General features: G+C 55.0%; 16 protein-coding genes and 1 long non-coding RNA gene across 29 annotated transcripts; 9 read left to right on the top strand and 8 right to left on the bottom strand.

The window, feature by feature from the left end:
- The first annotated feature begins 26,069 nt into the window (after window positions 1-26,069).
- CBFA2T3 (CBFA2/RUNX1 partner transcriptional co-repressor 3) lies at window positions 26,070-54,862 on the top strand. Of its 4 annotated transcripts, none has more exons than XM_063168201.1 (12): window positions 26,070-26,583; window positions 43,509-43,639; window positions 45,046-45,123; window positions 46,525-46,766; window positions 47,134-47,223; window positions 48,627-48,808; window positions 48,916-49,163; window positions 49,262-49,347; window positions 49,571-49,772; window positions 49,918-49,986; window positions 50,139-50,329; window positions 51,142-54,862. In XM_063168201.1, exons 2-12 carry the CDS (start codon window positions 43,528-43,530, stop codon window positions 51,415-51,417), a joined length of 1,776 nt encoding a protein of 591 aa, XP_063024271.1. In that variant the 5' UTR covers window positions 26,070-26,583; window positions 43,509-43,527; the 3' UTR covers window positions 51,418-54,862. The 4 variants fall into 4 exon arrangements, with proteins under 4 accessions (XP_063024271.1, XP_063024274.1, XP_063024272.1 ...); XM_063168202.1 differs by lacking the exon at window positions 26,070-26,583 and adding an exon at window positions 34,073-34,162; XM_063168203.1 differs by lacking the exon at window positions 26,070-26,583 and adding an exon at window positions 35,582-36,191.
- A 518-nt stretch (window positions 54,863-55,380) lies between these two features.
- On the top strand, window positions 55,381-60,560 carry PABPN1L (PABPN1 like, cytoplasmic). Its single transcript, XM_063167579.1, has 8 exons — window positions 55,381-55,400; window positions 56,002-56,179; window positions 56,293-56,401; window positions 56,819-56,883; window positions 57,665-57,771; window positions 57,849-57,936; window positions 58,041-58,183; window positions 58,816-60,560. Exons 1-8 carry the CDS (start codon window positions 55,381-55,383, stop codon window positions 58,853-58,855), a joined length of 750 nt encoding a protein of 249 aa, XP_063023649.1. The 3' UTR covers window positions 58,856-60,560.
- Window positions 60,561-61,139: 579 nt separating this feature from the next.
- Window positions 61,140-64,075, bottom strand: TRAPPC2L (trafficking protein particle complex subunit 2L). Of its 2 annotated transcripts, none has more exons than XR_010029419.1 (5): window positions 64,005-64,075; window positions 62,945-63,117; window positions 62,437-62,524; window positions 62,062-62,235; window positions 61,140-61,308 (listed from the first exon to the last, which is right to left on the bottom strand). XR_010029419.1 is itself a non-coding variant. In XM_063168200.1 (5 exons), the coding sequence occupies exons 1-5, from the start codon at window positions 64,035-64,037 to the stop codon at window positions 61,263-61,265; spliced, it is 420 nt and encodes a 139-aa protein (XP_063024270.1). In that variant the 5' UTR covers window positions 64,038-64,075; the 3' UTR covers window positions 61,140-61,262. The 2 variants fall into 2 exon arrangements, 1 of the variants encoding a protein (XP_063024270.1); XM_063168200.1 differs by having other exon boundaries at window positions 62,156-62,235.
- A 92-nt stretch (window positions 64,076-64,167) lies between these two features.
- GALNS (galactosamine (N-acetyl)-6-sulfatase) lies at window positions 64,168-105,720 on the top strand. Of its 4 annotated transcripts, none has more exons than XM_063168195.1 (14): window positions 64,168-64,249; window positions 66,458-66,581; window positions 67,779-67,853; window positions 68,861-68,963; window positions 71,072-71,215; window positions 73,028-73,094; window positions 73,204-73,331; window positions 74,034-74,173; window positions 75,354-75,457; window positions 81,440-81,576; window positions 84,031-84,133; window positions 91,898-92,019; window positions 100,611-100,728; window positions 103,812-105,720. In XM_063168195.1, exons 1-14 carry the CDS (start codon window positions 64,241-64,243, stop codon window positions 103,896-103,898), a joined length of 1,461 nt encoding a protein of 486 aa, XP_063024265.1. In that variant the 5' UTR covers window positions 64,168-64,240; the 3' UTR covers window positions 103,899-105,720. The 4 variants fall into 4 exon arrangements, with proteins under 4 accessions (XP_063024265.1, XP_063024266.1, XP_063024268.1 ...); XM_063168196.1 differs by lacking the exon at window positions 64,168-64,249 and adding an exon at window positions 64,925-65,027; XM_063168198.1 differs by lacking the exons at window positions 64,168-64,249; window positions 66,458-66,581; window positions 67,779-67,853 and adding an exon at window positions 70,748-70,873.
- A 6,623-nt stretch (window positions 105,721-112,343) lies between these two features.
- On the top strand, window positions 112,344-116,257 carry APRT (adenine phosphoribosyltransferase). The gene is made up of 5 exons (XM_063168199.1): window positions 112,344-112,429; window positions 112,778-112,881; window positions 113,841-113,974; window positions 114,757-114,835; window positions 115,201-116,257. The coding sequence occupies exons 1-5, from the start codon at window positions 112,350-112,352 to the stop codon at window positions 115,341-115,343; spliced, it is 540 nt and encodes a 179-aa protein (XP_063024269.1). The 5' UTR covers window positions 112,344-112,349; the 3' UTR covers window positions 115,344-116,257.
- Window positions 116,258-117,657: 1,400 nt separating this feature from the next.
- CDT1 (chromatin licensing and DNA replication factor 1) lies at window positions 117,658-122,412 on the bottom strand. Its single transcript, XM_063167578.1, has 10 exons — window positions 121,968-122,412; window positions 121,439-121,603; window positions 121,137-121,351; window positions 120,778-120,972; window positions 120,518-120,666; window positions 120,181-120,284; window positions 119,801-119,989; window positions 119,220-119,354; window positions 118,441-118,642; window positions 117,658-118,354 (listed from the first exon to the last, which is right to left on the bottom strand). Exons 1-10 carry the CDS (start codon window positions 122,325-122,327, stop codon window positions 118,191-118,193), a joined length of 1,878 nt encoding a protein of 625 aa, XP_063023648.1. The 5' UTR covers window positions 122,328-122,412; the 3' UTR covers window positions 117,658-118,190.
- A 2,397-nt stretch (window positions 122,413-124,809) lies between these two features.
- On the top strand, window positions 124,810-149,235 carry PIEZO1 (piezo type mechanosensitive ion channel component 1 (Er blood group)). Of its 2 annotated transcripts, XM_063168191.1 has the most exons (50): window positions 124,810-124,876; window positions 130,626-130,721; window positions 131,942-132,064; window positions 132,320-132,362; window positions 132,442-132,598; window positions 133,253-133,388; window positions 134,291-134,504; window positions 134,819-134,984; window positions 135,177-135,269; window positions 135,371-135,443; window positions 135,684-135,769; window positions 135,872-136,132; window positions 136,203-136,299; window positions 136,382-136,560; window positions 136,634-136,782; window positions 136,934-137,113; window positions 137,207-137,295; window positions 137,665-137,822; window positions 137,894-138,070; window positions 138,161-138,286; window positions 138,532-138,732; window positions 138,814-139,018; window positions 139,096-139,200; window positions 139,786-139,939; window positions 140,491-140,734; window positions 141,208-141,304; window positions 141,392-141,560; window positions 141,635-141,724; window positions 141,810-141,889; window positions 142,091-142,162; window positions 142,721-142,818; window positions 142,900-142,996; window positions 143,400-143,572; window positions 143,651-143,772; window positions 143,858-143,989; window positions 144,067-144,325; window positions 144,403-144,591; window positions 144,791-145,064; window positions 145,192-145,297; window positions 145,387-145,534; window positions 145,623-145,837; window positions 145,960-146,118; window positions 146,196-146,343; window positions 146,450-146,638; window positions 146,726-146,818; window positions 146,921-147,093; window positions 147,170-147,292; window positions 147,375-147,454; window positions 147,698-147,893; window positions 148,499-149,235. In XM_063168191.1, the coding sequence occupies exons 1-50, from the start codon at window positions 124,813-124,815 to the stop codon at window positions 148,746-148,748; spliced, it is 7,308 nt and encodes a 2,435-aa protein (XP_063024261.1). In that variant the 5' UTR covers window positions 124,810-124,812; the 3' UTR covers window positions 148,749-149,235. The 2 variants fall into 2 exon arrangements, with proteins under 2 accessions (XP_063024261.1, XP_063024263.1); XM_063168193.1 differs by lacking the exons at window positions 124,810-124,876; window positions 130,626-130,721; window positions 131,942-132,064; ... (3 more) ...; window positions 134,291-134,504; window positions 134,819-134,984 and having other exon boundaries at window positions 135,220-135,269; window positions 135,688-135,769.
- Window positions 149,203-153,453, bottom strand: CTU2 (cytosolic thiouridylase subunit 2). The gene is made up of 15 exons (XM_063168194.1): window positions 153,247-153,453; window positions 152,807-152,881; window positions 152,200-152,278; window positions 152,061-152,120; window positions 151,930-151,990; window positions 151,302-151,411; window positions 150,952-151,220; window positions 150,739-150,874; window positions 150,508-150,639; window positions 150,321-150,412; window positions 150,153-150,244; window positions 149,957-150,008; window positions 149,791-149,857; window positions 149,659-149,717; window positions 149,203-149,567 (listed from the first exon to the last, which is right to left on the bottom strand). Exons 1-15 carry the CDS (start codon window positions 153,324-153,326, stop codon window positions 149,519-149,521), a joined length of 1,413 nt encoding a protein of 470 aa, XP_063024264.1. The 5' UTR covers window positions 153,327-153,453; the 3' UTR covers window positions 149,203-149,518.
- Window positions 153,454-153,583: 130 nt separating this feature from the next.
- RNF166 (ring finger protein 166) lies at window positions 153,584-160,048 on the top strand. The gene is made up of 6 exons (XM_063168190.1): window positions 153,584-153,756; window positions 154,870-155,026; window positions 155,774-155,886; window positions 156,539-156,653; window positions 157,351-157,458; window positions 158,155-160,048. The coding sequence occupies exons 1-6, from the start codon at window positions 153,584-153,586 to the stop codon at window positions 158,218-158,220; spliced, it is 732 nt and encodes a 243-aa protein (XP_063024260.1). The 3' UTR covers window positions 158,221-160,048.
- A 545-nt stretch (window positions 160,049-160,593) lies between these two features.
- Window positions 160,594-164,246, top strand: MVD (mevalonate diphosphate decarboxylase). Its single transcript, XM_063168188.1, has 10 exons — window positions 160,594-160,688; window positions 161,110-161,180; window positions 161,301-161,415; window positions 161,876-162,019; window positions 162,167-162,366; window positions 162,450-162,524; window positions 163,018-163,236; window positions 163,325-163,440; window positions 163,524-163,632; window positions 164,000-164,246. Exons 1-10 carry the CDS (start codon window positions 160,619-160,621, stop codon window positions 164,078-164,080), a joined length of 1,200 nt encoding a protein of 399 aa, XP_063024258.1. The 5' UTR covers window positions 160,594-160,618; the 3' UTR covers window positions 164,081-164,246.
- A 351-nt stretch (window positions 164,247-164,597) lies between these two features.
- On the top strand, window positions 164,598-168,037 carry LOC134424417 (cytochrome b-245 light chain). The gene is made up of 6 exons (XM_063168189.1): window positions 164,598-164,884; window positions 165,951-166,020; window positions 166,221-166,295; window positions 166,401-166,484; window positions 166,559-166,640; window positions 166,879-168,037. Exons 1-6 carry the CDS (start codon window positions 164,827-164,829, stop codon window positions 167,056-167,058), a joined length of 549 nt encoding a protein of 182 aa, XP_063024259.1. The 5' UTR covers window positions 164,598-164,826; the 3' UTR covers window positions 167,059-168,037.
- Window positions 168,038-169,204: 1,167 nt separating this feature from the next.
- IL17C (interleukin 17C) lies at window positions 169,205-169,864 on the bottom strand (the record flags this gene model as incomplete). Its single annotated transcript, XM_063168335.1, has 2 exons — window positions 169,205-169,454; window positions 169,548-169,864. Coding segments are annotated over 2 exons (567 nt in total), but the record flags the coding sequence as incomplete, so codon positions are not given.
- A 6,297-nt stretch (window positions 169,865-176,161) lies between these two features.
- On the bottom strand, window positions 176,162-221,131 carry ZC3H18 (zinc finger CCCH-type containing 18). Of its 4 annotated transcripts, none has more exons than XM_063168181.1 (19): window positions 221,006-221,131; window positions 214,462-215,063; window positions 211,765-211,849; window positions 210,826-210,974; window positions 210,355-210,447; window positions 208,986-209,143; window positions 207,236-207,268; window positions 205,650-205,767; window positions 202,677-202,963; window positions 188,987-189,217; window positions 188,411-188,536; window positions 186,964-187,065; window positions 185,110-185,253; window positions 184,329-184,481; window positions 182,235-182,389; window positions 181,517-181,713; window positions 180,176-180,272; window positions 178,012-178,108; window positions 176,162-176,833 (listed from the first exon to the last, which is right to left on the bottom strand). In XM_063168181.1, exons 2-19 carry the CDS (start codon window positions 215,047-215,049, stop codon window positions 176,635-176,637), a joined length of 3,012 nt encoding a protein of 1,003 aa, XP_063024251.1. In that variant the 5' UTR covers window positions 215,050-215,063; window positions 221,006-221,131; the 3' UTR covers window positions 176,162-176,634. The 4 variants fall into 4 exon arrangements, with proteins under 4 accessions (XP_063024251.1, XP_063024252.1, XP_063024254.1 ...); XM_063168182.1 differs by having other exon boundaries at window positions 188,987-189,187; window positions 221,006-221,130; XM_063168184.1 differs by lacking the exon at window positions 207,236-207,268 and having other exon boundaries at window positions 221,006-221,130.
- Window positions 221,132-221,669: 538 nt separating this feature from the next.
- On the top strand, window positions 221,670-224,477 carry CIDEC (cell death inducing DFFA like effector c). Of its 2 annotated transcripts, none has more exons than XM_063168187.1 (6): window positions 221,670-221,758; window positions 223,103-223,174; window positions 223,299-223,440; window positions 223,542-223,691; window positions 223,788-223,972; window positions 224,079-224,477. In XM_063168187.1, the coding sequence occupies exons 2-6, from the start codon at window positions 223,125-223,127 to the stop codon at window positions 224,269-224,271; spliced, it is 720 nt and encodes a 239-aa protein (XP_063024257.1). In that variant the 5' UTR covers window positions 221,670-221,758; window positions 223,103-223,124; the 3' UTR covers window positions 224,272-224,477. The 2 variants fall into 2 exon arrangements, with proteins under 2 accessions (XP_063024257.1, XP_063024256.1); XM_063168186.1 differs by lacking the exon at window positions 221,670-221,758 and adding an exon at window positions 222,556-222,635.
- Window positions 224,478-225,544: 1,067 nt separating this feature from the next.
- On the bottom strand, window positions 225,545-261,599 carry ZFPM1 (zinc finger protein, FOG family member 1). The gene is made up of 10 exons (XM_063168180.1): window positions 261,518-261,599; window positions 245,939-246,070; window positions 243,635-243,724; window positions 233,927-234,060; window positions 231,123-231,225; window positions 229,832-230,041; window positions 229,144-229,374; window positions 228,737-228,832; window positions 228,495-228,644; window positions 225,545-228,157 (listed from the first exon to the last, which is right to left on the bottom strand). Exons 1-10 carry the CDS (start codon window positions 261,555-261,557, stop codon window positions 225,969-225,971), a joined length of 3,375 nt encoding a protein of 1,124 aa, XP_063024250.1. The 5' UTR covers window positions 261,558-261,599; the 3' UTR covers window positions 225,545-225,968.
- Window positions 261,600-268,258: 6,659 nt separating this feature from the next.
- Window positions 268,259-282,605, bottom strand: ZNF469 (zinc finger protein 469). The gene has a single exon (XM_063168179.1). The coding sequence runs from the start codon at window positions 282,538-282,540 to the stop codon at window positions 270,031-270,033; it is 12,510 nt and encodes a 4,169-aa protein (XP_063024249.1). The 5' UTR covers window positions 282,541-282,605; the 3' UTR covers window positions 268,259-270,030.
- A 64-nt stretch (window positions 282,606-282,669) lies between these two features.
- LOC134424079 (uncharacterized) lies at window positions 282,670-440,044 on the bottom strand. Its single transcript, XR_010029332.1, has 7 exons — window positions 439,921-440,044; window positions 433,114-433,209; window positions 414,608-414,661; window positions 344,304-344,411; window positions 305,822-305,932; window positions 287,038-287,106; window positions 282,670-282,725 (listed from the first exon to the last, which is right to left on the bottom strand). It is a non-coding gene; the product is annotated as an uncharacterized LOC134424079 (long non-coding RNA).
- Window positions 440,045-444,909: the final 4,865 nt, after the last annotated feature.

The following is a 444,909-nucleotide window of genomic DNA, read 5'->3' as shown; positions in this document are numbered from 1 at the left end:
ACCCAGGGGACACACAGCCACCCTGGGGACACACAGCCATGCGGGGCTGCACAGAGGTCCCGTGGTGGCACATGGCACACGGCCCATGGCACACCGAGCCCAGCTGCCCGGCTGTGCCCAGCGGGCTGTGAAGCGGTACGGCCGCGGTGACCCCCACCCACCCCCCAGGTGTGTTTCCACCGGGGCTGGGAGCGGAAACAGGGCCGGGATCCCAGCGCTGGGGGAGGCACCCAACGCTCCTGTACCCAACAATGCTGCACCCAGTGATCCTGCACCCAAAAATCCTGTACCCAACAATGCTGCACCCAACACTCCTGCACCCAACAATGCTGCACCCAGTGATCCTGCGCCCAACAATGCTGCACCCAGTGATCCTGCACCCAACAATGCTGCACCCAGTGATCCTGCACCCAACAATCCTGTACCCAACAATGTTGCACCCAACAATGCTGCACCCAACAATCCTGCATGGCTCCCTCCTCATGGCACAGCTCTCCATGGCATGACTCCCTGCTCATGGCCCAGCCCTCCATGGCACGGCTCTCTATGGCACAGCTCTTCATGGCACAACTCCCTGCTCATGGCATGGCTCCCTCCTCATGGCCCAGCTCTCCATGGCCTGGCTCCCTCCTCATGGCACAGCTCTCCATGGCCTGGCTCCCTGCTCATGGCACAGCTCCCTCTTCATGGCATGGCTCTCCACGGCACAGCTCTCCATGGCACAGCTCTCCATGGCACAGGTCCCTGCTCATGACACAACTCCCTCCTCATGGCAGGACTCTCCATGGCACAGCTCCCCATGGCACAGCTCTCCATGGCACAGCTCTCCACACAGGGTTGAGCCCCCTCCCTGGAGTGTGTGCCCATGGGGAGGTCTCTGGTGCCAACCCCCCTGTGGTGGCACACAGACTGGCAGGGACAGCGGGCACAGAGCTGGGGACAGCACTGGGACATCCAAGGATGAGCCAGGAGTGGCCCCTCCAGCCAGGACCCTCTCCGTGGAGGGGACAGGGCCGTGCCCCCGCCGAGGGCGGCAGGGCCAGCTGGCCAGGATGTCACACACAGCTGATGTCACCCCAGCCACCCTGTGCCACCCCAGCCCAGCACCTGGTGCCAGCGGCCATCTGGAGCCAGCCATGTCCCCAGGGACAGTGCTGAGGGAAGGGAAGGGAAGGGAAGGGAAGGGAAGGGAAGGGAAGGGAAGGGAAGGGAAGGGAAGGGAAGGGAAGGGAAGGGAAGGGAAGGGAAGGGAAGGGAAGGGAAGGGAAGGGAAGGGAAGGGAAGGGAAGGGAAGGGAAGGGAAGGGAAGGGAAGGGAAGGGAAGGGAAGGGAAGGGAAGGGAAGGGAAGGGAAGGGAAGGGAAGGGAAGGGAAGGGAAGGGAAGTGCCCTCCCAGCGGACCCGGCCCCAGTCCCCAGGGCTGTCCCCAAGGTGCCACCGCGGCTTCCCAGGTCCCTCCCAGCCAAGTGTGAGCCCGCAGCCACCGAGGACGGGAGGGTTTTGTGCCTGCCCTCCTCACCCTGCTCAGCTCGGTGGTTAATTATGCAGCCAGCAGAAAGCTTTCATTGCGCTGGAGTTTACTTGTGGCGCATCCGTATTTATTAAAGGAAAAAAAAAAATGGGAAGTAATTACTGGGGTGGTGTAAACAGCACAAACACTGCGGGGTGAGGGAATGCTCAGGGTGACAGAGAGTTCATCCCAGTGCTGTGGGATGGGATAATAGGATGGGATAATGGGATGGGATAATGGGATGGGATGGGATGGGATGGGATGGGATGGGATGGGATGGGATGGGATGGGATGGGATGGGATGGGATGGGACGGTACGGGATGGGACGGGACGGGATGGAGGCACTGGCAACTTCCACTGTGGCACTGCTTGGAGTGAGGATGCAGCACAGCAAGGTGGGAGCCTGTTCATCCCACTGGGACACCCCAAAACCGTGGAAGTGTGTCCCTATCCCCATCCTGCCCCAGCCCTGGGAGGGACAGAGCCAGAGCAGTGCTGGGGGTCCCCATCCCAGCAGGATGTTGTAAACAAGGGGCAGTGAAACGTTTGATCTCCCTCCATCTGCTGGCCCCTAACCCCCACCGAGGCCCTGGTGCCTTCCCAGCCTCCCTAAGCTGCTCCCTGCCAGGCTGTGAAGGTCACCAGGGGCTGCCGGCCCTGTCCCCTGCCACAGCCACGTGGGATCAGCATCACCCGATGCCACCAGGCCCCTACGGTGGCAGAAAGCAGATGGAGTGTCCCCGGTTCGGGTTTAACCCTGTGCTGCTGCTGCTCCCGTGGCAGGGACAGGCTCTCCCTGTGTTTCCCCCGTGTTTCAGAGCTCCCTCCTTGCCTGCATCCCTCCCGGCAGGAGCATCCTCGAGCATCCCCGAGCCGCTGCAGGGCCGCCGTGTCCCCAGGGCCCCGCAGGGGACACGATTGCCGTGGGGACTCCCCGGGGAGCGGAGCAGCTCGCAGTGAAGTGCAGCCCTAAGTGGCTCCCGCGTCACGTGGCGAGGATAAGTGCAAAATGGCCCTATTATGATAATTGCCCGGAACGGTGATTGATGGAGATTAGCTGCTTATCTGAGGAAATGGCAGGCGCACGTGTGACACGGGCAGGCCGGGACAGCCACCGGGGCACGGGGGCATGGGGCACGTCGGGATGGCACGAACATCACTGCCGTCCCAGGAGATGCCACATCCCCGGGCTGGGATGTGCCAGAGGCACCGGGACAGCGTGGCAGGAGGATGGGAAGGGCCAGGGGGACCCACTCACACCCCATCCTGCCATGGAGGGCTCCTGGCTCCTCCTGCCAGCTCCATAAAGACGTGGAGACTGATCAGGGGCAAAGATTCCATAAAGACATCCCTGAAAAGGGGCAAAGACTCCATAGAGACATCCCTGATCAGGGGTAAAGATTCCATAGAGACATCCCTGATCAGGGGTAAAGATTCCATAAAGACATCCCTGATCAGGGGCAAAGATTCCATAAAGACATCCCTGATCAGGGGCAAAGATTCCATAGAGACATCCCTGATCAGGGGCAAAGATTCCATAGAGACATCCCTGATCAGGGGCAAGGCTGTTAGCCAGGGATGGCCGCTGCTCTTTGCGTGCTCCTGGTGCCTGCCCCAGTGAATGTGGCTCCCAGTAAATGATTCATTTTGGGAGAAACTGAGTAGGAGCCGTTCCTTGTCTCCTCCTGGCAATTCCCACCCCATTCCCTTGGCCTCAAGGGCCCTCTGAAGGCACTGGCACCAGCAGCAGCCACACTGCACTGGAGGCACAAGCCACATGCCCACTCCTACCTCCAAAAGGGCACCCAAACCAGGAGCTTTGGGAGGAAGAGCTGTGAAAGCAGGGCTGGCTGCCACGCCGATGGCTGGCCAGGATGGAGCCATGGCACGACTGAGCCACTGGGGCCAGGGTTTGGCACGAGCTGGGGATGCTCCGTTGCACGAGGCTGGGATGGCCGTGCCAGGCGGCACACGGCCAGAGGGCACCCCAAAACCCCCACCCATCACCACAAGTCCCTCCTCCGCTCTCCCCTTCCCAATTTCCCGGGCCCCCCTGTGCAGCAGACGGATGCTGGGTAAGAGGTGTGTCTGTGGGAGCCGTGCTCGCCACGCAGCATCGCTGGGCTGTGCCGGCTCCTGCCATCCCTGCCACCCCTGCCATCCCTGCCGTCCCTGCCAACCCTGCCATCCCTGACACCCCTGCCGTCCCTGCCATCCCTGCCAACCCTGCCATCCCCGCCATGGCTTCCCCACTGGGCTGGGGGCACAACGTGGGGCACACTGAGCCCCTGCCCGCGACGTTGGCACCACGGACGGGCTCTGGAGGTCCAGGACGTCGCCCAGCTGGCCTTGGCGAAGGGAAGGGGTCCCTGGTGGGTCCCAGCCACCGGGCACGGCGATGCCAACTCCTTTCTCTGCCCTCTCCCCTTTTCCTCCCCCCGTTTGGCGCTCGGCAGCGGAGCCGGGGCGCGCCGTGCCGGGGAAGGGCTGCCAAGGCTCGGCAGCCCCCCGCAGCCCCCCGGCCCCCCGTGCCAAGGCTGGCGGCTGGCAGAAGGGCTGCCTGCGCCTGGCAGGGCTCCGTCAGCTGCGGGAGGATCCCTGTGCCGCGCTCGCTGCCAATTTCCCTGCGAGCTGGCACCGCAGGCGGCTCCGGAGGCACCGGCAGAGAAGGCTGGGGAGGACGGATTGTGAAAGGGAGAGAGGAGAGGAAAAAAAAATAATGGACACATGCCATCGCTGGAGCGGCGAGGCTGCCAAAACGCCAGCAGGCAGCGGGGGCCAAAACCCAGCGGCGGCGGAGAGGAGGCTCTGGCAGCGCGGGCACATGGAGGACGGGCAGCGAGGAGGAGGCACGGCGTGCCCAGGGCAGGATGGATGGCACATGGAGGATGAGCAGTGAGGAGGAGACACGGTGTGCCCAGGGCAGGATGGATGGCACATGGAGGATGAGCAGTGAAGAGGAGGCACGGCGTGCCCAGGGCAGGATGGATGGCACATGGAGGATGGCAGTGAGAAGGAGGCACGGCATGGGGAGCCAGAGAGGACAGAGGTACGTGCCCTCGTTGTGCAGGGTGTGCGTGTGCATGCATGTGTCTGTGCCAGGCTCCGCACAGCCTGCCTGCGGCCTCCCTGCCATCCCTACATCTCCTGCATGGCCTGTCCCGCCATCTCCCACCCGGCCTGGCCCGCCAGCTCCTGCCTGGCCTGTCCCACAGCCCTTCCCTGCCCTGGCCTGTCCCACAGCCCTTCCCTGCCCTGGCACGGGCGGTCTCGGGCTCCAGGTGCCAGCCGGGCTCACCCTCACCGTGGGGCTGCACAGAGGCTCTGCAGCACGCGGGGCGGGCGAGCGGGGCTGGGGCTTTGTCTGGCTGGGCTTTGTCTGCCGGTGGTGGAGGGGCCGGGGCCAGAGGGGCTGCGGGAAGGGAGGTGCGAGCCAAAGTCTGCTGAGCCCAAGTCCTGCCGAGCCCAAGTCCTGCCGAGCCAAAGTCCTGCCGCCAGCAGTGCTGGCACATGGGAAATGCGCCCTGCTCCCAGCCCAGCGCTGCCCCGGAGCACGGCCTGGTGGCTGGCTGAGAAGGACAGAGGGAGGGTGGGCAGAGATCCCCCACATCCATCACCGTGCTGGGGAGGAGGAGGAGGGAAGGGCAGGACTGCCAGGAAGCTCGTGGTGCCATGGCCATGACTCGCTCAATGCCAGGGTCGTGGCCGTGGGGTGCTGGGTGAAGGAGATGGGGTGTGAGTGGGTGTTTGTGTGGGCCTGGGGGTGTGGGGGGAGTGGGGAGCCCTGGGGAGGGGGTGGGGGGTGCAGGGCAGGGAGCTGGTGCTGCTGTGTGCCCTCCTGCTTGCCCGGGGTGCAGGAGCAATGCTGGAGCCATTCCCAAGCCAGGAGCAGCGTGGTGGCATCACCAATGCACTGCCATGGTGTGAAGCGGCTGCAAAAGGGCCCCCAGGCACCAAACCTGGCCCGTGCTGGGGGAAGGAGCTGGCACTGAAGGGAAACAGGGATGCTGGCAATCCCAAATGTCACAGCACCCCAATTCCTGCTGCTCTGCACCCTGGCCGTGCCCACCACACCCCAGTGCCCGCGGATGCCCACTGTGCACCAGTCCCAGCAGGACAGACCTCCCTCAGCACCCATCACCTGCAGGAGCTGGGGCAGGGATCCCAGCAGCCAGCTTTGAGGGCACCAGCTTCTCCCTGGGAGTGATGTGGCAAGAGATGTCCCATTCCATCCCATCCCATCCCATCCCATCCCATCCCATCCCATCCCATCCCATCCCATCCCATCCCATCCCATCCCATCCCATCCCAATGCTGGGCTGATCACTCGGCCCCTCAGCTCTGAGCTGGAGGAGCAGCTCTGCCCATTCCTGCACTGGATATCGGGGTGAATCAGCGCCCTGCTGCAGCCTGGTCCCCAGAATGTCCAGGGAAGGACCCTCCACCTGGGTGGCACCACCACAGCCCTCCCAGCTGCCGTCATTCCCAGAGGACAGAGCCCCAGCGCCGTGCGGGGCCGAGAGGGCAGGAACGCTGCCGTGCCACGGGATGATCCCCCCATCTCCCCCTCTCCCTCGTTTTCCTCCGTATTTCACAGTTCCTGCTTCCTGCACAAGGCAGGGGTCTCCAGGGACTCCAGCCAGATGTTCTCTGCAGCACACCACATTGCTTTCCTAATGAAATATTCATGGAGCCTCTCCGCCTCTTGCCATGAAAGCCTTGTGCAGCTCCCAGCCATGGAAACGCTGCGCAGGCAGCATTCCTGCAAAGCTCCGGGCCCTGCTTCCCGCTCGGCTCCTGCACCTTCCTCCTCCTCCTCCCACCGGCCCTGCCCGAGCGGCGGCCTTGTCCCCTCTGCCCTGCGGCTGAGGCGGCACCAAGGGCACAGAGCCACGCTGGGGACACCGCTGTCCCACTCGGCTGGGAGAAGGGGACGGGTGGGTGCAAACGCACCGGGGGGTGTCACAACCCCTGCCCATCCCGGCTCCCGGTGCTCCGGGTGCTCCCGGTGCTCCCGGTGCTCCCCGTGCTCTCCGTGCTCCCTCTGCCGCCCGTGCTCTCGGTGCTCCCGGTGCTCCCGGTGCCGCCGGTGCTCTCGGTGCACCCGGTGCTTCCGGTGCTCCCGGTGTTCCCGATGCTCCCGGTGCTAGCGGTGCTCCCGGTGCTCCCGGTGCTCTCGGTGCTCCCGGTTCTCCCGGTGCCGCGGTGCTCCCGGTGCTCCCGGTGCTCCCGGTGCTCCCGGTGCTCCCGGTTCTCCCGGTGCCGCCGGTGCTCCCCGCTCCCGGTGCTCCCGGTGCTCTCGGTGCTCCCGGTGCTCCCGGTGCTCTCGGTGCCGCCGGTGCTCCCGGTGCTCCCCGCTCCCGCCGGCTCCCAGCCAGCCCGCGGCATTAGCGATGCTGTGCACTATAATCCAATTAGGTTGTTTATGCAAACAATCAGGTTTTATGTTTTGGTAAAAAGCTTAAATAACCTTAATCAAAGCGAAAGACCTGAAACTGCCGCTGGCAGGGGCTGCGGGCTGCTGGGTGGTGGCAGGGCCCCGTGCCTGGCTGGTGACACTCTGCCTGGCTGGTGACACTGCCTGGCTGGTGACACTCTGCCTGGTTGGTGACACCCTGTGCCTGGTTGGTGACACTCTGCCTGGCTGGTGACACTCTGCCTGGTTGGTGACACTGCCTGGCTGGTGACACTCTGCATGGTTGGTGACACTCTGCCTGGTTGGTGACACCCTGTGCCTGGCTGGTGACACCCTGTGCCTGGCTGGTGACACCCTGCCCAGCTCACTCCCCCACCAACAGCCCCACGGGCCTGGTGGGAGGTGCTCTCCTCCATCCCAGAGGTGCTGCCTGAGGATCTGAGCTGTCCTGCTGGTGCTGGGGGCTCCTGGCTCCTTTCAGTGTCACACCCAGCCTGGTCCTGACATCCTGGGAGATCTTGGCAGCTCTGTTCCTAAATGTGGGAGCGCTGAGAGGTGGCATCACCCAGGGGGATGCAGGAGATGCCAGTCAGTGACTGACCCAGCATCGCCACCATCCCCCCTCACATCACCAGCGCTGGGTGCTCCAACAGCACCACGGCATCCTGGCACTGGGAGGGAATCCCTGCAGCTCCAGCTGGGGTCAGGGAGGTGGCACAAGGGGCCGGGCCGTGTCCCTGTGCCCGTCCAGGGGTGGGCACGGCAAGCTGGGCAGCAGGGCTGGCTCTGGAGGGCCGTGCCCATGGCGCTGCCTCCTGCACACCCCGAGTTTCTGGAGGAGTAATAAGCTATGCATGTAGTGTAGAAATAAAACATGTTCTGCAGAACAAATGATGTTAATTTGCTGAGAGGCTCTGAAGCCGAGTATTAGCGAAATGCCTTGAGGGAGAGAGCGGCAGCTGTGCTGGAATTAATGGCAACGTGCCGAATTAGCACCGCTATGCATCATAGTCAGAGGGAAAAATTACCGGAGAGAGGAGCAAAACAACCCCCTCCACACTCCACAACCCCTCCTCAACCCCTCCACAACCCCTCCTCAACCCCCTCTGTGTGCCAGCCCCAAGTCCGGTGCCCGTGGGATGTCCCTGGGATGCCCTGGCCCTGCCCAGGCACACCACAGCTCACTCTGAGCCCAGCAGCCTCCCCTGCCAAGGTGTGTGTCCTCAGGACTGCTCAGCATCCCTCTGGGATGCTTGAACATCACTCCTGGAGCTCCACATCCCGCTGGACCAAACCCTGTTATTCCATCCCACCCTGCTCCCAGGGATCATCTCCTCCAGGATCTGTATCCTTCCTGACCCAACCACGCCACTCCAACCCAGCCCACTCTCAGAGATATCTCCTCTAGGATCTGTATCCCCCTGGACCAGACCCTGCCATTCCATCCCACCCTTTTCCCGGGGACCATCATCTCCAGGATCTGTATTCCTGCTGACCAAACCACCCCATCTCCTCCAGGATGTGTATCCATCCCCCTGGACCCAACCGTGCCATTCCATCCCACCCTTTTCCCAGGGACCACCCCCTCCAGGGTGTGTGTCCCTGCTGCTCCCCCACTCCTTCCCCTCCTTGCCGGGGTGTTATTCATCCCCTTGTCTGTTTACCCCTTCCCTCCATTCCCGGTGGTTGGGTGCCCGGAGCCTGGAGCTCCCCATTCATTCCTCACAGTGCCTCTGCTTTGGGGCTCCGCAGCCTCCCCCAGAGCGTCCACCCCCCTCTCCTGCTGCCTTCCACCCCTCTCAGCCTGGCCCCGGCTGCGGAGCACCCCGTGGATGGGGCATCAGCTCCTAATGGAGTAAATCCCACACCTCTGATGAGTATTTAACACCACATCCACTCTCTGCTGGTGCTGCTGTGTCTCACGGGAAGCTGGGTTCAGCCCTTGAGTGGCTCATCCCGGCTGTGCAGATGGCAGGGAGCAGTTATCCCAGCGGAGATGGCACTGGTGACATCCTGAGCCAGCATTCCTGTGAATCCCTCATCATCCCCTGTGCCCACTGCAGCTGCTGGCTGCTCATGCTCAGCCTAACAAAACAAAACATCTCCCTGTTTGTCTGTCACCCTCTACTTTTTCTCCTCTGCAGGTCTCAGGCCCATAGGAGCCGTCCTGGCCCTGGCTGTCACTGTGCCACCCCTCCCTGCTGTGGGACGGTCCTGGGGCTCTCAGGGTGTGATGGAGGAGGATGTGCCACCAGCCTGGTCCTTGCTGGGATGTGCCAACAGCTGCCGAGCACCAAATCCCCTGGGATGTGGCAACGGGAATGTGATTTCCCCTGTGAGCTCCTGCAGCCAGCGGCACTCAGCATCCCCGGAGTGAAACAGCTTCATTCACCCTGAGGTTTATCCATGCAAGCACAGGTGGAGCTTCACCAAACACACCCAGGCCCTGCTGGCTGCCTTGGGGACCGGGATTCTGCCTGGCAAGGAGGAATGTGCTCCCTGCCCTGCTCAGACCGGGAGCAGCACCCAGGGGACCTGCACGGACCCTCCCGGGGCTGTGCCAGCACCTGCTTTGCTCACCTGGAGCCCCACCACTCCTAATCCAGCCCTTCTCCGTGTCCTGGGGATGCTCTGGGCTGTCTGCCCCATCCTCACCCCACAGCAGGAGCTCTGTGTGCACAGGGCCATCCCAGCCTTCTGTCTAGGGAACCGGGCTGGGAAATCTGTAAAGGGGCTGCTTTGGGGCGGGATGGGGGAGCCGAGGGGGTGCTGGAGCTGCTTTGGAGTGGGATGGGGGAGCCGAGAGGGTGCTGGAGCTGCTTTGGAGTGGGATGGGGGAGCCCGAGCGGTTCTGGGGTGCCGGGAGCTGCGGGTGCCCGGGCACGGCGGGGGCTGCCGGTCACTGCCAGGTTACATCTGCCGGGGCACGCAAGAGTGACTCCAGATGCATTAGAAGTGCCGTGCTCCAATTTCAATTTCATCGTCTCACAATCATTTTCAGGCTCCTCTTAGTGCCACATTAACGAAGCCTGCTCGTTTGAATGCATAATTAGCCCAAGCATTCTACCTCGCTAATTTCGAAGCGAGGAGGGGGGGAGAGAGAAGGGGGAGGGGGGGGAATTTGCATATTAATTTAGCAGAGGGAGAGAAAAACTGTTTACCACTTGCTTCTTGCTGTTGATCACAGCGGACTTAACTCTTTCCCGGGTGCCATCTGGAGCGGCGGAGCCGGCACGTGGGACGGGCAGCAGAGGTGGCACAAGCAACGAAACCCTGCCGGCCACCCTGCTGCCCTGGGGAGCTCCGTGCCAGCCCAGGCTGCGTGGCACGGGCTGCAAAGGTGGCACACAGCAAAGGTGGCACACAGCAAAGAAACCGTGCCGGCCACCCTGGTGCCCTGGGGAGCTCCGTGCCAGCCCAGGCTGCGTGGCACGGGCTGCAAAGGTGGCACACAGCAAAGGTGGCACACAGCAAAGAAACCGTGCCGGCCACCCTGGTGCCCTCGGGAGCTCCCTGCGAGCACCAGGCTGTGGCTCCTGGCATCACAAGGCAGATGAAGAGTGGCTCAGGTGGAGGTGGCAGCTTCGAGGTGTCCCCCAGCCCTTCCCCCGTGTGGTTCCAGTGAAAAGCCACCCATTGTCACCCCCTCAGGGTGACAGATCGCAGATCCATCCCCACCATCCTCGGCAAAGCCAGGAGAAGGGATTCCCAACGGTGTCATCCCTCCTGCGGAGAGCGGCTGGGCCCGCTCTGTCATCCCTGCTGTGTCCCCTTCAAAGCGACGCCTTTGCCCTCGGGGCTCTGATTTTTAGCATCATGCACCCATGGGAGGTGTTGGATGAGCCTGTGCCTTCCCCAAAGCCCCTTTGCGGTAGGAACGCCCCATGGAATCCACAGTCCCACAGATGCTGCACCCAAGGAGCACCCAAGGAGCAGGGTGGGAGCCTGGCTGAGCCCACAGCAGCCCCCCAGCACCACCTCCCTTTGTTTGGGAGTCTGCGGGCGTCTTGAGCCGAGGTTGGAGGTAATTTGTCTGTCTCCTGCAGCGGGCTGTCATCTCGCATCTGTGAGCCGCTTCCATTTGCACTGCCATTAAAAAATTCTCAGGTCCGACAGGTAGTAAAAAAAAAAAAAAAAACCCCAAAACATTAAAAAAATAGCAACAGGATGTTGGGAATCTCACGGGCTCGTGGCAGCTGGACCACCCTCACATGCAGCTCTCGCTACGCAGGTATTTGGATTTGAGGGTGGTCACAGCAGCCACGAGCACCACTATTCTGGCCTTTGGACGTGTATCCCCAGGGATACCCCTCGGCACCTCCATCCCAGCGCCCCCAAACGCCTTCCCCAGCCCTGGAGCGCCCCTGCCCCAGCATCCCCCCGTGCGGCTGGCTCGGAGCCACCCCAGCGCGTCACCGCGGTTTGGGGACACTCCAGCCCGGGCGTCCCTGCCTGGTGCCGCCTCCAGCCGGGCGCGATGCCCGGGGCTGTGCGCTGCCCCTGCTCGGAGCTGCGGGCAAGGGGCGCATCCCAAATGCGGCTCGGGGCTCTCCGGAGTGGCCGGAGCGGAGCCGGCGCTGCGGAGGAGCGCGGGGCTGGCTCGGAAAGGGTTAACAGCTGATTACAGCCTTTGTCTCCGCATCAGTGTACATAATGCGCCCGCATTTGCATACTGCAGTATGCGCTCAATTAAAATGAACTTTTAATTTCTTCTAAGTAAATTACTTCTTCCCGCTACGTGACGCGCACAAAATGTCAGAATAATGGGAGAGCCTTAATGAGCTGGGGATGAGGGGCAGGGAGGGGAGTGCTGGGGGCTCCGGCTCCCCTCTGGGCCGCTCCTGCCGCGGCAGAGGATGGATCCCGCTCTGCTCTGCCTTCCCTGCTGGGCCGCGGGACGTCCCTGCTGCCAGCGTGTGCCCTGGGCAGGGCCGGGGCCGTCACCTCCTGCCCGTCACCTCCTGCCCATCGCCTCCTGCCCATCGCCTTCTCCCCATCACCTCCTGCCCGTCACCTCCTGCCCATCACCTCCTGCCCGTCACCTCCTGCCCATCACCTCCTGCCCATCACCTCCTGCCCATCACCTCCTGCCCATCACCTCCTGCCCATCACCTTCTCCCCATCACCTTCTCCCCATCATCTCCTCCCCATCGCCTCCTCCCCATCACCTCCTCCTGCCCGTGGTCCTGCAAGAGCTGAGCTCTCCGGGCAGTGCCGGCATCCTAGGGGTGTGTGGGGACACGGGGACATCCCTGTGCGGCTCTGAGCTCTCCTGTTCCGCCCTCATGGTGACATCCTGAGATGTGTGGGGACACGGGAACATCCTTGTGAGTCTGAGCTCTCTGGGCACTGCCCCCATGGTGACATCCAGGGATGTGTGGGGACACAGAAATGTCCCTGCGAGGAGATAGATGAGTTCCCCAGGTCCTGCATGCTGGCACTGAGCACGCTCCCAAAATGCTTCCTGGGCCATCTCCTCCTCAGCCGCCCCGGGGAGCCGCCGCCGCTCTGTCCCTCCCTTCCCTCGGGGTTTGCTCTGTCCTTCCCTCGGGGATGCTCAGAGGGACCCGGAGCCCCCCGCCCGCCCCGCGGGGCCAGATGGCAGCCGAGATTACTGGAATTTGATTTTCAGATAAATCACAGACCTGGATGAGCGAGCGAGCGAGCGCCGCTGCAGATGCATTATCCGTAATCCCCGCGAAGGGAACCTTCGGGAGGAGCCGGTGCCGGTGCCCGCCCGGCGGCAGCAGCTCGGTAATCCCGGCCCGGCCCGGCCCGGGGGCTCAGCTGCCGCTGCCCAGGGCTCCGTGCTGCGCCACGAGCCCGCCACGACCCACATTCCGTGCTGAGCCCGGGGGGAGCAGACGGAGCCAGATGGAATCACACCGGGACCCGCCTGTGCCCGCCTGCCCGCCGTGCCCACTGTGCCCACTGTGCCCGGCTGGCGCCGCGGGAGCAGGGTGAGGTGGGCAGGGGGCTCTGCCGGGCCCTCTCCATCTCACTCCTCCCTGTAAATGATGCCCAGAGCATCTCAGACCCTCCCATCTCACTTCTCTCTGTTAGCGATGCCCAGAGCCTGCCAGATCCTCCCCATCTCTCTTCTCCCTGTAAATGATGCCCACAGCAAACCCAGACCCTCCCCGTCTCACCTCTCCCTTAAAGTGATGCCCAGAGCATCCCAAGCCCTCCCCATCTCACCTCTCCCTGCAAGGGATGCCCAGAGCACCCCAGTGCTGCCCAGCACTGCCAGTGTGAGGGCAGGGAGAGCCCCTCTCCTCTCACCCCAGCACACCTGTCCTTGGCATGCACATCTGTTTACCCCAGGGATTCACTGGGGTGTGGGAGTGACCCCCAGGCTGCAGGGCCAGCCCTGGCCAAGCTGCTGGGAAGGATGAGGAAGGGACAGCCAGGGCCTGGCACCCTTGGGGGCTGCTTGTGCCCTCCTTGGGCTGTGATCCCTCTCCTTGGGCTGTGATCCCTCTCCTTGGGCTGTGATGCCTCTCCCTGGGCTGTGACCCCTCTCCCTGGGCTGTGATCCCTCTCCCTGGGCTGTGATCCCTCTCTCTGGGCTGTGATCCCTCTCCTTGGGCTGTGATCCCTCTCTCTGGGCTGTGATCCCTCTCCCTGGGCTGTGATCCCTCTCTCTCTGGGCTGTGATGCCTCTCCTCATGCATGATCCCTCTCCTTGGGCTGTGATCCCTCTCCCTGGGCTGTGATCCCTCTCCCTGGGCTGTGATCCCTCTCCCTGGGCTGTGATCCCTCTCCCTGGGCTGTGATCCCTCTCTCTGGGCTGTGACCCCTCTCCCTGGGCTGTGATCCCTCTCCTTGGGCTGTGATCCCTCTCCCTGGGCTGTGATGCCTCTCCTCATGCATGATCCCTCTCCCTGGGCTGTGATCCCTCTCCCTGGGCTGTGATCCCTCTCCCTGGGCTGTGATCCCTCTCCCTGGGCTGTGATCCCTCTCCCTGGGCTGTGATCCCTCTCTCTGGACTGTGATCCCTCTCCTCATGCATGATCCCTCTCCCTGGGCTGTGACCCCTCTCCCTGGGCTGCTCACACCTCCCCAGGCCGTTCTGCCCTGGCACAGAGCGGGGATGCAGCCCTGCCCGGCCCCTCCTCACTGGGACAGGCATTTCCCACCCCTGGCGCCCCCCCAGACCCCGGCAGGTCCCTCTGGCAGCCATGGAGCACGCGCCAGCTTCCCCCCAACGCCAAAATTTACATTGAACCACAAATTAATTTCATAATTTTTTCCTCTCTAATTATGCCAACATCTGCTGCGAGGCCCAAGCTGTGCGCATGCATTTTAATCCGGCCCTCCCCCCGCCTCTCCCAGCGCTGAACTTTGCCGTAATTATCACCAGGAGAGGGGCTCCTTTCCCTGGGAGGGGAGCCCGAGCACATGCAGGGAGAGGCAGGCAGGGGCTGTGCCCAGCCTGGGGCTGGCATCGGCCTCTGCTGAGCCCTGGGGCCTCAATTCCAGGAGACAGGGAAGGGGAAGGGATGGGGCTGCTGCAGAGGCAGCTTGGGGGGGCAAAGGGGCAGCAAAGGGGCAGTGAAGGGACCCTCCACGTGCAGGGAGCTGCACCCTGTGTCAGGATGGGGCTCCCAGGGCAGCTCTGCCCAGGGATGTCCCTCCCAGCCCGTGGGGAGCAGTGCCCAGCTCTCCCCAGGGACACTGAAGGTGCTGTTGTCACCTTGGCCTTGTCCCCCGTCGTGGGACACCTTGGCACCCGCTGGGGTGGTGCTGGTGGCATTTCAGCCCTGTCACACTCCCCCTGCCCTGCTCCCACTCAGGGAGAGGTTTCATGGCCTCGCTGGAGGATGCAAAAGGTCATTTGGCTGCCAAGTAATTAAACCTGGCAATTAGCAGTGCGGAGCAGCGAGAACCTGGCTCCTGGTGCTCAGGGGAGGGGCAGGAATGGGGCAGTGGGACAGTGCCCATCCCCGAGCTGGGACCTCACCCTGACACAGGCAGCACCTCCGGAGAGTCCATGGGGCTGCCACGCTCTCATTAGAAAGTTCATCAAGGGTTTTAATTAAAAGGAGAGGGGATGAAGGTGTTGCTTGGATACAGGATGAGCTTGGCTGGTGTGCTCGAGGAGGAACATCCTGGGATGGGTGTGGATTGCTCAGACCTGGGCAGAGCACACAGCTGGGCAGGAGCTCCAACCTGGGCTCAGCTCAGAGCTGCCTCTGGGCTGGGAAGGGTCCAATCCTGCTCGGGGCTGTGTCACAACCCAGGGCACCCAGGGCTTGACCCAGGCCGTGCCATCTCTTTTCCATCCCTTTTCCCTGTTCCCAGCTCGCGGTACCCAGCCCGTGGAGCACCCCGGGGGCAGCGGTGCCATCCCGCCCTGCCCGGGTGCCAGTCCCTCGGGCCCGGCCCGGGTGGCAGCCCAGGTGTGCCAGCAGGAGCCGCGGGGCCGCGCAGCCCCGTTCTGCTGCTGCTGCCGCCCGCGCCGCCGGAGCAGATGGCAGGCGACAGAAGCTGCCGATGAATAATACACGGCTAATGAGCGCCGTGCCCCGCCCGCCGCTGCCCCGCACGCCCCATCTGCGCCCCGCACCCCGGGGTGATGGCCCTGGCACACGCCTGGCACCTCGGGGTCCTGCCCCACACCCTGCCGTGTGTCTGGCACCCATTAACCCTGCCCCACACCCTGCTGTGCCCCTGGCACCCAGGGGTCCTGCCGCACACCCTGCCATGTACCTGGCACCCATTAACCCTGCCCCACACCTTGCTGTGCCCCTGGCACCCATTAACCCTGCCCCACACTCTGCTGTGCCCCTGGCACCCAGGGGTCCTGCCCCACACCCTGCCATGTGCCTGGCACCCATTAACCCTGCCCCACACCCTGCCGTGTGCCTGGCACCCATTAACCCTGCCCCACACTCTGCTGTGCCCCTGGCACCCATTAACCCTGCCCCACACCCTGCTGTACCCCTGGCACCCAGGGGTCCTGCCTCACATCCTGCCGTGTGCCTGGCACCGATAGATCCATTCCCACTCCCTCCTGTATCCCTGGCACCCATCAACTCTGCCCCACACCCTGCTGTGCCCCTGGCACTCACGGATCCATTCTCATCTTGGAGTTTCACTGCCATGTCACTGGTACCCACTGGTCCTGCCATGTACAGGGATGTCCCTGCCGTGTCCCTGGCACCCAGGGGTCCTGCCCCACCCCAGGGCCCCCCTGCCATGTCCCTGGCACTCATGGACTCATCCCCACACCATGGAGGCCCTGCCACGCACCTGGCACCCATGAACCCCGAGCTGCCCCTACCCCTGTGGGTGCTGGGGACCTGGGGCTGGCAGGGGAGGAACACGTGGGTGCCACAGCCCATGGCAGCCCAGGTCTGCGCTGCCAGGAGCAGAGCAGCCGGGATGGGAGCAGCTCCCCGAGCTGGATTCCGTGCATCTCCCAGGCTGCAGGGCCTGCTGGGGCTGTTCCCTGCCTGGGGCTCTCTGCCTCCTGCACCTGGCAGCCCTGAGTCTCTCCCAGTGAGGAGCACACAGGTGAAGCCTCCATCACCTGGACGTGAGGGTTCTGGGATGCTCCACTCACCATCTCCATGGATGCTCCATGCTCCGGGCTGAGCTCCCACCCATCATCATCATCATCATCATCCTCATCCTCCAGCCCAGCTCCCAGCTCAGTTCCCCCCTGGCTTCTCTCTCCCAGCCCAGGTCAGTGGGCACCCAGAGCCACCAGCTGGGGAAGGGGAGGAGGAGGAGGGTGGAAAACAAAACGCTGATGGATTGTAAAGCTATTGAAGTGCCAGCGAGTAAACTCCATATTTTTAACGGCATTTAAATGCCTCCAAGCAGATTAATAAGGTCTAGGTAATAGCAGCACCAGTCTATATTTATTCTATCTTAAACGCCAGTTTGTCAGGCTGTATTAATATTGATGGTAAGGCTTGGATTGAGGACAGGAAACGCTGGGACTTCACTTTATCTCTCCCAAGCAGGCTGCTCAGCCCCTTTATCAGGGCTGAGGCTGCAGCAGCAGCTGCCTCTTCAAGGGCTCAGCGCATCCCCTCTCCCCCCCCCACTCCCTCTTTTTAATCAGAGGAGGAGAAGTTGCTGGCTTGATCGTTCCATTTTTATCTCTTTTATTTACTCCATTTTCATGTCTTTCAGTGCATATTTTATTCCCATCAAGGCAGGACCATTGATAGCTTAAGCTGTGTCCCCCCTGGCTCCCTCCTCGGTGAGCCTGGCAGGGAAGGACGAGGGGTAATTACCAGGAGAGAGCCCCCCTGCCCTCCCCTGCTGCCCCACGGCAGCCACACGCAGAGTGCCCCCCCAGGAGGGGCTGAGCTGCCATTTGGGGGGAGAAACCCCTCCTGACCCAGCCTTGGGGGACCCCCCTGCCCCCAGCCCCTCTTACTGCTGCCAGTGCTGCTGCAGAGACTCCTGTGCCCACTGCCACCAACCCTTCATCCCACCCTTCATCACAACCCTAGTCCCAACCCCTCAGCCCAACCCCTCATCCCAATCCTCATCCCAAACCCTCATCCCACCCTTCATTCCACCCCTCATCCCAAACCCTCATCCCAGCCCCTCATCCCACCCCTCATCCCACCCTTCATTCCACCCCTCATCCCAGCCCCTCATCCCACCCCTCATCCCAACCATTCACCCCAACCATTCATCCCATCCTTCATCCCATCCTTCATCCCCAACCCCTCATCCCAACCCCTCATCCCAACCCCTCATCCCACCCCATCCTGCCCCACTGGGCATCCCAAAAACTCCTGAAACAGCTGCTGGGTTCCCTGGGGCCCTGCCATGTGGGGAGAACCCACTGGAGTGCCACAAGATCCTCCCCAGAACCTCCTGCGGGTCAGGCTGAGGACAACCCCAAACCCCGAGGACAACCCCAAACCCCGAGGACAACCCCAAACCCTGAGGACAAACCCAAACCCTGAGGACAACCCCAAACCCTGAGGACAAACCCAAACCCTGAGGACCAACCCAGACCTTGAGGACAAACCCAAACCCTGAGGACAACCCCAAACCCTGAGGACCAACCCAAACCCCGAGGACAAACCCAAACCCTGAGGACAACCCCAAACCCCGAGGACAAACCCAAACCCGTTTTCTTCCTGAACATTCCCCAGAGCCCGGATTCCTGCCTGGCTCTCGCCTGCCAGCATTTGAAATGCGAAGCGCTCTGGGTGCTGATGAATGCTCCAAACCACCCCGCTGGGGAGCAGCCTGGCCACGTGGCTGGGGCGCTCCCCGAGCCTGGAATATCCAAACTGTGCAGCCCTTCCCCTGCAAGGGTGGGAAATGGGATGCTCAGGGAATTTGCACATGATTCCAGACGGGGGAGAGCGGGTAATGAATGCAAAATAATCGTAATAAATGCTAATTGTGGCAGGAGGGAGGCGGCCTGGCACGGGGCTGGGAGAGAGTCTGGAAAAATCCACAGGGAGAGCAGGACAGGCTGAGGGTCATGGATAACCCGGGGGTGCTGGGTGTCCCAGGGGTGCCCCAGGGATGCTGAGGATCCGTGGGATGCAGGGGGTGCCTGAGCACCACAGGGACACACAGGACTGCTGGTGCCGTGCCCATGTGCAGGACAGCCCATGTCCCACCCTGATGGGCACAAATCCCTGTTCCCACAGGGTGGGGATGTGGTGGGACAACCCCAGCCCTGGCTGGTGGCTCCCAGGGCACCGTGACTGGAGCAGCCCCTGCTCCCCATCACCCTCCAGCACTGGCAAAGCGAATAAGTCGAATTTAACAGCCATTAGTGCTGGAAACATCAAAGGGCTTCTCTGCCAGAAAATGAAAATCCTCATTAACTAATAAAAAGCCCATCGCTCACTCTGCCTTTAATATAATTAACACCAGCCAAGACTTCAATTAAGGTTTTATCCAAACTTCAAAATGCCACTCTCTCTCTCTCTCTCCCCCTCTCTCCCCCCATAATTACGGCGGGCACAGCAGCTTCAGCTTGGGAAGGATCCTGGGATCCTCCAGCCTTCCCTGGCTTCCTCCAGTGTCCCCTGGGATGCTCCAGCCTGCCCTGGGACTCCCCAGCGTCCCCTGGGATGCTCTGGCCTGCCCTGGGACTCTCCAGTGTCCCCTGGGATCCTGTGGCTTTCCCTGGGACTCTCCAGTGTCCCCTGGGATGCTCTGGCCTGCCGTGGGATGCTGTGGCCGTGCACAGGCCGGGACAAACATCCCAAATAGGAAATGTTTGTGCTTGGCAGGAGCCGGGGGCTCAGCCGGGTGCCTGTGAGCTCAGCAGGGAGGAATGGAGGAATGCTGCCGGCAGGGAGAGGCTGCGGGAACGGGAAAGGGCCGGTTCTCACCGCTGGGAACGGGAAAGGGAACGGGGCCGGTTCTCACCACTGGGAACGGGAACGGGCCGGTTCTCACCGCCCTCCTCCCTGCAGAATGGGCTGGCAGCGCTGCTCTCACGCCGGGGATGGGGAGGTCAGGGATGGCAAAGGGTCCGGGTGTGCTCACAGGGATGTGTCACCCCTCTGTCCCCTCGGCAGCGTCCCCAGGGTGTGGAGGTGGCCCCAAGCCAGGACGTGTCAGGGGCATGCCTGAATACCCCAGGGATGCTGAGTTCCCAGGGATGCAGGGATGCTGGGTACCAAGGGATTCAGGGATACTGAGTGCCACAGGGATGTGCAGGGATGCTGGTACCAGAGATGTACAGGGATACTGAGTGCCCAGGGATGGTACCAGGGATATTGGGTACCCAGGGATGCAGGGATGCTGAGTTCCCAGGGATGCTGAGTTCCCAGGGATGCAGGGATACTGGTACCAAGGATGCTGGGTACCCAGGGATGCAGGGATACTGAGTTCCCAGGGATGGTATCAGGGATGCTGAGTACCCAGGGATGGTACCAGGGGTGCTCCCCATTACAGGACTGCACTTTGGCCACCCCAGCTGGCCAGGAGCCCTTGGTGCCCCCTGACCCTGGTGGGGACGGGGCGGGAGGTGCAGCCTGGAAGGTGCAGGGGGTCAGTGCTGCCCTCCCAGAGCCCGGCTGGACACGCTGGGGCAGCAGAGGCAGCAGGAGACGGACACACAGATGGGAGCCTAATCCTCCCCACGGGTCCCATTATCATCCCTCGCTGGTGAAAAAACTCTCATCCTGGATGTGTCTAATCCTAATCACTCCCTATGGGCCAGGAGCACTTCAGACGGGCCAGACGGACAGACGAGGCCTCTCCTGCCCGGAATATCTGCACAGGCAGCCCCGGGGGGGACACGGGGGGGGACAGGCCACCCCTTCGCTCCTAATCCCTCGGCGAGCCCTTCATTTAAAAGGGGATTTGCTGTTTATTCCCTCCGCAGGCTCCGCGATCATCACAGGGGTCAACATCTGAGCTGGGAGAGCCTTGTTAAAACGTGAGAGTGCTGTGTTTGTTAATTGGGGGGCAGCGCTCATGGGCTGGGAAATGCTTTCCAAACCCCACGGCATCCCCTGGGCTCAGCCTGCAGTGAAGGGCTGGGTCTCTGTGCCTGGGGATGCTCCCAGGAACCCTTTGCCCTCCCCAAAACAGCCAGAGGTGGTGGAACCCATGCCGGGGGAGGCTGGCTGTGACACCAAGCCCTCCCCCGGGCACTTCCTTGGTGGGGGGGCTGAGATTTGGGCAGCACAGACCCCCCTTGGGCATTGAACTCCCCCTTCTCCTGCTCCCACATCCGTATTTATGGCAGGGATGGGCACGGGTCTGGAAGGTCAGGCCTTGGGGGGGGTCTCCTCCTGCCTGCCCAGCCCTGGGGGCTGCCGGGGGGATGGGGATTAAATCCAGAAGGGAAAATATCCTGCAGCAGGTGCAGCCTGCGCCAGGTCTGAACGGCTGCCAGCCGGCTCGGAAATCCCAAACACATCTGTGCTCATCACTTGGACACCAGATGGGCCCTGGGTGGGTATTTTGGGCTGGGGTTGTGTGTGGGGGGGGGGTTGGGCAGGGCTGGAGGGGGGCTGGAGCAGCCAGCCCGGGATGCTCACACCCCGCCTGCATTCCCTCATATTTATCCTGCTATTTTTAGTGTTTTATCAGCTGCAGGTCGGGCCCCTCTGGGGATCAGGGGCAGGCTGGGGCCACACTGAGCTCACAGCCAGGCCCCACAGCTTTCTGAGTGCTGGCTCTGCCCCCAGCTTCTCCCTGAAACAGGAACACCCATCAGGCGGGAGCTGCAGAGCCCTGCCTGCCCTAAAGGTGCTGAATATTATCAATGCTCATTACTCTTATCCACAGCTGCCCTTCTGATTCCCAAATGGGTCAGGACCATCCCAGCACCAAGAGCATCTCCATCCTGGTGTCCAGGCTGGCACAGGGGTGGCTGGATCCTTCCAGGCTGGTGCCTCTGAACTCTCCTCAAGCCAAATTGTGCTGGGGCCAGTCCTGTGCACCCCAGTTCTGTTCATCCCATCTCTGCTCACCCCAGCTCTGCTCACCCCATCTCTGCTCACCCCATCTCCATCCCTCCCATCTCCATCCCTCCCATCTCCATCTCTCCCATCTCCATCCCTCCCATCTCCATCCCTCCCATCTCCATCCCTCCCAGCCCGGGGATGAGGGCTGGAGCTCTGGCTGCTCCCTGTGGCAGCAGATGCAGCTCTGCAGCCTCCCAGCTCCTGGCTATTTTTAGGACGTGTCTGTGGCTAAATCTGGTGCCGTGTGGGCTCGAGGCTTCCCGGCCACGGAGCTGCTGCCCTGTGGGGCTCCTTTGGGTTCTGTGTGTCCTCGTGGGAGCATCACGGGCACGGTCAGGGCAGTGCTCCCTGCCCAGGGTGTGCTGAGAGTGGGACAGAGTGGGAAAACCATCCCAGCAACAGGAGAGCAGTCCTTCCTGCAGCCCCGAGTGAACGTGGGGGACACCAGGGGAACGCCAGCACCTCCTGCCACATTGAACACCTCCTGAGTGTCAGGAGGAGGGGACAAGCCCTGACCCCAAGCACGGTGACCAACAGCCCGTGAGCATCCCCGATGGCTGCACGGGGTCTGAGCCACAGGCAGGTGATGCCACCACCCAGCCCTGCCCTCCCTCCCCCGGGGCCATCAGGGCACCTCTGCCCTCCCTGTGTCTCCCCGAGCCCCGAGGCCCAGCCGAGCTGGGAGCTCATGGTCGCTTTGATAAGAGGAGAAAGCTGTTGAATACTGAAATGTGGCTGCGGGAAGTGGAGCCAGCAGGGCCATGCATGCCCGGAGAGGAGGAGGAGGATGTGCCTTCTTCCAGCCCGGCCTCTGCCCAGTCAGGGCTGAAACAGAGTATTGGGAGGGGTTCTTTTTCTTTCTCCTACGTCTTTCCTGCAGTCCCACTGCTCCTGTGCATGTACAGCCCCATTCCTGTCCCCTTCCTCATCTTGATGTCTGTCCCCATCCCTACCTCCATTCCTATCCCTGTCCTCATCCCCATCTCTGTCCCTGTCACTGCCCCCATCCTAGTAATGTGTCCTTATTTTCACCCCATCCCATCCCATCCCATCCCATCCCATCCCATCCCATCCCATCCCATCCCATCCCATCCCATCCCATCCCATCCCATCCCATCCCATCCCATCCCATCCCATCCCATCCCATCCCATCCCATCCCATCCCTGCCCCTCCCCGCAGCCCGGCGGGTCCCAGCAGAGCCCCGGGGGTTTTCAGGGATGCTGTGCCCGGGGGTTTTTGGGGGATGCTGTACCCAGGAGTTTTCAGGGATGCTGTGCCCGGGGGTTTTTTGGGGATGCTGTACCCTGGAGTTTTCAGGGATGCTGTGCCCGGGGGTTTTTGGGGGATGCTGTACCCAGGAGTTTTCAGGGATGCTGTGCCCGGGGGTTTTTTGGGGATGCTGTACCCTGGAGTTTTCAGGGATGCTGTGCCCGGGGCACAGAGCCCAGCACCCATCAGGGCCCGGCTGCGCGTCCCCGCGGCTGCCGACGGCCGCTGCTCTCCCCTCTCCCCCTCCCCTGTCTCTCCCTTTCTGAAAATTGATAATTAACCTTTTGTCCGTGGGGCTGTTGTGTTTATTTGGCGCAGGCGGCTGCAGGGCGCTGATATGGAAATCGCAGCCGGCAGCCAGCTCCCGTCCCCCCGCAATCTGCAGCCGCGCACAGCCGCTGGGCAGAGATAAGCAGGTGCTTATTCACAGCCCCGCAGCTGCCGCCGAGGGCAGCCCTACCTGATCACTCCAATCTCGGTGAAAAACTACTCGAGGTTGGGCTCCCGCGATGAGAGAGGCGATAGGGCCGCGCCAGACAGCTCCCCCGGCTCCCGCCTCGCCCGCCTCCCTCTGCCCGCGTCCTCTCCGCTCCCTCCGTCTCCCTGCTCTGTCTTCCCTCTTATCTCCCTCTCCACATCCCTTTGATTTCTTTCCCCCCCCCCCCTTTTTTTTTTCCTTAAAGAATTTGTCTTTGTGTTCCCTGTGAACTCTCGGCAGCTCCCATCTCCCCGGCTTGGCCACCGCTCTCCTTCCCATTCCCAGCTCCTGCCTTGGCTCCTGCAAATCCCCATTTGCCTGGGCTGGAGGAGGCGGATTGCAGCCCCATCCCGAGCCAGGCTGGGCCGTGCCCCATCCCAGCCCCTTTTGGGAGGCGACGCTCTCGGTTTGGCTCCGGCAGCTGCCGCTGATGTTTTGCTCACCGGTTGCTGCTGCCGCTTCCTTTTCCCCCTTGTTCCCCCACCCATCTCTTCCAAATGGAGAGGGGAAAGCAGTGTGGCACTGCAGGCAGAGGGGCACGTGAGCACTGGGCATTTCCAGCACTGGGGAAGCGTGCCATGCCATCCTGTGCCATCCTGTGTCATGCCATGGCACAGCCCCGCTACCTGCGAAGGTGGCAACACCTCCATTGCACCCCGGGGCTTTCAGACCTCGCTCCCCCAGCTCGCAGTGAGTGTGGGGGCAGTGGGAGCCCGTCCTGCTTCTCCTTGAGCCGGGGGAAGTTCCTGCTCTGCAGCAAGAGCCGCTGTGACTCAGAGAGAAACCTCCGGGAGCGCCGGGAGTGTGGGCGGGAGGGGTCACCCGTGACGGGGCAGGCCCCGGAGCCCGGGGTTCCCCCGTGCCAGGGCGGGCCCAACACCCCAGGGTTCCTCTGGGTGTTAGGAGAGCTCAGATGTTTCCCCTCAGACCCTCAGACCCCGGGGTTCCCCCGTGCCAGGGCGGGCCCAGCACCCTCAGGGTTCCTCTCCATGTTGGGACAGCTCAGAGGTTTCCCCTCAGACCCCTCAGACCCCGGGGTTCCCCATGCCAGGGCGGGCCCAACACCCTCACAGCTCCTCTCCGTGTTAGGGCAGCTCAGATGTTTTCCCTCAGATGTTTCCCCTCAGACCCCGGGGTTCCCCTCCCTCAGTAAATCACAGCTTTGGATCCAGGGGTTCCCCTCTGCCCAGCCAGAGCCCGGGGGTTCCCTGCACCCCGGGGCCCAGCTCGGGGGTCTCCCCTGCTGGGGCATTCCCCGGTGCCCGCAGCTGCCTGGGCAGGTGCTCTCCGTTTCCTGGAGCAGAAAACCCTCCCGCGGGGGTGACCCGGGGACACGGGGCCGCAGCTGGCAGGGATTTTCCTGGCTGGTCCTGAAACCCTCTTGTTTTGACTCGCTGCCCTGGGACACTCCCCAGAGCTGCCACTCTGTGTGCCATGGTGAGGCTGGCCCTGGCCGAAGGGCAGCTTGGCAAAACCCCGAGTGATGACACAGCGCCCACCTGGGCTGGCCAGAAAGAAAAGGGGAAGAAAGCAGAGCCTGAAACACAGCTGGAAACCCTGCCAAAACCTCTGCCAGCCTTCAGGCTGCTGTGCCTGTGCTGGTGGGGCATGGGCACCTCCAGGGTGGGTAGAATGGAGCTGGGGTGTGCCAGCATTGCTGGGATGCAGGATGTGGGGGCAGCTGTGACATCTCCCCCCAAACACACACTCCTGAAGGGTCAGGCTGTGCTTTGTAGCTTGTGGCCCTTTCCCCAGCACATCAGCCCCGTGCTGGGGCTTCCCCTGCAGCACTCAGACCATGCTCAACGTCCCCTGGGGCTCGAGGCTGCACTCAGGGCACAGACCCTGCTGGTGACACCCTGCTTTGCCCCCACAGCACAGCACAGCACCCCCACACCCCGGCACCTTCCTCCCCACTTCCCTCATCTCTTCGTGGCCCCCCCGAGGCCGGGGCGGGGGGCACAAGGCGGGGAGCCCCGGGTACCATCTGCAGGAGCCCAGGTGGCCGCCGAGACACGCCATCTGCTCAGCCACCTTCGGGGACCGTGCAGGCGCTGCTGTATTTTTAGGACACGTTTCCTCCCTCCCACCTGCAGCCCAGAGCCGCCTTTCGGGTTTCTAACAAGTTGTTTCTCTCTCTCTGACAGCTCTTGGGGAGCCCAAACGCCGGCACAGAGGGGCCTGGCCGGGGGGGCAGGGATGGGGTGCACAGGGGGGTCCCCCAAGTGCTGGGGAGGTCGGGGTGATGCTGCAGCTGCAGATCAGGGCAGCAGCAGCAGCAGCAGCTGTGGCAAAACCTCATCCCATGGATGATCCTGGGCAAAGGGGCTGCGGCAAGGGGAGATGAACCCTGTGTTTATGCCAGGCTGCAAATGGACAACCATGCCATGCCTTGCCATGCTGGTTGTGCCATGCTGCTGTGCACGGGGCTGGCTGTGCCCAGGTGTACCAGAACAGCCGTGCTGTGCCATGCCAGGCCTGCTGTGCTGTGCTGTGCTGTGCCATGCCAGTCCTGCCGTGCTGTGCCATGCCAGTCCTGCCGTGCGTGTCCTGCCGTGCCACGCTGCACCGCTCCTGCCCCTGGCAGTGAGGAAGTGAGGCCGGCGCGAAGGGGAAGTTGTTGGAAAGTCAGACCGGAATGGCTGATAGGGAAGGCAGAGCTGGGCTTGGTCACAGATGGTTCCTGTTGGGGAAGGACACGGGCGCAGCTGCCCGGCCACCCCCACCCGCCGCATTATCACTGCCCGGCAGCTGTTCACCTTCCCCTCGCCATGGGACACGGCTGCGCTGCCACCGCGGCCCCGGCCGGCACATGAGCGGCCCCAGCGGCCGGGCAGGCGCCAGGAGGGCAGGACACCCTGAGCCCCTCCGGGCAGGACACCCAGTGCCCCTCCGGGCAGGACACCCAGTGCCCCTCCGGGCAGGACACCCTGAGCCCCTCCGGGCAGGACATCCCGAGCCCCTCTGGGCAGGACACCCCGAGCCCCTCTGGGCAGGACACCCTGAGCCCCTCCGGGCAGGACATCCCGAGCCCCTCTGGGCAGGACACCCTGCTCCCCTCTGGGCAGGACACCCCGAGCCCCTCTGGGCAGGACACCCTGCTCCCCTCTGGGCAGGACACCCTGCTCCCCTCTGGGCAGGACATCCCGAGCCCCTCTGGGCAGGACATCCCGAGCCCCTCCGGGCAGGACATCCCGAGCCCCTCTGGGCAGGACACCCCGAGCCCCTCCGGGCAGGACATCCCGAGCCCCTCCGGGCAGGACATCCCGAGCCCCTCCGGGCAGGACACGCCGCAACCCTCCAGGGAGGACACCCCGCATCCCTCCGCAGCTCAGCATCCCCAGCCCCAGCACAGCTCCTGCCCACACCTGGGACAAGGCTGGCAGCAGTGCTCACAGATTTGGGGTGCTGCCACCATCTCCTCGGGACCTTCCAGAGCGGACAAGGACCCCTCCTGGGCCAGGGCACCACGCAGGAACGGCCAAGGTGAGAGGCGGTGATGGCGGGAAGGTGTGGGGGCCGTGGCAGTGCCATGTGCTGTGGCACGGGTGACACCCCAGTGCCAAATGCAGCCTTGGGCAGGCAGGTGCTCCCCGAGGGTGGCATGTGGCTGGCAGCAGTCAGTGCATCTTCCTTGGGGACCAGCCAGTGAGGATGGGGAGCTGGGACACGGCCAAGCCCACGGCCAAGGCACCATGGGCTCACTGTCGTGGGGACCCATTCGGAGCCTGCTCTGTGATTAAACCTTCCCATAACGAGTGATCAGCCCCGAGGATGTTTTATTTCCAACATCTCAGCCCTGTGTTTGCTGGGTGTTTGTGCTCATCCTGGGATCAGCAGCTCACACCTGACCCCAGGGGCTCTCCAGGTGCTGCTGCAGACAGTTTGCAGTGCGGAGCATCCCACATCCCTGTGCTGGAGCATCCCCAGGCACTGAGGCCAAGGGGCTGTGGCAGCTCTGGGGGGCTCGGGGGCTCTGCTGGGCCTGTGCCCAGCACGGGCAGGAAAGCAGAGCCGGCTGAGTCACCGGTGTGAACAATGCTGGCCCCGTGCCTCGCTTCCCCTCACTCCCCACCCGCTGCCCCGGCACCGCGCTCCGGCCGCAGCCCCCTGCCCACCCTGGCACCCTCCCGTGGGTCAGGGATGCAGCTGGGACAGCGCAGGGCAGGGTTTGGCTGCTGCACCTGTTGTGCTCGTCCCCCAAGGGTGGGGGAGCTGTGCTGGGGTCCCTGTCCCCCGAGCTGGCCCATGCCACCAGGGCACGCTCCGATAAGGGATGCGGCCGGGACTCGGTGCTCCGGAAGGCTGCAGCCAGGGAGCCGTGCAGATTGCTGCAGGCTCACCGGCCTGCCCGTTAGGCTTTTGGCAGGAGAAATGTTTATTTTGCTGGCCAAATATCTCTGCAAACTTCCTGATTTCCTTGCGGCCGGCGAGGCAGCGATAGGGCTGGCGAGGCCGTTGCCGGCCCCGCTCTCCGGCTCCGGCACCGAGCGCTGTTATCTCTGATGCACAGCGGGCAGGGAAGAGGTGGGGAAAGGGAAATGAAATACAACAGAGGTGGCACATTTTTTGCTCTTGATAACAAGCCCTGCTTTTAGCCTGGGAACTTGGAAACGATGCAGGTGGCCAGAGACAGCCGCAACGTCCTCTGCTGCTGTGGCGCATCTGGAGCTCAGAACAAATCCCAGACCTCACCCGGCACCAACCCATGGCTCCCCGAGGCATGGCCTGGCACGGCACAGATCAGCACTGGCTCCACACAGCCCAGCCCCAGGCTGGAGGAGTTTGGCCCTGGGAAGGTTCTGGAAGCACCCCAGGGCCTGGATGTCCATCCAAGCTGCGGGCTGGAGTGAAGGCAGGCTCACAGCAGCTCCTGCCAGCTCCCATTGATTTTTGCAGGGATGCGAAGTGTTGGAAGTGCAATGCCTGCTAATTAAATCCCCATTGTTATTGGGAACGATGCAGGCAGTGCAGCCTGTGGGATGGGGAGGGCCAGGAAGGAGCTGGTCCCCAAAGTTAGGGTGGGAGAAGGGGAATGTGAACCTGTTGGGAACCCAAGGGCATCTCAGGGGGTTTTGCTCAATATCTATCAGTGAATTCCTGCTGGCCAAGGATGAGGCTGGCAGGACTGGAGGACTTGGTGCTGCTCCCCTGGAGGTGCCAGCACAGTCTCCATGCACCCCAAAACACCAGGAGTCAGGGCAGCACGTGGCCACCTCTGCTTTGCAATTAAAACCCTTCCCAGGCTCTCCATGGCAAAGAAAAGCTGGAAACTGGCCCCTGGCAGCCCCAAAACCTGGAAGCACCCAGAGGAGCCGTGCTGTACCCTAAAGTCTCCCATATTTAAGGCAAACTGGTGATTTTCCAGAGCCAGCAGCACAGGGTGAGCGGGATGATAAGCAGTAGGGGGTGGTTTCCCTTTGAATGCCACGAAGCAGGAACGAATCTGTTAGCAAGGAAAACAGGATTTTAATTATTATTTTTTTTTTTTCTTTTAATGGGAGATGCGCTTTTTTTCCTTTTCTATGTGGAAGTTGTGGGAAAGCCACAAAGCCACTGGATGTGCTTCAGCAGCCGCTGGGGCTGCTCCTTGCTGGCCGACGGCTGCAGGGTGGGTGACCAGGAGTGGTCACGGAGGGAAGCCAGGCACAAACGAAGCCCTTTCCTGGGAAAGGCTGGCGCTCGGCGCTTCCTGCCCAGTAGATGTCCCCGGGCGGATGCAGCTGCGGAGGGCGATAGCCGCGGGCAGGAGAGCGTCTTCCCCGGCCCTGGCTCCCCAGCGGCCCCTTATCGCCCTGCTGCATTCCCCCATGGATTAACGGGCAGGAAAATCCAGCGCCGGGGCTCCTGCTGCAAGGCAAATGCCAAGGGAAGAGCGCCGGGGGCTGCAGCCTGGCTCATGGTACTCAGTGCTGGTGCAGGGATGGATTTGGGCGCTGAGATTTTGGGCACTGGGATTTTGGCACTGAGGTTTGGGCACTGAGATTTGGACGCTGAGATTTGGGCTCTGAGATTTGGGCACCGGGATTTGGGCGCTGAGATTTTGCAGCCAGGGCAATGGGACCATCCATGGTCACACCGACCCTTCCCAGCCCAGCAGCTCCCTGTCCCTGCAGGGATGCTCCAAGCAAACGGGGGTTGGGGACCCCAGGGCCGTGTAGGGTTTTGTGTCACTGCAGCTCGTGGCCACTCGGCCACACGCTGTCACCAAGCTCTGCAGTGCCACATCCAGCAGGGACCCAGATTGGTACCCAGGGATGCTCTGCTCCCCGAGAGGGAACGGACAGAGACTGAGAAACCCAGACGGACAGACAGACAGACCCGCGGGGGGTGACACAGGAAACCTGAGGCACGCCAGGGCTGAGCACAGCACGGCTCGGTGCTCTCGCCTGCAGACACCATCGGTCCCCTGAGAGCGGGCGGGGGCAGGACCGGCACGGCACGGCACGGCTCGGGGAGGGGAGGGACAGGGCTGGGCCAGGGGCAAGGTGCGATAAACCAGCACCGTGCGCTGCTTTAAATGCCTGAGGCTTGTGAAGGGGGGATGCAGCAGGAATGGCAATCAGCCATCAGCTCGTCCCAGCACGCTGGGGAGCGCCGGGGCTGAGATGGAGCTCCGGGAGAGCCAGGACAAGGGGAGTGTGTGGGGACAGCCCTGGGACACCACCGACGGCTGGGCACCCACAAGGTGTGAAAAGTGTCCCATCACTGATGGCTGCAGAAGCAAGAGGGGCCATCTGAGGGTGCCCTGGTGGCACCGCGAGCCCAGCACCCGCCTCGTTGCCCCTGCCCACATGCACAGCCCCGATAGCGGGCAGGGGTCCTGTGCAGGGCAGATACGGATTGCGCACGGTGGTGACCATTTCCTGTGAGGTTTTGGTACCAGTTGCCTTCATCTGCCCTCAGCGAGCATCTTATCTCTGGCACACACCAGGCCAAGGCCTCAGGCTCCCCTTCTCCCCCAGGCTGTGCCTTGGGGTGTCCCTTCCCCCAGGACAGGTCCTTGTCACCCTCCAGAGCGCCCCGTGCAGCCGCTCCATGTGCACACCCGGCAGGGATAGATGGATGGATGGATGGAGGATGTGACCCCCGAGCACAGGCGGTGGTGACACCCCATCCTGCTGGGCAGCTAAATCCGTGCGGTGGATTGGATGGGTGACGGTGACACCTCCCTTGGGGTGGCACACCCGTGGGTGGGCAGGCGCTGTGCATGGGCACTGGGCAGGACGCTGGGCAGTGGGAGACGCCACCTCCCCACAACGAAGGGAGCGGGGATCGCCGCTCCGTGTGTGGCTCATCGCCATCAATCGCACACCCGTCAATCACACACCGTGACCGACAGCGAGTCAGGACGGGAGTTTCCATCCTCTGCCACGGCTGGGAACGCGCTGGGCCCCGCCGTGCCCCGCTCCCAGATTTGCCGGGGGAAGGAAGGATCGCCGGCCAGCCCGGGGCTGGGATGGATCCCGCGGCTATCGGGCTCTGGCACGCGCTTATCTCCGCTCCAGCCGTTCATTTCCCACCGCAGCCGAGCGCAGCGGGGCCACCGGCTCTGCCGGCCGGGGCTGCTCCCATGCCTGTCCCCAGGCACAGCACGGAGCCCGGGGCTGAGGGGTGCGGGAATGTTTCCTGTAGGAATGCCTTTATCTCACCCGTGGCACCCAGGCGTGTGGTGGATGGGTGACCACGGAGATCACAGCAGCCCCGGGCTGGCAGCGGGTTCGGGGCAGGAAAGGGTTAAGCCGGGGAAGTTTGCTCACTCTCAGCAATGATTTAAACCAGACAGAAAGGTTCTGTCATCCATCACGCTAACAGCCAGATCATTGTGTTTTAAAGTGTCTGTAATTGCAGCAATACAGAGACCGGGAGGGAGATAAAGGCTGGGAAGATGCAAATGCCGGGGGAAGCTCCAGCCCCTCGCACCCAGCGGGGACAGACCTGGGGACAGCCCTGGGGACAGCCGGGGCTGGGGGTCCCAGGCTCCTCCTGCATGGCGATGGCACGGAATGGGTGATGGGGTGCCTTTGGTGTGATGGGAGCACCCACAAAACAGCACAAGGGCACAAACCCAGTGACAGGGATGGGAAGGGTCTGAGTACGTGCCGCACTCCAAATATTGTCTAAAAATCCTATTTATCTTCCTCATTATCCCTGACAGTACAAAGTGGCTCTCCTTTCCCGTTTCCTTCGGGATCCAGGGGATCCCCAGGGTACAAAGGAGGGGGGGAACTCGCCCAAAGCCTGGAGGAGGTGGCCACGGCCACGGCCACGGCGGCCCGGCTTTGTCCCAGCACCCCGGGCCACGTGCAAAGGCGCCGGCGGGGAATGATCAACAGTCAGCCGAACCCGCCGAATAAAGCCAGCTAACACAAATGTTTATTTTCACAGTGGTGAATTATGACTTCAATAGACCAAAATTACAGGCTGCGTGCGTGGAATAGGAACGCAGCAGCCCCTGCCACCCAAACGCCACTGGGGAGGGGGGGATGTGGTGGCTCTGTCCCCCTGCTGTCCCACGGGATGGCACCACTGGGGGGGATGTGATGGCTCTGTCCCCCTGCTGTCCTGAGGGGTGACACCACTGGGGGAGATGTGGTGGCTCTGTCCCAGGTGGCAGTGCCACCTGCCCATCCCCACAGTGCTTGAGCAGCTCTGGGAGGTCCCCAGAGTGGCCAAGCAATGGGCCATGTAGTGGCCATAGAATGGTCACTCAGTGGCCTGGTGATGATCATTTACTACCTATAGGAAAGTCACTCAGTGGCCTTGTGGTTGGCATTTGCTGGCCATGCAATGACCCTTTACTGGCCATGCAGTGGTCACACAGTGGCCATGCAATGACCATTTACTGGCCATGAAATGACCCTTTACTGGCCATGCAGTGGTCACACAGAGGCCATGCAGTGACCCTTTACTGGCCATGCAATGACCCTTTACTGGCCATGCAGTGACCCTTTACTGGCCATGCAATGACCCTTTACTGGCCATGCAATTGTCACACAGTAGCCATGCAATGACCCTTTACTGGCCATGCAATGACCCTTTGCTGGCCATGCAATGACCATTTTCTGGCCATACAGTGGTCACACAGTGGCCATGCAATGACCCTTTACTGTCCATGCAATTGTCACTCAGAGGCCATGCAATGGTCACACAGTGGCCATGCAATGACCCTTTACTGGCCATGCAATGACCCTTTACTGGCCATGCAATGGTCACTCAGAGGCCATGCAGCCCTTGTGCAGTGGCTGTGCCAGGGCCGTGCAGTGCCCTCACAGTGCCCACCCAGTGTCTGTGCCTCTCTGGCTGCCCAGTGGCCCCGCAGCTGTCCTGTGCCACCCAAGCCCGGCCGAGCCGAGCCGTGCCGAGCCGGTGACTCCGCCCGGCAGAGCTGCCGCTCTCCCAATCCCCGGGGAGGGGAGGATGAGTAATGCACCGGCACAGGGCAGTCGCAGAGGGAAGCAGCTGCCAGGCACAGTAATTACACACAGAGGCAGGGCTGGGCTCGCAGGGAAATTCGCAGGGACTGTGTTCCCGCAGCGTTGTAGGAGGACTTGGGGAGGGAAAATTTGAATGCTGTCCCCCAGCTGGCACGGGGCACGCAGGAAGGGTGTGCCGGGCAGCCAGATGTGCCCTGCTGTCGGGGAGGGTCCCACGGGCATTCCCAGCACGCGGCTGCCCTCGGAGCCCCCCGAGGCCCAGCAGGGTGGGAGGCACTCCAAGGCCGGGCTGGGATGGGCATGTGGGACTCTGAGGCTGTGCCCGTGCTCTTGTGGCTGCTCCAGTGCAAGCTCAGCCCTTGGGCCCCCGGAGAGGGAAGCTGAGCAAGCACAGCTCCATCCCCCAGCAGCCCTCCAGCCCCTTGCAGACACCCCCACCCTGCTCCACCCCCTTGACTCTTCCCATGGCCCCAGACCAGCCCTGGCCCGTTCCCTTGCAGTCCCTCCGGCTCCCTCAAAACAACTCCCAGCTCCTTGCAGCTCCCAAAACGTGTTACTCTGCCCCCCATGCATCCCCCCACTCTCAGCTTTGTAACCCTCGATCTTCAGCGACCCCAACTCTGACGATTTTGCAAACCCAGATCCCTGCAGCCTCCAAGCCCCGTACATCAGGTCTTCCAGGCCCCAGAGTGTCACCGGGTCCCACGCTCCCCCTGAAGCCCTGGGCAGCCCCATGTGCAGACCACCAGTGTCACACAGCCCTGTGTCCCACTCAGTCCCCTGGTTCCGTGCAGAATCCCCGGTGCGGCCCAGCCCCGTATCCCTGTTCATCCCATCCCGTTTCCGTCCCGATGCTGCCCATTCTCATTCCCATTCCCATTCCCATTCCCATTCCCATTCCCATTCCCATTCCCATTCCCTGTCCCCGTCCATCCTCTCGCATTCTCGTCTCGATGTCTCCCATTCCCATTCCCGCTCCCATTCTCGGTCCATCCCATCCCGTTCCCATCCCGATGTCTCCCATTCCCGTTCCCTGTCCCGGTCCATCCCCTCCCGTTCCCATCCCGGGGGTCCCGGTCCATCCCCTCCCGCTCCCCTCCCGTTCCCGTCCCGGGGGTCCCGCTCCGGGGGCAGCGGCGGCGGCGGGGGGCGCCCCCTGGCGGGCGCGGCGGGCCCGCTCTAAGGCAGCGGCGCGGGCGGGCCCCGCTCACTCCGGGCCGGGCGGGCGGCAGCGGCGGCAGCGGCGGCTCGGCGGGGCCCGGCCGGGCACGGAGCGCGGCCGCGGGCGCCCCAGGGCCGGGGCGCGGCGCCGGGAGGATGCGGCGCCGGGGGTGAAGCGGCCCCGCGGATTTACCGCGGCTTCTCCGCCCTCCCCCGCTTCTCCGGTGTCCCCCCGCCGGGGGGAGGGGAAGCGCCCCGAGCCCCGGAGCTGGCGGCGAGCGGCGGCCCCGGGCGCGGCGAGCGGCGGCGGGCAGGTGCCGGGGGCAGCCGCCGCCGCGGGGCCGCGCTCCGCCAGCACCGGCCTTAAGCGGACCGGGGCCGCCGCCGCCGGGGGCCGCTGCCGGCTCTGCCCGCTCCTGCCGGCCCCTGCCCTGGGACTTACCTCACCTCCGCCACACCTCAGGACGGTAAGTGCCGTCCGCCAGCGGGATGGGGATGGGGAGGCTGCCGGTGCCCGCGGGGGCTCCGGTGAAAGCGGGGCTTGGAATTCTCCCGGTGTTCGGGGGATGCTCTCGGTGCACGGGGGAATCGGAGGCTCCCGGTGCCCGGCGAGGCTCGTAGGGCAGAGGGGCTGTGGGTGCTACCGGTGTTCGGAGGATGCTCTCGGTGCCCGGGGAATCGGAGGTTCCCGGTGCCCGGGGAGGCTCCCGTGGAAAGGGGCTGGGAACGCTCCCGATGCTCGGGGGGTGCTCCCGGCGTGGAGGAGCCGGGGAGGCTCCCGGTGCCCGGGGGACGCTCCTGTTGTGCGGGAGTCCGAGATGCTCTCGGTACCCGGGCGAGGCTCCCGGTGTCGGGGCAGCCGCCGGCGCGCAGGGCAGTGAGAGGCTCCCGGTGCCCGGGGGATGCTCCCGGTGTCGGGGCAGCCGCCGGTGCGCAGGGCAGTGAGAGGCTCCCGGTGCCCCAGGAACGCTCCCGGTGCCCGGGGGATGCTCCCGGTGTCGGGGCAGCCGCTGGTGCGCAGGGCACGGGGATGCTCCGTGTGCCAGAGCCAGCGCCGTGCCCGCCACGGGCAGGGCAGCGGGGGCACGGCCGGGGCAGCGCTCGGAGCGGGGCAGGGCGGCGGAGGCAGCCCCGGAGCGGGATCACCGCGCCCACGGACCCCGCTCCCACGCACCGCGCTGCCGCGGGGGCGGCGGGGCGCGGACCCCGCTTCCCTGCGCTGCCGGGGCAATTCCTGCTCTCCTCTCCGCGTCCCCCCGAGCGCCGGGGCGGCGTGGGGCGGCACAGCGTCCCCGGGAACCCACGCGAGTTTGTGCCCACCCACGGCAGAGCCCCCCGGCTGTGCCTCCCCACTCGTGCCCTGCAATCCAACTCTTTGTCGTGCCCGCATCCCTCTCCGGCTGCTGTGGGCCGGGAGCCGGAGCCGTGCTGGGGGCGAGGAGGAGCTGCCCCACGCGGGAGAGCGTGCGGGAGGGATCCCGGGGCCGCTCCGGGAAGTTGCAGCCCCTCCGTTGTTTCGGTGCGAGGACGCGGCTCCGTGCTGGGGACACGGGGCTGTGCTGGGAGCGCTCGCAGAGTCCCCGCGTGTGCCAGGGCATGTTTGTTTGTCTGTTTGTTTGTTTGGACGCGGATTTGGGAAGGAAGGCTGGCTCGGGAGCCTCCAGCGCTGCCGTTCATCACCGCCCGCTCTCGCTTTCCCTTTGGAATCGCTCTGAGCCGGGCAGCCCGGCCGTGCCCAGGAACGCTGCCTGCGGAGCGATGGAGCGAGCCCGGCCCCGCGACACCGAGCCGGAGCACAAGCAGCTCTCCCCGTCACCCCCTCGCCGCTGGATGGTGCCTTCGGATACCGCAGAGCGTTCCTCTAGTTAAACACACCTTTTCTTGGAATCCTTTTTTTGCCCTCTATTAGCCAAGGAAAACTTTGCAACTTCGCTGTCGGAGAGAAGCCGCCGCCGCTGCTGCGTTTCATTTTGTTTTTTTAATTCGAGGTCACGTGTGCGCTGACAGTGTCTTTGATTCCAAGCGATGGTCTCGTCTCCAGCTTAGGAAGAGCTTTTGAGCTCTTCCCTCTGTTGTTTTCTCTCTGTTCAGGAACAAAGAGATTTTTTTCTGCCTTTAATTAAAAGGAATATTAATTCCCCGCTCCTTTGTGGAGCGACTCGAAGACACTCTGCGAACGCCCGTCTGCTCGGCGCCGCGGTGGGCGAGCTGTGCCGCGGTGCGGGGCATGGAGGAGCGGGGGAGCCAGCCCGAAAGCCCGCGGCACACACGGAGCAGCAGCCGCGGAGGATGCTGACAGCCTCGGTGCTCGGGTGAGCAGCCCATGGAGCCGAGCTGCCGCCTGGGGCGGGCTCTTGGACCCTCGGAGGTTTGTGAGGCAGGAATCCTGCCGGCAGTTTGCACACAGGGAGAGGTTCCGTGCCTGGGGAGGCGAGTGGAGGCGAGCCGGGCTGTGCCAGGGGGGTTTGCCCTGCCGGCTGCCTCCCGTGCTGGCAGGTAAGGCTGTACCCGGGAGCGGGCAGATGCTGGGTGTGTTTTGTTTGGCGAACGCGAGTGCAGATGTTGGTTTGTAGGGGGGAAAGCCGGGACACGGAGGGGGAGAGGCTGTTCTCCCGTGGTGGGTTTGGGCAGTGGGGAGGCCTCGTGTGGCTGCAGATTTGCTTTTCACATCAGGAACTTCCAGGCTGCAGGATGGAAAAATATTCTGGTGCTCAGCCCCCCTTCAGGGCTGGGCTGCTGGGGCAGGAGGGGGCTCTGGCAGGTCCCACGGGGTACCTGGGGCTGGCAGGTCTGTGCTGTCGTTCCTGGAATTCTGCTTTGAGCCGTGGGTGTTTGCATGCCTGGAAACCCCGGCGGGATCCGGCGCTGAGGCTCCGGCGGTGCCCTGGGAGCGGGGTCTGGCTCTGCTCGCTGCCGTCAGTCCCTGCTGAGCTCCGGGGGCACTGAGCTCTGCCCGTGGCTGTGCACGGCGCCCGGTGCCGCGGCCACCTCGGGAAGGCGTCCCTGTGCTGCGGCACCCCCGGGGAGGGAGGCACCCCACAAATTTCTGTTATTTTACCTCTTGGCCGGAGTCAGAGGGCTGGCAGCGAGTCAACCGGGAAGTGCAGGGCTGCCAGGGAGTGCTGGCAGTGGGACACACAAATCCCCCCACACCGGCAGCCACCCTCTGCACCCCCAGGCAGGGCAGCAGGGCCACAGCGAGCACAAGGGGCACATCAGGGCCGGGCGCTGTGAACGGGGCTGGGAGGCACCAGGGACAGCCCAGGGGTTAGGCCGGGTTTAATCGCTGCTGCTGGGGCCGGGGATGCTGTGGGTGCCGCAGCTCGGGGGCTGTGCTGTGCTCTGCAGCCTGCCCTGTGCTCTCCAGGCTGGATCTCACATGGGACATGGGTTCAGCTGCCCTGCAGGATGGGCAGTCCCCGAGCTGGGATCAATCCTTGTCCGCCAGGGGCAAGAACAGGCTGGTGGCACAGAGGGCACTCCCTGGCCTCAGTGCCATTGCCTGGTTTGGGGCTATTTTTATGTTTCCTGAAGCTGTTTTGTGCCGTCCCTCCCACTGTGCTCAGGCTCCCCAGGGGGAACCCCACCTTGACAAACCCCCAGCTTTCCTTCGGAGGATGCTGACCGATGCTTCCAGAAAACATCCGAGGGATTTCCTGTTTATTTTGCAAAATTCTCATTAATATTTTTTTTTCCCCCTGTGTGTTCTTTGATTCAATTTCACACGGGCAAAACCGCCTTGAAATGGAAGCCCGCGGTTCAAAAATAGACAAAGAGTCGGCGAGGCAGCAGAGCCTGAGGCTGTGGGAGAGCGCGGCCGGATCCCCTCGGAGCCGGTCCCGGCCCGGGCAGCGCCTCTGCCTCGGCGTTCCCACGGTGCCACCACCGGAGCCGCGGGTGCAGGGGGAGCTTTCCCTTCTCCAGCCGCTCTCTGCCTCCAGGATGCCCCGAGCCCCCTGCGTGCGCCGCTTGTCGCTGCTTCGGCCATCGGGGCCACCTTTGGGGGCACGAGCATCCCCCGCGCAAGGATGCAGAGGTCCCCGCTTGGGGCACAGGGCTGGTTTTGGGGCACAGGACTGGTTTTGGGGCGCAGGGCTGGTTTTGGGGTGTGGGGCCGGTTTTGGGGTGCTCCCCTGGCAGCCTTCTGGGGGATCCTGCAGCCCAGGCTGGGGATTTGGGGGGCCCCTCTGGCAGCCCAGGCGTGGGTGTTTCCTGGGTGGGAGCAGCTCCGGCAGGGTCAGCCCCAGCCCTGCTCCTCTCCAGGTGTTCGGGCTGCCCGCGGCGCTGTTTACTCCTGGTGTTTAGCCAGGATATTTAATTTCCAGGAGTGTGAGGCAGCTGGGGAGCAGCAGGGTGTGTGTGTATGTGCGTGTGCGCCCACCTCCCTGTGCCACCCCGGTGGGATCAATCGGATGGTGGCAGCGGGTACAACACTGCAGCAGATTCTGGGTTCTGTGCTGCTGGCTGACAGGTCAGGGGGACCCCCCCAAAGCACCCCTGTGTGGGGGGGACCCCTCCTCCAGCCCGTCCCCCCCCAGCAGCCACGTCGTCGCCAGCCGCTGTTGACTCACAGGCTCCGCCGTCGAGTCCCGGGGCTGAGGCCGAGATGCTTTTACAGGCAGGGCTGAAATGCACAAAATGTTCGACTTGTAAAATATGTAGCGTGAGAAAATAGCCTTTTCTGCTCTCCTCCTCCTCCTGCCGCCGCTCCCTGCCCCATCTGCTCGCTTGGAAAGCTGCCCGCACCCGGGGGGGGCCGGCGGCGCCCGGGGTCCCTGCCAGGGATGGCACCACCTCGTGCCACCCCTGGGTGCCAGGCGGGCACAAGGATGCGCTCGCTCCGTTGGGACGCTGCCGCCTCGCTCCTGTCGCCATCCCAAAGTTCCGTGGGCGCGTCTGGGGAAGGAGCGCGGGGCTGGCACCGGGAGTGCCAGCGGGGCTGGGCCACGCCGATTTTGGGGCATCCCGCGGGATTTTGGGTTTCCAAAACCTCTCCGGAGGGTGCCGGGAAATCCCCGTGCGAGGAGCCCCGGGAGGAGCCGCCACGCCGGAGCTGGCCGGGAGCCACAGCTTTCACCTTAATCCATCATTATCTGGGCACATTTCGGATCCTTGCCAAGAGCAAGGTGGGAAGGGGGGGTGTGAGCATGCTTTCCCTATTCCCCTGCCATCCTTTTTGCTGCCTGTGTGTAATTAACAGAGTAATTAAAAACAGGATGAGTTAATTGGTATTCATTTATGTGGCAGATGTTTTTAATTGAGATACGAAACAATTTACCTGTTTACATAAACAATAGCAAATGAAGGCTTGTAAAACAGAGAGGGCACTTTTTTTTTTCTTTTTTTTTTGGCTTTTTTGTTGTTGTTTCGAGGAAAAATCAAACCCATCCCCATCCCCCACCATTGGCCCTGCCAGCTTGGGGCTGCTGGCACTGCCCTGGTGGCACCGAGCCAGCTGCTTTGTGTCCCTGGCTGGGTGGGTTTGGGTTAAAAACTGGGATTTTGGGCTTTGGGGTGCATTGAGAGCCTGGCTGTGGGTGCTGCTGTCCCGTGTGGAGCTGTGCTGTCACTGCCACACTGCAGGGCTTGCGACCTGCTGGGGATGGTGGCCTGGAGTTGGTGCCCATGGGGCATCTGCCAGCAGGGCTGGCACTGCAGGATGTGGGGGCTCAGAAAGCAAAGGCAATTGGGGTGTCCCTGAGCTGGGGAAATGTGCTTTACCCTGGGAAATTGGGGTGTCCCTGAGCTGGGGAAATGTGCTTCACCTGGGACATTGGGGTGTCCCTGAGCTGGGGAAATGTGCTTCACCTGGGACATTGGGGTGTCCCTGTGTGCTTTATGAGCTTTACTCTGGGAAATTGGGGTGTCCCTGAGCTGGGGAAATGTGCTTTAGCCTGGGAAATTGGGGTGTCCCTGAGCTGGGGAAATGTGCTTTACCCTGTGAAATTTGGGCTATTGGGAGGGGTCCCAGCTGGGCCAGGGGCACAGGAGCTGTCTCAGGGTGCCCCTGGGGGTGACCTGCAGGGGCTCCCCAGGACTGGAGCTGCCTGGATCTGGGTTCCTTTACAGATTGTGCAGAGTTTGATTAATTGGATTTAATTTTGAAGGGCTCCGTTTGTGCTGGTGAGTGCTGGGTGTGGATTGCTCCCTGCTGGGCTGGCTCCCCAAAATGAGCACCTGGAACACCCCAGTGATGGGTGGGCAGCATCATCATGGAATCATGGAATGGTTTGGATTGAGAGGGGCCTCAAAGCTCAGCTCATTGCCCTGCCATGGGCAGGGACACATCCCAGGGTGCTCCCAGGCCTGTCCAGCCTGGCCTTGGGCACTGCCAGGGATCCAGGGCCTCCCCACCATCACAGGGAACAATTCCTTCCCAATGTCCAATCCAAACCCACCTTCTGTCCCATCCCACAGCTGCACTCCTGCCTTGTCCTGCTCCAAGTGCAACTGGGGATGCACTCCAAGCTGCCTGTGTCACCTGTGTCACCTTTGTCACCATGGCCCAAAGAGGAGATCAGGATGGGCTCGGGGCAGGAGGAGCTGATCCCAGAGAGGAGATCAGGATGGGTGCAGAGCAGGAGGGAGCTGATCCCAGAGATCAGGATGGGCGCAGGGCAGGAGGGAGCTGATCCCGGAGAGGAGATCAGGATGGGCGCAGGGCAGGAGGGAGCTGATCCCGGAGAGGAGATCAGGATGGGCTCGGGGCAGGAGGGAGCTGATCCCAGAGATCAGGATGGGCTCGGGGCAGGAGGGAGCTGATCCCAGAGAGGAGATCAGGATGGGCTCGGGGCAGGAGGGAGCTGATCCCAGAGAGGAGATCAGGATGGGCTCGGGGCAGGAGGGAGCTGATCCTGGAGATCAGGAGGGAGCTGATGGTGGCTGATGGTGCCCCGAGGTCCCAGCAGCTCTGCCGGGCCGGTGCACGTGGCTGGCACTGCTGCCCGGCCTCAGGCACTGCACGCCTCCAATTCCAAACCTGCTCCAGCTGGGACAGCTCCTGCCCTGCCATCTTATCGGGGAGTTGTTCTTGGCCCCGCCGGCTGCGGCAGCTGAGGAGCAGGAATGCTTCCCTGCCTTTGTTTCGCAGGCAGCCTGGCTTGGGGAGACGTCGCCTCCAGCATCTGGATTTCATTTGTGGCCATTTGGAGAGCATGAAGGATGCTGGGCGCTGAATTCCCTTTAACCCCTTCCTCGCCCGGGCTGCTTTGCCTGCGGGGAGCCGCAGCTTTCCAGCGGCCACATCCAGGGCAGCTCCGTGCCTGCCTCACCCCATCCCCGGGGAAAGGAGAGCTGGGCAGCCAGCCCGGGCATCCTGGAGCTGGCACATCCCACTTGTTGCCTGGGAGGAGGCAGGACAAGGCTCCCCGGGGCTGTGGGAACAGCACGGCACGGCACGGCATGGCATGGCATGGCATGGCATGGCATGGCATGGCATGGCATGGCATGGCATGGCTGCCAGCCCCATCCCTCGGGCACTGCCCCTGCCCCTCTGGATGCCCACTGGAATGTGTGACAGTGTCACCCTGCCCCGGGGGTCCAACCCTCCCTGCCGTGTGACAAATGGGGGGCTGGGGTCACACGGGGGGTGTGGGGGTCCCGCATCCGCCGGCCCCGGGGGCAGGGTGGGGAGCGGCCGCTCCCGCCGGCCCGGCAGAAAATACTAATCCTTTTATTTTTATATTATTACTTATTCATCTGGGCTGCGCAGACCTAATGGAAACCAGATGGAGGAAAACAGACACGGCCCCGAGCGGCTGGGACAAATTACCCCAAAGAGAGAAAAAAATAGAGGGAAAAATCATTCCAGTGGAGTTGGAGCTGGAGCTGTGCTGGGGAATCGCTGGTGAAGGTGCTGAGGGGAGGCTGCACTGTGCTCCCCAAAACCTCCTTTGCTCTCCTGGAGCTCATCCCATCCTGCAGAGGAGCTGGGGTGCTGGCACAGCTGTGGTTGGGTCCTTTGGGCATTCCAAGCTCTGTATCCCATTGGATTTGGGACCATTCCTGTGCCTGCCTGGCTGTGTTTGGGTTGCAAACACCTCAGGGAAAATTTAAAACTTAAAGGCAAAAAGGAAAACACAAGAAAAACCAGAACCAGGCCCCATTGGCCTGAGTGCTTGCTCAGCTTGATGGAAACTTTGCTGCCGATGGGAAGCTGTGGAAAAGCCATGTCAGTGCCAGGATGAATTGTCCATGTTTTCTCCTTGGTGTGGGGATGTGCAGGGAGTCAGGGCAGCGAGGGGGACCGGGGCTGGCATGGGGGGGATGCAGGCAGGGCCCAGGGCAGGGATGCAGGCCAGGGTGCTGCCAGGGATGTGACAGGGACAGGGATGGTGCCAGGGATGCAGGCCAGGGTGCTGCCAGGGGTGTGACAGGGACAGGGATGGTGCCAGGGATGCAGGCCAGGATGCTGTGGGATCCAGGTGCTGCAGCTGTGACCCCTGTGCACACTCAGGGCTCATCCTGTGCTGTCAGAGCTGGATCCTGCTCTGCTGAGGGACAGGGGAAGCCTGGAAGGCTGGAGGAGTTTTGCCCAGAGATGGACATTTCACAAAAAGGAAAAGAAAAGTTTTTCTAAACAAATAATTTCTTCTGGCAGGCCCTGTAAGGAAGCTGAGGTTTCGGGGGAAGGAAAGCTGCAAGGTCTTGGGGTTTCTCCTGTGGCTGGGCAGGGAGAAGGGAGCAAGGAACAGGGAACTGCAGCATTCCAGTCTGCTGTGGACAGAGAGGGATAGCCATGTGCTATCCCATGTGATCCTTCCTTCCAGAAGGATCCTGTGGGTGACCAGCTGAGATTTTGGCTGCTGCCAGCATCTCCTGGTGCTCTGTGTGCCACTGCCTGCGGCACCACCCCGATGGCATCTCCGTGGGGATCAGGCCCTGCTTTTGCTTAGCCCTGCCAAGGTGCTGTGGCCGGGTTCAATTCACCTCCCCACATTTGCCCTGGATTTAGGTTGGGTATTGGATTAGTGATTATCAGCCAGGCACGGGGGGTCCCCATGGCCGGGGGTGGCCGTGGTGGCCGCTTCCATCTTTGGCTGGAGCCGGTGGCAGCATGGGCACGGTGACAATGACAGATCCCCACAGCTGCCAGCACTTGTGGCCACCCGTCAGGGCCAGCGTGGCAGCCAGGGGCCCAGAGCCTGCCCTGGGGCTGTGTCTGCAGGGGATGGTGCTGGCATGCTCCCCCCTTGGTGGGGAATACACTGCTGGGAGTTGTTTGGGGCTGGGAGGGAGGCGGTGATGCCCTCTGGGGTGATGGTGATGGTGATGGTGATGATGATGGTGATGGCGATGGCGATGGCCGGAGCTCCATGGTCCCTGGATTGCAGGACCTGACCTTGCAGGGCCTGTCAGCTCTGGGCAGGACAGTCACTGGTGGATGTGTGGGTCCTGCTGTTGTCACTGCCACTAAACACTGGCTGTAATGACCCCACAGTTCTCTGCCAGGGGCTGTGCCAGCCCTGGGTGATGCTGCCAGGCATGGCGAGGGGTCAGCAGGCAGCAGCAATTCCCAGGATGTGTCACTGTGACAGCAGTGATGTGACACAGGCTGGGGCAGGCTTGGCACTGCAGGGGCAGAGCGGTGCCAGCGCTGTGTCCATGAACAGCAGCTCCATACCCCCCTCACCACCCTGTGGCACACAGGACACCGGGCACCGTCCCTGTCACCTGAGCTCTCCAGTGGCACCAGCGATGCCCAGCCCAGCCTGATGTCCCTAAGTGTCCCCTGTACCCCTGGCCCCAGTTTTCCAGGGAATCCCAGCCCTGCCTGGCACGCCCTGCTCACCTCCCCGTGCCCTCTTCCCGCAGATAACGCGGAGACGCCGCCATGCCCGACTCGCCGGCCGACGTGAAGACGCAGGCGCGCTCCTCGCCGCCCAGCATGCCCCCGCCCGCCGCCCAGGGAGCCTCCCGCCACCCCTCCTTCACTCCCAGCACCAGTGAGTACCCTGGCACGGGCTGCCAGCCCGGGGCTGCCCCCTGCTCCTCCTGACGCGCGGCACCCGGAGCCCAGCGCGGCGCTGGCGGTGACACGGGTGACAGCAGCTGGCCTCAAGGCTCTGCTGGGGTGCCCTTGCCGAGCCATGGCTGCAGCATGTTCCTGTGAGGTCCCTGGGGACGGGGACATCCTGCCAGCCAGTCACCGAGTGCTGGCACAGGGCAGTGTGTGGTTGGAGGGTGGTGGGGTTGGGGGAGTTCCTGTGGATTGCAGATGGCCCCGTGCGTGTGGGGACACGTCTGTCCCTCTGCATGTGGCACCCGGCGGTGGCGGGGCAGTGTCATGGCCAGCCACAGTGGCTGGGAGCTCCTTGTCCTGCCCAGGCCATGGTGTGGTGGCATCGGGGGATGCCAGGTGGGAGTTGCAGTCTCTGTAGTTGAGTGGTGACAGCCACCCAACGTGGTGGTGGCACCAGAGCCACGTGGGCTCATTGCACACCCACAGGGTTTGCACCAGGGGTCTGTCGCTGTGCCGGGGTCACTGTCCTGGCACGTGGATGGACAAGGCACAGGCAGTGCAGGATCCAGACAGGCAGGGGACAAGGCTGGGCCCTGGCAGGAGTGGCAGTGGCCACTGCCAGCGGCTGCTCCAGTTCTGCTGAGACTTTTCCTGGGCATGTGCATGTGCAAGCGTTTTACTCGTAGCTGTTTCTTGCTCAGAAAAACCCCAGTGGGGAAGAAAACACCCAAAAACACCCCCCAGGATCCATCCCCTGACCCCTGCACCCCCTAGCAGTGCTTCTGGACTCTAGAAATCAGTTTGTGCTTGGCCGTGCTTGGTTGGTTTGGGTGTCAATCCCGGCCCTGTGCTGATGTGGCAGCCCAGGTATGGCTGGGTCTGGGATGAGGGACCAGGGGTGCAAATGGCCTCTGCACCACAGCCCAGCACAGAGAGGGGTTCAGGACACGGGGCTGGGGGTGCAGGCAGCCTCTGCACCACAGCCCAGCACAGAGAGGGGTTCAGGACACGGGGCTGGGGGTGCAGGCAGCCTCTCTGCCCTGGCTCAGCACGGAGCAGGATTTGGGATGCAGGCGGCCTCTCCATCCCAGCTCAGCATGGAGCGGGGTTTGAGACACAAGGCTGGGGGCATGGAGCAGCTTGGCATGGCCACCACGGCGTTTTGGTTGTTCTTGGCCTCGGGGGACCTCATTTGGTCCCTAAACTGTCAGGACTTTATCGGGCAGCCGAGCATCCCTGTGAATGCTCCCTGTGGCTGCAGTGGGACACAGGGACCCGGCTCCCTGGTGGGTCTGGTGTGCCCATGGTGAGGAGCATCCCGTGCAGGGCCCCGGGCCGAGAGCTGCCCCCTCTGCTCTCTCATCATAGCGTGTTTTATTTTGCTTGCAGATCGAGACGCTGGCCCTCCGACGTTTCTGCCTCGCGGCCGTTTTCATGGTTGCTTGAAATGGTCGATGGTCTGTCTTTGTAAGTAAAATGAAACACCCGCTCTCATGAGAGACCTGAGCACAGCCACAGCCCCGGGGTGCTCCCCTCACCAGACACGGGGATGGGACCCCCAGCCCCATCCCAGCCAGGGACACGTGTGCGGTGCTGTCCAGCTTGGGCACGCAGCTGTCGCGGGAGTAAAGCCCTGGTGGCTGCTGGGTTATTTTTGGCACCTCTTCAGCGGGCGGCGGGCACTGCCCAGCCAGAGAGTGAGCGGAGAGGGACCCCTGAGCGGGCAGGGCAGGGCAGGGCAGCACGCCCAGGCACCCCCAGGCCAGTGTGGGGGGTCCCGGTGGGGACAGGCGCGTGCGTGCCGGGGGAAGGGGTGACGCGCCCTCGGGACATGGGTGACAGGTGTTGTCACCCCTGCTGTTGGGACATGAGTGACACATGTTGTCACCCCTGCCATTGGGATGTGGGTGACATGTCTTGTCACCCATGCTGCTGGGACATGGGCGATGCCTGTTGTCACCCGTGACATCAGGACATGTGTGCTGTGTGTCGTCACCTGCGCCATCAGGTCTTGTGATGTGTGTTGTCACCTGTGCCATCAGGACTTGTGATGTGTGTTGTCACCTGCACCATCAGGACAGGGGTGATGTGTGTTGTCACCTGCGCCATCAGGACTTGTGATGTGTGTTGTCACCTGCACCATCAGGACAGGGGTGATGTGTGTTGTCACCTGCGCCATCAGGACGTTTGATGTGTGTTGTCACCTGCGCCATCAGGACAGGGGTGATGTGTGTTGTCACCTGTGCCATCAGGACAGGGGTGATGTGTGTTGTCACCTGCGCCATCAGGACAGGGGTGATGTGTGTTGTCACCTGTGCCATCAGGACAGGGGTCGGGACACGCTGTCGGGACAGAGGTGACACCCACTGTCACCTGTGCTGGCCAGGAAAGGGTCCCTGTGCTCGTGTGGGGCTGGTGCAGGAGAGCAGGGTCTGCCCCTCTGATGGTTGGTACCCCAGAATATCCCCTGGGTCTGTTGGTGTGCAGTGTGCAGGCAGCTCCTGTCCTGGCTGAGCGGGCAGTGGGGACAGAGGTGGCAGTGGTGTTCTGCAAGCCAGGCTGGGCTCCGTGGGAAATGGTTCTCTGTGGGAGTGCTGAGCAGGGGCAGGATGGAGCCCCTTCCCTTGGCTGCTTGGCTGTTGAGGAGCTGGTCAGGCCCTCACCATGCTGGGGGATGCTCTGCATCCCCTCCTTGCCCTCCCATCAGTCCAGGATGCAGCCCCAGAGATTCACCAGCATCCTGAATCCCTCCCGGGGGTGCCAGCCCCACATTACCCAGCAGGACACTCTGGTCCTACCATCCCACCTTGTCCCCACGGTGCCATGGCACAGCCACCCGCTCTGACCCCCCATTCCCTGTGTCCCCAGTGATGAACGGGAGCAGCCACTCGCCAACCGCCATCAATGGGGCTCCGTCCACCCCCAACGGGTTCAGCAACGGGCCGGCCACCTCCTCCAGCGCCTCCCTGTCCACCCACCAGCTCCCTCCAGCCTGTGGTGCCCGCCAGCTCTCCAAGCTGAAGCGCTTCCTCACCACCCTGCAGCAGTTTGGGAACGACATCTCCCCCGAGATCGGGGAGCGGGTGCGCACCCTCGTCCTGGGGCTCGTGGTACGTCCTGGGCTCAGCCAGGGGACCCCACATCTGGGGATCCTGGGTTTTTCTGGGGATGGAGATGCTGCTAAGAGGGAAAGAGTGGCCTAGACTGATCTAAATCCTGGAGGAAAGGGGGTTGTTTTCCCAGCATCTCCGGGGATCTGCACAGTCAGTGCAGGTTGGTCCTGGCTGCTGGCATGGCCAGTGAAGCCTTGAGCGTGGTTTTCCCTTGGGTGTGGTTTTCCCTTGAGCGTGGTTTTCCCTTGGGTGTGGTTTCCCTGTGGGCCTGGCAGAGGAGCAGGAGTGGGCAAGGGACAGGCAGGTGTGCCCCAGGGGTGCAGGGGGCTGTGCCAGGGGTGCTGAGCCCAGGCTGTCCCCACAGAACTCCACCCTCACCATCGAGGAGTTCCACGCCAAGCTCCAAGAGGCCACCAACTTCCCTCTGCGACCCTTCGTCATCCCCTTCCTCAAGGTGGGTCTCCAGCCTGGGCAGGGTGGGATTCATGGCAGCATTTCAGCACAGGGGATTTGGGGGTGCCTTTGGGGATTTGGGGGTGCCTTTTGGGCTGGCAGCTGCCCGTGGCTCTGCCCGTGTCCCCCCAGGCACACGTGTACCCCCACACGTGTGGAGTCATGCAGGGCCAGGGCCGGTTGCAATAAAGCGAGGGGTCAGCCCAGCTGGTTGCCACTTGCAATTGCAAATTCATTAAAAATTCCCCCTTTTTTTAATTTGCCTTTTAATTTTGTGCTGACTCTGCAGCGTCACCCTGCTCTGGAGGGATTTGCCGGGTGCTGGCACACCTGGCAGCATGGGCACTGCCAGCAGATGTTTGAGCCTGCTGTCCCCTGCCCATTGTAGCAAAGGAATAATTAAAAAGTGCAAAAATAGCCCCTTTTCTACTTCTGCATCCCAGCCCCCCCAGAGCAGGGGTCCATGAGCAGAGGTCTGTGTTTATCACAGGAATCTGCTGGAGTGGTTTTCTCCACGCTGAGCTGGAGGGGGACAGCAGTTTGCAGGGATTTTGGGCTCCGTGGGAGCAGGGAAGGTGACCTGGCAGGCCCGGGCAGGCCCTGGTGGCCCTGTGGCTCCAGGCAGGCTGGGATCCATCCCCGCTGTCCCCGTGCCAGGAGCGCAGCGGCCGCCCTGGCACCCCGCTCCCAGCTGTTCCCACCGCCCGGCCCAGATGTTTCTCATTATCCTAACTGCAACCAGCCGGGCTCGGCGTGCTTCCCAGACTGGGGACTTGCTGTTTTTGTGGGATTGCTCCCCCCCCCGGGCCAGGCAAGGGAAGGGGAGGGAGGGTCTGGCCCTGCTCACCGCAACTGCAGCTCGGGCTGTGGCGCTAACGTGTCCCACAGATGGGATTTGGCCGCGGCTCAGCTGCCTAAGGCAAAATCCAGGGCTGGCAGCCAGAGTGCTGGGCAAAAGGGGGTTCTGCTGCTTAATTCTGCTGCTCCTGGGGCTGCTGCGCCGTGGGGGGACACAGTGGGTGGGTGGGGAGTTCACAGCTGATCCTTACAGCTGTGGGTGCCACAGGGGCTGTGGGGGTCCCACAGGTACAGTCCCCACGGAGCAGTCATGGGGACAGGGTGGCCGAGGTGCCGATCTGGCCCAGGGATGATGCTCTGCAGTCCCTTCCAGGATGCAGGAGGGATCTGTTGAAGCTGTGTCTGAACCCTGTGGGGTGCCACACACATTCCCCAAAAGCCCACCTGGCCCCTGGGCACACAGCTGGCATCCCTGGGGAAATGGAGCAGGACCCCAAAGGGAGGGCACCCCCTGGCACCCCGTGCCCATGGCGAGCTGGGGGCACAGCCAGGCTGCTCGGGGGGGCTGCAGGGCTGTGGACTGGACTGTCACCCCCCCCTCTGCAGGCCAACCTGCCTCTGCTGCAGCGGGAGCTGCTGCACTGCGCCCGCATGGCCAAGCAGACCCCGGCCCAGTACCTGGCCCAGCACGAGCAGCTGCTGCTGGACGCCAACGCCTCCTCTCCCATCGACTCCTCCGAGCTGCTCCTGGAGGTGGGCGAGAGCGGCAAGAGGAGGACGCCAGACAGGTGCCAGCCTGGGCAGGGGCGTGTGGGATCCTTCAGGGGCACAGCCCTGAAAAGGGGAGGCTGTTCCGGGGGGCCCAGTGGGGACCAACCTCCTCTCCTCCGGCCAGGACCAAAGAGAACGGTTTGGACCGAGACCCCCTGCACCCCGAGCACCTCAGCAAGCGGCCGTGCACCATGAGCCCAGCGCAGCGCTACAGCCCCAGCAACGGGCTGAGCCACCCCCCAAACGGGCTGGGGCACCCCCCCGCCGGCCCCCCCCTGCCCCAGCACTACCGCCTGGAGGACATGGCCATGGCACACCACTACCGGGACAGCTACCGGCACCCCGAGCCCCGCGAGCGCCCGCGGCCCGCCGGTGAGCCCTGCTGCGCCCGGGCACGGGGGGAACGGGGCTGGGACCCCGAAGGGAGAGGGGTCCCGCAGGGCTGACCCTGCTCTGCTCTTGCCCCGCAGCCGTGCACGGGACGCGGCAGGAGGAGGTGATCGACCACCGGCTCACGGACCGGGAGTGGGCCGAGGAGTGGAAGCACCTCAACAACGTAAGTGGCGTCCCTGTCCCATCCCGTGTCTGTGTGTCCTTCCACTCTGCCCTTAATCCCTACGGACGTTTCCTCCCGAGCGTCCTCTGCTTCCCCAGCCAGCACGGCACCCTGGAGCTGGCACAGCCTGGCACAGCCCAAATCGCCCTGCCCAGCGCTGGGCACTGAGCCCCCAGCTGCCTGCGGCAGAGCCCCCTCCCCACGCCCGCTGTTGCCCCCACAGCTGCTGAACTGCATCATGGACATGGTGGAGAAGACGCGGCGCTCGCTGACGGTGCTGCGGCGGTGCCAGGAGGCCGATCGCGAGGAGCTCAACCACTGGATCCGGCGCTACAGCGACGCCGAGGACATGAAGAAAGGCAGCCCCCCCTCGGCACGCCCCCACAACTCCTCCTCCTCGGCCGCCGCCGAGGCTCCCCAGTTAGGTACTGACCCCCGGGGCCGCGGGCTGCCTGCGGGGGCTGCGCCCGCTCCGGGTGCCCGCGCCGCTCTCCCGGGGGTCTGGCGCTGCCGGCAGGGGCGTTCCCGGGGGATGGCATCTCCTAAGGGCGTCCCCTCTCTCCTTGGCAGACGCTCACCGGGACTTCGCGCCGCGGCCGCTCTCCGGGTACATGCCCGAGGAGATCTGGAGGAAGGCTGGTGAGTGCGGGGTGGGCACAGCCCCTGGCAGGGCTCTGCCCAGCTCCCCTCATGGGGTGCCTGCGGTGCAGGAGGAATTTGGGGTGGTTTAGCGGGAAGGGGGATGCCGGGGCAGCGGCACACCGCGGCCACGCTCGGCTGCTGCCTTCCAGAAGAAGCCGTGAACGAGGTGAAGCGCCAGGCCATGTCCGAGCTGCAGAAGGCCGTGTCGGACGCCGAGCGCAAGGCCCACGAGCTGATCACCACCGAGCGCGCCAAGATGGAGCGGGCCCTGGCCGAGGCCAAGCGCCAGGCGTCCGAGGATGCCCTCACCGTCATCAATCAGCAGGAGGACTCGAGCGAGGTGGGGACCTTGGGGACGGCGTGGTGGCGGTGCTGGTGTGTGGGACCTTGCTTGTCATGTCACTGATGTCACAGCATCTGCGTGCAAGGGTGGGAACGGGAGCGTGCAGCAGCATCTTGGGATGGGAGGAGAGGGGAATTCCTGCACCAAGGTGGGGATGTGGGGTGTGGGCAATGATGGGGTGCATGGATGTGGATGCAGTCTAGGATGGTGTGCATGGTCTGGGATGTTGTGCATGGTCCAGGGTAGGGTTGTATGGTCTGGGATTGGAGGGACCTGGTTCAGGATAGGGGAGCATGGTCCAGAATTGGTGTGCTTGGTCTGATACGGATGTGTACACTCTGGGATGGATGTCCATGGTCTGGGATGGATGTGCAGAGACTGGGATAGATGTGCACTCTCTGGGATGATGTACATGGTCCAGGACAGGGGTGCACACTCTGGGACGGCTGTACACATTCTGGGGTGGATGTGCATGGTCTGGGATGGATGTGCCCAGTTTCGGATGGATGTGCACACTCTGGGATGGATGTGCACATTCTGGGATGGATGTACATGGTCTGGGATGGATGTGCACAGACTGGAAGGGATGTGCACTCTCTGAGATGATGTACATGGTCCAGGACAGGGGTGCACAGACTAGGAGGGATGTGCACATTCTGGGATGGACGTGCACATTCTGGGATGGACGTGCACACTCTGGGATGAATGCACACTCTCTGGGATGATGGAGTGCCCAGTCCCAGGTGAGGGTGCACAGCCCAGCCTGGGGTGCACGCTCCAGAGCTGAGTCCACGTTCCCATTCCCGCAGAGCTGCTGGAACTGCGGGCGGAAGGCGAGCGAGACGTGCAGCGGCTGCAACACGGCGCGCTACTGCGGCTCCTTCTGCCAGCACAAGGATTGGGAGAAGCACCACCACGTCTGCGGGCAGACTCTGCAGGGGCTGCCGGGCCCCGCCGCGCCCGGGCCGGGCCAGCCCGACGCGGTGCCCGCCGTGGCCAGCAGCCCCAGCGAGGCGGGCTCGGTGGCCGCGTCCCGCGCCGGCACCCCGGCCACGCCGGCGCCGCTGGACAGCGCGTCCCGCTGAGCCGGAGCCACGCGCTGACTGACTGACTGCACCCCGTGCAATTTCCTCAGCTACCTGACTGACTCGTGTGACCTCCGAAACGACCTCTCTAGCTCTCACAACTAATCCTCACGGATCCTCAAACTGGGCTTTAAGTGGAGTTAAGGCAAATACCGGTCTCTGTTCTTTCTTCAGTCATTGTTTTGGCTTTTTTTCGGTTGGTTTTCTATCGGTTGGGGGATTGTGGTTTGGGATTTTTTGGGTTTTTTGGCTGGTTTTGTTTTTCTTTTTTTGCTCTTTGGATGAGGGATTTGGCTCCAGCATCACCAAGCAGTGCTGTGGGGAGAGACCAGCCCGATGCCATCCCCCATCAGCGCTGCCGAGGGGCTCACTTGGAGGAGGAAAGAACCTTCTTTTCTTCATATCTCTCTTCCTATTTTTTTATTTTTTTCTTTTTACCATTTTTTTTTTTTGTAAAAAAAAATAAAGAAAATAAAAAAGAAAACGTCGGACTCTTTGGCTTTAAGTAAGAAATTGTAAAAAAAAAAAAAAAAAAAGAAAAAAAAAAGGAAAATCCAAAAACCAGACGACGCGTGACGGACGCTCACCTGTAACTACCTTGCTAGCTAGCCAAGAACAGACCAGACTCACCTCTGCTCCAAAGGAAATCCAAAACCAAGGAAGATCCAAACGTCTCTCCACTGCCAAAGTTCGTTTCGTTCTGTTGTCGCTTCCTTCCCCTCCCCACAAGGATGGATGGACATGCCCCTGGGGCTTTAAAGAATTTCTATTAAAATAAAGCAAAAAAAAAAAAAAAAAGGTGTTTTTTTACTAAAACCCCAACCCCCAAGGCGTGGGAGGGGGAGATGGGGCTGAGAACCGCAGCCGGAGCTGGCACATCTCTACCTCTGCCCGCCACCACCCTGGAAAAGGAGAACAAAAAGGAGATTAAAAAACAAAAAAAAAAGAGAATAATTTAAAAAATTTTTTAAAAAAAGGAAGTTAAAAGACAGATTTTGGGTTTCTCCCTCTCCAAAGCCGTCGGGGAACCCCCCATCCCTTCACTGCCAGGCTGCTCCCACACCCCACACTGGATTTGTTTCACAAGGATTTTTAAGAGGAAAAGAAAAGGAAAAGGAAAGGAAAAGGAAAAGGAACGCTGCCGCCTTCCTGGCCAAGGACAATGTGGATTATTGGGATTCTTGCCTCGCTGGAGCAGCACGGAGGAGGAAGTGCAATAGGGGAAGCCCGAGCTCCGAGCGGAGGCAGCAGTGCTGTGCGCTAATGTGAATGTAAATAGTGTCTGCAGAGGTCCAAAAATGAACCATAATAATAATAATAATGATGCTAGTGATAATAATAAGAGACGTTTGCCAAATAAAGGATGAGGAGGAAGCGTGGAGCCGTGGCGCTGGCCCGAGCGGGCCTGGCATCGAGAGGAGCTGTAGTTTTTCTGCATTTGCAAAACCCATCCTGTGTGTTTTCCGTAGGGGAGGAAGAGGAGGGCAGGGCTCGGGGCCGGGGGGTTGTGCTGCCGGTCACAGGGCTGGGCTGGGCCACAGCAGAGCTTGGGACACGCCAAGGGTGACGGCCCTGTGCCACTGTCACCCAGCCCTGCTGGTGGTTCTGTGCGCCCCAAGGCCTTGGTGCATCCCCTGGGAGGGCTCTGCGCACCCCAAAATCTTGGTGTGTCACCTTGGGTGAGTTCTGTGCACCCTGAGACCCCGGGGGCTTTCTGTGCACCCCGAGATCTCTCTGAATCCTCGCAGGGTTGTTGTTCTGAGGTCTCGGTGCATCCCCCCCAGGAGGTTTCTCTGCACCCCGAGATCTTGGTGCATCCTCCTGGGAGGGTTCTGTGCACCCCAAGGTCTTGGTGCCTCCCCCCAGGGGTTTCCTGTGCACCCCAAGGTCTTGGCCCAACCCCAGGGACGTTTCTGTGCCCCCCAAGACTTCGTTGCACCCCCTGGGTGGTTTCTGTGCCCCCCACCCCAACCCTGGGGGCTTCGCCAGGTGCCCCTCCCGTGACTGTTCACTTTATTTATGGTGTGACATATGTAATATTGTCTATTTTTCTTACGTTTCCTGAGAAGAGGTAATATATAAGAGTATTGCAGATGCCCCTGCTCGCCCGGGTGTCCGGCCCGTCCCCGCCTGTCCCCGCCTGTCCCTGCCCGTCCCCGCCGCCCCCGGCCCCGCTCCTGCCGGGGCTCTGCCTCTCTACCTCCACCTCGCCGGGAAACCGGGGGCGAGATCCCTTCCCCAGGGTCTGCTCTCCTTTCCGCTCCGCTCCCTGCTGGTTTGCTTTTTTTTTTTTTTTTCCTTTTTTTTTTGAATGATTTTAAATTTTTTTTCAATTTTAATTAAGAATAAAACTACCCTACAGAACCTTGCATTGAAACCAAAAGCCGAGGGAGGGGAGGGAGGGCACGGCGGTGACGGGCGGCCAAACCAGAACGACAGCTTTAAATGTCAGATTTCCCAAAAAAAATTAAAAAAAAAAAAAAAGAATTGTGCTGCGGGGAGGACGGAGCGGCCGCGGGGCTGCGGTGATGCTGCGGGCGCTTTCCCGGGGCTTTGCTCCGGAATGGTGGTGCTGGGGACCAAGGCACCTGTGCCCCTTTGGTGGCACCTCGGAGGTGGCAGCGTGGTGCTGGCACAGCCTGGCCGGGCCGGGTGCTGTGGGGCAGCCTGGGGACACGGGGTGCCACGTCGGGGACACGGGGACAGCGTGTGGCAGGTGCCCGTGCCCGCGGGGAGGCAGAGCCCGGGGCGCTGCGGTGGCACTGGGAGGTGGCAGGAGGGACGTGGCTCTCTCGGGGTCCCCTCTCCAACCTCTCGTTCCCAACCCACAATCCCAGCTGAAACCAAAGTGCCGCGTCCCGGCGAGGCTGGAGCAGGGTCCCACACCTGCCTGGCCTTTGCTCCATCACTGCCAGAGCCCCCCGAACTCCCCTGCAGCATCTCCTCCTCCTCCTCCTCCTCCTCTTCCTCCTCCTCCGGGGGCTGCCGGGGTCCCCTCCGCATCCCAGCGGCTCTGAGGCTGGGGACAGGATGCCGCTGTGTCCCCCGGTGCCAGGCACTGTGATGGGGTGTCCCCCGTGCGGTGGCAGCCCCGGGGGCTCCTCCGGTGTCACCGAGCGCCACGGCCCCGGCGGGGAGGGGGTGCCGCTGTCCCCCGTCCCTGGCGGCCGCTTCCCCGAGCCCGTGCGGGGCCGAGCCCTGCCAGCCCCGGCTTGGGGACACCGGGGGGCTGGAAAGCAGAGCCCCCGGCCGGGCCAGGCGTGGGGCCAGCCCACGACGAGAGATGACGTGGTAGGACTTTCCTTCGGCATGCTGTCCCCCCTTGCTGTTCCCCGCTTTCTCTAAGTGTACTGTATGTTTGACCTGTGAAAGATGTAAACTTTATGATTCAGGTTATGTCTGTTCTTAACTCTGTATCTGTGTAATAAAGACAATTTAATATCAACCAGCGGCTCCGTAGCCTGGGCTTGTGCTGGGTGCCCTCATCCCCCATTCCTGGCAGTGCTTTGCGCCCGGTGCCCCCACTCCTGCCTCGGGGGGTTCATTACAGCCCCGGGGGCGCTCACTGCGAAGGAGGGGCGTTCATGGCGGGGTAACTCAGGTGTGTCCTGGGGGCACTCAGAGAGATGTGTCACACCTGTGGCTGCAGCTCCGCCCTTGGGGTGCCCCCTGCTGCACCTGCGCTGCCAGTGGGCCGCAGCCCCGGCCCCACAGCGGGCTCGTTGCGATGGGAGGGGCGGCGGGACCCTGCCCACCCCGATCCGCCCCAGCTGAACGGCGTTGCCGGGTCTCGAACCCGCGGCCCCGGGACCGTTCCCCCGCCGGCCGCGGTGGGCGGAGCCTGGGCGCGCGCCCCGCCCCGATTGGCCGCTGATGTGTGAAAAGCGGCGCGCGGGCGCTCGCCCCGCTCGTGGTGGCGGGAGAGCCGCACGTGGTCGCCGCTCGCGCGGGCCGCGCGCAGCAATGTTCGGGGGCCGGGCCAGGTGCGTGCGGGGCCGGGGCCGGGGCCGCGGGGCCTCCGGACGGGCTCGGCTCCGGGACACGGCTGGGCACTGCCAGGACACCGCCCGGGCACGGCTGGGCAATGCCCTGATACCGCCCGGGCACGGCCGGGCACCGCCGGAACACCGCCCGGGCACGGCTGGGCACCGCCCGGATACCGCCCGGGCACGGCTGGGCACCGCCCGGACACCGCTCTGTGGGCTGCAGCCCGGGCGGCGCTCCGCTCCCCGGGGTGGGAGGGCGTGTCCCTCCGTGCCCCTCGGGGGTTGGGAGGGTGCGGCTCTGCCGTGGCTGCTCGCCGCTCTGCCGGTGGCCGTGTGCTGCCTGCCCGTTCCCGTGCCTACCCGCCGCTTTAGGGCAGCTGCTTCCCTGTTCCCTCTGCAGCCCCCGTGAGCTGGGAGCCCCCTCAGTGTGACCCGCTGCCCTTTGCAGTGCTGGGGCTTTGCTGCACAGAGAAGCAGCTGCGTTAATGTCCCCTCTCCATCCTCCTGCTGGAAACGCCCTTGCCCGGCGGAGGCTGTGCTTTAGCCGAGACGTTAAATGGCTGTTGGTTCAATGCCTTTTGCCCCCTCTCCTGCCCAGTCCTCTCTTCCTGGACACTTCGGAGATCTGGTGGCAGGACCCGCCGTCCCTGCAAGCGGAGGCGGCGCCCTGGGACGTGGCAGAGGTGGCAGCCGTGTGCAAGGCAGCGGATGAGGGCTCGGACCCCAGCCCCCAGGAGGGGAACAGCGCGGAGGAGGAGCAGGATGTTCAGGACCCGGTGAGTGCCTGCCTGCACGGGGAACGGGCTTTCCAAAGGGAATGGGGACCCTTTTACACCTGAGGTGTCCCTGCTCCGAGTGCTGCTTGTGAAATTCTTGGTTTGGGATGCAGGAGCTGGAGGCCATCAAAGCCAAACTGCGGGAAATAGAGAAGGAGGATGAGAGGCTGAAGGAGCTGCAGCTGGAAGCTGACAATCACCTGTTCATGAGCTCAGAAGCAGGTATGGGCTGTCACAGGGTGCTTTTGTCCCTCCCTAGGGACACCTCTGGGGCACAGGGTGGCAATTGGAGCCAAAGGATTTGGCTCTGCCTCTCTGGGACTGGACACATAAGGTGGGTGAGGGGGGTTCCAGGCCTGCTAATGCACGTTCTGTCAGCTCTAACCCCCTACCTGTGTGGGCCCAGATGTAGTAAATTAATTTAATTGTATTTAATTCAATTAAGTAATTGAGTTTAGTACCAACAGCCCTAGTAGAGGAGTCACGGTGAAAAGAAAAGGGGCAAGGGGGTGGAGGAGGAGGCAGCAGTGTGAGGGTTTGGGTACGCCTGGATGTGACCAGGGATCTGAGGAGCTCGGATGGCTGTGCTGGGAGCAGACAGATGTCCCTCTGTGCATGACAAATCCCTCCTCTCCACAGCTCTCTTCCCACTGACTACCAAGGAGAAGATGGAGGCTGACCAGCGTTCCATCTACGTGGGCAATGTAAGTGGGAGCCCCTGCTCTGTGCCCAGCTGGGTGTGTGTCCCAAATCCCTGGTGTGGATCTGCTCCTCCCCAAAGCCTGGCTGTTCCCATCCCAGGTGTTTCCCCTGTGCCCAGCCCAGCCTGGGAATGTGGCTCATTATCCTCCACTTGTTGCTTGTTCCTTCAAAACAGGGCAGGTTGTCTGTTGGATTTGTGTTCCAGGTGGGGGCACTCAGAGCTGGGAGGGTCCCCTGACCCTCAGCAGGGGCTGAGCTGTGCTGAGGGGTGCGTGGGGCCAGCTGGGCCCTTTGCCTCCCTTGCTGGGGTGTGGATCTGCTGCCTTGAGAGGCTGATCTGGAACAGAGACCAGACAAAGCTAAATGGACAAAATAGGTATTTACTGCAAGGCCTTAAAAGGACACACCTTGGGCAGCACAAGAGCCTGGCCAGGGCTGCACCCAGGTTGAGTCCAAGGTGGATCCCAGCCACAAGTTTTTACACTTTTATAAGTTTTGGTTCATCTACTTATTGGGTTCAGCTGTCCAGTTACAGCTCCAGCTCATGAAATCTCAACCCCCTGCCTTGCTCCCTTCCCTTCACAGCTGTTTGTGCTTTTGGGGTAAGGCTGTCCTTGATTCTCAGCTGGGAAGGGATTGTTTTGTCCAACCACCCTGTGAAGAGACCCTACTAACACCTCACAGGAAGTTTCAGAGTTACGCCCCATGCAGCAGAGAACCTGAAAAATGTAAAAGCTGAACCCCAAGGCATCAGAGAGCTGAGGGCTGGGGCTGTCATTGCAGGTGGATTACGGGGGCACAGCAGAAGAGCTGGAGTCTCACTTCAACAGCTGTGGGCAGATCAACCGCGTCACCATCCTGTGTGACAAGTTCTCGGGCCACCCCAAAGGGTCAGTGCAGCGTGCAGGGGGGGCTGGGGGCTGCAGGGTGTGCCTGGGGCTCTGCTCACACCGTTGCCCACACACAGCTATGCCTACATCGAGTTCGAGGAGCAGAGCTCGGTCAAGGCTGCGGTGGAGCTGGACGAGAGCATCTTCCGGGGCCGTGTCATCAAGGTGAGAGCTGGGGGAGCCCCCCGGGGGCTGCTCCCCGCATTCCCAGCCCTGCCTGCCTGGTGTGGGCCGAACCCCAGCTCCAGCAGCCCCTCCCTGCCCTGCAGGTGCTGCCCAAGAGGACCAACATGCCCGGCATCAGCAGCACGGACCGCGGCGGGTACCGGGGCTGCTTCCACGCCCGGGGCGGGCTGGGCCGCTGGGGGGGCCCCTATGGGCAGCAGCCCCGGGTCAGGGGGAGAACCTACAGGTGAGTCTGGGCCTGGGGGCTGCTCAGGTGTGCAGCAGGCTGGGCTGTGCCCCTGTGGGCTCTCAGGTGTGCAGCAGGGTGGGCTGTGCTGTGCCCCTGTGGGCTCTCAGGTGTGCAGCAGGATGGGCTGTGCCCCTGTGGGCTCTCAGGTGTGCAGCAGGGTGGGCTGTGCCCCTGTGGGCTCTCAGGTGTGCAGCAGGGTGGGCTGTGCTGTGCCCCTGTGGGCTCTCAGGTGTGCAGCAGGATGGGCTGTGCCCCTGTGGGCTCTCAGGTGTGCAGCAGGCTGGGCTGTGCCCCTGTGGGCTCTCAGGTGTGCAGCAGGGTGGGCTGTGCTGTGCCCCTGTGTGTTCCTCAGGTGTGCAGCAGGCTGGGCTGTGCTGTGCCACTCCCACCCAGGGAGGATGGAGGAGGGCTCTGGAGGGAAGGAATATCTGGAATGTTGGAGTTGTCACCTGTCCCTGCAGGAATTTGGGAGTGGTGGGTGGGCATTGCACTGTCCCAGCCTGACCAGTCCCAGAGCTGGGCCTGGCTGTGGGGCTCCTCTCGTTTTGGGGGGTCTCAGCCCTTGGAAGGCTGAAGGAGCAGGGAGTGGTGCCCCTGTGCTTCAGGGTGTTGCTTTTGTTCCTGTGCAGGGGTCGGGCAAGGCTGCTGCCTTGGTATTTTCCATACTAGAAGAGGCTGGACTGCCTGGTGATGCCAATGGGACTGAAACGAGGAGATGGGATTGGAGAGATTTAAAAATATGCCTGCCCAAGCCAAAAACCAGATTAATTTTAAAAATGCCATCTGCCTGGCCGTGAGGATTACTGGTGAGCCCCGTGCTGGCTGCAGGAGGGAAGATGGGACCTGCTCCATGCTGCCAGCACCCAGGAGAGCTCATCCCACCTCAGCTCTGCCCAGAGCCTTGTGTTGGCACGGAGAACAGGCTCATTCCAGAGAACTCTGTCCTGGGAAGGGAAGAGCTCTCCCAGACCATCAAGGCTCCTCCTTATCCCATGGAAAAGGCTGTCCTGGAGAGTTTGGTTTGGCTCCTACCTGACTGCATGCCCTCCATGCCACTGCTTGGCCAAGAAGCTCCTCAGCTCTTCCTACAGCAGCTGGATGCTCAGCCCTCTCTTCTTCTGAGAGCCTAGAGACTGTTTCCTTTCCCAAATCCATGGAGCAGGTTTTGGGTTGCAGCTCCAGATCTGATTGCTGGGGAGCTTTTCCATCATCAGCCCTGGGTGTGACCTTCCTGTGGGGAAGCCTGATGTGCTTTGGGTCTGGTTTTTAGCTGGCTGTGTTTGCACATCCAGGACAGGGAAAAAAATATCTCTTGTTTCTCTGGGAGCCTCTGCATCTCTGTGGTAGTTAACCAAGGCCTGGGTGTCACAAAATTCTTCCTCTTTTTTAGTTTGGCTGTCAGCAAACCCCTCTTCCCTCCCTCCTGCTTTTATTCCAAACTCCAGGGGTGCTGGCAACTCCTCACTTTATTTCTTGCAGGGCAGCATTACAAAACCACCTTCCCAGGTGCACTTTGGTCTGGCCTCTTCATTCCCATCACCACTGCTGCTCTGGAGTCACTTTTGGGGATGGTGTGAGCCCTGCAGGAGGCTCAGGACCAAAGAGCACCACAGGAGCTGGGTACCAGGCAAGTTAAGGGTCCTGGCTCTTCCCTTTCCTGCTGGATTTGTGTTTATGCAGCCCCGTGTTTTTAAAGGAGAAGCTTTGTGTTAGAATGGGCAGGCTGGGAACCCAGGCAGACAGCATTCCTGGGAGAAGTTCTGCATGGAAATGGGTTTTATTATGTAATTCTCCCTCTAATCTTTCAGGATCCTTGGTTAGGATCCCTCTAACCCAGATGCAGCAGATGCAACCAACTCCTAAAGCAGCTTTTCACAGCTCAGGGGCATTGCCAGGCTAAAAATCCCAGTTTGTTTTTTTTTTTTCCCTTTAGGATCTCTAGATTTTTTTTAAAGCTTGGGGCCTTAACTCTTCATGTTATGTTGATACTGTCCTCAGAGCTGCTGAGACCGACCTTGATTTGAGCTACCCTTAGGCTTAGACTATAAACCAGCTTTTTCTAGGGCTTCTGTTTGATAGGATTATACATTTTTGAGGGTTATTTTTAAATAAAAAAACTACTTTGGGGTATTTGGACTCTCTTGTGGAAGAGGCAACACTGAGCTGCCATCTCTGTGAGTGAAAACAGCCAAATTTTTTAGCTGGAAATGTTTGTGGATAACAGTGCACAGCTGTGCCTTGTGGAGATGGTGGGAGAGGCTTGAACCTCCCATGATATTCCAGGTGGTTGCTGATAAAATGTGCTTTAAGTTCTGTTTGAGAAAGTATTTGTAACTGTTACTTATTTTTAAAATAAATGATCCTGCTGTGTGAAGTTGGTGTGCAGTTCTGGCTTTGTCCAGGCCCCTGGGGCTGGGCAGATCTGTTATTTTTAGCTGGTTTCTGTGGCTTTGAACTGAGGAGGTGCTTGCAGCAGAGCTGTGTGTGCCTGCACCTCCTGTGATGGAGCTGGGGTGCTTCTCAGTGCAATTTGTGCTTTATTCCAGATAAATACCTGCTGCTGATTTGGGAGTCTGTAATTAGAGCAGCAGGGAGCTGCAGGGGAGGAGGAGATGCTAATGGAGATGAATTTGGGATGAGGCAGGCAGCTGTGCAATCCTGATGGCTTAGTCCATGCTGGATGGGGTGGGTTCATTCCAGCTGCTCTACCTGGGCTGGGAGTCACTGTGCAAAGTGCTAACAGCACCTGAGGCACCCAGAAATCAGCCCAGGCAGGGAAACTCCTGGAGAGGTTTGGGTTGGAAGGGACCTTGGAGCTCCTCTTGTTCCAGGAGCAGCCTGGGACACTGAAGATGTCCCTGTGAGGTGGCTTTAGTGTCCCTTCCCACCCAAACCATGTCAGGAATCTCTGAGCAGTGGTTTGTGTTTGCTCAAGTACAAATCCAGGCAAACCTTGCAGGTGTCATGTTTATTTTACACAGAAGAAATTTAAATTATGACACAGAATGGAATATTTACAGCACTGCAGGCATGCTCCTGCACACAGGGAATGTTTCCCAGGGGGGTGGGAAGGGGCTCAGCACACCTGCATCATCATGGAGTTCACCATGGTATCAAAAGCCCTGCAGAGGGGAATAAACAGAGATTATTAAGGGAAGCAGCTCATTCTGCACAGCTTTTGCAACAAAACCACTTTCTCACCCCTGCCTCTGCCTGGACACAGGGTTTTCCTCTTTACACCACAGGCTGTTGAGGGATTAATGACTTTTAATTAAGCTGAGGTAAGGACAGGTCTTATTCTGGCTGCTGCTCTGTGTCTGCAGAGTTGTTCTTGCCAAGAAACAGAAACTCCCAATTTATTGAAATTCCCTGTGAGGTTACAGTGGGAATGGGGGACACTGACCCTCACAGGTGAGCAATTCCATGTGCTGAATGTTTGTCCCCACCCAAGGATAAACCCTGGACAAGGGCCCTTGTTCACTCTAACCTGTTCTACTTATTACACTTTAATATTCACAATTATTAAATCTGCAGAACACCTCTAGGACCATCAAACAAGCTACAAGAATGTAAAATTTGGTGCGTGACTGGTTGATGATTTATCATCATGGTTTGTATTTTTATTTGGTTTTTTTGGGGGGGTTAGTTCTGGGGTTAATTCTATGTTTGTTTGGGGGTTATTATGATTATTACCTCTATTTTCAGGTAATTTTTTCTTACAGAAAGATACATTTTTTGGCTTAATGTTTGTAACCCCAGTTCTGAGGTAGCAGTGAGAATTCAGCAGAACTTTTTATTACACTGTCAGTTTTTCAGGAGTAGGAACAGCCCCAATCCAACACCACTGGTCTCATCAGGGCTCTTAGAGCACATACCTGAACTGGCCCACCACAGGTTGGTCCTGTTGCATCAGAAGTGCCCTGAAAATGCCAGGAAGGTGCCAGAGATCCACGTGGACAAGGCACTCACCTGGAATGGATCCTGTCCCCGGGGTTGTAGAAGGGGTTACACATGATGTCTGTGTAGGAATTGTGCAGCTTGCGGAACATCTGCAAAGGGAGGGGAGGTGAATCCATCAACTGCTGGTTCCCAGCAGCCTGGGGGGCTGGCAGGGGCAGCCCCAGTGAGGCTGGAGGTGAATCCATCAACTGCTGGTTCCCAGCAGCCTGGGGGGCTGGCAGGGGCAGCCCCAGTGAGGCTGGAGGTGAATCCATCAATTCTGATGGATTGCTCTGCTCCGGGGCACTCACACTGCGGATCTCGTTGTCCCTCAGGGCTGTGTTGGAGGAATCCACCACCATGACAAACTTCACCTTGGAGTTGGTCACGTAGCCGTAGCTGGGCAGGGGTCAAGGAGCTGCTCCCACACAGCAGAAAGCAGGCTGGGCTGTGCCCAGAGGGACAGCAAACATGGGGGAACCTCCCCGTGAGGGGCAGGCACTGAGCTGATCTCTCTGGGACAGGGACAGCACCCAGGGAATGGCTGGAGCTGTGTCAGGGCAGGTTTAGGTTGGATATCAGGGAAAGGTTCTTCCCCCAGAGGGTGCTGGCACTGCCCAGGCTCCCCAGGGAATGGTCCCAGCCCCAAGGCTGCCAGAACTCCAGGAGAATTTGGATAATGCCCTCAGGGATGCACAGGGTGGGGTTGCTGGGGTGTCTGTGCAGGGCTGGGGTTGGACTGATGATCCCTTCCAGCTCAGGATATTCTGAGATTAAACCAAACCCACAAAGGCCTGGCCCAAAGCATGACAAGGATACACCTTGTAGTCTTCAGTGGGGTAGAGGAGCCCCAGGTAGAGCTCCCTCTGGTCCACCAGGGCTTTGCCCATGGCTGAGATCTTCTCATCCACCACGTCCAGGGAGGTGTGCACGGTGTAGTGGAACTTGAGCTCGTTCTCCGTGGGGACACTCCGGATGTACAGGGGGTAATTCTGGAGCAGAGCAAGCCACACTGCCTGGGGACTGCTGCTGCTGCCAGGGCTGGTTAACCCTTTGTGTTCCCGGAGCACAGCTGTCCCCGTGGCAGGAGAACCACCGGCACGGGCAGCACACAAGGCTCGGGTCTCTGTGCTCTCCTGCCCCAGCAGAGCCTGTGCCCGTCTGTGCCAAGGAAAACCCTTCTGTCCCTGCAGCAGGACGGCCTGGAGCACCCCCACACTGTGCCTGTACTGGCTGCCCGTTCCCCCCAGTGCTGCCCTCCTGCCCCTGGCTCTGTTCTGCTTCCCTCACCCCCATCCAGACCCCACAACCCGGGATCCTGCCCATTCCCCTCTCCCCTACCCCACAGTCCAGCCCTGCTCAGACCCTGAGACCAGAGCACCTCTCCCCTCACCCTTTCCCACACCCCACTGATCTCTTGTTTTCAACCCCGCAACCTAAGGCCCAGCCCCTCTGCCCTCGCCCTTCCCCAGACCCCACTAATCCCGTTTTCCTTACCCCCACAACCCGAAATCCTGCCCATTCCCCTCTCCCGTACCCCATAACCTGTCACAGCCCCGGCCCTGCTCAGACCCCAAAACCAGAGCTGTCCTCTTTCCCCTCACCCCTCCCCAGACCCCACTGACCCCTGTTCCCCTCAGCCCCACAACCCACAACCCTGCCATTCCCTTTTCCCATGCCCCACAACCTCACCCGCCCCACAGCCCCGGCCTCTTTCCCCTCACCCCTCCCCAGACCCCACTGACCCCTGTTCCCCTCAACCTGAGGCCTCCGCTCCCCGTTCACGCCTCGCTGCTGCACCCGGCCCCACTCAGGCCTCATGACGCCATCTGGGCCCGCTGTCCCCCCGTGTCCCGCTGTGCCCCGTGTCTGTCCGCACCTCCTTGGCGATCACGGCGATGCACACCGCCATCTTGGCCCCGCCCCTCCCGCTCCCGCCGGGTCACGCGGCGGGGGTCACGTGGCGCGGCGCGGTCACGTGGCGCGCGCGGCCCGGTTGCCATGGCGAGCGCGGCGCCGGGGCCGCGGGGCCTGCGCTGGGCCCTGGGCCCGCTGGGGCTGTGCTGGGCCCTGCTCGGCACCGCCGCCGCAGCCACCAACATCGTCCTGCTGCTCATGGACGACGTGAGTGCGGCACCGCGGGGACGGCGTGGTGGCATGGAGGGACGGGTGTGCGGGGCCCGGAGCGCTGTGCGGCTGAGGGGGCACCGGGAGCGGGGCGGGTCCGGCTGAGGAGGGACCGGGAGCGGGGCAGGTCCGGCTGAGGAGGGACCGGGAGCCGGGCGGGTCCGGCGGAGGGGGCACCGGGAGCCGGGCGGGTCCGTTCGGGGAAGGTCCGGCTGACAGGGTCCCATCAATCCGTACGAACGCCCCCGTGGGTGTCACAGGACGGTGCCAGGCTGTTCCCAGGGGTGCCCCGGGACAGGAGGAGCTGCACTGCCCACGAACCAAACCACGAGAGGTTCCCTCTGAACGCGAGGAGAGCCTGTGCCCATGGAGGGTGGCACAGCCCTGGCACAGCTGCCCAGGGATGTGCGGTCTCCTGTCTGGAGCCATCCCAAAGCCACCTGGACGTGTCCCTGTGTCACCTGCCCCAGGTGTCCCTGCCTTGCTCCCTTCCTACCCTGGTGATTGTTGGTCACAAGGAGGGGCTTGGTGGCCTCCTGAAAAACTAAACAAGAAAAGTAATTCTGCTCATTATTGCTCTCTGAACTGGGAAGAGAAAAAATGACAGTAAATTATTAAAGGGCAGGGATTATCACAGATTTATTTCTAACTCAAATCTTTTCAATTTTGCACCCTTGGCCACGCGGATAAGGAATTATATTCATTTCCAACACATTCGAGTCGCTGCCATCTGCCCAGTTTGCTTCTCTCCTGATAATTTCCTGTCCCCTTCCAGGTGTGTTTGTGGTGGAAATGTGTTTGTTGCTGTTTGAAGCTGCTCAAGGAGCTCACGAGGGTGGGCAAACCTTCCCTTTTTGCCAGTTCATCGTGCCCATTGTTCCATGGCGTTCCCACATTCCTGAGCAGGAGAATCCCCTGCATTTCCAGCCAGCTGAGCCTCTGGCAGGGGCTGCCCAGGCAGGTCTGGAGTCCCCAGGAGGTGCCCAGGGAAGGACTGGAGGTGGCCCTGAGTGCTCTGGGCTGGGGACAGGGTGGGGACTGGGCACAGCTGGGACTCAGAGTGTTTCCCAAGCTCAGTGATCTCAGTTTTCCATTCAGGATTATTTCCCCCTCCCAAGCTGGCATTTGTAATTTTCCAGAGGAAATCTCTCTGGGACAGGGGTTCTCCCACTCTGGAAGTGTTGGTACAGCATGAGGCTCCTGTCTGCAGCTTTATTGATTTATTAATATTGATTTATTTAATATGTTCATTAAAAACACCTCTCCCTGTGTTTCTCCCTTCACCCTCTGTGACTCTGGAGTTCGAGCCACATGAGATGCTTTTTGTCTTTCTTCCTTGATGATGCAGAAAAATCAAGAACTTAGGGGTGAATCCATTGGATCCATTTTAATCCCTCATCCCAGGGATGCTCCTTAACTCAGAAACCATCTCTGCAGTGATTTCCTTATCTGATGGCACCAGGTGGTTCCCTGAGGATCTGGATGCATCCATGGCTCACCTGACACACACCTTGCCTTTCCCAAAGCACCTGTGGTGCCCATTGAGCTGCTCCCTTCCAGAACCTTCTGCCTGGAATGGTTTCCAGCAGTGAGCACAGAGCCCTGATGGGAATATTGTGGCTCTCCTGCTGTGTGACCCCTCAGGATCAGGAGGAAGAGCAGGGTGAAGGCACAGTCCTGCAGATAAGCACAGGGACTGGTGGTGCCTCTGGCAGGTTCCTCTGGCTTTTCCTGCAGTGCTGCTTTGGAGTTCAGGGCTTGTCCTTGTGTTTGCAGTCCTGCAGAGGCTGAGGTGGAATCCTGGGCCCCAGCACAGACAGCAGGGCAGGCACTGAGGGCTCAGACGTGCAGCTGCACAACCCTGAGTAAACCACGTGTAACTTCCTCTTCCTCCTTGCTCTGGGTGTGCCTCAGGCCTCTGAGTAACAGTGAAGGCACTGGGCTCCTTGCAAGTGCTTTAATCCCTGTTAATAAATCATTTAATCCTGTGTGTGCTCAGTTTCCCACCCAGCAGGGGAAAGTGTGAGAGTTCCCTGCTCCACAGGGCTGGCAGAGATCATTTGTGTCACATTTGTGAAGTGCTGAGTAGGGAGATGAGCGCTGTAAACATTTATAAATTAAAGGGTACAATGAAAGTGTTATGTGGGCCCAAAAATGAGGTTGTAGAAAGGGACTTTGACATCTTCTGGTGTGTTCCTTTTCCAGATGGGCTGGGGGGATTTGGGAGCTTTCGGAGAGCCCTCCAAGGAAACCCCTAACCTGGACCAGATGGCTGCAGAAGGGATGCTGTTCCTGGATTTCTACACTGCCAGCCCCCTCTGCTCTCCCTGTGAGTACAGAGCACTTGGAACCGTGTCAGCATGAGGAGCATCTCCCTCTGAGGAGTTTGGGGTGTGTGCCAGCCTCTGACATGGGCTGACAACCAAACCAGTCCTGCCCTCAGGCCACAGATCACATTTGCTGCTTTGATCTTGCATTTTGCTCCCTTCTTATTTCTGTTTGGATTGGAAACCCGACAGCTTTCAGTTCATACAAAGCACTGCTTCAGTGATCAGGATTTTTGTACCATTCCAGTTCAGTACTCCAGCACCAGTCATTGCATTTTTTTTCATCTTTCTCATTTTGGGTTAAACAAAGCAGGATCTGATCTGTTGCTGGACATATTTGGTCTGATTCTGTTGGCTCTGGTGAGCCTTTCATGCAAGGAAAGGCAGCAGTTTGTGTCCTGCTTTTGACCCTGGTGTCTTACAAGACTCCTGGGACAGGGACAGGAGATAAAAGGAACGTTTGGGTCTGGGAGAGGCAGATATTTTTCTCCTTGTTGTTTTTTCTGTGAGGTGGTTTCTCTTTTTTTGCTTTCTTTTTTCCTCTCAAACCTGATTAGCTGCCAAGAACTGAAGCAAAAATGAAGAACAGGAGCTTTATATTTTTTTATTTGGGCTCTCATTTAGGATAGCACTTGCCAGTGTGTTGATGATGTCCTTGCTCAGAAAAGGCATTTAAAATATGCTGAAATTCTGCTAAGCCAGTGGTGGCACTGCATATACTTGAAGTTAAACATCTGTTTAAATATTCCCTGCAGTCAGGACTTGACTTTTATTGTCAAAGCTGGACAGCTCTTTCTTTGTATTTCATGACTTTTGCTCAGTCAGGCTCGAAAGCTTAGCCTTGAGCATCTAATCAGTTTGTGCTAGGATTTCCTCTTAAATACATAAGAAATATATATATAACTGAGCTGTAAGGATTCCTCCATTGACTATTCAAAGGAATGACTCTTCAGTGTGGCTAATTTAATAAAGGGGCCAAATTTCAGCTGGAATAACTGAAATGATGCCTCAGAACTGATTCTCCCCATGGCTCATGGGAGAGTGTGAGTGATTTAGTGGCTGGCCGTTACTCCAGTCAGTGTGCAGCCCTCATCCTCCTGCAATAATATCATATAACAATATAAATGGCTATATTCAGTCTTTAATACCTGAATATTTAGCAGAGGATGGCTGTGAAGAAGTGTTTGTGTTGCTTGCAGCAAGGGCAGCCCTGCTGACGGGCCGGCTCCCGGTCAGGAACGGCTTTTACACCACCAATGGACACGCCAGGAACGGTAGGAGCCTCATCCCTCACCTCCCTTCCTCTCCTGATTTCCCTCTGCGCCTTGTTTCCGAGTTTCTCTTTGGACAGACATCCCCATGGATGTTCCAGAGTGCCACCAAACCCTGTTAGGTGTGGGTAATAAGTGTGAATTTTATTGCTTCCTCCTCAAATGAGGAGGATAAACCAGGCTGCTTGATCCATTTGTTTCTGCTGAAATATTTCTGAGATATTTCTGAGAAATATTTCTGAGAAATATTTCTGAAATGTTTCTGAGAAATGTTTCCTCTGGGCAGGGGAACTGGGGTCTGGTGAAGGACAATCAGGTGGGGGTGTGAAACCCACAGGGGAGAGCTGGCTGCTCACAGGTTTATTCAGCAGGCACATTTCCACCCAGTTTCAGAGCAGGTTTCCATCCCTGGTGCCTCCAGGGAAGGTCCCTGGGTTGGTTTGGGTCCCAGAGTGACAAATGCCACGTGCTGGGACATGGCTGGGCAGGAGCAGCAGCCTGGGGTTGGTTCCCTGAGCACAATCACACCTGAGAGCCTCAGGGGCTGAGACACTCTTCATTTCCTTCAGAACCACAGAATGAATTAGGTTGGAAAAGACCTTTGGGATCATCAAGTCCAACCTATAATAGATCAGATCAGCCCTTGCAGTCTGAGCACCTTTATTGGTATTTGGTTTAGGAGAAGGCTGCCTTCATTTTAGAAAACACAAAGCAAATTTACAGCATAAAGACCACCCCTAAAGCACCTGATTTTCTGTGACATCTCCCTTTCAACGGTGTCACCTCCACTCTGGGGTGGCAGCTCCCTTTATCATTTACCCTCATGCACAAGTGGGTGGAAATCTCCCTTTGGTCTCCCTGCATCAATTTATTCTCTCCATCCCATGGGAGGACTTCCAGGGAATGGCATTGATGGCATTCCAAATGAGTCTATTCCTGATCCAGTACATGAGCTGTGTGCTGTAATATTTTGGAGAGTCAGAAAAGTGTTTTTGGTTTGTTTTCCACAGCATACACACCACAGGACATAGTAGGAGGAATCCCAGATTCTGAATTACTGCTTCCAGAGCTCCTGAAGAAAGCTGGTTACACCAATAAGATCATTGGCAAATGGTAAATTTATGTGGAGGTGTCTTGCTTTGAGATTTCACTCTGTGTGTGTTGGGAAGGAGCAGCAATAAAAACAGAATTACAGGAAAAAAACTGTTTTGAAGCTCAAATGTCCAAGTTTGGAAAGTGTGGTGGATCTTCCCCCTGCTGGGATCAATTCCTGAGTGTTCCCATTACAAATACTTACATATGTCTTCATACAAAGAGTTGAGGAGGTTTTATGTGTGTATTTGTATTTATAAACTCCTCAACTCTGGGCTTTTATCCACACCTCACACCACTTATTTGATCAGAAAACACCAGGATATTCTGTTGGAATTTGCCTTGAGCACCTACGTGGTTTTTATCTTTGACTCTTGCTATATTTTGGGGTTTTATTAATGAACTGAATTCCTGTGGAAAGTAACAGGAATTTCTTTATCAGTTTCATTAATAAGTTAGAGAAGGCTGAGTTTGAATTGTGGTTGGATTCACCTGCTGGAGCTGGGAGGAAAGCAAAGCACCCTAAGACAGTGAATTATTTATCAGCACAAATCCAGGCAGGAGAATGGCCCTGAGGGATCAGCTCAGTGGGCTGGGTGCAATCAGCTGCAGTTCAGTGCTAATAAATGGAAATTCATACACTCAGGGAAAAGGAATAAACAAGGCAAATGCAGATTGGTGCCAGCTCCTTGGAAAAAAAGGCAAATCTGGAAGGACCTGCAGCTGTTAGCAGGAATAGGAGTAAGTAGGAATGTGCAGGGCATTATTGTGCATCCAAAAACTTCTGGTCGGGGCTGGAAAGGTGTGAAGAAATGCTGGGTAAAACTGGAGTCTCATCCTGGCCTCACAGAGGTTTTCCAGCAGATAATTTTCTTATTGTTTCAGCATCCCTTCTAAAATCTCTTCAGTGTGTCCTGTGAGTGTGAATTCCATGGTTTAATTATAAGTTTGCAAGTCAGGTATTTTCCATGACCAGTGTGGAATTTGTTGCGTTTCATTAAATCTCAGGGGTTTTTTGTGCTGTAAGATGCAGAGACTGATCTCAGTCACTGTTTAATGTCCCTGTAAGTGCTTTTAGGGCTTTTGTAGGATAAGATGCTTTTCCATCTGCCCTGTTGTAGGAACAGCCAGGAATAACTTTGTGTTCCCACATCTACAAAAGGGAAAGGGTGGAATCCTGCAGGTCAGACTTGCAGTGGCAGTTACATCAGCAAGCTGTAACCAGAGCTGAAATGAGGATTCTTTCTGTAATAACTCATTTGGAACAGCTCAGAGTAACTCCAAGGGAATGCATTTTATGCATTTTATGCCCTTTATGCTCAGAAGGTGCAGAGGGGGATGCACAAAGTGGACAGGGGCAGATCCAGGCTCGTGAGGGGAAGATGGAATGGTTAAATAAACACTGAGCCACCAAAATCCCCTTTAGAGACAGAGAGCACGAGGATTCTCTGTCTTCAAGGTGCTATAAATGCAGGAAATGTAGAATTTGCTGCACAAAACCTGGAGATTAGAGAGGAGCCTCATCTGGAAGTTAAGGATGGAGGATTTTCAAGCTGCACAGTAGAGAGGAGCTGTCATCAGGAGTAGCTAAATGTGTTTTAAGTCCACATGTGCACACAAAAACCTCATTTCATTTCCATTCAGGTCTCTTTGTACCATTTTGGCAGCGTGAATGCTGCATAAAGGGGATGAGGATGGAATGGTGCATTTCATGAGCTCTGCCTTGTGTTTTTACAGCTCAGTGGGATAAAAGGGACTTGTCATAGATCAGAATCCTTAAGTGAAACATTATGTGATCTCTGCAGTGGTTTGGGGCAGTGTAGTCCATCAGTGCTGATCATCAGACAGCATGGGAGAAGACACCAGTGGAAGGAAAAAATGGAAAACAGTGATTGGAGAGTAAATAAAATGGAATATAAGTGAGCACTGGGGTGAGTCTGCATGGCTGTGCTTGCAACAAGTGTGAGAGAGCTCAAGACACTGCTCTGGAGTCATTTATGTGATTGAAATGCTTTGAGTTTTGATTTCTTAGGCAGACACTGTGTTCTTGCATGCTGTTCTGATGAGCTGATGATGTGTGGCTGCTCTGCAGTAGGATTTTAGCTCTGACCTGCTGTTTTTGTTGCCAGGCACTTGGGGCACAGGCCCCAGTTCCACCCCCTGAGGCACGGCTTTGATGAGTGGTTTGGGTCCCCAAACTGCCACTTCGGGCCCTACAACAGCACCGAGCGCCCCAACATCCCCGTGTACAGGGACTGGGACATGGCTGGCAGGTAACTCTGGGCAAGGGAAACAGGAAACCCTTATAAATTCATTGCCTGGCCAAAGACTGTGAGAATATGGAAGCTATAAATGAGATTGAAATGAAAGCAAGCTGTGAGATCCCTCAGTTACTGAACAAGAGGAAAACAATGGTGTGGCCAGCTGAGGGTAATCCCCTTGTGATGGAACAACATCCTCTGCTTGCACACAGCTCCAAGGGTCAGAGCAGACCCTGTTAGCTTGGCAGAAGGGCCCAAAGAGGAGTTTTTAGGGAGTGGTTTGGGTCCCCAGACTGCCACTTTGGGCCCTACGACAGCACTGAGCGCCCCAACATCCCCGTGTACAGGGACTGGGACATGGCTGGCAGGTAACTCTGGGCAAGGGAAACAGGACAGCCCTGTAAATGTGATTGCATGGCAAAAGATTGTGAGAATATGGAAACTATAAATGAGATTGAAATGAAAGCAAGCTTTGAGATACCTCAGTTACTGAACAAGAGGAAAACAATGGCATGGCCAGCTGAGGGTAATCCCCTTTTCATTACACAGCACCCTCTGCTTGCAGACATCTCCAAGGGTCAGAGCAGACCCTACAGCTCGGCAGACGGGCCCAAAGAGGAGTTTTCAGGGTTTAAAATGTAACACAGTATGGTAATGTAATGATTCTTATAGGCTGTATGGAAATGCTATAGGATTTGTCTCTTGTACTAGATTGGTTAGTGAGAATTGGAATATTCAACGCAGAAGAAGATTTATGGTATTGTAACTGGAACCTCACTCTCTCATCCTCTTTACCAGCTCTTGCCTTCTCTCTCTTTACCCCTCTCTTTCTCTCTCTCAGTCCTGCTCCAGCTGTGGCTCCCAGCAGCTCCCAGCAGGGCCCTGCACCCAGGCCCTTTGCAAAAACCCCAAATTCCTGACCTGGCTCCAGAGATCTCTCATCTCTGTCTGTCCTGACCATCCTACCCCATCACTCCTACATAACCCAGCTCCTGGGCTGCTCTGGGCTCTCCCTGCGGCCATTTCACACCTGCATGGGCTTTGGGGGTCCATCCAAGCCAGGCAATTCTGGGATCCCCTGGTTCTGTGGTTCATAAAGGTCCCAACACCAAGACCAGCCTGGAAGTGTCCTGTGGATGGTGCAGGGATGTGGAGCTGCCCTCCCAGAGCTGTTTGCTCATCCCTGGCACCCTAAAGGCTTCCACTCTTGGAAGCTGCTCCCATTCTGCACTGAAAGACCTCTTTGTTCCTTCTCTTCCTGTTTGGAATAACATTTTGTGTGTTTGCATAGCTCCATCCCTGCTCCCAGTCTGCAGTCTGGGCCCTTCTTGTCCATTCATTTTTCACTCTGCTGTTGTCTCATTTCACTGCTGTTATTCCCCTGAGCACCTCCCCAGGCCCTTCTCTGCCCTCTAAAATAATGCTTCCAAAGCAGCCCAAGTTCTGCTTCCAGCATTTCTCTGTCTCACTGAAAGTTGTTGTGTGCTTCTGAAATTTTATTCACATTTCAACCAGCTCTTTATGAATCACCAGGAGATTTTAAAGCATTTTGCCCCCTACAGCAAAAGGCCAGTCCCTGAGGTTTGTCCAAAACTTGAAGCCATTAATTTGCATCAAGCTCTGTCACCACTTTCTCCCATAAGAACAATTATGGTGACATATTTCTAATATCTGAAGAGTAACTATGACTTGTTTGTCACCTCCTTACACAGGGGAACAAATCCTTAAAAGGGGAAAAATCCATAAAAGGGGAAAAAAATCCTTTTTCTAATGCTTATTCCTTAGGATTGATTTTTTCCCCTCTCTGATTCCTTTTATCTTAAGATACTATGAAGACTTCAAAATTAATCTGAAGACAGGTGAATCCAACTTGACTCAGCTCTACCTGCAGGTACTATTTTAGTGCTGGCTTCTAAGCCAAGGTGACTTTCTGCTTTTTTTGGTTTTTTTGGAGAAATTTTGACGGCAGAGGATAAATTCATTTTTATTGTTGTTTACAGGAAGCTCTGGATTTTATTAGCAAGCAGCAGGCCAGCCAGCAGCCATTCTTTTTATACTGGGCAATTGATGCTACCCACGCTCCTGTTTATGCCTCCAAACAGTTCCTGGGCACGAGTCAGAGAGGGCTGTAAGTTCTGCTTTTTGGGGTTGTTTTAATGAATTCCTCCTGCAGCTGCCACAGCCAACCTGAGCAGTGCTTGATAGATCCAAGGCATGGATCACTCCTCAAGTGTGTGTGTGTGTGCTGAAATGCATTATTTGCTTGAATTGTTGTTTCATAATTTGGCTTTAATCTGAAGTGAAGCTCACATGACCCCAGGGGAAGGGGGGAGCCTCTGAGCTCCTGTGCCAGTTGTGTGAGGAGTGAAATGCTGTCTGTGGCACAGATGAGTTTTTAGGAGGCTTTTGTATGATCAGTGCCTCTTTTAAAAGCCTATAAATGGGACCAGCAAATAGAAAACACTCCTAAAAATGCAGTTTGGAGGAGGCAAAGAGCTCTGTAGACACTGGGAGTGTTGCTTCAACGTTTCTAACCATAAGGAAAGCCATGTTATTACCTCCCAGTCTGTGGCAAGGTGGGTTTGCCTGTGTTTGTGAATTTTATGGCTGAATTCCTCTGTCCAAGAGTTCAAGGCTCACACCTGAGCAAACCCTGACCCTCAGTACCCAAGGGCTGCTCTCTGCAGGCCAGAGACACAAAGGTTTGCAGTGGCAGCAGAAAACCTGATGCATGAGAAGGATTTCTGCAGCACAGGTACAAATTCAACCCACTGAACTCATTGTGCTGACCCTTTTTTGCTGCTCTGAGCGTTTTCATCTTTTGCCTCAGGTATGGGGATGCTGTGAGGGAGATCGATGACAGCGTTGGGAGAATCCTGAAGCACCTCCAGCAGCTGGGCATCAGTGAGAACACCTTTGTGTTCTTCACCTCTGATAACGGGGCTGCTCTCATTTCAGCTCCCAAGCAAGGTGAGGCTCAGCTGAACCAACCTGGCCTTGGGAAATCAAGGCTTTAATCTCTCTCTCTCTGAGGAGAAAAAATCCCTGTGTGTGGAGTCTGTGTTATGAGGTAGGAGAAGCCTCAAAAGACAGTATTTATGTTTGGAATAATTTATGTGCAGTGCTTCTGGTCACTGTTGGAGGAGGTGTCCTTGGCCAAATGGAATTTTTCCTGCCCCAGTGTTGCTGTTACCTGTGTGTATTTGCACTGTCAGGGAGGGAATATTCTGTAATTTATTGAGAACCAGGCTCAGTAACTTAGCAGGGTGTTTACTCTCCATCTGCCAAATGCATATTTCAGCCTTCTGAGCAATTAGAGAGACTTCAAGAGTCCCTCATTCTTTTGCTCTCATGAAAAATATCAAGAAGAGAAATGAGTTTTGTTAACTAACAAATTTTCTTTTGTTTCAGTGATGGTTTCTCTGTAACAAATCACTGCAGATTGATTTTAGAACCTGCTCTCTTGTCTTTGGAGCCAGGCTTGCCTTGTGGTTATTGAACCACAGAGCAGGGAGTAACCTGAGTTCTGATTTCAGCTCAGCCACTGGCTTTGACTTTGTGTGACCTGGAATCAGTTATGAGACTTTCCTGATTGTTCCTTGGCCAGCTGAGCTCCAGGGCTGGGTTAAAACTCCAGATATTCCTGCAAAGCTCTGGCCATCTCTGAGTGACCATTCAGGGAATGCAGGATTATTTTTCTCACTCTGACACCTTCATCTAATATTGTTCTGGTACTATAAAATTTAAAATCATTGTGAAAAAATGTTATTTCTGCCTGAAAGTGTCAGATTTCCTTTGGTTACAGACAGCAGTTAACACCCTTAGAGGAAAGGACAACACCAGTGAGGTATTTCCTGTTTGTTTGTGGTTTGGTTTTCATTTGGTTGTTTATAGCAAGGTGTGTTTAGCTGTCACCGTCTCCCTGTGCTGAAAAGACACTCCTAAAATTTCATCACAAATGGATATTGAAAAAAAACCCCACAAACATAACACAACAAACAAGGAAATAATGACAAAAACCCAACTCTGGCTGTGTCCTTTGGAGAAGCATCCATGCAGAAATGAGAAATCATTTCAAACCAGCCTGGGTGAGAGTGTCCTTTGAAATGCTGGTGTTTTGAGGGGTTTAAGGCTGTTTTTCTGTCCCTAGGAGGAAGCAATGGGCCCTTCCTGTGTGGCAAACAAACCACCTTCGAGGGTGGCATGAGGGAGCCAGCCATCGCCTGGTGGCCCGGCCACATCCCTGCAGGAGGGGTGAGTCTGTGCCTGGGGGCTGCAGGGATGGAGGGCTCCTTGCTGGGCTCAGGGGGCTCTGCTTCACACTTTCACCATGCCCCAAGCCCAGGTGTTTGTGTGAATAAGGAGCTGCTGCTGCTGCCCCAGACAGCTGTGCCATTTTAATGCAAATTTGCATTAAAATTTGTGCTCAGTTTTGCTGTGAGGCTCTGCTCTTGTCTTCCTGCTCTTTTTAACCTTTTTACTCTTTTGGACCTCAATATTTCTCATGTGTTTGAACAAACTGGAATATAAAGAGCAGGAATTTGCTCCCCATTCCCCATGCCCTGAGGTACTGAAGGGTTTGACCCTCACATCTCTCACTTTGGTGCTTGATGAAAGTCCCACTCAGGGAGGTTCAGACACCACACGATTGCTGCGTGCTGCCTGTACACAAATGCAGATATGATCATTTCAGAATAACCCCCCAGTGGCACTGCCAGCCCCCCTTGTCCCAGCTCTCATTACAGAAGGATGCAATCAGTCCTGCTGCAGGATCCCAGGGACAGCAGAGCCCCCTCCCCCTGGTGAGCATCCCTGAGCCCTGCAGAAAGTGATCCTTCATTAGCTGGGCTCTGTGCTCCAGCCTGCAAACTGGTCATAAATAAAACATTTGTGGAGGTTGCATTCCATTGGGGTGGTTTAATTGAGGCAGGCTAATGATAATTTATCATTTACATTTAGGAGGGACCATGAGGCAGCTCAGATCTGCAGCTGAGGGCAGGAGGGTGGTTTGGTTTCATTATTTTTCCAGAGTTCACCAAACCTACCAAGGATGGTTTATTATTTTTCTAATTTGAAATGAAAACAGTCGTTTTGTTTAAATTTAAACATTTCCATAAAGGCTTTGCAAGCCAAGTACAACAGCCCTGGGCTAGCAAGGGAGAACATGAAACTGCAGCTGAGTGTTTTGTTTGCTGGGTCCAAACTAAATAATGTGCTAAAAGTAAACATGCATTATAAATGGGGACGAGAAAATGCCCAAATTTAAAAATTCTTTCCATTGTAGTAACTCTGAGGATAATTAAGAACAGGAGGAGAGAGAAATCCTTGTGCCTGCTTCTTTTCTGCCTGGCTGGGACCCCTCTCCCAGGTAGATTTTGGGAGCTGCTGCTGGAATTCCTGGGAAGAGGCAGGGCTGTGTGTGCAGGGTGGGCTGGGCAGCTGAGCTGTGCCTGGAGCTCCCAGTTTTTGGGATGCACCCAAAATTTCTCCTCCACCATGCCAGTGTCAGCCTTAAGCACGTGCTCAGCCTCAAATCCTCCTTATGTGCTGCTCAGGAACTGTGATAGAAACTCACCTGTGTTTTCTGCTTGTGTTCTTGCCTTCGAGGCTCCTGCACTGCTCCTCAGCAGCCCTGACCACAGGTGAGAGACTTGTGTCCACCACTGCATTTTTGGCTTTTTTTTTCTGTACCTTGCTGTAGCTTCACCATCCTCTGGAGGAGATTTAACTGCTCAGCCCCAGTGTACTCCAGGTAGCTGTGAAATGTGGGAAAGCTGCTTCTCATTGCTCCTACTTGTCCAGAGTTGAAGGAAGCAAAGGTTTGGGAGTTCTGAGCTTCAGCACAAAGCTGAAGGGTCAAGTCCTTCCTGTGCTGGGTTTGCTCCCAGGGCAGTAGTTTGAGGAGCAAGGGAAGGGCCAGGAGCTGTTTCAGGTGGAACAGCTGCAGGCAGGAAAGGAGAGTTTGTGTCTCTGGCCACTGAAATCCAGATATTGTGTGGAAAGCTCTGTCTGCTGATGGGAATGCTCCAGGGAGACCTCACTGCAGCCTTGCAGTGCCTTGGGAATGGAGGGAAAGAGATTTTTATATGGGCAGAGAGTGCCAGGACAGGGGGGAATGGCTCCCACTGCCAGAGGGCAGGGTTAGGTGGGATATTGGGAAGGGATTTCTCCCTGTGAGGGTGGGCAGGCCCTGGCACAGGTGCCCAGAGCAGCTGTGGCTGCCCCTGCATCCCTGGCAGTGCCCAACTGCTCCAAGCCCAGACTGGACAGGGCTTGGAGCACCTGTGACAGTGAAGGTGTCCCTGCTATGGCAGGGGTGGCACTGGATGGACTTTCATGTCCCTTCCAACCCAAACCATTCCATGATTCCACCTGGCAGTTTGTTAATAATTTTATTGATCCATAAGGCTGTTGGTTTTTTTTTTTTTTTTTTTGTTTTGTTTTTTTTATTAAAGGGCACATTCCTTTAATAAAAATACAGGAGCAGCAGGGTCTAAACACAAGGAGTGAGGGACAGGGTGGGAGCACCTGCCAGGCTCTCTGTGGAGCTGGGGATAATTGGTGCAGTTGGCTGGTTTGCAGGTTTTTGGAGGGGAAAGATGCCTCAGGAGTGTGTGTTGCTCTTGGCATCAACACTCAGTGAGTTCTGCTCCCCACCAGGAATATTTATTCCCACACAAACAGCCTGGCTGCACTTCCCTCCTCGGCTCCGTTTTCCAGGTGAATTCACAACAAATCAGCGTTTCAACATTCCCCACATCACATCTGCCTTCTGGAAGGATCCAGCTGGAAAAAAAAATCATATTCTATTGGTATTTGAATCCTCCTCCTCTCTCCCCTCGCCCTCCTCCCCTTCCTCTCTCGTGCCTGCTTCCTGAAGGAGAAAAGAACATATCAACCCAAAGACAGCATTGCAACCTTTTCTTCCCTATCTCCCATGGGGCGCAAATTGAAATTGAATTAGACAGGGATATCAGGTCTGCTCGCTGTGATAACTGTAAAAGGATTTTATTTAAAAACACCCTGACATTTGTTCACCCAGTTTCAAATATTTAGCTTTCCTCCTTTCCATTCCTGGCGGGGGCGACTTTATTAATTGTCGCCTTTGATTCAGAGTTAAAGCTTGAAAGCACTGATAACAGCACTGGGGACTATTTCTTCCAGCGCCGTGGCCCACAGCAAAAGGATTTCATTTTCTTAAAGACGTTGTGTGGATACTGAGAGTTTATTAAAAAGAAGGGGGGGAAAGGAGGGGGAAAAAATCCGTCCTTACGTGCGTAATACCGGCTGTTCCTCACTGATACAGCAATATCTGATCTCCCTCCGTTTATATATTATTTATTTTCTCTGGGCTGTTGCCCTCTCTGGATTTTTCTTTTTCTTTTCTTGAAAAAAAAAAGAAATAAATAAAAGGGAAAGGCAACTAGAATGAAAGAGCCCTGTTGACAGGAGAAAAATGGAAATGTTTTTTATTTTTTCTCTGAAAATACTTCAAAGTTTTATATAAACATTAACCTTTTTTTTTTTTTTCCTTTTTCCTTCTTCAATGTGCTGCTGCAGAGCACAGATAAATCCAAGTGGCTGTGGCATGGGCATTTAATTTCCTTAAGAAGTTTTCTCTGCTTCACGGCAAAAATGTTGTCTGAGAGCAGAAACGTAATTGGATGATTAAAGAGAGTCATCTACATCTGGTGCTGGTTAATAAGGGCCAGGACAAGGGGAACCTGGTGGCCCCCCAGGAGTGTCCCCACGCTCTGGATAAATGAGGTGACATTAAAGGCACGAGCCCAGGGTCAGCGATTGCCTCTTATCAAAAGATTGAGGTGCTGGGACGGAGCCACAACAGGAAAAGTGATTTTTGGATTAGATGGAGAAATTGTGAGAGCTCTGATTACAAAAGGGCTCAGCCAGGGGCTGGGTGGGGGGAGCAGGAGGGGTTGGAGCTGCTCCTTCTGCAGCTCTGCAGGTGGGAATGAGCCCAGGGAGGAACCTCTGGGGCTGGGAGCTGCTCATGGGCCAGCTGCAGCCCTGGGGACAGGCTCAGAGGGACCCTGGCTGTGTCCTTGTGCAGGGACAGGGCTCAGAGGGACCCTGGCCGTGTCCTTGTGCAGGGACAGGGCTCAGAGGGACCTCAGCCATGTCCTTGTGCAGGGACAGGCTCAGAGGGACCCTGGCTGTGTCCTTGTGCAGGGACAGGCTCAGAGGGACCTCAGCCATGTCCTTGTGCAGGGACAGGCTCAGAGGGACCCTGGCCATGTCCTTGTTCAGGGACAGGCTCAGAGGGACCTCAGCCATGTCCTTGTGCAGGGACAGGGCTCACAGGGACCCTGGCCATGTCCTTGTGCAGGGACAGGGCTCACAGGGACCCTGGCCATGTCCTTGTGCAGGGAGGGGACAGGACAGGGCCCAGGCTCTGTCCTAGGGTCCAGCCATGGCACAGGAGGGATGGGCAGGAGCTGATCCCATGGAGTTCCACCTGTAGATGAGGCAGAGCTTTCCTCTGTGCCCAGAGGGGGTGTGGAGATCCCTCAGGGGACACCCCAGAAGTGCCTGGACACCATCCTGTGCCCTGTGCTCTGGGATGGCCCTGCTGGAGCTGGGAGTGGATCATTAAAATCATTTTAAGGAGAGGAAAAGGCTGCAGTAAAATAAAGAATAAATGTTCTCCAAGCCCCATCCAAGCTGGCCTTGAGCACTTCCAGAGCTGGGGCAGCCCCAGCTTGTCTGGGAAAGGTCTCCCTTTGTGCCTGTCCCCAAGGCCAGGCTGAGCAGGACCTTTCCCAGGCTGTGGCCATGGATGAATCATGGATGAATCCTGAACTGAGGGCCCTGTTGGTCATGGGCAGCTGATCCAGCTGCTTTCCCAAGGATTTGCACAGCCAGGTTCCCTCCTGTGCTTCAAGCTCTGCACTTTGTTTCCTCCCAAGGAATTGTGGCAGGGTTCTTGCATGCAGCTTTAATAAGATGTGTTCCTGCCAACACCTCCTGATGAATGAAAGCCATTAAAAATTGAAATGACTGTAATCAAGTAATGTGATATTGTAATGTTAAACTTGTAATTAGGCCCCTGCATGTTGCTTTCTCCAGTTCTTTTTTTTTTTTTTTAATTTCTTAATTCTTCCTTTGTGTTCATTTTGTTCAGCCCAGCCTCTTAATACAAGGTTTAGTATCCCTTTTTTTTCCCTTTAGTTTTGAGCCAGCATCTCATAAAAATTCATTTATCATGTCATCATTTGTTGCATTTAAATAATTTGTGTCAGCTTAGGGGCTGGGGGTCTGTTTGTGAGTAGAAGCAGAGGTAAAAGGTCTTTGATAGTCCCAACATTGTTCTGTTGGGATTGGACTTGGGTTTTGGTCAGAAAGTGCTTTGGTGCTCACGGCTGTGGGGTTGTATCCAATGGTTTCTTGTTTCCCAACAAGTGCTGGGGCTGAAAATGCTCCTTTCCTGTCACATCTTGTGCTGGTGCATGCTGGTGCTCCTGATGTGGCAGCATCTGCTCTAAGTGAGCGTGTCACTGACTAATTAAACACCCTGCAACAGCTCCCACCATCGGGGAGGGAGCAAAGGCTCACAAAGAATCAGGCAGAACAGACTCTGGAGGGTTTTAAAATATAAATAATTAAGAGCATAGAGATGAGTATGGCTTCCAAGTAAGGAAAAAGGGGGAAAAAAACCCTTGCACATCTCCATTGAAGCCAAACCCAGATGTTTTTCTCCCTTATTAAAATATGGACTAAAAATACCACAACTTTACAGTTCTTGAATTGTTGGAAATGGTTTGCAGATGAAGTCATCAGGCTCTTTTTGTTATTATCCATCTATCCCTGTGCTTTCTGGGAACTCTCTCAGGGTATTCTGGACTCCAGAGATGACCTGGAGAAGGGAACAAATCAAGGACTTTTTTTCCCTTGGTGTAAGTGCTGATTTTTCAATCCACAAATGAGCTGGAATTTGCTAAATTAAGTTGAGCCCTGTGACAGCACACTCCTGGAAAAGGGATGCACAGGAGTGAGGAGAGGGAGAGGAAAATGGAAAAGAATAAAAAATGCAAATTCTCCCTGGAAGTGGTGAAATAAGGATTGTTTCCTTTGCTTTATTGTTTTCAGAGGAGTTTACTGGTGGCTGCAGCAGTGTGAAGGGAGATGTTTTCAGGCTGCTTTGGAGGGAACCTGTTTCCATGTAGATTTTCCTGAAGGGCTCTTTGCAGATGCCTTCCTGTTGCTTTTTGGTTGCAGGTCAGCCATCAGCTGGGCAGTGTGATGGATCTGTTCAGCACCAGCCTCTCCCTGGCGGGTCTGCAGCCTCCCAGTGACAGACAGATTGATGGCATCGACCTTTTACCTGTCATCCTGCAGGGCAAGCTCATTGACAGGTCAGTGATTATCCCAGCCCTGCTCCTGCCTGAAGGGATGCCAGATTTGGGCTGGGTTTTTATCACCAGCTCACGAGTATTTAATGGGAGCCGAGTGCAGGCAGCAGCAGAGCTGCCCCTGAGCTCCTGCTCTGCTGGAACAGGCTGAGCTGGGAATTCCTGACATGTGGCATGTTGCCATACACTGGAGTCTGGGGACAGATGAAAATGTCACAGGGTTAGCAGGGATCCCTGGAACAACATATGGCAGGAGGGGAGATAAAAGCCTGAGAACTGGAGCCTGGCTGAGGGACAATCCATTATTTATCACTGCAAAAGCTGCCCAGAGTGTGCTGGGTCCTTGTCCTGCTGCACAGCTGGGAGGGGAAGGCTGTGCTGCTGCAGAGGACCTGGAAACACCAGGAAAATCCTCCTCCCAAAGTCCTGGAGTGCTTCTGCAGGGATAGATTTGGGTGAAAGACCTGGAATCTCTATGTGCTGTCAGCTCTTGGGCACCAAGGTCTGACAGCAAATCCTGCCAACAAGTATTTTATTGGAAGTGTCAAAGGTCAGGAGAGGTCTTGGAGTTGGCGTTTTGGTGAGGAATTTGGCAGCCTGGGAGATCTGACTGCAATCATATTCTTTGGGAGATAGCAAGGAAATTTATGCATGGAAAACATTCTTGGAACTCTTTTCCTTCTTGGATGAGAACCTTTGTGCTGTGGAATTCCTTTTGTGCCTCCTAAGCAAGGAACACACCTGAGTATTACAGGAGCTTTGCAGGTTCCTCAAACACAGCCTGGTCCCTCTTCTGGAAGTCTGGAAAGTTTCTTTTTTTTGTTTTAAAAGGGAATTTCAGTGCAGTCACCAACCCCTTGCTTGTGTTACAATAACAGTCACTCAAAGCACATTGTGGCTTTTTTTTTTCTCCTTTTTTTATTTCTTTTTTTTTTTTTACATGACCAGGACAAAGTTTTCACAGCCCCCCAAAAACTTCCCAGGAGATGCAGTTTTTGTTTTCTTTTAAGCTTAAAAAGGAAAAGGTCAACGGGGAGGGAGAAAAGTAATAACTTTTATCAGAATATTGAGTACAAGCTGGAATCCCTCTTCAGAATAGAAAATGTATTTTTTTACAAGGAAAAACTTAAAACCTTTAGTCAGGAGGGCACATAATAACTGATCATTATTGGCTGTTGATGGCATGGAAAAGGAGACTGGAGTGCTGTGTGGAATATTTTTGGGAGGTTTTGTTGATGGCACTGGTTTAGATCAGGTGCTGCACTTTGGCAGGTCTCTCTTGCTGCCTTTATTTCCCTTCCAGGTGCATTAAGGATGCAGGAATGGGATTTTCTGGGAGCAGCTTCCCCTTCTTCCTGGGGACCAAGTTGTTTCCCCTTTGTTCCTGGTGACAAAGTTGTTTTCCCTTTGTTCCTCTTGGTGACAAAGGAGGGAGGCTCATTGTTACTGAGGCTCAAAGAGCTCTGAGGCCACTCCTGTCATTCACACAGGGATATTTAAATTTCACCTTGCGTTTAGGGACAGGTTTTTGCAGGTGGCATCACCAGAGTGAGTCGTTTTTGGAATGGCATCTGAGAAGGAAAGACAAAGGTTCCCTCTGACAGTAACAAACAGCTTCACCCTTGTGTCCTGTTAAAAGAGCTGGACAGAGGAGCTGCACCAACAAATCAACCCCCTCTCCTGCAGATTGTCCCTTCCAGTAAAATTTAGTGCTGTTCCCCCCGAAAAACCAGGAGTGTTTTGTAGGGAAAACCAGCAGGAATGTTGCTGGGATGCCCAGGGAGCAGCACAGATGCAGCGAGTGAGATGCATTTCCTGGATGAATTATTAATCAGGGAAACCTCTGGGAGCAAGTGCAGCTTTAGCAGCGTGTTTACATGCTGCAAAGTGAGGTTTGGGGGGAAAAAATGGAGAGGAATTAAAACCACAGCATGTCTGGCTGCCAGCTTTTTCCATGTGGAGTTTCTCAGAGATGTCATGCAGAACACGCCGGCATCTGGTGTCCTCCTGGCCACCCTGCCCGTGTGGCACTGCCAGCTCCACCCTGCCTGTGTGGCACTGCCAGCTCCATGGCAGGGCTGGGCAGAGCAGCCTGAGCATCCCAGGGCCCCTGAATCCCCTTTTCCCTGGCAGGCAGGCAGGCAAGCACTTGAGAGCTGTGTGACACTGGAACCGCCACGCTCCAGAGGAAATCCCGGGGGCTGGGAGTTCAAGGATTAACAATCACTGGCAGCCAAGCTGGATAATGTTTCATTCTTGCACCCTGTGAGCTCTCAACTTGATGAACACTTTAAGAAATGTTAATTGAAAACCTTGCAGAGGAGACTATTAGGAGGCAGCCTGCTCCTGCCTGATATCCACATGGGAAGTGGGATGCCATTAAGGGGTTTGTGGCCCTTATCGGGAGGCTGGGCCCTGGCTCTTGGTGTTTCTCATGCAGCTCTGCTCTCCTTCCAGGCCCATTTTCTATTATCGTGGCAACGAGCTGATGGCAGTGAGAGCTGGGCTCTACAAAGCTCACTTCTGGACCTGGAGCAACTCCTGGGAGGAGCACAGCAAGGTAATGGCACAGGGACCTGGGATCCTGGGCACAGACCCCTTTAAACTGGGGGATGTCACCATGCTTCAGTCTCCTCAGAGCTGCCACAGCTGCTGTGCAGGTTTCTGTTGGGTGCCAGGAATATTTCTGTGGGGTATCAGGAATATTTCTGTTGGGTACCAGGAATATTTCTGCCCCAAAAGGGCTGCCCAGCCCTGGCACAGCTGCCCAGGGAGCTGGTGGAGTCCCAGCACCCTGTTTAACAAGATGTGGCATTTGGGGGACATGGGTCAGTGATGGCCTTGGCAGTGCTTGGGGAACAGCTTGATGATCTTAGAGGATATCCAACCTAAATAATTCTGTGATCCTAAAAAACCTGAGGGGACTGGACCTCCCCCTCCTGAAATCAGGTACAAAGAGAGGAAAATGAGCAAATTCCAAGTTGTTCTGAGGGATGCTCCCTTTAATCAGCACTTAATCCCCCTTAATATTAAACCTTCCCTGCTGAATCTGAGCTTTTAGATGTTCACCTGTGGTTGGACTCTCTGATCCCTGTGGGTCCCTTCCAACTCAGGATATTCTGTGATTCTGGGAAAGTCTGGAGCCACACTGACCATGGGTCTCACAATTCCTGGCACAAAACACCTATTTTGAATTATTGAAATGGAACTGAGATGAGTTTGTTGAGTTTGTGATGGTTTAAAAGGAAAGCTGTAGGAAAAGCACAGTGGAAAATACAGCAGTGGTTGAAACCAGTGAAATAAATGTGTTTAATCTGTTATCAGCACTTTTGTGAGCCCACATCACACTATGTACACCATTTTATTTATTATATTTATTTCCTGGCTAATCTCCTCACAGTTAGATGTTAAGCACTATTATTTCCTTTCCTTTTTGTGTCTTTCTGGGCTCTAAACTCTGGGGCATTTGCTGAGTGGCAGCTTCACTCGTGTGCCTTGCTGCAGATCCCTTCAGACAGGAACCCAGAGCACCAAGGCCCTGACAGCAGCCTGGGCTTGGGGAGGGATTGTTTGCATGATTTAATTTTTTTTTTTATGTTTTTTTTTTTCTTTTTTTTTTGAACTTATGGAAGGTCCTCAAGGCATCACAGGTGCAGAGCTAAGTGCTGGTGACATTTGTGGATATAAAAGTGCAGGGATTCTTTCCCTGGGATGTCCTGGGGGGTAGAAGGAAGTGTCAGCTCCAAGGGAGTCATTTCCATTCAGGGCTGTAAATGTGTGTGTTTGTCTTTTTTCAGACTGCAGTGCTTCAGGATTTAAAGCTTGTTTTACAGGCAGCAGGCAGGAAAGGAAAGTTGGCTCCAGAAATGTTTTTTATGCTCTGTCTCGGTGCTAATTCCACACAGATAAAATGAGATCATTTATTTGTCTTGTGTGTGAGTAAAACCTGTTTATCACCCGTGGAGGGTTTTCCCTGGGTGGGAGGAACTGGGAGCTCCTGTGTGTTTGGGTGTAGGGGTGGCAGATTCCCACAGCAATCCTTGCTCTCCGTGCTGATAAAAGCACATACCCTCATTCCAGTGGGGAAATAAATAAACCCCTGCGTGGAGCTCAACTGCTTCCTGCATGTCTGAGTGTGGAACAGTGATAATGGGGACCAGCTACTCCTTCCAGAGGCTCTCCCACTGTGAGCAGTGGCAGTGCTGCAATTAAGGAATATTTATTTCTTTCCAAGTCTTTGTTTAACTGCTGTCTGATAAAAGTCAGCAATTATCCTGTACATCAGAGAGACGATTACAAATCCACTCTCTTTCCTGCAGCTTGGATCACATGAGCTTGATGTGGGGAAAATTGGAGCACATTAGTGGCCAGAGCAGCCATTAACAACATGCAGAGGAGGCTGAGGCTGAGATTTGTTCCAATTCTCCTCATGTCTTCGAGCCATTAATTACAAACCTCGCAAGTTTAAAAATAGAAATAAATCAGAATGCAGAGCAGCTCCACAGCTCCCAGCCCTGCTGGAGGAGTTTCTAAGCTCACCTTACAGCACAGTTCCCTCTTTCAGTGCCTGGGCTTCCCAGCTGTGTTGATATTGGACTCTGGAATCAAAAAGGCCACTTTGTTTGCTAATTCCATTTGAAAAACAACTATAAATCCATGCACATCTGTGGCATTTGGAATTCTGACTGTTGGCTGTTTGTTCAATAAGGTTAACTTGCCATCCCAGTAGAACTCCAGCTAATGAGGATTTGTTAATTGTGTGATCTTTAGAGGTCTTTCCTCATTGTGAATCCAGTGAGACTTCCAGATATGAAGCTCTCTGTGTGAAGGTCCCCACTCAGACCTGGAATATGTGGTTTTCCTGTCATCCATTGGAAAGAGAGCTGAAGTCTGCCAGATGTGGCCAAACAGCTGCCTGCACATTTTGGAGAGGTTTATTTTATGGGTAGGGGAATATTTCATGGTTTTGACAGACTATAGCCAGCCCTCCTTTCCCTTTCAGAATTCCCTTGCTAATTGACTGTGTGGAAAATCACTGATACAGTAAACTTGCCCTGGGTTTAATTCCCATTTTTGTTTAACTTTCAGATGGGATTATCTCATGAAAGCAACCAGCACCCCATTTTCATGCTGCTCCTGGAAAAAGGGGAGCTGGTGCCTGTTTGGGATGAGCAGGATGGTGAGGGAGGATGTGGCCCCTCACCTGGAAAGCTGTGTTTGGCTGGGGTGTGAGTTGGTTCAGCAATAAAGGATGTACACACCAATAAAAACCTGCCAGGGACACACAGCCTGCAGCAGGCACAGCCTAGCAGAGCAGAGCAGGGCTCTGAGGGCTCCTCTCTCCATCTGGCACTCGCAGTATTTGCTCTGGAAACATCCCATGCAGGCAGCACACAGGTTTGCTGTCATCCCCCAGTCCCATGACAGCAGCATGCCCTTGCTGGTCTGCATCCTCTGCCTTATGGCCTGGGATTAGGGCTTGTCATCTGACACACTGATGAATTGTGCTGTTCTGTTCTTCCCAGCTTTTGTTTGTTTATTTTTTAACCCCCAAGCAATTTTATTTTCTAGTCTGACTCCTGTCAGGAAGTCTTGTAGTCTGTCTCAGTGCTGGAGGATACCTTGCTGCTGCCTTTTCTGCTGGATTAACTGGATTTCTTGATTCTTGGGGGGGTGATCTCTTGAAGGCATGAAGGGAAGGCTCACTCACAGAATCAAGTGGGAGTAAGCATTTTGTAGGACATTTTCCCTGAGGATTGCACAGGATGCTTATTTGGAGCTGTTTACCTGCCTTCCATCCATATGGGTGGCTCATGTTTACATAATTTGACATCTCTGACATTCAAGAGGTGATAAATGGGACAGAGGGAGATGAAAGGAAGCCTGACTTGAAAAATGTGTTTGTATTTTTAAACAGTTTGATAGAGGCAGAAAAATCTGCCTCCTGCACGTGGGCTCAGTCCTTGCTGCTCCAGGACTGCTGGATATCAAAGCTTTTCCATTCTTGTTCACCTTTTTTTCCTTGTAGCAAAAATCAGCAGTGATGAAAATAGCCATATGTGCAGGAGCAAAGGGAGAACTAAGGAAAAACCTGGGGATAAACCTGAGGATAAACCTGGGGAGAGCCCTCTTGGACAGTGAAAACACACAGGACTTTTACTGGCAGCCACCTGTCAAATGCTGGGGTTTTTTGAGAGTAGGGGTCTGAAAGGGTAAAAAATGGGTATTTTCTATAAATTTAGAGTAGGCAGCAAGTCCTCAGGCATTTGCTAATGCAGTGCTGGATGGAGGAGGCAGGAATGGGAGCTAGCAGAAAGGAAATTTCCTTTTCTCTGCCTCCCACCAAAAGCATCCAGCACAGAACAGCCCTTGGACCTCCCAAGAGCACCGAGGCAAGAAGGGGGAAAAAATAACGAAGGGAAAGTGGAAAACGCCCTTTGGTTGTGGGAGAGGGGCTGATAACATCAACCTTTGTGCTGTCAGCCTGTTGGGAGCCTGCCGTGGGATTCCTGAGCTGCGGCTCTAAAGCTGCCGCTATTGTTTTAATGCGAAATGCCAGAGGGGTTATTCCAGTCAGGCTCTGCCATTGCCCTTCTCCTGCACGTGAAGGGATCGATAAAGCCTTTTCTGCACCGGGGATGTGAAGTCAAGTAGAACCTCACAAATAATGACATTTGATTTTGGTCCTCTGAGCATACGAACCAGGCATCGATCGAGCTCGCTGCGCTGCCCATCATCCCAGGGAATGCCCATCATCCCTGGGAATGCCCATCATCCCAGGGAATGCCCATCATCCCTGGGTGCTGCCCATCATCCCAGGGTGCTGCCCATCATCCCAGGGGCTGCCCATCATCCCTGGGAATGCCCATCGTCCCAGGGAATGCCCATCATCCCTGGGTGCTGCCCATCATCCCAGGGAATGCCCATCATCCCAGGGAATGCCCATCATCCCTGGGTGCTGCCCATCATTCCAGGGGCTGCCCATCATTCCAGGGAATGCCCATCATCCCAGGGAATGCCCATCATCCCAGGGAATGCTCATCATTCCAGGGAATGCCCATCATTCCAGGGGCTGCCCATCATCCCAGGGAATGCCCATCATCCCAGGGAATGCCCATCATTCTAGGGAATGCCCATCATCCCAAGGGCTGCCCATCATTCCAGGGGCTGCCCATCCACAGGGTCTTCCCATCTCTGGTGCTGCCCATGCCAGGGTCTCTTCCAGCCTCTTATCCCATCAGCAGCAGTTTTGGGTGCACAGGGTTGAAGCCTGGCCCCCTCACTTGGAGCTGATCCCAAGGAGGATTTCCCCAGGAATGGCCAGGACACCAAGGGCACCGTTTACCTGTGCAAACAGCAAGAAACAAAAATTCCGGGCTTTAATTGGCAGCTGTGCTTTTCTCCTTGCAGTATTCACCTGCTTTTGGTGCCCTGCTGGTGCTGGGGTGAGCAGAACTGGGCTGGGCTGGGCTGCAGCCAGGCTGAGCAATTGCCAGAGGGCTCCCGTTAACACAAGTGGTGATTCCATCTCCTGGCAGGGAGCCCAAAGTGGCTGTGTTTGCCTCATGTCTCTATTGACACAGCATCTGTGGGCCATTTGCTCTGGAAATTAAAGCTGTGCAACCAAAGGCTGCTGCATGCCAGGGATGGAGAAACAACAGGGCTGTGGGATTGCTGAGGAGGACAGGGTGGTGATGGCTGGAAGCTCACCTGGTGGGCAGGGAGTGCCGTGTTTTAGTCAGAATCATTGAGGGAAAGGATGGTTGGGGTCTCTCCTGCAGCAAACAGCTTTCTGTACTGGTGCAAAACACTGTAAGGGCTGGGCAGGAGCTTTGATGCTCTGTGTGGCTCCCTGAGCAGGCAGGAGATGCTCCAGAAAGGAGCTGCTGGTTTGGTTTTCAGGCTTTTTCAGGAGGAGAAAAGCCCAGGAGTTTGCTGAAACACAGGGAGTGACCTTTGTGTTTGATCAGTGAGCCCTGCGAATCCCAAAATCCGGGGCTGGAAAAGCCCCGGGGTCATGGAGGGACCAGTCCAGGTGTGAGCCCTGAGCCTCATCCAGTCCTTCCCTGAGCCCTGCAGGGATGGGGCTCCAGCCATTACCTGAGAGGGAACAGGGACAAAAGTGAGGAATGTGCCCAAATTATTGATCCCTGCACATTGCTATGAACAGTGTGACAATAAACAGCTTCAGGGACAACAGAAGAGTAGAATTGGGTGGTGTTATCCTGCTTAGGCAGCTCTTGCCTCTTCTCCAGCTCCAAACATCACCAAACCTACCTGTGCAAAATAAATAATATTGAATTTTGTATATTTATAGCTTTTTTTTTACTAATTTGTTGATGAGTAGATAGAAAATCTTTGAAGCTCTCTCTGCAGGTTGAATATTGACTCACAGAGCACATAAAAATAGCAATATTCCATTTTATTTGCAGGGATAAAGTTGGAATGCCTTAGAAATGTCTTAAAATTATATTCTTGGGGTTTTATTTGCTTACCTATTTATTTATTTGACTTTTCTCCACTAGACTGCTTTTCAAGAGGGGACTGAGTGCTTAAATTGGAATGACAGGTGGCTTTGGGCTGGTGGCATCAGGCAAATTGTCCCAGCATTTTCTTTCCTGGGAATCTTTGGGATTGTGTTTTGGGCTACAAGGATTTCCTGGGAAACACAAGATAAAATAGAAACAGAGCAATGTCTAAACAAACACCCCAGAGACAAAAATCTTTCACACTGAAGCATTTGCAGCGAGGAGCATTGTACCAATTAGCAGGCTCTTAATTAAATTGCTTGTTTGATTTGCATCCAAATTATAATTTGGATGTTATGGAGGCTTTGATACCTTTTCATTAACCGGTCTTTTTGTGGGGGAAAAAAACCCACAAAAATCTCTTTTCCCTGTGTGTTTCAGAGCCTGTGGCATCACAGGGTGGGAAGGTCAATCAGTTTTGTATCCATTTAAAGTCCATTATTGGTAGGGCCACTCCAACCTATCAAGCAACTCCCTTATTTTTCCAGTCAGTGATTCAGGAATCTATAGCCCTGTGCAGATAAATGGGATTTCATGGGCTTCTAAACTTCTTGCTTTATTGAAAAGCAGAATATTAACTGCTCCACTGACCAGCTGTCCATTAAAAACACGGGATATTTTTAGAAAATTGTTTGCCAATCAAATCCTACCAACATCTGTAGAGAGCCTTTTCAGTTTGTTTTATAAGCAAATGCTACAGCTGCTTTCCCCCTTTCCCTGAAGCACTCCCATTTACCTGCTCTCTGTGTCTGTGTCCATGGCTTGGGGCACTTTGGGATTGTGAGGAGCAGCATGGGGGCTGGAATTGTAAAACCCAGCTTTAACAAGTCCATTTGGGGCCGGGCCTGGCAGGGCTGGGCTGGGCTGGGGGGCCCTGCTTTATTGCCTGCCCAGGGAAATGAGTGCTTTTTGCATTTTTGGCTCTTGCAGGGGTTTAAATGGGCTCTGGTGGCCCTGGAGGCTGCAGGGCAGGGATTAGGGAGCTCCCAGCTGGCAAATCAGGGCTGGGCAGGGAGGGAGGGGGGCTGGCAGGGCAGGGGCAGATGGAGCTGGCAGCTCTGGTGCCCAGCCAGCATTTAACCCCTTGCTGCTGCCAGCTGCTTCCCCAGGAGCTGAGCCCTTCAAATCCAGTGCTGCTGCAGGGAAATCCCACCCCGTGCCCCCCAGATGGCCAGAGACAGCAATGTGGGGGTGTCTCCCCTTCCTGCAGTACCCCCATCCCCACTGTCATGCCCAGGGCAGCCCCTGAATACCAGCTTGCCATGAATCCAATTGAAAACACACCAGTTTTTATAAAATTTACCAGATTTGCTTCATTTCTCAGAGAAACTGATCCCTCGGGTGCTGCCAGGGGAGTTTTCAGGTGCCTGTTGCCTCTCTGGATGTCTCTCCTGGGGTTTTGGTTTTGATCAGAAGTGTCAAGCAATCCCATCTTCCTGGGGCTTTCCAAAGCCAGAAAAACCAGCCAGAAAATCCTTTCCATGTGCAGATTTTTTATGATTAAATGCTTCCACCTCTTTGTCTTTTGTTCTGCCATTTCATTTTAATGAATATTTTATTGGGATTATATTTTTATAAGACAAGCATGCACGGCCTTGCTTCAGCTCTTAGTGCAACACCACTTGCTCAACTTATTTTACCCCAGCAGCTCAGAATGTGTTTTGGAGATTGAAGTGGACTCTTGGTGTAAAACAATCCTGAGGTTTGTTGGTGTTTTGCTGCAGAAAGTGGCATCAACTCAAGTCTTGCTGCCTGCCCTGCATCACCTTTGATGGCCTCTCTCCTTTTTCCTGCAGGGCATTGATTTCTGTCCTGGCCAGAGCGTGGCTGGAGTGACCACACACAGCCAGGAGGAGCACACCTACCTGCCCCTGCTCTTCCACCTGGGCAGGGACCCTGGGGAGAAGTACCCCTTGAGGTGAGCCACTTCCTGGGCTGTCCTGAAAACTCAGCAGTGTCTCTGGTCACAATTTATTTGCTGGTTCTTGAAATCTGCTTTAAAAGCTGTCCCAGAGAGCCAGGCTGGGAAATGATGGCTTTCCTGCTGGCTTTTTCTCAGGAGAAGGAGCAAAACCCTTGGTTTTGGGTGGTCAGGTGGGATGGGTGTGCACATGGACCTGTCAGCCTGGTTGTTCCTGTTGTGTGTCCTGCAGCCCCTCGGGGAGGAGGAAAACACCAATTTTTGGCCAGGTCAGGGCTGGGTGCAGCACATTCAAACAGAGCTGCTGGGGAGCTCTGGGGCCAGGGGAGCAATAAATAAATAACCTGTGTGGTGCTGGAGTCCCTGGAGGGCAGGCTCGTCACCTTCCTGTCTCCTGCCCCAGCTAAGGGAGCTGCTCCAGAGGGGTTGAGCAGGACTTTGTGCCCAATGCTGCTCCTTCCTCGGGCTCTCCTGCCTGTCTGAATCCATTCTCCTCTAAGCCTGCTATTGAAATGTTTATCTCTGGCACACACCATGCCCTGAGAGATTCCCACAAGGATTTATGCACTCAGCAGAGCCCACAAAGAGCCCTGCCACCTCCAAAAATGCTCCCAAGGTGTCCCCACCTCCCTCCCTGCAGCAAATGCAGGGACACTCAGCCTCATCCCTTGCAGGGGCTCTGACAGGGACAGGGTGGGAATAAATCAAGGAACAGGAGCTGCTGGGCCTGCCTGCCCAGAGCTGGGTTTGTGCAGCAGCCTGGAGAGGCAGAGATGTTTCCTGAGCTGACAGGGCTGCCATTACTCAGCTGGTTTGAATAATTGAGTGGACACACTCAGCCCGTTCCTTCCAGAGGAGCTGAGCCTGTGCTGCCCATGGAGTGTTTTCACTGGAGAGAGGAGGGGAGGGAGAATATTTCCATTCTCTCTCACTTAACAGAGCACTTTAGAGGGGCATCAGCAGTGGGTAAAGCTCTTTGGGGGCTCTGCTCCCTCTGCATTCCAGCACTAATGAACAGAGCACAGCTGCAGCCCCAGGGCTGGAAATACAGCTCAGTGAAACCAAACCGGGCTGGCCTTCCAGGGAGATTTAACAACTGGGTCATTCCCAAGGCATGGAGGGACAGGACACAGGGAATGGGTGCCCCAGAGTCAGGGATGGGTGGGATATTGGGGAGGAATTACTCCCTGTGAGGGTGCTGAGCTCCTGGTGCCCAGAGCAGCTGTGGCAGTGCCCAAGGCCAGGCTGGATGGGGCTGGGAGCACCCTGGGGTGGTGGAGGGTGTCCCTGCCATGGCAAGGGGGCACTGGATGGGCTGTAAGGTCCCTTCCAACCCAAACCATTCCAGAATTCTGTTTTAGGGAATGAGTGTATAGAAATAATATCTTTTTTTCAGAAATCGAAAGAATGGGCAGCAGTAACTGAACTGTAGCTTGCCTGCTGTGTGTGTCACCTTTGTCACCTGCTCCAGGTGACCCTGCCCTGCCAGGGGATGGCACTGGGTGAGCTCTAGAGCTCTCAGCCCTAAACACTGTGATTTTGGGCTTCTGTTTGTGTTTCCTCTGGATCTGAGGCAGAGGAGCTCTCCCCTCAGAGGTGTTTGCAGCACCTGCTTCCCTGTGATTCCACTGCTCCTTCCCACCACCCCAGAGTGAGCATTGGAATAAATTCCAGGGTTCCAACTGCAATCATTTCTCATATGGCTGCATTGATTTTTTGGATATTCACAAGCTGTTGCTCTGATTGAATTTTATGGCAAGATTATGACCCGATTATGGAGAGCTGGGCTGGTGTTTATTATGCAGCCCCTAATAGAAGCCCTGCTTTTAGCACACCACTCTTCCTTTCTCCAGCACATTCTGCTGCTATTGTCTCCTCTCTGGTCACAATGGAAAACTCATGGGAAGTGGGTCTGCTCTATCGAATGTGGTAATTAAATTATCCTCATTTGTGGAGCTGTTCCTGGTGTGTATTTTTATTTAGCTTAATTATCCCCCTTGGCAGGGAGCCTGCTGGGAGTCCCCACACTAATGTTTCTCCAAAGGGAATCCAGCATCCTGCTCCCAGCCTGCATCTGTCTGTCCCTGTGTGCTGCCTCTGCTCTCCCTGCCTGCTTTTGCTCACTTTTTATTACATTTATTCCTTATTTAGTGCAGCCTTTTCTTCTCCCTTGAAATGGTTTTAATAATCTGTCATCTCTCTTGATTTACATGAGTTTGGAGTGGGATCATGTGCAAGGCCAGCAGCAGTGGGTGTCCCTGCTGCTCAGGAGGGGCTGGCATCACCTACAGCTCCAGAGGGATTCACTGCTTCTGTGTTTGGGATCTCCGAGCCAGGGAATCCCAGGAAGCAGCAGCTCGGTCACCCTGACCTGCAGGGCAGGGACACTGCACGTGCAGGACACACAGGGACACTTTATAGATTCAGGGAATGTTTCAGATTGGACCCTCAGGACTGTTAACCTGGCCCTGCCAAGCCCACCTCTATTTGAGTCATCTCATGGGGGTTGGAATTTAGATGAGTTTTGAGGTCTCTTCCCACCCAAACCATTCCCTGATTGTTACTCTGTATTAGGAAGGTGAGTGGATAGAAATTACCAATTTTTCCAAAAATCAAGCAAAGCTTTTCAGTCTGTGCTGAAGTGGCTGCTAAAGGGGATCCCTGAAGGTGCAACTCCTGCAAGCCCCAGAGGCAGCAGTGACATGTGCAGCTCCCTGGTGAGGCAGGACAAGTCCTTCCTCTTCCTCACACTGCTCCCTGCATTTCCTGAGCCTGCCTGCAAACAGTGCCAGCAAAAGGAGCTCCTCATGCACTGAAGGATGGCTCAGGCAATTCCAGGAGGTCCTGCCAGGTGTGGGGACAGGTCTGGCACTGCTGACCCTGCCCATTGTGGTGCTGCCCCCTGCTCTCAGCTGCTCTGGGAACAGCCCTCCCACCGTGGCTGGGGCTTCTCTTCCTGCTGCTGCTCCTCATCTTCTGCCAAGGGACACAATTGTGTTTGTGATATTTCATTTGCCTTGAAATATCCTGGAATGGTTTGGATTGGAAGGGACCTTACAGAGCATCCCATCCCACCCCTGCCATGGCAGGGACACCCCACTGTCCCAGGGTGCTCCCAGCCCTGTCCAGCCTGGCCTTGGACACTGCCAGGGATCCAGGGGCTGCCCACCCTCACGGGGAACAATTCCTCATTCCCAATATCCCGTTCATCCCTGCCCTCTGGCACTGGGAGCCATTCCCTGTGTCCTGTCCCTCCATCCCTTGCCCAAAGTCCCTCTCCTGGAGCCCCTTTGGACCCTGTGCAGGAGTCACCTCATCCCTGGTGGTGAGAGGGGAGCCCTTTGTGCCTTTTTGTCACCAGGTCAATGCAGGCTGGGGACAGAAAATCTCTCTTTTTTAATAGCTCTCAGCTTTAAACTGTAACCCAGAACGTGAGTGGGGCAGCACAGAAAGCAGAAGCGTTTCCCTGACTCTGAGCAGGGCTTTGTTTCCTCCCTGCATGCAATAACTGCCCTTGTTACCAAATTTATCCAAATGCAGAACTAAAAGATCTGATAGGTTTTTTCCTTGGCCAGATTCTGTTATCTTTGGGCTGTGGTGTGTGTGCTAAGTACCACAGAGGGAACTTGTTTCTGCAATGTGACAAATTCAGCAAAATTATCTCTTGGTACCATCTTCACCAGCAGTTGTCAGTTTTATTATCTGAGTCAGATTATTGTTTATGCAGACATTTACTATAATACTGCATAAATATTATTTTTATTTATATATAATCTTTATATATATAAATGCATAATATATTATATATTATTTATATATTTTATATGTATATATAAAAAGCAAAGCTGGCACAGCTGAAAACACAGTTAGTAAAATACCTAATGCAGCCTGAAGTAGAGAAAGTGTTTTGAAGCCAAGGAATTTATAAGAGAAATCTCTGAAATGCTGCCAGTTTGAGCAAGAGGTGCAAAGCTTAGTAACAAGTGAGGACAGGGTGAGTACAGCCTGCTCACACCTTGTTGTTACTCCAGGTTTGTAGCAGCTTCTGCTCTGAGCAATGAGTTTATTGAATTATGAACATCAAAATTCCTGTGTTTTACTTAGGGCAATGGATTTTACTATTATGGAAGAAAATGGAAGTGATAAGGCTTGGTTGATGAACATAATGATTTTAGAACACATTAATTAAGAAGAGAGCTCACAAGTGCCTATTTCGAGCAGATGGAAAATTCAGGAAATCATCAGAGAGGTAATTGCAGTGGTTATGGAGCCAGAAAAAAAAGGGAAGGAGCTCCTGAAGGGAAGCTGAAGGGGAAAGGATCTGACAGAAAAGTTGCCAGTCTCACCTTAGTGCCCAGGGCACAAACCTGGCTGTGGGGAACAGAGAGAAGGTGCAAGACAGGGGGGAAAATGTGAATAATAACAGAGAGCAAGGATTGTGCCTGGGGGAGATGCTGACTCCTCATCCTGGAAAAGGGAGATGGCACCAGCTGCAGTGCAGGGGTGAATGAGCAGCTGCCACAGGAGAGGGGACACTGAAATGTGGGAATTGTGGCTGAGGAGCCTCAGAGGTGGCAATAACAACCATGGAGCACCAAGCACAATGGGAATGGCTGCAGCAAGGTGGGGAGAAGCAGGGTGGGACTGGTACAGAGCCAGCTGCAGGGAAGAGGGGGAAATAAAACCCAAAGAGAGGGAAATAAAACCCACCTGTGGAGGAGAATCAGCAGCCTGGAGACTGGGAATGGGCACAAACACCTCTGGCTGCCCTTTCCCAGGGGCTGGGCCCAGCCTGGGGCTCGTGCTTCATCAGCCCACAGCCCTCAGGAGCTCTGGGTGCACCCATGCTGCATGAAAAGGAGTATTGGGAGAAAAGCCCTGCATGAACCAGCTGGGAAAAATGCAAAATGCAGTTTGACAGGGACACCATCATCTTCATCATCATCGTCACCTCCACAGACAGGTCCAGGCAGTGCTGCAGCCACAAGAAAGTGCCCTGAAGAACACAGAACATAAATTGGGATTCAGGAGTAGCACTGAACATGAAAGTTCAGGAATAGCACTGAAAATAAAAGTTCAGGAATAGCACAGGAGCAGCCAGGATCAGTGGATAGCTGTTGTTCCTGTCACCTGTTCACCCCCAGATGAAGGCTTCACTCCTCACTTCACCTTTATCCCCTTTGCCATGTCAGTGCCGGGGTTGCTGGCACTGAAATTCAGGATTCTGGGAGCTGGGCAGGGAGAAGTTGCATGAGAAGAGGTGAGCAGGTGGAGGATCAGCACCACCACATCTCCTTGCTGCCAGGAGTGTGCTGATCATCACACCTCGGGCTCTCCCACCCTGGAGGCCTTTTCCAGCCTGGATGATTCTGGAATTCCAAGGTTCCCTGTGCCCCTCATGCCTCCAGGGATGCATCTGGGCCCAAAATGCTGCTGGACCAGAGGTGACTCAGGGTAGGGGCCACCTTCAGCCTTTGGTTCCTCATTTGTTTTCCTTTGGATCCTCTGAGTCTCTCCAGTAATTCCAGCAGCAGAGCCCCAAACCTGTCTCTGCCTCCTGCATTGTGCAGACCTTAAATTGCAAATAAACTTGATAATAGAGGAGAGGAACTGAGGAAGACTGAGTAATGAGACAAGATCAAGACTTGGATACCACGGTGCTGCGAAGCCTCAAAGCACTGATAACAGATAAAATCAAATTATCAGAATCTGGGTGTATTTCAGAATTAAAAAGAATGGTTTTAATTAAAATAATTCCAGGGGAGAAGGAAGTCAAGTATCATTAGCCATGTTTTATGCTCTTCCCATAACTTCATATCAATGTGAGAGCTGCTGTTCCTAGCACTATGGAATGGTTTGGATTGGAAGGGGCCTTTAAAACTCACGAGTGTAAAACTCATCACCTTTGGCTGCTCCAAGCCCTGTGCAGCCTGGTCTAGAGCCCTTTGTCAGGTTTTTGTGACTCCCATTATGGGAGTTTTTATAAAATACCATTCCCATTTTGTCCCAGCCCTCCCAGGGCCCCATCACTCCCAGGACAGGCAGTGTGAATCATGAGGTGTAACACAAGCATCTGAAACCCTGCTGGAAATGCTCATGCATTTATTTGGGTGCTGATCTGTTTGAGGGTGCATTTAATGGTGGCAGGGGGCCATCCCTGCAGGTGGAACCCCAGGAGCAGGGGATCACAGCAGAGCTTGGCTCTGGGTGAGGCCAGCCCTCCTCCTGCAGGCTGGCTTTGCTGGGGTTAAGCAGCAGAGCAGGTTCCAGGAGCTGTGGGGGGAGGAGGATGGAGCAGATTGCCAAGGCACAATTACAGTAAATGAAGGAAGCACAGCCCACACCTGTGCCTGGGACCCTGCTCTCCAATGCAGCCCTGATTGCATCTCCAGGGGCTTCCCGGAGGTAAAGTGTCAATTAGTGTAATGACCCTGGACTTTGTCCACTCTGCTCCCTCCTTCTGAGCCGGGAATAATTTCATGGACGCTGGGGGATCTCTTTTAGCAAGCTCCTCACAACACCACCTGCTCACCCTCTCCTCCTTGCAGTGCTATTCCCAGCCCTCCTCGCCGGGATTGCTGGGCTGGAATAGGAAATGCAGCTCACCCTGGAGGCTGCTCCTCCCAGACAATGGTGCCCGGGCACCTGGACAGATAATTGCACCTCTTTGTGGGGCAGGGAATGCAGCAAACCTGGCCCTGCAGCCCAGGCCTGCATGTGCACTCCAGGAGAGGATGGGACTCCAGGCAGGAGAGGTTCCCAGCTCCCCTAACAGCTCTGGCTGATTACCATGAGGTAATTATCCCCATTTTACATGCAAATTCCAGGCACTCTTGCAGATTTTGTCTCAAAATGCATTTGCTTAGGGCTGGAGGCAGTTTTAACTCCTGTGCAGTCAGTAAATACTTCACAAATCCGTGGATGTGGGATTTTGGGGCTTGTTGTGGAGCTGCACAGTAATATCTGAGATAAAACTGAGCCATGGGGCCAAGGCAGGAAAACCAACCCACATGGAATGGAGATTCAATGGGGTCAAGAAATGAAAACCAAGCTCCATGGAGCAGGGATGGATGGACATTGGGAAGGAATTCCTGGCTCTGAGGGTGGGCAGGCCCTGGCACAGGGTGCCCAGAGAAGCTGTGGCTACCCCTGGATCCCTGGCAGTGCCCAAGGGCAGGTTGGACAGGGCTGGGAGCACCTGGGATGGTGGAAGGTGTCCCTGCCATGGCAGGGGTGGAATATATGGGAGTTTTAAATCTCCTCCCACCCAAAGATTGTTCGGATTCTATGAAATTCAGGAGCTTCTCAGGATCCTCTGGGTTTCAGGGTGGTCCTTCAGCTCTGTCCAGCAGGATCCAGGCAGCTGGGTGTGAGAGCAGCAGCTCCAGCTCCTCATCCCACGTTCCCTTCCTGCTCTCTATCAGCACAGCCCCACAATCAGCCTCTGCCTGGCTGCCTGCCCAGCTGGGATATTTATAGGGTTTACTGGAAACGCTTGGCACATCGCTGGCCTTCCAAATGTGATTGTTTTGCAAAGAAGGAAATTAGCTGGAGTGTGGGGCTGCTGGCCAGCCTGGCCTGGGAGCAGGGGGAGCCCGAGGTCAGGACCCAGCTGCATTGGTTCTTTTATCTTCACAAGGAATTTGCCGCTCTCTGGGGGGGGTTTGGTGGTTTTTAAGTGACTCTTAAGGTGATGGACAAAGAGAGATCTTTGTTAGGAGTCCTGCTTTTTAGAAGTACTTGGGATATTAGTGAAGTGCACCCTGAGCCACTCCAGCAAATGGCTGCTGGAGGAATCGGGTGGGTCAGGATCTGGTCATTAGAAGCACATTTTGGGGCATGGCAGATGGCTCCCAGCTTGGAATAATCAAGCTGTAGTGGAGGAATGTGGATGGGGCAGAACCTCAGCATTTTGTGCAGTGGGGGAGGTATTTTTGTCTTGGACAAGGCCCTTCTATTCTTTTCCTCTGTGTTTGCATAATTTTAGTTCATTTCCTTGGTGGTTGTGGAGTTGTACTGGCCCGGGGTTGTGTTTCAAACCCTTCCTGAGAACACTCTTGTAAAACAAAATATTGACATTCCCTTCTGTTCCCTGCAGCAAACGCCTCCCCTCTGCCGGGGCAGGTGTGCAGGAGAGCTCTTGGAAAAGGGGGGAGAGTGTGGGGAGCTGCTGAGCTCAGGTGGGACAGCTGCAAGGGCTGTCTTGGGAAATTCTGTCCTCAGCTGTCTGGGAAGGTGTTTGTCCTGTGTCTGGGAAGTGTCCCTGGGTAATCGCTGAAGGGACAACCCAGAAATGTCCTTTATTTGCTAAGACAATTCCCTTGGGAGGCCACATGAGCTCCTAGCAGATCTGCACGAGGAGGAAGCATTTGGGGCCCCTGGAGCAGCAGTTTGGGAGGCTGAGCTGCTCTGGAGGCAGGTGATTTCTGGGGAGGACAGGCCCTGCCATCCTCATTGCCCTGAGCAGAGCCCCTGCACCCTGCCAGCCTGGATTCCATCTCCTGCAGACTGTGGGTGTTTGCACATCTCCTCCTCCTCGGGGGCACCAGAGTGACCCCCAGCAGTAACCCCTGTGCTTTCCCCTGCAGCTTTGCCAGTGAGGAGTACCAGCAGGCTGTGCAGCACATCTCAGGGCTGGTGCAGCAGCACAGGGCCACCCTGGTGCCAGGCCAGCCCCAGCTGAACGTGTGTGACCAGGCTGTCATGGTGAGTGCTGAAGCACAAAGGCACGGGGACTCCTTGGGTTGAAATACATTTTGTGAAGGTTTTATAAACTGGCAGTGGTGGGAAGGGATGATGAAGAGATGCACAATTACCTGATAGTGGATTCCTTGCTTAGAGACAGGGCAGATCCTTCTTCTCCTTTCTAATCCCCTTCTGCAGTTCTCAGAATCCTGGAACTGTGGAATCCTGTAGTGGTTTGGGTGGGAAGGGACCTTAGAGCCCCTCCAGTGCCACCCTGCCATGGCAGGGACACCTCCCACTGCCCCAGGTGCTGCCAGCCCTGTCCAGCCTGGCCTTGGGCACTGCCAGGGATCCAGGGGCAGCCACAGCTGCTCTGGGCCTGCCCACCCTCACAGGGAACAATTCCTGCCCAATATCCCATCCAGCCCTGCCCTCTTTGCTTTGAGTCTTCTATGGGACATTTTCAGTGATGTATCTTTAGTCTCCTCCAATTCCCCCTGTGCCTGAATTTTCCAAAGTCTTTCTTGAAATTGAATTTTTTCAGTTCTGTTTGCTCTTTCAAGTCTCCTGTTGGAAAGTTACAGTTTGGCTTCCCTGTCAAACCGTGCTTGGTTTGTTGAGAACCTGGGAGAGGAACTGGATAATCTGGGGGAGGTTGTCACTTGACAGGAGGTTATGTATCCCAGGGAATGTGTCTGTGGGCTGACAGACAAAATAGTAACAGGCAAAATCTTCTTACAGACAAAAAGCCTTGGAACAGGCTCTGACAAAATAGTAACAGGCAAAACCTTCCTGATAATAAATAAATAAATCATCTCCTGAATCAGTCAGAACCTGCTGCCTCTGGTCTGTCACCAGCAAAGAGCTGTGTCCCCTCAGTAACAAGGCAAAGATCTCCCTTAGCTTTGGCCCATCTCTTTATTTTTGGATGTTAAATAGGAAAAAGATTTGAGGGCCCATTGTTTCTGTGTTTTCTTTCCTCATTCAACTTTTCCCTTAATAAACACTGTTCTCTCTTCCTCTGGGACTTTTGGGTTCAGGCACTGTCCCCAGGGCCTGGCTGCTGCCAGAGGCAGCACTGCAAAGCATTTCTTCCAGAACTGCTTCCCAAATGGAAGGGAGGGCTGGGGGGATCCTGGTCCCAGGGGAAATGTTTCAGTCCCAGCAGGAAACCCAGTGAGTTTTCCATGGCCACTACCCCAAAGTATCAGGCACAGATTGCTGCCTTTGGGAGCAGGAATGAAGCCGAGCAAACCTTTAGGGAGGGACTATTGCTGGGTGGGCTGGGGGCTAAATCTGGTGTTGGGGGGTGCTGGGAGATAAAGATAATTTACTGCCACTATCTCCTGTCACCTGATGATTTGATAAGGGTGTTTGATGTATTTGGGAGAGAGGAGGAGAATTGTCTTTACTTACATATAAACAAAGTGTGTGGAAATGTTCAGGGAAGTGTTCAAGGCCACGGAGGGACAGGGCACAGGGAATGGCTCCCCCTGCCAGAGGATGGGGTGGATGGGATATTGGGAATGAGGAATTGTCCCTGGGAGCTGTGGCTGCCCCTGCATCCCTGGCAGTGCCCCAGGCCAGGCTGGATGGGATTTGGAGCACCTGGGACAGTGGGAGGTGTCCCTGCCATGGCAGGGGTGGCACTGGGTGGGCTTTGAGTCCCTTCCCAGCCAGACACTGCAGGATTCCAGGACAGCAGCTGGCTCCTGGTGCAGCTCCTGCAGAGCAGAGAGGGAGGCAGGGGCAGGGAGGTGTTTGCAGCCCATCCCTGCTGGACCCCACTGCCCAGGGAGCTCCCCCCGAGGCTCTGCTGGGTGTTCCTGCTGGGTGAGCGTGGCAGAAGCTGCTCTGCAGCCCGGGGTGTCCCCGGGGCTGCAGGAGGCAGCACAGACCCTTTATTGTTCTGCTTTTTCAAAAGAACAAACATTGCACTTCATGTGTTCCTTTGGCTCTCAGTTCCTTCTGCAGGGTGCTCTGGATTTTCCAGCCGTGGTTGCACATTTTGAACCAGAGGAGCAGATTTAGAAAACGACATTAATTGTTCAGCAAGCCTGCAGAGCCCTCGGTGCAGAGGTCTGCTCCTCTGCAGGAATTGCTGGTGTCTCACTGCCATCTGTTGTCAGCTCCATGGAACAAAAACCTGCTCCAGTGGTGTTTTCCTGGGGTTGAGCATTTATTTTCTGTAGGAATTTAGTTCCAAGAAAACAGAAATACTTGCAGGGTGAAAATCAGCGAAATGAAAGGCAGGAGGTCAGTGTTGAACTGGCGTTTAATAGGGGACAGCAGGAATGTCCCATGGATGGACACAGCTGAGAGAGGGAGGCACAAAAAATTCCTGAAGGCAGAGTGGGAAGTGTTATCTGCCCTTCCCATGACCACAATCCCAAATTTGTAATGGCAAAACCTCAGTGAAATTAAAAATGTTCATCTATCCAAATTCCTTCCTCCATTAATCTCTCTGGAAGCTGAGGCTGGCAGTGGATCTCCTTTTTCTGTTCCACACATTCAGGTAGCTCCAGAAACGTGGAAACAAGACAAACAAATAGTTTTGGTGTGCAGGCACTGGAAGACGTGTCTCAGGAATGCTTCCTGCTCCCTCTGCCCGTGGACCCCTCCATCAAAACACTCATTAAAATACCATTAAAATACCATTAAAATTCTTATCTCTCTCACACCCTTGGCCTTGTGCTGCCTTCTGCCTCCTCAGGACAGTGCCTGGATATTGCAGTGCTGACAGTGGGAACTGCCCTGGGCTGCCAGGGTGTCCCCAAAACCTCCTGCTCTGTTCCTCTGTGCTGCCACAGCAGGGTCAGCAGCACGCCCAAGCTGGGCTGGGAGAGGCCAGGAGGGACTGGAGTGTCCCAGCACAGGGAATCCTGCACAGCCCAGCATTTGCAGCCTTTCCCAGCTTTGATTTGAGCACTGTTTGGAGTGGGGAAGTTTATGAGCCCAGAGGCTTGGGCTGCTAGAGGAGTTTCATTTTTCAAGCAGCACATAAAAGTGTCTTTGTGAGGATCATAAAGAGCTGCTTGGGGTGAGAGCTTAGCAGATACTTGGTGTGAATCATCTTTCTGTCTGTTTCTGTTTGTTTTTAACAGAATTGGGCCCCTCCGGGCTGCGAGAAGCTTGGGAAGTGCCTGAAAGCACCAGAGTCTGATCCTAAGAAATGCTCTTGGCCTCACTGATGGCTGCAGCCCTGCAGAGCTGCCCACAGGACATCCAGTGTGCAATGCCTGCTCCTGTTGGCACTCCTGTTTACACAGGAAGGGTGTGATGTGTGCATGATATCATCACTCGCTCTTCCAAAAGGGCCAGTGTTTATATTCCTCATGCTCAGGGTTTAGCCTCTACTCCTCTCTTCCCCCAGCTCTTTCCCTAAATGGTAACTCCAGGGAGATTGGGTCAGCTGGAAAAGCTCTCTGGACTCTGCCACCAGCTCCAGAATGCCCTGGATCACTCCTGCTCCTTCCACCCAGCCTTGCTCCCTCAGCTGCCCCAACAGGAGCCACGGGACAGTCAGGAAACTCAGAGCTGCCAGGGAGCCCTGCCCAAACTGCCCATGGTTTGTTTGCCTGTGGCTTGTTGTTTTAACATTTCATTTCCATTGTGAGCTCTGGACATCAACTTGTTTTTGCTTTCTCCCCAAGTCTGTGAGCTCTGGGTGCAAACCAGGCATCGCTCCTGCTCACAGCTGGGGGCTTTGGATCCAGGGAGAATGCCCTGAATTCCTTCCATGTGTAGCTGCAAGCATTCCCAGGTGATGGTTTCAGGAAAGGTGGGGATTGGGGTTACAGCCCTGCCAAGGCCTGCAGGAGCTCCAGGAGGGCTGCAGAGGGAATTTGGGCAAGGGATGGAGGGACAGGACACAGGGAATGGCTCCCACTGCCAGAGGGCAGGGATGGGTGGGATATTGGGAAGCAATTCCTCCTTGCAGGAGTGGTGAGGCCCTGGCACAGGTGCCCAGAGCAGCTGTGGCTGCCCCTGCATCCCTCAAGTGTCCAAGGCCAGGCTGGTTGGGGCTTGGAGCACCTGGGACAGTGGAAGTGGAGCTGCACTGGGAGAGCTTTGAGGTCTTTTCCAGCCCAGACCATTCCAGGATTCTGTTGCCAATGGTTGGTGCAGGACGTTTATGGGGGTCAGCTGTTCATTTCAGGGCTTTCCTTCATCTCCAGAAATCTGGGTCTAAAGCTGCTCCAAGCCCTGCTTCCCATCTGGTGCTCTGGGCTCAGAAATGCCCCTTGGCACCAGCACTTAACTCTTGCCCCATTTCCAGCACATGCTCTCCCAGGAATTCTCCTTGTGCAAACCTTCCCCAGCCTGGCTGCTGCTCTCCTGGGGAACACAGGATCAGCCTTTGCTCAATGCCACAGGGCAGATCCCTGCTCTGCCCTGGAGCCTGCTCCACACCCTTCCCCATCTCCAATAAACCTGTCTGGAGCCAGACCAGCCTCCCCTGGGCCCTCAGGGCAGCAGCTGGAGGGAGCCTGAGCATGTTTGGGTTCACACTGAAAGAGGGGAGGTTTAGCTTGGATATAAGGAAGGAATTGTTCCCTGTGAGGGTGGGGAGGCCCTGGCACAGAGTGCCCAGAGAAGCTTGGAGCAGTCTGGGATAGTGGAAGGTGTCCCTGCCCATGGCAGGGGGTGGAGCAAGGTCAGCTTTAAATCCCTTCCCACCCACACCATTCCATGATTCTCCACTGGTCCCACAACAGCTCCACTTCCACCCCTGCAGTGTTTTCCACAGCACAGGTGCCTTCTCTGTGTGATGTTGTGCTGCCTTAGGAAAATCCAGGTGCTCTGTACCCGGAAACAGCTCAAATCCCTCCCCAGCTAAGCTTGGAGCTGCTGGAGAGCTCTGCCCTTGTGCCAGCTCCAGGCTCCAGCTGCTTCCTACCCCCCTGTAACCCCAAACCCTCCCATTCCCCCATCCCATGCTTTATGTACCTCCCTGGTAATCCCTGCTGTGTGTCTCATGCTGGACAATCCCATTAAACTGGAATGACAGCAGCCCTTGGGTCAGCTCTTGCTGTTGCACCTCTCAGAAATCCCAGCCAGCATTTCAGGGATCCCTGCACATGTGCAAGTGCCATTTGTTTATAGCCCACATTTCTCAGGATGTTCCTGCTTGTCCTTCAAGTGAATCACGGCATTTCCAGCTCACCCATAACATTCCTCCTTGTTTAGACACAGCTCAAGGCTTGGGAGATGTGGCCAGCAGCTCCCTCAGAGGGGAGCTCAGGGCTGCTCCAGCTCTGCTTTGGGGCTTCTCCATGTCCAGGGAGGGGAATGGAGCTGGAAAGGGGCTGGAGGATCCTGAGGGAGCTGGGAAGGGAATGGAGAATCCTGAGGGAGCTGGGAAGGGAATGGAGGATCCTGAGGGAGCTGGGAAAGGGAATGGAGAATCCTGAGGGAGCTGGGAAGGGAATGGAGGATCCTGAGGGAGCTGGGAAAGGGAATGGAGAATCCTGAGGGAGCTGGGAAAGGGAATTGAGAATCCTGAGGGAGCTGGGAAAGGGAATTGAGAATCCTGAGGGAGCTGGGAAGGGAATGGAGAATCCTGAGGGAGCTGGGAAAGGGAATGGGGAATCCTGAGGGAGCTGAGAAGGGAATGGGGAATCCTGAGGGAGCTGAGGGGGCTCAGCCTGGAGCAAAGGAGGCTCAGGGGCCCCTCCTGGCTCTGCACAGCTCCTGGGACAGGGAACAGGGACAGGATCAGAGTTGTGCCAGGGGATATTGAGTTGAATATCAGGGAATTTTATTCATGGGAAGGGTGAAAAGCAGGGCACAGGGCAGGGGTGATATCCCAGCCCTGAAGTGTTGAAACCCCCTGGATGTGGCATTGGGGTGACCATGGTGCTGAGGGCTGGATTTGATCTCTGAGGTCTTTTCCAGCCTCAGTGGCTTTGATTCCACAGTTGTGTCCCTGGGGCTGTGTCAGAGCCCTGCACTCACTGTAAAATCCAACCAGAGGAGGGAGTCCCTGGCTGCAGCTCCCTGGCAATCCTGTCAGCCCTCAAATCCTTGTGAGGAAACAGCCCTGGTGGGGTTCTGTGCTGCTTAGGAAGAGATCCCCAGGATCAGAGCTGGGCCTGGCCAAGCTCCTCAGTCCCAGAGTTTGCTGTGGCCACCTCCTCCCTGTCCTCTGCCTGCTGCTCCCTCCCCTGCTCTGTCACAGCTGCCTTTGGGAGATGCTGCTTTGCCCCTGGACTTGCACTGAGCAGCCATGGGGTTTGTCCCCCTCCCAGCACAGCAAAGCCTCATTCCTCATCCCTGGAGCGATCTCAGGACACAGATCCTGCAGGGAAATGCTGCACTTGAAAGCAAGTAAGTGAAGCCATGACGTGTCTGTTTAGAGTAAAAGGACACGAAGCAGATCATAAATTACCAGGGTTTAATGTGACAAAGCTTCTGCTTTAAGTTTAAATAGGAATAGTTGTTTTCCAGCTGGATAATAGGAGGAATTTTAAATGAATGCCTTTCCTAAAATTGTACAGATTTAAAAGTGGTGAGCTGAAGAACTCATCAGGGAAAATAAACTAATTTATCAGCAGTGCAGTCTGTGATTTCACCTGTGAGCCAAGGGAGTGACACCTGCTTTGGGGCACTCTCCCAGATTTTCCTCATGGATCATGGAACTGACTGGGGTTAAAATAACTTGGTTTGTTTTCCTGGAATTATTTTTACCTGGATCAGTCTCCCAGCCAGGGCCAGCACAAGGGTGGGGATGGTGCCTGCAGCCCCCACTGCCCACTCAGGGCACAAAGTGGCCGCATCTGCCTTTAAAAACCATCCTGAGCTGCTGCCCTGAAACTTCCCAGCTCAGGAACTGGGGCTGGAGGGATTTCCTGCCCACTCAGGGACCTGCAGCAGCCAAACTGCTCTGGTGGTGGCTTCTGTTCTCCAGCAGAGACAGAAATGCCAAAGGAATGCTGGAGTTTGGGGCTGTGATGTTCCTTTCTTTATGTTTATTATGCTGAGCACTAAAAGCTCCATCTCTTCCTGGCCTAAGAGTCCAAAGAATTTCTTTCTTGCCTTTAATTTCCAATTAGCTGAGCCTCTCAAGCCTCCCAGCTCTGCCCCTGAGGCTGTGTTATCATCCCACCCTCCGTGCAGAGAAGCTTCTGAAATGGATGGAACTAATAATGGTGGAGGAGCTGGGGCTGCACTTCAGGCTCTGGAGCCTTGATTTCAAATCCTGCAGCGACAAATGGATTATTTCCGTGGCAAATTGCTCCCTGGGGAGCAGCAATTTGGGGAGCTGAATGCTGGAACTGGGAAGCTGCAGATCAATTCCCAACACTTGGAGCCAAGGTTAATGCCCTGCAAACTGCCCTGAGTGCAGCAGCAGCGAGGAGAGCATGGCCCTGCCTGGCCAAGGGGGCCTCAGGAATGATCCAAGGGAAAATGGGGAATTCTGGAACCAGGGGAAGTGAGAGAGTCCCATGGATTTGCTGGTAAAACCCAGTGACAGTGGGATTTGAGTACAAGAAGTGGAACTGATGTCCAAGAAGGAGGCTGTGGGACTTGGGACAGTGGCAGCTCCCATTCCTGTCACCTCCAGCCCTTCCCAGACATCATGGACAGCATCCCAAAATTCCTTATAATAAGGTTGGATACTCAAATTCTCCTCAGTGACAACAGCTTTGAAATAACCCCATGAAAGAACTGCAGCAGCTGAAGCAGGACCTGTGGAAGGTGAGACCTGAATGGATTTTGAGGGGGAGGAAGGTTTGGGGTGCTGGGAGGTAATTTCTGGCTGCAGAGTCCCCAGCAGCCTCTGGAGCAAAGGCAGCAGAGAAATCCCTCCCCAGGGTCCTGCCCCTGTCCTCAGCACTGGGAAACTTTACAAACTAAACACACTTTTATTCTCTTAAGAGTTCCTTTGCTTGTTCAGCTTCCAAGTAACTGTTCTGCAGTCAGAATGGCCTGTTTTCCATCTCTCCTAGCAGTTAGAATACTTGGAAATGGACTTTTCCTTTTGTTTTCTGGTAGCACTGGATGTTTTCCTATGTTATCAGGAGGCGACACTGTGGTGCCCCTTGAATTAAACTGTCAGGTTTTAAGAACAGCTGTAAGGGAAGAGCTGAAATCCCATTTTGGGTTCTTTTCTCCTTTGGAAAATGGCTGTTTTAAACACCAAGGCTCCATTTGCCTGTTTTCTTTATATCCCCTTCCACCATTTAAAGTTTTCTTGTTGCTTGAAGCCTAGTTGGGATTATATAAATCCTAAATAAAGGTGGATCGGTAGCCAGAAGCTTGTGGCCTTTTAGAAGGGAGAAAAAACCTCTGCCTTCCAGCTTCTGCAGAGAGGAAATCTGGCAGCTCTGTGGGCCTTTGTCCCTCTTGGAGTCACTTAACACCCTCTGGGTGACAGGAGCTTGGTAGCACAATTCCCAGCTGAAAGGGAGAGCAGATAAAAGCCAGCAGCGAGGAATGCGAGCCAAATCCATTAGTTCTGGATCAGACACAAAACCCAGGCTGGCCAGGGCAGAGAGAGGAGTTTTGTGTCCTCTCCAAGGGCCTGATCCAACCTGCTGCAGCAGGCAGGAGGTGCTGCCTTGGGCTCCCAGCGAGGCACAGCTGGATCACTTTTATTTTTTCCACACTTTTCCCTCTTTTAGGGGGACAAAACCAGGTCTGAGGCTTCCAGGATCTGGCTGGGGAGCTGCATTCTTCTGGTGTTGAAATAAGATATTTCAAATTTGTTGTTGGTTGGTTTGTTTTGTTTTTTTTTTAAGGGTTTAAAGTGCATGAGTTTCCTCAGCTGAGATTGAAACATTCCAGTGGATTTGCAGGGAAATTTTTGTGCTCGTTTTCCCTCGTGGAAGGGAGATGTTGAAATTCGGGGCATTTTGTTCCACTTCACACTGAAGTGTTAAAATGCTGAACAGAACAGAAACTTCCAGGCTCAGCACAGCTCTTTAATTGCCTGGTTAAGCTGATTAAAGTCAGTTCCCAGGCTTTTATATTCCCAGCTTCTGTGCTCCCTGGCTAATAACACCTCTGCTATCAGGATCTCCAAGCACTTTTAAATCACTGATGGTGTCCAGAAAAGAGCAAAGCCAGAGTTCCCTGGGGGAATGCAGATTCCAGGTGCTGATTCCTCTGCCAGGCGCAGAGCATTCAGAGCGGATGTGGAGTCACCTCCCGGGTGATATTCCAGAGCCCTTTGACATCACATTTGGAAAGGGGTCCTAGGAAAGTTCTTTGCAGATGGAAATTGCAGTAGGAGTCAGCAGTGTTGTTTGGAAGGTGGAACAATCACAGGGAAAACTGATTTCCTTGGGGTGTTCCAGTCCAATCTGTGCTGGTGGGTGCAGTTGGAATCCCTGGGGATGGGGGATGAGTGAGGAGCTCAACAGGAATCTCAGGAATGTTGTCTTTTAACCATGGTTTCTGGCAGCTGGGTCGCTGCAAGTCCACTTTGGTGTAACCTTTGTGCCCTTCCCAGCAGAACTGATGGGGACAGACGGGTCCCACGCCCAGGAGGAGGGGAGCACTCAGTGGGGCACTCAGCAGCTCATCCTGCCAGGTTTGCCAGGGCTTGGTTGGCACGAGGGGCCTGGGAACCTCCCTCAGCCTCCAGGGAAAGGTGGTGCAGACTCCTGCAGTGAGGGTGGGGTGGTGGGGGGGCCACAAACAGGACAGGGGTGACACAAACCCCCCCGTTCCGGCCCCTCCGTTAGTGAGAGGCAGCGGCAGAGCTGCCTGGCAGGCTGAAAAGATCCTTTTTCCCAGGAAATAAACTCCTGCTTATTTATTTCCACGAGTAGGCAGATAAATTCCATCAGCAATTCCATCTGCCAGGAAGAAGAGGAGTTGCTGGAAGAGCTCCTCGTGCAGTGCTGTGCTGTAAGGTCAGCGGAGGAGCCCGTCCAGCTCGGGGCAGGGAGTGTGAGCGCTGCAGAGCCCCGGCTCCCCTGCAAGCCCTGTCCTTCCTCCCCTCTGCTGCCCTGCAGCAGCTGCCCACGAGGGTTCTTCTGGTGCCACAGAGATAATCTTTGTCCAGGGAAAGGCTCTGTTTGTGGGGGAATGGTTGTGAAGGGAGCACGGGCTGTCTCTGGCAGCAGAGGGAGTTAACCTAACAGGAGTTGGGGTTGTGCAGCCTGAGCAGCTCCAGAAGGACCTGAGGGCTCTTTCCAGTGCCTGGAGGGGCTCTGAGAGAGCTGGAGAGGGACTGGGGACAAGGGCCAGGGTAAGGGGGAATGGCTTCCCCAGAGGGCAGGGTTAGATGGGATGTTAGGGAGAAATTCCTCCCTGTGAGGGTGGGCAGGCCCTGGCACAGGGTACCCAGAGAAGGGTCCAAGGCCAGGCTGGACAGGGCTTGGAGCACCCTGGGACAGTGGAAGGTGTCCCTGCCATGGCAGGGGCTCTCCAGAGGCTGTGGGTGAAGCTTTCCCAGTCACAGCTCTCACAGCAAACACTGAGCTCAGCCAGGGGTGTTACAGGCTCCAACTGCTCCTGCTTTCCACAGTGAGCTGTGCCTGGATGGGTTTGGAGCACATCCAAGGTGTATTTGCTAATGGAAGAGGAGATCTGAACTCACTTGGTGGATTTTGCATGGCCAAACAACATTCAGCACCAGGAGATGGGAGATGGGAGCTGTGGGAGCTCCCTGCCTTGCCAGGGCTCGGTGACACCAGGAGCTGTTGCTCCAGGACCTGGGGCTGTGCTATTGTCCCTCATCCCAACCAACGGGTTTAACCAACACAGAACGACTCCAGGAGTTCACACGAGGTGATGAGGGATGGGAAAGCAGGAAACAGTGAAGTCCTGAGGAGTTTGCTGTCTGTTTTGTGCTGAGCAGGGTGAGGGGGTGCAAATGCAGCCCCAAGGCAGGGAGCTCCTTTCTGAGGCTGGGGTCAGGCAGGGAAATCCAGCTCCACACAGGAGCAGGGACCTGGGAGCTCTTGAGAGGGGAGCCTGGGGCTCCATCCACTGCTGTGCCAGGGCTCCATGCACCTGGGAACTGCAGCTCCATGTGCCAGGGCTCCATGGCCCTGGGAATCACAGCTCCATGTGCCAGGGTTATCAGAGCTCCATGCACCTGGGAACTGCAGCTCCATGTGCCAGGGTTATCAGAGCTCCATGCACCTGGGAACTGCAGCTCCATGTGCCAGGGTTATCAGAGCTCCATGCACGGGGGATTTGGGCTCTGTACATGAAGTGTCAGAGCTCCATACACCTGGGGGTATCAGTGCCTCGTGTCCTGGGGTACCAGACCTTCATGGGGAGCTGGGGGCTCGGGGATAGCTCCATGTCTGGAGTATCAGACCTCATTGCACCGGGAATTTGGGGCTCTGTGCACGGGATACCAGAGCTCCATGTGCCCGGGGAGGGCGATGCTCCATGCTCCAGCATGCCAGAGCTCCGAATACCGGGATACCGGGGGGACTGGGGCTCAGTGCTCTGGGATACCGGAGCTCCAAATACTGGGGGGACTGGAGGTCCAAGGCCCCGGGATACCGGAGCTCCAAGCACCGGGGGCACGGACGTTCGGCGCCCCGCGGTACCACACCCTCCGTCCCCAGGTCACGGCCGCTCCCTGCCCGGTGCCGCCCCCGTCCCGCCCCTCGCGGCCCGTTCCGGCCTGCGGGAGCGGAGCGGCGGCGGCGGCTGCGCACGGCGGGGCCGCCATGAGCGACGAGCGGCTGCGCCGGGTGCGCGACCGCGTCCGGCCCTTCCCGGACTTCCCCGAGCCCGGCGTGCTGTTCCGGTGAGACCGGCACGGGGTCGGGGATGGGATCGGGGGGGAAACGGGGGCTGGAACCACGACAGGGGATGGGGCCGGCGATGGAGGCAGGACCAGCGCTGGAACTGGGGATGGGAGCAGGGCTGGAGCCGGGCCGGGGACTCGCTGCCGGCTCCTGTGCCCGCTGCCCATCCCTGGCCCCGGCAGCATCAGGCAGGGGCCTTCCTCGGGATCAGGAGCCTCCCCTGGGATCAGGAACCTTCCCCGGGCTCGGGAACTTCCCCTGGGCCCAGGAACCTTCCCTGGGATCAGGGGCTGAGCGTTTCCAGAGCAGCCCCGCAGTTCCCTCACCCCTGCCCTCCCTCATTGCAGCGATATCAGCCCCTTGCTGAAGGATCCTGTGGCCTTCAGGGCTTTGATTGATCTTCTGGAGGATCATGTGAGGGCACTTTACCCGAAAATCGACTTCATTGTGGGTGAGTGTTGGTTGAACAGCCCTGAGCAGTGTGTCCTGGGTGGGAAGTGAGGGGCGGCCCTTGGGGAATGTTGTGGCCCTTGGCCACAGAAATCACCTGAACATTGGCCTCTGTCACGAAGTAACACCAGAACTCTACCCTTCTCCTCCTGCTGTCGTTCCTGAAATGCTGGTCTGGGATGTGGCAGGTGCCCTTTGACACTTCCATGCCAGTGCATTCATTGTTAAAAAGGAGGGGGCACACAGAGCCTGCAGTGTCCCCATGCTGTCCCCAGGGCAGGCAGGCCCTGTCCCAGCTGGTTTTCTTCAGGGAGCCTTTCCAGGCCAGCACAAACGGCCTTGGTGGCCAGAACACCTCAGCTCACCTGGCCAGGTGCTGAGGAAGAGGAAGGCAGAGCTTGGGCTGGGCCACAGCCAAAGGAGCACAGACCAAACCTGGCCCAGGTGAGATAAATGAGGGCTGCCCGAGGTGCAGAGTTCCTGCTCGTGTGGCTGGGCTGATACCAGGGCCCTGCTGCCTTTATCTCTAAGGAAAAGGGTCAGAGGGGAGGGAAATGGGCTCTTGGGGCCAGCAGCAGCATGTGTGAGTGAGAACAGGAGTCTGGGCTGTGCTTTCAACCCTCACAAGTCACTTGAAGAGCAAATTGCTTTTAGAATGGGAGGATAAAACGGGGGTTATGCCAAGACCTTCCCCCAGTGAAATGGCTCCAATCTGAGTGATGGGACAAGAGGAAAAGGCCTCAAGTCGCACCTGAAGGAGGTTAGGTTGACTATGAGGGAATATTAATTCACTGAGAGGGTGATGAGGTGTCGGGACACGCTGCCCAGGGCAGTAGTGGAGTCACCATTGCAAAAAATACACGGATGTAGCCTTGATGGTTGGACTTGATGGCCTTGGAGGCCTTTTCCCAGGTGAATGATTCCTGATTCCCTGACTGCCTGTTCCTGCTGTGCCCCCAGGCCTGGACTCGCGGGGGTTCCTCATCGGGACCCCGCTGGCACAGAGGTTGGGCATCGGCTTCGTGCCCGTGCGGAAAAAGGGGAAACTGCCCGGTGCCACCGAATCCATCTCCTACAGCCTGGAGTACGGCAAGGCAAGGCCTGGGGCTCACCCTGGGGGGGTCAGGGGGGCTGAACCCACGGGGAGGGGGTCCCAGGGTGGGTTCTGGTGCCCTGGGAGTGGCACTGAGCCGGCCCCGAGCCGCGGTCGCTCCGTTTGTGCCCGTGGGGGATGTTTGGTGCTGTGCCGTGATTCTTCTCAGGGGGTGGTGCTCAGACCTGGTGCTAAATGGCTTTCTTTGGCTTGAATCCAGGGGCATGACCACGGAGAGTGTCCCCACTCTGGCAGTAAGTGCTGTAAGTCAGAGCTGTCCTGCATGGCTTCCCCCATCCCGCCCCGTAACCCGCGGCTGCTCGGGGGCCGAGCCTCAGCCTGTGCTGCTCCCACTAGGAACTAACAGCAGCAGAGCCCCCAAAGCCAGGCCTAAGCCATGAGGATTGTTTGGGCCAGCTGAGCTCGTGTGACACATCCAAACAGGTGCCAGTTTGGATATGACTCTAGGCAGAGCTCCCCAGGCCGTGACAGGAGATTTTCCTCGCTGGAGAGCTGCTCTGGGATAACATTCCACCATAACACACACCATGAAAGTTCAGGATCTTGGTGTGCCAGAGGGTTGGCCCAGCAATCCCCTCCCTGCTCTGTGTTTCTGTGGCGCTCCCCTGTAGCTGGAATTCGTGGGGTTTTGGGGATTTTAGGTGCTGAGTATTCATGCTGATGTCGCTGAGGATTTGTCTGTGCTCCAGCATGAACCAGCAGCTCCTGAGGGGCTTCTCCCCAAGGCCAGACTAAACCAAAGCTGCTCTTTGCTCCCTGCAGGCTGAGCTGGAAGTCCAGAGCGATGCTGTGGAGCCAGGACAGAAGGTGGTGATTGTGGATGACCTGCTGGCAACTGGAGGTGAGGGAAGCTCGTGTGATCCTGTGTGCATGGAACCATGGAATGGCTGGGGGTGATAAATCTGGAGGGGAGGGAAGCACATGTGATCCTGTGTGCATGGAATCATGGAATGGCTGGGAGGGGTAAATCTGGAGGGGAGGGAAGCACGTGTGATCCTGTACCCCTGTGTGCATGGAATCATGGAATGGCTGGGGGGGATAAATCCCATCCAGTCCCACCCCTGCCCAGGCTGCTCCAAGCCCCCTCCAGCCTGGCTTTGGGCACTGCCAGGAGTATCCACACCTCTCTGGCACCCTCAGCCTGGCAGCAGCAGGGGTGGCTTTGGGGTGCCCCTGCAGTGAGGGTGTTTCTGCTCCCCTCCACAGGAACCATGCGTGCTGCCTGCGAGCTGCTCAAGAGGCTGAAGGCTGAAATCCTGGAGTGCCTGGTGATCATCGAGCTGAAAGCCCTGAAAGGGTCAGAAAAGCTCAATTCCGTCCCTTTCTACTCCCTGCTGCAGTATGACTGAGGAGGGAGCACTGGGAACAAATCTGGGGCTGTATGTAGTGATTCTGGCTGTCACAGGGGGGTGGGGAAGGGGGAATGGGGTTAATCACAGGTTTTGAGCGTGGCCAGATGCTCTTCAATCCTGAATTTCCCAAGCACTGTGTTGAGTGTAATGATCCTTTTTGGAGTTCATCCTTTCAGGAAGAAGGAACAGGCAGACTGACTGGGGGGGATGGAGACCAAGATGCAGCTTCTCTGAATCTGTGGTTTTTAGGAGACCAAAGTGACAATATTGCTGCTGAGGCAGGAGAGCTCTGACAGGGCACCAGCATTCCCTGGGCTGGGCTGTCAGCCTCCAAGGAACCTGCTGAAAAATTCCCAAAGAAACACAGGAGATGGGCAAAAAGCAATTATTTCTGTAAAGGACAAATCCTGCTGTATCTGACCTCAGGATGGGCTGGGGCTCTGTGCTGTCACACCAGAACAAGCTGCTCTTGCACCAGGGCTGTGCTTGTTGAGGGGAATGAGGTGCCTGCTGTGCCCTTAAATCAGGATGGTGCTGCTGTGGGTTGAGCCCAGTCAGTGTTTTCCTTCCCTGGAGGCCACAGGCACCTTTGTTCAGCACAATTCCCCCTCTCCTGCACCACATCCCACTCCTGTGCTGCTGCTTCCCCTCTGCTGGGCTGTCCTGGGCCATCAGAGCCTGTCCTGGTGGGAGTTTGGTGCCAGCTGAGGCCCAGCAGAGGTGTTGCAGGGGTCTCAGGTGTGGGAGGGGGTTTGGAGATGCTTCCTCCAGCAACAGTTCAGTTTGCTCACAGTAAATCCCTGTGTGCCAAAACTTCCACGAGCCTGAAACCATCAGGGACTGTGTCCCTGGCCCAGCAGGGACTGGACTCACAGGTAAAATAAACATTGATGTATTTTTATATTTCCTAAGCTGTCTCAGAGCTGTTCTTGCAGGGGCTGAAGCCGTGAATGACCCTTGGCAGTGTCTCAGCTGGTCAGTGGGGCAGGGCTGTGCTGTGAGCTCTCCCTTATCCCCCAAATGCTTGGAATTGTTTCCCAGGGAGCATTCAGGTGCCTTTGCTTTGCTTTGCACCCACCTCTGGCTGCAGAGGCTTGGTGAGCTCAGCTCCCCTTCCCCACCCAGCACCTGGGGCCACCTCCCAGCCAGCCCTTCCACTTGGAAGGAGCATTCCAGCTGTTTTCATCCCCTTTTCCTGAAAAGCCCGTTCAGCACTGCTCAGTTTGCACTGAGGAACACAACTCCCTGGTGACCAGGCTGCCCCGGGGGAGCCAGGGCAGGCAGCACCTCACAGCTCCCTGCTGCTGGGGAGGAGGGAAAAATCAATTCCAGCCCCGAGAGCCATGGAAAGCAGCTGCGTGCTGGGGAAGCAGCGTCAGCCCTGCCCGTGCCAGCAGGTGACATCAGGGAATGTGGGGACACTGCCTTGGCCCTGCCAGCAGCCCCTGATGTCATCTGCTTGGACAGACCAGGCTGGGCAGGGGCGGCTGCCAGGTGGGAGAAGGGTTTTATCCCAAGAAGAGTTTTACCCCGAGGAGCAGAAGGGTTTTATCCCAAGAAGGTTTTTACCCCGAGGAGCAGAACGGGAGCTCGCCAGGAGCTCTCCTGGGATGCGAGCCTGGCTGCTGATTCCAGCTCCTTTCCAGTCCTGCTCCGCTCCAGCTGCTGCAATCCAGCTCCTTCCCACCTCAGTGAGGTCCCTGAGCGTGGCTGAGAGCCCAGCCTGCCTCAGGAGCCCCCAGCCTCACACCCAAACCCTGGGTTGGGTTTAATCCCTGTTCCTCCTCCCTGGAAAATGGGCACGCTCCTGCACAGGCAAGCAGGGGTCTGGAGGAGGAGGAGGAGGAGGAGGAAGGCCTCTTGCTCCCTCAGGAAGTGCTGTGGGATCTGCCAGACTGCAGCATGGCATGAGAGGATGAGGGAGCCCCCTTTCCCTGCAGCTCCCTGGTGTCCCCAGCCTGCCTTGGGGAGCACTGTGAGCTGTGCCTGCCCTGCCCCTGGGCACGGTGCCAGCCTAGCACCTCCGTGCCATCCTCACCCTCTTTGTCCCTCTTGCCAAGCCACTTCAGCCCGAGTGGCCTGGGATTTCCCCTGGGAAAAGCAAACCCTGGATCCCCGTCAGCCCCGCCTGGCCCTGTCCTGCAGCAGCTGCTCCCCCAGCCCCATCCACAAAAGCTGCATTCAGCTCCCTGCAAGCCCACGCTCACTTTTTCCAGTGAGTTTTTCTCCAGGAGCTGGATGGGGAGCCAGCCCTCGCCGGCGCCAATTGCCATGGAGAACCACGAGACAGGCAGCGAGGAAGAGCACTGGGTTAACACAAGTCAGCTATATTTAAAACATTTAATACAAATGTGTTTTGACAAGTCCTGCAGTTGTTTCCAGTGAGGACTGGAAGATGCGTTTTCCCTCCCTTAAAAACAGAACGAGGCCCAAAGCTCCAGAAACATCAATTTGTGACTTTTTCTCTCACTCCTTCCTGCCTGTCACCCTCTCAGCCTGCCCTGCTCTGCCTTCACCCCACCAGGACCCAGTTAATGGAAGAAACCTCTGAAATTGGACCTTCAGGAGACCCCTCATGCATTGAACCTTCAGGAGAACCAGGAAAGGGAGAAGAAAAGGTTCCTCAGGTTAGGGTTGCGTTCATCACCACCCCAGGATTGCTCCAGGACTAGGGGACCTACACTCCGCACAGCTCCCACCACAGGATCAGTTAAATTAAGGCATTTTGCCCTTCCTCACACCCGAGGACGAGCCTCCCTCCAGCCCAGCCCAGAACCCAGAGCACTGTCGGGATTTGCTACATTCGAGGAGATTGCACAGAAAAACCCCAACCCCGAGGGGGGCTCAGAGGGCTCCAGCCTCCTTGGCCGCCTTGTTGAGCCTCTCAGTGACGAGGCCCAGGTCCTTCTCTTTGTCCAGCTTGACGTAGACATCCGTCCTGAGGTTGTGGATGCCCACCCAGTCTGGCAGGAGCTCAGCGAAGAGCCGCACGTGTTTCTCCATCTCACCTGCAGCCGGGAGTGGCGGGGTCAGCGCTCAGCTCTGTCCATCCCCTTCCTCCCACAGAGAGACCCCCCCATAAATCCCTCCCTACCTGGTGCCACCAGCTCGGGGCAGCTGTCGGCCAGGCGGGCGCAGAGCAGCTCCATGCTGAGCGCCGCCTTCTTCTCGGCCACGAAGGCGCCGCGCAGGAGGCGCGCCAGGGCCGGCAGCCGCGCCAGCCGCGCCGCCCGCTGCTCCTGCCCCGCGTCCCGCGTCAGCAGCGCCGCCAGCCGCGCCGCCTCCTTCGCCCGCACCTGCAACGGGGGCACCTGAGCACGGGCAGCACCCCCAGCGGAGGGGACGGGCACAGGGAGCGCCCCCAGCCCTGGCATGATGTGACTCACCCGCTCCAGCAGCCCCTGGGACACCCACCCTGAGCACGGGCAGCACCCCCAGCGGAGGGGATGGGCACAGGGAGTGCCCCCAGGGGACAGCCTGAGCATGGGCAGCACTCCCAGGGCATGGGCTGGGCACAGGGAGCACCCCCAGGGCACAGGGAATGCCCCCAGCCCTGGCACAGAGTGACTCACCCGGCTCCTACAGCCCCTGGGACACCCACCCTGGGCACAGGCAGTGCCCCCAGGGTATGGGCTGGGCAAAGGGAGTGCCCCCAGCCCTGGCATAATGTGACTCACCCGCTCCAGCAGCCCCTTGGACACCCACCCTGAGCACGGGCAGCACCCCCAGGGGTGGTGCAGCGTGGGGTGCTGCACAGGCAGCGCTCCCAGCCCCAGCCTGATCTGACTCACCTGCTCCAACAGCCCCTGGGACCCCCACCCTGGGCACAGGGAGTGCCCCCAGCCCCGTGTGAGGCCCGGCACGGTGACTCACCCGCTCCAGCAGCCCCTGGGACACCCCTCTGAGCGCGCTGGAGGTGCTGGCAGGGATTGGGGCTTTGGAAAGTGCCGGCTCCCCCGCGCTGGATTCGGCCGTTCTGAGGGCCAGGTTGGCAAGAGCTTTTTCCATCTGCTCATGTGGAAGAGGGAGGAGGAGTTGGGTTACAGTTCAGGCTGGAGGAAGGAGAAGTTTCCCCTCTGCCGCCCCCGCTGTCACCCGGCAGCCCAGCCCAGCGATCCTGATCCATCCTGCCTGCACAGAGGAGCTTGGAGTGCTTCATGGAATCATGGAATGTTCTGGGTGAGAAAGGACTTGGAAGTTCTTCTCATTTGCAGTCCCCATGGCAGGGGCACCTTCCACTAGCCCAGGTTGCTCCAAGCCCCAATGTCCAGCCTGGCCTTGGGCACTGCCAGGGATCCAGGGGCAGCCACAGCTTCTCTGGGCACCTGTGCCAGGGCCTGCCCACTCTCACAGGGAACACTTCTTTCCCAATATCTCATCCATCCCTGCCCTCTGGCAGTGGGAAGCCACCCACACCTTCCCAGAGGTGGCACAGACAGGGTGCCCTGGCTCACCTTGGGGCTCAGCATGCCCCGGGCCGTGCTCAGCACCTCCTGGGCCGTGCTCAGCCTCTCCTCCTGCGGCGGCCGCGGCAGCTCCGCGGGGCTGATGTCCGGCACCTCGTCCACGTTGAAACGGGGATGCCACCGGGTCAGCTTCTCCTCTGGCACCACCATGGGCGGGCTGAGGGCAGCCAGGAATGCCTGAGAAGGGTGAGAGCTGTGTCATGGCACCAGGACGGAGAGGCAGCCGCTGCCCTGCGCTCCCAGCACAGCTTGGTGACACAGGGAGCGGATTCAGAGCCCATCTCAAGAGGAACCTCCGTGTCCTTCAGCCTGGATGGCACCAGTGACGGCCCCAGAGGCCAGAGCAGGGGGTGCCAGGTGCCCCTCACCTTGTGGTGCTCCCTGACGATGTTGACCAGGTTGCGGTGGAATTCCCTCCTGCGCTCCAGCAGCCGCGACGCCGACAGGTGCGGGCGCCCATCCACCTTCTCCTCTGCCAGGAGGGACACGAGTGTCACCCACACGCCCCAGCAGGGCACAAACCACAGCAGGACAGGACCACAGCCCTGCCATGGAGCTGAGTCGCTGCCTGGACGTTCTCCCTCCTGTCCCAAACCCGTTTCCCACTTCCAGTACGCTCAGGGGGTCAAATTAACAGACCAAGCAGAGCATCCCTATGGATTCAGGGATCAGGCAGGACTGAGAGTACCCCAAAACCATCCATACCTTCCCCCAGGACTGGCTCCAGCGTGAGCTGATACTCAGACTTCTTCTTCCCACCGCTGCCGAAGGAGGGGACGTTCTTCTCCTGGCGCAGCCGGTACGAGCTGGGATACACAGCCTTGATCTGCCCCAGGTGCTGCTCTTCAAACTGCCTGTGACAGCACCACGGGGGTTGGGGACGCCCAGAGCTGCAGCTGGGACCCCGAAAGGCGCAGCTGGGACCCCGAAAGGCGCAGCTGGGACCCCGAAAGGGGCCAGCTCACCTGCGCATAATGTCCTGCACGCCCTGCTTGACCTTGGCGAAGGTGACGGTCTCGGCGCGGTTGAAGAGCATCCCGGCGATGGTGTCCACGCTGCGGAACATCTCTGCCAGCACCCGGAACTTGTAGGGCAGCGTCAGCCCCGGGGGCAGCTCCTGGGCCAGCGTGTGGAACCGCTGGTACGCCGGGAGCTTCTGCCTGTGGGGAGGGACAGCACGGGGTCAGGGCCGGTCGGTATTGGGGTCACGTCACCCGTGGCATCGGTGTCACACCACTCAGAGCCCCCACAGCCCTCAAACCCTCACAAAAACACTGCAGGACAGTGGCAGCCCCCTCAAATCGCCCCTGCAGCTGCTCCTCACCCGGTCTCTCCCTCTGGAGCTGCCACCCCAGTGTCCTTGGTGTCCCCAGCCCCGGTGGCCGCTCTCCTCTGCCGGAGGCGCTGCTCCAGCTGCCGCACCCGCTCCAGGCGGCTCCGCAGGTCACTGCTGGTCCCGCTGGGGACAGAGGGCACCTGGCCCGGCACCTTCATCACCCTCATCCTCTGCAGGCGGCCCTGCAGCTCGGCCACGTCCTCCTGGGCAGGGAGGGGACACGGGGTCAGAGCGGGACAGGCGGCACCGAATCCGCCCGCACCGGGAGCAGAGCCGGGATCGGCCCGTACCCGCTGCAGGCGCCGGGCCGGTCCCGGGGATCCTGGGCCGGGCTCTGTCCCCGCGTCCTGCCCACGGCCCGGGGAGCCGCTGGTGCTGGCCGGGGGGGACACGGCCGGGTCCTGTGACAGCGGTGTCGGGGGTCGAGGAGTGGCCAGAGGCGAGGAGCTGGTGGCCTGCAAGAGAGAGGAGGGTTAGGGACTGTCCGGGGAACCCACCCGCCCGGCGCCACTTCCCCTGTGCCCCCCAAAGTCCTGCATGGGGAGGGGGAGCCATGGAGGGGTCTGCAATAGGGGCAGAGGGGCTGAAGGGGGCGAGTTTTGGGGTTCGTGCGCTTGGGGCCGGGGTCAGTCCGGGTGAGGGGGGATTGAGAATCAGGAGAAGGGGAGGAGAGTTTGGGGGGTCCTGCACGGGGAAAAGGGGCGGAACGCTTGCGGGGCTGCTGTTTTATGGTTCCACACGCGCCCATCCGCTCCCCCGCCCCTTTATCCTCCCCCACCCCATCGCAGGGCCGCATCCCCGACCCCTCCATGTCCCTACCGCTCCCGGAGACCCCGGCTCCGCATCCGGGGGCAGCTCCAGCCTCTTCCGCGCCGACTTCCCGCTCGGTTCCCCGAACCGGGCCCCGAGCGGCGACCCCGCTTCCATCTCCCGCCGGTTCCGTTTCCTGCCCGCCAGGCCCCGCAGCGCCGGGGAGCCCCCGCGGGCCGGGGTGCGCGGCGAGCCGGGCAGCGGCAGCGAGCGCCCGCTGAGCCCCGCCGGGACACCATCCTCCTCCTCCCGGTGCACCGGGGCACCGGCGAGGGCGGCCTTGAGCGGGCGGCCGCCGCTGCGCTTGGCCGGGGCTCCGGTGGTCCCTTTGGTCTGGCCGAAGAAGTCGGTGAGGCGGAGCTGGGCCATGGCCGCGGTCCTGGTCCCGGTTCCGATCCCGGTTCCGATCCCGATCCCGGTTCCGATCCCGGTCCCGCTCCCAGGAACACGTGGGGTCGGTCCCGCGCGCTTCTCTCTTGGCGGGAGCCCGCGCGCCGAGGCCCCGCCCACCGGGGGGCGGGCAGCGGTCACGTGAGGCGGGTTTGGCGCCACTCGGCTCTTAAAGGGGCCGCACCCCTCGGAGCGGTGCTGCACCTGGGGGTCCGGGGGGGCCGGGACAGCTCCGGGGGACGAGGGGCTCTGGCCTTGCTGGGTCAGGAAGCAGTTGATGCACCATGGGCAGGGATGGAGGTTGCCCACTCCAGGTTGGGCTCAGTGGGGTAAAATCTGGGAATTTCCATTGGAATGGTGCTGGTGGTCATCCCTGATCTGCTCTCCCCAGTGCTCACGGGGCCAAGCCCTGACTTGGAGCTCCACGGGGATCCTGCAGGGCGCAGCCATGGGAACGAGGGGCTGTGGGGCACCTGCATTGCTCCCTGCCTGCCATTCCCTGCCCTGTGCTGTTGGCAGTGCCCGGAGCTGGGAGCAGCCTCTGGCCCATCGCTGCCGGACCAGGCACTCAGGCCGTGCCCACAGCACTTACGGAGCCTCACGTGTCTCCCCCATCCCTCGTAAAACCCGAGCGAGGCTGGCAGAGAGCAGCAGGGCCGGATCCAGGCGGGCAGGGCAGGGCTCTGGGGTGCCATTCCCGGTGCCCATTTGCTTCCACTGCCTCCATTCCCTGCCTGGCTGTGCTCGGGGCTGCTGCGGGTGCTGCACCGCCCTTTCCTGGATCCCTGCTGGTGGGGGTGGGCAGGGGTAATTCCCATCTCCAGACACGGCATCGGTGCTGAACTTCATCTTTGTGTTGAGCAGGGTTTCATTTACACGAGCAGCTCCCTCCAGATGCCAGTGCTGAGGGTGGGTGCAGCTGAGTCCCCGTGATAAGGATGGTGCCACGAGGGGCTGTGCCCACTGATCCCAGGGTTCCACATAGTATGGAGCCATCAGACCCATCCTGGGGAGCCATCAGACCCATCCTGTGCCCACTGATCCCAGGGTTCCACACACTGGGGAGCCATCAGACCCATCCTGTGCCCACTGATCCCAGGGTTCCACACTGGGGAGCCATCAGACCCATCCTGTGCCCACTGATCCCAGGGATCCACACACTGGGAGCCATCAGGCCCATCCTGTGCCCACTGATCCCACAGATCCACACAGTATGGAGCCATCAGACCCATCCTGTGCCCACTGATCCCATGGATCACACACTGGGAGCCATCAGACCCATCCTGTGCCCACTGAACCCATGGATCCACACTGGGGAGCCATCAGACCCATCCTGTGCCCACTGAACCCATGGATCCACACACTGGGAGCCATCAGACCCATCCTGCTTTGGGGGTTCTGGGTGGGCAGGGGTGCCTGGATGGGGCTTGGGCACATTTGGGGTGGGGAGGAGAGGCCCTGGAACTCTGGAGGGAGCCCCGAGGAGAGTGGGGAGCAGTGTGGCAGTGTGCCAGCTGGATGCCAGTTTATGAACCGTGTTGGGAAAACAAGCTCAGGGGAGCCAAGGAATGTGGAGAATTTCATGGGCCGGTGGTTCCTGTTGCAGGCTGGTGGTTACCAGGTGTCACCAGCCACACTGCCCGTGCCACCAGCTGTGCCTGGCACCTTCCCACCGGGATCTGGGGTGGGATTTGGGACTGGGACAGCCCAGCTCCAGATGTGGCCTGGGCTCCCAGTTCCATGGGGGTGTGGGTCTGCATCTGGCTCTGCAGCGGGCACCGAGCTCTGGGAATGTGGGACTGGGGGTCCAGCTCCAGGAACATGGCATGATTCCCTGGTGCCAGGGACACAGCACCCAGCTCCAGGAACACAGCATGATTCCCCAGTGCCAGGGATCATGGACCCAGCTCCAGGAACACAGAATGATTCCTTGGTGTCAGGGATCATGGACCCAGCTCCAGGGCTGGATATCAACCCCTCCCGAGCTCCCCACTCCACGCAGCAGTTCTGAGCCCTGGTATCAACAACAAACATTCAACAAAAACAAGTTCTGACTTCTTCATTTCATTTTCGGACGAAACAAACACGAAGCACATCTGCTTATCTTCCTTTCCTTTTTTTCCCCTTTTTTTTTTTTCTAGTCGGTATTTTTTTTTCCCGACGGCTAAAAGCGGAGCCCGAGGGGCTGCGGGGCCGGCGCTGAGCCCGTCCAGCCCGTCCAGCCCGTGTGAGCGGCGGGAGCGGCGGGCGCGGTGCCGGCGGGAGGCGCTGGGGCCGCGCCGGCCCCGCGGGTGGGGGGCGGGCGGTGCCGCTTTATAAAGCGGCGGGCGCGGGGCGGGGGCAGCGCCTCGGAGCGCCGCGGGACCGGGCAGCGGCGTCGGCAGCGGGGCCTGCCCAGCCCCGGCGGGGCGGAACGGCTCGGAGCGGCTCGGGCCGGGCCCCCCCGCCGCGGCGGCCGGGCGGGATGAAGCGCCGGGGGCTCTGCCAGGGGCTCTACTGGCTGCTGCTGCCGCTCGCCCTGCTGGCCGGTGAGTGCGGGGATCCCCGCCGTGCGGAGCGTGCCTCGGGGCTGTCGCCGCTCGCCGGTGGCTGCGGGCGCGGGGCTGTCCCGGCACGTGGGGCGGGGAGCGCCGGGGAACCGGAGGCGAGCGGGAGCCGGGGCTGCGATCCCGGAGCCGGGACGGGCGGTCCCTCCCTCCGCGGGGATCACCCGCGACCCCGCGGCTCCGCCCGTGACCGAGCGGCTGGCGGGCAGCGCTGCCGCTTTCCGCCGTGCGTGTCCCCCCTGTCCCCGCAGCTGTCCGGGCGCAGGTGGCCCGGGTGGGTCACGGCCGCCGCCGCTGTGCTGCTGGGGGTGAGGAGCGAGCTCCGGCCGGGTGGGCGATGCCCGGGGGCGGCCGTGCCCATCCCGTCCCCGTGCCCGGGCGGATCCGGTGCCCCCGTGGCTCTGCGGTGCCCGGGCTGCCACCAGCCCGTTGCCGGCACTGTCGGCCTTTGATGGCAGCTGTGCCACCCACCGAGGCAACCGGCTGGCCACCGGCCTGGAAAATCCCCGTGTCCCGGGACGCGCAGGACAAGAATCGGCTCTTTGAAGCCCGCCTGCTCCGGAGCCTCTTCGGGGACGCTGCGTTTGCGTAGACGCAAAGGAAAATCCTCCTCAGAGCGGGGATTGTTCGAGGGGCTCCTTGTGCCGGGCTCTTTGCCGCTCGCACCGGCCGTGCCGGGGGCCCGAGCCCCGCGGAGCTTTGGGGTGGCTTTGGGGTGGCCCTAGAAGGGCTTTTGGGACGCTGTCCCCCGGACAGAGAGGGACACGCTGCCGGCCGAGGGAGGCGCGCCCGGCCGAGCCAGCCCCGTTCCCAGCTGCGTTTTGGGGAGCGGGCTCGGGTTTCGGGGTGCTGCCTCCGGGCGCAGCCTCGCTGGCGGAGGAAGTCGGTGACTCTTGAAAAAGCTGCTTTTCCTCTGCTTTGCCGGGGAGTGACTCAGAGCATCGCGCAGGATGTCAGGAGGTTCGCGTTAATTATAACCCAGCCCAGCCGGGGCCGCGCTGCCCGGGCCGGGGCGCGGGAGCTGCCGGGGGCATCCCATGGGTGCCCGGGGCGACACGTGGCCTGCGGGCCAGCCTCCCGCGGGGCCCTGCCGCTCCGATAGCGCCGATTGACCCCAAATCCCGCCGGCTGGCTCGGCTCTGCCCCCGCTCCGGCACGGGGCGTGCTGGGGAGCGCGGCTGCCCCGGAGCTGGGGACGCGCTGGTGGCCTTGCTGTCCCCAGCGCCCCCGCGGAGCTCGTGGGTGGCGTGTTTGAATTTGGGGCCCCGCTCGGGCGGGGACTCCGTCCCGCTCCAGCTCATTGCCCGGAGGGAGGGGGTGACTCAGCAGCGCCCGGGGGCCGCAGGAGCCGCGGGGGAAACTGAGGCACGGGGGGTGTGGCCGGTCCCGCCGCACCTGGCCGGGAGGGTTCGCCCCCAGCTCGGCCCTTCCTTCCCGGGCAGCTCGGCTCTCCCCGAACGTCCGCAGGATGTTTGCTCGGGGCTCCCGGCCAGCCCGGGGCCCGTGCGGCCGCAGGGCTCGGGGCCCATGGCCGGGGCAGCCCCGGCTTCCCACGGCTGGCACAGCCCCGGGCTGTGTGCCCACCTCGGCTCCGTCCTTCCTGCTGGGACTCTGGGGTGCTGTGGGGGCACCCTTTAATTCCTGCCCTGCGCTCCCGATGCCAGTCCTGCCCATGGTGATCCGTGGGGAGGGGTGATGGGTGGGGGTGGCACCCCCTCCCCCTGGGGCTGCGGTGCCCCCCGAGCCCCCTGGGGTGGGCACAGAGCCCCCCCTGCCTGCCCAGGGTGTTTGGGGGTCCCTGGGGGTGCCACGGGGCTGGAGCCCAGCCGGGTGCCAGCGTGGGCTGCAGCTGCTGCCTGCTGCGGTCAGGTGCTTTTTATAAAACCCAGGGAAATAGAATAGAGGAGGAAAAAAAAAACCTGTTTAAAAAAATAAAAAAAGAAAAGCAGAGGCACCGCTGTCTCCAAGAGCAATAACTGCTGCTTCCTCCCGGGCAGGGGGAGGGGATGGCAGCATGAGATGGGATGGAGGTGCAGGGCCAGGTGCCCAGGACCGAGCCCCCACAGCCCCACTGAGGTGGGGGACACCAGGGGTGCAGCGGGTCCCCTTTGGGTGAGGACAGCAGGGTTTGGGCACAGCTGGCACTGCCATGTGGCAGCCACGGTCACGGCCCCGCTGGGAATGTTGGTGGCCCTGGGAATGTGTCCTCGTGTGTCCCAGTGTGAGCCTGCAGCTCCAGGAGCCCTGTGGCACCGGCTGTGCCCTCCTGGCATGTGCCCGTGTGTGGCACTTGTCCCCTGAGCTCCCTGTGCCCTCCTGGCATATGCCTGTGTGTGACACTTGTCCCCTGAGCTCCCTGTGCCCTGGCACGAGCTCCTGGCTCCCAGCTGGGCTTTGCCAGGCTGGCACCGGGCCCGGAGCCCTCCTGGGGCATCTCCTGTGGCATTCCTGGGGGCAGGAGGGTCGGAGCTGGCGGGATGAACTTTCCACAAAAACAGGATGTGGAGGGTGAGCCGGTGGGGCTGCTCTTTCCTGGAAAGTGGGGCTGGGAATGTGCTGCTGGCCAGCTCTGCGTGCCCAAGGGCTGTGGCTTTGGGACTGCTGGGATCTGGGGACAGGGAGAGCCCCAGTGACGGGATTTTGGGATGGGGAGAGCCCCAGTGACGGGATTTTGGGATGGAGGGAGCCCCAGTGACGGGATTTTGGGATGGGGAGAGCCCCAGTGACGGGATTTTGGGACGGGGAGGGCCCCAGTGACGGGATTTTGGGATGGGGAGAGCCCCAGTGACGGGATTTTGGGATGGGGGGAGCCCCAGTGACGGGATTTTGGGGCAGGGAGAACAACACTGATGGGATTTTGGGATGAGGCCTCTGGGTTCCTCACCCTACCTCTGGTTTTCATCCAGCTGGTGCAGAGTTGAGTCTTAGGAGCAAAGTGACACCTTGGGGACCCTGTCAGGGTCCCTGGGGTCCCCACCTGGGGCTGGTGACCTGGCAGGCAGCTCGGCAGGTGTGCCTGGCCCTGTTACCTGCTGCTGGGGCCGGGCTGCGTGAGGGAGCAGGGCAGGAATTAAAGAGCTTTGCTAATTAACCCTGAGCGGCCGCAGGTACCGAGCACGGTGTGGATGCAGAGCGATGCCGCGGGGCTGCTCCGTGGGGCTCCCCCGGTTTTGGGGGGTCTGGGATCCCCCTTTCCCCATTCAGCTGGGAACGGATCCGTGCTGGAAGCTGCCTGGGTGTGGGATGGTGCCTGGTGGGCAGGGAGGGGGCTGTGCCAGTCCCCAAATCTCCTCCCAGCGCAGTGCCAGGGAAGGGCGCCGGTGCCCACTCCTCCTGGCTGATGCCCGCTCCTCCTGGCTGATGCCCGCTCCTCCTGGCTGCCCCCTTTGCCAGCGGTGCCCAGTGACCCCAATCCCCTCCCACGGGGAGATTCAATTAGGGCTGGCGCGGAGCAGCCCCGGCGCTGTGATTGAGCCTCCTCCCGCCTCATTAATGTCATTAATATTTCACGTTAATGCCGGGAGCTGCTCCGGGGTCACGGGCTGGGCGGGCAGCAATTGGGGTGCCAGTCTGGGGTGCCTGGCTTAGGGGGCACGGCGAGTGCCCACACGCAGCCGGGGTGTGGTGCTGAGGGCAGGGCACGGGCAGGGGGCTGTGGGTGCCACCGGGCTGTGCCCACCCCCGGGTGGCTGCTGGAGGGCGGCTGTGCCCGGCTTTGCTGGGCTCTGCTCTCCCCACACGCCAAACTGGTTTTTCCTCCCTGTGCTGCACTTTCCCCGCTGTCAGCACTGCGGGGAACCGGTTCCCTCCGCACACCCACGCACCGGGCACGGCACGCCCGCTGCACCCGGGGAAAGGGGTGCCAGGCCGGGCTCCGGGGTGCCCCCAAACCCGGGGGTGCCCCCAAACCCGGCTGTCGTCACCTTCTCGCCCTCCTTTCCGTCCTGGTGGAAGCCATCAAGCGCTCCTGGGGGGTGCAGGGGGTGCCACCAAGCAGAGGGTCCTGGTGGCACCAAATTTTGGGGTTGGCAGATGGGTACCCCCAGTGCCCAGCGTGATCCGTGCTCTCATGGGAGCTGCCAGCCGTGCCCTCAGTGCCATGGCAGGGCCGGGGGCTCTCGGTAGGGGTGGTGGCACAGGGGACAGTGACAGAGGGACGGTGGCACAGGGGTGGTGGCACAGGGACAGTGGCACAGGGGAGGTGGCACAGGGACAGTGGCACAGGGGAGGTGGCACAGGGACAGTGGCCCTGCCCGGCTCCCTCAGCAGCAGCAGCCATGTCTCGCCCCGTGCCGGGAAGGCTGCTCTCTCTCGCTGGGATGTTTGCTCCATGAGATCATCCCGTGCCGAACCCGCCAGGAGCAGCCAGGAGCCCTCGGCAGCGCCGGGCCCGGCCCGGGGTCACGGCGGGGAGGTGACAATGCCGCTGTCCCGGCCCGGGCTGCGCTCTGGGGACACGCGGGCACCGGAGCTGCTTTGGGCCGTGTCCCCGCTCCGTGCCCCGCTGTCCCCGGGGCTGTGCCGCGTGTCCCCATCCCCAGGATGTGCTGTCCCATTGAAACCGAGTAAACACAGGAAGGGCCGGGCCGGGCTGAGCGCGGCCCTGGCACCGGGCCGGGCCCCCCTCACCCCCCCGGTGCCACGGGGTCTGAGTTGAACCCCCCCCTTTGTGTCACCTCCCCCGTGTCACCCTCCGTGTCACCCCCTTTGGCACCTCCTTCGCGGGTGTGGTGCCAAGGGGAGCAGCTCCGGCCCTGGGTGACAAACAGCTGTCCCCTGGGGCTGTCCCCTCCCTGGGCTCTCCCAAAGGGACCCCCCATGCTGGTGGGACGTGTCCCCCTGGTCTGCAGCACAGGGCATGGGGACAGCTCCTGGGACAGCACGGTGACAAAGCTCTCTGCCCTGTGCCCAGCTGGGCACTGATCCCAGGGTGTCCCAGGGGTGTCCCAGGCCAGTGCCAGCTCCCTGGGCACTGATCCCAGGGTGTCCCAGGGGTGTCCCAGGCCACTGCCCTGACCCTGGGCACTGATCCCAGGGTGTCCCAGGGGTGTCCCCTGTCCCCAGGCTCTGATCTGGGCTGTCCCCCTGGTGCTGCCCATCCCTGCACCCTCAGTGCTGCCCTGGCTGCTCCCTGCCCCTGCACGTGCTGGTGTCTGTCACTGTCACACTGGTGACAGGAACGCTGAGTCCCCAGCTGGGGTGGCAGGTGCCTTCCCACGTCCCTGTCCCCATCCCTGTCCCCGTGCCTGTCCCCGCAGGGCGCTGGCTCCTCCGGTAGTTTCGTGCCTGCAGACAAGCTGTAATTTAGGGCTAAAAATAAGTGAGGGGGAAGGTGCTGGGCTGGTGGCACACCCAGAGCAGGGCAGGGGACAGGGGACAGGGGACAGGTACTGTGCCAGCCCTGCAGAGGTCATGGCCGGGGGTCCCTGCACTGCTCAGCCTGGTTTGGTGGGGATGATGTGGGAACGCTGCAGGTTTTTGTCATGGCTCTTCTTCCCCTGTCACCCCACGTGTCTGGGACCTCTGGTGTCCCCTCTGCTTGTCACCCAGAGTGGCACAGCCCGAGGTTCTGCCTGTGCCCCTCTTTCTGATGGCACTTTTGTGGGGCTTGCCCCCGTTATCTGGCATTTCGGGGTGCCCCTCTTCAGGGGATCCCCGCAGTGGGGAGGGTGCGCCCGGGATCCCTCCCTGTGCCCCATCGCTGTCACCGACCCTGTCCCTTTGTCCCCAGCCTGCCTTTTCCGCTACAATGTGCTGTCCCTGGTGTACCTGCTCTTCCTGCTGCTCCTGCCCTGGTTCCCGGGGCCCTCCTCACGTTTTTCCACAGGTAAGGGGGCACAGGGGGTGGCACAGGGTACCCCAGGGCACACACAAGGGACAGTGGGCACAGGGGACACGGGGTGGGCACGGCACAGGGGGCACAGGGGAGCTGCCCCCCCCTCCCGTGGGCACCTTGGCTGTGGTTTCACCCCGCCTGGGCAGTGGCTCCGTGTGGAGCCTCTCTCTGTTAATTACAGCCCAGGGGGGTTATTAATAGCCCTGCTGCTCCACAGGGGCCGGTTTGGAGCTTTTTTAACCCAAAACCTCAGGGCTGGGCTGTGTGGGCACACCGCGAGCAGCCCCTCCGCCCTGCCTGGGGTGTGTGGTGGCCTCAGGGGTCACCCCCACCCCACGGGCAGGTGCCCGCAGCCCCCCCGTGCCCGGCTCTGTGCCCACCGCCGGCGCCTGGCACGGCCACAGATAAAAGCTTTACCCAAGCTTCACCCTCTGAATATTTCATGGGCTGCACGGCCCTGCATGGATCCCGGCACTGCCCAGAGCCTTGCCTGGATTTACAGGAAAAAACAAGAGGAGGGAAAGCTCGCAGCTGTGGTGGGCTCGCTGCCCAGCCCACCCCCGGCCAGGAAAACGGGCACAGGGCCCGGGGAGCCGGCTGGGAACGGGGGCAGAGCCAGGTGGGGGGGGGTTTGGAGGGGGGGGACCCCATGAGCCATCCCATGGGGTGTTCCAGCAGGGATGGGGACCCTGGAGCCTCCCAGGGGGTGTTCCAGCAGGGATGGGGATGCTGGAGCCTCCCAGGGGGTGTTCCAGCAGGGATGGGGATGCTGGAGCCCTCCCAGGGGGTGTTCCTGCAGGGATGGGGACCCTGGAGCCTCCCATGGGGTGTTCCAGCAGGGATGGGGATGCTGGAGCCCTCCCACAGGGTGTTCCTGCAGGGATGGGGACCCTGGGGCCTCCCATGGGGTGTTCCTGCAGGGATGGGGATGCTGGAGCCCTCCCATGGGGTGTTCCAGCAGGGATGGGGATGCTGGAGCCTCCCATGGGGTGTTCCTGCAGGGATGGGGATGCTGGCTGCACCCCAGGGTGGTCCCAGGCCTTTGGCTCTCGGGCTGTGCTGGGTGAGGGCAGAGCCCTGCTGGCATCCCGACCCTGGGCACAGCCCTGGCATCTCTGGGCACTGTTCTCCCTTCCCAGCTCTTGCTGAGGGTCCCTGCTGGGGTCACTGCTGTCCTTGGCTGGGGGGTGACAGCTTTGCCCGTGTCACAGGTCACGGCAGCCGCATCCTCAAGGCTCTGCTGGGGATCAGCATCCTCTTCCTCCTCGCCCACCTGGTTTTCCAGATCTGCCTGTACACGCTGCCCGCCCTGGACCAGCTGCTGGGGCCCAGCTGTGAGTAGGGGGTGCCCGTGCCCACCCTCACCCACCCAGCCCCAGCCCTGCTCCCTGTGCACCCTCCAGCTGGTGCCACGTGTGACCCATCCTGGGGCTGCTGAGGCTCTGCAGGGTGTGCCAGCCACGTGCCACCTCGCCTGTGCCATGCTGGGTGCCAGTGCCCTGGGCACAGAGCCCCTCCTGCCACGGCTGGGGGTGCTCAGTGCCTGCCCACGGGGCTCTGCCCCTCTCAGTGCTCCCTCCTCCCCACAGGCAGCTCCTGGGAGGTCTTTGCTCGGCACATTGGGGTCACCAGGTAAGGGCACCCTCCTGTGGGGCTGGCAGGGGCTGGGGGGGTCACCCCTGAGCCCTGCCCTGCCCCAATGTCCCCCCAGGCTGGACTTGAGTGACATTCCCAACTCGGTGCGGCTGGTGGCACCCGACGTTGGCATCCTGCTGGTCTCGTCCGTGTCGCTGTGCCTGTGCTGCCGCCTCAGCCCTGCCCCTGCCGCCTCCAGAGGGAATCCCGAGCCCCTGGAGCCCTCTGAGTGGGTGAGAGCCGCCCCCGTGCCATGGGACATCCCCCCGTGCACGTGCCACCGGGTGCCCGCCTGTGGCTGTCCCCGTCCCTTCCCTGGGCACGGCCTGGGGCTTGGCACGGGGGCATCCCCACGGCTGGGGACCCAGTTTGGGGTGGTTTTGGCCAGGCTGGAGGGCTCGGTCATTGTCACGCAGCTTAGGGTGACTCAGCCGTGGGGGAGTGTCTGTGTTTGCTCTGGCAGTGCCACAGGGATCGTGGCAAACAGCTGGGACAGTGGGGTGGGCATTTATGGGGGTGGGCAGCTGTGGGGTTGGGTGGTTACGGGGTACAGGCCCCCAGCTGGAGCTCGCTGGTGCAGGGTGGGTGCTGTGCCATTCTGTGCCATGCTGTGCTGTGCCGTGCCAGCCCCACCTGGCAGTGCCACCCGGTCACGGGGACACGGTGCTGGTGGCACGGGGCAGACCCAGCCCCGGTGTAACCCGAGCACGTGAGCCCGGGAGGGAGCTGGAAAAGCTCCGTGCTGGGAGCTCCCGGAGCCAAGGCAAGCACGGCCCGGGCAGGCAGAGCTCTGCAGGCGGGCACCGAGCCTGCCCTCTGTGACCGGGGAAACTGAGGCACGGCGGAGCCGGCTCGCGGGGCTCAGGGCGCGCCGCTGTCCCCGGCAGAGGGACGAGAAGGACGCGGGGCGGCAGCGGAGGGCGCGGAGGGACTCGAGGCTGCGGAGCCGCCTGCGGGACAAGGCTCATTCCCTGCTCTGGGAGGCTGGCAAGGGCCTGGCGTTCCTGCTGCTGGCCCTGGCAGGTGCGTGTGTGCCACTGCGGTGCCGGGGGTGACACGGGGACGGGCTGCAGGCAGCGCTGTAAGGGCTTTGTTCCAGAGAACGCAGTTTTTATAGAGAGATACGATGGATTCTGTTTGATTGGTTAATGAACAAAAACGTCCTGCTCACACGCTGTTCTTGAGAAGAACAGAGAGGCAAAGATTGTAGATTGTTTATACTTAACATATATTTAATCGTAGATTGTTTATATTTAACATATATTTAGTTGTAGATCGTTTATATTTAACAAGTTATCCCATCTTTACAACTCCTTGAAAATTCTCACAAGCCTCTATGAGAAACTCTTGTTTCTCTGTCTCTGTGCCATGGCGCCCACGGGAGGGCACAGCCTGGGGGGCACACGGGGATGGGTGAGCTGCTGAGGAGGTGCTTGGTGCAAAGTGGGGATGCTCAGCCCGAGGGAAAGCTGCTTGGTGCATTGGGGAGGGTTTTCCATGCAAGGGGAAAGTTCAGTGCAAAGAGAAGGGATGCTTGGTGTAAGGGGAGAAAATGTTCAATCCCAGGCATAAATCTGAGTCCGGAGGAGAGCTGCTCACCCTGAGGGCCAAATGCTCGGTCTGGGGAGGGAGAGATGCCTGCTCTGGGGAGGGAGAGGATGCTCAGTGCAAGGAGGGACGATGCTCATTCCAAACAGGAGTGATGCGGGATTTGGAGTCCAAAGGGGAAAAGGTTGGACCAAGAGGAAGGAGATGCTTGGTGCAAGGTGGAAAACTGTCCAAGGGGAGGGGATGCTGGCTGTGAGGAGGGATGCTGGGTGCAGTGGGGTGCTCTCAGTGGGACGGGGGGTTCAGTAGGATGCTCTCAATGGGATGGAGGTTCCAGTGGGATGTGCACTGACCGCCCGCGGGGCGCTGCTCCCCAGGGATCACCCTGCCCTCCGCCTCCTCCAGCGTCTACTTCCTGCTCTTCATGGGGCTGTGCACGTGGTGGGCCTGCCACCTGCCCTCCAGCCAGCAGGCCTTCAACGGCCTCTGCGTGCTCCTTGGCATCTACAGCGCCTGCCACCTGCTCTGCCTCTATGCCTACCAGACCCCCTTCGTGCAGGGGCTGTTCCCACCCCCCACCATCTGGGCACGGTGAGTGCCAGGGGGGAGCCGTGCCAGGGGGAGCCACCCTGGGGAGGGCAGCCACCCACAGGCACGGCAGCCTGGCTGCTGGTGCCGCCATTGGGATGGCAGCCTGGCTGCTGGTGCCGCCATTGGGATGGCAGCCTGGCTGCTGGTGCCACCATGGGGATGGCAGCCTGGCTGCTGGTGCCGCCATTGGGATGGCAGCCTGGCTGCTGGTGCCACCATGGGGATGCCAGCCTGGCTGCTGGTGCCAGCACGGGGATGCCAGCCTGGCTGCTGGTGCTGGCTGGGGGTTGATGCCAACTCCTCTGTGCCCGCAGGGTGTTTGGCTTCAAGGACATCATCCTGTACCACAACTGCTCGCAGCCCAACGTCCTGGACCTCAACAACAGCCACCCCTGGCCTGTCTATGCCAACCCTGGCATCCTGCTCCTGCTCTACTACACCTTGGCCACCCTGGTGAAGCTGCGCCGGCGGGAGGTCAAGGTGAGGGCTGCAGGGCTGAGCCACGGCCCGGTGGTGGCAGCGGTGACAATGGTGACAATGTGCCTGGCTGTGACCGCCCCGGCCCTGCTGCAGGGGGGCAGTGGGGTGCCCGCAGTGCGGGGTGCCAGGGCAGGGGGCTGGGGCATGTCCTGCTCCCCGGTGGTGCCCTGAGCTGGCTCCTGCCCCTCGCAGAGAGCTGCGGCACCGGCACGGCCGCGCCCGAGGGACCTGGTGGAGCTGGAGAGCTGGCCCCAGGACACTCCCCATGTGGCTGAGGACACCAAGGTGGGTCTGGGGGGGGTCTGGGGTGCGTTTGGGGGGGCTGTGCAGGGAATGGCTGCGGGATGGGGGTGCCAGGATGGCCTCTGAGCCCTCTCTGCCCTCAGCCCATGCTGTACCCCAACACTGGGAAACGGAGCGCCAGCAGTGAGAACTGCACCGTCCACATCCTGAACCCACGTAAGCCTGACCCCAAACCCTGCCTGGATCCCTGGGGTCCTTCATGCTCCCCTTCCCCAAACCCTGCTTGGATCCCTGGGGTCCTTCATGCTCCCCCTCCCCAAACCCTGCTTGGATCGCTGGGGTCCCTCATGGTCCCCCTTCCCAAACTCTGCCTGCAGTCTGGGGGTGCTTTGTGCTCCCCCTCCCCAAACCCTGCCTGGATCCCGGGGTCCCTCACGCTCCCTCTCCCCATGCCAGGCAGGAGGCATCCGGCGCCGTGGCTGCACACCGTGGGCCACCTCCTCATGAAGCAGAGCTACGTGGCTGCCCTCATCGCCATGATGGTAAAGAGCTGGCAGGGGACGCGGGGACACGGCCCTGGGGAGGGGACGCAGCCATTGGGGGGGTCACCTCTTGGTCTGAGCCCTCATCCTCCCTGCCCGCAGGTGTGGAGCATCACGTACCACAGCTGGCTGACCTTCGTGCTGCTGCTGTGGGCGTGCCTGATCTGGACGGTGCGGAGCCGCCGGCACTTCGCCATGCTGTGCTCGCCCTTCCTGGTGCTCTACGCCATGGGCCTGTGCGGCCTGCAGTACGTGTGGGCCATGGACGTGGCCGCCGAGCTGCCCACCCGCTTCAGCTTCGTGAAGCTGCAGCCGCTGGGGCTGGTGCACCCGAGCTACCCCTGCATGGTGCTGGGGGCCAAGGTGAGCGCGGCACCGCGGCGCCGTGCCACCCCCGTGCTGCCAGCGCCCCGCTCACCGCCTGTCCCCGCAGCTCCTGTTCACCCTCACCTTCTGGATGCTGCTGCGGGGCTTCGTTGGCGAGAAGGTGCTAAAGAGTAAGGCGCTGGCCACGTCTGTCACGGACACAGGTGAGGGCTCCTGGTGTCGCTGTGCCTGTGGGGGGACCCCGGTGTCCCTGCCCGGCTCCTGCAGCCCCCGTGTGCCCCACAGAAGCCAGCCAGATGCGGGACGTGCTGCAGAAGCTGGGCGAGGTGCTGAGGGATTTCTTTGCCAAGTTCTGGATCTGCGTCTGCGCCGTGCAGTTCATCGTGGTGACCTTCGCCGGCCGCCTCGTCCTCTACAAGATCGTCTACATGCTGCTCCTGCTCCTGTGCCTCATGCTGTTCCAGGTGCAGGGGCTGGGCACCCCTGGGGACCTGTGCCACGCCCGGGGTGGCCCTGCTGATGTCCCCGTCCCCGCAGGTGTACTACAGCCTGTGGCGCAAGGTGCTCAAGGGCTTTTGGTGGCTGGTGGTGGCCTACACCATGCTGGTGCTCATCGCCACCTACACGTACCAGTTTGAGGACTTCCCCATGTACTGGAGGAACATTACAGGGCTCAACGATGACCAGTGAGTGTCCCCTACTCGCTGGGCATGGGCAAGGGCTGGGGAAACCAAGGCACGGAGCAGGTTGGGGTTGGTCCCTGGTGTGGATCAACCTTGGTGCCTGGTTGGGGTGGGATGGATGGGACCCCGTGCTGACCCTCCTCTCCCCACCCAGGCTGAGCGACATGGGCCTGCAGCAGTTCAGCGTCTCCAAGCTCTTCTCCAGCATCCTCATGATGGGTTTCTTCCTGCTGGCCTGCATCCTGCAGCTCCACTACTTCCACGAGCCCTTCATGCAAATCACCGACCTGCAGCACATCCGGCCCCCCTCTCTGGCCTCCTCCTACATCCACAGGTAGGGGCTGGTGCTGGGTGACCCCCCTGCACCCTGAGCCCCCTGTCCCTGCTCTGTGACCCCCCTGTCCCTGCTCTGACCCCCTCCCCACAGGTCTGAGGAGCTGCACGGGAGCCGCCTGCTGCGGGATGCAGCTGCTTCTGAGACCACCCACTCCCGAGACTCAGACACGGCGTCCCTGGGTATGGGCAGGGATGGGGCGCGGGCTGGGAGGGGGCTCCTGCAAGCCAGGAGGGACCTGGGAGGGCAGGGAGGTGGATTTGGGTTGATATATGGGTGGGGAGGTGGATTTGGGTTGATATCCTAGTGTGGGAGGGTATGGAGATGGACTGGGACATCCTCCAAGCCTGGAAGAGCCTTTCAGGGTATGGATTTGGGTCTCCTCCAAGTCTGGAGGGATGCAGGGATGGGTGGGGATGCAGGGATGGATTGGGTTGTTCTCCAGGGCTGGGGGGCCGTGGGAATGGACTGGGGAGGACACAGGGGAGGGGTTGGGTGTCCTCAGAGCCAGCGAGGCTGTGGGGGTGTCCATGAGGGTCCATGTCCCACAGTGTCCAACAAATGGGGGCTGGTGCTGGAGCGCCTGGTGGTGCTGGGCCGCACCTTCTCGGACAAGATGACGCGGAGCGAGGTGTTCGTGAGGCGCCTGCTGGAGCTCCACGTCCTCAAGCTGGTGGCTGTCTACACTGTCTGGGTGGCCCTGGAGGAGGTACCCCTGGGGGTGCAGGGTTGGGGGGCTCTGCTGGGCTCCCCACGGTGCTGACACGGCCTCTGCCCCAGGTCTCGTTGATGAACTTCTTGCTGGTGCTGCTGTGGACCCTGGCCGTGCCCTACTGCCGCTTCCGCCACATGGCCTCGTGCCTCTCCACCGTCTGGACCTGCATCATCATCGTCTGCAAGATGCTCTACCAGCTGGAGGTCGTGGACCCCCACGAGTACTTCAGCAACTGCACCCAGGTGTGCCCAGCGGGGCCGGTTCTCGGGGGGCTCCCTGGCTGCATGGGGGGGCTGAGGGCGCTGACCGTCCCCCGGTGCTCCCCTCTGCAGCCCCTGCCCAACGGCACCAACCTGACCCCAGAGGAGCTGAGCAACTCCACGCTGTACCGCGGCCCCGTGGACCCCGCCAACTGGTTCGGCATCCGCAAGGGCTTCCCCAACTGGGGATACGTCAAGGTGGGCGCGGGGACACGCTGGGGATCACCTGGAGGGGCTTCTTGGTGTCACAGCGTGGTCCTGAGCATCTCTTCTGAGAACCTGGGGAGATGCTCTTTTTGGGAACCGCCTGGAGGGGATTCTTGGCTTCACACCATGGTTCTGAGGTCTCTTGCAAGAACCTGGGGAGATGTTCTGTATGAGGACCACCCTGTGGGGGCATTGCTGGTGTCACCCCATGGTCCTGAGCGTGCCCTGTTCCCCAGAACCACCTGCAGGTGCTGCTGCTGCTGGTGTTCGAGGCCGTGGTGTACCGGCGCCAGCAGTACCACCGCAAGCAGCACCAGCTGGTGGCCCCCGTCACCGAGACCGTGTTCGAGGACATCTCCCGCGAGCACCTCGACCTCAGCCTCGTCAACTGCGCCAAATACTTCATCAACTACTTCTACTACAAGTTTGGCTTGGAGGTGGGGACGCCCCTTGTGTGGATTGGGGTGCCAGCGCTCGCAGCATCCCATTGCTGAGCCCTGCACCCCCTGCGCCCTCAGATCTGCTTCCTGATGATAGTGAACGTGATCGGGCAGCGGATGAACTTCCTGGTGATCCTGCACGGCTGCTGGCTCGTGGTGATGCTGACGCGGCGGCGGCGCGCGGCCATCGCCCGCCTCTGGCCCAAGTACTGCCTCTTCCTCGTCATCTTCTTCCTCTACCAGTACCTGCTGTGCCTGGGCATGCCGCCCGCCCTCTGCATAGGTGAGGGGCACCCTGCCTGTCTGTGGGAAGGGGCTGCAGGAGAGGCCTGGCGCTGATGGTGCCCCCTGCCCCCCCAGACTATCCGTGGCGCTGGAGCCGTGCCATTCCCCTCAACTCGGCCCTCGTCAAGTGGCTCTACCTGCCCGACTTCTTCCAGGCTCCCAAATCCACCAACCTCATCAGTGAGTAGCCCCCTGCCCGTGGGGTGCCCCCTACTCCAGCCCCTGGCAGTCCCTGCTTATGGGGTGGCACAGCCCACGGCAGCCCCCTGGCCCCCCTGCTCCAGCCCCTGGCACCTCTGTGCCCATGGGGTGCCCTGTCCCCCTACTCCACCCCCTGTCCCAGCCTCTGGGACCTCCCCAGCCATCCTTTGGGTGCAGGAAGGAGGAAGGACAGACAGGAGGGGTGGAGGAGCTTTAAGAGCCCCACTCTTTTGGAGGTAGAATTTAAATCACACACACCCCGCTGGAGAAAGAGTCATGGCAAACCCACCTTTTTTTGGGGGGACCTTAATTGTTTTGTTATCCCAGCCCTTTTTGGGGTCCTTAATTGTTATCCCACCCCTTTTTGGGAAAAGGAGGGACCTGGAGGGACCCACCCTTGGTTAAAGAGGAGGTGGGGCTGAGGAAAGCCGCAGCTGCCTGGAGGGGAATGAACAGCCCCCCATGCTGGGCAGGAGCGGGGTGCCCCACACCTGGGGGAATGGTTTGGGGGGTGGTATCAGCATTTAGCGGGGCTGTGGCCCGGGCTGAGCCCTGTTTCCCCAGATGATTTCCTGCTGCTGCTGTGCGCCGCCCAGCAGTGGCGCGTCTTCGAGGCCGAGCGCTCCGAGCCCTGGCTGCGGGCGGCCGGGAGCAATTCTGACCGGCTGGACCGCGAGAACGACCACCACAACCCCGCCCCAAACTTCATCTACTGCAAGTGGGTGTCCCCAGCACCGCACCCCCGCCGGGGCTGGGCTGCCAGAATGGGATCCCCACTGTGGGCACTGAATGGGGGGCTCCTCTGGGATGGGACCCCTTGGGGTGTGGGCACGATGGGATCCCAGCCTTGGAATTCCAACCTTGGAATGTCGGACTTTGGGGTATGGATGGGCTTCCCGCCTGGGATGGAACTCTTTGGGGTAGGGGCAAGATGAAATCCCACCTTTGGATGGCATATCCTTGGGGATGGGACCCCTTGGGGTGTGGGTGGGATGGGACCTGCTGGGCTGGGATCCTCTAGAATGGGATTGGAACCCTTTTGGGCCAGGGTTCCTTTGGACCTGACTCCCCTGATGGCTGGAGCAGGGATACTCTGAGCCTCTTCTAGAAGGAGATGAGGTGGTCCAGAATACCCCTGGTGCTGGACCCTCACAGGCTTTGTGCCATAAACTGGGACAAAACCCTTTGTCCCCCATGACAGGACTGGTGGGGGGGACTGGGACTGTGTCGGGAAGGGACAAGGCCTTGCTCTGACCAATGCATCCACAGGTCCTACCTGGACATGGTGAAGGTGGTGGTGTTCCACTACCTCTTCTGGGTGGTCCTGGTGGTGGTTTTCATCACCGGCACCACCCGCATCAGCCTCTTTGGGCTGGGCTACGTGCTGGCCTGCTTCTACCTGCTGCTCTCGGGCACCGCCATGCTGCGCAAGTCGGCCCGCGCCCGCCTGGCGCTCTGGGACTGCCTCATCCTCTACAACATCGCCGTCATCATCTCCAAAAACATGCTCTCGGTGCGTGCTGAGCCCCCGCGGGCTCCTCCTCGGGTCACCCTGTGTTGTACATCAAAGGGGAGACAATGGTGCATCTGACTCCGTTGATATCAGAAGGCTGATTAATTGCGTTATTATACTGTACTATATACATTTCGTCTAAGCTGAATCTGCCAAGCACTCGCTCTGCTCACACTGCCCAGAATCTCGTGACTGTCACCACACACACACACACCTGGCCCAGACAGGCCAAGGAAACAAAACATCCTCACTTTGGATAAACAATCTCCGTATTGCATTCTGCTTTGGCACAACACAGGCACAGCAAGTGATGAGAATTGTGTTTGCCCTTTCTCTGAGGTTCAGAGAATGTGAATCTCAGAAATCCTTGGGAAGAATTGTGCCTTGCTTTTCTCTGTGAAGAGAAATGTGGCAGCAGCCCTGGCTGTCCCCTGGGGTGGTGACAGAGCCGTGTGTGCCCTCTCTGCCCGCAGCTCCTGTCCTGTGTCTTCGTGCAGCAAATGCAGAGCAGGTTCTGCTGGGTGATCCAGCTCTTCAGCCTCGTCTGCACCGTCAAGGGCTACTACAACCGTGAGTTTCTGCTCTGGGGGAGATCTGGGGGGCGTGGGGCTGCAGGCTTGGGCTGCTGCCTGACCCGCCTGCTCCTCTGCCTGCCAGCCAAGGCGATGCACAAGGACCACGACTGCACGCTGCCCATCGAGGAGGCCGGCATCATGTGGGACAGCATCTGCTTCTTCTTCCTCCTGCTCCAGCGCCGCGTCTTCCTCAGCTCCTACTACCTGCACGTCATGTGGGACCTGCGAGCCACCGCCCTGCAGGCTTCCAGGTGGGATTGGGGTCCTGGAGGGTCCCCATGGGTTTGGGGGGCCCCCCTGACCCTCTGCTGTCCCTGTCCCCCAGGGGTGTGGCACTGTTCAAGGCCAGCATCATGAAGAGCCTGCGCTCGCACCAGCAGGCCGAGAAGAAGTCTCTGGACCAGCTGAAGCGGCAGTGAGTGGGTTTGGGGGGCACTGGGACCCCCCTGAGTATGGGGTGCCCCTTGGGGAGCGGGCTCTGCAGCACCCTGTGCCCCCAGGATGGAGCGGATCCGAACCAAGCAGCAGAAGTACCACCAGGAGCAGGCTGCCAGCGCGGAGCAGGAAGGGGACAAAGCAGGTGAGGGCCGGGGGGTCCCTCCCGTGTCCCCAACCCTCTCTGGACACACGGGTGGCACCGTGACCCTTCGCTGACGCCCATCGTGGTGGAGCCCTGTGGAGCATTGTGGAGCCCCGTGGAGTCCCCCTGGGCAGGGTGGGTGCCCTGAGTGGGTGCCTTGAGCAGGGAGGGCCCCTCTCAGCCCCCTTTGCCATCCCACAGCTCCCGGTGGCCCGGCAGACCCGTCCCGGCAGAGGGAGCGCTGGTGGCGGCCATGGTTAGACCATGCTACAGGTACAGCCCCAGCACGGGGCCGTAACAGGGCTCAGCCCTCGAGAGGACCCTGCACTAACACCTGCGGGGACACTGCACTAACACCTGTAGGGACACTGCTCTGACACCTGTAGGGACTCTGCACTGACACCTGCAGGGACACTGCAGGGACACTGCTCTGACACCTGCGGGGACACTGCAGGGACACTGCACTGACACCAACACCTGCAGGGACCCTGCACTGACACCTGCGGGGACACTGCTCAGCCAGGGGGACACCCCGCGTGTCCCCTGTCGCCAGGCTCGGCCTCAGAGCACTAACCACAGCTTCTCTGCTCCCCAGCACTAACGGGGTGTTGGGCTGGGGGTGCCAGGCTGGGTTTGGGGTCACTGACGTCGGTCACCTCCGAACGCTGGCGCCGCTTTGGGGACGTGGCAGTTGAGTGGTTGGGTTTGATGTCCCCCATGGGTGTCCTCGGTGCCAGGCAGCGCCCTGGGAGATGGCAGCGGGGACAGCCTGGGGTGTGGCACCCCTGCCATGGCCCTGGCTGTGCTGTGACGCCCTGTGCCCCCTGGCAGTGCTGAATTCTGGGGACTACTTCCTCTTCGAGTCGGACAGCGAGGAGGAGGAGGAGGTGCAGGAGGAGCCACAGTCGGGGAGGCCGAGCGCCTTCCAGGTGAGCAGGGCTGGGGCACTGCAGAGCAGCCCGAGGGCTGGCAGTGTCCCCAGGCTGCTGATGGCCCCTGTCCCCCTCCAGCTCGCCTACCAGGCCTGGGTGACCAACCCCAACGCGGTGCTGAGGCAGCAGCAGCAGCCTGGGCAGCCACAGCCAACGGGCACTGAGAGCCCTACAGGTGGGTGTGACACCCCAAAATGGGGCTGGGGGGCAGGAGGGGACACAGCCCTGCCTGGTGCCCGCTGTGTGCCCTGGCAGGGCGCTCCCAGCGCGCGTGAGGGCTCTCTGGTGGCACAGTGGGGTTTGGCACAGGCTGTGCAGCTTCTTCGGTGCCCACCCTGGTTGTTCAGGTGGATGTGGGGGGACAGGGGATGGGAGAGCCCCAGAAATGATGTTCATCATTTGGTGCGGGGCGTGATGAGGTGCAAGCAGAGGGGTGGAGGCTGCCCAGGGGGCTGAAGGCCGTGAGGAAGAGAACGTGGAAGGAGCTGGTAGGTGGGCAGCAGGACTGCAGCACTGGGGGTGCTGAGGAGGTCTAGGGGGGCACGGGTGACCCTCGTGCCCTCTCCTTGCCCTGGCAGAGCGCAGCACCGCCCTGCAGCGGGCAGTGAACACGCTCAAGTTCCTGTGGCTGCTGTGCGAGGCCCTGATGGACGGGCTGGCCCAGTGGCTGGACACACAGACGCGGGAGCACACGGACATGTCCCGGGTGCTGTGCCTCGAGAGGTTCGTCATGGCAGAGCGGCTGGCCAGGGTGAGCCCGGGGGTACGCCGGGGCACGGGGCGGGGGTGGCAGCCCACGGGGGTGGCACTGACCTCCTGCCTGCCACAGGGAGAGGAGATAAACGAGGAGGAGTTCGCCAATGAGCTGTACGACCTGCCGCCAGAGGAGCTCCTGCAGGAGCCCAGCCCGCCCACCTCCCTGGCTGCAGCGTCCCTGCTCCGCGCTTCCAGGCAGGTGCATAGATACCCTGAGGGACCCTGGCAGTGCCACAGCAAGGCAGGGGGCTCAGCCCTGTCCCTCTGTCATCCCCAACAGGTACCTGAGAGCTGCCCCTTCTTCTGGCAGCCAGGAGCAGGAGATCAGCGTGGAGGACGGGGCTGATGCCCAGCAGTTCCTGACCGTTCCCCAGCAGCGCAAGCGGACTGCCAGCGAGCTCCTCAGGAGCAGGTGGACAGGGGGACAGGGGGACAGCAGGATGGGGCGGGGGGCAGCAGGGGGGCTCACCCCAGCCTTGCATCCTGCAGGAGGTTGTGTGTCGCTGAGCTGGATGAGTCACAACGGTTCTACCAGTCCCACAACCGGTTCCTGAAGCTGCTGCTGGCCGGGTACCGCTTCGGGACCGGCCGCTCCGAGCTGCTCTGTTACTTCACCATCGTCCTCAACAACATGGTCACTGGCTCTGTCATCTCCCTCTTCCTGCCCATCCTCGTCTTCCTCTGGGCCATGCTTTCCAACCCCCGGCCCACCAAGCGCTTCTGGGTGACCGCCATCATCTTCACCGAGGTGGGCAGGGGGTGGCCAGTGAAGGGACGGTGCCACCCGGCCCCCGCTGCCGCCCACTGACCCCAGCATCCCCACAGATGATGGTGGTGGTGAAATACCTCTTCCAGTTTGGCTTCTTCCCCTGGAACGGCTACATCACCCTGCTGCGCAACGAGGGCAAGCCCTTCTTCCCACCGCGCATCATTGGCTTGGAGAAGTCCATCTACTACATCCAGTATGACCTCCTGCAGCTCCTGGCCCTCTTCTTCCATCGCTCCCTGCTGCTGGTGAGCCCTGGGCCGTGGGTGGGCATTTGGGGGGAGCTGGAGCTGCTCCTGGGGGCTCCAGGCAGAACCCAGCAGGTGCTGGGTGGCTCTGCCGTGGTTTCCCACCAGTGCTGGTGGGAGTTGATGCTGCAGGATGATCCTGGGAGTGAGGTGTGTGAGGCTGGGGGGCAGCAGGACCCCTGACTGTGTCCCTCTGCAGTCCTATGGGCTGTGGGACCGGGAGAAGATGACGGACGAGAAGCAGCGGAGCGTGGAAGGGGAGGAGAAGCCGGAGGAAGCCGTGTCCCCACCATCAGCAGTGGCTGAGGAAGGGCTGGAGGCCCCAGCCCAGCCAGGAGCACTGGGAGCAGCCACGGGGCTGGAGCTGGAGCCAGAGGATGAGTCTGTGGAGCAGGAAGAGGAGAGTGAGGCCACGCAGCTCCGCTTCAGGAAGAAGCAGGGGAGGAAGACAACGGAGGTGGTTCTGGTGGAAGGTGAGCACCAGTTCCCAACCCTCATGTCCTGCTGAGTAGCAAAGCTGCCACCCCCAGGGTGCTGGGGTCGGGCAGGATGTGGCCGTGCAGGACCCTGGCTGTCACCCACGCTGTGCCTCACTTCAAGGGGACGAGGAGGAGGAGGAGGAAGAAGAGGAGGAGTCAGAAGAGAGCCACGCTCACAGGAAGCTGAGGGCGTTTTGCTTGCAGGTCAAGGGCTTCTTCCTCACCATGTGAGTTGTGGGGGTGTCGGTTGGGGTGGGGGCTGTGGGGTGCAGTCCCTGTCACCTGCCCCCTGTCCCCTGTGTCCCCATCCCTGCAGGGCACGCGACATATACCAGCCAGTGTGCAAGTTCTTTCGGGACATCGTGGACACGCAGAGCCGTGCGGCCACCGACGTCTACGCCTACATGTTCCTGGCCGACGTGGTCGGCTTCATCATCATCATCTTCGGCTTCTGGGCCTTTGGGGTGAGCGGGGAGTCCCACAGGGCCCTGCCTGTCCTGCCTCCAGCACGGGGTGAGGCTGGGCCGGGTCCTGACCTCTCCTGCCCCCCAGAAATACACGGCGGCCGCCGACATCACCTCCTCGCTGTTGGAAAACCAAGTGCCAGAGGCTTTCCTGTTCATGCTGCTCTTCCAGTTCACCACCATGGTCATCGACCGCGCGCTCTACCTCCGCAAGAGCGTGCTGGGCAAGCTCGTCTTCCAGGTCATCCTGGTCATCGGCATCCACATCTGGATGTTCTTCATCCTGCCCTACGTCACCCAAAGGCACGTCCCACAGGATTCCCCGCCGCAGCACGGCGTGGCCCTCGCGTGGCACCTCGGTGTCCCCCAGCCCACGTGGTGGCCCAGGCTGGTGGCTGAAGGGTGGTGCCACGTCCCTCCCGCAGGTTGTTCCGCCACAACACGGTGGCCCAGCTCTGGTACTTTGTGAAGTGCATCTACTTTGGACTGTCGGCCTACCAGATCCGCTGCGGCTACCCCACCCGCATCCTGGGCAACTTCTTCACCAAGAAATACAACTACCTCAACCTCTTCCTCTTCCAGGGGTAGGGCACGGGGCCGCGGGGAGCCCTGGGCACGCCGGGGGTGCCGTACCACTGCCCTGTCCCCGTGTCCCCCCCAGGTTCCGCCTCGTGCCCTTCCTGGTGGAGCTGCGCGCCGTCATGGACTGGGTGTGGACGGACACCACGCTGTCCCTGCCCGACTGGATGTGTGTGGAGGACATCTACGCCAACATCTTCATCATCAAGTGCAGCCGGGAGACTGAGAAGGTACAGCCCCTGTGCCAGGAAGGGTCCCTCACTAAACCCCTCCGGGGGCTTTCTTGGGGTCCCCCTGAGCCCGCCCTACACCGTGCACTGTCTCCCCGCACCCCAGAAATTCCCCCAGCCCAGGGGGCAGAAGAAGAAGAAGGTGGTGAAGTATGGCATGGGCGGCCTCATCATCCTCTTCCTGGTGGGCATCATCTGGTTCCCTCTGCTCTTCATGTCTCTGGTGCGCTCCGTGGTGGGCATCGTCAACCACCCCATCGACGTCACCGTCACCCTCAAGCTGGGGGGGTACGAGGTGAGGATGCGGGGGTGGCTGTTGGGCTGCCCAGATGGGACACCAGGGTGCCCTGCCTGGCTGATGTGCCCCTGTCCCCCTCCTCAGCCTCTGTTCAGCGCGAGCTCCCAGCAGCAATACATCAAGCCCTTCACCGACAAGGAGTACGAGGACCTCACCAAAGAGTTTGAGGGCAAGCTGGTAAATCCCCTCCCCACCCCAAAAAATCCCTGCTGGCTGCCCGGGGCAGGGGCTGGCAGAGCCCCCAGGGCAGGGGCTGAGCTCTGTCCCCCTCGGTGGCAGTTGGCCATGCAGTTCATCACCATCTACGACGTGGAGGACATCGTGACCGCCCGCATCGAGGGCAGCTCGGGCTCGCTGTGGAGCATCAGCCCCCCCAGCCGCGAGCAGATGCGGCTGGAGCTGCAGAACGGCTCCTCTGACATGACCCTGCACCTCAGCTGGACCTTGCAGAGGTACCTCGGGCACGGCCAGGGAGGAGCCAGCCCTGCCTGCGCCCCCGTGCCCGCGCTGAGCCTCTGGTGCCCGCAGGGACCTGAGCAAGGGGGGCACGGTGGAGAACGCCTACGGCAAACACAGCACAGAGCTGGACCCCGGCACGCCCGAGCGCCTGCAGCTGGCCGAGATGCTGGATGGCACCAGGACTGAGCCCGTGTGAGTGTCCCCTGAGGGGGTGGCGAGACCCCTGGGCTCGGTGGGACGGTGTAACCCCCCCTGTCACTCCGCTTTCTTGCAGGGCATTGCAAAACCTCTTCCCCAAATACATCCAGGCGTCCACTGGCCTCGAAGCCGAACCCATCGAGGAGCTGCAGCCAGGTAGGCCCCAACATGTTCCCCACAAGAAAACCAGCACTGGGTGCCACCTCTCTCTCTGAAGACAGGGAGGACATGAGTCCTAGTGTGTCCCTCCCTAAGGCAGCAGCACTGGGAGCACACCTGGTGGTGCCAGCCCCTGCAGACAGTGAGGACGTGAGTCCTGCTGTGTCACTCCCACCCAAAAAATGTCCTCAAGAGCACAGCAGCCACTGTGCCCTGCCCTGACGGTGTCACCCTCTGCAGATGGCGAGGAGAACTTCCTGGACGTGGAGCTGCAGCTGAAACAGGAGCGCAGGGGCTCTGGCCCCGGTGAGCACTTTGTGGAGTGGTGGGTGCTGAGGCAGAAGGACGCGCCATCCAAGGTGGGCAGCATCCTCCCCATGGTCATCTTCAACGACAAAGTCAGCCCCCCCAGCCTGGGCTTCCTGGCTGGCTACGGGTACGTGGAGGGTGCCAGGGTGTGGGGGGATCTGGAGGCATTGGAATTAAATACCAGTATAGCCAGATGGGACGTGCCTGGGCTCATCTGGCCCTTGCTGCTTGACCAAAGGGGGCAGGTGTGGTGGTTTCACCCCAGATACACCTTTGGGCTGGCTGGATATTGCAGCTGGGCACTTGGGACAAGTCCAGGCATGCAGGAGCTCAGGTTTACCTCTGCTGGAGAAGCTTTAAGGCGATGGTGAAGGAAAGGAGTCAGTTCTGCTGGAGGGTTTGGATCCAGAGTTTTATTCCTGGCCCACAGGCCTCTGAATTCAGCATCTCCTCCAACAGAACTTCCTAAACCACGTGGTTGTTCTTTTTAACCCTGGGGAGAGGGGCAGGGAAGGGGTAGGGATCCCACCAACCAGGTAAGGCGGGGGAAGTCTCAGGGGACAAATGACACCTGGATGGCCCAGCGTCCCCACTCGAAACCCTTTCTGGAATGCCGAGATTGACGGGCAGCAGGGAGCGAGGGAGGGGAAGGGAGAGGTTATTGGCACACCTGGGGAAAGAACTGGGATGCCTGTGACACCGGTGTGACCCAGATGTGCCCCCCTCTGGCAGGATCATGGGGCTCTACGTGTCCGTGGTGCTGGTGATCGGCAAGTTCGTGCGGGACTTCTTCAGCGAGGTGTCGCACTCCATCATGTTCGAGGAGCTGCCCTACGTGGATCGCATCCTGAAGCTGTGCCAGGACATCTTCCTGGTGCGCGAGACGGGCGAGCTGGAGCTGGAGGAGGAGCTCTACGCCAAGCTCATCTTCCTCTACCGCTCGCCCGAGACCATGATCAAGTGGACGCGGGAGAAGGAATAAGGGGGGAAGGGGCCGCAGCCCCCTCCCCGGGCAAGGACATCACCGCCAGTGCCTTAAGCAGCCCCCCAGGCTGGGGCTGCATCCCGGCCCGGGAGGCACTGCGATCTGGGGTTCTGGGCGCTCCCTTTTTCTGGATGTTTTTCTTACATTGCTTTGAAGCCGTCCGACGTGCACAGACCGCGTTGTGCCTTCCCGGGGAGGGGGGACAGGAGGTGGCTCCCTCCCCTCCCCACCCACCGGGCACCCCTGGCTGCCAGGTGGGGATGGGGGGGTCAAGAGCCAGCCCGTGCCCCCTCCCTGCCGGCCCCAGCCCTGCTCCAGAACCAGGTTGAACTCAAGCAATAGCCTCCCCCCCTCCCCAGCTCCAGGATGGGGGTCCTGGGTTGTGGCCCCCCCACGTTTGAGGAGGTCTGGCAGCCCCAGTTGGACTTTAGACACTTGTGACTTTGGGTTTTTTTTTTTTTTTTTTAATAATTCAAATGTTTTATTTATACAGATACCGAATAAAACAAACTTGAGGCCTCCCTGGCTGGCAGGCAGCTGGGGCAAGGAGGTGGGAGGGACTGGGGACCTGCACCCCAACCAGCCCCCAATAAATGGGGATGGGGGCTCTCCCTGCTCCTGGCTGGCACAGAAATGGGGTACAAAAGCAGCAGAAATGGGGTACAAAAGCAGCTGCCTGGCTGTCAGGAATGTAGCCCTGAGGAGTGGCAGTGCCACAGCAGTGCCACAGCAGGATGGGGATGTGTCCCCTGCTGTCCCCAAGCCCTTCAGTTCTCACTAGACTCCTGGTTCTCCTGGTTCTGCTCCATCTCAGCTCTGCAGGGGACAGACACTGGCTGGACACAGCCTCGGGGGCTGAGCAGGTGGGGAGGAGCCCCCCAGCCCCAGGGACCCCCAGCCCCGGTACCTGTGGATCCTGCGCTGGCCCTCGGCGCGCACGTAGGGTGGCAGCGTGTCAAGGGGACCCTGCACGAGAGGGCTGTGAGCCTGGGGACCCCCACCAGCCCCGAGGCCCACCCTCTGCACCCCAAAACCTCACCAGCTCCTTGAAGGTGAGGCGGCAGCTGTAGCACAGCAGGGGGATGTAGGCGGCTTTGCTCTCTACCCTGTGGGACAGGGATGGGGACAGGGACACTCAGCGGTGCCACCTTGGTGGCCTGGGGGCAGCTGTGGGATCCTGGAATGCCCCCAGCCCACGTGCTCACCCTGGTGCTGGTTCCTCCCAGATCAGCGTGGGCTCCAGAGCCAGCTCCTCCTCTGTAAGAGCCAGGGGGTCATCGAGGGGTGCATGGCTGCTCCCCAAATCCCCCCAGAGCCCTCCCCACTCACCCCCAATGGGGTCCAGGCCACCGAGGGGTGCATGGCTGCTCCCCAAATCCCCCCAGTGCCCTCCCCACTCACCCCCAATGGTGTCCAGGCCGCAGAGGCAGAGGAGGCAGCGCTGGGACTCACTGCTGGCCTTGGCTGGCTCCGGGCTCAGCTTCTCTCCAGTCCTGCGGCCAAAATGAGGGTTGTGGGTAGACCCCAATCCCTCCACACCCCCAGTTTCCCCCCATGGACCCTCCATACCGGTACACGGTGCTGATGGTGGAGGGGAACTCCTCCTGCAGCCCCAGCAGGAAGCGCTCGACCAGTTGGTGGATGCTGAGCTTCTCCCGGCGCTGTGGGAACAGCAGGGAGGGCAGGGCAGCACTGAGGGTCCTGTCCCTGCCCTGGGGACACCCAGCGTGGGCTCCCCACCACGGGACACCCCTACCTTGGTGAAGAGGGGTGGCACAGTGACGGTGGGGACGCTGAAGAAGCGGTTGTAGAAGGCGATCTCCTTGGCCGTGTAGTCCCGCATGGGTCTCACCACCATCACGTCTCCGTGGCGCTGGTCCGTGAAACCCTGTGGGTGCAGGGCTGCCAGGGGACTGTGCCACCACCAAGCCACGTCCCCCATGGCATCGTGTCACCCCTGGGGTGCGGGTGGCTGTCCCCAGCTCACCGTGTCCACGGCGAGGTAGGCGCCGCGCCCCAGCGAGAGGTTGGTGAGGAGCTTGATGGCCACGCGTGTGAGGCTCTCGCCCATCATCACCTTGGCATAGCCCTTGTCCCGGGCCGTCTGCACGATCAGGTGGGTCCTGGGCGCGAGGGCACAGCGGGTCAGAGCCACCCTGTGCCCAGCTGGCAGCGGTGCCAGGCAGGGTCAGTCCCTCACCGCAGCGTCTCCAGCAGCTCCTCCCGCGCCGTCGCTGTTGTCGCGGCCTCGAAGCTGCGGAGCAGCTCCTGGGTTTGGGCAGCGTCTGGCAGGCAGGGGGTGGCTCCTGCTGGCCTGTCCGGGGTGCTGTGACCAGGCAGGGAGGTGCCACTGTCCCCATCCTGCCGCTGCTGCTGGATGAAGCTGTCCACAGCCTCCTTGTAGGAAGGGCCGGACGGGCCGGTGCGCTCCGGCCCCGGCTGTAGGATGGATGGGGGCAGCTCCAGCGCCTGTGGGGCAGAGAGGGATACGGGGCAAGCTGTCCAGATGTCTCCCCTCACCTCAGCAGCTGTCCCATGTCACCCCAATACCTCCTCCAGGTGGACCAGCTGGTAGGGGAAGCCGGTGGCCTGCAGCAGGGTCTCCATCTGGGCCAGGGTCTGCTGCCGCTGCTCCGGGCTCTGCCTGCGCACGGCTCCCTCTGCAAGGTGGGGACACTGCCAGGGCTGCTGCCACACCGCCACATCCCTGCGACAGGGTGGCAGCTCCACAGCCCTGGCACAGTGCAGGGAACAGTGTGCTGGGAGTTGGTAACGGGGCAGGGAGCAGGGAGTGGGGCTGGGAACGTGCAAGGGATGGGCAGCAGGACTGGGAATGGGGCATGGAATGGGCAGTGGGGCAGGAACGGGTATGGGGCCAGGATGGGCAGGGAACAGGCACCGGGGCTGGGAATGGGGCAGGGAACAGGGAACGAGGCTGGAATGAGGAGTGAGGCAGGGAAGAGGCAGCAGGAGCAGGAAATGGGGTTGGAATGGGCAGCTGGACAGGAGCAGGGATTGGGCAGCTGGACAGGAGTAAGGAATGGGGTTGGAATGGACAGTTGGACACAGAGCAGGGGATAGGGTTGGAATGGACAGCTGGATGTGGAGCAGGGATTGGAGAGCTGGACACAGAGCAGGGATGGGGTTGGAATGGGCAGCTGGACAGGGGCTCCCTCACCCTCAACGTAGACAAGTCCGGGGATGAAGCGGAGCCTCTTGGCCGCCTCCCGGCTGAGCCCCTACAGAAGAGTGGGGTCAGCTGTGGGGTGAGGAGGGACGAGCCGTGCACCCCTCCGAGTCCCCACTCACCTCCTGCACCTGCCTGACCATGGCACTGGAGGCCGGGCCCCCCGACACTGCCAGCAGCACCTGTGGGGACAGCAGGGACAGTCACCAGTCCTGGGGCCACCCCCAGGTCCCCTCTGTGGGTCCCCCTGCCCGTCAGTACCTTCTCTCCCGGGAAGATGACGCGGTTCTTGCCCAGCATGGCACGGAACTTGTGCACGAAGTACTCACGGAAGCAGCCGCTGGGGGACACGGGGACATGGGGACTCCTGAGCCACAGCTGGGCCCACACCCCCAGACCCCACGTCCCCAAAGTCCCACTGATGTCCCCCAGACCAGTGTCCCAAAGATCCAATGATCCCCATGAGCTACGTCCCCAAACGTTCCTGTCCCCCCTCCTATGCATCCTCAACACTCAACGTCCCCAAGCCTTGATGTTGTTTGGCCCCGCTGTCCCAGACACCCAATGTCCCCAAACCCTGAAGTCCCAGAGATCTAACGTCCCCAACATCCCAATGCTCCAGACACAACGTCCCTGAGAACAAATGTCCCCAATCCCTGATGTCCCCAAGACACAAAGTTCCCAAGCCTCCATCCTCTGGAGACTCAAAGACCCCAGTTTCTGATGTCCCCAATTTCTGATGTCCCCAAGCCCCACTGTCCCCCAGCCCCATTGTCCCCAAGTCCCAATGTCCCCCAGCCCCAATGTCCCCAAGTCCCAATGTCCCAAATTTCTGCTGTCCCCAGCCCCGCCGTCCTCGGTCCCTCACCGGCAGAACGGGTCCCCGACGCGGATGACGAGCGCGGCCGTGCTCTGCCGGCACTTCATGCACGTTCGGGGCTGGCTGCGGGGACACGGCTGGTCACCGGGGACACCGGCACCGACCCCCGGGAGCGGTCCCGGTTCCCGGGCGGCACCGGGATGTTACCGGGGGAAGCACCGAGAGATATCGGGGGTACACCGGGAGCGGGGGATCGGGGATGGCAATGGGGAGCACTGCAGGGATACCGGGGATGTTACCGGGGTTAACACCAGAGGCAGCCCCGGGGGATTCCAGCGAGACACCGGGGACAGTACCGGGCGGACACCGGGGCGGTACCGGGGGGTGCTGGCGGGCACATCAGGGATGTACGGGGGATGCCCGGGGGAACACCGGGGAGTACCGGGAGCGGCCCCGCGGGTCCATCCGAGGCCGGACCGGACTCACACCTGTCTGCCGGTGCACGGCGGCGCCGCGGCGGTTCCGCGTCCGCCCCGCAGCCGCCACCGCCACCCTCCACGTCGCACATGGCGGCGCCACTTGGTCCCGGTTGGTCCCGGTAGGTCCCGGTGGGTCCTGCTCGGCCCGGGCCCCGCTCGGCCTGGTTCGGCTCCGCTCGGTCTCTTTCGGCTCTCACTCGGCTCCGCTCGGTCCCGTTCGGCTCCGCTCGGCCTCGTTCGGCTCGTCTCGGTCCCGCCGTGTCCCGGCGCGCTCCCGTCGCACGGCGGTGACGCGTTGGCGCCGCTCGGTGACGCGGTGCCCGCCCCGCCGGCCGCCGCCGCCGCCATGTTCCGGAGCCTGCTGGTGGCGGCGGCGCAGCGGCCGCAGGGCCCGGCCGGGCCCCCCCGCGCCGCCCCCGGGCCCGGCGCCGCGGCCGAGGCGCTGGAGGCGCAGTTCAGCTGCCCCATCTGCCTCGAGGTTTTCCACCGCGCCGTCGGCATCGCGGGCTGCGGCCACACGTGAGACACTCGGGGCCCGGGCGGGGGCGGCGGGGACCCCCGGGGACCCTCGGGCTGAGGCGGCCCCGGGGACGGGCGGGACGCGGGGCTGGGCGCTGTGCCGGCCCTGGGATCATCCTCCCGGTGACCGCAGCCGGCACCGGGACCCCCGGCCCACACCGGGGATGGTTCGGTACCGGGGCCCTCAGCCCATCCCACAGCGGAATCCCCATCGCTCCCCTTCCCCTCCCTCAGCTCCCACTCTCGCTGCTGTCCCCAGGCCCTCCGTGTCTGCCCAGCATTTCGGGGGCATTTCGGGTTCCTGGTGAGCAGGAGGGACCAGGAATGCCGGGATAATGGGATTTTGGGCACGGGATTCCCTTGCTCCTGGGGCTGTAAGGAGCTTGGAATGAGCTCCTGCCTGGCCTGGATACCCAGCACGGGCTTGGGCTCCTTTCAGATCCAGCCTTGGAGCAGGGGAATTGTCTGAGCCTGCAGGAGCTCCCTGGGGACTCCCCTGCTCCCAGTTATCCCAGTTATCCCAGTTCTCCCAGTAGGGTTGCTGATCCCTGTGGTGCCCTGAGAGACTGCCCAGAACAGAGTTAAAGGAATAAAATAGGGATTTGTTAAAAAGCCTTCAAAGGATGCACCTTGGGCAGTACAAGAGCCCAGGATGGACTCTGAGCCACAGGTTTTCACATTTTTATAAGATTTGGTCCATTTCCACATTGGGGTTAATTGTCCAGTCACAGCTCCAGGTGATGCAGTCCCATCCTCACAGTTTGCTCTGCTCAATTCCCTGCTGTTTGCACTTTTTGGGCCTTTTTGTTGTTTGCACTTTTTGGGCCTGAAGTTGCAGCGATGTCCTTGGTTCTGGGGGTGGAAAGGATCGTTCTGTGTGACTGAGGAGAGGAAAAGGATTGTTCTGTGTGCCTGAGCTGTGAGGAGAGCTGCTGACACTGCGTACAGAGTTCAGAGTCATGTACCAATGCAGTGCAGAACCTGAAAATACAAAACCTAAAAATGCTCAAAAGCTAGACCCCGTCAGCTGGGTTTTGGGGTGTGCCGGGCAGCGGGGTGCCCTGCTGGGGTGCTGCTGTGCCCGGGCTGCTCAGGGCCCCCCTGTGCCCGCAGGTTCTGTGGGGAATGCCTGCAGCCCTGCCTGCAGGTGCCCTCCCCGCTGTGCCCGCTCTGCCGAGTGCCGTTCGACCCCAAGAAGGTGGAGAAGGCTTCCAGCGTGGAGAAACAGCTCTCGTCCTACAAGGCTCCCTGCAGAGGCTGCAGCAAGAAGGTAAAGCTGTGAGGCTGCTTGTCCCCATTGTCCCCATCCTCCTTGGAATGTGTCCAGACAAGGAGACAGAGCTGGGGGAGGCTCAGCCTGGAGAAAAGGAGGCTCAGGGGGCACCTTGTGGCTCTGCACAGAGGGGACAGACAGGGAGGGTCAGGCTCTGCCCCCAGGGAATGGGGACAGAACCTCTGGGGGTCCCTGCAGCCCCAAATCTCCATTCTGCAGGGTGGGTGCATGTCACTGTTAGGCTGGACGTGACATACACACGTGATCAGGGTCCAAGAAAAAAAAAGTTTTTTATTCTGTGTGTTCTCCAGCTTATAAACTCTTAACAAAGTGTGATTTTAAGTCATTAACTATGTCACAATAGCTTATTATATTCATTGGTCCAAAGCAATTAACGTCAATGTAATTGCCAAAAGTTTTACAGAAATTTAATAAGGCACGTATACACATCTACTTATGCACACAGTCTAGCTTACAAAGATTTTCATGTGTCTTTTCTAATCTGTTTCCATGCTGACGGCCTTGTCTCCTTCCCTGCTATGGATGCACTCCAAAACCATCAATTTTGTTATTTCTGCTATTAACCCAGCTTGGCTTGCAGGCCAGCCGTCCAGCCCCTCCACGGGTGCAGCGTTCCCAGTGCTGTGGGTGGTGGAGCAGAGGTCACTGCCAGCCCAGCTGCTGTCCTGGCTCCTGGCAGGTGCTCCTGCAGCTCCAGGAGTGCTCCTTGTCCCCCTGCTGCAGGTGACCCTGGCCAAGATGCGCTCGCACGTCTCGTCCTGCGCCAAGGTGCAGGAGCAGATGGCCAACTGCCCCAAGTTTGTTCCAGTGGTCCCCACGTCCCAGCCTATTCCCAGGTATGCCTGAAACGTGGCCCTCCTTGCGTGCCCCAAAATCCAGGTGTGTGTTGTGCCTGTCCTGGGAGGGGAGCAGCACCTCTTCCCTCCTGGTGCTGTGTGACCGTGTTCACAGGGGGCTTGGGTTGAGGGAAGAGATGAGAATGTTGACTTTATGTTTGGAAGGCTTGATTTATTATTTTTTGATATATATTACATTTAAAGTATACTAAAAGAATAGAAAAAAAGGTTTCATCTCAGAAAGCTAGCTAAGCTAAGAATAGAAAGGAATGAAAACAAAGATTTGTGGCTCGGGCTGAGAGTCTGAGCTGGCTGAGCTGTGATTGGCTATTAATTATAAATATTCAAGATAAGCCAATGGAAGATCTACCTGTTACATTCCACAGCAGCAGATAACCATTGTTTACAGTTTGTTCTTGAAGCCTCTCAGCTTCTCAAAAATAAAAAATCCTAAAGAAAGGGATTTTCATGAAAAGGTGTCTGCGACAGCGCTGCTGCTCTGTGTTTTGGGGTGTGGGGTGGGATGAAGGATCCACCCAGGCAGGGAGGTGAGCTGGGCTGGCTCCTGCTGTCACAGAGCTGTGTGTGTGTCAGTGTGGAAGGAGGCAGTGCAGCCTCCCCTCGGCTCTGAGCCCATCCTTGCTCTCTGCAGCAACATTCCCAACCGCTCCACGTTCGTGTGTCCGTACTGCGGGGCAAGGAACCTGGACCAGCAGGAGCTGGTGAAGCACTGCATGGAGAACCACAGGAATGACCCCAACAAAGTGGTGAGTGCTGCTGGGGGTGTGGGACAGCTCTGGGAGCCAGCCACAACCCTGCAGCATCCCTGGATGTTTGTGCAGGCACAGCTGTGTTCCAGATGTTTTAAATCCCTTTGGGAGATGGGGATCTGTCTCTGCTTTGTTGGAGGCTCCCTGGAATGAGCTGCCTCCCTTCCCCTGTTCCTGCAAACCAGGTGGTGCTGCATTTCCTCTCCCTGTTCCCTCTGGGTTGACCAGGGTGGGGAACTTGGGATCTTCAGCACAGGAAGGACCTGGAGCTGATGGAGATCACCAAGGTGATCAGAGGGGTGGAGCAGCTCTGCCATGAGGAGAGGCTGAGAAAATTGGGATTATTCAGCCTGGAAAAGAGAAGCCTCAGGGAGACCTAACTGTGGCCTTCCAGGACCTTCAGGAAGGGTGGAGAGAGGCTGTTGACAAGGGCCTGGAGTGACAGGACAAGGGGGAATGGATCCAAACTGCCAGAGAGTTGGTTTGGGTTGGATATCAGGGAGAAATCCTTCCCTGTGAGGGTGGGCAGGCCCTGGCACAGGGTGCCCAGAGCAGCTGTGGCTGCCCCTGGATCCCTGGCAGTGCCCAAGGCCAGGCTGGATGGGGCTTGAAGCCTGTCAGAGGAGGGGCACGCAGCACTCACCTCTCTGGGTGCCTGTGCAGGTGCCACCATCCCGTGTCCCTGTCCCCACAGGTGTGCCCGGTGTGCTCGGCCATGCCCTGGGGGGATCCCAGCTACAAGAGTGCCAACTTCCTGCAGCACCTGCTGCACAGGCACAAGTTCTCCTACGACACCTTCGTGGTGAGTCTGACCCTGAGCCAGAAAAGGGGAAAAAAGGGGATCCCCCTCCCCATGTTCTGTGCCAGGAGGTGAAACCAGCCCTTCATGTCCCACCCATGAGACCCCCACACACACCAGGGTCTCCTCACTCACCAGGAGGAGAGGGGGTTGTTCCTGCACTCCACAATTTGGGTTTTTCCATGGAACTCTTCCCCTGAGGATTATAACACAAAGCTCCTTTTCTGGGAGGTTTTGGGAGCAGGGGGTGGGAGCAGCCCTGCCCCAGGGTTTGGGGTTGTGGTTGCTGCCTGTGGGGGGTCCCTGACCCCTCCTGTGTGGGGGGCAGCAGTGATGGCTCAGCCTTGGCCTCAGGGGAGGCTCTGTTCCCATCCTGCTTTCATTGGAGAGATGTCAGGAAAAAGAACCTCCAGGCATTTTCAGAGGAATATCCCAACCCAGAGCTCTGCAAAAACCCCTGGCCTCGCTGGAAGGCTTCAGCCTTTGGCCTCAGCTTGTGTGGGCAGGTTCCATCCCTCCTGGCAGGCGTGGGATCCTGGGCAGGAGAGGGCTGGTGTGGGCACAGAGAGCACGGGTGGCACTCCTGGGATCCGTGTGCCAGGGGAATTCAGGCTCCATGGCACGGGAGCAGGCAGGGCACCGTGGGCACAGTGTGCCCTGGCCGTGCCAGCTCTCTGAGCTGCCCTGTTTGCTTTTCAGGATTACAACATCGACGAGGAGGCAGCGTTGCAGGCAGCCCTGGCTCTGTCCCTCTCTGAGAACTGAGGCTGATCCCTCTCCCTGCCCTGGCTCCTTCTGGACACTCCAGGAACCCTCTCTGTTCCCACTGCAATTCCCACCTTGTTGAAGAAGGTGGAGCCTCTCCAGCTGTCCCAGTGAGTGAGCAGAGAGCTGTGGAGCAGGGCTGGGATCACTCCTTGGATTGTGTTTAATATCCCTGTTGGGAGCTTAGCCCTGTGTCCAGCTCTGTTTATTGCTAGATGCTTTTTGGCACACTGGTCCCTGCTCTCTGGTGCAGCAGAACAGGTACTGGAACTGATGGATTGGATGCCTAACACCCTCCCTTGGGACTGCAATCAGCCACATCCTTTCAAAAAGGAGGAAGGCAGCACAGAGCTTCTTTTTTTAAACTCTCCAAGGATTTTTCTAGAGATGTCAGGCTGTCCTGACGCCCCTGCTGGAGGCTGCAGCTGCCTCCTTCAGCTGAATCCCAGGATGGGACTGAGGAGTGGTTCAGAGGAGGCCTGGAGGAGGCATCCCGGGAATCCTCCCCTTCCTCGTTTTGTACCGGCTCTTGGGACACCAAATCCTTGCCTTTTTCTACACAAAGCAGTGAAGCCTTTTCCACGTTTTCTAGAGCGGGCTCAGAAGCTGCTCCCCTTCACTCTGCAATATCTGCCACCCAGGACAAGAGTATTTTTATGGAACATTATCAAGAAAGTTTATTTTTTACACAGATAACCCAAGCGAATGAGCACGTGGATTGGGAATGGGGCAGGAGCTGGATCCTGGAGCAGGTCAGACTCTGAGGTAGGGGGAGGTGCAGGGATCTTTCTGGCACATCCCTGCATATTTCTGGGAGATCCCTGGATATTTCTGGGCCTTTCCCTTCCCTCAGCAGAATCCTCTGCCTGTGGGGGAGCAGGCAGGATGCTTGGGTTGGATGCCCATGGAATGGCTGTCCGTGCAGGATCCCAGCCCCGAGCTGCTGCTGATCCCCCCAGAAATCAGGGACTGCATTTCCCTGTGGGAATCCCTCCCTGGGAGTGGGGCACTGTTCATCCAAGCTGCTCCATCCATCCACAGCATCCTGGAGCCCCCTTCCCCCTGCCCCTCAGCCCTGCTGCTGCTGCTGCTGCTGGGCTTGGCTCTGGAGGGCTGGCAGGGAGATGGCACCAGCCACGGGGTGGTTCCTGAGAGCCTTCCTGCAGGGAAGGGCTGGGAGAGGCCCCCTCTGCTCGAGGAATTCCTGAGCTTTATCCAAAACCTGGCTCCAGCTCTGCTCTAGCAATACTGCCTTGGGGTTTGTTCTGGTTTTCATAGTGCTGGATGATTTTGGGACCTGCAGCCCTGTGAGGAGCCCTGAGCTCCCCTGGCAGGGCAGGGAAAGGGATGGCACCTTCTCTGAGCTGCCCAGCAGTGCTGGGGGATGTTCCTGTGGGATGGAGAGCACTGCAATCTTCCAGGAGGGACCCAGGAGCGTTTCCCTGTGCTGTGCTCAGCTCTCATGGAGCAGCCTCCATGAGAGACCCAGCTCTGTTAACCTCGGGCTCCTTCCCTCTCTCCTCCTTTTCCTCCTCCTTTTTGCCCCACAGAGACAGAGCAGGGGCAGCAAGAGCTGCTTTTGTAAAGCACTTTAAGGCCCTGGGTGTGAGGGGCCACACCAGGCTGTGCCAGGGGTCCCCTCTGTGCCAGGGGTCCCCTCTGTGCCAGGGGTCCATGGATACCCCACTGGCCGTGCCCACCAGTGCATCACCCGCCACTTTTTTGCATAATTAGAACTTTTAACGAGCCGTCCTGTTTTTTGAAAAGGAATTAACTCGATGACGTATTTGTAGCAAACCATTTTTCTCAATAAAGGCAGTTTCATCCACGCGTGGCCTCTGTGGGGGGGATACTGGGAACACTGGGATACTGGGGCACTGGGATGCCGGGGCACTGGGATACAGTGGCCCTGAAGGCTGTGGGGGCACTCAGAGTGTCCTGGGGACATTCGGATCCATGGATCCCCGGACACTTGCAGGGATCCGGTGCTTTTATACCGGGGATATTTGGATATTTGGGGTGTGAAGGTGACGGGGAGTGCGGGAGCACTGGAGGTGTACTGGGAGCACTGGGGTGGTGCTGGGGCAGTGGGGTGCTGGGCGCTGAGCGGTGCGGGGAGCGCTGGGAGCGGAACCGGGAACGGAACCGGGAGCGGTACCCGGAGAACCGGGAAGGTACCGGGAGCATCTGCGCACGCGCAGGTCTTGCCCAATTCAAAAATGGCGCCCCGCAGGCCCCACCCAGCGCGCTCAGGGGGCGGGGCCGCCCGTGGTCTGATCGCTGCCATTGGCTGTTGGGAACCGGGCGCTGCGGTCTCCACCAATAGCGAGGCGGGACCGGCCGCAGCCCACAGTGACGTGCGTGGCGCGGGGGCGGGGCCTGAGTGCGGCCGGCAGCGATGGCGGCGGAGCGAGCGCTGGCGATGGCGACCTGCACGGCCCCGGTGAACATCGCCGTGATCAAGTACTGTGAGTGCCGGGATACGGCCGGGGCGGGCACGGGGACACGGGCTCCTGGCTGGGCTGGGTGTGCCGTGTCCGGTCGGACCGGGCCGGGCTGGGCTGCGCTGTGTCCCTGCTGGCCGTGCTGTTCCGTGCCATTCCAAGCCGTGCCAAGCGCTGCTATGCCATGCTCTGCTTTGTGTCCCTCAGTGCCATTCGGAACTGTTCCATGCCGCTCCTAGCCATGCCATGCCATGCCATGCCATGCCATGCCATGCCATGCCATGCCATGCCATGCCATGCCATGCCATGCCATGCCATGCCATGCCATGCCATTCCTGGCTGTGCCGTGCCATGCATTTCTGGTCCATCAGTGCCTTCAAACTTTCATGCCATTCCTACCCATCCCATGCCATTCCAAGCCGTGCCATGCCGTGCTCTCTTGCAGGGGGCAAGCGAGACACCGACCTCATCCTGCCCATCAACTCCTCCCTGAGCGTGACGCTGCACCAGGACCAGGTGGGTCAGCATGAGGACCATGAGCAGGTTTAGGATCGGGATCAGGACCAGATTTAGGACCAGGACCAGGTTTAGGACCAGCCCCCAGGGGTGCTGACCCCCCTCCCTCTCTCCCCACAGCTCAAGACCACCACGACGGCGGCCGCCAGCCGGGATTTCACGGAGGACCGGCTGTGGCTCAATGGGAAGGAGGCGGACGTGGGGCACCCGCGGGTGCAGGCCTGTCTGCGTGAGGGTGAGTGTCCCCTGCTGGGGCTGTCCCTGCTGTCCCCTCTGTCCCTTACCCCAGTGTCCCTGCTGTCCCTGATCCTGCTGACCCCTCTGTCCCTGCTGTCCCCACTGTCCCTGTCCCCTCTATCCCTGACCCTGCTGTCCCCACTGCTCCTGTTGTCCCTGAGCCTACTGTCCCAGACCCCTGACCTGCTGTCCCCATTGTCCCCGCTGTCCCTTAACTCCCTGTCCCCTCTGTCCCTGACCCCACTGTCCCCACTGTCCCTGCTGTCCCCTATCCCCACTGTCCCCTCTGACCCCTCTGTCCCTGTCCCCACTGTCCCTGCCGTCTCTGTACCCCCTGACCCCTCTGTCCCCCCGTCCCTGACCCCGCTGTCCCTGCTGTCCCCACTGTCCCTGTCCCCGCTGACCCCTCTGTCCCCTCTGTCCCTGTCCCCTCTGTCCCTGTCCCGCTGTCCCCGCAGTGCGGCGCCTGGCCCGGAAGCGCCGCGGGGGCGGTGAGGACGCGGCCGCTCTCAGCCTGTCCTACAAGATCCACATCGCCTCCGAGAACAACTTCCCCACGGCCGCGGGGCTGGCCTCGTCTGCCGCCGGCTACGCCTGCCTGGGTGCGTGTGGGGCTGTCCCCTCGGGGCTGGCAGGGCTGCCAGGGGTGCCAGGGCTGTCCCTGTGCCTGTCCCGCAGTGTCCGCGCTGGTCTGACTCTATGGTGGCAGCAGGAGGGGTGACAGGGCTGTCCCTGTGCCTGTCCCGCAGTGTCGGCTCTGGCCCGGCTCTATGGGCTGGAGGAGGAGCTGTCCGAGGTGGCGCGGCGGGGCTCGGGCAGCGCCTGTCGCAGCATGTTCGGTGGCTTCGTGCAGTGGCAGCGCGGGGAGCGCCCCGATGGCACCGACAGCCTGGCCCTGCAGGTGGCCCCCGAGACGCACTGGCCGGAGCTGCGTGTCCTCGTCCTGGTGGTGAGGGGCTGGCAGGGATTTGGGTGGGATTTGGGACACGGGGGGTCAGGAGGGGCCGTGTCCCAGCGTCTGTGTCCCCACAGGTCAGTGGGGAGAAGAAGCCAGTGGGCAGCACGGCGGGCATGCAGACCAGCGTGGAGACCAGTCCCCTGCTGAAGGTAGGGGGACACGGGACTCGTCCTGCCCGGGCAGGGACAGGGTCCCCTTTCACTTGGAATGGGGCTGGACAGTGTGCAGTGGCACCCAGAGGGGCATGGTGCTGTGGGTGTCACCAAACTGCGGGGACAGTGACCTTCCTCCTGTGGGTATCCCCAAATTGGGGCTGACCACAACCCACCTGCTGTGGTGGTCACCAAATTTGGGTAACCGTGACCCTCCTGCTATGGATGTCACTAAACTGGGGTGGCCACAACCTGCCTGCTGTGGTTGTCACTGATGCGGGGTGACCATGACCCACCTGCCATGGGTGTCACTGGGCTGATGGTGACCCCCCTGCTGTGGTCGTCACTGATTTGAGGTGACCATGACCCGCCTGCCGTGGGTGTCACTGGGCTGATGGTGACCCCCCTGCTGTGGTCGTCACTGATTTGAGGTGACCATGACCTGCCTGCCGTGGGTGTCACCGGGCTGATGGTGACCATGCTGTGGCAGCACCGGGCAGAGGTGGTGGTCCCCGAGCGCCTTGCCCAGATGATGCAGCACATCCGTGACCGTGACTTCGAGGGCTTTGGCCAGCTGGCCATGAGGGACAGCAACCAGTTCCACGCCACCTGCCTGGACACCTTCCCGCCCATCTTCTACCTGACGGACGTGTCGCGCCACATCATCGCGCTGGCGCACCGCTACAACGCCCACCACGGCCACACCAAGGTACCCGCGGGGCCCCGGGGCTGCCGTGGCACTGTGGCACTCACTGGGTCCCCACATCCGTCCCCATGTCCCCACGATGCCACCACAGGTCGCCTACTCCTTCGACGCCGGCCCCAACGCCGTCATCTTCGCGCTGGCCGACACCGTGGCTGAGTTTGTGGAGGTGGTGAGGCGCAGCTTCCCCCCCGCCACCAACGGGGACCAGTAAGGCAACCCCTGCTTACTGGGGAGGGTGGGGGTGCTGGGGACACTGGGGACACGGGGACTGAGCGCTGTCTGTGTCACAGGTTTGTGCGGGGGCTGCCGGTGGGCTCAGCCGTGCTGCCGCCGGAGCTGGAGGCTGCCGTGCTCAGCCAGCCCGTGCCTGGGGCTGTCCAGTACATCCTGCACACCAAGGTGAGCTGGGGGGGGGGGACACGGCCTGGGGAGGGGGGCTCTGACCCCATCCCTGCCCCCGAGGGGGTGTGGGACCCCACTGCTGTGCCCCGGGGTGTACGGGATCCCATTCCTGTCCCAATTCCTAGGGGAATGTGTGGGACCCCATCCCTCTTCCCATCCCCAGGGTGGGGTGTGGGGCCCTGTCCCCATCTCCAGGGGGGTGTCCAGGACCCCATCCCTGTCCCAGTTCCCAGGGTGGTGTGTGGGGCCCTGTCCCCATCCCCAGGTGGGTGTGCATTCCCTTTTGGGGTCCGTGGGGCCCAGAGGTGCCCCCCACCCACAGTGGGAGCTCCTTGGTGTCCCTGACCTGTGTCCTGTCCCACAGCCTGGCCCTGGTCCCCAGCTCGTGGATGACCCCAGCCAGCACCTGCTGGGCCCAGATGGGCTGCCCCGGAGCCGTGCCTGACCCTGGTGACATTCTGGGACAGCCAGGGGGACTCTGCCACTGCCACCAGCGGGCCTCGGGACCCTGAGCCAGCCCTGCTGCAGAGCTGTCCCCAGCCCTGGGGCAGGATGTCAACCCGGGGCTGGTTTTTAATCTTTTGTAAGGAAATAGAGGGTTCCCATCTCCAGTGCTGTTTTGGGGTGTCGCGTTCTGTGTGTGGGGCTGGGGGAGGAACAGAGGATGGGGACAGTCCTGGGGCTGTCCCTGCCCCTCCGCGCCATCCGTGTCACCGCCGTGTCCCCGGTGTGGCCCCGGGCCGGTGCCGTGTCTCCTCGGGGGCGTGGCCTGTTCCGAAGGGGCGTGGTTAATACAAATGGGTGTGGCATTCTGAAAAGGGTGTGGTCAATACGAATGGGGCGTGGCCTGTGCGGGTAGCGCCGCACCCGCCTTCCGGGTCGGGACCGTCCGAGCGGAGCCGAACCGGGACGGGCCGGGCCCACCGGGAGCAGCGGAGCTCCAGCGGGCCGAGCCGAGCAGAGCGGGCCGAGCCGAACCCGAGCGAGCAGAGCCGAACCGGGCCGGGCCGGGAGCAGCTGAACCCGCTCGGAGCGAGCCGAGCGGAACCGAGAGCAGCCGAAGGCGCTCGGGAGTAGCCGGGAGCAGCCGAACCCGTTCGGCCCGAGCCGAGCGGAGCCGGGAGCAGCCGAACCCGTTCGGAGCGAGCCGAGCGGAGCAGCCGAACCCGCTCGGGCCGGTTCCGTCGGGCCATGGGGCAGATCGAGTGGGCCATGTGGGCGAACGAGCAGGCGCTGGCCGCCGGGCTCAGTGAGTGTGAGGGGGTTTGGGGGGTTTGGGGCACTCCGGGAAGTCCCCGGGCTCTGAAGGAGTGAGCGCCCCGCGGGCTGGGGATGCCGAGCCCCGGGAATGGGCTGGGATGGGATTTGGGGGGGTCCCGGTCCCACCGGGCTGAGGGTGAGGGCGGGGGACGGCCGGGAAGTCCCGGCCCGGCGGGGCTGGAGGCTCCGCTTCCTCCTTTTCTCTTCCTCCTCTGCCCTCTCTTCTTCGGTTCCGTTCTCTCCTCTTGCTCCGGCCGCGAGGCCAAAAACCTCCCCCGAGGCCGTTCCCGAGGCCAAAATCCTCCCCCAGGGCCCCGGAGCTCCCCAGCCCGGGGGTCCCGCACCAGCATCGCCCCCGCGTCCGCTCCGGGAGCGCTCGGGGCCGGGGACCCCCAGGGCCGTAACCCCGGGCTGCGGGTCCCGTGTGTCCCCAGGACCATGACCCGGAGTTTGGGAGGGCATATCCTGGTCTCGGGGCTGTAACTGGGGATTTGGGAGCTGCATCCCGGGTTGGGGAGTTTGTATCCCGGGTTGGGGAGTTTGTATCCCGGGTTGGGGAGTTTGTATCCCGAGTTGGGGTTTGTATCCCGGTTTGGGGGGGTTTTATCCCGGTTTGGGGGTTTTATCCCGGTTTGGGGGTTTGTATCCAGGTTTGGGGTTTGTATCCTGGTTTGGAGGGTTGTATCCCGGGTTGGGGAGATTGTATCCAGGTTTGGGGGCTGTATCCCGGTTTAGGGGTTGTATCCCGGGTTGGGGTCGGTGTCCCTGTTTGGGCTCGGTATCCCGTTTTGGGGTCGCTATCCCGGTTTAGGGGATGATATCCCTGTTTGGGGTGGGTATCCCGGTTTGGGCTCGGTATCCCCGTTTGCGCTCGGTATCCCGGTTTGGGGGTCGGTATCCCGGTTTGGGATCGCTGTCCCGGTTTAGGGGATGATATCCCGGGTTGGGGTTGGTATCCCGGTTTGGGGCTCGGTATCCCGGTTTGGGCTCGGTATCCCTGTTTGGGGTCGCTATCCCGGCCCGCTGTGACCGCTCCGTCCCCTCCGTTCCCGCAGTCCTGCTGACGGGCGGCATCGTGGCCGTGGCGGGGCAGTTCAAGGGCTGGTACTTCGCGGCGTACTCCATGTATCCTTCCCGACAGCATTCCCGGGGCTGGGCTGCGGGAAAACCCCGTCCCGAACGGGTGGGAGGCATGACCGGGCAGGGGTCACATCCTCATCTCCCCACCCTGCTCCCCGCTGTGCGTTCCCTGCCCCACGCAGCCCTTCTGGGGTGTCCTTGGGGCCGTTCCCGTCCCATCCCGCCTTTCCTTGACGCCCCGGCAGCGCTGCAGGCGTCCTGGTGTGCCTGCTCGAGTATCCCAGGAGCAAACGGAAAAAGGGCTCCACCATGGAGAGGTGGTGAGTGCTGGGTCCCCCCACCCTGCAGCCATGGGGGTCCCTGGGGGCTGGCTGTCCCCCGAGGGTGGGGACACCCCCAGTGACCCCCCTGCCATCACCCTGCAGTGGCCAGAAGTACCTGACAGCCGTGGTGAAGCTGCTGGGGCCCCTCACCAGGAATTATTACATCCGAGCCATCCTCCACGCTGCGTGAGTGGGGTGCAGGGTTGAGAATGGGGGCTGAGCCCCCCCAGCTCCCTCTGAACCCCAAATCTCTGTCACAGCCTGGCTGTCCCTGCTGGATTCCTCCTCTCCACCATCCTGGGCACCGTCTGCCTGGGCATTGCCAGTGGCATCTACCTGCTGGTGAGAGCACAGGGGTTTTGGGGCTTTTGGGGGGCTGGGAGAGGGAGGCCACCCCTAAACCCACGCACCGGTGTTTGCATGGGAATTCCAGCGGCATTCCCAGATGGGGCTGCAGGAACAGCCTGTCCCAAAGGGGGTGGGCAGGGGTCATGTCACATCCTCCCCTCCGGTCCCACTGTGCTTTCCCTGCCCCTTTTTGGGCTGGGGGTTGATCCTTGGCCCTGCTGTGACCCCGCAGGCCGCGGTGCGAGGGGAGGAGTGGAGACCCATCGAGCAGAAGCCCCGGGAGAGGCCCCAAGGGGGGGGCACCATGAAGGCTCCCCCCAGCAACCCCCCGCCCCGGCCGCCCCCCGACGCCCGCAGGAAGCAGCCGGAGCTGGGGGGGCAGGTGAACCCCATCCCCGTGGAGGTGGAGTAATGGGGATCCCCTGCCCTGCTCTGCTCCTGCTCCCCAGCTGCTCCTGGATCCGCTGCAGCCATCCGCTGGGCTCCTGGGGCCCCCAAAACCCCGGGGCTGGGAGCCCCCAGCTCCTGGGATCATCAGTTCCCATGGGCTCCCCAAGGGATCCCCAAAACCCCAGTGATGCTCTGGGGTCCCCAGCTCTCCTGGAGATCCCCAAATCCCCAGCAATGCTCAGCTCTTTGTAGGATTTCCATCCTCTGGGGATCCCCAAATCCTCTAAGATGCTCAGCTCCTCTAAGATGCTCAGCTTGTAGGATCTCCATCTCCCTGTAGGATCTTCGTCTCCTGGGGATCCCCAAATCTCCAGCAATGCTCAGCTCCTTGTAGGATTTCCATTTCTCTGTAGGATCTCCTGGGGATCCCCAAATCCTCAGCAATGCTCAGCTCTTTGTAGGATCTTCCTGGGGATCCCCAAATCCCCTAAGATGCTCAGCTCCTCTAAGATGCTCAGCTGCTTGTAGGATCTCCATCTCCCTCTAAGATCTCCATCCTCTGGAGATCCCCAAATCCCCTAAGATGCTCAGCTCCCAATTTCCCAGCGATGTGATGCTCCCTGTGGGGTTCCCAGTCCTCGGAGGCTTCCCAGCTTCTGGAGATTCCCAAATCCCTGGGCCTGCTCAGCTCCCTGTGGGGTCTCCAGCTCCCAGGCACTCCCCAGCTCCTGGGCTCCCCAAATCCCAAGAACGTTCAGCTTCCTGTGGGGTCTGCAGCCCCCAAGGCCTTCCCAGCTCCTAAGGATCCCCCAAATCCCTGGGCATTCTCAGCTCCCTGAGGGTCCCAGCTCTCCAGGCACCCCCAGTTCCCTGGGGGATCCCCAGATCCCTGTGGAAGTGCAGCTCCCAGGGGGATCAGGCAGCTCTGCTCCTGCTCTCCCTGCTTTTTGTCATTTTTGTCATTTCTGCAGTTGCTGTTGCAATAAAAAGTGGGAAAGGCCCTGGCTGCCCCTGCCTCCTGCTCCAGGGGAGTCCCCCCAGCCCTGCCCCGCTCCTGGGCACAGGACTGGGGAGGTGCTTTGGGCACAAACAGTGCAGTTATGGGCAAATCCAGGATGTGGATGTGCAGAGTATGGCCAGGGCAGGGCCCCCTCCCAAAATCCTTGTGGAGCCCACAGTGGGGTGGGACTGGGAGGAACTGGGAGGGCCCCACCCTGGAGCTGCACAGGGGCTCCCACAGGAGCCCCCAGCACCTGGGGCACCCCCAGCAGGGAATGTGGGGAGCATATCCCTGCCCAGTGCCCCTGGTGGCTGCTGCAAGTGTGACGTGGGTGCCAAATCCTTGATCCCACTGGGATCAGCAGCTGCTCAGGCCCCCTCTGCCCCCTCCCCACACAGACCCTGCCCCTCGGGGGCTGCAGGTGGCCCAGGGTCCCCCAGGTGCTGCCAGCACAGCTGGGGTGGCCCTGGCAGGTGGCACCAGGCCCGTGGGACGTGGTGCCCGGGGGCAGAGCCGTGGGAAAGGTGTGGGTGTCGGGGTGCCAGGGCTGGGTCCCCCCCAGGCTGGGGGTGTGGGGCACCCTGTGCCCTCCCTGTCACCTCCCAGTTCATCCTGCCCTGCTGCTTTGGTGCTCTGCCCGCCGTGCAGGGGCTGAGGGCTGTCCCACGATGTCCCTCTGTCCCTTTGTCCCTCTGTCCCTGTGCCCCAATTCCCCACATCCCAATGCCCTGGCTGGGAACGGAGCAAGGACCTTACCAGGAGTTGTTGGCTTTTATTTGCAGCATTAAATAGCACTAGGAAGGAGACAATAAATACATTTTTGGGGGAATAAATAACCAGTGAGTGCAGCACTCACAGGGTCTGGCCGTGGGGCAGTGCTGGCCCTGGAGGCACAGCCGTGGCCGGGGGGGGTCAGCAATAAATAACAGAGGGTACAAAACCCCCCCGGCAGCAAAACTTATAAATAACTGATAAATAACCAGGGAGGGGCCACCCTGGCGGGGTCGGGTGCTCTAAAACAAGCACGGGTGGTGTGACACTGTCAGCAGGGTGACATGGTCAGGGGGGTGGCACGGTCACGGAGGTGACACGGTCCCGGGGGTGACACGGTCATGGGGGTGACACGGTCCCGGGGGTGACACGGTCCCGGGGGTGACGCGGCGTGGGCTCAGTGCGCCGTGCGGGGCAGGACGCAGGTGCAGCCCACGGGCACTCGGATGTAATCCACCTCCAGCGCCACCAGCCCCAGCCCCGCGGGCCGCGGGCACGGCTTGCGCCGCAGCACCAGCATGGTCTGCTGGATGGTCACCGAGTTGAGCGCCGTGGTCTCCCGGCCGGTTTTCACGTCCACGCAGCCGCTGCACAGGCACTCGGCGAAGGCCAGCTTGCGCGGATAGCGGTTCTCGTCCTCGTCGATGCTGCGGGGACACGGCGACGCTTTCACTCGTGCCGGCAGCTCTAACCGGCCGGGAAGGGGATACGCGGGGGGTGTCGGGGAGCGGGGCACTCACCGGTATCGCCAGGGCGAGATGGAGCGCTCGTGGGGCTCGCTGCGGAGCCCGGTGCGCAGCGACAGCGCGGGACAGGCGGGCGGGCGCTGCCGCCGCCGCCGCCGGGCCCCGGCCGCCTCCAGGCGCTCCAGCTGCGGCACCAGCTGCACCGACAGGTGCCGGTCCCAGCGCAGGCTGCGGCCCAGCAGCTGCGCCGGAGCCTCGTCCCCCAGCTCGGCCCCGCTGAAGCAGCGCACGGCGGAGTGAGCGGAGCCGGCCCCGGCGCGCCGCAGCCCCCGGCACTGCCCCAGCGCCGCCAGCACGGCCAGGACACACAGCCAGCCCTGCGGGGACAGCACAGGGTCAGGGACACACAGGGACACACGGCCAGGACAGACAGACAGCCCTGCGGGGACAGCACAGGGTCAGGGACACACAGGGACAGGGACACACGGCCAGGACAGACAGACAGCCCTGCGGGGACAGCACAGCGTCAGGGACACACAGGGACACACGGCCAGGACAGACAGACAGCCCTGCGGGGACAGCACAGCGTCAGGGACACACAGGGACACACGGCCAGGACAGACAGACAGCCCTGTGGGGACAGCACAGGGTCAGGGACACACAGGGACAGGGACACACGGCCAGAGTGACAGGGACACCCAAAGGGACAGCCACACACACCAGGGGACTCAGAGACAACCAAAGGGACGGGCACACAAGCCAAAATGACAGGGACATTCAAACAGACCGGGACGCACAGCTAGAGTGACAGGGACACCCAAGGAGACAGGGACACACGGACAGAGTGACAGTGACACCAGAGGGACAGGGACACACGGACAGAGTGACAGTGACACCAAAGGGACGGGCACACACACACAGGGGGGTTGGACGGGCAGGGACCAGCAGAGCCCTCCCCAAAATGTGAGTGCGCAGCCCCGGGGCCTGGGCAGGCGTGTGCCCATGTATCGATCTGTTATCTATCCGTTATCTATCCATAATCCATCCCTTATCTATCTATTTCCTGTCCATTATATATTTATCTATTCCCACACGTCTCTCTATCCGTATAATCTCTGTATCTATAGATGTCTCCATATCTCTATGTCTACAGAGCATCTGTACGTTTTTATCTGTACACAGATACCTCTAGAGCATCTCTGTATCTCTATCTCGATATTTCTGTTTCTATTTCTGTCTTTATCTATATCTGTATCTCTGTCTATATCAGTATATCTATAGCTATATATCTATATATCAATATAGCTAGCTATTTCTATCTATAGCTATCTATATCTATATATCAATATATCAATATATCAATATAGCTATGTATATATTTCTATCTGTATCGATCTATATCTATCTATATTTATATATATATATATACAAGATCTATATATTTATATATATATGTATCCCATCCCTAAAAACTTAGCACACCCACATGCATACGTGCTTGGATACACTCAATATCCACACTCACACACTGCACACGCACACACACACATATATAAATATGTATTTTATATAAATATAGAAAAAGAAAGAGAAATAAAAATAGAAAACGACAAATACACATGCACAAAAATATATTATTTTTTACATATTTCTATTAAAATACATCTATTTTATATATATAAAAAGATATTATATATATAATAGATATAATTTTTATATCTATAGAATAAATATATTATATAAATATATAAGAGAAATATAAACAAAAATATAAAACTATGCACACACAAAATATATGTTTATATATAAAAAATATATATAAAGATATATAACATTTTTATATTTATAGAAATATATTTTATGTAAGTATATAAAATAAACAAAAAAAATACAACTATAAATACACACACCCAAATGCATCTATAAAAATGTATATTTATATAAAATATATTAAAGTATATATATATGTATAGTAAAATATTTGATATATATATAAAAGATATATACAATTTTTGAGATATATTTATAAAAAAGTAAGTAAATATATATTTTATATAAATATATAAAAATAAATAAAAATAAAACCTAAATTATAAGTGCACATACACAAATATATATAAAACGGATATATGTTTATAGAAAAATATGAAAATATATTTAGATATATAAAATATATAAAAAGATATATATTAAATTTTTATTTAAAGGCCAAGGGAAGGTGTTTACAGGCAGAGGGTGAGCACACACCTATAGACCCCCAGCCTAATGTGTCCTACATAATGTATAATATGTGTAATGTATTATGGTAAAGTAAATATAATATACACAACGTCTCATATGGTTTATGTCTCATAAAATCTACATGGTATATACATAATATACATAAACTGTAATATATATACTTAAATATACAATATACTATATACTATATACTATATAATATAAAAATATAACATAATATATAATATATACTAACATAAACATACTGTCTCGCACATGGATATATTCATATATTAAAAATCTTATGTATTATAAATTATATATGTATACGTGTATAGATATTAATATAAAGCAGAATATACATTATACATATGTTATATATGTGTATATTTTTATATTTATTTATATATTTTAAATTTTTATATTTTCATATGTACGTATAGATCAGTATACAAATAAATTTATATATATACATATATATACACATATATTTTATATTATTTATTTTAATTTATTTATTTATATACTTTTATATTTATATACATATGTATATATGTTTATATATAGGTGTATATTTATTTCTACATTTTATATTTATGTAAAAATATATGTCTATATTTATATACATGTATATATGTTTATATATAGGCTTATATTTATTTCTATATTTTATATTTATGTAAAAATATATGTCTATATTTACATACATACATCTAGCAGAGTCTGCACACCCTGCCCCTACAGGAGTAGGAAATATCTGTGCACACACCTGCAGCTAATCCTGTGCACTCACACCCACACAGACACAGAAATCACCTGTTTGTGTGTGTGAATGAAATATTAAATCAAGGATAAACAACCCCTCGAATGAGAATAAATAATGGAAAAAACATAATGGATTTAAATAAATTAGAAACAAACATAATAGCAAGATATAAATTTATATACTTAAATACTTTTAAATGTAAGTATATAAAATAAAAATAAGTATCAATACGTAGATAAAGAAATAAATAAATAAGGGAATAGGTAATATAAAGAAAAGGATAAAGTAAAGAAATGAAGAGTATACATAGACATAGAAAATGAGAATAAAATAGAAAATTAAAATAACAAATAAAAATATCATAGAATGGGATATAGATAACATAAATTTGAATATAACTGCATATTAAATATCATCCCTGCAGTAATAAATATAAATCTGTGCGTGTTGGCAGTGCACACACACGGGGACAGGGACAGCATCCAGCAGCCCCTGTGTTCAGGGCTGCCAAAAACACCCCTGGATCCCTCTGTGTGTGCAGGGAGGCACAGGAGTGTGGGCTGAGCTCCCACACTCAGCACACACACGGATATAAATACAGATAAACACTTAGGTAAAAAAAAGATAGAAATATATAATATATGTCTATATAGAATTATAAAATATAATTATAAAGTATGCTAATATATTATATATTATTTATATATTAGAAATTTAATAGATTATGTATTAAAATATTATATTAATATATTTATATAATATTAATACATTCGTGTTAATGTATATTAAATATTAAGGTAAAAATATAATATAATATAATATAATATAATATAATATAATATAATATAATATAATATAATATAATATAATATAATATAATATAATATAATATAATATAATATAATATACATATAATATAATATAATATAATATACATATACATATACATATTATATTATATTATATTATATTATATTATATTACATTACATTACATTACATTATATTACGTTATATTATGTTATGTTATGTTATGTTATGTTATGTTATGTTATGTTATATTATATACATATTATATACATATTATATACATATTATATATGTACACACACACAGAGCCCTGCACATGGCGTGTTACACACACAGATACAAACACACACAGAGCAAAACCACACACACAAAATACACACGCATGTAGAGAGCCCCACACATGATGTGCAACTCCCACACATAAAACTCACACACAAAGAACCCTGCACATGGCGTGTAACAGATACACACAGGTAATAAAATGAAAATACACACACAGAGCTGTGCACAGGGTGTGTAACACACACGTGTAATAAAACTACAGAGAGCTGTGCACACGACATATAACGCATATAATAAACACACACACAATAAACACTGAGGCTCAGAGCTGTGCACACAGTGTGTAACACACACGTATAAAAGCCCACACATGACATGTAACACATATAATGAACTCTCACACACACTCAGAGCAATGTCCAAGGTGTGTAACACACACATAACACCCACACGTGACATATAACATACATAATGAACACACACAGAGCTGTGCACACCGTGTGTAACACACACATTAAACACACATAAAATCCCACACATGACATATAACACATATAATAAACACACACATATTAAACACACATAAAACCCCACACATGACGTGTAGCACATATAATGAGTGCACACACACACACTCAGAGCTGTGCCCAAGGTGTGTAACACACACATAACACCCACACATGGCAAATAACACATATAATGAACACAAACACACACACAGAGCTATGCACACAGTGTGTAACTCATACATTACACATAAAGCCCCACACATGACATTTAACACATATAATGAACACACACACACAATAAACACTCACAGGGAGCCCTGCACATGGTGCGTAACACACACACACAGAGCTGTGCCCAAGGTGTGTAACACACACATTAAACACACATAAAACCCCACACATGACATGTAACGCATATAATGAGCACACACACTCAGAGTTCAAGGTGTGTAACACACACATAACACCCCACACATGACATATAACACATATAATGAACACATACGCACATTAAACACACATAACACCCCACACATGACATGTAACACATATAATGAACACATACACACATTAAACACACATAACACCCCACACATGACATTTAACACATATAATGAACACATACACACATTAAACACACATAACACCCCACACATGACATGTAACACATATAATGACCTCTCACACACACTCAGAGCAATGTGCAAGGTGTGTAACACAAACATTACACCCCACACATGACATATAACTCATATAATGAACACATACACACATTAAACACACATGAAACCCCACACACGACACATGACACACCCCACACCCTGCCAGCCCCACGCTTTCCCCCCTCACCCCCAACATCCCCCAGCGCCCCCAGACCCCGCGTTACCATCAGCCAGGTGTGGAGGCACCACGCCAAGGTTTGGGGGGCACGGGGGGCAGGGAACGGGCCCGGATTTGGGCACGGGAGCACGGCAGGGTCTGGGGGGCCCTCGGGAAGCGCAGCCCCGGGGATGAGGCGGCCGAGTGGCAGCGCCGCCGCCGCCGCCGCCTTTTTATAGGGCCGGGCAGGTGATGTGCACACACCTGGAAACTCCAGCTCCAGGTTCCTTCCTCCTCCCCGCACAGGGCCGGCACTTCCTTCTGCTCTCCACGTGTGCCGGCCGGGAGCACGGGCGCCTCCGAGCCCCGCAATTTGGGCAGGGAGGCGGGCAGGGGTGTCCCGGTGACACCGGGCCGGGACGGGCATCCCCCAGGCCGTGCCCCGTTGCGTCAGCGGCACCGTGAGATCACCGTGGCATTCCCGGGCAGAAATCCCAAATTGGGCAACGCTGGGAAGGGCTCGAGGGCTGCCACGGGCCCTCCGGGATGGCCCCACGGCCTCCAGCGGCACCAGCGGGATGCTGGTTTGGTGCTGGAGCAAGGAGCAGGGCTGGAGGATGGGAAACCCCAGAGACCCCAAAAATTGTTCTCTGAATGAGAGGGGTCTGGCAGAGGTACCCCAGATGATGCCCCCCACTAACGCTTCACACCAGTAGGACACTGGTTCCATACTGGGAACAAGGAGCCTGGGAAATCCTCAGAGCCCCCAAATTGCTCCCTAAATTTATCAGAGGGACCCCTCAATGATGCCAGGCAGGGCAGAAGCTGCAGAAGCCCCCAGTTACGCACCAGTGATACAATGGTTTCACACTGGGTGCTCCCCTGGATAACAGAGCAGCTTTTCCAGCTCCATGGAGCTGCTCGTGCCCCAAAAACCCCAAAATGAGGGGTACAGATCCCCCCAAGGCAAGGGAGATGCAGAGAAAAGCAGGAAACAGTAAAATTGGTTATCAAAATATTTTATTTCAGGGAGATCCCTCCAAAAAAAAAAAAAAAAAAGAAAAAAAAAGGAAAAAAAAAGAAAAAAACAAAACAAAACAAAACAAAACAAAAAAAAAACAAAACAAAACAAAAAAAAAAAGGAAAAACCAAAGGAAGAAGGACCCTCCTGGCAGACGGACACCCACAACACCTGCAGGGCTCCTGGGAAATCAACTGAAGCCAGCCCCTGCTCCAAAGAAACGACAGGGCACTCCCGAGGGCTGAGGCAGGAATAGATATATTTATATTGTTCCTGGGGGAGGAGGGTGCTGCCAGCAGTTCACAGCAGTTTTCGGCTCTCTCGGCACACGGGACTAGAACTGCATTGCTGAAGACACTCAACACACAGCAGGGCTAACTAGGAGAATACAACTGGAGGCTAGCAAAGAGGAGAGGGGACACAGGAGAGCTGGGAGCACCCAGGGCTGGAGTCCTCTGTGCACATTTACAGGGCCCCGGAGCCCTCCCGGAGCCGCTCGTCGGGCAAAAACTTCCTTAATTTCTTTGTTTTGTGTGTGTGTGTGTGTGTGTGTGTGTGTATGTGTGTGTGTGTGGGTTTTACGTTTGTTTTTTTTATTTTTTTAAAAAGAACCGCGCGGCCAAAACGAAGACGAGGAACTGCAAAATCCCAAAGCGGCCGCTTGGCTTCTGCCTCTCTTTATAAAAACCTCAGCAGTCACTGGGGGCACAGCCCACTATACTTTGCCCGGGATCTTGGCGCGTTTGCGGGCGATGGCGTCCTCCACGGCCTTGAGCTGCTTCAGCAGCTCCTCCCTGCGGGACAGGGTGCTGGACTTGCCGCCCTTGGCAGCGCCAGGGCCCGGCTCCGAGCCCTTGCCCGGCACGCTGGTGACTTTGCTGGAGCTCTTGGACTGAGGGGACAGCTGGCGTTTCCTGCAGGGACAGAGAGAGATGGGAATGGCCCAAATTAGGGAATCCAAGAGGGGATTGTGCACTGAGCCCTGCTGGCCACACTAAAATCACAGTTTTGAACATCCTTTCCCATACTGGTTTCATCTCTTTCTAAGATGAAAAGTGCACTGAGCCCCACTGGCCACACTGGTTTCTAAGGTCCTTTCCCACATAAATTTTATCTCTTTCCATAGGCAGGGACGCTTTTCACTACCCCAGGAGGCTCCAGCCTGGCCTTGGGCACTGCCAGGGATGGGGCAGCCAGATTCTCTGGGCATCCTGTGGCAGGGCCTCCTCATCCTCACTAGGGAAGGATTTCTCCCTAATTTCTGAGCTGAACTAAAATAGCAGGAACTGCCACATCTAACACATGGCTCCAGGAGCAGGTGGGAGGAAAGAGGTTGGAGATAGGAGGAGGCCTTGGGTTGAAAACTGGCTTAACAGTAAAAAAACAGATATTACATGGGGATTCTCAAATTCCCAGGATTAAACTCAGTGCCAGCTCATGGCTGCAGTGAGCAGCTCCCTGTGAGACCCAGAGGGGAGAGCAGCCCTGGAGCATCCCCTAAATCCCGAATCCTTCAGACCCTTCCGTGTGATGTTGCCCCCAGAGATCCCTGGAGAGGATCCACAGCCCTTGAGGCCCCAGATCCACACATCCAACACTGCACTGGGACATTGCAGCAGGCACAGCCTGCCAGGAATTTGGCTGAGTTGCATGGAAGGTGCAAAGGCAGGGCTGTCCCTGCTCTGTCCCATGCAGGGGACACAGCCACAGCAGCAAAGGGAGCAGCTGAGGCTGTGCCAGGCTGGGAAAAGGGGAATGAGGCTCTGGAACCAGGAGCCAGGAGGAGCTGGCCAGGGGGAAGGGGCTGCACTCTGGTGCTCTTTAACACCGTGCTAAAGAGCTGCAGAGGCACTGGCTGAGCTCAGGGCTCAGCTCCTGACCCACTTGGCTCTGGGTGCTCCTGCTCTTCTCCCAGCTGGAGCTCTGCACAAGCCCTGGCACCCCTGACACCAGCCCAGGCAGCTCCGCGTCCTTCCTGGCGCTGTGTTCCATGGAAACTGCAGCTGCTGGCCCGGGACAGCCCGGGACAGCCCGGGAGAGGGGCTGCAGGCCCTGCAGGGCTGTGAGGCCCAGCAGAAGCAGCAGCACTCACCTGTCTGCCTGTGCAGGGGAAGGTTTTGGGTTCTGGCCCCGCTGCCGTTCCTGTTTGGGGGACGAGGGTCTCCCGGCCGCCTTCCTATCGCGAGAGCCTGGGGAGAGCACAAGGACATTCCTTCATTTTCCTGCTGGGCACCAAGGCACAGGCCACCCCTGCCTGCACCCACTGACCACACTGTGCCAAAAACGATGCCAAAAACGATGCCAGGTCCAGCAGCAGCTGGAAGAGCCTCACTGTGTTCCCCCTGCACCTCTGGGGGAGCAGAGAAGCCAGGCAGGGCTGTGCCCCGCAGTCACCTGCACACACCACCTTCCACCAGCCCTTCCTCACCCTCCAGCTGCTGGAGCGAGGCTCCTCCATGGCACTCTGTGCCTGCAGAGCTGCTGGCTCTGCCCTGGCGGGTCACAGGGTGGCTCCTGCAGGGACAGGCGAGGGCAGCTCTGCAGCTTTGGGAGCCAGCGGGGCCTGCCCCGGGCAGCAGCACCCCCGTGTTTGTGCAGCACGGCTCAGCTGCCAGGCCCTGCCCCAACACAGCTGCCCTGGGCACGCAGGGAGGCTGGGGAGCAGCTGGGGTACCCCAGGAACAGAGAGGGAATTCCACATGCAAGGCAGCCTGTGGAGCTGCTGCCCTGCTCTGACCTCAGGCAGTAAAGGTGCCCAGTCCCCATGGCAGCAGCCCCTGTGTGTGCCAGGGCATCCCTCTGCTCCTGGGGATGGACACTGGGGCAGCCTCAGCCCACAGGTGCAGGTGACAGAGCAGGTGACACACTCAGCCACCACCACTGAGCAGTTGGGTGCTGGGATGCCAAGGGCTCAGTCCCAACTCAGCCAAGGGCACCTTTGCCATTGGATTTTGCCTTGGGTTGAAAACTAGCTTAAACACTAACAATTGGATTTGAGGCTCCATGGCTGGGACTCCCCATCCCTGGAGTGTCCAAGGCCAGGCTGGATGGGGCTCAGAGCAACCTGGGGTTGTGGAAGCTGTCGCTGATCTTTGGTCCCTTCCAGCCCAAATGAATCTGTGCTGCAGCTCAGAAATTGCTTTTTACCAAAAAGCAGAGGATGGCACCAAAGCCTCTCCAAAAACATCCTGGCCTTGCCCTGCCACTCGTGCGTGAACCAGACCCCAGTGAACTTCAACCTGGGGCAGTCCCTCGCAGGCTGCCCTTGCAGGAGGTGAATGTTGCAGGTTATTAGCACAGACCTTCTCTGGCTGGCACCCAGAGTCAACAAGATCCACCTACAGCTGAGCCACCAGGGAAAACAACATCACGTGGCAGCTCCAACGTCACCCGCAGCCACCTCTGGCTGCCAACTCTCCCCACACCCCCTGTGCCTCTTGGCAGCCACAGCCAGGGCTGCAGGGTGGCACCGAGGCCCTGTCTGTGCCTGCCAGCTCGCTTTCCCGAGCTGTTGCTGCTGCTGGGGAGGACTGAGCCCCAGCAGAGCACTTGGAAAGCCCAGGTCTTTCTAAACATCCAGGGCAGAGCGGGTTGTGTCACCCAGAGGTGGGGCAATCTGCTCCTGTCCCAGGCTGGCTGATGCAGGCAGGGGTTGATTGCATCCATCCATCCATCCCTCCCTCCCTCCCAGCCTTTCGAAGCACCAGCCTGGCTGGCAGGGACAGCTCCCCCTGGAAAACTCCAGGATGCACCAAAGGAAACTCCTGTGACTCACAGGCCTGCAGTGGCTGGGGTTTGGAAGTGATCTTCAGGATCATCCCTCAGCCCACCACCACCATGGCCACACTAACCCTGTCCCCAGTGCCACATCCACACACTTATGGAACACCTCCAGGGATGGGGACTCCCTCCTGACAGTCTGCTCCTTTCTGGGAAAAAATATTTCCTAATTTCCAACCTAAACCTGATTTCCACAGCCACCTCCGAGGCCAGCAGAGCGAGCAGGAGGCCGTGGGGTGGATGTGGAGGTGAGAACTCCATGCCTTCAAAGGCAAGGGGCTGGTTTTTTTGGGCAGGATTACAGGGACACAGTGGAGTCACACCAGGCACAACGTGCCCCTGGGCCTGCCCAGGGCCTCAGCTCTGCTGTGTTCTTGCAGCAGGATGGTCACTACCCCCCTTTATCTGTGGCAATCCCACTCTGAGGGTTTGGGATGGCTGCAGTGGATCTCTCCAGCTGCTGGAGGATGCCTCACCTCTGTCAGGTGACAGGTTGGCCCGTTTGGCTGGAGGAGAGCTTGGCCTCTCTTTGTCTGCTGGCTCATATCTCTTCCTGCTTCCTTTGTCAGCTGCCTGCAATGGAATTGAAACAATGGAGCTGAGCAGCCACTTCCCTCTGCACAGGGACACAGGCACAGCCATTCCCTGCCTCCTGCAAACACCCTTCCCAGTAAACTCTGCTCACACCAGTGCCAGCCAGCCCTGAATCCACCTAATTCCCAACCACCAGGAGCCAACAGCAACAGCCCCTGCTCCGGGGGTAAGGCTGTACTAATTTCAGAACAGGAACAGGAAAAGAGCAGCTTTTTGGGATGGTTTTTCCCCAGCAGCACCAAGGATAGCAGATGTGAAGGAGGCATGTGGAGCCGTGCCTTTTCCAGGCTGTCATGTGTCACTGCACACTCCTCCCTCCCTCCAGAGCAGTTCCTGCCTCTGATAAAGCCTCCTCACGTCAGAGCACAGGGAAGTAGAGAAATCTGCAGCCTCAGACTGCGCCGGGGAATTTGGGCTGGCAGAGCAAAATATCAAAAACAGGAACCTGCCCACGTGATGGGGCCAACACCCTGCCCCAGCAGCAAACCCCACGGGGAACAACTCCCCCACATGGGCTGGGGCTGGCACCTGTGCCCAGGGCTCTGAGCGGGGCAGAGGGAGGGGAGCAGAGGGGGGCACCCCAGCTGCCCCCTGTGCCCCTGCACTCTGTGCCCAGCCCGCTCTGGGGTGGCACAGGAGGAGCTCCCAGAGCATCTCCCAGGGGAAAGGCCCCAGCGGGACCTTCCAGCAAGCGGGGAAGAGCCTGGACTGCAGCAGGAATGTGCCCCAGGGCAGCCGCCAACACAGCCCCACAGTGCAGCCAGCACAGGGCGTGTGCTGCCAGACTGGTTCTGTGTGCTGCCCTCCAAGGCAGCCCCAGACCTTCCTGGCTGAGCTCATCCCAGCAGTGCTGAGCCCGGAGTTGGGATCCATCCCCCTCTCTCCCACTGGGATCCATCCCCTCCCTCCTGCTGGGATCCATCCCCTCCCTCCCGCTGGGATCCATCCCATTCCTCCTGCAGGATCCATCCCCTCCAGCCAGGATCCATCCCTTCCTGCAGAATCAATCCCCTCCTTCCTGCTGGGATCCATCTCTCCCACTGGGATCCATCCCCTCCTGCAGGATCCATCCCCTCTGGCCCCCAGAAGTGCCACATCTACCACATGGCTCCAGGAGCAAGTGGGAGAAAAGAGGTTGGAGACAGGAGGAAGCCTTGGGTTGCACACTGGTTTAAACAGTAAAAAGCCAGCAGGGAATCCCAGCCCCAGGGATCCATTCCCACCTTGTTCAGGAGGGTCAGTTTGATCTCCTTGTGCCCGCTGAAGCTGCCCTGCTGTGCCTGGGGGGCTGAGGGCTGCTGGCCCTGGGGCAGCTGCTGGGATTTGCTGCCCGGGGTGGGCTTGGCTGATTTCAGGAGCTGAGCGGGCACATCTCGTTTCCTCTTCTCCTCTTTAGCACTGTCTTCTTTTTTTGACTTTCCTGTTGAAAGCAGAGAGCACAAGGGGTGACTTGGGAATGATTCCTGTTGCCTTCTCTCCCTTTGGGCAAGGGGATGCTGCTCCAGGGATGGAAAAAGCCCACAGCAGTTATCTCAGCTGCTGGACACGAGGTTAAGGGATCCAGGAAAGCCTGAATTTCCACAGAGAGCAACAAAAAAGACAAAGAACAAAAAAGCTTTTGCCACAGACTCTGCCACGGTCTGGAAGGAGCAGAGGAAGAGCAAAGTGATACAAAGCTGTCCAGATTTACATCACCTTCTAAGGATGAAGGAGAATGGGAGAGGCAGAACTGCCAGGCAGGAAAAGGGTTGAGACAAGGGTTGGCACAGGGATGGAAGGATGGGGACGCACATTTGCTCCACAGCACCTCTGCTCCTGCATCCCCTCTGCTCAAGGGTTTTCCCGGAGCCCACAGAATTCCCAGGGAAGGATCCCTGCTCCTCCCTTCCCCTCCAAAGGCTCCCCAGAGGGATCCACCCCCAGCACAGCAGGTCCCTGTACCTTTCTTCTGCTGGGCCGGGGTGGGGGAGCGGGAGCTGGCCGAGGACACGGGGCTGGCCAGGTCTGCGTACATGTCCTCGGAGTCGGCGCTGCGCACGGAGCTGCTGCTGGACGAGGCACTGGACACGGAGGAGACGCTGCTCACGCTCAGGGACCTGCCAAGAGACACGGCTCAGCACAGCCAGCAAGGCAGCAGAGCCTTTCTGCATCTCCCTGGATGCTGGGAAGCTCGGCAGGGAAGGATGCACAAAGGCCGTGTGTGCTGGGGTGCTGCTGGTGTGGAAAATGTCAAAGCTGTGGGGTGCAGGCCTAGAAAGTAATGATTATTTATAGCCAGGATTAAGGCAACGGGTAAACAGGTCACTGTTTGCCCAGGAAAACAGGGAGTGAAAGCAGGGAGTGCACTGGCACATCCAGGTCAGTGTTACAGCTCAGGGCAAGGGTTCTCTGGCAGGGTTTCTGCTGCTGGCATGCATCCACTGTCACGACTGATACCTCCAAGATGGAAACCTCCCAGCAGGGCCTGTCCCAGGAAGTGTTCAAGCCAGGCTGGACAGGGTTGGAACAATCTAGTCTAGTGGAAGGTGGCAGAGAGTTGGACTGGATGAGCTTTAAGCTCCTCTCCAAGCCAAACCATCCCACTCCATGAATATTCAGGCAGCCTCTCCAGCCTGTTCCACGGGCCACACCGCCCTGCTCTGCCAGGCTCTCTGCCTGGAAACTGCATTGGGATGACTGAAGGGGCTGTGGCAGCTTCAGCACAGACCAACCCTCTGCAGCCTCTGGCACCAGGAGCTGAGTTCTGAGAGGTCTCATGGATTCCAGGACGAGCCAGGAACCCCCCCAGGCCACCAGGCTGGCCTGCTGGGGGCACACAGTGCATCTGCCACGTTTCCCCTTCCCACAGAGCAGCACAGGCAGCCCCAGTGTGCTCCCATTTCCCATCCCTGCCCTGGTGCTCTCTGAAGCTCTTGCATCACCCCAGGCTGGGCTGATGAACGTGACAAGCACGGAGTAAACAAGCCGGGATTTCCGTAAAATAACGCGGACGCTGAACCTCGGAGCCCCACAGAGTTCACTGATGGGAATTTGCCATGCTCAGAGCCAAATCCTGCTCCAGCCACTGGTTTTACACCCCAGGACTACTCTTACACCCGTGTGCCAGGGAAGTGTTGGGTTTCAAGGCTCCGCCTGTGAGGATTCAGGGAATCCTCTGTGTGAGGAGATGAAAAAACCTGAAGGAATGACTGGAGAGTGGTTTGTTTTTCTTTGCTGGAAGGAGTTTGTTGTTTACACATCCCACAGACCAAGAGACTTGGAACTGTTCACTTGGGGCTAAGCACAAAAGGAACTGGACCTGCAACTTTGCCAGCAAAGGGAAAATATCATTAGCTGGGCCTTTTGGGGATTTTCTGACCTACCTCTCTTGACAGGCCAAGCATCTCCCCTAAGGACAGGAACCAGAGGTAGGAGAGGCTCAGCAGAGCCAAGCTCCATAGCCTGAAACTGTTCATTTGTAGTTTAATTAGGATGTGGGATCACCCTGGCCAGAAGGAGTTATTCTGGTCATCATTTAGCTTAAATGGGTACTTGGACACACATGACAGGATTATTTCCTTGAATAAACCACAAGAGAAATATCAGGGAATCATGGAATGGTTTGGGCTGCAAGGGACCTTAAAGATCACCCAGTTCCAACCCCAACACCTCCCAAAAGAGCAGGTTGCTCCAAGTCCTGTCCAAATTGGCCTTGGACATTTGCAGGGATGGGGCAGCCACAGCTTCTCTGGGCAACCTGAGCCAGGGTCTCCCTATCCTCACAGGGAAGCATTTCTCCTAGATATCCCACTGAAATACCCCCTCTATCAGTTTAAGGCCATTATATATTGTTGTATCACTCCATGCCCTCTCCAACGCTGTATTCCCACCACAATTCAGGACTTGCAATCCCATCCCCAACCTTGTCCCACCCTCAGGCACCTGCAGCTGGTGCTGCTGGAGCTACAGAGAGCTTCCACTGCAAGAAACCAAACCTGTGACCAACAGCCACAATCTCTGCTGTTAAGTAAAGGTCACAAAGGCTCAGGGCTGTACCTGGATTTCCTTGAGCCAGAGGGAGAGTGGGAGACTGAGGCAGAGGATGATCTGGAATGAGATCTGGAGAGAGACCGGGACAAGGACCTCGATCGGGAGCTGGAGCCGCTGTAGCTGCTGGCACTGCCACTGATGCTGCCACTGATGGTCCTCCTGCAAGGCAGCAAACCCCCTCCCACAATGAGAACTGTCATGGCAAAGAGAGACAGGGGAGGAAAAGCCCCAGAGAAAAGCAGAGATTTGCTCAGCACCCTCTGACCAACACCAAATGGCCTCTTCCACCACTTCTCCCAGTTTGTGTGGTGGGAATGATGTTCTGTGCTTGGGAATATCCCTGGGAATGATGCTCTGTGGTGGGGAACATCCCTAGGAATGATGTTCTGTGCTGGGGAATATCCTTGTGGTCAGTGTGGGCCAGCTGCTGACCCTCCACCACATCAGATCCGTGTGGGACCAAACAGATCCCACATTCCTTCCCCACTCCCCCACCTCCACAAGCAGCAGCTCTCAAAAATGCCCTTTTCCCCACTCCCACCCTGATTTTGCCACATTTCCTGTGCTCCACCTACTCCATCCTCCCCCAGCTTCCATGGACAGGAACCACTCAAGGTGAATCAGGACCACCCCAGCCCAGCTCTGCTCCCCTCCTCTCCCTCTCCAGGAGAAGGATTTCTCCCTGAGCACCGGGCTATGGGATTTGCTGGATGTCCCAGGAGACAGAAAGCTGGGATTTGCTGGATCTGCCATGGATCAAGGCTCCCTCCACCCCCCTGTCTCTCACCTCCTGGGTGGAGTCCTTGTCTGTCGTTCCTTCCTCCTGGCCTCCCGGTTGTCCCCTGCCTTGGCTGCCTCCGGGGCTGCTGCTGTAATTTTTGTGAGTGGCTGAGGGACTGGGAGGGCAGTGAGTTTCTTCACAGATTTCTCCCTGGAAAAATGACAATTTTCAGGTGTGTGATCCCAGGGGGTGGGCACAGAGCATTGATGTCCTCAGAAATGATGTGCTCTGGTTTGTTGTTTAATATTTTAGAGGTTATGGAATCCTGGGACGGTTTGGACTAGAAGAGACCTTAAAAATCATCCCAGTCCACTCCATTCCATAGGACACCCTTCACTATCCCAGGTTACTCCAAATCCCATCCAACCTGGCCCTGATGTGACTCCTGAAGCTTCAAACACTTGGCTGCTTCACCAGAACACAAACACCACAGATTTCCCTAAAGGGATTTGCTCCCCATATGCTCAATCGATTCATCTTTTCAGAGACAAATTACTGTACAACAGCCAATTCTGGAGATATTTGACTTGTAAATGAACTCCTGAAGCAGACTGGGTGGAAATGTTGTTTCTCATCCATGTAATTCCATCATTTTTATCCCAGACACTTACACCTGCTTAAAATCTGCCAGTCAGGCTTCAGAATGAAAAGTGCACAGTTAATGCAAAAATTCTCATTTTAACTCCAGCACACAGATCAGGAGGGTGCAAAGCAGCCTGTGTGTGCCTGGATCTGTCCCTTGGCCTGTGTTCCCTGAGGAAAACTGGATGGGAGCACCAATCCCACCCAGTGCAGGAGATGGGAACGGCTCTGGCTGCTCAGGGCTGCCCCATTTGGGGCTCAGAGCTCAATATCTGCATTTACCCCCTCAGAGCACAGGGTTAAGCCCATGGCACTGTGTCAGCCAGTGACAATAACCCCTGTGCTGGGGCAGCTGCCCGGCTGTCCCCAAACCAGCACTGCCAGGAGGGAGCAGAGGGCCTGGGAGGGCTGAGCCCCAAGGTGGAGGGGGAAAAACCCCAAAAGGCAGGGTAACAAAGGACAAGAATTGTGGCAAAGGGGATTGTCCTAAATTCTGGAGAATTCAGGGGGATTCCCATGGTGTCATTTATTTGCAGGTCAGCTTAGAAGAGGTGACATCACTGCGGTGTTGTGTCACCCTCCAACGTCCCCGTAATTTGCCACTGCAGGGTTTGTGAAATAGCAATTTCAGGAATTTAAAAGAGCAGCACGGCTGCCAGAACGTGCCAAACCCAGCTGCAGAGAGCTCCAGTCCTGTTTTCATCCATCTCCAGTGTGAAAAGTTGATGAGGTTGAACCATTTCTTTATTCTGAGGCTGTGGATTAACCAAAGCCACAGCAGAGGAAGGAATTTAAACTTTTTTATAGCTCCTATTATGTATATTTAGATTATACAAATATATCTGCACACAGAGAATGCTCCAGCAGTAAATCAAGTGTTTAAACACTTGTACACAGGTAATATTTAAGGATACTTGCACAGTTTAACTTGGATTTAATAAGTAAAAGTGCCATTATTTAATTAAATCTGCCAAGCTAAAAACCCTTCAATAAAGGTTGTATTTTACATCTTTCATTTCTTTCTTAAACTCAGTGAGGTTTAGGATCCCAGAATGGTTTGGATGGGAAGGGACCTCAAAGATTTCACTCCCTGCCATGGGACACCTCCACCAGCCCAGGCTGCTCCAAGCCCCATCCAGCCCTGGACACTTCCAGGCATCCAGGGCCTTCCCAGTCTGACAGGAAATATTCCTTCCCAATATTCCATCTAATCCTGCATTTCTTCCTGAAGGCCCCTGAAGGTCAGAATTGCTCACCCAGAGGAATTTGGGTCCTTACCCTTTCCCAGGAGGTGGCAATAATTCCCCTTTAGCCTTGGCCAGTGGCTTGTGAGGAGATGGTGTTGGAGAAGGAGAGGGAGAAGATGAGAAGGACCTTGACCTGCAAAGGAAGGAGACATCACTCAGCTCAGGCTCTGGGGTTGCAGGAGCTTCTCCTGGCTCTCAGGGCATTCAGCCACCACTGCCCCCTCCACAGGAATCTTTCTGAACTTATCCTGACTTTATATTTGGACTCTGTGCAGCAAAATTTAACTTCTGTCCCCAGACAATGGGAAAAGTAGGAAACAGAAGGAAAAATGAGATCAGCTAGAAGAGAGGCAGCCCAGGTATTCCACAGCAACACCTGAGGCTTCCTCCATCCTCTCTATTCTCTCCTTAGGGAGAATACACAGGAAAATAAGCAGGATTTTGAGTTTTATGTTCATCACTTTTTGTCCTGTTAACTCCTAGAGCAGTTCAACCTTTAAACAGCAACAAAACCAAAAGAAACTTGGGAGAAAGACAAAAAATTCACCTAAACCAAATCTGTACCTTCTGGAACCCAAGAAGAAGCATTAAGTGGAGCATCCCTAGGGTGACAGTCAAGGGCAGGAGCTGTTTCCTGAGCCCTGAGCACACACCACGTGCTGCTCTCGGGGTGATTCACCCCCGTGCCAAGACTGGAAGTGCCTTGGTTGCACCCCAGTGCCTCAGCAGCCTGACTCCTGTGTGACAGCTCCTCTGGGGACAGCTGGCACAGGGTGCTCCTCACCCTGTCACCTCGGGGAGAGGCAGCCAAGGGTGTCACCCACACTGGCACTGTCCTGCCTGGAGCGTGGATGGATGGGGAAGCTCATTCTGCTTCCCAGGTGGAATCAGCTCCCAGCTGAGCCTTTCCTAGGAAAGCAGTCCCAGAAGTGACAGAGTGTGCTCTGCCATCACCTGTGGGATCGGCTCTGGGCACCTGTGTGGCTTCAGCTCCTATCTGAGGAGCCAGTTCTCCTACTATGGGTATTCCAGACTTGGGAAACTGTCTGCAGGGGCAAGGAAGTAGCAGAGGAATAAATCTTAATCAGCATGGGACACAGGATTGCTACTTTGAAGTGTCAGGACTATCACAAGACACAACTGCTTTAATAAAGAAACGGGATTTGCTTCTTGAAATAGAAATCCCAGCTCCACGGAAAAGAGATGCTGCTGAACTCCTTCCAATCAGAAAATGCAAATGATGGGAATGTTAATCCACCACAGGCATGGGAAAGAGCCCAGCCACAACAGCACTGCACCTGTGGGTGGGAGCACTGGGGAGAGGAGGGGGTGGCTGACAGATCTCCTTCAGCCAACAACCGCAGCCTCCCTCGCTCAGCCAAGGGCTTGGAGTGCTCCATCTTAACAGAGCAAAGAGGAACTGTCAGGAAGCATCTGGAAACCATCCCACCACTGGTTCCCAGTCCCAGGAGCACTACCTGGACCTGCTGCCTGAGAAAGAGCTGTGCCTGGAGGAGCGACTGGAGTAGGAGCTGTACGAGGAGGACCTGGAGCGCGAGCGGGAGGAGCCGGACCCCGAGTAGGTGGATGAACGAGAAGAGGACCTGCAAGAGAAATATTACAATTCAGAGCTTCCTGCAAGAGAAATATTACAATTCAGAGCTTCCTGAGAAGAAATACTATAATTCAGAGCTTCCTGAAAAGAAATATTACAATTCAGAGCTTCCTGAGATTAAATATTAAAATTCAGAGCTTCCTGAAAAGCCCCCAAACTTTTGTTTCCAAAGGTGTTCTGCTCCAAACTCCACCAGCCTTGTCCTTGGGGAACTCTTAGTAATCAGCGCAGAGAGCTCAGCACCCTGTACCATGCAGCCCAGAGCCCAAAGCAGAGCTCAGCACCCCACAGCATGCAGCCCAGAGCCCAAAGCAGAGCTCAGCACCCCACAGCACACAGCCCAGAGCCCAAAGCAGAGAGCTCAGCACCCCGTGGCACGCAGCCCAGAGCCCAGAGCAGGCAGCAGGTGCCCAGCACACAGCCCCAGCCCCCGGCTCACCTGGAGGAGCCCGAGGCAGAGGCAGAGGAGGCCGAGGCTCGGCGGCGCCGGCGGGCGCGGCTGGGGGACACCGACACCCCCAGCTTCTTCTTGGGGGACTTGGACCGGCGCCACGGGTCCTTCCACTCGTCTGCCCGCTTGGACGGGGCAGTGCCCAGCGCCAGAGACTCCTTGTCCTTCTTGGGCAGCTCGGGCTGCCGGCTGCGGAACAGGGACACGTCAGCAGCCGGGCTGGGGGACACAGGGAGGGCACGGGGACAGGGGACACAGCCAGACATGGTATTGTGTAATCACAGAATAATATAATATAATATAATATAATATAATATAATATAATATAATATAATATAATATAATATAATATAAGTAATCATATAACTATAATTAATATAATATTTAATTATATTATATAATGTATAATATAAACGATAATAATATAGTATTATAATATAAAATTATATATACTATAATAATATAATATTATTACTATATAATACTTATTAATATAACATAATATAATATAACACACTATACTATAATACACTATACTATAGTATACTATACTATAATGTACCATACTATAATATAATGTAATAGAATGTAATAATAATATAATAATATAATAATATAATAATAATATAATGATATAATAACATAAGAATATAAGAATATAATAATGCTGTATAATTATTCAAAGATACTAGAATATAATATAATAATATAGTAATATTATGGAATAATTTAATGGCAATGATATATGAATATATTACATAATATTATTATACCATGTTAATATAGTATCAATATATCAATTAGCAACATTATAATATAATTAATAATAGATTAATTATTAATTAATGTTCATATTTTATAATAAAAGGTATACATGGCCATGGAAAAATCCCCAAATTCATGCCTTAGACTGATTGCTTACAGCTCCTGATCTCCCCTGTGGGATTCCAGCAGCATTATGGGGGGGTAAGGTGCTGGGAGAACTCAGTTTGTGAAGCAGTGACAAAGCAGAGCTGCTCTGTAAAGCCATTCTGGGAACCCCTCAGTCCCCCTGAGCACTCTGTGAGCTCCTGGCTGATTCCAGGCCCCGCTCTTGGCCTCCAAGGGCTGGACAGGAGCAAGAGGGAGGGAAGGGGAGAGCTGGTCCTGCCTGGAGCAGCCCAGAGCTGGAGCAGGCCCAGCCGGGGCAGGGGAGAGCAGCCAGCACCAAGCCAGGGTCACTCTGGTGTTGCCATCACCAGGACACCCCTGGGGCTGTCACAGGCCAGGACCCAGTGACCTCCTGTCCCCTTCCAAAGGGAACAGTTCCCTCCCCCTGGCCATAAACCAGGCTGGTTTATCCCTGGATTATTCAAACACCACCAAACAGGTGTCCAGCCAGGCCTCTCTCTCCACCTCCTCCCTCCCCTTTCAGGGCTCTACTTTCATTTCTCCTTTTTTGGTTCTCCAGGTTTCCTTTCTCCTCTCCAACCCTCTGAAAATAATTCAGGGCCAACTTTTCAGCACCTGCCCCAGACACTTCCTTGAGTACTCCAGGATGAGTTTCTTGAGGCTGAGACTTTATTACCTCTCTTATCTCTGGGTGATTGAACTGGAATTTCTCCTTGCCCTCACTCTAACCTGCACTCAGCTCCTCAATTACCTGCTTCCACCCTTCTCCCTGGGGTTTCAGGCAGAGTTTGTGAGGGATTAAAGCTTCTGAAGCCTCCTGCACTCACCACATCAGCAGGACAATGATGCATTTATTCCTTTCCTCAAAGCAGTGAGTTCCCAGGGAATTTGGGGGAGGAAAGGCCCCTTCCCTGCTGGGTTCAGCCAGCACCTCCCCATTACTCACAGCACTGCAGCAACCACTCCCCACACAGCTTCCTCGACCTTTTTGAGATAAAAAAGCCACCTTCGAGTTTTCTAATAATTCCGGGCACACTTCAACAAACCCCAGGATATTGAAAGCTCTTGGTCAGGAGCCTGGCCTTTGAAGACTTCACACCTCACAGATGCCTCATCCCCTCCTTTTTGGCAGAGTTTCCTCATCCCCAGCCCAGGACTGGGATGTGCTGACCTAAAAATCCAGCATCTGACTCTTTCCTTATCTCTGCTAATGTAAAAGCAATTTTGCTCTTTGTCCCACAACTCCCTTGGAATATTCAGAGGAAAATCCCTCCTTTCACGTTCATCCCTCCCACCAATCTCACCCCAGCTCCAGGAGAGGAGAACTGGATCCTCCATCCCACACGGGGTGCCCAGGAAGGGAGTCCCAGGCAGGGTCCATTCCATCCTTCCCCTCTCCCAGCACTGCTCCAACACATCCTGTTTAACTCAGCACTGATTAACTCAGAGTACCTGCAATGCTCTGGCCAATTTTTCCCAGTTACAGGCACAATTCCATGAGTATTTCACCTTGGAGGAGCACCAAAAATTGGAATATGTTATAACCTGCTAACATTCAGTAGTCCAAGCTGGCTCCAGGGCTGCTTCCAGCAGATGTTTACAAACCCATTTGGAATTGCCATTTCACCTCTGGAATATCCTCAAATCAACCAAGTGCAGAGAAAGAAGGAAAGGAAGACTGGGAAAAGCCTCCACTCCGTGCAGGATAAAGAGCAAGGAAAAAGGAGAGAAAACCATGTGAGGGTGCTCATGGAAAATGCCCAATATCCTGATCCAGTGTCCCTTCCCAGGGGATTGCAGTCTGTGAGCTCTGGGAGATGCAGGGGACACATTCTGCTGCCACAGGCAGCTTTATCCAGGATAAAACCTCTGGAGAAGCTTCTCCAGAATGACAAATCTGGAAACCAACATCTTTATCAGGGAGGTTTGGGTTGGATATTAGGAAAAGGTTCTTCCCTCAGAGGGTGCTGGGCACTGCCCAGGCTCCCCAGGGAATGGGTACAGCCCTGAGGCTGCCAGGATTGGATTTTGGTGTCCTGGGCAGGGCCAAGCATTGGCTGAAGATCCCTGTGTGTCCCTTCCAGCACAGGTATCCCACAAGTCCATGAACTAATGAATGCCCTCGCACCTCTCCAGGCTCAGTTCCCTCCTGAACCAGTTTTCAGAAACAAAAGCATCCTCCAGGATTTACTGTCCCTTAAAACCACCTCAAACTCCCATCCAACAGCCCATCCTGGGAGCTGGAACAGCTCCAGAGCCTGGCTGCCAGCTGGGAGCAGGGATGACTCTGAAAGCAAATCTCATTTACCTGCACCTATTACCTGGTTTGATGCAATTCCCTCTGGATGAAGTCACTTTGTGGAGGAAAGGTTTTTCCCCAGGAAAACCACATCAGAAAGTCTCCTTTTGGGGTGTGCTTGGCTTTTTGACTCAGCACTAAACGCTACAGATGAGGAAGGTGCTGCTCCTGTCATGAGAATTTCAAAGCCTTTCCTCAGAGCTTCCAACATGTGACATCACCAAAGAAACTGTTCAACCTAAAACTGGGAGCTGGTGCTGCTGGATTCATCTTCTCCAGTGAAATTCAGGAGGCAGGATGGAAAGTGAGGAGGAGCAGCTCCCTAGAGAACATCCCAATGACAGCCTGGCCAGGTGCCGTGGCTGGGAGATGAGGAAGGGAGGATTTCTCCTCACTTGCACTCCTACAGCCAGGTGATGTTGTGCTGCATTCAAGAAATTAAAAAAGAAGAATGGTTTGCTGCTGGCTCAGTGAGATCAACCTGCCATGGTGAAAAGGAGGGAAGGAGGGAAGAATTCCAGGCCTGGTGAGCCTGGGATCAGCTCAGGATTTCATCCTCATCCTCGCACAGCTGCCCAGGCTGCTGGCAAACCTCACCCACTTCAGCACAGAGTGGCAAAGAACTTTCATGTTCATCCCAATCTTTTTCACCAAATTCCAGTTTTTAGGAAACAATTGAAATATTTCAGAATTAACTGCTAAGTCTCTTCCACAAGGTTTTAGAAATAATAATTAGAGGGAAGAAGAGACAAGACAGGAGTGACCAAAAGCACCTGAATTTCCACCTAGGTCCTCAAGAATCACTCGAGCAGCAGCTTCCAAAGGCAATTTCACCCTTAGAACAACTGAAAGTTTTCTTTTCCAGAAGGAACACGCTGATGCCCATTTGGCTGGAATGCAATGACAGCAATCAGGAGAAGTGAAGCTGAACGTGGCTTTGGCAGGGAGAGGAGCAGCAGAGGCAGCTCCAGCTGGCAGCACCCCAGCGTGGCTCAGCCAGCTCCCAAATAAACCTGCCTCCCAAAAAAAAACCCAGCTGAACGTCACTGAGCCCAACAAAACTCTGGAGGGGAAAAAAAAAAAGCTGCCCAGCTGAAGTTGTGCTCATGCATTATGCAAATGCTGCCACAGCATTTCTAATCTTGGAGGGGAAAAGGAGCGTGCGAGGGAAAAGCTTCCTGTCCTTCCCCATCCCGGCCCAGGGAACCAAACCCCATCACCCCTGGGCAGCAGTGACGTCAGCCTGGCTTGGGGCTGCTCCTGCAGCTCCCTTCTGTGCAGGAGGAAAGTGCAGGGATGGTTTCCCAGCCCCTGTGCTCCTGCAGGAAAGCCGCGGTTGCGTCAGCAGCGCCGGCGCCGCTTTTCCTGCAGTGGAATTTTCCAGAGGAAGTGGAACTCGAGGAATGACTGCAGCCATGTGCCAAGGCAGCTGTGGAGGGACCTGTAAGTGCTGCAAAATAAATTCCAGCAGAGTGCAAGCACGCAGGGACTCTTCCTGTCCTGGAGTAATGGAGAGGGAGAACAGCTCTGGAAAGCCACCCCTGTGTGTGCAGGACAGGGAATGCTGGGCCTTGGAGCTGCTGCCCATGGGTCCTGGTGAAATATTTGAAATATTAGCAGGGAAAATGCTTTTCTCAAGCTGTTTCCATCTCAAGCTGAGTTATCAGTCACTTCAAAAAAAAAAAAAAAAAAAAAAGAAAAAAAAAAAGGAAGGATTTCTTCAAAGCCTGATAGGGAGAGGCTTGGAAATTAAAGAGTGGAGATAGGATCTGAACCTCCAGGATGAAATCATCCCAGCAGGGAGATAAAGCTATCTGAGATGGCATCTCCCCTGAGGGCTGAGCATTTGCCGCCTGGAGAGCCTCCTCTCCATGAGCAGGAGGCAGGATCCTGCCTGGAATGTGCCACTGATCCTGCCCTGGAATTACCCTGTTCCACTCAAATCCAGGCTGGGGGATCTCCCTGGAACTCCATCTCTGAAATGCCACAGAAAATCACATTCCTTGAGATCCATATCCGAGTCACTCACTGCTCTCCACCTCTGTTTAGGGTAATGAAACTCTGCTGCTGCTGCTGCTGGGGAAGTGGAGGCAGCAGCTCAAGGACCAAGAGAAATTCCAGGCAGCAGCAATTTTTTGCGGAGAGCTTGGAAAGCTTGGTTTGACCCACAGACTTTATCATGATGGAATCACAAAATGGTTTGGGTGGGAAGGGACATTAAAACTCACCCAGTCCCTGTGCAGGGACACTTTCCACTGTCCCAGGCTGCTCCAAGTCCCTTCCAACCTGGCCTGGGGACCTGCAGGGATCCAGGGGCAGCCGCAGCTGCTCTGGGCAACTCCATCCTCAAAAGGAAGAATTCCTCCCCAATATCCAATCTAATCTGGCACTGGGAGCCATTCCCTGAGTCCTGTCCCTCCATCCCTTGTCCCCAGTCCCTCTCCAGCCCTCCTGGAGCCCCTTCAGGCTCTGAGCTCTCCCTGGAGCTTTTCCTTCTCCAAGCTGAACACCCCCAGCTCTCCCAGCCTGGCTCCAGAGCAGAGCTGTTCTTATCACCAACTTCCCCAAAGTCCTGGGAGCAGAAATGAAAGCAGAGCTGTCTAAGCAGGTTCCATGGCTCGGGGTGGCAGCTGCACCATGAAAAACGGGGATGTAAACAAGTTGTTATCGTGTTTATCACAGCACAGCTTCCATGCAGGGCACTGCACTGAGACTCCAAAGAACCTTGGGGTGGCACGGGATGTGCTCTGAATGTGAAAAGAAGGGAATTCCTTCTCTGAGCAGTCCTGGAACTGCTCAGATCCTGGGGTCATTTGCTTCCCTCAATCCCCTGCACTGCTGGAGCTGCCCAGGGAGGTGCAGACGCCTGCAGAGCAAATCCCTGCCCCTGGATGGAGGCTGGTTTCCCCCTTCACTCAATTTTCATGGATCCAGGACTAAATCAGGGCATTCCAGGCTTTTACCAATGCCCAACTCCCCAAACAGGCAGAGCACACAGCTGTCTGTCCTGCCTGCTCCTCCTCCTGGGCAGACAAATGGCAACCAATGAAGGATTTCTTGTAGGAATGAACAGATTTCCATAGGGAAACCTAAGGATCCCAAATCCACCATCCTCCCACCTTTAGGCAGCAGGATGAGATGCCATCACTGAGTCCTCCACAACTTACAGCTACTTTCATCCACGGCTTCTACACCCAAAAAACAGGGAACAAATCCAGCTGGCAGCACTGGGAGACTACCAGAAACTCTCAGGAAAGACAACAACGACCCAGGAACACTCAGAATTAGAGATTCTCCAAAAAAAAAAACGGGTTCAGTTGCTTTGTGGTGCACACACCACCATGAATCACTCCATTTGCATTCCCTTCTTTTTGCCACTCCTTTATCTAATCAAGCTCCTTCCAACACTTTCTGACTTGCAGGCCCTGGATAACCTGCACTGATTCCAGAGCCTGGGTTATCCTGCTCATTAACGTGCTCACAGATTAACAAAGTCAACTTGAGCCAGCCTGAGAAAACAACACAAGGGTGAGCAGGGCCTGGGATCACGTCACCTTGTCACCTGCTGTCCTGCAATCTGCAGCACCTCTCACTCCAGGTGACACCTTGGGAGAAGCTCAACGTTCCTTGCTGGAAAGGTTTTAGGAGGATTTAGGTTTTGTCCTTGCTGACTTTGCTGTCAGTTGTCTGAGTCCCCCCTCCCAGGGTTATTTTGGTTTTTAATGGATGCCTAAGTGGTCTCCATTAATAGGTTTTAGTCCTGATGGAGGGAGCTTCGTTCCAAAAAAAGTGTGGTGTGTGTGATAATGACAGGATGGTGTGTCAGCCACTGCTCCTTGCTGGCACCTCCTGGGAACATCTCTGATGACAAGAGCCCCTCCCTTCTCCTCATCCTACCTGGCACTGCCGTTCCATGGAATTTGGGCTCCACACCATGAGAATCCCAGAGTCACTGAGGCTGGAAGAAAGCTCCAAGGTCACCAAGTCCAGTCTGTGACTGATCCCCACCCTGTGCCACATCCTGTCCCTCCCTGGACACCTCCAGGGGTGAATGGGACTCCAGCATCTCCCAGGGTAGCCCATTCCAGAGCCCAGTCATTTTTTCCATAATTTCCTCCTGATGTCCAACCTGAGCCTCCCCAGGAACAGCCTGAAGCTTGTCTGGTCTTTGTGGGAAGAGCTTTTAGGTCAGACATCAGGACAAACTCCAAGACTGGAGATGACAATGCCTCACTCCAAGGTTCATATTGCCATGGTGCTCCTCACCAGAACCCTCAGCATTCCTTGGAGAGGAAATCCAGGTGGAATTTCCATCTCATGGATGTCCATCTCATGGACCATCTTCTTCCTTGCTTGATCATAACACTGAAGGTCACCCCAGCTGAGGGGGCAGCAAAACTGAGGTTCCTTCTCTCTCTGGTGGGTCCAACTCCTGTCCCTGCAGACTCCTCAGCAATCCTACCCTGGGAGTGCTGTCCAACCTCTCCTGGAGCTCTGGCAGCCTCAGGGCCGTGCCCATTCCCTGGGGAGCTTGGGCAGTGCCAGCACCCTCTGGGGGAAGAACCTTTCCCTGATATCCACCCTAAACCTCCCTGGCACAGCTCCAGCCATTCCCTGGGTGCTGTCCCCGTCACAGGGACATCAGTGCAGGTGCTGCCCCTTGGGAATGATCTCCTGAATGTCCCTCAGTGCTTTGGGAATGCAACCACCAACAGGCCCCACAACCCTGGCTTGCTTCACGAGCTCCTGGAACAGATTCCCTCAGATGCTGGTGGGATAAAGGCCTATGGCAACAACAGAAAGGATTAAAGCAAATTACTTCAGTGTGTAGAGCCCCTGCCCCCAGCTAAGGGTCAGAACATCTTGCACTGCTCTAAGTTTCTTCAGAGGACATATTTCATGTCACTTCTTTATCCCTGAGAGGCTTTGCACAACAGGGAGCTCCACTGGCAAGACGCAGAGAAAAAGAAGGAATTTTGCACTCAGCAAAAATCAGGCCCAGCCTGGGGCATCAGAACTCGTTCTGGAGATGGGAGCAGGAGGACAGACAGCCAAGTTATCCCTCTAATTGATCATAAAGTGTCCCGGCTTGTCTGAGTGTTCGATGCCTGAGGAGGGAGGAGGAGGAGGAGGGGGAGGAACAGTTTTACCAGCAGTGCAATCTCAGATTTTAAACTTCTTGGAGTGCTCATCTTCACTTGGGAAAAAAACCCAACCCAAAGCTTAAAACAGCAACTGCACATTCACAGAATCATGGAATGGTTTGGTTTGGAAAGCATTTTAAAGCTCATCTCATTCAGCCCCCTGCCATGGGCACGGACACCTTCCACCAGCCCAGGCTGCTCCAACCTGGCCTTGAACAGTTCCAGGGATCCAGGGGCAGCCACAGCTGCTGTGCCAGGGCCTGCCCACCCTCGCAGGGAAGAATTTCTTCCCACAATCCAATCTAAACCTCTCCTCTGCCAGTTGGAATCCATCTCCCCTTGTCCTCTCACTCCATGCTCTTGTTCAAAGTCCCTCTCTCTCCCTTAGTAGCTCCTACAGGTACTGGAAGACAATTTTGTGAATTCCTTCAAAAAAGGCCAATCCACATGTGACAATCCCATTGGAGCCCAAACACTGCAGCCTCTTCTTTCCACAGGTTCAAAAAGAAAACACTTGTCCCTGAATGCATCAGGGTTTAAATCTTTGTTAAATTCTACTCCTGCTCAGCTCCATCACCCAGCAATGCTGGGAACAATTTTGGCTTCTCCACATTTTTAGCCTTTAACTCCTCTGTTGTTTAGAGATCAGATTAAACCTCCCTGCTTTCAGCAGAATGGAAAGGCAAATTTTTCCTGCATTCCTGGCTGTTTGCTTTTGGGTTCTCTCATCCCTTAATTCTGTAGGTCCTGGTTTGTTCCTTCCTCCAGCTCCTGTGGGAGCCCCTACACTGACAGAGCAACCAGCACAGACCTGGAATTACAGACACCCTCGGCTGTGCCTTGGGCAAAGCTCAGTGCTGCTTGCACAACCTCTGAGGAGGAGTTCTCCAAGCCCTGTGGAGGAATTCTTCTCCGAGTTTTGTGAAGGAGACCTCCAATCTCTCTGAAGGAGCTCTCCCAGCCCCGTGGAGGAGCTCTACCATCTCTGTGAAGTTCTCCCAGCCCTCTGGAGGAGCTCTTCAATCTCTGAGGAGGAGCTCTCCCATTCTTGAGGAGGAGCTCTCCCAGCCCCGTGAAGGAATTCTCCCATCTCTGTGAAGCTCTCCCAGCCCTGCGGAGGAGCTCTGCCATTCCTGAGGAGGAGCTCTCCCATCTCTGTGAAGCTCTCCCAGCCCTCTGGAGGAGCTCTGCCACTCCTGAGGAGGAGTTCTCCCATTCCTGAGGAGGAGCAATCCCAGCTCCTCAGCGCCAGGGCCGCGTGGGCCGTGCGAGTGGCAGGAATGTTAACGGGCAGCTGCGGCGTGAGCCAGCCCGGGGAGGCTGGACCTGCCAAAAGCTGGGATCCAGCAATTAGGGAAAGCCCAGAGTCTATAAATAGAGGCAGCAGAGCCCCAGGTGTGTGCAGTGGCACTGCCCTGCATCCTGCTTGCCAGGAAGCGCGCGGCAATCCCAGGTGTGACCCGTTCAGCGGGAGCTGCTCGGTGCCAGGATGCCAGAGCTGCCCCTCTGCAGCTGGCACGGAGCAGTCTGGAGGAAAGGTGACACGGCTCGAGCCACTGCACTGCCACGAGGAAGTTGGGAGCTGGTCACAAAGTGACGTGGGACACAGGCCAGAGCCAGGTCACAGCACGAGCGTGACGGGGACAGCTGGGCAAGCGCCAAGGGACGGGTGAGGGACGTGGCCTCCAAGGGAGAAGCTGGAATCACGCTTTCACTTGTTAAAAAGCTCCTTCAAAACTTCTTTCTGCAGGTTTGTTTTCTCCAGCAGACACCTGCAGAGCTGTGGGATGGGGTCATGTTGACAGGGATGTCCACCATGGGAACTGAAATCCCATGGCAGGGGATGGGATGGGCTTTAGGGTCCTTTCCAACGTGGGCAACCTGTGCCAGGGCCTCCCCACCCTCACAGGGAAGAATTCCTTCCCAACATCCCATCTAAACCTGCTCTCCCTTGAACTTAAGGCCATTCCTCTTGCCCTGTCACTCCATGCCCTTTGAAAAGTCCCTCTCTGTAGCAGATTTAAAACAAAAAAAGCAAAGAGGTGCATCAGGAACTATTTCTGAATGACCAAGACTCATCTCAAGGAGCGTATTTTGGAGGCACAAGACACATCCCCAGCTCTCTGGTGCCAGAGGGAAGCAGGGAATGTGTATCCCCTGAATGCTGTCCATCCCATCTCTGGGCTCTCGCGTGGTTTCATGGAATGAGAGAGATCCAAGATTGGTGAGCACAGCCACTGCTCCTTGCCAGCACCCTTTGGGCAGCCCAAACTTTGCCAAGAGTGCCCTGCCCCAGGACTCCAGCAGTGCCAGGGGAAGGAGCAGCCAGCAGGCTCATCCTTGGGTCACACTGACTGTCACTGACTCGTGACCTTGAGCTGCCAAGCAGGTGACATCACTTTCATTGACATCACCTCCATCACATGGGTCTGGACAAGATCTGTCCCATCACCAAGCCAAGGAGAGCAGAAACCACTGGGGCAACGTGGTAATTAACGTGCACAAATCGTGGTTGTGAAGTGAAGATTATAATTAAACGGAACGTGTAATTATGGTGTTCCTATAACTGCTCCTCCAGACCGTTCTGAAACTGTCACTTCCTCTTGGGAAAGAGGGACAAAAACCAGCTACCCTTTCAGCAATGCAGATAAAAATTCTGGGCTGGATTCAGGACTAAGCCCTACTCCCACCTGAAACCACCTGATTCCACGTGGAGCCTCATTCCTGGCATTCTCAGCCCTGCTCTTCATTGATCCAACTCTTCCTCATGCCCATGGTGTTCCACACCTTCCTCCAGTGCAGAGAACAGCACAGACACCAGGCAGCAGGAATGGCTCCAGGGAATCTTGGGAAACAGCTGCCCTGCACTTCTCTGTGCCCCACACACGCCTGAGTGTGCCCAGGCTGCTCCACACACCCTGGGAGTGTCTGTCTGCCACTCTTCCCAAAAAACTGTCCAGCAGTTTTCCTGGAGATCCCAAATCATGGAATGGGTTGGGGTGAGGAGGACATGGAAGCTCATCTCATTCTACCCCCTCTGCCAAGGGCAGGGAGCTTCCACTACACCAGGTTGCTCCAAGATGTCCCTCTGCAAAAAATGTGATACTTTTCCATGATTCTGTGATACTTTTCCATGATTCTGTGATACAAAAAATGTGATACTTTTCCATGATTCTGAGCCAAATGAGTTTGTGACATCAGAGCTTCCATTCCACTGGGATATTTATCCAGTGCTTTACAAATGAGCCTCAGGCAGAGGAGGCTGGGAAGGCAGGGGAGGTAAATCATTGACAGAGGAACAAAACAGGAATCACACTGCTGCACTTTCAGTCTGTCTGGTTCCATTTTCTCTTTCATACTGGTCACAACCAGGATTTTCACAAATGAATGGTCAGAGGAAGCAAACCTGACCTCATGCTGCAATTCCACTGAGCAGAGACTCATTCCAAGGACAACTCCTTTCCTTTTTCGAGTTGCACTTAAATCTTCAGATACTTCTGCTATCCATAAACTCCCAAAGCAGCCCTGGTTCTTGTGACAGACATGTCTCAAGGCCCCAAAGGGAATCACCACAGGGCTCCTAGGGAACCATCCTGCAGGATGGAGTCCCTCATCCTCCCAAAACCTCTCCAGCCTGAAGGGAAGAGGGAGGAGCTGACCATCTCCACACCAAAGGGCACTCCTGCTTTCAGGGTCAGGTTATGCACTCACTGTCACTGATGTTTTAGCTCCACTTAGTGGCCACAAGGCTCATTAACCACAACTGTCCTCAGCAGTTACACACACTGGGATCAGTCACAACAACACTGCCCAGATGCTTCTTGAACTCTGTCAGGTTTGGTGCTGTGATCACTTCCAAGGAGAACCTGTTCCAGCGCCTAACTGTGCTCTGAGTGAAGAAGCTTTTGCTAATATCCACCCAAAAAGTTACTTTACACAGCTTCGTGCCATTAAGATTATTGAAAATATCTTAATTATCCTGCTTTCAAATCTCTTTCAATATTAGTATTATAGACAATAATCAACCTGAAGTCTGCCAATTCATATCCTCCTTAATTCCAAAAGAGAACCTGGCCCTCCTGGAGAAGCCTCTGACATGCATAACCAACTCCCACTATTTTCTACAAGTTTAAGCACTTCCAGCATTCCTTCAGAGCACATCCAATGTCACAGACATATTTAATGAAAAATCTTTTCGTTAGAATTTTTTTTCTTGAGAAGCTGAGAAGCTTCAGATAGGAAATGTAAACAATAATTATCTGCTGCTGTGGAATGCAACAAGTGCATCTTTGCTTGGCCTCATGTGGCTGTTTTTAATAAATGGCCAAAGTGCAGCTGTCTTGGACTCTAGTCAGTCACAAGATTTTGTTATCATTCCATTCCTTTCTATTCCTTGCTAGCCTTCTGATTAAATCCTTTCTTCTAATATTTTAGTACTATTTAATATAATATATATTAATTATAGATACTATATAGATAATATATATAAAGTATATATTAATTAGAATAAATATTAATTATATATACTATTTAGTATAGCTTTAATATAACATTTATAGTTCTTTTAGTAGTTTTAACGTATATTAATTATACATACTATATATAAAATACTTCTTAATTATATATATCAATTAATATATAATATATATTAATTATATATACTATTTAGTATGGTTTTAATATAATATTTATAGTTCATTTAATATACCCTGAATATAATATATATTAAAAATTAATATATAATATTAGAATTTATAGTATAAAATAATGTATAATAATTAAAATGTCTATTATAAATATAAAATATATTAAAATATGTTAATGTATTTTAATACAATATATTAATCATATATTAATATGTAAGATATATTAATTACATGTACTAGATATAATATATATTATATTATATTATATATTATATATATTAATATATAATATACATTAATTATACATGCTATCTAGTCTAGTTTTAATATAATATATATTATTTCTATATACTATTTAGAATAGTTTTAAAATAATACACATAATATATATTATATATATATTATAATATATATTATATATTAATTAATATATAATATACATTAATTATACATGCTATCTAGTCTAGTTTTAATATAATAGATATTATTTCTATATACTATTTAGAATAGCTTTAAAATAATATATATAATAAAATAATAAGTCAACCTTCTGAAATAGAGAGTCAAAATTCTCGTCTCTTCCCTCGTCCTGGGACCCCTGAAACACCACCCAACCCAGTTTCCCAAAATCACAAGGCAATAACTGACATCCCACTGGTACCTGTGACTCCCCCAGGCAGATCCCGGCTCACACTCACCTGGGCAGCAGCGGGGAGCGCGGCTTGGCCTTGTCCTTGTCCTTGTCGCGGTCCCGGTCGCGGTCCCTGTCGCGGTCCCGGTGCTGCCTGTCCTTCTCGTCCCTCTTCACCCGCTCCCGCTCCCGTTCCCACTCCTCCTTGCGCCGCTGCCGCTCCTTGTCGCGCTCCCGTTCCCGCTCCCGCTCGCGCTCCCGCTGCCGCCGCTCCCGCTCCCGTTCCCGCTCGCGCTCCCGTTCCCGCTCCCGCTGCCGGGTCTCGCGCTCCCGCTCCCGTTCTCGCTCTCGTTCCTTGGAAAAAGCAACAGAGAAACCACGGTGGTGATGTGGGAACAGCTCCCGGCAAAGGTGGCAGGTCTGGGAATGACAGGAATTACATCTGCCCTCCCTCAGCAAGGGATCGATAATCTGCAAACCAATGGCATGGAGATCAATGACATGGAGATCAATGACATGGGAATGCCATGAATTACATCCGCCCTCCCTCAGCGAGGGATCAATAATCTGCAAACCAATGATATGGAGATCAATGACATGGGAATGCCATGAATTACATCCGCCCTCCCTCAGCAAGGGATCGATAATCTGCAAACCAATGATATGGAGATCAATGACATTGGAATGCCAGGAATTACATCCGCCCTCCCTCAGCGAGGGATCAATAATCTGCAAACCAATGATATGGAGATCAATGACATGGGAATGCCATGAATTACATCCGCCCTCCCTCAGCAAGGGATCAATAATCTGCAACCCAATGGCATGGAGATCAATGACATTGGAATGCCAGGAATTACATCCGCCCTCCCTCAGCAAGGGATCAATAATCTGCAAACCAATGGCATGGAGATCAATGACATTGGAATGCCAGGAATTACATCTGCAAGGGACCGATAATCTGCAAACCAATGACATGGAGGTCAATGGCATGGGGATAATCATCTGGAGATCAATGACATGGAGATAATAATCTGGATATCAATGACGTGGGAATGCCAGGAATTACATCCCCCCTCCCTCAGCAAAGGATCAATAATCTGCAACCCAATGGCATGGAGATCAATAATCTGCAACCCAATGACATGGAGATCAATGTCATGGAGATCAATTATCTGGAGATCAATAATGTGGAGATCAATGACATTGGAATGCCAGGAGTTACAATTCCAGATCAATTCTGGGAATGCCATGAATTACATCTGCCCTCCCTCAGCAAAGGATCAAGATCAATAATCTCCAAACCAATAATATGGAGATCAATAACCTGCAACCCAATGATATGGAGATCAATAACCTGGAGATCAATGAATGGGAATGCCAGGAATTACATCCACCCTCCTTCAGCAAAGGACTGACATCAATAATCTGGAGATCAATGATCTGGAGATCAATGACATTGGAATGCCAGAAGTTACAATTCCAGATCAATTCTGGGAATGCCAGGAATTACATCCGCCCTCCCTCAGCAAAGGATTGAGATCAATAATCTGCAACCCAATGACATGGAGATCAATTATTTGGAGATCAATAATCTGGAGAATAATAATCTGGATCCTGCTGAGCAGACCCTGGATACAAACCCAGCATCACATCCCACGCAACTGTTGTTTTCAAAGGCAATGCCTGGATTAATTTGGTTTATGAGGCTTATTAAATAAATGTGTTGATGTTTACAAGTCTTTCCTCTCATTGCTGATCATTTCTATAACCAGATAATTAACTTTGCAAATGAGCACCAGGAAAATAATTGGTCATGTGTGGCCACAGTGAGGCCCAGGCTCCTGTCCCGCAGAAAACAAGGATTTAGAGCAAAGGAAAAGCTGCTAAAAGGATTTGATGGAAAGCACTGAAAAGCTCCCCCCAAGCAGGACTGGTTGGTTTGGTCACTGCTGCAGAGGCACAAAATGTGCATGAGGGGAAAGGAAGAGCAGGGAAAGGGTTCAGAGCCCTTCTGAAGTTTTCAACCAGGTTCTTTCCAGCAAACTCCAAGATGTCCAAGGACGGGCAAGTACTGCTCAACTGCTACACTGAGGAGCAGCCAAGGAGCATGAGCAGGAACCACCTTCCCACCTCAGACATGGAATTGTTAAGGTTGGAAAAGACCTTTAGATCATCAAGTGCAACCCTCAGCCAGCACCATCACCAAGGTCACCACTGACCAGGTCCCCAGGTGCCACACCCACAGGTTTTCTGAACACTTCCAGGGGCTGGGGACTCCACTGCTTTCCTGGGCAGTTTTTCCAATGCTTTATACCTTTTCCATGGAATAATTTTCCTAAAACCCAATCTAATCCTCTCCTGGTGCACCTTGAGGCTGTTCCCTCTGCTCCTGTCCCTGTTCCCTGGGAGCAGAGCCTGTCCCCTCCTGGCAGGAGCTGTGCAGAGCCACAAGGGCCCCCCTGAGCCTCCTTTGCTGCAGGCTGAGCCCCCTGAGCTCCATAGGATTCTCCAGCCCTTCCCATTTCCCTCAGGATTCTCCATTCCCTTCCCAGCTCCCTCAGGATCCTCCATTCCCTTCCCAGCCCCCTCAGGATCCTCCATTCCCTTCCCTGGACACACTCCAGCCCCTCCAGGTCTGTCTTGGAGGAGCCCAAACCTGAGCAGAGCCCCAGGTGTGGCCTCAGCCGTGCCCAGCACAGGGACAGTCCCTGCCCTGGGGCTGTGGCCATGCCAGGGCTGGTGCCAGCCAGGTGCCAGTGGCTTTCCCAGCCACTGCCAAGCAGCACTCCATGTCCTTTTCCATCAGGCAGCTTCCCAGCCTCCCTCCCCAGCCTGGCACGCTGCTTTCACCCTCATGGTGCTGGAACAGAACATCCTTCATCCCCTCACCTCCAGCCTGCTCTGTGCTGGGGCTGAGCCAAGACTGAACTATTTGAAAACTCCTGTTTCAAGCACTGCCCTGGAACTGTGCCAAGGCCCAGAAGAACCTGGAAGAGAGTCAGGAAGGAAAAGGGGGAAGGGGGAGTTCCTTACTTACTCTGTAGTTACGGTAGGGGTCGGGGTCTGTGTACTGAACCCTGAAATTCTCATACTGCCCACCACGCCAGAAGCGCTCTATTTCATAGTCATAATAGGGATCTGCATAGGGATCAAGCCTACAATGAAAAACAGGGAGTGTTAGAGAGGGAAAAGGCACCTTGGCATCACAAAAACTCTGGGTGCTACGTCAGCTCAGCCACTGGGACAACAAAACCACCTTCAATGCAGCAGGGCTGTGCAGAGATGTTTATTTTCTGCACACAGCCCAACAAAATAGTCTTTTTTTAAGTGAGGCTTATCAGAGAAAAGCACAAACCTTTCTTGATAAACACCAAAAAAAGAGCTACCAAAAATTCAGCCTTCAAATCAACGTGGTGCAAACACAGAAAGTGCTTTTGAGAGCTCCTTCCAGTGCCTGCACAGGGAGCAGGACATGTTCTGCCTCCTGGATTGAGAGCTGGGATTGCTGCCCATGCACCCACAGCTCATCCCAAACTCCTCAGCAGTGCCCCAGCTCCTGCCCCTGCAGGGATGGCTGCCACCAGGGCCACCAGTGCAGGACAGGAGCTCTGCACAGGGAGCAGTGGAGCTTTGGGGGCAGGTCAGCAACACTCTGGACCTGGAAGTGCCCCCTGGAATGAAGGCACCACTTCTCCAGCTGATATCCTGCACTGGGAATCAGCTGCTGGCCCAGCCACGGACTGGTGGCACACACACAGCTGCAGAATGAAGGATTTTTGGGGAGGAGAAGGATGGAAACCCCACCCTCCTGAAAGCTGCTTCCTCCATCTCCTGATTTCTATTCACATTGTTTGATGGTTTTGATTCCCCAACTCAACAACATCCAAGCACCTGGAGTGCAAATATCAGATCACTGTGAGGATGAGGAGGGGGTACAGGGAGTAAGAAACTTCCAGGGCCACAGAGGAGTCAGTGGCAGAGCTAAGATTATACAGCAAGTGCTCCCAAATTCCAGATTATCCATAATGAGACTCTGATTTATTAAAAAAAGGAATAAAGAGGCCACTTTTTGAATTTTTACAGTGCCAAATAACCTAAACCAGCTTAAGATGTAGGTGCTGCCCTGTGAGTGGTACTTGTCTATCTTCCAGTGCTCTTAAATAATTTAGGATTTCTCTTTTGGACTGAAGCAATAAGCCAAGGGAAGGAGAACCAGGATTTGGGATGCTTCAGTCAGCTACAAACTCCTGATGCCAACCCCAGAGCAGCCTGGATTCAGTGACATCAGGTGTTCAAAGAGAGAAAAACATCTCAAGCCATGCCAGAAAGGAAATTCTGCTTTTTCACACAGCCTCAAGTCCAAATTTCCCCTTCCTATAACACTGGAGGGTTATTTTAATTTCAAAAAGGATCACTGCTGTGTCTTTGGGTAATTCAGTGCTTAAATCATTAGAAAATAATTGGTACCACCCCAAAAATAATCCAATCTATCCACTGAGTCAGCTGCTGAGGGGCCAGGGGTCTGTCTGTGGCCCCAGAAGTTGGAGGAAATGCAATGGAAAAAAAAGGCAAAGGAAAATTCTCTTACAGTTGTAACAGTACTGGAATCAAAGACCTGCTTACCCATAGTTAATGTTTTCTTTGATGTCCACCTCCCTATAGTCATTCAAAAAAGAAAAAGGGATTCATGAACTACTGAGACAACTCCACATGTCACAAGACAGTGCTGAAAGCATTTTCCACATCCCAGCTGCACTTCCAGTGCTCAGGTGGCTGCAAGGTGTCCAGCTGGGCAACAAATTGTGTGTGGGGAGGAGAAAAATCAGCATTTTCTAGAGCTTACAGTAGCAGATTCATAACTTTTCCTGTCACACACAAAGGAGATATTTTAATGCCACAGCCTGTTCACACAGCCTTCAATTTTCAGGAATTCCAGTTGTTGGATGAGTTTTGTTTAACACTGGTTATGTGCAATACATTTTTTTATGGACTATATGAAAACCAGGCCTGCTCTTAACAATTCCTACATCAGAGAGGGTCAAAATGCTGCTGGTGCATTTTACAGGGCAGTCATAAAATGAAGATAATGGATGAACAGCCCCCAGAACACTGGGGTAAACCCCAGGTGCCTCTGAGAGGAACACAAGGCCAAGATCCAGAGCTAATTAAACTCAGGAAAATGTTAATACTTTAGGAATTTCTTTTCCTTCAGGCTGCAGAACTGAGGACAGGGCTTTTTGTATTTTTTTTTTAACTAGGGAAAGGAATTGCACTCTAGAGCAAATCAAAGAATGTTGAACAAAAGCTTAATCTGCTCCTTTTCAGAGGTTTTTTTTGTAATTCATCCACTCTAAAATAAACAGAACTAAGCCTTGCAAACCCTCTGGGAGTGGAAATATTTCCATAATCTGTCCATGTAGGAAGAACAGAGGATGTACGAGCAAGGAGAGACAAATCCACCTGTACTCCTGCAGAATCCAAGCCTATCTCCCAAAAATTCTCTTCCCATTCCTTTTCTTGGCTCGAGAACTCCCAAACAATTTCCCAGAGCTGGGTTTGAGGTCTCCAACACTTTAAATTTAACCTTAAAATCCCAATGACGTGAACACTTAAATTTAGGGGGCTTGTTGTGGCCAGGTACCAGCTTTAACTGGATACCAGTCCAGGTGTTTGTTAAACCAGGTACCAGCTTTAACTGGGTACCAGTCCAGGTGTTTGTTAAACCAGGTACCAGCTTTAACTGGGTACCAGTCCAGGTGTTTGTTAAACCAGGTACCAGCTTTAACTGGGACCAGTCCAGGTGTTTGTTAAACCAGGTACCAGCTTTAACTGGGACCAGTCCAGGTGTTTGTTAAACCAGGTACCAGCTTTAACTGGGACCAGTCCAGGTGTTTGTTAAACCAGGTACCAGCTTTAACTGGGACCAGTCCAGGTGTTTGTTAAACCAGGTACCAGCTTTAACTGGGACCAGTCCAGGTGTTTGTTAAACCAGTTCTGCCCCAGCTGGGGCCACCAGCTCCTGCACACTGAACACGCTCCAACTTCTCATGGTTGGGATAAGGAAAAAAAGGGAGAAAAAAAGCTGGAAGAACACACTGGTGTGAGGGAGGCAATGCAGAGCTGGAGAGAGCCCAGGAGGAGCAGAATTGAAGGAGACTGGAGGCAGGAAGGGCTCAAGGAGACCGAGAAGGAAGGTGGGGCTGAACCGGAGCGAGCGGAGGTGGCTCAAGCTCCCAACCTCCTGCTCAAGGGAGCTGCTCCCTGTCTGTAGGTGCCACCCCGAGTCTGGAGGGACAGGGGACCCCAGGCAGGCTCCCTGCAGTGCAGCCCCACCCAGGGGTCCCTCCCTGGAGCTGCCAGGGCTGTCTCTTACGCGGGGTCCCGCACGTCGCGGGTGATGCGGTAATTCCAGTCCCGGAAGAATTCGTTCTCCTTGTCGAACTCCCGCTCGTCCTCCCCGATGGTCACTGTGAACCTCTTCTCCTCAAAGTCAGGCTCCTGCTCCTTCCTCATTGTTGCTTTTTTTAATACCTTTTTGAAAGAGAAGAAAGGTATTTTTAATAACTTTTTAAAAAGAAGAGTATTTTTAATACCTGTGGAAACCCAGGAATATTTCTCTGTCTGCTCTGGGGTGCCCTGACCCCCAGGGGAGCACTGACTTTGACCTCATTCATGGAGAAAGTTTCCTAAACTCCAGAACTCATTAGAATCCACAAAAACGGAATCTATAATCTATAGATTATAGAGAGCAGTGCACGTGTATCACGTGGTGAGAAATTTAGGAATTGGAATTTTTAGAATGTTGTGGATGGAACAAAGATGGAGGGCACAGAGTGTCGTCCTGGGTTTTATTCTTCATGCTTCTTCTTCCTTCTTCTTCTTCTTGGGTTTGGGTGGTATTTTGTAATTGGGCAGAAAAATCCTCACTGGGGGCTCTTTGGCATCAGTTAAAAAGGAAAATACGGAAAATAGTAATTTAAAAAAAAAGGAAAATAATCTTGGTGTCAGTTCTTAATTAGATAGTTTAGTCTTAAAAGACCTTGTTGGCCATTTTGTGCCCTCTAATGAAAAGCTGCTGAACTCACAGTAGTGAGACTGTTTTACTAATAAGAAATAATAAACACCTGAGTCCGAACACAAATTACTGTCTCAAAGCCTTCAATCCAAACCCAGAAAAACCAATGATGAAACCACTACAAATACCTTTTTAATAACTTTTTTTAATAAAAAAAAAATTTATACCTTTTTAAAGAAAAAAAATAGTGTGAGGAGAGAAGGTTCCTGGGGCAGGGAGAAATTGGAATATTAAAAATCCTGCCCTCAGGAGTTTTCCTGCAGCCAGAACACCTTCTTCCCTCAGAATGTGCAGGATATTGGAGACTTTTCCTGATTAATTCCCTGTTCCACCAGCTCAGGACAACAGGAAACAGAAGTTTCCCCCCTGCAGTGATCACAAACTGGAGAAACAGGCACTGTAGGGAGGCAAATTAGATCAGCTTAAAGCTTTGCTTTGTGAAGGGCTGGAGCTGAGGGACACAAATTCCCACTATTTCTTAAACATAACCCCCCAACCTGGATTTGAGCTCCTCTTGGCTGTCTAACAACTGTGATGTACAACAAATCACAATTAATAGATTAAAAGGCAAAAGGAATAGAGAAAGAGCAAGACACCTGTGCTCCAAAAAGAGCTTTTTTTCGTGGATTTTGGAGGCAGCCAGCAATTCCCTGAGGAAGGAATTTACCTCTTTAGCGTGCCGGAGTCCCCTCTCCCAGGCACTTTCTGTTGGAGGGTCTGGAGGAGGTGGAGGTAAGATTTCATCAACCACTGGGCCTCCCTGTTGGAAAGGTGAGGAGAGCAGGAGAAAACACTTGAGTTAGTTTTAAACAGCAAAGCTGTGCTTTGTAAAGCTACTCAGGGTTACTCCAGACGTGCCTCAGCAGGACTAAGCTGGGAATCTGTGGAATTTTACCCCCCTCTACTGGCAACTCCAAGATCTCCATTTAAAAATCACATGTCCAACTGCTGAGGTATTAGGTCAAATAAAGAGGAGGAAAATGCCAGGATCATGGGTTGGAAGGGACCTCGAAGCTCATCTGGTTCCAGTGGAAGGGACACTTCCCACCAGACCAGGCTGTCCAAAAGCCCACCTGGAGCAGTGCAGGGATGGGGAGGGTGGTGCAGAAGCCATGACTGGCCAGGAGAGGTTCCATACCCAGGGGTTGGCTGGCATCAGCGGGTGAGGGCCCATGGGAGGGGCCCCGTTGGGGGAGAAGGGCTCAGGTTTGGAGATGAGTGAGTAATTTCCTTTGTCGTTCACTCCGGGGTGGATAAAGCGACAGTTCATGCCCCAGGTGCAGTGTCCTGTGGGAACACACACACACACACAGCTGTTAGACCCTGCTCCCAGCAGCACCCCAGCCCCACAAAAACCCCAGCAGGCAGCTAAAACCCTCTAAGGAGTAATGTTGTTGGAGGTGTTTGACTGTTCTCCTCTGCAGCTGGGCTGGGATTTACCTGTTTGCACACACATGGCACTCTCCACCTGCCAGAGGGGACAAACACATCCACACACAGATGGAACAACGTACAATGTTCTCCTCCAGTGGGGAGAAGGGAGGGAGGGAGGGCTGGACACATCTGGTAATTAAATGTAAGAATAAGCCTATGAGATCCTCATTTGTTACTGACAAACATTTCCAATTGGGAGCTTTGCCTTTCACAGGAAACCTGAGGGCAAAGCAAGGACCACAGAGCATCCCAAACAAACAGGGACAGAATCATGGTGGTTGGGGCTGGAAGGGCTTTAAAGCTCACCAATTCCAATCCCAACATTTTCCACTATCCCAGGCTGCTCCAAGCCCTGTCCAGCCTGGCCTTGGATGGAGCAGCCACAATCTCTGTGTTTTATTCCAAAAACAACTGCAAGTCTCCCTTTATTTACCTCCTCCAGGCTCACCATGCTGAGGGCAAAGCCCTTTTTGTGTAGTGGCTCCATGAAAATTCAGCTTTGGCCACCAACAAACAGCAAGGTGGCACTGAGGACGCTTGGGGCAGAATTTATCACGTAACAGCAGCTTAATGGAGAACCAAAATCCCCAAACAGGAGCAAGGGCAGCAGCTCTGGCTCCTCCAGCCCCCAGGGTGGGGTTACCTTTCATGAAGAAGCGGCAGGTGGGCCTGGGCCTCACCTTCCTGTCGTTGGGGTCTTTAACCTCCCCTTCTTCCAAGTCATCATCCTGGAACAGACACACAAAGCTGACATTTCATGTGGGACCTGACATTTCCCAGTCTTGTTCAAACACTCAGAGCCACCCTGGGGCAAAACCACAGGAGAAAAACAAGGTCAGGTTACAGGAATGCCCCAGAGCACCTGCACAAGGGGAGGACAGAATATTCCAGGTGGCTGTAAAAGCACCTTCCACTGTGCCAGGCTGCTCCAAACCCCATCCAGCCTGGCCTTGGGCACTGCCAGGGATCCAGGGGCAGCCACAGCTTTTGTGGCACCCTGCGCCAGGGCCTGCCCACCCTCACAGCCAGGAATTCCTTCCCAAAATCCAAATTAATCCTGCCAGCTCCACCTCCTTCCATCACTCCATACCCCTGTCCAAAGTCCCTATCCAGGGACAATCTCACAAAGGAACTTCTCAGGATAAATCCAACAGATTTCTTCCAGTCATCTCCACCTTCCTTTCTACTCCTCAGCTCCACGTTGGAGTTGGGAACCAGCTCAAACAAAACTCTGCCTCATCCCCAGGGACTGCAGCCCCAGGAGAGAATTCTGGTGGCTGGAGGCTGCTCCAAGATTAAGAAATAACAGCCATGAAACACCTCCAGAAGAGAAGTTCTTGGAACTTTCAAATACCAGCATTTTCTCCTTTTTCCAAGGGAAAAAACCCTTCCCTGGCTTTGTTAGGCTGCACTGGAAAACCAAAAGGAGCTCGGGATGCAGGAGGCTAAAGTACAAAGACCAGAGAGGTGTCAGGGGTACCTGGCCAGGAAATCATGATTTTATCCCAAAGGACACCCTGGTTTTCCCTCTCTGCCTCCATTTCTGTTTTCAGCACATGAAACACGTGAAGAGGGAGCATCTGGATGGGCCTTCCCTGTGCCTGGCAACAGCCACTCTCTGGGTGGAAAAGATGAGGAAAATTCCCTCCTTTGATGCACTGAGCAGCTGGCAAGAAGGAAAAGCCATTCCTTGGCTGCAGACAAACCCAGGAGCACAGAGAGGAGGGTGAGGAGCCTCTGCTGCCTCAGCCAGGGACACAGCTCTCCTCAACAGCACCGGATTTCAAAGCCTGCACTTATACTCCAATTAAAATTTGCATTAATATTCCCCTCCCTCCACACCAGGAGGCAGAAGAAAATGCAGAGCTTGAAGTTTTCCCCAAAGCTGGGGCTGGCTTTCAGTGCTGCATGAATGGGAGAAGCAGCTCCACTCTGCTGATTTCAAAAGAGCTGTGTGAAGTCTGCAACAAAGGGGGAAGTATTTATTTCTGGGAGGTCTCCTTGGAACCAGGCAGCTGAGAATGCTGTTATGAGTTAATGTATGAAAACCAGGGTACAGATTCATCTCCTGCTTTGTGAGGAGAGCTCCCAAGAATGCCTCAGGCTCCAAAGGAGAGCATTCATATTTTAATCAAGGAGCAGGCATGGAGTCAGGGCTCCAGGAATTTTTTTTTTCTGCCCATAAGATACTGGAATTCCTTCTAACTGATTTAGGAATACACAAAACCTTTGGAAAACACGTGTTGAACAAAATCACCTGCCAGGATGGGCATGAGGGAGGAAAACCGTGTCACTTTTGAAAACAATTAAACTTGTCAATGAATGATGAAGAGTAAAAAGCACACAAAATACGATTCTTTAGGGAAAAGGGAGGAGAGTGTGTGCAGTGAGGCTCAGGAGCTTCCCAGGCTCCTGTGGCCAGCTCAGAGCCACAGGAATGGGGCTGGGAGGACAGAGCATGTCCCCTGCCCAGCTGAGGAGCCCCAGCAGTGAGCCCAGTCCCCTCCAGGGCCTCCCTGCCTGTCCCCAGGACAGTCCCACAGCCCAGCCCAGCTGTGCAGCTGCAGCTCTGCAATGGGAGCCAGCCCAGGGGCTCTGCACCAGCAATTCCTCCTCACATTTCCCCCGCTGGGAGGCACTTTCAGAGCAGGAGCCCACAGGAGGGGTTTCACTGGAATGACTCTGCCCTGTTTCCTTCGTGGAAAAGGAGGAAATGGCAGTTCAGCTGCACAGAACAGCTGCTGCTCTGCAGAGCTCCCTGCTGAGCACAGCCATGGCTAAAGGTGAGATTTTCCCTATCCCCACCTGCAACTAAACCCCACTTCTGATCTCTCTGAGTATCTTGGCTGGTTCAGAGCTGTGAAACACTGCACATCTCTTACTCCATATCCAAGCCACGCCTTGAGAATTTTCCAGAAAGCCCAGCACCTTCCATTGCCCTTCCATGCACCCAGATGCTGCTGGAACAGCCCAGGATCAGGGTTTGAGCAGCACAAACACCACCAGCAGCAGCCCCTCAATCTGAACAGTTCCTGGCCACCCCATCCATGGGATTTGCTGCCAGCATCATTTCCAAGTCCCCCCTGGAGCTGAGGCAGGGCAGTTTCTCACAGCACTGGAGCCTCCCCACACTGAGGGGGAACAAAGCTCATTTGATGGCTCTGGCACAAGGTTCTGGTTCAGCACAGGACAACCCCTGAAATCAGGGCCTGCTCCATGCTCTGGCCTTCCCTCCAGGGAAAGGGTTTCCTGCACACCAGGGACAGGGATATTCCCACCAGGAGGAGGAAGGAACTGCAGTGGGAGAAGCACCCCAGGGCTCTGCCCACCGCCTACTTACATCAATTTCTCCATCATCAATTTCCCCATCATCCTCCTCTTTCTTCTTCTCCTTGAGGGGATCCTGCCCATCCTTCTCATCATCACTTTTGCTGCTGGATTTCTTCTCATCCTCAGGGGCATCATCTCCTTTCTCCTCTTCCTCATCATCCTCCCCAGCAGCTTTCTCCCCGTCCTCCTCTGCAGGAGCAGCGCTGGGTTCCTCGGGAACCTCCTCATCATAGTCCAGCTCGTGCTCATCCAGCTCCCTGGTGACAGAGGACACTTCCAGGTCGTTTGTCCTGTCTTCCTCCTCCCCTTTTCGGGGCCGGGGGCTCTTCAGCTCCACGCCCTGCTCGTTGGTGTCGGACTCCTGCGACTTGGCCTCGCTCAGCCGATCATCTTCCTCGTCTGAGTGGTTCTCCTCCTCCTCTGCCCGGCTCAGGGCCCTGCCTGCCTCCTCCTCCTCGCCCAGGAGGCTCCCCTGGCCACCCTCCCCATCGAGTTCCCGCTCGGAGCCGCTCTCCTTCAGGACCTCCTCATCAGAAAGCTGCTGGTCCTCGTCCTCAGGAGAGCAGGGGTTTCGCTGCGGGCTGTCGGGAACGTCCATCAGTCCCCGCGAGCCTGCAGGGACAACAGCTCTGGTTATGGGCAGCAAAGGGGGCAGGCAGGGAAATCCCACCCTCAGGGGCTCCTCCTCCTGTGCTCTGCTTCCCAAGGAAAGGTTCTTGGAGCTCCTGGAAAGCCAGGCTGGATGGGGCCCTGAGGAAGCCACTCCTGGAGGGAGAGGAGCTTTGAGGTCCCCTCCACCCCAAACCATTCTGGGATGCCAGAAATTCAGGAATATGGTGTCCCTCCAAGAGGGAAATTCAGAGTTTAAACTGCATAAAAAACTGATGGCAATATTGCCCCAGCCTGGAGTGTGCTGCCCTTCACAGACAATGAAGAGCTTGAGGCTGGAATTTCATGGAGTTCCAGACTGGTTTGGGTTGGAAGGGATCATAAAGATCCCATCCCACCCCTGCCATGGCAGGGACACCTTCCACTGTCCCAGGGTGCTCCAAACCCCATCCTTGGGCACTGCCAGGGATCCAGGAGCAGCCACAGCTGCTCTGGGCACCTGTGCCAGGGCCTGCCCACCTTCACAGGGAACAATTCTTGCCCAATATCCATCCATCCATCCATCCATCCATCCATCCATCCATCCATCCATCCATCCATCCATCCATCCATCCATCCATCCATCCATCCATCCATCCATCCATCCATCCATCCCTGCACTCCCTCAGCCTGAGGCCATTCCCTGTGTCCTGTCCCCCATCCCTTCTCCAAAGTCCCTCTCCCTCTTTCCTGCAGCTCCTTCAGGCCCCAAGGTTTCTCCTGTCCAGGTGAACATTCCCAGCTGTCCCAGCCTTTCCTCCCAGCAGAGCTGCTCCATCCTCTGATCCCCCTGGAGCCTCCTCTGGGCTCCTCCAGCAGCTCCAGCTCCTCCTTGGGCTGGGGTCTCACCTGAGGGGGCAGAACCCTCAGTAAAGACCCCCAAATTCCACCAAAGCAGCAGATCCAGCTGCCTGCACAGAGACCTTCCTAGAAGATGTCTGAACTTGTGCTTGGTGGAAGTTAAAAACGCCATGTCCATCCAGAATAAAGCAAATAAATACAACAGAAAAGGGCAGGGTGCAAAGCAGGGGAAAAAAGCTGGGCCGTGCATTAATTTTACTCCAGAAAAAAAAAATCCCATAAATGATAGAAATGCCTGACTGGAACTGGCTGAGCTGACTGGGTCACATCCACACAAAAGCTCTAAATACCCTAAAAAAAAAAAGCCACAAAATTACAAATCATCTTCATTTTAATGTGTCCCATGTTTCACTCCAGCTGCTCTCTGCAAGTTCATTTAGTGCTGCCACAAACCCATGGCATAAATGAGCAGAGTTCCACCTGTCATTTTAAAAACCCTTGGAGCAGAAATGCTACAAATGTCAGACTCTGGTTGCTTTTTAAACATTCCCAGCCATCCATCATGAAATCAGAGTTTACTAATCTTTTATTAAGCTGCTATTTCACCTTTTCCTGACACTTTCCCCTGTTTGTCCAGCTGGTTTTGCACAGGAAAGGTGATTTCCCATCAAAAAGCCACCCAGACATACCAAACACTGCCCCAAGTAAAGCAAACTGAGCCTTCCCAGCACCTGAACCTCCAAAATCTTTTGCTAATGAACAGAATTTGCTGCAAACTCCCAAGATCAAAGTCCCACTCCAGAAAATGCTGCTCCTTATGCTGTGGGAGGTCTGCAGAGGAGTTAAAACCAGAAAATAAATCCAAACCCCTCCCAGAAGCACTTTAAGCTGCATTTTAGGGCTGACTGTGCTCTCCCCAAGCCCCCAGGGCCCTGCTGCTATCAGGGAATTGATAAACACAAGATGACCTCAGCATCAGCAGGGCCCAGAGCAGCAGAAAATCCACATTTTGAGCTTCCTCTGCACACTGAAGTTGGTTCTGGCTCACCAGCAAAGTTCTGACTTCCCTGACAAGGTCAAAGCCAAATGAAAAGCCAGAAGTTGCCTCCTGGTGACAACAGCTCTGAGCAGTTCCCCAGGATGGAGCTGAACAAATCCTCTCCTTACTGAGAACATCAAGCCTGATCTCAGCTCATAAATTCCTGCACAAATCGTGACTGGCTTTAAGTGCCAGCTCAGATTGAAGATTTTAATTGCCCAAGTGCCTGAGAAGTGACTCTGTGTGAACACAAAGGTCAGCCCAGAGAGGCCACCACAAATATCAAAGCTGCCAGGGCCACGTGGACTCAGGAAATTTGTTTTCTGTTTTCCTGCAAATAAGCACTAGCAAAAAAAATAAGAAAAAAAAAAAGTATTTAAGTGAAGCAAATGGCTTTTTGTGTTTGACATGCAGACCTTTAGAGGGATGGGAGGAAACAAATATGCTCTGATGGTGAGCAATATAAAACATTGAAATACAAAACATTGACCTGCACAGCAGCTTTTATAAAATCCACAGCATCCAGCAGTTGTAATAATTTCCTATTAATTTCCATCAGCAGAAATGATAAGAAACACAATAAATGATGGCCCAAGTGAGAAGGGCTCAGAAAATCCAGGCAGGGAGGGTTTTTGGGGTGTAATTCCTTGGATTCAGGGATTGGGCTGCTGCTCCAAGATTCCCCAAAACCAACAAAGCAGATTTTGGCAGCAATCTTACCCTGCATGGAAATGTCCCAAAACAAAGCCCAGATGTCCAAAGGTAAACTCAGCAGCAGGGAAAAAAACTGGGAGTTGGAAATTAAAAGGAAAACTGCCCGATGATGGAACAGGACAAGTTTAATTCCAGTTTTAACTGTTGTCTTAATCTGCAAACCAATTTATTCTAAATTTTTTGAATTCTGCAAGGGTTTTTTTTTGAGATGGTTTTTAAACTGCAAATCACAATTTATCCCAAATCTCTGGAATTGTGAGAGGTGTTTTAATCTGCAAATCACAATTTATTCTAAACCTCTGGAATTGTGAGAGGTGTTTTAATCTGCAAATCACAATTTATTCCAAACCTCTGGAATTCTGAGAGGTTTTTCTGGAGAGGTTTTTAAATCTGCAAATCACAATTTATCCCAAACCTCTGGAATTGTGAGAGGCGTTTTAATCTGCAAATCACAATTTATTCCAAACCTTTGGAATTCTGAGAGGTTTTTCTGGAGAGGTTTTTCAATCCGCAAATCACAATTTATCCCAGATCTCTGAAATCCTGAAAGGTTTTTGGGGATTTCTGAGGTGTTTTTTAGGGGTTGTTTGGGGTTTCTGTACATTGGGGGTTTTTAATTGCTTTCTGCTGTCCTTTAGGGAAACATAAAGACAAACATCACAAAAACCTAAGAAAAATTGGCTCCATGGAAGTGCTTTAAATCAAGCAGCAGTGGCAGAAGTGAAACCCCCAGGTTTCATTCTCCCTCATCAGAAACTTGGCCTTTTTTTGTGCCTTAAAACTAAGCCAGTTTCTTCCTAGTTCAAAACCAGTTATAAAAGCAAAAAATTAACTCTCCTAAGCCCCAGATGAGCTTGTTTGACTTGCAGCTCAGGCAAGAGGCAGGGCTGTATTAATGCCTCTCACTGAGCAGCCTTTTTATCTTGAGAAATCTTCCAAATTCAGGCAAAGCCGCCTTTGGTCCCAGCTGCACAACTATTTCTGTTCCAAACCAGCTCCTTTTGCTCAAAGTGTGTCAAATGTTCCTTCCCTGAGTGTCTGAGCAGCCTGGAGCAGCACAGGGCACTGGGAATTCCATCCAGGCTCACAAACTCTCCTCATTTAACTCCCAGGCTAAATGAGCTGGGGCAGCCCTGTCACAGGGAGGAAAAGCAATCAATAAAGGGGATTTTCAGGCAAAAAAAAAAGGGGTTTTTCCCTGGTTTTGGAATGATTTGGGCATGGCTCAGCGAGCTGGAAGCCTCTTCAAAGCAGGTCACAGCTTCTCAGGGCAGAAATTGAGGATCTGGCAGCAGAACTTCCCAGGAGCGAGGAGGTTTTAGCTCCACAACATAACAGTGAGTTGGAAGTTTCACAGCCTGGGCTCTGGAGTATCTCAAATGAGGGAATGAAGGATGAATTTATGCTTCATTATGCTCCTGAACTGATCAGAGTCCCACGGCTTGCACAAGGTGGGACAGAGCTGCTCCTCCTACCTGGCCATCCTCACCATGCCTGGATGGAGCCAATTTGTTCCTACTAAAGCCTCCCAGCCTCCTTAGAAACATTTCAAATCACACATTTCCCAAATAAAAAGGGGAGGAGAAATTTGTGGACACGCTCCAGCAGTTTAAACCCACCTGCTTTTCACTTTTATATTTTTATCAAAGCTTAATGACATCCAAAGATGTTTGAACTGAAAGCACTGGGGTTGAGCAGCCTTGCATGGCACTAAAGGCAGGCAGAGAAAAACCCTTTGTTACTTAAATTGCCTTTAAAAATCCACTTCCACCTTGCCAGGATACATTTCAAATAAAATCCTGAACCTCACACTTTTGTGAGCTGATTTTCACAAGGCCAGAGGAGTCAGGGCAGGAATTTTTACCCAGCAGCTCCTTTTGCAAAATCAGGCCAAGTTTCTTCTCTGTGTTAATTTAACAGCATCAAAAGTTGCAAAATTAAAAAGGAAGAAATTCCAGGCAGGAACTGAGCTCCTACAAAAACCTGGAGCTGGGCAGAGCCATCAAATTCACCCTTAAAATCCTACAAATGTCCATGGATATGAAGAACCAAGTGCATTCCCAATTTCTGTGTCCCTGGCAGCCCTGGGGATGTCACAGGACACATGGGAAGGAAAGAAGAGAGGAAGCTTTGTCCTTCCGGCTGAAATCTTTGGGATAAAAGGGTAAAATCCCATTTCTAGAAGCCAAGGAGGTGCTGTGAGTCAGACCCATGAAATGCAGGGGTAAAGCAGGGCAGGAAGGCCCTGGAGCAGGGTGGGAGGACAGGCAGGGAGCTGAGCAGAGGGAACAGAGCTGACAGGACAGGGGAGGAGAGAAGGGCAGCACACAAAGGTTCAGGGAACAAAAAACTGCAAAAGCAGAAACCAACCCAGGGAAAAACGTGGAGCAGCGGTGACAGCAGGAAATGAATTCCTCAGGATCCAGGAGAGGGGAAACACAGAACACTGAGAGGATGAACCCTCTGTGTGCAGCCCTGCCCCGACTGCAATTCCAGCTGCCAGCAGCGTTAATGAACCAAAATCCTCATTTCTCTGCCATCCTTAGGGAGCTCTGAGGTGCAGGGTGCCCAGGGAACTCAGCAGCTCTCAGGGCACCCTTCAGTGCCCCAAGCTCAGCCCTGTGGGGTCAGTTTGGTGCTCAGGGCATTTCCAGGAGCTGGGTCTGAAGCAGAGCTCAGAGAGTTCTAACTGGGAACGTTCCCCTTGGATTTGTGAAGAGAAAGGCAGCTGCAGTTTGTTTCCCAGCACAGCTGATTTTCCTGCAGCTCCTTCCTGCAGCTCTCCCCAGCAAATGCTGAGTGTGAGCTCTCAGGGCCTCAGGAAGAGACAACCAGAGGGTCACACCTGGGTGCAGCAGGATTTGGGATAATCCCACTCAAAAGACTGATATTGGATCAGCAGCTGCAACTGATGGACCCCAAACCCACCTGAGAGCTGATCCCAGAGGTGAGGGACCCCAAACCCACTGAGAGCTGATCCCAGAGGTGATGGACCCCAAACTCAACCCAGAACTGACTCCATGAGTCAGTCATGATAAAACCCAAACCCATTCCAGGACTGACCTTACAAGTGACAAATTCTAAACCCATTCAGAACTGACCCTGCAGGTGAGGGACCACAAACTCACCTCAGAAGTGACCCTACACGTGACAAACCCCAATCCCACCCCAGCACTGACCCTGCAGGTGACAAACCACAAGCCCATCCCAGCACTGACCCTATGAGTGACAAACCCCAAACCCATTTCAGACCCTGCAGGAGACAAACCCCAAACTCATTCAGAGCTGACCCTGCAGCAGACAAACCCCAAGCACCCTCGGCTGCCGTGGTGCCCGGTGTGTGCCCGCTCACCTCCGAGGCTGCTCTCGTGCCAGGCGGGGCAGTCCGGCTGTGCCCCCGCGGTGCCCGCTCACCTCCGGGGCTCCTCTCCTGCCAGGCGGGCTCTCCTGCCGTGCCCCCGGGCCGCGGCTGCTGGCGCTGTCCCTGCTCCCGCTGCCAGCCGAGGGGGACAGTCAGAGCCACCCGCACGCCGTGTCCCTGCCGAGCCCCGCTGTCCCCCGGCTCCCCGCGAACCCGGGGCCGCCCGGTCCCATTCCCGGTCCCGACCGAGCGGGGGAATTCATTCATTTCCGCGCCCTCCGGCCTCCCCCCGACCCCCTGCAGAACACCGCGGGGCCCTCCCCTGCTGTCCCCGCCGCCCGCCCCATTCCCGCTCCCGGGGCTGCCCCAGTCCCCCCCTCCCCGGTGCCGCCCCCGCTCCCCCCGCCGGGCCCGGGCCCGCCCCCCCTCCCGGGCGCTAGGCCGCGGCGGCGCGGCCGGCGGCTCACCGGTGTCGGGGGGCGGCGGGGGCCCGGCGCGGTGCGGGGCGCGGCGGGGGCGGGCCGGGGGCGGCGGGGGCCGGCGGGGGCCGGCGGGGCGGCGGCGGCAGCGCGGGACGGGGCGGCGGAGCGGCCTCTACTCGCGGCGGCGCAGGGCGGCCATGGCGTGACGTCATCCGCGCGCGACGGGGCCCGGCGGCGCGAGGCGAGGGGAGGGGGGAGCGCGCGCTCTGACACCCCCCCCCGGTCTCTTAAAGGGGCCGCGCACGGCATGGACGGAGCGCAGGTGTGCGCGCACAGCTGGACGCGTGAACGCGCCAACATCTGCACAGGGGGCGTGTGCGGGCGGGCACGTGGAGGGGCAGGGATGTGCCAGGTTCCAGATGTGCCGGGGTGGCACACGCGCACAGGGACGGGGCACCCGCGTGCCGCAGGATCGGGGAATGTTCGGGAGCTCTGGCAGGGACACCTGGGGCAGGTGACACAGGGACACGTCCAGGTGGCTTTGGGATGGCTCCAGACAGGAGACCGCACATCCCTGGGCAGCTGTGCCAGGGCTGTGCCACCCTCCATGGGCACAGGCTCTCCTCGCGTTCAGAGGGAACCTCTCGTGGTTTGGTTCGTGGGCAGTGCAGCTCCTCCTGTCCCGGGGCACCCCTGGGAACAGCCTGGCACCGTCCTGTGACACCCACGGGGGCGTTCGTACGGATTGATGGGACCCTGTCAGCCGGACCTTCCCCGAACGGACCCGCCCGGCTCCCGGTCCTTCCTCAGCCGGACCCGCCCGGCTCCCGGTGCCCCCTCAGCCGGACCCGCCCGGCTCCCGGTGCCCCCTCAGCCGGACCCGCCTGGCTCCCGGTCCTTCCTCAGCCGGACCCGCCCGGCTCCCGGTCCTTCCTCAGCCGGACCTGCCCCGCTCCCGGTCCCTCCTCCGCCGGACCCGCCCGGCTCCCGGTGCCCCCTCAGCCGGACCTGCCCGGCTCCCGGTGCCCCCTCAGCCGGACCCGGCCGGCTCCCGGTCCCTCCCCGGCCGGACCGGACCCATTGGGCCCGGCGGGCAGAAGGGTGCGGCCTGGGGAGGGAGGAGCCTCTGTGACAGGTACATAAGGGCAGGTGAGGCGGACGGGTTTGATCCTCGGGAGAAGAGCTGCTGTTCCCTGGAGGTGAGGGAATGGGAGCTCCGCTGGACCCCCATGAGGCTCCTGGCTGGAGATACCCCTAGATCAGGCTCCTGGCTGGAGATACCCCTGGATCAGCAGGGCTGGGGTGCTCCCATGGGTGTCCCTGGCCCCAAAGCCCCGGTGCCCTCTCCCAGGAGCCCAGGGCTGCTGTCTCACCTTTGCTCCAGCGCTGACTCAGCCCCCGCGTGTCCCTTTGCGCAAGAGCCCTGCTGGCAGGGGACTCTGGCCGGGCGGCCGCCGCTGGCCTGGCCCCGGCCAAAGGGCAGGACCAGCCCCTGTAAAGGCAGCGGTGACAGAGCTCGGGCTCAATTCTGTCACCGGCATTGCCAGCGGGGAGATCTGGAGCAGACGGGAGCTGAAAGCAGCAGAAGAACCCCTGGAGCGGAGTTGGACGTGCTGGTGGAAACAGATCTTGAGCTGACGGGAGCCACTGTCCTTCCTCCCCGCAGGCTGCTCCGTGCCCCTTGGAAGATGGACTACGCCAAATCCCTGAGCCAGCGCCTGGCTGCCCCCGTGTCCAAGTAAGTGCCATGGACCCCCTGTCCCCAGCATGGGGGACATCCCCCAGATCCCTCCCTGGGTGCTGTCACTGCCAGGGGGTCCTGCTGCCTCTCAGAACACCCCGATCCCTGTGTCCCTTCCCAGATGTGTCTCAGCCAGCGCCTCCATGACCCAGCAGCTGCTGGCAGGCCCGGCCCCGCGGCCCAAGCCCTACCGCGTGTGCAACGGGGACCGCAGCGTGCGCAAGGGCGTCATGGCCCCCAGCCTGGCCGAGCTGCTGCGCCAGGTCTGTCTGTCTGTCTGTCTGCCCCTCTGTCCATCTGTCTGGGCTCTGTCTGCCCGCCCAGGGCCTGCCCCCAGCCCTGCTGACCCCCAGCCCCTCCACAGGCCCAGAGCGCCCTGGCCCTGCCCGCGCCCATCGCGCTGGTGCTGGATGAGGACGGCACGGCTGTGGAGACAGAATCCTTCTTCCGGACCCTGGAGGAGGGCACGGCCCTGATGGCCCTAAGCAAGGGGCAGAGCTGGACTGCCCCCAAGGTGAGGGACCTCTGAGGGGCTGGTTTGTCCCCTCATGCTGAGGTGGGACTGGGAGGGTGGGGTGCAGCAGGTGACCGCGGTGCTGCTGCTCCACAGACACGTGGCTACCAGGTGGGCCTGTCCCGCAAGCCCCCGCGCAGGATCGACGTCGTCTGCGTCACCTTCGACCTGTACAAGACCCACCCGAAGGACCTGGGCTGCCTCAACGTCAAAGCCACCCTGTATGGCACCTACAGCATGTCCTACGACCTGCGCTGCTACGGGGCCCGGCGCCTGGTGAAGTGAGTGCGGGGGTTTGGGGACACCCTGGGGACACAGGGGACACTCTGGGGACAGGGGCACTGCCCAGCCCTGCCGTGGCACGCTGACCCCTCTCTCCCTGCCCAGGGAAGCCCTGCGCTGGGCACTGTTCAGCATGCAGGCCACGGGCCACGTCCTGCTGGGCACCTCGTGCTACATGCAGCAGCTCCTGGATGCCACCGAGGAGGAGCAGAAGGAAGAGGAGAAGAGCTCGCTGCCCCTGCAGAACCTCCTGCCCTGCAGCCTCCCTGCCCTGCCCTACAAGAAGATGTCACAGTGAGGCTGGCTGGCCTGGCCTGTCCCCTCTGCTGTACCCCCAGCCCTCGGGGGTCTCAGCACCCCGCTAGGTCAATGCCTGGGCAGAGGCTGCCACGGTGCCTGGCACAGCCTCTCCTTGCACTCTGCTGGCTGAGTGTGGCCAAGCCTGCTCTGGAATAGCTGCTGCTCTGTAAATATATTTATTTAAGTAAAGTTCTCCTGAATTCAGCTGTGTTTTGTGTTGTCTTTGTGGGGGGGAACACCCAGGATGCTTAGCCCTTGCACTGCTTGGCACCCTGAGCTGGTGGTGGTGTAAGAGGTGCCAGGAGGGAAGCTGTCGCAAGCACTTCCCCAGGGGAGCTGCTGCCTTCATCATCATCCTCCTCCTCCCTGGCACCAGAGCCTGGCTCCCACTCCTTGGCACAGAGCTGAGACACCCACAACTCAGTAATGGGGCTAACCCCAAAGCCCTGGCCTGTGGCAGCTGGCACCACGCCTGCCCTTGCTCCCTTGAAAGGGATGAGAGATCTCCCTGTGCCCCTGCCTGTGCAGGGCTGGCACAGAGGGAGGGACACGAGGGGGTGTTTTGGTCCCTGGGGTCCCCAGCCCCATTGGCAGCCCTGGGCAGGGGCAGTCCCTGTGCCCACCCCAGCCTTGCACAACCCTGGGTGCTGCTGCTGGCCTGGCCAGGTCTGGGGGCTTCCCAAGGGCCCAGCAGCTCCAGGGATACCAGCTGGGAAACAAACAGGGCTGGGGGCACTGGGCTGGCCTTTGGGGACTGTCCCTGACACAGAAAGATCCTGAGGCACCATCCCTGCCAGAGAGGGTGGGAGGGAGGGAGGGGAACAACCCACTGCCTGCCTCTGCTGGACTGGGAATACTGGGAAGCACTGGGATGAGCTGTGGGGAGGTGAGGAGCCACGCTCTGGGGGGTCCTTAGGGCCATCCTCCCCTGTGGGGGACACCAGACCCGAGCCACACTCACCTGGGCACCCACAGCAGGGTCTGGAGCTGCAGGCAGGGACTGCTCCTGTGGCAGAGACCGGGGCCCCACCCGGCGCTGTGGGGCTTAATTACCTTGATAATTAATGAGCCATCAGCACCAGCTGAGCCCCATCTTGAGCAGCACTTTGCCCCATGGCTGCTGAAGGTGCCACCCGGGGACAGCGCTGGGACATCGTGCCCTGTCCCTGCTGTCACCGTGGCTGTACACACCCCATGTCCCCATGGCCCTGCCCCTCGGGGGGGTGCTGGTGGCTGTGCCAGCCCCCCCAGTGTCCCCCACCCCACACAGGTGTTTAGCAGACATATTTATTTCTGTACACACTTATTTATACACACAGTTCCCAGAGCAGCTCCATCCTCGCAGGGTCTGCTCTGCGGTGGGGACACCCCCAGATTTCCTGGGGGGCCGTGCCCGCCACCCCAGCCCCGTAGTGTCTACGGGGCAAAGCCCCCTGCAGCCCCCAGGGCAGGGCCACGCACAGTCCTCCTGCCTCAGTTTCCCCCGGGGGCACAGGTGGGGGCTGACCCCACCTCCAGTGTCCTCACCCCCCAGCCCGGGTGAACTTTGGGGCTCTCCAGATGCCAAAGCTCCCCCGGTGGAGCCTCCTGGGGGGATCCTCCATCACCCCAACCCCTGCACAGGGGGGTGTCAGGCACCGGTTCCATCCCCAGCCCCTGCAGCCCCCCGCGCGGTGCCGGGGGGCTCTGGGGGGGTTACTTGACGTGCTCGGCGGCGTGGGAGGAGCAGTAATACTTCTTGTGGGCGATGAAGGTGGACAGGCTGCTGAACTTGATGTTGCACAGGCGACAGTACCTGTGGTTGCCGTTGGGCACCGGGCCGGGCACGGCCTTGCCCGGGGGCGTCTGCACCCCCCTGTCCGTGTAGGCGGGGGGCGTGGGGGGATTGCGGGGGGCTTCCCGCAGAGCCTCGGGGGCTGCGGGCGAGGCGGGCGAGCCGGGGGGCCGCGGGCTGTCCCTGCTGTCCCTGCCCTCCTTGGCGCTGTCCCGGCGGAGGCGAGGGCCGGGCGGGCGCGGAGGGGACGCGGTGGGCAGCGGGGGCTCGGGCGTCCTGCTGGCACCGGGCGCCTCCGGCGGTCCCGGCTTGGCCACGAAGAGCCCGTGGGCGCTTCGGAAGTGCTCCAGGAGGTCGCCCTTGATGGCCCCGTTGAGGGGACAGTAGGGACAGGCGGCCAGGGGACCCTTGGCCCCCGGCGGTGGCAGGGAGCCCTTGGGGTGACGCTGCAGCGAGTCCGCCCCGGGGTAAGGGATGCCGGGGCTGCCCGCCGGGGCCGCCCTCACCCGCACCCCTCCTTCGGGGTCCCCTTCACCGGGGCTGCCGGGGCTGTGCCGGCCCTTGAGGGGGGCGGCCATGGCGCCCTTCATCTTCTGCAGGTGCTCCAGCGTGCGGGGCTGCAGCGGCGTGGCCGGGCACTGGTACTTCTTGTGCGCCAGGTACGCGTCCAGGCTGTTGAAGCTGATGCGGCACGCCGTGCACTCGTGGTAGTCGGCCAGGGGCAGCAGCGGCGCCGGTGCTGGTACCGGTGTGGGCGCCGGCTCGCTCTGCCAGCGCGGCTTCTTGCTCAGGTCGATGGGGCCCTCGGCGTCCATGGGGCCGGCGCGGGGCTCGGGGGCGGCCGCGGGCGGCTCTGCGGGCGGCGGCTCCGGGGCCGGCGGGGGCTCCGCGGGGCGGCGAGCGGCGCCGTGGATCTCGTAGAGCTTGCGGCGCTTGCGGGTGCGCAGGGGCTGCGGCAGGAAGGGCACTTTGGGGGCGGCGGGGCGGCGCAGGGGGGGATCGTGCCGCGAGGCACAGTAGAAGCGCTTGTGCACCACGTAGGTCTCGTGGCGGCTGAAGCGGATGTTGCAGGCCTCGCACAGCGTCTTGCTGGGGTCCTCGTCCCCCTCGTCGCCCGCCGAGCTGCCGGGGCTCTGGCTGTCCTCGCTGCACCGCCCCGAGTTCCCTTCTGCCTCGGGGGACCCCGCTTTGGTGCCCCCATCCTCAGCCTTGCCCTCCGGTGCGGCGGATGGCGGGGTGGCATCGCGCCCGGCGTCCCCGTCCCCCGATGCCGGGCCCTGCCCGTTGCCTGCCGGGGGGGACAGCAGCGTCCCCGGGGCCAGGGGACCCTTGGTTGCCCCGGGAGGAGCTTTGAGCTTGCGTGCCCCGGGGGGGCTGTCCTCGGCCAGGTGCCGGCTGGAGCAGTACAGGCGCTTGTGCACGTAGTAGTTGTTGATGTTGTTGAAGGTGATCTCGCACTCGAAGCACGTGGCGCCCTTGGGCACCGGCGGCGAGCCCGTGTAGATGGCGGGTGGCACCGTGCCCCCGTGGCCCTGCTTCAGCCGGCTGTGCACCAGCTCCGACATCTTGGCCAGGATCTCCGAGGCCTGCGGCACAACGGCGGCCTCGTGGCCGAACACGTACTGCGGCAGGAACACGGTGCCGCCCGCCGTGCCCGTCCCCGGCTCGCTGGGCACGGGGCTGGAGCCCGGCGTGGGGCTGGCGAGCTCCGACTTCACCTTGGCCGAGGGCAGGCTGCGGGGGGACGAGGTCCGGGAGCCGCCCTCGGGGCTGCCGGCCCGCTCCCCGCTCCTGGGCGCCTCTGCCTCGCTGGCCGGGCTGCCCGCCGGCTCCTCCTTGACGCGCACGAGCTCGCCGGACGTGGAGGAGGAGGAGGATGAGGAGGATGCCGATGAAGGCCCTTCCCCGTTCTGCGGCTGGGCTGGGGGTGAGAGTTTGCCGGCCCGGGGGTCGGGGGGCGAGGCGGGCGGTGCCGGTGCCGGCGGTGTCTGTACCGGAGCAGTGTCGGGGCCGGGCAGCACCACGTGCGGCGGCAGGGCCGGCAGCGCCTCGGGCAGGAACGCGCCCAGGCTGCACTTGCGCAGGGACGCGTTGTTCGGCTGGCTCAGCCCTGCAGGGGCACGGAGGGGACAGTGTCACCAACAGAACCAGCACAGGGATGATCAGCACTGGCGTCACCGAGAGCACCAGCGTGGGGTGCTGCCCTGTCCCCCCGTTATGACACCCCCAGGGCAGGATCCTCACCCCGTTCCCTGTTCCACACATCCTGGCAGAGGGATGTTTGCCATGTCCTGTTCCCAATACCCCTGGCACCCCATTCCCAACATCCTGGCACAGGGACCATGTACCATCCCCACCTCCCTTCCCACCAGCAGGCCCAGCTGGGGACAAACCCTGGGTGACAGTGCCATCCCACGTCACCCCATGGCCACAGCCCCAGGACTCACCAGCAGCGAGGGGTTTGGCAGCAGGAAGGGCTGACCCAGGTGAGAACACCTCGCCCTTGGAGCCCGGCTGGCAGATCATATGGTTGGTGACCAGGTGGCTGTACAGGATGTCCCGCGTGGTGGAGATGAAGCCACAGCTGTGGCAGACACCTGAGGGGACAGAGCACGGGGCTGAGCGAGCAGGGCAGGAGGGACGGTGCCCATCCCTGGGTGGCACAGGGCTGTCCCCGTGGGTCACTCACCGTTCAGGGTGTCCGTGTGCACCTTCAGGTGCCGCTCACAGTTGGCCTTGGTGGTGAAGGCGGACAGGCAGATCAGGCAGACAAACGGCCGCTCTCCTGCCGGACAGATGGACACAGTGCTGAGGGCAGGGGGACAGGGACTGTGGGGACACCCACAGAGCCACCCCACAGAGCCAGCTCCCTCTGTCTCTACAGGTCTGAGATGGGGGAAGACCTACAAGCGAGCAGTGCCAAACCAGTGCCCCAAACCAGCTGGGGAGAGCCTCATCCCACTGCTCGGCGTGCTCCAGCCCTGCATCCTCCCTGCCCCTCCAGCAGCCCAGCCTCCTCTAACCGGCCACCCTGCTGCCACCCCAAAGCCTCCAGACCAGGGGTGCCATGCCACGCCATGCCGTGCCGTGCCATACCACTATGGCTGCGCATGTGGATCTCCAGGGAGCTGGCACTGGGACAGCTCTTCTTGCACTGAGGGAAGGGGCAGACCCTCTCGTTGGGATAGGTCTCCTTGGGCTTCTCGTCCAGCGCGGGGGAGCCGGCGCGGGCGCTCTGCCGGCTGGCACAGTAGTACATCAGGTGCGCCTGCAGGTTGCGCTCGCTGCGGTACCAGATCCCGCAGTCCTTGCACGGGAACACGTCCTCTGTGGAGAGCAGGGGACAGGGACATCGCTGTGTGACGGGCTGGGGACAGGGACATTCCCGTGGGACCGGCTGGGGAGCCCCGCAGGGCTGTGGTGCTGTGTGTGTCTCCCCGCATGTTCCTCTCTGCGTGTCCCTCCCAGCGTGTCCCTGTGTGTCCCTTCCCGTGTGTCCTTCTCCGTGTGTCCCTCTCCACGTGTCCCTCCCTGCCTGTCCCTCCCCGTGTGTCCCTCCCAGCGTGTCCATACAAGCATGTCCCTCTCTGTGTGTCCCTCCCTGCATCTCCCTGTGTGTCCCTCTGCACTTACCCTCTCCATGTGTCCCTCCCCACATGTCCTTCCCCATGTGTCCTTCTCCGTGAGTCCCTCCCCGTGTGTCCCTCCCGATGTGTCCCTTCCCGAGTGTCCCTCCCTGCACGACCCTCCCTGCCTCTCCCTCCCCGTGTCCCCCCGGGCTCACTGTTGACCACGGCGGTGGCCAGGATGGCGGCCATGCCGGCCTGCTGTGGCAGCAGCTGGATGTCGGAGTGCAGCGCCGCCGGGTACGGGGACTCGCCGGGCTCGGCTTTCACGCCGTGCTTGGGGACAGCCGGCGGCTCTGCCACCACCAGGGCGCTCAGGGGCTCGTCCTCCCGCAGCGCCCGCGTCGTGCGGCACCACAGGGCCTCGTCTGCGGAGGGGACAGCGGTGAGCGGGGACACCGCGCCCCGTCCTGCCCGCCCGGCCCGGCCCCTCCGTCCCGCCCTGTGCCCGCGGCCCCGGCTCGGCCGCTGCTCCCTCCCGGCCGTGGCCTGGAGATGGCGGTGTCTGCCCGTGCTGAGCCCGCACCGCCCTCCCGGAGCCGCTCGGGCTCGTGCCCGGGTCTGCAGATATCCCGGTGCCACCCCTGCCACATCCCGGTGCCACCCCTGCCACATCCCGGTGCGACCTCTGCATCCAACCCCGTGCAATCCCGGTGCGACCTCTGCATCCAACCCCGTGCAATCCCTGTGTGATCCCTGCATCCATCCCTGTGCCCATTCCTGCATCCATCCCTGCCACATCCCTGTGTGATCTCTGCATCCATCCCTGTGCCCATCCCTGCATCCATCCCCGTGCAATCCCTGTGTGATCTCTGCACCCATCCCTGTGCAATCCCTGTGTGATCCCTGCATCCATCCCTGTGCCCATTCCTGCATCCATCCCTGTGCAATCCCTGTGTGATCTCTGCACCCATCCCTTCTGCATCCATCCCTGTGCCCATCCCTACATCCATCCCTGTGCAATCCCTGTGTGATCCCTGCATCCATCCCTGTGCCCATTCCTGCATCCATCCCTGTGCAATCCCTGTGTGATCTCTGCACCCATCCCTGTGCCCATTCCTGCATCCATCCCTGTGTGATCTCTGCACCCATCCCTGCCACATCCCTGTGCCCATCTCTGCATCCATCCCTGCCACATCCCTGTGCCCATCTCTGCATCCCTGCATCCTTACACCCATCTCTGCACTCACCCTTCTGCCAATCCTTGTGCCCATCCCTGAACCTTTGTGCCCATCTTTACAACCATCCCTGTGCCCATCCCTGCTCCCATCCCTGTGCCCATCCTTGCTCCCATCTCTATGCCCATCCCTGCTGATACCCTCCCCAGCCCCACTGGCTGCAGCCACCCAGGGAAGCTGGGACAGGGACAAGCCCAGGGACAGCCAGCAGTGGGACAGGGGACACGGATGGGGACCCCTCCCAGCCACCCCCAGTGCCCCCAGTACCAACCCTTCCTGTAGATGACGGCGTTGGCATCGGGCTCTCCGGGCACGAGGGGCAGCAAGGACAGCCAGCAGCTCTCGTCCCCCAGCACCAGCGTCAGGGGGGGGCTCTGTGGGGCAGGGACAGGGGTCAGCACCGGGGTCACACTGAGGTGGGGTCACATCCTCCCCAAAATGGGCTGGGGTCACACTGAGGGGCTGCCAGGGGGTCACAGCACTGCCCAAATGGGGCTGGGGTCACACTGAGGGGCTGCCAGGGGGTCACATCCTCCCCAAAATGGGCTGGGGTCACACTGAGGGGCTGCCAGGGGGTCACAGCACTGCCCAAATGGGGCTGGGGTCACACTGAGGGGCTGCCAGGGGGTCACAGCACTGCCCAAATGGGGCTGGGGTCACACTGAGGGGCTGCCAGGGGGTCACAGCACTCCCAAAATGGGGCTGGGGTCACACTGAGGGGCTGCCAGGGGGTCACAACCCTCCCCAAATGGGGCTGGGGTCACTGAGGGGCTGCCAGGGGGTCACAGCACTGCCCAAATGGGGCTGGGGTCACACTGAGGGGCTGCCAGGGGGTCACAGCACTCCCTGCTCAGCCCGTGCCCAGCTCAGCCTCCCTGCATTCTAATGAATATTAATGAGCACAAGGGGGGGGAAATTAATCTCCCTGATCCTCCGATGGCTGCTGCAGTAACGATATGAAATCTAATTATCCATCCCAATATTTCCAACCCCTCCAACTCAGCCTGACAGTCACAGCCAGTTGGGGCCTTATCACTGCCAGGAGCCGAGTGCTGGCAGCCTGATAAAGCCCCCAAGACATGTGTGTGACACTGACACATGGGTGTGACACACTGGCACAAGGGTGTGACACATGTGTGTGACACACTGGTGCATGTGTGTGACACTGGCACATGGGTGTGACACACTGGCACATGTGTGTGACACAGTGGCACATGGATGTGACACACCGGTGCACATGTGTGACACTTGACAAGGGTGTGACACACATGTGTGACACACTGGCACACAGGTGTGGCGCACTGGTGCATGTGTGTGACACACTGGCACACGGGTGTAACGCTGGCACAAGGGTGTGGCACACTGGCACATGGATGTGGCACACAAGGGTGGCACTGCCACAGGTGGGTGCACCTCCCTTGCCCCTGTGAGCACGGGAAATGGGGCTGGGGGCTTTGGGACCCCAGGGTCCCTTGGGAATTCTGTTCCCGGCATGGGGACACCCCTGCCTGGAGGGGCTGCCTGCACTGCACCCCAAGGTGCCCCCAGCACCCCGGGGTGCCCAGCCCAGCTCCCCACGGCGGCCTCAGCCCGGCGTGAAGCCCTCCCTTGTTCTCCCTGAACAAAGAGGTCGCTGTGTGGCTGCACAGCCCGATAACCATCGCACACCCGTCTGAAACCCGAGCCGCTCCGCATCCGCCGGCAGCGCATCCGCACGGCCCTGCCCGGCCCGGCCCGGGGGGGACACGGGCACAGTCACAGAGGGGCTTCACTGCCCTCGGCACCCCGAGATGTCTGCAAGAGGGTTTGCACACCCTCCTGTGCAAGGATCTTTTGGGGGAACCCTGCGGGAGCAGGTGGGGGCGAGTAGGCATCTTCCTCCTCCTCCTCATCCTCCCGCTCCTTCTCCTTTTCCCTCATCCCATGGGACACACGGTGCTCCACACCACGGAATATCAAAGCCACCCAGTGCTCCCAGCTCCCACCAAAACCCCAGGCTGGGATCATCTCCCACAGCTCCACATCTCACCAGCTCCACCTCAGCACAGGGAGGAGGAGGAGGAGGGATGAGGGTGCTGTTTGGGGTTTATTCCCCAGAGATGAAGAGCGGAGCCAGGCAGGATTTGGGGGAGACCCCCTGCACTCCCCCCCAGCGCCGCCAGCAACAAAGAGGAAAGGACCTGAGGGTGACAGCCCCTATCAGGGATGGGGCTGCAATTCCTTCCTCCCTTCCCCGAGCAGAGATAGGGAGGGAGGAGAGTGGCAGAGGAGAGCAGGGCTGGGAATCATCAGCCGGGCTCGATAAGGGAGCTGCTGAAATGGGAGCAAAAATATTTAGACAATAAATGAAGTATCAGAAAAAAGCTGAGCATATCTTGGGGAAATCAATCATCCTGTACCGGGTGTCTGGACACACGGCGCCAAGCGGGAGATAGGGAGCCAAACTGGGCAGATAAGGGTTAATCAAGGATTTAATTCAGCAAAGATAAACGGGCCTGAGCTTAAAAAAAAAAAAAGAAAGAAAAGAGAAAAAAAAAAAAGAGCAAAGGAGAGAGGAGGAGGAGGAGGAAGAGGTGGGGATGGAGCCAGGGCTTGAGGATCCTGGGCTGGAGCTGCCTGTGTGCGGCTCAGGGGGGATGTGGAGGGAAGGACGTGGCTGGGATGGAGGATCCAGAGCCTAAAAACACCCAGAGTCACACTCATGGCCACCTCCCTCCTCTGCTGCTCCCCCAGTGGTGCCACCAACAGCCACCATCCCCTTGGTGCTCCTCTCCTGCCCCTTCCCTACACCTTTCCAGGCACCACCAGAGTCCCCAGGGAGCAAATCTGAGATGGGAAAAAGCAGATCCCATCTCCCCTGTGAGGAGACAGGTGCCACCAAGCAGCCTGTGCAGAGGGGACGGCAATGTCCTCCTGTCCCCTGCTCTGGGCTGGCAGGGAAACCTCAAAGCAGGAGATTCCCTGAGGAATCTGAGCAGCTCAGGCAGGGACTTCTCTTGCCAAAGAACGTTTCCTCCACCTCACCATACTCCCCGTCCCCTCGGGGTGCTCCCTGTCCCCTCGGGTGCTCCTTACCGTGTCGCCGTGGCCTGGCGATGCCGGCTCGCTGTGGATGCTGCCCGGGAAGGGGCCCCAGGAGAAGCCCTCGGGGAGGCTCCGGCGGCTCCGCACCCGTCTGTGCCCATCCCGCACCTCCAGCTCCAGCTCATCTGTGGGGAGACACGCACAGCATCAGCGGGATGTGCCCCAAAACACCCCCATACTGCAGCACCCCAAATCCTGGGAGTGTGGGACCGCATCTCCAGCTCATCTGTGGGGAGACATGCACAGCATCAGTGGGATGTGCCCCAAAACACCCCCAGACTGCAGCACCCCAAATCCCGGGGGTGTGGGACTGCATCTCCAGCTCATCTGCGGGAGACACGCACAGCATCAGCGGGATGTGCCCCAAAACACCCCCATACTGCAGCACCCCAAATCCCGGGGGTGTGGGACTGCATCTCCAGCTCATCTGCGGGAGACACGCACAGCATCAGCGGGGTGTGCCCCAAAACCCCCCTGGACTGCAGCACCCCAAATCCCGGGGGTGTGGGACTGCATCTCCAGCTCATCTGTGGGGAGACACGCACAGCATCAGCGGGATGTGCCCCAAAACACCCCCATACTGCAGCACCCCAAATCCCGGGGGTGTGGGCACCTGTCTGGAGCTGCTGGTGAGGGTCCCGTGGGGGGTCCCAGCCCAGCCCGGGGGTCCCAGCCCGGCCCCGGGCAGAGGAAGGAGCATTTCTCATCCCCGCACCCGAAGTCGCAGCAGCTTCAGGGCTTAATGGCTTTGATTATCTGATAAGGCTCTGGTTTAATGGGTTAGATAACATGTGAATACGCTATGAAGGCTGCTCGAAAATGTTTTAACTGTGCCTTTGTCTTTGGGAGCGCAGATAAGATGGCAGGTAACCAATACCCAGATGGATGTGCCGCCTGCCCCTCAATGGATGCTGCCCCCCCAAAACCGAGCAGCTCCCCGGGGACACAGAACGAACCCATCCCGCGTGTGCCCGAGCCCCCCGAGCCCCGAGGGGATGCAGGCAGTCCCGGGCGCCGGGGACAGGGAGGAGGCTGCGCTGGCTGAAGGCAAAATTGCCTCTGGAGCCGGGAGCGCGGGGAGGATAAAGCGATCCCAGGGCTGCGGAGATTGAAATCTGATGTGTTTATTAGCAGGGCTGACATCTGGATCCTCCCGGCGCTGGGGTGAGCTGAGGTGAGCGACTGGGAGCGCTGGGTGGTGTCACCTGCCATGGCCCAGGTGCCACTGCCACCCGTGGGTCCCCTCTGGCCACCCTGGGCACTGCCTGAAGCCCATCCCAGGGGAGCAGCCGGTGCCATCCCGGCAGAACTGGGAGGTGTCCGGGCTCCCCGAGGTGTTTGGGGTCACCAGGCTGGTCCCTGGCACCCTGCAGCCCTGTGCAGAGCCCCCAGCCCTGCTGGTGGTGGGCTCTGCCTCAGCCCCCCTGTCCTGCCCACTCCCACAGCTTGGGAGCCCCTGGAGCCACAGTGCTCCCAAAGGCACCCTGGCCATCCATGGAGATCCCAGCTCTGTGTCCAGCTGGGATCTCATCCCTGCAAAGGGGTTTTGGGGATGAGCATGGCACGGGCTGTGCACGCCCTGCATCCCTGGCACCCTCCTGCCCTGCATCCCCCTGCCCGTTTCCTCCAGCACAGGGAAGAGGAGGAGGAGGGATGAAGGAGCTGTTGGGATTTATTCCCTGGCACAAAGTGAGCCTGAGGAAGGGTCCATGAAGGACTGGGGCAGGCAGGGAGCAGAGTGACCACCAGAGCGGCTGAGCGGGGCAGTCAGACCTCACATTATTCCACCACTCCCAGCACCTCCCATCCGATCCCAAAACGCTCCTGGAGCGCTGAACTCCCCCAGCCTCAGCATCCCCAGCCTCCCCTGCACCCCTAAACCCCCGGCAGCCCCTCGGCCTTTGGCACCCCAAAGATCCCGGCTGCTTTTGGGGCCCGGAGCCCAACGGCCACGTCCCCCTGCGGGTGCCCCCCCTGCCCGTCTCAGTGGTAATCAGCAGCGTTTGGGTCAGGAGACCATGTCTGTGAGATAAGAGCATTCGCCTGACACTTCCCATGTCAGAGCACTTCATCTTGTGTGTATCAATCCCCAGCAGAGAAAACACGCAGGCGCTGATAAAGAGAAAACCGTTCCAGACAGGGGGACAAAAATAGTGCTGCCACAGCCAGCCCCGTTCCCGCCAGCCCCACGGCCTCCACCCGCCCCAAAACGGGGTGCTGGAACCCCACTGATGGTGCTGGACCCCTGCTCCGTGGCGCTGGGAGCTCCCCCAGAGGGATGAGTGTGCCCGGGCCAGCCAGGGATGCTGCAGAGAGGGGAAAAAAGGAGGGGAAAGATGATTTTTTCCAGCTAAACACACAGCACTGCTGAGAAGGAACAGGGAACATGATGAGGAGGCCTGGGAGATGCTGTGTGCTCCACACTGGGAACAAAGCCCAAAGGCAGAAGCTGTGTCCCTATGTGGGACCACCAGGGAGTGATCCCACTGATCCCACCTGGATCCAGGCACATCCCACTGCCTGCAAGGCTGGGGAGAGCTGCTGCCAGCCCCTGGGGTGCCCTGGAGCAAAGTCCCTGAGCTGTAGCTCCCTGTGGGATCCCCTGGCAGGTGAACACCCCCCAGGTATCTCACCTGGCCATCGGTCCCTCCTTATCAGGGAGCAGGGCTTATCTGCCAGCTCATTAACCAAATCGGGGCAGGGACCGGCCTGTTTGCTCTGGGGCACAGAGAAAAGCAGCAGGGAGGAAGGAGGGAGGGAGGAAAAGCCCCCAGAGAGGCAGGTGCACCTGCCTGGTGTGACAGGGACAGGGAACACGGGGCTGCTCCTGGTTTATCTTCCCATCAAGAGATTCCAAAGGAATCGGCTGAGCTGTGCCAGGAGCAAAGATTAATCCTGTCGCCACCCCATGGCCAAGCAGGCACGGCTGGCACCCACATTCCTGCCCATCCCGAGGGTCCAGGGTGGGCACAGGGGAGGGAGGAAGCTGTGGGGATGCACAGTTCCAGGGAGGCATCACTGAGCCTTCCTCCAGCACGGGGTGTGATGGAGATGAACGGCCAGAGCCCACGGGCACGGTGACCCACAGCATTGCCAGGGCCAGGGAGAGGAATGGCACTGCCAGGAGCAGCACTGCAAGCTCTGAAGATGCAGCCACATCCATTTGTTTTCCTTTGGGAGTGAGCAGGAGGGAAGGGCAGAGGGCCCCCAGACAAACCCACTCATCCCTCCCCACCCCATCCCAAGCTGTTCCCACATCCCTTTGCCTCAGCTGCATCCAGAGCACTTGAACCCCATCCAGACCAACTGCTGTGCCCCTCAGTGGGCACCCAGGCTTGGAGGGCCCTGCAGTGTTTGCAGCTGCCTGGATACAATCAGGATAAACAGTGCTATCAGTGTGTCATGGGATCACAGCCTGGGATCAGCCACCTTGCCCTGTGCCAGCCTGGGGGGCACAGCCAGAGCCAGCCCTGGGCATGGAGACACTGGCAAACGGGGAGGGAGGGATGGGTGGGTGGGTGGATGGATGGATGGATGGATGGATGGATGGATGGATGGATGGATGGATGGATGGATGGATGGACCTCCAGATTCCTCAGTTCATTTGGATGTGGTTCAAATCCTGTGGATGTGGGAGGCAAAAGGATGCAGGAGCAGCTTGAAATGGGATGGGATGGATGGTTTGGCACCCTCTGCCCTTCCCTCCTGCAAGGAAAGCAGATGTGGGTGCCTGGATGTGGCTGCAGCCCTGGAACACCCAGGAGCCAACGTGGGTGGCTGCAGGAGCCGGCCTGGCTCTGGGATGGATGGAGGGATGGATCCACCAACAGGTACCAACCTCCCACGGCTCCCCTGCTCCTGCCTGGGGAAATCCGAGCTGGAGAAGCCCCAGTTCCCCCCAGTTCCCCCCAGTACCCCCAGTTCCCCAGCCCTGCCCCAGCTGCTGTTTTTAGAAGCGGCGAGAGCGCGGCGGAAGGAATAAATCCTGACAACTCAACTACTGCAATGATGTGATGGCACCGCTCCGATAAGATGGAGGGAGCCGATTGGGAAGAGTCTTAAGCTGTGAACACGCAGCATCTCCACTCTTCACCTCGGCTCACAAAGGGAAATCTCTCCAAAGGGGCTAAGGAGATTATCCCGGCTTTGCCGTCCCGGGTGCTCGAGTAATCAGGGCAGCCTTGGGGACGACAAAGGAGCGAGGAGGGTTTAAATCGAGCCTTGCTGGGCTCAGCCTGCTTGGGCTCAGCTCTGCGGGTGCACAGGGGATGGCTGTGGCACAGCTGGGCTCTGTGCCCTGCTCTGGGCTGCTGGGGAGGCCCCGGTGGGGCGGGAGCCAGGGGGGATCTCTGCCTTTATCTCCGCTGCCCATCGCTCGCCACTTATTGATTGTTTGCTGCCCGAGTCCAAAAGCGACTCCTTATCGGGCTGAACCCTGCCCCTGGATAATGGAGCAGCCAGCCCTGCCCCTGGGCACCACCCAGCTCCTGGGGGGGCTGCACGCACAGGAGGGGCTGCACCCCAAAAGGGCCCGCTCTGCTCGCCAGCTGTGGGGCACAGCTGGCAGGTGCTGCTGGCAGGGTGGCACCGGCCGTGCCACCTGTGCCCCGGGATCACCCCACGGAAGCTGGGGTGCCCTGCCCCTGCAGGATGGGCTGATAAGCATTGCCAGACATTTGCCTTTGGGGTGTTGCTGTGCCCTGCTGGGATGGGGCTGGGAGGGGGTGCCCATCCCGAGGGGTGCCCATCCCGAGGGGTGCCCATCCCTCAGGACAAGGGGTTCCCATGCCAGGACAGAACTGGCACCTGTGCCTGCAGGGATGTGGATGGAAACGCTGGGAATAAATAAGGTCAGGAAGGGCTCAGGGAGGATGGGAAGCAGCAAAACTTCCTGGCTTCCCTGGGGCTGCCAGGACCTCTGTGCCAGGGGTGCCCTGTCCCTGCTCTGTCCCCCATGCCAAGGGGTTCCCATGCCATCCCAAGGCAGCCCACATTCCCTGGGATCCTCCTCACAAGGGACATGCAGGAAACACACAGGACCTGCGACCTGTGTCCTGGGGACAGGAATAAACACTGGGGAAAACACCAGAAAGAGCTCAGGAAGGATGGGAAGGAGGAAAACTTCCTGGCTGCCCCGGGGCTGCCAGCATGGCAGGAGCCCTGTGCCAGGGACACCCTGTCCCCTCTCCTGGGACCCCTGGCTGTGCCCAGGCAGCAGGAGGAGGGCACTGGGGAGGGCAGGAAGCCAGAGAGGGGAGGAAGGGGATGCAGGGGCCCCGGAGCTGATGCAGAGGGAAGATATCCCGAACGGAAAGGGGAGGGGAGCACAGAGGGACCCTGCCACAGCCCCAGGGCCTGGGGGGTGGCAGAACCCCCAGGAGGGGGCACCCAGATGGAGACGGGGGGTTCAAGCCCCAAATTTTCCCAATTCCTCAGATCCAGGCAGGGCGGAGCAGGAAGGTGAGTGATTGACAGCTGTCAATCAGCACCACCGGGAGGCATCACCCTCAGGGCTCTCACCATGAGAGTGCAGGAAAATGCCAGGGAAAATGGGAACAGATGCCTGAGCATCCCTCCCTCCACACTGTCAGTGTCCCCAAAATCCCTCAGCATCCCTCCACACTGTCACTGTCCCCAACACCCTGAGCATCCCTCTACACTGTCATTGTCCCCAAACACTCTGAACATCCCTCCACACTGTCCCCAAAATCCCTGAGCATCCCTCCACACTGTCACTGTCCCCAACACCCTGAGCATCCCTCTACACTGTCATTGTCCCCAAACACTCTGAACATCCCTCCACACTGTCCCCAAAATCCCTGAGCATCCCTCCACACTGTCACTGTCCCCAACACCCTGAGCATCCCTCTACACTGTCATTGTCCCCAAAATCCCTGAGCATCCCTCCACACTGTCACTGTCCCAACACCCTGAGCATCCCTCTACACTGTCACTGTCCCAACACCCTGAGCATCCCTCTACACTGTCATTGTCCCCAAAATCCCTGAGCATCCCTCCACACTGTCACTGTCCCAACACCCTGAGCATCACTCCACGCTGTCACTGTCCCCAACACTCTGAGCATCACTCCACGCTGTCACTGTCCCAACACCCTGAGCATCCCTCCACACTGTCATTGTCCCCAACACCCTGAGCATCCCTCCACACTGTCATTGTCCCCAACACCCTGAGCATCGCTCCACGCTGTCACTGTCCCAACACCCTGAGCATCCCTCCACGCTGTCACTGTCCCCAACACCCTGAGCATCCCTTCACACTGTCATTGTCCCCAACACCCTGAGCATCGCTCCACGCTGTCACTGTCCCCAAACTGGTCTGATCATCCACTCAGCAACGTCCCCAGACCAGTCAGAGCATCCCTTCACCATCAGTGTCCCCAACCTGTCCCCTCCACCCTGCAGTGACCCCAGGCACAGGGGGACATTCCCAGCTGCTCTTCCTCACCCCAAACCAGGGACAGGTGCCACCATCAGTGCTGGGATTGTCCCCACCCCGCTGCCTTTGGCAGGAGGACACACATGGGAGGGTTTCAGGGTGCTGGGCCCCCCTGATTTGGGACACTGGGGGTGCCAATGACCTGAACCCCAAGTGTCCCCATCCCTCAGCAGCCTCCCACAGACACAACTCTCTGCTGCTCCTCTCCCAGTGATAACAGGGAATAGCTGGGATAATTTTCCCACCCACACATGCCAGGGTGGAGGGGAGGGACGGGGCAGATGTGGGGGTGCTGTCCCCCCCATTGTGCCCTGCTCACCCCGATAATGAACCTTGAGGTTTCCAGACAAACCCTGGGCAGCCAGAGATTATTGAGGAGGGAGATAAACACAACTGAAGGGAAGGGGCAGCTGGGAGGAAAAGGGGGGGGAGGGAAAGGACTTGGGAGTTTTAATTAGATGCACTAAAAAAAAAAAAATAAATGAGGAGTTGCTCTGTGCCATCCTGATATGGAGGATGGGGGTGAGGGGTTTGGGGGATCAGGAGAGGAGCCTGAGCTCTGTAATCAACCCAGAGCCATCACTGCTGCCCAGAGGAAATATTAATATTAAATTAATAGTTCATAGTTAGCAATTGGATATTAAATAAAGCCCAAACAGGCAAGGGAGTTCAGCAAGGTGGAGCTGCAAACAGCGATGTTGGTGTAGGGAAGGGGGTGAAGAATTCCCAGGGAATTCCCAGGTGGGATAATGCAAAATCCACCCTGGGTTTGGTCACAGCTCCTGCAACCCTGTCCCTGCCTGTGCTGCTCCCACAAGGACAAAAGCAAAAAGCTCCATCCTACCTGGTGCAAAGGGAAGAATCCAGGATTCCCAGGGGCTGCAGCAGCTCCCAGTGGGAATCCTCTGGTGCTCATCATGAGGCTGAGCAGCCTGACCCTCAGACGGGCTCTCTGCTGCATTCCTGCACCAGCTCCATGTGAATTTTGCAGAGTTTTTCCTCTTATCCTTCTGGGAAAGCTGGCTGGGATTGCTGAGGTTGGCAGGGCAGGGACGGGGCAGCCCTGGATGCTCTGGGTGTTCCTGAAATTCTCTGCTACCCAACCTTCCCCAGGGCCAACCAAAACGAATGGGAAAGATGGGAACCCGAGGCATGGACGGAGGGGCTGTGGGGAAGGGTTTGGGGGAATTTGGGAAGGATGGACGTGCTGTCTCCAGCCCCGCCAGAGGATGGAGTGAGCACAAAGCACGGCCACGCTCCCACGGGCAGGCAGAACAGAGCCAGGCTGTCCCAGCGCTCTGGATTAAGGGATGGTGAGTCCTTACATCTGTAAAGGCTCCCAAGTTTGGGATTTCATCCTCCAGCCCCCGGGAACTTGCCCATCAGCTGGAAGAGCCTCAGCCCCCTCCAGGGAACAAGGTCACTTCAAAGCTAAACCAAAACCCTCCTCACTGCTGCCAGGAGGGGCCAGGCAGCCCCAGGGCGAGCTCCTGGCGGGCCACATCCCCTCTGGACCAGCAGGATGACCCTTGGGATCCCCGACCCACAGCGGGGGTGACCCAGCGACCCCCAAAGCTCCGTGGGGTGCAACCGGAGCCCCCCGGGCGCGGCGCATCCTCGCGCTGGCAGCCGGCGGATCCTGCCCGATAAAGCAGCGAAGCCGGGCTGCTCCCGGCTTCCCTTTTGGGCAGCTCCGTCCCCGATAAAGGGCGAGCCTGCAGAGCCCCTGATAGCCGGGCCACGGCGGCGGTTGGAGCTCTCTATCGGCGCGGCATCGCCGGCAGCTCCCGCCACCGGCACCGGCACCGCTCCCGCCGCACAGCGCGCACGGGCTGCAGGGCCCCACCAGCAAATCTCCTTTACATACAGAATGCAAATAACCCAGAGGAGAAGGGGAGGCACGGCCCCAGCCAGGCTCCTTGGGGAGATCTGGGATGAGCACGGTGTGGTGACCCCACAGGGCATGGGGGGAATGTGGGGCGGGAGGTGCAGCCCCATCCCACCCTGCCCCGGGAGCGCTGGGGGCAAAGGGCTGGGAGCAGATAAGGAGGAGCAGGGGGTGGCCTCCAGCTCCTTCCTGGACACCACATGCAGGAAGGGCTGGGATATCAGCGGGGCCGGCAGGAGCTTCCCCTCGGGAAGGGGAAGGGGACTGTGGGGATCTGGGCAGCTGCAGTAGGAGCACGTGTGCTGGCAGGCACTGCTTCCCAGGGCTGCTGCAGCCCGGTGGCCTCGGGGACACAGCGGGACCTGCCCTGGGCGTCCAGCCCCAAAGGGCCATCGCTGTTCTCCAGCACTGCCCAACACTCCCAGTCAAAGCTGGGAGCTCCCCTGGGAGGAGCAGGGTGTGGGCAGCACCCACAGGGCCCAAAATGTGCCCAAAATGTGGCACATTCACCCTTGGGAGTGCCAGGTGCTCCTGGTCCCATCCCCATCCACCTGCCAGGAGCCACTCCCAGTGGAACAACCACAGCCCCAATCAAGGAGTGATGGCCACAAACTAAAGCACAGGGAGTTCCACCTCAACATGAGGAAGAGCTTCCCATGGAGGGTGGCAGAGCCCTGGCACAGCTGCCCAGGGAGGGTGTGGGGTGTCCTGTCTGGAGCCATCCCAAACCCACCTGGACATCTCCCTGTGTCACCTGCTCCAGATGTCCCTGCCTAGGGCTGGATGCTCTCCAGAGCTCCCTGCCTACCCCAGACATTCCCTGGTTCTGTGAATCTGTGTGGCACACGTCTGTAACCCCGTGGCTTTGGAGATAAGTGGGTGATAGGGCTGGGGGTGCCCACAGGGCCAGCCTGGCCTCGCTGGTGCCCCCGTGCCCGCGTGGAGATACCAGGGGGAGATAGAGGATGAATTTGCTCCTTGGGGTTTTGATAACCATCACCAAACCACCCCAGCGTCGCTCTTGTGGTTGCCAGGATGTTGGTGAAGTGCCCTGGTGCAGCGCAGGACGGGCCCAAACCCTGCCAGTGCCAGGGAGTGTGATGCCAGCTGCGGGGATGGCATCCCTGCTGCTCCCACATCCATGCTTTACCGTCCCAACAGCGCCCTGGAGATGTCAGGGATCACAACCATCACCTCACATCTCCCCTCTGCAGGGCTTCTGGGGTTTGCAGCTTGCCCAGCTCCTAGTTCTCCTCTCAGGCTGGTGTTTGCAAGAGGAGGTGAATGCTGGAGGCTGTTCCAGCAGATCTCAGGACACTGGGATGGAGCAGGACGGCCCCACAGCAGACACTCACCTGGCCCATTCCAGCTGTCTGGCTCCTGGGGGTTTTCTCCAGGATCTGGCTTCTCCGGCTCCTTTGGACTCTCCAGAGCATCTCTGGACTCTGCAGCAGGAGGGGGAAGGCAGCAGGTCAGAGCAGGGCTGGGACCACCAGAGCAGCAACACCCAACACCCAGGGCTGGCATGGGCACAGGGAGGGGATTCACATCCCCCTGGGAGTGCCCCATCAGCCCACCCCAACCGCCTGGCACACCCATGCCATGCCACGCCACGCCGTGCCACGCCAGCGGGCCGAGCCCCGCTCCCCTCACGGCTCTATTTGTGGCGTATTCATAGCAACTTGATAACAATTATTTTCTCCATTAACTGCTGCTGGAGATGGGCTGATAAAGGCAATCTGCATATGACAGTGTGGCAGATTAGTGCCCAAAGTACATGTTTGCCTTGGCGTCCCGGGCGGATCGAGCAGCGGAGCCCAATCGATCGGCGCCACCGCGGCCGCCCAGGGGTGACGTCACCACCACTGCAGATTATTAATACAGGTGATAAGCGCCATGATTAACATCAAATAAATCAATCACCGGGTATAAAAGTCCTATTATTTTTGGCTATAAATCAAAGTGCCTGGCATATCGATTTTTATCCATCGCGCTGAAAGCTTTAGTGGCCGTTATTGCTGCTGGGCCTTATCTCTGCTATCACCTCTTTATCGAGGCAGGCCAGTGCCAGGTGCAGCTCCGCGCCCCGGCTCCGGCTCCTCGCCCCCAGCCCGGCTCCCCCATCAGATAAGGGCCCTGATTCCCTCCACCAGCGAGCAAAGTTTGCCTGGGAGACCTCCCTGACTCAGATACTGGGGTCTCTTCCCTGCTCCACTTATCAGGTCCCCTCCCTGTTCCAGTTACCAGGCTCCCTGCCCTGCTTTGCTGTAGGATCCCTTTCCTGCTCTGGCTGTTGGGATCCTTTTGCTGAAATCGGGGTCTCTCCTTGCTCCAACTAGGGTCAACTCCTTGCTGAAGAGACCTGAGGCAGGTCTCTGGCCTGCCTCAAATACCGGGGTCCCCTCCCTGCTCCAGCTACTGAGGTGCCTTCCTTGCCCTTCATTCTTGGGGTCCCTTCCCTGTCTTGTGATCTCCCCCTACCTCGTCCTGTTGGGGCTATCAGGGTCCCTAAATGTTGGGGTCCCTTCCCTACTTCACTATCAGGATCTCTCCCTGTCTCAGCTCTCAGGATCCCTTCCCTATCCCGGCTGTTGGGGTCCTTCCCTGCCCCAGCTGTGTGGATCCCTGGCTGCCCTGGATCCCTGCTGCACCGAGGCCTGGCAGCCCTGGATCCCTGCTGCACCGAGGCCTGGCTGCCCTGGTTTTGGGGACGTTTCTCCCCCAGATGCAGCTGCAGGCAGCGGGGTTTGCCGGGAGCTCTGTGAGCCGGCGCAGCCTTGCCCCGGCGCGGTTATCTCAAAGGGCGCAGCAAACATTAACTGATTGGGATTTGCCCCCACCTCCACAGGAAGGAACTCAAAGGATATCTGGGACTGTTTCAGCCCGGCCCTGAGTCGCAGCCACCTCTGGGGTGGGGCACAGCTCGGCTCCAGCCTGGCGGCTGCGTGGGCAGCACGGTGCCACCGACGGCCCCGTGCCCGCAGCCCACCCGTGGCACGGCCACCTGTGCCCTCTGGGGCTGCTTGGCACCCCGGGGGAGTCACCTGGTTCACCAGGGGATGTGACTTTGTCCCCCTGAGCGGGGGAACTTTGCACCCCAAGGGACGTGTCTTTCATCACGGGTGCGGAGAGGAACTTTGTACTGCAAAGGATGTGACTTTGCACCCCGAGAGGTCACTCTGCATCCCTGGCATGGGACGCTTGGCACCCCGAGGGAACGTGACTTTGCACCCCAAGGGAATGTGACTGGCACCCCAAGCTAGGGGGAAGGGTCATTCTGCACCTAAGGGGTCACTTGATACCCCAAATGTCACTTAATATCCCTGTGAAAGGTCACTTTAAACACTGACTATGTGACTCCACACCCCAAGGGGGATCCTTCATACCCCAAGGGACTTGACTTGGCAACCTGGGCTGTCCCCTGGGTGTCAGAGGGATGGAACCCCCCCAGGGACAGGGGACTGTCCCCAGAGGGATGGAACCCCAGGGACACAGGCCTGTGCCCACAGGGATGGAAACCTGCAGGGACACGGGGCTGTCATTGTCCCACCAACCCCAAGGAGTGGCCAGGCTGCTTCCTGAGCTGATCCCAGCAGGTTGCTCTGGTGGCAGGGCCTGTCCCCGTGGGAAGGGGACAGCAGGGACAGCGCAGGGCTCACCTTCACTGCCGGGGGGGCTGCAGGTGTCGCGCTCGGCGGAGCCCTCGCCGTCCGAGGTGGCCCCGTCCCTCTCCGAGGGGCTCTTGTCCCCCACCGCGGCGTCCTCGCCTTCCTCCATCGCTGCCAGGGACCCTGTGGGAGCACGGACAGGGCGGTGAGGAGGGCACAGCCGCGGGGAAAAGGTGCCAGGGGGTTTTGCCAGCTGGGAAATCAGGATGCTGGGAGGAGATGCCCCACTCTGGGGGGGAAGGAAGGGAAGCTCTGCTCAGCCATCCCTGCAGTGCAGCTTCTCCCTGGGGTGCTGTCCCCTCGCAGAGGTGGCCATGTCTTGCTGCAGGTGTCCCCTCCCTGGGGCACGGTGGGGGATCAGCCTGGCAGCAAGAGGGGCTCTGTGCACACCCCAGAAATGATCCCCACCTCCCCTTATCCGACAGGGGACACCGACCCACGGGCACGGCGCTGCAGGGGGGACACGGGGACAAACGGGGCGCACACGGGGGACACCCCTCAGCCCTGCCATCTGTTCCCATGGCAACGCAGCCACATCCCCAGCCAGGCAGGCAGGGCCCAGCCCCGGTGGCACGCATGGCACACACGGCTGGCACCACACGACGCCGCAGGACCGGGGACCACGAGGGGACCACGAGGGGACCATGAGGGGACCACGGGGGGATCAGAGCAGGGCCAGCCCGTCTGCAGACCTCAGCTGCTCGCCGTGACTCCAGGCATGTATATTTACAGCAGCAGAACAAAGAGCCCATAATCTATACAAAGCACACAACAATGAGCGTGAATAAAGAGGCTGCCGGAGAAGGGAAGGCAATTTATTCTAATTCTGCTAATTTCAGTTCCAGCACAATTAAAAAGGCTCTGATAATATTCAGAAACAATCGCCAGCTAACAAATCGTTTCTCCCGCTGTAAATGAAACATTGTTAGGCTAATTTCTTCCTTCACGCCTTCACGGCTCTTGGGCTTCTGATAAAGTTAACCCGACGCTCGCCTGCACCGGGCTTTGGCACCTCCAGCCTGCCCAGGGAGGGCTGGATGGGGCTGGGAAGGGATGGGTGGGACCAGGAGGGCACCTGGCACCCACCCGAGGGTGCTGAGCCCACCCACATCCTGCCTGGGAAAGCAGCAGGAGGATGAGGATGGCTTTGGGTACCACAGCGTCGTGGCCTACAGGGATGACGGGCGACCAACAGCATCCCATGGATGCATCCCAAATCCCACCCCAAAATACCCATCCCCAGCCAGGAGGGAAACGGGGATGCCCCATATAAATCTAACTGGATGCTCCCTATAAACCCAGCTTTGAGTGGTGTGGAGTCACCGAGTTCCTATAAGGATGATGGGCGGCCATCAGCATCCCAGGACCGTCACTGGGGTCCCTGGATCCACCCTGGGATGACCCACACCCCACCCTGAAATCTCCATCCCCAGTCAGGGAGGAGATGGGGATGCTCCACCTAAATCCAGCTGGGGTTTGGTGTCACCCAATACCTACAGGGGTGATGGGGAACCAACAATCCCAGAATCTTCTAACTGTGATCCCTGGATGCAGCCTGGGACCGCCCACACCCCACCCCAAAACACCAAGGCCCAGCCACGAGGAAGATGGGGCTGCTCCATAGAAATCCAACGTGTCAAACCTGGTATGGGGACGATTGGTGGCCAACAGCATCCTGGAATCATCTCACACAGCCCCGGGATGCATCCCACCCCAAAGCACTCCCGAGGGAGATGGGATGAATAAAATAGATAAATATAAATAAAAATATAATAAAAACAAGATAAATCTAACCTTGCAAAAGCAGGGGTTTGGGGACCACGGTGTCACCAGTGCCCACGGGGAGGCTGGGTGGCCAACAGCATCCCAGAATGGTGTCCTTGGGTGCATCCCAGCCCCACTGCAGCACCCAGTGCCCACCAACCCCCCAGCTGTGTGGGTCAAACCAACCACTGGGGAAAAAAAAATCAAAAAAAGGGGAAAAAAGGGAAAAAAAAGAAGCAAGTGAGGGAGAGGGAGCAGGAGCAGGAGCGGAGGGAGCGTCACTTGCCCGGGATTGCTGAGAGCCCTGCACAGTTATCACCGCACACAGCCTCCCTCGGCTGGCCTGATCTGTCTATTCTTCATTAAGCAAATACGCTGAAATGGAAATGAAAACATAATAGCTATTTGATTCTCGGCGAGATATTTTGCATATTGGTTCAGTGCTGATAGTGGAATTTCATCAACTCCCTTTTTTCATGCTTTAAAACTGAATTACTGAGGCTGGTTTTACAGAGAGGGGAAGAGCCAAAAAACGCTCCCTTCCAAGATACTCCGCTTCGACGATTAACTCTTCTCCCTCCCTCCTTTTTTTTATTGATAACGAGCAAGGATTTTTTTTTTTTTTCCTTCTTTTTCCTCTTTTTTCCCCTCAAAAAATAATATTAAAAAAAAGAAGGCAGTGACTGTACAAAGTTGCAGGGAGCTGTGGCCGTGTCAGCAGGGCTGGGCCGAGGGTCGGCATTCCCAGGGAAACCCGGCGTTATCCAGGTAATGATTTGATCACTGCACTCCAATTAAGGCTCTCCCAGCGCAGGAACAATAAAGCTTTTCTTGATTCTTTGTGCTTAGCTGGTAAATTAAATAAAAGGCAAAAGAATATAGGGAATCAAGGAGGAGGAGGAGGAGGAGGGGAGGGCTGCCAAGAGCGAGACCCTGGGCGCTCGGAGAGCCGGCACGGAGACAAGAGCAAAGTGATAAGAGGCCTTGATAACAGATAGAAAATAGCAACAGCCACAGACTTTCCCACCGGCTCTGGAGCAGGGAGGAGGAGGAGGAGGAGGAGGAAGAGGAGGAGGAGGAGTTCCCATGGTGGAAAGCAGGTCCTGGATTGGGAACACGTGCAGGCTGGTGGCAACCTGCCTTCCCCGGCTGGCGCTCGGCGCTGCTGTCAGGTCCAAGTGTTTATTTTTAAATACGAATTTAAATAAAATTTCCCATCCGACTCCTTTCCAATTCCCATCTCTGGAAGCGTTCAAGGCCAGGTTGGATGGGGCTGGGAGCAACCTGGGCTAAATGGAATGTGTCCCCGCCCGTGGAGGGGGAGGAAGGAGATGAGCTTTAAGGTCCTTCCAACCCAAACCATTCTGGGAATCCACAACCCTTATTTCTAAAAATAAAAATTCCTCCAAGTCCCATCGGGCAGGGGATGAGTCCAAGGAGGGCTCCAGGAGTCAGGGAATGAGAGACAGAGCCTGGACCTGGGTGAGCTCACATCCCAAACCTTCTCTCCAGGCACCTCAAAGCTCAGCCTTGGCACTGGGGGGGACAGTGGGGACATCCCAGCTGTGCCAGGGAATCCTGAGGGATATTCCAGCTCCACCAGGCAGGCAGCATAATGGAGGATCCCTTCTCCATCCTTCCAGCTCCTCCTCATCCCTGCACTGGCACCATCCTCTTCCAATTAAAAACCACAATAATAATAATAATAATAACCATAATAATAATGAATACCAACCCAAAAGCAGGTAGGCAGGGCTCCAAACCAGGTTTTGGGATGCACAAAGCATCACCAGGATACTCATCCATCACCTCATGCTGGAAATGTGAGAATTCCACTCAAGATTTGTCCCCTAAATCACCTCTTTTCCCCCTAAATTACGGAGCCAAGAGCAAAGTGCCGCAGGAGCAGGGCAGAATTCCTCGGGGGAAGATGCTCCTGGAGCCAGTCCCAGCTGCTCCTTGAGCAAAGGCAGCCCCGGTGCTCTGGTGGGACCCGGAGCATCCCGGGATTCCCCGGGGTCTGGCGGCAGGGCCGTGCCACAAACACCCAGAGAACGAGCCGGGCTGCAAATGCTGCAAACCCGCTATCTGATGGGCCACCCGCCCGCTCTTCTCACCCAACTCCTCCCCGGGCCCTGCCGATGTTTGCTTTACCAACGACCTCGGCTGCTCCCCGTTCCCCGCGGACCGACCGGGGATGCCAAGCCGGGACAAAGAAACTGGTGCTGAACCTCCCCGCGGTGATGCTGCACTCAATTCCAACAGTCTGGGCTCCGTTTGGGTGGAAAAAGGGGTTTTTTGGAGCACAAAGCAGCCCCTCCATCCCCTATCGGGCCGGCTGCAGCATCCCGGGCCAGGCTGTTCCCAGGGGTATCTCCCCGTGAGAGATCAGCCCCGTGCACGGAGCTGATAGAGGCTGGGGCCGGCCCCAGGGGGCTTTATCTCAAATTTGGGGCCCTTCTCCATCACCTCCAGATAAAGCTCACCCTGACCCTGCCCGTGGTGCTCCGGGGGAAAAGGGCAAGGAAAAAAGAGTATGGTTGGAGGATTGGGAGGTGTAGGGGGGGATTTATAATGTATTGATCATGATTTGGTATTAAATTATTACTGGTTTATCCAGGAGGTGGTAGAGATGCTGGGATTGTTGATGGGGGGATATTTATAATAATTTACAAATTAATTTTATAGGCTTATTACATTTTTGTATTCAGGCCTAATTTATCCCAGAGGGGAATAGGGGACAGAGGAGCTGGGTGATGCTGTAATTCTTGATGGGAAGATGCTCCAGCTGCTCATGAGGGGCTTTATATTGATTAATATTATTAAATTTATAATCCGTTAGGCCTAATTTATACCAGGAAGGGGAAAAAAGGGTGGTGGGGGAATAGAGATGGTCAGGGGATGGAGGGGGTGGGTGATGCTGCCATTGCTCGTGGGATGGTATTTACAATAATAGTTAAATTTATAATAATAGTTAAATTTATAATAATAGTTAAACTTATAATAATAGTTAAATTTATAATAATCATTACATTTAAAATATACTTAGGCCTAATTTTTCCAGGAGGGGAACGAAGGACAGGGTGGGAATGGAGGTGTTGGGAAGGCTGGGATTTCTCACAATGAGATGGGATGCTGCCCTTGCTTGTGGGGTGGTATTTACAATAATTGTTAAATTTATAATAATGATTACATTTAAAATAATGATTACATTTAAAATAATGATTACATTTAAAATAATGATTACATTTAAAATAATGATTACATTTATAACATACTTAGGCCTAATTTTTCCAATAAGGAAATGAAGGACAGGGTGGGAATGGAGGTGTTGGGAAGGCTGGGATTTCTCAGGATGGGATGTGATGGGATAGGATGGGATGGGATGGAATGTGATGGGATGGGATGCTCCAGTCACTGCTGGGGAGCTGCTCTGTCCCAACCACCACAGCCTGGTCTGGTGGAAGGTCCCTGCCCTGGATTTGGATACTTCTCCCACCTGGAATAAAGAAGAGCTCCAAGTTCCTTCCCAACCCAAACCATTCCAGGGCGAAATCCAGAACCCTTCCCGTGGGACGGAGCCCCCGGAGCATCCCTCGGTGCTGCGCTGCCCCGGGGGAGCCCCCCAGGGAAGAGCAGGAGCGGGGAGAGGCCGAGCCTGAGAAAAAGCAGCGCTGCTGATAGGGGAGGGATTGGTTTCAGCCGGAGCTGCTCGCGCTGCCAAGCCCGGGCGGGATCGCGGCGGGTGCAGTTACTGAACATTCATCACTGCCTGAACTCTGTAACTTTATCAGCAGCGAGCGGCGCCAGCCCCGGCTCCGATGGGCCGATAAAGCACCGAGAGATCCCGGGAGATTGGGGCGCTCCGGGGGCCGCCATTCCCAACGGGGACCGCCGGCGCATCCAGCGGGCAGGGGAGGCAGCCGGGACACGGAGCCGGGGACAATGACAATGGAGTGACTTTAGGCTTCAGATGGGCTCGATAAGGCCCTGATAGATTTGGAGAGAGCGGAACGGAGCCGCGCCGGGCGCGGAGGATGGATGGATGGGGATGCTCCAGAGAGGGATGCGCGGAACGTGGCCTGGAGAGCGCACGGAGCCGCCACGGGAGCACAGCGGGGAAACTGAGGCAGCTGCTGAGACTGGGAGAGAAGGACCAGTCCTGCCTGGGGCTTGCCTCCATCCAAAGCCCATCCAAGAGCAGTGGGAGGTGTTTGTCCCCATGGTGATCCAGGATGTGGGCGCTTCAGGAGCCGCTGGATACGCAAAGAAATTCCATCCAGGAAGATCAGGCTCCAAGCACGCCACCCCTGCTCCCTGCCAGAGGGTGGAACTGGGGGAAAAGCCCTCAATGCCAGCCCTGGTTCCTGCCAGAGAGCGGAACTGGGGGAAAAGCCCTCAATGCCACCCCTGCTCCCTGCCAGAGAGCGGAACTGGGGGAAAAGCCCTCAATTCGGATACTTCTCCCATCTGGAATAAAGACATTCCAGGCGGGAGTGGCTGCGGGTGGGGATGCTCAGGCAGCACTTGAGCACATCAATAGCAGGTGACAGCGAGGACAGAGGTCAAGCTCTGGGCTAATCCAGCGACAAATTACCCTGAGATGCCGAGCTGGAGCCATCCCCCTTCCTGTGGGAAGCGGCTCCAGGTCCTGCCAGGTCCATCCCGCTCCCAAAAGCATGGAAAGGGAACAGGGATGGTTTTCAGTGTCCACCCCAAGGCTTTCAGTCTGTGGCAGCCCTGGGTGACAACAAGGCCCAAGGGATGAGGACAAGGATGGGGACAGGGGATCTCAGCACAGATGCTCTGGCTGGGATGTCCCTGCTGCTCCCAGTCCCACAGGATGCCCCATCCCAGCTCCCAGAGCCATCCTGGAGCACCCCAGGGAACCAGCAGGAACTGTGGGGCTCCAGGGGCAGGGAAGGACCCTCGGAGGGCACAGCCAGGTTGGGTGGCCCAGCTGAGAGCAGCTGGCACCAAACCTGGCACATGGAGATCCCTGGGACAGCGCTGCTCCCAAAATCCTTCCCAACCCTCCTCTTCCTCCAACTCCCAGCCCTTCTCCTGCCCAGCTCCGTGGACACCGAGTTCTCTCCGTGCAAACGTGCCTGTGCTGCCTCTCTCTCTCTCTCTTTCTTTTTTCTAATTTTTTTTTTTTCCTGTTCTTGGCATTTTGGTGGAGCGAGATAAGAGCGAAAAACAACAGAGCTGCCCGGAGAGTGAAAAAGGGAGATAGATAACGCAGATACCGACTCCTACACAAAACAGTCCTGGCTTTATCTCTGCTTTTTATCACAGTTCCCCTAAAAAAAAAATAAAGAGAGCAGCCCAACTGGAATGGGGCAGCACATTAAAAAATGAACTTTATACTGTTTGCTCTTTAGTTTTATATTTAGATGAAACAAACTCAGACAGGCTTGTGGTCGATACCTGCTCCAAGCTAAGGAGTCTGGAAGCTCTGTTTGCTCCAGTGGGGATGAGGGAGGAAAGCCAAGGAGCTGAGCACGGATGGGGCAGAGGGATGAGCGTCCAGGGCACATCCTGCAGAGATGGAGAAATGGAGACGCTTCCTGAGCATCCCTGGTGCTGCCAGCTGGGGGACAGATCCCACCTGCAGGATCCTGGCCATGTGGCACAGCTGGCAAAGCCCAAGCTGCCCATGATGGGGGCAGGTCCCTGGGTGCAGGAACAGCATCTCCATCCCACCAAAAATCCTCTGTATCCCCCCCATTCCTGAGGGCACCTCACAGGGCTCTGCCCTCCAGCTGGGAAGGGCATTTTGGAGCAGCAAAATCCCAACTCCCAGGGCACGGCCAGAAAGAGGGAAGGAAAGAGGGAAAAAAAAAATAATAAAAATGGACTGGAGGTTTTTCCCTCCCCTCGCACTCCCTTCCCTACCTTCTTTTTGAAAAACATAATTTATCTGTGTATTATCAAGAAATCCAGACACTTTAATCAGTGAGCTATGAAGTCAGTATTTCCATTCTTATCTAGCGGAGGAGTGGAAATGGAGAGCAGATAGGCAGCTCCGAGCCCGGCCGTGGTGGGGAATGTTAATGGGAGGAGCGGCGGAGCCATTGGCTACCGAGCTGCCGCTATCGCTGCCATTATCGCGCCCTTATCGCCGCAACCATCGCAGCGCAGTAATGGGGCCAGTTCAACTTTCCGCATTATCATAGGAGCTGCGAGTAGCATGAGAGGCCTCGGCTGGGAGACGGAGAAGAGAGAGAGAGAGAGAGAGAGAGCGGCCAAACTTCCCGGCGGAGCAGGGAGGGGAGGGAAGAGCGGCTTTTCCTGCCCGCCGTGCCCTCCCGGGATGGGGATGCTCTGCCCGAGGCTCCCGGTCTCACATTGCCAAAGCTCCGGGGGAACAACATCTCCAAAGCCGCGGGGACTGACTCCTCCAACATCACAATACTCTGGGTATCAAGCCTGAGGCACATCCCCAAACCACAGGCACCGACCCAGAGAAGCATCCCCAAAACCCCTGGCACCAATCTCATCGAGCATCCCAAAACCCTGGGTACCGTCCCAAGGCACATCCCCAAACCCCAGGCACTGACTCAGAGAAGTATCCCCAAAACTGCAGGCACCAATCTCATCAAACGTCCCAAAAGCTCTGGGTATCAACCCAAAGGCACATCCCCAAACCCCAGGTACCGACCCAGAGAAGTATCCCCAAAACCGCAGGCACCAATCTCATCGAGCATCCCAAAACCCTGGGGACCATCCCAAAACCCTGGGTACCATCCCAAAGCACACTCCCAAAGCCCAGGCACTGACCCAGAGAAGTATACCAAATCTTATCAAGCTTCCCAAAACCCTTGGTACCATCCCAAAGCACATCCCCAAACCCCAGGCACTGACCCAGAGAAGTATCCCCAAAACCCCTGGCACCAATCTCATCAACTATCCCAAAACCCTGGGTACCATCCCAAAGCACATCCCCAAACCCCAGGCACCGACCCAAAGAATTATCCCCAAAACCCCTGGCACCAATCTCATCAAGCATCAAGTTGCTTTTCACTCTTCTCTCGCTCCACCCAAAGCCCTGGGTACCATCCCAAGGCACATTCCTGACCCTGCTGAGCATCCCCCCCAAAGGCTCAGGCACAGCCTCAAGGTGCATCCCCAAACTCCTTCAAGCATCCATAAATTCCTGGGCACTCAGCCCAAGGCGCATCCTTAAAGCTCCAGGCACTGAATCTGTGGGGAATCCCCAAAATCCAGCGTGCCAAACACTCCCAAAATCCTGGGCACCGACCCCAAAGCCCATCCCTAAAGCAAGGGGTACTGACCCCATCAAACATCCCCAAACTCTGGGTTTGCATTCCCAAAACTGCAGGCACCATTCCTAAATATTCCCAAAGCTCCAGGCACTGACCCCATTGAGCATCCCAAAAATTTCCAGGCACTGACTCCACCAAGCAGCTCCAAAAATGCAGGGACCCATCCTAAATATTGCCAAAACTCCAGGCACTGACCCCACTGAACATCCCAAAAGTCTCCAGGCACTAACCCCATCAAGCATTCCCAAAAATCCTAAATACTGCCAACGTTCCAGGCACTGACCGCAATGAACATCCCAAAACCCCCACACTGACCCCAAAATCTCCCAGCCGTGACCCCACTGAGCATCCCCAAGCCCTGGCACTGACAGGGAGGCACATCCCCAAATGCTGGGGTCAGGCTCCCAGCTGGCCAAGGCCGAGGGAAAACAATGGATGCACATTTCATCAGATGGACAAACCCGAGGAGCACATTTCCTCCACGCGCTATCGAAGGGGAGATGTCAAGAAAATATGTTGATGTGAGAAAGAGGAGATAAAGAATTATTTTGGAGGAAAAGAGCCGTGGAAGGCTCTTATCTGGAGTGACTCATAGGCACACACTCCTTAACCCCACTGCAGCCCAAGGTCAGCAGTTGCATTCCTTTCGGCATTTCAGCCCTTCCAAAAAAACATGTTGCTGCAGGAACAATGTGGAGCCTTTACCGGGCAGCCATCGGAAGAGGGAACTGTATTACCCCGAAACACTTGAACTTTCCTGATAAAAGGAGCAGCAGGACACAGCCCGGCCAAGCTGGAGCGGCCAAAAGCCCTGAGTCAGGCAGCAGGAGCAGTCATGGGACGTGGCGCAGAAAAGAAAGGGAGACATTGGCCTGCTGCTCCCATTGCTGCTCCTCTCCAAAGTGGGGGAGCTGATTTCTTGGCCCCATGGGGAGGAAAAGAATCCACATCCTCAGCGTGGAGTGTGGTGCAGGGCTGGCACAGAGGCCTTTTCCAATTCATCTTCTCCAATGTTGACTCTGAGGAGCTCCAGGTTCCTCGCTCCTGCCGGTTGCTCACATCCCTCTCTCTGGGCAGCATCAGCTCTCAGCCCTGGCTGTGCCTCTGTGGAAGATCTGGGCTGGTTTTCCCTCCACAGCAACGCCCCATCCAGTGTTTTCCAAGGCAGATCATGTTTTGGGTTTTTTTTGCAGCAGGACGGATAGAAAACATCCTCAAAACATCCTCAAAACATCCTCTTCCTTCGGCCAGCACGGCTGCGTTTGACCCCAAATCCAGCAGCACCAGCAGCTCCATCCCCAGCCCTGCTGCTCCCACTCTGGGCAGCCTTGTCCTTTCCTCTCCCAGGGATGTGGGTGTCCCCTCGGGGCTGGGAATGTCCCATGGCACGGCGATTCCTGCCCCAGGATGATGTGGGCAGGGCGATGCCTTTGGGGTGCTGCCCCTCTCCAGGAACCCGGGCTCACCTGTGCCGTGGCGCTGCCTCCTCGCACAATTCCTGCAACACCCGTGGGGAAAGGATTGCTTTCCTCCCCAGCCCTGATTGCCGAGCTGGCCCCATCACAACTTGGCCAAAGGGGAAGCTGCAGCTGGCTAGGTGGCCTCGTGATTCACCGTGCAAAATAAGACCTTGCCCAACCTCGCCATCGGGATGCCGAGGTGTAAATCCCGGCTGGAGGTGGCTTCCCCGGGGTGCCAGGGACAGTCCATCACCGTGGCTCTGTGCCCATGCTGGGGATGGTGTGGGGGTGTCCCCCGGGGGCTCAGGAGGTGGAAGAGCAGCACCAGACACAAAACCAACCCAGCCCCAGCGCCCACGGCCCTGGAAGGAGCTGCTGGCAGAGCCTCCTCACCTCCCTCGCCGGGCCCTTGGCAGAACTGGTTTGGCCATGGCCAGCCTGGATCCAGGCCTGGCTCCCTCAGCATCCTCCTCATCCTCCTCTCCTGGGGGTGGCCAGGAAGAGCCAGCCTGGGATGCACCCCCAGCACGGCCCCAAAGGGCTCACAGGGTTCCCTGGCATCGAGGGATGCAGTGTGGCACAGCTGGCAGGGCACGGGGCGGTGGCACTGGCCAGCAGTGCCATCTCTCCATTATCCATGGTGGATGGAGCTGTCCCCCTGGCCACCAGCTGCCAAGCTTCTCCTGGAGCTGGGGCCTGCAGGGATGCTCACACCTGGCTGTGCAAGGGGAGGGAAACTTCTTCCAGCATCACCTGAGGCTGGGGCAGGAATGTGCCTGGTGGGAAACACCTGGGGGTGGCTGGGAGGACTCCATATGGTGGGATCTGCTGGGTGCATCCCACCAGAGTCCCACTGATCCCACCAGTATCCCACCGGTATCCCACTGATCCACTGATATCCCACTGATGTCCCACCGGTATCCCGCTCATCCACTGATGTCCCACCAGTCCCTCCCCTACCCCACGATGCTCCCCAGCCCTGGGAGCCCCCAGTGTCACATCCCCGAGGCCGGTGACAGCCGGGCTGGGCAGAGCCACTGCGGGGGCAGCGGTGCCACAGGGCTCTGCCACCCTCGCCCTGCCAGCTGCTCGGTGCCACCACCGCGCCAGGGCTGGCAAAAGCCTCGGGGCTGTTTGCTCAAGAGGGGAGGGGTTGGCAGGGCAGGCAGGCAGCGCCCCGTGGGTGTCACAGACATGTGGGACACGGGGATGCCACCCTGGGCATGCCAGCAGTGGGGTACGGGGGGCTGGGAGGCTGAGGGAGCCCCGGGATGGGCAGAGAATTCCGGTTTTAGAGCAGAGCTGAGAGGCCCTGATGGAACCCAGCTCATCTCAGGAGCAAACCCTCCCCACCCCACGGAGCACCCCGGGGTAACCCCTCCCCAAACACCCCCACCCCGGAGGCGCGGATGGGGAAACTGAGGCACGGCACGGAGGTGGCGGGGATGGAAAAGTGCCGCTGCATCAGAGAGCAGAGGGAAAAACAGGCCAAAAAAAAAAAAAAAAAAAAAAAAAAAAGCAACAAGCAGAGGAGGTTGAAACAGAGTCACCTGAAAGGGAAGGAGGACTCGGGAGGGAGGGAAGGAGCGGGCAGGAGGCGTGCCGGGAGCATCCCACGCCACCGGCTGGCTCACCACGCCGCCGCTAAAAATAGACGCTGGGTCGGCCACTGTCATCTTTTAAAGAAACGCGATTTTCCAAGCTCCCCCAAGGGAGGGAAGGACGGGCTCTCCCACGGCCACCCCTGCCCGGCATCACCGGGGAGCGCCCGAGCGTGCAGGAGGAGAGGAAAAAATAAAACCAAATAAAAGCACCCGAGCCCAGCACGGCCCATCGAGAGACGGAGGCTTTAACAGCGCAGATCGCGCTCCTTATCTGACACCATCTAATGGCAATTAAAGAAAATCCACATGCAAAAATATGACGGTGTTTTCACCTCCCCCCCCGCTCCAGACCAGGCCGTGCGTTCGCTCGGCGGTGCAGAATGGGAGATAACGATCAAAAAAAGTCAAAGCTCTCATCAAACTAATGCAACATCTGCAGCCGATAACAGGAGCTGGGAGAGCTCGGCTTCTCAACCCAGCTCGCTTCACAGAGCACGTGGAGGGGGGGAAAAAACCACCCCACCACCTTGAGAAACAAAAACACACATGCAGCTGCCCCCCATCAGATAATTAAAGTGCCTGCGTTAATCACATTTGCAGTGGAACAAATTGTTGGAGCCCTTTTGCCCCTCTTTGCTGTGTTTGTTGTTGTAGCGAATCCTGCTCCGGTCTGGTGGGGAGAGATAAGTGCTCCTTATCAGCCCTGGCAATCTCTATCAGGATGGAGATCGGGGCTTGGCGCTTATCGGGAGCTCAGATCTACTGTAGCTGAGCGCAGAATAAAAAGGGAAAAGGAAAAAAAAAAAAAAACCCATCACCATAAAAAAAAAAAATAACCACAAACAGGCCCCTGCAACTATGACAAAACACTCGCTTAGGAACAGCAACAAAAAAATAATAAAAAATATGTGCATTAAAAGAACAAGGGAGGGGGAGGCACATCAGCGCGATGAGATCAATCTCGCGCTTATCAGCTCCCCCATCGCAGGACCCGGCGCTGCGAAAGCACCGGCAGCTGCCAGAGCCTCGCTCATCAGCTGGGCGCCCGCGCTCCCATGTTTGAAGTTAATAAATATAACAGGCTATCTGGGTTGGAGATCAGCTCCTGCTCCCTATCAGCCCCTCACATCTATCTACCAGCAGAACAAAAGACAGACACACACACAAAAAAAAAAAAGAAAAAGAAAGAAAGAAAAAAAATCAACCACCCCATAAGGCAGAAGCAGCTGCAGGGAGGTTGGTGGCACAGGCAGGGATGGAAAGAAACTGTCCTCTGCGGGCAGGAACCCCCAGAAATGAAAGGCAGAGATGCTCGGGGTGTTTTCTGCGCTATCGAAAGCCACCATCGCGATGCGATCGGCTCTGAAACCTCCGCAACGCTGCCGGGGGGGCTCGGAGGGAACAAGCGGCACCCCCGGCCCCGGCCCGGGAAGGCAGCGAGGAGAGCAAGGTTAAAGCAGCCGGTTAAATATAGTCCGGTGTCTGATCTCTGCCTTATCTGCGCTGGCGATCGCCCGCTCTCCCGGCGATCTCCCCGCGAGCCTTAATCTGCGCCTCGCATCGGGCTCCAAAAAACAGCACAACAAAACCCCAACCCCGCAAGAGAAGGCGAAGCCCGAGCGAGAACGTCGCGTCACCCAGGAAAATAAAATCAGCAGATACCAATCTGGAGGAGGTTTTTAATGCTCCAGCCGAGATGATAGGGAGGATAGACTTTGTGGAAACAGGTCCGGTGTGTACATGAGAGGAGTCTGGTTACCGGAGCCCTGATTCATGCATACCTTCCCCGATGGAGCAGCGGCAGGGCGCTCTCGCCGCGCTCGCCGCCTCTAATGACTGTTTTCATGTTGACACATACAGGAAGGCTTCCAAGCTCTCAGCTTTTAATCACTTTTGGCCATCGCCGGCGGCCTGAGATCAGCCTCCCACTTTATCATTTCTTCACATCTCTGCAGAAAAGCAGCAGAGGAAGGAGATACGAGGAGCAGCAGCAGCAGCAGCCGCCGCCGCCCGGCCGAGCTGCCACGGCCTCGTCCTGCCCCAGTTTGCCCCGCAAAGTGGGCGCTGGGAGCGGGCATCCCGCAGGATTCCAGCGCCGCCGCTCCCAGCGCTGCCGGCTGAGCGAGCCGCAGCCACCCAGACACGGCTTTCTGCCGAAATAAAGCCGCGGAAGTTGGAGAAAGCCAAAGGAGAAAAGTATCCCGGAAAAAAGAAAAAAAAAAAAAAAAAAAAAAAAAAAAAAGAAAGGAGGCAGCTGGGACTATTTTTAACTCTCCCCGGGTAAAAGTCTAGCTGAGCGTTATCACCACGGCAATCACCCCAGGCAGGGAAACAGGTAGGTGCAACTCAGCCTTGCAATTATTTCAGGAGAAAGATAAAGGTAGATTATCACATGGTGGCCAGCCTTCCCTATCCTCCCATCTCCCTCTTATCAGCAGCTTCCATCGACTCGAGGGGGAAAGAAAAAAAACACACACACACACACCGGAGAGGAGGGAGAAAAGCCAAGCTGAGCCCGGCACCAAAAAACTTCCAGCACTTTGCAGGATTCCTCTGCCTTGCTGGTACATCCTCGCTGGAGCAAAACAAGAGCCCGGCCGGTGGAAACCCTCGGGAAGCGCCATGGCCCAGGGAGGGACAGGGATGTGCCCAGGGAGGGACAGGGATGTGCCCAGAGCCCCGAGGGATCCTGCGGCGCTTCCTCATGGCCACGTCCCACCTGGGCTGGGATGCAGAGCGGCACCTGGGGGGCCAAGGACAGCGTGCCCGGTGGGGAGGATGGCACATGGGCACCATGGGGACGGTGGCACGGCGGGTCCAGCAGCGCCGAGGCAAATGGGGGTCCCCGTACTGGAAGGGCAGGGTCAGGGCGCTGTCCCCGCGGTGAGCAGCCCCCGGCAGGGCTGGGGTACCCCAGGGAGGATGGGGAGCCCCCGGCAGGGTGAGGAGCCCTCGGCAGGGCTGGGGTGGCCCGGCGGCGATCGGGAGCCCGGGGGGGGTTCGGGGAGCCCCCGGCCCTGGCCGCCGGCGCTGGATGGGAGGCAGGCGGGGGAGATAAGATCACAATTTCAGGCCGTCCCGACAGAGCGATGTTATCAGGACGGGACTTGCAGAACGGAATATTTTAAAGCCTTATCGGGGCCCCCATCGGGAGCCGGTACCGGAGCCACCGCGCTGGCGGGGGGGAGGCGGCGCGGGAGGGAGGGGGGAGCGGCGGGGACAGAGACCGAGGCAGGCGAGCGGCCGGTAGCGGGAACGGGCACCCACGGCGGCCGTCCCGGGGGGCTCCCGGCTGTATCCCGGGTGTGTCCCGGGAGTACCGGGGGCAACGGGGGAAGGGGTGCGGGAGCGCTGCCGCCGAAGGGGTGGTGCACAAAAATAAGCGGGGAGGGGGCGTGGGTGCGGCGGGTCCGGCAGGGAACGGCGGAGGGGGCGCCGGTAGCGGCCACTCACGTTTGATCTGCCGGGGGTTGCTCTGTTTCCTCCTGGACATCGCTCGGCGAGGGGCGAGCCCGGCGCCCCGGCTGGCGGCTGGGCGGGCGGCAGGTGGGTGGCGGCGGGCGGGCCCCCGGCTGCTCGCATGCCCGCCCGCCCGCCCGCGGGGCCGGGGCCGGGCCGGGGCCGGGGCCGGGCCGTGCTCGGCGGAGCGAAGCCGCCGCCGCCGCCGCCGCGGGATTTTCTCAATGGGCGCCGCGCCGGATCAAACCCGCGGAGCGCTCCGGGGGGCGGGGCCAGCGCCGCCGCCGCGGCCGCCCATAGGCCCCCGCCCCCCGCCGGCCACGCCCACCGGATGGCGCGCGCGGCGGGGCGGGGCTAAGGGCAGAGGGGGCGTGGCCTCGGGGCGCGCTCCCTGCGGGGGCTCCGTGCGCGCTCCCGCGCGGTCCCCAAAGGGTCCCGAAGGGGTCCCAGCCCCGCTCTGGGAGCCCCGTGAGGCTCCAGCCCCTGATTTGGGTCTGGCACCACCCCTTTAGGTCGAACTCCTCCTTTTGGGTTCCACAACCCATCCCCAGCATCCCCAAATTCCCTTTTGGGGTCTTCAATCCTTCTTTGGGTTCCCCAAATTCCCCTCTGGGATCCCTTGTGATTCTCTGGAAGCTCCTGCACTCACAGCAGGAGTGAGTCCCCCTGCTGGAACCTCAGTGCTATCACTGAGTCCCAATTCACCTTTTGCAGATCCTCAAAGCCTCTTATGGCGCCCCCCCAAACCTTCTGTGGGGTGCCCAGGGGCTCTTTTGGATCCCTTGGAACCCCTCTCATTTCCAGATGAATGGTCCAAAACCTCCCACTTGTGACTTCCATGGGGTGGGGGACACCCCAGGACACCCTGGGGATGGTGTGGGTATCCTGGGGTCCCCCCTTGGCATCATCCCACCCAGGTGACCTGTGAGCATGGACAAATTTTGGGTTGAAACATGGGTTAAACAGGAGCCACTTAGATTTTGAATCCACGATGGAAATATTGTCCTGTGAAAAACAACAATTTCTCCCAAACTGGACTTTGCCATGGCTGACCTTTGATCAGGGGAGTTTGGTGGTGATGGCTTGTGCTCCCCAAATCTTGATGGGTTTTTTGATCATTGCCAGTGGTGAAGGCTGGTGGTCCCCAAATAATGATGGATCAATGGAGGGGGCTGTGGGGACATGGCACAGCTTGGTCATGTCCCTTTTCCATCTATGCCCGGACATGGGATGTGCTTTTTTTCCCCCCCTTTTCTTCTTCTTTTTTTTTTTTTTGTAAGGGTTTTTAATTAACTTCCTGTTTCAATGGTGGGATAATGAGTTTTAAGCAGCGCATGATTCCAGTAAAGAGGTCAAACCGGCAATGAGGATGTCAAAAGAAATTAAGTTAGGAATTAAGAAGAAATCCAGGGGAGAAAAAAGAAAAAAAAAACCCAATGGAAGGAGGGAGACGCTGCTGAGGACAAGGCTCTCTGGCTGACCACCCCCCAAAACCGTGCTGGTGGCGCCTTTCACCTCAAATGGCCTCAAATTGCTGCTTTACTGGAGACCATCCCTGGGACCATCCCTGGGACCATCCCTGGGACCATCCCCTCGGGGGGCAGCTCTGCTTGTGGAGCTCTCCCCTCCCTCCCAGCCAAGGCTCCAAACCCAGCTTTTTCCTGCTCAAAATATCCTATTTTAGGGTTTTTTTTGTCCCAAGTGGGCTCTGCTCCGTGCCAGCCGTGATGGTTCTGCCGCCTGAGGGGATCCCAAACCCATCCCGGCCCTTTTGGGGGTCCCTGGGCTCCCCCCGGCTCTGCTGTGGGGATTTTGGGGCTGGGGGCACGGCAGATCCAGCCGGTTCCTCTGGCACATCCATGGATGTCCCCCGTGGTACCCACCTGGCGTGTTTGCTTATGCCGAGATAATTAGACAAGCGTTTAATTAAACACAGCATCGTTAATTGCGCGGGTTTGAGGGGCTGAGGGCAGTGAACACCGATGAGGTGCCCAAATTTCCTCTGCCCAGGAGGCAGCAGGGGGATGGGGGCTGTCCATGGCTCTTTGTGCTGGAAGAAGGGGTGGCAGCATCGTGAGGGGACATTGTCACACCCACGGGGGGCTGCATTCCCCCCAAAAAATGCCCCAAAAGCCTCGCTGGAGCTGATGGGTGCTGCCACCCTGCCCTGGGAAGCAAAGGAAACAGGTTGCAGTCCTTCCCCTGGCACGTCCCTTGCAAATGTCCCTTTAATTCCCTTTCTGGCACCGTCCCAGAGCCACCTGGACCCTCCAGAGGTGACAATTCTCACCACCCAAAGGCTGCATCCCTGCCAATGTCCCTTTAATTCCCTTTCTGGCACCATCCCAGAGCTACCTGGACCCCTCAGGGGTGACAATTCTCAATCTTGACCACCACCCAAGGGCGGCATCCCTGCCAATGTCCCTTTAATTCCCTTTCTGGCACCATCCCAGAGCACCTAGACCCTCCAGGGGTGACAATTCTCACCACCCAAAGGCTGCATCCCTGCCAATGTCCCTTTAATTCCCTTTCTGGCACCATCCCACACCCACCTAGACCCTCCAGGGGTGACAATTCTCAGTCTCAACCACCAACCAAAGGCTGCATCCCGACACAGGGATGTCCCCAAATGCCACATCCCGGCTCAGGGATGTCCCCAAATGCCACATCCCATCCCCAGATGCCACATCCCGACACAGGGATGTCCCCAAATGCCACATCCCTCTGCCCCGTCCCCCGGGGGCACACATGGGTGGCCCTGCACGGGGACAGGCGGCGCGGTGGCGGTGCCAGAGGCAGGGCTGGGTGTTCTCCCCGCTCCCTTCCCGAGGCCGCGCTGTTTGCAGGGGAGCCGAACAAACAGCGTGTTTTCCCGAGGAGTGAATTACACGCCTGCAGAGCAGAGATAATGCGGGAGCAGCCGTTCCCCCCATTGTGAGCGAGGTGACATCTTTTTATGGAGCTGTGTACATTTGTATTAGTGCCAATTAATCTGCCCTGATATTATTAGAGACGCGGCGAGAGGAGGCGGCGGCGGCGCAGGAATGTCAATGGGAAGAGCCAGGCGCTGCCTCTGCCGGATTTCAGGGTTCAGGGGGGCATTTTGGGGGGCTGTGCTGAGCCCCCGGTGCCACTGCCCGCTGGCACGGTCTGCCAATGCCCCAAACCCAGCTTTTTTCCTGCTCAAAATATCCTATTTCAGGCGGTTTTGTTGTCCCAAGAGGGAGGACTGGCATCACCTGCAGAAGGGCCCTGCCACCTGCTGGCAGGAGAACCCGGCCCTGGGTGCCACTTGTCACCCGCCCTGGCTCAGCCCGGGGTCCTTGGCACAGCTTGGGCACAGCTTGGGCATGGATGTGACACGGGTGGGACGGGGCAGGAGCAAAGCTTGGGCACGGTTTGGGCACGGTTTGGGAATGGTTTGGGAATGGTTTGGGCACGGTTTGGGCACGGTTTGGGCATGTTCCTCCCTGACTTGGGCACGTCCCACTGCTGTGGAATTCCGGGAGCTGCGGTGGCAGCGTGGAAGGGTTTGGGATTGAACCAAATCCCAAGCCTGGAATGGTTTAGGGTTGAAAAGCCTCCAAGATCATCGAGCCCCAGCACTGCCAAGGCCACCACTGAACCATGTCCCCAAGTGCCACATCCACGTGGCTTTTAAACCCCTCCAGGGCTGGGGGCTCCAGCTCTGCCTTGAGCAGCTGGGCCAGGGCTGGGCAAACCTTTCCATGAAGAAATTTTCCCAATATCCAACCTAAACCTCCCCTGGTAGAAATGGTGCTGGGTGCTCCTGAACCAGGTGGGAATGTGTGGGTGAGCGGCCCCCACACCCCAAATCCAAGGCTGGGATGTCTCAGTGCTTATTTCCCCCTCCCTCTTACTATCTCCTCCTGTAGGAATGATGTTCTAATTCCCAAAAGGAGCAATCCAAGCCATTCCTGGGCTTCAGGAGCATCACTGCTGGCAGGATGGCATCCCTGGGGGCTGCATGGCTCCTGTGCTCCTCTTCCCACTCTTCACAACCCCAGGGCTGCAGGTTTTCCTGCATGAATTCAGCACCCTGTCAGGATCCCTCCCTGTCACACACCCTGGGGAGGAAAGTGGGAGCTGGGCTTTAAATTCCTGCTGTGCAAGGAACGGCCAGATTTGACTCAAAAGCAAAAAAAAAAAAAAAATATTCCTAAATCTTCAGCCCCTGCTTGCAGCGTGACAACCATGGTGGATCCTGTTATCCTCCAGGCTTTATGGAGAGGCTTAAAGCACCTCTGGCTCAGAAACTTGGCTTTGGGGCTGACAAAAGATTTGGGGGGGCTTGAACAGCAAACAGCTTGAGGGAAATTTAGGGTGGTGGCAAGAAGCCAAGAAATCCCCCCTGAGGGGCTCCATCAATGCCAGGCAGCTCCCATCAGACCCACCCTGCAGCCCCTGGATCTGTCCCACCCCATGTGGGTGCAGACTGGCCCCATATCCTGGGGCTGCAGGGCTGGGACCCCCAGATGTGCTGGGTCCAGGGGAGCCCCCCTGTGCTGCTGTCCCCTGCTGCTGAGCAGGGAGTTAATCCCCACAGGGAGAAGCTTTGCATCCTCACAGGAATTACGGTGACAGGGGCCTGCAATCTCCCGAGGGACAAACGCTGCTGGATAATGCAGGACTCAGCAAACCCGGGGGCTTTGGGCAGCTCAGAGGAGCTGATGGGTGGGGGGGAGAACAGGGGGGAAAAAACCTACTCACATTTAGAGGGGAAAGGATAAATTAAAGAATTCAGCCCCCAGAGATGGGGGGATGATGCCAACATCTCCCTGGGGAGTGGCATTCCCGAGCCAGAGGTGGGCATCACTCATGTCTTGGGCTTCCAGAAAATGGGTGCAGCTTTGGGAAGGGGTCCCTGCACCCATCCAGGGCCCTGGGGATGGGTCCCATCCCTGCAGCATTCCCCTGGCTCCCAGCAGACTCATTTCCAGGTGCCCAGGTGATGAATCTGGAGGTGTGGGAGAGCTCTGGTAACAACCAGGCATGAAAATCTCCTCCTCCGCCCTGCAGGTTTGCTGCCCTGGTGAAATATAGCACAGGGAAAACATAAAAGTCCCATTTCCAGCTCCATAATATTTCCTGCCAAAACAAAGTAAAATGTGCCGCCTTAAATTTTCTGCAAAATTCTTTTGAGGTTATTTTTTTCCCTAAATTAAGCCATACTAATTATTTTCAGCCACTTTATCTCCACTCTGCAACACACCAGGAGGGTGCAGGCGGCAAGCATTTTAAGCCTCCATAAACAAAAGAGTAGTTTGGAAAATAATTCTATCAATTAATCAAATTAATCCTGCAGTTTTAGTTACAAGCCCCGAGTGGCGAGGATCCCAGCCGGCGGTGCCGAGCTATCTCTCACTGACAGCGGCTCCGTGTTGCGATTGCGGCGGTAATTAAAGGATGGGATACAGGAATTAAAGGATGGATGGGTGGAATACACCGCCTCTGTGGGGGCTCCCAGCCCAGCCCGGCGGGGCCGCAGAGGTCAGCTCGAGGACAAAGCGGGGATGAGAGAACTGGGCCTTCAGCAGCACCGTCATCATCATCATAATCAATCACCATCGTCATCACCATCATCGTTATCATAAAATGGGGATGGGCAAAATGAGCCCTCACCACCACCATCATCATCATCATCATCATCAATCACCATTGTCATCACCAGCAGCAGCAGCATCATCATCATCGCCATCACCAACACCATCATTATCACTATCATCATCAAAAAGGGATGAGCAAAATGGGCCCTCACCATCATCATCATCATCACCAACACCATCATCATCACCATCACCATCAAATGGGGATGAAGAAAATGGCCCCTCATCATCATCATCATTATCATCATCATCAATCGGGAATAAGCAAACTGGGCTGTCGCCATCATCACCATGGCCAAAACTGTCATCTTTGTCATCATCACCATCACAACTGGGGATGAGAAAAGTGGGACGTCATCAGCACCATCATCATCATCAGCATAATGAATTTGGGATGAGCAAACCGGGCTGTCACCAGCACTGTCACCATCATCGTCATCACCACGAACAACTGGGGATGAGCCAATTGGGCCGTCACCATCACCATCCTCATCATCACCACCACACCACCATAAATCTGAGATGAGCAAACTGGGCCGTCACCATCAACACCATCATTATCATCATCACCATCAAAAATGGGGAATGATTAAACTGGGCCATTATCATCACCATCTCCATCGCCATCACTGTTACCACCTTCACCACAAATTGATGACCAACCTGGGCCATGAACACTTGGTGATGACCAAACTAGGTAACCCCATCACCATCACAAAGTGATGATGACCAGACTGGACCACCACCATCACCACCTGATGATGATAGATCAGGCTGTTGCCACTGCCAGTTGGTAATGACCAAATTGGGCTGTGACAATGGCCAATCCATGATGACCTAACTGTGCCATCACCACCACCAGCTGAGGAACACCAAACCAGCCACCACCACCATCACCTTGGATTTTTCCCCTCAAGGGCAAGACTCTCCTGCCATGAGCAGCACTTGGACAAGATCTGTGAGGAAGAGGAGCTGCAGGAGCATCTTCAGTGTTGAGAAGCTCCACCACTTTGCAAACCATTGAGGTGACAGCAGTCCATCAAGGACCTCCTCAGCCCCTTTACAGAGGACGCCTCAAACATCCCACAAACATCACGCAGACATGGAATTTCTGTGAAAATATTGGAATATATTTGAAAAGATTAATCATGGATGACTTTACAGTACCACCCCATATTTTTATCTCATACTTTATTTAACAATATTAAAGAGGCACTTTAAAAGCACACGGACAACATCATAAAACGGCGTTTCCTGCTCTCTCTCTGCTTCTCTGGACAAAATATCAAAATAAAAACTTTTGACAGAACACATTGCACCCAAGGTAAATTACCTACAATAGTTTTTTATACAATACAAAGAATTGTAAAGATACATATTAACAGAATAAAGCCTCTTTTTTTTTTTCCTTTTAACTCTAAAACAAAACAAAAAAAATCATTGCAGGACAGACGCAAAGTACTCTGACTGTTCATATCACATCAGTGCATTACTTCACCTCCTTGACTTGGGAGTATTTCAATAAAATCTTTCCATGTCCTCATTTGCACCTGAGATTTCTTTCTGGATCCAAAAGTTTGGTTGTAGAACGCGCTCGTTTAATGTGACGTAACATTTTTGACACTATGGAGTACCAGCATAGAGGAGCTTTTTCCCTAAAGTTGTGTTTTTTCCCTAAAATTGTATTTTTTTCCCCCTAAGTTGTATTTCTTCCCCCCAGTTGGATTTTCCCCCAAAGTTAATTTTTCTCCCTAAGGCTGAATGTTTTCCCCTTTGAATTGGCCCTTTTTTTTTTTTTAATTCTCTTTTCCTGCTCCATTTTTTTTGACAGATAATCCCTTCTCCCTACCAATTCCCCATTTTTTTTTTCAATCAAGGAAGTCTGTATTCACATTACAAATGAAGAATAGCACCAGTAACTGCATAGTACAAGCGGATACCTATAGAGCCACTACGTCAATACAGTAAGAGAGTTTAGAAGTGATACCGTTGAGGGCACTCGGACAGTACCGGTTTTTGCTGCGGTAAATTGGCACAGTTTTCTCGTTGCACAAAACAACCCCCCCCCACAAACAAAAAGAAAAAACACACACACGCTCACACACGCACACAAAAACCCCAAGAAACCCTAAAAAATCAGAGTTTGTCACAAGTGTCAAGGTGCAGTTTGCTCGCGGGGACGCTTCTCCTCCAGTCCCATCGTCTACAGTGGTCAAAGAGTGGCAGCATCCTCTGGAGGGCTCCGACAGCCCCAGAACCCCAGAGCTGGGTCGTCCTTCTCTTGACGATGTAGAAACAAAATTCTTAGGGATGGCTGTCAAAATATAGGACACTTGGGTCTTAATTTAATTTTTTTAATTGTATCATCGCTCAGGCCAGCTCCCAATTAAATGAATTGTACGGGATTATTTGTGCAAAATCTTCCACAAAAAAAAAAAAAAAAAAAAATCGCTTTCTACAGTGTACTGCACCTTATGAATAAGACGTCTACGGAATGAAGTTCATCTCTTCAAGTACTTTGTACAAAGATAACACAGACACAGACTCAAAAGGGTCTGAGATTTGCAAGTATCCTTATAACCTCAGCACTTCTGCAATAAAGCAATTGCTCTCGACGATTCAGTCTGCCCAAAGCGATTACAATTTCAGTTCATGAAAATCATCAGCAACATCAAAGTTCTAGCATTTGCATGATAAATCAGGTGAATTAAAGTAGATTAGTAGACACAAAGCAAACTATTTCACAGAGGCTGCAGTGCAAGTTCATTTAAGCTAGACAGAGAAATCATGCTACACAAACGAATTTAATGCTTTGATAATTTTTTTCCCTTGCAAACCCCATGAAAGCAGCTGAGGATCACCATAAGTCACTTCCATAAATTATTCTGAAGTATCTCTCCTTAGAGGAATTTTAAAGCTGGTTAATTTCTGCCCAAAGAGTTGGCTGAGCAGGTTGTTCTGGGACTCGGCGCTGCGGTAGCTGGCCGGGCCGGCCGCCTTGGCCGCGCGGTGGCCGTGCCATGAGCCCCGCGGGGACGGCGCCGGCCCCTTGGCCAGCACCTGGTGCAGGCTCTTGCCCAGGATGGCTTTCCTGCGCCTCACGTCCCCGTTGGCGTGGCGGAGCTCCCCTTTCTTCTGGTTGTAAGGGTCCAGCACCATCTTCTTCAGCTGGGGGCCCGTTCTGGGCTTGGGTGCCAGATTGCTGCAGTGCGTGTCCCTCCTGCCAGGAGGGGACGGGGTGGGAGCCTCGGCGCTGCTCCAGCTGCCACGTTTGAGCTCTGCGGTGCTCTCGCTCCTGCCCGGGCATGGTGGCCGGGCTTTCTTCTTCTTCCCATCTCCTTCCATGTTCTCCCGGGAGCCGGAGCTGCCCCGGTGGCTCAGGGACTTGTGTTCTTTCCTCCTCTTGGGGTGAAGCTTGCTGTGTCTCGTGGTGTTGCTGGCCACCTCATCTCTGGGCTGGTGGCTGCTGGATTTGCCTGGGTTGCCACTTTGGTCCTTGGTGTTAGCATTATTGTCCTTAGCCTCAGGCATGGATTTCTCCTTCCCTGAGATGGGCTGCTGAGCCTCCTCGAGGCTGCCCACACCAGGAGCAGCCTCACTGCTCACGGTTTTCTTTGGTGGCACTGCATCTTTGGAAGCTCTGTTGACTGGGGGTGATGCTGACTTGTTCTTTGGGGGCAGGAGCTGGTGGGCACCTTCTGGAGATGCTGGCTTAGCTGCACCTTCCCAGGCAGAGGCATCATTGGGGCTGCCCCATTTGTGGGTGTCTGGGGCTTGTGGAGACTCTGCCTTAGGAGAAGGAAGCTCTGAGACCTTCTTGGCAAGCTGGAGAAAAGGGATGCCTTCCACGGCGTTGGTGTCTGTGCTGGGATTTTCCAGGATACAGGCCCTGAATTCATCTTTGTTGCCTGCGCTTGTTGTTTTATGGGCATCAGCACCGCCACGTTTCTGGGTCAGGAGGGGAGGGGACAGTTTTTGGTTGGTGGCCTGGTGACAAGCCAAGCCAGCAAGGTCCATGGGAAACTCAGGCGAGTCCAAGAAAGGAAGTGGTTTCCCATCAAAGGCTCCTTTCTCCAGCTCCTCGATGGACAGGCCAGGGATGTGGCTGAGCTCAGGGCTGCCAGCAGCAGCTGGTGGCAGAGATGGGGACAGGCAGGGTGGTGGTGGCAAAGGGTCAAATGGGGACTTCTCCATCTCTGCCAGGAGCTCCGAGAAGTCACCCACCATGACTTCTGCCTTCATGGAGGGCTGGGGTGCTCCCAGGCCACCAGGTGCTGTTGGGAAGGACTCAGTGGGAACCTGCAGGCTGGGGCTTCCAGCTTCTACCAGCTGAAGGTCACTCGTGGGGTCCAGGTGGACTGGTGACCTGTGTGGGACTGAGCTGCCATGGTGAGCCACCTTCCGCTTCTTGCTCGGTGGCATTCCCTCCCGGAGAGATCCGTCCTCCTTCACCTTCTCCCTGCCCTCCCTGCAGGCAGCACCAGGCCTCATAACCCCTCGGAATTTGAAAGTTTTGCTGCCGCCCGCCAGGTGCTTCTCCATGTGCCGGTCGTACTGCTCCTTCTTGGAGAAGGTGTAGTTGCACATGCTGCAGATGAAGGACTTCTTGATGACGTGCATGACGTCGGCGCAGAGCTCGCAGGCGTACAGGGTGGTGTGCTTGATCTCCTGCTCCTCCACTACGCCGTGCTCCTGGCTCAGGTGGCTCCGGAGCTCTTTGGTCTCCTGATAGAACATGGGGCACTTGTGGCACAAGTAAATCTTCTGCAAGCTGTGCACGACCAGGTGCCGCTGGAGCTTGAAGGGTTTGGGGAACTGTTTGCCACAGTGGTGGCAGTCCCGGGAGGGGTCCTTGCAGTCTGGGTGCATGGGGACAGATTTTGGGGTGCTTTCACCTTTTGCTGCGTGCTCTGGAGATGGGCTGGAGGATGCTTTGGACGAGTTGGGTGCAGGTGGCTTCACTTTGACACTGCTTTCCATGGGCTCTTTCATCACCTTCTCCTGCTCAAGGGGCACCTCCTTGGGGCTCTTGCTCTCTCTGCTGACCCCATGCCGGCTGCTGGAGTCGCCGTGCTGGGAGGACCTGGAGGGTTTGCGGCACATGATGGTGTTGAGGAAGTGTGTGACAGCAGCATTGTCCTCCCCAAAGCAGCCGGGCAGGCCCATCACCGATTTCTGCGCCTGCCCCTTGCGCGCGAACTGCGTGGCGTGCTCGCGCAGGTGCTCGTTGTACATCCAGACGTCGGAGATCTCCTTCAGGCACATCCCGCACGCCCACAGCCCGGCCTTGTTCCTGGCGTGCTTCTCCTTCAGGTGATCCCGCAGCTGCTCCCGGGAGCTGAATTTGCGCTGGACGCACATGTAGCAGGTGGGAGGAGGGGAAGGGTTGTGGGAGAGCTTGTGGAAGTCCAGCTCCCCCAGCGTCAGGAACCACTGGAAGCAGACTTTGCATTTGTACTGCTTGTCTTTGGTTTTGATGGTGATGTCCCCGCGGTTTTTCCCCATTTTGCCATCTTCCAGCTTGCTCCTGTGCTTGCCCGACTTTGGTTTCAAACTCACAGCGCTGTCCTCGTCATGGCCAGGAAGATCCTCGCAAGGGCTGAAGAAGCACATGTCTCTCATTTTCAGCTTTGCATTCAGCATCTCGATGTCAATGGTGTGAAATTCAGGGGAGTCTGAATCCCCGTTATCTTTGGCATTGTAGGATTCCTCTGCCAGGTCAGGGGGCTCAGAGTTCACTTCCTGGAGCGAATGCTCATCCTCAAGTTCCATCAGAGGCTCAAACATGTCCTCGGCAGAGAGGCTTTCCCCCTCCTTCTCCAGACTGCCCCAGATGTTCAAGCTGGGGACGCTGTCCATGTGGCTGTTTTGGCACAAGAAGGTCAGCATGTTGTCCTCCAGGTCAATGTCCTCCTTCCCTTGGTCGGTCACCTCCTGGTCCAATCTCATCTCGGTGCTTTTAGATCCATCTGGAGCAGCATCTCCGCTCTTTGCCTTGCTGCCATGACACATGTTCAGCATCAGGGCATCGTCAACGGAGATGGTCTCATACTCACCAGGGTCCTCCCTGGTGACACAGAAGGAGCTGGTGTCGCTGAGGTCAGAGGCCAGGCGGATGGTGAAGAAGTCGATGGCCCCCGCTGGCTGCAGGCTGACCTCGGGGACAGGTTTGGGTTTCTTGCTGCGCTTCCCGTACACCCGCGTGCACTTCCTCCGGACGAGCTGCTCATCCCTGGGGAACAGCTGGGAGAAGGTGGAATCATCGTCAAAAAAGCCCTGGAGGTCTGAGGAGGCCGTGCTGTCCCCGCAGTGCTCCCTGCCTGGTGGCACATCTGCCTTCACCCACCGCTTTGGCTCTGCAGGAGGAGGACTGGTCCTCGGCGAGCTCTGCAGAGCACCATGCCCAGGAACATCCGGGGTGGTTCCCAAATCCTGGTTCTCCAGCAGCAAAGCCACTTCAGCAGGAGCTACGGGACCCTGCAGGGCACCACTCCAGTCCCTGGTGTCACTGCCTGCCACAGGACTGTCCCCTGTCCCAGCATCCATGTCCTCTGTGCCATCAGCACCACGATGCTGCTCTGTGCCCACCTTGCCCCATCCCTTCGCCACTTGCTCCACAAACCCGCTGATCCATTTTTTGCAAGCCTGTGTGTCTTCCACTGCATCTGGATCTTCCACCTGCCCAGGACAGGTGACTGTGCCGGTGGCTGTCTCCTTGCTGACCATCTCCTTCAGAGACCCCATCCTGCTGCCCAGGTCTTCCTCAAGCTCGGCTGCACCAGAGGACTCTTTGGCTTTTTGGGAGCGCTGGGCTGTGCTGGTCCTGTTTTGCTCCTCTGTGGAGATGCAACCCTCTGGCTCCTGCAAGCCCTCCATGATCTGGGGCAGGCTGGAGCTGAGGGCAGCAGGACCTGTGCTCTCCTCCAGCTCACTGGGACGATTCCTGCTGGGAAACACCTTCGCTTTCCTTCGCCTCACTTTCCTGTTGAGCTGCTTCTCAGAACTGCTGTTCTCCTCACCGAGATCTTTGCTTTGGCTCCTTCTGCCCTTTTCTCCTTTCCTGGTCTGCCATCCTGAATCCTTCCCAGTTGCTGCCTCTCCCGATCCCCTTGCCTTCAGGCGCGGTCCCTTTGCCTTCACCTCCCTCTGCAGGACACGAGTGTGGTGCAGCTCCTGGGACATCTCCAAGGAGATCACACTGAGGTCGCTGAGCACCCTGCTCACCACCTCCTGCATCTGCGTGCTGGGCTCTTTCTCCAGGTCTGGGAGTATTTTCTTGGGGATGCGTTCAACGGTGGAGGTCAGTGCCTGTGAGCTGCAGGTTCTGTCTTTGACTGATGCCTTCGGGCTCCTCCTGGGCACCTTTTGGGCTGCTTTTGATGTCTTGTGAGCAGGAATCAGAGAGGACCTGGGAGCCTTGCTGGGCTGTGGCAAACCACCATTCTTCACCTGGTGCTTGACAGCTTTGTGCCTGGTGAGGCCGGGCTTGGAGCGGAAAGTGGCTGAACAAATGTCACAGGTCACCGGGAGTCCATTGGGCTTCCTTCCTTTGTGGAGCTCATTTTGGGATGGGTCTGGAGTATTGCTGGGTGTGTAGTCCTCTCCTTGGCCCACGCTGTTCAACACACAACCCCCAGCTTCTGCAACCCCATGGCTTTTGGAGTTCTCCCCTTTTAAACTCTTTCCTTCACTCTCTGTGGTTTTGGAAAGACCAAGTCTCACCTCTGCTGCCCCTGGAAACTCGTGGCCATTTAATTCAGCAGGACCAAGATCTCCAACCCTTGTAAGACATCTGCTGATGGCAGCTGACATGTCTTGAACAGCAAAACCATTGCACAAAGCCTCTGGTTCACTTGGATGCTTATCCCTGACATGGGAGCAGTTCTCAAGCTTGTTCTCTTGGTTCAGGCTGACCTCCCTTTCTTCCACGGGCAGAAGATCCTCTGTGGGCTGGGTTGGGTAATCCTGGGTTTCTGGAGGGGTGGAGTTAATGACTGTGTCTGTGATGGCACACTCTTGGTTTTCTTTAACATTTGGCAGCACAGCACTGGTGTTTTCGGGGATCTCTCTCCCAACACCCTTTTGGTGGAAAGGCGGCGAGCAGGGAAGAGAACAGTCCTTCCCAGGCGGCTCCTGGGGACCACCCATCTCCAAGGCAGAGCCCACCAGACCATCCCCATGCAGCAGAGTGCAGGGTCTCACTGTCCCCTCTCTTCCAGGTGATTCACAGCTACCCAAAACACCATCAGGGAGGTGATGAGGATGTTCCTCAGCCGCTTCTGTTGGCACAGCCCCGCAGGGATGCGGCGAGGGAGGGAAGGCAGGTGCCCCTTCCCATGTCCCTTGCTCTGCTGGGCTCACGGTGTGATGGATGTGATGGCTGCTGGCCTCGGGAGGACAACTCTTTGTGATGGATGAACTTGGTGCTGCAGGCAGGGAGGAGGTGTATTTCTTCTCATCTGAGAGCTGAGTGCCTAAACTGGGGACCTCTTCTCCCTCAGTGCCACTTCTCTGCCAGCATTTGAGGTTGGAATATTTGGCTGGTGAGAGCAGGCTGGCTGGAGACTCCCCTGTGTAATCACAGCCATTGAGGGACAACTTGCCATTCCCTTCTCTGGGAACATCTGCACTGACCATGCTGGCTTTTATCTCCATCCCCAAGCTGCGATCCTGGTGGAGATCCCCCTCAGAGGGACCAAAGGGGCTGACAGGACTGGCGGGGGCACTGCCTTGGTGCTGTGCCCCCTTCCCCACCCAACTCCTTTCCAGCCTCTCTCCCTCCTCTCTGCCCAGCGTTTCTTCCTCGAGCAAACCACGGCTGGGGTGGGATTGCTCATGTTTCCTAAATGCCAAGGTCGCTGTGTTGTTATCTCCCTCCTGCTCTTCCCTGAGCCGATCATCTTTCCTCCCCTGCCCTGGCAGCGAGGTCACGGCGGTGCTGCTGGGTGCTGAGAGGTCATCGTGCTCCTGGGAAACACCATCCGCAGGGATATTAATGTCCCTCGGCTCTGGGGCTTCATTTGCTAAGTGCTGCAGCTCTGTTACATTATTGTGCACCTCCGGCTTTGCCGACATGGATTGTTTTGCATGGTGAGAGCCCTCTGCATCCAACAGCTCCAGCTGCTCACATCCACTGGGAGAAAGCACCTCTGTCCCTGGAGCAGCGATATTTCCAGTGCTGCTTCCACTGGGGAGATCCCCTTCCCCTTGGGTCTGATTTTCTCCTTCCAAGGCAGCACTGCTCTGCTCCTGGTGCTCTGTCTGGACGTGGGTGGTGGCACAGGGAGCCAGCAGCCCGGGGAAGCAGGGCATCAACAGCTCCTCCTCGTTGTTCTTCACCGTCCGGGCAACAAAGAGCTGGAGCTGCTGCAGAGGGTTGGCAGACGCCTCCTGGGATGCCCCCATCATCTCCTGGGAAGGGTGGTCAGTCTCCTTGGGTGCACTCAGCATCTCAAGCAACAGCACTTTGGGCTTGAAGGCTTTGTCACTGGGTGCAGGGCTTTGATAGGTGTTGGGACTCTTCCTCTCCTCCGTCTCCTCCACCAGCCCAGGCCCATCACCACCCTCTTTGAGATCCACAGCATTTTTCACTGTTTTGGGAGGCTCAGTCCTGCTCAAGGGGTTTTCCTCTGTATCAGGGACCTCTTTGACATGAGGTGAAAAGGCAAGATCCAAGGCTGGGGCGGGACCCTGCTGAAAGCCAAACTGGGGTTTAGGGTTTGGAAGATGGGCATCAAACTTCTCCATCTCTGCAGGATCAGTGTCTGCTTTCCCTGGCACGGGGAAGCGCTCAGCACTGCACTGGCATGGCAGGGGGTCTTTGGTTACTTCTGCTGCACCCATGGTCTCGGGGAACATGGAGTTGGTGACAACAGGAGGACTTTTTGTCACAGGGCTGGTGTAGATGGGAGCCTCTGTTTGGTCAGTTGTGCTTGAGCCAGGTAGACTTTTGGAAGAAGCCCCATTTTCCATCTTCCTGAGGTCTCTTTCCTCAGTGGCCTCAGCTCCCTGGAGCTGCTCACTGCTGTCTTTGGAGCAGAAATGGTTCGTGGCCAGCGGGGCTGGGATGCCCATCCGGGTTTCCAGTGAGCCCAGCTCCAGCGGGCACGCCCAGGGCTCCCTGGGTCTCTCGTAGTCCTCACGGGCAGCCACCACATCTGGCTTGTCCCCTGCCAGCCTCTCCCCAGTGCAGAGGCTCGATCTGCCCAGCTCACCTGCCAAAACCAGCCCTTTCTCCTGGCCTGCCTCTGGCTCTGCCGGCAGCACCGGGAACCGCTCGGCGCCCTGTGCTCGCAGGTGGGCAGCCACATTTGGCTCAGGTTTCTGGAGGGTGACGGCCACCTCGGAGTCCAGCTTGCTGCTCTGCAGTTGGCTTTCCAGCTCCGTGACCAAGCGCTTGATCTCCAGCTCGTCATCCGAAATGTTGCTCATGAAAGCCACGCTGTAATCCGTGATCCTGTCTGGCAGCGGCAGGGAGAGCTGGCTGCTGGGCACAGCTCCTTCCTGCTCCTCGGGGAACTTCTTGGCCGGTGGCTTCTCCACAGAGAGTCTGTGGAACTGAGCCATGTCTTCTGGCAGCATGGGAGCCACGTCCTCCATGAGGGACCAGTCCTTCTCGGGCAGGAAGGGCGGGTAGGGCTGCTCGAAGGGCAGCGGCTTGCGGGGGGCGCAGGGGAAGGGTGTCACATATCCGTCCTTGCCCTCATAGGGATCAAACTCAGAGACGGGCAGCTCGCCAAATATCGACGAGGAGTCAAAGCCGAGAGGGGAGGACACTTTGCCCTGCGGCATCTCCGTGGTGAAAGGGGAGATGCTGGAGTGCTTCTGCTCAAAGGAGCTGGCGCTGATGTCATCCCGGCACAGGTACATGTCATCCATGTGGGAGGAGCCCAGGGCTGGGGGCTTTGGGAAGAGGTTGTCCTCGTAGTGACCGGGAAGGCCTTTGGGATCAAAAAATGTGTTGTCACTGCTGGCATAGGGATCGGGTGTCTTGGCAGCGAGCATCATTCCCACTGCATCCCCCCCGTAGCTGGGAGCTGCTGTGGGATTGGGATAATCCTTCTGAGTGTCACAGAGCCCCTGTCCCTTTGTGAATTTGATTCCTGCTTCCGAGCAGGTGGCACTCCCACGGCCAGGACTCGATTTGTTACTGCTGTGAGGTGCAGCAATCACCTCCTCTGCGTGGTACTTCAGCCCTTCGCTTGGGAAAGGGGCAAACTGCTGCCTCTGGTGGTCCACGGTGAGCTCAGGAGAGCCCTGAGCCTGCAGGGTGGGCTCTCCTGCCTCACCCGGGAGCTTTGCTGCTCCTCTGGGCTCTTCCAGCCCCTCCTTAGAGGAGAAGCTGGCAGGGCTCCTGCCTGGGGTGGCCGTGCTGGGCATTTGCCTTTCCTGGGGTTGCAGTGATGGCTCCTCCTTTGCACAGTCCATGGCAGAAACATCTGGTTCAGTACTTGGCCGTGTCCTGGAGCCTGCCAGCAAAGGTCTGGCTGAGCCAAACCTCCTGCTCCCCCTGGGAATGTCCTCTTTGCTCTCCTGGCTCATCTTTGGGCTGCTGTGCTGGGGAGGGCTGAGGGGAGTCCTTGGCACATGGGCTGGGCCGCCCGAGCGCCTCCTCCTCTGTGTGCCACCCTTGTCACCAGCCCCACCAGCGCAGGGTGGGCTCATGCCCATCTCCCTGGGCACGCTGTGGTTGCTGCCAGCAGGTGAGTGGCTGCTCCTCCTTCGGGCTCTGGCAGCACAATCCTCTTTCTCAGCATCCTCCTGACTCGGGACATCCCCGTCCTCCCGCACCTCCCTTTTCTGACCATCCCTTTTCTGGCTGTAGCTCCAGGCTGGGTCTTTCTCTCTGGCCCTCTCACTCCTGCCCAGGCGTTTCTTGCTGAAGCTGTACCTGCTCCTCCCCATGAATCTCGTGCCACGCTTCCTCCTGCCCCGGGGCTTGCTGCACTCTGCCCCCTCCTCATCCGAGTCAGACACGTAGTCATATTCCCTCAGCCCACCCTCCTTGGTGGCTGTCAGCGGCCTCTCAGTGGCCTGGGGCACCTGGGCCTGCTTGCTGCTCTTCACCTGCAGCTTGTGGAGCTTGTTCTTCTGCTGCACAATCTTGTGGATGAGCTCCTTGCTCCACGTCCCGCTTCGGGGCTTCCTCTTCCTCACGTCCTTCATGGAGAACCGCGGTGGCTTGGAGCTCTTGGAGGCCATGCCTGGCCCCACCTCGTTCTTGGCAGGGTCTTGGCCGAGTTTCCTGGGGGTGCTGGCTGGTGGGATGCTGTTCTTCCTGCCTGCCCTCAGCCTGGGTGCCCTCTCTGCTCCCTCTGGCCCAGGATCTGGCTCCTGAGGTGCCACCCTCCGTGCCACCCTCCCTTTGTGGCGGTGTCGCTTTCCTGGGCCTCTCTTCACCCGCTCCCCATCTTCAAAAAAACAGCCAGCCTTGGCCTCTCCTGCTGCCTTCTCCTCTGCTGCCTGCTTGGATTTGCTCTCCGAGGCCTGCCCTTCCTTGGCCTTGTGGGCCGTGCCAGCCGCCTTCACGCCCGGCAGCTCCTCATCAGCGAAGACGTCGATGAAGCTGCTGTCGATCTCGGGGTTATCAGACTGGTACCCCAGGCCGTTGAGGGCCTCGGTGATCAGGCTGTCCAGCTTGGCATCGTCGATGTCCAGGTCGGAGGCGCTGAGCGGGAGGGAGCCGGCGGCCAGGCCATGGAAGAGGCCGCCCTTCAGAGCATCCTCCTTGCCCTCGCTTTTGCCTTCCCCGTCCAGCAAGAAATCATCACTCTTGTTTAACGCTAACAGATGTCCCTGGGGGTCTGGAGAGAGCGCCAGGCCGGGGGTTTTGGGAGGCTCTGGTGGGAGCACCTTGTGCCCCTCAGCTGCACGGGGAGTATCCCTAGGCTCTGCCTGGGCAGAGGGGTGGGAGGCACAGAACTGGCGGTGCTGCAGGAAGGAGGACAGGTTGCTGTAGTTCTGGTCACACTGTCTGCAGGTCAGCAGCACGTCCAGCTGGTCCAGGCTGGCACTGCTCAGGGAGGTGGCCAGCAGGTGATGGGAGGAGTAGGGTGGTGGAGGCTGCTCCCCATCCAGTCCATCCGAGCATCCTTTGGCCACCTCCCCGCTGGGTTTGTGGAACGGGCTGCCCGGGGCACATTTCAGGAGGCTGTCCTCTTTCAGAGCATCCGGAGGGAAGCTGAATGACTTGACAGAGTCTGGGGGGTGGTAATGAAGTGAGCTGGGACTCAGCACCTCGGAGGGGTGGAAGGCTTTTTTGGCATCCTTGGCGTGGCAGGGGTGCTGGAAGAAGGGCGAGGATGTCAGCGCTCCGGACATCTGGCTGTCCTCGAAGTTGAGTGGGCTGCTGGACATGGGGGACAGCGATGAGCAGGTGCTGCCACATGTGGGGTTGGGGACAGGGGACGGCAGTGGGGACTCACAAGGGGAGGCAGCTGCCAAGGCTGATGGTGGCAGGACCAGCCCTGAGCCCGATGAACTCCTTGAGGGAGGAGGAGCTGCTGGAGCCATAGTGTAGAACAGGGCTTTGCTTCTCGAGTCGCAGGCAGGAGACCCTGGTTCCTTCCCATTCTCAAAGGAGAAAGCTCCCGTCACGCTGGGATCTCCCCTCTGCAGGCTCTCTCCTGATAACAGCTTTTTGCTGTGGTACCCTGGAGAATTGCTTATGGGGGGCCCTTTCTGGGCTTTCCCGCTGCCCTGCCAGTCCGATGTGCCCAGGGGGAAGGGGAGCTTCTGGCTGCTGATGTGTCTTGACAGCTCCAGCCTGTTGGCACCAGGCACTGCAGGAGGGAGGTGCATCTGCTGCCAAGGCAGCCCGGCATTTTTCTGTCTGTGCTGCCTCTGCTCGGGGCCAGACTGGCACTCGAATGAGAACTGGTTTCCAACAGGGTTTGAATAAGGTGCTGAATTCTGGTCCATGGGAGAAAACGCCTTCGTGGCACCTTCCCAAGCTTGCACAAGCCGGGGGTGGGTGGGTGCCGTAGTGGGAACGCTCGTCTCGAAAGGCACGGCTCCCGCGGGGGAGCTGCAATAGGCCTTGCTCTGAAAGTGCACTTGGGACAGGGGCTTTGGTGGCACGCTCCTTCTCAGGGGGCTGCTCTGCGCCAGCAGCCGCGGGCCGGGGACGCCGTCCTTGGCCGAGGCTTGCCTCTTCCCCACCGGCTTTGGCATGGCAGGCGAGTGTAAACTAGACGGAAAAACAGCTTGGTTTTCTTGGAAAGTGCTTGGGTTTTGGTCGATAGCACCAGACGACGGGAGAGCACCAGTGGGCTCGGCGGGATGCTCGGCCCTGCCCTTGCAGCAGGGCAAGGAGCCGTGGTGCAGGGCCGGAGGGGGCGGCGGGTGCAGGAAGGGCGGTGGCGGCGGTGGTGCGGGCAGCCCATAGAGCCTCCCCTCGGGGGACACGCTCTCGTAGGAGCCCCCACCCGGCGGCTCCTCCGGCCACTCTCTGGGGGATGAGTGGAAGGCGAAGGCAGCGGGAGCCAGCTGGGCGGTGGCGGCCATTCCCACGTCCAGGTACTCCTGGCTGCTGTGGAACTGCTCCTTGCCCGCCTCGTGCAGCAGCTGGAAGGGGAACTGGCACGGCAAAGCCCCCAGGCCGTGAACAGCGACTTTGCCACCCTCGGAGAAGGAGCTGGGCTTCTGCACCGAGATCCCGTAGGTAGCACCGGCAAAGCTCTTCTCCGGGGAAGGCCAGGACTCGGCCCGGTTTGCCTGGAATTCTAAATAATGTAGCTGCCCATGGGTGCCGGGGCTCTTGAGGGGGACGCCGGCGGCGGGGGGCTGCCCCTTGGGGCCGGGCTGTGAGGTATAACTGGCGGAGGTCCGGCTGCTGGCGGTGTCAGGGAAGCAGCGGCCGAAGGCGATTTCCTCCGGCCGGAGCTCGGCGTCGCGCTGGGCGATGCCGGGCACGTGGAAGCGGTAGCTGCCGGCTGTGGGGGTCACCTCCGGCTTCTTTGGGGGCGTCACCTTCTGCTGTGGGTAGGCGATGCCGATGGTGGGGCTGGGCCGGGCGCCGGCGATGCTGAGCCGGTAGAGCTGCTGGTGGCCCCGCTCGCCCTTGGCCGAGCGCCGGCCGCGCTCCCGGGCCCGGCCCTTCCCCGGCGGGGACAGCGGGCTGCCCTTGGCCTCTCCCCAGGTGCTGTCATTGCCGAACTTGGGCTTGCACTGCAGGGATTTGAAGTCGATCTTCCCCGCTTGCTGCGGCCGGATCACGGCTTCCCGCTGGCTGTGGGGCTCCTTGTCCTTGGGGAAGGGGGATGTCCCCTCCCCGCCCAGCGCCCTGCCATCCTTGTCCCCGCAGCCTTCACAGCCAAAATCCTTGTCGGGCTCCTTGGGGCCAGCCTCAGTATCGCTGATGGTGTAAACATGCTGGGTCTCTCCAGTCATGATACCGAGGAGGGGACAAGGCTAGAGAGCCCCGCTGTCCCGTTCCTGTCCCGCTGTGAGCTGCTGTGCCCCTGTCACGGGCATGGTCCCCCTCCGACGGGCACCGGCAGAGGGGCAGCAGCTCCCCGGGGCCGGGCTGTGGGTGGGTCCCGAGGGCCACCAGGGCTCTGCCGCATCCTCCAGACCTGCAGTGAACAGGAGACAAGAGGGGAAGGCTGGGAGTCAGTCAGGGAAGGGACCAGGAGAGATTTTGGCCCCTTTTCTTGGGCTGTGGTTGGAGGAGGGGGCATGGCAACCCTCCCGCTGGGGTGAAGCCCTGCAGCTTCAGGCTCTTCAAAGGATGCTCAGAGCGGTTCACCTCTGGCAAAAGCTGCTGAGGAAGCACTTTTTTTCCTCCCGGGAAAGCTATTTCTGGGTTAGTTCTTAGCAACATAAGCAGAAAAAGATGACAGAAGAGCTCCACCTACGGATTAGTGGGAAGGGCTGTCGGGATGGGCTGGGAGAGGCATCCTGGGAAGGGCTCTCTGTCCCCATGTCCCCGAGTGCCCGTGTCCCTGTGCGCCTGTGTCCTCATGTTCCCGTGTCCCCAGGTCCCTGCTGCTGGAGGGAAGGCGAAGGGAAAGGATTTTGCACTTTCCCCCTGGAGCTGCCCCTCATTGCTCTGAAATCCTTGGAGAAAGGACTTCACCAGCCTCCCTGCGAATTGCCCTGGAAATTTTAGATGTTATAAAGGAGGCAAAACCAGAAAAGCTGAGTCCCGAATTTCCCAGCTGATTTTACAACCCAGACCTCGGGGCGTTGGACACGGAGCACAAGTCAAGCGCAGCCTTTTAAAAGGCGCCACCAGGATTTTATATGAAGAAGGTTTTAATAAAAAGAAGGGTGAAGTTTAGCTTTAAAGAGTGTGTTTTCTAAAGAGAAGTCTGCTGGAAACAGTGAGGGGTTTTTTCTCCTCCCTCACTGGAAATGTTTCTTTACTGTCTGCTGCAGTGGGTCAGGGCACGGCGCTGCTGGGAGGGCGTGAGCAGCAGGAAATTCAGTTTATTCCTCTGCTTCTGGGTGTAATTCCCACACATCCCAACCCCACTGGCTTCACCCATCCTGCCCTGGAGTGACCTGAGCACAGAAGATTTTCCAAGGAAAAAGGGAGCGCCCTGCATCTATCCAGGACCTCACCTCTCCATTCCCACATGGAATCTGAGCACCCAGCACCCCCAACGCTGTGTTAATTTGGGATATTCGGGATAGACAGGGGTGGCTGCATCCCCCCTCTCTGGTTCCAGCTCCCAGGCCTGAATTCCTCCCCAATTTCACACCCTGCAGAGTGAAACGGATCCGGGGTCGGGGCCGAGCGCGCGGCTCCGCGGCCAAAGCTCACACGCGGCCCTTTGGCACAAAGGGCTCTGCTGGGAAAACAATGCCCCACTTATGCCTGCGCCAGCCACGGCTCCAGAGCCCGCGAGCTGCTGTTTAAATTTGCAAAGGCTCCTTGCCAAGATAAAATACCCAAGGCCAGCGCTCGCTACATTATCACAGTCGGGCTTTTCAGCCACATAAAGGAGCCTTTTTTTGTTTTTGCCAGGGAAAGGCTCAGCCGTGTGGCTGGAAAGCTGCAGGATTTGCATGGCAAGGGCTGTGCTGAGCGCCAGGAGACACAAACATCCTGCTCCCTGTGCTGGCACGGGCGTGGGGATGGGGACAGCAGGGCTGGTGGCACGCAAGACTGTCCCACTGCTGATGGGACCCACGTCCTGCTGGCAGTGGCAGAGCCTGGGCAGGAAATGGGTGTGGATTTACTCCATGCAAATCACAGATGGTGCACAGGTATAAGGGCAAGGTGTAATTAGGGATTTGTTGGCCAAAATCTCCCTGCCAGAGTTTGGAGGTCCCCTGTCCCTGCCAGGGGGTCCCTCCTGCTGGCTGTGGCCACGGGGCACGGCTCTGAGGTGGCCCAGCAGGGAAATCCAGGGCCTCACGAGGCTCCGATGGGGCAATCGATAAGGAGGGCTGGGCTGTGCTGATTTAAAGTGATACTGCCCAGGCAGCTCCTGCATCCATCCCCCGAAGGGTCACGGATCTGGCACAAGCACAGTTCACCCCCCGTGGGATGGGAAACCCTGGAAAAAATGGAAATTGGGACTGCTCCCTCTGGCTTTTACAGCCCCAGCCTGCCCCCAGCGCCAGGCTCCTCCATGGGTTACCACTGGCAGCACTCCCTGGATTTTGACATTTCAGCTCCTGGAAGAGGAGGTGGAAAGGGATGGAACAGAGGCAAAGGGAGTTTGGCTTTTAAAAACCCACTGTGGTTATTGCCAGGCTGGCTGTGCTGCAGGCAGAGCCATCCCCACCTGCCCTGGTGTGCCCTGCTGGGGGCTCGGAGCATCCTCCCTCTCCTGGGGCCTCCCGCAGCCCCTCGGGGACAGGGGACACGGCCAGCAGCGGTGGCAGCAGCCTGGCTGGCACAGAGAGCTGTGCCTGGCACTCTCCTGGCAGGGCAGGTCCCGTCCTGCCGGGAGCCCGACGTGCCAGACGGGTTGTGATTCACCGGAGCTGGCTGTGCCCGCGGGGCAGGGCTGAGCTGAGGGTCCCCAGCACCTCCGAGCTTCCCAAGTTCCCTGCAGGGCGTAAATCCTGGGGGACAACAGCAACCTCAGCACGGAGAAAGGCTCCTTGACATGAGAGAACAGTGGGATCCCACCAGCAGCTCATGTAGGGCACCCTACAGGGAGCTCACCATGGGGAGGGCACTGCCAGGGGAAGGATAAACCCAGGATAAACTCTGCTGGAACCAGAGGGCAGAATGATTGTGTGTGAGCAGGAAAAAGCCAAATATCCCACAAGGAAACACCAGGGCAGAGGGAATGGCTCCTTCCCATGAGAGAACAGTGAGATCCCACCAGCAGCTCATGTGGGACACTCTACAGGGAGCACAGAGTGGGGAGGGCACTGCCAGGGGAAGGATCTCCCCAGGGTAAATCCAGCTCTGCTGGAACCAGACAGAATGGCCATGTGTGAGCAGGAAAAAGCCAAATATCCCACCAGGAAACGCCAGAGCAGAGGGAATGGCTCCTTCCCATGGCAGGCAGAGGGGGCACAGGGTCTGGCAGAGCCGGGCTCAGCCTCTCCCCTGCCTGACCTTGGCAGTCGGTTCCTGGCGGTGACTCAGCTCCATCTGGAAATCAGCCTGATAACGCTCCCCCCGCTTATCTATCGCTGCTCTATCGCCCGGGCTGATTAGGCGGGCAGGGACTGTTCCTGCTCTGCCTCTGGACAGTGCCCAGGGCAGCCCTGCTGGGGCTGGGACACGTGCAGGGCTCGGGGTGAGGGGCTCTGCTCGGGGGGCTCCGCCTGGGGTTTGGTCCAGGTGAGCTCAGAGGCTGCAGGGGGAACAAACCAGCCTGGGATGGGTCCCTGTGGCAGGGACAGCACCCAGGGAATGGCTGGAGCTGGGCCGGGCAGGTTTGGGGTGGGTGTCAGGAAAGGTTCTTCCCCCAGAGGGTGCTGGGCACTGGGAATGGGCACGGCCCTGAGGCTGCCAGAGCTCCAGGAGAGGTTGGACAATGCCCTCAGGTGGGGTTGTTGGGGTGTCTGTGCAGGGCCAGGGGTTGGATTGATGATCCCTGTGGGTGCCTCCCAGCTCAGGATATTCCCTGATTCCGTGGAGCTGCTGCTGTCACAGCCAGGAGTGTGGCAGCTCTGCTCAGGGATCAGGGACAGGCGTGGGAGGGGGTGGCTGGAAAATCTCAGGATGCCAACTGGGTGGCAGCTGCCAGGGAGCTGGAGCTGCCCTTGGCTGTGCTGGTGGGAGGGAGAGGGGTGGGGGCAGCATTCCAGGGCCTCAGGGGCTCCAGGAGAGGAACTGGGGACAGGGGATGGAGGGACAGCACACAGGGAATGGCTCCCACTGCCAGAGGGCAGGGTTAGGTGGGATATTGGGCAGGAATTATTCCCTGTGAAGGTGGGCAGGCCCTGGCACAGGTGCCCAGAGCAGTCCCTGCATCCCTGGCAGTGCCCAAGGCCAGGCTGGATGGGGTTTGGAGCACCTGGGACAGTGGAAGGTGTCCCTGCCATGGCAGGGGGTGGAAGAGTTTTAAGGTCCCTCCCAACCCAAACAATTCTGGGATTCCACGAGGGGATCCCACACAGAACCCCCTGGCTCTGTGGGCTCTCAGCGGCTTCATGTGGCACAAGGGTGACTCTGAACACACTCTGTCCCCAAAAAGAGGCTTTTAACCCCTGGCTAAAGGACTGAAATCCCACCCAGATGGATCAATCCCACCCAGTCTGGAGCTGGGACAAATCCCTTGCCCTGTGAACTGCCCCTTCTGCAGTCCCTTTAACCTCCCTCCCTCCTGCCACTGAGCAGCTGCAGGGCCAGAGAAGGTCCCTGAGTATCCATCCCTGCAGCCAGGGGCATTCCCAGAGCCCATCTGGGCTGGGCAGGAGAGTCTGCCCCCCAAAAGCAGCACCTGAGCCCGTGCTGTCAGCTGGGCCTACCTTGGCACCCTCCGTGCTCAGCTACTGCCGGCTCTCACTTGCACCTCCCATGAAAAGTGAATTTCTTGGCTGCAAAGGAAAGAGAAAAATATGTCAGGAATCTGTGCCTGGCTTGGCTGTGGTGCTGCTGCTTGTGGGCAGTGCTCAGCTCCAAAAAGGGGGGATTCCACCCCAAAATTCCCATCCTGGCCACCCCCAGATGGATCCCTTTGACTGGGGGCTGTGGGAATGAGGGAATGGAGGAGATGGGATCCCCATTTCCCCCTCTGCTGCATCCCAGCTCATCCCTGATGCCTTTGGGTGCATCCTATCCATGAACCTGAGAGGCAGGAACCGATGGAGGAGGAGGAGGAGCAGGAGGAAGGGGGAATTGCCCAAAGCCCAAACTCCATTCCTGGGTACACTCTGGGCACAGGGAGGTGCCAACCTCTCCTAGCTGTGCCCAACCCTGCCCCTGCCCTTCCCAACCCTCCCTGCCCTCCCAGAGGGAGCTTTTCCCCAAATTTGGGTAAAGATGGGGATTTTAAGGGCTCGCTGTTCCCTCCCTGCCAGCCCCAGCTCCAGCCTGGAGCTGAAGAAGAAAACATGGATCACATCCTGACACATCACACCCATGTCCCAGGCGCAATAAAAGCAGGATCAGGGCTCTGCCTCCTGCCAGGACACGAGGCAGCCGTGGGAGCATCCCATCCAGGGGGATGGGACACTTTCCTTGCCAGCCCTGGGCCCTGCTTGTCACCAGGGAGGGAACTGGGACTGGGGAATGGGGCTGCTCCAAAGGGACAGAAAACCTGGGGATCCCTTGGGGAGAAACCACAGTGAGAAGGAGACAAATCTTAGTGCTGAGAGCTTGAAAAGGACCTTGGGAGAGAGGCTGGGAAAGATTCTGGGGATGAAGACACACAGAGGGACACAGGGACAGGGACGCACATAGGGACACACACAGGTACAGAGGGACACATGGATGCACACAGGGACACATGGACACGGCCCTGCTCTGGTTGTGCTGGAGCAAGAAGTGATGTCCAGCAGATTCTCCTGGCCCAGAGAAGTTGGAATGTTGTTCAGAAAGTTTCTTTCCTGCTCACAATGATCCCAAATTGATTTGCTGGATGTGAGCAGCGAATTTCCAGACTTGCTCTGGGGATGCAGATTTTGCAAAGAGCCCTAATCCTTCCTCACTTGTCACGCACCATCACGGAGCAGGAGGAAAAGGAGGAGGAGCAGCTGAGCCTGGCAGCTCTCAGGACACCCCACAGCATGCAGGGGTGTCACCAGCTGCTGTCACAAGGCTCTGTCTGGGCTCCATGCCCAGGCTCCCTCCCAGCCCCGAGGCCCTTCCCGAGGAGGCTGCACGCCTGGGATGGGGGACAGGAGGTGACACCAGGCAGGGCTCAGCCCCAGCTGGAGCATCCCAGCCCCAGCATGGGTGGTCAGGGTGGGCTGGCAATGCCCTGCTCCGGGAGCTGGGTGCCAGCCCCATCCCGAAGGAAATCCCGAAGGAAATGGGATGGCTGCACACAGGGACAGGGGAGGCTCTCCCAGGGCTCAGCTCTGCCTCTCCGCACCCACCACAGAGCAGGAAAAGCAGCTGGGATGTGCCAGGCTGGGATGTGCCCCCTAAATAAACCCCCGCTGGGTTTCCATGCCCTTCAGAGCATCTGCATCCCTAAAAATCCAGAGGCACGGGACATCTGAGACCCCCCGAGCCCGAGGGGAGCTGGGTTTCATCTCCCTGGGGCTCACAGCAGCATCTTTGTGGGGCTGGAATAAAGCCTGACTTCTTCTGCCATTTATTTAAGGAATATTAATCTTTCATTTTCCTCCTAAATGCTCCTGTTTGCTGAGGACCTATCTGTTACCTAAGTGCTCCGATAAATCTTCGAAGGTAAAATTACACGTGAGATGCTGCCAGAAGGGTACATTTAAGAATACTTCCTAAATTATCAACTGCATTAATCTTAATTACTTGGGTAAAAGTAGAGTCTGGCATTAGGGTGGACTAAATTGAGCGGGTGTTTGTTTGTCTTTATCATATCACATATTTGAGATCATTTAACAGAGCCCAGATAAAAGGGGCAGCCAGGGGCAGAGCAGCTGCCTCGTGGAAATGATGGCTCTGGGTGACAAAGAGCAGCTGGGAGGGGACCCTGGGGTCCCTGAGATGGCAGAACCTGCCTGGAGCAGGTGGAACCCTGGCAAAAATATCCAAAAAATGCAAATTAACTCCTCAGAGACTGGGGTGGGTGATGGAAGAGTTTCGCAGAGCATGGAGGGGCAGGATGGGGAATGGGTTTACGCTGAAAAAGAGAGGTTTGGATGGGATATTGGAGAGGAATTCTTGGCTGGGAGGATGGGGAGGGGTTGGGATGGAATTCCCAGGGAAGCTGGGGCTGCCCCTGGGTCCCTGGCAGTGCCCAAGGCCAGGCTGCACAGGGCTTGGAGCAGCCTGGGATGGTGGAAGACAAGGGCTGGATGAGCACATCCCTCAGAATTTGAGGGTGCAGAACTGAAATTCCTGTGGATGCTGCGAGCCCCTGGAGGGAGGCACTTCCCTGCAGGTGACACCCAGGTCCTGGCTGTGACAAAATCCCTGCAGAGCCCTGGCAGGCACAGAGGGATCAGAGAGCCAGGGCAGGGAAATCCTGGTGCTCCTTCCCAAACTGCTCCGGATGAAGGAATCCAGGGAATCCAGCTGGGATTGGGCTGATGGAGAGGCAGGATCTCACCTGGGGCTTGGATGGGCCATGGGTGGCACAAGGAACACAGGAAGAATAAGATCCATACGTGTCACAAAGACCATGGGAAGAACAAGGACCAAGGATGACATTAGGACCATGGGAAGCACACAAACAATGGGAAGAACGTGATCCATAAGTGGCACAAGGACCACGGGAAGAACAAGATCCAAATGCACAAGATCCATGAAGGAGAATTAGGACCAGGAATAGCACAAGGACCATGGGATGGCACAAGGACCATGGGAAGCACAAGAGCCAAGGACCATGGATGGCACAAAGATCACGAGAAGAACAAGATCCAGATGTGTCACAAGGACCAAAGATGACACAAGAATGGGAAGCAGAAGGACCATGGGAAGCACACAAACAATGAGAAGACACGATCCATAGGTGGCACAAGGACCACGGATGCCATAAGGACCACAGGAAGAACAAGGACCATGGGAAGCAGAAGGATGCTTGGTGGCACAAGGATCATGGATGGCACAAGGACCACAGGTGGCACAAGAACCATGGAAAGAACAAGACCCACACCCGTCACAAGGACCAGAGAAAGAACAAGCAGCAAGGATGACACAAGGACCATGAAAAGCACAAGGACCACGGGAAGAACAAGAACAATGGGAAGAACATGATCCGTAGGTGGCACAAGTACCGTGGATGGCACAAGGACCAAGGATGACACAAGGACCATGGGAAGCACAAGATCCAAGGACCATGGATGGCACAAGGACCAAGGATGACACAAGGACCAAGGGAAGCAGAAGAACCATGGGAAGCACAAGATCCAAGGACCATGGATGGCACAAAGATCACAGGAAGAACAAGATCCAGATGTGTCACAAGGACCATGGAAAGAACAAGGACCAAGGATGACACAAGGACCATGGGAAGCACAAGAACCATGGGAAGCACAAGATCCAAGGACCATGGATGACACAAGGACCATGGGAAGCACAAGAACAATGGGAAGAACATGATCCATAGGTGGCACAAGGACCATAACAGCATGGACCAGCAGCCCCAGCACAGATGCCCTGATCCCACCCACCCAGCTGGTTTGGATGACCCTGTCACCCCGGGATGAGCCACAGCCAGAGCCCATCCCTGCAGACCCAGATCCCCTCTATCTATCCATATCCTAACCCTGTCCCAGAATGTCAGGATGCTCCTGTCCAGCCTGAACCAGTTCCCACAGGATCTGATAGGAGGAGACTGCTGCCAGATTTGGGGGCTTTTAAGCTGTCAACTTTCCTATAATTATTAGCAATGTTTTCAATCAGCTCTCCTCTGAAATTTGCTTCGGAAAGACAAGATTAATGAGCATTTCCTTTGGGGATTTATTGCACTGTTAATTATTCCCTGCCCAAAATTTGGTGCAGAATATTATCAGCTTTTCTTTTTTTCCTTTTTTTTTTTTTCAATTAAAAGTGATTCTAATTTGCTCTCTATAAAAGAAAAGTGGATTTCAAATAAAAAAATATAATATCTCCCCTTTCCTGATTAAGTATAATAGTCAAGAGATGGAGATAAAAGTAGCCGGTGGCTGTGGCAGGCCATGTTGTGCAGACATGAACTCGGTTTTCCCCGGCAGCACTTCCACCCCTGCTGGGGTCCAGTTTTTTGGGATAACGGGATTCTGAGAGGCCAACTTGTAATTGATGGAGTTTTCCTGCAGAGGGAAGCAAAGGTGTCTGAAAGGAGCAGCCCGAGCGGTGCCAACTTTGGGCGAGGGGTTCAGCGAGGAGGAGGAGGAGGAAGGGGATGGAGAGAGCCAGGGATGCTGCTTCTTCTTCTCCCAAAAAATGCTTGGCTGTGCATTCGGGAGATGCTCTGGGGATGTGAATCCCGCTGGGAAGGCGCTGGAAGAAGCCACAGTTTCTCTTTCCATGGAACAAACGCCTTCTGCAGCAGGACCCGAGCAGGGCCAGCCCTGGAGAAGGGGCTCTGTCCTCTCGCAGGCTGTTTGTCCTCCCCAGCAGACATTCCTCGGGTGTCTCCCGAATGTGAAACATTCTGAAAATGCTGCAGGACAAACCCCGGCTTGGTGGGGGCCGGATCCGATTTCAGCGGAGCACAGGGATGGGGGAGCAGCTCCACACGGGGCTGTGCTGGGAAACGCCCCCGGCCCAGCGCCCTGCTGGGCTGGTTTAAAGCCAGGTTTAACCCCAAGCTGGCCCTAACCCCAGGTTTAACCCCAGCCTGTCCCTGCAAAGCCCCACTGCTCCCCTGGCTCTGGGAAGGGAAGCAAAGGAGAAATTGAGCTGAACCCAGATTTGGAGGATGCCCCGTGCTGGCACTGGGAATGGGGAGATTTGGGGGATCCCTGTGGGGGACGTGGCTGGGGTGGCCCCTGGGTGCTGCCTGTGTCCCTCTGGGGGTGACAGGGTGCTCATGCTCCAGCTGCCACCTCTCCTGAGCCCATTCCCAGGGCTGGCCCCACACCTAAAGGGATGCAGAGGGTTCTGAGGGAAGGGAATCACATCCCACAGAGCAGGGAGGGCAGCTTGGCATTGTAGGGCTGCCTTTCCTTCAGGCTCCCTCTCCCAGCCATGGGGCTGGGATGCTCCTGTGGGTACCACATCCAAGGAGGAGCTGCAGTCATGGAGAGGGGAGAGGAGCTGTTGGGATTTTGATGGAGAATGACCTGGTTTGGCTTCCTCCAGCTGCAGCTGCTGCCTGAAGCCAAGTTTGCCATCACCTTGCACTGAGTTTCCCCGGAATCCACAGCTCCTGGAAGGCAACAGGGATGTGCCATGCAGGGAAAAGTTTAAGAAAGGGATGGATAATCAAACTAACACACTCCCAGATCTGAGCTGCAAACCAAACCACTGCCAGGGCAGAGCCACGGGGGGGAAAAACTGAAATTTGGGAAGCAGAGTCCCAAAAAACCTGTGCTGCTCAGCCCCCGCAGCCCCGCTGGCCGGCGCTGAGCGATGCTCTCTGTTCTCCACGGGAGCAGCGGCGCCCGCGGCCAAGAAAAACGCCCGGAGCTATAAAAAGTCTGGGGAACAGAGACACATTCATGGACAGCTTCAAGCACGCCGCGGCAGCCGGGCGGGATCCAGGAGCAGCCCCAGCCCGGGCACTGCCAGCCCGGCTCTGGGCACTGCCAGCCTCACCCAGCCGGGCCAAAGCTGTGGAAAAGCGGGATGGACTCGCACAGCCTGCTGGGGTTGGGTGGGGAGAGCTGCGCTCAATCCTGGTGTGTTTCCTGTCGGTGTTCCATCAGTGTTCCCTTGGTTTCCTCAGTTTCCCCTTGGTGTTCCGTCACTTTCCCATCAGTTTCCCCTTGATTTTCCCATCGGTTTCTCCTCAGTGTTCCATCAGTTTCCCATCGGTGTTCCAATGGTTTCCTATCCGTTTCCCCTTGGTGTTCCACCACTTTCCCATTGGTTTTCCCTCGGTGTTCCATTGGTTTTCCCATCGGTTTCCCCTCAGTGTTCCATCGTTTTCCCGTCAGTGTTCCATCAGTTTCCCCTCAGTGTTCCATGGGTCTTCCATTGCTTTCCCATGGGTTTCCCCTCAGTGTTCCATCGGTTTTCCCATCACTTTCCCCTTGGTGTTGCATCAGTTTCCCCTCAATGTTCCATGGGTCTTCCATTGCTTTCCCGTTGGTTTCCCATCAGTGTTCCTTGGTTTCTCATCGATTTCCCCTCAGTTTCACATCAGTGTCCCATTGGTTTCCCCTCAGTTTTCCCTTGGTGTTCCATTGCTGCTCCCATCGGTTTCCCATCAGTGTTCCATGGGTGTTCCATCGGTTTCCCATCATTTTCCCCTTGGCACTCCATCAGTTTCCCCTCGGTGTTCCATTGCTTTCCCATTGGTTTCCCCTCAGTCTCCCATCAGTGTTCCATCAGTTTCCCACTGCTTTCCCCTCAGTGTTCCAGCAGTTTCCCATTGGTTTCCCCTCGGTGTTCCATCAGTTTCCCCTTGGTGTTCCCAGCCCCTCTCCATCCCCTCAGCCAGGTCAGGTTTGCTCGCAGGTGCTGAGCACGAGCCTGGCACATGCCTGGAACTTCAAAGGGCCAGGAATGAGAACCATCCCGCCCGGGGATTTGCAGCCCTTCCTGCTGCTCCAGCTGCTGGGTGGCAGATGTGGGACACATCCCTGTGCTGCACCACGGCACGAGCCTTCCCGAGCTGGAGAAACCCCTCTGTGCTGCTCCTCCTGCTGCTTTTCCTGCTTTCCTTCTTCCCCAGGCCCCATCCCTGCACGAATAATGCCAATATTCATGGCCCAGACAAATCCAGGCTCTGTTTGCTCCCAGGAATGTTTTCTCCAGAGACACTCCAAGCGACAAAATCCCCTTCCTCACGCTGCTGGGTTTTTCTTTCATCAGGCAAAAATAAAAATGGGCCGAGGGTTGAAGAATGGCATCCTGTCAATATTTTCCTTTTGCTGGTGCTGACTGAGCTGGAGAAGCTTGGAGTCCAAACCTGTTGCTGCTGTGCTGCTCCAGGTACAACATCCTTTTTTAGGGATGCAAAGCAAGGATTGGGAATTTCTCTCCTGCTTTGGGATGTGGTTTTCAGGCAGAACGGGGAGATTTTAAAGTGTTGCCTCAGAAGTCTGAGGAAAGGATGCTGCTGCTCTTCCCAAAGCTCCCAGAGCTGAATCCCAGCGCTGAGGGATGCTGAGTGGGAAAAGGTGCTGGGAAGCACAGAAATTAGGGAATTTGGGAATTTCCCCCAGCCTGGGGTGGGATCCATGTGACTCATCCCTTTCCTCATCTTCAGCCACTGAAGGAGGAATGAAACAGCCTAATCCTCTGGGAGTCTGGAGAAAAAGGGATATTTTTATGTCCTGGCTGGAAAACGGAATTCCTCTCAACAGCGACAATTAAAAACAATAAACATGAGTAAAAAAAAAAAAAGGTGAAAACAACTCATTAATGGTTTCTCTCCAGCTCCCCAAGGCAGGGAGGAGAGGGAAGAGGGTCAGGACAGCACTCCCTGTCTGAAGGGCCACTCTCATCCCAGGAACATTTTTCCTGCCCACAGAAAGAATCCCAGACAATACCTAATCCCATGGACACCGGAAAGGATTCCTTTCCCTCAGCCCTTCAGCAATGCCACCAAACCCCACATATTTTCCCAGTGAATTCACAGACCAAGAACATTTTGAACATTTTTTTTCCTTCACCTGGAGATTTAAAGCTCTGGAGATTTAAAGTCTCTAAAAGAGATTTTTTTTCAAGGAAAAGTCATGTGGGATCTTCATCCCAGCATGGGGATGAGGAATAACTTTGTGCATCTCTCATCTGTGCTGCTCCTTTTCCTCTCTTTTCCAGCCAAATGTTGCAAGTAATAATTTTCCCACATGGAGCAGGAGCTGCTGTGAAGTGGCTGCTTCTTCCATTAAACCCCGGGCTGCTGCTGGATTTTGGGGAAGGGGGTGTTGGGGAAAGGGTATCACTTTTCCCCGCTGCTTCCTGCCCAGGTGATCCCACACAAACCTGCCTGTGTGATGGAAAACGTTCGGGATCCGGGACCCAAAACACAGCCTGGATTCAGCTTCCCTCCCCTGCTCCCAAGACATCCTCCTGTTGCCACAGAAAGTGGCCTTCATCCCGGGACTCCTCAAAGCCACGGGGTGAACAAACAGGGGAAACATTCATTCTGGGTGTGGGTGTGTGCCTGCCACGGCTGTGCCCACACTTCCCATCTCCTCTGGGCACAAAAGTGCAACCAGAGCTGCTTGGGGAGCTGCAGGATGATCCCAAATTAACCAACCCTACAAGGCAGAGGGAAATGGATTCACCAGAGTGGGTTCTCCCCAAAACCAGCTGAGCCGGGGACAGGGACAGACGGCAGGAGGACAACTCCCTCTCAGCCCATGCAGCATCCTGACACCCAGCCCTGCTCCCCAGGCACCCTTTAATCTTCCTGGCCGCTGCTTCCAAACTGAGCCTTGCAAGCATCCACCAGGACAGGACCTCCCTGGGTTGTGTTTTTTTTAAAGCTGCTTTGCAAAAAAACCCATTAAAAAGAGGAAAAAGAGGCAGAAGAGGAACAAACGCTGCCCCAGGAGCCCGGTGGGGGCTGCAGGGGCTGCGAGGGCTCTGCCCAGCAGAGCCTGGGGTTGCTTTTCCCTTTCATCCCATGCCAGGCTGCAGCCCAGGATCCAGACGGTCAAATCCAAGAATCCCTGGAAGGCAGGGCTTGGCTCACAGGGCTGCAGCTGCTGCCTTTCCCTGCCGCTGTAATTACGGCCCCAAACTTAGAAAGCAGCGGAAGAGCCGCGTGTAGCGCTGCAATTAAGAAGCTCTTTAATTGCAGGGCTTTGTTTTCCTCTGCCCGGCTCCAAGGAGTGGTGGAATCCTGGGAATTGCAGCTCCATGGCATCCTCAGAGCTCAGGGGACAGCAGGTTTGTCCCCAAAGGTGACCCTTGGGTCAGGGACAGAGCATCCAGAGCATCCAGCTGGGGAAGGAGCCGCCAAAATCCAGCCCTGCTCCATGCAAGGAGGGTTTTTTGAGGAACAAACATTCCCCTCTCCCTGGGAGTCCCCTGCTCCTGCTGGAGAGGCCCCTGGAGCAGCCAGGAGTGATTGTCTCTGTCAGCTCTGAGATTTCCATGGATCTGTGTGTGGGAATCAGCAGCAGCCATGGAGAGCTGCTGATTTATATCTCCATGGATGCTCCCATAACTCCACTGCTTCCCAAGGCCAGGCAGGAATGGGAATGGCTCTGCTTCATCCCCTCACTGCAGACTCATCCTCAGAGCCTCGGGCATCCTGTGGGAAAGAGAAAAGGGGTGGATGTCACATCCAGCAGGCTGGTGTCACAGCAGGGATGTCAGGACGGTGCCACCACCAAATCCATGGAGAAAATGGGGATCCAAGGGGCAGAATCCCAGTTGCTCCCAGTCCGACACAGGCAGGTGCACGCTGGCTTGGGCACAGCCTCCTGCCACATCCTTGGCTTCAAGATGGAGCAAAGCTTCCCGAGATTCCCAGCAGCTCTGCAGGAAACTTCGATGGATTCATCCACCAGCAGAAGGGAGAAGCAGACCTGGAGCACATTCCCTGTGCTGGGAGCCTGGCTGGTGACAAACACAGGCAGAATCTGGGATCTCCAGCAGGATGGCAGCAGTGCCAAGAGCAGGGATGAGATCCTGAAATGTTTGGTTTAAAATGCTGGAACAGATTTGGGGAGAAAAACGGGAGAAGCTCCGTGCTCCCACCAGGACTTTGGTGGGAACCTCTCCCTTTACAACGCGTGGATCCAGCGACTCACCTCTCCCATTTCATCACTTCAATCCCAGAATCTGATATCTGGGAGCTGGCAGAGAGGCTGGGCATCCTCCAGTGGCCACAGCTGAGCTTCCCAGTGCTCCCAGTGGCACAAGGCTGGGCATCCTCCAGTGATTCAAGCTGAGCTTCCCAGTGCTCCCAGTGCCGGGACCCCTCAGCTGCCCAGCCCAGAGCGGAGCTGTGCCGGAGGGGCCGTGCAGGGAGGGGCTGCTCTTGTTTTCACAGCTGACACCGGGGCTGCAGAGGATTCCTGGGGCTCAGAGGAGGAGGAAGCACAGCACAGGAACCCCCAGGGCTGCTGCACCTGCGCTGGCCCTGCTCCTGGGAGGGCACAGGGAGGGCACAGAGGTTTCCAGGATCAGCTGCTGCTCCAGAGCCTGCAGAGCATTCCTGGAGATGCTCTGGTGAGGGAGAGCTTCTGAGCCCTGCAGAGCTCTCCAGAAGTTCCTGCAGGATCACCGGGTGGGAGAGCAGCGGTCAGAGCCTGGCATTGTCCCCATGGTGTCCACCAGTGTCCCCTTTGTCCTGGGATGTGCCACATGCTCCTGTCAGGGAGGGTCCTTGGAGGTGGGGATGGAGAGAATGGGGGAGAGGCACAGAGGGAGGGATGTGCCAGCAGAGCCAGGGGTGTGCAGACACCCCAGGTCCTGGACGTTATTTGGGAAAAATCCTGGCTCCAGAGACAGCTCTTCCCTTGCTTCAGTGATCTTCTGCTCTCAACAAAGCCCCAAAAGGAAACCCACATTTATATACATATAAATATATAAATATATAAATAAATAGAATGGAATCACAGGAGGGAGAGGACAGGGATGTTGTGACTTAACTCTCCCATATATATATATATAAATCTCCCATAATCTGTAAAAGCTGGATATAATTAATAAGAAAATGACAATGGCTATAATGATACAAATAGGATTCTGTCATATATATATATATATATATATATATATATATATATATATATATAAAATATATATATATAATATATATATGCCTCCCATAATATGCAAAAAGTGGATATAATTAATAAGAAAAAAATAATGGCTCTAATGGTACAAGCAGTATTCCCTCATTTATATTTGCAAACCTCCCATAATATGCAATAACTGGACGTAATTAATAAGAAAATGACAATGGCTCTAATGATACAAGCTGGATTCCCCCATTTGTATATGTAAGCCTCCCATAATATGCAATAACTGGACGTAATTAATAAGAAAATGACAATGGCTCTAATGATACAAACAGGATTTCCTCGTTTGTATTTGTAAATCTTCCATAATCTGTAAAAACTGGATATAATTAATAAGAAAATAACAATGGCTATAACGATACAAATGGGATTCCCTCATTTATATATATATAAACCTCCCATAATATGCAAAAACTGGATATAATGAATAAGAAAATGACTATGGCTATGATAGAAATAGGATTCCCCCATTTATATGTGTAAACCTCCCATCATCTGTAATAACTGGACATAATTAATAAGCAAATGACAATGTCTCTAATGACACAAGCAGGATTCCCTCGTTGCTCCCCACTCCCATCTCCTTCCTGGTCAGCCCCGGCTCTCCCTGCACGGGGCTGTCCCCAGCAGCCGCTGTCCCAGTGCCACTGTCCCTGTCCCCCTGCACAAACAGAGGCACAGAAAGAGCCCCTTTGTTGCTGCTGCTCTATTGACACAGCTGGAGCTGCAGAGGGGGAGTTCCTGCTCCGGAGCCTCTCCCACAGCTCGGGGACAGCAGAGCCCCCCCGGCCCCCAGAGCAGCCCCTGCCCCATCCCCTGGGCCAGGGGACAATGGGGACATGTCACCCGGCTGCTCCTGGGGGTGTCCTTGGAGCAAAACAGCTTTGACCTATTGGATTTCTCCCAAAAGTTGTTGTAAGTCTTGCAGGTCGCTGACACTTGGAGCTGTATCTTTTGTGGTGTTTTTGTTTTCTCGGTCATCTTCCATCTTAGACACTTCTAGGGTGGAACTTACTGGATTTTTGCTGCAGAAATGTCAAGTCCAACATTTTGGATTTCAGTAATAACACTAGCACGGGTTTGCTCTATCTCTGCCTGCGTTGGAGCTGCGATGAGCAAATCATCCATGGAGCACAGGATCTTGGAAACTGCTGTCAAACTGGAGACAAAGCTCGGGCAACAAAATACTGGCAAATTATAGGGGAATTCTTCATTCTTTGGGGCAACGATTTCTAGAAATATCTCTGCATGGGTTCTCTTCCCCCACCTGGGGAGGAGGGGGTGTGCAGCCCCAAAGGAGCCCAGCAGAGCCTCCAGCTCCTGCCACATCCAGGATCCAGAGCAGGGATGGCCCTGGGGTGGCACTGGGGCCATGCCATGCTCAGGTCCCCACTGGCTGTCACCCTCCCCATCCCATGGGATTTCCCAGCTTCTCTGGACATGCACAGATGGATCCAGCTGGGTCCCACAGGCTTCTCCTTGCTTGGATCGTGAAGGCACCAACCCCTCCTCTCCCTCCATTCCTGCTGCCTTCCTTGGACATCCAACGCCACCATTTGATTCCTGCTTAGCCCAAGCCCTCCAATCCACACCATGGGAGGAGATTCATTAATAAATCCTAGGGGTTTGCGGGTTTTCTCCATAAATAAACCCTGAGGTGTTTCTGTGTCTGCATCCCCAGCCAACATTTAAGAGCTTGGAGCATCCTAAGCATCACTCCAAGCATCCAGGATTTTCCAGAGCCCAAATCCATCCACCTGGAGATCCACGGGTCTGCTCCTCTTTGCCTCCGGCCTCTGAGCATTCCTTTACCTCCTGCTTCTCCTGACTGACAGGCAAAGCAAAGCAATAAAATGCCTTTTTTTTTATAGAGCTGTAAACTTAATTTCCTTTAAAACCATTTGCTTCCACTTAGAACTCTGTGGAAATCCTGCCCTCCTGGCAAAGCTGCAGCATCCCAGCCCTGCCATCAACGTATGGAGCTTTTTGGATGAGCTTAAAAGTTCAGGGAAGGGAAGATGGGGGAAGAGAGGTGAATTCTTAGGGCATTAAGGGCCTGTTTTCCATCCTCCTCATGAACCTTCCTGGAGGGAAGAGCTGGAGCTGCTTTATGGGGCGCAATCAAATCCAGCTCTGTCTGCAGGGCAAAAGTTCAGCCCCAGACAGAGCTGAGGGTGCTGGGAGTGAAAGAAAAATTGGGATTTTTCTGGGCTGAAAAACCCACCTGGAGCTTTAAATCTCAGACTGGAACCCAGAAGAAGCGGTGTGGGCTCATGGACATGTCCAGCATCCTTCCACTACCTTCTAATTCCAAAGGGAATACTCTCAGGGAGCAAGGCAGAGGTGATGGGATCACCAATCCCTGGCACAGGAACCAACCTTGGCAGGTGCTTGGGGGATCCTCTGGGTGGGATCCTGCCTTGCTTCCCCAGGACACCAATCCCTGCTGGGCCAGCACTCCTGGAGTGTCCCTTGGTGGAGCCCATGGGAAGCCCAGGGAAATGTTTGTGGAGTGACACAGGGAGGCATGGAGATTCTGGAATTCTGGGCACCCAGCACTCCCTCAGCATCCCAGGGGCTGCATCTGGATCAATCCTCTCCCTCCAGAGCTCCTGCAGCCTTTGCAGTGCCATCCCCACGGAGAGGATGGAGCAGGACCCACGGATGGAGCAGGACCCACGGATGGTGCCAAATGAGGATTCCCCAGGCACAGAGCTCCTCCTGAGGCTGGGACCATCCTGCAGCAGCCCTGAGCACCTCCCCTGTGTCCCCTGAGGGCTCCTCAGGACTCTGCACATGCAGAATTCCCAGCACAGCAAACCCCAAGGGCTGCAGAAGCCGTTCCTGCCTGTCCTGCCTGCTCCATGGGAGTGGATCCAGGAGAAGGGAGCACCTGGCTCACATGGGAATGACATCCCAGGGATGCTGGAGATGGCTCCAAGCTGCCCCTGCTGGGACATCCAGGCCTTGGAGCTCTGATGGGAAGATGCTCCAGGGGTCAGGGATTTTGGGAAGGGAGGAGGATGCTGTGGGGGGCTCCCCCCAAAGCTCTGTGGGGCTGCTACAGCAGCATCCTGATTTTTTAATGGAATAATGAACAAAAAGGCTCCAAACAGACCCATGGGGGGCTCCTCTGCCCCTGCCACTGCCTGCCCCACATTCCATGGTGTGAGACTCATTTGGGAACTGACCCAAACCCACCCACATTCCCATTACTCCAGTTCAGGATCCCAGTGATGATCACTGAGGGATGATCCCATCACAGAGTCATTTCTGCAGCTTCCAGAGAAGGTGGTGCCTTTTTGGGGTGAATTTTAGGGCAGCCAGCCACAGCCCCAAAGCACAAAGGAGTTTTACAATGACCCAGACAGGCCCAGCCCTAAAACCTCATCCCAAAGCTGGGAGCTGCTCCGGAATCAGGATGTGACCATTTCCAGCGCCTCGGGACACAGTGGCAAAGCCAGATGTTCCCAAGAGCAGCAGGACCCAAATCCCACCCAGCCACATCTGGGCTCCTCCAGGCACTAAACCCTCTGCTTTCCTCCCAAAATGGGGTGTGAGCAGTGCCCTGGACACCCCTCAGTGGCCACAATCCCTGGATTTGGGGCTGGGGTGATCCAACCCTGATGCCAAAGGTTGAAGCCCCCCAAGGTTCTGGGCCCACTTCAAAGAGCTGCAGCTTCCTCCAGCAGGGAAATAAAATCACTTCCTCTGAGCATTCCTGGCTGCTGGAATCGGCTGCTGCTTCAGGAAAACTCAGCCACTGTGCTGAAATCAGAGGGGGTGCTCAGCTGGGCCCCTCTGGTGGATTTGGCTGGAGTGGGATGTGCATCCCCCACATCCAGATCCTACTGGGATTTCATCCCCCATATCCAGCTCCCATTGGGATTTCATCCTCAACATCCAGATCCTACTGGAATGTGCATCCCCAATATTCAGCATTCACTGGGATGCGGATCCCCCCACGTCCAGCTCCTATTGGGATTTCATCCTTAACATCCTGGCAAAGCTCAGGGAAACATTCAGAGAAGCCAAATTTCCTGGTTTAGAGGAAAAAATACCCAAAAGCACAACTGACCCAGCCACCAGTCTGAGGACACTTGGTTGAGGTTGGGCTGAAGGGCCAGGAAAGCCAAAAAGATCCCAGGAAAGATGGAGAAGGGGTGGGAGAACACCTGGATCTGAACCAGTGCTGCCTCAGTTTCCCCTCCAACCTTCTCCCTACCATGGCTACTCCAGTTAGAACTTCCCAGCTGATCCATCCCTGCCTCCTAAGCAGGAGGGACAGGCAGCATCCCTTAATGAAAAAGCAGCAGATTCAATCCAAAAAGAGGCTGGGTTTTGAAGGGGACATTGGTCCTTTTGATGCATTTTCCAGGAGCCTCTGGAGCAGATCTCCCTCGAGGAGCTGCTTTTGGCTGGGGACACAGGGCTGGAAAGGACCAGGAGAAGGGAAGGAGCGGGTGCCAGGCCCATGCCAGCCTGGAGTGCAGGTGGGGATGCAGGGAGGCCTGGCATGGCAGCAGCTGGAGGAGGCCAGAGCAAACACCTGCCCCTGGCCCTGCCAGCCCTGGGCACTCCTGTGCTGCATTGCCAACCCCAGAGCGGCGACAGCTGCCCAGGAACCAACCCTCAAACCCAAAGAAAACAGATCCAAACCCAAAGGAAAACACAGAGGACAGGACCAGGCCCTGCTGGATCCCATCCCTGTGGAGCAGGATCCTGGAGAAGGGAGATGAGTGTCCTCACAGAGCAGAGTCCATCCCACACCGGGTTTGTCTGTCCTGGTGTCCCTGCGTGCATCCCACAGGGAACGGGGTGGCAGCAGGCCCAGGCAGGACCCTGCTCGTGGGAATGCTCATCACTAACTGCATCCTAAAGCTTTAGCATGGGAATTCCCTTTGCAGCTGGAGCTGGGATAAATCCAGATGGATTTCTTGGATATGAATGACCCATCCTCTTCTGGGATACCTCAGGTTCTGGTTTCCAGCCTCTTCCACAGTGGTTTGATCCGTGGATTGTCTGTTCCAAAGCCTGAGGCACCGGATCCTGGCACCCTCAGGAGATGCTCCAAAGGGAAGCCCATCCCTGGTGGCTGCTGTCCTGTGTCACAGCTGAGATGGCCATGACACAGAGAGTGTCACCACACAACTTCAGAAGGCTTTAAGCACTCACCCAAACACAGAAACACCACAGCAGAAAGCTTCTGGCATCTGCTCCTTTTGTGCATCAGCCCAACCCTTTATACCCACCATGTTCATGCCCTGCACCTGTGTGCCCTCTGTTCATGCCCTGCACCTGTGTGCCCTCTGCTCCCTCCGGTTCATGCCCTGCACCTGTGTGCCCTCTGCTCCCTGGTGGTTGCTCCAGGGAACCACATGCCATGCATGCGGACAGCACAATCCCCAGCTCCCCTTCCCATGCATAGGAATCATGGATATCCCCTGATCTTCTGCACATCCCCAAATCCCTCAGTTTCCCCTTCCGTGCACAAGGATCATGGATACCCCCTGACCTGCACGTTCCCCAAACCCCTGAGCTTCTCCTCCAGGCACAAGGATCATGGATACCCCCTGACCCTCTCCACAATCCCTGAACTTCGCCTTTCCATACATGGGGATCGTGGATACCCCCTGATCTTCTGCACATTCCCAAAATCCCTGAGCTTCTCCTCCATGCACAAGGATCATGGATACTCCTGAGCTTCTACTCCCATGCCCAAAGATCATGGATACCCCCGACCCTCTCCACAATCCCCAAATCCCTGAGCTTCCCCTTCCATGCGTGAGGATCACGGTACCCCCTGACCTGCACATCCCCAACTCCCTGAGATTCCCCTTCCATGCATGAGGATCAGGGATCCCCCTGACCCCCTGCTCCTCCCCAAACCCCTCTGTGCCCCAGTCCCAGATGTCCCCAGATGGTGACACCCAGCCCAGCTCACGCCCCAGCACTCCTGCAGGTGAATTCCCAGCAGCGGGAATCTCCTCTCCCGAGCTCTGCACGCCCAAACCCTCCCTCCCTGCGGAGCCACGGCCGGGTTTGGCGCTGCCCCAGCCGCGCTCCCAAACCCGCGCGGCTCCGAAGGGGTTAAGGGAGCCGAGCGCTCGGATTCCTCCACCTACCCCTCCAAAGTCCCGCACAACCAGACTTGGCACTTGGAGAGAGCTCCACAAATCCAGAGGCTCCAGCGCTGCTGCTGCTGCTGCCTTCCGTTGGTCGGGAGCAGGCAATTCCCAGCTAATTGAGGAACCAGAGCCTTCCCCAGCCCCTTCCAGCCCATTATTTATTTAGGGGTTTTTTTTCCCCCTTCCTCTTCTTTTCCCTCCTTTCTTAATTTTCTTTTTTTTTTTTTTTTTTTGTTTTATTTTTTTCACCTTTCCCAGGGCAAACATCAGGAAAAGAAAGTGTGAATTAATTTGGTGGGGAACGGCTGCAGTTTATGATGCTCCCCAGCTGGTGAGGGCTGTTAACCCCTGGGTACCCGGGGTGCTGCATCCTCCCAGCTCCCTGTATTCCCCACCGTCCCATTTCCCCGCTGCCCAGGCAGGGATTTGGGAACAACATCAGGAAACCAAATGGAAACAGTAGCAAATACCTTTTTTCTCTCCTAAATCTCCTTTATTTTCTTCCCTAAATCTTTCTCCCCCCAAAATCTCGGTTTATGCCCTACACATCATTTCCCCCCCTTTTTTTGTTCCCCTCTGCCTTGCAGTTGCTGAAGGTTCCCCGAGTCATTTTTAACTCCCTCTGCCTCCTGCACACAACTCAGAGGAAATCTGGGAAACCGAATTCTCGGCTCTCCAAAACAGCAAATGGAAAGTCACTTAAAGGGACACTTCTGCCTTAAAGCGGCAGCGGCGCTTTTCTCCAGCGGCGCAAAAACGCGGTTAAAACCCCCCGAAATCCCCCCACAAGGAAAAATCCCACCCCAACAACACCCAACACCTCCAAGCTCAGCCTTCCCAGGCCACCACAGGTGACAAGGCGCTCGCCACCCTCTCCCTGTCCCCGGTGTCCCCCCCAAGGATGTGCATCCCGGGAATGGGGTGCCAAATCAAAAGGGAATTCCAGCCCCCCGCGTGTCCCCCCTGCCACGCACACGGAATTCCCGGGGCTGGGGTGGGGGGGCTGCAATTCCAGGCAGGAAGGGTTAAGGGGGGAAAGGAGGGGAAGGAGGAAAGGAAGGACCGACAGCAGGACCGACATCAAAGCAACTCCTCTGCTCCGCAGATGAGCGGATCCATCCTCACTTCATATTTTTTGCAGCTGAAGCCGAGGGAGGGGGGAAAAGGGAGGGTGGGATTAACTCCTGCTCTGCCAGGGGTGGCTCTGGGTGACACTTTCCTGGCAGGGGTGGCACCATCACGGGTGGTGACAGCGGCCAAGAGCAGCCAAAGGGACCCAGGAGCAGCAGCAGCCCCGAGAGGGGGCCCGGGGGCAGCTTCGGCCTCGGGAGGGAGGAATGGGAATGGCAACGATTTTCCTCTGCAAAAGTTCTGGGATGACACAAATATCCCGAATAGTTTGAGCAAAGAGCATCATTTTTTAACTCTGACAAACCTCGTTGAGTCATTGAATGAGGCAGAGAGGGGGGAAAGGAGGGGGGAGAAAGTTGTGTCTGCAGAGGGAAATGCAGGAGCTTCCAGCTGGGAATGCCGAGGGGAACAAACCCTGGGAAAGCGCTGGAGCGACCCCCCAGCAGCGAAGTGAGGCAAAGAGCACATTCCCCTTCCCCCCAGGCTTCCCCCCAGGAAAAACCCCACTTTTATGACATCAGGCAGCAAAGGAAAGGGAACTCACTCACCTCATCATCAGGCGGCCGGAGGGGAAGGCTGCATTCTGCTGGGAAGGGGCTGGAAAAGGCCAAAATTCGGGGATTAGGAGCTGCCGGCTGGCCCTGAGCGGTGGCTCCGTGCTGCGGGGATGAAAAGAGCAGAAAGTCTTCATCACTGACCGCAGGCACGGAGCTGCTCACGCCCCTCGCGCGGCACCAGCCAGTAGCGCACACCAGCCGGGGTACGGGAGAAGGAGAGGAGCGCAGGAGAACGGGAATGAGCCCATCCCGGCACCGGCTGGGGGCAAAGGGGACAGGGAAAGGGGCAGGAAAAAACAGGGGGGAAAGGGGAAAGAAAAAACGGGGGGGAAAGGGAAAGGGAGAGAAAAAATGGGGAGGAAAGGGAAAGGGAAAAGGGAGAGAAAAAATGGGGGGGGGGGGGAAAGGGAAAAGGGAGAGAAAAAACGGGGAGGAAAGGGAAAGGGAAAAGGGAGAGAAAAAATGGGGAGAAAAGGGAAAGGGAGAGAGAAAAGAAAAAAGGTAGAGAAAAAACGGGGAGAAAAGGGAAAGGGGAAAGGGATAGAAAAATGGGGAGAAAAGGGAAAGGGGGACAAGGGAAAGGGAGAGAAAAAAAGGGAGGAAAGGGAAAGGGCAAGGGGGAGAAGAAATGGGGAGAAAGGGAAAGGGAAAGGGAAAGGGAAAGGGAAAGGGAAAGGGAAAGAACAAATGGGGAGGAAAGGGAAAGGGGAAAGGGGAAGGGAGAGAAAAAATGGGGAGAGATAAGGAAAAGTGAAAGGGAGAGAAAAATGGGGAGAAAAGGGAAAGGGGGACAAGGGAAAGGGAGAGGAAAAAAAGGGGAGGAAAGGGAAAGGGGAAAGGGGAAAGGGAAAGGGGAAAGGGCAAGGGAGAGAAGAAATGGGAAGAAAAGGGAAAGGGAAAGGAAGAGAAAAAGCAGGGAGGAAAGGGAAAGAGAAGGGGAAAGGGAAAGGGAAAGGGAAAGGGAAAGGGAAAGGGAAAGGGAAAGGGAAAGGGAAAGGGAAAGGGAAAGGGAAAGGGAAAGGGAAAGGGAAAGGGAAAGGGAAAGGGAGAGAAAAAATGGGGAGGGAAGGGATAAAGGGAAAGAAGAACTGAGTAAAAAAGGGAAAGAGGGAAAGGGAAAGAAAAAATGGATAGAAAAGGGGAAAAAAGGGAATAAAGGAAAGGATAGAAAGGGGAGGGAAAGGGGAAGAAAAACAGGGTAGAAAACGGAAAGGGGAAAGGTAGAAAAGGGGGAAGGGAGGGAAAAGGGAAAAAGGATGGGGTGAAAAGGGGATAGGGAGGGAGGAAAAAGGGAAAGGAGGAAAAGGACAGAAAGGGAAAGAGGAAAAATGGATGGGAAAGGGGGTGAAGGATGGAAAGGGGGGAAAAAAGGGATAGAGAGGGAAGAAGAAGAGGAAAAAAGGGATATAAGGGGAAAAGGAATAAAGAGGGATAGAAAGGGGGGGGGAAGGAGGAAAAGGGGGAAGAGGAAATGGCAATAGCCAGGAAAAAGAATGGAAAGGTAAATAAAGGTGACAGAAAGGAAAGGAAGTGGGATACAAGGGGGAAAGGGAAATAAAAAAAGGGGGGGGAAATGAATAGAAGGGGTGGAATGGTACAGAAAGGGGGAAATGGAAGTGGGATAAAAGGGCCATAGGGAGAAGGGCGGGGGGAAGATAGAAAAGGGTGAAAGGGGACAGAAAGAGGGGTAAAAGTGGATAGAAAGGGGCAAAAAGGCTTCATTGCAAATGTGCCACCAGAGGAAAAGTGAGCCCTGGAGCTGCCCAGGGTGCCAGAGGCCGGGATGCGCCAAACCCCTGGGGACAACCCCCGTCCCCACCTCCCCAGCCAGCCCCTGGCCCGAGCCTTAATTAAAAAAGCTGCTCCCAACTATCAGATCATGGATTGCGTTTCCAGGCCCCTCTGGAAGCGCGGCTGTGCTGGCACCGCTTGGGCAGCGCTGCCAGAGCGGGGAGCGCCGCCAGCCGCGGCTCCGATATCAAAGGAGCTCAAGGAGCTCATCCCACGGGAGCCTCGGGAGCTGCTCCAGAGCCTCCTCCGGGGGCAGAGCCCGCCTGGGGACCTGGGGAACGCTCCCTGGATGTGCAGGAGATCTGGGGGGGTTCCCCCAGTCTCAGCGGGAATTGATGGAGGAATTGTGAAATAATGGAACATCTGACTCCGGGCATCTCCCACAGTGCCATTTTCCTGGGGTATTCCTGGGGTATTCCTGGGGTGTTCCTGGGGTATTCCTGGGGTGTTCCTGGGGTATTCCTGGGGTATTCCTGGGGTACTCCTGGGGTATTCCCAGGGTATTTCTGGGGTATTCCCAGGGTATTTCTCAGGAATTCCTGGGGTATTCCCAGAGTATTCCCACAGTATTTCCGGGGAACTCCTGGGGTATTTCCAGAGTATTCCCAGGGTATTCCCAGAGTATTCCTGGGCTACTCCCGGGGTATTCCCAAAGTATTCCCAGAGTATTTTTGGAGTATTCCTAGAGTATTCCCAGAGTGTTCTCAGGGTATTCCCGGAGTATTCATGGGATGTTCCCAAAGTATTCCTGGAGTATTCCCAGGGTATTCACGGAGTATTCCCAGAGTATTCCTGGGGGTACTCACAGAGTACTCTCAGGTTATTCCCGGAATATTCCTGGGGTATTCTCAGAGTATTCCTGGGGTATTCCTAGAGTATTCCCAGAGTATTCCCGGGGATATTCACAGAGTACTCTCAGGTTATTCCCAGAGTATTCCTGGAGTATTCCCAGAGTGTTCCCAGGGTATTCCCAGAGTATCCATGGGGTATTCCTGGAGTATTCCTGGAGTATTCCCAGAGCATTCCTGGGGGTATTCCCAGAGTACTCTCGGGTTATTCCCAGGGTATTCCTGGAGTATTCCTCGGGTATTCCCAAAATATACCCGGGGTATTCCCAGAGCTCCCTGGAGTATTCCCGGCACTCCCTGAGCATGGAGAGCCCTCCTTTAATCCTGGCAATCGAGTGGAATTGCAATCAAACCCCTGGCCTGGAGTCCATCCAAGCCCCTGGAGGAGCAGATCCCTATTTACAGCAGCGGCTGCAGAAATCCTTGGAAGTCTTTGGGAATCCTTGAAATCCTTGGAAAACGTCATTTTTGATGGTGATAACTGGGATGCACCAACTCCTGACTGGGTTTGAATTGCTCACATTTAATTATTGGCAGTCTAACAACTTTTTCCCCCCTATTTTCTGGCACTTTTTCAGCTTCAGAAGAGAGCAAACATTTCCTGGCATCTCTGGGATATGGCTGGGACATGGAAAAGCTCTGATCCCTGGGTTTGCTCTCCAACCGCCTCTAGAAATATGGACTGTGTGTAAATAAATATATTAAAAATATAAGATCTAGATAACAGATGATGTGTGGATACATAGAAAAATATGGTGAATATAATCGATGATGTGTGTGGAAATATATTAAAGTATAATATATATACAATATATGGGGTTTATATAGATGGTGTAAATAATACATGGGGTATATACATGAAAATACATATATTCAAAATAAATCTATAAAATAAGAGCCACTCTTTCAGATCCAAAGCCTCTGCAATTCCATCCAAGGCCTATTTTGGATGAAACCCAGAACTAAAATATTGGTTTTTTTCCCCACTTTGTCTCCAGCACATCCCAACAATCCCAAGCTCTCCATGGGGGAACACTCCTGGATGCTGCTGGTGGCATCCCAGTTCTCCCAGTACCCTCCCAGTGCTCCACTGGTTCAGCTGCTTCTCCTCCAAGTTCAACACACCTGGGGCTCTTTCCTTGATTTTTCCTTGGGGGAACACCCTCTCCTTGGTTCCAAGGAAGGGGCTGAGGATGCAGCCCCAGAGACCAGCCAGGGGCTGATCTGTGGAGTTCCAGGATGGTTTGGGCTGGCAGGGACCTGAAAGCTCATCCCATTCCATGGTCAGGGACACCTTCCACTGTCCCAGGCACGGATGGGAATTTTGGAAGCAGCACCACCCATCTCCCCCATTTTCCTGTTCTCTCAGGCTCCTCAAACCCTGCAGTCCAAGCAGCTCCAGGCCGGAAATCAGGACCAAGGCAGGGGGGATTATCCCTTTGCCAGGACAGTGTTGGAGCATCCCTTCCCAGCCTTCCATGTGGGAATGCAGCTACGGGAAGGAGAGCAGAGGCCCAGGGTGTGGTGTGGTGGCTGCAGAGGGAAGCAGGGCAGGGATGAATGGAACCTTTCACCGAGGAATTCCCAGCTCTGAGGCGGGCGGGGAACATTCCCTGGGACACCGGGACACAAATCCCTTTAAACTGGGCACAGGGAGAACCATGGAGGAAAATAATCCCTGGCCCAGCAGTGGGGGGCTGCAGGAGGCCCTTCTCCCCCCCAGCCCTGAAAGCTGTCCTTATTTTTCCCTGAAATCCTGTCTCCGAGGGCTCCCGAACATTTACATTTTTCCTCGGAGCCGCGCAGTTTATTCAGGGGGGAAAAGCTCCGCTCATAAATGGCTGCATTGATGCTCTCACACTTCCATACATCCAGCTCCATCCACCTCAGACAACCGGGCCATTTTTCCCTGCTGCACATTGTGCAGGAATTATTCCCGTCTCCCGCCCGGCCACGCGCCCCTCACACCCCCAGCCGAGCCATGAATGGCCACAGTGTCCGCAGAACCCTCGGAAAAGGGGGGAAAAACCCTCCAGAAAAGCCCAAGGACGGGGCATAATGATCCCTTCACGCTCTCCAGACAGGATTATTTCACCTCCACGCCCTCCTCCAGCTCCTTTTCCCGCTTGAAAAATAAATATAATAGGGGAAAAAAGCCGAGGAAATGATCCCTTAGTGCTGCTGCAGCTCGCTGCTGTCCTCCTCCCGCAGCCAGAACAAACTCCACGCTCCTTTCTGCTGCTCCTCACAGGGAGATTACTACAGGGAAATGTTTTCCCTCCCACACTCTCAGCCTGGCCTGGAATTCTTTCTGTGGAACTCAGCTGGAAGCTTCTCCCTGTTCCCAGAAGCTCTGGGTACCTCCAGGCCACGGGCACAGCTTGGCTGGGAGGGGGTGGATGGAGCTGGGGAGGTCTCAGCCCCGCATCCATGGATTTGGGGAGCCATTCCCAGCAGCTGGAACTCAGCACTCAGCCCAGCTTTTATTGCTTTTTCCTACAGCCAACACCCCTGTGTGACCTGTCATCCCCCCTGCTCTGCACACCCCACTGCCCCACCAAGCTCCCCCCGCCCCAAAGCCCTTTTCTAGGGGGAGAGCAGCATTCCCATAGGCAGCAGCTCCAGGATCATTCTGAGCATCCCTGATGCAGCCCCAAAGCCCTTTTCAAGGGGCAGAGCAGCATTCCCAGCAGGCAGCAGCCCCAGGATCACTCCGAGCATCCCCAGACCCCTCTCCCAGGGGGATCACAGCATTCCCACAGACAGCAGCCCAGGATCACTCCTAGCATCCCTGCTGCAGCCCCAAATCCTCCATCCCAGGGGCAGAGCAGCACTCCCAGCAGCCCAGGATCACCCCCAGCATCCCTGCTGCAGCCCAGGATGGCTCCAGAGGCAAAGAGGAGCCCTGTGTGCCTCTGAGCACACGGACACATAGGTGCCATTATGCTCAGCTGGCCCCAACAGCTCGGGGATAATATTTTTTTTAGCGCTGGACTAAATATTTTTAACATATGCAAACAGCCATGACTGAGGCAGCCGCAGAGGCCGGGAGCTGGGATGCTGCTGCTGCTTCCAGCACGGAACAATGTCACCTTTCTCCTCCCTGTCCCCAAAACCAGCGCGGGCACGGGGGAAAAGGGGGCAAAGCCAAAGGTGGCAGCGCTCCAGGGTGGATTTCAGTGGGGAAAGGGCTCTGGGCTCCTGCAGGGATGCACAGAGCAGGGGTTTGTGTCTGCAGCAGACGCTCCCCCTGTGTGCGCCCGAGGGGAAACGCTCCCGGCTCTGGGCAAACAGAAAGGTGCTGGGTCAAACAAGTGGAGCACAAAGTTCTGCTGGAGGGAAGTAGGTCAGTCCTGGATGGGGCAGCAGGGCTGGGAGTGTGCCAGCCTGGCTGGGGATGGACCCAGCATTCCTGACTCAGGGATGGGGAAACTGAGGCACGAGGTCAGGGATACGCCAGAGCCGACATTCCTCATTTATGGATGGGGAAACTGAGGCACAAGCCCAAGGATGTGCCAGAGCCGGCATTCCTGATTTATAGATGGGGAAACTGAGGCACGAGCCCAAGGATGTGCCAGCCAGGCTGGCTTTGGACCCGGTATTCCCAATTTATGGATGGGGAAACTGAGGCACGAGCCCAAGGATGCGCCAGAGCCAGTATTCCTGATTTATGGATGGGGAAACTGAGGCACAAGGCCAGGTGTGTGCCAGACCCTGCATTCCCAATTTATGGATGGGTAAACTGAGGCATGAGATCAAGGAAGTGCCAGACCCTGCATTCCCACTTTTTGGATGGGGAAACTGAGGCACGAGGCCAAGGAAGTGCCAGCCTGGTTGGGTATGAACCAATTTATGGTTCATATGGCTCTGGACAAGGATGTGGCAGAGCCAGGCTGGCTTTGGACCCAGAATTCTTAATTTATGGAAGGGGAAACTGAGGCACAAGGCCAGGGATGTGCCAGCCTGGCTGAGTACGAACTCAGCATTCCCGACTTATGGGTGGGGAAACTGAGGCATGAGATCAAGGGTGTGCCAGAGCCAGCATTCCCAATTCATAGATGGGGAAACTGAGGCATGAGGGCAAGGATGTGCCAGAGTCAGGCAGTTTTTGGACCCAGCATTCCCAATTTATGGATGGCACAAGGCCAGGGATGTGCCAGAGCCAGCATTCCCAATTTATGGATGGGGAAACTGAGGCACGAGGCTCCCAGGAGGGAGGCTGTGCTGGGGATGCCCTGGGATCCCTCTGGATGGGTGGATTTGGACGGGTGGTCCCGTGCCAGTGCTGCAGTGTGGGATATCTGGGGTTATCCCGGAAGGTCTCCCTGCGGATTTGTCCTTCAGGAATCTTTGCGGGGTCCATCCTGGGGTTCCAGCAGCTTTTGGGTGGCAGAGGAGGCTCAGGGCAGGGAGGAGAGGGGCTGTGGGCTGGGATTTTCCCCATGGAAGCTCCCTGGCCCTGCTGGGCACTGTCTCCCATCCCATGAATTTCTGGCTCCCCCTGTCAAAGCAGCCCAGATGTTTCTCCCTGCCCAACATCTGCAGCTCCTGTGTGCAAGATGTTTTCTGGGGCCAGATGTGGACAGGCCCATCCCAGACCCACATTTCCCTGGAAACGGGCACACTTGGGAACAGGCGTGGAAAAAAGGGCTGGATTGGGATTTGCTGCTGGATGAGACTGGGATCTGGCTGGTGGATGAGACTGGGGTTGGGATCTGCTCCTGGATACCTGGGATTGGGATTCAGACTGGGATCCAGCTGCTGGATAACATGGGATGGGATCTGCCTCTGGAATTCCCAGAATTGGCTGCTGCTGGATACCCTGGGATTGGGATCTGGCTGCTGGATGGGATTGGGATTTGGCTGTTGGATACTTGGGATTGGGATCTGCTGCTGGATACCCTGGATTGGGATCTGATGCTGAAGAACCAGGACTGGGATCTGGCTGCTGCATTCCCTGGTATGGGATTGGGATCTGGCTGCTGAATACTCAGGACTGGGATCTGGCTGCTGGATTCCCTGGATTGGGATCTGGCTGCTGTCCCTGGGCTCTCCCAGCTGGAACAGCTCCTCTGACATGAGGATTTTGCTGTTGGCTGTGCTGGCCCAGCTGGGACGTGCGGGTTTGGGATCAGCACACGGAGGCAGAGCTGCTCTGGAGCTTCCTCTGGAGCTGCATCCAAACAACCAAACTCACCCAGGCCCTGCTCCTGTGAGCCAGACCCAGCTCTGGAACAAGGAGCTGGAACAAGGATGCTCTGGGCACCTGGACACTCCATCCAGCCCTGCTGCATCCCTCAATGCCACCATGGCCAGGAGCCTTCCCAAATTTCTCCTAACTCCAACCAGGCTTTCCTTCATCCCCATTTCCATCCCAGCTCCTTCCCACCACCAAGTCCAGACCCTCTTTAAAGTTTTATTGGAGCCACAGTGGCTCAGCCTGAATTATTTTGAGCGTGTGAATCAAAAGCAGCTTTTCGGAGGGCTTTGAGCTGCTGCAGGGTTAAAAAATCATAAAAAGAGGAGGAGGAGGAGGAGGTTTCTGCCCTGGTCTGGGTCTTTGCTCCACACAGACTTCATTCCCACCCTGAGGAGCTCAGGATGGGGGGACACCCCCCCCCAGTCACTGCAGAATTCCAGAGAAGTGCTTTTCCTCCAAATTATGGCGCAGGAAATTCAATATTTTTTTAGGACTTGGCTTTGCATAACAACAACCAGCATGGGGAGAGCAATTCCAGCTCCACACAAACAGCTCCCAACAACCTCCACCAGCTCCAGCCCCACTGTGGCCCAGGCACTGCCTGTCCCCAGGTGTCACCTGCAGAGCCAGCACAGTGTGCCAGGGACACCTGTGGGAGGCAGAAGGTGACAAAGCTCTGACAGGACAAAAGGATGAGGCCTCCAGCTGTGTCAGGGTGGACATCAGCAGGAATTTCTGCATGGAAAGGGTGATCAGGGGTTGGAACTGCCCAGGGAGGTTTGGGGTTCCCATCCCTGGAGGTGTCCCAGGCCAGGCTGGATGGGATTGGAACAAGGGAAAGGTGCCAGGGCTGGAACTGGATGGGTTTGAAGGTCCCTTCCAACCCAACCCTTTCCATGACTTTAATATGGGATGGGGACTGGGAAAAGAATGTGGACACCTTCAGAGGTGAGAGGAAAGACCTCGATGGTGTAAGAGGAAGGGATTTGGTGCTGCTTTGCCCAGAAATGCCCCATTTCCACTGGCACAGACCCAATCCCAGCAGAAATGTAGGGAAAACCATTGGGAACATGGCTTTGGCCAACATTCTTGGAGTTCCAAACCAAGAGAGAACAAATCCATGGATCCATCCAAATGGAGGAAGGTGAGGTTGTTTCTGCCACCCAAAACCCACCTGGGAATCTGGAGGTGGAGACTGAGCAGAGCCCTCAATGCCAGCCCCAAATCCCAGCCCCAAATCCCAGCCCCAAATCCAGCCCCAAATCCCAGCCCCACATCCCAGCCCCAAATCCCAGCCCCACATCCCAGCCCCAAATCCCAGCCCCACATCCCAGCCCCACATCCCAGCCCCACATCCCAGCCCCAAATCCCAGCCCCACATCCCAGCCCCAAATCCCAGCCCCACATCCCAGCCCCAAATCCCAGCCCCAAGTCCCAGCCCCAAATGCAGCCCCACATCCCAGCCCCTTCTGAGCTGTTCCTGCAGAGCACCAGGAGGCTCCAGCCCATCCCCAGCTCCTGGGGGAGCAGATCCTCCATCCCTCAGAGCTGGGCCCAGGACCAGCCCAGACAAGGAGTTATTTGGATCTGGATAAACACCAACACATCTTCAGAGCAAGAACAGCCAAGGGAACACCAGGAGCGAGTTCCCCAACCAAAACTTCCCCAGAGAAAACACAGCACAGGTGAAGGACCCCAATCCATGAACCTGATCTTATTTCTCCTTCCCGCCCCAAATCCTGGTGCTCCTTGGCTCCAGCCACTCCCTGTGCCCCCCTGAGGAGGGAATTCAGCCCTCTGAGAGCAGCTGGGAAGCAGCTCCAGCCCCAGGGCTGCTTTCCCAGCACTAAAATCCCACTTAGGGCTGTTTGTCCTGACCAAACAGTAGTGGGTTTGTGCCATAAATCCCCGTTAATGAACAATCCCCACTGGCCCATTCCCATTTTCCAGAGGGGGAGTGGGCACTCTGCTCCCTCCTGCAGCAGCCACAGCTTCCCACTCAAGGGCTGCCCATTAAACGTCCAGGCTCATCCAGGAAATCCAAATATTTCAAATCCTGACAAATTTAAGCACACAGAGGCCTCGTGGAGTCATTTTCCTGAAGGCTTCTTTCAAACAAAAGCCTGACACTTAATCCATGAGCACGTTATCCATGGGAACGGGGGGAGCACGGGGGGTTTATCCCAGGGCTTGGAATATCCTGCACGTGCTGTGTCAGCAGCTCTGAGGGGAAGGAGGACAAACCCAGCATGGATGGATCCTGGGTTTATTGCCATATATCCAAAATATCCCAGCTTTTTAGCAGGGCCTGTTGGAATGGGACACAGGGAATGGCTTCCCACTGCCTGAATAATGGGATTTTGGGATGGAGTTGTTCCCTGTGAGGGTGGGGAGACCCTGGCACAGGTGCCCAGAGCAGCTGTGGCTGCCTCTGGATCCCTGGCAGTCCCAAGACCAGCTTGGAGAGGACTTGGAGCACCCTGTGACAGTGGGAGCTGTCCCTGCCATGGCAGGGGTGGCACTGGATGATCTTTAGGATCCTTCCAACCCAAATAATTCTGGGATTTTACCTGGAGGCTCTAAGGGCTTTCAGTGACTCCCCATGACACGAGGGCGGCCCTGAACTTTGGGTTTTCATCCTGATGCCCTCCTGATGGAGAGCTGTCCCATGGAATGCATCCTGGTGGGATCTATCCCAATGGAGCTGTACCCTGGTGGGATTCATCTGATTTAGGACTTTCCAAGGGGCTGCATCCTGATATGGGGATCCTTGATGGGGCTGAATCCTGGTGGGGCTGAATCCTGATGGGGCTGAAGCTTGATGGGATATATCCTGATTTGGGGTTGAATCTTGGTGGGATCTATCCTGGTGGGGCTGAATCCTGGTGGGATATATCCTGATGAAGCTGAATCCTGGAGGGATACAGCCTGGTGGGATCTATCCTGATGGGATGGAATCCTGATGGGATACATCCTGATGGGATGGAATCCTGGTGGGATACATCCTGATGGGATGGAATCCTGGTGGGATCTATCCTGATGGGATGGAATCCTGGTGGGATCTATCCTGATGGGATGGAATCCTGGTAGGATACATCCTGATGGGATGGAATCCTGGTGGGATACATCCTGATGGGATACATCCTGGTGGAGCGTTGTCCAATGGGGTGCATCCCCCTGGAGTTGCATCCCAATGGAATTTATCCCGATGTTTGCATCCTGGGGAGACCCATCCTGCTTTGGGGCTGTCCCAGGGGGCTGATCCCGGTGGGCTGTGTCCCGGTGGGCTCCTCTTTCCCTGGAGCTCATCCCGATGGGATCCATCCTGGTGGAGCCGCACCTTTCCGGGACCATCCCGGTCCCCGCGCATCCCGCCGGGCTCCATCCGGCCGGGATTTTCCCTGCTGTTCGTTCTCGTGCGGCAAACAGGTGGCGATGTTGTACTCCGGGATCTCAGCTTCCCGCCCCAAAACGCCGGCTGCCGTCCAAAACCCGCTCGGGAGCCTCCCCGGCCCGTGCTCCCCGCAGGAATCCTTCGGGATCCAAGGAGAGCGGTGATCCCGAGATTTATCCCGCGCTTTAATCAGGATAAACTCAAGCTAAAGCCTCTCCTTCCACTCCCTTTTAATCAAGGCATGGGACAGAACTCCATCTCTTGCAAGGGCGTTTTTCCCAGAGCCTGGAAGCGAAGAGGAAAGTTGGGATGCTCTGGGGAAGGTGCACCATGCCATGGATGCAGACACAGGAATTGTGTTTGGGATGCCAAGATGGGAAAAATGAGGGTGTTGAGCAGAGGGAAGAGCTCCCACAGGGAAGCAGAGATCCATCCTGCGAGATGATCCCATCACAGCCTGGACCTGCACTTCCCAGGCTGGCACTCTGCAGGATTGCTGCACTTCCCAGGCTGGAATTCTGCAGGATCTGTGGGCACCGAGGCTCTGGAGCAGCAGGAATGTGACTGGGATGGGGGATCTCCCTGTGCCATGGGAGAAATTCCCCATCTGGAGCAAAGGAAGCTCCTGTGATGTGCTGGATGCTCCCAGGGGTTGATGCCTCAAGTGGGATCCCAAGGGTGCAGCCCAGAGGGTCCAGGGCCGTGCTGGTGGGGCCACCTCTGCCCCCACATTCCCTGCAGAGGGATGCCAGCCCAAATTCCCACAAAACCAGGAGCTTCCAAGGGCTTTGCGTCCCCTCCTCCTGATCTCCCAGAGGAGCACATCTGAAGGTGCTGGGGTCACTCTCTGAACCGAGCCCTGCGCTGGATCTGTCTCCTGGATCTGTCCTTGCCAGGGAAAGGTGGAAACTCCTGGAGAGGCTCCCCCAAGCCTGTCCCACCCCCAGGACATGGGGCAGTGCCACATCCTGCAGCGATGTCACCTCTCAGCCTCCTCGTGGTGTCACTGCAGCCAGCCGGGCCCGTGGGTGATGCCACAGGGTGGAGGGCAAAGGGACAACGGCCCCAGAGGCTCCTGGATGAAGATCTCCATCGTTTCACAAAGTCACCCGCCTGGGAAAGGCTGGAGGTGGCAGCCACGAATTCCAGGGGTTCCTCAGCAGCTCTTGGGATGGCAGAGGCTGGGAAGGCGAGGGAGCATCCACAGGAATGGTGGAGAGTGGCAGGATGGGAATGATGGGAATGAGGCGGCGGTGAGAGCAATCCCAGGGTGAGAGGAGCTGGGATGTGTTTAAAGGGTGCTGGGAAAAGCAGCTGCACTTCCCTGTCACAGGGATTTCCTGACTTTCTGCTGCTCCTGCAGGAGCTGGGCTCTGCTGGCTCACCCACACTGCACAGCCCCAAAATTTCCACCTTGGAGAGGGCACAACCACACTGCATGAGCCAGGTCCCCCCAGCATCCCAAATCCCATCCTTTCCCCACAGCTGGGATCCCTGGGAAAGCTGCTTTGGGTTAAAATCACTGATTTTTAGATGCTTTGAGTAAATGTCAGTTTTGTGTTCTATTGGTATTCCCTGGAGTGGGAATCAGCAGCAGGATGGGCACCTCCAAAAGTGATTCCTGCTTTCCCCCCTTTGGATGGAGCCCAGGCATTTCCCTGGGAATGCTCAGCCTAGTGGGGGGAATTCTGTGGAACAGAATCATGGAATGGTTTGGGTGGGAAGGGACCTTAAAGCACATCCCATCCCAGCCCTGCCGTGGGCAGGGACACCTCCCACAACCCCAGGTTGCTCCAGCCTGGCCTAGGACACTTTCAGGGATGGGGCAGCCACAAATTCTCTGGAAAAAATGTGCCACAGCCTCCCCAAAATTATCCCAGGGCAATCCATTCCTGGATAATCTGTGTCAAACACCGCTGGGATAACACCCCTCCTTCCACACCTGCATTTCCCTCTTGGCTGCTGCCTCAATGACATTCAGGGAGTCCAAAACCCCCAGGAAAAGAGCACATGGCACCAGGAACATCCCCATAACAGCCCCACAAACCCAGCCCAAAGCACGGCAATGTGCAAATCCCAGCTCCTCACTCCGCTCTGCCGGCAGCCAGAGAAACTCTCATTCTGTGAAAGCATCATAAATATCCCAGCTCTGCATCCCCAGGGGCTGCATGGGGGATGCTGTCATCGAGGAAGGAGCAGGGAGCAGCAGCCACCCGCTCCTGACTCACCCAGGGAAGCTGTTTCCATCATCTCCTGCATTTTATTTGCCTGAGGTTGTTGGTAACTGTTGCTCAGTAGTGGCCATGGGCCCTTTAACACCTTTCTGCTCCAAGCACCGCCAGCCAAAAGGGATGGGGGACGTTCCAAGAGGGTTTGGAGCCCACAGAAAGCTCCCCATGGGTGATTGTTGGGTCTCAGAGTCCTGCAACCCCCTGAAAGCTGCAGGTCACAAGGAGTGAGCGGGATATTTGCACGGGATGCACAACCAGAGGTGATGGAGCAGCTCCAGCTGAAACGGGGCTTGGGAGAGGGACAAAATCCATGAGCTGCTTGGGGAGAGGAGCATTCCAGCATGCCAGGTTCTGAAACGTGCTCCCATCTCCCTCCAAAGGCAGCCAGAGCTGCCCCAGGGGTCAGGCTTTGCCACCCACAACTGGCCACGGCTGAACCCGCTGCCGAGTGGGGAGATCAGACCCTACCCACACAAAAGAAGGAGGAATTGGGAATTTTTGCTCATTCCTAGCTCAGTAGAGCCATGAGCCCGGATCAGGCAGGACACGCCAGGGGAATCTCAGATTTGGGGAATGCCAGGATCACCCTGAGAGCTGGGACAGGGGAGCTGGGCTGGGAGGGTGGCACGGAGACGGCACACATCACCAAGGGTCAGGGAATTCCAGAATCCCAAAAAGGGACAATGAAGATTATCCAGTCCCACCCTGGACACCTTCCACTATCCCAGGATGCTCCAAACCCCATCCAACCTGGCCTTGGGCACTGCCAGGGATCCAGGGGCAGCCACAGCTGCTCTGGGCACCTGTGCCAGGGCCTCCCACCCTCACAGGGAAGGATTTCTTCCCCAAATCCAATGACCTGGGCTTGCCACCACAGGGCTCCAGAGATGTCACCCTAAAGTGCTTTTCCTGGGAGCACAGGGATCCTGAAAAGGGACAAACTTCCCAGGAAGGCACAGCAGGGGAACACCGAGCTGTTTTCCAGGGATGGGGTTTGCAGGGCTCTGCTCTGGGACAGAGGTGCCGCTCTCAGAGCAGCTCTCACTTTTTGGGATTTGAGGAAAAGATGCTTCCACAGAGGATTAAAAATGTAATCCTGTCACCAGCCCTGCTGGGAGTGCCTAGGCCCAAAAACCCGGTAAATGCTGATATCCCGCTAATCCCACATGGATAAAATCAGGAGATTTTGTTTTTCACAGATGCATTTTTGCAGCAAGGAGTGGGCTATTCCAGGAGATCTCCAAAACCCAGGAGCTGCCTCCCTGCCTGCCTTGGAATCCTCGCAGTGCCGCAAGCTCCGGCACTTCTCCGAAAGGAAAATTCAAATTCTACGAGGCAGAAAACACAAAATTTGGGAACAGCCAGGGTGAGGATCTGCACAGTGCTAAACCCGAGGCAGCCACTGAGTCACCAGCTCGTTTCTAACCGCTGGAAAGCGATCTGTGCTCAGCTTATCCCAGGAACAATCCTGGAACCACCGTCCTGAACGGGTTAACCTCGGCTGTTTAGGAGCAAAACCTCGTCTGCATATTTTTCTTGCATTTCCCATAAACAAAACTGCAATGTTTTCGTGGGGGGACTTCTTATAAATTAAACAGCCCCGGCGACTCATCAGCTCCGCCGTGGATTTGGCCACGCTGGAGTTACCGGGTTTAGCCCTCAGGCTCAACTAAAACTTTGCTCTGTCCTAAGTTTCTGAATTATTCCCCCAAAAAATTCCAACTTTTACAGCAAAGGTAGGACCCGGGAGGCGCTGATCCCAACAGAAAGGATCCAACCTTTGCACAGCTTCTTTGCAAAGTCCCACAAGAGCAGAAGGATGGTTTTTAACGCTCTAAAATCTCCCAGGGATTTTTCCAAGCTGGACTAAGGCGGCCGCTCCTGCTCTGTACCTGGGCACCACCAGGACATCTCCACCCCACAAAAACCCCACTTCCCAAACTTTCCAGCTGCACAACCAGCACCGTTTGCTCCCCCCTTTCCCCACCCCCAACAAGCGCCAGCGACAGAGAGAAACCCAAGGGATTTCCCAAGAAAAGAAGGGATTTTCCAGGAGAATGCCCTCACCTTTCCCGCAGAGCCGGGAGCTGCCTTTGCTGCCTTTCCAAGCCTCTCTCTGCGCTATCTCCAGTCTTCCCGCAGCTCCCGCCGAGCTGGAAATATCATTAAACTCCAGTGAGGCGAAAAAAAAAAAAAAAATCCCAGGGAAAGAAGCGTGGCAATATCCAAAGGGAGGGGAGCGAAGGTGCCGGGACGCGGGTCCCCGCTCCACCTGCGCCGGGCTGCGGGAATCCTCCGGCGTGGAGCAGGCATGGATACTCCTCTGGTGTGTGCCGATGACTTCACTTCATTAGCATGCTCCTGAGAGTTCTCCCCGACTGTCTTTTTTACTGACTTTGAGGCTCTGCTAATCAAAATCCTGGAGTGGTTAACTATTTCCTGGCGCCGGGGCTTCGGGAGGATGGAAATCCTCGGGACGGCGGTGGAGCAGGAGCCAGAGGCACGGGCTCGCCCACGGCAATTCCTGCTCCCAGGATTGGCAGGTCATGGCTCCCAGCACGTCCCAGTTCTGTCTCCTCAACCTCTGAGCTCTGCCGGGACCTTCCAGCGGCGATGGAGGGAGAGGGAGAGCGGGAATGGGATTCCCAGCCTGAAATTTTTGTGTTTTGGGAGAGGGTGAAGCGGTTCAGGCACTTGTGTACCTGTGGCATGGCACCAAATGTCCCTTCCACAAGGGGAGGTGTGATTCCAGGGGCTTGGAACCACCTGGGGTGGTGGGACGTGTCCCTGCCCATGGCTCAGGGAATTGGATGTGCTTAAGGTCCCTTCCAACCCAACCCATTCCAGGATTTGGTGACCCAGCACATCCCAGGTGATGCCACACTCCAGAAATGCCACTTCATCCTCTTCCTCATGTGTTTCGGGAGCACAGCTGTCTCCAAGAGGGAAACCCACTCCTGGGATAGAAAAGGGGGAAGCAAAGGACGGAAAACAGAGAAACTCCTCTGTGAGCACACCTAGAGTGTGTGACAGGGCCAGGGACACTTCCAGGGCTCCCAGCTCCAGCCTCCTGCCTGTCCTTTGGGATTCTGCCTGGTTCCGAGTCCAGGTCAGGTTTTTCTCTGTCAAGGAAAAACGGGAGTGGATTTTGCAACAGTGGGACAGGAAAAAAATTGATTTAAAAGAGGGATTCACTCCCATGGCCAGAGGACACACATGGACGCGTGTGTCCACCAGTGTGTGCAGGGACATGAGTGACCATCAGTGTGACATCAGTGTGTCCATGGACACAAGTGACCATTAGTCTGTGCACCGACACGTGCCTGTGGTCACCCTGTCCCAGCACATGCAGATGCCACACCAAGCACACACGTGTGCACACATCCATGGGTTGGGAATTCCGGCTTGAACTGCTTGGATCCCTGCTCCCAGCACCAACTCCATCCCCAGGGAACAGCCCCCAGCCCCACAATCCATGGATCCCGGGGGTTTGGGAACCTTTCCTGAAGCCTCTGGAGCGGGATCAGGAGCAGCTGTGGGGTCTGAGCCCGGATTCCTCCCCGGCACAGCGGGGTCGGGAGCAGCCGCGTCCCGGAGCATTCCCTGCTCCGTTCAGGAGCTGACCCACATTTTTTCCTCCTGATTCACAGCTCAGCTGCACTCAGGGCTATCTTTAGCCCCAGAGAGAGACGAGGAGACGTCCCCTCTGCAATTCCAGCCTCCAAGGGCTGGGATTTTTCTGGGATATAAATATGTGCACACACCTTCCCTGCTTCCTACGGCGTCTCCCGGAGCAGAGCGGTGCAAGCTCCCGGCGCAGGTCTGATGCATGGAGGAGAATCCCAGAATCATTCCGGCTGGGAAACACCTCCAAGACCATCCAGCCCTACCATTAACCAGCACAAAACCCCACATGGAGCCCAAGGGCCTCCTCAGGATCGGCTCAGAGCTGATCGTGACCCATTTTGGGACCCTCTGGGAACGGTGCTGGCTGCGGAGCACCGGCGCATCAGGAGAGGGATTTTTCCAAACCCGTCTCGCTGATGGAGCCACCCCGCAGTCACCCCTGAGATGGGGCCCCCCCAGAAGATGGGGGAGCTGTTTTTTAAGGGCAGACGATGCCAAACAAATCCGTTCCCTGCTCCAGCTGCTCCCGGCCAAGCTCCCGGGCGCTTTCCCGGGCTGGGGAGGAACTCTTGCGGTCGTGGCCGCGTCCAGCACCCCCTGCACAAACGATAACATTGGAGCTCTGTTTATGCCTGTCCTCCAGGGTGGGTTTTTTGGGATTTAAGCTGTTTCAGAGCCCTTAAGCCCATGTTTACTTTCCTGATGAGTAAAGCCCCGGCGCTGGTGCGGGGGAGCCTCCGGAGCTGGTGTGAGGTTAAGGATGTGCTTAAAGGGCTAAAAATGGATTTTCTTTCTTTCTCTTTTCTCCATTTTTTTTTTTTTAAGCAAAGCCACAAAGCAGTAAAAAACCCATCCCTGGGACTGGTGCATGAGACCTGCAGCCACCACCACCCCCTCCTTGGGCAGAGCCCTGGAGACAAAAATGGACTGTGGACCTCAATTTGGGATTTTTTTGGCCCTAAACAGCCCTGATCCAGATCTGACACCTTTCACCCGAAGATGTTACTTGGTTTCAAGAGCCAGCACCCAATTTTGGCACAAATCTGTCACCAACCTTCTCAGAGACCAAGGGGTCTCCAGGAGAACTGAGTCAGGAACCTGGATGGGGTTTGCTGGATCCTCAAAATCAGGTCATGTTTAGAGGAGATTAGGAATGGACCCCCTTCTCCCACTCCATGAAATCCACAGGGGCTTTCCCAGGAAGCCAGGTTAGACGGGGTTTTTAGGTGAGAATGCCTCCTCTGACCAAAGTTTATGTTTTCATTTCCTTTGTAAAACTGGAAAATAACTCTGAGGAGCTAGGACAGATCTCATGGCATCTTGAGATCCACCTCCATCGCCAAGCCACTGGTGACACCTCAGGTCACCTGCTGGGATGGATGGAGGGGTTTTGTCCATGGGATTTTCATATCCCATCAGGAACCAGGCTGGCACTCTCCCTTACAGTTCCAAATCTCTTAAAAATCTCCTTTTCGAGCAGCTCTGCTGAGGTCAGGACATCAGATCCTCACCATAACCTCGACTCCTCTCCTGGGTTTGGGTGATCTCCCTTTGGGAAGGTGTATCCCAACAGTTCCTTTTCCTAAAGTCAAGAATCAGTGACTTAAAAGCCATAAATCCCAAGAAATGCTGCTTAAACCAGAGGTGTCAGAAGAGAAAGTCTCTTCCAGCCCAGACTATTCCCAGATTCCATGATAACCATGGGAAGAAGGTCGATGGAGCTTCTCACACTGATAGTGTAACCACAAAAAAAAAAAAAAAAGCCAGTCTGGGAATTTGAAAGCCATTTAAAGTTATTCCTTAATTATTCCATGCATGGATAGCAACCACAGCAAGCTGATGCCCCACAAAATCCCAGGTGGAGCAGGGCGGAATGGGTGGGTGCTCTCCATCCATCCATCCATCCATCCATCCATCCATCCATCCATCCATCCATCCATCCATCCATCCATCCATCCATCCATCCTTCCTTCCCCCTCCCTCCCAGCTATCCCACGGAATGTGACTCAACTCTTTCATAACAAACACAAGTTGGGGAAAACCAAGAGAAAAGAGAAAAAAATAACCCAACCCAGGCAGCGGCAGCAGCACAGGCTTCCTTCAATAATAAACATCTAAAAATGTTAATTAAATCATTCTTTTCATGGAAAACGATGGGAAAATACTTTCACACAATGCTCAAATCAACACAGGTTTTTTTTCTTTTTTTTTTCTTCCCCCTCTGTCTCCCTGCAGCCAAAGGGATGGAGAGTGGGATGAGCTGCGGATCCAAGGGAGCCACTTTGTGCTGCAGGGAAGCATCTCCAGAGGACGCCAGATGACTTCACGTGCCATGAATGTGGCTCCCAACGAGACTGTGGTAAACAGAGATATCAGACACAGATGTTTGATGCTGGCCGCTCCTTTTGGGCGGCCACGGCCTCCCAGTGGCGCTGGAAAACCGCAGGAAAGCTTGGAGACTTCTCATCTGGGAGCCTCATCCCTCCAAAGAGGGCATGGGAGAAACACCAGCCTTGGAATTTGGGGTGGATGAACCCAAAAAAGGGCAAGGTGGCACCTGGGAGGGTGAAGGGCTCCTGCAGTTTGGGGTTGCTCCCTCCAGATGTGCGAGCTCGGGGCAGCAGGGGCTGAAATCCCTTCTGGCAATAGCAAGGTCGTGGAGCACATCCACCCTTTTCCCTAAAATCCATCTTCAGGGATGTTTTAGGGACAATTTCTGGGGTGTCCCAATGAGGTGAGCACTCCTTGCAGAGGGGTCTTGGTCTGGTTGCTGCCTCTGCATCTCCCCCAGAGCTCTGCAGTGGTGCCATGTGGAGGTTTATGGAATAAGTCCTGCTTGGCTGCAGAAGATGTCCCACAGTCTGTTTTCCTTGTGTGTCCTTTCAGTCCTGGGTTCCAAAGTGTTGCCTGCAGAGGAGCTATGAGCCCTCTGCTCATTCCCAAAGCTGGGAAATGCTGGATCCTGGGTCCCTCCTGGACACAGCCGCTGTCCCAAGCGTCCCATCTCCAAGGGCAGCAGATGGAGAGGGGCAGGCATGAGAGGCCGGGAGCAAATTCCTCTGCTGCCACTTGTGAGGAATTTATGGTCCAGTCATTCCCACAGGAACTCCTTCTGCGGTCTCTCCTGGTGAGGGATCAGTCCCAGGCTGGATCCAATGGTCTTGGAGCTCTGTTCTAACCTTGGTGAACCTGTGATCCCATGATCTACAGCCTCTGCCAAGGTCACCGTGGGATGTTTGGGACCACCAACCCTCCCATCCCAAGCCCATTCCCAGTTTTAAAGCTGGGAAACACTTGGAAGGCTGGGGTGGCTTTGGGTGGCTCCTTGGTGGCTCTCCAGCAGCTCTGCCCTTCCCAAGTGCCTCTGGTGGCAGAGCTCAGGAATTCCCATGGAGTGTGGCCGGGCTGGACGATGAGGGGTGGACTCAGCTCCTCACCAGCTGCTGCCATTCAGGAATTGCTATTTAAAGCCTTGAGAATTCCTGGAAAAACCAACCCAGAGTGAGCAGAATGGAGAAGGAGAGGGAGCAGAAAGGGCATGTCTGGCACCATTAATGGGCTCTGACACTTCCAGCAGCCACATTTTCCCAATTTTCTGGGATTCTCCAAGTGTCTCCTTGAGAACAGCTCTCACTGAGCCATCCCCAGAAAGCAACCAGACAAAAGCTGGTTAGGAAGCAGTCAAACAATAGACCAGCAGATCCCATGGATGGGCTCCAAGACCCCATGGATGGGCTCCAAGATCCCATGGATGGGCTTCAGCCTGCCCCAAAAGTGGGAGGGTGAGGAAAAGCCGACTGGGAAGGGACAGGAAAGCAGGAGGCTTCCTCGAAACCCAGCAACCACTGTGCTCCTGGCTGGGAGGAGACTGGGAGACACTGTGGGGTGGGACTGGAGTGGCCTGAGTCAGACAAAAGCATCCTGACAGTAACGCTCCGGGGCCAGGAATTCAGTGGGAGCCGAGCGCTGGAAGTCGCCCAGCAGGATAATTCGGAGTGTGTGGAGCTGGCTGCTCCCAGCTGTTTGGGGAAAGCCAAATCTCTGCCACCGTCCCCTGGGTGCTCCCTCCACCCTCTTGGAGGGAGCTCATCCCAGTTCTCATCCTCTCAATCCCACAAGTGATGCCGTCATTCCAGAGAGGAGAGAGCCCGGATCCGCTGCCTCCGCCCCTCGTCTGTTCTCTTTATTCCTGGATCGATGGAAGGATCCTCCTGGGAATGCCGTGGTGGAGCTGCCTCCCAGAGCAGCCAAAAGGAGCTGATGGAACCTTGGACACGGGCTGGGAGCCCGTCACTGAGAGGCTGAGCTTTGCTTCTCCAAGAAAATCCCTGCAGGTATGCTCCAACATCATCCAAGCACACAGAGAAGAACAGGTTGGAGCATCACATGGAGCATTCCCCACGTAATCCAGGAGCATTCCCCACGTAATCCAGGAGCATTCCCACATAATCCAGGAGCTCCATCCCAAAGGCAGGGATCCAACCTCAAAGTGCAATTCTCCCATCCAGCCTCGTTCTCTGCATCTCAAAGAGAATTCTTCGAGGAGTTTTTCCAGCAGCAGATCCCTTCTCCCCACACGTGGTAGGGCCCTGCTGATGGGGAGCAGCCCCAGTTGTTGACCCCAACTTTCTCCCAGTGGGATCCACCAGGCTCCCAGAAAACCCCACTCTACTCCCAGAACAAATCTTCCTGCATCCCCAGCTCCAAGGACGGCACCAGCCAGGAAAACTCAACATCAAAGCCAAGATCCATCCATCCATCCATCCATCCATCCATCCATCCATCCATCCATCCATCCATCCATCCATCCATCCATCCATCCATCCATCCATCCATCCATCAATTTGGGACAGCAGTGGGGTAAAAAACCACCCCCAAAACTGGGCAGAAGAGGGTCAGGCTGCATTTTTGGGAGCAGAATTTTGTTGACATCGTGGCTGCCAAGGGGAGGGGGACGAGGGAAGGAGGAGAGGCCACGGACAGTACAGAGGGTCACCAGGAAAAATGCAGATTCCGAGAGGAGCAGCCGGCGGACGCGCCGGGAAACGCTTCCAAAGCGCTCCAGAAGCTTCGCCCCAGACTAAAGTAAACAAACCCCACGGAGGGACAGATCCAGCCCCTTCCCAGGATGGTGTCCAAGCATCTCCAATTCCTTCACTGTGGGCTGAGAAAGGACAGGATTCAACCACGACCCAGCCAGGTCATGTCAACTTTCCCAGCACGATTTCAGCAGCCACAGCCCAATTTTCTTTGGATATCCATCACCCTTTGAAAGCTGTAAATGCCTTTTTTTACTCCCCTTTTTTCATGCCAGGGTTTGCTTTCTCCCATCACCCAAGATGTAGGCATGGTGCTGGAGTTTTGCTGGGATTTCACCAGTCTGAAATGGGGAAAAGCTTGGAAAAGTTGTAGGTTTTGTTTTGCACAGCATAATTCTAGATTTGCTTTGGCTATTTTATTCTGATCAATTTTATTTTTTAAACTTTTATTTTATTTATGCCTTAATTAAGAAAATATCATCTCTGGGACCCAGCACAAGCCCCAGGATCAGCCATGGAGATGCCAATCCCTGGCCAAACCCAGAAAAGACAAATAAACCACGGAAGATTTGCTGTTCCCAACAACTCCTGCTAGGAAGCCCAATTCCCATGGAAAAAGGGGACTTTTCCAGAACAAGAATCACCACTCAGCACTTTGCAAGTCTAAACTCCCAGTAAATCATCCCAGCCTCAGGTGGGGGGCTGGAAAAATGGATTTTTTTTAAATCACTGCAAATTCTGGTGAACTTGGAGGGGGGAATGCTCTGAGGGCAGCTCCGAGAAAAAACTGGAGGCTGGATGAGCTGAAAAGCCGTGGGAAAAACCTGGGAAAAGCCTCACCTAGACCAAATCCATCTCAATCACTGTGGCATTTTGACCTTTTCAAAGGAAACTGAGGGTGCTCCCATTCCCCAGTGGAATTTTGTGATATTCCAGGTATTTTAGGATGTTTTTCCCTTCAGTGTGCCTGAGGGAAGCAGCACAGGACCCCTGCCCTTCTTTTTCCCTTCAACAAAACTGTTCTGACCAGAATTTCCCTTCCATCCACACTGCCTCGCTAAGGGACAGCCTGGATTTCTCAGGACTCTCATCTTTCCCTTTGTTTTGTTTCCCAGGGATTTCTCCTTCCCCTGTCTTAACTCCTGGAGTTTGGGGCACGATAATTTCCTGCAGGCAGCCGGAGCCGCGTGACCTTTATGAAACAACCCAGGGAGCACCTCCATTCCCAAACCAAGAAATGGATTTCGGAAATCCAAACCTTCCTTCCTTGGAAGCAGAAGGGCCCCTGGTGCCAGCCAGCCCCAGCTTTGCAAAGCCAAGGCACCGAACGGGTGCAAAATTCCTGCCGGAGCCAGCGATGGGATTGGAGCACAGCAGCAGCGCTTTGGGAAAAGCCAATTTTTGTGGTTCCTCCATCCCTGCATGGCTTCAACAGCTCTTCCTAACTACCATATCCAAGGAAAATCTGTCCTCCCCAGCTGGGAAACACCACTGTGCAGGAAAAGTGCAGCTCTATCCAAGCGCCATCATTTCTGCATCCCAGCGCTGTCAAAGAGACCCTGGATGGCAAAAAGTGACCCCAAAAAGCGATGCCAGAGCATTTCGAACCCCCACGAGCCTTTCTTGCCCTCTTGTTCCTCTTTTCCCAGCAGCTTTCCCAATATCTCCCATGAAAATCCAAGGGAATTGCATTTCAAAGGAGCTGCGAGTGGAGCTGACACCGCGATCTGCCAGGGCGTGAATCACGCTCACGTTATCAGCCAGCGGGAGAGAATTCCAGGATCCAGCCGGGAGCAGCTCCAGGCTACAGGGTTGTTTGGACAGGAGAGAATTCCAGGATCCAGCCGGGATGGTTGTTTGGACAGGAGAGAATTCCAGGATCCAGCCAGGAGCAGCTCCAGGCTGCGGGGTTGTTTGGCACAATCCGCTCAGCTCCTCTCCCACTGCTGGTATCATTTCATTTCAAAGCGTTGTGGAAGAACAGAAATCAAGGAAAAAAGGGAGAAGAAAGGATTTTCTGGGGCCGGCCCAAGCTGGAGAATTGAAATCTTTCAGCGCAAAATGTGTTTTTTCAAGATATTTGCTTTGCTTCCCATGGTGGGAAGGGCGCTTATTTATGGGATTATTATCCACTAAAGCAGGAGGAATTTGAGAATTCCTTAAGTGGCATCTTGGCCTGCTGGCTTCAGGAGCCTTCAGATTCAGCTGGATCCATGGAAAAGTTGCTTTCTCCTCCACACACCACTCCAAAAAGCCACTCTCCTCCAAATCCACCCAAACTTTCCAGGGCTTCTTCTTGCTCCAGCGCTCGCCCACATCCACCCTGCTCCAGCAGATCTTCCCCGTTCCCTGCCAGCTTGGAACAAGTTCACGGGAGCAACCCAGCCAAAACAAGCCATTTCTGGGATACTTTTGAAAGGTTTGGGCTGGAATTCTTGCTCCCTTTGGACAGATGGAGCAGCAGCTCTGCCGAGGGACAGCTCGCTGCTCCGAGCTGGGGCAGAACAGTTGATTCCCAATAAAAATGTGGTGATTTCCCAGTTTTACAGAGGAAATGGAAATGTAAGGTTTGGTCAGAGGAGGTTTTCACTTATGAATCCCACCGAACCTGGGTTTTTGTGGAGCGGGAGAAGAGGGTCCATTCCCCTCATGTGAGCAGAGGACATTCCCCACACACACAGTCTAAAAAAGGCCAGGTTTAGGTGGATTCTGGGAATCTGAGCCAATTTTGCATCCTCTGCTGCCTGATTATTTTATTCTTGATAAATATCTCCCTCTCCCAAGCCCTCTTCCCTTACAAGAAGCCATGAGGATCCTCTTCCCTTACACCTGCCATGAGGATCAGGTGGGACACAGAGACCTAAAGCAACTCCTCGATTTTACAGCCAAATCCCAGGGCACTGTCCCAGTTTCTTTTACTTTTTCCAGATCTAAAGATTATTTCAGCCATACAAAGCCAAGGTGTTCATCCCACCCAAGCCTCTGGATGTCTTCCCATTGGGATTGACATGGGCATTGACCACAGGCAGCTGGAAAATCCCATTTTCCACTTCCCCACATGGGCAAACCAGTTCCATAGTCACCATCAGAAATAGCACTGGGGGAATATTTGGGATGAAGATTTTCCTCCCAGGACCAATGGATACTTTCTTCCCTGTGAGGGTGGCGAGGCAGAAGTTTTCCAGAGAAGCTGGAAGTGTCCAAGGTGAGGGTGGACAGGGCTTGGAGCAACCTGGGATAGCAGAAGGTCTCCCATGGATGGAAATGGAATGGGATGAGTTTTCAGATCCCTTCCAATCCCAAGCCATTCCATGGTTGCCCCACCTTGGGAGGAGTGGAGAGGGAGAGCCAAACTCTTCATCCACACCAGATGAAGAGTTCCAAAGGCAGAGTCTAGAAGGACAGGTACCTCCTGGGAGTGTCTGTGGACGTGGCTGCCTGCCAAGCCCTCCTCCTCCTCCTCCTGCTCCCGCTGGGTTTTCCAGCACGGGAGCATCTCCCGCCTCCACCATTGTTCCCGGTCCCACCTGCTCCCGATTCCCCCCGTGCCCCCAGGCTTTGGGAACCGGCCCCAGCACGCGGGATGTTGTTTTTAGCAGCCTGACAGATGCCAAACCTGAGCGCCGCGCTTGATAAACCCAAGGTCAGGAAGGAATTTTAACTCCACTTAATTGCTGGGAGGCACCTGGGATCCGAAACACACCCAGGCAGGCGGTGGAGAGGCAGCTCGGGAGGGAAAAGCTGCAGAGAGAATGAAGGGATTAACTCAATTTCTTGTTTGGGTTGGGTTTTTTTAATGGAAATCCTGCTTTCTGCCAAGTTTTCTTGGAGCAAACGTTTCTGTCCTGCTGCCAGCCCTGCCAGCCTCAAGGAGGCAAAATTCCTGAGTCAGATTTTGCCAGGCAAAGTGATACTGCCTTCAAAATAACTCCACTGGGGAAAAAGGGGGTGGATTTGCTATTATTTCTTCACTCTGGCACTTTTCTTGAGCTTCCAGTTCCACCATTTCCAGTCCAAATGAACCTGGGAATCTCCAGGAATCTCCGTCAGCTGGGGATTTGAGAGTCAGTGAGCAACATGGGATTTGGGGTGTCACTGTCCCAGGATTTGGGTGCCACTGTCCCAGGATTTGGGTGCCACTGCTCCAGGATTTGGGTGCCACTGTCCCAGGATTTGGGGTGCCACTGTCCCAGGATTTGGGTGCCACTGCTCCAGGATTTGGGTGCCACTGCTCCAGGATTTGGGGTGCCACTGTCCCACCTGAGGACCTGAATTCCTGCTGGGGGCTGCTTCCCATGCTCATCCCACTTCTCCATCCCTCTCCCCACCCTGCTCTGGATCCATCCACTGAAGGGAATCCTCCCTGGAGTTTTCCAGCCCAGCACCCATCACAGCTGTGGCCTCCAAGCCAGGGATAAATCCCTTTCCCTGCTCCCAGCTGCTGGATGCAGGAATCTGGCCGGCGCATCCGAGCCCTCGCTCCTCGGCCACCGCCTCTCACGCTGCCCTCCCTTCCAAGAAAAATGGAAACAGGAGACAAAGGAACTTTCCTACGCCGCATCCAGGCCTGCCTGCTGCCAGACGAGCATCAGGAGGTTGTCTGAACGTGCAAATCCCGATTGCTCCCAAGGAAAACTAGCAACAGCCAGAGCCCGAGCACAGAGCGGGAGCTCCAGCTCAGCCTTTGGCAGGAGCCGCACCACAGCCAAGTGCACAGTTGGGATGGAGTCACCAAAAGGGGATGAGGTGGGATTTTTCCCCTCAGGAATATTTTTAGCAGCCCAGAATTCCCTCTCCTGCCTCTCCTTGTGCCGAGGTTTGCCCTGAGGGGCTCCTGGAGCTGCTGGGATGTGTTGGGGCAGGTGTTTGAGCTCACCAGCGCTTTGCCAGAAGGGAGAGGATCCCTGTGCTGGGATTCCCAGAGAAGCTGTGGCTGCCCCTGGATCCCTGGAAATGTCCAAGGCCAGGCTGGATGGGGCTTGGAGCAACCTGGAATACTGGGAGGTGTCCCTGACATGGCAGGGGGTGGAATGAGATGAGCTTTGGGGTCTCTTCCAACCCAAACCATTCCATGTGAGATGGGAGTTCTGGATTTGGTTTGCAGGGATCCAGAACAAGCTGGATCAGATTGAAATTGTTTTTCTGTTGAAGACACGACGATCTCCAAATGGAAAATCCAAATAACAGCAGGAACAGTCCCCCTCAGGAATGTTTGGGATGAGGAAGTGCTGCAGGTCCTGTCCTCAAACTGGTGTTCCCATTTTTCCGTCATGTCCCCATTGAACCCAAGGAGGTGGTACTGGAAAATTGATCCCTAATTCCAATTATTTATGGGTGCCCTGAGATGGCCCCGAGCTGGAGCCCCAACATCCCCAACATCCCAACATCCCCACTGTGGATCTGAGCAAAGCTTTATCTCCAGCCAATGAAAGAGAAATTAATGAATTGCAGAAAATTAAAAATTTGTGGGATTTGTCACCACCTCCACCCCACAACTTCCACATTTTGCTCAGCAGAACCAGACAGGGACCATTTCTTGATCAACCTTTTGAAATTCCGACTTTCTTGGGAAGAAATCCAGTAAAATCTGACCTTTCCTCAAACACCCGTAAACCTTCTTGATTTTTTTCATTTTGCTTTAAGATTCCCTGTTTTTATTGGGCCCCAAATGCCGAGTTATTCCTCATTTTTATTTGCCTGCCCTTTTTATTTCCCTCCCCTTTTCTTGCCACCGAATCTGGCAGGGAACATCCCAGAGGAGGGGGAATTTTCCACCCTTTCTGGTAGCAAATTCCTTAGGTTGCATTTGAGCCTTTTGTGGCTTCAAAGGAACAGCTTGAGCTCCACAAGGCTCCGGATTGGCCAAGGAAACCTGAAACATCCCAAGATTCCTAAGGGCAGAAGAATTTTTAAAAGGTTACATCGTGGAAAAAGAAAATCTGGAAACCTTGCAGAAGCCAGGAGCTTCCTTGGATGCTCCAGCAAAAAAAAAGGGCAGAAGAGGGGGAGGGAACATCAAAATTCCCCCCTGGAAGCAAATTCCACCCGACAGAAGGAAAAGCATTTGATGTCCTGCAAAGCCAAAGTGGTGAAGAGCTTTCCTGACCCTTTTCCCAGATCCATGCAGATTATTTTCCCTCCATTTTCTGGCACAGCATTCCAAAGGCACCCTGTGCTGTCCCTAGGGGCTTCCAAACCCCTTTTTCATGGGAATATTTCCATTTCTCATTCACTTTCTCAAGGCCCTTTTAGCACAAATCCCTAAACTTTGGGATTAAACCTGCAGAGGGAATATCCCAAATTCCCTCTGCTGGGGTGTGGGAGCTTTGAGGCAAATCCTGAGTGTGGGGCTTTGGGCTGGGAGGAAAATCCAGTGATCCTTCCTTAATATTCAGTATAAGAGGTATTTTTGCCACTTGGTTGGGGAATGGAATAAAATAAAATAAAACAAGAAAACAAATAAACAATAAAGTAAACAAAATAAAAATGGAAATAAAATGAAAAAGAAATAAATATAAATAAAATACATTTAAAAGAGAAATGGCATCAAAAGAAGAATGAAATAAGAAAACAAATAAATAATAAATAAAATAAAATAAAAATGGAAATAAAATGAAAAAGAAATAAATATAATTAAAATACATTTAAAAGAGAAATGGCACCAAAAGAAGAATGAAATAGAAAGTAAAACTAACAAATAAAATAAAAATAAAAATTACTGAAATAAAATGGAAAGGAATAAACAGAAATTAAATAAAAGAAGAAAATAAAAAGGCAAAAATAAAAGTAAAATGAAAAAGAGTTTAAAAATGAAATAAAAAGTAAAATAGAATTAAAATCATGAGTAAGATAAAAAAACAAAATGAAAAATAAAATAGAAATAAAAACATACAGGGAATAAGTAAAATAAAAAGACAAAAATAAACTGAAATAAATATTATAAATAAATAAGCTGAAAATGAATAAAAATATAATTAAATAAACAAAAATTTAATGAAAATATAATTAAATAAGCTGAAAAAAATGAAAGTAAAATAAAAATTAAAATAAAATAAAATTCCGAAAACCAGAAAAAACAAAACAAAATTTAGAAAACCAGAAAAATTTTAAATAATAATTAAATGAAATTAAAAAAAAAAAAATCCCCCTTTCCAAACCCACTGGAGCAGCCTGGATTGCACAATCCCATAAAACCCTGAGTGAACTCTGGGCTCTGGAGAGAAGTTTCCTATGGAAAACCAAGGAGTGCGAGGGGCTGGGGAGAGCTCGGGAATGGCTTTAGCAGGGCTGTCCCCAGGGCAGGCGCTGCCTCCTGTCCCTGGAAAAGGGAAAAGGGGAACTGAGCCCCCATCCCTGCACAATTCCCATTTCCCTCCCGCCCTTCCAGCAGGGACCGGGCCAGGAGCTCCCGGTGGGATCCGCGATGCTCCAGGAGCAATTCCCGCCTGCTTTTCCAGCAAAATCTCCCCAGGAATGGGAAAGGCAGCTGGAGCAGAGCTCGGGGAAATCAGCTTGGAGCTCCGGCAGCCTCGGGATTCCCAAGGAATCCTGGAGTTTGGGCTGAGCTAAGCAGATCCTTGGGCTCCCTCCTATTCTTAAATGCATTCATCCATCCCGGGAATCTGCTCTGCCCCAGGGATTGGGGAGCTGGGAAGCCCCAGGATGAGGCAAACTGGGCTCTAAGTGGGACAGGAGCAGGTTTTGGGAATGAAGCCTTGGATCCACATCCTCTCTCTCCAAACCAACCAAATCCCAGCAAACAGATGGAAAATCCTTTTCCCATCCCTGTAAATAAACCACTCCAAACTGGAAAAAAAGCTTTTGTCCCCATTTTTCCAGTGCTGATGGATTCTAATCTTGATTTTCCCTCTATTTCCTGCTACAGCAGCCCAAAGCCACCAAAGCTGTCCCCAAAGCTGCCTGGGGATGTCAAATCCCATTTTAAGGCTCAAAAAATGAGAAAAAGTCCTGAAATCCATAATTTATCCTTTGGCAGCAGCCAAAATGAACCGTAAATGAGATTTAAATCAAATCTGCCCCAAAATCAATGAATTAATGGCTTTGAACTCTCTTATCAATTGAAATATCCACAGGTAGATGCTGTCCTGCTTTCCTGCTTTTTCCTGGGATGGGACAGTGGGACAGGAATTGCTGCTGGAGCACCAGATAGATCCAGAGGCTTGGAGCCACCCCTGTGTCCCCGCCCAGAGGTGACAGCGTGGCAGGAGAGGCAGAAAATTCCCTCCAAAGACGTGGAGAGGCAGGAGAAGGGCAGGGAAGCTCCAGAGGGAGCTCCCTCGCTGCCAGGAATGCCGAGGTGAGGAAAAGCTCCCTGATGGAGACAGATGGGAAGCATGGAATGAGAGGTCTCTGGCTGTTGTTTCCCACAAATAAACAACCCCAGAGCCCGATGGCAAAGGCAGATATTCCTGGGAGCTCTCCACAGCCAGGGATGCTCCAGCACCTCGTTCCTTAATTGGGGATTGTCATTGGATAATCCAGGAAAACACAACAATGCTGGAAGCAGGGATGGGATGGGGGAAGGACAGGGAGAGCTGGGATGTGGTGCTTGGGAAAAGCTCATTAGTGCAGCTGCAATTAGCGCTGCTCTGGGGTGACAGGATGCCAGGATAGCTGGGGATTCCCTCCTTCCCTCCTGGCACTCACACAATTCCTTAAATCTGCAGGGTGGGAACAGCCAGAACTCACTCAGGGTTGCCCTTTTTCCTTGCTTTGGGCATCTCCAAGCCCAAGCTCCAGCTCTCCTGAGACCTGGGATGTCGGGAAGATGGGATGCCAGAATCTTAAAGGACTGGAGATTTTTTCTTTCCTTGGCTTTGTTTCTCAATCTTACCCCAATAATCCATGAAAAACATTATTATCCTAAAAAAAACCAGGAAAGCCTGGATGGTTTGGGGAGCCTTCGTCCTGCCTATGACCTCTGCTCACCGAGGGCATTTTCAGTCTGTGTTTTATGACTGAAAACCTCCTGGACCTGTTTTTCCCATTGCTGTTTTCCACGGATGAGCCTCTGGAAGCTGCACGGCCAGAAACACCCGGATCGCTCAGACAAAGCGTTTTTTAAAGCTGAACTCCGGCGCTGAAAGAACCAAAGCGCAGAGCTGGGGGGGCACGCCTGGATCCCATGCTGGGCCTGAGCAGGGATCCTCTGGAAAAGGAGGGGAAGTTGTGAGAGGGAGGAATTCCCAGCCCCTGCTCTTGGGAACAAAGCCAAGGCAGCTCCTGGAGGGGAGCTCAGGTGCGTTGGAGCAGGAGGAGGGGGGGTATGGGATTGTTCAGAGCGCTTGGAATTGTGTTCAAAGACCTTTCGCCGTGCATTACAGGCAAAGAAGCAGGAGAATGGGTTTGGACATTTATTATTCTGTCTAAATCTGTGTCTAGGCTTGGCTGGAACAGAGCACCAGGGGTTCTCTGGGATTGGTGGTGCTCTCCAAGGCAGAGCTGGCTCTGGGACAATCCATGCCGGGATCAGCCTGTCTGGATTCCCTGCTCACTGCAGAGCACCTGAGTGAATCCTTCACCCATTCCCAAGCACAGAGCCGGCTTTCCCGTGGATCAGGAGCTCCTGACAAAGCTCAGCTTGGTCCTACAAACAGCAGAGCTCAGGGGGGACAAGAATGTGGGACATAAAGGACAAAAGACATCACACAGAATGTGGGATCATCATCACACCTGGCACAACACAAGCAATCGAACTCTGATTTAAATCCAATTAACTCTGATTAAATTCTGATTAACTCCTATTAAACTCTGATTAATTTTAACTCTGCTTTTTCTGGCACAACCAGGAGGTTTTAACACACTGTGGAGCATTCAACTGGGGATTGCTGGAATGCTGGCACCGGGAATGACTGGGAGACAGGATGCACTGGGAGACAGATAAGAGATAAGAGATAAGCACCAGGATCCTGCCCAGCACTCTGGCATCCTCATACAATAAAGAGCTTTATTCCACTGCTCCTGGGACTGGTGGGCACTAATTTAACCCAATTAAAGTGCTATTGCAACAGATTGAATTAATGACTCCACTGAGGGCAAGGCAGATCTTATCCAGGGATTGGGAAACCTCATTTGCTGCGAGAAATGCACGGGATTGGGAATAACCTGCAGAGGGAGTGGCAGAGTCAGGAGAAGCCCTGGTTTTGTACAGGTTTGGAGCCCTGCAGGCTCCAGAGGGATGGAGGCACAGCAGGACCAGCATCATGCTGGGATTTCCATGGATTTTGCTCTCTCTGGGGGAAATCTCTCTTTATTCCAGCTCCAGGGAAAGATTTCCAGCTGCACAAAAGGCTGCAGGGTGCAGGGTGTTCTCTCAATCCCCCTCTCCTGGGGAAGCTGCCCTGGTGTCTCCTGGTCCACGGGAAATGTCACTCCACCCTTTCCATGCACTGCAGTTGCTGGAATGTTTCATTTTTCCCTGGCAATGTTCAACCTCAGTGACCTGCTCCAGGTAAAGGGGTCTCTGCTCCTTGCAGGACCAGATGAGCTTTAAAATTCCCATCCCAAACTGATTCCATGATCTGATAATGCTGGGAATGCAGGTAATTCTCTGGAATTCTCGGACACAACCAGCGCCCAGCCCAGCCCCAGAGAGTGCTGTCCCCAAGGAAGGACACGTGTCCCTGATGGCCACATCCGAGCCGTGCCAAAGCTGGGATTGAGGAATAAAGTTGGGATTCCTTCCTCCTGTGTGTTCCTCACCCATCCCAGCCCTGCAGGGTCAGAGGTGCCTCTCCTCAGCCCCATGCCAGCCCCAGAGCCTTTCCCATGGTCCTGGAGTCGAGTCCCAGAGTGGGAATCACTGCAAAACCAACAGAGCCTTGGAGAGCGTGGAAAGATGCCAGAGAGAGAGAGATGGGAAAAGCTCCCAATTCCAAGTGCCAGAGAAGACAATGAGACATAACAAAGCTTTGTTTGGGAGGGGGATTTCTTTAGGGAAGAGGGGAGAAGGCTGGACAGGGCGTGGGGGGAGTTTCAGTCTATCCCAGATCAAATCCAGCACTCCAATAATTCAGAGGAAGCAAAAAATTTTTCACATCCAACGACCACATTTTGGTGCAGAAAACAGCCTGTCCAGACAGATTTCTGGAGCAGCTCATTCCAAGTGCTGGGAGCTTCACTGGGATGGTGCTGGAGCAGCAAAATGTCCTGGGACAGGGAAACCTTCCTGCTCACCCAGAGGGATTTCCCTTGGGAAACTCGAGGAGGTCCCAGTGAAGCCCTGAGCCCCTGCAGGGACCCCTGCACTGATCCTGTCCCTCCCTGGGGACCCAGAGGCTGCTCAGACACATCCAGGAGAGCCTGGGATTTGTGCCCCCCGTCCTGGGGACTCCTGGTGCTCCCCCAGACCCCACAGCCACCTGCTCAATGGCATTCCAGGTGCCTTTCCATGGCTGTTCTGGGATGATCAGCTCAGGTTTGGCATCTGCCTCAGCTGCCTGAGGTGAGGCAGGTGAATCCACGCTTCACCTGCCAAGGATTTCCACTGAGAGAGGCTGAGCCAGAGAATTCCCCACTGTGACAGCAACAACAACAAAAAAAACCCCTCTGGAGTGCACTGACCTGGCTGTGAACTGTACAGGGAGAAAAAACATTCCAGGAGCTGGGAGCTGCTGCTCCCTCAGCCTCTCTGGCTGTACCTGGGAGGTGAGAAAAGCTCTGGGCTGGGATTTGGAGCTGCCCCGGGCACCTCCAGCCCCACCAGCTTTGGACATCCCTGCTCCAGAAGCCTGGGATGATCAATCATCACCCAGAGGCTGCTCCAAACCCCAGGATGGAGGGCATTTCCCAAACCTCTTCCATCCAAGTTTGTCCCACTGTGCTTTGTACTTCCCCCATGGCAGGAGGAGTTTCCTGCATCCTCAGGCAGCAGTGAAGATTTAAATATCCCAAATATCCCACATTTGGGGAATGTGTGCCTGGATTCTGGAAGAGCTCATCCCTGCTGGTTTTCCTTCCATCCTCACCTTGGTGCATTTTAAATACATTTTTGGCAACAAATTCCCATCGTTTTTTTTTTTGGTACTCTGTTTTGGAGAAAATTCTAGATTCAGCAGGAGAGAATTCCCAATCCAGCAGGATTTCATAGAGCTCAAGAACAAGTTCACTTTTCTTTCTTTGTATTATTATTTTTAATATAAATAGAAATCTTTCTCCCTGTTGCCTCTCTCCTCCTAATTCCTAATTGGACAAGGCAGGCTCTTTCCTATTTCTGATAGGGCTGTGCAAAATTATGAGATCCATTAAATTTCCAAGGGGGAAAAAAAGCCCCTCCAAGCCTTCTCTGCTGATTTCCAAACCCTCCCCTGAACACACGTGCTCTGGGCAGGGTAATTTTGTTTGGGGTAATTCACTTGGGCTAATTTCCTGGAAGTCTTGCAGGATACATGACTCCATTTTTGGGTGGTTTTCTACATAAATTCAGATTAATTTCCCTGAGAAATATTTACGTGTAAAATATCTCCGGAGAGAGCAGAGGGTTGTTTTGGTTTTGATGTTTTGGTTTGGTTTGTTTTTGGTTTTTTTGGGGTTTTTTTGGGGGGGTTGGTTTTTGGTTTTGTGGGGTTTTTGTTTGTTGGCTTGTTTTTTGGGGTTTTCTTGTTGGTTTTTTTTTGTTGTGGTTTTTTTTTTTTTTTTTTTTTTTTTTGTGTGTGGTTTGTTTGTTTGTTTTTGTTTTTTTTTTTTTTTTTTTTGTTTGGTTTTTGTTTTTTGGGGTTTTTTTGATTGCAGGAGCAACATGGCCTAGTGGAAGGTGGAATTGGAATAAATCCTTTTTATCCAAATCCCAACCCAACCAATTCTAACCTAATTCCAGTCAGGAGAGATCCCTAATACCAATCAGGAAAGGTCCCTAATTCCAGCAGGAAGGATCCCTAATTCCAGCCAGGGGAGATCCCTAATTTCAACCGGTATAGGTCCCAAATTACAGTCAAGGGAGATCCTTAATTTCAATCAAGGGAGATCCCTAATTCCAACCAGGAGAGATCCCTAATTCCAATCAGGGAAGATCCCTAATTCTTGTCAAGGGAGATCCCTAACTCCAATCATGAAAGATGCCTAATTCTAGTCAGGGGAGATCCCTAATTCCAATCAGGAAAGATCCCTAATTCTAGTCAGGAAAGATCCCTAATTCCAATCAGGAGAGATCCCCAATTCCAGCAGGAAGGATCCCTGATTCCAGTAAAGGGACATTCCTAATTCCAGCCAGGAGAGATCTCCAATTCCAGTCCCCACATCTGGACCCAAGGAGCTCAGCATCTCCTGCAGAAGGAGCAGGGATTGGAGGGAGCCTGAAGAGCAGCAGAGCAGCTCCTCACACTTCCCCATCCCTCTGCTTTTCCCCCATGGACTCTTTCCCCCAGTATAACCCCACTAAGGAGATGTCTCCCCTTTGGGATTTTTGGGACGTTCTGCTGTCCTACAAATCCCAGCTGGCCCCGAGCTCTGCTGGAATTTGCTTTTACCTCCAGGTAGAGCAGGGCTGCTGTGGCAGGGCTCAGTCCTGCTGTCCCTCCCTGAATTCAGCCTCCACTGGATCCCACACCGGGAAAATCCCAATCCTGGATCCCAAATGTCACCTCTGGAGCCATCCTTTGTCGGGACAGACGGACAGGGGACATGAGGTCATTGAACCTTGGTGCCCACCACCATCCTGGGAGGTTCTGCAAGGGACTGGACTTTGGGATATCCCAATGCCACGAGGGGATGCAGGTTTGCAGCATCTTTCCCACATCAGGAGGGAGATTTGGGGCTTTCCAGGGGAAAGCTTCTTGTTCCAGGGTGGATTTTCACGCTCTGAGAGGCAAAATTTGGAAGCTGCTCGCAAGCCAGGAAGGGAAAATTGCAATCCAGGGAGGAGGGGAAGAAAACCTGGATGCAAAGCCACCCTCCTCACTTACAGGAAGGCAACAGTGTGGAAATGAACTTCCCAAAATAACGGGAATTTAACGCTAAGCAAAACACCCGGCCGCAGACGGACTTAATCACTCCGAAGTGAGGGAAAATCATTAAACAAACAGCACAATCCAAAGTGTTGATTTTGGGGATATATCCAGCTATCAGCTCTTCAGGAGAGCAAATAAACCTCGGGAATTGCACAGCACAAAGGTCCCTGGAGGGCTGAGACAAAGGGAAATACCCAAACCCGAGCCTCTGCTGACACACCAGGTCCATAAAGGCTCTTTCACAGGGAGGGAGGCAGGGCTGGGAAGGGAATGGGGATTTCCAGCAGCACTTTATGGGCATTTTTCTTCCCTGATTCCTTATTTTTCTGCACCATAATCCCCATTCCACCATAAAAAATGTTGATGAGGATTGTGGTTGGTGGAACCGTCCCTGGCCAAGAGCAGCTCCTGGGCTGCTGCTTCCCTAAAATTGTGATTCCCAGTGGCTCAGCCACTCCAGTGACCTCCTCAACCTTTTCCCTGTGGTAAAACCTGGGATATAACTTTTTATCCTCCTCCTCCTGTTTTCCTTCCTATCCAGCTCTGTTTTCAGAACAGATGATCCAGGGATCAGGGCTCACTATGGAGTTTCCCATTCCTTTTGCACAAGGAAATCTGTGCAAAAAGGGCACAGAAAGTTCAGCTTTTCCATAAATCCAATACCCTGGAAGTCTCTAATTGGCAGGGTGGGATCCTTACACTGGGCTTGATGGGAGTTCTGCTCATGGAAATTGTCCCTGAAACTTGTGGGACCATAAAATGGGAATTCACCAAGTGCTTTCAACCTTGAATCCCTCCCCACTCGCCTGGATGGGGAATTTCACTGGTTTTATAGGAAAAAAACTGGGTAAAACCTTAGGAATTATGTTTTCTGTCACACCTACATTTTCCAAAGAAGAGAAGGGATTTTCCTGAACAAGCAAAGATCCTTTACAGGGATTTAGGAGTGGGAGCGACGCAGAGCGGCTGTGGAGCCGCTGGAGCGAGGATTTTCATGGAACAACCACTTGGAATAAATCACCCTCCTGGAATCACAGCTCCACACCACAGAGATGCCCAGATGCCAACGCACACACTCAGCAGAAGCAAAGAAATCAAAACCAGAGCTGAAAATCCCGGTTAAAATCCCCCCAAGAACCAAGAGGGACGTGAATCCGCCTCTGGAGCTGCTTTTGGAAGGAGTCCCCGGAGCTCCCCACGCCAGCAAAAGCTCTGCTGGGCCCTCCCGATTTTCCTGAGTCACCAGACGGTCAAGCAAACATCAGGCACAGGATTCCTGTCCAGATCCCCATCAAGGCGTTTACATACAGGAACCAACCCCAAATTCCCCTCCCCAAACAACCCCGATGATTAGCGTTGATTAATGGGGCTGTTAGAGGCTCATTCATCACCAGTAACTCACAACATCTTTTTCCACACCAGTTCCAGCTCCCGAGGAGCTGGAAAGGGAAATGGTTCCTTTTCACGGCTGTTGTTGCCTGTTCGCAAACACATCCCGGGTTTGGGGTTTGTTCAGGGTTGACCACAAGTCCTGCCCAGGTCCAAAACCTCTGCACAGCGCCGGATTTTTCATTAATTGCCATCTCTCTCCCATATTTTCTTAAAATCATGGAATCATTTAAATTGGAACAGCCCTCTAAGATTGAGTCCAACCCATCATTCCCTCAGTGCTCCACTGACCATGTCCCCAAGTGCCACATCCTGTTCTCAAATCCCTTCAGAGATGGGGATTCTAGGGTTGGACAACCCATTCCAGACAGAGATTTTCCCTAAAATCCAACCAAAACATCCCCTGGCACACCCTGAGGAGGAGTCCCCCTTACTTGGAGGCTGCTCGGTGTTGCTCAATTTCTGAAATTATTTTATTTCCCCCCCAAGTTTAATTTTCCTGCAGGAAAGAACTGCCATAAAATCCTGGATTTGGAAACCAGGCAGTCCGGGATGCTGGGTTAGGAATGATACAGCACAAGGAAAAATGAGGTCAGGTTTTGGGCTGCAAACACATCCTTCCACCCAAAACCACAGAGAGTGTCCCATGCATGGGACCTTGAAACATGGAAACAGAGTCACACATCCACCCTCAATGGCCAAGATTCCACCTGAGACATTCCCTGCTTCCCAAATGTGGGATTTGAGTGTTGGTTTTCACAGGTTCCTTTGGGAAGGTGCAGGATAATTTGGGCTCACCTTATAAAAGGCACCACATCCTAAGGACAAACAATCCTACAGATCCATTGGGAAAGGACAGCTCCGTCCTCATGGATGCAGGAAATCAGGGAGCAGCCAGCAAAAGCACATGAGCAAAGTCCAGAACATGGAAAACTGTCCCCACTGTGTTATTTGATTTACCAATCAATAAATAAGGATCTGTTTCCTTACCTTCCCTGCTGGATCCACGCTCCAGTGGGGATCAGAGCCGTCTAGGATGGCCTCAGTGTTAATCCAGGCTCCTGCTCCAGTCCCAGCCCCTCATCTGCCCCTGGACACCTTTGGGATAAATAAAAAACCCCATTAAGCCATTTGTTTTTTTAACAAGCAGGAAGCTCTGAGTTGCTGCTCCTCTGTTTCCCCACTTTTCTCTTTATCCAGGGATATCAGCAATGGGACAGCAACAAGGCAAAGCACCTGAGCAATGTGAGCAGAAAAAGCTACAAGGCAGAGCAGAAATCCCTTGTGACAGTGGAACTGATCCCTGTCCTCCAGGAATGGGGCTGGGAAGGCTTTCCCAGAAGTTACACATCTGGGATGATGTTGTGGATGGAATTAGGGCTCCTCAGAGCCCCCCACATTCCGGTTCTTTCCCCAAACACTTCCCATTGTTCCAGTTCCCAGCCAGGCCCGTGGGAGGAGAGGCTCCTCCAGACTCATGGGGGTGACCTAAGGACGGAGACCCAAATGGTCCCACTCCAAACCATCTTCCCTGTGCCACACGTGGGCATTTCCCAGAGATCAGGCAGCACTGAACCTCAGGAAAGGCAGGAATTTTCACCAATTCCTCCTCTCCCTCCGTTCCTCCCCAAACCCAAGTGGTGGAGGCCGAGTCTGAGGCATGGGCTGGGTGTCCCCTGTCCCCATGGAAGGATCAGCTTTCCATGGAGCCACAGGGAGCTGCCATCATTCCTGTGACAGCTCCGGGGCCCTTCCCAGCCCGCTGGACTCGCCTCCTGTCGCTGCGGATCGGACAAAAATCTCCAGTCATCCAAAAGAGGATTCCAGCAGGCCCTCCAGGTAATTCCTCAACCTTGAGACAGGCCTGGAGAGCCATAGTTCCCTCCTTAATCCCCTAAAAAACATCCATGGGAATGGCAAGCTGGCTTCCCCCTTGCCCTGGAGCCTCCCTGCTTGGGGCTGGACAGGCTGGAATCCCAGCTCCTCCAGGAGCTCAGTTCCAGGTCAACGAGCCCATGAAGGGTGACTGGATGGAAGGAATGGCACATGCCATTGCCATGATGGGATGTGGCCAGATGGGCTTTCCCCAGCTGATGCTGTCCTTGGGCTGTGTTATTTCTGCATTATTCCTGCATTATTCCTGCAGCACCTGGATGCTGCCCCCATCCCGGGAATGCAGCAGCTCATCCCAGCACTGGGAGCCTCTGGAAATGAGCCCAGCTGGGGGCTCTCCCTTCCTTTTCCCACATTTATGTGTTAACAGCAACAATTGTGCAACCTGGATAGTGGAAATTGTCCCGTCCCGTAGCAGGGCATGGGATGGGATGAGATTTAAGGTTCCTTCCATCCCAAACCATTCCAGGATTCTCCAATAATTTATTTAAGGTCCCTTCCATCCCAAACCATTCCAAGATTCTCCAATAATTTATGTATACATTTTATAAATACATTCTGTGGGTTTATATCTGTATTTTACATGAGGCATCACCAAGGGAGGAAGAAGTGATGAAACTACCTAATGGATCATGGAATTGCAATTCCTAGAGTTAGGATTATCACAGTGCAGAAATTTTTGCACACAGAGGCTGGAGACAGAACTGTAAGAGGGTTTTTTAATTCCCCCTTTCTAATGATCAGTTCACGTAAATTATGGGAAGGAAGCACCTCCTAAAAAAATGGATACAGCAGTGGGTTTGGGTATTATGGTGCTGAAAACAAGGATCACAGGGTACAAGGAAAGGGAAACTGGGCACCATCCCCCTCAGGAATCTCCTTAGCTCTGCAGAAGAGTCCCTGGAACAAGTGTCCCTGGAATTGTCCCTTTTCCCATTAAAATTCACAGAGGAGGATCAAGGGTTAATGGATTCAGGTTTCTCCTCCCAAAGCCTTTCTGGCGAGCACCATCCACTGGCTCCCCAACTTCAACTGCGCAGCATATTTCTGCTGCTTTTTCTCCATCCCTTAAGGATTTTCCTCTTTGTTCCCACTAACATCCTCCAGGACCGGATCCATCCTTTGGCAGGACTAAACCAACACAAAGGATCCTGCCCAGTTTGTTTGCACCCAATCCCAAGGGGAAAAAGCAGCTCCCACAAAAATGAAGGAGGATAGCAAGCATGACTCCAGCAGTTTTCATGGCATGGAGCCAGGCTGGAAACACTGATGGCAATAATTGCCTGGAGCCTCCCAAAAAGCACTGGCCACTGATTTTCCAAATTCTGGAAGACATATATTTGTGAGCAACCACCAGACTCCATCAGCTCCTCCTGACCAAATGCTCCACAGTGACATCATTCCACACTGGCATCATCCTGAGAGAAAAACCACAGCATTCCTGGAGCCCCAGCAGAAACCTGACACATGGAATGCCTGATCCTAGAGTGGACCTTATCCCTGTTTTCCTATGAGTCATTTTCCATCCCACTGTCTGCCCAAAAATGCTTTTTTGTTGTTTATTTATTAAAGGATCCCTCAATGGCTTCATTGATGACCGAAGAAAGGAGGGAAGGAGGCAGGGACTGGGATCTGCCACTGGGCCTGGCCTAACTAAACCCAGTTGCCACCAGATCTGCTGCCAAAACCTGGGACAGCACTGGAGCAGCAGGGTGCAGACCAGGCTTTGTGTTCTAAACCAAAGTCATGTCACAAATAATAACAAAAAGAGAAGAGACATTCCTTGATTTTCCATGAGTGACACAGAATGGAGGGATGGGGTTGTTTTGGTTGACTGCTAAAGCTCCATTTTTTGGCACAAAAGGAAAGGCCCCCAGGCCTGTCTGATGGGAACTGTAAGAAAACCATGGACCAATCCTAAAAAGTGAAACTGGCTGGTCCAAATCCACAATATAAAGAAAATGCTGGCTCCAGGCCTTGTCTGTGCGAGAGTCTGTGAAGAGCTCAGCATCAGCCCCGTGGGTGCAATGCAAAAGGAGGATTAAGCACCCAATTATTTAATAAATACCATTAATTGTGCAATTTGATCAATCTCCATCATCTCAGCAACCCAAGGAGCCCTGGCTGATCCCAGTGGTGACCATGTCATGAAGGAAGGAGCACATTGTCCTTCAACATCCTTCCCACACTGTCCTGGCACGGGGTGGGGCTCACAGTTCCACTAACACCAAAAATCACAGATCTAAAACAACAACATCCCCCATTCCCCTGCTTCAAAGAGAGGCTCTGCCTCCCCCAGCCCCAGCCAAACACCAGGAATGGACTCCAGGCAGTGCATTTCCATCCACACCTCCATAAATCCGTGACAGGAGCAGCACAGCCGGGCCAGGCCTGACTCTCCTGGCGCTGACAGGAGGCTCCCAGAGCAAATGTTCCACGTTTGTCTTCGATTTGTTCTTCAGCAGGAGGAGCAAAGGTCAGGCCTAGGCTCCCCCAGGAGGGCCCATTTGCTGTCCAGATGTGATGAACGTGAAGGGCTTTTCTGGGAATGGACAAACAGCTGCTCTGCAGCCCCAGCGCCATTCCCACCTTCCTGCTGTTGGGAATGTGTCTGTTCCCTTGGGCTCGTGCACCAGGGATGGGGCTTGGGAACAGCAGAGTCAGGGATGTGTCTTATTCATACAGCACCTGGTGTGTACTGAATCACAAAATCATGGAAGGGTTTGGGATCTAAAAGATCCCGAGATCTTTTTTAAGATCTAAAAGATCATCTTGTTCCAACTCTGATCCATGGGCAGGGACGCCTTCCACTAGCCCAGGTGCTCCAAGCCCCATCCAGCCTGGCCTTGGACACTGTGAGGGATCCAGGGGCAGCCACAGCTTCTCTGGGCACCCTGTGCTCACCCTCCCAGGGAAGGATTTTCCTTCCCTGGAAATTTTCCCAATATTCCATCTAAAGCTACTCTTGTTCAGTCTACAAGCCCAAGGAAGCTCATCCTGGAGCCTGAGCACCCTCACAAGCCCCTGTTCCCCGGGAGAAGGGGCAGACCCGACCTCCAGTGAAGACAAGGAGAGGCAGAACCCTCTGAGCCTCCATCCTGCCCTCAGCCAGGTCCCATGGTGGGGAAGATGCTCGTGGCAGCTCCATGAGATCACCCCCCCCTGCAGCAAGCACTGGGAAAAATCTCAAATTCTGGGGGAAAACCCCAACAGGGCCATGGCCCAGAGTCAGGGAGAGTCTGATCCAATGGTCCTGGAAGCTGCAGCAACTCCCAGTGGTTCTGCTTTGTCTTCTTGGGCTAATTGCTTTCAGGCTGTCAAGAGCTGCACGTCCTCAGAGCCAACCCTAAGGCCACTCCAATCCTGACTTATCCCAGAGCCAAAAATTCCTTATTGTCATTCCAGCCAGGAATGCACGTGGTGGTTCCACTGGGCTGAGAAGTGCAAACAACCCTGGTGCCCACCTGCCACCTCCTCCTGATCCCACACAGATCAAGTTCCTTAAACCTGGGGGTTTTTTGAGGTTGAACACCAGGTAAAAACAAACATCTCTCCTCAGCTGGAGATTTTTTTATCCTCTCCCGATGCTGAAATTATTGTGATGTGAAAATTATTACCCCAACAGAGGGAAAGTTAACTCCCCAGGACAGTCTGAGACATGCAAATATATCCATGATCTTTGCCATTTGCAGCGCAGTGGAAAATTGCTAAGAAAAGTTCCCATTGTGTCGGGGATGCCGCTCCAACCTCCTGGAATTTCTCTCTCTCTCCCTCCCTCCCTTCCCCCTGGCAGCTAAAAATGGCTCCAAACTCCCCAAAATGCTGGAGGTCGGGCAGTGACGCTGGAGCTCCACGAGGAAAGGGATGAGGATGTCCAAGTGCGTGGATCACTGCTCCCTCCCAGGCTCAGGGAGTGCAGGGCTCCCAATCCATGCTCCAAAACTGATGGGTGCCCTAAGGGTGGAGGTCCTGAAGTGCAGAATACTGTAGGAATAGTACAGATCATTCCACCCCAAGACCTCGGCATCAAGCTATAGACAGGGGGCATCCCTGAATCTTCAATCCATGCTCCAAGGCTGATGGGTGCTCCAAGGGTAGAGATCCTGCAGTGCAGAATACTGTAGGAATAGTACAGATAATTCCAGATAATTCCTGGATAATTCCACCCCAAGATCTTGGCATCAAGCCATGGATAGGGGACATCCCTGACATCTCCAATCCATGCTCCAAAACTAATGGGTGCTCCAAGGCTGGAGATCCTGAGGTGCAGAATGCTGTAGCAATCCCCATCAGATAATTCCACCCTAAGACCTTGGCATCAAGCCATGGATAGGGGACATCCCTCATCCCTGACATCTCCAATCCTTCCCACCACCCTGGAAGGTGGTAAAAGGCATTTCCCAATCCTCATGGCTTTGAAGGCACCTCCTTTGGACACTGCTCTCCCTCCTCCTCCCTCTAACACAAAAACACACATGTCCAGCATCCATGTGTTGATCCCAGCCCAAGGAACAGAAGCCCAGACACAGGAATGAAAAACTGGGACAACATTCCCACAGCTGGATGGCCAGAGTGGGACTCCTGGATCCATCTTTGGGCACAGGCACAAGTGACCTGATGTCTTTACAACCCACAAGAGCTCCCAGCAGTCTGCTCCTTAAATGCGGTCATGACTCCTGGAATACCAAAGGAGAAATGGAAAACCCAACTCCAGGCTCCTTGCTTTGAGGGCTGTGAGTTTTCCTGAGACTTTCCTGCCTTAATTCCTTCTTCCCTATGCTCCAGGAATGAAGCAGCAGGACAGGGGTCGGGCAAGAGAAGAGGGAAGTGCAGCTCTCCTTGGATGGGCACCTGTTTCTCCCAGTTTTCCCAACCCCATCCCTCCTCCTGCCAACTCCTTGTGCCTCAGACCATCCCTGTTTTGCCTCAGCCTCTCATCCAGCCTTTCCTCAGGAGGAAAGTGCAGGATCCAAGTGTGACACACACACAAGATGCAAAATCCAACCTCGCATCTTGGCAGGGAAAATGCCCATTCCAGGGCAAATGGGGGAAAATGGGAGATTTCAGGTGGAGCCACTGGATTCAGTGTTTCCCAGAGGCAGCCAGAGGGTTTAATTTCTGAGCATTTGTTAATTATCTCATTATTTCCAGGACCATGTGCTCCCTATTCCGATAGCAAAGGGACATCTGAGGTTGGTTAAACTGTTTGTAATGGGGCCATCTCCAGCTTTTTGGAATTTCCTGGCTGGCACCTGCCCAAATCAACACATTTTCTACGTAAAACAAGAGTTCCTCCAAGGAGCTGCTCTAAACAATTCCCTCGCTCAGCAATTTCGAATGCACTGGCTTTAGGGACTTCATAAATTGCAGGGAAAAAAGTCCCAAAACTGGAAAACAACAACAAAACATGAAACCTCTTTGACCCCTGCAGTTATCTGATGAGTGCAGGCAACAAAAATAGTTTGGAGATTGGGCAGATTTCCAATGAAGAATTTTTGGGTTTTCCCCTTAACTTGTGGCTGACAGAGCCATGGAAGGAGCCCCATGGAGCAGCAGCATCCTGGATGCTGGTTTAGGAAGCAGCAGCCTGAAACCTCTTATCACATCTGGAGTAGAGGGAATTTTTGGGATAATTCCCAGGTATCTGCTGAGGTATCAATGCTCCTTCCAGCCCTGACAGCAGCTAAAAGCCATGGACAGATTATCCTGGATCAGCCTGTCTCCATCCTTCCCAGAAAGCACCTTCACCATCACGACCTGCATCACAACATCCAGTTTGGAAAGGACCGTGCTGGGACATCTGGTCCAACCTCTCTGCTCTACCTGGATCACCCCAGAGCACTGGGCTGTGTCCAGATGGTTCTGGAACATCTCCAGAGAGGGAGGCTCCACCACAAGCTGGGACCACCACAAGCTGCAGCTAATGGCCGCCTCTGGATGCCTCTGGAAGAGCTGGACATGGAGATTTCCTGGCATTTTGGACTTTTCTGAGGTTCACGGGTGGCCCAGAATGTGACACAACACTGAGCTGACAGCAAAGCCCAGGGATTTGGGCTACAGCTCCTGGCTGGAAGTGCTGGATGTGATTCTTCTCCTCGGAGCTGAGCTGGCAGAGCAGCACTGCTGGGGAAAACTGCAGGGGAAGGGAAGGAAATCCAAGCATTTCCCAGGTCACCTGTTTTCCTTATGCCAGCTTCCTACAGAAAACCCGGCCTGCAGATTGAACGGTGCTAAGTGGGATTCCTCTCCACTCCTCCCTTCATTCCCACACTCCTCTGCAGCCCTGGAGTTGCCATTCCTGAAAGTTTCACACCTAATTACTCATTATCCCTAACGAGCCCTCACCAGGCCTCCCCTGCTCTGTCTGGAGCTGGTTGGAGTCGGGCAGAGTTGTGCAATCTCTGGCACCAGCGCTGCTCCACCTCTGCTTGAATCCCAAAAAATGAGCCTGGAGGACTTTCTCTGCTCTGTGCACTGGGCCAGGGCAGAGGGAGAGAGGGATTTGTCTGGGATAATGTTCCAGCTGAGATTTGATCAGGAGGGTGGCCTCATTAACAGCAGGCCCAGAGAGCTCCATCCTCCAGGGCTGGAATTCCTCTGGGCACAGCACAAACCAAGGAGAGATTTTGTGGGAAGGAAAAGCTCAGCTCTGCTCCCACGTGCTCTGCTGGTTCATATTTCCACCCTAAAGGTCCCAACAATTCTGCTGGCATGGAGCAACCAGGGATAATCAACAGCTCCCTGATTCCCAGTGCACTGGGATCCACCCAGTCTATGGCAGCCACCTGGCAATCCATTCATCCTAACTAAAATCAGCACCTGACTGAGTGCTGGAAATCTGTCCCAAATTCTCCTTCAGGACTCAGACCCATCTCCCATTTTGTTTTCCAGCTCCTCTTTTACTGAGGAGCAGCATCCTGCTTCCCAACTTCAGTGTACTTATTTTTCCACTTCTCCCAGAATTGGAAATTCCAAAATTCCTCCTCCAATGCTTTGCCCTGCAAGGTACCTAGCAGAGAATTTCTGAAAATGAAAATTCCCATTCCAAATGCTGGCTGTGCTTTGCAGCTCTGCCTGGAACAGGCAAGCAGTGCCTTGGATCTTCTGGAAAGCCAAGCCCCAACTTCCAGCAAGCTTCACCTCCACTCCTCCGGGACTTTGGGACCTCTGTCATTCCAAAGTGAATTTTAAAATGTCATCATTCCAGCAGAAGCCAGTCAGGCCCCGAGCCAGCAGTGGTGACGGAGAGCTGAGATCAAAGCTGTGAGCTCCGGGCAGTTTGGAGGGCTGAGGGAAGCCAGAGCAGGAGGTGACATCAGCCGGGCCAGCACAGGATTCTCCCGGAGCTGCCGCAGGGATCCGGGAAGCCGGGATGCTCCAGGGCTGAGTCACCACGGCTGCAGGCTCTCCTGGGAGCAGGGAGCAAGATTCCCTCGCAAGAAGGAGCTTTTTTTCCACTGTAAATCTTCGAGGAGGAGGCTGAAAGGTCACTGGGGCTTGGCGCTGCTTTGGCAACCGGGAGCCAAATAGCTTTGGTGGGAATGAGGATGATGATGCTGCCTCCTCCCGAGGGGCTCTCCCCTCTCAGGCTTCACCCACAGCCTGTCTGGGTCACTGTGGAGCAGCTTTCCTCATCCCCCGGCTGCTCCAAGGTCAAACAGGCTTTGGCAGGGCTGGGAATGCTGCTCCCACCAAAGGAAAGAGGAGTTTTGTCTTACAAGGGAAGGATTTTGAACTCAGACCCTAATTTGTACTTTGAGAGGGATCTCTGGTGAGGAGTGAAGTAGATCTGCAGGTATTCCAAAGGTTTAAATGGATCCAGAGCTTTTGAATTTTCGGGGAACTCAAATCCCACCCGCGCTTTGCCCCCACTCAGATCTCTGGGGTCCCTGATAAGAGTCAGATCCTTCCACACTAAATTATTCACTGAATTTCCTCTCCTTGGGTTTGGGAGAGGATCAGCAACATTAAAAGGCACACAGATAGGAAATTCTTCCTCTGGATAGAGCTGACCCTGCCCTGGCATCCAGGGGGAAAGAAATTCCACGCTCAGGAGTGCAAGGTGGGAGAGCAAAGCCACAAAAGCCAGCCAAGACTGACCTCTGGAGAAAGGCTGGAGCAACCACAGCCGCAGGAGAAGCCAGGGAGCAGTCGGGGAAAGGTGGGAAGGAAAGCAGGGCGAGGATGATGACAACAAAGCCCCCTCTGTGCAGCCATCCCTCAACACCTCCACAGCATCAATCACAGCAGCAGCCCCCTGACGACACCAGGGTGATAATGACTTTCCAAGGTCCCTCCAGCTCAGATTTTTGTCCCTGGAAGTGGCCAAAGGCAGTTTTAAGGAAGGGTTTAAGAATACCATAAACACACTGTGATTTTTTTTTTTTTCTCTCCCCCAGCCTGAAAAAGTCAGCAGCTGAGGGATTTCCTGAGCTAAGGAGGAGTTATCCTTGCATTAAACATGACACGGGGGATTTTCCTCCTACAAACCTCTCCATTGTCCCTCAGTCCATAAGGAAAGAAGAGAAAGAAACATTACAGCTTTTACTGATGATGAGGTGTCAGCTGAAAATGCAGGGCAAGAAATTAAATTTCTTCACCTGCACCTGAAGTCGGTCTGGAGAAAGCCCCAATTCTCCCTCTGACAACAAAGTCTGGGTTCATTAAAGAAAATTGGGCTGTAAAATCTTTCCCCTGACTTAATGGGACGGCTCCAAGGTCCTTGGAAGGATTATTTCAACCCCACAGGCTCAATCAGTTGGTTCATTAAGCAGCAAAGTTTGGGAAAACCCACCAGGGATTCCTTCCTTCAAGGTTATTATTGCTGCTACAAAATGTCCTTCTTGATTTTTCAAGCAGCTGTGAGCGAGTTTTGGCTTTTAAAGCAAATGAGCAGGGACCCATCAGCACCCAAACACATCTGGGTGGAAGTGTTAAAGGGTCTTTTGGGGTGAACCCCAGCACTGGGGAATAAACGGAATTTAAATGGTATTTAATGGTGGTTAAATGCTATTTAAATGGTATTTAAATGGTATTTTAAGGCATTTGCATGCCTCTCCTCCTCACACATCTGGAAGGGGCTCCAGCTGCACGTTTTGCCCCTTCACAATCCCATTTTTTAAAGGAATTTGTTGCGTTGTTCCCTCTGCCACAACCTGGGCAAACACAGAGGCTCTGCCCTCCTGGATAGCATCCCAGGAATGCTGCTGGAGCTTTCTGCTCCCTGCAGAAACCCTGAGTGTGCTCAGCAGGACACGCCTGGGCAGAAGGCTGGGCCTGGAGGAGCTGCCTCAGCCCAATTCCTGCACCAGGAATTCCTGCCTGGCACCTCCATGTCCCACAATGGCACCGCTGGGCACAAAACACATTTTCTGCTGAAAAATGAGACCTGACTGCGTTTCCACCCAAATCCTTTAAAACCCAGGGCTGCAACACTGAGACCATCGAGGACAACACAGAATAAATGTAAGAGAATGTACCCAAAAGGGAGGAGGGAAGGGGATTTTGGAGAAAAGGGGTAGAGCAGCACAAAATCAACACAGCAGCAGGGCAGGTGATGAGCAGGGAAAGCAGCTCTTCCTCACACAAACCTTCCAAATTCCTCAGTCCCACGGCAAATACCAGTTCACCTCCACACTTTGGCCCTGTGATCCTGGCCATGGACACAGCACTGGCCTGGGTAATTGCTAATTGCCTTTTAAATCATTAGCAGGGCACAAAGGAGTGGCGGGAATTCCTGCCCCCTTGGGCTGTCGCTGTTAATGAGGAATTTCAGCACCTCCTCGGGATCCTGAGGGGTTCCTAATGAGGGGGAGGGTGTTTGTGGGAATTGAACCTGTCCCTGATTAGTTCATGGCACAGGTGCTCCCTGCTGAGCCCCAGATTTGTCAGCTGGAGTTGATGCTGGAGAGCTGCAAACCTGGGCTGGCCACGCTCAGCTCATCCCACTGGGGAGGCACCAAAACCCTGGGATGGAGATGGAGACAACACCGCCAGGTCTTCATTCCCTCCCCAGATCCCAAAATCTGTGTGATCTACAAACTGGTTTGGCTCCAGTTCTGCCCCATACTTCGGCCTTATGTCCCTTGGTGTCACTTGAGGTGGGAGCAAGCTCAATCCAACCTGAGCTCACACCACCAACAACCAGCAGCACACCCATTCCTAATCCCAAATCCATTCCCAGTCCCACACTTATTCCCAACCCCACACCCATTCCTGATCCCACATCCACTCCTGTCCCACACCCATTCCCCATCCCACACCCATTCCCAGTCCCATTCCCAATCCCACACCCATTCCCAGTCCCATTCCCAGTCCCATTCCCAGTCCCACATCCCCACGTTTGGCTGTCTCAGAGAAGGAGTTGGATTTCACTGCTAATGGGAGAACAATTGTGGTGGGACTCCAGAAACGCCTCGTATTAAACACAAAAAGCACCAGAAAATCATAGCTTGGACTGAATCACGTCTCAAACTTTGGGACTGGAAATTCCCATTGGGAATGCAGGACCAAGACAAGAGTTACTATTTGTTGACAAGCTCTTGAAATCATCCTCTCAAAAATGTTGAGTGAATGGAAATCATAGCCCTCCAAATTTTCAGCTCGTTAAAAAATGTTACAAATTCATCCTGGATTGCAACAAATGGCTTGCTTCGCTTTCAACCATTGGATTCTCCCACACGCATTTCTGAGTGGGATTTGGGAGAATTTCCAAGGAAGAAGCAGTTCTAACCACTGTAAGAATCGTTCCCTTCCAAACCCCCAAAAAATTAAACTCTAAAAAATGAGATATAAATAAATAAAAAAAGGCACAAACCCAGCCTGGTGTGATGAGCTCCCTGCACATCCATGGCTCTTACACGGGACGAAAAGAACATTTCACACAAACCCCGTTGGAGCAGCTTAGCTTTGCCATGGACTGTGATCCCTGCAAACCCCGACTGACGCCCTCCTCCCTGCTCCCCTCAGCAGGGAGAGTTGTTTGTTTGGCTTTGTAAGTCCCAGCTTAATGCAAAGCAGGAGCCAGCAAGGAGCAGGGCTTGCCAGAGGCAGAGCATCCCGTTCCTGCCTCTTCCCGTGGTTCCTGTCGCACTTTTGGATCCTGCCAATGTTTGGGTTGGGTTTAAATAATTCCTGACAGGCCCAACTGGCGACTGTGACGCCAGCCCATGGAGGGAATTGTGGAATATGGGCTCAGGCTCAGGCTTAGCTTGGGTGGGATGGCATTCCCCCACAAGTGGTGCCTCATTCCCTATGGATTTTCCCTCCTTTGTCCCCAAAGGACACATTTTACAGGGGGACACAGTGTCAGCAACCCCCAAAATCCTCATGGTACAGAAATAACCAACCCTAAGCCAGCCCCCTTTTCCCCTCTTTTCCCACAAAACCCATTGTGGTCCTCAGGAGGCTCCAGAGGCTGCTCCCAGCAGGAATTCCCAGCACATCCCTCATCCCTGCCCAGCACCGTGCCTCTGCCAGGGGGGTTGTGCAACAGCTCCAGGACATCAAGTGGAAAATTCACTTCCAAGTGGGAGGTAATGAGATGCAATCCTGTCTGTACAGAACAATAAATCACCTCTTTGGGCTTTTCCAGCCTTAAAAAAATGCGGAGCAGAGGGCAGGGATGTGGCTGGCGAGGGAAGGACTGAGGGAGAGACCAGAAGGAAAAGATCACAGCTGAGGAAAGATGCAACAGCAAGCTCCAGAGGGAAGGAATTAATCTGTTCCACATCCCTGTGCATCACCACCACAGTCTAAGCAAGGAGTCAGCTCCATGGCAGTGCCACATTCCTGAAAAGTCTCAGTGAATTCACGTTTGGGACAAAACAAAGGAAATCCAAGGAAAATGGGATCATTTTCCCATTGTCCAGGGCCAGCACAGCTCCCAGAGCTCCTCAGCACCTCAGGGGCTTTTTAGTTATGGTTTATGGAATCATGGAATGGTTTGGGTTGGAAGGGCCTTAAAGATCATCCACTTCCAACCCTGACACCTTCCACCATCCCAGGGTGCCCCCAGCCCTGTCCAGCCTGGCCTTGGGCACTGCCAGGGATCCAGGGGCAGCCACAGCTGCTCTGGGCACCTGTGCCAGGCCTCAGCACCCTCACAGGCAACAATTCTGCCCATTTTACCCCTTAGCTGGAGATAGTTTGGAATTTTTCACAGCCCAAACGAGACAATCCAACACTGCAGAAGAGGAGAAAACCCAAAATACATTTGGGTGGAAATTCAGGGGGGTTTCAAGGAGGGAGAACTGAGTGAGTCTGAGGGAATCCAGTGCTGGTTCCAGGGAGCTGCCATGGGACAGGGACAGTGGGAATCTCCAATGGAGGCTGTGGATCAAGGGACAGCTCCTGGGCCATTCCTGAGAAGGATCTCACCTTCCTGGAACAAAGGGACCTCAAACTCAGTGAACCCCACACCAAAATCTTCAAGTAGGAAAGAGGCCTGGAACACATTTTGGATGCCACAGAACCAGGGGAGTCCCAGCAGGAGTTGCCAGGAGCTGAACTGATCCTGAGGGATAAGAAGTTGACCTGGGACTTGGAATCCCATCTCCCTTAACTTGCTAAGCAAGAGATTTTTTATTTTTTTTTTCCTTTCTTGGGGACATCTCTGTCCTTAAAGTGGCAGCCTGAGAAAAGCAGCAGGAAGGTAATAAATAAATAAATAAATAAATAGTTATGAAATTTTGAATTATTATATATATCATATAATAAATAGTTATGATTTTTAAAGGCAGTAAATAAATAAATATGACCTTTTGAAATATTATATCAATATATTAATCAATATATATTATTATATATTTATAAATTTATTTGTTATATATTTATATGAATATTTCTTTATTATATATAATTTTATATATAGATTAATATATATCATAAATAAATATTAATGATATTTGAAGGCAATAAACAAAAAAATATGAATTATCTCTAAATAAGAGACTGAAGTGCCTGGATTAAGTATCCAGGGTCTGGATACTCAAAGAATGAAGGATTTAGAACAAGCAGCACTTGACACACTTGATCTTTTTATCCTCCCTCATTTCCACTCCTTTCTAATGGCTCCAAAGCAACTGGCCTGGGATGTTTCCCATCTTTCGTCTAAACTCGGAAGAGCAAAAGCATAAACATTCCAGAAACATGCACAGAGACGTTCCCCTAATTGGCAAATCCCTCTCCCATCCACTCTCCCCATATGTTCCTGAGCACATCCAGCCCAACCACAACTCCATGAACTGGATCACTGGCAATCACAGTCCTGCCCTCAGACAAAACAACAACAACCGAAATTTGAGGGAATTAATAACAACGTCTACCACTAATGAGCTCTTCTGTAACATCTCCCAAGCTTTATGCAAATTAACAATTCCCGCAAGTAACAAGAATTTGGGATGATCCAAAAGGATCCTGGGCAATCCTGGAGCAGAAGGAAGGGATTTGCACAGCGCTGTCACCCCCATTTCCCCTCAGCAGGGAGGAGATTCCAAGCTCTCCACCAAAGGGAATGACCCAAAAGGACAGGCCAGCGCCGGCCCTTCATGCCAGGAGGGAATTCTCCTCGCTTCCAAAAGAGCTCAAGTTGGATCCATGAATGATCCCAGATTATGGTGACAGTCCCCATCCCAGCACGGATACAGGCAGTGCCTACAGACAAAGTGGGAGCAAGGAATGGGAAAACCACCTTGGACCACCTTTCTGTGACCCCAGAGGGTGGAAAACCAGGATTTGGAAAGGTTTCCAGCAGGAACACACCCTGATGTTTACAGGGAGATGGGAATGCTGTTGGATCCTCAGGAAGGTGTCCCTGCTCATCAAAGGGACTTACGGAGGTCCCTTCCAACCCAGACCATTCCAGGATTGCTGCCTGCTCACAGGGATCCTGCCTCATGCCAGGACCACCCATGAGAAGGACCAACAGTGGAAGGATCAATGTTATCCCACCCAGGAGGAGGCAAATCCACCTGGATCTCCTCACACATGAGAGGACCATGACAAGGACCACAGTGAAGGACCAGAGAAGGACCTTCTCACACACACCATGAGAAGGACCAACAGTGGAAGGATCAGTGTTATCCCATCCAGGATAATTCCACAAGGAAGCAAATCCACCTGGATCTCCTCACACATCTCCATGCACTTCAAAAGCCCAAATTTTTGTGGGTATTCACAACCTCCAAATCCCACTTTTCCCCCCAAATTCCCAATTCAGCAAACCCATGATGAGCACTGAAGCCCTGGAGGAGATCCCTGAGGTGGCTCAGACCCCTCACCTGCAGATATCCCAGAGAAAACCCTGCTCTTCCCAAATTCCCTCCACCAACCCAGGGGATCCAAACCCCACTGGGAGCTGCTCTTTGCCAGCCTGGAACCTCCTCCAGGAGGTTTGGGTCCATCCCACACTGTCCCCCCCCCCCAAAACAAAGATCACAGGGATGATTCTTCAATCTTTATCTAATCTAGATACTACCAATCTTGGTGGTACCCAGAAGATCCAGAGTGGAGGTTCCACCTGGAAAGCAGTGATTGCCCTGCTCTGGAATGCTGCAGGAGCCTCAGCAGAGACTTCCCAGAGCTCTGCAATCCCGGAGTCCCAGCTATAAAATCCCTGCTGCAGGCAAAAACTGGGTCATGAAGAAGGAGATCCAAGGAATTTCTCCATCTGTAACCATCACAGCTCCATGAAGTTGTTTAAAAGAGGGAACTGAGTTTGTTTTCCTTGTGGAAATCCTATGTTTATTTTTAGTTCTGCCTCGGAGTATAAATAACTCCGGAATGAAGTGCATGGTGCTTAATTCCCTTCATTGTGCCCTTAATTGCTTCCTTGTTTGCTTTCCACTTTCCACTCTGCTCCAGCCCCATATTCCAGCACCAGCTCCTCCCTTCCACGTTTGTTTATTGTGTCTGCGCTTCCAGAAACTGAAAGGTCAGGAGAAAATATGAATTTTTAATGGAATTTCCTAATGCCACCAAGGCTTCGCCCTCCCCGCCCGCCCTTGGCATGGATTCCCTCCCATCCAGACGCCACCAGCCTGAATCCCAGAGCCATTCCAGCTCCCCTGAAACACTCTCCTTGTCTCCTCTGCTGTTGGTGTTGGAGCCCTGAGCTCACCTCCCTCAGAAGGACATTCAGAAGGAATGTCAAAGGAACTGGCACCATGCTCATCCCGGTTTTCTAGGGCCACCCTTGGATGAGCAAGGAGCTGTCAGCTCTTCCAACACCATCTCCTGATGTTTCCCAGCAAGGATTTGCTCCATGGATGCTCCCACAGAGCACAGCAGCACCTTGGGAGACTCCCACTGCTGGACCTGGAGCAGGGATGTGCTCCAAGAGGTTTGGAATGCTGGAGGTGGTGTCCCATCAGATCTGCACAATCCACCTCCTGGGATGGTCAATCCTGCTTCCATCTCATCCCAGCATCCTCTGAACCCCTCCCTTGAACACACAGGGAGAACTTTGCTTCCAAAAGGAGCAGGGGGAGGCTCCAATGCACCCCAAACCTGATCCCTGCGCCCCCACAGGCAGCTCCAGCCCCATGGGAAGGGCTTTTCCATGTGTCCCATGGGCCAAGCACTGTGCCAGCTCCACAGCAGGGACATGGGGGGGAATCTGGAACCAGGAGCATTTTTCCAAGGGGAGTCCATGGGGGAAGGAGCTCAGAGTTCCTCACTGGAAGTGCAGGGAAACTCTCACTTCTCCCAGGTAAACACCAGAGCAGGATGAGGATCCCTAAGGTCCCTTCCAACCCAAACCATTCCATGATTGCTGCCCTCAGTTCTGCTGCAGGGGTGATCAAGCCATGTTTTCCAGGTGGATCATGTCCAAGGTTTTCCTGCTCTGCCACCACTGCCAGCCCCCAACCAGCACTGGCTTTTATTTATTTGAATTTTGAATTTTCTCCCAGCCCTTAAAGCTGCCCAGAGTTTCCAATAAACCTCTGCCCATTGGGATTCCCACCCTCAGTCTGGTTCTTCCTTGTGCTTCTCAAAAAAAAAAAAAAAAAAGGGCTGAGTTTTTGGGAAGCTTAAAATTCCTCCCTCAACCTCAGGAGAGGTAAGGAGAAAAATATGCAGGGATGTGAAGCAAATTCCTGCCTAATTCCTCAGGAGACCCAATCAATGGGAGACTTCTCCTCTCTGTTTATTTTTTTCCCAGCAGAAGTCCCAGTCTGTTCTCTCCCTCTTCCAAAAATCCACACCCAGGAGCTGTGACATCAGAGGGTATTTTAGGAAGGCAGCTCTGTCCCCAGCCCAGCTCTGGTTCCCTTTCCCTCACACAACCCCAGGGTTCTGAGCAAAGGCACCGCTGGCTCCTGGATGCCAGGCCTGGAGGTGAAACGGGAACGTAAAAAAGCAGGAGTTGTCTTCTCCAGCCCTTTCCCTCCCAAGGAATAATATGCTTGGCTTGTCCTGGTGTTGACACAAGGGTGACTCACGGGCCCAACAATGTGGGACTGTTTGGAGGTTCAGGGCAGGCATCTGGAAGCGGCCCCGTGTCCCTTGGCAGGGGCTGAGCTCAGCTCACAAATGCACTTTTCTCCCGGTAATGCACCCGGAATGCAGCCCTACCTACAGCTCCCGTTCCCAGACTCCTTCCCAAGGATATTCCTGCATCCATTGGCTCCTGGCTCGGGGTTTGGCTGGAAAATCACCTCTGCAAACCCCACCTGTGCCCACCTTTCGTCTCTTTGAGGTGGATTGCACCCTAAATTTATCTCAGCATGTTTTTACTTCACCCAGGTTTGCTCCAGCCCCCAAACCTCTGGATGCTCATGGACTCACTGCAGAGCCTGGAGCAGGCAGGAGTTTACAGCCCTCTGAACCCCTGTTTGACACCATGCCTTAGAACAGGTCTGGGAGCACATCCCCAAATATCCTCCCACCTCCACCTGGGGGCTCAACAAAGCTGCTCTCCCAAAAGGTCTTCAAGGAGATCTCCAAGAAAATCAACCAACAGGGAGTGGTATTCCTGCTGTGAGTGATCCCAAAGGGCTGAGCCTGTGGGGAGAGGGATCCCAAAGAGCTGATCCCAAAGAGCTGATCCTGTGAGGACAGTAATCCCAAAGAGCTGATCCCATGGGGACAGGGAGGATGAGGAGGAGCAGCTGCTCTGTCCCACAGCGCCCTGCCAGAGGAACGTGCTCCAGATCCCTCATCCTCCTGCTCCTCCAGCCTGGATCCCATCCACGCTGCCCAGTCCTCAGCACAGACCTCCCACATCCACATGTGGCTTTCCCAGCCCTCCTGCTCCTCGCCCAGCCCCAAATCCCAAATCCCAATTCCCACATCCCACATCCCAGCTGTCCTGCAGCTCCGGGCGTGCTCCCCGCGTGTCACCCTGACATTGGAAGTCTCACAGCTCCTCCTCAGAAACCTCAGCCTTGGCTTGTGGCACCCCCAGACAGGGAACAGCTGGAAAACGCTTCAGCCCAGACAGCGAGCCCTTTCCCGGGATTTTAAAAGGTCAGGAACTAAATCCATCTCAGTGCACAGTGCGTGGAATTCCGCCGTGCTTGGGGCCAGCCCTCCCCACTGCTGGGCATTGCCATGGCTTCAGAGCAGGATGCTGCTCCTGAGGGATGCTTCAGACCTTCTGGAGGACCCGAGAATCCCACGCCCAGCGTTCCCTGAGCTCAGCTCACAGTGTGGAAGGCTTTTCCCTTTCCCAGTTTGGCTCCAATCCCGGCTGGCTACGTGCCGGTAGCTGGCAGCTCCCGCATCCCAGCAGATCCATAAATAATTCAACAGCTCGCTAAAAAACAGGGATCCATCATGTTTATGGTTCTGAAACATGCACAGAACCGGGGCAGAGACCTGGAGCACCAGGAGTGAGGCAGGAGAAGTCAGGGAATATCACCAGGGAAAGCATTGGAGACTCCGGCTACAACCGGGCCGAAGGAAAGGGAAAAACCCTCAGACTTTGAGTTATTCTTCAACAAAAGAAAAAACCCATGAGTTTCCTAATTCCAGACAGGGCCCTGAGCAGCTCTGTGAAGAATTCCAGCTCCAGTCAAAGCCGTTTTCCACACTTCCAGTAGCATATCCTTTAAAATGCACAGAGAGAGAGAGGAGCATGCTCGTCCTTGGCTGCCCGGGCCTCTCCATCCCCAGCTCCAGAGAATGCCACAGAGACAGACAGATTCCATCCTCCTGCAGCTACCGCTGCTCTGCACACACAGCCCTCATCACTGAGGCTCTGTGGGAGGTTTAGGAGCCCTCTTCCCACTTTTCTGTTATTTCAGTAACCCCATCCAGACCTGGAATCAGAATTCCACGTCCTGCTCACTGCAGATATCGATGGCAGATTAAAAGACCATTTTCCTCTGCAGAGATCTCCAAATCATTCTGGCAAGGGGGAGGGCTGACAACTGCCTGGACTGCTCTTTCCCTTGCACTTTTCCTTTCCTTGGCTCTTGGCCTCAATGGAGTGAAAAAATACTTTTTTTTTTTTTAATGCGTGTGCACATAAAGATGACAAAAAAACCAGGGTCTTGCACTAGCAGGAGGAGCCCATCAGCATTCCAGACCCAATTCAAAAGGTCTGGGGCATTACAGACCCCACTCAAGGGACGGATTTCAGGCATGGAGGGAGGGATAAATGAAGGAACAGGAATTAAGTGCTGCCACACAGCAATTTCCTCCTCCCCACCTCCCCTCAGCTCCAGCTCCAGCTCCAGCTCCCACATCAGGATATGGACACAATTCCCACTCACCTGCTCAAGGAAAACACTGAGCTGAGGGTGCTCCACTAAAATCAAACAAACTAAAATAAAATAAACTGAAATGGGAGGTGGCTGCCTGATCCTGCCTGGAATACAAACGACTTGCCAGAGACCAGCAAGAGATTTGGATTTCCTAAAAACACTCCCAGCCATCCCAGGAAGGGTAATTCCCATTCGTCAACTTGAGTTTTTCCTGGCAGCACCTTCCAATCTCTTGGCACTGCTTCCAAGCTCCAGCAAACAGCTGTGGATGTTTGGAAATGGAGCTGCTGCACGCGAGTCAGGTGTGGGAGCTGATCAAAGCCCTGACAGATGGCAGGGCTCTGCTTGGATGACAAATTAAGATGTAATTAATTCTTTTAAATGATCCCTTTTCCCAGAAGATATCAGAAACTTGGGAAAAGATTTCTCTGTTGCATTTCACTCTCTCCAGGAGAAAATCCAAGTTTTCCCTTGGGCAAACTCCTTTTCCTGCAGCTCCAGTCCCCTGCCTGTGCCATCACCAACCTGCTCTGGGAATTACAGGGATCCTGCCAAACATCACAGAAGCAGTAGCACCAAGCTGGAATTTTGTTCCAAACACCTCTTTTCCCTGAGCATTGCCACAAGTGTTTCCCATTAGCCTCAGGACAAGGTGTTACCTCCAGAGCAAAGCTTAGGCTGTCTCAGTTCCCCGGGAGAGCTTCCCGCTGCTCCCACCCCCAGCTGGATGATGGGATGAGCAGGAAAAGCCTGGATCAGGTGTCCAGACGTGAGTCCAGCCCTGGCAGAGCCCAGCACCAGCTGCTGTACAGGATCAGTGGCTCCCTGAGCACCTCTCAGCCCAGCTGTGCTCCCAAACCCGTCAGGATTTCGGGCTCCGAGTTTCCCTCCCAGCAGCGCTTCGGGTACAAACCACAGGATCCACATCAGGTGTGGATCAGGGAATAATCTGGCTTGGAAAGGAAACTTCCAGGCCCTGAACTAAGCAGGGATATCTTCATGCAGAGCCTCGTCCAAGTGTCTGCAGGGATGAGCATTCCCCCCCAAAAAAAACCCCCAAGATGGGCAAGAAAAATCCCAGAAACACCACAGAAAAAAAAAAACCATGAAAAAAAAAACCAAAACCAAAAACAAGCAAACAAAAAAACCCAAACAACAACAAGATGGGCAAGAAAAAAACGCAGAAAAAAACCCCAAGATGGGCAAGAAAAAGCCCAGAATAGAACCCCAAGATGGGCGAGAAAAATCCCAGAAAAAAAAAAAACGGAAAAAAACCCTAAGAAAACCCAGAAAAAAAAAAACCAGAAAAGAACCCAAGATGGGCAAGAAAAATCCCTGAAAACAGACCAGAGAAAAAACCCAAGATGGGCAAGAAATAAAATGAGAACAAAAAACCAAGATGGGGAAGAAAAATCCAGGAAAAAATCCAGGAAAAAACGAAATGGCAAAGAAAAACCCAGGAAAAAAAAAAAAAACCAGAAAAAAAAACCCCAAGGGGGGCCAGGAAAAACCAGAAAAAACACCAAAATGGGCAAGAAGAAACGAAGAAAAAACCCCAAGAAATGCCAGAAAAAATTCAAGGAAAAAGGGAGTAAAAGCCCCAAGAAACAAGGCAAGAAAGAGAGGCAATAAAGGCCACAAAAACTCAAGACAAAAAAAAAACAAAAACAAGACATGCCAGAAAAAGGTATGAAAATGGTTCTGCCAGGTGCGATCAAGGTGAGCGGATTCAGTTTCAGGTCCAGGAGATGAACAAGTGTCAGATTAGCTTGGGGCACTGCTGTGCAATGCAGCCGTGACAGGATTTATGTTTAAATATAGTTTAAATAAATTGGGGATTGTTTGGCTTTTGTTGGGGTATAGGCTGGAGATTTCATAAAAAATATAAAACTAGAAATGCAAATATATCATATATATGTCGATATCAATAAATATTTAATAAATATAAATAGAAGTAAAAGAAATCTATTGTGTCAAAAGAATATATTTATTATTATATAAAAAGGTATTCTCTCCAATATATATAATATCTATAAATATAACAAATGAAAATTACAAATATAGATGTGAATAGAATTATGACAAACAAAATTATTTTAAAAATTTTAAATGTGTTTTAAATAAAGGGGTGTCTTTGCTTTTTATTTCGTTAGAGGCAGGGGTTTTATTTTAAATAATATAAGTACTATAGAAATGTAAAGCGACATACAGAAATATATAATAAATATATAGAGATATAAAGATATAATACCAAACTATGAACAGAAATCTATGTAAGTAACGGCACCTTTTACGACAGTCGTGCTTTACGGCACCTTTTACGACAGTCGCGCTTTACGGCACCTTTTACGACAGTCGCGCTTTACGGCACCTTTTACGACAGTCGCGCTTTACGGCAGTCTTTACGACAGTCGCGCTTTACGGCACCTTTTACGACAGTCGCGCTTTACGGCACCTTTTACGACAGTCGCGCTTTACGGCAGTCTTTACGACAGTCGCGCTTTACGGCAGTCTTTACGACAGTCGCGCTTTACGGCACCTTTTACGACAGTCGCGCTTTACGGCAGTCTTTACGACAGTCGTGCGTTACGGCACCTTTTACGACAGTCGCGCTTTACGGCAGTCATTACGACAGTCGCGCTTTACGGCACCTTTTACGACAGTCGCGCTTTACGGCACCTTTTACGACAGTCGCGCTTTACGGCAGTCTTTACGACAGTCGCGCTTTACGGCACCTTTTACGACAGTCGCGCTTTACGGCACCTTTTACGACAGTCGCGCTTTACGGCAGTCTTTACGACAGTCGCGCTTTACGGCACCTTTTACGACAGTCGCGCTTTACGGCACCTTTTACGACAGTCGCGCTTTACGGCAGTCTTTACGACAGTCGCGCTTTACGGCACCTTTTACGACAGTCGCGCTTTACGGCAGTCTTTACGACAGTCGCGCTTTACGGCACCTTTTACGACAGTCGCGCTTTACGGCACTCTTTACGACAGTCGCGCTTTACGGCAGTCTTTACGACAGTCGTGCTTTACGGCACCTTTTACGACAGTCGCGCTTTACGGCAGTCATTACGACAGTCGCGCTTTACGGCACCTTTTACGACAGTCGCGCTTTACGGCACCTTTTACGACAGTCGCGCTTTACGGCAGTCTTTACGACAGTCGCGCTTTACGGCACCTTTTACGACAGTCGCGCTTTACGGCACCTTTTACGACAGTCGCGCTTTACGGCAGTCTTTACGACAGTCGCGCTTTACGGCACCTTTTACGACAGTCGCGCTTTACGGCAGTCTTTACGACAGTCGCGCTTTACGACACCTTTTACGACAGTTTGTTTGTCATAATTCTATTCACATCTATATTTGTAATTTTCATTTGTTATATTTATAGATATTATATATATTGGAGAGAATACCTTTTTATATAATAATAAATATATTCTTTTGACACAATAGATTTCTTTTACTTCTATTTATATTTATTAAATATTTATTGATATCGACATATATATTATATATTTGCATTTCTAGCTTTATATTTTTTATGAAATCTCCAGCCCATACCCCAACAAAAGCCAAACAATCCCCAATTTATTTAAACTATATTTAAACATAAATCCTGTCACGGCTGCATTGCACAGCAGTGCCCCAAGCTAATCTGACACTTGTTCATCTCCTGGACCTGAAACTGAACCCGCTCACCTTGATCGCACCTGGCAGAACCAGTTTCGTACCATTTTCTGGCATGTCTTGTTTTTGGTGTTTTTTTGTCTTGAGTTTTTGTGGCCTTTATTGCCTCTCTTTCTTGCCTTGTTTCTTGGAGCTTTTACTCCCTTTTTCCTTGAATTTTTTCTGGCATTTTTGGGGTTTTTTTTTTTTTAATGCGTGTGCACATAAAGATGACAAAAAAACCAGGGTCTTGCACTAGCAGGAGGAGCCCATCAGCATTCCAGACCCAATTTGTAACACCCAGGAGCTCGGGGGCCCCACGAGATCTCAGATATTCCGCGAGCATCAAAGAGTACTGAGCTATGGGCAAGAGTTACTGAGTTATGGGCAAAAATCCCCAAAAGGGACAAGGAGGGAGTTTGGGAGAGCAGGGTGGGAGCTGCTGGGTTCCCATCTCCTGGGTTTTCCTCCAGGAATGGAAGGAGGATCCACTCATGCTCCTGCTCCAAGGATGTTTTGGGATGAGTGCCAGGGCAGCTGAGGAGCCCTGGGGCAGAGCTGTCCCCACCACCGGCGACACTGTCACAGCTGGGTGGCACAGACTCAACAGCTCAGTGACAACTCCAACAGGAGGTGCCTTAAATTTGCACAGGTTTTTTTTTTTCCAGTGGGGACCATTCTTGGATCTGTGGAAATGTCCTGTTGGAAAAATGAGCACAAAAATCTAATCCTGAGTGCGGGTCTGGGGTCCTGAGCACGAGAAGGGCAAGGACCTGTTGGGGCTGATCCAGAGGAGAACACAAAGATGCTCAGCATGGAGCAGGGAAAGCTCCAGGGAGAGCCTGGAGCCCCTTCCAGTGCTAAAGGAGGAATTGGAAAATAGAGGGAAAGTGACCTTTTGCACAGGCAGGTAGTGACAGACAGGAGGGAATGGCCTCCAAGTGCCATAAAGCAGGATTATTGGGGATGCTGGGATGAGGCTCAGAACATGTCATCGCACAGTGCTTCAGAGAGGGCAGGGGGCCACGGGGCTCTGCTCCAAGTGGTTCTGCTGTTGGGATGGGAAGCAATCAGGAATCCCCCCAGATTTGCAGGAATGCTCAGACTGCTCCTAGGATTTCTCTCACACACGCAACAGAGATGCTTCAAACCAAACATGTGCCTCCAAATAAGTTAAAGGGAGAATATTAATTATTAACTATATTAATTAAAGGAGAATATTAATCATTAATATACAAGATTATGCCACAATCTGCTCTTACTCCAGTCAAACTGAAATCCAGCAATTGATTTACTTCTCTTTCCTTTACTCTCTGGAAGCACAAATACCACACCTTGGAAAGGACAAGTCCTGCTGCTCCCACTTTCTCCTGAGGGCCAGAAGCAGCTGAGATTTGGGATGTGCACCTGGATGTGTTCCTGGCCCACTCCCTGTGTCCTCCAGCCCATCCTCAGCGCTGCTGGCTGGGGCTCTCCCTCTCCCAGCCCTCTCTGCCTCATCCCACAGATTCCAAATTCCTTTAGAGGTCTTTAACCACGCAGCCAGCTTTCCAAGATGCCGGGAATCCCCATCAGCACTGAGACAGGAGGAACCACAAGTGCATCATCACACCCCAAAACCCCACAGCAGAATTGCTCCCAGAGCAGCGAGAGCACGGATTATCCTCAGGATGAACGGGACAGAGAGGGGTGAGAAATGCAGGGAAAGGGTAAAACCTGTCTGGCAGTGACCCCTGGAGCCACAGCAGGCTCAGGGACACCCCCTGTGTCCCTTTGCTGAGTGATTCCCTGTTTTCCTCCCCAAGGTGAGGAGAGGGGAGCTGCAGCACCTCCCTGCTCCTGCTCCTGCTCAGCTGCAGCTGGGCCTTGCTCTGAGGGAAAGCTGATGGGGTTTGACTGATTTACAGCATGATGGACACGACTCAAAAGCACAGGGAGCTCTGGGGAGTTGGATTACAGGTGCACATAAATCAATCCTCCCTGTGCTCCTGCATGCCACCTCCCCCTGTCCTTTGTCCCAAATGCTTTCAGGGCTGGCGTTCTCCCACCTCATAAACAGCTCCTGCCTGGAGCTGCTGCTGGGGCCCAGCCCCAAATCCATTCCCACGTGGACAACCCCACATTTGTAGGGAATTCATCCCCCAAAGCAAGCACAACACCAAGGCAAATCACTGAAACACCCCGTCCTTGTTTCTTTTCCCTAAGGATAAATGTGGTGAGGCCCTGGCACAGATTCCCAGCTGTGGCTTCCTCATCCCTGGACATGTCCAAGGCCAGGCTGGACAGGGCTTGGAGCCACCTGGGACAGTGGAACTGGATGATCTCAAAGATCCCTTCCCGCCCAACCCATTCCATGATTCTGGGATCTCAGCTTTTGGCTCCAGGGGTGCAGGGTTCTGCTGAGGGGAAGGAAAATTCACTGCTGATGTCTCTTTATGCTTTACATCCACAATGGCTTCATTTTTAATAACCTTGTCATCTCACCTATGTAAAATATGTGTTCAAATTAAACCCCACAGATTTGGGGGCTGTTGCTGTAGGTTAAACAAACATCCCTGTGATTTAGTCCTATAGAAAATGCTCAAATTGTTCACGTTATTCAGCCAACCCATGTTTTATTAAAAAAGAGAGAACATGCAGAATAGCACAATTCCTGCTCAGCAGCTGTGATTATGCCATGAATTTTCCTCACTCACAAGAGATGACACCAAGAATTCCAAGCCTCTCCCAACCAATCCACACTGCAGCAACAGAAATGACTTGGACACAAGATCTAAGGCCTGCTGCAGGTATTTCACCTGCAGAGGGTGTCTGGACATCTGCCAGCTCATTCCCAAGAAATATAAGCAACCCCAAGCCCCAAAATAAGTTTTTGTTTTAGCTGGGAGAAAATTCAATGCTACAAAAATAATCCCACAACTGCACTGGGATCTGAAGCAGGTGGAGAATTGTTCTGAGGGTGGTGAAACACTGGCACAGGGTACCCAGAGAAGCTGGGGCTGCCCCATCCCTGCAAGGTTTCCAGGCCAGGTTGGAGCAGCCTGGCATAGCAGAAATGTCCCCATGGCAGGGCAGGAATGAGATGACCTTTAAGGTTCCTTCCAACCCAAACCATTCCATGATCCTACAATTTTAAGGATGTGCTGGAAGGCACAGCTCCCCTCTCCCCTGGGCTCTGCAATCCCATCCTCCCTGATGTTTTTCTTGGCTGCACAGGAAGGAGAAGCACCTGAGAGCACCTTGTCCCACTGCCACAGGCACTCACCTGTGCAAGCTGGGCTCAGCTGCCTCCCCATCCCACACCAGCACTGCAGGGATGCTGATCAGGGATTGTGCTGATCCAGGGATTGTGATAATCCAGGGATTGTGATAATCCAGGGATTGTGCTGATCCAGGGATGGGATCATAGCATAGTTACAAGCAGGATGATTATAGGATTAAACACCTTTTAATGCAATACACACACACAGGCAGGAGCCTTTCCAAGGGAAAACATCTCCCAACTCCCTGCCCATAACAGAGGGCACAGCCCCTCTCCTCCTGCCATGGATCAAGCTCCAGAAGGGAATTCTCTGTCCCTGCAATGATTAAATCTGGGTGATTTAAACCCACAGCAATAAAAACAAGCCCCATCCATCCCCTCCTTCCCAGAGCAGCAAGTCAGGTCTTGCTCCCAGAAATGACTGAATTCTGTGGAAGTGCAGCCTTGCAGGCCTGGGCTGAGGCAGAGGGATGATTGATCTCCAGACGAGGCAGGAATGTGATGCTTGAGAGGATCAGATGCATTTAGTGGAGTTCTCCCCCTCAGCAGGGACCTGCAGCACTCAGGGCTGGCTGAGGACAAGGGGACAGCAAATCCTGATTTTAAACCCTCTGATTTTATAGATTCCCACACCCCACAACGTGGCACATGAACTGTGGCAATGACACCCCCAAAAAGTGGAGAGAGGAGGAAAAAACTCCCACAAAAATACCTCACAGAGGATGGGAACCCACCCCAGGCCCTGGCTCTGTGCTTGTGCCGGAAAACATCTGTGAGCACGCAGAGCCAGGCTTTAACACCTGCCTGGACATCCTCAGTGCTGCCACACAATTCCCTGCATCCTCAGGCTGGCACAGCTCCCTGGGCAGCACAGAGGACACCAAGAGGGCACTGCCCAAGCCCTGGATGCCCAGGGATCACCACCCCCACCATTGCCAGCGCTCGCAGCCTGCTCTGCATTGCTGGCTCTGTGCTGCTCCCAGCTCACTGCTGCTTGGCCAGCTCTCCAGGACAGCGCAGATCCCTCCCCGAGGATGGAGCTGGGGAGGCTCCAGAGCTGAACACGACACCAGGACTCCCACACGTTCCCCAGGACTGCTCCAGCCCTGCCCTTCCACAGCTCTCAGGTTTCCAGGAACTGGATCCAGGTGCTGGGGAGCTCAGGATGCAGCTCCAGCAGCTCGTGTGGCCTTTGGCCTGCCAGGGTTGAGCAGCACAGGACAAACAGAGCTGGGGTCATTTCACACAAGCCCACGAGAAGATCCCTTGTGGATGATCTGGGGAATGTACTTTGTACAGCTTCCTTCACTTCTTTTGGAATTGGCCAAGTATCTACTGGCACACTAGCCAGAGAGGTGGAAAATGGCTTTTTTGGGTTGTGTTTGACAGACATATGGTATCTAAACCTGATATATTAGCTGAGCACACTTCCCTCTCAAACTTCCCATTCCAACTGAGCCTTGGGAATGCTGCTGTGGGAGCAAGGCTGGGATTGATGCCCCTTCCCTGCTCTGCAGGCAGGCAGAGGGGTGGCACAGCCCTGGAAATCTACCAGGCTGGCCCCAAAAACATGTAACCAGCCCAGAGACCAAAGATAAGCCTGGTTTAGCTGGTGGGAATAGATAATCCCACAGGAAGAATCCCACAGAAGGACTGGGATCCAGAGCAGGTGAAGGTTTACAAGGAGGGTGGGGAGGCCCTGGTGCTGAGGAGATGGGGCTGTCCCTGGATCCCTGGAAGTGTTCCAGGCTGGACAGAGCTTGGAGCAACCTGGGAGAATGGAAGGTGTCCCTGCCCATTGCAGGAGCTGGAATGAGAGGAGCTTTGAGTTTCCTTCCCACCCAAACCATTCCATGATCCTACGATTCTTCCAGACCAAGACAAGGGACACGCATCCACTTTTTCCCCCCATATTAACACATCTAAACTTCCCCTAAACGAATCCCAGGAATCACAGCACTCCAGGAACCATCCCTCTCTGAAAGGAAACCATTATGCCTCCTTTTCCCCACTGGCCCCAGCAGCAGGTTGCTGTTAACTTGCCCCGAGCCTAAAAATAGTTCTCCTCAAAGGAAATCCAAACCCTGCACTCTGCTCCTTCCCTCACTCCCTAATTAATGGTTTCCAGGTCAGCCCAGCTCTCTGGGAACATCTGTTTGTTTTCACTCCATCCAAGGAAAGGCAAAGCTGACCTGAAAGGGGAATATGAAAGAGGGTTTGATGTCTGCAGAGCCTCCCTGCCACAGACATCTGGATATTGGGGCCTTGCAGTGGAAAGGAGCATCCACAGAGGCACATCCCAACTGCAGGGCTGCAGTGTGTGTGTGTGTCCCTAATTCCCAACTCCACAGGAACAGGGGGATCACCCACAGCTGCTTTCAGGAGCATTTTTTGCAGAAATACAGAAATAAATGCAATTAAATGAGTTGGATCCACATGGATGATCCAAATCCAGCTCCTGGCCCTGCACAGACACCCCAACAACCCCACCCTGTGCATCCCTGAGAGCAGTGTCCAAACTCTCCTGGAGCTGTGACCATTCCCTGGGGAGCCTTAAAGAACCTTTCCCTAAAATCCAACCTCACCCTCCCCTGCTGCAGCTTCCTGCCCTTAAAGCCACCTAAAACTCTTTGGAGATGCCTCAGGAACAGTTGGAACAGTTATTTCCTACATGTGGGGGAGACTTGAGCAAACCCAGGAGTGGTTTTGTCCTTTGGTTTAAGTGAGATTTGCACGTTTCCAATCCATCTGATGGCAGGACAGGGAATATTTATCTTGCTTTGCATGGATTTGAGAAGAGGCAGGAGGCTGGGAAATTCCAAGTTTGTCACACAGGAACCCCCCTCAGCCACATTCCCCAGCTTCCCTTGGCTCCATAAAACAACAGAAAAATTGGGAGATGCAACTGCAGCAGGAATTTGGGAGATCCACAGAAAAATCAGCCCAGAGGATAACGGATGTGTCATTAATAAACATGGACAACCATGGACAAACTGCTTCTGACAGCAAAACCGGAGAAGCAAGGAAGAGGCAACGTGAGGGATGAGCAGGAGGAAGATGGAAGAGAGACATCTCCCAAAAGGCAGCCTCTAAATGAAGAGAGATGGGCAATAAAATGAAAAGCAGCAGGGAAGGAGCTGGAAGATGGAGGAGATGGGAGTGTGCTGGTTTCCCATACATCCAGGAACAGAACCTGGCCCCAGGATCTCCCCCAGAATCTGTCAGCACCTCCAGCAGAGCCATCACTCGTCAGCACAGCCCTGCTGGAGCTCCCAGGCTGGGACACCACCAGCTCAGCCCAGCCAGGGAGGAGATTGCTGTTCCAGGAGGCAGGGCTGCCTGCATGGGGAGGTGCTGACAGCACTGAAGCAATCCTGCCATTCCTCTGCTCCTCAGAGCACTGATCCCCCAGAACACTGACTGTGGGTGACCGCGACTGCAGGGACCCTCTGGGCTTCTCCAGGGCCATCAGCTGGGACTGCTGCTGGCGTGGCAGAGCTGAGTGTCCCAGTGTCCCAGCGCACCTTCCGGGCTTTGTCAGCTCTGGGATGCAGCCAGCTCTGTGCTCCAGACCAAATCAGCCCAAGGAATGTTCTCGTGGAGCAGCCTGCTCCACGGAAGGTGTCCCTGCCCAGGGAACACAATGAGGTTTGAGATTCCTCTCAGTCCAGCCCAGCCTGTGATTCCATTCCATAACCCTTCCAATTCCAGATCAGCACAGATCAATTCCAGATCAATACCACAGAGCAGGAACTCCCAAACCTGGCAGGGATCCCCTCCAACCCCCAGAACACATTGTTGGAAAAGAGGTGAATTTTATGGATGCGTTCCCAATGCTCAAAGTGCTGCCCTGAAGTGCAACACCCTGGCCTTTTAACTCAATCTAATTAATTACCCAAGTTAATTGAGGTCTGAATCTGCCCTCTTTGCATTCACAAGAATTGAACCTGGTTGCACTCAAGGACAAAGTGACCAGGGACAGGGACTTGTGTGGGAGCAGGCACAGGGAATGAGGATCCAGAAGTGCCCGAGATCAAAGCATTAATTAAATCCTAATTAAATCCTAATTCACCCTCCTGGTGAGAAAGCTGCAAAAGCCCCCTGGATGTGGAGATTGGCTCTGCAGTCCCCAGCAGGCCAATCCCACAGTGAGATTCCCTGGCTCGTTCCAAGGGTGAGGGAAGGTTATGTTTGCACTCAGAGTGAAAAGCTCCGGATTTATTTTTCTGCTCAGCAAAAGAAAACCCCAAATAATCCTCTCAGTTCAGGTCAACCCCAAAGCATGACCAATCCCTTCGTTTTGGTTTGGTGCTCCTGATCATTCTTGCCCTTTGCAGGAAGGTTTGGAGGCTATAAGATATTACTGGGAAATGGAAGAACTGGAATATTGAGCTCTGAAAATGTAGGAACAACACTGAGCTGCTCTTTACAGAAAGATGAGCTCCTGGTGCAAACTCAGAAAAGAGCTGCAGTCAACCCAAAATTGCATTTCTCGGCAAATGAACTCCTCATCCTGGAAAAAATTGCCCAAATCTCTGCAGATTCTGAAAACAAAACTTTGAGCCCAGCTCAAATCTCCATCACCACATCCAGGTTTGGATCCTCTCCGAATGCTCCCAAGCCATGGTGTGGAAACATTTTAAGAAGGACTTTGATTAAAGTGATTTAATGGTGTTTAGCTTTGTTCTTAAGGGGAACATAGAGAAATAATGTGAGCTTTTTCCTTGATTCAGGAAAATAAAAAGTGAAGGAGATGGGAATTTTGCCCTACCGGGTGCTTAAACTGGTTAAATGATCCATGAAGCATCCCTAAAAATGCATGGCCCCACTACCTGGCTTTAATCTGCCTCCATTGTCCTCCCTTTGCCAGCGCATTTTGTGGGTTTTCCCAGTGGAAAGAATTGGGGGATTTTTCCAGTGGTGGCTTGACCCAAAAAGCCCCAAGAGATACCAAAGGCAGACCCAGAGTCCCACTTGGGTTTGGTTTTTTCCCAGGTTTTCTTTTTTTCAAAGTGCTGACAGCAAAATCCTTTCATCTGCTGGGAAAGCAGCACATGGGCTCCCATAAAACAGCAAACCCATGACCCTGGGAATTAAAGTGCTCCAAATTCTGCTCCCTGCAAGCCAAGGCTTGTCCTCTGTTCCCACAACTGCTGCTGCTCCTGGAGAGTCACAGAAGAGGTGAAGCAGCACCAAACTTCCCCTATCAAACAGCAAAATAAACACAGACACCACACCTGGCAAGATCTGCATCTATGGGAAAAGAGATCTCAGATATGAGGAATAATATCCAAAATTTAAATCCAGCACAACTCCTGCCACCCAAGGATGGGCTTGACCTGCACACATCAAGTTTTTATCATGAAAATATTGCCCAGAAGAAATACATCGAATAAAATACTTGCCCCAAATCCCTAAGATTTGAAAAACTAATGAATAAACAGGAACAGATAAAAGTTATAGCTGAGGATTGGATCTTCTGAATGTCAAGGAAATGAAATATTCCTGTTCTGGGTGGGCAAACCTGCCCAGGGAAACTGAAATCACACTCAATCAGCTCAGGATGAGGCAGCAAGAACCACTCTCAGCTGGAACCACCACAGAAATATTCCACTTAACTCGGGTCAGCCTGAGCATTTTGCACGTCCCTGTGAGGAGAGGACTGAGAGATGGCACAAGATTCCCACTTGAGCAGGAACTGAAGGGAAGAGTTTTCCCAGGAGTTTTACGCTGCTGTTTCCTTTATAGAATCCCCACACCCTGCTCTGCTCCATCCTTCCTTCTCCCTCAGGACCTCCTGACTCTTCATCAGCTTTCCCAATGAGCTGAGAGGGCTGAGGCTGGAACAAAACCAGCCCTGATCTGACAGCACAGGGCCGGCAGTGTCCTGGGTGAGTGGGGCTGGTCCAGCACAAGGTGGGAGCTCATTCCCTCCTCAAACCAACCAAACCCAAAACTCTGCCAGCTCTGATCCTGCTCACGCTCCCAGCTGAGCCCAGGCTGTGGAGATCCAGCAGATTTCCATGAATTGCTATGTTCATGGAGAGCAGGGAAGAGGGGCTGGGATGCTCTGAGTGCTGGCTCAGCAGATCCTGACCTGCTGAGCTGAGCTCAATCCCTGAAGCCTGTGGGTGGTTCAGAGACAGGGTTTGACTGGGCTCAGAGACAACAGGGTGCAGCTGGGAGAAGTTTGCATCCGGATTTCAGCCTGCAAAGAGTCCAAATCCAGGGGGCTGGGTCAGATCCATGTCGAGGATTCGTTCTCTGGATATCAAAACCCACCCACGGGACCTGGAACAGCCAGGCCAGGCCTGGCATGAATGGAGTGACAGCACTGCCCTCCTTGGAGTCTGATTTACTCCAGAGAGACCCAAATCCATGCCAGGGCAGCAGGAGAGCTGTGCTCTGTGAACACTGCCACAGTTGTAGTGGACACAATAACAGCTGCTTGCTCCAGAGAAGGCACCATTCCTAATGTGCTTCCCATCCATGGAGGATGAGCAGTGCCAGAACTTCTCTGAATGCACTTGGAGCTGCTATTTTTGTTTTGGGGGAAGAGCTGCACAACTCCTCTGCTTTCACATCCAAATGGGCTTTTTCATCCTCCTCCTCCTCCTCCTCCTCCTGTTTTCCCTGGCAGCTGCTCCTGATCCATCCGCGCCAGGAGTGGGAGCTGGGAATGGCAGGTGGGGCCTGGTACCTGCTGAGCTCTGGCTGCTGCTCCAGCCAGGTTTATCCACAGCTCCTCAGCATTCCCAGCATTTCACACCCCACAAAGGATCCTCCTCCTTCCCAGGGAGGAGTTCCAAAAGCTTCAGGGATGGAGAGTGAGGAGGGAAATGCAAGCTCAGGATGAGCAGAACTGAGCACATCTTGCCCAGACCAAAGGGCAGAAGAGCTGGGGGCCAGCAAGGCCACAGGAGCATCCAAAGGCCAGGAAAAATGGGAAGGACCACAGGAGCCTTCACCCTGCTCCCAAATGGATTGAGAGCCACAGTGCTGTGAAACTTTGGATTCAAAGGACAGGGAGTTACTGCAGGAAAAAGATCAAGGCAGGGGGATTCTCAAGGACTGTATGGGAATATATAATATTCCTGTACATTCCATATATTCCTATTCCATATAGGAATATAATATATAATATATAATATATAATATATAATATATAATATATAATATATAATATATAATATATAATATATAATATATAATATATAGTGGGTTGTATAGGAATATATATATAAATATTTTAAATATGTAAAATATTTAAAAGATTTTAACATATTTTATATTTTATGCATTTTATTTAAAATATATAAAATAGGAATATTGGGAATTCTTAAGTGAAACTAAGAGGAACAAACCCCTGGAGATTGGAAGGGCTGTGCAGCCCCTCTTACTCCATTTTTTTGGTGAAATTAAACTACCCAGAGCCAAGGCCAAATCCATCAGCAGGGATCCCCAGCACACACAGTGGGCAGGATTTGGGATTTGCAGGTGCCAGATGCTCACAGCCCCCAGGTCCTGCAGGGGAAATTGGTGACAGGAATAGAGGGAGAAGCATCACCCAAGGGAAAAGAGCAGGACCAAGTTCCATCCTCTCACCCCTATCAGGAACAGAGCCTGGCTGGGCAGGCACTGCCCACCCTGATCCCAATCTCCTGGAAATCTGCCCCTCCTGGCCACACTCCTCCCATTTCAGCTGCATCCCAGGTAGGCAGAGTTCAGAGCACACATCTGGAGCCCAGCCCACATCTGGCTTTGCTCTGGGCTTTGTTCATGCCCCAGGCCACGGAGCATCCACCTCTCCCCGTGCCTTTATCTCCTCCCCTGGCTTTCAGCTGCTGGGTTTTATTTGAGCTGCACAAAGGAGTTTTTTAATTAAGCAGCCTTTTTCTGGGGCTGTTTCTGATTGTATCAGGTTGAAAGCAGATCCCCAGGCCCAGCTCTCAGTCTGTGACACAAACCAGAGAGATCTCCCCACAGCAGCTCCCCAAACCTTCATTACTTTTGTGTTATTGCTTTTCTGCCTCAGAGGCCAGAACAGGGTATTGGGGCAGAGGGACTGAACTCTTGGAATTGTCCATGGAGCAGAAGCAGAGGCAATCCCAGATTCCTGCCCTTGGGAAGGTTTGGGAAAACCACAGGTATCTCACTTTGAGCTCATCCCTGATTTTTGAGCAAGGTTAATGATGGGGCAGCTCAAACTCCCTCACAACATGGAGAAACCCTCAGATCCCAGGAAAATCTGCACAGAACCTTCTGGTCTTTGTCCCAGTCCTTGTTTTTACTGTTTGGTTACCACCTCCCTGTGAATATTCCAGCCCGTACAGCTCTTTTCCAGGCTGGACAGCAGGTGCAGAGCGAAGGGATTTCACAGTCTGGATTATTTTGGAAATCCTCACTGCAAAAGGCATCAGGCTGGAGCGTGGTGCTGCTCCTGCCTCAAGGTGTTCCCAGGGAGCAGGGAGAGCCAAGGAAAACCTCAGGAGCAGCAGGAGCAGAACAATTGAAGGGATGAGCTTGCAAAGGCTCGTTAATTGGCTGCAGGCACAGCCTGGAAGGGTCAGGAAGGGCTCGGGGAGTTCAGGAGGCTGCTGAGGAGGGGATTTTGTTCCTGGGAGTTCTCGGCCTTCCCTCCTTCCGCAGGGATTGGAGCTGCACGGAGCAGCCACACGCTCTTCCAGCACTGGAACCACACACCCAAACCCTGGATAAGGCAGGGAAAGGCGGATGCAAAGCCCCATTCAGCAGCACAGAACAATAAATCCTCCTCAGAGTTTCCAGGAACATGGAGATTGCGGCCTGGAGCTTTTCTTTCCAGCACACATTGTCAACACGATGACATCAGCACAGCCCGATACGTGCGGGCCTCATCCAGCTCGGGGCTCCACTCCACTCCCCTCCAACATCCCACTCCCACTCCTCTGCTCTTCCAGGGTCATCAATCTCCCTCCTTGGGGCACTCTCAGCCTGAACCTCCAGCGATGAAATCATGGATCTGGGATGTGACTCACAGGGGCCGTGACTCACCCGCCTGAGCACTGGCACAGCTCCATCCCCTCATCCATCCCTGGGAGCAGCTCCATCCTCATCCCTGGAGCTCCCAACACTCATCCCTGGGAGCAGCTCCATCCCTCTATCCCTGGAGCTCCATCCTCTCATCTCTGGAGCTCCATCCCTTCATCCCCGGAGATCCACCTCCTCACCCCCAGGAGCAGCTCCATCCCCTCATTCCTGGAGCTCCGTCCCCTCATCCATGGCAGCAGCTCCATTCTCATCCCTGGAGCTCCAACCACTCATTCCCAGGAGCAGCTCCATCCCCTCATCCCTGGAGTTCCATCCCTCCACCCATTCAAGCAGCTCCATCCCCTCATCCTCACGGGGTTGGTTTGAGACCTTGGCCACTGAGAATTTCCAAAGTTTGGCACAGATTCATTGGGAACGCTCAACTTTGGATATTCCCAAACAGATTTGGAATATTTCCAATTCCACATTGACGTGAACACCAGCCCCACACTCCCACTTTTCCCTGCCCCAGGATGAGATGGGAAGGTACCAGCTCAGCAATTTGGGAACACCTGGATTCTGCTCCCATTCCTCTGCTTCTGTCCCAGATGGAGGCTAGACTGGGAGGAAAATCCAGAGCTACTCCTTGGCAGAGCTACCCGGGAGCAGACACACAGTGAGGACAGTTTGCTTTGGCAGCTTCCTCCAGGAATATATAAATATATATAAATATATACATTTTAATATCTTTGGCAAATAAAGGATCATAAAAAAGAAAAGTTGGTTGGTCTTCCTGGCCAAGCCAAGAACGTACTTTAGGTTAAAAAACAGACACTGAAAAGGACGGAGCCAGAAAAAAAACTCCAAACCAAACATTTTCCCTGCTCTGAAGCTGCTTTAGGAATTGCTGATGCCACAAATCCGTGTCAGGGATGGAGCACGTTGCTTTTGTGGAAAGTGGTTGATCCGCAAAACACGGGCCACACCTTCAGGGAGCCATTCTACAGACAAATATCTGTTCAAGCAGGCCCAAAATCCCATATTTATTAATCTGCTCTCATGCTCTGGAATGGATTTCAGCCTGTGTAAATCACTGGGCTGATAATGCTCAATGAGGCAAAAGAGCAACCACATGTTCAGTGTGGAACTGTTCCCCTTTCCTCTTCTCCCCTTTCCCTTTCCTTGCCTGATGTTAATCCCAGAACCTGCAGACTCTCTCTCACCCCCAGCTTCCCCCTGACCTTAGCTCCTTGACAATTAATGTGAGTTTTTCATATGGAAAAGGAAATTCTTCACTTTGAGAGGGCTCCAGGAGGCCAAAGCTTGGCCAACACAAAGCAGCCCAAGAAGCAGGGCAGGGATAGATGGGATTTTGGGAGGGAATTCTTGGCTGGGAAGGTAGGGAGGGATGGGCACAGGTGCCCAGAGAAGCTGTGGCTGCCCCTGGAGCCCTGGCAGTGCCCAAGGCCAGGCTGGAATAACCTGGGATAATGGAAGGTGTCCCTGTCCATGGCAGGGGATGGGATTGGATGAGCTTTAAGGTCCTTCCCAATCCAACTAATTCTGGGGTTCTGTATCATGGGAAGCTTGATAATTAAACAAGGAGACAATAGAGGACTTCAGGATTAAAAGGGAGCCATGGAAAAGTTCTGGGAAGTTTGCTTGGCACTGCCCCAGTCCTGGCTGCAGCCATCAGAGCAAGGAAGATGAAATTACTTCAAAGGTATTTGTACAGATTTTCCCTAAATTCCAAGAACTAAAAAAAAAAAGGTGAAAAAAAGTGATCAAAGAAAATTTCCAAGATGGAAGGATCTCTGAAAAAGGAGAGGATGGTGACAGAAATTCTGTCCCAATGGTGACAGAAATACTGATGGATGAAGAGGCTGAGAGAGGAAAGGCAAAGAGATCACGGATAAGAGGGGCTGGACAAGGGAAGGGTCCAGAAAAGGAATCCAAGGTGAGGAAGCCCAGGCAGCATCAGGGAGCTGAGAGGGCGAGAGACCCCCTGGAAACTCTGGGGGGCTCCCAGAGCATTTGCACCAAAATCCAATAACGTGCTCTGGGGAGAGAGCCAGGGGCAGCCAGGAGATGAGGGGAGCAGAGTTTGTGTTTTATGAATTTTCCCTTGGAAAAATCTCGTGGAGAAAGGGCAGAGGGGCCAGAGCTGCTGCTCTGGGCAGGAGTCAGACCCTGCCAGCAGCAGAGGGGGGGCCATGCTCAAAGACACCCCAAAAACCACACCAGAAACACTCCAAGTTCTCCTTTCCTGGGGGGGAAACCAGGACCCTTAATATTCCAGCCCCAAAACATCGAGGGGGATGGGAACAATGGATTTTCCTTCCTCTCAGGCACAGCCAAGATGGAAAGGCAGGTGGAAAGTGGTTTAGGATTGCAAGTCAGGAGAGCTCTCCTTGTGCCAGCTCTCCAAATGACATCACTCCAGCAAACTGGCTGCAATTCAAGCCCAGGAATGCCCAGATCAGGCACTAGAATATTTGGGAGTGTGTTCTGCTCTGGATGGATGGGATGATTCCAGCAGCAGATCCCACTCCCCCTCCACAAGGCACGGCAGGACCCCCCATCAAATAAATTCCAGCAATGCAAGAAATCCATGGCTTGGGGGGGAACTCCCCGAGAGCCCAAAGTCCAGGTTCCAGCAGGAACTGGCACCAGCCTCTCTCCAATGAGAAGTTTTCCTTTAAAAACCTGCAGGAATCACATCCACAAACTCCCAGCATTTTTGCTCTACCTCCCTGGCAGGGCGGGAGATTCTCGAACATCTTGAACCAGACAGGAACTTCCCCAGGGTCCCCAAAACTGAGTCACAACTCCCTTTAATCTAATAAACACTTCCAGGGCTGCTGACTCCATGTCCTTGTAATTCCCAAAATCCCACAGATTTCTCACTCCTGTCCAGTGGTTTTCTCCCTTCCCTCCCTGGGGAAGGCCACCAAGAAGAGCTGGATCATTCCAGGCCTCCTGCTGCAGATCCAGCTCTCAGTGTCACCCACACACATTCCCCCACATTCCCATATTTCTTCATGTTCTCCTCATTTCTGGGACAACAAATCCAAATGTCACCAAAAAGCCTGGGAGCAGCCCTGGCTGGGGTTGTGCTGGCACATAATAAACAGCCTCTGCTCCTGGGCATTTAATAAAATGAAATAAAAATGGAAAAAAAACCCCCAGCCTCTGCAAGTCCCAGGAACTCCAATCAATAATTCTGCTGGTTTTATTGCAAAGAAAAACATTTTTAAACTTAGACAGCCTTTTCCTTTCTGTAGGTCCGGAGATTAAATTTATGTCCCTCTTGCAACTCTTAATCCAAAGCATTAAAGCAGCAGAGGCATCCAGGATCCTCTGGAAAGCTGGGAATATTTATGAGCAGGCACTGGGCCTCTCTATATCAGCAAGGAGTGGTGGAGAGAAGGACTGGAGAACGCACTTGAGATTTACTTCCCTCCCGCTGGGAATTCAGTGTCTGGTGCAGCCACAAATCCTGCCATGACATAATATTCCATAAAAGAAAAATATGGCACCAGTGTTTTATTTGTACATAAAAAGCCTTGTTTTAATTAAAAGGAAAAACACAGAGGGGTCTTATCAGGGGGGTTTGGCAAGAAATAAGTGATGCCTTCAGTGTTATACAACCAAAAACTACTGGAAGATTTTTTAGTTCATTTTTATCTAGCCCGAGACACATTTCCCCAGCAGAGTTATTGGGAGGATTTTATTCTGGTTTTGTGTAAAGAATAGGAGGATATTGTGTTCCTAAAGATACTTTAATTGTGGCAGCCCCTCAAGGTCACTGTCCCCTGTCCCTCATGGAGGGGAGCTCCATCCCAGCAGGAATTCAGCCCAACCCCTTCCAACCTTGGCACCTTTTCCCACTTTTGGCACCGTCCCTGTGCCTTCATCCAGTTTGGTTTGCACCGACTGCGATTCCAGCTCATTTCTCCTGGAGCCAAACTCAATGACTCAATCCCAGCCCAGTCCAAGATAGCAACTCCTGCCTGCTCTTGGGTGGAAACCTGGGATATTTCCCCTTCCTTGGCACAGTTCTCACCCCCAAGTGTGAAATGACCTGAGCGCCTTCAAAGCCCCAGCTCGGGCCGGCTCCTGCTCCGTTTGGGGCCAGATTTTGGGTCTATTGTGGGTGAAATCCTTCCTAGAGCAGAACCAGGACACCTCTGGAGACTGAGCCAAGGTCCTGGAGGTGCCTCTGTGTTTCCATCAGCCATTGCTGCTCATGGAGAGCATGGGGAGAGGGAGAAGTGATTCCCTGACCTTCCCATTCCCAGTTCGAGCCCCACTGGCCAATTCCACAACTCCCTGCAAAGCCATCGCATCCTGATCACCCCAGTTCCCTCTGGCCATCCCAGCAGTCACCATGGAATGGTTTGGGTTGGAGAAGACCTCAAAGCTCATCCTGCTCCATGGGCAGGAACACCTTCCCTCTCCCAGCTTGCTCCAAGCCCCAGCACATCATGGGAAGGTGAGAATGCCACGCATTGCTTGGGGCTGCACAAGGAGTAATCCCAGCTGGAAAACCCCAAAACTGGGACCACAAAGAGGCTGAGCAGTCCTCTGTGCTCCATGCCAAAATTTGGATAACACCCCAATTTTCCAGCCACAGAGCAATTCCAAGCATGGCAGAGTCACCTCCCGGTTACTTTGTCAGGACTTTCCGTGCCCTTCCTGCCCCTGGCACGGAGCTCAGCAGGATCTGCTGTCTGATCCCACAGAGCAGGGCTGGAGCTGCAGAAGCCTGAGCATGACTCACGTCACACACACACACACACCAGTCTGGGCTTCTGGATTTTATTTTTACTCCAGTGAAACATCCAGCTTGCCCCGGAGCAATCCCATTAGTCACGCTGGCTCCTGGGAACGGGCAGAGTCTGAGCGGGATCAAGAGTCAGATGTGGTTTCCTCCTTTTTGATTTGGTTATTATTTATCAGGAGTGAAATTCCTGCCTCGGGATGAGCCCTGTCCTGCAGCCCTTCCATGGAATATAGGTCACCTAATTTCATCCCCAGAGACACAAACAGCTGCTGAGAAAAATCCCTTTCAGATGTCATGAGAATTTTTTGGGACAGGAGCAGCACTTGCTCTGCGGCCTCACAGCCTCACTCTGACTGACTTTAAATCCGGGATTTTTGAGTTAAAGCACCCTTGCAGAGGAGAAATACCCATGGAAAGCAGAAAGGCTCATTAACATGGAGGGAGAAAAGCCCCAGGCAGTGATTAAGGGCTTTAGGAGGACCCTGGGGATGCTGTGCATCCATGAATTATTTGTTGTGTTTATTGCTCTGGGAGCTGAGCAGGATGAATCCATCTGCTGAAACTCAAAGCTGTAACTCCAAACCATAACTCAGAGCTGGGATGGAGCTCCAGGCAGGCACATGGAGTCCTTGGGATGCTCTGGATGACTCAGGACTGCAGCATCTCCTCAGGCAAAGGGTCTCCAAATTTCCTCCCAAACCCAGACAAAAACCTCCTCTCCACATACAGAAAAAGGGATTTAAACACTGGATGGACCAAAAAGGAGCTGCTTTTCCAGCCTGTCAGGGTGGAGGACAAGGTTGGGGGGTTCTGATTAAAAAAAATCAAAGTTCCAAGATGATAAATCCAACTCTGAGCAACTTCCAGGGTGCTTGGAGGATCCTGCCTCAAAGAGGCTCATTCCACACTCTGGGATCATGGGATCACCTCTGGAGCACCTCCCCATTCTCTCCCATCCAGGTGTGTCAGGAGCTCACCAGCTCTACTCCCCCTTTCCCAGCAGAATTTGGAACTGCAAAGCTGGCACATTTCATCCCAATCCCAAAAACCTTTTGAGGAATTTTCTGGTGGAAGATTTGCCCTTAAAGGACACCCTCCTGAGAGCAGCATTCTGTACCAACTCCTTCCCTGGTACGCAGAGAGCGTGAGGAGCTGTCACGGTTTGAGCTGCAGCACCTTTGCACGAGAGACAAAAACAGCACCTGAATCTGAGCCAGGCTTCTCCAAAGGAGAGAGAATCCCTCAGATTTCTCCAACCCATCCAGATTTTATCAGACTTGCTGCCAATCCAGCAAACAACAGCTACCAGGAACAGAAACAAAGCTCCCTGGGCAAAAACAGAGCTTGGGGGAAGGAAAACATCTGCAGTGCAAACACAATATCCCTCAGGAGCATCCCTGGCATTTCCCACTTCCAATGGCCCTTCCTGCCAGAGGAGAGGGAAATGTGGCTGTGTCTGAGGGCCTGAGCAGCATCTTGGCTGCATCTGCTCCCCAGCATCCACAGGAGCTTTCCATGCTCCCACTGCAGCCACCCAGCCCTTCTCACCTGTCTGCTTTGGTTTGCAAGCCTGAAATTCCCAATCTCCCAGCTCCAGCCAGCAGCTCTGGGTACACACCAGTTGTCTCCAGTTCAGAGGCCTCACACAGAATGGTTGGGGTTGGAAGGACCCCAAAATTCATCTCATCCCATCCCTGACATGGCAGGGACACCTCCCACCGTCCCAGGGCGCTCCAAGCCCTGTCCAACCTGGCCTGGGACAATTCCAGGGATCCAGGGGCAGCCACAGCTGCTCTGGGAAATCCATTCCAGGGTCTCCCCAACCTCACAGGGAAGGATTTTCCAACTCACCCCTGCAATTACAGCTCCTGCCCTGCCTCACAACACCCCGACTAAAATAGTGCCCCAGATTTCCAGTTTTTAGTAGATTTTTCCCTATTAATTTGTTCTAAAGCCAAGACAGGCGCAATAATAAACCAGAGCACAAAACCCAGCCCATGTTCCTTGTGCCATAATGAACCTTCAAGCTCATTCCAGCAATAATGATACTGCACATGACTTTACTTCTGCAAAGGTAAAAGACGGAAAGCCAGGCAACAAGAGGGATGTGAAAAATGCAAAATTAGTTACAACAACTGAAATAAAAAACCTTAAAGAACCAAGGGTTTGAGTAGATCCATTTAGTGCAGCAGAACAGGAACCCTGTGGTGAAACCCATGCAGAATTCCAGGGATTTCACCTCTGAGATGCATCCCAGGGCAGGATACTTGAGCTACAGTGTGGGACTCAGGAAGAAACAAAGGAGGGAAATGCTGTAATGAGCTCTGAGAGGAAAAGCCTGCCGGAATTGATGGGTTTTAAAGCACTTCCAGAAGTCAGCCTTGTTTGCAGGTTGGATAAGAACCACAAATTGAATCAGAGCTCACTTTGTTAGAGCAGCACAGTCACAGAATTCCAAGGAAATAAAAGAGCTTTTATAAATACAAATATATAAATTTACAAAGCCCTCAGCCTGTCTTGCACAGCACCCTCACATTTGCATTTCACAGCATAAAAGTCCTTTGATTCCCCAGAAAACACCCCCTGGAGCTCGGGGCAAGGCTCCAGCTGCAACCAGAGCAAAACCATTCGGAGCAAACAAACAAACCAAGCAACCAACCCCAAACCAACAAGATGCCAATCCCATCCCAGCTCCCCTTTGTTGCCTGCTCCCTTCAGAAATGGCCTCAGAGATCCCTGGATGGGAGGAAGGAGGAATGGGTGGGATGGGGAGAGCACTGGACAGGGCAAACCCCACACTGAACCATCCCAAGAGCCCAGGGCTCACTCCAATTCCTCCTGAGGAATTCCAGCTCCACGTGGGTGGCAGGAAACAAGCAGCAAGGTGGGCAAGACCCTCACCTGGAAGGTCAGGGCCTCCAGAGTCCCTCACAGAGATGGAATCCCATGGGAATGTCCTGGAGATGTCTCATGGCAGTGGCAGCTCTCAGTTCTCAGCTCTGAGCTGCGGCTCCTGCGCTGTGCCTGCTCCATCCCTTTTATCCTGGGCTCCCTGATGCTACCTCCCACTGATCCCACCCAACATCCCTGATCCTCCCCAGCATCCCCACTCCTGCCTATCCCACCCCAGCATCCCCGATCCCACCCCAGCATCCCTGATCCTGCCTCCCACTGATCCCACCCAGCATCCCCAATCCCACCTCAGCATCCCTGATCCTGCCTCCCACTGATCCCACCCAGCATCCCCACTCCTGCCTATCCCACCCAGCATCCCTGATCCTGCCTCCTGCTCATCGCCCCCAGCATCCCTGATCCTGCCCCTCCTGCTGATCCCCTCTGACGTGAGTTCTGGCCCCGGGGAGCTCCTCCTGCCCACTCATCCTGCCCCGGAGCCGTGGCCTGGCAGCCCTGGGGCTCTCCAGCCACAGCTGCGGAAGCTGCGCCGTTCCTGGGTGGTCCTGGAGGAGCCCCACGCTCCTGACACCATCTCCCCTCGCCCACCTCCCAACCCCAGCTCCAGTGGACATCCTGAACTTTCAGTACGTCCATAAAACTGGTGGGGCAGTCGTTAATTGTGTCATCCTACAAACATCCCCCGGCTGTTCCGAGCTCTCCCGTCCATCCCATTCCCAAAGGAACATTTCCAGCATGGAGAGCTGGAATTGCACATCCCCCTCCACTGCTGTGCCGGGAGGGATGGGGAGAAGCAAAGACAAGGCTGGCACAGCTGGCTGCTCCTTCCCAAGCCTCTGGATGGCTCAGCGCTCCAGGTGCTGCAATCCCTGAATGCCAAATCCCAACATGGACCAGCAACACACTCCAAGGGGAGCTGGGAGACCACCTGTGTCAGGAGATGGATGCTCTGGGTGTAATTTCAAAGACTTCTCACCATCATCCTGCTTATCCTGCTCTTTGCCGTCCTAAAAATCCTCATTGGTGCATTATCCTTGGAGGGAGCAGGCACAGGAGCGCTGCCAGCCCAGGGAAGGTCATGGAGAGCAATTCCTCCCCTGGAATCATCTCCCAGTTCCTCCCTTCATCCCTTCCCCACACCGGGATGCTCACAGCTGGGAATTTCCCAATCCCTGGAAGAGCTCAAGGGATGGGGTTTGGAGCAACCTGGAGCAACCCATGGCAGGGGCTGGAACTGGAGCAGCTCTAAGGCCCCTTCCCACCCAATCCAGTCTGGGATTCCATGCTGGGAGCTCACCTCCCATCCCGGCCCTGGAGTTTGGTGAAACCCAAGATGAACAGGGCGAGTGACTCCACCCTCTAAACCTAAAAAAAGGAGAAGTTGGGGGTTTTTTTTTCCCTCCCTTTTAAATTTCTCTGTGGATCTGTAACCACAAAGCAAACAAACTCCATCTGCAGAGCCACGTTCTGCTGCAGGAAGGAGAGAGGGGGTGTGGAAAAGCTCTGGGGAGAGGGCTCAGCTGCCAAGCAGGATGTTCTGAGGAGAGACAATGGAATCAGGGCTGCTCAAAGCAAGGCAGGTGGGCTTTTCTTTCCTTTCCCCACTCCCTTTTTTTTCTGCACACCCCAATATTTGTTACAGGGCCCAGCCACAGAATTCCCACCTGGGACTCTCCCTGCTCAGGGGGAAGCTATGGGGATGCACACAAGTTGGCACCTGTATTTTGGGGAAAGCATTTTGGGAGTGGTGAACAACATGCCCAGGGCTGGACAGAGTTTGGAAATCCAGATTCCACCTTCTGGCTGTAACCAGGGCAGGATTTTTCCTCCTGGTGCAATTCCCTGCAGGAAGGTGAGGAAAGCCCAGCCAGCAAAAGGAGGGATCCCGAGGTTTATCCCGACTCTTAGAGCCCACTGACAGCCCAAGAGACAGCAGGAAATGCCTCATTTTCACACGTGTGAGGGCAACTCCCAGAAAAGCTGCAATCCCAGCAGCTCCATCAGCATCATCACCTTAACTCTGCCTTTTCCCTACCAACTCCAATTAGGCTGAATGTTCCCCGAGCAATAAAGAGCAGGAAATTGGAATTTCAGGAGGATTTTCAGACACTCAGAATGCCCAGGTCACAAACCGCCTCTCCCCAGGTGGGAGCCGAACGTTGAGAGCTCCACTGAAGGGATTTTCCCCGTTCCCCTTGAACTCGGAGCGCTGAAATCCCGCGGGGCGCGCGGGAGGAATTTAATTTTATTTCACTTCACACAGAGGCATTAATGACATTCCCATCCCGAGGAGCCCCATCCAAACCTATATTCCAGCAGAGCCAGCTGTTTGCCTCGACAATGAGCTCACAGCAACCTCAACACTCATTTGCAGCAGCTGGAAATTTGGCAGGGCGGGAGGGGAACGTCTGAGTGGTGTGGACACCGTATGGATGCGCTGGAAGAGAGCAGGATGAGGGCAAAAGTCACCTCCAACCCCACAATTTGGGCAGCAATTTGGTGCCACACAACCCTGGTGATCCTGAAACCCTCTGCCACAATATCTAAGGAAGGGCACTCCTGGCTGGTCCATCTCTGTTCCCTCCCAGTGTCACCACCAGCCTTTGCTCTGGATCGCTCTGGAAAAGTTGAACCTCCACATGATTTGCACATTCCAGCCAAATGTAAAGAGATCAAAGTCCAGGCTCTTTTTATGACCTCACCTCCCCAGAACAGTGGAATGGTTTGGTTTGGAAGGGAACAAAGCCCAGCTCATTCCAACCCCCTGCCAGCAGCAGGGACACCTTCCACCGTTCAATTCCTCACTTAAAGCATTGCAACTTACTCAAAAAAAATTGAGTTATCCTTTAAAAAAAACCCAAAAACTCCTCATGCACAAAGATGTCTGGCACCTGGGAAAATGTGTTTTCCAAGTGAATCCAGAGGAAAAGGTCAAATTCAAATCCAATCTGAAAGGATCTGTGAAAGTGATGGGACAAAGATTTACACTGAACACTGATTTATGTTACTCAGTGATTGATACATTAAATCATTTGGTACCCAGCACATTCCCATCATCCAGGATTCCTAATAATCCTCGAGTTCAGAAATTCCCGTTTTCCTTGCAAAGGTTCCCTCCAGATCCCAAAGGAGACATTTGGAGGCTTCATTCACCACACGATTAAACCAAAGCAGAGCACAAAGCACAGAGTAACTTATCTCCCTAATTCTCCCTGTTCCACACCAAAAACCCTTCCCAGAAAATCCATTTGTAGGGATTCTGGCCATAACAGGAGGAAGGGGAGAGATCCTGGGCTATTTTTAAGCATAATTTTGGGATATTTTGGGTATCATCACCCCAAAGGGAACGAGACCATCACAGCCCTCACAGCTGGGCTTGCACTGCAAACCCTTTTCCAGCACATCTGGCCAGATGTGCTCCCTCCCTGCTCCAAGCAGCAGGCACAGATGGAATTCTGCACTGGATGCAGATTTAGATTAATGCAAAAAGAGCTGAAAATTCAGAGCGGCCAATTCCTGCCAGGCTTTGAGCCCCACCACATCCAGCCCTGCAGCCCAGCACCAACCTGGGCACTGCCCTGGCTTTTCTCCACACAATTTGTGGGAAAAATCCCATTCCTGTGCCCAGAAATAGGTTCTGGGGATGCCATAAAACCAGTTGATTAAAACCACATAGATTAAAGAGACACTTTTTCACGTGCTGGGCTCTTCCCATCTTGTCTGGGTTGTTACCCTTCAGGAATATTTGGAACTCAGCACAAATTGATCAGCTGGAAGAAGAGAGCAGCAGCTCCTCTCCGTGCTTTGGTTCCTTGCAAAAATGCATTTTTTTCCAGCTCAAAACTCCACATTTTTCTTTGGACACAGCTCCTAGGGATGAGCAGGGAGTTCAGGAGAGGGACCCACGCCCTGAAAATCTTTTATCGCCAGCATTTCAGCTCCAGGCATTTTTTGGAGGTGAGAAAACCCCGCTGAACTTGGGAGCTTGGAAACTTCTCCCCCTCTCTAGGAATCCAGAAAAAAAGAGGTTTCCTGGGGAGCAGAATCCAGGCTGGGAGCCAAAGAGGCTGCACAGGTGTGGGATGGACGTGTATGGAATACCAGCAGTGGTATTCCCAGGTTTATGGGGATGGGGGCTGTGCTGAGACCTCAGGGGTCCCCAAGAGTTTTGTGGGTGTGCTCCAGAGCTCTGGAGTGTCCTGGAGGATGACCCAGCTCCATCTGAACCTGCCAGTCCTGATCCATGTGCTCCCAACCACACAGGGCTGAGCAGCACAACGATTTCCCAGGGAAAAGGTGGAGCTGTGGCCATGCCAAGGATTTGGGAAAAGCACAAGGAAGTGCAGCACAATTTATCCAGCAAAAAAAAAAAACCAAAAACCAGCTCGTGGGTCCTGTGGGCAAATCCCGCCGTGACCACAAGTGGTGGAAATTGGAATTATTGGGGAAAAGGTCCTGTTACAAACCATGGAGGTCTGACAGGAGCAGCTACAGGAGCAGACATTTTATGGCCTTGCTGTGGCTCAGAATTCCAGGTGGGAAGAGAGCTCAGGAAAGGCTGGAAGAAAGAGAGATTCTGCTGCAGCCCATAAAAAGCCCTATTTAATAGCACAGCTTCAGGGCCCTATGGAAAGAAATCAGATCCAACCATTCCTGGGGGAAATTTGCTCCAAAAGACAAAAATCTGAGCCTGCTCCAAATTTTGGGCAGCTCAGGCAAAAACCTGGATTATTCACTCAGCGGTGATGGGCAGAAAACACACTCAAATTCCCAGCAAACAACAGCCAGCTCCAGGTGAAGGGAAGACTGAAGGAATAATTGGAAGCTTTCTCAGAATCGATAACATTTTAACAGGAAGGTTTGTGGATGCCCTCAGGAGAAGTAAACAATTTTAAATGGAGAATATTCCATTGAAAAAAAATGGTTTAGCTCATCAAAATTAATTCAAAGTTGATGGGAGGAATTCGACCACTCCCATTCTTCACAGAATTATAGTCAAAATTTAATAATTTACATTTCTGACTCTAAAACAAAAACTGCCCCTTTCCCAGTAATCTTTTGGCTAGACACCACTCCACACCAGTTTCCTCAAGGGCACTGTTATTCCCTCCAGAGAGAATCATGGAATGCTTTTAGTTGGAAGGGACCTTCAGGATCATCCCACCCCATCCTACTCTTGGGACAATTTCCACTGTCCCAGGCTGCTCCAAGCCCATTCCAACCCAGCCGTGGACACTTCCAGGATTGGAGCAGCCACAGCTGCTCTGTTACTGAGGAGCCATTCCACCTTTTTTTGTTTTTTCCCCTAAGACATTGGCAGTTTCCAAGTAAGATAATTCTCTTTTCCATCTTTTTGCACCCCTCATCCCATGCCCAGTCAGCAGCATGGAATATCTGGCTCCCAAGAACCCAGGATTCACCTGGGATCTTCCCACAAGGATTGTTTTGTGCTCAGAGGATGCATTCAGGGTTATTAAAACCCTAAATAGAATTTGGAAAGGGCCCTGTTTCCAATCAAAGATAGGGAATAGAGAGGATGCAATTGGAAAAGGATGGAGCTGAAGCCAGAGGGAAATAAAAGCTGGACAAGTGACAGTGAGGCTCTTTCAGGACTTTCCAAGCTGGTTTCATCCTTTGTCCATTCTGGAAAAGGACAAGGATTCCATGTAAAGAGAAAAAGAAGGAAAGAGAAAAGGAGAAGGGAAAGGTTTGCTCCTGTCAAGAGGGATTAAACTCCTGCGGGGTGGATGATGTCATTCCACCTCCTGCTTTCCATCAGCTGGACACATGGAGTGTGGATCAGCAGTGCCAGGGGAAAAGCGAGAGCACCCCCAGATGGGTTAAAGAACAGGAAAAAAGCCAATTTCCAATTCCAAAGTGTTGCTTTGATCTTCCCTGTGAGGGTGGGCAGGCCCTGGGGTGGATTTCCAGGGAAGCTGAGGCTGCCCTGGATCCCTGGCAGTGCCCAAGGCCAGGCTGGACACTGGAGCAGCCTGGGACAGTCAGGGCTGGAACTGGATAAGCTTTAAGGTCCTTTTCCATCCAAACCATTCCATGACCTTTGTGCTTTCAGGTACCCAACCCTTGTGGGATAAACCAGCAGATCCATCTTTTCCAGGGAAGGAATTGAACCAAAAAGAGCTGAGATCCACAGGTACCATCTACACAAACCCTCTGGGCTGCCTGAGGGCTCATCCCACAGAAGGACTTCTCCTGGAGCTGCATCCATGCTCTGGATTTGTTCCTGCCCTCCCCTTTTCCCTGCCCACAGCTGCTCTGGATGCTTTGGAGCCTGGAATCAGGTGCTAAATCCCTGTGGGAATTCACCACACAGAATTTCCTGGTGGTTTGATCCCCTGGAGCCTGGGTCAGGGATATCCATCCTCCAATTAATCTGAGGAGTCAGGAGCATTCAAATGCCCTCTCCCAAGGCAGGGACCACCTCAGGGCAGGAACCCTGTGGAAGGTGACTCAGCAGAGCAGGAATTTGGGGTTTTTCCAGGCTTTGGGAACTGGGAATGGCATTTGGAACCAACGGTCCAGCCCCAACCCACATCAGTAAATCCAGGGATGTTTGGCAGGTGCCCAGGCCAGGAAAGGGCCACCAACACTGGGATCCCTTCCCAGCCATTTCCAGGAGCTGCAGGATCACCTGAGGGAATTCCTCCATGAATCAGCTTGGAGGGGACACCTCCAGAAGCCCCTCAGGCATCTGCCACCCCCTCTCCCTGCCATGCTCCAAGTGAGCTCCATGGAGCCACAACTGGGGCTGGATGCAGCTGCTGAGCACATCTGGGAGCCCAAGCAGCAGGAAAACAGCTGCAAGCAGCTGGATCAGGATAAAAATGCCACCCTGGAGCACTCCACGGGGCTGGATGTGCAGAATGCAAATAAAACCCCAAATCATTCTGTTTGCTGCAATTCCCAGACAAAACACGGCTGATCCTGGCAAACCCAAGGCAGAGGCTGTTCCTTCCCAAGCAAACACAACCAGAGACAGTTCAGCTCCATGTTGGCTTCTCCCAATTAAATCAGGGTGGTTTTGCCCAGAGGAGCTGACAGAAATTCCAGCAAACCTCAAAGAACAGGAGAAATCTCCTGCATCCCCAAATATGCAGCAGTGGAGGGGCTGCAGAGATGCCAGCTGGCAGCAAGCAGGGAGGGAACAGAATATTCCTAAGAAACCTCCTCATTTCCCCCATTCAAAGGAGCCAGGAGGAGGGGGGAGCTCAAACCCTTGCCCTAAATCAGGGTGAGAGGGAAAGAAAACTCTGGGATTCCAGAAGGAGAATTTTTACTGCGACCACACAGTAAAAAGGAAAATAAAAATAGTAACAGGGAAAGCAAACTTCTGTTCCTTCACCTTTTCCTTATTTTAACCATTTGCTCGGGAATATCCATACAAAATTCACCAAATCTGAAGTTTATATCAATTATATCCATCCCTAAGGAACCCCTGATTCCCATTCCCCTCCAACCATCCAAGCACAGCCACAAGGCTCTGAAATTCCCCAAGAATCAAACATTTGCTGTCAGGAACACTGAGATTGGAATTTACAAACATCACTCCAGAGCCTTGCCACAAGGATGCAGCTGCAGGTAAAAAAAAAAAACTCCTGGAAAATTGTGGGGTTGGATACTCTGATCCCAAATCTGAGATTCTGCCTCCTCCTCTCCTTCACCTCATTTGCTCTTTCCTCTGGTTCTTGTTCTGCCTGGCCACCACACTGGGAGTGACAGATCCCAGCTCCAGCCTCCAGGCACTTCCTTGAGAGCACTAAATGACTTTTAATAACACAGAGCTCGTCCAAGAGCCTCCAGAGGGAGCTTCTCCCCTCCATCTCCTGAGAAGTTTTCCTTCTCCATCTCCCAAGCCCTTTCCCCTACAGTACCCAACTGGTGCAGCCCTGGAGTAACCTGGAAGCCTCACACCAACACGCAGAGCTCAAGATAAAAGAGTTTCTTCCTAAGCTTCCAATGTTCACGTGAAAATCCCTTTTTAGCTAAAAAAACCTTTGAGCTTGGTCTTAGCTCCTGAGGGATTGAGATGCATGGAAAAGCTGGAGGAAGTTGGACAAGGCTGCACCAGGAGCAGATGAAAACCAGAACCAGCTCCCAAAGAGGTGGGAATTAAATGGACTTTCCAATCCCCCTGCACTCCACACATTTGCATCTTGTTTTGCTCCTCTCTTTAATTCTGTGCACTCCCTTGGGTTGGAGTTCAGCTCCTCTCTGACAAAATCAGGTACAACACCAGTTTTCCCACTTTTTTAAAACTTTTCCTGCCAGATTCCAGCAGCTATTGGGGTAGTTCTGACCATGGCCAAATCCTGATTTCTGCACCTGCGAGAATGGGGAAATACATGGGGAATTATCCCTCTTTATCCTACACCTGCTCACGTGCCACAGCACTTTTCCATCAGGAATTCACAGGGCACGTGCACAAGCCTGGTGTTCCTGAATAATCTCATGGATTTCACAGAGCAGAATCAGCTCCTGGGAATTCCTGGCTGCAGGGAATTCAGCTGGACACAGGGACCTTGCTCTGACACGAGATCCTCTGCGAGCCCGGCGCTCCTGCGCAAGCCCAGCTTCCCTCTCTCCTGCTGCTTGGAATATCTGGCTGCTTGCACCACCTTTCCTGTCCCAGCAGCAGCATTCCCTCACACCACAGATCCCAGCACAGGACACCAGGAACAGCCTGCAAAGGTCAGCGCCATCATTTGATGTTCTCAGAACGTCTGGATTCCTTCCGGATTTCCCTTGTTCCAACAAAAAAAAGAATGGATGGAATGAAGGAAGGGGGACAGCCGGCCCCAACTCCAGGTGCAGCCTACCCCAAATCCTTCCCAGCCAGCTGAGCTCCCCTTTGGGCATCTGCTGAAATCCCCAAAAAGCTCAGGAGCCATCAGGTGGTCACGAGACGCGGAGCTGCTGTCAGGAAATTTCTCCACCGTGGTTTGAGGTTCTGCCTTCCAGCCTTATTTTCCTCAAGCTCCCTTTTCTTCCCTTGAAAATAATCCCTTCACTCGGATTCTTGTGGTGCAAAGCTTCCAGTAAGTTCCAGCCTGGAATCCAGGCAGGGGGATGGATTATCTGCCTGCAGTAGGACACCTCACTCCAAGCAGTCTAATAACATAAAAATGATATATTTGAAGTGCTGCTCCCTCAATAATACCTTTAAATGGACTCTATTTATTTGAGCATTATAAATAACAGTGCTGGCACATGTGGAAGTTTCTCTTGGAAAAGGGGAACAATGAACTCTCCAGCTCCTTCAGCCTCTCGGAGCTCTGGTTGCCAACCTCGGAACTGCAATTCTCCAAGTGACTTTAATAAGCAAAATATTCCATTTTCCATGTATTGCTGCTCTTCAGAATGGATCCAGTTCTGGGGAGCGATGAGGAAAAGCTGTGGATTTCTGCAGAGCAAAACCAAAACTCATCCAAAGCTCATCAGAACCCATTCCAGGGGCTGTGGCCATCACTGGGACATTGGCTTCATCCTTGTCCAGGAAAAGAGGACCAGCTCCATGCTCATCTCCAGCAGCTTCCAGGTGCCTCCTGCTGCTGGAGCTTTGGTCCCTCTTATGCTGCACAAGAAGCCAAAAGATTATTCCAAGCTCCAAGTCCCCAGAGTCTGGAAAACTGCAAATCCAGACCCAAACCTTGGTACTTTGAGATCATCTTTTCATGGGAGAAGTTTGAGTAGCCCTAAAAAGATCCTTATCAGTGGCATTTTCCAGAGCTCCCAGAACGCTTTCTCCGCTTTTTTGGTTTTAATAATTCCAGCATCAACTGGAAACTCTGGGGGATTTTTCCACATGTTCTGACACATTGCCTCCATCCCCTTGGATATTCCTGGAGGGATGGATCATATGGTGCTGACAGTTCTGAGCACCTCACTCTGCAGGAAAGAAGAGCTAAAAGCCTTCCCCTGGATAAGAAAACAGACAGGGAATCTGATGAGCTGGAGCTGCTCCGAGGGGGAAATGAGGCAGCACCAGTGGGCACAGAGGGCTGGGAACACAAAAACCTGTTTAACCCACGATCCCAAAACTCCTGGAAGCAGGTTGGCCCTCTGGATAAGCGGTTGTGCTGCTTCCAATGACTTCATCCCGAAGAAGGGTGGCCATTGGGCTTGGGGAACTGGATCCTCTCCAATATTCCCTGGCTCAATCCCCTCCCCAAGCCCCATTATCTCCAGTCGTGCTCGGAGCTCATCCCACCGCTGCGGAGATTCCCCAGGCACCGCCTTCCATCCGACTGGGTTTTTCCTTTGCCAGAAAAACACTGCACAGCCTTGACCTCCCCGTTCTGGCATCGGCGCTTCCCGTGGAACGCGCGGCTGCTTTCGCGTCCAGCTGGGATGGCTGAGGGTGTTTGTGCTGTAACTGCGGCCCAGCTGCGGGGCCCGGCGGCAGCCAGGCATGGAGCGGCCCCGCAGCGAGCGCCCCGGTGCTCCCCGGCTTGGGGATGGCCAGCAGAGCAGCTGAGGGCTGGGTGTGGAGCTCCACCAAGGGCTCCCCACCCCATCCACTTCTCCTTTCCCCGAGGATGCCGCGCTGTTCCAGGAGGGTGTGGTGGTGTTACGCCATGGAATGGCGCTCTGTGAAACATGGGAGAGCCGCGCTCGCCCTCGCAGAGCTTGGGGCCAGGGAAAGGTGCCCTGGGATGGAGCTCCTCCAATGTGTGTCCTCCAACATCACTCCAAAACCTTGTCCAGGTGGGTCTGCCCACACCACACCTTCCAGTGCTTTCTCCAGGCTCCCAAAAGGCCCAATATCAGCTGGATCCCAAGGTCCTGGATGTTGAGACCACACAGAGCACACCCAGCCCTGAAGGAATCATGGAATGGTCTGGGAAGGGACAATAAAGTTCATCCCATTCCACCCCTGCCACAGCAGGGACACCTTCCACTATCCCAGGGTGCTTCAAACCCTGTCCAACCCAGCCGTGGACACACCCAGGGATAGACCAGCCATACTTTCTTTGGGAACCTCTACCAGAGCTTCCCCATCCTCACAAGAGAGGATTTCTCCCAAAAATCCCAAGTGTTCCATTTCACTTCATATCCCAGCTATGTGCTTGCACTCATTAAGAGTTGAGTACACCCTTTTAATTAAGACTGGAATTAATTTAGCACACCCCCAGAATATCCCAAATCCATCCTGCAACACTTCGTTCTGAAAATACATTTCAACTCAAGAAGTTTCTCCTCATTTTTAGGCCTTTTTCCCCCCTCACAGCCACACAGGGAGCACAGCAGATTATTCCACTTCCCACAGAGGGCAAGCTACAGCTGCTCCATCTGAGCCAGCCCTCCCTGCAAATACATCCTGATCCTATCAATCCTCGCTCAACTTCTGGAATGGCTCTTGTTTATAAAGGCAAGACCTACAGCAGGACACTCAAAATATTTCATATCAGGCTACGCTACAGTGCCTTCCTGACTGGCACGTTCAGAACGCCTTGGAATTGATCCGGCCGGGATCAGAGCCTCCAAACCCTCGCCTGGTGATGGGAATTCATGTGTAAAGCCAGTAGTGATAAGAGAAGGAAGTCAGCATGGTGAAAAGATGAGAGCCTCATGAAAGCCACTGGCATTGTCCAGACACAAGAAAACCTCCCAGTGGGAGCCACATCCTGTTGCAGAAGCAGCTGGATTTAACACTTCCCTGCAATCTCCTTGCACAAGCCCTGAGTTTTCCAGCAGGACAACCACTAATGCCAAAGCTTAACCCAAAGTGGCCTGGAAAAAACCCAACCATCGCCAAATTATGCTCTTCATTCTTCCCCAAGGGCAGAACTGGATACACTTGGATTGAGCAAACACCTTTCCAGACAAAAATGCAAGGAAATTCCTCATCCTCATCTTTGCAGGGATCCTGAGGAATTTTAAGAGCCAAACTTGTGCCAACCCTGTCAAACAGTGCCAAAGTGACAGAGCAAATCTTGGATTATCCAAGTTCACCTCTGAGTTTTCCAGAGGATTTTCCAGCCATTCTCATTTCCTGGGTGCCAAGAATAAAAGAGGAACAGCTCCCACCACGAGTAAGGGGGACATCCCAACCAAGCCCTCACCTCAGTCCACAGCTGCTCCTGTAATTCAAACAGCTCTTCCCTCCAAATTCCCCCAGAATTGCAATTCCAGGTCAGACTCAGAGGACAAAACATTGCTCAACCTCACAAAGCACAATGTTAATCCTTGAGGCAAAACCCAGCCTTGGTTTATCTCAGCTCTGCATAAACCAAAACTTCAGCGGAAAAATCATCAAGTGTTGAATTAACAGAGATGCAGGACCGACTTCCACACACTCCAATTTTTTCTTACTGGGAATCTTGGGTGCTGTGAAAGGCTCAAAGTTAAATGTGAGGGAACTGGAGAGAGTTGACTCAGCACATCTCCTTTGGAACGGGACCAGTGGGTGTCAGGAACTGTCCAGAATGGGGAGCAAAAAGGTTCTCAGGAAGATTCATTCTTTTCTCTTTAGAGCAGAAAAGTGCCTGAGGTCAGGGTTGGAAGATTCCTGGTAGGGGCCCTGGCTCCTGATGGACACAGGGAAGGCAGAAACAAACTGGGCTAAACCTGGTGACCAAAGTGAGGGGAAAAACACAAACTGTGCTAAACCCAATTACAAAAGTAAGGGGGGAAAAAGGCACAAACTGGGCTAAACCTGATGACAAAAGTGAGGTAAATAAAAAACAACTGAGGAACCATAATTTGACAGTGACGTTACGGGGAAACATAAAAATAATCCCAGTAGTGATGTCTGAGAGCCAAATTTGATGAAGTTATGAACAATGCAACAGGTTGGAAGCTCTGCCTTCACCAGGGACCAGCCCCAGACTTTGAGGGGAGATGAAGCCCCCCCAGAATCTGCCTCAGGCTGAGGAGCAGCACCTCAGGGACGTGTCCCTGGCTCGGCAGAGCAGCACGATAAGGAAAGCTGCGCTCACGTGCAGAGCTCTGAGCGACCTCAGACTTGGCTAAACCTCATCCCCTAAACACACTCCAGACCTGGATGGCTCAAAGGGACCCAGCCTCGCCTGAAAGCTCCAGACCTCCAGGAAATCAATGGAAAATTTTATAGCTCACATGCAAGCAGGGTCAAGGGCAGAGCGTGCACGGAGCCTGTCGAGATGTACGTTCAGGAAAACAAATGTGTGCATTCAGCTGGGAAGGGGCTGGCTCATCCCTGGGGGAATCATCTCCTCCACCCCATCCCACAGCAGGGAGGGAGTTGGGGGGATTGTTATCATCCACGTGTGGGCCAGGAAAACCCAAGTCATCCCTTTGCCCTTTCCAACACCTTTCCAGCCGCGCTGGAGGCGAAGCCATGCGTGAATCCCTCCGTCCATCCTCGCAGGGAAGGGGAGAGGAGAGGCTGAGGGACTCAGGAATGTGCAGCCTGTTCTGCCATCTGCTCCTGGCACGGACCCTCTGCATCCCAGCCATCACACGGGGCTTGTGGAAAAGGCACAGCCCCGTGCCAATCCTCCCTGGTTGGAGCTTCTCAGGACTATATTTAGGATTTTTGGGAAGGAGCGGGGTGTTATTGGTTGTTACCAGGACAAAAACATGTGATTCAATCGGCAACAGCTCGGTTCCACCGGGCCACGGCATCATGTGAGTCCTGGTAACAGCCACATCTGCCAACTTCCCAAGACTTCTGGAGTATTATTTTTCCTATTTATTGCTCACTACTCAACATGTTCAACAAAGACAGGGACTTGCTGCACGCTGCAATCTGGACCCACCGTGTCCCATCCAGATCAGAGCAAAACAGCCCGGGATTGGGAAATACACAGCGTGATTTAACCCATGAATCCAGGATTTCACTGGCACAGCTGCTCTCCTGGAACATCACGCCAGACATCAATGAGGAAAGGCTTTGCTGGCACTGCGAGAGCCCATCATGTGGCTCAGCTAATTAAAAACTGACCTCGGCCATCATCATTAAATGTTGTAATCACAAGCCTGCAAGTGATTAGATGGAGAAACAACACCCCCCCTTCCTTGTTCCCAGGGATCAGCAGCTGACTAAGCCCAGCTCAAGGCCCTCAATCCTTTTTATAAACAGCAGAGCTCAGCTGTTGTCAGGGATGAGGACACCCAGGAATTTTGACCAGCCAGCATTTCCCTCTTGCTCCACAACCAGATTTTTGCCAGACATGGAACAGTCAGCGCTGACTCCAACCCCTCTGCTTCCCCATCCCACCAAGGAGGGGATGGCAGCCAGGGAACTCAGCCTAACCCATCTCAGGCACTGCTAAAAAGGTGATTTAGGTGGACACGATACCATCAGCTACCAGAGGATGAATTCCAGCCCTGGCACTCAATCCTTGACAGGTACACGAAGACACAGAAATTGATTTTCAATTCTCTGGGAACTTTGCACTCCCTCTTAGGTTAATCTGGGGATGTTGTACACTCAGCAGAATTGGAAAAGTTAATTAAGGGCAGATGAAAGATGATGGAAGCAGAGAATGGATAAGAGGGGGTGGATAAGAGGCAGGATGCTCCTTAGAGGATGGAGAGGGGAGGTTGTATGGGAGCCCTCAGGGTTCTCCATCCCCAAAAGCCCCAAATCCCTGGATCACAGAAAGAATTACAAAGGCAATTTTCCTGAAATGATCTGGATGTACTGGAGGTACTACCACATCTCCTGGACAGGATCCTCACCTGTGCACCACCAGCACCTCTGCCAGCACATGGAGAGGAAGGAACTCCCCCAAATTATGACAGCAAACAAAAAACCCAAATCATTTTTGCTCTGTTATAAACCCCTATGTTCATCTCATGTCGTTGGAATCCTTAATGTTGGAAAAGACCTCTCAGAACATCAAATCCAACCATTAACCCAGCAGTACTATGTTCACCACTAAAACATTCCCATTCTTGGTGTTCTTTAGTTGGGATTTTTGTTGGGGATTTTTGCAGTTGTTTGGTGTTTTATTTTTTGAGTTCTTGGGTTTTGTAACCTCATTCAGCTCTTATCTTAGTGTCAAGCTGTGGAACTCATGGTCCCAGCTTGATTCTGCAACACCCCCAACATCTGACAACCCAGTGTGAAGATTTTCCCATTCAAGCACCTCTTTTGTTGTGTGTTCTCAGAAACAACCTTCAAATCATCGCATCTCCTTCCTTTACACTCCTTCCAACCATTCTAAAAATCCACTGTGGGCAAAACACCTCCAAAACACTCAGCTGCTCCCCCTTTCATTGATCCCACCTCTGAATTTCTGATTTTTCTGCCTCCTTGGTGGGAGGAATTTACTCGAATGAGAGGCAGCACTTGAGGCACAGGCATTGAGCCTATTTATATAATACAAGATATTTTCCATGTGTTTTGTCGGGCTCTTCACACTTCTGTTTGCTTTTTTTCCACCACTGCTGTGTGTGGTGCCAAAGGCTACATTGAGCAACCACTGAGGGCTTTAAGCACTTCTTCTCTATTAATATAATAAACTCAGAACAGGAAAAAAATTGGAGAAGCAGCTCCTTGGCATCTGGCAGGGAAGAATTCAGCTCCCAGCAGCTTCTCCCAGCTTCCAGTGCCACATCCCTGGCGACAAGAAGCCAACACCAAAACCAGGTGGCCAAAGGGCTACTGGATCTGCTGGTGGGTGAAGCACCATAAAATAGCCTGGAGTGTATTTATCCAGGATTTTCTGCGTGTAGGAAGGGTTTAAACACCGTGGGAAGGGTGTGCACTGGGCTGGGCCCAGCACAGGCCCCACAAGGGGACCCAAGGCCCCAAAAGGGGACCCCAGACCCCACACAGGCCCCAAAATGTGACACTTTTCCAATCCTTCCAACACCCAGAGGCCAAATGGATGCTCAGAACCAAGCCAGCTCCAAAGACAAGCTCTCCTGGAGAATATTTTCTCCAGGCTGCAGCCCAGGATGCTGCTCCACAGGGTTAGGCCTGTGCCTAGGCTTAGGAATGTGCTGACCTGGTCCTCTCGGACCCACCTTGGGTCACAAGCAGGAAATCAGGGATTTGGGATGAGCCAGGATCAACCTCCCAGCTGTGCTGGGCTTTTATCATCATCTCCCACCCCCAAACTCCCTCACGCGCGGGGTCACACAAGAACCACGTGGACCCATCCAGCAGGATTCCCTCACGAGATCCAACATGCAAAACTGATTTTCTTAAGCACTTTGGAAGCTCTGGAAGCATTTTTCATTCCCACTTTATTTCCAGGTCACTGGATATTCTGAGTGGGAAGGGATCAAGTCCAACTCTTAAGTGAGGCCCATCCAGGCATTGAACCATGACCTCAGTGTCATCAGCACCACACAATGACCAACAGAGCTGATCTCACTGAAGAATTCCAAGCTTATCCCTTGATTATTCCAAGATTCCCCTAGTGTTCAGTGCTCCACATCACTTACAGACCCAAAGAGCATCACAGGCAACCTTGAACTTGGCATTACCTGAGACTCAGCCCATCAAGAGACACACAAACCAAGATTCATCTGTCCTTTTCACACTCCCTCAGCCTCTAACACCACCAAATATCCTGGTTCAACAACATTCCACTAAGCTTTTCCCTCCAAAGCCAGAATTATTACAAACTCCACAGCAACAACCCAGTCCATGCTCTCTGGGAAACTTCCAGAAGATCCTGGAATGGTTTGGGTTGGAAAGGACCTTAAATCTCCCCTCATCCCAACCCCTGCTGAGGCCAAGCTTCCACAGACCAGGCTGGTCAAAACCATGGAAATAAATGTCATTGGGAGCTGCTGATCCACACAGGAATCATTTATTTGGGGAAAATCCAACCAACAAACATCCAGCCCTCCAACAACCAGGTTGTGAACAAGAATTTATAAATTTATCACAAATCCCTGTGAAACTCTGGACAAATTTAGGCCCTGGAGGCTGCTATTTATCAGCACTAAACCTTCTTCCTATTAAAGGGGGGAAAATCCTCCATTCCAGGCTGCTTCCAGTTGTTCCTGGCACAAGGCAGCATTTCTTATTTTTAAGACCCCACCCCATGTTTTTGATTTTTTTTATAAGTAAATTATGGACCTACACAAGGTTAAAAGGAAACACCCCAGGATCCATAGGGACCAAAAAGCAGGGAAGAGGCCTCCAGACTGGCATTTTCTCTGGATAAGGTGATCTCATGTTCTTCCAGCTCTGATACACTAACCAAGCGTGTGGAGAGACTTATCTCTGGAAAAAAATAACTTTGCTTTCTGATAACATCAAAAAAGCTCCCAGAATGGGGAAAAATTGAGGAAAAAACCGAAATACTGTAAAAACCTGGAAAATAATTAATAGATTTTTCTGTGCTTTCATAATAACATTCACTTGGGTAACCATAAAAAGCGATTATTATGGTAATAAAAGGATGAATAATTTATTATGAATCCCAGACAAACTGTTCCCTTCCAGAATTCTAAGAAGACTCCATGCATATGAAAATCATCTCTTAAATGTCAGTGTTTGCTGTAGCCATGGGGCCAGAAAGGTCTTCCATGGGTTTATAGGATTGATTTTCATTTCCAAAACTCTTCTTAGGAGTTAAAATGGGAATATAAACCTGATCACATTGGAACCTCAATGTGCAAGTTGTAACTTGTGTTCCCATTTACTCAGCTCAGGGATCAGTTTTGTCTGTTGCATTTCCAGACACAAATTTGGGAAAGGGGATCCATGTGCAATTCAATCAAACTGGCATTTCCTCAACACATAGAACTTGATATCCAAAATACTGCTCATAACTTTTGTTTGCAGCAGCATCCAGAACTGAAAGGGCTTTTTGTGTGGACTGACCCTCCCAGAGACTGTAAACTGTCAGAAACAGGGAAGACAACCAAATAAATCCAAATAATAAATCTGAAATCCAAGAGGGGAACTTTTCACCACCCAGAGCTGAAAACACTGCGAACAGACCTCAGTGTCAATGAAAAAATTCCCAACAAAGCAGAAACCCACAGATTACTGTGATTTTCACCAGAGTGGGGCTGGATGGGATATTGGGAAGGAAAACTTCCCTGGGAGGGTGGGGAGAGGCTGGGATGGAATTCCCAGAGAAGCCGTGGCCGCTCCATCCCTGGCAGTGTCCCAGGCCACGCTGGACAAAGCTTGGAGCAACCCGGGACAGCAGAAGGTAGAACTGGATGAGTTTAAGATCCCTTCCACCCCAAACCCTTCCATGATTCCATGGATAACCCAGCAGTTCCCAGCTTAGGGAACCAAATCCATCCCCTCTCCACACCTGCACCAGGCAGGAGGCTCCACAGAAGCCCTGAATTCCAACAGCAAGGAGCAGAGAGCAGAACTGCAGCTCCTTCCAAAGCAAACAGCCATAATTCAGGATTTGAGACTTCCCAAAGCACCGATTGAAAAGAGCAGGAGCTCTTTCCTAATAAAGCCCAACTGCCTGGTCTGGGTTTCCCAGCTGCTCCAAGTGCACACAATCTGGAATTAAACTCAGCTAATCTAAACCATGAACATGAACCATCCCTTGGTTAGATCTGCAACCCTCTGCTTCCAGCCCCAGCTCGTTTTCCCCGAGTTCAAGAGCAACAAATAAACCTCCAGAAAGAAAGAGGAATTGTGGCAGTGTCTCGTGCAGCCTGCTATTAAATAAGTCCTCACACAAACCATAATAAAATTCAATTTACTGGACTTTGTAAAACGTGATTCCCCACCTTGATAATTAAAAAGATACTGTAATAAAAGTCTTTAGTCCTCATGTGCTGCACATTTGTTCCCATCTGATTTTTATCCGAGCAGGGGGATTAAAAGAACATGGAATTGCTGGTGCAGCCTTTGCGTGCAGGCACAATGTCAGGGAGATAATTCTGGTGTCACAAGAAATTCAGGCAAGAAATTCAGAGCTCTGAGGCCCCAGCAGCCCAGCATGGACCACCACAGCCCAGTCCTGCACCCTGTGGCATCAGCTGGGCTTCCCTGAACAGAATATCCCAAATTTTGGCACCTCCTTTGGTCAGGACAGTGGGATTAGTGCTGCCTCTCCACTCTGGAGTCAGCACCAAGCTCAGAGCAAATTTGGAATTAGTTAACAAGAGAAGCAGGGGTGCAGCACCAGCCCTTCCCATCCAGGTTTGCCAATGCTCAGGATCCTCCTACCTGGTTTCCAAGAGAAAAATGGGAAACTGCTTGACTCAAACTGAGAAATCTGCACACTAAATCATTTTCCCTGACTTGAACGGGACCAGAAGGACAATCCTCTCCCAGGTTAAATCCCACACTCTGCCTGAGCAGCTTCTTGTTCTCTCAGCAGCATCTTGGAGCACAGCACCAGCATTCCCAGGGATTTTTCCTGGTTTATTTGCCCCTTTTGACCCAGATTCTCCAAACCAGCTGGGGTTCCAGCCCCACTCACAACCACTCTCTGGGAAAACCCTGCAGATTCCCCAGAGCTGGTTTGATCCAGCTCCTCTGCAAGGCCAGAGCTTCCATAGGTTGGTTTGGGTTGGAGGGACCCAGCCCTTGGAATGGGAATTTCCATTGTTCCACTTGGCAAAAATCAAGAAATGTTTGGTTGTTTCCCCCAGCACGCTGGGGCTGTGAGCAGAGGAGGCTCCATGAGGGTCACTCTGGAATCTCCATCCTCACAGCCAGGAACTGAGCAGGAATTGTGCTGGAAGCAAAACAGGATCAACCACAGGGAAACGCCACCAAGGACAACCCAGATCCCACAGAAATTTGGGATCATTTGGGTAGGAAGAGACATTAAAGGTCATCCAGGCCAACCCTTCACAGCAAGACCATAAAGATGTCAGGCAGTGCTCCAAGCTCATCCACATGAACACCATCTCTGGTTGAGGCAATTCCAGCTCCTGACTTCCCTTGGCTGATCCAAACATGGGATCTCAGCCCTTGGAGTGAGCACAAAGGGAACCTGAGTGCAAAATAGAAATCCTCCATCCAAACACATCCCCTTCCTAAAAGCCAGGGAAACACACCCAACATGAGCAGGGCCCACACTGGCTGTTTATTGAACATGCACTCTGCACTTCAGGACAGGCTCCATCCATCCTGCATGAAAACACCCCCAAATCACAGGGAAAATCAGGCCAAAATCACTCTCCTGAAGCAGGAGGAGGCACAGGCAAAGCAGCAATACAAAGCCCACAAAAAGCCTAACTTTTACCAGAGGAATTATTTTTAAATCTGCTCAGAAAACACACCCTCAAATCAAGTTAATTCCCAGCACAGGTTCTGCTACAATCCTAAAGAATATTAATTTGTAGGTCCATTTACTGTGGGAGCAGCCTAAAAGCACTGAAGCATTTTTATTTCACATATGGGCCTGGAATGAAGCTGATTTCTCCATATTTACCCAGACATGAAATAACATCTGTCCATGGAGCAGACAAAGCTCCAGGCTGGATAACCTCACCCGGATAAATCCCAAACTTAGATCATGCAAGGAGTAGCCAAGAGTAAAACATGAGAATAAATGAGAATAAACCATGAGGAGCAGCACTGCCACAGGTTGCAGGGCTGCAATGGCTGATCCTGGAGCTCCTTTCCAGCCTCAATGATTCCATGAGATCAGGAATGGGATTCATCATCCCCAGACAGGGAAATGATGGAGAAAATGGGCTGGACTGGGAGGCTGTGCCCAAAGAGCAACACAGGAGAGAGGACACAGGTTTGGAATCTGCAAAATCTCTGGCAAAAGAAGGATTTGAACCTCACTGAGCACTTCAAACAGTCCCACTGCAGAGACAAACAATGATGGGAAAAGCCAAACCAAAACCACCCAGAAATGCAAATAGTCATGGTGGGTTTCCTCTTTTGGGATCATTCTGAAATTGGGATCTACACCTTAAACCTGAGCTCAGCTGCTGCCAGAGAGAGCAACCTCGGCCAGCTTCAACATCAAAATAAAATAAAATAGAGCTGTTAGGCCTTTGCATCACACTGCAACATTTTTCCCTATTAGAATTAAAAAAAAAGAAAAATCAGTTTATTGAACTATAAAGTATATTAAAAAAATATCATTCATTAACCTAACTTAAAATCTGTCACAAAAATCTTTAGAGCCGTTGTGCCACAGAGAGGAAAAAATACAAATAACAACCTGTGCACACAGGTCAGGCTGAATTCCTTCTGCACACTCCAGAATGCGGGAGGAGTTTGGGAGGGAGTGCAGCTCGCAGCCCTGTCAGCACACGAGAGGGCACTGTTCTGTAGGCTCAGCTCAAAGCCACCCCCTGCTCCTGAAATCCATCCCGGGGCTCGGGGAGCTGCTCTGGACAGTCCCACCTGGAGCCAGAGGGAATGGAATCAGCATCCCCAACTCCTGCCAGCCCATCCTTCCCCTCCCTGCCCAGCAGCAGCAATATTTGGGCAGGGAATGATGATAATCAAAGCACTTTTCTTGCCCCAGTTACCAAAGGTCTCATTTTTCAGCATTATGAGATAGGAGCTGACTCAGGACAAGGTTTTTGTTTTATTTTGTTTTTTCTGGGGGCATCAATCAGGTGTGAGGGAGATTCAGGGTCTAAAAACCCTCAGGAGACTCCCAGGTCCAATCCAGGAGGAGAAAGTGATTTGAATTCAGCTCAATATTTAAGGTTTAAATGATCAATACACTCAGCATTACAAGAGAGGAGCCCATTCAGGACAAGTTTTGGTTGTTTTTTTTTTTTGTTTTTTTTGCTGGTGGCACCTGCATTGGATAAATGAGATGTGATGGAGATTTCACATGGCATAAAAACCTTCGGGACACCCCACATCCAACCCAGGAGGGAGAATTCAGATTTAGCCCAGTATTTAATGTTTAAACAAATGAACCCAAAAACTTGGATTAAATTCACCGGGAAGTAACACGTTGGAAATTCAAGTGATACTCCAGGGCCTCCAATCTGTGATTCTAAGAGGTGCCAGCACCTCAGGATGCAGCAGGAGAAGAGTTTTGGCCAAAAAAGCAAATTAACCAACAGGTGTAAGAGAGCTCCAAGTCCTACAGAGCTGAAGCTGCCCCAGACTAAAATAAACAGCTGGCCCCTATTGAAATCTGCTCCTTTCAGTAATTCCAGATTCACCTCATGCCACCACAGGCTGCCACATCTGTCACCTGCACTTCTGCCACCTCCTCTGCCCTCTGAGCCCACAGTCCTGGTGTTCCCCACATCCTGCCTGCTCCTCCAGCAGCACATAAATAATGAAATTATTTCAGACACACTCAGCCCCACGCTCAGCTCCTGTGCTTCTCCTGCAGCACGTGTTGACAGATGCCACATTCCTGCTGCTGCAGGGCTCCTGGGGAAGCACAGGCAGACAGGAACGGGAGGGAGGCAGGAAATTGCTCTGTTTGGGATAAAAAGAAACGTCTGCACAGCTCCTGTGAGGACAGCCATGCTCCCACTGAGGCACAGGGAGCTGGGCCCCCAGATTCCATTTCCTGCCCCCCAGAGCAGCTGATTTCCCTCCCATTCCCACAAAAGCTTTTCAAATCTTGGAGATAAGTGACAAAAAAATTGATCAGTCCAATCATCCTGGCTGCTTTTTGCGGGGCTTTTTTCCTCTTTCTGAGCTGGATGTTATTTGGAATTGGGCATCACCAGCCCACTGTGGCAGCCTGGCACTGCCACCCCAGGGGCCACAGCCAGCTCAGGGCAAACCCAGGAAGCACTCAGCACCTTTTTGGTTTTCCAGAACATCCCCAAGAACCACTCAGCCCCTTCTTGGTTTTTTAGAACACCCCCAGGAATGACTTCACCACTTTTTCTTTCTCAGAGCAACTCCAGGAACCCTTCTGCCAGTTTTGGTTTTCCAGAACATCCCCAGGAACCCCTCAGCTACTTTCTGGTTTTCCAGGACATCCCCAGGAACTGCTTTGCCCCAAAAAGGCTTCACAGCCAAATAAATTTTGTGATTAAATCCCTCCTGCAAGTTCTGAGCTGATGGCCCTGGGGAGGCTTCTCCCAGCTTCCACAGCCTGGAGATGCTGCCAGGCCAGCAGAGCTGTGTCCCCAGGGCCACCCTGCACCCCTGGAACACCAATTCTTTGTCCTTGGGCAGCCTGGGAGGTTCCTGAGCTCCTCACAGCTCATCCCCTGTGCCACACTGAGAGATGTTCACCCTCCCAGTCCCACCCAGCTGTGACCACAGGGATCTGCTCAGCTCCAAGGGCTCTGAACCTGATTTTTCACAGCGCTCTGCTCCTCCCCTGCCAGAGCAGATGGATCCCAACAACCCCAATCCATGATGGACATTGTTCACATTCCAAGGGACAGCCAGAGGCGTTTCCTTTCCAGCTCAAACGATGACAAAACCAGGGGAACACCCCCAAACTCCTCAGCATCCTTCAGTCCCATCCCAACAGGACCACATGGAGAACATTATCTACCTCCTCTTGGAGGCACTTCACCTGCAGTCTGGAAGCAATTCAGCACAACACAGCTCATTAAACTCACTCAGGTTTATGATTAAAGCAGCAAAATGGAATTGGACTGAAAGGCAGGACAGGCACGGCACAGCCTGAAGGAAAAATGGGATTTCAGGGAGCACAGAATCACTGGGATCAGTCCCCCAGCACAGGATCAGAACCAGAACTGATCATCAGTCACACAGCTGACCTGGAAATATTTTTATTCCCTGGTTTTCCTACACAAAGTCAAATACTTGTTTTCCCCAGATGACTTGTTTTGGGAAGTGAATAAATGGGGTTTAAGGGGGGGATTTATCACCACCCTCTGTTTCAGATGTCTGTCCTAATGGAACTCTGAACATGACAAAGGAATGGTACCTGTGGAGATGTCTGGAGATTAATTAGATTGAAAGGAAAAGAAGAAAAAGGAGACACAGTTTCCTTTTAGGGTTTTTGTCTAAAATCCACTGCTCATTTCAGAGTTCCCAGTGCAAGGCACCAAGCTGCCCTCAACTCCAAATATTCATAATATAAAAACACCTAAAAGCATCCAACAACCAACTGCTTTCTTTGACCAGTGTGTCCTTTAAATATTATTTTGTGATGCCTAATGAGAGAAAACTCATTAGAGTAACGAGATCCAGGAACTTCACTCCCTTGAGGACCACAGCAGGGACACAGGAGCCAGCACCTCGTGGTGGGACCTGCAGCCAACAAGGATCTTCCTGTGGTCTCAATCTCCTGTAAATCTCCAGGAACAAAAATCCCTTCCCCTGCAATACCAGAGGATTTTCAAGCGCATTTCTTCACAAAGCTGTGAGTCCTGAAGGGACCATGAACTCATCTGTGCTGACCTCCTGCACCGCCCCAACAATCCCATTTCCTCACTCCCCCACTCCATAAACCCCCAAAACTACATAAAATCCTAAAATTGGGGTTCTGGCTGAGCAGCCTGCCGTGCAGGGCTGGTTTGAGGAGCAGCAGGGGACAGCAAATCCTCTGTGGCACTTCCATCACAAAGGTTGGGCCGTGGCCAAGGTAGAAAGTGCTGGGGTTTCGCTTCCAGCTCGGATTCTCACTCTATCTTATCCTTTTGTTTCCAAAGTTTTCTCTTTCAAAACGATCCCAGTGCATAAATACCAACTCACTCCATTTATTTTAGCTTTTTCCTCAGAAATGCAGTAGATTAAGAGCTTTTCAATCTCTTGCTCTCATTTTTTTAGCCCTTTTTTTCCCACACTAACTTCTACATTTTGACATCCTTTGGAAAAGAAAAATAGGACCAATTTGGTGAGGGACATGGGGCTTCCCTTCACACCCATCCCAGCACCCCAGTGACCTTTTGGGAGCTCCCAAAGGTTTTATTTATTCCCTTGGAAGTGCCATGGGGAGCACCCCTGCCTCAACCCCAGCTCCAGCTGCATCCCAGCCCTTTTCATCTCCATGGGCTGAGCTTTGCAAAGCTCCCAGAGCACAGCTCCTCCATCACCACCCTGCCCTCCCCAGCCAAGGCTGAGCTCCAGCAGCAGGAATTTTATCAGGACTCGGGGTCGCCAAGGCGGGGATGGAACAAGAGCAGGCCAAGCTCGCTGGGCCCAAGCACCAACCTCCCTGATGAGGAGGATTTTTCTTTCAGATGTCTCAGCCAGTTTTGGATCCTTTGGTGTGGCTTCAGCCTGTAAAACACTAATTGTTCTCCTCAGATACATGGCCAGCCCTCCAGAAAAACACCCGGCTTTATTCCAGCTACCTTTGTCAAGCAAATCCTTCAAGGATGAGGCAACTTTTTGCTTGACCTCCATTTAACCAGTGTCCAGAGCCCACATTTGTCTCCAGAACCACAACTGGAACAGTTTATTGGGGCTTTCTCCTCCCCTGCAGGAAAGCAGAGCCATCAAGGGATGCTTTACTCAGCTGTGAAGTCCAATCCGAGCACTGAAGCCACAGCTGCTTTTCCCAGTGTTCTCCAAGGAAAACACAAAATTATCCATTAGTGCAGGGCACTGGGATCAGAGAATTTGGGACCAGCCATCACTCAGGAGCAGCTCTCCAGGAGCACAGGCACTAAGTGGGAATTGCTAAATAAAGTCCTCACATTTCATTAACAAAGAGCCCTCGGCTCCTTTATCCGGCAAATCCGGCTCTTAGGCCGAGTCATAACAACCCATAAAGCTGACTCGGAGCCTTCCAGCAATGCCTGCAGCTCTGAGGAAGAAGCTGAGCAGGCAAACCCGAGTCACCACAGACAGAAATGTGTTACTCCAGTGAGAAATGAGTTACCACGAGTCAGGGCTACCAGTGCCACCCCATGACTCAAGCCAGGCCAGCTGCTTTCATTCCCACCCAAGCCTCAACCATCAAAGGCTCCGACAAATCCCGACTCTTCCCAACTTTCTTGCCCACCCAATAGCTATAAACACCCAGCGAGCCTCTCTGGTGAGTAATGGGAACAGAATCTGTTCCGTGGCCGCGCGAGCGCTCGCCGGGGGCTCTCTGGTGGATTTGGCCTTGCGTAAACGTGCAACATGATGTGATTTCCCACAAATGTTCCTGCCAGCGGGGTTCTGCGCTCATCCCCAGCGGCTGGGGAATAAACAAAGGAGCAAAAAACACCAGCGAGGCTCAGCGCCGGGTTTGGGATTGGAAAATATCCGCGGAGGATGAGCACGTGACGGGAGCGGGGCCGATGCACGGGATCGGCTTCCCCGTGTTGGGAAAGAGGGAGAATTGGCCTTGATTCCCTCTCTACTTCTGCAGCCTCGTTTAGGAGAGGAAACAGAGGTAACAATTCATAAACCAATAAAATCCCATCTGAAAACCATCCCAGAAATTGGTCAAGCGCTCCCCAGCCCGCCTCGGGCGCTGCGGTGCCGGCACACGCCGGAGCTGCGAGGTGATGAAACGGGCGGGGGGCTCGGGCTGACAGGAGCATGAAAGGATTTCAGACACTCGAGCCACGGGGATGGCTCGGGTCACACATGGGGCTGCTCCTCCTGACAGGCTCCATCTGGGATCAGGAACAGCTGGGAGGAAGATTGAGTTACACAGGCCCGGGGAGAGCACGACCGGAGCGGCGGAGACGCCCAGGTGCTCATCCGGACAGAGATGCCAGCTTTTCCAAGGCCTCCATGAACCTCCAGTCCCTCTGCACAACAGAATTCCTGTTTCCAAGGGCCCTCACCATGAGCTCTGGGAACAACTGGAACAAAGATCCTGGATTTTCCAAGGCTCCATGAACCCCTCAATTCACTCTGTACAAGGATATCCCTGTTTCCAAGGATCACCACTTTCACACTTCACCATGAGCTTTAGGAGGAACCAAAATTCCCACGTTTTCCAAGACCTCCATGAACCTTGATTCACCCTGCACAAAAACATCTCTGTTTTCAAAGTCCCTCACCACACTATGCAGGAGCAACAAGAAGTAAAGATCTTGGGTTTTCCAAGGCCTTCAAGAATCTCAATTCACTCTGCACAATATCCCTCTTTTCCAAGGTTCCACCACCTCTTCCTGCAATTAAAATCTGAGATGCCAGGGAGCAAAATACGGAGCCCAGACCACCAGAAGTAAAATTCAAATGCAAGCACAGCACAAATATTCCAGCATTAAAACCTTTGGAAGTGGCGTTCAACAGGAAAACAGCACAGAAATGCAATGAAAGAAATGCAGTACCTGGCACAGGTGTTCAGGAGGGGAATTCTCACAGTGTGGAGTCAATAATCCTGCCTGGAAAAAGAGAGAAGGAAAATTAATATTCTATTAAAATTTAAAATAAAGATATCCTCTAATTGAACAAAATATATATAATTAATTCATTAAAGCTGTTAACACTTAGATTTACTGATTAAGTAGTAGAGACTTTGGGGTTGTATTTTTATTTACACCAGGAACTTCTGACTATAATAATAATTTTGAATTATTACTAATGGTTAATGATTATTAATAATTCTGACTCCTTTTATTCTCCAGAAATAGTTCATTTTAACACATAAAAAGCTTGGAAGAAAAATCTGGAACAGTCCCAAAGGAATCCTTTCATAGGGAAGTTACATAGACAGGTTTCTCCAGCTGATTCCTTCATACACCAAATCAGGGAATTTTTTGGTAGTACAAATATTAGGAATAGCCACACATCCCATTTACTCCACAGAACTCTGGAAAAACCTTCAGGAAAGACCATTTTATTTTCATTCAGTTAAAAAAAATAAAATCAACAGTTAAACACCTAAAACTTCAGGACATGCTTGGCCTCAATGATCCTAAATGTCTTTTCCAATCTAAATGATTCTGTAACTCCATTCTTGTCATTCCCAGTGATCTCCACTGGCACTGATGGCTTAACAACCAACCAGGTTCGTTAGAGCAGCAAGAACAAGGTCCAAAATCCAAATGCCACTAAAATCCCAATAAATCCTCATCCATTAGAGCCAACATTGGCATTTCCTGCCTCTCAAGTGAGGGGACACATCGCTGGAATGTTCCAGGGCAGGATGGACGGGGCTGGGAGCACCCTGGGATGGTGGAGGTGTCCCTGCCATGGCAGGGGTGGGACTGGAGGAGTTTTGAGGTCCCTTCCCACCCAAACCATTCCATGATCTCACCCAGAACCACAGCTCTTGGGAAACGAGCCAGAATCCCCCTCCATTCCCTCATTTATTACAAATCCATGATTTTTTGGAAACGGCTCCTGATTTCTGAGCGTTCAGGGCTGGCAGAGCTGCAAATCCTTTGGACTCAGAGCATCCATGGGGGAATCCCCACCGAGCTTTGATCCACACCCACTCAGGGAACACCGAGAGCAGGACAGCTCCTACCAGGCTCACAAACACACCCAGAGGGGAACGTGCCTCCCAGCTGAGCACCAGGGAATTCCCTGTCAGAGCATCCATGGCAAAGCTGCTGCACAACAAACAACACAAAGCATCCCCTCAAATCACGGCCAGGGCGTGCAGTGCTCCAAGGAATGCTCAGGATATAAATATTTATGGGGCTTGATGAACTGCAGCCCTGCACTAATGAAAGCAAGGCTGGAGAAATGGGCCTGGACTGTCCTCTGCCCAAAAGGAGGAGGATTGGAGTGTAAATGTTCCCGCTCCATGAAACAATTCCTGCACACCAACAGCAGGGAATCTTCCCCTGGAGCTGCAGAGGGAACCCAGCCAAGCTGGGCCAGCAGTGCCCAGGTGTGCAGATGTCACCAGGACACCTGGACTGGGCTAATCCTGAGCACAGCTGGGATTCCAACCCCATTTCCCTCGGTTATAACCTTGTCCAAGGCACATACAGGGAGGAAAACCCTTCTGGGAAGGGGGATGGCACCCAGGAGGTGAGCACAGGGAATCCTCCTGCCCGGGGTCAGCAGGGGAAGGAGGGCATTCTTCCCTTCTGTCCCGCTCAGGTCAGACCCCACAGCAGCTCCCGCTCTGGGAACTCCAACATCAGGACATGGAGCTGCTGGAGTGAGTCCAGAGGAGGCCAAGGAGAGGCTCTGAGGGATGGAAACCCTCTGGAGCCAGGCTGGGAGAGCTGAGGTTGTGCAGCTGATCCATGGAGAGCTCAGAGCCCCTTCCAGGGCTTAAAGGGGCTTCAGGAGAGCTGGGGAGGGACTGGGGACAAGGGAATGGCTCCCACTGCCAGAGGGCAGGGCTGGATGGGATATTGGGAAGGAATTGTTCCTGTGAGGGTGCCCAGAGCAGCTGTGGCTGCCCCTGAATCCCTGGCAGTGCCCAAGGCCAGGCTGGACGGGGTTTGGAGCATCCTGGGACAGTGGAAAGTTGGGAATCCTCATGGCAGGAGCTGGATTTGAGGACTTTCACAGATCCCACCCAAGCCATTCCATGATTCAGGCATTGGGGGTTGATCCCCTGATCAAACCCACAATAATTCCCATGCCCAAATTTCCATCCCAGTTCCAGGATAAGGAGGTGGCACCTTCAGGAAGCCAAACCCCCCAAGGCTCTGGGAGACTCCCAAGTGCAGAATTGCAGCTGTGAGCAGCACCAGCCCTTAGTGCTGCAAACTCCCATGGGGAATTCTTGCAGACACCCTGCCCTGCCCAGTGTTATCCAGGAATTCCATAAAAACATGGACTTTTCCTTTCCCATGGCATTCCATCCCCCCTCAAAAACCACCTCGATAAGAAATGTCTGCCTTGAACCCATGGAAACTTCAAAGAGGAAAAGCTGCTCATCCCAGGAAATGTTTCCTCCAGAGTCTCCCAGGTGTCTGATAAATTCATGGATTCCCCCAGCCATTCCCAGCTGCATGATAAGCTCCTCCTGAAACTCCTCCAAAGGGATCAGGGAGTGAGATCACAAAAAAACCAACCCAACCATGTGGCAGCAGCTCTGGCCTCGATGGCTTTCCAAGGAAATCAAAGCTCCCTGCACGTTCCACTTGCTCTAGATGCACTCTGGGAACAATCAAAGCCACATTTGGTGGCATTCAGCTCCACCTCAGCCACTCCAGCAGAATTTAGGTCAGCCTGACCCTCCCAGGATGAGCTTCCCAAGGGATTCAGGATCAAGGCAGGGCTTTTATAGAGCAACTGGCAGCCAGCACCTCCCACAGCCCCATCCTCTCCCAAAGCCTCCGTGAGCCAAGAGTTACACTTGGAAAAGGCTCAGAACTCCTTGGAAAAACAGGGCTGTGCCCTCATCCAAAGTGAAGGCAGGTTTGTCCTTAGCACCTGCACTTCCCCACGGCACCAGAGGTCCTCTCCTGCCAGGTGGGGACATTCCAGCCCCTGCAGGAGCCACCAGCTGTGTTTGCACCATTCCCATTTCAAGCAGGGAATCAGGCACAGGAAGTTTTCTGTGGCAGGACCATCTCTGCTGGCTGGGAGTGAAGCTTTTCATCCCAGTTTTTTTGGGATTAGGGTTCAGGATATGGTTCCTCTTGGCTGCATGGAAGGAACTTGATGTTTTCTGCCCAAACAGTCCAAGGGGATGGGATTAATTCTGGCAATATTTGGTGGAACAGAATCCCAGGTCCAGCATGATCCCTCAGCTGCCTCCAGAGGGATGGAGGGAGGCAGAGTGGAGGGAGGGGGAGCCTTTCCTATCCAAAAACCTCATGTTTTGACTCCATTCCATTCCAAAAAGGGAAAAAAACTCCAACACCAAAGGAACAAACCCTCAGCCTCCAAGGTCTTGTTTTCATTCCTGTGTGGAACTCAACCCCTCCGGCTCTGTACAAAGCCCAGATTTTGTTTTCTGGGCATTTTTAACTTTCCCTCCACCAGCATTTCCATCCCATACAGGTGGAGCTTCCAGCAGGAGGGATTGCTCATCCAGGGATCAGTTACCTGCTTTCCACAGGGATACAAAACCCTCTGGTTCTAAAGACAATTCCTGAATTTCAGCCTCCATAAAGACAAAAGAATTCCAGGATAACCTGTCCTTCTTCCTGCAGCTTCCCCTGGCAAAACTGGGATCCAGCTCCATCCCATCAGAGCCCCCCAAAACCAAGCACTGAGTGGCTGCATCCACATTCCCACCTGGATTTAGCAAACTTTTCCCATTTTCCCATCATTCCATGCCCATTTTGTGGGTTTATTCCACATCTCCCTGATGCAGGATCTTCTCCAGAGCCTGCAGCTTTTCCCTGGATGAGCCATTTATCTCCAAACCCAAATAAAGAACATTTTTAGGCTAGGCCATTGCATGGGAAAGATGCACTTTGAGTGAACAGCTTGAATTAACGAGCCAGTAAAACTTAAATTGACCTTTTTTGTAGTTCTTGGCATTAAAGGGAGCATCAAACTTCCCCTTTTTTTTACTGTTGGAATGGCAGAAATGGGTGAATAGAGCTCAGTTATGGTATCAAGTGATGCATTTCAGGTTTGCTGTCAAACAAATAGAGATAAAACCCCCTTTTCTCTGGGAGAGCCTTTTACTGACTGATAACCAGGATAATTAGATTTTAACTGGGCTGCCCACAAAGAAGCAGCATTCCAACCATCCCCTGCCTCCTTCCCAGCTCAAAAGGCTTTGCAGGGAGAAGCAAGAACCATTAAATCCCCATTTCAACAGAATCCTTGTGTTTCCCAGAGCAAGGCCATTAAAAGATGCACTGATACCTCCAGGATTGGGTTCCTCCATTTGGGGAAAATGGGATGTTCATTTATCAGGGCTGTGCTGCAACCTGATCCGAAATAAAATCCATTTATTTCCACATTTGCTCCAGCTAAGGCTGGGATACTGAGCCAGCTGTGCTGCAGATGTGCAGCTCCTGCACCCCTGGCAGTGCCCCCAGTGCCACCCTGGGCTTTTGGGGGCTCTTCCTGCCCATCCCAGGGGAAATTTGGTCTCAGCAGAGAGAAATGGAGCTCAGCAAGGGTTTGGAAAAGCTGCCAGGACCTGGATGCACACGGGATGAGCCAGGTCCTGCCCCAGCCCAGCTCTTCATTCTCCACTTCTCCTCCTGAGAGCCCCAAGCACTCCAGGTGTTCATAAATTCATTTTTCAGTTTCCAGGGACGGTGCTGCACCTTCCCAGCCAAGGATGGGGTCAAATCCTGGACTCATTTCACCCAACCCAGCAGAGCCACCTTGGCAGGGACACTGCCCCTGCCTCGCTTGGGGACAGCATTCCCAAACCTCTGCCTCCAGCACCAAAGTCCTTCACCAAACGTGGGATTTTTACTTGTCTCCCCTCAAAAAATTTTAAAATTTTCAGTTAGGAGGGAAATAGGTGTCTTAAGATAAAGGGGCAGAATTTTCCAGTTAGGAAAACAAACCAGCCCAACCATCCCCACCTCCCAAAGCAGATGACAACCATGGAGGCACCAGCTCCTGCTTCCCATTCCAGTTTCCTCCAGTGCCAATTCCCAAATCAGAGCCCTCTTCCCACCAGAAGCCCCTGGAGGAACAGGAAAAGAGCTCCTGAAAAAAACCAGATTTTTCCCCCTAAGAAATCCCTCCCTTTTTTCCCTAGGAAAAGCACGGATACAAACACTTGCTGCAGAAGTTCAAGAGTGCAGCCAAAAATTCCAGGACCTCTAAATAAGGTTTATGAAGCTCTTCAAACACCTGACAGGTGAAGGCAAGCCCACAACTGAATCAGAGGCTCTCAGAAAAAAAAAAAAATTAAATAAATTTTAAAAGCCGAGCTCAGCTGCTCTTTAATCCTAGAAATATTCAGACCCTGTGGTCACGTAAAGGAGCTTTAAAGCTCTCCTGGTACCCAGCACAGCCCGGGAAGGATCCCAAGCAAGGCACGGGGCCGTTTTTCCCTTAATTAGCCCCAAAGTGGCGGCACCTGCGCAGGCCGGGGGGGTTAATTGGTTAATTAGCGGGGCGGGGCCACTGATGAGCCCAAGCGGTTCCAGCTGGGAGCGGAGCACGCTCAGCTGGGGAAGGAAAGCAAAAGCGACTTTCAGACAAAAAGGAGGAAAAGCATCCCAAGGCCGAGAGATGCACGGAAATCTCGCAGCAGCTTCGGAGGCTCTGGCTCAGCCCCGGGCGCTGCTTTTCCTGCACAATTCACAAGGACTCCGCTCCAGAGGGAGCACAAAGCGCTTTTGTTCCCCTGCTCCAGATGTGAGAGCGGGGGAAGCCGGAGCGGGGCAGGTCAGGGTGGCACAGCCTGGGATGGAGCCCCCCAAAAATCCCAGAGTGCAGGGGAAGCGTCCGAACAAACCCAGCAGTGTCCAGAGCAGGACGGGCTTGGATTCGGGGTTTTTTTGCAATAATAATAATTTAAAAAGAGGATTTTTAGCGGCAGAATGTTGTGTCCTTCCAAAGGGAGCAGAGGGATAGCACAAACCCCCCAAAATTCGGATTTCAGGGAGGCTGCTCTGGCAGAGCTCACGGGACGCAAGGAGAGGAATAAAACCAGCAAAACCCAGCCCAACAACAGCCAAATACTCATTACAGCTAAAATCGGTTTAAAAAGGGGGGATTAGGAGGAAAACCAGCCGTACCTCGGGGTGCCAGCGGAGCACAGGAGCAGCAGGGATGAGGTTTGGGACAAATGGAGAGGAAAGCAGAGCGGAGCAGGGAGCATCCCGTGAGGCACGAATGGTTCCCATATCCTGAGCCTGAGGGGCTGGCACCGAAGCCTGCTCCGAGCGCAGGGGAAGGAGCAGGACGGGCTCTGCATCCCACACAGCTCCGAGCAGGAGCCCGGGCACGGCTCAGCCTCCCTCCCAAGCATCCCGGGAAATCCAAAACTCAGCTCCAACAGCGGCGGGTTGGGGACACGCAGGGGACAGAGAGCTCAGGACAAAGAGGGGACACACAGCTCCCTGACCTACTACGGACACAGAGGGGACAGAAACCTCACTGACCTGCTGGGGACACAGGGGGGACAAAAAGCTCTCTGACCTGCCGAGGACAGGGCACACACACACCTCAGTGCTGAGCTCCGGCGCTGGAAGGTGCCCAAAGTTCCAAAAATAGGCGACAAAATTTCCGTGGCGCCTCATCCCCCAAATCCAGGTGGTCGCCAAGACCGCTGCAGCCCCTCAGGAAGAGGGAAATCCGCCTCTAATTCACTTACTGTCCCTAAAAAACTCAGAAATGAGGAATAAACGCCACCAAAGGCTCTTCCCGGAGCAGAACCAGAATTTCTGGGCGGTTTTAATCCCGCAGGCAGGTGAGAAATGGGCTGGGCGGGGCTCGCCCGTCCCAATCACCCCAATAATCACCGCAATCACCCCATAATCACCGCAATCACCCCATAATCACCGCAATCACCCCATAATCACCTGCAGCTGCTCTGGGCGGTGATGGCCCCACCTGGGCACCTGCAGGGCACCAGGGAAGGGCATTGGCTGCTCCCATCCCTGCGCATCCCAGAGCCCTGCCCGGAGATGTTCTCTCCAGGAATGGGTTCCTGGTCCTTCCTCAGGGAGCTGAACAGCTCGAGGGATGCTCTGATCCTTCCAGCCTTGCTCAGAGAATCCCTGGCTGGAATTGTCCCGTTTTCCAGGGGTTTTCTTCAAAAGAAGTGGAAAAGGATCATCCCATCCCACCCCTGCCATGGCAGGGACACCTCCCACCATCCCAGGTTGCTCCAAGCCCTGTCCTGGAAATAAATTTGGAGCAAACTCGCTGAAATGCAGCAATTTCATGGGATAAAAGTAACACCACTCATTGCAGCAGAGAATGTTCCTGTGGATTGTCCCAGCTGAAGTCCTCACTTTTGCAGTGAACTTGAGCTCCTCATTTCTGTGCTGGGAGTGATTTCTGTGCTGGCTCTGTAAAATCTGCCCAAACTCGGGGAAATGGCATTTCTAGCATCCCCAGGTTTGTCTGGAATCTTGTTGGATAAAGTTACAAAACACAGCCTGCTCTGCAGCTGAAAGTTTGGAGAAAAAGTTCCAAACAGAGAAAATACAATTTTTTTAAAATGTGTGAACAGCTTCGCCTCCCAGGGACGGTGGCACGGGCTGTGCTGATGGTGTGGCAAGAATTCCAAGGGAATTCCATGGGAAAAATGGAGGTTTTCAGCATCCAAACCATCCCACTCCCAATTTCTCAGCAGTGTCCTCCATCCCTGCTGCCTCCTTGGAGAATTCCCAGCCTGTCCCTGTCAGGAGGGTTTTCCTTGGATCAGCTGTGGCAAAACTGAAAGGAAGAGAGGAGAAAGCTGAGCTGGAGGAGGAAGAGGAGAAAAGGCTGTTTCAGGCACCAGGGACTTTCCAAGCTCCAAAGGCTCCAGAGCTCTGCCCACCCAAATCCCGGTGCCTTCTCCCAGTCCATCCCAGTTTAACTCCCTGGAAGTGCCCTGGGAGCTCTGCCTCATCCTCCTCCTCCCTTTCCAGGTGGAAATGTCTCTGTGGGATGACAAAGCTCTGGTGTGGATCCAGCTCTCCCTCCTCCCTTGGGGACAGCCAGGGATCCACCAGCAGTGGCAGCCAGGAGATAAAACGCCCTGCTGGAAGTTTGGGAAGGAGGAGAAATGGGATATCAGTAACTGGTGTGGGTTTCTGCCAGCTCTGGAGCCTGCAGAGGTGAGAAAACAAACAAACAGCAAAGGGAGGAGCTCTGGTGTGAGAGCACAACGGGGCTGGGGGAGATTTCCAATTCCATCTGCCCTTGGATAAAGGCAGATAATGAAATACCTCTGGAATGAGGAAAAATATTTCCAATGTGATGGAAAAGCTGTTAGCAGGGGGCAGCAGCTGCAAGGGTTTTATCTCCCTCGCCAGGACAAAGGTTCATTAATCATCTGGCACTGCTTTATGCACCCATCTTATCTCCCCAAAGCTCCTGTGCTCCCTCCCAGGACACCCTGGAGCAGCACTGGAATATTGATTCCTGCTCTTGTGTCCACGTTCTTCTCTGGGAGATGGGAACACGGGCATGGATCTGCCCCAAAGTGCACCAGAGCATTTGGGATAAAACTGGAAAATCCTTTGAATAATGAGGGAAAATCTCACAATCATGGGATGGGGGGAAGGGACCTTAAAGCTCATCCAGTCCCACCCCTGCCATGGGCACCTTCCACTATCCCAGGGTGCTCCAAGCCCCTCCAGCCTGGCCTGGGACATTCCAGAGATGAGGAATCCACAGATTTCTGGGCAACCTGTTAAAATCCAGGGCCTGCAGGAAGGTGGATATAAGGCCACAAGCAGGAATGAAGCCAGAGCTGCCCAAAATCTCTTTTCTCTTGGGAAACCTTTGGAGAACACAGCTGGTGGAGACCCTGATCCTTCCTTAGCTCTGGAAAAATGGGAATATTCATCTGCCTCTCCTGGCTCAGCAGATTAGATTCCCCAGCCATCAGCTGTTTTTTTTTATAATTTTTCCTGAATCTCCTGGCAAGAGATTCCCTTCCCTGACATCCTAAACAGGGGCTGTGCTCGTGCCTGGGTTGGGAACAGGCAGAGGAAGCCGAGTTTGAGGAATCTCAGCTGGGGAAAGCCCAAATCCCAATTTCCCATCAACCAACCAAGCACTTAAGCCTGGCTGACACCACAGAGGAGCTGCTGAGCTCTGAGCTCAGCTTAACCTCTGTAAAACCACCCTGAGAGCACTCCCAGCAGCTTCCCACTGGGAATTGCAGCTTAGCTCCAGCCTGGAGCAGCACCAACCTGGGGAAGGGCTCACAGGGGGTCAGAGCCATGAGCAGGATCCAGGGATGGAATCCAGCAGGACCCAGGGATGGAATCCAGCAGGACCCAGGGATGGAATCCAGCAGGATCCAGGGATGGAATCCCAGCAGGGTCCAGGGATGGAATCCAGCAGGGTCCAGCGATGGAATCCCAGCAGGACCCAGGGATGGAATCCCAGCAGGAGCAGTGGGATCAGGGCTGGGATGGGCACAGGCTCTGGGGAAAGGCTGGAGAAGAGCCAGAGGGTTAAACAGAAACCCTCTTTGCCTGATGAATAATTCCTGTGGAAACAGCAAAGGGGATGAGCTGAATGTGGAATGGGTGGCAGGGCTGGGAGGTGACCACCAGAGTGATGACCACCAGACCTTCTGAGTGATCCCAGAAGGAGTTTGAAGCTGGTTTTGGAGCACTGGGGATCACTGGGTGGGACTGGGGTCACTGGGTGGGATTGGGATCGCTGTTCTATGGGACAGCAGTGACACCATGTCCACACCGACGTCACCGCTCTGCTGGGAACACCCAGAGCTGTCCATGAGTGACAGGAAGGCCTGGAATGAAGCAGAGTGGGGAGGAGAAAGGCCGTGTTCCTGCAGGAATGACCTTCCAGGAGGTGGAGCCTGAGGAGCCCCAAGGCCGCACGCTCGGGCCCGAACTTACGCAATGATTTATTTGCATCCTGCCTGAAAACAAATGCATGTTTTACATATTTATATCATAAGATAAAGTGATCCTGCAGCTGATCAAAGCCAGGACAGATCTGGAGGCGATTACAGCAAGTGTTTGCTTAACTGAGGTCATGATGCACTCGGAGCGGGCGAGGCTCCGGCTCTGCTCCGCACATGTGAGCGCTCCAGGAAGGTCGGGAGAGGCCCTGGCTCCAAGTGCTGCCTGTCCAAGAGCTCCAGCAAAGCTGAACCTGGTCCTCAACCCGGCCTGGGGACAAAGGATTGGTCAAGGGGAGCAGCGTGGTGCTGTTTGTGAAATGAAGTTGAGTTTGAAGAGGTTTGTGCCAGATGGAAGCTCAGTTTGCCTTCATTTGGAGTTCTGGAGAGGATGAGGGAGCTGAGGGGGCTGGAGAATCCTGAGGGAGCTGAGGGGGCTGGAGAATCCTGAGGGAGCTGAGGGGGCTGGAGGATCCTGAGGGAGCTGGGAAGGGAAGGGAATGGAGAATCCTGAGGGGGCTGGGAAGGGAATGGGGAATCCTGAGGGAAATGGGAAGGGAATGGAGAATCCTGAGGGAGCTGGGAAAGGGAATGGAGAATCCTGAGGGAGCTGGGAAAGGGAATGGAGAATCCTGAGGGAGCTGGGAAAGGGAATGGAGAATCCTGAGGGAGCTGGGAAAGGGAATGGAGAATCCTGAGGGGGCTGGGAAGGGAATGGGGAATCCTGAGGGAGCTGGGAAAGGGAATGGAGAATCCTGAGGGAGCTGAGGGGGCTCAGCCTGGAGCAAAGGAGGCTCAGGGGGCCCTCCTGGTTCTGCACAGCTCCTGCCAGGAGGGGACAGGGACAGGAGCAGAGGGAACAGCTCAGGCTGGGCCAGGGCAGGCTCAGCTCGGACAGCAGCAGGAATTTCCCATGGAAAGGGGGGTCAGGGATGGGAACTGCCCAGGGAGGGCTGCAGTGCCCATCCCTGGAGGTGTCCCAGCAATTCCTGAGCTGGCACTCGGTGCTCTGGGCTGGGGACAAGGTGGGGATGGGGCACAGCTGATCCCAGAGCTCCTTCCACCCTCAGAGATCCCGATCCCATCCTGGGGATGAGTCTGTCCAGCACTGTCTGTGTCCTGGCAGGCCGGGCTGTGGCTGGGAAAGCTGGAGACAGAGGGGACAGGGATGCTCCACTCTGCACACCCTGGGCTGGCCTTGGAGGGATTTTCCTGGTTGGAATCTGAGGTTACCACTGAACCACACAGTTGGGAATGGGCAAAGCATAAAGTGGATGCAGAGTTTCCCCCTGGAAAGCCCTGCAGTGGCTGGGCAGCGGCTCCAAGACCCAGGGATGACCAGTCTAGCCTGGCACTACACTGGGATACACTGGGAATGCTGATCCCACCCCTCAGGCTGGGTGTCCAGGAGACTTTCCCAGCATCCACCCCCTTGGGAAATCCAGGCTGATGCTGGGGCTGTCCCTGGTGCATTCCCTGCCGCTTCACTAAATGTCATCACAGAGGGTTTGATTTCTGCCTGCTCCCACTGAAACAGCAGATTCCTGCTCTTACACCAGAGCCTGGGTTCCAGCACGAGAAGAGCCAAATTCTCACTGAAAACCAGTCAGGAATTTGCCTTCTCCACAGTTTCCAGGCCTGCAAAGCCACGCTGGGACCTTCCCCTCTTTCCACACAGCACAAACGCCTGTGCCAGGCTCAGGGGACAAATCCAGCCGGGATTTGCCATCCCTGGGATCTCATTCCCGGCCACATCTGGGGCCCTGCCGGCTCAGGAACATCCCCCTCCCGTTTCAGGGGATGCTGAAATGAAAACCACATCCTTATCTCTGTCATCCCCGTCCCGCAGCTCATCCCTGCATCCCCGGCTCCGTCCCATTGCCGGCGGGGCCCTGATCCGTCCGTGTGTCCCGGGAGGCTCCGGTGCCTGCGGCAGCCCCGGCCTTCATCGCCGAGCCGGGGATGTCAGCGGGACGCTGATAAGAGCCGCGCCCAGCTCGTTATCGGCGTGTGCGGGGCGGGATGGAGCAGCCGCAGCTGCTGCTCGGGGGGATTCCTGCAGGCTCGGCTGCCTTGGGGAACGCTGGGAAACCACAGGAATTCCTGGCCAGGCTTTCCCGGCAGTGCCAGCCGAGGTGACGGCAGGTCAGCGGCTGCTGAACTCAGGGATGCTCCAGCAGAACTCAGGGATGCTCCAGCTCTGCTGAAAATCTCCTCTCCTCTTTCTCCTCTCCTCTTTCTCCTCTTCTTTCTCCTCTCCCCTTTCTCCTTTCCTCTTTCTCCTCCCGTGTTTCTCCTCTCCTTTTTCTTCTCTCCTCTTTCTTCTCTTCTTTCTCCTCTCCTCTTTCTTCTCTTCTCTTTCTCCTCTCCACTTTCTCCTTTTCTCTTTCTCCTTTCCTCTTTCTCCTCCCCTCTTTCTTCTCCCCTCTTTCTCCTTTCCTCTTTCTCCTTCCCTCTTTCTCCTCTCCTTTCTCCTCTCCTTTCTCCTCTCCTCTCTCCTCTCCTCTTTCCCCACTCCTCTTTCTCCTCTCTGCTTTCTCCTCTCCTCTTTCTCCTCTCCACTGTCTCCTCTCCTGCTTCTCTTCCCTGTTCCACAGATTTTTTTTCCCCCCTGTATTTAGTTCCTTACACACCACTGGAAGAGAGGCCAAAGCTCCAGCAGCCCCCACTAGCTCAGCTCACTTGTGTTCATTTCATTCCCAGCTTCTCATGAACCCCAACTTCCCCAGCAGTTCCAGCTCTGGAAATTCCTGGGGATTTTCCCACCCTGGAAAATGTCCCTGGAAAACAGCAAAAGCCTGGAAATGTAACAAAATAATAATAATAATAACAAAAAGGGCTATGGATTTGTCTTTTAGAAATCATCTCAGCAGCGTGAGCAGGTTGGAGCAATCTGGGCACAGGCTCTGCCATGGAAAAGGGATTATTTGGTCTATAAAGGGATTTTGATACAAAATATGTGAAAGAACCGAGACTTCCTGTAGCCAAATTCCTGCATAAAACATAAAACCGGCCCAGACTTCAAACAGCATCTCAAAAACTTTCCAGCAGATCCATTAAGAGCTGGGTTTCTAAGGAAGCCAAGGGAACCAGGGCTGCCACCCAGCATTTTGCTGCTTTTATTTGGGAAATTTCGTGTTTCTCACCACCTGCACTCACTAAAAAGGGCTCACCATGAGTTTTAAGGAAATTTCTTTGTTTAATTGGCAGAGGGGGTGAATCCAGGCTGGATTCTGCCAGACTGGGGAGCAGAGGTGCCACAACCATCACTCCACTTGGCACCCCCAGATGCTGATCTGTTTCCTCAGGTGCACACCAGCTGTGGGGATGGGATGAAGGCCAGCACACTCAGCCTCCCCATATCCAGGGAAAACCAGACCTTTGGGATCTGCCCTTCTGCTTCCAAGACCTTCTTCAATATCCCTGAGTTTAAGTGATGCCCCAGAAATGCTCTTCCGCCAGGGTGGAAATGGGGAAATAACCTCCAAACAAAGGTTCCACATCCACTTCCCTCCCCAAAATCCACCCCTCTGGATCAGCCTCCATGCTCTTGGCAATCCTAATGCTGATTTTCCAACTGCACCCCCCAAACCTCTGCAAAGGGCAGATTTCATCCTTCTTATCTCAGCTTGGAGACAACATTTATCTTCCTGACAGCAATCAGCTTGATCCCCAGCACAGAGACAAAGGGAAAGGCCACGAGCCCCAGGAGGGCCTGGATGGCTCCAGCTGCTGCAGCTGAGGGGTGAAACCCTGGCCAGGAGGGTTTGTCCCCACTTTGTCCCCAGCACGTGGAGCTCTGGGATGGTTCCAGCACACTGGGGCTGGCAGGGGCAGAGCAGATCCCAGCTGTGCACACAGAGCACACACCTCCATGGATTTCTGGGGTATTTGGGATCCTGGGGCTCTCCCCAGCTCCTGAAGCCACATTCCTGTTGGCTCCAGGGCTGGTTGGGCCACGGGACAGGGATGAAATAATCTTTGGGTTTGCTCAGTGAGATCAGTGGGGAGGGGCTGCCAAGGCTTGGGAAGGAGATGAAAGAGCCTTTGCCCCATTCCAGGCTGCAGAAATGGTTCCCAGCCTGGTAAACCTGGACAGAACCCTCTGCCCAAAGCTTTGGGATGGAAGGGACCTCAAAGCTCATCTTGTTCCAACCCTGACACCTTCCACCATCCCAGGGTGCTCCAAGCCCCGTCCAGCCTGGCCTTGGGCACTGCCAGGGCTGGGGCTTGTGCCACAGGAATGCTGGAGCAGCTCCCTAAAGCCCCAGGCCTGCTGTGCCCCCTGAGGGGAGGTTTTGGGAATTGTTTCCAGCACGTTCCTGCAGCTCCTTGGCTGCCAGCACCAGTCCCAGACTGGTTTGCAGGAAGGAAACCGATCCCATGCTGGGCACCACAGGCCCCAGACACATCCAGCAGCTGGGACAGGGCACCACAAATGAGGATTTGGGCAGAGCTAGAATCTCCTCCTTTGTGGGGAAAAGTGGCAGCTGCTCCAGGGACAGAAGGGAATCAAAGCAAATTCCCTGCCTGGGATGGGGATCCTGGGTTTGCAGCCTGGAATTTCCTGAAAATTCCTGGAATTTTCCTGGAGCCCTCCATCCTGCTGGAGAGGGATTCTGGACAGGGAGGGATGGAGGAGGCACCTGAAACATTCCCTGAGCCTTGATTAACACCTGGTTTTGCTTCCAAAGCATCCTCCTGGTTTATCCCAAGCTTGAGCTGCTTCCTGCAGCTCCACAGAGTCCATCTGGGCTGTGCCAGAGATCTGCAGCCAGGCAGAGCAGCCCAGCCCCAAAAAACACAGTGTTCTGCCATGGACAGGGTGTCTGCATGACCTTCTCCTCTCCAGCCTTCCAGGTTTTGTTTGCTTGAACTCTCAGTTCCTTTTTTATGGTTCCCTGGAGCTGACAGGCTCAGCACAGGCTCTGCTCCCATCATTCTGAGATCAGGATTGCAGATCTCATGCCAGCCCCGTGGAAAGCAGGTCCTGGGAGCTGGTGGGACCAAACCCCACAGAAACAACCATCAGGGCTGCCCTGGTTCTGAAGGAGAAGTTTCCAAGCCCATTTTCCCCCTGGAGCAGAGCCAGTGGAGCTGCCCAAGGCTGGCATTGTCCCAAGGGCAGGTGCACACATGGATCACCCTCCCCAGCAGCCAGGTCCAGCCTGGAGAGGCACCTGGAGATTTGGCAGGTGGAATGCAGCAGAACTGAAGCGTTTCTGCTGTCATCCAGCTCTGCTTGGAGCTGGCTGCGCTTTATTTTGCCAGGGATTAATAGGACAAAAGTAGAACTCAGAGCACTGCAGCAAAGCAGTGGGGAATTGGGGAATGTCTGCTTGGAGCCCCCAAAGGCTGGATCCAAGGGGATCTGAGATCCATCCATCCATCCCCAGCTCCTGCAGAGCCTGCTCAGCAGCCCTGGGGTTTCTGTTCCAGGAGGTTCCTGGCAAACACTCCCAGGCAGGAACGGTGGGTGGAAGCCAGGGTGGGCTCTGGATGAGCTGGAGATTGTTTTTCATGGTTTTCCTGGGGTGTTGAAAGAAATCCTTGGTTCTGCACGACCTGGGAGCTCTGGGAGTGCAGCGGGGTCGTGCTGAGCTCTGGAGCTGATTAAAGCCCAGCTCTGAGGCTCAGGAGCTGGAGAGAGCTGCCTGAGCTTTACTGGTGATGTCAGCGCCACCCTGGGGCTGCTCCAGCCCTTCCCTGCCTGCAGCACTCCCAGAGGCTCTCCCAGGCTGGAATGGGATGGGTTTTCCACACCAGCAACCCCTCAGTGCTGTGCCCAGGCTCCCTGTGCTGGCACATCCCAGGAATGATCCCAAGGGCAGGGATGGCTGCTGGGAGAGGCAGAGGAAGAAGGAAGGAATTGGCCTCAATGATTCACCAAAAAATGAGGTTTTACAAGAAAGCCTGGGATCCAACCCCTGGTATCCAAAAGAAGTGTGTGGCACACAAGGGCTGTTCCACAGGATCCATCTGCCCCCTTTTATCCCAAACATTTATCTCATAAATCCTGTGGGAAGCAAAGGATTTTCCAGCTGGCTCCAGGCAGAGAAACACCAATCCAACAGATTATTTGGGGGCAGTGATGGAGCTGCCCCTTCCCTCAGCTTCCTGTGTCACCTCCTGGGACATCCAGGCCTTTCCTGCTGGGCAGAGACAGCCACAGAGCCACTCCAACCAATGCAATCCCCCCAGTTTTGTCCTGCTCAGGCCCAGCTGAGGGAGGATGATGTACAGAGCACTCAGAGGGAGCAGCTCATCCCCTGAGGGCTGTGCTGTTCAAATCCAGCTCACTCTGTAGGAAAACAGCACCCAAAGCCATCCCTGTGTGCAGCTCTGTGCTTCCACCCTCACTGCTCTTCCAGAAGATCCCAAAGTGACACTGGAGGCACTCCCAGTATCCTGGCCATCAGGAAGAGCTTGTGTCCATCCCAGTCCAGCTCCACAGAGGCCTTTGGAGCCTCCCACTAAGTGTAATTAATGATTTTTAATCTGCTGCCACTGAGGGGAGGCCGACAGCACTCCCATTAACTCCATCCCGTTCCTTCGGAAGCTGCAAACTCCCTCTGGAAGGCCCTGGTGCCATTGTGTGAAATGAAAAAGGGGAAAAAAGGAACACAAAGTAGAGAATCTCAGGAGGTGATGGATTTATCATCTGCTCTTGCTCATGGGATGAACCCGTCACGAGACGGGGCCGGAACCGGTCTTGGAGCAGCCAAACTGGAGATTTCCCCAAACCCCTGAGGAAAACAACTCTGCTAATCCCAGAGCTCCAGGCCAGCCCTGAATATCCATTAGGCTGGGGAAAAGCCAAGACTCCAGCTCCAGGCCTCTGCTTTCACTCTTTGTCTTGGTCCTGGGCTCCTTTTTGGGGGCTCTGTGGCACAGACACATCCAAAGGCCACGGGGACACCAGAGCCTCAAAGGCACCAAATTCTGAGGTGTCCAGAAGAAAAAAGCTGATGAACCCCTCCAAAACATCTCCCTGAGCCCTCTGGGAGCTGTGGATCTCCCAGAGCAGCAATTCCCCAACAGAGCAGACCACACAGATGGAACCAGCTGGAGAAAAGGGCCTGGGTTTTTTATATCTCTCTATTTTTTTATTTTTTATATTTCTCCATTGCTTTAACCTGCAGACAGTAACTCGAGGAGGTGCTGCTCATCTCCTAAAGTTCCCTCCTGCCCAACCTTAAATGGCACCCAGGGAGACACAGAAAACCCTCTGAGCTCCCTCCTGGCACCACCACAAAGCACAGAAGCCAAGGTGTGAAGCCCCCAAAGGTGCCAGCACATGTCCAGACCAGTCTGACACCCTCAGTGTCCCAAAACTCTCCTTTTTTGCCTGAAACCTGAGTTCATTTTGAAGGCAGCAGTTGCATAAGCACTTCTGCATGTGGTTAAGTTGTAAAACTTGGCCCAAGGTTTCCCTCACCATGGCTGAAGTGTTATTTTAGGGGGGAGGGAGGTTGTAGACACCGAAAATCCAGACCTACCCAAGCTTCAAATAAGTCTCTTTTTTTTGTCCTGCAGACTGAAATTCCTGGAGTTTAAATGCCTGCTCTTTTTTTGGAATAGCACCTGGGAGAGTGTTTAACCCCCTGAATAGAGGGGTTAGAAAAAAGGAAGTTTATTAGTTCTGTTCTTTGGAGGAATAGAAATGGATCATTAACAGCATTGGGGGTTATTAAAATTTGGGGAAAGCAAATTAAAAATTAATTCTGTCCTTACCATTTCTGACTTTTTGTGCTTTTCCTACCCTGGAATGGGAGGGATGGATGGGAAAGTGCCTTCCCTGCCTTGGATTTTCCTTTTCTGCTTCTTTTCACTTCCCTGTCTCCACAGGGAAACCCTGGGAGTTCCCAGAGCCAAAAATTTGGATTTTCTCCTCCTCACTCCTTAATTTGCATGAAATCCTCCTTTTTCTGCACTGCATCTTCTAAAATAATGTGGATAAAATAAGAAATAAGAGAAAATCCAAACTCTGGTGATCTGAGCAAGGAAAACCCAGAACTGGATAGAGATTCAGGAAACTCCCTCAATCCTGGGAGGGCTGAAACCTTTCCTTAAAGCTGTGATTAAACACAAATAACACAAACTCAACAGCAGACTTTAACAGGAGAATAATTAACACCCAGCTCTGGAGTTGCTCTTTCTCACCCTGTCCTTTGTGATATTGTCAATTTACACAAATTCCAATCATTAGAAAAAAAAATCATTTTCATAATAATTATGCAAGGTGTAAACAAACCTAGGTTCCTCTTCCATCCAGGATGGTGGAGAAAGAATAAATTAGGGAAAATAAAGATTCCTCTGCTTACCTTGCTTTTGGAACCACTTTTCCACATCCTTGAGAGGTTCCTTGCAGGGGATATTTAACCTCCACAATAATTCCCCATCCTGCTGCAGTCCCAGTGGTTTTTAAAAGGATTCAACAGAAAATCCACTAACCTTGAGGCCCTGGGGGCTGAGAGCTCTGCAGATCCCTCACTCCTGAAGGAGTTTCCTGAAGGAATCCTGGTTTTCCAGGTGGAACAGCACAAATTCCTGGGGAGAAGGACCAGAATTGGGTTTGGGGTTTGTCTGGGACAAAGCTGCACCTCAAACATTAAACCGACAAAGGAGGGTTGGGAAAAAGTGAGAATTCTGTTAAATTCTCCAGGATTTCCCCTGGATGTTGTTTGTAAGACATGGATTCCATGAAACCAGACACGTGAGCACCAAACCCCCTTGGCTCAGCCACAGGTGCCACCTCCTCATGAGGGTTCTCCATCTCCAAGGTTTTCCAGGGCAGACGCCATTCCCTGGGGATGTCACCTGGGGAATGTCCCATCTGGGGAATGTCCCACCTGGGGATTGTCACCTGGGGATTGTCACCTGGGGAATGTCACCTGGGGAATGTCCCACCTGGGGAATGTCCCACCTGGGGATTGTCACCTGGGGAATGTCACCTGGGGAATGTCCCACCTGGGGAATGTCCCACCTGGGCAATGTCACCTGGGCAATGTCACCTGGGGAATGTCCCACCTGGGGAATGTCCCACCTGGGGAATGTCCTACCTGGGGAATGTCCCACCTGGGGATTGTCACCTGGGGAATGTCCCACCTGGGGATTGTCACCTGGGGATTGTCATCTGGGGAATGTCCCATCTGGGGATTGTCACCTGGGGATTGTCACCTGGGGGTGCTGCTGTTCCCAGGGACAGTCACCCACAGTCTGAGCGGCCCCTGCACCACCCAGGGGAGGGACAGGACTCAGGGCAGGTCCTGCAGGGATTCAGTTCAAATTCTCCAGAAAAATCCCTCTGTTTGAGTCAGGCCTTGCTGAGTTTCCCGTTTCTCCTGGGATATTTTTGATTTAAGGTGGTGATTTGGGGTCTCTGAGGAAAAAGCCATCATCAATTCCTATCAGTTTCTCCCTGGGATGGATTTCCCAGAGAGGCTGGGCTGCCCCTGGATCTCTGGAAGTGTCCAAGGTTGCATGAAGCCCTCCCCACACCCTCAGGGGGGTGAGCAGCAGTGTCACCACATCCCCTGTGGAGGGGACAGCAAGGACTGGACCTGTCACATCCAGAGCCAGGAGATCCAGTATCAGTCTGAAGGTAAAACCGAGCTGGTTTCCATCTTTCCAAGGGTCCCAAAAAGCAGAGAACTGGATGAGAGCCACACATGACTCCTCCATGCTGGCAATTACAAGCTCCTCATTAAGAGCTTTGCTGAAAGAAATGTAATTTAGCCACTGATGTGGCTCTAGCCAGGGACAAACACAGCAAGAGCGGCGTGGAGCCTTTATCTCCCCTCTGTCCCATCCATTTTCCTGCTCTTTCAGCACCCACATCCCTGGCTGGGATCTGCTTTGATGGTTTGTTGGTTCAGGGTGTAATCAGCACTAATAATTTCTGCACTCCAGGACTATTAGGCACGTTTGGGAAGTGATTTCCCACCCCTCAGAGACCCTGCAACTGGATACCCTGTGTACTAACCCATGCATTTCCTCCACTCCAGCTTATCCCCAGGCCTCGAGGAAATTAGCAATCCAAACAAATTCTGCTGGGCTTTCAGAGATGAATTCTTGTAATAACACTGCCCTGAGATTGGATCTGGGGCTGGAGCTCTCAGCAAAAGCAGGAAAATGTCCCAGACAAAGAGAGATTTGCCCAAACTTCAGCTCAGTTGTCACATAGTTTTGTGTCCCCTTCCCTGCACTGATTACCCAGATTATTTCTGTCTCAGCACAAGTTCAGTCACTTTTCCTCATCCAGAAACTCCTCCTTCCCACGAGCTCCAGAGAAAAATGAAACTGAGCAGATTAAAAATAGAATAGGGAAAATAAAACCCCAACAACTTGCTATCTGTACTGACTTTTGCTTCTGGCACTTGCAGAGCTGTTCCTTGTTTTGTTTGCTTTATTTCTTGCCTTTTTTGCCTCCCCTTTCCCAAGAGAGAGCTGCAAAGGTCAGACACTGCCACTCTCCATGTGTCCCAGGCAGGAGCTGCCTCTTGGCAGGCTCAGGACTCAGACAGTTCCTTAGGAGAGGTCCCAGTCCAGGCTCAGGACCCAGACAGGTCCCAATCCAGGTTCAGGACCCAGAAATTTCCTTAGGAAAGGTCCCAGTCCAGGCTTGGGAAGAGCAGCAGGAGCAGGACATGGGAATGCTGAGCCAGCAGCCAAATCCTCACCCTGGGGCTGAGCACTGAGGGAAGGGGAACATCCATAGGCAGTAAAAAAAGGGATTTTATATCTGGGTTAAAAGAAGTGGATGAGAGAAAAGAGTGGATTTTATATCTGGGTTAAAAGAGGTGGATGAGGGAAAGGAGGAGATTTTATGTCTGGGTTAAAAGAGGTGGATAAGAGAAAAATGGATTTTACGTCTGGTTTAAAAGAGGTGGATGAGGCAAAAGGGGATTTTATGTATGAATTAAAAGAGGTGGATGAGGGATTGGAGAAGAGTGGATTTTAGACCTGGTTTAAGAGAGAGATGGTGAAGAAAAAGTGAATTTTATGTCTGGGTTTAAGAGAGATGGCTGAGGGAAAAGAGTGGATTTTAGACCTTGGTTCTGTGTGGAAGCAAGTAATTTTTCTTTTTTTTCTTCTTCTTCTTTGTCTTCTTCTTCTTCTTCTTCTTCTTCTTCTCCTTCTCCTACTACTACTACTACTACTACTACTACTACTACTACTACTACTACTATTATTATTATTATTATTATTATTATTTATTTATTTATTTTATTATTATTTTATTTATTAATTTATTATTTATTATTTACCAAATTTATTTATGGCAGCTATTAAGACCTAAAATAATGGACCAAAATAATATGCCCCAGGATTCTTTGTTCTTACCCATTGGGGTGTTGGTTACTGAGGGTTTCCCTGTGTTGATGAGGACCCAGCAGGTTGAAGACGTGAAAAAGGGTTTATTTCAACAGCTCAGTTGGTTTGAGCTGCTCTTCAAGGCACAGAGAAGTTTTTAAAGCAGAGCAAAACCCAGAACAAGGTTTCTCATCTGTAACTTGAGCCTTGGGTTTATTCAATGTCATCATTCCAAGGTAATTATGTTTATTCTTAGCATAATTATAATAAAAAGAGAAATATCACTGATCCAGAGCTCTGAGCTGATAAGAGCTGGATTAATGGAAGAAATACTCTTAATATCTGCATGAGGTGCTGCATGAGGAAGGATGCTCCAAGCTCAGAGGGCAGAAGGTCCAGGGAAGCAGGGAATGGGACTAAAGGAAGCATTGAAATTGCATTGGGATTTTGCATTTTCACTGCTTGCATTGAAATTTTGGAGGACCAAACAGTGAAAATGCAAAATTCCAAAGCAATTTCAATGCTTCCAAGGGCAAGGGGCAGCAGGGGGGAAGGAGCAGGTTGACATGAGAGCAGGATATGGGGTGAGGACAGGAAAAGTCCTGCTGAGAGTTTGATGTGCCAGGGAAGAAGAAGCCAAGGAGAGGAAGTTTGTGAATGGATGTGATCTGGGCAAAAGGCAGGTCCAGCCTGCCAAGAGCAAAGGATGTTGCATTCATGGAGATGAGATGAGACAACAGCTTGGCCACGAGTTTCAGCTCAAAAGGTTGAGCTCTTAGGGCTGAAAACATTTAGGGCAGGAGCAGGAAAACAGGAAGATGTTGACTGGCCAGAAAAAGCAGGAAAATCTCTCCCCACCACCTGAACTGCATCAGCTGAGACAAGTTCTCTCAGGAGATTTTCCTTCCCCTCCCACAATGTCCAGCTTCCTCCTTTCACTCTGCTCCCATCCCAGCTTTCTGGTGTCATGTGCATGATTTGGATCATCTGTGTCTCTCCTGCACAGGACCTGACCCAGGCAAGCAGGCCTTGTAAACCCAGGGCCTTTTGATGTCTGGAGCAGGCAGCCAGGCTGCTGGAATTTATGGTTTCCAAGGAGCACAGGGAAAGAGAGAAATTTATGTTAGGAAAATGTGACTGTCATCTTCGTTTATCTCCCGGTTTTGTAATGGAAAACAGGCATTTCACAAACACAGCCCCACAAACCCAGCGTGAAACGGTTCGGGGAGATGAGTGTGTTAACCATGAACTGCTCCATAAATATCAACATTATTAATAATAATATCAATAAAAACACTGCAATAAATCACACAGCAGCTGGAACATCCCATCCCCATGCACCTGGCAGGCTTGCAAAGCAAAGCTGCAGCATCTCTTCCTTCTTCCCATCCTTTGTGGTGTCTGGATCAATCAGAAAATCCTTGGATGCTCTGGAGCAGGAACCCCCCACTCAGTGCAGCACCCCACAGGCAGCAAACAAAGTGTGGAGCTGCAGCAGGATGCTCCAAGGTTCAGGAAAGCCCATCCTGAAGGCAGGGGTTACCTGGAACCCTGCAGCTGGAGCAGCAGATAAGGAGAGCAGCTCAGGCTGAAGGAGTTAAGCCACACAAATCCAAATGCTCCCACTTTGAGAGGAAATCCACACAAATTTGCATTCCCACTCCACGAGTTTGTTTGCAGTCCTTGGCAGCTCATGGGGAATTTTGGATTTACAGCAGGAAAGAGCAGAGATTGTGCTCCAGACCCCCCCAGCTCAGGAAAACCTGAATGAAGAGATCACCTATTGCATCTGGAACCCAACAGTCTGAATTCACCTCTGCTCCTGACCTTCCCACCCAGCCATTCCCAATATTTCACCCATTTTCCAAGAGTTTAGACGGGAAATTTTTCCCTACTCACCCTGGAGGAGGTGGTGGCACTGCTGCTCCTGCCCTGCCCTGCTCCCAGTGCCCTGGCCAGTTTTTAATGTGCTTTTCCTTTGACAGGGAGCTGATTGCAGAGCTCTGGGATTACGTCTGCATCTCCAAATCTTTCTTTCTCAGCTGGAAAGTCTCAAGTTCCAAGCTGGGATTCCCTCTCCACCCCCTTTCTCCAGGAGTTAACTCTCCTTTTGCTGGAAGGGTCTGTCTGGTCAGTACCACTAAAATCTCAGGGACAAAAGGAAGAGGGAAGGGGGCATTTTAAGAGAAAAATCAGTGTTTTCTTGGGTGTTCTCTGCTTATTAACTCTGTGCTGTAGGAAAGCTCTTTTTAATTATGATATTTTTAATTCTGGACTTTCAGAAACCAGCCCTAAAGGATTAAAGGTTTCAAGGCTTTTTAAAATGGCTTTTATATCAATTTTTTTATTACACTGTTGATCAGTGGATTTCCAGCCAGAAATTTGCTGTCCCCTACAGACAAGGGAGACAAGGACCCATTGTTCCTCTGGTCAGAACCCACTAAAAAGCACTTTTAGCCCAACTGAACCTTCCTACTTTGAGAACTTCAAGGGAGCAAGACATTTATTTCCTCAATATTAGGAACAATTTCTTCCCCAGAAGGGTTGTCCAGCTCTGGCCTTGGCAGTGCTGGGGGATGGCTGGACTTGATGGCCCTAAAGGCCTTTTCAATCTGAATGATCCCTGATTCTCTAAATTCAGGATATTTCCCACATTATTGGGTGGTGCTTTTTGGGACAGGGAGGGAACAGAGGGACAGAGCCAGGGAATGGATCCAGTGACTCTGGACTGTAGACATCCAGGGGCATCCTTTGGGATCAGCCCTGCACACCCAGCCCAGGCTGCTGCTGCACACCATTCCTATTCCTATTCCCATTCCTATTCCTATTCCTATTCCTATTCCTATTCCTATTCCTGTTCCTATTCCTATTCCTATTCCCATTCCTATTCCTATTCCTATTCCTATTCCTATTCCTATTCCTATTCCTATTCCTATTCCTATTCCTATTCCTATTCCTATTCCTATTATTCCTATCCCATTCCCATTCCCATTTCCATCCCAAGGCACCTGGTGGCACCATGGGGCTGCACTTGGTGACATTTGGCAGTGGCAGAAGGGACCTGAAGATGAGGAATCCTCCACTTCAGAGTTGTTTGGGCATTGCTCCTCCTCCTCCTCCTCCTCCACACACTGCCAATCCCTCTGCCTCAATTCCCACCTGGATTTCCCCTGCAGTTCCTTCCCTGCCCAAGCTGAAAAGCTTTCCCCCAGTTTTTCTTCCTAACAGCAAAACTCCAATAATGAGATTTTTAATTGACTCTCAACTTGATGGATTTGCACATGGATTAAAGCTGCCCAGAGGCTGAGGGAACCTTAAATCCCAGGACACCTGTGCAGCACCAAGCTGGGATCGGAGCAGGGAATGAGACAGGTGAATCCCAAAATAAAACCACAAGCAAACACAAAAACCCCACCTCAAAATCTTAAACCATTTCCTATCAATGGATTTTATCAGTGCCAAGAGCATTGTGTTTGCTCAAAGAAAGGAGCAGCACGGAAAACTGTCAATCCATGCAAAAACATTCCAAAGTTTTTAAGGGAATAGTCCCACAAACTCGATTTTCTGGCAGGAAAATTAAGACATTCCACTTTTTACAATATGGAAAATAAAAGGGAATCATTCTTGTCACTGAGCTCCAGGCTCCCTGAGCTCTTTGCCACACAAGAAAGCTTCCATGAAATCTCAGGGAAGTGTCAGAGGGGGACGAGTGGGGATGCAGAGTTTATTTTTGGAAAATCCTGAGGCAGAACCTGCCAGAGGAGCCGCTGGTTTCGTTCTAACGCTCAACTGAACGAAACCCCCAGGAATTTCAGGCAGAACCCAAACCAGATGTAATCCCCCCAGATGTTTACAGACTACTTCAAAACCCAGCAAGGGATAAACAAAATGGGAAAGGAAAAAAGATCGAAAATCGCCCCCAAGCCGCTCCCCTCCGCTGCCTACCTCTTCCTCCTGCTGCTCCTGGGGTGACCGAGGAAATCTGGGGAGCTGTTTCATGCCAGAAAATGAGGAATCTCCCAGGAACCCCCTCCCTGGGCTGCAGAGAGGAGGGAAAGGCAACCTGAGCATGGAAAAGGAGGGAGGGATCCAACCAAACCAACAAACTGCTCCTCGGTTTTTTTGCCTGGCTTTTCCCTGGATTCCTCCCTCCTCCTCTTTTCTGAACATTTGGATTTTTTTTTTTTCTTTAATTTCTCTGCTGGTTTTGCTGAGGAGAGCAGGGAGCCCATTAGAGCAGGGGGATTAAGAGAGTTGAGGGAGGATTGAGTCATGCAATGGCTGTAAAATCCCAGGAATTGTGCAAGGCAGATGGCCCCAGGACAAATCCCATGGGATGGGGCTGAGTGAAGCCCCCGGAGGGGCTGGGAGCAGGAATTTGGGGAGAAAAGGAACCAAATTGGGAATTTGCTGTTCCACCCAAACTGGAACCAGCAGAATTCCTGGTGCCATCACCTGAGGGTTCACTTTGGCTTCAGTGCCACATGGCAACTGCAGGGAAAAATCTGGATATTGACTGAAAATGTTCCTAATTAGCACCAAAGGCTGCGATTTCCAACTGGGGAATTTTGGGAGCTGTTAAATCAGCCCAGTAAAAATCATCTTCCCTGTGCATGAAATTAAGGGCTAAAATTGCTTTAGTTTTTCCTGATTCATGGAATTCAGAATGCAGCTAAGCATGGGGTTTGTAAATATAGAAAAAAAAAATTGATAATACTATGGATAGTATTATTATAGAAATATTTATTATTATAAATATATAAAATAGAAATAGAATATAATAAATATAAAAATAAAAAAAAAGGTCTAAATATAACTAAACTACAACTACAACTACAACTGCAACTACAACTACAACTACAACTACAACTACACTACAAATATAAATATAAATATAAATACAAAAATAAAATAAATATAAATATGGTGTGTATAAATGTAAATATATGTTGTATATATGATGTATTAATATAAAAATAAATATACACAGTATCCACGGTGCATATATAAAAATTAATATAGATATTATATACATTTTGTGTCTATATAAATTATATACTATATATTATATATTGTACACATTTAGATATATAAAGAAATTTATAATTTATATATGGTGAATATGAAAATAAATATACCTATATTTAATATGTGGTGTATATATTTTAAAATATTTTAAATTAATCAATATAAATAAATATATAAATACATATAGTTATAAAAATAAATATAAATAACTATATACACTTGTATATAAATATAAATATAAATATATTTAAAATATTAATATAAATTATGTATATATATATCTGAAGCATACCTTTCAGCTGCTCAGGCAGTGCTGGACACCTCCCATTTTTTTCCTGCTTTTCCCACAAGGCAAAGGGAATGCAGAGTCCATCACTCCCAGCTGGAATCATTTCAGTCCCTGGGCAGCAGAGCTCTGTCCCTGTGGCAACAGCCAAACAGCAAAGTCCCTTTGATTTCCCTGCTCCAGAGGCAGCCAAGCCCTGTGCATCTGGAAAACAGAAATCCCAGAGGTTCCCTAAGAAAAGCAGGGAAGCAGGGACATTTCTCATTTTTATGGTAATTTTTTGAAATCCCATCAAAGTCCAGGTCATGGAACACTGAGGGACAATGAGCTCTGCCTAAATTCAGTTTTCCATCCAGGTTTTTGTTGTTGTGTTTCAGCACCACTTTAACTCACAGGAAAAATCTGGAATAATCCATTTACTGGAAAATTGTATGAATTATATTAATTATAACAATTATATAAAATAAAATCTCATCAGAAACCTGATGGAGAGCTGGAACTGGGCAGTTTAATTAAACACCCAAAACAGATTAAACAGAGGGACCAGTTCTACAGAACTTTTCCCTGCCTGTTGGTTAATCAAAAAATCCATATGATGAATAAAATAGGTAAAATATATAAAAGATATATTTTCTGCCCAAAATATGAAATTTTACTATTTATCACTAGAAGACATTTTTTTCCTTTGCACAAAAAGGAAAAATTGAAGGAAAACCAAGAGGAGTAAACTTAGAGAAGTAGAATTTAAATAAAGGCAAAATAAGTTAAACAAAGGAGATATTGCTGCTGGATTTAACTTTGCATGAGACACAAATGGGGGAAAATGGGTTTTTATCCAAGATTTTATTAAAAATCACCTTGAGAAAGAGGAGAGTTGAGCCCTGCCTTGTACTGTGGGCTCTGCACGGCTCCTCCTGCCGAAATTCCCATTTTTTGGGATCCTTGAGGGGTGGGAGGCATTGCTGTGTGCCAGGGGCTGACTTTTCCCAGCTCAGTGATTCCCTTATTCCCAGCTCCATCCCAGGAAATGAGCTCTGAGTGCCCAGGGCTCCTCTGGACCAGCCCAGCTCCCGGCAGAGCTTTGGGATCAGCAGCAATGGGAGGAACATTCTTATCCCTGATAATGGGAAACAGCTCCTGCCCCACTCCAGCTCCAGCTCCAGATCTGCAGCTCTGGATAACTGGGAATTCAGCAGGAGAATGGATTTCTAACAGGGGTTTGAGATCCCACAGTGGTTCAGGTTTGGGGTTTTTTGTAAGGATTGGTTTTCTCCTGGTGTTTTTCTAACAGGAAACTCCATATCCATGGAATTGGGTAAAAACCCCAGGGCCACCAGGGGATCTCCACACAGCAGGAGCTCCACCACAGAGACAAGCATCAGAGCAACTTTTTTATTTTTGGATGGAATTCTTTGCTTTACAGGCAAAGAAATGCCTGAAAATGCAGCTCACAAGGACATTCTCGTTTATTTGGGTCACAGGAGGGTGATGGTTTTTATAGATTTGTTTTGCAAGACAAAATACATAAAACTAACAGGGAAGAAAAAGCAGAAAGAAATTCTCCACATCCCTCACTTTTCTGGGACTGATTTCTTGTTGTACAATTCATCAAACCAGAATATTTTAGCTTTAATCAGGAAACCCTTAAGGATTCTTTTTTTCAGACAGAATTCAAGATTAAATGATCTGAAGGGTCTTAATAATGGTCCACCGAGAGAATTTTAGTAAAAATCAGGATAAATGGTCATGGCTTTAGTGAACTGAATATTAAAAATAACCAACAGGGCCAAGGAGGGCAACCAGAGGCTCTTCCCCCCAAAAAAAACTGAACACCAAAATATTTCACCAAAATCATCCCAGGAAAACCTGGTTTGTGCATAGTTCTGGTACAACCTCAAGGTGAAGGTGCCTTCACCCTGCTCAGAATGTCACAGACATTCCCAGGAAGGAATCCATCCCTGAATTACTCACTTGGGGAATGATTTATTTGTGGTGGCACAGCCTGGAAAATATATCCAGCATTCCTGGAGACATTTCCTGTCTGGACAAGCAGATCCAAACTGAGAGAGGGAGCAGGGACAGGGAATACTCACTGAAATCGCTGGCTCTGTGCTGAAGTCTCCTGAGCTCAACCTCCTCCTGAACTTCAGCTGGAAAATGCAAAGAGGACAAAATTGAGTTCACAAAGCAGAGGAATGGAGGGGAATTCTCAACTCTACCTGACAGGACACAGGGAATGGATTCTAACTGGGGACAGGGATGGATGGATGATGGATGGATGGATGGATGGATGGATGGATGGATGGATGGATGGATGGATGGATGGATGGATGGATGGATGGATGGATGGATGGATGATGGATGGATGGATGGATGGATTGATGGATGGATGGATGGATGGATGGATGGATGGATGGATTGATGGATGATGGATGGATGGATGGATGGATGGATGGATGGATGGATGGATGGATGATGGATGGATGATGGATGGATGGATGGATTGATGGATGGATGATGGATGGATGATGGATGGATGGATGATGGATGGATGGATGGATGGATGGATGGATGGATGGATGGATGGATGGATGATGGATGGATGATGGATGGATGGATGGATGGATGGATGGATGGATGGATGGATGGATGGATGGATGATGGATGGATGGATGGATGGATGGATGGATGGATGGATGGATGGACGGATGGATGGATGGACGGATGGATGATGGATGGATGGATGGATGGATGGATGGATGGATGGATGGATGGATGATGGATGGATGGATGGATGGATGGATGGATGGATGGATGGACGGATGGATGGATGATGGATGGATGGATGGATGGATGGATGGATGGATGGATGATGGATGGATGATGGATGGATGGATGGATGGATGGATGGATGGATGGATGGATGGATATTGGGAAGGAACTGTTCCCTGGGAGGGTGGGGAGCCCTGGAATGGATTTCCCAGAGCAGCTGTGGCTGCCCCATCCCTGGAAGTGTCCCAGGCCAGGTTGGAATAACCTGGCATAGTGGAAGGTGTCCCTGCTCATGGCAGGGGGTGGATTTGGATGATCCTTAAGGTCCCTTCCCACCCAAACCATTCCATGATTCCATGATTATTGAAATGTCCAGGCCTGACTTTATTTTTAGGCCTCTCTTTGGGTGCCAAGCTCTTCAAAGCTCCCCCAGGCTGAGGAACAGCACTGAAAAAGGAGCTGAAGAGCAGCCAAATTCCTGGCCTGCTGCAGACCCCGAGCTCCACAAGCTGTGGTTGTCTGCATCGTGCTTCTGTGTCAAGAAATATCCTAAAGAGAAGGAGGAATTTATAGAAAGTGTAACACTTACCAGGGACAACATTCCCAGAAGCTGGGGGTGCTTAACCCTTCCTTTGGTAACAAAAAAATTAAAAATTCAAATTATCCTGGATTTCAACTCATGAGATTTGTGGCCATACCTCATTTATCAATTCATTAAATGCATTATGAGCCATATATTGGGAATGACCCTGTGGGAAATCAGCTGGAAATCAAATACAAAGCAACACCTCCATCTCTTATTTTCCAAACTCTGTTTTCCAAACCCTATTTATCAAACTCTTATTTTC

This window comes from Melospiza melodia, chromosome 13 (genome assembly GCF_035770615.1).
Source record: "Melospiza melodia melodia isolate bMelMel2 chromosome 13, bMelMel2.pri, whole genome shotgun sequence".
Lineage (NCBI taxonomy): Eukaryota > Metazoa > Chordata > Aves > Passeriformes > Passerellidae > Melospiza > Melospiza melodia.
The sequence above is the reverse complement of the archived record's forward strand: the minus strand, read 5'-3'. Positions and strand labels throughout refer to the sequence as shown.

Bases quoted from the DNA above. Each gene is read 5' to 3' on its own strand.
- CBFA2T3 (XM_063168201.1), top strand. From the start codon at position 43,528: ATGCCCGACTCGCCGGCCGACGTGAAGACGCAGGCGCGCTCCTCGCCG. The intron at 49,164-49,261 runs GTGAGCCCTGCT...CTTGCCCCGCAG, and splicing joins CGAGCGCCCGCGGCCCGCCG to CCGTGCACGGGACGCGGCAG. The intron at 50,330-51,141 runs GTGGGGACCTTG...CCATTCCCGCAG, and splicing joins AGCAGGAGGACTCGAGCGAG to AGCTGCTGGAACTGCGGGCG.
- PABPN1L (XM_063167579.1), top strand. From the start codon at position 55,381: ATGTTCGGGGGCCGGGCCAG. The intron at 56,884-57,664 runs GTAAGTGGGAGC...CTGTCATTGCAG, and splicing joins GTTCCATCTACGTGGGCAAT to GTGGATTACGGGGGCACAGC. The intron at 57,937-58,040 runs GTGAGAGCTGGG...CCTGCCCTGCAG, and splicing joins TCCGGGGCCGTGTCATCAAG to GTGCTGCCCAAGAGGACCAA.
- TRAPPC2L (XM_063168200.1), bottom strand. From the start codon at position 64,037: ATGGCGGTGTGCATCGCCGTGATCGCCAAGGAG. The intron at 63,118-64,004 runs GTGCGGACAGAC...GCTCTGCTCCAG, and splicing joins TCGCCGTGATCGCCAAGGAG to AATTACCCCCTGTACATCCG. The intron at 62,236-62,436 runs GTGAGTGCCCCG...CTCCCTTTGCAG, and splicing joins GGGACAACGAGATCCGCAGT to ATGTTCCGCAAGCTGCACAA.
- GALNS (XM_063168195.1), top strand. The intron at 71,216-73,027 runs GTAACTCTGGGC...TTTTATCTTAAG, and splicing joins GACTGGGACATGGCTGGCAG to ATACTATGAAGACTTCAAAA. The intron at 81,577-84,030 runs GTCAGTGATTAT...CTCTCCTTCCAG, and splicing joins CAGGGCAAGCTCATTGACAG to GCCCATTTTCTATTATCGTG.
- APRT (XM_063168199.1), top strand. From the start codon at position 112,350: ATGAGCGACGAGCGGCTGCGCCGGGTGCGCGACCGCGTCCGGCCCTTC. The intron at 112,882-113,840 runs GTGAGTGTTGGT...CTGTGCCCCCAG, and splicing joins GAAAATCGACTTCATTGTGG to GCCTGGACTCGCGGGGGTTC. The intron at 114,836-115,200 runs GTGAGGGAAGCT...TCCCCTCCACAG, and splicing joins TGACCTGCTGGCAACTGGAG to GAACCATGCGTGCTGCCTGC.
- CDT1 (XM_063167578.1), bottom strand. From the start codon at position 122,327: ATGGCCCAGCTCCGCCTCACCGACTTCTTCGGCCAGACCAAAGGGACC. The intron at 118,643-119,219 runs GTGAGTCACCGT...CCCCCGTTGCAG, and splicing joins CCCAGGGGCTGCTGGAGCGG to GTGCGGGCGAAGGAGGCGGC. The intron at 118,355-118,440 runs GTAGGGAGGGAT...TCCCGGCTGCAG, and splicing joins CCCCGAGCTGGTGGCACCAG to GTGAGATGGAGAAACACGTG.
- PIEZO1 (XM_063168191.1), top strand. From the start codon at position 124,813: ATGAAGCGCCGGGGGCTCTGCCAGGGGCTCTACTGGCTGCTGCTGCCG. The intron at 146,119-146,195 runs GTAGGGCACGGG...TGTCCCCCCCAG, and splicing joins AACCTCTTCCTCTTCCAGGG to GTTCCGCCTCGTGCCCTTCC. The intron at 147,293-147,374 runs GTGAGTGTCCCC...GCTTTCTTGCAG, and splicing joins GGCACCAGGACTGAGCCCGT to GGCATTGCAAAACCTCTTCC.
- CTU2 (XM_063168194.1), bottom strand. From the start codon at position 153,326: ATGTGCGACGTGGAGGGTGGCGGTGGCGGCTGCGGGGCGGACGCGGAA. The intron at 151,991-152,060 runs GTGAGTGGGGAC...ACTCTTCTGTAG, and splicing joins TGGTCAGGCAGGTGCAGGAG to GGGCTCAGCCGGGAGGCGGC. The intron at 150,245-150,320 runs GTATGGAGGGTC...TTTTGGCCGCAG, and splicing joins ACCATCAGCACCGTGTACCG to GACTGGAGAGAAGCTGAGCC.
- RNF166 (XM_063168190.1), top strand. From the start codon at position 153,584: ATGTTCCGGAGCCTGCTGGTGGCGGCGGCGCAGCGGCCGCAGGGCCCG. The intron at 155,887-156,538 runs GTATGCCTGAAA...TGCTCTCTGCAG, and splicing joins ACGTCCCAGCCTATTCCCAG to CAACATTCCCAACCGCTCCA. The intron at 156,654-157,350 runs GTGAGTGCTGCT...CTGTCCCCACAG, and splicing joins GGAATGACCCCAACAAAGTG to GTGTGCCCGGTGTGCTCGGC.
- MVD (XM_063168188.1), top strand. From the start codon at position 160,619: ATGGCGGCGGAGCGAGCGCTGGCGATGGCGACCTGCACGGCCCCGGTG. The intron at 161,181-161,300 runs GTGGGTCAGCAT...CTCTCCCCACAG, and splicing joins TGACGCTGCACCAGGACCAG to CTCAAGACCACCACGACGGC. The intron at 163,441-163,523 runs GTAAGGCAACCC...TCTGTGTCACAG, and splicing joins CCCGCCACCAACGGGGACCA to GTTTGTGCGGGGGCTGCCGG.
- LOC134424417 (XM_063168189.1), top strand. From the start codon at position 164,827: ATGGGGCAGATCGAGTGGGCCATGTGGGCGAACGAGCAGGCGCTGGCC. The intron at 164,885-165,950 runs GTGAGTGTGAGG...CCGTTCCCGCAG, and splicing joins GGCGCTGGCCGCCGGGCTCA to TCCTGCTGACGGGCGGCATC. The intron at 166,485-166,558 runs GTGAGTGGGGTG...TCTCTGTCACAG, and splicing joins CGAGCCATCCTCCACGCTGC to CCTGGCTGTCCCTGCTGGAT.
- ZC3H18 (XM_063168181.1), bottom strand. From the start codon at position 215,049: ATGGACGTTCCCGACAGCCCGCAGCGAAACCCCTGCTCTCCTGAGGAC. The intron at 185,254-186,963 runs GTAAGGACCCAA...TCATTTTTCCAG, and splicing joins TTGCCACCTCCTGGGAAAGG to GGAGAAATCTGTGAAGAAAC. The intron at 176,834-178,011 runs GTGAGTGCTGCT...CTGTCCCTGCAG, and splicing joins TCCCCTGCACAGGCAGACAG to GAAACGCCAGCTGTCCCCTC.
- CIDEC (XM_063168187.1), top strand. From the start codon at position 223,125: ATGGACTACGCCAAATCCCTGAGCCAGCGCCTGGCTGCCCCCGTGTCC. The intron at 223,692-223,787 runs GTGAGGGACCTC...GCTGCTCCACAG, and splicing joins AGAGCTGGACTGCCCCCAAG to ACACGTGGCTACCAGGTGGG. The intron at 223,973-224,078 runs GTGAGTGCGGGG...CTCCCTGCCCAG, and splicing joins GGGGCCCGGCGCCTGGTGAA to GGAAGCCCTGCGCTGGGCAC.
- ZFPM1 (XM_063168180.1), bottom strand. From the start codon at position 261,557: ATGTCCAGGAGGAAACAGAGCAACCCCCGGCAGATCAAAC. The intron at 228,833-229,143 runs GTATGGCACGGC...TCTGTCCGGCAG, and splicing joins CCACATGCGCAGCCATAGTG to GAGAGCGGCCGTTTGTCTGC. The intron at 228,158-228,494 runs GTGAGTCCTGGG...GTGCCCCTGCAG, and splicing joins TGCCAAACCCCTCGCTGCTG to GGCTGAGCCAGCCGAACAAC.
- ZNF469 (XM_063168179.1), bottom strand. From the start codon at position 282,540: ATGACTGGAGAGACCCAGCATGTTTACACCATCAGCGATACTGAGGCT.